The sequence below is a fragment of the Triturus cristatus genome, chromosome 7 (assembly GCF_964204655.1).
Source record: "Triturus cristatus chromosome 7, aTriCri1.1, whole genome shotgun sequence".
NCBI classification, from domain to species: Eukaryota; Metazoa; Chordata; class Amphibia; order Caudata; family Salamandridae; genus Triturus; species Triturus cristatus.
Genome location: NC_140590.1, coordinates 738,296,866 through 738,841,071, shown reverse-complemented (window position 1 = coordinate 738,841,071; position 544,206 = coordinate 738,296,866). Strand labels below are relative to the sequence as shown.

The 544,206-nt window shown below is 45.9% G+C and overlaps 1 protein-coding gene across 1 annotated transcript; it reads left to right on the top strand.

Annotated features, from left to right (window-relative positions):
* The first annotated feature begins 238,217 nt into the window (after nt 1-238,217).
* Nucleotides 238,218-482,621, top strand: ENGASE (endo-beta-N-acetylglucosaminidase). The gene is made up of 14 exons (XM_085617454.1): nt 238,218-238,444; nt 314,284-314,360; nt 395,153-395,354; nt 396,810-396,958; nt 397,646-397,803; nt 398,644-398,792; nt 413,007-413,172; nt 413,651-413,754; nt 419,200-419,308; nt 423,849-424,045; nt 425,326-425,489; nt 441,998-442,109; nt 481,284-481,398; nt 482,178-482,621. The coding sequence occupies exons 1-14, from the start codon at nt 238,398-238,400 to the stop codon at nt 482,580-482,582; spliced, it is 2,154 nt and encodes a 717-aa protein (XP_085473580.1). The 5' UTR covers nt 238,218-238,397; the 3' UTR covers nt 482,583-482,621.
* The last annotated feature ends 61,585 nt before the right edge of the window (nt 482,622-544,206 follow it).

The following is a 544,206-nucleotide window of genomic DNA, read 5'->3' as shown; positions in this document are numbered from 1 at the left end:
CATAGTTCTTTCACAGTCTCATCATTTCAGAACTGGAGCATTTTCAATTTTCGATACAAGGAAGCCATAGTTGTTGCTTATATATCTTAGGCATCTAACAACCATTGACAAAGCCATTAGTTCTTGCTTCTTGTAGGTGTATTGGTATTTGTTGTTTTATATATTTGGATGCAAGGAGAGAAGCAGCAAAATATCAGTGGGCGGGACACTATGCTAAGCACAGATTTTTAGCTGAGGTGTTTTAAACCACGCCCTTAATTACATCGGCCACGCCCCTTGGAGAGTCCCCCCTCTCCCCCTCAGTTTTACCATTTCTTTTAAATCCCTGCCCGGAGATTACTCCTTGGTGTCAGCGAGCAGGCCCAGGAGCAGCGGAGCCTGTCACGGGGAGTAGGTTTTGATTAATTTTATTTTGTCTAGTAGATGTCACGCTAAACTAATAGCTCCTGTGTGTGTTAGTGCAGCTCCGCAGCACCTGCCCGGTGCCCGAGGCAATCAGAGAGAGGCTTGGCTCGAGGACAGGTAAGCCTGTTGCCATGGATATGGCAGTTATGAAACAGTCTATCGTGAGCCCACGCTTCTTTAATCACGTTGCTGCAAGGCAGCTGTTTCTCATTTTGACCCCTCCGGCCACTAAGGGCGCACTCAGCGGTGCAGGTAGTCCAGGGCATTCTGCTGACTCTATGACCAGAAAGGCTAGCACTGCGCGGTCCTGGGACCACCAGAGAGGTGTAAAGAGGGCGCTGATGTAACTCATCCAAAAGGAGTGCCTTTGATTTGTGGAAGTATGCTTTATTCCAAAGTTTCGGCGGAAAGCAGGGGAGTGCGTCCTTCCGCAACGAAGATCAGAGCGCATCTGCTTGCAGTTACATTCTGAACACGTTAAGGGGAAACTGCCCCACGAGCTATATATTCAATCATAAACATGTTATTGCTTGCACACGCCACTTAGGAGTTATGCTGTAGAACAAGCATTGTTTGGCATAGTAATGAACATAGAAGATCTATTAGTGAAAGCATCATTACACCTTCCCCCTTCTTTTAAAGAAAACTTACTACACATAAAAATCTCTAAACCTAGTAGGCAAAGAACAATTGTGTGGAGATCTTGAGCTTCCTGAGCATGCATCTTCACACAAAGTTTTTTGTTGCAACAAGGCATTTTGTTGCACAGAAGGTTCTTCATGGAGTTGACTTGCAAGTGGAATATGTACACCTACCAAATGAGGAGTAGACTCATAGTATGCGCACAACGTGACATTCACTCCTCCCAATTGCCCAAGAACTCTCAGAATCAGAGCGTGTTGTTCATGGCGTAGCCTTTTTTTATTATCGAATCAGGCAATTCACCAGTGACCAACACGAGAGTAACAGTATCCCTTTGGATATCAAATTATTAAAGCATCACTCTTTAGCGGCATTAACATGAGGAAGGATGCAAGGCAATTAGGCACGACATTACACTTGAACTTGAGCTTGGCTGTACACTTTAGTGGCCTTGACCTGTCAAAGGCAGTAAAGAAGATATGCACCACATTACATTTGAACTCTTGAGCTTAGCCATACACTTGAACTTGGCCGTCTCGGCCCACCAAGCCCCCACTCTGCTGTGCACATTGTGCCAGCAGGACCGAACGTGCTACAGCGAACAGTTACACTACTTGAAAACCAGGGCCCCACATGGCACACTGGCATGCCCCTCGGGGTACCTGCCCTCAGGCAGCCTCCCCAAGGTTCACCTCAGTCCATACGTTGTGGGTTAGGGCAGAAGAGTCCAGGACCACCAGCAGGTCAGTCCCCCCTTCCGCCTACCCTCTGCACACGTGGCTCCTACCCCCTCCTGGGGGCCATCCAGTTGCTGAACCGCCACCGGGCGAGAAGCTCCCTGGCACGCTCGCCCTCCCCCCGGCGCTAACTGTGCTCCCCAATGGCCCCTAGTATAGTTTGTACAATAAGCTACTACCCTTCTACCAACATATGCCCTCTATCCTGATGCCTCTGCTTCATTTTATTATCTGGGCAGTCCTGTGATAAATTACCTGCCCCCTCTCAGTGGCCATTGAGTTGTGAAGGCCCTAGTTTACACTATCTCCTGTTTTCCCTGAATTAATCCATGTCCCCCTGCCAGGAACCCGTGACCAGCTGTATTTCCACCACCTGTATCCAAAAAGGGGGCTACTACCCCAGGCCCTCCATTAAATTTCCACCGTAAGGGTGCCTGGATGCTAGAGCAAACCAATTAGACTCTCCTGGGCTACTGGGGCAGAGGAGGAAGTGTTGGACCCGCTGCCTTTCCCTTACTGATCGCCTGTATCACTTTCTTTACCAACTTGTCCACGGCCTTAACCAGAACCCCCTTAACTTATACTGCCTGCGTTATTGCTACCGACCACATATAGAAAGTTCCCTTCAGACCATTGGTCATTGAGCGGTGGCGTAATAACGCACCCTCTTACAGCCTTGTGATAATTTACCGGGCCCAAGAATGCTTTATATAAATACGTCTTGGCAACTACCCTCAGGAACTGGCACATTGTCCAGAAGCCTCTCTAAATGCCCACCGCGTTGGGATGGCCCCATTACACTATCTCCCGTTTTCACTTAAGACATCCACCTCCTTCCCCAAGGAAACTAGTCCCCTGGGACCTCCAATAGCAATTCTGCCCACCAGGGTGCCTGAAACCTTAGCGCTACCCTAAATATTCTCTCCCGAGCCTCTTCGGTATGTCCAGGAAGTCCGGAACCACCAGCAGGTCCGACTTCTCTGTCACCAGCCAGGTGACGTCTGGAACCACCAGCAGGTCAGTCCCTTCTGTCGCCCGCCAGATGCCCCAGAAGCTATGTCCAGGCTGATGACAGCCATAGGCAACTTCACCAGTACTTCTGGGAAGTCAGCTTCCAGCGAGAAGGCACGATGCCTGGAGCCCAAAGTGCTGGCATCCGTCCTCGGGGCTCTTGGAGGGAACGTCGCAGGCCCGCCAGGTACAGAAGCGAAGATGAAGACGACAAGGGGGTAGCACGGCCAGTGAAGTGCAGAGCTGAGGGCCAGGACAGCTATCAGGAACCAGAGCTGGACAGCGGCCTGCAGGAGCAGCTGGGAAGAGCGCAGAACCTAGGGACAAGGATTGGGTCAGGAAGCAAGTGCTGGAAGCACTCCATCTGGACAATACCAGGAACCAAACAGGAGCTGGCAACAGGAGGGCCAATAAGCCCCAACATCAGGGTCCTTAAAACAGGTATGCGGGCCTCCAGGTATCACGGGCCAGACTCGTGTATAGCAGTTCTCTTGTAAGAAGTATACTCCCCAGATGTCGGCTGGTGAATACCCCCACCGTGGTCCATGGCTTCTGTGTACTATCATGGTGCGTCTAACTCCCTGTCAGAGCGGCCCAAGCGATGTCATCATTGAGACCATATGAGTTGGTAGAGAGATGGTGCACCCATCTCTGTTCTATCTTGAAAAGGGCCCGCTGTGTGATCTTGGGATGAGCCTCAAGGACCACCCACTTTAGGGATTCCGCAGAATGGTTGTTGTCTTTGCAGTGTGTGTACAATCTGGTAGTTGTTTTCATGCATCTAACATTGCTTTTATGTTCTGTGATGCGCACCTTCACATCCCTCATCGTCATCCCTATATATTTCTTGTCACAGGGACACATCAGCATGTAAATACACTTAGATGTGTTACAGTTGGTATGTCGCTTCAACTTCCATGTGAACGTGTCAGTCAGTAGGATTTCTTTGACTATTTTAGTTTGCTCACACACCGAGCAGGTACCACAGGGATAGTGCTCTGCTACAGGCGGGAGGTCCCATAAGGTCCTCTGGGTCAATGGTTCCTTAGCCCTGGGCCTGGTGTGTATCAGGATGTCTTTGAGGTTTTGCATGCGTCTGAAAGCAAACCTGGGTCTTCGGTAGGTGCAGTTCTCCTGTGTTCACTATGCCCCAGTGTTTGTTGAAGATCCTCTTGATTTGTGTGGAGTGGGGTGTAAATGATGTGACACACGTTAAAACTTCAGTCTGTACTCTGGTAGTGCCTTGGAGTAGGAATTCCCGTGGGTTGTTCATGGCCCTCTTGTAGGAGTTCCTGACCTGACGTGCCGGATAGCCCCTTTCCCTAAGGTTCTGTTGTAGGTGTTGGGCTTTTGTTTTGTAGTCAGTCAATGTACTGCAGTTCTTCCTGATCCGGAGGAACTGACCAAACGGTAGGTTGTTCCTGAGTGCCAAAGGGTGGTGACTGTTGTATAGGAGTAGACTATTCCTGTCTGTGTCTTTCCTGTACAGAGTTGTATTCAGTCCCTCACTACTAAGTCTTATCCTGAGATCAAGGAAGGGGATACTTGTGTCTGATATGGTGTGAGTGAATTAGAGAAACATATTCTGTGTGTTGATCCATTGACAGAATGCCTCACACGTTGCTATGTCTCCCCTCCAGAAAATGAGGATATCATCTATGAATCTTTTTCACAATGTCATGTTGTTTCTATACGGGTAGGTAGGATTCATGATGAATTCCTCTTCAAACGTTGCCATGTACAGGCAGGCCACACTAGGGGCAAAGGTACTCCCCATGGAAGTACCCTGGTACTGGTGAAATAGTTGTTTCACACATTCAAAGAAGTTTTCCGTTAATGCTTAAGTGGCACATCCCATTATGAAGGAAACTGGAGTCGGTGAATCCCATTCTTCCTTCAGCAGACTAACCTCAACGGCATCTATGGTCGCTCGTTGTGGAATGTTAGTGTATAACTCTTCCACGTCAAGTGTTACCAGAAGATTGACCACGTTAAGGCTCTCAGTATTGTCAATAATCCGAAGTACGTCTGTTGTGTCCTGCACAAATGATGGTATTTTCCCTCTCCAGGAGCTGAAGGAAATGGTCACAGAACCTAGACAGTGGTTCCAGCAAAGACCCTATCCCTGACAGTATAGGCCTCCCTGGGACCGGTGTCGTATTTTTGTGGATCTTGAGGAGGGTATAGAAGTACGGTATGTTAGGGTCATTAGTTATGAGGAAGTCCGCCTCCTTCTTTGTGATCCAGCCATTGTTTTCAGCCTTGAGGACCATTATCGCTATCTCTGATGCAAATCTGGGTGTGGGGTCTACCAACTAAGGTGTGTAATGCCGGGTGTTCCCTAACTGACGTCTGCATTCTCTGTCATAGTCTACAGTAGACTGAATAACAGTTGCCCCACCCTTATCGGCCTGCTTAATAGTGATGTTAGTGTCGTCAGTCAATGCCATGGCAGCATTCCTCTCTTCGTTAGAGAGGTTGTGGAATTGAATGGTCCTATGGGGACCGGACAACTCTTTGAGTTCTGCCCTCTCAAAAATCAAAATCTCGGGTGGGATCATGCTGTTGTTGGGTGTAAAGGTTGAGGGGTTGCCTAGGCCTGAGTTCCCGAGATCGGGTGAAGCCCTATCTTGAAGAAGGCCTTGAGGCGCACTTTCCTGAAGAATTCTTGCACTTCACACATCTCACTGAATTTATCAAGCCTGTGAGTCGGGACAAATCCCAGGCCTTTTTCCAGGACTGTGTTCTCCGTGCTGGTCAAGTTCCTAGTCGAGAGGTTAACAACTAAGCCCTTTTCCCCCTGCTCACACTCCTGGTCTCTACCGTGTGTGGAGCCTGGTCTTGCCATTGGACTCCCTTCTGTGATCCTCTTTTTTTGCCCTCTTCCTCTGCCCCAACCTCTGCCTAAAAAAGTACTGTGGTGGGCCCTGAGGATATAGCGGGTACTGCCAAGGTGGTGGAATCAGTCCTTGAAAGGCCGGACCATTGGTATAGTTGGGGTAAGGCTGGTAGTTAGTTCTATGTTGGTTGTGGTTGCCCCAGCTACCAGAACTCGAGTCGCTGTTCTATGACCCCCACCTGCTGTTATCAGAACCTTCTTAGCTAGGTGATGTAAAGAGTCTTCCAGACACAATCCAAGATGTTTAGTAATATCTTTAATGGAGCTTGTAAATCAGCTTCCACATTCTTTTGGAACTAATGACATCATAGTGTCATTTACACATTACTACAGGTGAGTTACCTCCTGCATGTTTTGACGACCTGTCTAGGGAATGCTTTATGATATTATCTACCACTAATCTCTCTTCTAGCCTTGATTGTAGTCCAGTCTTATTATATTCCTTATTTTTTAAATCACGCCTTTTTACCAGGGGTCAGACTATAATCGAAGTTTGATCACTTAATGGACAACTGATATGAGGATGTAGGTTTTTTTTGGACTTGTCTGCTAGATTGAAGTATCTAGTGCCTGCGTACTGTTTTTTCATGTCATCCTCCTTGTGTAGGTTACCACTAGGATTTGCGGGACTTCGTGCTCGCATCCAAGAAGTGTGGTAGGTAGGAACCTCATTGCCCACCACCACCACGTGTAGATAGTATTAAAACACTAGGTCCTGATGAAATGCAATGGATCAGTATTGACCACTACGCATGAAACATGTCGACCACACTATATGAGATGAGCTGAGCTCCACCGGACCATAGAGCCAGAGAGCGGCCACTCAGTTTGCTTTAAAGAAGGTGGATTACCAGCCTAATAAAGAGTTTATGTGGACTATCCAACCTTTTTTAACGTCACTTACCCACACCACATCTACACTGTTCTTTAGGGCCCTCACACCCACGCACCATACGTCAGGAACAAAAGATCTCCGCTAAAGAGCCCCTTTAAGGGTGTCCATCGGGTATTGCAGCGCCGACCCGACGAGGAGCAAGTCCATATGATGAAGCATGACACCTAGCTCTCTGGGTGGGTGAGGACTCTAGTTCCGACAAGGAGGACTTCCCTCCTTAAATCCCCCTACCACGTTGTCCGCCTTGGGGAACATCATACCTTTCATGTTAAGTATAAGATGGGAGGCTGACATGGACAGATCAATGACAGCAGAAAAAGAAGTTTTTAAAAACAGGGGTTGCCTTAAAAAGTGGGATTGAAAGTGGGCGGCATGGAACATGTCGGGGTGAGATCTGTATGTCTCCATCCAACGAACTGTGTAGAAGCGAAGGGGGATTGCGAGATCCACCATGCGGAGAGGGAGAGTCACACTGAAGCTGGAAATACCCTGGTAGGAAGTTCCCAAAGTAAGGATCATTTGAGATGTACCCTAACTGTAATTTTATCACCTGATGTAATGCTGAGACTTTGTTTTGCTTTACTCAATAAAAAGATATTATAAAAAACAATGGCTACATGTGAGAGCCCTACGTGGAAGCAGCAGGTGTGGGTTCAAGGGCAGAGGTGACCTGCAACACAACTGCTCACTCTGGAAAGGGCATCCGACTCAGAGGTAAAGAGCAATCACCGAGGGTGGACGGCACCTGTAGCCAGCATGGGAGCAGCCATGAAGCCTGTAGGGGCAAAACATCAAAACGATGAGCCACAAGTGCACAGCTTGGCTGAGACAGTGGGACAGCCTAACAATGGCAGCGAATCCTGTATCGGCGGGGTGACAATAGAGGGATTGCTAGCTATGGCATGCAGGTGAAAGTACCGAATGCAGCAGCGCAAGAGCCCTTGGGGCACCAAGCCAATGTGGGGCAGGGAGCTGTGGGACAGCCAGGGCTACCCAACACAGAGCAATGGCAGGGTGGGCCAGTGTCATGGGGACAGAGCTTACCCCCTTTCGTCTGTGCACCATGGTGGCCATGGTCAGGCTCTGGGAGCATGGTAGCACCACCCGCCCCCGTATTTTTGGCAGAGTATGGGTTCATGGCAAGGACAGAGCAGCAGGGTAGCGAGTACAACCGCATCAGCCGCAGGCAACCCACAACCGGCAGTCCAGGAGGAAGGGATAGCAGTAGGGCAGTCCAATGTTGAGAAGCAGCAGGGTTCCCCTAACACAGCATGGGAGGCTAGCAAGTAAACAGGTGACACAGCTGGGAAAGAGCCAGAGCCACAGCTCCCACCAACCCCACAAAGGCCTGTGTTGGGGACAGAGCAGCATTAGGGGGGTAAGGTGAACTCGCGAGTGAGTACATAAGACCTTCACCAGGCTTGGCCAGCCTTATTCCACTTGCCGTGAAGGAGAGGATATGGCATCAAAAATATATAGACATATTCACCATGTTAGAAGTGCGACAGGCTTAGACTTGACAGCACAAGACAAGAAAGATGAGGATAAAAGGGAAAGGAGGCAGCAGAGGGTGGAGCGAAACATTGAGAATCGACTATGTGCTTTAGAACACTAGCAAGCGCATTTGTTGAAAAGTTCCTACAGAGCAAGGCAGTCCTGTTCTTCCATGAACAGAAAATTCACGAGGAGCAGCTAAAATATCAAGGAGATGCTTGGCTCCTATATGATGAGGGCGTCAAGGGTAAAAATGCAAACCTGGCTGTGCATAGACTGGGACCACTAGAACGTGGAGGGATATACGACCCATATGGTGGCTGCCAGAGAGGGAGTCAGTAGTAGGGAGACACCTTCTCAAGGAACAGGACAGAAAGGGATGCTAGATGGGATTCCCTATAACAACAGAACAAAGGGGCATGCGGGAGGGAAAATAGTTAAAGTCCACCACACGGCATGCTGAAGGTATAACTGGGATGATTGCATTTGGGGTAAGTCCTGTATGTTTAGGCACACTGGAAGCAACTGTGGGGGGAGCATACCCAGTCATCGAATGCAAGAGGGTCAAAGGGCATGGGGATGCCAGAAACACTTTCCACAAAAAGTAGGAGCTTGGGAGTAGGGACACCAGAAGCAAAGGATTGATCCACCACACAATTACCCACATGCATAAAAAAACTGCATCAGTGCTGAGGTTATTGAGCAGCTATCCCAAGGTTAAAGAGCGGCAGGTAGTGGCAGAAGGTGTCAGGTTAGGGTTCACATTGCCATACCAGGGCCCTCTAACTCATCGTGTTAACAGAAATTTGAAGTCAGTTGGGGATAACCGACCTGTAGCTATGCAAAAAGTGGACAAAGAGGTCCGCCTGGGAAGGGTTGCTGCCGCATTTTCAGAGCTGCCTTAAAGCTATATTATTGTATCACTGCTAGGACTGGTACCCAAGAAGGAGCCCGGTCAGTTTAGATTCATTTACTTCTTGTCTACACCCAACCGGGGAGTCGGTCAGTGACTGGCTAGAGCAGGGCAACTGTCAGTATCCTACGCCACTATCGATGACGCCATAGACCAGATCAGGACGAGAGGAAAAAGGTTGTTGCTAGCTAAAGCTGACATTGAATCAGCATTCCGCCTGCTACCCATGCACCCAGAAAGCTATAATTTGCAGGGTTTCAAACTGGGGGAGTAGTACTACCATAATAGGCCGATGGGATGTGCGATCTCCTGCGCATATTTTGAGGACTTTAGCAGCTTTCTAGAGTGGGCCCTGGGGGAACGTTGCCCGGAAGGGGGGCAGATTAATTACCTCAATTACTTTTTTGTTCATTGGCAAACCGAGCTCTGCTGAGTATTAGGGTCTGTAGGGGCTCTGGCAGATGAGCTGGGGGTACCCCTCACTCAAGAGAACACAGGGGGTCCAACCACGCAACTGTCCTTCTTGGGCATTGAGTTATGTGCCATGCAGGGCCAGTGCAGGCTGCCATCAGCAAAGGTAGGTGACCTGAACCACTTGAAAAGGACACTGCTGGGGAAGAAAACAGCTACACTGGCTGAGTTGCAACAACTACTAGGCAAACTCATCTTTGCCAACCATGTGATACCAGCAGGGAGGCCATTCGCCAGGTGACTGGCATGGCTAACAAGAGGGCTGACAAAGAGGCAGCACAGGGTCAGGCTGACACAAGGGGTACAGGAGGATCTCTGGAAATGGGCAGCATTCCTAACCAATTTCAATGGGGGTCTTGCCGTGAAGGAGAGGATATGGCATCAAAAATATATAGACATATTCACCATGTTAGAAGTGCGACAGGCTTAGACTTGACAGCACAAGACAAGAAAGATGAGGATAAAAGGGAAAGGAGGCAGCAGAGGGTGGAGCGAAACATTGAGAATCGACTATGTGCTTTAGAACACTAGCAAGCGCATTTGTTGAAAAGTTCCTACAGAGCAAGGCAGTCCTGTTCTTCCATGACCAGAAAATTCACGAGGAGCAGCTAAAATATCAAGGAGATGCTTGGCTCCTATATGATGAGGGCGTCAAGGGTAAAAATGCAAACCTGGCCATGCATAGACTGGGACCACTAGAACGTGGAGGGATATACGACCCATATGGTGGCTGCCAGAGAGGGAGTCAGTAGTAGGGAGACACCTTCTCAAGGAACAGGACAGAAAGGGATGCTAGATGGGATTCCCTATAACAACAGAACAAAGGGGCATGCGGGAGGGAAAATAGTTAAAGTCCACCACACGGCATGCTGAAGGTATAACTGGGATGATTGCATTTGGGGTAAGTCCTGTATGTTTAGGCACACTGGAAGCAACTGTGGGGGGAGCATACCCAGTCATCGAATGCAAGAGGGTCAAAGGGCATGGGGATGCCAGAAACACTTTCCACAAAAAGTAGGAGCTTGGGAGTAGGGACACCAGAAGCAAAGGATTGATCCACCACACAATTACCCACATGCATAAAAAAACTGCATCAGTGCTGAGGTTATTGAGCAGCTATCCCAAGGTTAAAGAGCGGCAGGTAGTGGCAGAAGGTGTCAGGTTAGGGTTCACATTGCCATACCAGGGCCCTCTAACTCATCGTGTTAACAGAAATTTGAAGTCAGTTGGGGATAACCGACCTGTAGCTATGCAAAAAGTGGACAAAGAGGTCCGCCTGGGAAGGGTTGCTGCCGCATTTTCAGAGCTGCCTTAAAGCTATTTTATTGTATCACTGCTAGGACTGGTACCCAAGAAGGAGCCCGGTCAGTTTAGATTCATTTACTTCTTGTCTACACCCAACCGGGGAGTCGGTCAGTGACTGGCTAGAGCAGGGCAACTGTCAGTATCCTACGCCACTATCGATGACGCCATAGACCAGATCAGGACGAGAGGAAAAAGGTTGTTGCTAGCTAAAGCTGACATTGAATCAGCATTCCGCCTGCTACCCATGCACCCGGAAAGCTATAATTTGCAGGGTTTCAAACTGGGGGAGTAGTACTACCATAATAGGCTGATGGGATGTGCGATCTCCTGCGCATATTTTGAGGACTTTAGCAGCTTTCTAGAGTGGGCCCTGGGGGAACGTTGCCCGGAAGGGGGGCAGATTAATTACCTCAATTACTTTTTTGTTCATTGGCAAACCGAGCTCTGCTGAGTATTAGGGTCTGTAGGGGCTCTGGCAGATGAGCTGGGGGTACCCCTCACTCAAGAGAACACAGGGGGTCCAACCACGCAACTGTCCTTCTTGGGCATTGAGTTATGTGCCATGCAGGGCCAGTGCAGGCTGCCATCAGCAAAGGTAGGTGACCTGAACCACTTGAAAAGGACACTGCTGGGGAAGAAAACAGCTACACTGGGTGAGTTGCAACAACTACTGGGCAAACTCATCTTTGCCAACCATGTGATACCAGCAGGGAGGCCATTCGCCAGGCGACTGGCATGGCTAACAAGAGGGCTGACAAAGAGGCAGCACAGGGTCAGGCTGACACAAGGGGTACAGTAGGATCTCTGGAAATGGGCAGCATTCCTAACCAATTTCAATGGGGGTCTTGATTTGGTGGGAACCCTGGGTGACTGCAGGGCAGCAGGAGCTGTTTACTGATGCTGCTGGGGGTGATAGCTTCAAGGCTATCTTGGGCTTGGCATAGCCAGCTGGCCGGCAAGTTGGCATGAGAAAGGGATCATTAAAAAGCTGACGGTACTGGAAGTCTTTCCCATCATTGTTGCATTCTCCATATGGGAAGAGCGGCTCGCCAACAAGCAAATCACTTTATGGGTAGACAATCATGCGGTGGTCCAGTCGTTGAATTTGGGGACAGCACATTGCCCAATAGTGGTCCGCTTGCTGAAGCATTTAGCAGGCTGCTAGCTTAGGGTTAATATTGCGGTCAGGGCCAGGCATATTCCTGGTGTTGAAAATGCGGTGACTGATGCAATATCTTGTTTTCAGTGGAAGAGATTCATGCACAAGGACCTCGATGGGACAGCGGCACAATAAGAACTCTAGGACCTGGTAGACCCGATCTGATCATGCTGCTGGACAATGCATTAGCCCCCAAAACAGCGATCAAATGCCGTAAGTGCTGGGAGACATTTGAGGCCATAACCAGCACCCGGGATTTGGCAAAGTGCCCATTAGCGAGCAGGAGGAAGTTTTACAGTGGGCTTTTTTCAAAAACAAGATGAAACCCTGGGCATAAAATCACATCAGCGCAGTTTCTTACTAAGTGAAAGTAGCCGGTAAAAGCGACCCAGCCAGCACTTTCTACTGCAGGGCAGCCATGAAAGGATGGGGGCACCTCCAACCAACGCAACGAGACAGGATACGCCCCATATGTTTCAGCACCTTGCAAAAAGTGTTCAAGGAGCTCCAGAGCATCTGCACACATCGGCATGAGCTTCTGCTCTTTCGGATGGCTTTCTCCCTGGCATTCTTTGGGGGCGTACAGGGTCAGTGAACTGATAGTCCCTGCCAAATCCAACCGTGGGTCTACATGCTTAAAAATGAGGGATTTGCACATGAAGGATAGTGCCATGACCATATATTTGCATAGATCAAAAACAGATCAAGAGGGCAAAGGCAAGCACACATGCCTGCAGTGCTTAGCAGAACACAAATGCTGCCCTGTTTGCAGCATGTGTGATTACCTAAGGAGCGGAGTCCAGGGCGATCAGCCGCTTTTCTGCCACGAGGACAGGTCATATCTCAGCCGCTATCAATTTAATGCAGTCCTTATAATGGCCATTAGCAAAGCAGGTCTCCCACTGAAAGCATTTGCGCTACATCCCTTCCACATAGGCGCTGTAACAATGGCTGCGGTCAGCGGCCTGAATGCATAGCGCATCAAACAGATGACCGGTGGGCATCAGGGGCCTTTCAGGGCGACAACCGACCCAAGCGCACAGGGTATGGATACTGGGACATTCATTTGACACCAAGGCACAGCGGTGGGTGTTGGCATGAAAGAATTATGAAGGAATGTTGCTGCACAACACTACTGTCTCTTGGATGGGCAAGCCAGGGATGCCATGGGAGCACCTGCTGCCTATCGTTCAAGATGCAGTGAAGCGAGGAGGGAAAACTGGCGCATTAGTAGTGCATCTAAGGGGGAACAGCTTAGCCAACTTGAGGCATAGGGATTTAATCAGGGCCATGATAGCCGGTCTGACAGCGGTAGCCAGAATCATTAGGTCATCAGAGCTGGTGTGGTCTGAGTTCATATCACGAGGTGTATGGAGGGGGGCGTTGGATAACACAGCAATAGAAAGGTAAAGAAAAAACTAAACATCATCATGTCCAGAGTGTGCAAAGCCAACGGTGGGATTTTGTGAGGCATGGACTTATTAACCTCAAAACACAGGGGTACTACGAACCGGACGGGGTACACTTGATGGACGTCGGCATAGGCCTGTCAATACTGGGGCGGCTCTTGGGCTACTAGGCAAAAACTAGGAGAGCCCTGGGACCGGAGAAGGTGGGGGAGCTGCCTGAGGTGGGTAAACCACATGCAGCATGGTGGGGACAGCACAAAGGGACAGCAGAGGGAGAGCAATAGCCAAATGAGGAGCCACTCAAGCCTGTGTTCTTGGGATGCCTTATGGCAGGGGCATGGGAAGCAGGCTATTGGCCAGCAAGGGATCAGCAGAGGGCAGTCACAACACTTGCTACCCGGGTTAGGCACAAGGACTGCCCACAACACTTGGCAACACTTGGCAGCAAGGTGTAGCCTAGAGGTCGAAGGAGGTGCAAGACCCTTGCTGAAATGGAGCAGTCACAAGGGGTGCTGCCACAGGGTGCTGTTATGGACAAATCACAAATTGAAAGAAACTGGTCCACATATAGAAAAGAGCTCCCGTTGTTTTTACCTTTGAGTTGTGGTAACTGTTTTTCCTTAGGGTTTGGTGTTGTAGCGTTTGCACCAGAACATGAAACACGACACGCGTTAGGTTGTAACTGCCAAGCCCAGTCCCACTGCAGTTGGTTTTTATTAACTACAAGACATCAGTTGGGGCAAACCATTAAGTGGGGAAACTCTTCCTATCAGAAATGATACACCCCACAATATTGGTGCATGCGTAAATACTACATTCCTCCCCAACATATAGCTGAAATCAACATCACAAAAGAAAGAACGCCTAATACATCAAAACATCAGTAACAGAATTGGGACCCTTCCTGGACAGTTACTGCAGAAAGTCACGATTTGGGATGGAGCAGCCCACTCTCAGGTTGGATAACAAGTAAACTTGCCCGTTTTTTACCACCATGACCAGTATTTTAATGCCACAGCCAGTACCAAAATTAGGAACCTCGTGTAAAGCTGGTATTTTTATTTACCAGTACATACTTATAACAGAAAACATAAGAAAAAAAACCTTTAAAATTTGTCTTAGAGCTGCCTTAATGATCTGTGACTAATAGTTAAAAAAAACAAAAGCATTGTTAAAAATTAATACGGATGATTTTATATAAAGTCTTGTTTAAGTATCAAGTCCGGACCTTTGCAGAATCTTAAAACATGAACAAATGGCATGCATTTTTCTCTGGGAAAGGTGGCAAATCTGGTTACAGGTTGTTTTAACAAGTCTTCTGGAAGGTCAGAAGTCTCAGCTAACAAGGACCTAGCCTCCTTTCTCTGGACGGGTACCACCACCCTTGCTTGAGGGTCTAGATCACCCATTCTGCAGGACGCCAAGACACCAGCCAGCATCGCCATGTTGTCCATGGTTTCCACCCTGTGACTCATTACTTGGGCTCCCTCAGAACTTTTTGAAGTAGGACACATTCCGAGTGACCTCCTCAGTCCCTCTGTGGGTCATAATTATGGTCCCTTTGATTCTCACAACACCCCACGACCTCAATTCAAAAGGGAGCCAGAACTTAATCCCAGGATGCCAATCCCTCACAAGGACCAGATCCCCAATTTTAACTTCTGCTTTTTGACCCAATAACACTGTCTGGCCCGGGCATTTTGATCAGGCCACTTTCGGAATGACCAGTCAGGTTAATCGCGGTCAAGAGCCCATTTAGTGTTATAAGGGACAACATCTCTTAAAGTGCTACTCATATAGACGGGCACTAGGGCACATCCAGTGGTCACATGAAGGGTCTGACAGTAGTTGTAGAGAAAGGATTCAATATCACATTCGAGGTTATGGTGATTAGATTCGGCCATGCAAAGAACTTTTGACACAGAACACATGACCCCCAAAGATGCAAAGTACTCAACAATTTCTTATCTTTGTAACCAGGAGCATTGTCTGTTCAGACTTCCTATATTAGGCCATGAGTCACCACAATCTTTTCGAATTTAGGAATTGTGTCACTGGATGACGTGCTAGGCACAATTGTCACCTCAGAATATTATAAATGGTCGCCAATCACTACTAAATGTGGCCGTCAGGTAGGCTCCTAAAGTTGGCACAGGTCCTTACCCACTGGCAGGTCAAGGCTTCTTCAATAATGGCGGGAGCTGGCAGTTCCGGGCTACTGGTGGCCTGGCAGAGTACACGTTCCCAGACCATTTGTTCTACTAGTTCATCCAGTTGGGGACACCACATTTTACCTCTCAGTCATCTTTTTTTCTTAATCTTACCCTGGTGTCCCCCCACAGTCAAGATGAACCATTATCATTAATAGGCACATGGAAATTACCAACCTGGGTCCTCTCAGTAACCACCCTTCCTCAGATATGGCTTTCTCTGGAAGAACATTGTACAAAGATTCTAGTATTTGTTGACCTCCCGTTATCCTCTATGAGGATGGTGACCAGAGGTTAGCCAAGCCAGGTCTCCAGGTCGTATGTTCTCCACTGCTGCCTGCAGACAGTTGTCCTCCTGAGTGGCCCTCACAGTCTGATCCAAAGGCATAGTTAGTGTGCAGGATCTTTCAACCATTAACCGTACATACTCTGTTTCTTTGGCCTGAAGATCTTCTTCCTTGGTGACCGCTCTGGCGTTCCAGGAAAAATAGTCAGCATGGATGTTGTTATGCTGGTTTATACACAACTGAGAATGAATATTCCTGCAGCCTTTCTCTGTTCTGGGTGATGGAGCTGCACTGGATGCTTGGAAGAGAGGGATAATGGGCTTATAATCCATGTTGACTATGAATGGGTGACCATACAAATACAAGTGAAAATGTATGCACCCCCAGTGTATGGAGAAATGCTGCCTCTCATCTGAGACTATCATTGCTATGTGGAAGTGAGGGCTCTACTAGCATACACCATTGGTGCTCAGTCTCTACACCCTTGTGTCTGGAGTAGCACTGCTCCTAGCCCGGTACAACAGGCATACAGTGACAGATCGTATTATTTTGCAGCCTAGGTGTCCTAGAATATCGCTTCTTGGTCTTCACCCCACGTCCAGCTCATTGACGTCTTAGTTCTCGAAGTGGGGCATTAAGGTCACTCAAGTTCCTGATGAAACACCTCCAATAGTTCACCATGCCTAGAAAGTTCCTCACCACAGTGACCAATGAAGGAGCCAGGGCTGCTTGAATGTCCCTGGCTTTGTAAAGATCTGGGGTCACACCTTCATCTGAGAAGTGATACCCATAAAAGCTAATGTCTCTCTTGTTGAAGTCTCATTTTTCACGGTTGGTATGTATTCCAGCATGTCATTGCTCACGTTCATAACCCGCGTCAGTCCAGATAAAACCTCCATGGAATCACCGGTGCTTGACATACTAAGGTTTAGTCTTTTGTAACCCTGGAGGCCTAAGTGCATGAAGAACATGGTGAGGTAATTCAACTCTGGGTCTAGGAGGAGCTCGTGGTACCCTAACCTTAAGTCCACCTCGAAGAACCATTGGGACCTGAACACTTCGCACACAATCTTGTCAACCAATGGTGTGATGTTGTTCCCCCTTTATAGCTGGGTTCAGAAGTTGCATATCTCAACACAGCCGCGCCACTCCTGGCTGTTCGGGTTTCCTTGATACTAGAATTGGAGACAGCCACAGTATCAGTCTTTCCAATTTTTCGATAACGTCTGCAGCTTCTAGCTTTCTGAGCTCCTCCACTACCTTTGGCCATATATGGAATGCAACCTGTCTGATCTGACTTCTCTACGTGAAACTTGATTTTCTTGGCTTGTAGTCAGCCAATGCCTATGAACAGCCCATGAAATTCTTCCGGTAGGCAGTCGAGGCAAGTGATGTGGCTACTTAATGCAAATTCAAATATCCATCAGTCTCAGGTCCTTGACTGTTTGACAACTTAGAAGCATTCTTACACCTTCTCATGTCACATGCACCGTGGCTCTGACACTTTTTAACTCATGAGTGATGTCAGTGGTGAATGCACCGGCCAATGGGAGCGGTGCTGAGTGTCCAAAGACATACACTTTGATATTGTGTTTTTTCAAAGTAGGACTATCGGTCAGTCGTACGTTTCTTGAGCCATCATATTGATAGATGCTCCGATGTCAATGATGGCAGTTATTTGAGGGTCTCCCACAGACACCCGCCATTTCGGCCTGTCCCGCATGGTGGGTTGGTGTACTCGATGTAGGGTGTGTATGGAACCTTCTTCTTCCCCATGATCTACATCTTCAGATGCACTGGGCACTACTTTTTTTTTTTTTTTAAACCTTTATTTATATCAGTCTGGAACACAGCTATTCAGCCGACATCCCGGAGGTTCGGCAGCCAAGTAAGGACAACACATGGAAGTGTCCATAGCTCTGGTGCAGGAAAAGGCAAAGGTTCCTTTTTTAGAACAACCTAAAATAAATAACACAAGCAAGGCAGTGTACCCAATAAACACGTGCAAGTTCCCGGTGGGAGCGCAGCCCCATTCTCAAACACAGAGCATAGCCACCGATCGGGCGGATGAGGGAGAAGCAGAGGCACTAGCAATCTAACGTAATATCCTCATAGTAATCCCAAGTTGGAAGGAAGGCTAGGGGGAAAGGTGCTCCTCCAACGGTTCAGTGGCCGGGGGCAGACATATATCCCCCCTATACTGGTTCCATCGCCCCCATATCTTATGCCATTTCGTAAGCCGCCCCCGGGCACAGTACGCCGTCTTCTCCCTAAACATGCTCCAGTCCATATTTTCCATCCATGCTTCCACAGCGGGAGGTCTCTGAGAGCCCCACAGTCGCGCAATATCACGCTTCGCCACCATATTTCCCAGGGTCACCCATTGAGTCTGCGCAGCATCATAGTCAGTAGGACCCCAGACATTCAAAAGACAGCGCCGTGCCTCTGGCAACAGTGCAAAGCCCGTGACCTCCTGCATCACTACATGAATTTGCTTCCAGAACTCCGCAATCACACCACATTCCCATATGATATGTAAGAAGGTGCCCACCATCCCGCAGCCCCTCTTACACAAACCATCCTCGGAGAAACCCATATGAATCAGTCGGGGGCCCGTGACATAGACTCTATGAAGTATCTTAAGCTGCACTAGCCTTAGCCGTGCCGGGATCGCGACCTCCTTAGGAGAGGAAATGGCATACTGCCAGTCCTCATCATCCAGTTCAAGACCGTCCCTAGTCCACTGATCACGCACCCCGAGGAGGAGGTCGGTCCGGACGTTAACAAGCTTCTTATAGATTAAGGAGATTGTACTCTCCGGCATATGGCCATCCAGAATCCGATCCTCCAAAGGAGAGGACTCCCCCTCGACGAGGACGGACCGCAGAGCGTGGCGCACCTGTGCGTACCGGAAATATTCCGTAGCCTCCAGATCGTACTCCGTCCGTAGCTCATCAAACGATTTCACTCGTCCCTTAACAAGAAGATCCCCCACTCTGGAAATCCCAATCAGATCCCATTTCTCAAACCCCTTCGTGTGCCCAAGTTTCCCCAACACATCGGAATCAAACAACGGAGTGGCGCGGGTAAGCCTATCCTTCCAACCCAGCGAGTTCGTAACAGCCTTCCACACGTGTACCGCTGTCTTGGTCGGTCCCGTGAGGGACCCATCCATCGACCTGGAGTAGAGTGCTCTAAAGTAATTACCCCCGCGCAGCAACCATCGGTCCATAGCAAAGCCGGGGCTCAGCGCCGGTCCGTAGACGCCGTGGTTGATAGCACTTAACTGGGTGGCCCAGTAGTATCGCCTGATGTCAGGAAGCGCGATACCCCCATCGTACCACGGAAGGGTCAGTTTTGCGATAGCTATACGCGGTCGGCCCTCCCACAGCAGCGAGCGCTGGAGGCTCTCAACCTCCCGAAAATAGCTGGCCGGGACCAGCTCCAGAGTATTCTGCAGGGCATAAAGAAAGCGGGGAAGAGACATCATTTTGAACAGCGCGGCCCGGCCCAGGAGGGAAAGCGGCAGCCGCCGCCAACCCGCCACATCCCGCCGCAAGCGCGTCAATGGAGGGAGCAGGTTTCTCTCATACCGAACAATCGGATCGGCGGAGATATAGATCCCTAGATACAAAAAGCCATCCCGGGCGATCTGGATCGAACAATTCCGCGGGAGAACAGGGACGTCTCCATACAGGGCATACAGGTACGACTTACCCCAGTTAATGGTGAGACCCGAGTTCCTACCAAAAGAGGCCAAAACGTCACAGACTACTATGAGAGACTTCCTAGGGGAGGTGAGGTATAGCAAAATGTCGTCGGCATAAAGAGAGATGCGGTCCTCATGATCTGGTGACCATCGGATCCCCCTTATGTCCGGGTGCCATCTTATCCATGCCGCCAGCGGTTCAAGGGCAAGAGCAAACAACAACGGCGACAGGGGACAACCCTGCCTGGTGCCCCTCCCCAGCTCGAACGGACAGGACGCCCTACCATTGACCGCGACTTTGGCCAAGGGTCCTTCATATAGTAATCTCACCCAGCCAACAAAGCCAGGCCCAAAGCCGAATTTTGCAAGTGCCGCCCACAGATATGCCCACTCTACCGTGTCAAAGGCCATCGTGGCGTCGAGTGCAGCCACAACGGTCGACTCCTGCAGCGTCCCCGTCCGCGCGAGCACGCCGTGGATGCGCCTAAAGTTCAACGCAGTGTTACGATGCGGGATGAAACCGGATTGGTCCGGGTGGATCAGGTCCCCAATCACCCTAATCAAGCGGTTGGCCAGTATTTTAGCAAGGATTTTCGGCTCGGCATTAAGTAGCGAAATCGGCCTATAGGAGCTGCATTTATTTCTGGGCTTGCCGTCTTTGTGTATGACCACAATTGTCGCCAGACGTTGGTCAAAGGGAAGGCATCCCATTTCTCGCGCCTCCACAAACATAGCTCGCAGATGCGGAGCAATCTTGTCCGGACGGAGTTTATAGAACTCAATTGGCAGACCGTTCGGGCCCGAGGCCTTGCCCGGGCGCAGTGAACGGATAGCACCCGCGACTTCGTCAGCTGTGATGTCACCATCCAAATCGTCCCTGTCTATATCAGAGAGGCAAGGCAGAGCCAGATCGCGCAGAAGCTCACACGAGTCCTCAACCGGCCTGTCCGATACCGAGGTGTAGACCGTACGGAAATAATCCGCGAAGCACTGAACTATGCCATCCGGCTCAGTAACACTAACGCCACCCTCTGTAACAAGTTCTGGCACAACACGGTTAGCCCGCTCTTTTTTATCCAGCCACGCTATTAATTTCCCGGCCTTGTCCCTACATCGTACAGTCGCCCCTGCTGCTCCCTACTCAGGGCTTTGGCCGCGTCCGTCACCAGGGCCTTATACTCCGACTGCTTAAGGCTCAATTTGTGCAGCGTTGTTGCCAGAACTTCCCCCTCCAAGGCCAACTCTAGAGCCGCTATCTCCGCCTCGAGCTGTACAACCTCCGCATCCCTCCGACGCTTGGCCGCCGTTATCAAGGAAAGGGCCTCTCCCCTCAGCACAGTTTTGAATGCTTCCCACAAGGACACCGCAGACGCGACCGAGCCTAGGTTTTCCTGGAAGTAGCGATCGACCGCCTTCAGTACAGCGCTACGAGTCCTAGGGTCACAGAGATACCAGGGGTTAATCGGGGCCACCCTACCCCCCATCTCTCGACCAACATCCATACAGATCCACACCGGCGAATGGTCCGAAATACCCCTAGCCATGTGCCTAGCCTCAGACACAAAGGAGGCGTGTGCAGCCAAAGTAAGTACATAATCAATTCTGGAGAGACTGCCGTGCGCCCCTGAGTGAAAGGTGTATTGTCGCTGAGTGGGATGCAGCAGTCTCCAACAGTCAACCAGACCAAGAGTATCCACGAAATCCGTAAGCCATTTCTGCGCCCCCCCCAGTGCTCCTAGGTGGGTGTCTATCAAGCAATCCGGAGCCAACCGCATTAAAATCTCCACCCACCACCAACATCCCTTCTGGAAGATCCAGCAGAGCCCTCCCCAGGTCCTCAAACGTGGAGGGCTGCAGCCCAGGAGGGACATACACAGAGACCAGGACCAGCGTCCTGCCCTCCCACCTCCCCGCCACAGCCGCAAATCGCCCCCTTTCATCAATAGTGGTGGAATCAACCTCAAACGGCAGTGAGGCCCTGACAAGTATTCCAGCCCCTCTGGAGCCCGAGGAGAACCCCGAGTGCACGACAAATTTATAGCCCTTCCTGTTGAGCGCGTAGCACATGTTGCCTATCAAGTGCGTCTCTTGCAGTAGAACTATATCAGGGGAACATCGCTTCAAGAATTGCAGAACGATCCCTCGCTTAATGCGATCCCCTAAGCCATTAACATTCCAACTGAGTACCTTTAAGCCCCTACCCCCATCCCGAAATGTAAGGAGACCGCCACCCCCCCCGAAGAACCGCACTTGAGCTACAGAAGCTTGCATCACTACGCCTTGCAAAACAAAAACCAACAACAACCATCCCAACAGTCCCAGTCCACCCCCCACCCTGCACCCCTGCGTAAGCTTGAAAAGCCCCCCCAACTTGCAGTGTGCCTGTCGCCCTATTCTAAGACTAATCTACAAAAAGAAACCCAGAGGAGGAGAAAGCTCCCTTCATACCCCCGCCACCCCCCGGGTTACTACACTCCCGGAGAAACCAAAAACTGCGAGTCACTGTCCGGGGCAAAGTCAAAATAATCTTGCACCAGAGTCCTCATTCCTGATCCACACCACCACCTTGGGCACTACTTTGTTAACCATCTTCACCCCTGCTGCCTTCAGTGCCCCAGAAGATCTGCACTCTTTTGGAAAGTGATTGGGTTTTCTGCGGGTAGAAGATCTCTTCTCACTTGCTGGGTATTCCCCATCATAGGGAAATATGCCTCCGCAGCATTCATGTGGCTTTCACTGTTTTGGGTTCTTTTCCCCATTTTGTGTGGGGTTGTCATTGAGATCTGGTTGACGGGTTTTGTTTTGATTAATTTATGCAGTGCCTCCTCAATGTGTGAGGCTCAAGCTTTTGCCAATACCTTGGAATGACCCATCGTCAGTATATCCACTATCACTTTCGAAGATTCTTGCAGAATCTGCTCTCTTAACATGCTGATGGACACCCTTGAATAAACTGCACAAATGTTCTCCACCTCATCACACATAGTGTAAATACTGGTCAACTCATTCAACCTTGCATAAAAAAACATCCACACACTATTCAGGAGTCTGCCGTGCTTGTCTCAGGATGAACCTTTTTGTAGTCAGGGTTGGCTAGAGGTTTCAAATGATCATTGAGGGACTTTACCATTGCCTTGTGTGTGGTGGCCCAGCCTCTGGCAAGGTGTGTAATAGTTTATAAATCCCTTCACCTGGCAAAATGCAATAGCAGAGGGCCTTATCTATTGTCGTCAACATCAGTAGCAGAAATATTTCCCCAGACTCTCTATTTTGGGGCTTGGGCTGTGGGGTGTCTGGCCACTATAAACGGTTCTAAGACTGGGATTGAAGCCAAACTGGACATATCGCTGGGCAACACTGGTGCACCACACCTTTGCTCAGCTTCTCTTTTTACCTGGCACTGTGGGCACATGTCACCTGACTGAGCTCCTAGGGACCCACACAGTGGCCAAGGCAGGGTGCGTTCTGGCCAAGGGCGTAACACAGGCTCCTGCAGCCCCTGCGGTGGGGGGGGGGGGCAAGCTCCAGGGGGCCCCCTCAGCACAGCACTTCGGCAGGAGAGCTCCTGATAGAGTCCAAAGGGGGGCCCTCCACATACCTTGCAGGGGGGCTACCTCAAGTTTCGTTACCCCACTGGTTCTGGCTTCCAGGTTATATTGTTTGGGGTCATGGATAACAAGTTTTCATGTTTATTTTGTCCTTGGGACAAGTAGGTACTACCCCCTGCTGCACATGCCCTTTAACTGCCATTTTTGCAGAAGAACATTATGGATCAGGGAAGGGCATCCTCTGCAGTTTTAAGGTAATATTTGTATCCATAAGTTAATACTGTTCGAACTTGTATTCATGGTTCATTAATACAAAGGTTTTCCTATTAGGGTGAGGGCTCTAAGGAAATGTTGTAAGCACGGATTGGACTGCTGACCGTGGTCCCAATATAAAACTTTGCAGAGTTTACCAATATGAGGCTAAATATAACACTCCCAGAATGCTTTCTGATTAGATGCAAATACGTGCAGAAGCTTGAAAGCAAGATTGATGAGTCTTTGCTTTCAAAATAAATGTTCACCAAAAAAAGCAACTAGGAACATTTTGCTAAACTGCTGTGAAATTTTAGGTACCATTTCTTGGAAGCGTAATGTAGTAAAATATGTTGATGCATGCTAGTTTTCTCCAAAAAAATTCAGAATGAAAAATCAGTGCAACCAGTTTCAAGAAGATTATGGGCAAACCTGAAAATAAACATTCATTGGTAAAGCCAATAGGTCTGACATTGGTGGCCAGTCTTTTAGGCTGTCGATGTGTGTCTTGTTTTGACATGGTTTTTGTAAAACTTTATTGTTGTGGGAGCCTCTGGACCCTCACCATTATAACAAACATTGGCAAAAGGAAATAATATTTTTTGGTCTCAAAAAGCACACATTGCCACAGTAGTCCCGGGCACTGACCAAAACTACTTTGTGTGCTGATATGCCCTGTGTGAAAGAACAAAATGCTGTCACTCTAAGCGAGACATTGTGGGAAAGGCACATTGCTTGGTAGTGCTGTTGTTATTGGCTGTATGGATGCCCCTAATGAGGGTCAACTTATGTTTTTTCGCTACTCTTTCTTCTGAACTGTTCTGCTGGCAGGGTACTCCGATCTAGTTGAAAGGCGATACTAACTGTGTATTGATCAGGGATTTAGGCAGGTCTTTCCCTCCACTAACACTAAGGTCCTAAGAGTAGCCCTGGGATTCTCAAAATTGTTAGACAATCGAGCACTTACAGAGTTATAGAGGTAGGACCACTGCATAGAGAGACTATACCGCTTTTACTCACCAAAGCATAGCTCACAAGTATGGCCAGATCATTTCATGGGTTCCAGGCACATAAGCATGGTTAAAACCTATACAGAATACCTGTTCCGTACACTGCCGCACCATAACCCATTGATAATGAGTATCGTGCCTATACACACCTGGGGATTACAGAGGGCCATGTTAGAGGACAGCGCTTTCAGGCAGTCATTGGGGGTAATCATTTTACATTATTTTCAATAAGACCAGGGAACTGCGTCTGATGCATTACCGGTATAGGAGGCCTTTCAGACCACTGTTTCAGAGGCAGGTTGGAGTTGAGAAGACGATGGAGAGTGAATTGGGTAGAATGGATGTGAGCATACACAGACTTAAACAGGAAGCTATAGTTGACCCCACTAAAAGACAAACGTTAGTGACTGAGACACAGAGTTATAACACAACTGTTGAAAAACGTAGATGTCCTAACTATAACAAGTTTAGTGAAGGAGATAGACCAGGACAGTTATTATCTTGGTTAATTAAACTCAAGGTTAGAGGGACCTCTGCAAAGCAGGCCAGTGATGGACGGAGGGTGCATAAACAGTGAGATAAAGGAAACCTTCCTAGAATTTTATAAGACATCATATGCATTGGGAGAGGAAGCTCAAGAAGAAGAGTTTGAAGCTGATCTTTGACAGCATAACCCTGAGCAGACTCCCGTGAGAGGTGCAAGGAAAGCTCAGCACCGCGATAACAGAGGTAGGGTTGATGGATTAAGGAAACAGTTAAAGAAGTGGCCAGTGGTAAAATTCCCAGGACAGACAGGTTGCCAATAGAATTTTAAAAGACATATGCTAATATATAAACACTACATCTAAGTAGGATGTACCCTAAAGCTTAGGAGAAGGTTTAAGACCCTGGCACAACATTTGAGGTCTTTTTTTTTATATTCTCTTTATTAATTTTCAAATCAGAGACACAGCAGCTGTATCATACAAAGCAGTACAAATATCAAACAAACAAACCGCATGTGATTGCCTTGAGTCTGTCGTTCCAACGAGCGAGGCTTTTATCAGCACAATTGACATTTTCATCCCTTACTGCCCTGTACAATTTAGTGACTAGCTTGCAACGTCTGGGAGTGACCAGAAGCAATTGCAGAGAGTGCAAAGTGGGTGGCTCTGCTGGGAATGTGCCTTAATGCGCTTGTATTGCCAATTTCAATCTATGCAGTGTGAACCTAAATAGTGGCGATGAATTTTGAATGTACTGCAGCTCCTCTGACATGAGAAAACGCCAGTTTGGGTATATGTCTTGCATTTTGTCTATACCTGCCCTTCTCAAGGAACACATCGCGACTTCCTCCTGCGTCACCGAGAGTGCAGCGTGGTGAACTAGGGGGCGAGCTGGAGCATAGAGCGGGAGTTTCGCCACAAGCTTACCGATGGATTGCCAGGCAGCAATGGTGATATTTATCACATTGATTTTATGTTTCGGTGTGCCTCTCTGCGAGTGTGTAAGGAAGGATTTAGTTTAAAGGAACCGGGTGTGCATCACCATCTTCCACCGCCACATGTGGAATAAAAGCATGAGGGCTGTACCAATAATATGCGTACTACGCAGAGATAATACAGATATAAATCTGGCACATAGAATCCTCCCTTGGCATAATCCAGGGTGAGTGTGTTCCATCCCACCTGAGCCTGTTTCCTCCCCAGATTAATCGCACTAATAGCGAACGTACAGTGTTGAAAGAGTGCTCAGTTAATGTAATTGGAATGCTGTTAAACAGGTATAGAAAGCCAGGCAATACAATATTTTTTATGAGGGCAATTCGATCTGCTAAGGATAGCGGCAGTGCTGTCCACCTGCTCACCTGTTGCTCCAGCAAAAAACAAGCCCTCCCATAATTTTCTTCGATCACTATCTCGGGATCGCAATGAACCCCTATTCCCAGGTACTTAACCGGATCCGTGGACCATACCAGCGGATATTCCATGGTAGGGGAGTCTGTGACTGTTGTTAGAGGTATTATCACAGACTTATCCCAGTTAATAGTTAATCCCGAAAATATATATTCGCACAATGCAGGTTCTAGATATCGTTTTGGCTCCCTTATGAACAGCACCATGTCATCAGCATAGAGAGATATGCCGACTAGTCGTGCATAAAATTAAGAGCAGTTTCTCTATGCCACTGTATGATTATGCAAGCCAATAGCTCCAGCATGATAGAGAACAGCAGCGGTGATAAGGGACACCCTTGTCTAGTTCCTCTACTAATCTGAAAGGGCTCCGACGTGAGACCACCTACTTGAACCCGTGCAAAGGGATCGGTGTACAACAGCCGCACCCACCCAATAAAAATTTCGGGGAAACCCATTCGCTTCAGGATCTGAAACATATAGCTCCATTCGATGGAGTCAAATGCTTTTGCTGCATCCAACATAACAGCGGCAGCAGGGAGGGCAGGATCTAGTACGTGAAACATCGCATATATAGTGCGTAAGTTGTGGGACGTGGACCTATCTGGTATGAAACCAGATTGATCCGGTAGGACCAATTTCGGCATTAAAGGTTGAAGTCTGGAGGCCAGAATTTTTGCCAGTATTTTTGCATCCAGATTGATAAGTGATAAGGGACGGTATGACTCTCAGTGAGAGGGTGTCTTATCTTTCTTTAATAACGTGATTATCAGAGCCTGTCTGAGAGACGGTGGAAGCCTGCCCGTCTTGTGCACCTCTCCATACATTTCTAGTAAATGGGGTATCAGGAGCACTGCATATTCCTTATAGATGTCTGCCGTGAGGCCGTCCGGCCCCGGAGCTTTTTTATTCGGCAGGGCACGTATTGCCTCTTGGATATCAGATGCTTCAATCGGCTGGCTTAAATAGCCTTGGTGTCCCTTAGCTAACCAAGCACATGCGATATCTGACAAATACTCATCCAGCGCTTGAGGGTCGGCCCTCCCTTGCGACGTGTACATCTTGGCATAACAATCGCGAAATTGGTCAACTATGGCCTGAGGTGTGTAGTGCCCCTCACCCTGCGCATCTATGATTTTTGTTATGGCATGGTGCTCAGTGCGATATCTAAGCTTAGACGCTAATTTATGGCCCAGTCTGCTGCGCTCTCCAGATACTCGGGCCACATGTCTCCTAGACAGATAGCGAATCTCGGTCTCCGCCATCTCATCATGTTCTAGTATCAGATCTCTAATTCGAGACAATGTGTGTGCACTGGGAAGTAATTTGTACTCTCTTTCAAGCTCTGACAGTGCATTCTCAATTTTAATGATTTGTCCCCTAATGTCTTTTAGGATGCCTGCCGTTGTGCGAATGCACGTGCCCCTAATAGTGACCTTGAAGGCCTCCCATAAAATCTCAGTGCTGTCCACGGATCCCATATTTAAGTCAAAATACTGTACTATGGCTTCCCTAATAGTGTTGGCATATACAGGATCTAGTAGAGCTTCTGAACGGAATCTCCACGTAAACTAGCGCGGGATATTCGTTGGAATATGTGAGGCGAGCTTAACTGGATTGTGGTCAGATAAAGTGCGAGGAAGTGCAGTGATATCAGTTACCCAAGCATTTGGCTCTCGCATAGTGATGTAAAAAAGAAACTGGTTACGCCCACCTCGCTTAGAATGCCGAAATGGACGCTCCGGCAACCTTCCCAAGTTATCTGTACACCCCTGTTAGAGGGCAGTTCAGCAGCAGGGAGCAGATGCAGCAATGACGTGACGCACGCCTCACGATCTCCGCTCCTAACACCTGCTATTCATGGCCTGAGTCCGCTCACCACAGTGTTCTTGTGCCCCAAAATCGCGTAGTCTCCTGTGCACAGCAGCGGCCCGTGATGTCTATTTCTGTAGTGAGCGCAGAGCCGGGAGCCGCCCCCGCCTCCGTCCTCAAGGCTGCTCAAATGCTGTACCCTGGAGCCACACAGGAGACGTGCAGGGCCTCACTCGCACTGCTCAGCTCCCGCCAGGGGCAGGCACTGAACCATGTTGTGCGCCCAGCTGCAGCTCCGATGCACTTTGCGTGATCTTCAGCAGGCAAACGGATTCACCCCAGGTACCTGCAGATATCACACTGTCCAGCGATGTTTTCCTTTGCAAATATCGACCCACAGGTAGCTCCCAGGTCTCCAGCAGCCGCCCCTCGTTTCACAGGGCAGCCATATTGTCCTCCGCGGCTCAGTCTGCCAGCAATCCCCTCAATTGCGGCGGCTAGACGCCGGAACAACGCCACACCTAGCCGGCCTGTACTCCCACATCAATTGCCTCCGCTATGCAGCACGGATGTTGCTTAGGGAGCAGGATGATGAACAGATTGGCAAGTCGGCCGGTGGAGCTACACTACAGCGCAGCCATCTTGCCGTGCGCCCTCTAGCACTCCCCAACACATGGTCAGTGACTGGCTACCGCCCTCCCCCTATGTCCACACCACCCCCGGACACAGCACCCTAGACGTGGTATCTTTGGAAGGCGGGAGGTCGAGAGACCCCCCGGCCGTATTTATTAAGTACAAAAACAATAAATTTTAAATTTGCATGATAAACAATTATACAAAAATTCAGCAGGACATTAGATACATTATTGTCAACAGGTGTGAGTGACTATCCTTAACAAAGACTCTAATACAGATTGTTTCCTAACCGAGTCTAACATCCTCCTCTGCATTTTTGTATACTAACATTTCTGGGCCATATGGCAAGGTCGCTAACCGGTGTCAGGTCCTACTAGCTGCGCCTCCCCTACAGGTGTGCGCATGCGCAGCCGGGCCCGGTAATTACCCGGTCCACGCCGTGAACTCCATTTACCCACTGAAGGAGGGCCCTTACTCTGCGCCATCCGGTGACGTCATGAGTATGCGCGCGCGGGGTGGCTACCAGCCTAAGGAAAGCGTGACTCCCCAACCCGCGCCCCTTTGAAGCACCAGTTACCTTGCCCCTGAAGTTCTAGGAGGAGCCAATGGCCCCTCCCCCTGGGCGGGCACCTCCGTAGGATGATGCCCGCCCCCTCAGACCTTCAAATAGTTGCTCACCGGTCATGACCTTACCGCCACAGGCCAGTATTGTTAACCGACGATCTGGCCTCCCCCCCAATCCTACAACTCAGAAAGGTCATGCCCCTGCCTCAATTCCCTGACCACACCTATGAAATTTCTCAACACTATGTCATCACTCACCCTAGTCGAGTGAACCACGACTTCTATAAAGCACAATTCGCCCTGACACCCCCTGTGACCAGACTATGCTGCAGCCCTGTTACCCCTGTGCTAACCGGCCAACCTCGAAGATTACCTCCTCCCGCAAGACCCTTCTGCCTAGTGGTAACAAGCCATTCCTCTACTAACTATAGGAACTATTGCGGCGAAGGACTGTATCTCCTCAGAATATCAGTCCTAAAGAAAACCCCGAAACTGACTGAGGCCAAGGACCTATACTTGAAAAAACCACCCTGTTCTCAGCTCTGTCTGTCTAGTCTGCCGGTGTAAAAACGCTAGCCAGCCTCCTCCCTACTGGAATCGCTGCACTCCATGCCGAAGTGTACCTCGGCATAGTCATGTCGCATTCCCAACCCCATGCGAAGTATTCCCCCCGTTCTACCCAGTGGGTAGGGTACGCAACCCCCCACCCAGTGAGGGGCAACACAAAAATTCCAGAGCTGACTGAATCTGACAAAAACGACATACCGTCAAGGAGCCCCAAAAATGGTCTTGATTGACGCATCGTGATGTACCACGTTGGAACCCAAACCCCTAGTATTATTAGCACCCTGCTCTAAACCTACACAGTTGACCAGCCACTCACATAACCCGGTACTCATTCCCAATGTAATTGTACAATTTGTGATACAACCCAGAATAGTGCCCCCAGGGTCCCAGATAATTCCCATGAGCATCCCCCAGGGCCTCATGTACTGCTGAAACTGAACCAATATGCTCTAAGCTATGTTCTGTGTTGGCTGCTGCCCCTACTCCGGAGCCTCCCAACCCACCCAGTGACTAATGTAATTACAAGGTGCGTTGAGGAATAATTCCACACCCGGGCACTCCCATTAGCAGGACAATAATGCTACGGTGCTGGATTCATCATAGGGAGTGAACCTCCCATTTAGGACCCCCTAAACCGTGAACTATCTGCATCCCAGCCCAAGGTTCTGGGATAGGCCCCGTGCCTGCCTATCCCCCTACACGGAGCATCCAGACTCTACTCCATGTCCGCATCGATAAGCGCCCGCGTGCATGCGCCGTAATGGCAGTTAACCGTTCCATGACACAGGAGTTGTGTCACCTCTGCCCCTGATACTCGTGTTTTTTTTTTTTTTCCATTGGTAAAGGTATATACTTACAAAGCGGCGCCCTGCCGTCAGAACTCGTGTGGCAAGATTAAATGGTGACAACCATACCCTCTCACTAGAATGCATCAGCAGATCTGCAGGTATAAACCTGCCAGGCAGACGTACTGCCGACTTACCACTAATGGTAACCACAAACGCATGACAGCTATACAGTCCGTTATGAAGCACCATCCAGGCTGGCACCACTTGACCACTGGGTTGATCACCCATCCAACTTGACGGCGCCGCTTGCCCCTCACATTCCGGATCCACCGGTCCCCTTGATTGTCCACTTTTGCAGTCATAGCGGCACGTAGCGCTTCCAGGTACCAGGCGTTGATCCAGGTAAACAAACGAAAATCAAAGACAAATGATTAGTGCCTTACACCGAGAGGTGCCCAACAACGATGTTTGACTGCCTTGCTATTCCGCGAGACTGTACTCTCCCCCCTTTTTCCCCTACTCCCCATAGGCTTTAAACGTGCCAAAAATACGTGACCCACACTTACATTACACTGTGGGAGTGGCTGGGCAATGGTGCATAAATACAACATGACACACCCCAGGCATATAATGACGCCGTGTAACGTACTGGGGGAGCAACGGTATCCTGTGCTGCCATACGACGTACAATAAGAAGTACACAAGCCCCATAAATGCAGAAATCCCGTGTGATACCATACATCATTGTGCACAAATGTGCTCCCTGGATACTAGTGTACAGACACTGAGCAGACATCGGACCCCAGTCCCTACATGTATAATTGGACCGGCGCAAAGGCGCCGTGTGACTGAACGCCCTCCTGCCGCTACTTCCCCTGCACATAGCGCCTAGGGCTTCCTTACCCCACCTTCCTACGCCCCCCCCCCACTGCACATATGGATACCCTTGCCGATGTGACGACAAGGCCTATACCTGTTCAGATCCAACCCAGTAACCTACCATAAAGGCACTTCATATGTAACCGAGCGAAAGCCTGCTCCAACCGGGCAAATTACCAACTGTTTGAACAGATCCTACAATGATAGGTCTGAGACCCGTGTTGACTACAAGGTGGGCCACCCCGGCGGGTGGCAATGCTGATGGTACAGGTCCCACCATGTGTACTTGCCTGGTACCTGCAATATTGACCCGCTTTGCAGGAACAAACACAGACTCCTATCCTACATTTCCTATCCCGCCAACTTTATTTTCCCTTATCTATAGCTAATCCCCTTAACGCTGTTCATTACAATGTTACCTAATGAATTTGCCTGCTGGCCAAAACATTGCTTCCCGCTATCTAATGAGTCTCCAAACTGCCTGGGTTAGCCCCCCAAAAGCAAATGCTGACTGATTACTGGCCAGCCTATATCACCCATATGTGTTCCCCAGTGCTCCGAAGCCTGATTCAAGCGACACTTATCATAACGCCAGGTGCCCCACCTCTGGGACACCAAGTTCATACTTCCAATAGGGAGAGTCTTGCCTAGCACTGGTCACAGCCCCTCTGAGGATTTGTTAGTATGCCCGCACTTCCTCATGCCACTAACAGATTGTGTCCCGGCAAAAGGACATAACACGTGTGTGCGTAACCCCGTGACGCTTTCTGCAAGTATCACCCATTTTTGATTTTCACAGTCGCACCGGCGCACATAAATTGCATTTTATGTTAAACGAATGTATTGCCTCCTCCAGAAAGAAAACCCTGCTTCCTAAAAAACATGCATTGGTCAGTACACCAGTACCAATGGTCAACCCATGCAAACGCTCAGGGACCCACTCACCAGCACTCCGCAACATTTGTGACGCCCACCTGCCTGCAATATGTGGCCCCCTTCGACTTCCCCCATCCGGAAAGCTGTCCAGGGTGCTTCCCTTCTTTTCCTTTAAAAATTGTCTACATCTGCCAAGACACAAAATTGGACCACAACCACTGCACCGGGGTGAGGGTCATAAAATGAGCAAAGAAGAGGGCTGTACGTGGCCCCACGTGGATGTAAACCGATGCATGCACAGTACAATACCTTCACGCGTTGGCCCAACCAAAAACACTCACTGCTTAACATGAAGACCGTGACTCGCATGGTTATATAATGGGCGCAATGCCCAAATGGGCGCGCAAGGCACAACGCCACAAATACACCAACTAAAGAACAATACCTGGGCAAGCACAACGAGAAAACCAAGGCATGACATGTGCAAGTCCCCTAGAATGACATGTACCAAATGCAATCAGAGGCAACCGCCCATCCCCGTTCTGTACTCCGGTCGAGACGTTAAAAATTCTTCCGCTCTAGTTATAGGCTGCGCTAAATGCATGGTACTGTTACCAAGTTTCCTAAACTTGTACACAATAACTCCGTATGCCTGCCAGTTAGTTAACAAATCACCCACATAGTGACGCAACCCATAGTGGAACACTTACATCCCTGAATCTTGAAGCGCACAGGGCCGTATGGGCCCGCCCCTGGCTTCTAACCATCCGTTAAAAACATGACCCCTCTCCCCAGTTCTAAACGGGTCAGCCAGCCTATATTTGTCAAATCTCGCTCATAGTGGAACCTTTGCGCTGCTTCGATATGTAGTTAAGGCTACTGTGTCCATGCCACTCTTCATCCTATTGAACACATCGCGCAGCTGGTTTGTTCCTCTGCCCAAGAAGACACCATCGTGAAGCACTGCCGGTGACGTTGCATTTTGCAGTTACTTCGCATTGGCAAAGTCACCATGTCAACTGAACTTTCCCCTCCTGCTCCCAGTAGCGCGTCCCCCTTCTAGAATATACGCAGCGAACTATCCTTTATTCTTACAAAATTAAACTCATGTATGTTAGAAGTGGGCTTCAAACCCACGCCGCCAAAGGAGACTATGACCTGAACGCAGCGCTTTAGACTGCTCGTCCAAGATGACGCACGTTCTCTCAAACTCGACCCGAAGTTATTGGCGCGCTTCACACGAACACCGCTTTCCTCCCACACACTGTTGGAAGGCACGGGGAGAGTAAGTGACCTGCCCATAATCACATGATCTGAACGCGACCTCGAGGCTCCTACTCCAATTTCCAGCACCAAGGTCGAACCACCCCCCCCCCCGCCCAATTTGAACTTTGAAACACCCTTCCCGGGGTGAGCTTCGAACCCCCCACACGAAATCTAGTAGAGGCGAACGTGCAAACCGATCGCGCCAGATCATTAGCATTTATATTTGAAAATGAGCCTTCGAGCTCTTGCATCAGCTGCCGCCTGTTATTCCTTTCTATATTTCGTGCCCCCCTCATGCCAGATCACGCTGCATGCTCACCATAAATAAACGGGGTGAAGGCAGCCCCGCACGTCGCAGCAGATCGACACAGCTGCACCCTCCGCCGACGAGCCCGACACATGTACAAAGCCCAATGCCTAAATCTGGACACGGAGCTGGCTCACCGCATACAGAGACTCTCCCCCCCCCCCCCTACACGCGATGGCACCCTGTTACTGCTGGGTCACGTGTAGTAAAGAGAGACTTAAGGGCTTCCTGTAACTAATGCCAATCCTTGCTTTTGTTAGGCACGGGGAGATTAAGTGATTTGCTCAGAATCACACGAGGTCCTGTCTTCTAGCCGAGACTCGGTAAAAACAACCCTTGTATATAGCTGAATGACATCTTGGCAAGTGATGCGTATCAAACCTCCCCCATCAGACTCAACATCAATATATTGCACGTAACAGCCTGGGACCTCACACACACAGCGAACGATCGCAGGAGGGGTGTGCCACCGCCTCCCAGTACCTGTTACTTTCCTAGCACGCTGCCGCCGCCGGATCACACGCTCGGTTCCCCTCTCGTGCAGACGCGGACCACACAATGCCTCCTTCGCTTCCGAATCGCGAGATCGGATTCCTGGAACACACGATGCCTCCTGGCGGACCACACGATGCCTTCCGGCGATTCTTCGTGCTCCCGAAGCCGCTGCCTGCCGTCGGACGTGAACGCTAATCCCCGTCTGCCTCCGAAACTCAGCTACCAATAGAACCTGCAAAATGAAAAAACAAACGAAAATTTACCGCCCTGCGCGCCAGGGCACGTCCGATGTGGGGGAGCGTCCAGGGAACAATGGGGTCACCTGGGCGCTCCCCGCCGCTTTAACCCCCCAGAGGCCCGCCCCCCCCCCCCTCCCCTCCGACCCGGATGTCGATTAACGTCATCCGGGTCACGTAGGCAGCCAATCGGTGGTAGGGCGCGCCCCCAGTGAACACACCCCACCACCGAGAAGTCCGGGGGAGGTCGCCGCACTGCCATGCAGGCGGAGGGGCCAAGGGCCCCCCCTTTCCATTTTAGGTCTTTATAGTCACCCTCCATAAACACTGTAGGAACTCTTAAAGGCCTCTAACCATCTTAAACCTAGATTTCAGAGTATTAACCTTTTCCGCGCTGCCTAAATTTTCACGCTGTGCTGGTGTTTTATTGAGTGGGCGGAGTTCGGACAGCCCCTGGCCGTCCTCCGCACATGCCCACCATGACGTCGGACGGCCCCTGGCCGTCCGAAGCACACAAGGGATTACGTAAAATCGTACCTGACTGCTTTAATTCACCAGTGCAGGAGTGGCTTTATTTCAACTAGGAATACTTCTATAAACATTAGAAGATTATTTAGAGTCATTGAGAAACTTTGAGAGGGTAGTCAATCGTCAATGATGATGACCATTGACCTTGAAAAAGCCTTCAGTAGGCTAAGTTGAAGGTTTTTCCATAGTGGTTCTGGGATGGAAAGGCATGGGTGAGAATTGGATCAAATGGATAGAACTTTTTTATTCTGAACCAATGGCTAGCTAGGGTGAGAGTTGGAAGAATGACCTCTGCCCCATACAAGATTTACAGAGGAACTGGGCAGGGATACACTTTCAAACCTCTACTCTCTGTAATGGCAATAGAACCCTTTTCTGAGAAAATAGAAGCATAGAAAAGGGGAAGGGGAATCCATCTGGCTGATGGAATGCATGCCATCTCGATCTATGTGATTGATAGGCTAATATTTCTAAAGGATGGATAGATCTAGGTAGATCCGATGGCACAGCGTCTCTCTGGAATTTGGAAGTGTATCAGGTTTACAGGCAACCTGGTCTTAGACCTGTGCATATCCCATTGACTCAGTAATGATTGACAAGCCTCAAAAATTAGAAAAAATTGAGTATCACATGCGAGCAACATGCATTTAAATACCTGGGAGACCGAGTGTATCATAGAGTCACGGACGTTATAACAGGTAATATGAGGGCTATTAGATCCCTGAATGGTAGCGCCAAATTCTGGAAATCACTGAAGCTTTTGATAATGGAGACCATAAGATAATTTTTTCATTAATCTACTCGTCCCTGCGATATGGTTCAAGAAATCAGAAGAATTTCTCAGGGACTTTCTATGGGGAGGTGATTGACACAGAGTCTCTTAGATACTCTGAAACTGACTACATACGTAGGCGGTCCCTGACCTCGACCTCTGCTACCTGACAGCCCAGATACAATGGATAGCTATGTGGTTGGACGACATTCACTATCCAGAGATTTGCCTATTGAGGCATGAGCGGAATCAGGCAAAGAATGACTACGGCTATTGAGGATTGACCTAAGATGCTGGAGGGAATATGCAAATCCCACCTTTACACCCCCACAATATCACAGATGCCAAGAACTCCGGGATTTTCTAGGGCAAAAGATTTGACTGCGTGAATAAAGGTTGCCATGATCACAAACCAAGCGGAAGAAGTTGTGCTTTTTATAACACTGGTTGACGATCACAGGCTTCAGGGATCATCACATGTGGAGCTGTAATTATAAATATGAAACTCCGGTGGCTCTGAACCGCCATACCAACGAGGTGCCATAACTATTATTCACAATAGGAACTGAGCACAAATTAGTGACCTGATTATACAGATCATTATTGAATACGGCCAAGCAGAACCTGCATAAGTTTAAAACTAGATGGGAAACTAAAGAATTTCATAGGAAGGTATGTCAAGGGTTCAGGAATGAATATGAAGTGCACCTTTTATTGCAAGAAATGGGGGCATGCTGGCTTCCTTTCTGCTGGATGCAACAGTGTGTCTGTTCACAAACTGTGTTTTGTAGTATGTTTAGTAGTACTACAGTAGTAGTATTCATGAACTACAAATTGCTATTCACTAACCTATGTATGGAGTTCTCTGCCTCTCTATCTTTTATGTGCCGAGATCTCTGCACGAGTATGCCCTAGACTTAAAAGTAAATGTGGGAGGGACAAGGGGAGTGGCTGGAACATGGGGAATACTTAGTACTCAAAAGAAGGGGTTTAGGGGAGATCTAGGAGGCATTATGAGAGTTCTAGGAAGGGCATGCACTCACCCATAAAAGAGTAGGTCCATTCCTATTGACAAACTACCCTTCTAAAGGTAATACAGCCAAAAAAGGAACCTAAACAGTTGTAAATGTATTCCAGCTCAGACCTGGAGCAAGTCCAGCACCACACTACCACTGGTAGTGCAAGGTCCTCTGATAGAAAATAATGGTGGCAGGTGCTTTTTTTATTACCTTTTTATCTTAAAAAAAGAAATGTAACTTTATTAAAAAATAATTCTAGAAAATTATACATATTCTGTTTAGTAATTTTTAATACCTAATAAATAAACATAAATATTTTACCTTAGCAGGGATTTTTTAACGTAAATCTTTAAAAAATATTTATAATTAAATGTAGTATATTCAAATGAATTACATATTTAATTTAAAACTTAATAGTGCTCTGCAATTTTTTGGTTTTCTACATTTATACAAATTATAGAAAATGTGTTTACATTAGTACTTGTCAGAAATATTTTTACATCTTTAGGTTTAATAGGATATTACTTTTCTCTATTCTTTATCCTAGGGAGATAGAAATCCTGGAGGCAGAGATCTCGCCCTACATGTGATAATTACTGGTAGTAACTTTAAACCTGCAAATGATGTTTCAACCCGTGAATTCAAGTGGTGGAGACATATAGGTCTACACTTTGAAGTCAATTTACACTCATAATTGGTGAATAGCCAAAAATAGTACATTTATTACAAAGTGGAAGAGTACATTTACATATGTTGTGAATAATTCCCCATATGTTGAACTCTCGGAGATGGAAACGGGCAGGGTTAATAAAACTGCATCCCTATGCTTCCATGGAAACAAAACTATACATTTTTGGTTTATGTAATGCCATATTGCTGCGTACATTTTTTATTCTACAGAAGCGTGCTATTATTGTATGTTTGTGCAGGGTGATGAGGGTGTAGCAGTGCTTAGTTTAGGCCAGTGGTTTCTGGTGCTCGGCACCAGCACTTCATTGTCAACACCGGCGCTTGTGACAAACTGCCACAAGGTAGCACTGTCTAGCTAATTTAGAGATGATCACAACAACAGTTAATTATTAATTAAATTGACATTTAAAATGACTATTACCTGCCGCCCATACCATTCTTATATTGCTTTGGGTGTGATCGTTAGTAGTGGTGTTGTTACTAAAATTGGCGTTACATAAAGGGTAGACCCAATGGTACTGGGACCTGGGTAAAGTACAGTACAATAGGAAATGGTCCCAGTAAGCACTATTTGAAATATAATTACTACAAAGAAAAACTAACAACACATCAAAAAACAATACAAACGAAAATTAAACTGAGAAGTGTTATTTAATCACACCCTCATTTTCAACAAATGTTATCGAAGAATACATTAGTTATTATTAGCAATGTGCCCAGGAGGAGAGAAACAGGGGTAAGGGGAATAACAAGTGAATTGTGTGGGAATAGAGTGTTGTAGGGGGACAAAAGAATTGGTGCAATCCAAAGATTTATATACAATATACAAAACGGGCTTATTTATTAAGCCCCTGTAACATGGAGAGTCACATAGTTAACACATAGCCATGCTGTTTGATAAAACACAGTAGAAGAATATCCGTTGTTTAAGGCTGGCGTAAGGTAAAATTTCGACGTTTCGACCCCAAGGATATGTAGGTAAATGTCCACATTACATGGGGGTCTTCCTCAGGACTGTGTGGGGGGATTAGGGCACCTAAGGTACAATTAGAGAAGTGTTAGGGATAGTTGTCTCAGGAGAGACAAAGAAACTTCAAAATAATGGGAAAAACTTTAACTTACCCTAGGAGGCCAAATCAACGCGGAAATAGGCACTGTGGCTCATTAGAGGGAGAGCATAATAACTGCATCTGCAAGAGTACCTTAGGTGCCCTAATCCCCCCACACAGTCCTGAGGAAGACACCCCGTAAGGTGGACATTTACCTACATATCCTTGGGGTCGAAACGTCGACATTTTACCTTACGCCAGCCTTAAACAACGGATATTCTTGTACTGTGTTTTATCAAACAGCATGGCTATGTGTTAACTATGTGACTCTCCATGTTACAGTGGCTTAATAAATAAGCCCGTTTTGTATATTGTATATAAATCTTTGGATTGCACCAAACAGTTTGTCCCTCTACAACACTCTATTCCCACACAATTCACTTTTTATTCCCCTTACCCCTGTTTCTCTCCTCCTGGGCACATTGCTAATAATAACTAATGTATTCTTTGATAACATTTGTTGAAAATGAGGGTGTGATTAAATAACACTTCTGAGTTTAATTTTCATTGTATTGTTTTTTGATGTGGTGTTAGTTTTTCTTTGTAGTAATTATATGTCAAATAGTGCTTACCGTTACTAAAATTGGCAGCATAGCAGGGGCAATTTGTGGTGCAAGCTGCAATGGCCTCCTGATGAGAGCTCTGGCTCTTATGTTTTCCACAAATTAAGCACTGGCCGTTGTAGAATGAGTGTTCATCTCTGTCCTGCATTACTCTCAACCCAGGAGACTCCCCCTGACCTCTCATGCAGTGTGGCTGTTTTCTTGTGCTCCTGCCCTGCCCGGCGTGGCTCTTTACCAGGCACAGGCGTCGAGGTGGTGCTGCACAGTGCGGCTCTGTGTTGTCGAGGGATGGCGGATTCAGAAACACATGGCTCAAGGTGTGTGTGATGTCATTGGCTGAAGCGTTGCTCCTTCTGTGCCAGGCCACGGCCCCCGAGGGTTCCCTGGAAAGACACCACGCGGCCCTGCGTCTCCAGCTGGCGGGGACCCAGCAAAAGCACCGCGCTCTTTGGCTCTCACTGACCCAGAACCTCCGAGGGGGGCTTTTTAACAGAGGGGGTACACCTGACGCTGGGTGAGCTGCAAAGTAATAGGGAGGGGTCGAGCCAAGGGTCTCTCTTGGCTGTGGGAGCCTGTGCGTGAGCCGAGCTATCAAAATATGTGGTATGTAAATTGTGCAATAATCTTAGTGTTTACACATAGGGTAAAGTAGTCAAAAATAGAGTATTTTTTGTCACGCGGGAGTGTTTCGTTTTAGGACATTCGATTATATCACTGTGTCATCGAGTGCCATTTATAGGAAGTGATGTTTTCTAAACCTGAACCTAGAGGCGTTCATGGACGCTAGAGAAGCAAAAGGAGAGTTGGGTGTCACGCGCTACGTATATACGCTAGGTCCAGGCTGTTATTACACGTGTGCACGTGAACAGAAATGAAGGGTAGCGCTCAGCTGCAGAGCTGCAGCCAGACTGTAATGGCAAAGCGAACACTGTGCGAGCTTTTTGTATTTTGAACCACACCCTTAGGGCTTCAAGCACAGATGGAATCTGTATAAAGCCCAAGATGGCACCGCGCCGGGCAGCAGTGATGGGGGCGGCTGCAGATGGCACAGCTCGACTCGGCTGGCTTAGGGCCCTAGGGTCCAAAAGAGCCTTCAGTTTAGCCAGGCATCGACCTCCAGCCTAGCTCGAGGCTACCGTGACTCGCCCACCTCTCGGTGCCAAACGTGCCACTTGCAGCCACCCAGCACCACCCTGCAGAAATACAGATGGAGATGGGCGAGCCCACAAATTAACAGGGCGAGCCGAGCTAGAGGCAAGCCGTATCTTGGAGCCAGTGCACGGACCAAGCCCTGACAATATTTGCTATTTAAATCGTACAACAAACATCAAGTTAAATACGATGAAGGTCTTCAAAATTCCAAAAAGTGTGTTTCTTTGACATAAACAAGGCACGTTATGCCATTGCACTGAGAAGCACTTATTAAAAGTGATAGTTTCGTACAACTGGTATTCTGAACTCACATATTTGAAACTGCTTGTATATGCAATAATGAAGAAAAAAAGAGTTTTCGTGAAATTAAATGTTGACCTAAAACAGTTTTAAGTGAGGACGCCATGATTTATTCAGGTTTTCTGGTTTCATTTCTTACAAATCACCAAGAAATGCGTATCCATTTGTCTTTCTTCATGAGAAGGCTTTGTTTTTACCCCTTAGTTCATTTTTCTGCAGTTTTTAAACACAGCGCGAGGTTGACCCCGATGGCCGAGGCTTATCATGAGCACCAGTTACATTACACAAGGTCACACGCATTGTTTATAGGCTTGGGGAGATTAAGTGATAGCCCAGAATCACAGGCTGTTGAGCCGACTCCGAGACTCCTACCTGGACTCCCAGTTCCACATTTGGCAACCCTGACCCTACTGCCAGATCCTGGGTAAAGGGAGGGAAAGAGGTAGGCAGAAGCCACATGAAAACTCGCCTGGTTATGGGCTTGAAGTTCCAACAGGACCTCGAGCTGAGCCAGAGCCTGATCCAGGCTTCAGGATCGAGCCTGGCTCGAGCTTTCAGTGGCTTGCCCACCTCTAGATACAGAAATAATTAACCGTATTCATCAGAGCCCAGGCCTCCGACCTACGCCTAGGTTCTGGCCGATGTTCACTGTACTTCTCCCATCTATGGACCACATTCCGAGGGACCTGCCATTGACCCAGATACTACTTAGCGAAATTGGCGCAGGGATAAACTGTTTTTTGTGAAATATGCCTTTATTTTGTAATATTGTTTTTGGTACAAACTCTCATTTGTACAGGTGGACGAGCTAACAAATTTACACAGAGAGCCCGTGCACGAGCCGATCCCTAAAAATGTTTGCTATGTAAATCACACAGCAAACCACATAAAATATGAAAAAGTTACTTCAAAGCACACAAAACATTTATTTCTTTAACATGTGTAGCTTTGATATTAATACCTCGCATTATAGCACTGCCCTGAGAAGTACTTGTTAAAAAGGATAAACCATTAGAGCAGTAAGATGCAAAACAATTTTCATGTAAAGCCTGTACGTGGCCCAGATTAAAGCAACATTATAGTCTAATAATTGAAGTTCAGTAGGTTTTTGTACAACTGGTATTCTGAACTCACATATTTGTAAGTGCTTTCATATGTGATAATGAAGAAAAAGCATTTTGCTGAAAGAAAATAGTTGCATAAGATCACACAGTTTAAGGTGGAACCATGATTTATCCAGTTTTTCTGGATCCACTTTGTACAAATCAGCCAGGAAATGGGTATCTATTTGTCTTTCCTTATGATGAGGCTTTGTTTTTACCTCGTTGTGCATCAACAGCAGTTTTTATTACAGTGACCTCGACCCAAAGACATTGGAGTGCTTTACCAGAGCACCAGTAACATTGCACAAGGTCATAATCATTGTTTATATGCATGGGATATTAAGTGATTTCCCCAGAATCCAGTGGTGGCCGGTAGGGTACGATATGGGGGTGGCGAGGCGGGGAGGAGGCAAAGGGGAAAAAACAAATAAAGAGAATTTTAAATTAACTTACCTGAGCAGCCATCTTTCACAGGTCGTCTCTCCTCTACTCCTCAGTCAGGAGCACCCAGGCTCCCCATAGCCAATGACTGTTCCCCAAAACCAATCCCAACGCTGCAATGCAGCATTGTGATTGGTCTGGGCGCCGTGGTTTGACGCTCAGCCAGGGGTTGGGAGGCTGGGCATGTTCTCCACCCAGGCTGTAATGCAGCCTGGGTGGAGAACATGCAAAGTGCACATGACTGTTGGCCGGCCCGAGACGGCCAACCAAACTGTCATGTGCACTTTAGAGTGCAGCAACCACTCTACCATCCCGACGTCACAGGAGCCAAGCCCCGGCCCTCCCTAACCTGCCAGACTCTAAAAATAAAATAACTTATGTTATTATCCTTTTATTTTATTTTTGACAGCGCCCTGAGATCAGTGGGGCGACGCTCTTCCGCCTTAGCAGAGGAGCCGCCACTGCCAGAATCACAGGATGTTGAGCCGTGATGCTGGAACCTGGATCCCCAGTTTCAAAGACGGCAGTCTGGCCATAATGTCACATTACCTCCTCGTCAGCCCTCCCCGTCCCAGTCCTAACCACATGAGCATAGCTCCTCCCACCAGCAACTCCCAAGCAACTAAAAACCCATCCCTTCCCTCCAGGCCACACCCACACCCTAAGGCATATAACCATGTGACCCGCCCATCCACATCCTGTTTGTTTTTTCTGCGGACTAACTTCCTGGTAGCTAGCGTCGTGGGGGGTGCCGGTCCTGGCCTCCTTTCGGGTAAGTGTGTGACGGTCTGCTTGGCGGCCGTTTTATTTCCCTTGGGTACCTGTTGGTTAGGGTACGTTTGAGTCCCTGCTTTAGCGGGACCATGGGGTTGGGGGGTCCGGACTGCCTGATGTGGGGTGGTGGCTCCCTGCTGCGGCCTCCCCTCTTCCGGGTACGTTCCCTGCCCTAGCGGGATCACCCGGGGAGGGAGGGGAGGTGTGTTGGGCGCGGCTGGCTTCTCTGCGCGCCTGGGGCGTGGCGGTTTGGCTCCTCCTCAGAGGTGAATTTAGGGGCTCTGTGCTCGTCTCGGGCCCGCGTTTCCCTTTTTGTTTTGTTTCTGCTTTCCTATCTGTGATGGAATTGTGAGATAGTGATGGTCGCCCGGGACCGGGGCTTTGGGTGGCCGGGACTCTATATGCAGCGGCTGCGTGGTCCATCAGATACGCTGCCGACTTGGTGCAGGGTCCCGGGGTTCGAGCCTCGGGGTCGCGTCCTCTGGCTGTGATTAGGGGCTTGTCACTTCGTCTCCCCGTGCCTGACTGTGTAGGGTAGCTGCGGTACTATGTCAACGCGCTCCGATGCCTTCGGGTCGAGTTTGCGCTCTTTCACAATGCGCCGCGGGCCACTCCCTGCCCCTTTTGGAGTGGTTTGCTTTCGTTTCCGGCAGCAAACCGTTGTGGTATCTCGAGTTACCGTAAATGTGTGCTGTCTATGGCCGGTTCGGGTGTTTGTGTCCCCTTCGCGATATGGAGGCGGGTCATGTAACAGAGGATCTGTGACCTACTGGTTAAGTCTGAGACTCTAACTCTAGCGGTTACTGGTTCAAGGCCTGATAATTCTGTTCAGGTCGATCTCTTTAACGGGTGTACGCTGCTCTCTTTCAATCATGTTGAGGGCTGCCTGTACTTTTGAGGGTGCGTTCTGTTAGTCGTTACGTGTGTCTCTGATGTGTCCCTCCTGGACTTTGAATCTCTGTGGTCTTAAATCCAGGAGCTATAACTCAATGGTAAGGCTTCTGCCTGGGGTTGTAAAGGATCTCACGGGACAGGGGTTCGAGTCCCGCAAACGCTGTCAAAGTGTATTGAGGTGGCATAGTTTCATACTCTTCTTTAACTTTGGTTATGATTCCTGACTCTTCCTCCACAGTTTTGGGTTCGGATTCCAGTGCATCGCTGTTTGTGGGTTTCTGTCACTTGTGTATGCACTCTTTCTTTGACACCTGGTGTTTATTGCTTTGTGGTTTCTGAGCTTCATTATTTTATAACTGTGGGGTTTGACGTTCCCTGATTGGCCCTTTTGGTTCTTGCATTGCTGGGTCTGTGGAAGGATGTTGGGCGCTGTTCTCTCTGTGCTGTTCACATCTTGGATGTGTGGTTTGTGCGTGGTTGAGTTCCGCACTACTGGGGAGGTGGTGGTCGCTGGGTCTTCCGCTGCTCCTTCCATTGTTCATGGGCAGGTTGCCTCTGCTGCGTGGGTCCGGGCTTGGTTTCGGTTGAGACCGGGGACAGGCCTTCACGGTGTTCTGCTCCGTGTTCTGGGCGCTTTTGGGTTCCATGGCCCTTGGTGGGTGGTGGGTCAGTGGACTTTTTGGCCACTCGCCTGTTGGTGGGGCTTGTAGGCCTCCCTTTTCCTACTCCTCTGTGAGTACTGTGCTGGTAGGGGTGTGGGGGTATGTTGTCGGACATGCCTTTCCCCGGTTTCTGGCTGTAGGGTTTCCTTTACGGTAGTTCGCTGGGGTATCCTGGCTGGAGTGCTGGTGGATCCCTGCTGGCTGGTGTGGCATCTCGGAGCCTGGTGGTGTCCGTGGTTGCCGTTCCTTCTTCTCCTGTGGTCATGCGGGTTGGGGGAACTTGGTGCGGTCTTTTGCTGCCTCTGGTCTTGCAGTTCGGGCTGAGTATTGCCCCGGATTTCGGGTTCAGTCGCTTCATGTGTCTGTCCAGTTGTTTCTGTGCAGTCTTGCTGGGTGTGGTTCCCTCCGTCATTTGTTCCGGGTTGGGACTGCTGTTGTGTTTCCTGGCGATTTCGTCCTACGATTCCCTTAGTTCGGCGGCGATGGCTGCTGGGTCCTCTGTGGCTGCTCGGTGGCAGTTGTGGCTTTTGCCTTGGATACCGTGTTGGAGCTTCCCTTTCGCGGGCTCTATACTGTTTGGGGTTCCGTTGGATTGCGTACGGGCTTTTGGCCGGCATTTCATTATAATTGGTGGCCCGTCCCTATCGCGGTGTGGATCGGGGCCTGGGTGTCCCTTCCTTCCTCTTGTCCTGGGGGCGACGGGGTGCTTTCTCTTCTTCTGGTCCCTCCTGGTCGTGCTGGGCTACTGGCTGTATTCTGTGCTGCCCTTTTCCAAGTTCTCAGACACTGTGTCGGGTTTTATTACCCTGTGTTTGGGTCTTTTCCCGATGGGGCTGTGTTGGGAGGAGTAGGCACGGTCGGGGCGTTTACTCGTTCCTGGTTCTGGGGTCCGTATGGGGATTGCCGTCATGCCCTGGTTAGGACGGCTGTACACTTGTCTTCCTCTTCGGTTCTTCATGATGGTGTCTCTTCAGTGGTTTCTTCCCTTCCTGGGAGGGGGGGGGGGGTAGTTCCTGGTTTATCTGGTTCTCCGGGACGTCTGTCGCGGGGGTTCCTGCGTTTCGGTGTGTGTTGTGTTCCTTAGTTTTGGGTATTGCCTTTTGGACGGTCTGCATCTCCTTGTATGTTTGCTGCCGTTTTGGCGCCTTTGGTGGTTTGGTTGCCTGCTCCGGGGCTCTGGGTGTTCCTTTCCTTGAGCGGTTGGTGGATTCATCCTCTTTTTTCCTTCCGGCTCCGGCCCTTTCCCTGGATGTTTGCGGGCTCCTGCGTTGGTTTGGGAGGTTCTACGCTTGGAGGTTTCCGTGCTTTGCACCTCTCGGGTACTGCTGTTCCGGTAGGGCATTCCTGTCGGTGCCCCGCGGGATGGCTCTGTTGCGCACTCTGCGGTGGTTGTTGGGGGCTCGGTCTTCCACTTCTCCCCGGCGGCTCCTTGTTCAGCGGCTGTTGTCTGCTGCTGTGGTGTTTGTTCCTGGGGCCCTTTGGCACTTGTTCCCCCTGGTGTGTCTTGCTCTGGGGCTTTGGGTTCTGGCATCTCTAGTTTGTCGACTGTTGTTTCCGGGGGGTGTGGCCTTTGGCCGCGGGTTGCCCTGTTGGTTGGTGGTTCAATCCTCTTGCTGGGCTGTCCTTTTGTGTCCGAGGAGCGGTTGGTCCTGGGCCTTTCTTGGATTTGTTCGGAGATGTTTGTCCTGGGCGCTGTGTCTCGGTGGTATGTCGTAGGCCTCTGCTGGCACTGTCTCACGTGGGACTTCGGTACGTCTCCAACCTCTGCTTTCTTTGTATGCCGTGATGGTATTGGTTCCTGCGGTGCTTTACTTTGGCCCACGGAGCTATTACTCGGTGGTTAGTCTTATGCCTCTGGGGGCGCCGGCTTGCACTGGTCATGAGTTTGGATCCCGCCTCTGCTTTCTACGTGTCCCGTGGTCGGTTCGGTTGGCCTGGCCTCTTTCTGCCTTGGGTCCTTCTGAGGTTCGTGGTGTTTCGGTCAGGCTGTCTTCCTCCATGGGCGTGCAGGGTTGGCTCCCTTGGCGGCTTTGCTGTTATGCCGGGGAGGGCAGATTCTTCCTTGTGGTCCCTTTGGGCTTTACGTCTGCCGGGGGTTTTGCTCTCGGTGGCGGCTCGCTTGCGCGGGGTGTTTCCCTCGCTATCCGTGTTGGGCCGGTCGCTGGGCTGCGGGTCGGACTGGGTCGGGCCTCGTGTGTCCTGGGGCTGTGGTGTGTCTGGCCCTATTGGCTTTGGGGTGTTCTCCTTCGGTGGCTGGGTTTTTTTCCTCGGTCCGGGCGTCCTTCGACTCTCCTGTCCTTTGCCAGTCAGGGGGTGTACTTGCTGGTTTGCTGGGATAGAGTCACTGTGGCCTAATGGTTGAGGTCTGAGACTCTTACTCTCATGGTTACGGGTTCAGTTCCTGTTGAATCTGTTCGGGTGGATCTCTTTTTCAGCAGTTATTACCCCACTGAGTAAATTCTCCTCTCGTGATATACGACGCAGGGGGGTTTTGCGTTGGTTTCCGGTGCGTGTCTTGGTTTCTGGGAGGTTGGCTTCGACTTGGGTCTGGCTGCGTCCTCCCTGTGCGCTCTGTGGGTGGCTGTGTGGGCCCTTCGGGGTTCGGGCTTTGTGCCGGTGGGCTCCTTGAGGTCCGGCTGGTTGTGGAGTTGTTTCCTCCTGAGTCCGGTCTTTCGTTCCGTTGCTCCTTGTTGGAGTTTCTGGTTTGGCCTGTTTTCTGTCCTGTTCCTCTTTCTGGGGTTTTGGGTGCGGCTGCTCTGTTTGGCCGTTGGGCAGGCTCTGGGGGGGGTGCTTCCTTCCTGCTGTGCCTTTTTCAGGGGGGGGTCCCCTTTTTGTTTCCTTTGGGCTGATGGTTCTTGGTCCGGGGCATTCTGTGGATGCTCTCTGTCAGTGGCTGTGTTGGCTGTGAGGACGGCGTTTGGGCTTGTGGGGTGTTGGCTCCCGGGTCTTTTCGGGGTGGCTCGACTCGGAAGTGGCTGCGTCCTGGGCTTGCTTCCGGGGGGGGCTTCCCTGGCCGTGTTCTGCATTACTGCGGCTTGGTGTTCTCCTCACTCTTTTCTGTCCCATGTTCATTGGGTGGTGAGTGGATCTGTGTCTCCTGGGTTTGGGGACGTGGTGCTGTGTTCTGCTCCGGTTGTGTGACTTTCGGCTTGTGCTGTTTAAGTCTGTATTTACTACTGGGTGAAGCCGATTTTTGCTTTGGTATCTGCTCATGTGGTTAGGACTGGGACGGGGAGGGCTGACGAGGAGGTAATGACCGGTTACTCACCGGTAATATTCATTACTCCGAGTCGTAGCCCTCCCCGTCCCAGTCCAGGTTCCCATCCCTCCCTCCCTGTTCGGCTTCTTGTGCTTGGTGGTACAGGATGTGGATGGGCGGGTCACATGGTTATATGCCTTAGGGTGTGGGTGTGGCCTGGAGGGAAGGGATGGGTTTTTAGTTGCTTGGGAGTTGCTGGTGGGAGGAGCTATGCTCATGTGGTTAGGACTGGGACGGGGAGGGCTACGACTCGGAGTAATGAATATTACCGGTGAGTAACCGGTCATTCTGCTTGGTGGGAGGGTGGTACACAGAAGCCACAAGAAAGCTAGGCTCGTTATGGGTTCGAGGTTCCAACAGAACCTCGAGCTGAGCCCGAGCCAGGCTTCAGGCTCGAGCCCGTCTCGAGCTTTCAGTGGTTCGCCCACCTCTACTCATTTGTGCTTAAGTCTGGGGGAGGATATAGATTTATAGAGTGTCGTTAAAAGCATTTAAAAACATCGGAAACTACCAATTAGTCAAAGGGACGTACACGAGAGAAAGGAAAGTTTTAAAGCTGCTTGCGAAAACAAAGATGACTTGATTCAAGTCGCAAGGAATAAGGAAGGTGGTTCCAGCCTTTCTAAGTAACAAAAAGGTTCTTGCACAGAGACTTCTGGAATCTTGAGGGGAATGAAGGAGGAGCCCAGAGTAAGAACAAAGAGTATGAGACGGTGCATAAGGAGTACATTTGGACTGAAGTTATGTAGGGCCGTGTCCATGCGTATAGACAGCCCTGAGGCAAACACCACAGCCTTAGACAAACATGACTCCTCCAATAGAGAGCAAATGACGTTTCATAAGAAATGTGAGAATGGGAGGAGAGTGTGAGAAGAAGACTGCATGAGAAACCTCGGCCATTTGCAGATTATCGAGTAAATATCACCGAGAGCCGCACATAATTATTTAACATGATCATGCATCGAAAGTGGGATGGCTTGACTGATATCTCTCGGCGATGGGCGAAAGGAGATGCGTCATTCTGCTAATCATTCTTAGATGAAAGAAACAAGTGGTACAAACGGTTATAATCTAAATGGAAAAGATAACATGGAGTTGAGGTAGACTCCCCGATTCTTGGTGCAGGAGGTAGGTACACGAGAAGTGCCTCATTTCACCGATAAAAAGTCCTGCTTTTAGAGGGATTTCAAGTTATTTCAGTATTCAGTATTGACTGCGGTTCATCCAATGAGCCACCTTGAGAAGGGCGATTTAAACACCGGCCTGAGTACAGCAGAGAGACCGATCCAGACATAAACAATGTTAGCATCCTCTGGACAGCCGATTACAGGCAGCCCATGAACAACACGGGGCAGGGCCACCAGAAGGCCCTGGAGGTACACCGCGATGGACATGACGAACATCGGGCTGATAAGGTGGCAGATGGACAGACTGACAGTGTTTAACAAGAAAGGATTCCACTCATTGCAAAGGATGGCCTTGGATACCAGAGTCCACCAGGCTCTTCCGCTGCTGACAAACCCAGGAGGATCAGGGCAGAGGTACCACCCGCAACCCTTGCCATTCTGAGACTGCCAAAGCCATATCAACGAAGTGGCCCCACGGGGTTATTGAGAGTTAAAAAAATATGAGTTGGAAATAGGAGGAAAATCCTATAACCTCGGTGGACCAATACAGGCTCAGTGCTCCTATAGTGGCAAAGGATGAAGTGAATGAATATCTCATGCAAGACATGTGTTCACTGCACCGTGAGCCTCCATCCTTTTCCTCGGCATTCTGATTTGTGGGCGGGCAGAGGTGTTAGGGGTCGAAGGTAAGTGCTCATGGCACCTGCCGCACACCTAGCTTTCGGGGGCCTTTGCTAGGCTACCAGATTCTAGGCTCTTAATCCTATTTATCTACATGGCTCCTGCAGTTAGAACCAGTGTTGTTGCACCAACGAGGGCTTGGGATCCCATTTGGCCTGGTTTCAAACACACGAAAGGATGTAGGGCACAGAAGCCTGCCCATTTTACTCTCTTCCGTTTCAGCACCCGAGGCTGCTAGGGAAAACGGCGGATACCCAAAACAATACATAATTCTCTCTTCAAGAAAAAAAGAGCCAACCCGTTGATGCTGCGAAACTAACTACTGTTCCCGTCTGATAAGAGAGCTTAGTCGCGTTATCCACGAGCTTGTAGACTGGTGTTTACTTAACTTTTCAGGCTCAAGTCCTATTCTTAGCCCGCTCCGCTTTCCAGCCTCCTACTACAGCACCACGTCTCGGGTAATCAGAGCAGGGATATAAGATCCAGGGCGTAATGCAGCTGCGCTTTACCAAATGTATGCCCATTACATGTAAAGCATCAGTACAAAGTAGCACATTTCACTAATTAAAGCTGCGGGAAAACGTTTTTTCTGTGATTTATCACGGAGAAGTATTTAACAAATCAGGAACAGATATACACGAATAATACAATGTTACTGAATCGCTCACTTTCTGAACAGCACCAACCCTCAGGGCCGGCTTTAGGGCAGTGCCACCGGTGCAGCCGCACCTGGCGCTGACCTGCAGGGGGGCGCTGACCTCAAGGGGGGCGCTGACCTCAAGGGGGGCACTGTGTTTAGCAATAATGCAGGATTTAAAAGCACCTGCTGGAGAGTTTCTTGTGCCTCCAGCTTTCAGGCAGCAATAAAAATGTCATGTTAACTCATGATTAATGTTCCTGCTACAGAGAGAAAAGGCAGTTTTGACTCGCCACAAGTAGCACAGAGGGTTAATATGCCTTCTGCCCAGAACAGATCTGTATTTTATGTGGATAGCTTAGTGGAATAGTAAAGTCAGCCTTTACCAGCGCTTTAAAACAAATGAAATGTATTTGAGAGAAGGGCTATGGAGAGATGAGGGGGGGGGGCACTTTTGCCCAGGTGGTAGTGAGGGAATCCAAGGAGGAGGTCATGTAGGGGAGGGTGCCAAAAAACATTGTAACACTGGGCTCCATCATCACTAAAGCTGGCCCTGCCAACCATTCACAGGGGACCGAGCTAATTAACTGAACACAAAGCAGCTGTGCCTGTTTTATAGCAAGGGGCTGAATAAATATGGATAAACTGAGCTGCTAGCAGAAGCATTTATATTTGAATGCCACATTAAAAGAGTTACAAGATGGGAAAATGCCCTTTTCCATATACAGAAACTTTAGAGGTTGTTAAAAAAAAATCACCGACAGGTATACAGAAAAATAATGCACATGCCAAAGGTGTTTTACACAAGCGTTGCTTATTTAATATTACATGTATTTTCACAGGCAAAAACACCTTAGCATGAAAACAGTGACGTTCGTGTTGAAGGTTATCCTGCGTCAGTTACTGACCAATGACGCCCTCTTTTAAAACTTAATTCAGTCTGTGGATTCCACATGGAAGAAAGCTCAGGTTGTGTAAGATGAGGTCTTAGATGATGCACTGTTTCCTCATCTCCAGCCCACCAACACCCATGTCAGCACGGGACTACACCTGGAGCTGAACAAACTCTCATTTCTTCGGAAACATAAAAATCATTCCAACTCATGTTAATTGTAAATTGCAAATAAATACTGCATCAATTTGGAAAAAAACATTCTAGAACATACATTTGAAAGAGGTGGGCAATGCCAACTAAACATGTTTCCCACATGGGTGATAGTTCCATCTATAGTGCTTGTATTTTTTTTAAAAATAATTCTTTTTATTAAACATTCCTCAGTTGTAGAGTATAGGATCATAACAGCAGGTTTGTGGTAGCAAGCACAGTGCATTGCATTTCAATGCTTACATTCAACTTAATCAGCATCTTACAGAAGAAATATCGTACATGTTGATGGAGGAGAGGGAAAAAGGAGGGGGGGGGGTTCTCCCAGCTCCCTCCCATTCCTGTCCTGGCCCCTAGGACCTTCAGATACCCCGGTATCCAACCCAGCGACCCCAAACCTTTCCCCATTTCCGAGGGCAGCCTCTACTCTCATAGACCCCTCTTTCTGCAGCGCATCACCAATCCAAGTCGGATTTCCATTGCCCCACCCTTGGGGAGAGTCTCGCCCCCAGGACCTGGCGAAATTCCTCTTGGCTACCATAGCCTCAACTATCAGACTCAGCGTTTGGTATCTCGGCCATGTCCCCCACCTGTTACACATAGTATATGCCACCTAGCCTCCAGTGGTATTGCCTTAGTGTTTGTACTTTAATACGTAGGTGTGTTTAGTACATATATTTGACAGCGTGTTGTTGGGGAGACACTGTTAGCCCCATATGACACAATTTAGAATTGTGACCTGTTGAAAGGAATGCAGTGACTTTTTTTTTCAAAATGCCAGCTAATGAGTGTCCCTCACAGTGATGGAATGGCCCATTGTTCTCATAGAAGGATTGTTGGTCTGAAAGTAGTAGACCCACTTGGATGGACAACCAGCATGATAGCAGGGGCGCAACACAGTCTCTGCAGCCCCTGCGGTACGGGGGAGTAGGGGTTTAGGGGGGTAGCAACCCTTAAAAAGGAGCCTCATTCAGCCTAATGAGTATCTAAGGAATATTGGAGACTGGGGCCCCGCATCACATTCTGCAAGGGGGCCCCATCATTTTGTGTTACGCCAATGCCTGTTAGGAGTGACCCACAGTCTGAAAAGGAATGAACTCTGGCATGCAAACAGAGACACCTGACCTGAAGAGAGTAGTGACTCTACAAGTCGTACTTTTATGGATATGTTGTTTTTATCCGAATAAAGTTCATATTGATTGATTGATTGATCTACAAGAGGTGAACTCTGGCCTGCAAAGAAAGAGGCCTGGACACATCTAAATTATTCTCTCAGCTAATGGCATTGAGCTGACCATGGAACTGTGCTCCGATTGATATTTGCTGTCTATGCAGAGTGCATTTCTTACAACATTTTAGCACGTTGGTCTTAACTACCCAAAGATGCCGATAGGAGGACACAAGGGAGTTTCTTCTTGTTGCATGTGCCTTAATCACCATTATCTCCGCTTCCTGTTAATTCTCTGCTTCCAAATGGATTGCAGTGGAGAGAAAAGAACTGTGTATCCTGCAAGTAGAGCTATTTCCCCTTGCATCTCACTGTCCCTTTCAGCCTTAATTCAATCATCTTCTTTTTCCTGGGCTCTGTGGGACAGGAACGAGAACATGTCTGAAAATTGTCAGGGCTTAGTGCTCATCAGGTGCGGGCCCACAACTGACATCAGTAGGAGTGGCATGGAAGAAACTAATGGATCACAAGAGGGTGCAACAGCAAACATGCTACAAGCATGTGATCGGTTAAATGGGTGGTGTCATTTGAGTATCTCCAATTTATGTATCAGTGTCCTGTTTGCTCTACTGCAAAGAATCTCTCAGTGACCCTAACTTCTAAAATCCAAGATGGGGAAACCCTTTCTACCTTGTGCAGTGCTCTTATGTCCACCCAAAGGTGTGGCCAGAGGAATAAGCAGTCCAATTTCTATGTCCACTACAGTTCTGGAGGTTTCTTCCCTCCCACTGGCTTCAGAGTCAGCTTGGCTGGTGTGGGCCTTAGGGATCAAAGGCTTTCCCTTCTTTAGGTTTCACCTTACATAAATGGGCGTCTCCTTTCTAAGTTAACTCCTAAATCCACCCCTGGGCTGATAGATATCAGATGTCCCACACCCAGTCCATCCTGCCACCATGGCTAGTTTATTGTTCACGTTTGTCTGCAGAATATTTGAACTTGGGCAGCTGCCTCTATTAATATTCAGATCAACTCCTAATTTAAACTCTCCCTTGATCTTAGAACTGTGCCATTAGCCTGAAAAATTAAATTGGTGTTGCCACTTTTGTAAACAATTAATGCGGATCCTTCAATTTTGAGCAACTACAGATCCATCTCTTTACTCTCTGTGTTGGGGAAAATGCTGGATACTACAGGCCACTTGCACCATGATGTGTTCCTGTAGCCACACAGGGGGTCAGATAATTGAGATGTGGTGTTCCACAGGGGTCAGCACTCAACCCTACTTTGTTTATTTTTTACATGGCCCGCTGGCCCTTACTGTTCAACCTTGGGGCATCAGCATTGTGTCTTATGCCGATGACACATAGCTGATGCTTGTGTTTCAACATCTGGTCGGTAATTTTAGGGATGTCTGTCAGCAAAAGCAAGTTGGATGGACAGCAGTTGCTTAAAGCTGAAGTCTGATAAATTTGAAATTTAGGTTTTGGGGGACTCCTCCTCGTTAGACACGATGTGATTATGGCCTACTGAGCTAGGTGAAGTCCCTCTTCCTATATCAGTTGCTAAAAATGTGGGGTTACAACTTGACACAGACTTATAATTCAAACGCAGGTGCAGATCATTGCAGCCATCTGTTTCACTCTCCTGAAAGAAAGACTATAAAATACCTCCTAGTGGTCACCTGGAAAGACATTGTGCATGCTCTGATTTCATCAAGACTAGATTATGCTAATGTCCTTTATCTAGGAGCTCCGTTGGAGTTGATAAATGGTGCAAAATGCAGCTGCTCGACTTGTATTAAACATCCCTAAATGGCAATCCGTTTGGCAAGGTTTGAAGCAACTGCATTGGCTACCTATAAAGCATAGAATAACGTTCAAAGTGCTAATGATTACTCTTAGGGCTTTTCACCAAAAAAGGGCCCAATTACATTCAGGACAAAGTAAAGAAATATGTTCCCCACAGGGCACTTCCCTCTTCTAATCAAAATCTTGTATGCATTCCTATGGTGCATACAGCCAGAGCAGGGGGAAGATCTTTCCGGGCCCCCAGTCTGTGGAACTGTTTACTGGAGCATCTTCAAGCAATTCCTATGGAACTCACCTTTAAAGCCTACTTGAAGACGTTTTTGTTTTGAGAGGTGTAAAGAGAATCTGCTTTCTAACTTCATCTTAGCACCAGGATGCTTCCTTAGAAGCAACTGTTCACGCTTTATAAATTATTTTTCATTCATTCATTCAGTGTTCTGCTCTTGGAGCAGTTTTCAGGCCTCATCAAGGTCAAGCAGTTGATGGATCCCAGGAAGGGAAAAGGTAATTTTCTCAAAGTTGCATTGCCTATATATCTATTACAAATCTAACCTCACCAATTAATAAGAGATTTAATAAACTATGAAAACTAGTCTATTAGTTAATTTTTATAGCAGTTTCCTGTCAAACGTTACAGATTTAAGTATTTATAATCTGTACTTTGACATCTTTTAGGAGTTGGTTACAGCTCTACCAGTAAAATAGCTTTTTGGAATCTAGTCGCTGCAGGAACATGCCAAATTTGTTTTTGCACATGTTCCACTTTCACATATCAGGCACTCTTCCTTGTGGGCCACTGTTTTTTGCGACCAGTATTTAGTAGATCTGGACCAAAATGATCAGATTTCACCATACGTAATTGAGAAAATCAGGGGATTAGTGCTTTGATTTTCTCTGTTGCAGAACGAATACTAGTTGTGAAGGGGTCTTTATTTGTAATCACAAATATCTGCCAATTAAAGGTATAACTTCAAGTACTATGTGCATGTTCCTTTTAACATTATGCATTAGTCCATTAACACCCACCAAGTCACCCTTATTGTCTCTTTCACATAGTGGAAAGAACAGGCTAGTCAGGCATTGAATTCTATGTAAAATAATGTTGTTGCAAGGCAAACATTTCTAGGCACACGTGCAAAAGGAAATGGCCATAGGCAATGATTGTTCAGCCTTTCTTTTGGTCCTATTTTGTTGCAAATGCTAGGCAGCTTCAGAGTCAGCTATTTTGTGTGCTCCTGCTTGAGAAAGTTGAACACATAAATCAGTATTGTTTGGGATCACGAAGGCTTGCATTAGCTGAACATTAATAATATATATAATGGTGTCTAAACAGGGGGCCCCAAAAATCCTTAAGATTGCCCTGGAAGGGCAACTAAATTGGTACCAAACGGAGGACGCCATAATGCACTCCATAATGCAAAACCCTTTTTAGGTCTCGCCTGAGCCAGCACCTGCGCTGCTCTGCGAGACATTTAGTGTTGGGGTTTTCAAAGTGCTACCAGACACTTTTGCTGGCCTCAAGCTTGCGGATACGTGCGCGTGCACGCGCGCAGGTGCCATCTTCCTCCCTTCCAGCGCGATCACTTTCACTTTGAAACTTTGTTTTAATTTTCTGCGCGCCATGCACGCTTTCAGTTTCTGCGCTTGTGCTTGTTTTTTTCTTTTCGCCGATCTCAATTCCTCCCCCGTAGCCACTTTCACTTTGAAACTTTATTTTAATTTTCGTCGCGCCGTGCACGCTTTCAGTTTCCGCGCTTGTTTTTTTCTTTTCGCCGATCTCAATTCCTCCCCTGTTTCACATGTATTGCTCTCCCTTGTGCTTTTCTTTCCTTTTCTTTGACCACTTCCATCCCACCCCCCGGTCACTCATCTAAACCCAATTCCTCCGTTATGTTTAATCCCATTCCATCTCTCGCGCTTGTGCTTGTTTTTTTCTTTTCGCCGATCTCAATTCCTCCCCGTAGCCACTTTCACTTTGAAACTTTGTTTTAATTTTCGGGGTGCCATACACGCTTTCAGTTTCCGCGCTTGTGCTTGTTTTTCTCTTTTCGCCGATCTCAATTCCTCCCCTGTAGCCCGTCTCCAACCATCTGTTTACTTCCATTCCTCTTCCTGTAGTCCCTTCATTTTTATTGTCACCTTTATGATTTAGTGCTGCACTTTTAGGACCCCATTCACAAATTTGAGGACTCATCACATTCTTGTTATCACTGGAGATCTGACAGCAACCCTTGTATGCCATCTCTCTTTACACGCCACCAGGTCGTTCCATCAGGACTTGGTACGTTGTATCGAGATATACAGACCCAAATGATGACAAATACACTACTCCTCTGTGATTGATGGGTTCTGTTCCTAGAAGGGTTCTCTATTAACAAGAGATGTCGGAACAGTCAAGTATACTTTCTCCTTCTTTTTGTTGATACAGCACCAGACCCGGGTTGATTTAGTGTTTATAGTGTTCATAATTAAGGGATACGCAACCTGCAGGTCTTTAAAATCTTTCCCTTGGACCTCCCCCGATGTTGTCCTGTTGTTACTGTTACTGAGCGGCCTCTGGCCGTAGGTCCTTTATTTTTACATTCCTTTCCAAACAAGGAATCAAAACGCTCTGTGGCTTTTTTCGTCTGGGTTTCGTCCTGTACTACTTTTCAGTGGATGGTATAGTTATCCTTTTCAAGGATAATTCCTTTTCTTTCTAAAGATTTTACTTCTTTCGATAAAGTTATCCTTTGACCCATTTTACAATGTCTGAGAGGCAGGGTCTTTCATTTGATGACGCGGTAGCTCTGGACATCCTTCAGACACCAAGTATTATTGATGTACCTACTAACACTGCGATCATCAATAACGATGATTGGAGCAAGGTCCTTTTTCTCAAACGTTCACATGCACGTACACAGGTACATGGCGCAATAATGACCGAATATTTACGGTCAGACTGTGCTCCCACTGGCCTTATAGTGAATAACGCACCCAGGTTGTTCCTGGAGGATAAGACATTCCTGAAGGACTGGTCCCTGGTGGCTTGGCGCTGTACCCGGGACTGGTTCATTTTAATTATAACAACAGCCAAGAGGATAGCTGATAACATCTTGATTGAGATACAGCTTTTAGAGTCCCAGATTAGATCAGTACTGGTCACTGCTACCTTTAATAAACAGTCTAAAGAAACTGACAAAACCTGTAAAGAATTTAGAGATACTGTTCTAGCGAGCAAGATTGTGAAATTCAAAAAAGATCTGGCCAAGTTCTCTATGACAAGAGTATATCCCTACACCAGTGACTCTTACGTTCCACCTACATACAATCAACAAGGTGGGAGACCTGGCTCTAATTACTCTACATCTGGCAGTGATGGTGACTCATCCGATTCAGATCCAGGTGCACACCAGTCAATGAGAGGTCAGAATTGGAGGAAGAGGGGACCGAGGAGAGGTACCTTCTTTGGAGGCCCCCCTCCGCCACCACAATGGTGGCCGCCAGCACCCTACAACTATCCACAGCCTTATTTTCAACACCCGATGTATCCAGGTCCGATGCATACAGACAATTTCCAACAACAGTCTTTTTTAGGACAAGGCCCCCGCCGCTCCAGGGGCAAGAGAAGAACAGCTCAACCAAACGTCCATTGGAGCCCCCCTCCGTCATCTCGCACACGGAGCAACCAGCGAGATCCTGCGGTACCAGGACCAAGCAACACGACAGCTTGATTGATTTAAGCAAACGCTCCCTCACCACTGACGAAACGAATGTTCTAGAGAAGGGACTTGGGTATGTTCCAACATACAAGGGAGACTCTTTCCAGACCAGACAAGAATTAGCTGGCTTTTTCAGAAAAGTGAGATTACGCGCTTTCTTCAAAGAGAAACCACAAGAGGATGACGAGGAGAATACTACCAACACTGGCTTACGCCCGAGATCTACGTTTAATCCACCTACACATTTAGTTCCTCCAGAAGTACTCACTTTTGAGAGGGCTGTTTTAAGAGATGCTGAAACACTCTTCCAAACTGATAACCGGCAATTTTCCAATTTGCCAAAGAAAGAATCCTTGGCACTCCGGACGCTATCAACAGATAGGTCAATCACTATTAAACCGGCGGATAAAGGGGGAGCTACGGTTATCATGGATTCAGAAGCATATAGGAGTGAATGCAAGAGACAACTAAATAATGGCACCTTCTATCGGCCTCTCAAATTGGATCCCACCAAAAGACTCATGGCTACCATCAAAGATCGGGTAGACGACGGTTTGGAACAAGGCTGGATCACGAATCATGAGGCACTCTTTTTGAAAACAACATTTCCGCTGATTCCATACTTTTATGTATTACCAAAAATACATAAGGGAGTACTTCCCCCTCCAGGTAGACCCATAATTTCGGGGATAGGGTCGCTCCTTGAACCCCTGTCTACCTTTGTAGATTTCTTTTTGAAACCGTTAGTGAAAACGATGCCCTCATATGTTGAGGATACGAAAGATCTGTTGCGCATCGTGGATGGAATGCCTTTTGACACTACACAAGATTTCCTAGTGAGTTTTGATGTAGAGTCACTATATACTTGCATTCCACAGGATGAGACTTTGTCAGTAATAAAGACACTGTTGGAAGCTAGTAATCTGCAGAGTGCAACACCAGTGGATTTTATCATGTTCTGTGCTACATTGGCCATGAAGGAGAACTTTTTCCAATTTGAAGATGAGCTATTCTTACAGATCTCTGGGACATCCATGGGGAGTATTTTCGCTCCTTCCCTAGCCAACTTGTATGTTCATCAAATTGAACAGACTGAGATTCTGTCTACATCCAATCCGTTTCTAGGTCATATTTTGACCTGGAAGCGGTATATAGATGACATCTTAGTCATATGAAGGGGCTCTATGGATACGATTGAGAGATTTCACTCATGGATGAACAACCTAAATGGCTTCTTGAAGTTTACGTGTGAAGTTTCCAAAGAGCGTCTACCCTTTTTGGATTTGCTGATCGGCTCTCAGGATGGAACAATCACCATGGAACTGTATAGAAAACCGATGGCTCGCAATTCCTTGTTACACTTTCAGAGCTTTCATCCTAGAGCTCTGCGGGAAAATTTGCCATTTGGGCAATTCCTTCGCATCCGTCGGAATTGTTCCAACATCGCCAAGTACCGTGAACATGCCTCCCAACTCTCCTCTCAACTTTTGGACAGACAATATCCCAAAAGAACTATTAAAACATCAATTAAGAGAGCTGTAAATAATCATAGGGAAGCCCTTTTAGAGAAAAAAATCTGCAATCCCACCTCTGAGGACAAGAGAATCACATGTGTCAACACTTTTTCCAGCTATTCTAATGCACTAAAGAAAAGCATTCTCAAAAACTGGAGAATGCTTAAAATTGAAGGCAAGGTGTTACCTCCCCCTTTGTTTGCATTTAAGAGGAGTTGCAACATAAAGGATCAGTTGATACATACACGTCCTAGAACTCTGAGAACCTCTGCGGACATTCCCCTTTGGGGTTTACCCCCAGTCAAAGGCCATTTTCCCTGTGGGAACTGCTCAGTGTGCCCACAGACTTCACACACAACGGAAGTCAACATCGGTACGAGCAGACCTTGGATTCTGAACAAGCATACCAACTGCAACAGTGACAGGGTTATCTATTTGATAAAATGTCCTTGCAGAAAGAATTATGTGGGGATGACCTCTCGTAAAATTAAGCTGAGGATCACAGAACATAAGAGCACCATACGGTGCAAGAAAAGTGCCACCAAACTCACTAGTCATTTCATCACAGCAGGCCATAAAGATACTGATTTGCATTGGGTTATCATTGAACAACCCTACATTCCCCCACACATTACAGATATTCACCGCTTTCTCTTATGCAGAGAACAGAAATGGGTTCATCGATTACATTCTGATGTGGTGGGGCTTAATGATGATATCCCTTGGCTGTTATTATGATTTGCGACCCTTGTCCACTGGTTATCTTTTTTCAGCATGAGCACAACATCTGACACTTCCATTTTCATATATTGTTTTGACAATGGTTGTATTACGAATCCGTCTGGGACTTAGGAGCTGTATGAGATCAGTGTAGACAGTTGACACATGCGCATTAGGTTCGAACAGATTAGCGTTTTTTTCACACAGGCGCAGTCGATTTGAGATCTTTTCCTCGTTTTGGGTCCTTCGTACCGTCATGCGCACCAGCACACAACGCAACAGGCACTCATTGGGCCACCATGAAGCGTAGACGCAGCTGCAACCAATCTGGTTCTATCACCATAAAAGATGTCGAACCTCTCCGGTCGGTACCTCTGGTCTTGACTCAAAGACCGCCTCGGGGTACCGACGGATAGGTAAGTGTGGCGCCAATCTCTTGTCCGTGTATTGAGGCTCTAATTTTACTAACAGAGCGTTTACTCACTCGATGGAGTCCTATTTATTTCTAGTTTTAGATAAGCCCTATAGGCGAGTGACCAATCACTCTAGATAGAAACACAGTGCTTTTTCTCGAATATGTGTGTCACATGTGACCGGCTTTGTAGCAAGAGTAATTATCGTTGCAGAATCATTTTACATCTTCGATCTCTTTGACCTGTTATGCAGGTCTCAGGTTAAGCTATTACTTTGTTGTTCATGACCAGGATGCCATCCTCCACTGTTTATAGTACTTGGACGTTACCTATTCTAATTCTTTTAGCCATTTTATGGGGAGACAAATCTTAGGCATGCAAACCAGCAACTTTGTATTTTGTCTTCCTTTTTATTAGAGCGGGCCCCTTTCCCTGAGCACAGACCAGGTTGAGGTGAGGGTATCACCCAAAATGTTTGGGTAAGTGCAATTTAATACACTATTAGATGCTGTCAAGCACTAGTCGTGCTTTTGTTGATGTCAGACGATGAGACTGTTCCTTTGCTGTTATATACAAAATTTAGGATGATTGTATTTCTTATCCATCTCTTTGTTTTCCTAGGTATCCGGTTTCGATATCTGTATAGAGTTGACCGGTGCGGTAGGATTGTCTGTGAATTTTTTCATTTTCAGTTGATTCACTTTTTTCACATAGTAGCAGCATTTTGAGGTCCTGATGAATGCCCCTGATACTGTGTAGATCTATATGGGCAGAAACATGTCGACCGGATTACTATGGATATTGAGCATAAGGACAAATTATTTATGCTAAATTGCCATATTGCTTTTTAACAGTGGCAGAGGCACTCTACTAATTAAAGCACATTTGAGTTCCACTAGCCATTTTTATTGTCACCTTTATGATTTAGTGCTGCACTTTTAGGACCCCATTCACAAATTTGAGGACTCATCACATTCTTGTTATCACTGGAGATCTGACAGCAACCCTTGTATGCCATCTCTCTTTACACGCCACCAGGTCGTTCCATCAGGACTTGGTACGTTGTATCGAGATATACAGACCCAAATGATGACAAATACACTACTCCTCTGTGATTGATGGGTTCTGTTCCTAGAAGGGTTCTCTATTAACAAGAGATGTCGGAACAGTCAAGTATACTTTCTCCTTCTTTTTGTTGATACAGCACCAGACCCGGGTTGATTTAGTGTTTATTATGCTGTAAGGACTTCCCCACGGAGAATGCCTTTGAGGGCCCCAACCGATCACCGCCGCCTGTGGGGGTGTCTAGTTACACTGGGCTGTACACGCCGCTCAGCTGCCTCGTTGTATTGGTGACCCTTCATTAGTTCCAAGGCCTCTGTTTCTTAGCATGCACGAAGCAGACACTAGTATTTCTTTAGGTGTTTTTTAAAGCACCTTTTGTAGATTTATACAGTTTAAGTGCCTGGTCGTTCATAACAATACATTATTCCATTTTGGCTTTGGGGATAGCTGCTCCACTGTGGAGGTGCACGTGTGTTCTTTTACATCTAAACCAGCGCACGGTGTACATTTCTCAGCAATCCCCATACAGAAAAGGTTACCTGCCCCGGCTGCCTTCATTAATTAATTAATTCAATCATTCATAGCACTGGGCTATCGCAGTGTAAAAGGAAGGCGATGCATGAAGGCAACAATCAGGGTGAAGGGCGCAATTCATTTGCGGTACAAGACAAATATTAGCTGCCATATTTGCTTGTAAGATAATCTTGTGTGAACATCAATTCAGGGTTGTCAAGTCGAACAATGTTTTTCCCTGACAATTACCACATTGGTTTACAAAAATGGTCAAATGTAACAAGAGAGTAGTCTTTCACAAAAAATAAAAAAATAAAAATTATGGGCACCATAGAGAGGATGTGACGTGTCGCCCTAATTTATGCGTGCATCAGCAAGTAGTCGATCGCTACAACAGGCAGAGTTATCAACAACTAATTTCTCATACTTTGTACCAAAACTAAATAGATTGCGCCCACACCTATGTAGCAGGTTAAAGAAGAGCTTTTGGGAAACTGCACTTAGCATCCATACATTTAACAGAGCAGACTAAGTTGGTGGTTTTATATTCTTCAATTGGAGACATGGCATTATAATATAATTTTTTGTTATACAAATACATTTAGTTAACTAAGGCAACCTGGAAAGTTGTTTCACATTCATTTCTAGCTTCATTCTTTAAAATAAGCAACACTGGCTACCAAAAATAGTTTTAATGATTGTGATTCACGTACCGATTGTAATTAGAATATTGACATTATATAGAATGTTAACACACATTACAGCTCCTCATGGGAACAGTCCAGCCCAGAGTGCCAAGCCAGGTCCTTATTGGACCGTAAACAAGCATCTTGGGACCGGTTGGGGCTTCGCCTCTCATCAGCCATGCTAGCTTGAATCCAGTGACACCGTGAGCAAGGGAACCACGCCTCTCCTTTTGGACCTTTAGCCATGCAACAGTTGATGTTGTTGCACCAAGGATATTGTGCTGCATAACTAAATACTTATAAGGTCCCAAAAGCGAGACCTATTGGCTATGCCAATGCTTGTTGAGATTGTCTTTGAGGCTAGAATATTTCCAGGGGTATTCTCTTTAATTCTGATCTACTGCTCATCAAAATGTGTTTGAAGTCATGCATTGCTCTAGCTGATTTATACCAAGATGCAAACTAAGCTTTTGGTACATCCAGGAACTTATAGTTTGATTTGGTTATGGACTTTAGCTTGTTTTTGAATGCCTTGTACCATTTCCCCCATTCACCAGGCTACGGCGCTTCCTTACTTTGTACCTACACCCTGTGGGTGGTAATAGTGGATGATGGGGATTTTTTATTCCTGCGGTGAACAGTTACCATAAGAAGTCCACAAACCCTTTTTTTATTGACTGCTTCAGAACAGTGGACATCACAGTAGCATGTTTGGTTGATTTAGGACGAGAGCTGCAAACTTTAGACGTGCTGCTAAGTCAGACCTGGAAGGGCGATCTTATAATGTAGCACAGATTTTGGGGTTGTCTTACAGACTAGACTGAGTGCTGGTAGCCCTCACTCCCCTTTCAGGGGCTAATTCAAATGGGGCTGTGCATAACTGTAGTCAGTGCGTGGCCCCAGCCGTGCAGCAACTGGCCTCAGTGGTAATGATGCCTCGATTTTCTGTGGTTTTGGCACCACCTGGAAGGTACAATGGGGACACTCAATATCTACACACATTTCTAACCCAGTGAGCTTGCATTTTTCTGTTCTGTCTAGCAGCTTTTCCAAAGGGGAATGTATATTATCCTACATCTCTCTGGATGCTGCAGCTTGGTCAATCCCTTTAGCATCACAGGATGGCCCTTTCCTACATGAGGAGAATATGAATAAAACTGAATTGAAAAGGATATTGGATTGAATGGTAATAGTACGAATCATAGATAACAAATTTTGCATAAATGAAATCGAGATCTATTGAGTTGGTTGTTAGTTGACGGTCAGTGGCCAGAGGCAAAAAAGTATTCTGTGTTTTTTGGAAGCTTAAGGGATGTGCTCAAAGACAGTTTGGCTCTGGTTGCCAACCAACCACTGAATGTATTGTATTGTATTGTAATTGCATTCATATAGCATTTACTACCCCTGACGAGGCGTCAAAGTGCTTTTTCAGCGAGTAGCACGCTACTCCGAGACTAATTAAGGATTAGTGTTGAATTAGTATAGTGAAATATGAAAGTAATTTAAGTGGTGGTAACACACGTATTGAGTTGACGCATAACTAGATCACGAGTTGACTTAGCACAGAAGGTAAAATAAATTAAAATGATACACCGCATGCATTAACTTCTTGCCTCTGTCGAAGTAGGAAAAGGTAACACCGATTTAAGGGTTTAATCCCCTTCCAGAACCTATGCTGATAAGCACAGTGAGGTTACTTCTCAGCACGTGATAAGAGGTATCAAAAAAACAAAAACCTTCAGCCTCAGGCGGGGCATTCAGTAGATAGCATACTATAGTTTGGGACTGCCTAATCGGTCACTGTTGTTTCCTTACAGTGGGCAGAGGTTGAAAGGATGTCTGTTTTGGGAACACTTGGTAGCCATAGGTGGCTTTTTGTGATCGTTAGTTCTCCAGAGCAAATGACATACCAATGGCCAGTAAAATGCATAGAGAGCATGTAAGGACTGCCCTATTGGTAAAGCCATTCTCGTATTAGAATTATATTTGCTTAATAATATTAGCCTTTTGCAATTGAAAAGATCACGCTGGGATGTCCAGATCTATGTTTTCCTGACATAGGCCAAACTAGATCTGAGCTACTTACTGTCAACTCGACTTGTTTCTTGGAGCAGCTATTATTATCTATCAATCATTTTATTCCTTTTTCTTGACATCCCGCGCAGATAAATGGGTATGATTATTTTGTAATGATGCGTTGTTCTTCGAGAGCCTCAAGGACGTTCTTCAGTTAAACTGTTGCCATCCAGGACCTCCTCCTAGTCTGTGTACTGTGGGTCTATTCATGCATGAGACGTTTCATTGTTTATGTAACCACATGTGTTCCAACACCTCCGATGATATTAAGCCAGAGTGTGGTATATTATTATTTACTTAGGACGAATAGTGTTAGGATGGTGCTGTTATCACATTTTAAACTGCTGTATTCAGATTTGTCGATGTATTGATACATTTGCTCACCTTATGCTGACCGTGCGGTTTGCGTTGCTTCCCATTGTAAAATTTATTATAAAAGCCCTGATTTTAGGGGTGAGGCACATTTGCTTACATCGACTTGATTTGCTGTACACTCAGGAAATAATCTATTTTTCAGACTTTGCTCATTGCTTCATCTATTTTAAATGCTAAGGGGCTTATTTACAAGCCCCTTGCACAGCCAATGCGTCACTTTTTTTGAAGCAACGGCGGCGCAGTGTGCTGGCCCATATTTATAAGGCCACGCAAAGCCACCCCCTTTGACTTTTCATGGCCTTGGAAACACAGCCCCTTATCATGCATCACTTAGCGTGAAAGGGACATGCCATGGGTGTTGCTGTGAGTGTTCCTAAACTACACCCATGAATTCTGCCACATTCCCAGATTTACGTTTGGTAAGCCTGGGAATGCGTCAGAATCCTACGCCTCCCAGAAGAGGCATAAGGAGGTGCAAAGAGGAGAAATGCTTTTATTTCTCTTTGTTTCTTTCTCTTTCTCAATCAATCAGGGGTTTGTAAAGCCGGCTACTCACCATTGAGGCTCTCAAGGCGATGGGGGGAGGGGGCTGCTGATTCATCTGTAAGTGGAGTTTCAGTCGAATAGCCCGGTCTTGAGGTCCTTCCTGAACTGAGTCAACGACACGGATCGCCTGAGGTGGAGGGGCAGGGAGTTTCAGATCTTGATGGTGAGGTAGGAGAAGGATCTTCCTCCGGTTCTGGTCTTGTGGATCCGTGGAACAGAGGCTAAGGCGAGTTGGGCAGAGCGGAGTTGTCTTGGTGGGTGTGTGGAACAGGTATTCTGGTCCTGCGTGGTGGAGGGACTTGTAGGCATGTGTGAGGAGCTTGAAGGTGATTCTCTTGTTGATAGGGAGCCAGTGGAGTTGTCAGAGGTTTTGTGTCATGTGGCTGCGGAGGGAGATGGCGAGGACCAGTTTGGCTGTGGCGTTTTGGATGTTCTGTAGTTTCCTGAGCTGTTTCTGGGTGATGCCGGCATAGAGTGCGTTGCCGTAGTCCAGTCAACTCGTGATGAATGCGTGAGTGACCGTCCTTCTGGATTGCGTGTGGTGCCATCTGAAGATATTTCAAAGCAGGAGGAGCATGTGGAAGCAGGATGAGGATACTGCATTGATTTGGCAGTTCATTGAGAGCGAGGAGTCCAGTATGATGCAAAGGTTGTGTGCGTGGCCCACAGGGGTGGGAGGGGTTCCAAATGTGGTGGTTCACCAGGAGTTGTCCCAAGCTGAGGGGGTGGGTCCCAGGAGGAGAACTTCAGTTTTGTCCAAGTTGAGCTTGAGGCAGCTGTCTGTATTCCATTGTGAAAGTTGATTCTGGTGTCTGTGGGTTTGTTGGTGAGGGAGATGATCAGCTGGGTGTTACTCGGCGTAAGAGACAATGTTGAGTCCGTGGCTTCTGACAATGGCTGCAAGTGGAGCCATGTAGATGTTGAAGAGGGTGGGGCTCAGAGAGGAGCCCTGTGGCACTCTGCAGCTGATCTCTGTAGGTTCTGAGATCAACTGAGGTAGTCTGACTCACTGTGTTCGGCCATTCAGGAAGGATTGGAATCAGTCCAATGCCTTGTTACAGATGCCGGTGTCGTGGAGTCTCGTGATTAGGGTGTGGTGGGAGACGGAGTCAAAGGCGGCCGATAGGTCCACTAGGATGAGGGCTGTGGTTTCGCGTTTCGGTCGAGGAGTGAGTGGATGTCGTCGGTGGCAGCGAGGAGTGCGGTCTCGGTGCTGTGGTTGCTTCGGTTGCCAGATTGGGAGGTGTCCAGGACATGATTCTATTCTATGAACTCGGAGAGTTGGGCGTTGATGGTCTTCTCGATGACCTTGGCTGGGAAGGGGAGGAGGGAGATGGGTCTGAAGTTCTTGAGGTCTGTCAGGTGGGCGGATGGTTTCTTTAGCAGGGGGTTGATCCTGGTGTGTTTCCAGTTGTCAGGGAAGGTGGCAGTTTCGATGGAACAGTTGATAGTGTGCGAAGCTGGGGGATGATGGAGGCGGCTGCTCTGTGGAAGATGTGGTACAGGCAAGGATCTGATGGGGCTCCTGAGTGGATGCTCTTCATGGTCTTGAGTGTGTCATCTGTGGTGAGAGGCGTCCAGTTGAGCAAGATCTGTTGGGGTGCGACGTGGTTGCATGCAGTGGAGGTGGGCATTGTGGCGGGGTCTTGGGTATCGAAGCTGTCATAGATCTGCCTGATCTTCTGGTGGAAGAAGGTGCCCAGTTTGTTGCAGAGGTCTTGGGAGGGTAGGTTGTCTATGGTCTCGCTGTTGGGCCTGGCAAACTCATTGACGATGGCGAAGAGTTCTTTGCTGTTGTTTGCGTTGGCGTGTATTCTGTTTTGGAAAGCCGTTTGTTTTGTGGTTTTGAGGAGGAGGTGGTGTGCGCTCATGGCAAATATGAAAGGTCACATGGATTTTAGGGGTTTTATTGTTCCTCCATTTCTTCTTGAGTCATCGGTAAGTGTTTATGGACTTGTGGAGGGCATTAGTGAACCAGCTGGCTTTCTTGGAGTCAGGGCCGGACTGGAAAACAAAACCGGCCCTGGCAAAGTGCTCGGCCGGCCCCCCGGGCTTGGGGGTACCGCCCAGCTCTTTGCGAGGGCCGGTTTTCGGCCGATTTTGTTACAGGGCCGATTTTGCAGCTAAGCTGCAAACACGACCCTGTAACAAAAACGGCCCGCAGGGGCCCAAAACCGGCCCCCACCTGTGCGGCGCACCGGGGGATTGACCGGTGTCCGTTACGGCCAGTCTGGCCCTGCTTGGAGTGTTGCTTGCCAGTTGTTTTCTTGAGGGGTGCCAGAGTGTCGGCACAATTGGAGATCCATCGGTGAAGGTTGTGAGCTGCGGTGTTGGCGGGGTGGTCGTGCTGAGGAGGTCAATAAGACGTTTTTCGGTGGCCTTGTTCCAGCTGCGACAGGGGGGCAATGAGGGTGGTGGTGTATGGTGGGGGTGGCGAAGGTGGCAGTGGTGGTCGGTCCAGAGGAGTTCGGTGGTGTGGCTGTAGGTTGTTCCCGCTGGCGGAGAAATCAGGGTCGAGCGTGTGTCCAGCTGTGTAGGTCTGCGTGGTCATTAGCTGCTTGTGTACGATGTTGGCGAGGTTCTCCAGTAGAGAGGCGGTGTTCTGGTCACTAGGGTTGTCTAGGTCTAAGTTGATGTCTCCGAGTAGTGTGTACTCAGTTGATGCAAGAGCCTGGGGTGTGATGAGGTCTACAATGGTGTCAGTGAAGGGTGGGCAGGGGCCTGGGGCCTGTAGACGAGGGCTCTATGGAGGGAGGTTTTGGGGCCGGTCTGGATCTGGAAGTGGAGGTGTTCCATGGTTTTCGTTGAGTCGTTTGAGTCTTTCTATTCGTGCTGCATTCTGAAGCATGCATAGAAAGAGGACAACACCTTAAATTATTGTATTTATGCAGTACAGTGTGCCTTCCTGCACAACAACAATCATCCCCACAACGCAGGCCCCCTTGCACCATGGTGCAAGGGTGTCTGCATTGGCACATGCAGCCAAATTGTCAGTCATAGAACTCAGAAATTAATTGTCATGAAGGTTCTTATGGCCTCATTCACAACAAAATGACACAGTGTGGCGCCGCAAGGCATTTTCCTGCGCCGAGCTGCATCATTTTAAAAGCGCAAGGATGCGTCATATTTACAACAATACAACACATCTGTGTGCTTCCCCCCTGAGCTGTGCAAAAAACAACAGTTGATGGACAGAATGCAGAACAATGTCATACATTCACCCCAGGACAGAGATCTGGGCCTAAATCCATGGCTTTCTTGCTCACCATGCCATTCCAGTTTCGGGGTTTCACCCCTCTTCAGCCTGAGTAGCTCGATTCCAGTGGCATGGAGAGCACGGGACCCGCGTCTGGACATACCCGTTCCACTCAGGGTGACAAACGCAAAAGATACTATTTTCATGGGACCTTCATTGGCTGATGTTTCTTTAGTGGGTGTAATTACAATTGCCCATATAAATAGCAAACGGAGATTACAGATGCAAGCATCTGACGAATATTACTGAATGTATTCAACAGAGTAAAGAGTATAACATTACTTCCAGACTGCTTGTTTGATTGTTCGACTGATCTACTACAATTTAATTGTATAGTTGCTTTTACAGAGAAGCAAAATGCATATCTGAAAAACTACATGGATGCGAGTTTAAAAAACGGATTCATGCGACATCCCAAAGCTTTGTAAATCCAAATCATTGGCTAGTTGGTCATTTTTAGGTTTCGCACCTAGCGTTGTAGTACGCAGCACTGCTCGCGCAGCGCGAGACCTCATGTAGGGGGTTCAGAAAGCTGACCACATGCTCATGCGTGTGGTCAGCTTTCGCCGGCTATAATTGACTTTTGCGTGCTATTTTTTTAAAAAGCCAGCACGCAATTGGGCTGTTGTCTGTTACACGCATCAGTGCGGCACAGACAACAGGCTCCCTCACCCCACTCCTCTGTGGTACACACGCACCACTAGTTTCGATTTCCGCCTCGTTTGCTTTCTTCATGCTTTTTTAGCAAGCTTCTTACATAGATCCACTACTGAATTTTTTTACATTCTTCTAACTCCGATACAATTCAGCAGGAGATCCAGGAATCTTCCAGCCTACAAACCCTGAAGTCACAACAAGCACGTTGCACACGTCGGCTCATGCAAGCCTCTAAGAATGTTTCATAATCTACAGGGCACTGAGTCCAAGTTCGGAGGCGGAGGGTGTGAATTCCTCTCAGAGTCAACTTCCTGAGCTGGTAGCAGTTACTACAGCTTGGTGCGCCCTGGGCATGTGCTCGTCCTTACATAATGCACGCGCATGTCTATGGCTCATCGAGAAGATTACACAACTGAAGAGTAAATATGTGAAACCATAAATCACAGATAAGATTAGGGTAACAGTGGGTTAACACACTAAGAAAATTAAAACAGGAAGTGTTTATCCAGGAGGACAGCTGACAATTTACACTTTATACTGCAACCTCAAAACACACACAAATGCAACAACTGCTACGTGAGAGAGAACTCTTAATTAGAGGGTCAATTTCTGAAGGGGTGTTCCAAGAGGAATCGCAACATTTATTCACTCCAATTTTTAAAAACTGACCGTCTGCCATGCACGGTGCTCCCAGTGGCGCAGTGTGTGAGCGCCGCCTCCTCCTCCGCCGCTGCAGATGCGCTTCCTGACCCTCCCCCTTCTCTCTCCCCTCACGGGCTCCCTCCCTCGCAGGCTTCCTCTTCCCCTCACACGCTTGCTCTGCACTCTCCTCTTACTGGCGCTCGCTCCCCTTCACCCACTTCCTCTGCCCGCACGAACACACCCTCCTGACTCGCACTCCTCGCAGGATTCAGGTGCCCCACTGCCACCCCCCCGGGGATCCTCTATTTTCTCCAGTCTTATGTTTCCCTGCTTCAAAGTCCCTGACACCCCTGACACTACTTCATTTGTTCCACCAGACTGCCCCGCAGTAACATCTCCCCTCATAAACTTCATGTGGTCAGTCCCCCTCGCAGTTCTTCTCACGTGTCTTGCAAACCCTCACCCCTACACTCCACCCCCCATTCTCCCCTCGCAGGCATCCTCATGCCCCTGGGGTTCCCATGTTCACCCTCAACACCTTCCTTGGTCTCGTGCCTCCTATCGCTCACTTTCACATCTCATTTTCTCCCCCTCACAAACTTTTCTATTTATCCTCCCTTATACATTTCGTCTTTTAACTCCTTTTACTCACTGAACTTATTTCCTCTCTCCTTGCAGACTTCCTTTTCCTTCTGTTTCTCCATGGGCTGTGCTCCCTCAGCTACACATACACGCCCTATTGATTATTCTCCCCTACCTCACATTTCATTTGCTTTGTCGTCTCACGTTTACCTCTAGTTTTTTTGAACCCTCACGGGTTTTCTCTGTTACAGTTTCTTTTAACCTCACACATTTCCTTTCACGCTTCATCTGGCTTCCCTCCTAACTTGTGCAATTGATGGGGGTAAGGAGAAACACATAGAAAGTATATTGTCTTGTGCCTGGCAACATAGCTGACTACGAGTACTCACCTAAATTAATCCTAGGGCACTGGCCCACCCTACGGTGTACGCGTGAGATTTTTTTCCACAGTTCGAGCACAATTTAAGCAACGCACTCGCGTTATTGGCATAGTGGCTGAGCCGGTGCAAGCTTGTTTGCGCTTTTCACTGACATTCTTTCTGCCCTTGTATTACAGGCTAAGTGCTGGTTGTCATTCCTTGGTGCCGGTGAGGGTAGTTGATGCCAATTCTGTACGCTACCAAATAGGGTGCCAGGTTGCAAACAGGATCATGTTTGGTAGCTGATCCGGTGACCTTCAAAAGGGCCTGATCCATGGCCTATTGTGTATGGCCACGCGGTAGCAGCACTTGGCCTACAGCCCACTGACTACTGCCGTGCTCACTGTGAGGAAATCCATCTGCTTTGCATTCGGGTTTTTGAAGACCTAGACGTTTAGATCTGGCGTTAGCCAAGACCTTTCAGTTTAAGCTATTGGCATTGTAAATGACAATGCTTTTAGTTATGTTTTAAAACCAAAATATAAATAAAATGAGTTGTGATTTACAATGCCAATAGCTCAAACTCGTTTTTGGAAAGCAACGTGATTTGCAAGTGTGCAACTCAAAGAACCAAGCCCCAAAGTGATTATGCTACACGCGCGTTTTTGCAGGTCAAAATGTCAACAGTGTAATTCATTGAGAATCGGCAGTAAAAAGGTAAAGAGATGCCCTGCTGGCCATCATCTCGGCATTTCTAGCAAGTCCTACAAATTCAGAGAATGCACTTTGAGCATCAATGTTACTGGGGAAACGTTCTGAGAGTGCTTGTCACGGTCCATTTACATTGGACTGTAGGGACGCAGCTGGCCCAGCGCAAAGGTTTAAACGGGTCACGTTGCAGTTGCGGTGCAAGGGAGCGCTGAAGGGTCACACAGCGAAGAAATTGAGGGAAAGGGTGCAGCTTAACGGTTAGGGCGGCCGACTTTGAAGCTGGGGAATCAAGTTCAAGTCTGGCCGGAGGCTCAAACATCCTGTGATGTAAGCAAAAAATCACTTAATATCCCTGTGCCTAAAAATGAATCTGTCCGTCGGTAAGCAACGGGTGTCCATGTTAAGCGCTCCGATACCTTCGGGTCAAGTTCGTTCTATATAAAACTGTAAAAAAAAAATATATATATATATCGCTCTCTCTGCTCTCTCTTAGCAATGCCAATAGCTCAAACTTTAATAATGTGAGACCTATTGCATTGCAAATGCTTGTTTAAGGAAACCGGAGATTCACTCATATGCATCGACAGCAGGACAATCAATAAAATCGCTGTGAAATATAGGTACATTTTTCCTCTTATTCCAGTAGTCCTTGATTAAATAAGAGTGGCAAAGCTCTTCATCAAGTTAGATCTGAAGTAGTCTTACCACATGAGTGGGATTAGAGAGGGCGATGAAGGGAAGATCATATTAGCAGATAATATGGCATTTATGAATACAAAGTGATGCCATTTGGGTTATGTAGTGCCCCAGCTGCATTCAAACACTTCATCATCGAGGTTTAGACATCAATGCAATTGCAGTGCATATTGATGACAATTTAGCATTCTCAAATACTCTAGAGCATGGGTACTCAAAAATATCTACTTGGGGGCCACGCCGCAGGGGCGTAACACAGGCCCCCGCAGCCCCCGCGGTACAGGGGTCCCCCGAGCTGCAGGGGGCCCCCTCAGCACAGTACCCAGGAATGAGTGCTCCGGAATAAATCCGGAGAGGGGGCCCCTCTGTGTACTTTACAGGGGGGCCCCCAGAACTTTCGTTACGCCACTGCCACACCGTACAGTCTGGTATGTGCTGAGGGTGCATCAAAGCTGTGGCATTGCCAAGGAGTCAGAAAAGGGTGGGGGGCTATGGAGATGGGAAAACACACCACTTTTCCAAAGATTTCTAGAAAAATAATTTATTTCAAATATTTTTTGTACATTTTACATTCTGTTACCTGTAGGTTATAAGACCAGAAATAGATAGAGAATATTTTGTTCATTTTAACTGCCTGCCCCCCACACTTACTGCCCTTGCCCCTCTGTACTCATGATCAATCACAGTTACCTTACCTTTTTTTATGCACCTCCACTGTCCACTCATTGAAGCTAGGGATGCTTTTGAGCAGGGATGCCTTGCTGATAGTACAAGCTGAACCTGCTGTCGAAACAAAACCCAAAACAGAACAGCATGACCAGCATGCGTTTGCAAAATTGTTTTTATAGCTTTTTTCAAGTCTGGGCTTTGCTTCTATTTATTTATTATTTTTTTATTTATTTCGAAATTTTTATTGCGCAAATAAATACCCGGAGGTGTCTCGGCGCAGATGACAGAATGATAGACTGAGCCGCAGGATTACTGGTTAAACAGCCATGTCTTTAAGAGCCTACGAAAGCTTCTCAGATTTGGGGCAGTTTTTATGGCAAGCGGCAAAAGGTTCCAGAGTTTGGGTGTGGCAACCAAGAAACGTCTGTCTCCCCAGGTTGCCGTTCTTGTGCGAGGTACTGGGAGCAGGCAGATGTTGGCGGATCTCAACTGTCTCTTAGGACTATACAACTGGAACGCTTCAGTCAGAAACATTGGACCAATGCCCTGCACTGCCTTATAGGCGATGCAGAGGGCCTTGAATTTAATACGGCACTCTACTCTTAACCAGTGTAGGTGACGAATAGCTGGGGTGGTTGGCTGGCGGCGGGGGATGTCAAGAAGAATTCTTGCGGCCGCATTCTGAATGGACTGCAGCTTAGATAGAACGCGTTTCTGGATATTAAGGAAGAGGGCATTCCCGTAATCGATTTTGGAGAACACAAGGGTGGAGACCAGGGTCTTCCCCGCTGAAGTGGGAAGATAAGGCAGTATTTTCCTAATTTTCTTTAAAATAAAGAATGCAGATGACACAACCTTGTTGACATGAAGGTCAAATGAAAGCTTGCTGTCGAAGATCACTCCCAGGTTTCTGGCCTTTTCAACTGGGACAGGTGGAGAGCCCAATAGATTAGGCCACCAGGTAGAGGACCAATCCGGGGAGAGTTTACCAAAGGTCATGACCTCGGTTTTGTCCGAGTTAAGCCTCAGACAATTGGAGGACATCCAGGTACTGACAGCAAGCATGGCCCTTTGAAAATTAGCTGCCACCGCTAGGCCGTCCTTGTGGATCGCCAGAACCAGTTGGGTGTCATCTGCGTATGATGTAAGTCGCAACCCATGGGCCTTTATTACCCTCGCTAAGTCTGCTACATAGATATTAAATAGCGTTGGACTTAGCGAGGAGCCCTGTGGGACTCCACAAGGGAGTGCAGAGACAGGAGAATAAAAATTACCCAACTTCACTGTCTGGGTGCGGTTGGCGAGAAAGGATGAGATAAGATCTCTAGCCATACCGTTTATCCCCAGAGCTGTGACACGATCGACCAAAATAGCATGGTCGACCGTGTCAAAGGCTGCGGACAAATCCAGCAGGATCAGGACAGCCGCACCTCCCTAGTCCATAATGGCTCTGATCTCATCTGAGGCTTTTATTAGAGCGGTCTCAGTTCCATGACCTTTCCTAAAGCCAAACTGCGTTTCATCGAGAAGTTGGTAGGTATCGATGAAGTCTGAGAGTTGTCTATTCATCAGAGATTCGCATATTTTGGCAGGAAAAGGAAGACATGCTATAGGTCTATAACTGGCCAGAGCTGTAGGGTCCAGGGAAGGTTTCTTTAGAAGAGGTTTGATCATGGCCTTCTTCCAAAGATCTGGATAGCGACCAGTTTGGAATGTAGTGTTACAGATTTCCATGAGTGGATATGAGATCACCTCGCTGAGGTTAGCCATTACTGGAGGAGGGCAAGGGTCTAAAGGGGAGCCAGACTTGGTAGTGGAGATAAGTCTGCTAATTTGATCTTGCGTAGTGGGAACAAAAAAGGAGAGGGGGTCATGAACAGTGGCAGGTTCTTCACCACTGCGGACTCTGGATCTTGTCCCCACGTTCCCTGCAAAGGATGAGTATATGTCTGCCACCTTAGTAGTGAAATAGCTGGACAGAGCATTGCACAGAGACTGAGAGGGCTCGACCCCAGGTCCCGTAGAGGGGGTGGACAGAGTGGTGACCACTGAAAACAGTTCTCTAGCAGAATTACTAGCATTTTCAATTTGAGCCGAAAAGAATGCACTTTTTCGGACAATGATAGCTTTTTTATATATTGCAAGGGCGTCTTTATAGGACTGCTTGGCAATGGGGCAATAAAATTTCCTCCAGCGCCTCTCTAGGTTCCTACAGTGCTGTCGGTGGAGCCTGAGCTCTTCGGTATACCAGACTGCTGATGGGGAAATTCTGTTAGGTCGCGTAGACTTCTCCGGAGCCACCTGATCAGCAGCGTTCCGGATCCAGTCTTGGAAATCGGAGGCTGAGAGAACAGGATTGGCTATCCCCAAAGGAGAGATCGGCAGTAAGTTGAGTGGTTTCATGGTTATCCAGTTCTTCCAAAGGGAAGTTAAAATCTCCTAATAACATATACTCCGACGAACTTATGATGAGGTCATTAAAATCAGAAAGTGTGGCAAGAAAGGAATTTCGGGGCCCAGGAGGTCGATATAGCAGGATTCCCTTGAGAGCTTGTTTGTGATTGATATTAATAGCAAAGGAGGCTGCTTCGCAATTAGTAGACTGTAAAGGATCAAATGTGGTGCGGTACAGATTTTTGAAAATGATGGCGAGTCCGCCACCTCTTCCTATAAGTCTGTCATGCCTAGCGACACTGTATCCCTCAGGGGTTGCCAGGCAAAAGTCCGGTCCTGACCCAGCATCTCCCCAGGTTTCAGTGGCAAAAAGGAGGTCAAGATCATGGGCGAGAATAAACTCGCTGATTTGTGAGCTGTGACATGGAAGGGAGCGCGTATTAATGAGCGCTGCTCGACATCCATGGAATTGAGTAATATGCAGTTCATGGGAGAGCGTGTTGCTGGGGGGGTCTGAGGAGGCAAAGGGGCCAGGAGTACGAGGTTGCGGTAATTGAAATTGACACCCAGGGCAGGGGGTAGGGATGACGCCCGCTGCAAAGGAGAGAGGCCGAATGATGCAATGTCGGTTGGAATGGCCAGGGTTCCACTGTCTTAGTTGCAGAGAAGTATAACACACTAAAGGACCAGAGGGTATGGCCCTGGGCCGAGTCCGGTCGCGGACGGGCGCAGACGGGCTTGCCTCTGGCGCGCCTCCGGCGCGCCCACTGCGCGGCCACTGCGCGCGCCCACTGCGCGCGTGCTCTGCGCGCTTGCATTACTCTAATTTTATAGTCTCCCCTTCTGAGAGCGAGGATGCGTGATGCAAAATGGCGCTCAAGGATTCGGATCTAGACCGATCCAAGATGGCGCTCGTGACTTGGAGGAGAGAGAAGAAAGGTCCCGCTCAAGCGGCAGGTGAGTGAATTATGTTGTTTTAAATGCGGGTATGCGGATAGAGGTGTAAATAAAAACACATTAGAACACAGTAAAATATCAAAGATCCAGTCAATGAGCTAGCAGCAATGAAGAGCACACATAAAAATTAGCAGCAACGGATGTCCCTGAGTAGGCAGCAATAGATACCCCTGGAACAGATAATGGCCCCGTAAACAACTCGCTCCTGCGGCAGAGACTAAGCGTAATGTCAAGAACACAGAGTCTAGAGTCATTTCAGCTTGTTCTATGACCAGGGCAGCCTTGCTTATAAAACAAGGTGATCTAACTTTAGAAATAAAGCCCAGAATAACAAAAAAATTGACTTCAAGCAGCTTTCTCTGCTGCACCCAGGTCCCAGAGGAAGTTCTGCGAGCCGCAATGAAATGTCTGCTGGGCCGCCAGCGGCCCGCTGACCATACTTTGGGTATCACTGCACTAGAGCAATGTGTAACTCACATACTCAAAGCATTGCCAGCCTTACTCAAGACTCCTCTCTTTCCAAATTAGAGAAATGTTTATTTCATATATTTAAATTTGTGATTTTATTCATCATCTACCCACTCTAGCTCTCACAAAGACCAAAGCGGTTCTGAAATGGCCAGTACCAACAAATGTCAATGATATACGCCTTCAATGGGGTCCTTTTTTATCTACCAATATTTCATGCAAGGCTTTTTTTGGTGTAGTGACCTCGTTAACAGCTTTACTGTGTGAAAATAGGCCTTCAGTTGATCCATTGTAGCAGATCTGTTTTTTTCAACTCTAAAAACCATTATATAATTGCCCTGGTCCTTTTATGTCCTGTTGCCTCGCTCCCTTGTTTTGTGGAGGCAAATGATTAACAAGCATTGACTTAACCAATAGGTCTCGCCTTTGGGACCTCATGATTGTTTAGCCATGCAACACATTGTACTGGGTGGTTCATTTATAGCTTAATTCCTGAATATGTGTAAGGTTATATCAAGCCCAAATGGCATACATTAAAACAGTACAAGAGATGGGGCGAGAGGGGTACAGAATAACTTGAACTGGGGGCGAGGAGGAGCGAGGGCATCTGTGCTGTAGGTGACCCAAGCATGAATACTTCCTCATACATCATATCACTACAATACACCCTCCCTGGTGGCTGCTGAGCCCAGGGTGCACTCTGCGCTGTACACAGATTACTAACCACGATCACACTTTGCTGTAGAACCCGCAGTGCGCTCAGCACTGTACAGGGATAACTCAGAGGTACTTAAATTGGGCCAGTGGTTGCTGGTGAGGGGCACCAGCACTCATTTTTGGGGACCGGTCCGGCACTTATTTTTACCCATCAGATATTTCCCGAGTGCAAGAGAGCAAGAACATACTGAAAGACGAAGAGAGAGGAAGACGGTCAAAGCGTTACAAAATGACAAACGCAGCCTAGACCCTGAGCGATAAAAAGGGCAGGGAGTGTCTAGTAGTGGATTATAGACGCCCAGTCTCAGTATATGACGCGCTGACGATTCGTTGCATCAGCAGCGAGCTTCAAAGCAGAGAGCTTCTGGCCCCAACACTTTCATTCATGAATGAAGCACTGGATAAACGATCATACCTTCACTCTGCAGTGCGTGGTTAACGCCCTTATTTATTTATTTATTTATTTATTTATTTATTTATTGGGCTTTTAAAGCGCGACAGCTACCCAAAAAGGGTTTCCCGGCGCTAAGAGATATTTAACCACATGAGCAGAACGAAAGACTCTGGGGAAAGGCGGGAGCAAGTTACTGGTTAAAAAGCGCCAGGTCTTAATGGCTTTGCGGAAGTGGATATAGCGGGTTTCCAGGCGTAGGTGCTGAGGGAGGGAGTTCCAGAGCTTGGGGCCCAGTAGGGAGAAAGATCTACCCCCCATCCTCACTAGGCGTACTTTGGGTACACAGAAAAGGCCTTGAGATGAGGATCTCAGGCAGCGAGCCGGCGTGTAGGTTCGCACGAGGGCTTGTAGGTATCTGGGGGCATTGCCCCATTTGATTCTGTGCATAAGGCTAAGTGTTTTGAATTTGACCCTGTTTTCAATTCGTAGCCAGTGGAGTGCCTTACGGTGACCGGACATGTGTTCCCTTCTGTGGCAATTGCAGAGCAGTCTTGCTGCGGCGTTCTGCACCAGTTGAAGGCGACGCATGACTGCCTGTGGAGACCCTAGGTAGAGGACATTTCCGTAGTCCAAACGGGAGGTGATTAATGCGTTGACCACAGACTTTTGAGTGTCGTCAGGTAGCATCCAAATGATTTTCCTGAGCCACCTCAGGATGGTGAAACAGGTGGATGTCAGGTTAGTGACTTGGGGCTCCATAGTTAGGCCGTTGTCAATGATAATGCCTAAGTTGCGTACTTTTTGTGACGGGATGGGTAGGGAGCCCATTTCAGATGGCCAGTGTCTTGGGTTCCAGAGATTTTGGTTTGGGCCCAGTATTAAAACCTCAGTTTTGCTACCGTTTAGTTTGAGCATGTTTTTACTCATCCAGGTGGCGATGTTCCTAAGGCCAGACTGCAGGAGGGAGGAGGAGTCGTGATCTCCATTGGAGAGTGAAAATACGATCTGTGAATCGTCGGCGTAGGTAAACATGTTTAAACCTGCTGCTACGGTGATCTGGGCGAGCTGGGTTACGTATAGGTTAAAAAGCAGGGGGCTCAGCACCGAGCCCTGAGGGACACCATAGGAGTATAGATGGACATTTGAGGCAGCGGTACTGGAGGTGATTTGAAACGTCCTGAGAGTCAGGAAAGATGATATCCAGTCCAATCCTATGCCCCTGATGCCCATGGTGGAGAGCGAATTTAACAGAATGTTATGGGAGATGGTGTCGAACGCTGCGCTGAGGTCAAGTAAAATCAGTGCAGCGGAGTCACCTCTGTCGACTAGGAGGCGAAGATTTTCCATCACTCCAAGCAGTGTCGTCTCAGTCGAAAAGCCAGGGCGGAAACCCGATTGGGAGGAGTGAAGTATGTTGTTTACCTCCGTGAAACTGGCGAGGTGTCCATGGACATGTTTCTCCAGAACTTTGGAGAAAGTGGGTAGGAGGGATATTGGGCGGAAGTTGGCCAGGATTTTCGTATCTGCCGATGGTTTCTTAAGTAGGGGTGTGTAGGAAGGTGGATATCTGACTATGGTTACCCCCAACTTTTTGCCTAGTGTCTAGCTGGTTTTTCGACTTAGTTGGCCTGAGACCCTGCCATTCAGGATCTCAGCCTATCTGCTCTCTCTTTAAAATGGACTCCATGTACCCTAGGTGTATAACCCATTGGGACTAGATCACCCTGTGAGCCCCTGTACCAGTGTACACTAGGTACCCAGGGCATTGGTGTATTTAAGGCCTACCAGGGGCTGAAGCATGTATTGTGCCACCCCTGGCCTGGCCTAACAATTTGACACAACTGGCTGATCACTCAGCTGGGGTAAGTTGGTGTAACCACCTCTTACTTAGGTGTAGTATACCTATACCTAACCTTAAATGGAACACATGTTAACCTATAAGTCACTCCTATGGCAGGCCTTAACAACCCTGAAGGCAGAGTGCTTGGTTCCATGTGAGATGGTGCTCTGGCATGAGCTGAGTCTGTCTGCAGTGGTCGGAACAACTTCCTTCTACCGTTTCCAGATATCGCCCTACCATATACTCTTAAGTGCATTATGAACCTCGTGGTTAAATGCTAACTTTGGTTTGGCTTTATCAAAACATGTCGAGTAAGGTGTCATACGAATTGGAATACTAACCCCTCGCCAATTCTGGCGACGGGGTTAGCATTCCACCCTTCTAGAGGGACACGACATGTACAGTACCTGAAACCCGGGTAAAATCAGACATAGCCTCAGCTCCACAAAATGGACGCTGCCACCACCGGCACAAGTCTGCCCTCCTGCTGCTGGGAGTCCTTCCAGCTTGGGAGACGTGGACAAAGGGTTTCCTGCCAGGGGAGGTGCGTGCACCACCCCAGACAGGAGTTTGTGTATTGGTCAGGTAGGGCTTGAATAGAATCAGACATGCCTGAGGCTCACAAGGAGCCTCGGTGCATATGCCAGTTCAAACCGGTCCTGGGGCACACCAGCCCCGGACCTGGGGCGAGCTGGACAAAGGATTGGGGGTGTAACCACCCCCCTTCCTGGTCCCACCCTTAGGAAGGGACCTAGCAGGTAGTCCGGCCCCTAGAATCCGCTTAAAGGTAGGAGCTGTGTCCTAAGACTTCAGACATCCTGGAATCAACTTGAAACAAAGAAGAAGACGGGAACTTCGACGTTCTGCTGCACAGAAGACTGAAGGAAATCTCCCCTATGGTCAGGGAGTGACCATCTTGCTAACGCAAGCACCATCCAGCAACTCGACGTCTGCTTTGCCGCCGCCTCCTGCCGGAGCCCGAGCCCAGAGACCGACAAGACCTGGACCTCCAGACCTCTCACAGCCCGATCCACAGTCCCTGCAAAGAAGGAACCCGTGGAGGCACCGAGACACGTGGAGCCAGCCATCTTGGCAGACACTTGACAAGCTGCAAGCGCAACAACAGAGGCTCCCTCCAAGTTGTGCTTTGGATCCTGAGAAGCCCAACACCTGAGCAGCATCTGCACCAAAGGTGAGCCCTCCAGCATCTCCACGATCTGTGTGGGGCCCCTCTGCACTTTGCAACTCGACGCGCCTAACTGGACCCTGGCCCGTTGGCTAGTGGCCATCTTGGCGACCAACTTTGAAAATTAGGATGCTGGTCTGGTTGCGCCAGACTGGCCCCTGCTTCCCTCCAAAGGAGCAGCCCCTCTGACCTTGCTGGTCAGAGTAAACAGCTTTCTTCATTTCCTGCGACTCCTGCTTTTGCCAAGGCTTGTTTGCTTCTTTTGAGTCGCCGACACCGCCGACAGCGAGAGCCTGCATGGGACAGCTCGTGAACAGACTCCTGGACATCGTCAACCTTCAGGGACACGTGGCTGCAGAGACAAGCTACACCTCTTCACCTGTTTGCACCCGACATCGCCTGGTACCTACCTGGTGCCACGCCGGTCACTGGCTAGTGACTGTGAACACTGTCCCCTCTGCTTACAGGTCTTCTACAACTCCGATCCATCCTTGGATCCACCGCATCTCTTCTGGACCGGCCGCCTGCAGCATCTTTGTCATCAGGCTCCATTGAACAGATAGACGAAACCCGACGCACTTCGAGACCTATGCACCTGCTTCCTGTGGGTGAGGTAAAGCTGGCACTCCGGTGCACAAGTGTAGAGTGACATCTCTAAGGTTTAGATCTGAAGTCTTGATTTCGTAGTTCAACCAGAAGACCCTTTTAGCAGTAACTTTTGAACTTTTACGCACCCATTGAAAACCTATGGGAGCTCGCGTGTAACTTTCCTCACTGCACATGCGACCCGTGGACCTCCTGGTCACTAACTGAAGTTAGCTCCTTGTAGGCCCAGCGATTCTAGAGGCCCTAGGCCTTTTCCCTTTCCTGTTCGTGGTACTTATACCACTATTTTAGTATATGGTTTGAGTGGCCACCAGGGCCCATCCATATAAAGTGCAACTTCTGTATATTGTAATACTTTCTTGTTTAACGATTTGTGCTCCTGTGCTCATAAAGAGTCTAGGGGATACTTTGAGTAATAAATACATATATATTTTGAATATATATCTGTGTGGTGTCCTTTCATTGGTATAAAGGGGGGTTACATATGGTAAAACAGCCTGCTTAATACGCTTAAACGAGTTTAGCCTCAAAGACTGCTTAGCCTACGCTACCACTAGGGCAGCTAGTCCGAAAAGGTTGACTTACAACCACACCATAAGGGTTGCTTGGCATGGTACAAGGTGGTCACTTTAATTAGTGAACATCATATACCAGGCCAACTTCTCACATTGGTGAGCAGCGGTTGGATTTGAGCTTGCTGTGTTTTACCTCTGTAATCTCTTTGTTACCAATTGAAAGATCATACAGGTACCTTTAGGTACATATAAAACAAGATTAGTTATATACCTAAGTTCTACTGAACTTAGTTGTTGTAGAGCAAAGGGAGTAGCACACCCTGACTACAACTACTAGATAGGTTTAGTAGGAAAACCCAAGTGTAGGTAGTTGCAACACATCCACCCACACTTAAGAGCAATGGCTGGGGCAGAGGGGTCCAATGTACCCATCTCTGTCGAGAGTGACCCCCAGAGGGCACCAACCATCTTTGCTACCCTAAACCAGAATGAGCTCAGGCAGTTGGCAAATATCAGGGGCCTTAAACAGCCCAGGAACCCTACCTCTGCTGAACTCAGAGAACTCTTACAAGCTGATGAAGATCAGAGAGCTCTCAAGAAAGCCTCCCAGTTAGACCCCTCAGGGACTGGAACAGGAGGCCCTCCTTCTGAAGATGCTACTGAAGTACCCCTTTCTAACAGTCGCCCCTTAGTTGAGAATCAGACTGCAGATGATGAGGATCAGCATAGGGACAGGGATGACAAAGGGGGTGAGTCTGATAGTAGCAGCAGTTCTGATGGGAGAAATAGCCCAGTGTCAGGTGCTATACCTGGCTCAGCTAACTTAAGACTACTTGGGACTGACAATGGGTTCCCTCCATTGAATCTCCCTAGTGGACTTAACCAGGGGTTTGGGAGACAGAGGAATCACTCAGGTGACTCCAATGCCTCTCTTGCCTCTAGAGGCTCTCAGGGTCACTCCAGAAGAAGGATGACCAGCCCTCAGAGGAGGGAGCATGAGGCCAGAATGCAGGAAGCTCAGCTGAGGATCAGGAAACAGGAGCTAGAAGTAGCCCTGATGGAAGAGAAACTGAACAAGCTAGGCAACCTAGAGAGAGTGGGTCTATACCCACTGTGGCAGCATTGTCCCTAGGGACAAAGATACGGTCTTTGATAATAGGAACCTGTCCAAGGTTGTGCCCCCTACAAAGGTGGGGATGATATCCACAAGTGGATGACTGCTCTTGAGAGAGCCTGCAAAGTGCAGCAGGTTCCTGAAGAACAGTGGGCAGCAATCTTATGGCTCTCCTTTGAAGGTAGAGGCAGAGATAGACTCCTCACTGTTAGGGAGGAGGATGTCAGAAACTACAGAGCCCTGAAGAGTGTCCTGGTTGATGGGTTAGGCTTAACCACTGAACAGTACAGGTTAATGTTCAGAGATACCCAGAAGGCACAGACTCAGGACTGGTCTGAATATGTTGAATGTGCCACTAAGGCTTTGGAGGGTTGGTTGCTGGGAAGTAAGGTATCTGATTATACAGGATTGTACAATTTGATGATGAGAGAACAGATTTTAAGTAACTGTCAAAACCAGCTCCTCCATCAACACCTGGTAGACTCAGATTTGACCTCTCCCCAAGAATTGGGAAAGAGGGCAGATAAATGGGTCAGGACCAGGATCAGGCCTAAAAATCAGGGTGGTGACCAAAAGAAAGAGACCACCAAACCTCAAGAGAAGGGTGGGGATAAAACAAAAAAAAAATCTTCCTCAGGGCCCCAAAACTCCACACAGGGTGGTGGGTGCCAAGCTCCCTCCTCTACCACAGGTAAAAAGCCTTACTGCCATGAATGTAAAATTCCTGGGCATTGGAAAACTGACAGCAGTTGCCCAAAGGCTAAACACAAAACTGTTCCTCCAATTACTCCTGTCACGCCACCTATTACTGTCAGCAGTAATCCCCCAGGTGGTGGGAGTGCCCCCAGAAATTTGGGTGGGTTTACTTGGGGAACACAGGGGGACCCTGGCTTAGCCAATTCCCCTACAGCAACTACTCTTGTCTGTGATGGTGGCATGGGGTTTGCCAACTTCACTGCCTGTCCCAACACGTTGGGTAGGTACAGACAGGAGCCCTACATCAATGGTAGAAAAGCTGAGGCCTACAGAGACACTGGAGCTAGCATCACTATGATGGCCCATTGGCTAGTACCCTCTGAGCAGCTTTTGCCTGGTTGCTCCTACCAGGTAACTAACATTGATGGCAAACAGAACAGTCATCCCATGGCAGAGGTGTGCCTCAGCTGGGGAGGTGTCACTGGCCCTAAAAGGGTGGCAGTGTCCCCAACCTTGCCTGTAGACTGCTTACTGGGGAATGACTTAGAACTCTCAGCTTGGGCTGGAGTTGAACAAGACACCCATTCTAAAATGGTAGGCCTTTCACAAAAGGGTAGTGGGGTTGTGCCAGCCACAACCCCTGTCCAAGTAGATTTCCTCCCTGAAAAGGTTGGAAGGGCAGTGGTAGCCACAGCCCAGGCAAAGACAGACTTCCCTGTAGGAACTGGCAGAGCTGTGAGAGTCACATCTCAAACCCAAACTGAGTGCCCCCCTGAAAAGGTTGGCAGGACTGTAATGGTCTCAGTCCATACTCAGACTGACATAGGTGTAGTGAAGCCTGAAACTATGGATCACTCCACACAAACAGAGAGTAGTGGGGAGGAAGAAAAGTCTCCCTCTCCCCAGATATTAGGAAAAGGTCAGCCTCCCCAGGGATCTGACCCCACCCCTTGTGAAGGAACTGCCCCAGAGGTAGCCAGGCCCAGCCTGACAGAGCCTCTGATGTCAGTGGACCTTTCCAAGGTGGGACCCAGTCTGGTGCAGGTAGCCTGCCTCTCTCTACCCTGCCTCAGTCAGCCCAGGGCTGCAGAGGTCAGGAAGGCCAGTGGACCCCAAGGGGGCCCCTGTCCACAAGAACCCCCCATCAAAAGAATGAGGATTGCCTGGCTAGTAGCCCTAGCCAGGTGATGGTTAAACACATTCATGAGGGATCCCCTTTACAGGTAGTTAGGGACCTCCCCCAGAGGGATTCTGTTGGGCACAGGCAAACCTGGGACCTTAGGGCCCCAAACCTGACCTGTCCCTCCAGTAAGCCCACAAAAGGGACCCAGCCTCCAGCTTTAGGTAGCCAGAGGCTGACCCTGAGAGCACAGTGCAACTCAGTTAAGGAAAGAAAGGCATCCATGGTGGAGGATGATTGGAGGAAGCGGAGGCCTCACTTTGAGGACACTCACTTCAGTACTCCATCTCAACACCAGCCTTTTACTTTGCAAAGACACACCAAAGGTAGAGAGATTCCCTATGGTGGAGACCCTATGATACCTTTAGGGTGAGGGATTGCTTAGTGGACCATGAGACAGGGGGTAACCATGCCAGTGCTGGTTCTTCCTTATATGGCCACTTGGGCAATATAGGCTTACCTGGTCAAGGTCAGCCTTATCTCCCTTTGTTTGGGGGGGGGGTTGTGTAGGAAGGTGGATATCTGACTATGTTTAGCCCCAACTTTTTGCCTAGTGTCTAGCTGGTTTTTCGACTTAGTTGGCCTGAGACCCTGCCATTCAGGATCCCAGCCTATCTGCTATCTCTTTAAAATGGACCCCATGTACCTTAGGTGCATAACCCATTGGGACTAGATCACCCTGTGAGCCCCTGTACCAGTGTACACTAGGTACCCAGGGCATTGGTGTATCTAAGGCCTACCAGGGGCTGAAGCATGTATTGTGCCACCCCTGGCCTGGCCTAACAATTTGACACAACTGGCTGATCACCCAGCTGGGGTAAGTTGGTGTAACCACTCTTACTTAGGTGTAGTATACCTATACCTAACCTTAAATGGAACACATGTTAACCTATAAGTCACTCCTATGGCAGGCCTTAACAATCCTGAAGGCAGAGTGCTTGGTTCCATGTGAGATGGTGCTCTGGCATGAGCTGAGCCTGTCTGCAGTGGTCGGAACAACTTCCTTCTACCGTTTCCAGATATCGCCCTACCATATACTCTTAAGTGCATTATGAACCTCGCGGTTAAATGCTAACTTTGGTTTGGCTTTATCAAAACATGTTGAGTAAGGTGTCATACGAATTGGAATACTAACCCCTCGCCAATTCTGGCGACGGGGTTAGCATTCCACCCTTCTAGAGGGACACGACATGTACAGTACCTGAAACCCGGGTAAAATCAGACATAGCCTCAGCTCCACAAAATGGACGCTGCCACCACCGACACAAGTCTGCCCTCCTGCTGCTGGGAGTCCTTCCAGGTTGGGAGACGTGGACAAAGGGTTTCCTGCCAGGGGAGGTGCGTACACCACCCCAGACAGGATTTTGTGTATTGGTCAGGTAGGGCTTGAATAGAATCAGACATGCCTGAGGCTCACAAGGAGCCTCGGTGCATATGCCAGTTCAAACCGGTCCTGGGGCACACCAGCTCCGGACCTGGGGCGAGCTGGACAAAGGATTGGGGGTGTAACCACCCCCCTTCCTGGTCCCACCCTTAGGGAGGGACCTAGCAGGTAGTCCGGCCCCTAGAATCCGCTTAAAGGTAGGAGCTGTGTCCTAAGACTTCAGACATCCTGGAATCAACTTGAAACAAAGAAGAAGACGGGAACTTCGACGTTCTGCTGCACAGAAGACTGAAGGACATCTCCCCTATGGTCAGGGAATGACCATCTTGCTAACGCAAGCACCATCCAGCAACTCGATGTCTGCTTTGCCGCCGCCTCCTGCTGGAGCCCGAGCCCAGAGACCGACAAGACCTGGACCTCCAGACCTCTCACAGCCCGATCCACAGTCCCTGCAAAGAAGGAACCCGTGGAGGCACCGAGACACGTGGAGCCTGCCATCTTGGAAGACACTCGACAAGCTGCAAGCGCAACAACAGAGGCTCCCTCCAAGTTGTGCTTTGGGTCCTGAGAAGCCCAACATCCGAGCAGCATCTGCACCAAAGGTGAGCCCTCCAGCATCTCCACGATCTGTGTGGCCCCTCTGCACTTTGCAACTCAACGCGCCTAACTGGACACTGGCCCGTTGGCTAGTGGCCATCTTGGCAACCAACTTTGAAAACTACGATGCTGGTCTGGTTGCTCCAGAATGGCCCCTGCTTCCCTCCAAAGGAGCAGCCCCTCTGACCTTGCTGGTCAGAGTAAACAGCTTTCTTCATTTCCTGCAACTCCTGCTTTTGCCAAGGCTTGTTTGCTTCTTTTGAGTCGCCGACACCGCCGACAGCGGGAGCCTGCGTGGGACAGCTCGTGAACCGACTCCTGGACGTCATCATCCTTCTGGGACCACGTGGCTGCAGAGACAAGCTACACCTCTTCACCTGTTTGCACCCGACATCGCCTGGTACCTACCTGGTGCCACGCCGGTCACTGGCTAGTGACTGTGAACACTGTCCCCTCTGCTTACAGGTCTTCTACAACTCCGATCCATCCTTGGATCCACCGCATCTCTTCTGGACCGGCCGCCTGCAGCATCTTTGTCATCAGGCTCCATTGAACAGATAGACGAAACCCGACGCACTTCGAGACCTATGCACCCGCTTCCTGTGGGTGAGGTAAAGCTGGCACTCCGGTGCACAAGTGTAGAGTGACATCTCTAAGGTTTAGATCTGAAGTCTTGATTTCGTAGTTCAACCAGAAGACCCTTTTAGCAGTAACTTTTGAACTTTTACAGACCCATTGAAAACCTATGGGAGCTCGCTTGTAACTTTCCTCACTGCACACGCGACCCGTGGACCTCCTGGTCACTAACTGAAGTTAGCTCCTTGTAGGCCCAGCGATTCTAGAGGCCCTAGGCCTTTTCCCTTTCCTGTTCGTGGTACTTATACCACTATTTTAGTATATGGTTTGAGTGGCCACCAGGGCCCATCCATATAAAGTGCAACTTCTGTATATTGTAATACTTTCTTGTTTAATGATTTGTGCTCCTGTGCTCATAAAGAGTCTAGGGGATACTTTGAGTAATAAATACATATATATTTTGAATATATATCTGTGTGGTGTCCTTTCATTGGTATAAAGGGGGGTTACATATGGTAAAACAGCCTGCTTAACACGCTTAAACGAGTTTAGCCTCAAAGACTGCTTAGCCTACGCTACCACTAGGGCAGCTAGTCCGAAAAGGTTGACTTACAACCACACCATAAGGGTTGCTTGGCATGGTACAAGGTGGTCACTTTAATTAGTGAACATCATATACCAGGCCAACTTCTCACATTGGTGAGCAGCGGTTGGATTTGAGCTTGCTGTGTTTTACCTCTGTAATCTCTTTGTTACCAATTGAAAGATCATACAGGTACCTTTAGGTACATATAAAACAAGATTAGTTATAGACCTAAGTTCTACTGAACTTAGTTGTTGTAGAGCAAAGGGAGTAGCACACCCTGACTACAACTACTAGATAGGTTTAGTAGGAAAACCCAATTGTAGGTAGTTGCAAAACATCCACCCACACTTAAGAGCAATGGCTGGGGCAGAGGGGTCCAATGTACCCATCTCTGTCGAGAGTGACCCCCAGAGGGCACCAACCATCTTTGCTACCCTAAACCAGAATGAGCTCAGGCAGTTGGCAAATGTCAGGGGCCTTAAACAGCCCAGGAACCCTACCTCTGCTGAACTCAGAGAACTCTTACAAGCTGATGAAGATCAGAGAGCTCTCAAGAAAGCCTCCCAGTTAGACCCCTCAGGGACTGGAACAGGAGGCCCTCCTTCTGAAGATGCTACTGAAGTACCCCTTTCTAACAGTCGCCCCTTAGTTGAGAATCAGACTACAGATGATGAGGATCAGCATAGGGACAGGGATGACAAAGGGGGTGAGTCTGATAGTAGCAGCAGTTCTGATGGGAGAAATAGCCCAGTGTCAGGTGCTATACCTGGCTCAGCTAACTTAAGACTACTTGGGACTGACAATGGGTTCCCTCCATTGAATCTCCCTAGTGGACTTAACCAGGGGTTTGGGAGACAGAGGAATCACTCAGGTGACGCTAATGCCTCTCATGCCTCTAGAGGCTCTCAGGGTCACTCCAGAAGAAGGATGACCAGCCCTCAGAGGAGGGAGCATGAGGCCAGAATGCAGGAAGCTCAGCTGAGGATCAGGAAACAGGAGCTAGAAGTAGCCCTGATGGAAGAGAAACTGAACAAGGCTAGGCAACCTAGAGAGAGTGGGTCTATACCCACTGGTGGCAGCATTGTCCCTAGGGACAAAGATAGGGTCTTTGATAATAGGAACCTGTCCAAGGTTGTGCCCCCCTACAAAAGTGGGGATGATATCCACAAGTGGATGACTGCTCTTGAGAGAGCCTGCAAAGTGCGGCAGGTTCCTGAAGACCAGTGGGCAGCAATCTTATGGCTCTCCTTTGAAGGTAGAGGCAGAGATAGACTCCTCACTGTTAGGGAGGAGGATGTCAGAAACTACAGAGCCCTGAAGAGTGTCCTGGTTGATGGGTTAGGCTTAACCACTGAACAGTACAGGTTAATGTTCAGAGATACCCAGAAGGCACAGACTCAGGACTGGTCTGAATATGTTGAATGTGCCACTAAGGCTTTGGAGGGTTGGTTGCTGGGAAGTAAGGTTTCAGATTATACAGGATTGTACAATTTGATGATGAGAGAACAGATTTTAAGTAACTGTCAAAACCAGCTCCTCCATCAACGCCTGGTAGACTCAGATTTGACCTCTCCCCAAGAATTGGGAAAGAGAGCAGATAAATGGGTCAGGACCAGGATCAGGCCTAAAAATCAGGGTGGTGACCAAAAGAAAGATACCACCAAACCTCAAGAGAAGGGTGGGGATAAAACAAAAGAGAAATCTTCCTCAGGGCCCCAAAACTCCACACAGGGTGGTGGGTCCCAAGCTCCCTCCTCTACCACAGGTAAAAAGCCTTACTGCCATGAATGTAAAATTCCTGGGCATTGGAAAACTGACAGCAGTTGCCCAAAGGCTAAAAACAAAACTGTTCCTCCAATTACTCCTGTCACACCACCTATTACTGTCAGCAGTAATCCCCCAGGTGGTGGGAGTGCCCCCAGAAATTTGGGTGGGTTTACTTGGGGAACACAGGGAGACCCTGGCTTAGCCAATTCCCCTACAGCAACTACTCTTGTCTGTGATGGTGGCATGGGGTTTGCCAACTTCACTGCCTGTCCCAACACGTTGGGTAGGTACAGACAGGAGCCCTACATCAATGGTAGAAAAGCTGAGGCCTACAGAGACACTGGAGCTAGCATCACTATGGTGGCCCATTGGCTAGTTCCCTCTGAGCAGCTTTTGCCTGGTTGCTCCTACCAGGTAACTAACATTGATGGCAAACAGAACAGTCATCCCATGGCAGAGGTGTGTCTCAGCTGGGGAGGTGTCACTGGCCCTAAAAGGGTGGCAGTGTCCCCAACCTTGCCTGTAGACTGCTTACTGGGGAATGACTTAGAACTCTCAGCTTGGGCTGGAGTTGAACAAGACACCCATTCTAAAATGGTAGGCCTTTCACAAAAGGGTAGTGGGGTTGTGCCAGCCACAACCCCTGTCCAAGTAGATTTCCTCCCTGAAAAGGTTGGAAGGGCAGTGGTAGCCACAGCCCAGGCAAAGACAGACTTCCCTGTAGGAACTGGCAGAGCTGTGACAGTCACAGCTCAAACCCAAACTGAGTGCCCCCCCTGAAAAGGTTGGCAGGACTGTAATGGTCTCAGACCATACTCAGACTGACATAGGTGTAGTGAAGCCTGAAACTATGGATCACTCCACACAAACAGAGAGTAGTGGGGAGGAAGAAAAGTCTCCCTCTCCCCAGACATTAGGAAAAGGTCAGCCTCCCCAGGGATCTGACCCCACCCCTTGTGAAGGAACTGCCCCAGAGGTAGCCAGGCCTAGCCTGACAGAGCCTCTGATGTCGGTGGACGTTTCCAAGGTGGGACCCAGTCTGGTGCAGGTAGCCTGCCTCTCTCTACCCTGCCTCAGTCAGCCCAGGGCTGCAGAGGTCAGGAAGGCCAGTGGACCCCAAGAGGGCCCCTGTCCACAAGAACCCCCCCATCAAAATAATGAGGATTGCCTGGCTAGTAGCCCTAGCCAGGTGATGGTTAAACACATTCCTGAGGGATCCCCTTTACAGGTAGTTAGGGACCTCCCCCAGAGGGATTCTGTTGGGCACAGGCAAACCTGGGACCTTAGGGCCCCAAACCTGACCTGTCCCTCCAGTAAGCCCACAAAAGGGACCCAGCCTCCAGCTTTAGGTAGCCAGTGGCTGACCCTGAGAGCACAGTGCAACTCAGTTAAGGAAAGAAAGGCATCCATGGTGGAGGATGATTGGAGGAAGCGGAGGCCTCACTTTGAGGACACTCACTTCAGTACTCCATCTCAACACCAGCCTTTTACTTTGCAAAGACACACCAAAGGTAGAGATTCCCTATGGTGGAGACCCTATGATAACTTTATGGTGAGGGATTGCTTAGTTGACCATGAGACAGGGGGTAACCATGCCAGTGCTGGTTCTTCCTTATATGGCCACTTGGGCAATATAGGCTTACCTGGTCAAGGTCAGCCTTATCTCCCTTCGTTTGGGGGGGGGGTTGTGTAGGAAGGTGGATATCTGACTATGGTTACCCCCAACGTTTTGCCTAGTGTCTAGCTGGTTTTTCGGCTTAGTTGGCCTGAGACCCTGCCATTCAGGATCTCAGCCTATCTGCTCTCTCTTTAAAATGGACTCCATGTACCCTAGGTGCATAACCCATTGGGACTAGATCACCCTGTGAGCCCCTGTACCAGTGTACACTAGGAACCCAGGGCATTGGTGTATCTAAGGCCTACCAGGGGCTGAAGCATGTATTGTGCCACCCCTGGCCTGGCCTAACAATTTGACACAACTGGCTGATCACTCAGCTGGGGTAAGTTGATGTAACCACCTCTTACTTAGGTGTAGTATACCTATACCTAACCTTAAATGGAACACATGTTAACCTATAAGTCACTCCTATGGCAGGCCTTAACAATCCTGAAGGCAGAGTGCTTGGTTCCATGTGAGATGGTGCTCTGGCATGAGCTGAGCCTGTCTGCAGTGGTCGGAACAACTTCCTTCTACCGTTTCCAGATATCGCCCTACCATATACTCTTAAGTGCATTATGAACCTCGCGGTTAAATGCTAACTTTGGTTTGGCTTTATCAAAACATGTTGAGTAAGGTGTCATACGAATTGGAATACTAACCCCTCGCCAATTCTGGCGACGGGGTTAGCATTCCACCCTTCTAGAGGGACACGACATGTACAGTACCTGAAACCCGGGTAAAATCAGACATAGCCTCAGCTCCACAAAATGGACGCTGCCACCACCGACACAAGTCTGCCCTCCTGCTGCTGGGAGTCCTTCCAGCTTGGGAGACGTGGACAAAGGGTTTCCTGCCAGGGGAGGTGCGTGCACCACCCCAGACAGGATTTTGTGTATTGGTCAGGTAGGGCTTGAATAGAATCAGACATGCCTGAGGCTCACAAGGAGCCTCGGTGCATATGCCAGTTCAAACCGGTCCTGGGGCACACCAGCCCCGGACCTGGGGAGAGCTGGACAAAGGATTGGGGGTCTAACCACCCCCCTTCCTGGTCCCACCCTTAGGGAGGGACCTAGCAGGTAGTCCGGCCCCTAGAATCCGCTTAAAGGTAGGAGCTGTGTCCTAAGACTTCAGACATCCTGGAATCAACTTGAAACAAAGAAGAAGACGGGAACTTCGACGTTCTGCTGCACAGAAGACTGAAGGAAATCTCCCCTATGGTCAGGGAGTGACCATCTTGCTAACGCAAGCACCATCCAGCAACTCAATGTCTGCTTTGCCGCCGCCTCCTGCCGGAGCCCGAGCCCAGAGACTGACAAGACCTGGACCTCCAGACCTCTCACAGCCCGATCCACAGTCCCTGCAAAGAAGGAACCCGTGGAGGCACCGAAACACGTGGAGCCAGCCATCTTGGAAGACACTCCACAAGCTGCAAGTGCGACAACAGAGGATCCCTCCAAGTTGTGCTTTGGGTCCTGAGAAGCCCAACACCCAGAGCAGCATCTGCACCAAAGGTGAGCCCTCCAGCATCTCCACGATCTGTGTGGGGCCCCTCTGCACTTTGCAACTCGACGCGCCTAACCGGACCCTGGCCCGTTGGCTAGTGGCCATCTTGGCGACCAACTTTGAAAACTACAATACTGGTCTGGTTGCTCCAGAGTGGCCCCTGCTTCCCTCCAAAGGATGCAGCCCCTCTGAACTTGCTGGTCAGAGTAAACAGCTTTCTTCATTTCCTGCGACTCCTGCTTTTTCCAAGGCTTGTTTGCTTCTTTTGAGTCGCCGACACCGCCGACAGCGAGATCCTGCGTGGGACAGCTCGTGAACCGACTCCTGGACGTTGTCGACCTTCAGGGACCACGTGGCTGCAGAGACAAGCTACACCTCTTCACCTGTTTGCACCCGACATCGCTTGGTACCTACCTGGTGCCACGCCGGTCACTAGCTAGTGACTGTGAACACTGTCCCCTCTGCTTACAGGTCTTCTACAACTCAGATCCATCCTTGGATCCACCGCATCTCTTCTGGACCGGCCGCCTGCAGCATCTTTGTCATCAGGCTCCATTGAACAGATAGACGAAACCCGACGCACTTCGAGACCTATGCACCCGCTTCCTGTGGGTGAGGTAAAGCTGGCACTCCGGTGCACAAGTGTAGAGTGACATCTCTAAGGTTTAGATCTGAAGTCTTGATTTCGTAGTTCAAACAGAAGACCCTTTTAGCAGTAACTTTTAAACTTTTACGCACCCATTGAAAACCTATGGTAGCCCTCGTGTAACTTTCCTCACTGCACACGCGACCCGTGGACCTCCTGGTCACTAACTGAAGTTAGCTCCTTGTAGGCCCAGCGATTCTAGAGGCCCTAGGCCTTTTCCCTTTCCTGTTTGTGGTACTTATACCACTATTTTAGTATATGGTTTGAGTGGCCACCAGGGCCCATCCATATAAAGTGCAACTTCTGTATATGGCAATACTTTCTTGTTTAACGATTTGTGCTCCTGTGCTCATAAAGAGTCTAGGGGATACTTTGAGTAATAAATACATAGATATTTTGAATATATATCTGTGTGGTGTCCTTTCATTGGTATAAAGGGGGGTTACATATGGTAAAACAGCCTGCTTAACACGCTTAAACGAGTTTAGCCTCAAAGACTGCTTAGCCTACGCTACCACTAGGGCAGCTAGTCCAAAAAGGTTGACTTACAACCACATCATAAGGGTTGCTTGGCATGGTACAAGGTGGTCACTTTAATTAGTGAACATCATATACCAGGCCAACTTCTCACAGGGTGACACCATGGCATGTTTCCACATGGCTGGGACCTTTGCTGTGGAGAGGGATAGATTCAAAGTTTACGTGTACGTGGATAACTGACTACATCATCATACCTTCACTGTATAGCGCCCAGTGTGATGCACATGGATAACTGATCACATCATCATGCTTTCACTGCACTCGGTGCTGTTCACAGATCACTGATCACATCATCACACCTCCACTGTAAAGCATGCAGTGTGCTACACACAGATAACGGATCAAATTATCACACTTTCGCCACACTTAGTGCTGTTCGCGGACCACCTCACTCCTGAGCCCGCTATCCTTGCGGCGCTGTACACAGTGCTTTACACCTCGCACTGGGCAGTACCCCACGCTCAGCAGCATTACCTGCGATCCCCAGTGCCGAGGCCAGCACCAGGAGGATGCAGAGGGTGTGCACAGAGTGCTGGTGCTCTAAGCACACGGGATCCATGATGCTGCTGTACATGCTTCTCAAACCTCATGTGTTCTGTTCACAACTGTCTCTCAGTCTCAGTGATCTGATGCGACAGCTGGGCGTGTGTACAAGAGAGGGACGTTCTCTCCCTGCCTTACTCAATCTGGCTCTGGTGCTGCTCTGCAGGGTGTATGAGGGTCAACCGAGCCCATGTTACTATGCCACCTGTTGCTGCTTCTGGGCCACCGCTGCCTGCTCTGTGATCCTCTGTGGAAGCGCCAGTAACAACATGGCGTCAACAATACCGCCAAGGCTCATTTAAAACACACAGCTGGGATGGTGGTGACATCAATGTGTAGGTGAGAAAGCGCTTGGCATGATGGGCCATGCAGTGCCTCCAACTCGTGCTATTGGTGCGCTTAGAGCATGTAAAAGGAAAAAAGAACTACATGCCGCAGAATTCAGTGGAAAGGCATTTGAATTCCATAACCCCGTGAAAAGACAATGAGCCGCAGTAAGACGAGGACAATGGCGGGATGAATGCAAAATAATTTTATTGACTAAACAAACAGCCATACGGGGTTAGGCGGGGGCGCGCGTGCAGCAACATGGGAGGAGGTGGGAGGGAGGAATGCTGCATTGACATGCAATCAGCTACAGGCGCCAAGCTGAACACTGGCAAACAGTAACAGAAGCAGGAAATAAATAAAAAAAATAGTCCCCCAAACGAACAGATAAACAACCAAAGTATAAAAATACAGTACTTGGTCCCTGCTCTTTGGAAGGAAACAAAAGGCAAAGAGGAAGGATTGACCAGTAACAAGCAAGGACTTTTAAAGGACACTGAAAGAAACTAATGAAAAGCAGTGGGCGGCCTTTAAGCCCACAAAGAAGTATATACAACAGGTCTCAAAAGCTCGGCCTAAAAAAGGACAGTAGTAAAGAGAAGCTACAGCTTCATTGACAAAGAACTACTGGCAGGTCATGCAGCTTTTCTTGAATGGTGACATTATCTTCTAGCTGCTCAAGATCCAGTTACTGTACATTCACAGCAGTGTAATCTACAGTATTTGAGAACCGCTAAAGAATTGTTGGTGCAGCAGTTGCAATGGTCATTGTTTTTCTCTAATGATGCCTTCATTATATATATGATCAAGGGAACACACATTACACAGATGCCTGATCTAGGCAGGTTCTTCAGGCAGGTCATCCAGAGATAGTGAAAAACACATGAATTGGTACTCTGGAGCTTTTGGCAGGAAAATGTAAACACAAATTTGAGGATCTAAGTACTGGTGTGTGATGCTGAACATCCAGAACCAAACCTGAGGGTCTGCTTGATCCATTACCTGTTCTTTCCATGCCTTGGGATTCAAAGATTCAAATGCTATGGACTTGGTGGTGGACCTTCATTTAGAAAAAGAGTTTAATGCCATTGTGTTAATCATGGACCAAACGGGGCATGCCAGCTCACTATAGAGTGTCCCAAAGGCTACAGAATTAACAGTGTTCATGTATAACCTGGTGTAATCATTATTTCTCTAAAAAATAGCGTTGAACAGAATTTTCTATTTCTGTACCATTATTGGACATGGTTATGTTACTCCTTAGATATTCAGGGTTGTTTTTCTCCTGGTTATCACGCTCAAGTGGACTTTCAAAAAGGGAGCGAACCAAAGACAAAAATTACAGATGTTCCTGCGTACCTGCAAGAGGGAAATTTCAGCTGTTTGTGGATGACTGAATTTAGTTGTAATGACACCAACAATTCTTTCATAAAAATGTCACCTTCTTTAGCCTACTTGGCTATCATCACCCATACCTACCACTACTGCTGCAGATCGGCGCATATAAATTCTCCCTACTTCCACGGACAGAGTAAATCCACAGTCACACGCACATACTCTCATCATACGCTAGGGCCCATCACACTAACATTCATTCTATTACTCTATCCACACTGAATATATAGGAGAAATCCTAAACCATCTGCATCCAAAGTGAGGTCAATGCAACCTAAAGAAATTGTCCTGAGTCATGATTTAAAACATAGGAAATACATTCGAATGCTCAATAAATGACAAAGAAATAACCACCCGACACTGTGATTCAAACAAAATGGTTGTTTATCTAAATTAGTTCAAAGGAAAGTCAATCATTAGCGAAATCATTATTCTCATAGTTACCTATTCTAGCTAAATGGGTCAGGACAGGTCTCTCAGTAAAGTCTCCCGAGTCGCCGTCCTCTCAATCAGCATCGATCCTCTCGAGCATAGGTTCAAGAAGAAGTGGCCTTAGACCCTCTCTAGTCTAACAATATTTATAGTGAAACTTACAAAAATAAAAGTAACAAACAATCTCTAAACGTCCGTTGAGCCGCTAAGCAGAGCGAGCAGGAAAGGATGTTGATTTGCAACATTTAGAAAACCTCCGCTCAGAAAAATCACAAAAATAAAAACACGGAAGAAGGAAATTCAAACTAAAGAATGATACAAATGATACATCCATGAATGCTCTTCCCCGGAACCATAGTGAAGCCACCGCAAGTTTATCAGAGTTCATTGTGGCTTTATTCTTTTCCAAGGGCAATTGGCAGCAAGCCTGGAGCTGCTGTCCTCTCGGAAACTTTTAATACAGACAGAGGCTGTGGTCAGGTGACTTCCAACCATGTTCAGCGAAGCCTCTTGTCAATTTCAATCACTCGAGTGCAGGCTGTAAATAGCGGCCATCTTGGATTAGGCCAAAACGGACCATCTTAATTAAAAGAAATACAAAACAAAGTTAATACATTGTAATGATAATAGTGTTGATACCCACTAATACCCTTATGTGTATGCAATTATCTAGCCTTCTGCAACACAAAGAAGCATTAAAGCACGTTATTTTAAAGCGCAAACACAAAACAAATAGCACTTTTGCAACACTTATTTTATTAATTTGCTCACCAATTTAGTTCACGTATTAATTAAAGCAACATAAATGCATTCCCACGTGTAATCTCTCTCATTAGTAATGTTGATTAATCAAGAACTTTAACAAAATTAGTAATTAATGATTAATTATCAGTAATTTTAATCATGACATATAAACAAAACTGGAGTTTAAATCTCAATAAATTTTCAATAGAAAACCCTGCTCCAGCACTACTACGTGCTCATCCATACAGAAGACACACCTGGGACACTACAATACAGAGCAATCTAGCAAAGCCACAGAAGGATGTCAGACACTATAGCTAAATGGCACAGAAAACAAAACTATCACCACTATAGCAAGTTAGTGAGTGTTGTGGTTGTTAATAAAGCACCACAAATTCATGACAACTGGAAATGTATGTCTATTCCATGTCTCTTTATTAAGAGAAGCACACCCAGGGTGGCTACGCAGGCTATAATGGCAGACGTGCCCTGTTAGAGCTCTGCCACTTATCCCCCATTATCCGGCAAATCATCCTGCACAAAGCATCACCGTGGTCACAAAATGGCCCCTTGGCGACCTAAAGTGCCCATGATCAGCCTGCGAGCCATGAAAATGCCCGCATGCTGACACAAGACAACGCAGCCGGTTCGGAGGGGCCTGAGTCGAGGTCTGGGGCAGAGGTCGTGGTCTGCTTGAGCTACGCAAGGCCGAGAGCGCAGTGGAGGAAGCGCCCCCTCACCTCTCCAGACGCCCATTCAGTAGTATGCGAGCAGTGAACTGAGATCCGGAAGGCGCGGCCCGGCAGAACTGCCTGAAACGGACGACGTGCGCAGCGTCTGGAGATGCTGGTGTGAAGGCCCCTCTCCGAGGAGTTGGCGGGTCCCCTGAGCAACCACCCAGGACTGCAGCACCGGCCACACACAGAGGTGAGCAGCGCCAGTGCAGGAGCAGCACAGGATAGACATTTAAAGTTTGTCTGGCCCCAGGAGGCATGGGCGGACGTAGCGCACCTCCAGGTGACATGGTCCACTGCAGAGTAACGACCTGGCCCGCGCGGGCCTAGCGGGCTCGAAACTCAACCTGGATAGTTAAGGGTAGCCGCACATAGGGAGGTCACAAGTGCGCGCATGGAGGGACCTGCGACACAGTAAATGTGGATGTAACCATTGTCCCAGGCCGAGACGTAAGCCCGATGTTGTTGCGGCCTTCTTAATCTACGCGACCACGAGGTGCCTGGAGGACGTGGCGGGCCTGGCAGTTTTGTAAAAAGGCATGGAGAGCGGTGCTCTTCATCTCCACAGCTACCTCCCCAACGGTCGGCAACTTTTCTACTGCTTTTACAATGCACGCAGATCGGTTGGCACTTAGTCTCTGAGAACAAGCAGCCACGCACTAGAGCAGAAGCAAAGCTTGCACAACTCAAGAACGCAAGTTAGTCACTCCAAGCACCGACATCACATGCCAGACATGGGTTGTCTTAAATCTGGCGCCGGAGCCCCGACTGGCCAACCTCCTCCACTCCAGTCCCACCCAGACAAAATGCTGGGCGAGAAAACTGCAGATCCCATGTCTAGTAAGCTAGACGCGGTCCTGGCTGCAGTGGAGAAGCTTAGCACCACAATGGAGCAAACACGTACCTTGCTCGAAAGCAAAATCGACAAGGTGGCCCTTGACCTGAACCTCCTGCATACCGACCACTGGAAACTTGGGACAGAACATACACACTGGAAATAACTGTAGCGGATCTCTCCCCTAGGTTGCAAGACACAGAAAAACACCTGAAAGAGCTTACGACCCGAGTGAAACTACTTGAATACAGAGCAGAAGACTCCTGGGTTGCCCTAGGTGAAACAACATGCGAGTCATAGGTCTTTCGGAAGGCAAAGAGGGAAAATATGCAACAGCCTACACAGAAAAATGGATTCGGGATCTGTTACCAGATGGGTCCTTACCGCAGCACTTCATCATAGGACGAGCCCACAGAGTACCGGCCCGACCCCCTCCCCTGGGTGCGGGATCCTGACCATTCTTGTTTCATGTACTGAATTACAAGGACAGGGATGCGATATTGCAGGAGACCAGAAAGCTACAGAAAATACAAATGGCGAACAGTACAGTGATGCTCTTTCCGGACTACACGGCATCGATCCAAAAACTAAGACATTCCTTTCTGGAGATGAAATGGAGGCTTCATAAACTGGAACTCAAATATTCTCTACAGTTCCCCGCCACCCTGCGAGTGGTTCCAAAGGATAAGACCCCCACCACTGCCTGGGAGTGGCTAGACTCCACAAACCTCGAAGAAGCCACCCAACTCAATGTTACAACTGTGAGACCGCAACTGAACACGGAACTGGGACAACGCAGGGGAAAAAAGATATGAAAGAAACAAATGCTGTTGCTGTGTCTTGGCCCCAACCTAGAGCAATTGAGGATGGATCAGCGCAACGCATTGCAAGCAGCAGCCAAAATGAGAAGTAAGCCTGCATGACAGAACAAGTGATGTGGAATCCATAGACGAAATGTCGAACTCACAAGACTCAGGAACTCTACCGGGGATCAAGCCTCAAACAGCGGACTACGTAATATAGCAAGCCGATAGCTGCCCGGCTGACCCAGGCCACGATGCCGAGGCGATGACCACGCAAGTACTATGGGATTTGAATAGCTCTGTAACCTCCATTCCTTTTGTAACTGTGACAATTATACCACCCTGCTTAAGCCACAAATAATGTATCTGTAACTATGGTCAATAAGAGCTGGTAACTCTCATTCACATGATTGCTTCAGGTGCTGGCACTTTAATCTATGTAATTGATTATGTGACCCCGGTTAATGCTTACTTCTTGACAAATGGGGGATCACAAATTCTCTCATTCCTACTGATACACATCGTCTGGGTGGTCCTACCCACTAGCCATCGTTGGCATGTCTATCTGTTTTATGGTTTGGACGATTGCATGTTGCATTCTAGCCCTACTGGCATTACATGTTTGGATTTTCTTTAGCCTAGTTACCCAACACACACCAACTCAACCTAATATTAATGACCATATGCAAGTGATGTACCACGTGGCCCCACCCCGATGCTCCCTCGCAGATACCATGGTCGTCCTAGGGCCCTTCACTAGTCTTTGGTTCGTACACCCTCCCGTAGCATGACATCTATCAAAATATGCACATGGAATGTTAGGGGGAGGGCAAGATGGCGGCCAGTATTCTGGCCGTGTGAGCTGGTACTTGCACTCTCTCCCTCCTGGATGACCTGCTAACCCTTATGTCTTATAGTGCGGGGTAAAACGCCAATATTGATTATATCATACCACGGAAGGGAGATGCTTCGGTGGTTTTGCTGCTATCGCCGTAGCTTGTTGCCTCGGATCTTTTCAGCACGACTCTTACCGGTAGACGGCCTGCTGCTTGCACACCGCTCTGTCCAGTGCTTCCAGCGCTATCAGTGCCGCTTCAGCGGCGCAACGATGCCTCCGAAAACTCAAACAAAGAATTTACCCCGGGCTGCAGTGAATGCCGCAACCTTGACATTGGCGTCGGCGTCCTCGGCAGCTCAAAGGTCACCGCCATCGGCAGAGATCCCGAAAAGGAGCCAGCCAGAAAATACGGCTGGTAAAATATCAAAGCCAGCTTCGGCCCCAGTGCCTGCAATGTTCAAACCTGTTCGAGCTCGGGCGAGTGCCACCAACAAAAGTTTGCAGAGCCCTGTTGTCAGGAGATCCTCTTGTCTTCCTCCCGCTCCTCCGACAGCTATCACAGTCTCCACAATCGGTAAGGCAAATATTGCTTCCACAACAGCCTCCTCCGCAGTTTTGCCTAAAAGCATTGATGGGGGCACTCCTACAAGTTCAACGGTACAATCTGAGGTGGGGCTGCCTGTAGAGAGTATGACGGGGGTTGCTCAATGCACAGAATCTTCTCCGTATCCGGGCTTACAACCTAGTGGAATGCTGGGAGATGTAGTCTCTTTAGATCTACCGCTTAGTATACAATCAGCAGCAGTCCATCTCTCTTCCACAGAACTATTGCAAGCTCCTTTACCTTCTGCTTTGTTAAACACTGAAGACGACACCGATGGAGATAACTTTTACTCGTTATCTGATCATATTGGATCCTCTGTGGATGACGATGGGTTAGATAAGGATTGGACTGACGACGATGGCAGTGAGGCGGGTGATTGGCGTACTAACGATGTTTTGAACTCTATTGATATCTCAAGTGTCCCCTTTACAGTTCGCAAGGTACCCCACGATTCTAGCACGAAGATTGGCTCCCTAGCGGGGGATTATTAATTTTCTGCACAGCCTGGACCACATGGCAATTTTAAAGATCCAATTGCCAAAGATCTTGAACCTAAGACAGGCTCCCCTACTGGTGGAATGACACTGGCAATAATATATCAAACAATAATGGCACATCGTGAGGAGACCCGACAGGAAAGAGCCCGTGCACAGGGGGCGTGCCGTAGGGTCCAAAATTCACTGCGAAGAGTAATTAAGACCTGTGCAGATATTGCATCTAGGGTCGCTGAAGCTGAGACCCAGATCTCTACTTTGGAAGACGATTTAGTGACTCAAAAATCCACTATAGATGCATTTCAATCTCAGCGGGAGGATATTCACTGGAAGCTTGTGGACATGGAAAATCGAGCCCGAAGAAATAATTTAAGAATTTTGGGGGTTCCTGAGGGCACGGAGGGATCGGATACTCGGCAGTTTGTGGTCGATCTATTCACTGAAGCATTCCCAGAGGTCAAGGAATGGGACTGGCAGTTGGAAATCCACTGTGCCCACCGTTTTCCCTTCAAGCCTAAACATCGCCCGGGCCAAACAGTCAATAGACCCCGTGCTATCTTAATTTGTCTACATAACTTCTTAGCTAGAGAAAGGATTTATGATCTAGCAAGGCCTGATAGGCAAAGGTCGGGAAGGGCTGTCAGTTTTTTGTTAGGCCAGACTTTTGCCCAGCCACGGTTGAACAGAGGTGGCAGCTCCGTCAGCTCATTGCCCCTCTTCAGTCTAAAGGGGCACAGGTTTTTCTACTCTTCCCTGCCAAACTTAAAGTTATTCATCAAGCTCAGACAACATTTTTTGAGTCTGAAATTCTGGCTAAGACCTCTTTGGACTCAATTTTGCAAGCTGAACTTGTTTGGATTTAAGCTTTCAGCTTTTCTTTTCTTGTAGGATTATTAGTGGGGACAATGCTCAATTGTGGGGATGATATTCCTTGAGTATATTGTGCTAAGGTTTTGTTTTTGTTTTTGTTATCTCCCAGGGCATGTCCTCCATTATATCTTTAAGTTAGCAGCGATTCCAGGTGGAGGGTGGTTCGGCTTATACCAGCACCTCCATCACTCGGACTTTGGTTTTATTGCGCAGGTTGGGGTGTGAGGGGGTTGCTGTGGGGTGGGTGTCAAGGGTGTCAAGGGTGGGCGGGTATATGGGGGGTTGCCTGAGGGGGGGTGGATTAGGGGCGCATCTAAAAAAAAAGCTTGAAAAATTGAAAAGTTTGTATCATGGTATCGTTTTTATTATTACAGTCACTGTTTTGATTGTTAAAAGACTTAATGGCGTTGGGTAAAATTCGCATAGCATCATGGAATGTTTGTGGTCTTAACAATGGGAAGAAGAGAGCCTTATTTTCAAGTGTTGTTCAGGCTTTACATTTAGAGGTATTATGCTTGCAGGAAACCCATGTGCCCTGGAACAATCGAGATTATTTAAAAATCCCTGGATTTGATCTAATAGGGTGTTCCCGACAGTCCTCAATGATAAGAGGGGTGGCAATCTTAGCAAGGCGGGGGATAGGATCCTGTGTTAGAACCTGTCAAGATAATGGGGGGTGGTGGGTTATCTCCGAGCTTTCTATTTGCATTGTATATAGTTCAAATGTGGATGACCCTGCAGTCCTACACTATTTAAATATAGAATTAGCTTTATGGCCCCACCCCGTCTGCCTCTGCGGCGATTTTAATATTAATCTTTCGGCTGACTTTAATCTTACAGGAGGGCAGAAATATGTGGGCAAGAAACCTAGAGTATTTAGGGCGCTACAAGCGCTGGTTCAGGAACACTCAATGACCGATCTTTGGTTTCATAATTTAAAGCACTTAGATGGCTATACATACTTTTCAGCTCCCCACAAAAAAATGGTACACTTGGATTATGTTTTTTTGTCCGAACAGTTCGCAGATACCACATCAATTTTGATTTCACCCCGTATCATATCCGATCATAATCCGCTGGTTATTTGTTTTACTTTAAATTGTATTGTGAAGCCTCCTAGATCATGGACCTTCGAGAGAAAGCTTTTATCAGAACTGCTTTATCTAGACCATATGAGGCCCTGGGTGTCCGAATTTTTGAACATCAACAGAGGATCAGCTCCTAGTAACATCGTTTGGGATACATTCAAGGCAGCAATTCGGGGCGAAACAAAGAGCTTCTCATTTTTTCGTCAGAAGCAAATTCAAGAGCAGACTAATGCGCGGGTTGACGCACTACGTCTTGCAGAGGTTCTGCTCACAGACACAATTAGGGAGGGCCGTGATTTAACCCATAGTCAAATCCAGGTTGCGCGTATTAGGGCTTCCCTGCTCGAGTTCTTTGGACAGGACCTCGCAGCTAAATATCTTCAGTACCGCTTGATGATGTTCGAGTTTGGTGAACAATCAGGCAAGGTTCTAGCTAAACGACTCCAGCAGCGAGCCCTGGCCAACCGTATTGTTAAGATTCAGGACACTCAGGGTCACATTCACGATACTCCTGAAGGCGTCCTGACTGTTTTTTCTGAGTTCTACGGCTCTTTATACACAGAGGAAGCTAAGGACCTTAATATAGACTACGAGTTTGGCACCTTTGTAAATGATCTTAATACTTCAAAAGTAACAGATCAGCAGAATACTAGCTTGGCGGCCCCTATAGAATGGGAGGAGGTGGAATTGGCACTGAATTCATTGGTCAAGGGCAAGGCGGCCGGTCCAGACTCTATTCCTTTGGAGTTTTATACTATATTTCGGTCCGAGATACGGGAGGATTTTCTAACAATCCTTAGAGATGCGCAATTAGGTCGTATTCCAGATTCTTGGCATTATACAACAGAAGAAGGATAAGCCGGAGCTGGACCCTGCCTCATTTCGCCCGATATCACTGATCAATACTGATAATAAGATTTTTGCAAAGATTTTGGCCACAAGGTTAGCGTCAGTGATATCTCCATAAGTTTCTATCCGCCAACATGGATTTATTCCTGGCAGGGACACGGCGGATCATGTCCGCCGTGTTATAGCACTGCTGGACTGGGCTCAAGTCACGGGATCCCCCCTTGGTGCAATCCTGTTAGACGCCGAAAAGGCATTTGACAGGGTTGCCTGGGGGTTCCTGTGGAAAGTTCTGCACTGGAAGGGGTTTTGTTCAAATTTTATTCATGCCCTGCAGTCACTGTATATCACACCTCGTGCAACTTTATCTATATCAGGGTTGGTCTCAAGACCTTTTGAAATTAGCAGGGCTACCAGGCAGGGTTGTCCCTGCTCGCCCCTGCTATTTGCTTTGTACATAGATCCGTTTTTGTGCAAACTTGAGCTCTCCCTGAATATATTCCCGGTTAGGATTAATACATTTGAATTTAAAGTCCTGGCATACGCCGATGATATTATAGTGTTAACTAGTGATGTGTCAACCTCATTTCCAGCAATTAAAAATTTAGCGGAACAGTATGGCCACTGCTCGGGCTATAAACTTAATGCTCAGAAAACTCAGGTGGTTCAATCTACTGCTATGGGCCCCTCTGATGCACCAGTGGTTCAAAGTGCATTGTACCTAGGGATAAAAATTACAGCTGCGGTTGATAAGCTGCCAGATATGAATATCGTACCTATCATAGATACAGTTAGCTCTACCTTACGAAGATTAGACAATCTACATCTATCCTTGTTTGGAAGAAGGAATGTGTTAAAGATGCTGATATTGCCGAAATGTCTTTATTTATTCAGGACCATTCCGTTAGAATTTGCTCTGTCAAGTCTTGCCCGTGCAGAGAGATGTTGTAGTAGGTTCTTATGGGGCTATCGTCAGCCCCGAAGGGCAGCGAAATGGATGCAGCTACCACTTGATAGGGGTGGGTGGTCTGTTCCTAATTTACTGCTATACAGCTGGACAGCCATCTCCAACATTTTGCTGTCCCACTTTTTGGGGACAGAGCAATACTTCCACCATGTCGTGCACCCTCTATCTTTGATATAGGCTTAGGAGAGGATGCCAAGGGGATATTAGTGTCAGTTCTCGAACCTAGCTATTACAAAAAAAACTAAATTTAAAGTTATCATGTCAATGTATTCAGTTTGGAGGAAGGTACGGCGCAGATGGTCTATTCCTAGTATTAACTTCTGCACCCCCCTGTCAGCAGCTAGACTGCTACCCTCCATTTTTCAAGATCAAATCACAATTCAGTGGAGGTTGCATGGCATCACTGTCTTGGGGGATCTAGCACATGAGGGGAGCATGGCTTCTTTTCTCTTTTTAAAAAATAGGTTCACTTTGGACACGCATTAATTTTTTTAATATTTACAGGTTCGAAGCCATTTAGTTAAACTTTTGCATAGCACTCCTACTTTGTTTGTTAAGAACACACTTATGGATTTGAAGAACTCACGAATTGGGCTGCTCTATCAAAATTTATTGTCAGGTCTCCCTGATGATCTATCGCTTCACAATACTAAATGGGAAACCAAGTTAGGCAAGGCGGGTATGGATATTACACATGCACTAGAGTTATCTAGTACGGTGTTAATCTCAGGGAGCCTACGCTCCCAAAGTTACATGGCCCTATACGATCTTTACTATACCCCAGCCAAAATATCTAAATGGGGAGGTAGGGGTGGACATAGCTGCCCGAGATGTGGCTTAGTAGCAGTCAATGACGTTCACATGTTTTTCACTTGTTCCAAATTGGATCAGTTCCTCCAAGACGTTCAAACATTCATTAACTTAAGTCTTAAAATCCCAGTGGTTTTATCTCCGGAATTAGAAATATTGGGCTGTGTGACTGATGCTTTGTTAGTTAGAGCGAGTCATATTGCAGCCCTAATATTTATTGCTATGTCTATAATACGATTATGTATTACATCGGAATGGATTAGTTCTACCCCCCCCCCCCACTTTTGCGAACTGGAGAGCAAGGATTTTAGCTCTCCACAATTTGGAATCATCGGTGTTTATGAGAGGGTGTAGGAGGAGACGGGAAAGGTGGGTACAAATATGGGCTCCATTTACACAATGGTTGAACAGTTGAAGGGTAACAACTAGTTTTGCTAATGGCTTATTGTATTTGTTTTATTGGGACATAGGGGTTTGCTATGTCCCACTTGTATTTCTTCCTGTCTCCTCTTTTTTTTTTTTCTTTCTCTCTTCTTCTTATTCCTTTTTTGTTAGATGCTATATATGAAAATGTATAATCTATATCGATTTCCATGATAATTTCATATGGTATGTGCTATTGTATTGTTTTCAAGCTGAACAAAAAAAAAAAAAAAAAAAGAATGTTAGGAATGTCCTTCCCGGAGGTATCTGATCTAGTCCAACCTTAAGCGACATCACGCCCAAATAGCTCTCCTCCAAGAGACACACCTCACTATGCCAGAGACACAGAATCTGCAAAGGAGTTGGAGGGTTCCATTATATGCCACTGGCTACTCAGCCTTTGCCAGAGGTGCACTAATTTGGGTCAGGTCAGGCACCCCTTTTCGAGCAGATGAATCGCTCACAGACACAGATGGTTGATATGTCTTGGTAAGGGATAGACTGGATGGTGACCCGTTGTATTGGCTTCCATATATATACGCACCTAATACTGAGCAAGCATTATTTCTTGACTCTCTATCAAGGAAGCTGTAGGCTTGGCATGGAATTCCCTGGCTACTTGGGGGGGACTTCAACTGTGTACTCGACGCATCCGTTGACCGCTCCTTGCCTCCTCTTCCTGGGGCATCCACTGTAGCGGCCATGAAGGCATTAAACACCTGGATCACACAATGGCACTAAGTGGACACTTGGTGGTATAGAAATCCCATGGCCCGGATCTACTGATACTACTCAGGGTCACATGACTTACACATCTGACTCGACAGAATGCTAGTCACAGAGGACTTATTACCAGTAATAACTGAGCCTTAATACCTCGGGAGAACCCACTCCGATCAAAACCCATACACGCTACAAATGACATGGGGCAACAACATAACACTTACCCTCAGATGGCGCATGCAACCCGAAATGTTAGAAGACAAACCATTCCGAGAATCCTTAGGCACTGCTGTGATTAACTACTTCGACAAAAACGCAGACACTTCATTCTCGGCCCTTATTGAATGGGACACCTTCAAGAGGGTGGTGCGAGGACATTGCCTAGGCACACAAATTGGCATGCGCAGAGCACTTGAAGTAGACCGTACAAAGTTGGAAAACAGGCTAGCCCACGTCGAAAAACGCGCATCCACTGATCCACTAACACAAGACTGCGAGAAAGCAGAGCAGAACACACCTGACTACTGGTACGACTCCGCTGTCTCAATTAACTCAGCACGCCCCCACAACACTGCAGACAAAGCTGGCAGGTTACTCGCGTGGCTCATCAGGCAGGATGATGCCAGGTCCCCTATCACATCTATCCACTCCCCACAGGGTGCAGGAAATACACCAAGAATTCACTCAGCATTATGCTGCCCTATACAAATCCACAGTCACGGTAACGGCAGATGAGATCTACCAGTATCTCTCAGAATTTACCCTCCCTAAAATAACCCCAGAACAGAAGTTAGAACTCGATTCTCCTCTCAACCAGGAAGAAATCTTGGCATGCATGCGCTCTTTAGCTACAGGGAAAACCCAAGGCCCAGACGGTTTGCCAACCGAATTCTAGAAAGCTTACGACACGATACTAGCACCTCAGCTAAAAAGAGTATATGACGCCGCACTATTGACTTCCGCACTCACCGACAAGCAACGAGAGGCACTATTGGTCTAAACCAGACAGAGACCCGACCCTACTGGGATCCTATAGACCGCTGGCGCTCCTCAACACGGACTATAAAATCTTAGCATCTGTCATTGCTGCAGGACTGGCACCGTTGGTAAAGAGATTAGTGCACCCTGATCAAAACGGATGTGATCCCTACCAGAACACTTCCCTGAACATTCGAAGATTTTTCAGACTCCAAGAATATGCCACACATGCCTGGCCCAATTCTGGCTGCATTGTTCTTGATCTGGAGAAGGCCATCGGCTCCCTCGAATGGCCCTATCTGTTTATGGTATTGCGCAACTACGGTTTTGGGGACACCTTTCTCAAACTGATTAAGTTGCTTTACACACAACACATTATTCGAATACGCACAGGCAGTATAACATCGGAGAGTGTAGTGATCAACAGAGGCACCAGACAAGAGTGCCCTTTGTACCCGTTACTGTTTTCACTAGCCATGGAACCTTTCGCAACATAATTATGTAGGAGGGGTGATAGTTGGGGCATCCCACTGGGAGACGGTATGCATGTGGTCTCCCTATACGCGGACGATCTCCTGCTATATCTCAGGGACTTGCACAATATCCCAGACACCATAGTGGAAACACTACGGCAGTTTGAAGTGACATCAGGCCTGTATGTGAATTGGATCAAATTGTGTTTGTATCCGTTTGGGGCTGAGACCCAGAACCCTAATCTCCTGATAAATAATTCTCCTCTCAGTTGGCAGCTCTCTTCCTTTTGATATTCAGGCATTTTCATATACCATAACCCCACTTACATTTTAGAAGGTAACCTGTCCAGAGCATTCTGTGCCAATAGATCAAAAGTAAAATTCTGGAAAACGCTGCCATTAAATGTGATGGGCAGAATAGCCTTGATCAAAATGGGTATACAACCCAGATTACTTTACTACTTTGCAAACCTCCCCGTCTATGTCCTAACCAAAACATTCCGCGAACTGGAACAATTCGTATGCACCTGAAAACAAGGGAGGACTAGCTGTCCCAAACATGGAGCTTTATCACCTAGCTGCGCAGTTGCAGTGGGTGACGAAGTGGCTCGCTGGGCTCAATCTAGCCGAAACAACCACGACACGACCAGCATGGATGCTGTCCCAGATTTACCACTTGTTCTACCCAATGGCACTTTACCCCATCCCGTCGCCGACCTGTCTGGCCCTGGCTTACCGATGTCACAGATGTAGCTTATACCTTACCAGAAACACAATCCCCTATGCTCCAGTGCTGCCCTTTCTTGGTACCCCGAGAAACAAACCGGGCACTTCAAATGGTGCACTTGCACAATGGCATGCTGCCGAGATACACACACTAGGTGACCTGTACGACGAGGGCTCATAGATAACATTTGACAGACTGACCTGTGAGAATGACTTGCTTCCTCTTACATAACTCAATCATACGATCACTAACGGCGGCCTGGGAACTCATTAACACTGAACCACAAATGCACCTGCTGATACAATACCTGCACGTAATGGGTAATTGAAGCCACATTATTAACTGGTTGACTGAAGCACTACTAACACACACTCTCCAGCCCTTGACGTCTTTGCGCACACAGTGGGAGGAAGACAAGGAAAGCCCATGGACGGATAAAAAAATGGGACATAATTCTGGCCAGTTTGATGCAGATTCCGGGAAACTTGTCAACTGGCCAAATTAAGCAAATACTTCCAACTTACAAACTAGGCGTGCCCCCATTGTAACCAGGTGAACGCAGACTGCCTTCACGTGATGTGGTCCTGCTCTATGCTGCAACTGTATTGGCAGGAAGTAACAAAGGGGCTGGCAGATTACACTGATCGACCCCAATTACATACATGGGAAGAATGTATACTGGGAGTATTCTCCAGATCCCAGAAACATAAGCCACCTCAAGATTAATAGATTTAGGACTCATATCTGCTAAAAGACTAACTACCAAGCGATGGAAAAATAGGCAACCCCCCCATCCTCAACAACTGGAAACGCAGGCAGAAAGCACTGCACTACACAGGGATGAGATAGCTGGCTTATGTAAATACCCCATCGCACAATGTTGGGACACGATATTGGCAGAAATATATCATGCGTATCAAAAGTCAGAGGGAAATAACTCACAAAATGATGATGAAGTCAGACAAGATACAGACACTTAAACAGAATACAATCCAGGTTCCACACGAACTAATGAGGCACGATGCTGAACAGTAGACTTGCACATGGATAACCCAGGGGCGCGAACAAATCACAATTTCAATACAGGCTGGTTTGCGATGGTAGGGCACGGGGGCTGAGGTTGGGCATCCTCATGACACATTCGTTACAATGGATTGGAGTGATTTATGTGTGTTGGTTCGTTGCAACAAGTTCACTTTCACGTTAATAATGCATTGTTCCAATCTCTGTAATGCTGGCAACAGGCCCAGAGAAAACTGCAGACGACCTGTCATCATATATGGTTGCCACGATATAATGATGCTTAAGACTAAGTGAAACCTTCTGAATTTTCTGTTATATACAATTCTATACTGCAAACGACATTGGTCCAGCAGGAACTGCAGAATTTACCTAATATACTTAATGCACCTAAACTGGTATGTCTCTTCAATGCAAAGTGATGACTGCCAGTTGAAGCTTGCCGTGTATCCTGTAATATATAACTTGTATCTATAACACTAAAAATACAAATGAAGACATTAAAAAAAAAAAAGAGAGAAGTACATCCAGACAGAGAAATAAGGTAAGCTCTGTCACCAGAGACCGCGCACTCACAGAAAGAGTATGAAGTATGGGCTAAGCTCGATTCCAAGCTAGGTACAGCTGGCAAGCTAGGGCCCAGAGAACAGACGCTAGGAGACGCTACATGCCCTTGGATCGGTATCTTCTTCTGCCTCCATCCTTCACACATATCAATCCTCGGTCAGTCCCAATGTCTTCAATAAGGAGTACTTACAGGCTTCAGCAGTCCTCAAGGGCAGCCATAAACACTACATCAGAAGACGCTACATGGAAAGAACGAATGGATCATTGGAGCGCACAGCACCAAAGGCTTTACAAGCATGTGGGTGGGTGAGCGGGCGGAGGCACAGCAGTACCTGCAACTTGTGTAGCAACGGCATAGCTGCCTGCAATGACCTTGCATTCAGACTCCTGAGAATGGGACTAACTGTGCTTGGAAAGGGACTGTCCCAGCTGCCCTGTGTGCTGTATTCAGCAACACAGGGGCAATTACACATTTCAATGGAATCTGGAGAAACTAAGATTTGTCACAATCTCTAAATGTCCCCCGTCCTGAAGCCATGTCTACTGTTGTGGGGCAATAGGGATGTTCCTAGAACAGAAAACTACAAAACGGGACAAACTACAGAGCTTTTCGTTCCACAACAAACCATCCTCCATTGAGGATGCTGTGTCTCTGATTTCTCCTGCACAGAAGTCACCGAGTACATACTTCATGGCTACACGCACCTCCGGGCATCCCTACAAGGACCTGGGGACCTTCGTTTCTCGTTAAATGTAAATGTAAATTGTATTTTGTCCCTTTTATCCCTTTGTATCCAGCCCCCCCTCCAAGTCTTTTGTATACTACTGCGTGATTCCTGTAAAGCGCTCTGATACCCTAACGGGTCAAGTTTGCGCTCTATAAAACTCATAAATAAATAAATAAATAAATACACAAGTCTTGCAAAGGAATCACATGCATTTTTTGACAGCTAAGTACCGAATCAAAAGTTTGGTACCAGACTCAGATTTTACTGTACGTTTCCTTATCTAATTACATTTTAGTATGGGCAGCACCAAAACTGGGTGTTGCTTGCTGTCTCTGGTGAGTTTTGGTTTAGTAACCCCTCTGCTTTGAGTCTCTTCCCTCTCACACTTATGAACTGGAGCCTTGGTTTGGTCTATAACAGTTTTGAAGAAGGTGTGTTCTCTTCCGTTCTGATAAGTTAATTCTCAACAATTTGTGGCATGTAGTGCATTAATGGATGGATTCTGGAAGGAATTGATTAGTGACTTTGGTCCAAAGTGTGTTCAGAGTCTTGGATAAGTGTAGCTGATTTATACCACACCGCCATCTAAGCTTGTTTGTGCATCCATGGGCTTTTGGTTAAACTGGTTGTTTTGGTTGACTGTTTTGGCTTCTTTTTGTTTATTATGTCTTCTCCCATTCCCCTTTTAATGACTTTATTTACTGTGTGTGGGAGATGGTGAATACCTGCTACGTCTGCTGTAGACCGTGGCTTTTACAAAAAGCATTAGCTGAGGTTCAAAACTGCTGGTGGAATTTCAATTGACTGGGGGAGAAGAGGTCATTAGTCAAAGGAGAGCAGGCAAGACCTGTATACGAGGTAAGCATGCACTGCTGCTGCCAATGGACCAGTTATGTGTTTGGGAGAGAAGATATCCTATAGTATCAGTTATGAGTGTGCAAGGGAGGTTGCACTCCTGATGCCTATGTTGGTACCTCTTCAGTTAGAGAAGGTTACTTGCATGCCTGATGTCCTTGTGGTATTTGGTGTGTGTGTGGGTGTGGGTGATGTCTTTTCTGTTGGCATATATGCATGTGTGATGGAAGGTTTCAATGCTGATGTGTAAGTGGTATTTGTTCTGTATGTAAGTGTAAGCATGCCCTGCTGATTTCTGATGTATACCTACCTATTCTTTGTGTGCATCCCTTGTATCTTGTGCGCCCCTGTGCAGCCTTCCCTTCCACTTGACCGTTTGTCTCCTTCCCTTGTACTCCAGCCTGAACACTGCACTCTCCTCCTTACAGCCTACATACTCCACATACCCCAGAGACCATGCATACCCTTCTTGAACCGTGTCCCCTTGCAGGGGCGGCCTTAGGCATGTGCAAGCCGTGCACCTGCACAGGGCCACCAAACCCCAGGGGGCCACCACGAGGAATCAGATACAATCAGTGGTCGAAGTGGGCTGGAACGACAGGGCACGGCGTGCCCCTACTTCTTTAATTCTATAGATTCCGTGCCCCTACTTTTTTATTTGGAACATGCATCCCTGGACGTAAGAAATATCCAAGCACTGCAGAGAAGGCTGGCATTAGTGGCTGTATGGGGACGGGCGGGGAGCAGAGAAGGAAAAGGTCTCCGTCTCTTGCTTCCTGTCCAGACAAGACAAGGAAGGTGTCCGCTTCTGCTCTGCCGCTGGCAGCGGCACCCCCCTCTCTTTCTTACTCTTATTCCCTCTCTGTCTGTCTAACTCCTCCTCACTTACTGAAAACCGTGACTCAAGAAATGGTTCTCACCCTCTCTTTCTTCCTGTCGTTCAATTGCTCCCCTGTGAAATGGATGCAAAAAAGAAAAACACTTTTGCTGGAAATGCCGTTTTGACATTTTTCTATTCCAAAGTGCAGCCACGGAAATAAAAGGTTAAAAATATGAAAAATCAATAAATAAAGCAAGACGGAATGTTCTTAAAGTGCCCAGATCGGTTTTATTCAAACCCCAAAAACATTAGCGTCACTTTACTCAGTTTGCCAGTGAAGCGCTGTTTTCCCCCGGTGGGGAAGTGCGCCAAACCTGGAGGTACTGCGATACCTGGTTGATGGGTGGATTGGAAAACAAAATGTGTACAGCGGCTTTGTGTTCACGAATGTGTTTTTTTTAAACCATACTGCTTACGTTTTGTAAGCATATAAGCAGTGGACATTGAAATGGGCCCTTTCTGGGCCCTGTAGTTTTCAGGCAGAAGCACTCATTGATTTCTGAATAGTGAGTGTAAAAGCGTTAAGTTCACCATGTTGTTCCTGCTTACATTTCACAAGCTTTATTTAATCTTTCATTCCCAATGAGTGTTTGCTTTTTCCAGGATGTTGTTACTTTTTCCTTTAGGGAGCATATTGCTCTTGCCAGTGCTTAATTTGAATTGAGTCGCATCCAGTTGTTTATAGCAGGTCAAATTGGATTGTAGTTGAAGGCAGTGTGAATTTCTCTCAGTGGGGCAGTATGGTGTTCAGTGAGGGAGCGGATGTAGCACTGGGGGCAGAGCTGCCGAATTTAGAACTGAGGAACCAGGTTCAGCCTTCATGAGCAGTCCCCCAGACCACTCTCCTGAGGGAGCACATTCCCACGCTAGACCTTAGAAGACCCTGCAAATCCGGAAAAGCCCTGGTGTCTTAACACCAGCAGGTGGACCCTAGCAGTGGCGTGTGGGTTCACCTTGAAGGCTTGCCCACCACGATCCATAGTGAAGTTCACCTCCAGTCTTGCTGGCAGGCCTAAGAAGTAGCAGACCCTAGAGCAACAGGACCCCTGAGAAGAGCTGGCACTAGGGTGATGCGACCGGTGTGACCGCAACGGGTGCTGTCTTTGATTGGGGGCATTGTATATTATGGTTTTAAAAGCACTTGCTGCCTCCTTCCTGGCCTACAGCAATTTTCGCCAATAATAAAAATGTCATGATAACGCCGGTGAATAAACGTCTTACTAGAGCGAGATTGGAGTTTTGTCTAGTGGAAGTTTTGACTCATGGAAAGATAGCGCAGAGGGTTAATGTGCCTTCTGTTAAGAACATGTACCATGCCCATCACAAAGTGCACATATTGTAAATAGGTTAGTGGGTTACTGATTTTGACAGTAAGACCTTTTTGCTACTTGCAGTTTATAAGTTAAAATCCTAACAAAGAACAGTGAGCTATTATCTTTCATCTTAGAGCTGCATACAAACTGCAAGGTATAAACTAGAGCTTTATGTTTTTTTCCCTAAGCCTTTGATTATCCTAATGTTGCAAAAAGTGTTCATTTGGATAGAAATCAATAATGATTATTAAAGGGAACCTCCAATCATGGTATTAAGTTTTAAATTCTGAGTTTGTGTTTCTCCAGATCAATCACTATCATACAATACATATTTGTGGCGGCCCCTGGCAGGGGTTTGGCGGCCTCCGGCTTCCACTAACTTGCAAACACCCTGACCGTCACCCCCCCATTCCCGCACCTGTGTTCCTCGTTCCTGAATCGCGCCTCCCCCGCAACGGTCGCGCGGCACGCTCGCGGACGTCGCCATCTTGCTCTGTCTGTCTGTCTGTTCTTCTATTGTCCGTCCGCGGCTCGGGACGAAGCCTTTTACTGCTGAGCTGGTGGCGTCCGCGAGATCTGAGAGCCTCTGCGTCCGGCCGAGCCCTGTCACAAGCTCATATCGGCCTGAGGACCGCATACCGGACCACGTCCGTCTGTCTGTCCACTCGGGACAGCGGTGACTGGATGCAGGTGAGACATCTGCCTTCCAGGCGGATGAAGCGGGCAACAGGCATGTGTGTCTCTGAATGCAGGGTTCCTTTACTCCCTGTATTTTTCTGGATGTGTCAGTGCTGTCTGTCATTTTGTCTTTCTTTTTGGGTCAGTAACGCTGCCTATTAGTGTTTCTGTCTCTGTGGGGATCGGAATGCTGGCTGTCATGTTGTTATTTCGTCTGTATTGATGCTACGTCCTCTTCCTGCGCCAGTTTCTGTTTTTCCTTGCATATCCCACCGTTTTTTCCGGTACCCAATCAGCAGAGACTGGTTCTTCTGACACCCCTCTCAGTGTTTGCCTCTGATTCTGATGAGGATAATGCAGTTTCTTCTGGTGTTTAGCTGGGGTGTCTAATACCGCCACAGGTGGTCCTCCGGGGAATCAGCTGCTGCATTTCCTGGCGTCTGCACCTCCGGTGTCAGAAAGCCTACTCTACTGTCTAGCATCAGTAATGCTGTGTTCTAGTGTCTGAAACCCTGTCGCCCCTTAGGGACCGTGTTAGTGATTGCTTTTGGTGTGTCCCACTGCTTGTCTCTACAGTCTCTTAGTTGAACCTAGACACCAGTGTCTCGATTATTGCGGCACCAGAGTCAGTATACGCTGCCTCTGGCGCCCCTGCTTGGCTAGTTGTTTCTACGCTGCCTCTGGCGCCCCTGCTTGGCTAGTTGTTTCTGAGATGATTTACATTAAAATCTCCCGCATCTCATGGTGTCCTCGGAACCTCCAAGTTGATCTTTTAAGTTTCAGTCACTTTCTCCCCAGTTGTCTTTGTTCGTTATCGGTAATGCTCTTCTTTTAATTATTGTTAATTTCCCAGTGTTTGTCTTCGGTTTTGACAGTGTCACTCCTGGTGTCTGTCTCAGTGCCGCTGTCTCTTTGGTAGCAGCAATACTGTCACTTTAGTGTTTGTTTCTAAAGTCAGTGCGCCTTTATTTGTTTGGGTGCTTTGCTGCTGTTTCTCATTTTTACTCGACTTTCCCTCGATGTCTCTCTCATTAGTATCAGTCTCCCACTTTCGCCTACGGTGTCCCTCTTTTAGTGTCTGTGTCTTGTGTCAGTGCTGAGTCGCGACCACCCCCTGCCCCCAACGATTTATTTTTATGCCAGCGATGTGGTCTCCTATAATGTATTTGGTATCAATGCCATTGGCTCTCTCGCGGTCTCCCTCTCGTGTCAGTAATGCTGTCACTTCCGATGTTGCCGTATCTGTTCAGCTAAGTCTGTCTTTCACCATGGCAAACTTTTGTGTGCCACGGATTCTCTCTATTTCCATGCGTACGATTGCTGTTGTACCTGCCAAGTGGAAAGCACAGTGTGATGTGTGATGCCCTCAAGGGGGTTGTGAGTTTTTTTAAGCCAGTAGTACTTCGCGTTTTGGAAGTTGTAGTTTAATTATCACGATAAGTATGCGCTTACAGTTTCAGTATGTGGTGTGTCAGTGATGACTTACTCTGCATCGTGCTTATGTCTGTGGTCCAGTTATCAGACTGTTGGTGTGCCTGTCTCTCAAACTGATGTGACAGCGATGTTGTCTCTTCCTCTGTTACTTTTTCTTCAGCTTGGTGTACCTCTTTTCTCTGTTCAATGTTTGGGCTTGTGCATCAGTCATTGATGGTATGTTTCTCAATGTGGTTGTTTGATGTAACTGACAGTTGGGCTCTCTTTGTGTGGTCTTTCATGGAATCTGCCTTTGGTGTTAATAAATATCGTCTTTTAGTGTTTTTTATGTGTTATTTGTACAGCACAAATATAGCCGATCAGGAAGGTAGTGGAGCCCTATATAAGATCAAGGGGTAAATTTCAGTCGAAAAGTGATTGCAGGGGCACTTGTGTTCTGAGAGCAGAATTGGTCTTGTCAGCCCCGATGGTTACGGGTATGCTGTTTCAGATTCTTGCTGCATGGACAGAGCAGGCTTGTTGTCTTGGTTTTTCCATTTCTTCATTTCCCATCTGAATGTGTTCCTTCCGGTTGTTGGTTTGTAGAGAGTCAACAGACCTGGTGAGCTGGTCAGCCAGATAGGCAGGGGTGGTGGTTGTGTGGTGAATTTTAGGGTTCAAAATCTTCTCTCAAGGCCAGTGTGTCACTGATTTTGGTTTTTAATTTCTTGCACGGGTGAGAGAGGTGCCATTTCTTCTCTCATATGTCACTGAAATCACTATGTGAGTTAAGCTGCCCTTCCCTTTGGGTGGGATCATTGTGTATTACATCATCAGTTTTTGCTAGGGTCTCTTTGTTGTCAATAAAGCTGTCTCCTGCTGTTTGCCCCAGAGTTCACTGATAGTATTTCTAACGGATGCTTCTTCTGCATGTTTCTTGTATATAGAAATAATGTCGGGTGTCAAATTGGATCAATAAACTTTTAAGCCCTGCTTTCCTGGGACCAGATTTGCTACTACAGATGCACCACATTGGCACTGCCCACAACTCTGATGACATTCCCTTTTTCATATCTGTCCCAGAAGCTCAGTGGTTAGGAAGTATAGTTGAATATACTGCCTTTTGTTACCCCTGCCCCCTCTGTACTTCTACAGTAGCAGCGCTAAAAGTTCTGTGGTCTGGGCTAAAACCACGTTTGAGTTGCATGCAACAAATGGCAGTATCCGTCTTAGCTACAGCTTTGCAGTAATATTGCAGCTTCTGAAACCCTTTCCCGATCAAGTGTGCTTTCCTACTGTTGCTACACTGCTTCATCTGAAGTCCAGACTAATTCAAGCAATTGGCACTTGCGGGCTAGTTCTTATGCAGGTTATAGGTGTATGTACCGATGGTAAGCCAAAGGCCCTTTTTAAGGTGTGCCACTTTCCAAAAATATAGTTCCTAACACTCTAAAGCATATCAAGCATTCTTTGCAAGAACGGAGCTGGGCAGAATCAGATGTTCCAAGGGATCACGGATTAGAGAGAGTCTGTGGAGTCTACCTGATTCGAGTATTGTTTCTTATAGCCGGCTCTTGTTCCAACACAAAAGGAAAGTTGCAGGTGGCAACAGGGCATGTGAATTTGAGGGTGTGCAGTGCAAGTAATTCCACTTATGGCTAAGCTATCGGGGACAAATCTAGAAACAAAGATGTCCAGCCTGATTGTCATATAGGATCAGTTCTTTTTTTCTTGCAGAGGTTTGTCCTGGTAAGAAGTAAATATGGATCTCTCCAGCCCTATGTCAAAGACTGGACGCAGTGAATGTCTGTCCAGTTTCTCTCTTAATTTCTTGAGGATAAGGCGACTCCTCCCAGTATCCACAATATAGCTTTGCACAGTGGAACATGTTAAAGTAATCACATGCTCTCCTTAAGAGGGTCCCAGTTAAGATGAAAAAACACAAAGGTCAATAAAGTGGCAATTTGATAATCCTTGAGTGAAGATGGAGATATTGTTGTAGTAGATAAGTCAGGAACCAAACTTTCCGAAGCACATGGAACAGAGAAGAGCCAGACCAAAGAATCTAATGGAATTCAACTGCATGAAGCAAAAATAAAGAAAACATTGTACAATGAACAGGACGCAAAATAGGGAAAAATGTGTTTCAACTCATCTTCCTCTTGTGAATGCTTCACAGGAAAGATTTCTGCTTTATCTTGGAATAGGAACCTCTATTCGAGTTCTCTGGGCAAACCACACCCTTGGAAAGGGTATTTTATAAGCATGGCCTTGCCTCCTTCCTCAGAATTATGACCTTGACTAAACACTCAAATAAGACCAAGTTAGAAATCCTTTGCCGGCTGCTCCACTGCCGCCTGCGCAGACTAAAGCTTTTACCTCCCACAGTACATACACCTTTCTGGCTGAACGCGATCACTGACCATCAGTACAGCCCAGGCAGTGAAGATGCGCAGTTGCAGGCTGGGTGTAGCGTCCAGCAACACACCGTGTGACTTTGGCAGTAAGTGGCGCCAGGGTGTTTCAATCTCACCAAGGCGGGCGTTGCGGCTGGCAGACGTTGGAAGCTGAGGATAGAGTGATCTGCGCAGACTCAACCTCCTCAAACTGCTTCCCGCGTGCGGCGTGGCGTGTGTCATTAGTCTGCATTCTTTCTGGTGGTCGGATTCGGAACGTTACGACGCGTGTGGTGCCATCTAGCTGTCACATATTGCCAAACTGTGGTAGGAAGGTGTGTCTCAGTGAGTCTTACAATTTTTTAAATACAAAGAAAAAAAACATTTTAGGTGAAAAAGGGAAGAAAGGGAAGCATGATAGGTTTTTGGTAAACAGTAGGTAAACATGAGTAGTGCATCACGTACTGAGGTTACGGAAATTCGTTTCTTTTGCAGTTTTCCTGGTGTGCCTGGGTGAAAACGAACCCTTATTTACTACATCGCTGCCCGCGTATCCAGAGGACACAGGTCCTGTCATGGCCCTGCAGCCGTCTGTGCCAGTCCCTCACATCGTGTGTCTCAATGCCCTCCTCCTCCTCCTCCTCCTCCTAAATGTTATCGTTCTGAGATGAATTCGGAAGGGTAGGAGCAGCCGCAGGTACTGGTCATATAACGCCTTTTCTGGACGTTTTATTAAAACACCTTCCTGAGCTCCGCCCCGCCCGGACCCCCTCTTCCGGGGCCCCCTACCTACGCTCCCTGCACAGGGCCACCGTGAGCCTAGAGCCGCCCCTGCCCCTTGTACACCTCAACAGCCCTGTGCATCATGTAGCTCCTTTGTACCTTGCTCTCCCTGCACCGTGAGATTCTCCCTTGAGCCTTGCAATCCCCCTTGCACCCTGGGATCACTCTTTGCACTTTGGACACCCCCTTGATTGTGTCCGTTATTTTTACTCTTGCATAGTGCACAATTGTCACAATTTGGGAATAGAAAATGGGTTGTTAATAAAAACACTTGAGAGATTTAATATCCCTATTAACTTCCAATGAAGGTGAGGAAAATCCAAGTACGAAAAAACTACAATAAAGCCATATTTGACTTCACTAGTCTGCAGCTTTGACATGTATGGCACTACAGCATGGGTACAACACGGACTGCTGCAGTGTAAACGTCTCTAACAGAAAGAACAGTGGCAGCGGAGTATACTTCCTTTTTTGTGTTTAATTCTTTATTGAATTTTATTTATGTATCAACTTGATTAAAGAAGACAATATTTGCGACAGAGTGGAACACCTACAGTCATCCCATTGTACCGTGCGCCTTGGCATATCACCCTATGTCACACAGAACACAGGAATGCATAACTGATAACTAAAAGTTGTCAAAAACGAGAATCTACGACAGTTGAGACACACACACACACACACACATTCACACAGCTAGCTGGGACCTGGGCTTTTTAAAGAAACGCTATGTCCACAACAGGCAGCCATTTAGTGTCAACATGCGCGCAAACTAGGTTGTAAGTGATTCTGATGAAAAAGAAGCCACTTTCCATGTATAATATGTGCATTTGGCAACTGTCACGAGGAAGAAGAAAAATAAACATCTTTAGAATCCTGTAAATGAGGACAGGGCTGGTCAAATGATGGATTGCGATGTCCTGGGAACTGAGTACAGGGCCAAGTGCCTGACACTCAACAGAGCACGGTGTGATGAGTGCTCGAGAATGAAGCGGGGTTGTGCTTGCAATGAGGCCTGTGTGGGAGGTGTATAGCTGTCAAGCCTCAGTGACCAAGCACGCACAGTTAATTTAGTCTGCTGCTATGAGTTACTCTGCTGTAAATCCCATATTAACTTTTTGATGATTACCACTTTCAATATCGAAATAAGGAGAGGGGAGAGGAGGATATGGCTAGGTTTGTACTCCTAGGTACTAATAACGCAAAAAAAGATCCGACATCAGGGATCAGAGAACCTAGCTAGATCGGAAGGGAGGGGTCTACTTAGTGAGTAAAACGCACCTCAAATAGAGAAAAGAAAATACTTTTCTTGAGTCCCCTCACTCACCAAAGGTTTCCCCTAGGTGACATGCTTCATCATTGGGGCCATCCCAAGCATCTACTGCTTGGGGCGTGCGGCGACTTGCGACAGTTACGTAGGAGCACTATTTAGTGAAGACTATGTGTAGTGCAGTGTTCTGCTTGGGTTTTCGGATCAGATAGAACCCGCTCAGCAGAGCCTCTCTAACCCAAACCAGAACGTTACCCCCTCCCTAGGGCCTATTTACACCTAAATAACCACATATATGTACCACCTAAGGACAGGGAATTCCTACTATATATACCAAGACCTACAAGTCACAGCCTCGCGGTCCCAAACGGACCCAGGACTTCCTGCCCAGACGGCAGCCACAGCCTCGCGGTCCCAAACGGACCCAGGACTTCCTGCCCAGACGGCAGTCACAGCCTCGCGGTCCCAAACGGACCCAGGACTTCCTGCCCAGACGGCAGCCACAGCCTCGCGGTCCCAAACGGACCCAGGACTTCCTGCCCAGACGGCAGCCACAGCCTCGCGGTCCCAAACGGACCCAGGACTTCCTGCCCAGACGGCAGCCACAGCCTCGCGGTCCCAAACGGACCCAGGACTTCCTGCCCAGACGGCAGCCACAGCCTCGCGGTCCCAAACGGACCCAGGACTTCCTGCCCAGACGGCAGCCACAGCCTCGCGGTCCCAAACGGACCCAGGACTTCCTGCCCAGACGGCAGCCTTAGCACGAGTTCATCCTATAATTACCACGACATACAACAAGGGAATCAGTGTTACTATATATCAGATCACACAAAGACAGCTAGTTGAGCACAACTTGTTCCCCAGTTCGAGGGGCTCCTTTCTCCCTTATTCAGTTACCACCTACCTGATCAGGATTAACATCTGTTCATGTCAAGTCACAGCTGACTAGAAGAATAGGTTACCCTCTTACACAAGAACACGTAGCACATATTGCTTTACTACAAACTGAATACTTTATTTAGTTATTACATGCACACTCACGGAACATAATACATATCACATAACCTGCAAAGAAAAGTGAAAGATTAAGTTGTACACTCTAATAGTAAGGGGTTGACATCACCTTGGTCGTATGTAGCCTGCACTCAATGGTCATCTAGGTTCCCTTCTCGTCTGCGCCTCGGCTTCGCCTGGAAGTCACACCTTCGCAATCACGGGTTTACTCCCGTCTCCCTCTCCGAGTCACTGGGACCTCTTCCTCATCGGCTACTCTCTTCTCTTTGGAATATCTATTTCTCGGTTTTTCTCCACCTCCAAGTTTGTCATCTGTCTTCCCTGGAATAAGTAGCAGCTTTACTACTAACGGCCAGGTGCCGCCTATGGACTAGAAGCAAGTGCCAGTATCTGCCTCAAACTTTTACTAATATAGATGTGCATTTCCTCATGGAAAATTCCAGCCCGTAACCTGCCGCCCACCAAATTCTTGTACCTCCCCGTGCCAAGGACACGTTCCCAGCCGGCCGGCCTGATGTAGTGTCTTCGGCATGAAGAAAAATACAATCCTTCGATAAGGGCCGGCCTGAACCGGTTCTCTCCAAGCGGATAACACCTCCTAACTAAAACACTGCCTATGACCTAGAAACATCCCAAGCTGCCAGAGCAGGAGGAAAGATGGAGTCTCTCCCGTTTAAGGCCTACCAGGCCTGAATTCAGCACGGCTCCATGAAATACCCTCACTACAGAACAGATTACCCCTAATGCTAACGAATCTATCCCCTAGGATATGTATGCAAACCCTGATCTATGGATAAGAACACAGGATCATGTCGAAGTGCCTAATAAATAGGCTCTATACACTACTCTAACCCTTAGACTTGAATGGAAAGAGACTGAAGTCACCTAAATCACCCTTCAACACAATAAGACCGGAAAAATCGAGCAGTACATTTCACCCTTGACTTCAGTCTATTATACATTCATTAAATGGAGCTAACATCTGTGGAAGAATAATATGAAACAAAGCTAACTGATCTATGTCTAGTACCAAGTGTGCAGAATTGAAATAATGAAGGAATACACTGAATAAAGCAACAGATAGAAATCAAAACAGCAACAGCAATCAAAATACCACCTAATATTTGGCGTAGCATGTGTATATCAGGTAACCAATTAAAGAGCCAGTCAAACCAGCCCTGGTCAATGTGTTTTCTAACTTCTTCTGTTAAGTCACGCAACTTGTCGATGTGAGCACGAATGGATTGTGTATGGTCAGACAAGTTAAAACAACAGAGACCTTCGAAGTCCGAGCAATCATGTCCATGTTTAAGCAAAAGATAATCAATGGCTGCTCTATTTTGCAAAATGGCCCTACGTTCACCCTGGGCGTCTAATAGCATATCAGACAAAATTGTAGAAGTATGATTAATAGATTTCACCATCCAGCAGGCCATTTTCCCAATAGATTTGGCATTATAAACCGCCAAAGCAGGAACACCAATAATTGAAACAGCTAAGCTAAGGTATTCAGACTTGGAATATAAATGCAAAGATGGGTCACAATCCTCCTGTAACATTACAGTATCTCGAAGCACACGGGAGTTGGCATTCGGATGTGATGCGAACATCAACAAACTGAGTCTCGTAATGGCACAAGGGCCTCCGGAAATGTTTGCAGGGACAAATGGCCAGGAAGTATTACCACATGAGAAAAGCCATCCGGCAGGTAGTAACATCGTGCGATAGTGACTGGGGGTAACTACCAAACTATTACAAGTCATATTGTTCTGAACTGAAACACATGTGGTCGGTGTCCTTTGAAAGCACAAAGTCCGTTCGTGAGCTGTAAACGTAGTGGCGCCTTTTAGTTTTAGGCGCAGACATTCAGAGATCGCACTAGGATTACACGTAAGAAAGAAGCACAAATCACCTTGTGTGATATTATAAGTAAGTATTTGGGACTGGATGGGGGTCTGCTCGTTCGGCAATTCAATACATAGGGGGCAATATACATGGGTAGCAAAATCACCCAGGAGAATATTGGGACGGGCCTTCGAGACATTAAAAATATGAACTAAAGTTTCCAATGAGGCGGGGACAGCAACCAGACAGGTCGCCAGGATGTCATGTACAGATCTCATCGGTGTCAAACAGAAGTGAGGGGCGTCAGTCACCCTCTTAGCTAGTGCGGTCCAAAAGTTCGATGATGAATCCCATGCAGCGAAGGAACGCAACACTCGGGTTCCCAGTTCATCCCGGGTTGATAGGATCCCTCCTTTCTCGTCGTACCAGTCCGAAAACAGTCCGGCTCCGACACATCCTGCAGCAACAATCCAAAGAATGATCTGAAAGAGAACCAAATACAGGCATTAATCATTCTCGTAAATAACATTTATCAGCCGGGACCGCTTCCCAGCTATCTTTCCCTGGTCTCATAACCAAAATGGTATTATCCTGACCGGTGGCAATGACCTCTGCTTGTTCAGGGGGATTCTTAGGCGACTGCACCCAAACTCTGGCCCCAGGATTATCCGTGGAGCCAAAACCTTTCTGGCCACGTACAGTTAGCAACGTTGGAGCAGTGCCTTTCATTAATACACCACTGAAAACAGGCATTATGAGTAATTGAGCCACTCGGTCAGTGCGATGTATCAGTAAGTCAACCTCACTGCTATTCAGCAGGAGCACCTTAATCTCTCCCTGAAAATCACTGTCGATAATTCCTCCAAGCACCTGAATGCCTTTTACAGCCAGCCCCGATCTAGGGGCGATCAATCCGAAATTTTCAGGTGGTATCTGAACACCAACACCTGTCTCTATGATGACTCGATCTCTACTTTTTATAACAATGTCATCCATAGCATGCAAGTCTAAACCTGCCGACCCTGGGGTCGCTCTACATGGAGCCAAAGCTCCGGGAGTAATTTCCCAATACATCACAGTTTCTCTGATTTCATTAGGCATAGCCTCAACATTCGGGGGAAACAAACGCATAAGTGGAGATTCAGCATTTAAAAAAGGACGATTATTTAAAATCAATAGTGCTTGGGGCAAAAAGTCTCGCCAATTTTTATACTTGTCATCCATTAACTTACGCAGCTGGTCCTTTAGCAGGCCATTCAATCTCTCCACCAGGCCCGAGGCCTGTGGGTAGTAGGGGATATGGAATATCCATTCAATATTGTTTTCCGCACAGAATTCCTGTACCAATCTTCCACGAAAATGGGATGCATTATCAGATTGAATTTGGAATGGCACACCATAGTACATCATAATTAATTCTAATGTTTTAATGGTATTCAATTGGGTAGCTTGCTTACAGGGAAGGGCTACCAGCAGGCCACTGTATGTATCAACAATAGTGCAAACATATTGACAATTCCTACTCATGGGAAGTGGACCAATGTAATCGATCTGCCAAATTTGAGCGGGCAGTTTGCCGCGATGTAAATGACCTTTAACAATTTGGGGCACCTTACGCCGTCTGATATGCTGACAAACGGGGCAGTGTAAAATAACATTTTTGATTAAATCTAAGGGAATATAAATTCCTCGATCAGCAGCCCACCTGCTAGTGGCCTTCTCTCCAAAATGTCCTGCCTTCTGGTGTGCCCATTTCGCCAATCCCGCAATATCAGAATCTTGCCTGTCTACCACTGCCTCAGCAATTTTAGACTTCTCATCTGCAATGTTATGAAAAAATTTGTCAAGAGAATCTATCGGGGTGTGAGCGTCCACATGGAAGATTGTAACAGTACTCTGTGGGAGCATCTCCCAAATTTCTTGCCATAACTCTTTTCCCCATAATTCTTTGGAATGTAACTTCCAATTATGGGAATGCCAAGTTGGCAACCAAACAGCCAGTCCATTGGCAGTAGACCAAGAATCAGTGAAAATATGACATGTACCAGGTAACTCTTGTTTCAAAACTTGGTAAACAGCGTAAAGCTCGGCAAATTGGCTGCTTTTACCTTCACCAGTTGTGCTCAACAATTTCTGTGTGATCGGATTAAAGGACACCGCCTTCCAGTGCCGTGTCATCCCTATAAACCTCGCTGAACCATCAGTGAACCAAACATGGTTTCTTTCCGCTGCGGACAAATCATCAAAAGGCTTACCCCACTTGACAGGAGACTCCTGTGCTAAAGGTACGGAACATTCACTCTCAGTCTCAGTCGATGGCGCTCGCGCCACCTGCTCATGTAAAGAAGCAACTCCTTTCGGGCCCACACGTGCCCTGTCTTGTATGTACCATTTCCATTTAATCACACTCGCCTCTTGAGCGTGTCCAATTCGGTGAGTTTTCGGCGAACTCAGAACCCACTGCATGATAGGAATTTCCGGACGCAGAACTATATCATGTTCCAAAGTCAATTGCTCGGTATCCACCAGAGCCCAATAACAAGCAAGTAACTGTTTCTCAAAGGGTGTGTAACGCTCACCAGCATCAGGTAACTTTTTGGTCCAAAAACCTAACGGTACTTTACTCCTGCCTTGTTTCTGCCACAAACTCCAATTTGCATAAAGGCCCTGTACAGACACATTCAAATCCACGTCACCATCACGTACAGGCCATAAATCCAGAGCATGTTGAATTGCCTCTTTTGCCAGACTAAACGCATCTTGCTGTGGTTTATCCCATTCAAATGCATTCTTTTTACGCGTGACCCGGTACAAGGGGGCCAATATTTGACTCAAATGAGGAATATGCTGGCGCCAAAAGCCAAACAGACCAATGAAGCTCTGGGCTTCTTTCCTATTTCTAGGAACTGCAAAATCAAGAATCTTCTGTTTAACCTGAGGGATCACTTCACGGTGCCCTTCATGCCAATTAATACCCAAAAATTTTACAGCCTGGGACGGACCTTGCAATTTATCTGGGTTGATTTCCCAACCTTTCTCACGCAGGCACTCAATGACTCTGTCTAATTGGGTCTGAACTTCCTCTTGTGTTTCGCCTTGGATCAAAACATCATCAATATAATGACATATCTGAATTTGGGGATGAACCGGTACCTCAGCCAAATGCTCTGCCACCAGCCGATGACATATCGTAGGACTATGCACATAGCCCTGGGGAAGACTTCTAAACGTCATCTGACGCCCGTTCCACGTAAAACTGAATTGTTCCTGACACTCTGGGGCAATCGGAATTGAAAAGAAAGCATTAGCAATATCAATGGACGCGTACCATGTACCTGGATGCTTTTGGATTCTCTCAATTAGTGTAATAACATCCGGTACTGCAACAGTCAAAGAGGGTGTGTGCTTGTTCAATTCTCGATAATCAACGGTCATGCGCCAAGAGTTATCACTCTTACGCACCGGCCAAACAGGATTATTCCAAGCAGAAGTAACTGGGGTTATGACTCCTGCATCCACTAACTCCTGAATAGTGGTACTAATCTCCTCATGACCACCTGGAATACGATACTGCTTCTGACAAACCACTTTTGTCGCATGGGGAACTTGTATGGGGGGCATTCTTAAACGACCAACCCGTATAGGTCTGGACGATATATAATGCGTTGTTCCAAATTGGTAACATCCGTCATCTAGATGCAAAGTCATTCCTCTCAAAATATCAATCCCAATTATGAATTCTAGAAGTGGCACTACAATATCTACATAGGGTCTATTATCTTTGTGAGCCCATCTGTGTACCGGAGCTTGACCTCTTTCCTAATCATTCTTACTGCATTCTGTATACCAGGATAAATCAGGATAAAGACTCTCACGCTTCTTAGGTATCGGTACCTCCTGTTCATATCCATTCCCAGTACGGAACGGATTCGTATCTTCTGCATTGTACTGCGGGTTACGATCGACCAAACTGTGACGATCCTCTCTCCTCCTCAACTCAGGGGATTGATCCCTATCATCTCTACGTCTGCTGTAAACATAGTCAGTTCTCCCCCTTTCTCTTTCCCCCTCTCTCTCCCTGTCTCTCTCTCGACGGGGGGACACATCACGTGCAGAACGTCGATCATCACGACGAACAGAGCGCCCACGGCGGTCGTCACCACCGCTACCGTCAGAACCACCACGATCACACTCAGTGGTCCGAACACGCCGGGCACCCTCCTTTCGATCCAAGCCACGTTTGCGAAACAACTCCCACAAACGAGCGGTAGTCTCACCATCAATGTCCTCCCTCCGCACACCATCAGCCAGAAGACCAGAAAAAATATCACGTCTAGTAAGTTTATTTTCACCAGGAGTACGGGTGTCAGGCCGGGACTGACGTTCAGGTTTAAACCACTCACCCAACTCACCGAGTTGGCGCACCGATTCCAAAACCGTAGATAACACGTTACCAGTCTGATTAATCAATAAAGTCATCATGACCTGCTTATAGGCAACAGGGGAAGATCGAATGATACGGTTCCGCACAGAAGATGTCAACGAACCATCAAGCAACCTGTCAGCAGTACCCAGAAAAATTGCCGTTTTCATCACCTCCTCTTTGAGACGTTGAGCAGCATCACGCAAAGTATACCACGGCTTGTCATTCACAGGCCAGTCAGATTCAGTAGGATATTTTTGATTACAACCCTCAGTCGCCAATTGGAGTAAAGAAATCTGACCAACACCATTATAGTTACGAAAATGATCCTGCACAGTAGAATCCAAACTCAAGGAACAGAACTTTAAACAATCGCCAGTATCCAACATAATACCAGCAGCGCCCAGTTCATAAAGGTGCACCATCCATGTGAGCAAGGACTCACCAGCTCGCTGCCGAAATCGCTGCAAAATATCACTAATTTCCTGCTGAGTAAAGTCTTCTAAACAGTCCAAAGAAATACCCTGCGGAGCATTGGGAGACTGCTGCAACTTCCGACGGAAAACTGGATGCGCAGAAACCGCGGGACGAGCATCACAAGGAGCCCGATCAGTACTCGTAGAGGGACAATCAGTGTAAGAAGCATTGATCCCACTCGAAGAACAAGCGTAATCACGGGGTGCACCATCAAAGGTGCGAGAAGCAGACTTACAATCATGGCGGGAGCGAGAAGACTCGCGCTTGGCAGACTCCTCACCCGAGGAACAAGAATCAGTCGAGTTCCAGATATTACCATCCCATTCATCAGGATTCCAATCCAGCCCGGCTGTCGCCACGACCAGACGCACCTTTCGCGTCGAAACCCGACCGCGCCTGTTCTTGTATTTATAACGAGCAATTCGCACAGCCGCCCGTTCGGCAATAGTTTGGTAAGTCTCAAGTTTATCAGCAAGCAACTTATTTTGACACCGCAACAATGTATGAGAATTCTGAATCTCAACAAAGTGCGCTTCCACATCTTTAAGAGATATCTGTAACTTCAACAATCTCTCATGCAGAATCCTGTATGCAGACAAAAGAATCCAACCTCTGCGCCCCAAAATGGGAATCTCCTCACCCTTCGATACAGGTGCCTTCTGCAAACAAGCAATCACATTAGCCGGCTCTGCCAGCTCCAAAGAAGAATTCCAATTCTCACTCAAACCAGTAGAATCAGCCCACTCACGGGCCAAGGCTTCATAAGGCGTTGAATCCCATCCGGGAATATCAACGGGCAACTTAAAAGTAGATTTAGACCTTCTAGAAAACATCGTGAAAAAGGAAAAAGAAGAAAAGAAGAAAAAGAAAAGAAGGAAGAAAAATAAAAACTATACACACAAATATACAAAAATAAAATGCAAACAAAACCACGCACGCACCGAAAGCAAACACAAGACAACCACAACGCACACAGGTTTCGTAAACGGTTCGTGACGCCAAATGTTCTGCTTGGGTTTTCGGATCAGATAGAACCCGCTCAGCAGAGCCTCTCTAACCCAAACCAGAACGTTACCCCCTCCCTAGGGCCTATTTACACCTAAATAACCACATATATGTACCACCTAAGGACAGGGAATTCCTACTATATATACCAAGACCTACAAGTCACAGCCTCGCGGTCCCAAACGGACCCAGGACTTCCTGCCCAGACGGCAGCCACAGCCTCGCGGTCCCAAACGGACCCAGGACTTCCTGCCCAGACGGCAGTCACAGCCTCGCGGTCCCAAACGGACCCAGGACTTCCTGCCCAGACGGCAGCCACAGCCTCGCGGTCCCAAACGGACCCAGGACTTCCTGCCCAGACGGCAGCCACAGCCTCGCGGTCCCAAACGGACCCAGGACTTCCTGCCCAGACGGCAGCCACAGCCTCGCGGTCCCAAACGGACCCAGGACTTCCTGCCCAGACGGCAGCCACAGCCTCGCGGTCCCAAACGGACCCAGGACTTCCTGCCCAGACGGCAGCCTTAGCACGAGTTCATCCTATAATTACCACGACATACAACAAGGGAATCAGTGTTACTATATATCAGATCACACAAAGACAGCTAGTTGAGCACAACTTGTTCCCCAGTTCGAGGGGCTCCTTTCTCCCTTATTCAGTTACCACCTACCTGATCAGGATTAACATCTGTTCATGTCAAGTCACAGCTGACTAGAAGAATAGGTTACCCTCTTACACAAGAACACGTAGCACATATTGCTTTACTACAAACTGAATACTTTATTTAGTTATTACATGCACACTCACGGAACATAATACATATCACATAACCTGCAAAGAAAAGTGAAAGATTAAGTTGTACACTCTAATAGTAAGGGGTTGACATCACCTTGGTCGTATGTAGCCTGCACTCAATGGTCATCTAGGTTCCCTTCTCGTCTGCGCCTCGGCTTCGCCTGGAAGTCACACCTCCGCAATCACGGGTTTACTCCCGTCTCCCTCTCCGAGTCACTGGGACCTCTTCCTCATCGGCTACTCTCTTCTCTTTGGAATATCTATTTCTCGGTTTTTCTCCACCTCCAAGTTTGTCATCTGTCTTCCCTGGAATAAGTAGCAGCTTTACTACTAACGGCCAGGTGCCGCCTATGGACTAGAAGCAAGTGCCAGTATCTGCCTCAAACTTTTACTAATATAGATGTGCATTTCCTCATGGAAAATTCCAGCCCGTAACCTGCCGCCCACCAAATTCTTGTACCTCCCCGTGCCAAGGACACGTTCCCAGCCGGCCGGCCTGATGTAGTGTCTTCGGCATGAAGAAAAATACAATCCTTCGATAAGGGCCGGCCTGAACCGGTTCTCTCCAAGCGAATAACACCTCCTAACTAAAACACTGCCTATGACCTAGAAACATCCCAAGCTGCCAGAGCAGGAGGAAAGATGGAGTCTCTCCCGTTTAAGGCCTACCAGGCCTGAATTCAGCACGGCTCCATGAAATACCCTCACTACAGAACAGATTACCCCTAATGCTAACGAATCTATCCCCTAGGATATGTATGCAAACCCTGATCTATGGGGAAGAACACAGGATCATGTCGAAGTGCCTAATAAATAGGCTCTATACACTACTCTAACCCTTAGACTTGAATGGAAAGAGACTGAAGTCACCTAAATCACCCTTCAACACAATAAGACCGGAAAAATCGAGCAGTACATGTAGTGAGAGGGGAGTGGTGTGGGTTTAAATTAATAATTACCTAGCTAGTGAGCGTAAATGAGTTTATTCGTGCCCCTAGTTGGTAAAGGATAAAAAGGGGGGTTAATAAAAGGGAGGAATTAGGTAATAATGTGCTAATAGTCCCTAATATTGAGAGTCAACATGTTTCAAGGTTATCCCCTAAACCTCTTCTTCAGGACCGCATGGGGACCAGCCCCATGTGTACCACTCCGTGCAAAGGTCTATAATAAGGTGATAAAGTAAAAATGAAAAATAAACGCGCACATTAGTGTCAGCGTAAATCAATTACATACGGTTAGATTGAACGTGTAGTATCTGGAGAAATACAAAAAACATACATGTTAATACGCTGCCTGCCCAACGATGTCGTGGGCAGGTGATTCATCTAAGATCAATTTCAACCGTAGGTGATGGTGCTCATGCCTGTAACTTAGAATAGGTGTAGACATCCAATGTAGTCTGGTAAAACACATATGAAAAGACATTACACTCGTGATGGGTCATCCGACATAACAGACACAACATAAAACATATATAGTGGCGTTTGGACCTACTTAGTAGTTAATCAAAATTTGCCTCATGGTCTGCCGGGGTGGAGGAGCCTAAATAACCCTAGGAGAGAGTGGGGGTTATAAAGCTTAGAGTTGGTATGGCGTTATAGCCCTGCAGAATGGACAAAAGTTCAAGTTAGTGAAAAAAAGGAAAAAGGGGCTCAAGGTTGCAAGTTAGCCCCAGGCGCAGAGAGAGAAAACTTACTTGACTCGGCTTGCCTCCGTCAAATTGACCTATTGGATCCCATCGGCGGACCGCATCTTAGCGTGTCCTGGGTTCCAGTAGTTTAAATACTCTCTGAGATTGTTAGAAAATGCTTAGTCACCGGCTCATGGAAGAGAAGAGCTGGGCCGTGTGTAGCGCTTCGTTTGTAGCGGTCATCTTGAGTGTAGTAGGCAATGCGTTTTAGGTCTATGAAAGTTGGATAAGGATTGTAAAATAATTGTGAAGGGTGCGGAGCACACTAGCATTGAAGGGGAAGAGTTAGAGAATTATTAGGAAAAAATTAGTGAAAGTGGACAATGGCGAGTCTCCAACCTGGGAGGTCGAGAGGGAGTTGTCTTAGTAGTAGGAGGAAACACAATAATGTGGCGGCCATTTTAGCCTAGTCGGCTAAGGAATGGAAAGACATAGTCCCAGGCACAATTGAGAAGGGTGGGCACTGGCTCATAGCTAAAAATGGGGAAAAAATTACTAATGAGGAAAAATTTAAGGTAACAAAAGAAAAATAAAAAGTTTATGGAAAGGAATATGAATAGAATTAAGGACAAAATTAGAATGATGCAAGACATTGGCAACAAAGGTGTAAAAATGATGCACATGGTTTTCTTAAAGTAAAGATTATTAAGTAAAAAAATAATTAAGAAAAACAGGTAATAAAAATTAGGAAAAAGGACTAGGGGTTAGGCAAAAATCAGAATATACAACAAGTTAAAAAAGGAAAAATGAAAAAAGCAAAATATGTCCGTGAGGTTATGCCTGTTTATCTGACAAATTGGCCCCACGGGATATTGTCATTTAATCCTTTGGTATCGGTGCGCAGTTTGAAGACCCAGCGTTGTTCTTTTTCTAGCAGTCTATGCTCGAGGTTGTCACAAGGCTTGATATGCTCCAGGACCACCCACCTCATGTCGTTAGGTGTGTGTTGCATGTCATTAAAATGTGCTGTCATTCTGGTACTTGCTCTGTGGCATCGGATGTTGCTGCGGTGTTCACAAATCCTTGTGCTCACCTTCCTAGTTGTCATGCCCACATAGTGGAGATTGCAGGAGCATGTGATCAAGTAGACTACACCCACTGTGTTGCATGTCGTGAAATTTCTGAGTTCCCATGTCGTGCCTGTGTTGAATTGGACCTTTTTTGTGGTCGAGGTCAGGTGGCACACACTGCAGTTATGACAGGGGTGATGGCCTGTAGGTAAGGTGCTTATGGTCTTTTGCATGTTCCTCTGGTTCGCTTTTGGGCGTGTGTGTACCAAGAGGTCGCGTAGATTCTTTCCCCTCCTATGTGAAAACATGGGTGTTGGGATATCAAGGTTGCCGCTGTTAAGGATCCTCCAGTGGTTTTTTACCATCTTGGTGATTTTGTCCGACGCTGTGCTGAAAGTGGAAATGCAGATGGGTCTCCTGTCTTTTTCGGTTTCCTGTTTAACGTAAGTTTCTAGGAGGGGATCTCTGTTGTTATTTTTTGCTCTCTTCTTTGCTTTATTGATGACATGACAGGGATACTTTCTGTCTTACAGTTTTTATTTTTTTTTTGCCAGGTCTCTGGCCTGTTCCTCATAGTCGCACGTTTCCGTGCAATTTCTCCTTAATCTGAGGAATTGGCCAAATGGTAGGTTCTCTTTGAGGTGTCTTGGATGGAAACTGTCGTAGAGCAAGAGACAGTTCTTCGCAGTGGGTTTAAAATGAGTGGTGGTTTTTAGGTGTCCTTCTGCGGCGTAGATGTTGAGGTCTAGAAAGGTAAGCTCAGATCTGCTCATTGTGTGTGTAAATTTGAGGAAAGGGTCTTGTAAGTTCAACCATTCTAAAAACAGATTAGCCTCTCTTTCATCGCCATTCCATATTACTAGGATATCATCTATGTATCTCTTCCATTCGGTGATCAGGGGCCGAAAGGTGTTGTTGTCCGAAAGGATCTTATGTTCTTCCATGTGGTAGACATACAAACCCGCTACACTAGGAGCGAAGGTGCTGCCCATACTGGTCCCGTGTTGTTGTTGGAAGATTGTATCTTCGAAACGGAAGAAATTTTCAGTGAGGGCCCATTTGCAACATTCCAAAACCATATGTCGCGGTGTATGGTAAGGCCAGGACACTCCATAGAGAATGTCTTCTAGGATGTCCAGGGTTGCCTTACGGGGTAGGCTTGTGTAGAGGCTTTCCACATCAAGACCTATGAGAATGTTGTTACTGGGGTCGAAGGGTAAGTCCCATTTTTAGCTACGAGCCAGTGTCCACCCTTCTCAATTGTGCCTGGGACTATGTCTTTCCCTATCTTTCCCTTCCTTAGCCGACTAGGCTAAAATGGTCAGCCCTTTTTCCTTTTTTTCACTAACTTGAACTTTTATCCATTCTGCAGGGCTGTAACGCCGTACCAACTCTAAGCTTTATAACCCCCACTCTCTCCTAGGGTTATTTAGGCTCCTCCACCTCGGCAGACCATGAGGCAAATTTTGACTAACTACTAAGTAGGTCCAAACGCCACTATATATGTTTTATGTTGTGTCTGTTATGTCGGATGTCCCACCACGAGTGTAATGTCTTTTCATATGTGTTTTACCAGACTACATTGGATGTCTACACCTATTCTAAGTTACAGGCATGAGCACCATCACCTACGGTTGAAATTGATCTTAGATGAATCACCTGCCCACGACATCGTTGGGCAGGCAGCGTATTAACATGTATGTTTTTTGTATTTCTCCAGATACTACACGTTCAATCTAACCGTATGTAATTCATTTACGGTGACACTAATGTGTGCGTTTATTTTTACTTTTTACTTTATCACCTTATTATAGGTCTTTGCACGGAGTGGTACACATGGGGCTGGTCCCCATGCGGTCCTGAAGAAGAGGTTTAGGGGATAACCTCGAAACATTTGGCTTTCAATATTAGGGACTATTAGCACATTATTACCTAATCCCTCCCTTTTATTAACCCCCCTTTTTATCCTTTACCAACTAGGAGCAGGAATAAACTCATTTACGCTCACTAGCTAGGTAATTTTTAATTTAAACCCACACCACTCCCCTCTCACTGCACTACACATAGTCTTCACTAAATAGTGCTCCTACGTAACTGTCGCAAGTCGCAGCACGCCCCAAGCAGTAGATGCTTGGGATGGCCCCAATGATGAAGCATGTCACCTAGGGGAAACCTTTAGTGAGTGAGGGGACTCGAGAAAAGTATTTTCTTTTCTCTATTTGAGGTGCGTCTTGCTCACTAAGTAGACCCCTCCCTTCCCATCTAGCTAGGTTCTCTGATCCCTGATGTCGGATTACCACTTTCAACCCACATCCTGTGCTGGATACAGGAATTAAAGCATCCACTCTGTAGATTGTGTAAGAGAGAGGACCTGCCTGGTTGTCTGCATTACATTCATCCCCTATGCAAGCGTGGCCATACTGCAAGGCTGTATAATGGTGCTTAGAGTGGCATGTGTATGGTGAGTGTCAAGAGCAGGACCAGCAGGTCGGGAATATATGAGATTCATCCAAGATGCAGCTGTTATATGGGAGAGCCCTTTGTGCATTGGGTGCATGGCCTCATTGGTAATGAGTGACTGAATGGTAGCTGTCTTTACAGCTTTGGGAAGAAGCAGAGGTCACCAAAAACATCCCTTGAGGACCTGGGAAAGTTTATATTTGTGAAGGCAACAGTGTCGATGGAGAATAATACATATGTATGACATTCGAAAGAAATCACCTTTAAAGCTGGTATAGCCCTATAACCTAAGTCCTGAACATCCTTAGTAGAATAGGCAGTATAGTTCTTTTAGGTATATAATTAAATATATTCAACGAGAAACACAACAATAAAAAATAAAATATGCAGGGGTATTCATAATAATTAAATATTTGTTCAAGGAGATAAGTGACTTGATTTGGTACACATTTACCTAATTACGATAAGAGTCGGATAGCACTTGCTGAGTCTCAACGCAGTTTCAGATTAGACCGCCATATTACTATGCAGGCGGTCGAAAGTGAAACTAGCCAGTCATTTCGGCTGGCTGCCGACGGGCTCAAGGAGCACGACGGCCAGTCAGTGCCCTGCCTGTCATCCCTATTGACTACGTTTCCTCCGTAGGGATTACGATGTCGGTTTCCAACAGGCTCTCCATGTTGGGCTTTCCAGAAACCGACATTGGGGGCCCCTAGCAGGGTCTCCTTCGCCCTGCAGCCTCCGGTTGGGTGCTGAGGTGCCTCCCACGCGCTGTAGGGATGAACAGATTCTCCCATTTCTCTATGGGAGGTTGTGCTACGACCGGTTTACCAACGCAGCACAAGCTCCCATAGACAAATGGGAGTATGCTACTGCATCATGTGCAGTCGCATTGTAATAGCGATGTCGGGACTGCTGACCGGATGTCAGTTGGGCCCAATACTGAAATGGTGTCGGGCAGACGTAGGTCCGCCCAACATTGTAATTAGTGCCTTAGTTGTACTTGTAACCACCATGTACAGTGCTCAATGATCATCACATGTGATAAAGGTGTTATAAAGATTAGCACAGTGTGATGATTAAAAAGTGGACCGTATTCTAATAGATCAAACAAAGTGTTCACAGACCACTAATTACAAGTCTTTTGGTATAGTTGGGTTATCAATCCTGCCTACTCAAAGATTGACAACATTTAGCCATTCTGTCATTTACTTTACATCATTAGGACAGTGGAAAATACTGGACATTAGCATCCGGCCAAGGTACAGCTGCAAAATTAAACAAACTGTTACAAAATCAGTAAAACCATAAATGTTAAGCCATGGTGGAAGGGTGATAAGGGAGGCTACTTCCATACCACCATTGAAGTGAGCTGTTTAAATAAAGAATACATCATGGGAATAGAAGCGGGAGAATAATTCACCATGCAAGACCTCTCTATAATTAGTGTTGCTGAGGCAAAAAATAAATTTGGAAAAATTAGATATAAAGATTGTTACCAATAATGGATGTGTGATCATATCAACAAGTGTGATACACATTATTGAAAAGAACCATAGACGTCACACAAACAAATGAGCAGTCTACTTGCAGGATCAGTCATAAAGGTGTTAAGGACTGGACACCAAGAAGATCTGTTCAGTTCCTTTCTTACTAGCCCAAGTAAAGAGCAACTCCGCCCAGTAGCCACAGTTCCATCTTGCACAGACTATTAAATGTTGAAGAATCCCAGATAGGAGAAACATTCCACAAAGAAGGAAAAACCTTTTTGGCAATTTTCTAGCTCTCGATTGAAGATAAAATCACCCCAATCCCCTGACATTAGTAAAGAGAAAAGAGCAAAGCAAGAATTACCTCATAGAATCCACAAGAAGGTCGAACTTGTAGAAGCAAAAATCTTGAACCAAAAATAGTAGCAATTGGACAAAGAACATTCTGAAAAATAAGCAAACAAATGCATTGTGACACATCTTCCGCTTACAGTTGCTTTCATGTATGTGATTCAAACAGGAACTGGCAACACAAGAAAAGACTATACTTCATCTTAGATTTGAAACCTCAAATTGTTTCCTTTGGACAGACCACCATCTTGGGAAGAGCTCTCCTTTTCAGAAAGTCATGGCATTGGTTTGGTAAATGAACAAGAAGTCCAAGTTTGAAATTCCTAATTCTATGCTGGATATCAAAATCCTGCCGCCAGCCATTAACTCCAGAGGCCCCAGGTGGCTTGTAGAACACACCTCCGATTGAATCAACAAGTCACCAACCTTCTCCAGATACCAGGGAGGAGAAAATACCAAGAATTCCAGGCAGAAAATCCAGAAGAAGGTTAAACTGCAAAGCAACTGCCTGGAAAAAAAAATAGTAGCGATGGTCGAAGTGCGTGAAAATAAATATGGGAACAGTGTGTTGCAATACATCTTCCTCTCATAATTGCCTGTGGCATAGCTAGACCTTGTGCCATCCATGGCATGTACTGCAGAGGCCGCATGCAAGAGCAGGGGTGGTGCTGGCGGTCTCTGCATTTGCCGCCCGAGGTGCCGCATGTAAGAGAGGGGGGAGGCCACCACTCACCCCCCTTGCTACACCACTGCCTCATATTAGGAACCTCAAATACGATTCTATGTCAGGAAACGGATTCTTCTGATTATGCTTGTCTTTCTTTACTGAAGCCAAAACAGCAGCCAATAAACTTTAAACTACATAACCCATGATGCTTAATATGACATCACTCCACCAATCAGACTGCCCTCCCAAAGGGTATATAACATTAAAGCATCAAAGTCCATCTTCTTTCTTTGCGAACAGTTCATAACCACAACTAGAACATCATAACTTCTGGTCTTCCAACCGATCCTCGTCACCAGAACTTCCAACCATGGAAATCTTCCCATTTTCACTCAATGCAGACGTCTTGTTCCTTAAGACCCTTCAAGTCGTTTTGTTCTCGGTACCTGGAAAGAAACACAAACCATAATATCTCATGTCTAACCAGACATTTCCAACAAAGGGTGGGCATCTTACAATACAGTGATATAACCAGCAATAATGATTGTTGCAATTCAATGTATAAACTCTCTCTGGGTGGGATAATCCTCGCCTCCGTGTCCTTAATAGAATTGAAAATTCTTGACGCGTCTGATATCATTTTGTTTATTCTATGCCAGGAAACCGAAGCTGCTGATTATGCTAGGTTAAAGTTGTGCAAGTACCCGAGATGCTACATCAACAATTGGTTTATGATAAAATGTTTTAAATGTCGAATCAGAAAATGAATTTACCGCAGTCATATTGTCCTTCAATGGAGAACCAGATAATAAGGCTTTAGAAGCCATAGCACCTCTCACAGAATTAGCTCCAAAGACAGATATATCAACACCAGTTTGACTTAACAGCCATGTAACCCATCTGGCTAAAGTCACTGAAGACACTGGGCGGAAAGGTTTCTGCAATGAAATTAACAATTGACCTGTTACATCATTTCTAAACTCACAAGTACAATCCGCGTAACATTTCAAACATTGAACCACACATAACTTGCTGTGGTGAGGAAAAGCAGGATAAGTCACACATTTAGAATTAGTCTTAGTTCTTTTTTAAATTGTAAATGAAACTCCCGAAGGAGTGAATGCTCTACCTGCCAAATCCAAGGCTCCCACATCCGAGACTCACTTTCAGGAAATTATACATAATAATAGAGTAAGATTCTCTGACATTGCTTACAAGAAAGACCTTCATTCGCCAAAGAAGAGCTTTTTTTCTTCTTTGAACACACGCTGTCTTTGGTAAGACACTGCTCTATGCGGACACTTCACAAACGTCAGGCAAAACAAAAATAACAGTGCATTCACAATTTGCGTTGATTGTACTATAGAAATGAAGCAAACACAAACATTAAGACGAGAGAATGAAGGGTATCTACCAGTAAATGGTGAGAGCACAGTTGTAAGTGCTGAATAGCTCATTTTATACAAAAAAATAATTTTGATATGGAATAAGCAGAGTAATTACAATTACATGGAGAGCAAGGACAACACTGCCCTCTTACAGTTGTCTTTTATTTATTGTTTCTCACCCAAACATTTTATGGTTTAGTTAACTGATGCTCTTGCGACTCCTACATTGTTTTCTACCCCACAGCTTGCAGTAGTTCTGTCTCTCAGCCAGTTCTAGTAAGAGGGCATTTATGATGCCTTTGCTGTTGATGTAACTCTAACGCTGACCTTGGAAGGGCCAGAGTCTATTCATCATCATTCTGTATAATTCGGCCTGCTCTGAAAGACGTTTGCCAGACTCTAGTGACCCCACTGTGGAAGGTGTGTGTTGATCAGGCAATTGATTCTCAAGTGAAGTAAAAATATTGCAGACAAAAGTCAGCATAGTGGATGATCACAGGGTTTTGTGGGTGTGAGAGGCTGGTTTAGTATATGGTGCTCACTTATGTAAGTGTAGCACCCTGCACTAATCCAGACAAACGTTATGTTGTGTAGTGTAGTTCCTATATCCCTGATAGGCTCTGCGCATTGGAATAACATACACTATAGATTTGACATAGGACTAAGGTCAGTATGTCTCTATCGAGTATATTAAACTTAATTACTTGTGTGTGCCAGCTAACTCAGAGGTCACTAGAAACTTCTCGAATAAACAAGAAGGGATTAGTCTCCTACAACCCCATAAACATGACAACTTTGTTTCCTTTTAGAATAGGAACAATCTCAGAATCGTGGAAACAATAGATAACAGCTTCACTCAGTCAATCGTGCATGCTTCGTTTCTACAGAGTTGCACAGAAAAAGAGAGTTTCAATAAAAGGGTTTATTGAACAGTCTTATTTCTCATGCAAGAGATATGAATTGCTACAATTGTAAGACAGACTGCGAAGTACAATATGTACGAGGTTAGCAGTAAGATATAATAATACTGCAATAGCATGGTTTGTAGCTATGACATATATTAATCAAAATACTTACATAAATAACATAAGCTAAAATGTGATACACATCTGATGCTTCTAAATTGTTCTACCCCAGTGTACATAACCTAAGTGCAGTACGAGGTTTGAAGTAGGTGCCATTTCTAAAGTATAGCTAGCTATATTTTTAGTTTAGTTAAGAGTTGCCAAAAGGTTCTCTAAGTTCTAGTCAGCTCCATACCTTAGAATGAGAGAGGTTGGAATCGCTTTTCTGGCCTCAATAGTCTAACCCCCCGCAAGGGAAGTCAGAGAGCACTGGAGCTGGATTCTCTGCGAGGAGGATGGCAGCATCAGGTCAGTGCATCAGGCTGGAACTTGATCTCCTTCCAAACTTGCCGTGGCAAACCGCGTAGTCAGGGTTGGATCGAATCCTCCGGGAACCGCAATTTGCCAGGGCAAGTGCTGGTATATTTATACCTTGAAGGTGTCTAGGAATGCCAGTATTGATGTAAAAGTCGGGCAGAGGAACGTCATGAATGAACCCCTAAGTAAGGAGTAGATGTTCATGCATACTTAATAAGTTCTTGGAGAAATCAATATTCAAGCTGAGGGAATTTCCTAAAGGCTTAAGGGTCTGGTTTTCCAAGAATTCGTTGTGACGTGGATGGACGGATGTAGGTGGCCATGCCTGTATTTGGTTTGTACTGACAATGTCTAAATAAGGGCCGGATTTCTATGCCCAAATAAGGGCAATGTGAAATGTACCCATATAAGGGCATAAATCGGGAAACCTATACACGTAATCTAAATCTGCACACAACAGTTGGAGTGAAAGGCCTGCCTTAGGGGTGACTGATAAGTTTGAAGTGCAGGGACCTCAGATATAAGGAAACTTATATCTGTTGTAAGTGGTGCTAGTAGCAGCTTAAGCAGGCTGCAATGGTAGGCCTGTATTCCCAATATGAGTGGTCTCTCATTGGTGGCATAATACATGCTTCAGCTCAGGGGAGACCCATGGTGTACCTATGCCTTGGGTACCTTAGTCCCATGTTCTAGGGACTTATTAGGGTAAACAAGTAGCCAATCTGGAGTGTACCTAAGTACTCACCCTGTCCAATTTAGGGGGGAAGCACAGAGACTGGGGTCCTGGTTTGCAGGATCCCAGGCAGACTAGTCAGAAAAACATAATGACACCAGCAAAAAGTGGTGGTGACCATGAAAGCAGATCCTACTTTCCTACAGTGGGCATCAGAGGAGACAATGTACACAAAGGGAAAGAGGCTAAATGTGACTCGCAGTGTATGTCATGTAAGAATGTGTGACTTACAGGGCAGTGTGAAGGATGACACAAGACGTGTAACCTTCCTGGCTGTGCCATAGAGATTGGCTGTATGGCCGATTCCCAGTTGTGAAGTTGTGGCACTCCCTCAAGGAGGCAAGGGTAGCGGGTGGCATATGTGGCAATGCTAGAACTAGAGAATAATATGGGAGTGAGTTCAAGCCCTCAAACTATGCATGCATAGAATATGGATATGAGGCCTAAACCCATAAATGCACTGCTACAGGGCGTATCCCAGATGGAGACGGGGCAGTGATGGACATTGACTAAAAATATGGGAGTTACATCAGTGGCAATGGTGATTAAAAAGAGAGGATTGAAGAGGAGAGAGCCTAGGTGATGACATGATGCAATATAACTCCCTGACTCTGCCACAGATATCTACTGTGTGGCCTATTGCAGTGGCACTATCACAACACTCACCTGATGATGGTGGCAGGAATCTGGAGATGTAGCAAGGATGTGTAAGAAAATGGCTCTATATATACTGCACCAAAGTGAGGTACAGTGTGTATAGAGTCCAAGGGTATCCAGAGGTTTGGCAGAGGTTAAAGTTAGATAGAACATTACTCTCAAAAGTGGTAGCTTGGTCGAGCAATAAGACAGTATCAGAGGACAGTGTTAAGCATTTGATGTACACACTCAGTCAGCAAATGAATTCACACACTCAAGAACTGAACTGTAGGCCAATTGTTTTGTATAAAACAATATACTGTTGTTTTATTTCTAGAACCAAGCAAGCCTGGTACAGGTAAGCATAAAAAATACTTTTCAGTAGTAAATTACTTGTATGAACACAGTTCACAATTGCAGTGTAACGTGTACTGGTTTTGGTTACAGTTTTAAGTAAGCAGTTTGCAACACATTGCAGGTATGCGCTTCTCCCGCCCAAATTGGGGGGTAGAACCAGTGGGGACCAGTTGCTGAAAGCAGGAAATGGTCTGGAGAGGCTCACAAAGGCGGCATGCCTTTGAAGCTTCTCCTTCGTGAACCCTGCCCATCCTGAGGGAGGAGGCTTGGCACCTCATCCCAGGATGTGCATTGTATTAGGCCCCCGAGCGCAGCAAGCTCTTGACCCAGGGGTCCAGAAACATGTCTGGTGGTGGCAGCCTGCGCAGCCACTCAGTTAGGTCACAGGAAGTTGGTCGAGTTTCAGGGGGCATCTCTAAGATGCCCTCTGTTGTGCATTTTACATTAAACCCCACACTGGCATCAGTGTGGGTTTAATGTGCTGAGAAGTTTGATACCAAACTTCCCAGTCTTCAGTATAGCCATCATGGTGCTGTGGAGTTCGTAATGACAAACTCCCAGCACCATATACTCTTAATGGCGACACTGCACTTACAGGGCCCAGGAATGGACTTGGGCACTGAAGGGGTACAGGGCTCATGCACCTGTACCCTCACCACTGGCATAGTGCACCCAGCTAGAGGGGTGACTGATGTATGCCAGGGCAGTGGTTTGTGGGCATGCCACACAGGGATGTGTGCCATGTTGACTCTTTGTTTTGTTCTGCATCAAGACACGCAGCCTGCAAAGGCAGTGTGTGAGTGTCACGGTACATGATCTCTAAGGGTGACACAATAAGTGCTGCAGCCCTTAGAGGCCTTCTCTGGTCACAGTGCCCTGGGTACCTATGGTACCATTTACCAGGGGCTGACATGTGGCCAGAAATGCCAATTGAGTTTAGGCTTCAATGCAGGTTTAGGGAAGGAACACAGGCCCTGGGTACCTGATTGGCAGGAGCCCAGGGCACCCTCAGTCAAAGAACATCAGCAATTCAGCAAAAAGTGGGGGCTTACCATGCAAGAAAGAGGGCACTTTCTCACAGGATGCAGCTACAAAATGAGACAGATATAGGTGTAGCGTCTTGTAAATAAAAGAATGCTGGAACTCTTTTGGTTCCCACTGTACACCATAGGCCTGTGATGTAATCATTGGAGAGATGAGTTTAAGTCAGGTTTAGAATGTTGGGTTCTGACTTACACACAACAGAATAAAGATGTGTACAAACTACTCTCAGTGTGTGGGGTGTTTATTGGCAAGTACTTGGGCTGGCAGGACACTACAACTGGCTATGAGATAGTGGATACGAAGCCCATACACTGAAAGTGGTCTTCCAGAGAGGGTGCTGTGGTCCAGCAAACTGCTTGTGTGTGCCACGTGTGCCACAATCGAAGTGCAGAATCAATGCTGGCACTGGTAGAGTCTCAGCGCAATGCCAGCCCTTATAACATGCTTAAAGAGAAATAAAGCTACATTGAAAGGCTAAATGTCGTGGCTAGGAACTGAATGAAACAGCCACAAATAAAAGGTACTGCGCCATTATGTAAAATAATGCCATATGCTATACGGAGTAAGAACGCTAAATGGCGGATGCAACCAGGTTATGAAAGCAGCGCACAAACATAGTTCAGTACAAGTCAAACTGAAATTGATGTTCTATGAAACGGATATTAACCAGGTGTTTGTGAAGAAACATTTAAGCACTAATCCGACCAAATATCAAAATGTTATCTGCTTTCATGGACTTACCGAAACCACTAATGACTCATTGTACACAACGTGCTGTGGGGCGGCCTCAGGAAGAAGATTGGGGGTTGTGCTAGTGGGGTTGTCCCCGAACAAAGCAGCACACCTCCACAGCTGCTGCCTAGGGGCCTATAACCCCTTAGACAGCCATATGATAAAGAGCTCCGATGGAGAGCCAGAGTGAGATCAAAGCTCCAAAAGTCAGAAATGCTGACCCCAAAGCTAACATGTCACAAGGCGCTAGAGGAAATCTGCCTGATCAAGTTCCACAAGAAGCACCTGAGAGACCACAACTGTCCACCAATGTATATACCGCTGCTGCAGTCTTGAAACCACCATTTGTATTTACAGCCAAGAAACACAATATTGGCAATAGATGGACTGCACGGATAGAGACTTTTGAAGATTTCATAGATGAAAAAGATGGTAAAAAAATTATAAAGTATCTGAAGAACATGGCTGGTGAAGGAGTGAAAGAAGCCATGGAAAAGATACCACAAGAAGGTGAAGTGACATATAATCAAATCAAAACAAAATTGAACCTCAGATTTAATCCAGTGCCAAATGTAGATTATGAAAGATGCATATTCAGTCAAGAACGCCAGAGACCAGGTGAAACCATTGATGAGTTTGTTGAGAGACTGGATGTTCTGGTGAAACACTGTAAATTCAATTAATGTAAATATGAGGAAGATACTGCCTCAGAGTAATCGATGGATGTCTGTCAGATTTCTGTCGACGACAAATGCTGAAAGAAACTCTGAGCCTAGAACAAGTCTTCAAGGGAGCATGCTGATTGTCAAGCGACTGACATGGAGGCTGGAGGCGCCCACAGTGCGTCGGTCATGAGCATGAAAAGTAAGCCAAAGTACAAGGCTGAGGAACACAAGCCGATGTCTCCACAGAAAAAGAAAACTTGTTACAGATGTGGACTGCCATTTCCATACAAAGGTACATGTCCTGCCATTGGACAGATATGCATCGGCTGTGGTAAAGCAAAACATTTCATGACCTCTTGCTATGCGAAGAGAAAAGTAAGTGCGTCAAAGCGTGAAGACAAAATGGCCAACTGAACGCTACCTCAGCGACTTTCGACGCTCCATCACAAAGCCAAGCGGTCCCACCAACTGAGGTAAATAGACACCAAACGAAGTTGATCGTCGTCTAAATAATCGACAAAGCTTTCCTCAGTATCAGTTTCCATTTAAAATGACAATTGTGCAATGTCAATGTTTACTTCAAAAAGGCATGCCCGTGTGAAATTAGTCGAATGTGAGGAAAAATCCAAAGTAAATAAAAATCAACAATGACAAGCACCACAAACATTCAAACATTGTCCAAAAATCACTCTAAAGTTAAATGGGTGTTCGATACCATTCATAATTGGTAGTGATGCGTCCATAAATATCATGCCTGAGGAAAAGTATCAAGAATTATGTCTGTTACCAAAACCTACGAAGTCAAAGACTAAAGTATTCACATGGGCTGCCACAATGCCCTTACAGAGTCAAGGTTCATTTGAGGCTACGATGAAACATAAGAAAACTGTGGTACAAGCGCCTATTCATGTACTTCAAGGGCAACTTCAAGTGCCTCTTTGCTGATCAGTGAACTACAATATGAATGCTCATCATGAAATTGTAAGTCGATTTCCCTCATTATTTCTAAGGGTGGGCGACAATTTCCGTTACGCTCGCGGAAATTGCGAAATGTCGACATTTTCGCGTTCTGCGCGGAACGCGAAAATGTCGAAACTTCCGCGATCCGCGGCGGGACGGAAATATGCAGGGCAGGATTCATTTTGGCACGATGCTCTTTTCATTTTAAACCTCAGGAAGCACTTACAGATTCAAATAAAGCAGGTGCCCGAGTTGAAGGTCAAATTCAGTAACACATTAATCAGCACAAAAGATTCGTGAGCACGGTGGAGGCTAGGCAGGTGTGCTTTCTCCCCGCCCTTTCCCCACTATGATGGACAGGTCACTCGAGGGACCCCGGTGCCCATCGGCGCGGTGGCAAAAGTTACAGACACACATGGTCGCTGGACAACTCTTCTGGCCCTTTACGCAGCTGTAGTGTAGGAAAAGCACTATACAGTTACCCACCGAGGTAGTACTTACTGATTAGCCAGTAGAAAGTACTCCAGTTGAGTATTGCACAAAACGGTGCCATCTTCTTGTAAAATATGCAGGGCAGGATTCCTTCTGGCACGATGCTCCTGTCACAAAAATTAAACCTCAACAGGAAGCACTTACAGATATAAATAAAGCAGGTGCCCGAGTTGAAGGTCAAATTCAGTAACGCATTAATCAGCACAAAAGATTTGTGAGCACGGTGGAGGCTAGGCAGGTGTGCTTTCTCCCCATATCTACCGTCAACAATTTGCTATAATCCTTGATGGAGGTCTGTGCATCCATGAGTTTCTCGAGCGCAATCCCCGTGTAATTCCTAACACCAGGAGGTTCTGTCTCCTCATCTGCTGCGCTGGTCGGTCTCTGATCCTTTATATACAGGCTGTCCGGTTTTAGGTTTAAACCTATAATAACTGATAAAACCCCACTGGAAGGAAAATAGCCCTCACCAGTGTAAACATATAAACACTGAAAAAACACCTGCACAACCACAAACTAAATGCCATTCAAAGAAAGGAAAATAAGAGCGAGTCATTTATTTTCTTCCTGAAGCGACCAATACAATGTAACTTTGTTTTACAACCTAGCAGCAAGAAAGACTGGGCTAACATTATTCTTCTTGAGTTTTGTTGTTTAGAGATGTCACAAAAATATTGTTTCGTCTTCCTTTTGCTTTTTTCAGTTTGTGGTCTTTGGTCAAAAGATGTAGTGTCTAGAAGCATGTTTTAGGTCTTGTTTAATTATTTTAGAAACTGTAGACAATTAGGAAATATCAAAATCATATTTGATATTTTGGCTGCGTTTGATTCGTTCACTGATAGGCAAAATGGCTGGTTTCAGAAGAATCTTTCCCGAAATGTGCCATCGCATTTACCCACAGAGAATGGGTAAAAACCCTTGATACATCATCCCCCAGTTTCGAGTGAGTCAGTATTGATAGCAGGTTTTAAACATTCAATGCAAGGTATTGTGATGAGTATTTGTGAAAAGAGTGCTAACACCAAGCATTAAGGATAGTGGTTAAAACCTGACACCAGACTTTTGGAAAACATGGAACGCAGTGTCACTTGGAATGCTGCTGCAAAAAGGTTCTTTCCAAGTTCAACAAAGAGTGATATTGTTTGTATTTGCAGTGATTCAGCTACGTATATGAAAAATGTTGTGTGATTATTACCTCTCAAAATCGATACCTGAGCTGAAGTGCTTCCCTGTAAGAGATCCTTGTCACTTGTTAGATGGTATGCTGAAAGCATCTCTACAATCTTCAGAGTTAATGAAGAATGCTATTGATTTGTTAGTCCATTCTGGTGCACTGTTTTGTTATGCGCGGGACTAATACACAAATATTTCTCATTTTGTGCTTTGTGTGGCATCTAAGAAAGATTCATCCCAACTGTGTCACTTAGCGGATGGTTCTCAGTCCAAGAGGCTGTGAACGCTATATTATTCATGTGGCAACCGTTTACAGAATTTTTGTTGAGTGATGATGCCAAAGGCAAGAAATGTGAGGATCTTTGGTTGCATATTGATAGTGATGTGAAAAAAAGTACACTGTACTGTATTCTTAGATTTTTACTGGAAAACATAACTGCTGTAGTGGAAATAATACAAAAACTAGAGTCTGGAAACACCCTTGTCTGCCGAGTGTTCAGCATAATTGGTGTAGATGCGAAGGGGCTGGGTGACACCTTTAGTGACTTTGGAACTGCAACATGTTCCATGTTAGAGTGCTTACCACTTGGTAAGCAAAGCAATGTTGAGTAATTCAGGAAGTTTTATTTTACAATGTATGAGAAATGGCTTGCAATGATGCATAGAAATGTCCCTTCACCAACCAGGACATTTGAAGTCAATGAAACCTCACTGTGGTACTCTATACCAGTTCTAGACCCCTTCCATAAAGGTGAATTTTTTCTGTGGTTTCAAAAGTGCTGCTTCATTTTTGACCACCTTAATAACGCTGAGGGCATAAGCGCCCAGTTCAACGCAAATGTTACAGAACGTGCCCAGAGAAACGCAAACGTCATGTGCACCAGTATTGGCATGGAAAGCTATGTCAGTGGCCAGAGTTAGCAAATTGTATACTGGCTGTTTTGGCGTTGTCCATCTCAAGTGTCAATGTTGAGAGGGCCTTTTCACAGAAAAAAGTTTACATGGGAAGGAAAAGGTGAGCTCACATGACCAAAGACTCACTGAAGAGGTATTGTATGATGTACTAGAATAAGTTTGATTTGCAAAAATGTATTTGGATCTCATATACACTGTCTATATACCGTGCACTATCAGTACAGAAAGCAAGCAATAGTAAAAGCAAAACGTTCTATAAAAACCGGTAAAACACTGTTTCTGTTGTTTTAATGGCGCTAAAATATGTAACAACTGATAACCACTGTTTTTTTAAGGTATTGAAATCACTTGAAAACACTGAAAAAAAAACACCAGAATTTACCAAAAATAGAAACTGAAAACAGGAAAGCCTATTTATATACGAGGCATGTGAACTGCATAGAAGCCCCGCCGTTTGGCCCCAGCCCTCACACCAGTGGTGTGTAACGTCTTCCCGCCCTTTCCCCATTATGATGGACAGCTCACTCGAGGGACCCCGACGCCCATCGGCGTGGTGGCAAAAGTTACAGACACACATGGTCGCTGGAGACAACTCTTGTGGCCCTTTACGCAGCTGTAGTGTAGGAAAAGCACTATACATTTACCCACCGAGGTAGCACTTACTGATTAGCCAGTAGAAAGTCCTCCAGTTGAGTAGAGGTATTGCACAAAACGGTGGCATCTTCTTGGATAAATATGCAGGGCAGGATTCCTTCTGGCACGATGCTCCTGTCACAAAAATTAAACCTCAACAGGAAGCACTTACAGATATAAATAAAGCAGGTGCCCGAGTTGAAGGTCAAATTCAGAAATGCATTAATCAGCACAAAATCTCCGCGAGCACGCAAAATTTTGCATGTTCGCGGAGTCTTTTTGCTGTTTTGCGACATTTTGCGAAAGGCACTTTCGCAAATTCCGCCCACCCTTAATTATTTCATGGGTTAGGAAAACTCAAAACAATGAAAGTAAAGCTATACATAAATGAGGATGTTCATCCTGTTGCTCAAAGACACAGACAAGTTGGGTTTCCCTCATTGTAATAAGGCCTAAAAGAGACAGTTAAAGATCTGTGTGCATATGCGTTGACATGCGTAAGGCCAACAAGGCAATTGAGCGAGAGAGACATCGTGGTCCACATATTGCTAATATGATAAATCAATTGAATGGTGCAAAGCTATTCTCTTGACTCGACCTAAATAAAGGATATCACCGGTTGGAGCTTGAAGAAAAATCCAGGTACATCATAACCTTTTTCTATGCATTTTGGTTTGTTTTACTACAAGCGATTGAGTTTTGGTATATTCTCTGTTGCCGAACTTTTCCAAGACGTCATTTACTGTATCATACAGTCTGTATTAAACACCTTTAACCATAGTGGTGACATATTGGTTTTTGGAGCTACATAGAATGAGCATAACAAAGCTCTCATGCAAGTATGTAATTTGCTGAAGGATGCAGGTTTAACTCTAAATGCTGACAAATGCAAATTCCATAAGAAAAGCTTGAAATTCTTTGGCCACATCTTTTCCGATGGGGGCATGAAACATGATCCAGCTAAAGTACAAGCGCTGTCTCCTGTAAATCCCTCAGAAGAAATTTCAATGTTACGATCATTTCTTGGACTCGCCATTTACTGTTCTAGATACATACAAGACTTTGCTACAGTGCACCGTTACGAGAACTAACGAAAAAGAATGTGTGTTTTCATTGGTCACAAGAATGTGCGAAGAGCTTTCAAAGGATCAAGCAAGCTATTGATAGTGCCACTGAAAGGGCCTACTTTGATCCCAAACTTCACGCAGAGGTTGTAGTTGACGCTATCCCTGTCGGGTTAGGCGCAGTCTTTGCACAGCAGAACAGACAGCCCAGTGCTCGGAGACATATCGTGCCATACGCCAGTAAAAGCCTGTCACAAGTGGAACGTGCTTACTCACAGCCCGAAAAAGAAAGTTTGGCAGTGGTCCGGGCTTGTGAATATTTCCACGTGTTTTTGAACGGAAAGCTCTTCACAGAAGTGACTGATCATCAAGCACGGTTGACGATATTCGGCAATCCCAAAGCCAAAATGTCTCCTAGAATTGAACGTTGGTGTTTGAGGTTACAAGAATGCAACTGTATGATTCTTCATCGTCCAGGGAAAGATCAGAATCCTGGTAATTATTTTTCAAGAGTGCCATTACAATGCCCTGGTATCCCATCTAAGACAGTGGAGGCTTACATAAATTTTATTGTGATATCGAGCACACCAGATGCCATGTCTTTAGAACAAATTGTCACTGCCACAAACCAAAATAGTGACATGTTAAGGTTGAAAGACAATATTGCTCATCAATCATGGAACCAGCATCTAAACCTCTCACTAATGTAAGTGAATATGTGAAGTTAAAAAATGTAAGAGATGAACTTTCAGTGACTCAAGAAGGCCTCATACTGCAAGGTAAACAAATTGTTATTCCTGATAGTCTCTGACAACAAGTAATCAATGTTGCCCATTAGGGACATCGAGGAATAGTTTGCCGATAAGAGAGCTCTCCGTGATTGAGCCTGGTTTACGTATCTCGACGAACGGGTTGAAAAAGACTTGAATACTTCCCACATATGCAACTGTCTTTCATCTCAAGTTCTTCAGCACTCTTTGAGCATGTCAGAATGTCCACATCATGCTTTGGAGAAAATTGCTGTTGATTTCTTTGGCCCTTATGAGAATGGACATCATCTTGTTGTTATTGTTGATGAATACATATGTTTTCCATTGGTAGAAGACCTTTCATCCACTACACATGAAAGAAAAGGCTATTCAAAAGTTAGATAGCATCTTTGCAACATGAGGTGTACCTACAATCTTAAAATCTGACAATGGCCCACCTTTTAATAGTCAAGAATTCAAAGACTTTTTAAATCACCTCAAAATAAGGCATCAAAAAAGCACTCCTCCTTGGCCCCAGGCCAATGGTCTGGTAGGACGGTTCATGAGTACTCTAAAGAAAGTTGTTCAGCTTGCTGAACTGGAGAAGCTTGACCTAAAATTTGTTTTAAACACTGCTCTTCGAGCTTACCATTCGATATCTCACTCAACAACAGGGCAAAGCCCTGAGACTCTCATTTTTAGAAGAGCCATGATGACAAAAGCAGCCCCAATGGACCAACCTCAGATCCAAGAATGAGGAAGACATTCATGCTACGGACTTTGGTTGCAAGCAGAAGATGAAAATATATGCTGACAGATGATGTCATGTAAAAGATTTCACCTTTACAAGAGGAGATTAAGTTCTTATCAGACAATACAGAAAAAGAAAGTCTGATGCTCCTGGCTGAACTCTTTATCATCACTCACTAACACCAAAGGACACGTGGTGATGGCCCAATGTCCTTCGAAGTCCCTTTTGAGGAGATTCCTCTCACTTTTGACATGTGGCCCATCACTCACCGAATATCAATGTTAACGTAGAGACTAGGTTCCGATAGACGGTTGATAGCTTTGTGTCTGCTGATAATTCCACCTCACCTATGCAGATCACTGACAATTTGACTGCCAGTTCCCAGTTTCCAGAGACCCGATCAGGACATGTGATTTAGGCATAATTATGTTTAAATGAAAAATTGTAATTGCCTGTATTTCTATGACTATCTGTGTATTTCTTCATGTATTTATTTTGTGCATTTATTTATTTATTTACCCTATTATCTATTTTGATTTTAACTTTTAATTCAACAAAGCGGGAGATGCAATGTCTTGTAAATAAAAGAACGCTGGAACTCTTTTGGTTCCCGCTGTACACCGTGGGCCTATGACGTAAGCGTTGGAGAGATGAGTTGAAGGCAGGCTTGGAATATTGAGTTCTTACTTACACACAGCAAAATAAAGATGTGTACAAGCTACTCTCCGTGTCCGACATGGTTATTGGTGAGTACTTGGACTGGCAGGACACTACAATAGGTACATATCCTCTTCATACTGGATGCAGTTGAGAAGGAAGTGCAGATTGGCACAGTACACAAGACGAAAAGGAAGAAGGTGACAGGAACATGGAGTGATGCTAAGGGCAATGGTGAGTGTTATGGAATAGTTGAAGGGGTGAGCAGGACCAGGCTTCAGCGTTTGTGGTGCCTCGTAAGCTAGGCTTTGTTGGCGCCCTCCCTTTGCTGGTGACCTCCTTTGTCAAGGATTCCCATCACTACCACCCTCCAATTGTGCCCCTAATCTCTCTTTAGCCGCTCTCTCTCATTTATATATTTTATAGCGCTAATTATCCCAGTGTAGACTGTCAGAGCACTTCACATCAGAAACCTATTATGCAGAGACAATAAGTCAAACGAGTGTGTAAATCAATGTATAGGAAATGTTACTCAAGACAATGAGGACATCAGTGTGTAGGGGTCACATGTATACTGGTAGGCCTTATATATGTTAAGGGTGCTTGGTCTGGAGGAAGGAAGAGGCAGATTAACTAAGTTTGTACGATGTGCAGTAACCAAAGCTATGCTACCTTGAATGAAAAGGAAAGAGCAAAACAGCACCATATCTACTTTGATATGGCGCTGTTGCTCTCTCTAGTGCTGGCGTATCTTAGACAACCTTGCGCCAATGCACACACCCTTGCACCATAGTGCAAGGATGTTTACGTGAGGTCAAGTTTAGGTTTTATACTGAAAGGGTACCTTTCCAGAACAAAATTCTATGGTTTGACGTTTACCACTTTAACGCTCGGTATGTGTGCTGTAGGGTGCAGCACACATGCAAAGTTGGAAAGATTTGGAGAAAATAAATCTTTTCTCCAACTTTATGTCTGCCTCGATGAGGTGTAATTTTGTTATGTCAATCCTTTTCTACTAAAGTTAGTACACTGGGATTAGCATCAAAATCCATGGGTGAGTGCAAGGGAGCATCCATGTACCACCCATGGTATGCCCCTTGACCTAAAGTAGCACATAGTGCTACTCTGTGTTACTGTAGGGCTAGTGTCCAATGTAATTCAGGATTTTTCGCTTATAAGTAAGTCCCAAAACAACAAAGTGTTAGTAAATCCACCACAGAAATGTAATACCACGATTGGAGTTTTATACTGATAAAATTGTATCGCTACCCAAAGGACACCTTTTAGCAAGCTTAGAATAATGAAAGGTTGAGGGGGAAAACTATAAGGTTCTAAACGTATGCCTTCAAATTTAAATGGAGCTCTTTGATGCCAGTTCGTAGCTCAATGCGCTATATTAGAAAGATAGTTACCAATGAACTCCAAGTCACAAAAGTATCTCAAAACCAATAACCCATAGAGCTAGCTACATAGAATACTAATCTGTGATCTGCATGCATGCATTCTGCTTTGCAGCAGGAACAATAACCCTCTATGCTATTATATAATAAGTCAAAATTGAATGGATACCAGAGTTATCGTGCTGTTGTAATTATCCTCTGGAAAATGCTGGCTACACAAGGATATCTGCAGGCTGCTTTTACCTCAGTTCAGCCTTTTATGCAGCGGGTCCCCCCTTAACCTTGGTGCCCAGTGCGACGGCACGGGTCACACCGCCCTAAAGCCGACACAGAGAGTTTAGCTGATGACATAAAAATAGTCGCTCAACAAAGCCAAATTGTTAGGCTATAGAACAAATCTCACTGAAACCATCACAGCTGCCCCACTAGTGGGGGAGGGTCAAGGATGAGGTTTTGTAGGACTTGAACAGCATAATTGGACAGATATAGGTAAACATTGTCAATGATATTGGTTGAACTAGCCATTAGAGCCTACTTTGTCAGCCACTTGTAGTGATGATTTGAGATTGTGGAGGTCGCAAACCTGTTGAGCAGTTACAGTCCGCAATCTTATGATCATGGCATCTAGAACGGAAAGACAGTGCAGCAAGTGTCGGGCTGCATCATATTGATTACTCTCTGCTCCATAGTGGAATGTTGAAGACATAATCAGGTTTTTCACTAGCCACTGCAGCTCTATCCTGGTGTACTTCTCCTTGACAAGCATCTTCTCATACTCCCATCTGTTCTGGACATCACCCACAGCACATTTCTCCACCCAATAGCAGTCACCATGTCTGTGAGATGCTGCACCCCAAGTTGTTTGTCTGCTGCACTTAGGATTTGTGGTAAAAACGCTCTCCAAGATGTACATATTCAATGGAGATGAAAATGTATGCTTCAGTGAAGTTTCTCTTCTTCATTAATCTTTCCTGCATCTTTTGTTGGTGCATGAGGAACATAGTTCCAATGGAGGGGGAATGTGTTTTTGGTGAGATTGCTATAGCTGTGAGCAGTGGTAATTCAGAGATTTAGGCATGCGCGTGGTCTTAGTCCTTTGCATGTCTAAATCTCGGACTGCAGATTTATTTTTGTGAATCAGGCCAAAATAGGGCTGGTGGCAAGGAGGGTGACACTCAGCTTTTTTTCTCAATATGGATAACTTTCAGCTATTGGAGTAGGTAGAATAGGTGGGGTCTGTTTTCTTTGTTTTGGGGTCATTTTCAGTTGATGGCATGAGGCAGGGAGGGTGACGTGGCAGGATAGGGGCACACAATATTTTATATGGAGTCTTTGGATCATTTTGTGCAGATCATAATTTGAAGCAGTGGGAGAGGACACCCATGTAAGCGCAGAGGTATTTCAATATCTGTATGTTTCATTTTTTGTTAGTTTTCTTCAGTTGTGAAATGAGACAGAGGAAAGGTAGGGCCCTGATGAAGGGCTGATCCAACCTTGCTGAGGTCTGGATGCCAGTATGTGTATCCTGTTGGTCTATTTGAGTTTCCTTGCCTTAGTCTTACTTGCTTTGCTTACAATTAGTTGTTTTCCAGAGGCCGGTAGGACCATGTGTGGGGGAGCTGGTCGCTGCGAAGTAGGAGATACCATCTTTGTCTTTCTCTTGGCCCTAGAGGTATTCACGAGTGTGATTCTGGATGTGTATGGGTAGGCACTACGGATGGTTATGGGGTTAGTATATGAAGTCCTGTGGGTTAGCCATGTTCAGTGGATTAGTTTTCTGTTAAATTTCTAGGTCTCATAAATCAGGGGCTAAGCCAATGGGTCTGAGTTTTTGGCAAGGCAATGTTTGCTTATAGTTACCAACTGCGTGTACAGTTCTCTTAGCTGTCCTAGAAAGAAAATCCTGCAATCAAGTCACATTTTGGGCTACAACAACGGGGAAGCTGCAGGTAGGGCAGCTTCGCTGAACAGAGTGCATTAGCAGAGGCAAGTTTGTGTGGCAAATGATGACCTTTAAAGATATATATATATATATATATATATATATACATACATATATATATATATATATATATATATATATATATTCTCTGGAAAAAAAACAAGGGTTATGGGGACGTTATAGTTAGGCTCAGATTTTACTCGTACAAAACCATAAAAATTCAGCAGTTATAGTTACCTGAGCTAACTATAACTTACGGCTCCACAATGCACTGCTTATGACCTCATATGTTACATTACTCATGACATGGTCAGTGACATCACTGATGACATCACTGGTGACATCTCAAATGATATCACTGATTTCAACCCTAGGGACCCCATCCCCTGGGGCCCGGACATAATTCAGTGGAGGAGTGGGGCCACGCGACCCTCCTCCCCAGGACGATTTTGGTTTTGGGGACTCCATTCCCCAGGGCCCGGACCAAATTTAATGGGGGATGGGAGCCACACGGCCCCCCTCCCTGGGCCGATTTCGGTCCCGGGAACCCTATCCCTGGGGGCCTGGCCAAGTCTCCCTAGGTGCCCTGGCCCCACCCAGGGCACCTAGTGTTCATGTTAGGTACTGCGGGGGGAGCCTCAAGGCCCCCCGGGATCCCAGCAGGCTCCCTGCCTTCAGCGGGAGCCGGCATTGGTCCTGCACACAGGCAGCTGCTGGAAATGCAGCTCCTTGGATACGGGAGCAATTCTTTAATCTCTTTCCCCTGCCGCAGACAGATGAAAATTAAGCTTCCAGCAAGCGGGAGTAGTTTCACAGCATCCGTTAGCTGTAAGCAGAGTTATGTTTGCTCTCACTTGGTGGAAGCTGTCACAGCTTGCGACAAGCGAGAGCAAACAGCTATGTCCCAGGTTGGGCACCTCGGGATATAGGGAGCCAGTCCAAGAGGGTGACAGTTCCCAGGGAAATCCATGGCTCCAGGTGGGCCCCTCTCCTTCTGTTTGCATGGGCTGGCCTCAGGGAGATGGTGATCCCCAGAGGCGTATATGGCCCAGGAGGGGGGCAGCGCAGTCCCACTCCCACTTTCAAATTTGTCATACTTCGAGGAGGTGGTAGTCCCCTGGGCCAAATTTGGCCTGGGAGGGGTATCATGCAGCCCCCATTCCCTTTTACACACATTTTTTGTGTCCCGGGAGGAGGCGATCCCTGAGGCAATAAGGAAATAGGAGGGGGATTCATGTGGCCCCCTCATACTATAACTTGCGCCCTCACCATGCACAGTTTCTTCATCAATAATTTTACTGCAAATATTACAGATATATTATCAATGATGTCATAGAAGATGTCATGAGTGATGTAATATCAGGGGTAATTAGCAGTGCATGGCGAGTGCGCGAGTTATATGCACCTTAGGGCACAAGTTATAGTTACTTGAAATAACTCCAACTATAACAGCTGATTGTCTATGATTTTGTGCATGGAAAATCTGAACCTTTGCTTTTTAGTGAATTTCTAAGCTTTTTTTAAATTTTACCTGCTAACTATAACGTCCCTGTAACCTTTGGCTTTTTCAGTGAATTTCTATGTTTTTTTAACATTAAATAAGATGCCCATCGCAATGCACGGTGGTGGGGTTGGACGCAGGCCTGACCTGGATTTGTGCTGCCTCCACCCAAGCTTGCTGCTCCTGGACCCCTCCTTCTTGCTATCCATTGTCCAAGTCCATGCCCCTGCTACCTCATTACAGCCCTGTGTGGCCATTGTTCTGCCACTGCCCTTCCCGCCTGCCTTGAACAGGTAGCTAGCTGCCACATTGATCTCCTCCCTACCCTCTGTTGTCTGAGTCCATGCACGAGCCCCCGCCCACCTGCCCTGCATGTCCGGTTGTGCAGCCACTGTCCTCCATTTAGCTTGATATCCCTGCCCACTCTTCTTGCCCTCCGTTACCCAATTCTATGCCCCATCATTGCCCTCCTGCTTAACCTCTGTGCTTAGTTTGCTGCCCCTATTCTCTTTCCTCCTGCTTTCTGATGTCTGTGTGCATGCCCCTGCTCCCTTATTTTTGCCCACCATGGTCCATGGACCTGCCACTTCCCCTTCTATCTACTCTGAGTGTTCTGTTCAGCTGCCAATGATCCTGCCATCTGCCTAGCATGATCAGATCGCTGACCCCTGTCCCTGGCACCTTCACCTTGCCTGTGTGAGTTTCACGCCCCTATCCCTCCATCCAGTCCTCCATGGTCCATTTTGCTGCCACTCCCTCTGCCCTCTATGCTCTGTTGTGCTGCAACTGCTCCTCTTGCCTGCCCTGCATGGCATGTTGTGAAGCCCCTTCCCCTGCCCTCTCTTGTCTGTGTTTAGCCTATATCCCTCCCTTCTGTCCTCCATGGTCCTTTGTGCATGTTGCTGCCTCCTCCCACTTGCCCACAATGGCTGTTGTGCAGTCACTAACCCTCCCGCTTGCCATGCATGGTCTTTTGTGCTTCTACATCCCCTCCTACCTGCCCTGTGTAGTTAGCTTTCTACCCCTGACCCCACCCACCTTCCCTCCGTTATCTGTGTGTATGCCATTACAGTCTCACTGTTGCTCCCCATGATGTGTTGTGCTTCCAGTGACCATCCTTCCTGCCCTCCATGGTCAGCTTGCTGCTCCTGCCCTGTCCCCTTGCCCGCTGCCCTCCATTTTCCATCTGCAGGCCCCTAGCCACTCCCTCCTGCCTTGCCTGGTCCTTTGTCATGCCCCTGCCCTACTGTCTTTCCGGTATGGTCAGCTTGCTGCTCTTGCCTCTTTCCCCTCTGTTCTCTGTTGTCCATGTGTATGGCCCTATCCCCTCCCTATTGCTTTCCATGATCCGTTGTGCTGCACTGCCATCCCGTTTGTCCTGTTTGGTGTATTGTACTGCTGCAGCCCCTGGCGCCTGCCCTGTTAGGTCAGTTTGGTGTCCCTGCATCTCCCTCCTGCCTGTTATGTGAGTCCATGTCCCTACCCATTCCTCCTGCCCTCCGTAATCCAATGTACCATACATGCCAACATTTTGAACTTGGTAGGAGGGAGATTTTGGAGAAAAAAAACTGGGGGATTAATTTTCCCCATTGACTTACACTGAAAAAGAGGAGATTTTAGGCAGGAGACAGATAAAATAAAGCCCCTTTGGGCTCAAAAACACCACAGGTTTCCTGCCTGAATCGGGTCTGCTGGCATGTATGGTTGTACTGTCACTGCCTCTTCCTTCTGCCTTCATTGGTCTGTTATATTGCCATGGCCTCTCTTGCCTGTCATGCATTGTTGGTTTGTTGCCCCGGCCCCATTTTCGTTTGCCCTCCATGGTCTGTTTTCCTGCCTGCCCAGTGTGGTCAACTTGTTGCCTCTGCACCCTCCTCCCTGCCCTCAATTGTCTGAGTCTGTGCCCCTGACCTCTGCCTCCCCACAGTATTCCAATGAACAACTAGATTGCTAACATTCTATTAAACTTACAAAAGTGTGGCACGCCTGACGTCATCTTGATATAATCGAAAAGGTAATATCTAAAGCATTTACTTTAGAAATTTATAACAATGAGAGGGCCTTATTCCCATAGAAATTATGTTTAGTGCTCTAAAAAACTAAAATGAGGACATATTTTCGGAGTTCTCAAATAGCGACAAAGCACTTTTAAATTATTTGCTATCTTTATGTTTTTTTATCCTGTTAATCACTTTATTATATGTTACACAGAAGATGTGGCATTATAGCCAGAGGTGCAGACTTTGCAGCTCGGGAACTAGGTTCAAGTTTCGGAGTCAGCTCGACATCCTGTAATTCTAAGCAAATCACTGTGTAATGTAATTTATGCTCATGTACAGTACTCCTGCTCTATATATAACTGCAAAAAAACTAAAATAATGAAGTGCTTTGCACACTTCTGACATTGGGTGTACTTGCATTATATTTGGGTGATATTTTTGCTACATTTTGGCTCTTTTTTCTCTAATGGCCATCTTGGGAGATTGTAGTATCCTCAGTAGAAAATGCTTTCAGTTTTCCACTTAGATTCCTTCAAGATGGCTTTCAGATGTCCCACCCTTTTGGCATAAATTCAGAATGTTAGCACTATAGTTGCTGATTAGAACACTGTAGTAAAGTTGCTGATCACCAGGGAGTTAACTGGGAGTCTGCTGCTGATGTTGAAAGTGCATGTTTCAGTCTGTATGTCAGAATTTTTTAATGAAATAGAAGAGGAAGATATTTGAGAACTCAAAACGTGTCCTAATTTTTCTTTCTACAACACTAACCATATTTTCTATGTCAAAATGAACCCCTTAATTGTGTTTCTTCCTAATTTAACTGTTTAAGTTTTACCAAGATGGCTTCAGGTGTGCCATAACTTTGTCATAAGTAAGATAATTAGCGCTCTACTTGTTCTTTAGAACACTCTGGGAGGCTGCAGAGGAACACAAGAGAATAAACTTTTGAAGTTCATGAGAAAACAGTTTCTTCTCAAACATAATTAATGAAATACAAGCAGAAGGCTTTGTTTACAAGGTAAAATCACCTTAGAATACACCACAATTCCTAAAATTAGTATGGTACTATCAACAAATAATTTATATTGTAACTAAAATCTGTTATCACCCTTTATATGTTCTCCTTTTTTTGTGAGCCTCAAAATATGCCATTCACTACAATGCATTTCAATGGGGTGCTATCATGTATATTGCTCTCAAGATGACTGCTAGCACTTTCTGGTTGAAGTGCTGACAGTCATCAGATCTCACCATGAGATCTGTGCTTAGGCTCCACCCAGATAAACAAATGTGGACTTCCTATAATATCTCAAAAACTACTGAACGGATTTACACCAAATAACAAAAAGCGTGCTTTTGCAATGCACTTTTTTGACCCCCTCCCCCTTTTCTCTACCCCTGCTAGACGGATCACCCCGAAACTTTGCATGCACAACTAGAATCATTGGCACACCTTTTGGGGGAAATTTTGTAAGGATTCATCAAACGGCATCAAAGATATAGGCAAGTGAAAAAATGCTTTTCCTATGGAAACACGGTCCTAACTATAACTGACCCTTAGATCCCCCAGCATTCATATGTACAAAGATGCTGCACTCAGTAGATCCTTTGTTATTTTCATTTCATGGTGAACACCACTACTCCCATTAAAAGTTAGTATTTATGAAGTAGTATTGCAAAGTGGTTAATTTGTAATGGGTTAGTAAAACATTGTAATCCTGTTTATGCAAAAGGATTGAGGTAGACAATGGTTGTTTAGCATGTTTGAAAAAGGCTACTGTTAGTGTCGGGCTGAGCAGTATCTCATGGAAGATACCTCTATTCCCAATTCTAACTTCACCAGGTGTGGTCTCCACCCCGTGTCTCTCCCTGTGTTCTGCATACTGGTTCCTTCTGCTGACAGCATTTGTTACAGTATGGCTGGAACCAATGCCGGGGCGATAAGTACAGAGTCAGCACAAGCACGACCAGGCGCTCAACAAGAGTAAGATTCATTTGTGACCCCGTAGGAGGCAAATTGTTCTCCTACAAAAGAGTTATAGACTAAATCAGCAACTATTACTCTAAAATGAAGATGAGCGAATGAGCTCGACGAAGATTGATGAGTAACCTACTTACCTACCATAGGCTACTTTTGATAATAGCCAACTACAATCTGGTCCTGAAGAAGGCCCACAGACCAGTGAGGGATACCAAGGGCCGCAACATGTTGACCTTCCACGAACTATCACCAGGTGCAGTGGAACAGTAGCACTTCTACCAGAGCACCACCCTACACTTTTTAATCTTGTCCCATCCTCAGTAATTAAAGATTCAAACTGAGGACTGGAGGTATTTTTAACTTACACTACGCTAGAATACTTTTGCACTTTTTATCACAACTGTCATAAAACCAGATGGTCCACCTCCGGGTGAAAAAGGAGATCACTTGGAGAACCCAGTGTTCGAGTGATAAAAGACCCAATGATGAGGCTACTCACATAGCCGACAGGGCAGAGAACCAAGATATACTGCACCAGTACGTTTCTGAAACATAATTTCACAAGCCTATTCAAAATCGAATCAGTGTATGTCAACATAATGGCCATCACCAATGACTGTGGGTAATTCATACTTTTAAAGTGTGGAAGAAGTTAAAGGAACTAATAGCCATCTGTTTCAGAGCTTCATAAAGGAGGTTGTGACCCGATGGATCAAGGGCTGTTTCAACAGGGCCCAAAACATTCACATGTATTTAGGTACTCTAATCATTGTGTATAACTTAGGTGCACCCCTTCCACCTTACACATTGCCTGTTAATGTCTTTAGTACTCTTTTACTCAAGAACTCAACAATCTTCAATGGTTATCCTAAGTGCTGTACATGATAGAAACGTGTCTACTAGATAAATGAAACCTTAGCTCCAACACAGCATGAAAGTTGGTACTTTTTGAGATGTGCATTCTTGATAAACCCCTTAATCTCTGCAATATTCGGGGGATAATCCTCCAGTCATCAGGATATGCCCCTAATGCATTTTACTTTCATTTAGTATTTTTTCCAGCAGTTGGAAGATTTCTACCTATAGATGCCAGATGTTCTTTTAAAACAGGAATCATTACTCTTGAGCACCATGAGATTCCTAGCACAGAATTGAAAGTTTTAAGGCGGATCAGTACTTCTCAGATGTAGAAAGAAGCTCACATGCAACACATCTCAGAATCTATTAAAGTGAACAAAACAATTATTACAAAAAAGGATAAGGAAGAATTAAACAAACTTGAATACTAGAAAAGCGGTCACCGGCGTCCTTTTTTTCGTTCTTGAATGGAAACAAGGGACATCCACTCCAGCTAGTTCATTTTCACTCACCACAACTTCGTAATGAGATCTCTATCCATGAATATTAAAGAACAACGCCTAAACACTACCTGCCTCCTAGTCCTGGGGATGTGGTGCTGATGTCCACTCTCTAGCTCTTTTGTTCTAGCCCTTTTGCTATCTCTGCAATTCTGCCTGTGATGGAAAAGCTGCAAGAAGATAATGAGCGTTCCTTTGTCCAATACACTGCACGTGTTGCGAGTTTGTGGTCAAATTTTACCCCGACTGCGCTCCTTTTGATTTTTCTCAGCCGTCAGTGATAGCAAAAGCCTCTTCACAATTTAGAGCTTTGTCCTCCAGCTGCCCAGGAGAGAGTTCTGCTACTCGTGCCTTCTTCAGGTATGTCCTCGGTAAGAGCAATGATTAAAACTCATGCTTGCACACGCTGTGCCAAGGACTATCATCCGCCATAACACGCCTGCAGGATTTCGAGGCTCGCGCTCACAACATTTGACTAACATATACATTCGGTTGACCCACACAACAACAGTGCATTGGTTTCTATACAAACCAGTGCAGAGCAGTAGACCCACCTGGAAAAGGAAGGTGTACGAAAGTGTCATTCTCCTTGTACTGTCCATTGCAGCACAACCGTCAGTCATGATACTGTAAGACTGTTAAAGGGATCATTGAAAATCAGTTGGGTTCATAGACACCTGTCACCAGTGAAACAAATACTACTTCAATGGTGAAAAGTGAATTTATATGCGAGGTCATAACATCCATCAAGAGAAACCCGCCCCTGCACCTGCCAGAGAAAGAATCCTAATGCTGTCAGAGAACAACACTCACTGATGATTTCAATTCCGTTCTTTAAAGCAATATGGAACAAAACATGGTTTGCACTAGAGAAAACATCAGTAAGCATGGAATATAGTAGTCTGTTCTTAGGTTTCATGCAAACTATAATTCTTCAGTAGAAATGAGCTACAAAAGTTAGGGCTGTCCTCACAGCCAATAGCCAGGGGTGTATGGCTTTTGTGCACTATTAAGGCTTGAGGTTCAGTAAGGCCCATAAATATATAATATCACTTCTTTTTATTTAAACCTCTGTTCTGGTGTCTAAGCCATGACCTGAGGCTAATAAAGGCTACCAGATTCTTCTTGCCTCTCTCTCCCTCTCTCTCTCTCTCTCTCTCTGAGTTCAGTTTAAAGGCTCTAATTCTCTTGCCAGATGTTTTGCACTCTACGAAGAAGGGTTGACTTAGTCAGCAGCCTTCAGACTAAGAGCCTTGCCCAAAGTCTGCTTAATGACTTTGGACACTCAGCAATCCACATTACTGTCTTTAGTTGTATCTTTGAGGCCAGGATTGTCAAGGGGGCAGCAATGGACCCATAGCTGGCTATACTGTTTGATCGCACACTTCAGCATAGCCTGTACTTTGGCTCATGTAGGTTGCAATTCTGTCACTACCCACCCTGTGTTCAATCTGGCACTTATGGTAAGTTTGGCCCTCTTCAAGGAAGCTGGCAACTTTTAAAGCTGAGTGCAAAAAGAACAATTGATTGACGGAATGCTGAACAATGTCTAACATTTAGCCCCAGAACAGAGATCTGGGTCTAAATCCATCATGTTTTTTTGCACACCATGCCATTCCAGTTTACACCCAGCCATATGAAAATCAGTCTTGAATGTGTCCCCATGGGAATAGTCCTGCCCGAACTGCCAGGCCAGGTCCTCCCTGGACCAGAAACAAGCATCCTGGGACCGATTTCAGGGTATCACCCCTCATCAGCCAGGCTAGTTTGACTCCACTGGCATGGTGAGCACGGTAGCCACATCTGGGCATACCCTTCTCACTTAGGGCGAAAATTGCAAAAAGAACAATTGATGGACAGAATGCTGAACAATGTCAAACATTCATCCACAGTACAACGATCTGTGCCTAAATCCATCATTTTTCGCACATGGAATTGAGCAAAAGAACAATGGATTTAACCCAGATCTCTTGTCCGGGGGTGAGTGTTTGAAAAGTTTCAGCACTCCGTCCATCATCTAGTTGTGTTTGCTACATTTTAAAGCTGCACATAGTGAAGTTTCCAGCTTTTTCAATGACATCTATTTCGTACACAACTGCAACACCAAACGCCTCTAGAGAAGAAGCATGAAAGTGGTATAGACTCTCCGAAATCAGGATCTTCTCTTTAGCTTCAAGTGCTAGGGTGATTTGCCATTAGCCACTGATCAGATCAAAGGTATTTGTCAGCAATCAAACAGCCCTAGGTTTTTATGCTTATGGGCTGGGGGAGATAGGATAGGCCTCTGCCTTGGTGGCCATGCTTAGGCCACAATAGTCCATACAGAAATGCAGCACCACTGGGTTGACCCCCGAACTGCAGGAGCAGAGAATCCTTCCCAGGCCCAGCATCTCAACACCTCAGCTTGCTTCACTCCTGAATCATGCCTTTGTCTGCTTTTCACAGACAGACAGGCTGTTGCCTGTCTCAGTGTTTTGATGAGAAATTGTGGTTAACACAGGTGTTCCTCTGGAGGCACGGATAAAGCTTGTGGATGTGGCTGACCCTGCAGGGCTATCTGGTGTCCCAATGTCAATCAGGTAATTGGTCACTGATCTTCTTTGAGCTAGTTTAAGGATCAAGGTACTACTCCTTCAAAACTTTAGGATAGGTGAGCTTCAGAGTCAGTGTTTCTCTTGTTAAACACTAAGGTAACCCTCCTACTCAAAACACTCCTTCATACACTCCTGGCAAACAGGAAGGTTGTCCTTTGCTTTATTCATGAGCTGGGACATCTTTTGCATGAGGCAAAGAACATCATCCACTGTCATGTATAGATGATCTCGGTTTTCCTTCCCAACCCTGTTTTACCAAAGGATGTGGTCACAAATGGGGTGCCCATAAATGTGTTCAAAGGGACTACAGCAATGTCTGTACTGAAGCACATAACTGTAGGCAATGATGAGACATGACAGAAGGATGTGCCCTTCGAAATCACCCATTGCTCTTTTCAATGTTTTACAAAACACCTTGACCCATCCACTGGTTTAGTAATTGTGGGATATGGAAAAGTGGTAGTCTCCTTCACAGTCATTCCACATAGATTTCTTGGAAGATGAGGTATGGTATATGGAAGTTGGAAGCTGCAAAAGATATTGTCTCATAAGGGTTAAAAGCTTGTGGCGAGTTCTGTGTTTATGCACAGCAGCAGGCTATGCCCAGGGCATAAACTTTAATGCAGTAATCAATAATTAAATGTTCAGGCAATGTACATTTTCTAAGCAAACACAAGGAGATGATGGACGGAGCGCTGACACTTTTCAGACCCTCACCTCCAGTCACAGATCTGGGTTGAATCCATAATCGTTCTTTAGCTCACTTCGCCACCCCAATTCAGACCCAGTTATATGCAAATCAGTCTTGACTAGGCCTGGGCTAAAATTCCGTTCCGCTCACGGAAATTGCGATAATTTGACATTTTCGCGTTCCGCGGAGAGCGCGAAAATGTCAAAATTTCCGCAATCCGCATTTTACCGGAAATATTTTGCTTGCTCGTGCTGTAAAATAATACATTCTCGCGTGCGCGCGAGCGCCTTACCTGAATCCCGGCGTTCGCCGACAAGTTTTCCCGATCCGGTCACGTTCTCCACGTGATGTTGGATTGTTGGTAGCCATTTGCGCTGTCTCGCGACAGTTCGCGCCCGCAGTAACGTCATTCGTCACGCGATCACGTCTTTCTTCTCGCAATCATGCACCGTGAGACAAGCGAAAACAAGATGGCCGCGCCCGCGAGCAACCGCATGGGTAAGTTGGCGAGCCGCGACCACGCAGAAAATACCGCGAACGGGCGGGAAAAAAACTTCCGCACCTTCACAATATTTCCGCGTGTTTGCGGAGATTTTTAACATTTTCGCGATAATTTGCAAAAGTGAATTTCGCAAATTCCGCCCACCCCTAGTCTTGACCCTGTGCTTCATTGGAACAGTCCAGCCCAAACTGCCAAGCCAGGTCTTCCCTGGACCGGAAATAAGCATTAGAAGGTGCTGCCCTGGCCTGCTTTGGCGAGGTCTTGGGTTTTCAAGGAAACTGGGGTGAATCCAATGCTTATCCTTTGACCCACCTGCACAAGGATTATGGGCCACCAGAAATGGGAGAGGAGATCCGCTGGGGACCACACACTTTCTGATAATTAGGAATGCAAATATATCACTCTCAATCTCAACTAGTTGAAGGGAACATAGGGGCGACTCTTGAATCCCTGCAACAATCCATCTCCTTCTGGCGCACTCTGCCCCTATACGTCATGGGCCATGTAGCCAAGGCAAAGATGGTGCTTCTTTGCAACCCTCCTTGTATGCATACCCCAGACAGTTTTCCAGGGAATTGGCAAATTACTTCAGACCTTGCGGTGAGGAGCGGAGTAGAATCTCACTGGCCAAACTCCGCCTCCCCGCCACAGAGGGCGGGATGGCAGTCCCAGACTTTGAGCTATAATACCTGGCCACGCAGATACTTTGGGCCGCACATTGGAGAGAAGAGAAGTGGGGGACTTCCGGTCCCATAGAGGGGGACCCCTTCTTGTTCTAAGTGGCTCCAATTAATTCACCATCCCCTGCAGGGGTGCCCATTTCCTTGGCTGTATCCATGGGCAATCCAGCTTAACGCTAAGTATATGGGGACGGGTGGGAACGCAGGGCTGTGATTCATATCAATTGTAACTGTCTACACAATTTTGGAAAATCAATAAAGTTTGTTTAAAGCAGGAAGCATTTCTGTGAGCCAAAGACAAATGCAAACTTATGCCCAATCGCTACTGAGGGGGATCCCTTTGAGTTGGAGGGAGTGGTTAATTTGTAAATAAAAATGTGCTGGTGCCCAAGTTTCTCTCCTCTGAAACATGCTGCTGCTGCAATTAAATGTGCAAGCACAGAATACTGAGGCAGCTTATTCCTAAAGTAATCTTGGGCCTCCCTAATCCATTTATACTCTTGCAGCATTTGTGGTGCTTTTCCGTCTTTCTCTTCCCCCGTCTTTCCCATATGTGTCTTTTTTTTTTTTTTTTAAGTTTGAGTTTATTGAAACCATAAAAACATTACAGTAGGCAATCAAAAATCAGTAAGAGAACATAAGTAATCATAATATATATAATAAAGGTTAAGAATAGACTGGTTACAATAAACACGGCATCCTAGAATAAAAAGGGAAAAAGAGGAGGGGATAGGAAGCAATATAAATGTCATTGGAAAAAATTTGAGACGAAAATCTAACAATAAAGTAAAGCATTGCATGTAAGTAAAACACTGAACAAAATATAATTATATAATCTTACAAGTGTAATATTTGAAACAATGTGAATTGTTCGACAAAAAGACAACGAAAGAAAATCAGGGTGGTTTACGGACATCATCCGACAGTCTCACAAGAGTAGTAACTGAGGTATTTGAGATGGCGGAAGCAGATAAATAAGTAGAGAGAGGGAGCCACAACAAATCTCTTTTAACTGCTAATGATACAGGGGTAACATAATTAGTGTCAAGTCTATGATGAAAGCAGAGGGCATTCCACCAGGCTCTGAAAGTAAGTTTATCTGCATGCTTCCAATTGGAAGTGATTAAATGTAAGGCTATGGCAAGTAATAAATCAATTAACTGAAAATGTGTGGAGGATTGAGGCCAAGAAGGAGATAAAGAACCTAGGAAAATATTTGGGAGAGAAAAGGGAACTTTAGTGTTAAAAATTGTGTTAATTTGAGACCAAACTAAATGCCAAAATTTGTCAATATTAGGGCACTCAAATAACATGTGTTTCAAATCAGCCTTTAAACAGGAACAGGACCAGCAATGTGGTGAGGTAGTAGAGGAAAAGGAAGCTAAATTTGCAGGTGAATATAGTGAACGGTGATACACAAAATAAATAGTTTGAGTAGTGTTAGCCGCCCGTGAGGTTCTGTGGATTTTTGACCATAATTTATCCCACAAAGAAACAGACCAGCATTGCGATAGGTCCCTTTCCCATGCCAATTCAGTTTTCGTTTTGCATCTTGCCGAAGAAGATAATAGACATTTGTAAAGGGAAGATGCAGACGGAGAGGTATTTAATAATGGAAATAACGTAGAACATGCTATAGGGAGGTCAGGAGAAGGTGGAAGTAAAGAAAGATATTGATGGAGAGAAGGGAGTAGAAGATCATATTGCTTCTTAAAAGAGTTAGGAAGGGTAAAGGTAGTCTTAAGGTCTGAGAAAGACAAGGGTTTGTTATCAGACAGGAGTTGAGAAATCCACACCAGTCCTTTAGATTGCCATGCTTTCCAATAGAAAGCCCGATTTTTAATGCGCAACGATTTATTGTACCAAATGGATTGCTGAGAAAGTGAAATAAGCGAAGTATAAGAAGATGGCAGAAGAGGGACCAAGAGTTTATGTGTATAAGAAACAACAGAATGACGTAAGGAAGAGGTATTAGCAGAGAAAGCAAGGGATTCTAGGAAGCTAAAGGGAGAAATGAAGAATTTTTCTATGTGCAGCCAAATCGGAGGATAGGTAGGAGAGTCAGAAGAAAGCCAGCAAGAGGCTTGTTTCAGTGAAAACGCATAGTGATAAGATTTAAAGTCAGGAAACTTAAGTCCGCCATTTGATTTGTCTTTCTTAAGAGTAGATAAAGCTATCCGAGAGGGTTTGCCCTTCCAAAGAAATTTTAATAAAATGTAATCAATTCTCTTAAAATAATAGCCTGGGATATGTACAGGAATCATTGAAAGAGAGTATAAAATAATGGGAGCAAGCATCATCTTAATAAAATCTAATCTACCCCACCAAGAAAGAAAAAGAGGGTGCCATCTAGTAATTGAATCATTTAATTTCTTAGCAATATAATCAAAATTCTGTTTTAAAGTTTCCGAAATAGTTGGGGAAAACCATAATCCTAAATATTTCAATTTTGAGGGTTGCCAGGAAAAACCAGCTTGAATAAAATAGTGTTTGAGACACAAGACATTAAGGGGCAGAACTTCACACTTATCTCGATTTAGGCGATACCCTGATAGTTTTGAAAACGCATCTACCTGAGAGAAAAAAGAGGGAAGAGAAGTGTCTGGGCTGGAACAATATAAAAGAATATCATCTGCATAAACCGACATTTTGACTTGCTGGGGGCCCAAATTGTCGTACTTTAGAATTTGGGACCGCGTAGGAGGCAGGGCCCTACCCCTGTCTATCCCGGTATTAGTGAACCACGAATGGTTAATGCGGTATGTACAAGTGCTTTGTGTAACGTTTTAGCTATGAATGCACTGTGTATACGTTATTATACATCACTACGTGGGTTCCATCTTAGAGCGGTGGCCATCTTATGGTTGCCCTCACATAGGCTACATATCATGAAGCAAATACGGGCCTTTTAGAGCACATGTGCTTTCCTTTGACTTTTCTGTGACCTGGGCAGCTTGGCTCCGCTGCCCCAGGTCAGTCCGGTCTCACGAGCTCCCCGTCCTCTGGCCACCTGTGATTAGCATCAGGGCTTGACACACCATAAAGCCTTTACATTAAACACAAGCCTCCAGCTAATCTCTTTCACACCTGACTATTCCTGCTTTATGGCTTGTTTTCCAAACAGGAGATGCTCATGTTTATTGGGGCCTATCGATATCTGATGTGGGATCTGAGCCTTGCTGGGTAAATAATTGCGGGCTGGCTTAACTGGAATGTGGGATGGTCATCATGACTCTGCCTTTTCGTTTGAAATGTATACATGTATATGGCCACATCGTAAACCAAGGAATGTGTGCCTGAAGCATGATATTTTGTATTTAAGGAGTAGCCGTTTCTATGATTTTTAGCAGTCTCCTGAGAACATACACGCTGTTGTACTTCTAGGATACCTGTGATTGGTCCGCTGCCCCAATAAACGGATCTTTGACTTCACCCAGAAGACTCTGTGTTTCTGTAGGTCTGAAACAGGAAGAACCCGAAGTCATAGGGTGTGTTCCCCTGCACCGCTGGGTTTAAAATTCCCAGTACTTCAGTTGGCGCCCAACTCGGCGCGATTTCAGCGGTACCGGTCCAAGCCAGAGGTTCGTGAGGAGCTTCGTGTGGAAATTCTGGAGGAAGGCCGCCACTTCATCGACCCCTGCATGTCGACGTGGTCCGAAAGTCTTTTCTGCGAGGTTCTCCGCGTCCCGACGGCTACGAAGGACTGCTGCCCTGATTAATCGCCCTGTTTTGGACCCTTGACGATTTTGGTAGAGCGAAACAATCGAGAGAGTCTTCTGGTGACGCCATTGATCATCGATATTCAGTTAAGTATAAGTGGAGCGTCTCCCAGTTTGAATTTGGTATCCTTCGGGATTATTTTGATTTGGAGTTTGCAAACCCCAAAGCCAGAGAACTCGTGTATTCACGAGACTATCGTAATCGATAATCCTTTGAAGTTTGGAACTAGACTAGTGAGCGAAGATGCCTGGTGCTAGTGTATTTGGAAGATTATTTTGTTTGAGTTGTGGAAGGGATTTCCAGTTGGAGGATTCATATCCGGTTCCTCCAATTGGAACTCCAACTTATGAGCTTTATGTAAAACATGGCGTGGGCCCCATTGCATATAATGAAGTATGGATCCGATACACCAGAAAGGACAGTGTTTTAAAATGGCCCCAAAATTGTAGTTTCGATACAGATATCTTAGATAATTTGGAAGTTAAATTGTTTAAAAAGAAAGCCCGGCCGGCGATGTTTGATTCTTTCCGCCTATGGCGAAAGGAAGCCAAACAGAAGGAAATTAAGCTAGCGAAAAGAAATAAGAGAGAAAGTGGTATGTCAGTGATGCAAGCAGCTGTGCAATTTAAAGATAATGAGGAGGAACAAATGAATGAGCAATTGCACAGACAGCGCAAACTAGGGATCAATAAATGTTACCCTGTTTTGTCACCCCTTGTGCAAGATGAGACAAAAGAGAAAGAGAAAGATTCCCTAATGTCCCATTTGTTAAGCTCGCCGCCCCCATATGCGCAAAATGCCACAGCACCTCCACAGCTTGTAAATGTGCAGCCTCCAGTAAATATGCCGCAAGCCTTCCCGCAGCCGCCAGCTCCTCTTCAGCTGGCTCCTATCCCTGCAGTGCAGCCCTCTCAAGGGTCCCCAGTTTTGTTACCTGTTACCCCCGCGCTTCCTGCGACTTTGCCTAGCACGCCAGCGGCTTCCCCTGGCGCTCCTTCTTACACTACCCAGGTACCTGTATCTGAATCTGTTTTTCTTCCCTCTGTCTATCCCCCCGTTTTCGCCTCAACTTCTCCTTCAGCACGACAACGACTAGCTAATGTGGTTACTAGTTTAATGTCGCCTCTCTTTGGGTCACCGAGTGCGACTCCTGGCTTACAGCGTAAGCAATTGCGCAGTCAGCTGCCTGGTCCCGACGAGAAAGAGGTGTCAGATCATCTGGCGCGTAGGTGGATTGGTTTCCCTTTACTCTATAATGTGGAATCAGTTGTTACCGTTTTTCACCAATGGGATGCCCCAACACAGAGGTATGTCTTTGACAAAATGTGTGAATTCCCCTGTGAGGAATTGGAGGATAATGGTGCAAACCCAAACCCACAGGAATTGTGTCGAGTGCGATTTGATTTTGAAAAAGGTACAATTGTGGGCCCCAATGTAGATAAAGCAGTTGCAATTTTACTGTCCTTCAGAAATGGTGATTGTCAGCAATCGTTGTTTGAGCAGGATTTTCCTGTGGGGAAGAAGGTAAAAGCGCGCCAATATCTGATGCGTGAGGTTCCTCCAGTGTGGAGACCTGCTGATCTAAATGCTAATCCAGCTGTCCCAGCTCATTTTCAGCGTGTTTGGGTACATGTTCCATGGAAGCGTTCTGAGGTCTTAGCGCTTAAGCAGACATTGCCTGACCCCCGTAAAAACCCTACCGGTTATTATAAGGAGTTATCACAAACTGCAGAATCATGTGTAATGAATTTGGCCGACATAGATATGCTGTTTGGGAATGTGGTTCCACAGCCTTTATGGGGATCCATTCGTAATGTAGATCACGCTGCAGAATTGGGTAACACATGGGCTAATATCATTGCTGCAGATGCTGGCCAAGTTGGTGGCGCAAAGCCTGATCCTTTGGTAGCAGAACTCCCTGGAAGAATTATCACATACATGAAGACTATAATGCCCGCGATGCGCGTAAATTGGGATAAACTATCCGCATGTAAGCAGAAGAAAGATGAGACAGTGTCCGATTTCTTCACCAGGTTTGAAGAAACGTTTATCGACCACAGTGGTCAAGACATGAGCACTGAAGGTGGCCAACGGTTATTTGTTGATAAATTTGTGCAGAATCTACTTCCCGAGTTGTGTAAAAAATTAAAAGACTCAGAAAGTTCTTGGGCTGTTTCCTCTTCAGCGCAAATACTGGCTACTGCACAGTATTATGAGAATAGAGACAAAGATGAGAAGGAAAGAACAGATAAGAAAATAAAAGAACTAAACACAAAGGTCCTCTTGCAGCAGGCTTATCCACCACGTGGAGGACAGAATAATTATAGGCAAACACAAGGTATCTATCAGCAGCCCCAACAGTTTCAGAGTAATCAGCAAATGAATGGGTATTATCAACCACGAATCCCTGTAGGTCCCAACCAATGTTCATATTGCAAAGAGGAAGGTCATTTTAAATATAGTTGCCCTAAATTAATGCAGCATAACAGTAATACGTATGGCGCAAGAGGTAGAGGTGGTCAGCAAGCTCCTAGAGGCAGAGGGCGTGGAAATGTTCCCCAGAACGCGCGTCCTCTTCCGCCGCAAAATACCATAAATAGCTTTGATCAGCAAGCCAACGCGACTGGTAATACAGCTCAGTACTACAATAATGATTATTATGCAGAAGATGACAATGTAGAAGATAACGATTACTAGGACAGCCGTAGACAGAGAGAGGGAGTTGTTTCAGTGCCAGTGGATCAGAGCGGACCCTATGTTAAAGTAACTACAGCAAATGTAACGGAGCCCTTTCTGCTGGATACTGGTGCTGCAAAGAGTTCAATCATGCATTCAAAACTCCCTGGCGCGCCTTTGTCTGGCGAAATGAATGTCTCAGTAGGTTTTTCTGGCGCCCCAGTTAGGAACCCGATTTCTAGTCCTATGTCACTTTCTGTTGGACCTTGTGAGCTAAAAGCACCCTTCATCCTGACGACAGGATGTGGTGAAAATCTGCTAGGATTAGATTTGCTAAAAAGATCGCATGCAACGCTATATTGTTCTCCCTCAGGAGTACAACTTACATTAGGCAAGAAAGTGATTTCCCCGATGTATTTGTCTAAAAATGCAATGCCACCTGAATTGTCATCCCTTCCGGATGTCCTTTGGGCTACTGGTCCCAATGATGTGGGTCTTTTGGAAATACCGCCATATGTGGTCACTTTAAAAGCCAATGTCAGATTGCCACGTATTCCCCAGTACAAGATCTCCAATGAAGGTCAGAAAGCATTGTTAGCAATTGTCAGTGATTTGATTAAAAAGGGTGTAATTGAAGAGACAAGAGGCAACGTTTGCAATAGTCCTGTTTTACCTGTCTTAAAACGAACGGACCCTTCACAGCCACCTGTTTACAGATTTGTGATTGATCTTAGAGAGGTTAATAAGATTGTTGTGCCACAGTTTCCAGTTGTCCCTGACATAACTGCCTTGTTAACCATGATTCCAGCTTCCGCTGCATGGTTCTCAGTGATCGATCTGAAGAATGCCTTCTTTAGCATCCCAATTGCAGAGGAGAGCAGAGACATTTTTGGCTTCAGTTTAGGAGGTCGCAGCTTCCGCTTTAAACGCGCTCCCCAGGGCTACTGTGAGAGTCCATCAATATACAGTCAGGCTTTAAAAGCGCAGCTTGATGCACTGGTTTTACCCAGTGGCGCTATCCTTATTCAGTATGTTGACGATTTACTAATCGCCGCGGATACTGAAAAGATTTGCAAAAACGCTACCTCGTCATTGTTGCGTCATTTGTCTGCCTTTCATCACAAAGTGTCTCTCTCAAAGCTGCAATATTGTCGACAAGAAGTGACCTACTTAGGTCATCTCTTATCGAAGGAGGGAAGGAAACTGACCCCAGAAAGAATTCAAGCCATTGCACAGTTGAGTGTGCCAAGAACACAGAGAGAAGTGCGTGCTTTCTTGGGCATTACTTCATACTGTAGACATTGGATTCCCAATTTTTCCTTGTTGGCAAAACCTTTGTTAGCATTAACATGCAAAGACACACTGAATCCTATCCCATGGTCTGAAGAGTGTCAGATAAGTTTTTTGGAATTGCGTAATGCATTATGTTCAGCTCCTGTGTTGGGTACCCCTGACTACAGCAAGCCTTTTACATTGTATGTTCATGAAAAAGATGGTTGCGCATTATCAGTGTTAACACAGCCTTTTGGCGACAGACCGCGTCCATGCGCATATTTTCCGTCAACCTTGGACCCGGTAGCGAGGGCATTGCCAAGTTGTCTGAGAGCCACAGCCGCCGCAGCTATGTCTATTCGACAGTCTGCTGGCCTAGTAATGGATCATACATTGATTGTTATGGTTCCACATGCTGTGGACACATTGTTAAACAGGACCAAGACACAACACTTAACTAGTGCGCGATTATCCGGATATGAGCTAACACTGTTAGCAAACCATATACACATAAAGAGATGCAACACGTTGAATCCAGCTACACTATTACCAATTCCAGCAGACCTAGATGAGATTGAGCAACATGATTGCCTGTTCAGAACAGAAGAAGAGACGAAAGGAAGAGTAGATCTTAAAGATACTCCCCTGACTGAGTGTGATGGTACTTTATGGGTGGATGGTTCGTGTTTTAAGCTTCCGAATGGTGATACGACTGCTGCATATGCTATCACGACTTTGCACACGATTGTGGAAACTGCGCGTGTGCCACAAAATTCGGCTCAAGCAGCAGAATTGATTGCCCTTACAAGAGCATGCGTGTTGTCTGAAGGAATGAAAGTGAACATATATACGGATAACCAGTACGCCTTTGGCGTGGCTCATAGTTTTGGGCGATTGTGGAAAGAACGTGGGTTCCTGACTTCACATGGAGCTAAGATTCAGAATGGCAAGTTGGTGAATGATCTCCTTGAGTCACTGACCCTACCGTTACAAGTTGCGATTATGAAATGCAGTGCGCACAAGAAAATCACTGATGATGTTGGTCGTGGTAATGCGTTTGCTGATGAAGTCGCGAAAGAAACAGCAAAAGATGTAAAGACTCGAATGTATGTTGCAGGCCCTGCAAGATGGGTTGGTGATGTTGGAATGTGTAAAAACACAATAGAGAGTGTAAAGTCCCTTCAAGCTGAAGCCACAGAGAAAGAGTTGAGCAAGTGGAGAGAAAGTATGGGTAAGTTGGATGAGAATGGTTGTTGGATTGATCTGTCAGAACATAGGCGATGGTTGTTACCTGATGCATATGTGCTTCCAGTGGTTACTATGGCACATGGAATGGCACATATCAGTACGAAAGGAATCTGTAAGTTGTTGGCTCCAGTATGGCAGAATGCTGGAATTCCTAAGTGTGCAGAGAATGTGGTCAAGAATTGTATGGTATGCTTGAAGTACAACCCTGGTAGGGGAACCCCAACTCCAGCTGGTCATTTTGTGCCTCCATCATATCCATTTGAAGTTTTGCAGCTAGATTTTATCCACATGGAAAGGTGCAACAACCTGAAATATGTGTTGGTGGTTGTCTGCGCTTTTTCAAAATGGATAGAGGCGTATCCCCTAAAAGACAACACTGCTCTATCCACAGCCAAAGCCCTTGTGAAGGAATTTTTCCCTAGGTTTGGAATGCCAAGAATGGTGTGGAGTGATAATGGGAGTGAGTTTGTGGGTCAAGTGATGAAGAATGTGTGTGAGGGACTAGGTATAAAGCAAAAGTTTCACGCTGCAAATCACCCCCAATCAGCTGGATTAGTAGAGCGCTACAATGGCGCTCTAAAACTCAAACTGGCCAAAATCCAGGCGAGCTCAGGTCTTAAATGGCCTGACGCTCTGCCTCTAGCACTCCTGTCCACCAGAATGACCGTGCATTCACGAGTGGGACTTAGTCCCTACGAGGTCGTTTTTGGCTGCCCGGCCAATGTATGGGGTGTGCCAAGACCGTCAAAATTTAGTGAGATCGAACATCCAGTACTGCTTGATTACTTGTATGAATTGACGGCTAAATTACGTGTTTTACACCAACAGGTGCACGATACTCTTCCCCAGGCCTCTGAGGCTCCAGGACACCCTATCGACCCAGGCACGTGGGTCTTGGTAAAAAAAGTCCAGCGCAAAAGCAACGATGAGCCTCGTTGGATCGGCCCTCATCTCGTACTCCTGTCTACAAGATCAGCTGTTCGAGTAAAGGGGAAGAAGAACTGGATCCACGGCGCCCACGTGAAAAGGATCCCTTTGCCTCTGCCGTATGACCAGTGGGTCCAGGAGGGTATCGCAGACTCTGAAACAGACACTATACCTCGTTTTGTGCCGTTCAGTGATGCACGCATAAAAGGCACAACTTCAGCACAACAGAGTGACGATATTTTGCAAGAAGCTGTGCCACCGTCAATTCGATTGGACACTACAGAGCCTGAACTCTTGTTTCAAGATCAAACAGTACCTGGCCGTCTCCACTATAATCTAAGACCAAGGCCTATGGACAAATAAATATTCTTTTTCTTTTACCTTTTTATTTTTTGATAACCAGAGCTCTCCCATCTGAAGGACTTTCTTGATTTTTGTTTTTCGAACCACCATCCGGGTTCAGCCGCAGGGTCGTGGTGCCAAGACTTTGGGGTACAGGCCGAAGACGTTAGGTCAACGGTTCTGGTTGGTCTAGGGCGTTCCCTGGACTGACAGGCGTACTCCTTAGCAGAAGATACTCACCCGCCGCGAGCGGCACGATTAGAGGATGGAGTTTTTCAAGATGGAGAGACCCGCTGAGGAAATGAACTTTAAAGCAAGAATGTGTAAAATAATGAAGAGCAAACGTTTTGTATTTTTATGCCTGTTTTAATTATGTAGTATGGTAGTGTTTACTGTAGGATTTGTATTCCTCTCAAGAGCCCATTGCACCCACTGTACAGCCTATACCTCCTCCGACTGTCTCCTCACACTCTTTTCACCCTTTGCCTGAACACGAACAAGCTAGACGATCAGAGTTTGTGAATAACTCGTTTATTCAGCTCCTGCACCAGCACCAACTAGTCATGAATACAACCAATTGCTGGGTGTGTGGTTTAATGCCACATACCATTAATAAGGGTATTCCCTATCTAGTGCTGCCGTTTAGTTACAATGGATCGTCATGGGCATTCCAGACCATGTTTCTCTTTGCATTAGATGCCTACTCCTCGCGACAACCGCGTTCCATCAGACCTAGCACCAATAACAAAGCTTTAATGAAAGGAGTTGCCGATATGAGCAGAGATATCGACGCATACTCATCTATTCCCAAAGAAGAGTTGAGAGCTTATGTAGGGTGGAACGCGACGGGGTATAGTATTAGTCTGGGTGAAAGACAGCGAAAAATCTCATCCCCAATCTGGGTCGTACCCCACATAGGTCGGTTCTGTTTGCAAGGTAATGGTCAGAATCCTAGAGCTCAACTGGGGAGAAGTGACTGTACTGAAACGTACACTTTTCTGTCACAGTTTTCCCCTGCGTTTTTGGCTGCCAAGGGTACATATTTTATCTGCAATGACAGAGCGTATACATGGTTGCCCCCTGATTTCTCGGGCACATGTTATATTGCAAATCTGCTACCGCCAACATTTACTGCCGCCTCTGACTATCACAAGACCAGAGTTGTGAGAGGCGTGATTAGTAAGGAGGATACTGCCGGTCAGGAAGCGGGAGATTTCTTTTTGGGTTTCCTGCCGTTTTGGGGACCTATGGTCAATAGTAGGAACCTGAGACAACTGACTCGTGTGGTTGAATCCACTGTTAATGTTACGGCTGGTGCCCTTGGTAATTTGACAGCTGAGCTCCAAGCGGATCGCCTCATGACTTTGCAGAACCGCATGGTTCTAGACGTCATACTTGCAGACCGCGGTGGGGTATGTAAGGTTATCCAATCTAGTTATTGCATTTTCATACCAGACAACGCTCCAACAGTTTATCAAGCCATCTCCAAACTACATAAAATATCTGAGTCCATACACGTGGATAAAGGAGATTGGTCACTGGTGGGGTGGTTCTGGGAACTGATATCTGCCTGGGGTTGGAAAGTTCTGATGGTCATTGGAATGATCTTAGCCATCCTTTTCCTGTTCTGTCTGTGCATACAGTGTGCTCCTGCGATATGTGGCCTCTGTGCTACATTACGTGTAAGGAAACCTGTATCGAGGGACGAGCTAAGTAATAGGATGATGCTACAGCAACATCTCCATGACTTCGTGAATATTGACCTAGACTCGGATTGAAATGAGTATAGTTATTACCTATGTAAGGGCAAAAGGAGGGTCTGTCGTACTTTAGAATTTGGGACCGCGTAGGAGGCAGGGCCCTACCCCTGTCTATCCCGGTATTAGTGAACCACGAATGGTTAATGCGGTATGTACAAGTGCTTTGTGTAACGTTTTAGCAATGAATGCACTGTGTATACGTTATTATACATCACTACGTGGGTTCCATCTTAGAGCGGTGGCCATCTTATGGTTGCCCTCACATAGGCTACATATCATGAAGCACATACGGGCCTTTTAGAGCACATGTGCTTTCCTTTGACTTTTCTGTGACCTGGGCAGCTTGGCTCCGCTGCCCCAGGTCAGTCCGGTCTCACGAGCTCCCCGTCCTCTGTCCACCTGTGATTAGCATCAGGGCTTGACACACCATAAAGCCTTTACATTAAACACGAGCCTCCAGCTAATCTCTTTCACACCTGACTATTCCTGCTTTATGGCTTGTTTTCCAAACAGGAGATGCTCATGTTTATTGGGGCCTATCGATATCTTATGTGGGATCTGAGCCTTGCTGGGTAAATAATTGCGGGCTGGCTTAACTGGAATGTGGGATGGTCATCATGACTCTGCCTTTTCGTTTGAAATGTATACATGTATATGGCCATATCGTAAACCAAGGAATGTGTGCCTGAAGCATGATATTTTGTATTTAAGGAGTAGCCGTTTCTATGATTTTGAGCAGTCTCCTGAGAACATACACGCTGTTGTACTTCTAGGATACCTGTGATTGGTCTGCAGCCAATAAACTGATCTTTGACTTCACCCAGAAGACTCTGTGTTTCTGTAGGTCTGAAACAGGAAGAACCCGAAGTCATAGGGTGTGTTCCCCTGCACCGCTGGGTTTAAAATTCCCAGTACTTCAAAATGAAAGCCAGTAATTTGAGTATCCTGCCTTATTTTAGTGAGAAAAGGTTCTAATGCAACTACAAATAATAGGGGGGATAGGGGGCATCCCTGACGTACACCCCGGGAAAGAGAAAAATAGTCGGAAACCTTATCGTTAGTAAAAATAGATGCTTTGGGACCAGCATATAAAAGAGAAATCAAGGAAATTAATTTAGGAGGGAACCCTCATCCATTTGAGAGCATGGAACATAAATTCCCAGCCAATCCTATCGAAGGCTTTTTCAGCGTCCAGAGCTATGGCAGCAAGCGGATAATTTATGGAAGAGGCCTTGCTAATAATATTGAAAAATACTCTAGAATTGTCAGAGGATAAACGACCCTAAACAAAGCCCAATTGTTCCGGTCCAAGAAGCTCAGGCAAGACTGGATCAATACGTAAGGCAAGAATTTTAGCAAAAATCTTGTAATCCGTATTAACTAAAGATATAGGGCGGTAGTTTTTGCAAGAGGAAGGGTCCTTACCTTCCTTAGGAATTAAGCAAATCATAGTGTCTTGAAAAGTGCCCTTAGACGACCCACTCTCAATGAAAGAGGTAAGTAAGAGAAGAAGTTGTGGGAGAAGAAGCTTCGAAAAATGTTCATAAAATTCAATAGTAAATCCATCAGGGCCAGGGGTCTTGCCTCGTCGCAAAACCGACACAGCATGGGAAATCTCTGCCAATGTAATATCTACCTGCAGCAAATCGAAGTCAATGTGTTGAGAAGGAGGGGGACTTATGGATTGAAAGTAAGAAGAGAGATCAGAATGGAGTGGTTGAGTTTCTGGAGTGTAAAGGTTTTTATAAAAGGTGACAAATTCAGTTAAAATGTCTTCATCTCTAAGAAGAGTGTCACCATTAGAATTAGTCAGAGAATCTATCCTAACTCTGTCCCGACGCGTTTTTAAGTAATTAGCCAATAATTTCCCCATTTTATTCTGACCTCCATAGTAACGAGCACTACTCTTCAAAAGGTAAGAAGAGGCCTCTTCCGTGGAAAGTTTATTAAAAGTAATCTTAGCGGTAATAAGATCTTTCAAAGAAGGTTCAGAATAAGAATGATAATAAGCATATTCTAGTTTTTTAATTTGGGCAAGCAATTGAGCCGAGTGTTGCTCAAAACGTTTTTTCTTCTGAGAAACAACATTGATAATGAAGCCTCTGGCCGCCGCCTTGAAAGAATCCCAAATTATAACAGGAGAAGAATCACGAGTTGTGTTTATACTAAAAAATTCCGAAGCAAAAGAATTAAATTGGCTAGAGAAATTAGGATCCAGAAGCAATGAATTATTATAATCGCCAACGACCAGTAGACGGGCGATAAGGAAGTAGGTAAAAATCAACAAAAACCGGGGCATGATCAGAAATTAAAATGGACCCTATGTCAGAGTGGAGTACATGCTGCGTTAAAGATTTACTTAAAAAAAGGTAATCAATGCGAGATTGTGATTTGTGTGGGGGAGAGAAAAAGCTGTATTCTCGAAGATCAGGATGACACAGTCTCCAAACATCAACTACATTTTTTTTACAAATGGCAGAAGTAAATTGTGAGTGCATTTTATGATTAACAAATCTGACTGGGGAATTCCTGTCCAAAATGGGATCATAAATTTGATTACAGTCACCGCCAAAAACAATATACTCATCATCCAATGAAAGTAACTTATTTGAAATTTGCAGCCAAAACATATTATTAACAGAGACTGGTGCATATACATTAAAGAAAACCAACGGTATTTTATCAATAAGTAATTTGACAGTAACCCAACGAGCTTCAGAGTCAGTTTCTTGAGAAGTAACCGAAACATGAAATTTTTTGTGAGAAAGAATAAGAACACCATTCTTCTTACCCAAAGCTGGGGAAGAAAATACATTGCCCACCCAACATTTCTTTAATTTAGACGCTTCAGCATCAGATAGGTGAGTTTCTTGAAGAACAGCAACATCATTTTTTAATCTAGCTAAGTGGGATAAAACTCGTTGTCTTTTAATAGGGTTGTTCAATCCCTTAATGTTCCATGTAGTAACTCTAAACTTGACTGAATATGAATAAAATCATTAAACCATGAACACACAATGCAAGAAATAGTTATAAAATTAAAACGAATAAGTAAATGAAAATTTAGGAGCGCACCAAGAAGAAGATAAAAGAAGAAAAGATAGAAGACAAGAACATTAAGAAGCTCAATAGGAGAAAAGAACAATGACCAAGAAGTAAAAATTTGTGAGTAAACAAACGCATTAAGGGAAAGGAAATAAACAACACTCCGAGAGAGAGAAGGGAAAATGTGCAAAAAGGAAGGGAGGAAAGGGAAGAGGAACAACAAGAGGACAGAAAGATGGGAGGAAAACATACCTATATGAAGGGGGACCAAATGAACATGAGGGTGAGTGTGGCACCACATGGAATGGACGACACAATCAAGGTCAGCCGAGCGAAAGACCGGGAAGACATCATGAAAGAGGAATAACAACGCTGTAGGAGGAAAGCAAAACAAGACATTAAAATTATGTAAAATAAGAACAACAATGATAGCCAAATAGGACAGTAAACAGATTTACAAGAATAAGTTCTATTAAGAAATAACAGTAGGCAGAACAAGAATGAAGAAAGAAAGACAGGCAATAAATTGCTTAACAATATAATAAAGTGAGCAAGACTCAAACAAACTCAGACAGCAGAATCAATGAACAAACAATATCAACCATTAAAAGAAGAAGAGGGGCGTGAGGAATCCATTGCAGATGGCTTGCAGGAGTTAATAAAGCTTTGAAGATGCATAGGATCATCATATGTGGTTGTTCTGTTATTATAAGTGACCTTGAAAAGACAAGGATGGAATAGACCAAATCTGGCACCGATGGAACGAAGATCCGCTCGCATATTTAAAAAAGCCTTTCGCCGGTTAGGAGTAGCCTTAGCATAATCTTGTGCAAAGAAAAGAGAGGAGCCGGACCATGTGAGCCTTGGAGAAGCTTTGACCGCAGAGAGAACCTTCAATAAGTCTGTGTATTCTAAAAAGTATAGAATAACTCCTCTTGGTTTTTGGGGCGATGAAGAACTTGATGGAGCGCGACCTAATTGATGTGCTCGTTGAATATTGAGTACCGATCCTTCTGGCATGTGAAGTAGTTTAGGGAGAAAGGACTTGAAAAAAGCCAGAGAGTCATTCCCTTCAAGGCCTTCTTCCAGGCCGTAAATACGCAAATTGTTTCGTCTATTGCGGTTTTCCAAATCCTCAACCTGTCGCTGAAGCGTGGAGATTTGAGAGTGAAGGTGAGAGACGCCGGCACAGGTCTCCGATAAAGAGGAAACATTCTGTTCGACTGATGAGACTCTTGCTTCAAGTTGAGACCAATTATCCGTCAGGACCTGCAATTTAGTGTTAGTCTCTTCCATGAAGGGTCGGAGAGCCCTAATTTCCTCCAATAATAATTCCATCGACACAGGTGATGTAGACTTTGGAGGAGACGGGGGGTCCTTTTTAAGACGTTTAGTGTTGGATTTTCCTGAAACTGCAGGAGACGGCTCCATCGTTAAACTCATAGAGGAGGCCGCCAAAGAATCCTCAAGTCTGGACAACTCAGAAAAAATCTTAGAGTTTTTAACAAAATTGGTCCTAGACTGGGATGATGAGATGCGTAATGGTTTAGTTCTGCCCATAGATCACAGTAGCCTACTTCGCGCCAGAGCGGGAGTGCACATAAGTGAGGCGTCAGCAAAGCAGAATATGAGTCTGGGAGGTACTGTAAGCCCAAAGTGGTGATACTACATTTAATTTAACTTTGCTGAACAGGATATAGTTAAAGAAATGCAGCATTAAATAATAGAATTGCAGAAAAAATGCAGGTCCGGAAATAGGGAACACCACAGCTCAAAGGAATATTGTAGGGATAGTAGAAGAGCACAAGAGCACAAAATGGCCGCCGCAGGGATTGTTGTGAGGAAACTTCAGACAGGAACCTGCTCACTAAATAGCCTGCCAGGCTTCAGCACTAATTGGTCAAAAAAGGCATGAAAATAGAAGTTCCAGCGTAGAGCAAATAAAAAACCAGCATCACAAAAGGGGGGCACTGTCCCAACACTGTTGCAGCATCACTCCACAGCAACGAGCGTTCGCGCGATGAATTCAAAATGGCGGCCGTAATAGAAACGGACCGCAAAAGAGCTCACCACAGAGTGAAAAATCCAGTTTGTCATTTAAATGAAAGTCTTTAAAAGCCTTCAATCCCTCCTGAGGTCTTCATGAGTGCAGGCATGTCGTTAAAAAGCCTGTATGCCGCCTTTAAATGCCGAGTCTCCCGATCGAATCGCGGAGCTTCACCCGCGTCCGTCCATACGGCTTGGCGCCGAGCCACGCCCCCATATGTGTCTTTTGCTCACAGTAAATGCCTGATGCAGAAAAATAAGTGCCGGCCTCCAAAATAAGTGCTGGTGCTCCCCACCGGCAACAACCGGCTCAAATTAAGCACTGGTTGGAGACAGTAATATATTGATGTGACGGTTTGAGGGCTGCAGCCAGGGCCGGCTTTAGGGCGGTGCGACCGGTGCCACCGCACCGGGTGCTGGCTTCCTGGGGGCGCCGTGCTTGAAAATGTATTATGCTTTTGAAGCACCTGCTGCAGCGTTTCTTTCCCCCGGCAATTACCAGGCCTCACATAAATGTCACAATAACTCCTGTGATTAATTATCGTCCTGGAGAGAAATCAGCATTTTGCATTGTTGAGGTTTTGACTTATGTGAAGTTAGTGCAGAGGGTTAACCCCTTGCATGCCCGCCCCTTTCCCCGCCCAGTGCCGCGCTTTGCATTAGCGGGCGGAGTTCATGACGAGCTGGACTCGTCATGGGCACAGCACCACCGCAGCCCATGACGAGTCCAGCTCGTCATGGGCACTGAAGGGGTTAATATGCCTGCTGCAAAGAACGTGTACCAAGTAGATTACAGAGTGCGTATGATGTAAACAGATCAGCAGGTTACTGCTTTCAAAAGAGACATCCTTTAGTTACTTGCAATTTATAACTTAAAGTCCTAATATAGAATAGTGAGCTATCATCTTTCATCCTAGAACTGCATACACACTGCAAAATATACATTATTAGAACATTGAATAATGTTGCAAAAAGGATTAATTTGGCTAGAAATCGATTCTTATTATTAAAGAGAACTCCCAACTATGCTGTTTCTTTTTCGACTCTGAGTTTGTGCTTCTTCACACTAAGCACTCTTAAACTATACTGCCTACCAGTATGGATGATGTGACTCCTACACTTTTAGTCCTTTGGCTTATGTAACATTTCCTATACACTAACTTACACACGTATGATTTCCTATACACTGACTTACACACGTATGATTGATTGTCTCTGTGTAATGTGTGTGTGATGCAAAGTGCTCGGACATCCTATACTGGTATGAGTGGTGCTATATAACTAATTCAATGCATCTGAGAGAGTGTGGTTATGGAGACTTGGTCACTGTTAAAGGGTGCTAGTGAGAGACTCTGTGGTGGAGGTGGTCATTGGGGGGGCGCCAACAAACATTGTCGCACAGGGCGCCACCAGCACTAAAGCCGGCCCTGGCTGCAGCAAAAGCAAAAGACAAAGCAGTTTCCCTGCTAAGTTGTATGAAAGAAGGAGGGGTGGGCAAAAAAGAAGGCAGGCCACAGGAACTACCACTGTATAGGCAGCAGAAAGCACAGCCTGCATGTAGTTGAGTGTCCACGCTAAAGGAAAACATGCTAGGGACAGATAACCTACAAATAATTGCCGCTCCACAAGAACTGAGTGAGTTGGAGCCCTTCCTGTTCAAGACTGCCTGGCCCTTTGAAGAACTCACACATGAAGAGCAGCTGAATGAATGCCTGATTCATTAATTGCACTGCCACGAACCACCGTGGCAAAAGAAAATGTGAGCCAGTGCCCTTTCTACCCATCACTGAGATCGTGGTAATGAGGGGAGTGGAAAACGTGTCTAACCAGAGTGCAGAGTTCCAGGGAATTTCAGCCCTGACAGAAAAAGCCCTGCTGGAGTAAACACTTTTGAGTACGCTGACAACTGGGATCATGGTCTGGTGCTCTGGCCCCCTACTTGGTGAAAAGATGGATAGAAGGTAAGACTACAAGGGGAGAACGCTATGTAACGTTTCCCCCACAGTCTTTACCCCCCTCATGGCCTTTACACATTAGTCTACCACACAGGTAAGTGCCACGTAGGTAAGTGACTTTAATGGGTTTTTACCTTTAGCTCGCTTCCTTTACAACGCAGGAATTTGCTCGGCAAGTACATTTAAAAAAAACATTATTGCAATTTCATCTTCAACTGTTTAAGGTGCAGGTAAAAGTAACAAATGATGATGATTTGGGGGTTAAGGGTGGGAAGAGCTAAATGGGGTAAGGGTGATTTTAGAGTTGAAGACAGGTAGATGTAAAGGGCGGTAAGGGTGGTTTTAGGCAGGGCTTTAAGTGGGATAAAAAAACTGAGGGTCTCTCAAAGGGGCGTGGCCAATGTAATTAAGGGCATGGCTTAAAAACATGTACGCTGAAAATCTGTGCTTAGCATAGTGTGCTGCCCAACTAGTGTTTTGCTGTTTCTGTCATTGCATCTAGATATATAATACAAGTAACATCATACCTCAAGAAGTCTGGACTTTTGCCTTTGTCAATGGTTGTTAGTGGCATAAGACAAATTTGCATCAACTATGGCTTGTATATAATATTGAAAAATCTTCCACTTAAAGCCCTGGTGACACCACAACAATGTTGTTGCTCCTGAGTTTCAAAGAGAGAACGGAAATCCAGAGAGAAAATTACTCTCTTTATCTCTTTAAAAGATCTCTCTTCTCCTACAACGCACACCTGGCATGACGTCATGCCATAACTTCTCCACTAGTGAGAAGTGAGCAGTGTGAGCACGCACACCTCGCTGTGCCTGCTGTCACTGCAGTCCAGAAAAAAAGGGACCGCCAGTGCCATGACAAAAAAACAGAGCCCGATAGAGACCCATTTCGAGGCCCCTTTTGAAAAACTGCCGGTGCTCAGTACCGGTGAGACCCGGCCCACTTAAAGCCCTGGATTTAATGTTAAAAGCTGGATAGATGTAAAGGGCTGTAAGGGTCATTTTAGGGTTAAGGAGTGAGTAGAGGAAAAGAAGGTAAGGGTGAATTTAGGGTTATGGGGTAGGTATAGGACTATAGGTAAAAGGAAAATAAGTGAGATGTTAGGGCTTAAGGTGTGTAAAGGTAATAGAGGTTAGGGTGTTTTTAGGGTTAAGGGATGAGAAGAGGTAAATGGGAGTAAGTGTGGTTTTACGTTAAGGGATGGGTAGACTAAAAGGAAATGAGGGTGAGTTTAGGGGTGGGTATTGGTAAAGGGAAGTAACAACAAGCATTGGCATAGCCAATAGGTCTCGCCTTTGGGACCTTATAAGTGTTTAGCCATGCAACAGTTGCATAACTAAATACTTATAAGGTCCCAAAAGCGAGACCTATTGGCTATGCCAAGCGGCCGTGCGGCCGCAAAAGTGATCGCGATCAAACTGTGGTAAATTAATTCAATATTACCTCATCTCAGAATTTCTATACTTAATAATCATAATTTCAGTCAAAGCAAAGAGAGGAGTCCGTGGTGTTCGAGTAAAAAAGGGTCCAGTAACTCGAGTTAAGGGGAGAGCTCCAGTACCAAGCGGGTACAGGAGTGGTCTGCAGTTTTATTCACACATCAGAATATTTATACAGTTTTCAGTCAATAGGAAAAAGAAGAAAGGAGAAGTGACAAGAAAAAGGGAATTGACAAGCAGTAATTTCCAACAGATGTGTCAAGGTAGGGGCGTGTCTTGTGTCTCGTGAGAGGGCATGTGATGTGTGGAAATGTGTTCTCTTTCAGTTGAAGGCCCTTACTCATTTGGGGGTTTATCTCTGGCTTAGAGTCAAGAACAGGAACCATCTTGTGTAAAACAGGAACCAGCTTGCTGGTTCTGGGAATTGGCAGAACCACAGAAATGTGTGTTCACAGTGTACAGCCTTGTGCTTCCTCTATTAGTTGGTGTGGTTTCAGGGCCTAACCTCGTGCTTCCTCTTTCAGTTGGGGTGGTCACAGGGCAGCTGGTGTGACAGGCTGAGTCACCAACAATGGACAGGATGTGGCTGAGTCTCTGGCACAACTGGGGGAAGGCACACAGGCAGGCTTCTTGGAATTGGCTCGACCACAAGGAGCAGGGGGTTGTGCAAGATTCAATGGGGATGTGAAGGACAGTTTTCAGACAAGTTGCTGAGAGCATGTCACACACAAAATGGATGTTTGTCTGAGGCAAATGGCTACCAGGCAGAAACAGGGAAATGATGGGGCACAATTGTCAATTTTATTTCCACATTCCCTCCATGCCCCAGAGTGTACCTATATTATATCTCAATTTGCATGAGATCATCTATACATTCTTGTAGCATAATTCTTTCCCTTTCTCTCTGCTGGACAAGTGGTTTAGGAATGCAGTTTGCAGCGCATAGACCGCACAGGGCAGGACCACATTGGATGCAAAGGCAGCATCCAGTTATTATCAGGAATATTATACCTGCTGCTGACAGCAGTTGCCATCCCCAGGACGATATTATCTTCCAGAACCAATCAGACCACGTCCAGGTGCCAGGTTCTTGATGTAAACTTACGGCTATCTTGTGTAATTTTGTTATGGCCGTGTATACAGATGGGGAATTATCAGGAATAAATATACAGCAGCTAGAGCCTATAATTTTACAGGCTCCGCCTCTGTCAGCCAGGATGATGTCAAGGACAAGGCGATTTTGGAGAGTAACCAATCGTATGGCGGACTGCTCCTGGGTTAAGCTCCCCAGGGCAGACGCCGTCTGGTTTACAATAGCCTCTAAGGTCCTTGTCAACCTGCGTATAAGCTTGCTGTTCTGTACAGGGCCAACAAAGAAGAAGAACCCTTTGTTAAAATCTGTATACTGTTCCCATGAGGTTTCTGTTTGGTCAACCAAGGAGGTATCGATCGTTCTTTTATGTCCGACATGGGGCACTAGGAGGTCTCGGTGGTAAGTGGATGAGTCCACAAAGACAGGGGGTAACAGGAATGCTATATAACAAGTTCCCCCCCAGTTCAAGGGCAGCTGCACATAGGCCGTTTGGCCACAGACGAAATAAGTATGATGAGATGCTTGAAATGAGGACTTTCCTCTGTCTTCAAAACTTATAGTGGTATGACAGTCACTGTGTCCTAATGGAACAGAGCCATTTTTCTGGATGCACAGGTGTCCTTTTACTGGTGAGACCGAGATGGAAGGGGGACCAGCATTCTTTTTAGGTTTGGTATTTAACATCTTGTAGGACATGGTCATGTTCCCTTGCTTGTATTCTTCACTTTCTAGGACTGTTCCTGTCGCCTGAGGACTTCCATCCTTATTTGGGTTACAGGCAGCATTAAGTACCTTGTTTAAGTTCCCCCAAGGCCACCCATTCTTGCATGAATTATTTCCGTCAGGGCAGGAGGTGGGGGTGGTATCGTCAGCTGTTATTAGGGCGCACCTGGCTTCACAAGTCCCATTATAGGAAAATGGAAAGGGGAAAAGAGGCATCCCTCCCTTTTTCTGATGAGGTGGGAGGCGGCCACATATCCAGCAATTTGTGCTATTGCTGGCCTGATGAGTGTAGTGTAACATCTGTATAAAGGTATTGTTTTGCAAGGCTAGTCTATGAGCTTGTTCATGAGGGGGTAGGTCATGATATGTGTGTTCCTGAGTGCTGTTGGGTGCATGAGAGGTGTGTGGTGTTGGAGGAATAACAGTGTGGAGGATCCAACCAAGACACGTCATAATGGTTATGAAGAAAAACAATATCATTAAACATATGATAGAACCACTACGCAATTTCTTAAAGTTCTTGTTTCTGTGTTTCATTCTATCTTTTTCCCACATAGTCAAGGTGTTTAAATCCATCCCCATGCTCCAACCGCTTCACCACTGGACCTGCGCCCAGTGGACTTAATTAGCCAGAGTCCGGATGGCAGACCTCAACTTTGATTTATATTCTTGTTGTGGGGTCAGTTCCAAAGGCACAAAAGATTGTTCTGTTACAATGTCACTAGGGTTGGCAGCGTCGCCGGCAACAGTGTCTCTTTGTCCAAAATATTTCTGGCAGTGGCTCGCGTGTAGCCAGCCCTTCCTGCCTTCGACCTTCACCGCCGTCCGCGTGGTTAGGAGCGCGAGCTTCGGAGTCTTCCACCTGGGCTGAAGAGGACTGGTCCTGTCGAAGTTTCTTATCATCACCCAGTCGCCGGGTCGGATGGTGTGTTCTCCAGGGGCGGTTTTGTCAGGGAAGGCTGCAGCGACCTGTGAACGACAAGATTGGAGTGCAGACATCAAGGAAGCCAGGTAATCAGTCAATATTCTGCTGTCTACATCAGTAATTCTTTTAGGCATTGGCGTACCCCACATATTTGGTGGTCTACCAAAGACCACCTCATACGGAGATAGACCAGTTCTGGAATGTGCTACCATACGCATGTAGAAGAGGGCAACCGGTAAGGCTACCATCCAGTCCACGCCTTTGTCTGTACATATCTTGGCCAATTTTGTCTTCAAAGTCTGGTTGTGTCTCTCTACTAGACCTGCTGCTTGAGGATGTCTTACGCAGTGAAATTTCCAAGTGTTCCCTAACAGAAGAGACACTTGCTTCATGAATTCAGAGGAGAAGGGCTGGCCGTTGTCTGAGTAGGTGACGCGGGGCAACCCATATCTCTGGAAATATTCTCTTACTAGTTGCTTAGCAGTTGTCGTTGCAGTGTAATCTGGGACGGGATAGGCTTCTGTCCATCTGGTCAGAGCACATACTACAACTAGCACATACTTGTGACCTCTACATCTCTCCATCTGGATATAGTCCATTTGGAGAACTTCAAATGGATGGTCAGGGGGTTGGAATCCACCCTGCTCCACCTTTGTGCCTTTACCTGGGTTGAACTGATTACAAATCATGCACGTTTTAACTTTTTGTTTGGCTGCAGCTCTCAAATGTTTGTTGTGCCATATGTTCTGTATGCTGTCTAACATTGCTTTTTCTCACAGATGCGCTGGTCCATGTATGGTGTTTATTATAACCTGTACCATAGCATCCGGCAGAAACCATACTGCTCTTTCAGGTGTCATCCAACACTGATCTGTAAGGACCCCTCCTTTTTCCTTCCATTCTAGCAGTTCCTGTGGTGTGGTGTGACTTTGGACATCCTGGATGTCAGAAAAGGGGTCTCGTATTGCGTATTGGCGGTGTAGTATATTCAATTCTGTGTTTGCTGCTAATTTGGCTGCACTGTCTGCGGAATCATTTCCTTTTGATATTTCATCGGTTCCTTTTGTGTGCGCTTTACACTTTAATACTGCAACTTTCGCTGGTAACTGATTGGCCTCTAAGAGGGCAGTGATGAGTGTAGCATGCTGTATTTTAGACCCGTGTGATGTGAGGAATCCTCTCTCTTTCCACAATGTGCCAAAGTTGTGTACAACCCCGAAAGCGTACTGTGAATCAGTGTAAATGTTAACTGATTTTCCTTTTGCTAAGTGACATGCTCGTGTTAGTGCTATGAGTTCGGCTGCTTGTGCCGACAGTATCTCTATCTTGTGTGCTTCCAAGGTGTTTGTACCATTTGTGACGGCATAGGCTGCTGCTAGTTCTCCAGTGGGAAGTCTCATGCAAGAACCATCAACAAAAAGTGTCATTTCTGCCTTAGAAAGGAGAGTATCTTGTATATCTGGTCTGGGTTTGGTCACTAAATCAATTATGTCAATACAATCGTGAAGTTGTTCAGTAGGAGAGGTCAGTGGCAACAGTGTTGCTGGGTTTAAAATGTTGCATCGTCTAATCTCAATATGTGGCTGAAAAAGCGTCATCTCATATCCGGTGAGTCTGGCTATTGTCAGATGCTGTATTTGCGTTCTGTTTAGCAGAAGTTCTACAGCGTGTGGGACCTGGACTATCAGATGATGTCCCAATACAATAGCATCGCTTTGTCTAATAACTTGTGCAGTAGCTGCTACTGATTTTAGACATGGAGGTAATGCTTGTGCTACTGGATCTAATGTACTTGAAAAATAACCACATGGTCTATGTCTGTCTGCTTGAAGTTGGGTCAGGACTGATAGTGCTGTACCTGAGTTTTCTGTTACAAACAAGGTAAAATCTTTGGTGTAATCAGGTGTTGCTAACACTGGGGCTTGACACATAGTCTTTTTAAGAGACTGAAAAGCTTGCGTGTGTTCATCTGTCCAGGGTAATTGTGGAGTAGCGCCAGCTTTGAGTGTTGTCAGCTGCACTAATGGTTTAGAAATTAGTGCAAATTGCGGGATCCACTGTCTACAATATGAGGTGAGACCAACAAAAGCTCGAACTTGTTTCTGTGTTGGTGGTTGTGGTATTTGTTGTATGAGCTGGATGCGTTCCTGTGTAAGCTGCCTACCCTCCTTTGACAGCAAGTGCCCTAAGTATGCCACTTGCTGTAAACAAAATTGGAGCTTACCAGGGGAAACTTTATGGCCATTTGCAGCTAGGAATTCTAGTACTAGTAGTGATGCTTCAGCACATGTTGCGTCAGATCTGGCCCTAATGAGGATATCATCAACATATTGTAGTATGGCTGTATCCGTGGGCATTTGAATAGTGTCCAATTGTCTTTTCAGCGCTTGGCTATATACACTTGGACTTTCGGTGAAACCTTGAGGAGCTCTTGTGAATTGGAAACTTCGTCCTTGTAAGGAGAAGCCGAAAGGGTATTGACTGTATGGGTGAATGGGTATACTGAAGAATGCGTTTTTTAAGTTAATGACAGAAAAATGTGTTGCTTCTGCATCTATGGCTGTGAGTAAAGTGGAGATGTCTGGGACCACAGGGTGTTGCGGAATGACATATTTATTGAGCTCTCTCAAATCCACCACTAGTCTGTAGACAGGTGGTGTTCCTGGTTCCACTTTTTTATGAACTGGTAAAACAGGGGAATTGCAAATGTTCGAAGTTGTTTCTTTAATCACACCTGACTGTATTAGGTCCTGAATAATTAACATTAATGCTTGTTCAGCTTGAGGTGGAATTTTGTATTGTCTTATACGTGGTAGTTGGGCTCCCTCTTTCAGTGTAACCTTGTGAGGTGTTATTTCCATACATCCTACTGTGGTGGAATCAGTGGCCCAAAGGGTATGTGGCAAATCTTTCAAACGCTCGTCTAATTCTCTACTTGGGTAGTGGCCCTTAAAATCTCGTAGAAATAATCTGACATCTTTAGGTGAGCAAACAATAACAGCTCCTAATTCTTTCAATGTTTTTATACCAAGCAAATTTTCTGGACATGATTTTGTCAATATAAGATCTGTAGTTGTCGTGAGGGGACCAACCTGCAAGGGCAGTGGTTTTGACGTAGCGTTTGTCACAGGTTGTCCAGAGAAACCCAGAGAAATACTTTTTGAACCCGAGAGAGGAGCCTCTGGGACCTCTTGATGGCTTATTGTTTTACTGGCCCCAGTGTCTAGTAGAAACTTTCTATCCTCCCCAAGAAGTCGGACCTCTATAAATGGGCCTTTCTGATCTACTGGGATGGGGATTAGGGGCAGTTTGTCATCTTCTCTCCCTGGGCAACATCATGAAAAATCTGGGTAGTATTCAGTGTAGTCGCTGTCTATAATGTTCATTTGGGCCATTTGTGTTGTCGGTGGAACTGAAGGTGTTGAACTGTCTTGGGAAACATTCTGTTTTGGCTGATATGGACGAGGCTGTGTCTTACCAGTAGCCACATTGTGCTTTAAGACAGGGCAGTCTTTAACGAAGTGTCCCGTCTTTTTGCAATAATTACAAGTGCTCTTCACGTTTGTCTGGCTACCTGGTGTCTGTTGGCGCTGGGGTGCAGTTTGGGCTACCAACGCTTTCATCTTGGTGTCTTTCATGCGTTTCTTATCATTTTCTTCTTCATCCCTAATGCGATTTTGGTGGTATTGTAGCATTTGTAACACCTGTGGTGGTGTATGTGCTTGCCAGGTACTTTCTACTTTTAGTACTCTTCCTTAATAGCTGGCAAGGCGTTGTCTACTAATTTGGAAACAAACAGATGCGGGTAAGCTTCGCTTGTCGGCGTAAGGCCGTTATTTACCGCAAAACATTTTTCAAGTCTGGTGTAATAATCTCCTATGTCTTCACCATGTTTCTGTTTGCAGGAGGAAATGGTATCCCAGTCCTCCTTTTTCACTGTCAGTAACTGTGGTAGCACCTTTGAAATAGTGCCAGGAAGTGCTTTTAGTCTGTCTCCTATACCTTGACCTGCTACTATAGTATATGTTCTCATCATTAATACATCTCCTAATTCTTTAAAGAATCCAGCAGGATCCTTTGAGTGGGAGGGAACCATCTCTTTTATCCTTAGTAACTCAAGTTTTGTCAAGGGTACATAAATAAAAACACGTTGTAGCGCGCCATTCGTGTCAGCTCTGGGGTGGACCTCTCTCATGGGGAACTGGCGTGTTTGAGGAAGTCTATTAATTGGTCCACAAGTATTATTGAAAGATTTATATTCAGTCGTTTTCTGGTATTTCTGTCTAAAATCTATAAGTGTGTTGAGAAAACTGAACTATTGTGGAGGAACATGTTATCAGCGCAGTCAGACAGAAAATCTTCGAGTCTTGGATCATGTTTAAAATGAGTGTCATTGAGTGTGATGAGATGTTGTACCATGTAGAGACTTGCTAATCTTTGATGTGAGCGTGGTAATGCTAGAAAAAGTTGGGCTATGAGATCATTGTCATATATCTTATATTGAGAGACCCATAGGGTCGCAGTTCTGGCTATTTCCTCCTCCTCCGGTGTAAGCGGAGGTTCCTGGTCTAACCAGTAGTCTAATGCATTGGATGTTTTTTCAAATAACTCATCTGGAGATGACCGTTCAGAGTGACCTTGGAGGAATGTAGGCGGGGATGTTCGTGAATTAGGGGCGGAAGAACGAACGGGTAGGACTTTTTCAGTAGGTTCAGTAATTTCCTCCTCAAGTTTCTTATTCTCTTCATTTGTTTGCAAGTTTTGCAGAATACGGGTCACATTACGGGTGAACCTGTCTAGTGCATCATTTATAGGTTCTAGACTAGTGTGGTCGGATGCGGAATCTAATAAGTCAAAAAGTGAAACTGGTACATTTCTTTCCTCTGCTTGTATGTGTTTTATGAAACAGCAAAGGAGGAACCTATACATGTGCATTTTTACAGGGTGTGATCTTCTTGTAGTCATAGCGTTAATGGCTCGTGAGTTCTCTCCAGTACGAAGAAACTCAGAGGCCGCTTGAAGAAACGTGTCAATTGCTGGTAGATGTCTTATTTCTTCCCAGGAGTCATGAAGTATTTTACTTATTTGGCCCGCCTGCCCTGTGTTGCTCGGAGTCGGGTCATAGGGGTAGTCAGGAATTGTTTTACCTGGGTCTGGACCTACGGCACCCCCTTCTGGAGTGAGAGGTAGTGTGTTATGTTGTAAAAAGGGTGGCGGAGGCAGAGGGTGTTGAATTACTGGAACGTCATATGGAGGTGGAGTATCTAAGAGGAAATTGGTGAAAGTATCCTCTGGTGATGGGGCGGTAGGTTGTGTCTTAGGTGGTGCAATGTTAAGGTTTTCAGGTGCAGATGGCAATACAGGATAAAAACCAGTAGAAGTGGCTGTTTGTTCCCTTTTATTCCTTTCACTAACTACTTCTTTCCCTATTTCTTGTAACTGTTCTTTCTTGGCCTGCTCTGACATTCTCTTACCCTTTTCAACTTTATGCAATTCCTTCTGTTGCCTCCTATGGGCTTCTTTTCTCCATAATTCCACTGAGTCACTTTGTGACTGGCGGACTCCCTTTTTCTTCCACAACTGTTCCTCTAATTTTATAATACATTCCATGTCAAAAGTACCGTTTTCAGGCCATCTATATCTGTGTTCTAGGTCTTTAGTATAATCCACCCATAAATCACAATAAATAATTGCACCAACAGCATGTTTTGCATACATGAAGTGTCCTGGAGTATCCCGAGGAGGAAGGGGAATTTCCTTCTCAAGAATACTCCTTTTGGTTGCTATCTTACGTATTTTCGAGAAAATAGGCATGATGGCAAGATTTTTCAAAGATTTAGAATTGAGAGAAAAAGAAAAACAAACAGAACATATATCTTTACCGTACCCACGAAAGTGGTGAGTCCGTCTTTTATACTAGTTTAGCAGTCCTCACAAAATAAGTGAGAAACCAACAAAAACCTGTATCTTTACCGCACCCACAAAGTGGTGAGTCCGTCTTTATACTTTCCAGCAGTACTCACCGAAAAAAATAACTGGAAGGCCTCTTGAAGATCTTAAAAATGTGCGTAGCTTCTAAGGTGGGACTCGCAGAACCTTGGATTCGTCTCTTCACAGGTTGGGCTCTGGTTCAGGACGTTCTGCAATTTTCCTCACCGCCTCGTGTGGATGCCGGGCCACAGTTGGTCCCCCTCTTTGCCTCGAGGGAGTTAGCGGGAGTTCCCCGCGTTGTGCACTTTGAAGTCCGTCAAAGGTCAGGAGGGGACAGTACCGGGTCCAATATCGCCAGCGCGTGGGGAAAAGGGAATGTCCCACGTTCGGGCGCCAATTAATGTGGTAAATTAATTCAATATTACCTCATCTCAGAATTTCTATACTTAATAATCAGAATTTCAGTCAAAGCAAAGAGAGGAGTCCGTGGTGTTCGAGTAAAAAAGGGTCCAGTAACTCGAGTTAAGGGGAGAGCTCCAGCACCAAGCGGGTACAGGAGTGGTCTGCAGTTTTATTCACACATCAGAATATTTATACAGTTTTCAGTCAATAGGAAAAAGAAGAAAGGAGAAGTGACAAGAAAAAGGGAAGTGACAAGCAGTAATTTCCAACAGATGTGTCAAGGTAGGGGCGTGTCTTGTGTCTCGTGAGAGGGCATGTGATGTGTGGAAATGTGTTCTCTTTCAGTTGAAGGCCCTTACTCATTCGGGGGTTTATCTCTGGCTTAGAGTCAAGAACAGGAACCATCTTGTGTAAAACAGGAACTATCTTGCTGGTTCTGGGAATTGGCAGAACCACAGAAATGTGTGTTCACAGTGTACAGCCTTGTGCTTCCTCTATTAGTTGGTGTGGTTTCAGGGCCTAACCTCGTGCTTCCTCTTTCAGTTGGGGGTGGTCACAGGGCAGCTGGTGTGACAGGCTGAGTCACCAACAATGGACAGGATGTGGCTGAGTCTCTGGCACAACTGGGGGAAGGCACACAGGCAGGCTTCTTGGAATTGGCTCGACCACAAGGAGCAGGGGGTTGTGCAAGAATTAATGGGGATGTGAAGGACAGTTTTCAGACAAGTTGCTGAGAGCATGTCACACACAAAATGGGTGTTTGTCTGAGGCAAATGGCTACCAGGCAGAAACAGGGAAATGATGGGGCACAATTGTCAATTTTATTTCCACAAAACATCAAAGCGGCCGCGCGGCCGCGAAAGTGAAAGTAATCGTGGTCAAGCGCAGCGCGCTCGCCCGCACACATGCACTGTAGCTCTAGGCTGGCATGGTAGCAATTTTTGGAGCACTCTCAAAAAGTCTCGCCAGACCAGCGCATGCGCTGGGTCAGGCGAGACCTAAAAAAGGGGGTTAGATACACACACAAATATATGTGCACACACATACTTGTAAACACTTATGTGTATATACACACACGCAGACACACACACTTATAAAACTTTACAGTGCGGGATAAAATGCGCTGTAAAGCCCTTTGTGGTATTACAATGTGTTCTGAAGGTCGAAACGTTATAATGCCTGATGGGTAAAGACACTGGGCAAAGACTCGCATTGTAACATCAAATATCCAGGGAGGAGATGTTAAAGAAGGGGCAGGAATACGGAGTGAGTCAAGCATGCACACTTCCCATCCAACAAGTCTTTTGCCTCCATATTCATCAATGAAGCAGATCAAATGACAAAATCTTATTCAGTGGAAATCAGTGAAGAAGTGGGTGAACAATGCACATATGCATGGGCACAGCAATGGCACCCCAGCGTTCAAGGAACAAGCGAAACACAAGAAATCAGCGAGTGTTCAACCTGCTCTGAAATCAGGAAGTTGTCACGCCAGAAGAAAGCGAGTGGACACATCAGAAGAGAAGCAAGGGCCACTGTGTGGCAGATAGATAATACTGACCCACTATGAAAAGAAGGAGACCAAAACTATATCCAAACGAATGTATGATGTTACAACGCAAACATTTACAACGCATGCCTTTACAACGCAGTTGTTACATCGCAACATCCATTAAATGCGTGATTTTACATCGCATACTATCACAACGCATTTTTAGAAACTACACTTACAACACATTCCAGAACATCGCATTATACCATTACAACGCATACCATTACAACGCATACCATTACATTGCATTTAAGGTAAGTGTTGGATAGTGTAGGGGTAAAAATTACTATTCCCTCTCCCAGTGGCGTAGCTAGAGCTTATGGCGCCCGGGGCTACCCCTCAGATTGCCGCCCCCCCCCTTCAAAGAGGTCCGAGAGACACGTAGTATCGCCACTAATAGTAACCTTGATCATGCAACTTACATGCACATACATGACACGGTCCAAGGCAACACAGTTGAATACAGCGGTGACTGGCAGTACAAAAGAGAACACACAGACTGCATGATCTATCCGGGGACTCAGAAAAACTGCATGTGACATCCATCAGAGAGCTGCGTGAACAATTACCTGGTAATCCCCTCAACACAATGCAAACATGCACATATATTCTTGCCACACATCAGGCCCGGCTCCAGTAATTTTTGTTTGGGTGGGCCAAGGGTGCATTTGGGTGGGCCACTGCCGGCTCGATTTGTCGCATATATGTCTGGGCAGGCATGCTTCAGGGCCCTCCTTTATCTCTTCTTAGTCTTATAAGGACCAGTAAAACTCACTCTTTTCCAAATCTCTTTCTAAATATTATCACTTTCCATGTAATGTTCCTTTGATGGGAAGAGGAGGTTTCGGAGGTGGGAGTATCAGGCAAGTGATACTACTCAGGCTCCATCTGTTCGAGCCTTCATGGATGATCCCTCTTCATTACTACCTCCACCTGACCCTGGACTCTGCAACGCACTCCCTTACAGGCTCCCTCTGTGCGAGCCTTCAGGGAGAATCCCTCTTCATTACTACCTCTACCTGACCCCGGACTCTGCAACGCACTCCCTTACAGGCTCCCTCTGTGCGAGCCTTCAGGGAGAATCCCTCTTCATTACTACCTCCACCTGACCCGGCAACGCTCTCCCTTACAGGCTTGATTATCCACTAATCCTCTCTTCAGTGCACCTTATCTCACAGCTGACCTTTGGCCCCAGCCCCATATCAGGCACCATCGGGCTCCACTTTGCTTTTTCCCGGTAAAAACATTTGTAAAATCACTTTCAAACTTAAAACATTGAATATAGCAGTAAATATAATTAGCATGCACTTTAAAGTATGTTCCACAGTAGCCCTTATGACCCGACTGCTAATTAAATAAACAAAAACAGAAAGGCCATGACAGGGCAGCCTTTAGCGCTGATGCGAAAGTCTTTTTTGGCGCCACACCAGTAACCTCTTTCTCCGTAAATACCATTACTACCACCTTCCAACAGTGCCCCTCATCCCTCCATGGCCCCCCTAGTGACCTCCTCCTCAGATTCCCTCACTGCCTCACGCCACAAGTGCCCCTCATCTCCCCATAGCCCCTCCCCCTCATGACCTCCTCCTTGGACTCCCTCACTGCCACCATCCACCAGTGCCCCTTATCTCTCTGTAGCCTCTCCCCCTCATGACCTCCTCCTCAGACTCCCTCACTACCACCCTCCACCAGTGCTCCTCATCTCACCCTAGCTCCCCCTCCACACCATGACCTCTTCCTCGGATTCCTTCACTGTCACCCAGGGCACAAGTCCTAAAAAAAGTGGGGGGACGCTGACGTCACAACAGCAAGTGATGTCACGAAAGGTGGCTTGCACCATCAGACTCATTGCCTCCCCTCGCTTACCCCTTAGATGCCATTACATCAGAGAAGCCAACGCGTGAGCAGCGTTCTGAATGAGCTCCGATCCTGCCCCAGAGAGGCCAAAGAGTAAATGTGTGGCTCCATTTGCTCCAGTAATCGAGCTCCCGTTAAAATAAGTGAGGGGACGCCATCCACCCGCCTGGTACCCCGACTCGAGCCCTGCAGTCACCCTCCACCAGTGCCCCTCATCGCTCCACAGCCCCTCCAACTACCTCCTCCTCAGATTCCCTCACTGCCACCCTCCACCAGTGCCCCTCATCGCTCCGTAGCCCCTCTCTCATATGCATTTGTTGTTTAGCGCTACTCATATCAGTGTAGTGTGTCACACCACGAACACATTATACAGAGACAATGAATCATACAAGTATGTAAATCAGTCTACAGGGAATGTCACATAAACCAATGAGGATTACAAGGTGTAGGAATCACATGTCATCCATACTGGTGGGCAGTATATTTTGAGAGGGCTTGGTCTTGGGAAACACAACCTTAGGATTTAAAAGAGTATTCCATGGGGGTCAGCTTTACTGATAAAAATGTATCTCTGCCCAAACATACTCATTTTAGCAACATTAGAATGATGAAAGACTGAGGAAGTTCTAACTATATCACAAAACAAATCTATACCATTCATGTTTGTATGCAGCTCTTTGGTGACAGTTCATTGGTCACTGTCCTAGGATTGTAAACTTCTGAACTGCAAGTAACACAAGGATCTCTGTGGCAAAGGCAGCAACCCACTGAGCTTCCACACACAATACAGTTCATCTGCATTTAAAAACTACTAACAGACAAATAATTGATCTCCAGCGGATCATTAATCACCAGCGTTATTGGGGCATCTTTTATTGTCGTCCTGCATCGGCCATGATAATGATAAAAACACTGTTTAAATGAAGCGGCAGCGCACACGAAGTAGGTGTCCTGCTGGGCCTGCGCATATTTTTACAAAGAAAAGAAAATAGTCACACATTCTTACCTACTACTGCACTGTCTGCCGAGAAAATGAATTATCCACCGTCCACACAGCAGAGCCAGACTGCCCCAGGCCACAAATTGGGTCCTCACGAGAGTGCGTAGTGGTGAAGCGCGTGACGCGTCACCGCTACGTTCTCATCGCGAGGGCCGGGCAAAAATGTAGCCCAGGGCCGTCATTGGTAGCGCTGGCGCGCGTTCTCCAAGATTGACGGCCCTGGAGCAGGCTGGGATGGGACCAGTCAACAACCTATACGCGCCGGGCGGCGCCGCGGGCAGATTAAAGACGGTCATCATCATGCCAGGTGGAATGCAATTGCAAGCAGCAGGCGCTGACGCACTGGCGCACTCAGCACTACAACCAAGTAGGTCAATGCGCCAGTGCGCAGCGCGCTGCTTGCAGTTAAACTGACCCGCGCGCGCCGTTATCATTTATTTAGTGATAGCGACACCGGCTCCGCCCTAAATATAGTGCCGCCTGGGGCGGTCCGCCCCCACCGCACCCCCCTAGCTACGCGCCTCCCCTCTCCAGTGAGTGCAACAGTAGGGTAAGTGTTGGATAGTGTAAGGGTAAAAATGACTATTCCCACTCCAGGGAGTGCAACCATAGGGTAAGTGTTGGATAGTGTAAGGTTAAAAACTATGCGTTGTAATGGTATGTGTTGTAATGGGATGCATTGTAGTGACATGCGTTGTAATGAAATGCGTTGTGGTGACATGCGATGTAATGGCTGCGTTGTAATGCCATGCGATGTAAAGGATGTTGCGTTGTAATGACTGCGTTGTAAAGGTAGTGCCATCATAAAGTTTGTTTCCCGCCTAGATTACCTAATTAGAGATTATGGAGTTCTAGAAATGATACTAACAGAAACTGAAGCACACTTTTTAGGCAGTGTTGTAAAAGTAGTGACCCAGAAGCAATGGGTATGGAGGGTGTTACACATTAGTTATTACTCATATATGGAGATTAATGGTCACTAAAACAACAGTTAAAGGAGTTATCTGCAGAACATATACTGAGAGGACGGGGTAAACACTTGAATTAGGCATCATTTGAGCTAATTGACAAGTAGGTCTACAAATACCATTAATTTGAATGATCAGACAGACAGAGTATTCTGTGTTATGATCCACAGCATTAAACAGGTAAATCTGATGTACACTTCTAACTGCAAATTCCTCACTTTGTAAATATTTTCCAGGCATCAAATTAGATATGGAAAATTCAAAAGCAGTACTTTTGCGTGCCGTTAGGTGGCATTGTGTGTCTCTGCATCAATGAAGTTCTACTCCAGAAGTGATGAGTGGAGCCACATATAAGCTGTACCCATGTACGCTCAAGTCACGGAGCTATATTCCTTTAGTATTTGACAATATTTATCTAATCTTCCTTAAAATGTTACCCTTTGCCCTCCGAAAACGAAAGGGTTTAATACTTGTAGGGACTGTCACAAACAGATTTCTATGACAGGGCCACACCATGTATGCCTCTAGTGCTTGGTGTGGGAACATCTCCAGGGCCTATGACGACTGCACCCAGATGAACCCGAAGGCTATATGGGGTCATAAAGCTAAGCTCTACATCCCAAAACACAGCAAGACTCCACGCCATGACCAGTAAAAGAGGAAAACAAGGTCCCGTTCTTGCTCCCGAAGTCATTCCCGCAGCAGATATTCATTGCGGTTCAAGTCCTTGGGTAAGTCAAAGAAAAAAAATACAAGCAATCCAAGTGGGAATCTGCCTCTCCCCGCCATTCTGGATCTCCAGAGAGGGTGCAAGATCATCAATGTGCTACCCGGTCTCACTCCTGAACTTCTGAATGGCCGATTAAGAATCTGGGCTCGATGCACCCTGACTTTCTGGATCTGTCGGTGAAGTTGCAGCAAATCTATGCTGTTAGGGAGGGCATACTGCACATTTTAGGCCCACTTCTGGTTCTCTCTGGTGCACCTTTGGGCCCCAAGGTTCCTCAATGGCATCCAGTTGGACTTACAACAGTGGGCTCGCCCTCACTGCCATCTGTGCTCTCAAACTAGCGTTGGTGCTGACTTCAGTCCTGACGCCACATTCTGAGCCGGTTCCTTGGACATCACTGCTGGCGCTGGTGCCAGAGTAGGATACACACCCTATAGTCTCTAAGCCAAAGTCATGATGACCTCAGTAGAGGCTGCACTTGGAACCCACCAGAAAACAGTCCTTTTGAAATCCTTTTGAATCCGACACACTACATTTACTGCGTGGCCACGCACATGCACTAAATCAACTTTTTTGGCTCAGAATCAGAACACAGCTAGAATTAGGGTGACAATGGGGACAATTGTTATTAAGACTACAGCTTGCCAGTGGCTTGCACACCTCCCCAGACACAGAATTTGTCTCTCTCCCTTGTCCTGACACTGATAGGAGCGCATCATTTGCTGTTGTGATTAGAAGGGCGGCATAGGTCCTTGACCTGAAACTTCCCACTATGGAGGTTAAAACCAAATTGATCCTTCAGTCTGACCAGGGTGATACGGAACCTCTCCTGTCATTTAATGGAGCTGCTACAGTAACGCTCTTGAGCACTTGGGCAAAACCATGTTCTGGTCCTCTGATCAAAAGGCAGGTTGCATGTCATCAAAGACCAACCCCAGACGACCCTGAATTTCTCATGCAACATCCAGCATCAACACCAGAGAGCTTGGTGGTTCTGGAGTCAACCAGTAAAGTTAACCATAATGCCTTCCCCAAGACTCCACCTGACTGCGAATCCAAACGTATAGAAACGTTTGGCAAGCACATGTTTTCTTCTGCCAGCCTTGCCCTTCGTTCAATAAGTACCAGCTGTCTCACTGGTAGCTACACCCACGCACTATGAGACAGACGACCTACAGGCTTCTTTAGCCAAAACCATTAAGGACGGCCAGGATGCAGCAAAATGTATCGTCTGGTCTGGCCTAAACAAGACAGATTTTTGGTTCGGGCAATTGGCATGAGTGTGGTGCTTCCCTGCTACTCTTGAATGATGTCTATGGGCTTCTCAGAGGATGTCTAAGCATCCTTAATGTCATTTTATGGCTCTTGACTCTTTGGTGAGAAGGTGAATTCAGCCCTAGTACGATTTAAGGAGAGTCACACCACAGTTCGCCGGTTTCCTCATCAATTTTGTGCATTTTGGTATTATGCCAGGGGCTTTGCATACTGTCATTCTCAGATCCCACTACCAGCACAGTAAACATCCCAGCCCTTTTGAGGTCATGGCAGCAGCTCTCAGAGAAAATACTCAAGACACCAGGGACAATGCACAGCTCAGTCCCTTACCTTTCCAGCAACCAGACCTTTAAAACCACCTTAGTGTGCCCTTTCCAGGACACAGCCACCCTGTAGGAGGGAGGATCTGTCATTTCCTCCAGGTGTGGCAAGACATCACGTCCAACAGATGGATTCTGCAAATTATCCTTCTGCTACTTCCTTGTTCTAAAGAAGGACAGAGTCCTTCATCCTCTTTTAGATCTTTGCCCTCTTAATGCCTTCCTGCAAAAGGATACATTCAAGATGCTTATACTAGCCCAGGTTCTGCCTGCTGTTGATCCTGGAGACTAGATTGTAACGCTGAACCTGCAGGACACTTATCCCCATATTCCTGTCTTGCAGGTCCACAGGCATTATCAGTGGTTCACAGTGGGTCTGGTGCATTTTCGCTTTATAGTGCTCACTTTTGTCCTCACCAGTACCCCTCAGGTGTGTGCGGAAGTGATAGAGGTGGTCGCAGCACACCTTTGGAAGTTGGGTCTTCCCCTACCTCGACGACTGGTTGTTGAAGGAGGGCTTGACCCAGGCAGACATAGACCACCTCCAGACGGTGGCAAACCTAATATAATATTGTTAGGCTTCACTGTCAACGTGTGAAAGTCACACCTGTCTCTTTCGCAGGCACTTCTGTTCATCGGAGCTGTCCTGGATACGGTATGATTTCATGCCTTTCCAAAGGTGAGTCCAGGACATTTGCATTCAATGTTTCAGCCTCGTCCTGGATCTCGGCGAGGATGACTCTGAGGCTCCTGGGGCTGTTAGCGCCCTGCATGTTGGTCGAAAATGCCAGATGGCACATGCGGATTCTGCAGTGGGATTTGAAGCCCCAGTTTGCACAGGACCAGGGTAACCTATCTGATTCTATGCAGGTTTTAAAGGAAACTGCATCAGATCTTCAGACCCATCTCCTTACCCCACCCAAAGCGCATGGTGGTGATGGATGCATCACTGCTGTGTTCGGAAGGCCATTTGGGAGAGGTGGAGATCAGAAGACTCTGATCTCTGGACGGAAACCCGGCTCAATAGCAGTCTGTTGGAGTTGTGGTCGATTTATTCGGTGTTGAAGGTCTTCTTGCGAACCATCAAAGGGAGTCTTTTGCAGGTTCTTACAGACAATACCACCACCATGTGGTACTGTAACGAACAGAGCAAAGTAGGGTCTAGGGTCCCTGGCCAGGAAGCTATATGCCTATAGAAGTGGCTGAATCGCCAGGGCATCTCTTTGGTCATGAGACACCTAGCGTGATACGCCAGGGCCGATGAACTCAGCTGCCAACACTTAACAGATCACAAGTGGCAGTTGCATCTGGAGGTGATGCACTGTGTCTTTTAGCAATGGGAAGAAATCCAGCTCAATCCTTTCGCCAGTGCTGAGAACATGCAATGTCAACACTTTTGTGAGCTGGAATTTGCAAGAAGGCTCTCTTTTGGAGTAATTCCGCCTAGTGTGGAGTGCGGAACTCCTGTATGCCTTTTCACCCTTGCCTCTCCTAGCTCAAGTTCTTAACAAATCTCAGGAACAACTGAGCCCAGGAAAGTGTGATACTCCTGGACATGAGCATCTATCCTCCAATCAAACAGCAACTTTAGGAGGATCTTCTGCTACAGTAGCAGTGCAGTGTCTTGCATCCATATTTCTGCAACCTGCAGCTCCATGCGTGGAGATTGAACAACATCAGTTAATTCCATTTGATCTCCTTCCTGAGGTCACTGACATTATCTTGGGTTCTAGGCACTCTTCCACCGAGAAACACCCTTTACCCCGCATACGTTACTCCGCATGCCATTGCCCCACATTTTTTACACCGCAAAATCTTTTACAATGCAGGGTTTGACACCACAAACTATTACAACGCATTCCCCAAAGTAACAGCCCCGTGGAGTTAGAATAGTAAATTGCGTTGTAATGGGAAATGCGTTGTAATGGATTGCGTTGTAAAGCCCTGCGTTGTAAAATATTTTGAGGTGTAAAAACTGTGGGGTAATGGCACGTGGAGTAAAAGTGTGCTGAGTAAAGTGTCCTATTCCTTCCACACAGTCAGTATATGCTGGCCGCTGGCACAGCTTTAAGGGTAAAAATGACTATTCCCACTCCAGGGAGTGCAACCATAGGGTAAGTGTTGGATAGTGTAAGGTTAAAAACTATGCGTTGTAATGGTATGCGTTGTAATGGGATGCATTGTAGTGACATGCGTTGTAATGAAATGCGTTGTGGTGACATGCGATGTAATGGCTGCGTTGTAATGCCATGCGATGTAAAGGATGTTGCGTTGTAATGACTGCGTTGTAAAGGTAGTGCCATCATAAAGTTTGTTTCCCGCCTAGATTACCTAATTAGAGATTATGGAGTTCTAGAAATGATACTAACAGAAACTGAAGCACACTTTTTAGGCAGTGTTGTAAAAGTAGTGACCCAGAAGCAATGGGTATGGAGGGTGTTACACATTAGTTATTACTCATATATGGAGATTAATGGTCACTAAAACAACAGTTAAAGGAGTTATCTGCAGAACATATACTGAGAGGACGGGGTAAACACTTGAATTAGGCATCATTTGAGCTAATTGACAAGTAGGTCTACAAATACCATTAATTTGAATGATCAGACAGACAGAGTATTCTGTGTTATGATCCACAGCATTAAACAGGTAAATCTGATGTACACTTCTAACTGCAAATTCCTCACTTTGTAAATATTTTCCAGGCATCAAATTAGATATGGAAAATTCAAAAGCAGTACTTTTGCGTGCCGTTAGGTGGCATTGTGTGTCTCTGCATCAATGAAGTTCTGCTCCAGAAGTGATGAGTGGAGCCACATATAAGCTGTACCCATGTACGCTCAAGTCACGGAGCTATATTCCTTTAGTATTTGACAATATTTATCTAATCTTCCTTAAAATGTTACCCTTTGCCCTCCGAAAACGAAAGGGTTTAATACTTGTAGGGACTGTCACAAACAGATTTCTATGACAGGGCCACACCATGTATGCCTCTAGTGCTTGGTGTGGGAACATCTCCAGGGCCTATGACGACTGCACCCAGATGAACCCGAAGGCTATATGGGGTCATAAAGCTAAGCTCTACATCCCAAAACACAGCAAGACTCCACGCCATGACCAGTAAAAGAGGAAAACAAGGTCCCGTTCTTGCTCCCGAAGTCATTCCCGCAGCAGATATTCATTGCGGTTCAAGTCCTTGGGTAAGTCAAAGAAAAAAAATACAAGCAATCCAAGTGGGAATCTGCCTCTCCCCGCCATTCTGGATCTCCAGAGAGGGTGCAAGATCATCAATGTGCTACCCGGTCTCACTCCTGAACTTCTGAATGGCCGATTAAGAATCTGGGCTCGATGCACCCTGACTTTCTGGATCTGTCGTTGAAGTTGCAGCAAATCTATGCTGTTAGGGAGGGCATACTGCACATTTTAGGCCCACTTCTGGTTCTCTCTGGTGCACCTTTGGGCCCCAAGGTTCCTCAATGGCATCCAGTTGGACTTACAACAGTGGGCTCGCCCTCACTGCCATCTGTGCTCTCAAACTAGCGTTGGTGCTGACTTCAGTCCTGACGCCACATTCTGAGCCGGTTCCTTGGACATCACTGCTGGCGCTGGTGCCAGAGTAGGATACACACCCTATAGTCTCTAAGCCAAAGTCATGATGACCTCAGTAGAGGCTGCACTTGGAACCCACCAGAAAACAGTCCTTTTGAAATCCTTTTGAATCCGACACACTACATTTACTGCGTGGCCACGCACATGCACTAAATCAACTTTTTTGGCTCAGAATCAGAACACAGCTAGAATTAGGGTGACAATGGGGACAATTGTTATTAAGACTACAGCTTGCCAGTGGCTTGCACACCTCCCCAGACACAGAATTTGTCTCTCTCCCTTGTCCTGACACTGATAGGAGCGCATCATTTGCTGTTGTGATTAGAAGGGCGGCATAGGTCCTTGACCTGAAACTTCCCACTATGGAGGTTAAAACCAAATTGATCCTTCAGTCTGACCAGGGTGATACGGAACCTCTCCTGTCATTTAATGGAGCTGCTACAGTAACGCTCTTGAGCACTTGGGCAAAACCATGTTCTGGTCCTCTGATCAAAAGGCAGGTTGCATGTCATCAAAGACCAACCCCAGACGACCCTGAATTTCTCATGCAACATCCAGCATCAACACCAGAGAGCTTGGTGGTTCTGGAGTCAACCAGTAAAGTTAACCATAATGCCTTCCCCAAGACTCCACCTGACTGCGAATCCAAACGTATAGAAACGTTTGGCAAGCACATGTTTTCTTCTGCCAGCCTTGCCCTTCGTTCAATAAGTACCAGCTGTCTCACTGGTAGCTACACCCACGCACTATGAGACAGACGACCTACAGGCTTCTTTAGCCAAAACCATTAAGGACGGCCAGGATGCAGCAAAATGTATCGTCTGGTCTGGCATGTTGGTCGAAAATGCCAGATGGCACATGCGGATTCTGCAGTGGGATTTGAAGCCCCAGTTTGCACAGGACCAGGGTAACCTATCTGATTCTATGCAGGTTTTAAAGGAAACTGCATCAGATCTTCAGACCCATCTCCTTACCCCACCCAAAGCGCATGGTGGTGATGGATGCATCACTGCTGTGTTCGGAAGGCCATTTGGGAGAGGTGGAGATCAGAAGACTCTGATCTCTGGACGGAAACCCGGCTCAATAGCAGTCTGTTGGAGTTGTGGTCGATTTATTCGGTGTTGAAGGTCTTCTTGCGAACCATCAAAGGGAGTCTTTTGCAGGTTCTTACAGACAATACCACCACCATGTGGTACTGTAACGAACAGAGCAAAGTAGGGTCTAGGGTCCCTGGCCAGGAAGCTATATGCCTATAGAAGTGGCTGAATCGCCAGGGCATCTCTTTGGTCATGAGACACCTAGCGTGATACGCCAGGGCCGATGAACTCAGCTGCCAACACTTAACAGATCACAAGTGGCAGTTGCATCTGGAGGTGATGCACTGTGTCTTTTAGCAATGGGAAGAAATCCAGCTCAATCCTTTCGCCAGTGCTGAGAACATGCAATGTCAACACTTTTGTGAGCTGGAATTTGCAAGAAGGCTCTCTTTTGGAGTAATTCCGCCTAGTGTGGAGTGCGGAACTCCTGTATGCCTTTTCACCCTTGCCTCTCCTAGCTCAAGTTCTTAACAAATCTCAGGAACAACTGAGCCCAGGAAAGTGTGATACTCCTGGACATGAGCATCTATCCTCCAATCAAACAGCAACTTTAGGAGGATCTTCTGCTACAGTAGCAGTGCAGTGTCTTGCATCCATATTTCTGCAACCTGCAGCTCCATGCGTGGAGATTGAACAACATCAGTTAATTCCATTTGATCTCCTTCCTGAGGTCACTGACATTATCTTGGGTTCTAGGCACTCTTCCACCGAGAAACACCCTTTACCCCGCATACGTTACTCCGCATGCCATTGCCCCACATTTTTTACACCGCAAAATCTTTTACAATGCAGGGTTTGACACCACAAACTATTACAACGCATTCCCCAAAGTAACAGCCCCGTGGAGTTAGAATAGTAAATTGCGTTGTAATGGGAAATGCGTTGTAATGGATTGCGTTGTAAAGCCCTGCGTTGTAAAATATTTTGCGGTGTAAAAACTGTGGGGTAATGGCACGTGGAGTAAAAGTGTGCTGAGTAAAGTGTCCTATTCCTTCCACACAGTCAGTATATGCTGGCCGCTGGCACAGCTTTATGGCTCGATGCTGCAGCCGCCAGATGGACGCATTGCAAGCCAAACTGTTGTATGTTTTATCTTTGGCCCAGCATGGACTTGCACTGGGCATTGTTAAAGGCTATTTGTCGGCTCCTTCAGCTTTTTTACAGTTCCCAGATGAGCCTTCTTGGTTCAAATCACCTGTTGTGATGAAGTTTCTTAAAGATTTACAGGGCTGAAGGCCTTTGTGATGCCACAGTGGGAATTTAATCTGGTTCTCACTTTTTTTATTTGCACTCCTTGAGCCAATGCACAGTTACCCACTATGCCTTTTGACCCTGAAAATAGTCTTTTTGCTGACAATAACATCAGCACACTGCATAAGCGAGCTGCAGGCATTTTCATTCCAGCTGGCTTATATAACCTGGTGTTGAGGACTCGAGCTGCATTCATGCAGGAAGTAGTGACATCTTTTCATGTCAGATAGGCTCTCACCCTTTCGGCCGCCTTTGCCCTGCCTTGCCCTTTGAAAGAGGAGGAGAGACTCCCACTGTTTGGAAACAAAGAAAAACCTCAGTTTCTATATAGGGCTGTGGTTCCAGTCGTACCAAGAATCTAGGAGAGGGATTGAAGTGGGTCTTCCCCTTTTCAAACTTGCCCTTGCTGCTTCGTCTTGCTCCTTGTTGGGAATCCTGGTATGCTGGTTCTAGTATATCAAAAAAGGCATGATTGTACAAGGACACGTAATCTTTCCACGGGTCCTAAGGGCAGGGTAGTGAAATCTCCACCCAAAAGCTGGCTTCTGAAGAATGCCACTAGCAGCCGGACCTTGGTGTCCAAATGTAAATGTTTGTCAATCCACTCCACTTGTACCACCATGTTAGTGTATACGAGAAACAATGTGTGAAAGGTCTAAAAGTACCTCACATAAGCATCACCAAGGGAGCTGCTTGTAGGTACTCACCAGTTTGCTCACGTTTTTCATCATTGGTGACTTTCAAGACCATAAAGAAATGAAATAAGTGTCAAATATAAATTATAGGAGGTGTATAAAAAAAGAAAGAAGGAGCAAATAGTGATGTGTGAAAACATGCACAACAAGTGCTTGTTGTGTACTATCCCACTAAGACCCAGTAGTGAGAGAAAAGGTAAACTCGCTTCTCCATGCTAAAAGGAGTTGGGACTCACTCGCAAAGACGCTGACTTTATTGGATGCCTTGAGCCCACTCAGGTAAAAAAACAGGAAAACACAATGTTGCAGACCACTTCAATTAGGGAAGGCCAAGTACCAGATTCCTGCTGTGCTGTTGCCATGAACCCACCAAGTTGCCACTTGAGTAAGCAGTGTAATTAAAAAACATGTATTTCTCTGTGCATGTGTGTATTTGTTTGAGAGATTGAGAGTAAATGGGATTGAGTGAAAGTGCGTTTGACTGTGTTTTTCAAAGAGAGTGAAAAGTGAGTGAGAATTTGAGTTTGAGACTGTGTATGAATGAGTGAAAGTGAGTACAGGGGAGTGAGTGTGTTAGAACAAGTGACTGATTGGTGGTCGAGGCCGTGGCCATGCCGTGCAGGAAAATGGGCGTGCTTTAGACCACTCTGTTTGCTTTTGCCGCACCCAACAGGAATCTTGCCATGATTGGTCCCCTTACGCTGTGACCAGGCTCGCCACTGTCAGGCCGGGGGTGGGGGTGGTGGGGTTGGGTGAGCCTGGGTGCGTTTTTGCTGCTTTGGGGGCCGCAGCGTGACTACCGAGGCAGAGCGACCCATGCGGCGATACCAAGCTGGCGGGCCGAGGTGCAGTCGAGGGACCAATGGTGGCTTGCGCGGCCCACGGCATCAGATGCTGAGTGGCCTGCAGCCTCAACTCCACCAGTGTGCCAAGCCATTGTCCTGTGCCCCTGGGAGCCCAGAGGCGACCACCCAGGACAGTGAGAAGAGCAGCGGCCACCTCGAGCATGGCTTCCCGCACCTGCAGGCTGAGTTGAGTTCCTGGGCCCAGGAGGGGTCTGTGCCTTGATCCCTCTCCAGCTGCAAAGGCCTGTTATACAAGCTGATCGGTGCATCAGCCCCCGCAGCTGTTCATCGGGACGTGGGGGCCCTCCCAGGTACCGTTTGCAGTGGCAGGGGGAGCCCACCTGGCCCGCCCTATTAAGCTGCATCCCCGGTTTAGCACTGAGGACACTGATGATAGCACCCAGGCAGCCTGAAGCAACGGGGAAGCCACCTGGAAGTTCCAGTGGGCCCGATGAGTTAAGCTGCCCCCCTTTCTCCCTGTTTGGGTGATAGACATGGTCAACCTGAGAGACGATCACAGCAAACTTGCAGACAAAGTGAAGTCTACCAAAACCTCCCTCCACACTATGCACCCAAATGTTGATACGGTTGCATCTCTCACAGAAAAAGTCACATTGCTGGATCAAAGGGCAAAAGACTCAGAAGTGCGCAGTAGATGCGAAAACATAAGAGTAACGGGTCTTCACGAAGGGGCGCAGGGCAACAACATGGTGACCTATCTTGAGAAGACGTTCTGCATCAATGTGACTCCTCTGGGTCTCTCTCAATTCTTCGTCCTGGAGATGGCACACTGTGTGCCGGTGAGACCCCCACCACCTCATCCTGTGGTGGCCAGTACACTTAACTACAGGGACAGAGACACGCTGCTGCACGCAGCCTGATCAACTAGCCCCCTGCGAGTTGGTAACAGCACAATCGCCATCTACCTAGACTACATGCTAGGGGTCCTGCGCAAGAGGACCTCATAACTGGAAGTAAAATGCACACTTCAAGAGTTGGGCTCCAATATATGCTGTTGTTTCTTGCCCGCCTCAAGGTCGTTTTTGATGACTATTCACATTTTTTCAACACCTCAATGGACGCATGGGACTGGATCAAGAGACACTGACTGCGCTGGTACAGATGATACCCCCCCTCACCACCCACCCGACCGCAAAGGCGTAAGAGACACCGTAGTGCACACTCAGTGGAGGGGCCGCCCAACCAGGAGGTAGATGGACCTTGCCAGGCAGGCTGTTTTGGAGGCTGCGAGCCACTGTTACAGTCCAGTCCACACATCACCAGGGGATCACCTCTCTGACTCATCCTGTGTTGGCACTGACTCACACCCAGCCATAGAGGGCCTACCCAGGGCCTGCTCCTGACCCGACGCACTGTTGATTACCTCTGATTATCCTCTTGTTGTTGCCCTTTGTCATCACTGGAGATGACTCGGAGAAGGGGAGCGGGCTGTGGACAACCTGGACCAACTGCTGGGCACCCATGACAGAGGAGTCGCTTGTTGCAATGTATACTGGAATGGCCAGCAAAAGTAGCTTGCGCATATGTGGCTGTACGGAGATTGGACTCTCCCCGTTGCAGTTTCTTGGAGTGCCTTTGCCATGAGCACATTGCTGCATTCAGATTGCTGGTTTGATGGGTTTTGGGTGCCTGACCGTTGACAGTGTGCCTTGGGAGGTAGGAGTTGGAGATTGTTCGTATTTAATAGGCATACAATGTCCACATTAAAAGTAATTCAAGGGGTCACAAGTTTAGTACGCCCGATGTTCACTCCCACACAGGCCAGGACACACAGGGGAGCCTGGCATAATGGCATCTCAGGTACCTTCCTACGCTATTCTTACCTGGAATGTTAAGGGATGCACACCACCAGATATATTACTACTTGAAACAGAGAGGTATCGATATTGCACCACTCCAAGAGAGACACTTGGCTGGGTCTGAACCTGTGCATTTATGCCAGAGGTGGACAGATCAGATCTTCGGGACAGGCTGTTCCTCCTTCACCAATGGCAGACTCTTCTGGATCCGGGCAGGGGTTCAGTTTAACTGCGAGTCTCAGTACATAGATAAGGGAGGCAGATATGTATTTCTTCGGGGGACAATTTGATGGGAGGTCCATATAGGCTGCCTATATGCCCAAATGTTAACCGGACCATGTACCTGGAGTCTCTGGTACCTCTCTATCTGAGGTCAGAATAATGGGTGGTGACTTGAACTGTGTAGTGGATGAGTCACATGTCTGTTTCTCAACAGCTTGGTCCAGAAAGTGGCCAACTACTTCCGTACAAAGATTGACAGCAGGAGAAACAGGTACGGACCAGTGCTGGAGTATTTGTTTTATTCTAATGCGAGTATCCAGGACCCTCTGTAAAATTGGTATCACAATTCCTAGGACAGGGTAATTATACAATCGACAATAAGTTCCTAGGCAATAGTCAATTTGTCAAACATAATACTGTGACATAAAATGTGATCATTATAAGAAACTCAGTAAAGTTTAGTTGACCACAAGCCAGAAAGTAAGAACAATGTCTCCCATTATTATGAAACTAGTTCGCATTCTAGTTCATTTTGGATCCGTAGACCACAAGCCAGAAAGTAAGAACAAGGTCTCCCATTATTATGAAACTAGTTCGCATTCTAGTTCATTTTGGATCCTCCATGGACTTTAGAAAGATCAAATCAATAAGAACGTTGTTCGCGTGATGCACACGTCATGACAGCCCGTAGAGATCACCTGACCGGAATTAGAAGAGATCCTCTAGCATTTAAACCGCGGAGAAACTGTAACAGATTGATGAAGGAAGCGTTACGCTCCAGACGCTCATAGCCATTTTGGATGATAAATCGCCTATGTAGGTGCACTGCAAAATAGGTAAGTTATATTTTAAGGTAGAAATAGAATAGCAACAACACTGTACGCATACAAATTTGAACGTTAGAAAATAATTACGGTTTGGACATTCTCTTTTATCCTTCTTGTTTAGGAACTTAATCCTACAAAACGGATGTTCGCCATCCATGTGGACATTCATACATTAAGGCAACGTTAATTTTGATTTAGGTAAGCCCTTTTTTTTTAACATTGATGTATTCCGTATTAAATATTAGTTTGAGCTAAATCCTTCAATACACCATTTTTATGTCATGTAATATAAAGAATTCATGACGACCATTCACGATAAGAGAATAATAATAATTGTGCAACAAATGACACTATAGTAGGATATTATCACTTACCGTTAGTTTGTTGAAACGTAACTATTAAAAAGAACTCTCAATATAATTTCTCCCTATCTCTTAAACAAATGTAAATAATAAAATAATGTATTTTGATAATATTAGTCTTTATCTCGTAGATAAGGTAAATAATATAATTGTTTTAAGAAGCATCAGAAACTCGAAAGAAAAATATACACACATGTATCTGCAAAGCGAAGACTAAGGGTAATACTCATTTTGGTCTATAAAACAACTTTATATCAAAAAGTATTTTAATCTATATCCTGATTAACCATACGGACCTTTACTGATTGAAATCCATTCAGTATATCAAAGTGGGAGCATCGGTTTTTGTCTGACAGAAGGCCAATCAATATACTTTTTAAAGTAAGCATCAGTTTAGGAAATCTAGCACTCAGATTGTATTAGCCTGGTAATGGGACTATCTAACCCTACCTTTTCTGCACCTTTTTCTATATTCAGCTAACTTACTCATTTGATATAACCCTCTTGACAATCGTTTTATTAAAGTGGAGGCATACATAATAAATTGTTTGTTGTAATTTTATCTGGAAAAAAAGTATTTCTCAGTGTATTTTCCAAATTATTGTCTTTAGGTAATTTTATGGCAATTCCTGATGAAGGCGTAACTGCGCCAAAACGCGCATCAAAGAAGATTAATTTTTCTGCCACTTTTGGTTTTTATTGTGTTTTCCTTATGTCGTTTATGTATTGAATAATATTGTTGTTTTAAAGATTGTATTCCATAATAATGTTAATCTTATGTCCTTTTAAATGGAATTCGTTTTTATATTACTATTGAATTCAATTAATTGATATTAAAAAAACTTTTTTATAATATTTCTCTTTCTTCGGTTTTTACACTGAGTTTCTTATAATTATCACTTTTTATGTCACAGTATTATGTTTGACAAAATGACTATTGCCTAGGAACTTATTGTCGATTGTATTCGTTTTATTCGCCAGTGCATGATCTGCATGTTAGGATACTGGCCTCCCCAGCTCTAGCGTTAATAACTTTCCAGATAGAATACTTAGCCCATACATGCTATGATTCTATGGTCACAATCAACTTCTAATGAGCTTAGGTTGAGGGAGAAGATTGGTCCCGATCCGCACTTGGACACTTCACCCAGAATTATTGCATGACCCAATTTTCAGGGATTTCCTGGGAGAAGCCATAGGGACTTCTTTCAACTAAATCAGTCTGCTGCACCCACATTCACAGTCTGGGAGGTGTCTAAGGTACTGATCCGGAATCATTGTCAGACACACAGATAGATCCCTGGATGCCGAACCAACCAACTTAGAGACTAAGCTGAGGAATCTGGAGACCACGGTGCTGCTGAATCCTTCCCGGAGTCCGGAGCGCCTGGAGGTACAGAGACAGCACGCCAAAATGGTGCAGAGATTGATCCTCTTTTCATACAGAGAATATACAGCTAAGACTCATATTGAGGGAGGCAGGGCACGGTGACTTTTGGCTTGGCTCGTCACCCCGGAGCACCATGCTCATGTGGTACGAACACTTCGTGCAACACGTGGTACAGTAAAACACACACAGACCGACATTCATGACATGTTCGTGCAGCACTACAAAGCCTTGTATAGTGGATCCCACCTAACTGAGGATGTTTCATTGACAGATTTCTGGTGGAGGCAGCCTCCCAAGCATCCAAGATGACGCAAGACAATCGCTACGACTACCAATCACAGAACAAGAAATTAGTTGGGCCATCAAGGACCTTACGGCCGTGAAGACTCCTGGAGTGGATGGTCTCCCCGCGGACTTCTACCAAACGTTTGCCCCATCATTGCGCCCTACTTGGAGAACCTGTATAAGGCAGCCTGGGAGAAGGGCACTTTGCCCCCATCCTGTCGAGAAGCTTAACTGATATCCTTACCGAAACCATGTAAATACCTGGGGGTGACCTCCTCTTATCGTACTCTGTCGATGTTGACTATTGACTACAAGATACTTAGTAAGATCTTGGCCAGTCGCCTACAACCTCACTTGCACCTGCTGATCCACATGGACCCCAGCTGTTTTATCCCTCACCGTAATACCTCCCTAAATATCAGACACCTCCACCGGGTGTTGGACAAGGTCGCCCCAGTGGCCTTCCCTGACATGGTCATTCTCTCAGTTGATCTGCCTAAGACCTTTGACACATTACAGTGGCGGTACATATAAGCTGGAATGCTTTGCATGAACCTATGGTCTGAATGGGCTAAATGCACTGCACTGCTATATAACAGGGCACATGCAAGGGTGAAGACTGGGCACAATATCTTGGAGTCCTTTGAGGTTCGCACAGGCTCAAGACAAGGATGTCCCCTTTTCCCCCTGTTTTTTACACTGGCCATTAAGCCTTTTGCTGGGATTATTTGACAGGTGGGGCGAGGCAGGAGCATACCGCTGCATTACAGGGAACATAACATCTCCCTGTATGTGGATGACATGCTCTTATTTTTATGTGATGCCAAAACAGGTGTACCCTGGGGGGCCTTTATGCAGCATCTGCTGGGGGAGGCGACGGGCCTATGCACAAATTGGGAGAATTCATGTACCTTCTTCCGGGTGCACGAAGGCCATGGAGGCATCCCGCGGGCGATCACCGAGACATCCTGTGGGAACCCAAGATGTTTCAGTAACTTGTGGTTAAAATTTTCCACAAAGATATAGACAGTCAGGAGGGTAACCTAAATGGAGTGCTTTGCTCTTTGAGAGGTAGTGTGGCTTTCTGGTGCATGCTGCAGCTTCCGCAAATGGTGCGATTAGCGCTCACTAAAATGATCATGTTGCCCAGTGTACTCTACTTCTTTGTGAACTTCCCACTTTAGATTCCCAAATACTGCTTCAGATTGCTAGACACTTTGGTGTGCGAGTTAGTATGGTACGGAGGCAGATGTAGGACACTTCCACGCACTCTTCAACGTCCGACGGGGGGGGGGAATGGGAGTATCGAACTTCGAGCAGTACCATATTGCAGTGCAGGTGCAGTGGCTGGCTCAATGGCTCGCCTGCCACTTTCTGGAAGAACTGAGACTGTATGGTACCCCCCCAAAGGGGGACCATTGATACCACTCCTTTTGGGGGAGTGTCCCACTCAGGGTCCACTTCCGAAACTGCTCTCAATCATTTTGTGCTGTTGGGAGAAATGCATTAAGCTATCAGGTAACTCATGGCCATACTCCCGGAAGTGCCATTGGTCGGCCTTTCAACGCCCCGGTATTGTCCTGAACTGCCACCGATCTACTTATGGTTGGCGACTGCTTTAATGAGGTCAGACTGAGACCGCTGGACGGACTAATGGATTAATCCCGGCCTGTCTGCCTCGCAATTCCTAACATATGTGGTTCTTACCTGGGCAATTCACATACTTTGGAAAGGGGACAGGCTGAGTCGTAAAAGCACGAGTTCTTCCAGATTGTCCTCACTTTTGGAGACAGCCTAGTTTCCTGGCTCTATAAATTGGCACTACTCCAGACCCAGGTAAACTTAACACCACTCTGACGGAGGTTGGAGACTGCACTACACAGAGACATACGTGATAAGGAATAGCTCGGTGAACTGGAGCATGTTCACACTGCATCATGCAACTCCAGATTTCAATACACCCTGTTCAGCTTTATACTCGACATATCTCACCCCACACCGGCTCAACATGATACAGGGCACTCATGACCAGAAATGCCCCAGATGTAGTAAACTGGATGCCAACTTCATACATATTACTTGGTCATACCCCGTGATCACGCGGTACTGGAAGAATGTGGTGGCTGACTTGCAGCACACACTAAATAGGGCAGAACTATGGCAGATGGAGCTGTCTCTTAGGACTGACTCCCACCCTAAGCTGAAAAGGCTGGGAGCTAGATTCTTGAGCTTAACACTGGCATTGGCCAAACACACCCTAGCTATGCAGTGGAGTTCTCCGGGGGACTGCCCCACAGCAAGTAAATGAAAGCGGTAGAATGCTGGGCACTGGCTGAGGACTCTGCATTAAGAGAAGAAGAAGGTATGACTTGGGGATGTAACCTGGCCCCTTTACGCGACCCGGACTGACATATATAAGTGAGTTGGGAGGGAAGTGATAGGCATAAATTTGAACGTTAAGTGACCCTTGACCTTTTTGCATACAGTTACATGGGGGAAGGTTATGGAAATGGTTGTAGACAGGCTTGATTATAGCAGATGTGGTGTTGTGTATTTGGGTCAGATGCTTGGGGCCATCACTGTGTGTATATTTCAGACTTTTGACCCTGCAATGCATGTTTCAGCTGCACCATTGACCAACACTTTTTGCGTTGTTCTTATTATAAAAATGTGATGCTGCTGTACAGTATCGTCTGCAACCACTAATAAATAAAGGTTTAAAAAAAAAAAGAATGAGTGGTTGACTGGAGGTTGTGAGAGGGAGTGTAAGTGAGTCAGCGGAATAGCTATCAATGGTACAGCAAGTGCAGCTGTGCCAAGGCCCACTCAGTGAGTGTCAGGGTCAGATAGCAACATTTTAAAGTGGTGAGCTGAGCGAAGTGCCCCATTGCTTCCCAAAAGCCAAAAATAAAACAACCCCTCCAAAAGCCAATAAATAAAGAACAACCATCATGCAGCATAAACACAAATTACACTGATATGCATTCCACTAACATTTGAAAGAAATAAAATATAATAAAAATGTTACTTACCCATGGGCTGCATGCCCTCATCTGTGTTCTTCTGCAGTCTGTGGCTCTGAGCATGAGTCACAGAGCTCACTCCCCTAACCAATCCAGATGCTGCTCTCATGTTATTAACCAGCATGAGAAAAGCACCAGGATTGGATGGAGCCAGTGCCTAATTTGAGCAGGTGGTTTCCAGTGTTCAGCACCGGCACTTAACTGTCAACATCGGAGCTTGACAGTCTGCCACAAGGTGGTGCTGTGTGGCTAATTTAGAGATTACTATACATTAAAAATTACTATTACGCGCCGCCCAAGCCATTCTTATAGCTTTGGGGGACTGAAATAGTCCGAACTGTCATACCTATAAAAGTGTGATTGTTAGTACTTGTGTTGTAACTATCATTGGCAGCATAGCAGGGGCAATGTGTGGTGCAAACGGCAGTGGCATCCTGACAAGAGCCCTGGCACTTATTTTTTTTACAAACTAGGCACTGGATGGAGCGGGCTGACGGGAAACTCCTTGAGGCCCTGGAGGCCTGTGATTGCTCTCCACCCAGCTGTCTAACAAAGCTTTGGTTGGAAAACTTCAAAGTGCGCATGTAAGGCTGGCCATCGCAAGACAGCCGGCCAAACTGACATGCACAATTTGGAGTGTCTGGCCTCTACTCCAGTCCTCCATGTTGACAGTCAGCAGCAAAGGACATGCCGTGCGTTTCTCTCGGCTCGAAGGCAGGCTGCGCATTGGTACAAAATAAAATGTCATTTCATTGCCATTTTATTTTTTACATTTGATACGCTTGGCTCGCGGGGGTGAAGCTACTCCCTAATGAAGAAGCCAATGCTAGCAAGTATGTGTAAGTGTGTTATTAAGTGAGAATTAGTCCCAGTGAGTATGAGTATGTGTGTGTAACATTGAGAAGGCGTGAGTTTGAAGGAGAATGAGTGAGTGAGAGAATGTGAGTTAGAATGAGTGAAGGGGAAGAGGGCAAATGTGAGAGGGAGTGAGTATGACTGAGACAAATTTTGAAAAAAACGGGGCGAACTCCTGGCCGGTATTACGTCCAACCACTTTCAAAGATTACCAGGTGCAACTGTTGCAGTATGCTTACATTTTGTCCTGCTAGTTTTATGGTTAACTTTGTTTTATTGATTTTCAGGCAGATGAAAAAGCACAGTACATACGTCGGGCATTCCCGTATTTCGTCAACAGGATATCCCTCCTCCCCCCAATCTGACCAGTCCAAAGCATACATGTAGAAGCCCCAGTGAGTTTCCCTGGTGCGATTAGGGGGGCCAGTACTGTCAGAATAGGATATGAGTCTGACCCAGACAAGCAGTAAAGAACACCTAGAAAAAGCTCTCAAACAACCCCCCCTTCCCCCAGCCCCCCCACCCCTGAACCAGTGTGCTGGATACGTGCCTCCTTAGCTCTCTACGTAAAGGGTCAACTTTGTGCAGCAGATTAGGAGGCCACAACCGCCGACTGAACTTCGGTAAGCCGAAGAAGGCGGAGGTATTTCAGACATGTTACCTCAATGAGTTCCGAGGCTAACAGGGACAATAGTGTACGCCAGGTGGTTCTGAATGAGTCTGCGGAGTTCGTTAGAGTGGCTTGGATTCTTTCTATACCAAGGATATACCATAATTTATGTAGCCAACCTGTGTGAGTCAGTCGGGTCCGTGTGCCCCATCGGGAGAGGATGTGTTGGACCGCTGCTCCCAGCGCTAGGCCCATCTGTTTCCCCTTTAGCGACTTCAGTGGATATGTGATTGGGTTAGGGAGCCCCAGAAGTGTGTAGGCAGGGAAGCGGGGGATTTCGGTCTCAAATTGTTTGTCGATGTCATCTAGGATGGCGGTCCAATACCCTGTCAATTCCTTACAGTCCCAAAGTAGGTGAGTAGGTGTGCCCTCCTCATCACAGCCTCGCCAGCATGTTGGACTACGGTCCGGGTTCCCTTTAATCAGTCTGGCTAGTGTCAGGTACCAGTAGGTAGCCACCTTAACCGCCGATTCCCTAATGGCCGTATTGCGGGCCGTGTGATTGTCTCTGAAATAAATATCACGCCATTCTCTCTCCGACAAGTCTCTCCCCAGTTCCCGCACCCAACGCCTTTGCCCTGCTGAGGGCACGGAGGAGGCTGGTGGATGAAGCATGTTGTATAGTTCAGAGATCATCATCTTGTCAGAGTATTTTGTTATGAGCCATTTCTCATAAGTCGGGAGCGTTCTGCTCACCAGCGGACGCACGTCGGGGTGGAGGAGCCAAAGGCGAAGTTGGAAGTATTGGAATTGGTTCGGCGCTGTTATAGCATAGGACTGTTTCACGTCTGAGAACAAGAGGAACCCCTCTAAATCGAAGAGATGTCCCGTCGACTTGCAGTCGGTAACCCACCACTGCGAGAACATTCGCTCCTCTATCCCTGGTGAAAACTCGGGGTTATCGAATAGGGGTGTTAATGGTGAGGGGAAAGACGTGAGTCCGTGTTTGATGGCAACTGCGTTCCAGACTCGTAGCACTGTGCGCGTGATTGGAGAACCCTTGAGGTTTGGTGGTCTATCCGGCCACTTCAAAAAGGGTACCTTCCATAAGGATAACTTCGCCAGCGCATGGTCTATGGAACAGCCACCTTTTTCAGACTCAGGTCTGCTCCACTCCACCAGGTGCCTAAGTTGCGTTGCCCTGAAATATTCTAAGAAGTTTGGGATACCCAGCCCTACTTCATCAGGAGGTCTATGGGAAATATATCTGCTCATCCGGGGGTACGTCTCCACCCAAATGAATTGTTGCACCGCACTTTGCAGCTTATGGAGGGTCCCCGGTGGGGGCCAGGCCGGTAGGGTCTGGAAAACATAGAGCGCTTTAGGTAGTATGGACATTTTTGTAGCAGCGATACGGCCAAGTAGCGACTATGAGTATTTCTGCCATTTTCGGAGGTCTTTCTGGATTTAGGAGAGGAATTTGGTATAATTATTCGTGACTGTCTGCGCGATAGAAGGAGCCAGATCTATCCCCAGGTAAGTAATTGTGGGCCAGGACTGGAGCTCTCTGTAGGCCGTTTGCCCTTCCCTGGGCAGGTCTTCATTTCAACCAAGATGCAGGACCATAGATTTCCCCATATTTATCTTAAAACCGGAAACGCTCAGGGGACTCCAAAGTCACCAAGATGTCGTCGGCGTATATACTCACCGTATGTCTCTCTCCACCAAAATGGATGCCTAGGATGTCAGGGTTGTCCCTTATCCTTTGTGCTAGGGGCTCCACATATAGTGCAAAGAGGAGGTGCGACAGCGGGCATCCCTGTCTTGTGCCCCGCTGGATCTCAAAAGGCCGTGAGGTTATCCCATTGACCCTAATCGTAGCCCTGGGCCTATCGTTGCAGCTCGACACCCAGGCCCTGAATCGGTTCCCAATGCCAAAGTGAGCTAGAGTGTTGTCTAAGAAACCCCAATCGACTCTGTCGAAGGCCTTTTCTGCATCGACCGACTGCAGCAAAGCATCCATCTTGGTGGGGTGGGCTTTGTCTATAAGATGAAATATGCGTTTGGTGTTGTCACTGCTCTGTCGGTTGTAGATGAAGCCAGATTGGTCCAGTTCGATGATACCAGGCATACAGGGGCCCAATCTGGCCGCTAGAACCCCTGTAAACAACTTCAAATCCAAATTGAGGAGGGAGATTGGGCGGTATGAGCCACATTTAGTCGTGTCCTTCCCGGGTTTAGGAATGACTACAATATCAGCAGCTAGCATGTTAGGGGGGATAGATCCAGGGCCCTGAAAGGAGTTAAAAAGCTGCGCTAAGATCGGGGCAAGGAGTGGGCAGAAGGCTTTATAGAACCCTGTCGAAAAGCCATCAGGCCCCGGCGATTTCAGAGATTTAAGACGAGAGATTACCACATCACTTCTTCAATCCTAATAGGTGCATCCAGAGCTTCCGCCCCCGCTGTGTTCAGCGCCGTCGTGACGGCATTCTGAAGATAGGCCTCCCCGTCTGCACCCAGCTGTGAGTCTTTACCATATTAGATAGAGTAGAAGTCCCGAAGTACTTCCGCTATCTGATCGTCACGTTCCACTGTCTCCCCCTAGGCGTTCTGAAGTGCCAATTTTTTTTTGCGCTGGGCATGGGCTCTGAGTTTACTTGCTAGAAGGCGCCCTGTTTTATCTCCCCCTATGTAATAGGAGTGTTTGAGCTGAAGGGCTGCGTATTCGGCTCTGTCTAGGTCAAGACTTGCTAGTTGCGCCCTCGCTGCTTTCAGTTGGCGCCACACCCTAGGAGCGCAGGTTCGACTGTGTACTCTATCTAATTCTACCACTCGTAGCGTGAGAAGCTCCCTCTTGTCTCTACGTTCTCTGGCTTCGGCGGCAGAGATGGCAATTATTTCGCCTCTCACCACAGCTTTGAGCGCCCCCCATAATACCGCTAGGGGAGTGTCCGGAGAGTCATTCGTCGCTAAGTAGTCAGTAATGCATTTGTGTTGCTGCTGGAGTACTCCCTCTCGTTGAAGCAGGTCCTCCCTGAGTCGCCACATCCCCGCCGGTCTATGAGTCGGGGGCATATAAAGTGTCAATGTCACTGCGTCGTGGTCTGAGAGCGCTACTGGTGTAATGTTTACTGTGTCTACTAGTACGTTCAATTCAGTAGAGCCTATGAAATTATCAAGTCTGGCGTATGTATGATGTGCGTTGGAATAGAAGGAGATTTGTGTGGCCTGAGGATGAGCCTCCCGCGAAATGTCCACTAGGCCCCTGTCTTTCAGCCACTCCTTCCCTGTTATGGACAGGGCACCCTTTTGGACGTATCGTTGGCCTGACCTGTCATTCTCCGCATCCATAACTAGATTAAGGTCACCCCACACCACTATCCTCCTATCTTGAGAACGCAGGACGTCCGACAGGGCCACTTTAAGAAAGTTTTCTTGTCCTGAGTTGGGGGCGTAAAGGGAGCCCACTACCAGGGGAGCACCCCCCACCCACAACCTGTAAGCTAGTAGACGGCCTTTTACTTCTGCCACCTTGTCACCCACCGTGCCCTGAAACGTCCTGGCAATCAATATGGCCACCCCTGCCTTCTTATCCACCGTGGAGGAGTAGAATTGTTGTGGAAAGAAGCGGGACCTCATTCGGTGCCAGTCTTTGGGAAGGAGATGGGTTTCTTGTAAAAGGCACACCGCTGCCCCTGAGTTCTCTAGATAAGACAGGATGGCTCTTCTCTTAATGGGGTTGTTTAGCCCCTTCCCATTAAGGGTGATCAACTGAAGTGCAGATCTCGACATGAGGTAATCTTGGGAGTGATCTGTTGTCGCCGTAGGAGCCTGATCACCTCCTCTGCATAGCAGTTACCGTGGGCCCTGGCGTCGTTTGTCTGTGACGCTGGCCATTGCTTGGACCCCTCCCCGAGCAGCACACCGGTTCCCCTTCCCCCCTTCCCCCTTCCTAACCCCAACAACACCCCGTCAACAAGCATGAAACATTTCCACCCGTACTCCTGGTGCTCGCTCCAAGTCCGTCTCAGTCTCTCCCCCCCGACCCTTGAGTCTCCCTGTTGCCCTGACCTCCCGGGTTCCCCCCCTTTCCCTCCCTAACCCCAACTGAACAACCCCTGGGTTTTACCATAGTCCAGTGCCCATCATCCGAGGAAGTGGGCATGTGGGAAAGAAAAATTTGGGGTGTATGTGTGGTCCAAGTGTCCCGGGCCCCCAGCCCCCCCCTCCGGTCGGCTCCAGATCAATGCCATTCGACCCCATTGTGAAATTCACGGGCGTTCCGTTGAGGCGGTATCCTTCCTTACTGCTTTAAGGGCCGCCAGTCTCTCCTGTGTTATAGTGTCAGAGTCCGGCCACAGTTCAAGGTTGGGCGAGCGTCTGCGGCCCACTCTCTGCCATCCTTCACCGGAGGACTTCCGTGTGTGGCTGGGTGTCTCGTCCGGGTTCTGGTGCTCCAGCCCAAGTATCGTGCAAGTTTCTTGAAGGGATCTAAGTTGGTGTAATTTGCCATTCCACCTGAATATCAAGCGGAAAGGGTGACCCCAGGAGTAGGCCACCCCCTGTTCTCTCAAGTGTGCGGTCACCTCTCTAAAGGCTTTCCTCTTCTGTAGGGTGATGGAGGCCAGGTGTAACGCCCTGAACGTCTCAGGATCGTTTAACAGACACGACAATGAGGACGCAACCACTTGTGAAGGGTTAATTCTTTTAATGAAGGCAAATAAAATACAAAGAACAAACAAGTTATAGTCACTGGAATCCTCCAGGCTAAGTACGTTACCAGCCCACAGCACGGATGGTCCTAACCGTCCTCTGCATATACGCCGATCCCGGCGTATGCCAACAGAGGGCAGAAATGAAATGGCCGACAATGCCAATCGGTAGGCTGTGAGGGGCACGAAGAGTGTTGGGGAGAATCGAGGAGTCAGGGAAACACCCAGCCGGGGTCTCTACCTGAAGGGAGCAGCCGCTCAACCTCTTCCTCAGACTGCACCGGGACGCGGAGTCACCTCCTGGTGATGCGTCACCGATACCCCAATCACAAGCAAGAAGACTTTACCGAGAGCAGCCGCTCGATCGATCCTGTGGACTTCCGAGTCTGTAACGCGGCAAACACCTCCTGGTGTGCGTTACAGCTGGCAGTCCCTGTGTCTCTGGTCGGGCTGGGAGTTACGACTCCAACCAGCAAAAGCGCCACTGCGCTTGGACTCAGCCGAGTCAAAAAGCGAAGCTCAATGTTTGACCGGTAGAGCTTCCGGGTCCTTCACAGGTGACGATGGGGCAAGACACGGCCCAGGGAGTAACGACTCGACCTACCTCCGTTCTTGCCTTACTGGAGCACCACTCCGGAACACTGCTCTTCACGAAGCAGGTACGTCGGTGTAAACACAATATCCGACAGCCTTGTACCTCCCGGTTCCTCCCTTTATAGGGCGTGTTTTCCTTGAGTTATGTAACAGCTCTCCTGTTTACATAAGGGCGTGTTTCCCTTGAGTTATGTAACAGCTCTCCTGTTTACATAAGGGCGTGTTTCCCTTGAGTTATGTAACAGCTCTCCTGTTTACATAACCTCTCAACCGCTAAGCATCCTGGGAGATGTAGTCCGTTTTCGCTGGTTACCGTTTTCCTCCCCTCGTATGACAGGAATTCTTGACACCAGGTCTTGATAGAGTGCTACAGAGTGTCCTTGGTATTTGAGGGGTTGTTTCAGCCTGGCTTCTCGAAGTATGCGTTCCTTGAGAGGGAGGTCCGGGAGGATGTCAAGTATGTCTGGCGGAGGAGCCAGAGCACGTCTCACTAGGCCCACGCGGTGTACCCGGTCAATGTGGATTTCAAAGTCTGGTGCCTCGCCCAAGATCTCTCTAAACAATCCCTGAAGGTAGCTAGCGACATCAGACCCCTTCTCCTTTGAGGGGACCCCCATGACGTGAATGTTATTCCGCCTCGAGCGGTTTTCGAGGTCCTCCGCTTGAGCCTGCAGGTCTAACTGCTGATCGCGCAAACGTATCACCTCCTGCTGAAGTTGCTAACTCCTCACCTTTGGTTTGCTCACGGTCTTCAATAGCAGCTACTCGCTCCCCAATCTCGTCGATGTCGCGGCGGATCTCCTTCACCTCCCCTGCCACTTCAGTTTTGAGTGTTTGAAAGTCCTCCCGAAGGGTGTTAAATAGCGATTTGAGGAAGGAGCGAGTGATCTGTACCTTTCCCTCTTCTATATCAGCATGTTGTTTAGGTGCTGGAGACGTTCTACCCCCTTTCTCCCCTGACAGGGAGCCTTTGGCGAGCATCTCCTTCAGGGATCTCTCCCCCTTCTTCCTCACCGAGGACATCGTTGGGCCGCAAATCAGTAGGGGTTCCCCCTCGGCGCACAGCACGCTCGCGTGACACTTGAATAGCACTACTACAGGTAGGTCACTTGCCAAGCCTGCAGTGGTTGGTCGCAGCCAAGCTCTGTCTCCCCTCTGACGCTGAACTCTGATCCAGGCTCAATTGCACCCCGGTGTCTTCCAACTTACACAGCATCTCCCCTCCTTACCACTGTGCTTAGTAGGCGCCTAACAGCTTCAGAGCAGCGCTCATCCAACAGTCTGTCACTCTGGTCTACACCCAGCCCCTCCGCTGGCCGTATGCTGATGCCCCTGCACCTCCGCCAGGCGAGGGCCCTGGCCGGGTATAAGCTTCCTTTCACTCCACGCTGTCACGCTGGGCCACCTTCTCACCACTGTGTTGCTCGACACTGTCGAGGTGGGCCTCTTGACTCCGCCAGCCACCAAGCGTGAAGGGCCCTCTGTTCGGTTTCGCTGCTGCAGGCTTTCCTTCTAGACCCCAAGCGCACCCTGCTGTGGGCGATCTTTGCTGCAGGCCCCACAGACCCCAGGGGAAGCGCTGTGAAGCCCCCAACACAGCACCATCTGTGCTGCCACCCGCCGGGCCCCCCCCACCTCATCTAGCCTCTTCGGTGGTGGGTCTCTTCCACCCGCGTTATGCGGTCACCAGCGCCGCCGTCGGGGGACCCCCCTGTCGCTGCCCCGTAGATAATGGCGCTCTCCGGTGGGTGGGAGCACCCGTGGTGCGTGTTCCTGCTTTCTCCTGGGAGGCCCCCTTGAATATCGAGGGGGAATGCAGGCCTGTCCCGCTGCCGCCGCCGTAAGCACTCTCCTACCTTGCCTGGGCGCAAACCGCCGATGGTGTCAACTCCACTGCCAAGGGCCCGCCAGATTCCGCACTGGCAGCGGCATTGGGCACGACCCGACCTGGGCTCCGCTTCCCCGCGCCACTAGCCGCAGGAGGTGTGCGCTGCTGTTCCGTGGGGGCATTGGTATCGCGCTCGTGTAGGCCAGTCATTTGCGCCTCTGCAACCACTCCACCGGCTGGAGGGAACCGCTGGCCTCACTCAGCGCCGCTCCACTGCTGTCCCCACGTCGCTGCTGCCCCCGAGGGCACTCACCCGTTCCAGATGGATGTCAGCCACTGCTGCCGCCGGCTAAGCCGCTGAGGGCCCCTCCGGTGTCGCCCCGGCGGCGCTAGATGTTACTTGGCCTGGGCGCCATTTCCTCTTGCCGCCACCTGCACTCGGAAGGCCGCCAGACGTGTCGATCGAGAGCGGACTTTGTCGATTTTGCTCTCTGGGCAGCCGCTTTGCTTCCACTCTCGGTACCGCCGTCTGTGGCAGCTATACGGGGTCTGGTGCGAAGATTTGACCAGATTAGAAGGCCAGGAGAGAGGAGCCTCCGAGTCAAGCGACTGATTAGGCCGCCATCTTGGCCACGCCCCCCCTCTTGCTAGTTTTGAAGGAAATCTGGTTGAATTCGTCAGCACCTTATCTATATCTGCTAGATACAGGGTAAAGAGAAGGGGGGGCCTAAAATACATCCTTGCCTTAGTCCCTTGTTGGTATAAATGTTATCCAACAGCCCATTGTGCTTTTCATTTCCCCCCGTCTATGTTGTCAAAAGCAGTGGCAAAGCCAATAAAAGCTGCATATAGAAAATGGCCTTTATAGTCACTATTTTATTGACCAATAATGACAAAGTTAGTAGGTTGTCCTCAATGTTGCTGCCTTTTTGGAAGCCGGTTGGGACGTGTGGAACAGGTTTCTTCGCTATGACCTATTGATCCAGTTCTCCTTTAAGATTTTGGCATATCATTTTCCCTCAATATCCAGCAATGCTTTTAATCAGTAGTAGTTTCCTGGAGCACTAGTTGCGAACATTTCGTGAACTGTAAACAGGAGCGAACCTTTCCAGCTACCAGGTATTGTCCTATAGTCCCTATAAATCAATATAGGATCTGCGCTTTTAGACAACATAAACTGTGGGATTGGTGTCCAGACTGATTTCAGACAACCCCACCGGGTATGTTCGCCTGTAGACCAGCTGGCTTACAGTGCCACTGTAAACTTCTCTTACCAAGGAGACAATAGTTTTTGGCAACTATCGAACATGACAACTCTGTCCCATCAGGGATCATGGAAACAGTACAGAACTTTTCACTCAGTCACTCGTTCTCACTTTGTCTCAGAGAGATACGCAGAATAAACGGTGGGGACGTTTTCAATAAGCATTTATTGAACCAGCGTCATTCTAGTGTAACATAGGTGTGCTGAAACAACCATAAGACAGAAACAGATATAAATGATTATAACCACCAACAGAGTAAATGGATGGTAGATTCCTACCATAGTGCTAACACAATGAATATGGGCAGGTATATAAATACATGACAATAATAAAGCGTACTCCTATGACGCAACCCTAACTAGATGTACATAAGTGTACCTAGCATGTATGCAGTTGTAGAGCCAAGAATCCCCCTAGGATGAAGCCAACCCCATTACCTGGTGTGAGAGAATGACGGACCCCGTCTTGGTCTTGAGATGGACACCCCGCGAGGGATGTCAGACCACTGCATGCTGGAGTGTCTGAGTGCAGGAACCTCAGTGTCTCGCGTTAGTGTGTCAGCATGGAAGTCTTTCTCCTCTGCCCGCCCCAGCAAAGATATGGTGTTTATATACCCAATAATGTATCCTCAGGGGTTCTACCTTGCTGTGTCATATCGGCCGAGGATGACGAAATGCTTGGCACTTCGACATAGTTATTATGCAGAAGATGGTAATCCTGCTGTGATTCTGAGAATCTTCATGCATAACAAATTAGGCTAGTTTTCTAGGAAACCCACACATCTATGCAGCACCTAACCTAGGTAAAAGGTCAAAACCAAAAACGGTTTGGTAGTACAATGGTAGGGAAAATGTAGGTGCCAGGTTAGGTGAATACCCAGGCCTATATAGGGTTACATTACACAATACAAAACAGCACTGTGTCTCAGGTGATACAGTTTTAGTAGGGTGGGGGCAGAGTCTGGGCCCACAATGATGGGTTTGCTTTGCACATCGGTGCTGGAATTCTGTTGGGATCCGGTGCTCTGTTACCGCAAATCAGTTTAAATGTTTGCTCCAAGGCTTTCATAGTTAGTGTCAGTCAGCAGTCTTCAGGAGGATTTATTGTTGTACCCGCAGTTTCTTGGAGTCTTTCCAATCGAATATCTTTTTCATGTGGAGCGACCGTTTTTGGGGGGGGGGAGGCATTCTTCATTCTTCTGGTTTTGTCTTTTGCTAGGGTCCGATTTCTAGATTCCAGCACTTTCTTGGGTGTTGTGATTCAGTGACTTTATGTAATGTTGTCTTTTCTAGCTCCTCTAGCTTCCCAGAATATTTTTTTTTCTTCTGTGCAGCGTTATCGTGGTTGTAATGTCCTGTGGGACACATTCTAGTGTTCCACAGGAAGCTGTAACCTCAGCCACTCCCTCGAGGGCTGGACACACTGCACCCCCACACCCATCCATCACGGGTGTCACGAGTGACGTGGCTCCGTCAATAAAAGGGCCCGGGTGAACCTGCTCGCGGCCTGTTACTGATCTACCTTCACTGGGTGTCCGTGTCCGTTCCTTCTCCAATGTGGGCCTGAGGCCCAATATTACACTGGCGACGAGCTGGTCCGCCCCCGCGTGTATACCGTTTGGCCCCCCGGCGTGCCCCGAGTAGAAATGTAGACAGGGGCACTCCCACACCGACACGCCTTTACGGTTTGCCACTGCGGACACCGAACTGCACACGCCTAGCCTGGGAGACACGCTGAGGGATCGTGGAGTGACTCCCCCACAGCCACTGCTTACACGCCCATACGCCACAGAATCACCGATGCTGAGCACGACCAAAGACGGCAGAGTAGACGGGGCATGCACGATGAGCCCGACCTGCAACTACCACAGTAAGCACCAGCTCGGTCCCACACCAGGTGGAGGCCTCAAACCTGGTGGGGGGAGAAAGAAAGTCATAGCTGCAGCGGCAAGCCCCTCCCGCCAACAGTCTGCTCACACCCACCAGCGCGATACTGCGAGCGATGCAGCACTGGATTAGGAGCCAACACTGACCGCATAGTGGTGAAGCAAGTAGCCCAGGCAGAGAGGAAGCTAGGGCGAAGCAAAAGCACTGTGCTCAGGTCTACAGACCCTCACCTAATGTGCCTAGAGCCTGTTTCTCCCACCTCCACCGCCAGCTGCCCCAGCGCGGAGGTGCCGTAACGGAAGCACTGCCCTCCAGCTTGTCAAGCCCAGCTCCAGCAGTGATCACCTAGCCTGGAAATCAGCAAAAGTTCCACTGGCCAGCGGGAGCTGCCCCAGTGAGTGCTCCCGATTTGTGCACCCGAATGCGGCCCGTCAGTGAAGAGGCCCCTTAACGCGTCCACCATCTGAAGGAAGACCACGACGGCCGGAACAAAGTGCGCAGCACCACCTAGCAGTTGCCAGAGAGCACAGCATTGTCGTCCGTCACCACACAGTCAGGGCATTGTAAAACAAAAGTCGCACCGCTGCCCATAAAAAAAGTGGTCTCTTTCACGGGAGAGAACAGCCACACGCTCCTCACAGGCACACCCGCCATTCAGGCAGAAGCTGTCAGCATGCTATGGGGTAACGTGTAGTAAGGGAAAGCCAACACTTACCGGAGTCCCTCCATGCGGCCGCCCCGACCGGGGCTAAGGCAATGAGCTCCCCAGCACTGTGTCTCTTACCCGCATGATCAGACTCACCGAAAGTGCAGCTTCAGAGAAGAGAGCGCCACCGCCACCTGGCTGCCAGTAGCGGAACCGCAACTGCCACAAGAAGCACAGAGGAGCTCCTCCAGGGACTGCTGTGGCCTTGGAAGAGCACTCTGGTACAGAGCCACACCGCAGTTGCATGCCTGCACCGCACCTAAAAATCACAGTGCCACCTGGTGGTCACACGCCGCACCGGCATACCTGCCCAGCGAGAGTGCTGCACGGATCAGCCCAGTCCAGAACCCAGGAGTTCGACCGCCACCAGCCCCTCCGGCAGCCATCCAGAGCAAAACGCAGCACCACTGTGAAGAGAACGGCCTGGATCACCCGCTCCGCACTGCACCGAAGAGCGAGACGGTGGAAGGCAGCCCCCACCCACTCAGGCCCTCACCTCTTCTGGGCCACAGTTCCCCACCAGAGGGGTTGACGCCTACATTTGCTCACGACCGCCCGGCCTGCAATCATTAGCGCTGCACACCACGGCCGGCTGGAGTCCGTTCACCAAATCAACACGCCAAGCCCTGGTACGGCACCTTCCAGATCAGCAGAGACAAGAGAGGACTAGACAAGAGGCCCCCAGCCCGGGCCCCCACCCACACTGCCAAGCACATCCTGCGGCTGTCATCGGAGAGCATCGCCCCGGCACCTACCTGCGCCACACCCACAGGGACACTGCAAGGCCCTGAGGAGTCTCAAGGTGAAGGAAGATATCTGCAGAGGCTCCGCCCCAGGCTCGGCATGTCGATGAGGAAGTAGAAAAAGGTTTGCTGAGACCGTTTGCTGAGGTCTGGCGGCACATGCAGCCAGCGGGTGCCAGAGATGCAACCAAGGGCCCAGGACGGACCCAGCACAGGAACGTGCCAAGAAGCAAAGGCAACGACCCCCCTGCAAGACAACAAGCCCCAAGAGGAGCACACGAAGACGAGGTGCCTGGCATGCCACCCCAAAGGGCTGCCTAGACTGTTCAAAAGAGAAAGACTGCTGCACATCACCAAGGGCCCCAGGACGCAAGATGCTTGGCCAGCCCAGGCAGGCGCTGACCAAATACACGCAGTAACACCAAAGACAGCCCCCACCAGCAAGAGTGGACTACCGGCCAGACAGCAACGTCTCAGGGGAAGCTGTCCCCAGCAATAGCACAAGAAAGACTGGTGCAGGGCACGCACCACACGTGGCCGCCCAATGCCACCGCCAGTGAAGAGGTCGCATCAATCACCCACTCCTACTGGTGAACAGGCACTACCACAAGCCACACCACAGGCGCACCATGTGCCAGAAGAACACCTAAGGAAAAGGCGGAGCGCATGAGGTCAGAGATGCGCAGAAGGCCGCGCCAGCGAATCTGACGGCACAGGCAGGCACCCGGGAGACGGAGACATCTCAACAATGAAGCACGACTGAATGCAGCACCGAGATCGACCACATTTCCGCTGCACCCGCGAAGCCCCTCTGAGGGCCGAAGGCCACACGGAGTGTCCTCCCTCACAATGCTTCAAGACGGAGTCAGCGGTGACCCGCAAAAGGCAAGAGAGGAGTCGCACACCCCACGTGGAATGCCGCCACAGATGCTCCATCAACTAGCAACACGTGACAGGACGTCACGTCGTCCAGCAAGCAAGAAGCACATCACAAAGTGACCAGTCCGGACAAGCACGCCGGAACGAATGCAGAAGCTGGCGCCACGACAGCGCCGCCTCGAAGAAAGAGAGTGACAGCCCTGTCACCACAAAAATCGGAGGAACACAGGTGGGCTGGATAGACCAACAAAAGGGAGAAGACCGAGGACTCGCCCAGCAAGCCAAGAGCACACCCTGACACACCAGACAACCACCAAGGCGGACCGACGTCCCTGGATACAGCTCCACGAGTGAACCGAACATAAGCCGCAGCAAGCGCAAACCGCGTCTCATCCCTACACTTCCCCAGGCGACCGTCGGCAGTCTAAGTCAAGTGGCATCCCTGCTGCTGTCCGCAGATGCCACGGGTGAAGATCAGCACTGAGTGTCCGGCCTCACACCGCCTCAGGATGGAGTCGGCAGTGGCCCCAAGCCAGGTAAGAGGGGATCCCCACACTCTACGTGTCAAGCCGCCACAGACACTCCACCTCAGCAAGGCGGAGGCACATGGCTGCCAAGTCCCTCCTGACATCCAACTCTCCCAGCAAGTCACCACCATCTGTTATCCCGAGTCACCACATGGTTGGCAGCCGCCATCATGTCAGCCATCAGCACCTGCGTCAAACACCACTACCAGGGCCCAAGTGGACTGGAGTCCTACGCCGTTGCCACACAAGCTGACCAAAAGAAATCAGAAGCCACCTGGAACCTGGCCTACACCAGAACCGCGGCAGCGAGTGCAAGTCTTGACCAAGACTCATCCAGCCGTGAGGGTTGTGCGTGCGACTAAGTAACGGCTCCTCAGCGGTCTTGCAGCTGCCCCCCAGATGGCACACAAGCAGCCCCAAGCGCAGCCCTCCTACAGTCCCGCAGCAACCCCGACGACGAGCCTCCCCAGGCGGGAGAGCGAGAAGAGACAGTGCCCCACCGACAGGTTACCGGTCACAGCCCAGCAGTTCACAGGGACAGTCAGTCCCGCAACACCTCTGTGAATTCTCACTGTAGACTCCATCCACGGTCATGACGCAACCCACTGTAAAGAACTGAAAGAACTTACCACAGACCATCAACACTGTCAGCACGGTGGGAGCCATGGAAGATCGTATGAAATGTCATCATCATTGAACTGACGGTATGCAGTGGACGTCTCCAGGCCAGCGGTCGTGTCCTGAACTCCTCAGGTTAAACTACGGGTGCCCGCCGAGAAGGTCCTGCTGCAAGTCAAGTTGCCAGCTCCTGTCTAACATTGTCCTGCCACTTGACTCAGAAGACTGATGGACCCTGTGGTATTCAGATAATTGTTTGTTTTGTCCCCACAGGTTGGACTAACGTTTTGTTTGTTCCTCACTAAAGTTGGGGAGGAATGTAATGTCCTGTTGGACACATTCTAGTGTTCCACAGGAAGCTGTAACCTCAGCCACTCCCTCGAGGGCTGGACACACTGCACCCCCACACCCATCCATCACGGGTGCCACGAGTGACGTGGCCCCGTAAATAAAAGGGCCCGGGTGCACGTGCTCGCGGCCTGTTACTGATCTACCTTCACTGGGTGTCCGTTCCTTCTCCAATGTGGGCCTGAGTCCCAATATTACAGTGGTGATTTCTTTATTTAATTCGGCATCCAGTTTTTTGCATCTTTGTAACCTCAGTGTTCATGTAGTCGCACATGCCAGAGTTTTCAGGGATTAACTGAGCCAAAGAACGCTGTGACGTACCTCAGGGCTTTATATCTATGTCAGTGTTAATTTCCCTTCTTATTTTAAACAATTGGTTGCTGAAGTAACCTGTTATAGTTTCTTTAATTCCACAAAAATGATTTGCCATTCCAAGTTTCACTCACTAATAACATTCTAATCTATTATGCATGAACTGGCCAAGGAAAACAGCTCTTATTTCATGGAAAACGTGTGTCACTCCGTGTGGTGTCATTCGTGAAACATGTCAGAGTATTTGGGAGAGCTGCGCCAAGGTTCATTGCTCTGTGTCTCAGAGGTTTGAATGTATATGACATACATTTTCCTCCTTCATAATCGATTCATTTCCTGTTTTATACGACCTTGGGGAATCCATTTGAAGTCATTATGTAGAGAACAGGTCTTATTCCAGGTTTCTTAACTAGTTGAATTCCATCGTTTGTAGGTGGTGCCAAAGCCACATATATTTATAATATGCGTCAGGCGTTTGTCTGTATGTCGCTTCATTTTCCTAATCAATTGGCGTTCTATTGTACCTGACTTTGCCCTCGAATTCAACCGTTATTTTATGGAATCAACTGTCACTCCAAGTCACGTCACTTTCGAGACAGACACAATGGGAACACAATACACGAGAAGCACAATTCCAGTATTCGTTGTTTTTTTTTTAAGGTCCCGAGTTGAGCCACGTGGGGATGGGTGCAAGGAAGTAAAAGTATGACGAATGTGCCCATCCAATGTCGTAGCCTGAGAAAAGCCGAGGGACAAGTTAGCATTTTAGCATTTACGCAGTTCTCGTCCGGCTCATCACGGAATCTATGGCGGAGTATAGGAAGAAAGTGTTCAGACTCTGCCCTGAGATCGACTTGTGCGGGAGAGTACCCCGAGGGGAGGAGCGTGCCGGGCTGGGAGGGGAGGGGCTGCCGGAAAAGGGAGTGTGCCACCCTGTGGCGAGGTTCAACCTTAGAGTTGAAGTATGCAGCCCGCTGGGAGGCGTGTTGCAGGGAGGGAGTCTGTGGGCCCGGGGGTGGCGTCTGCAGTGCTAATGGAGGCGGGATAATGCAGCAAAGCCAGCCCAAGCTCTCTGCGTGTGACGGGTGAAGAGGCTGCAGCAGGAAGCGGAGGAGGCTGAACCGAGTCCAGGCATGGAGGGCAGAACGGAAGAAGGACTGCTACCTGTGGAGAAGCGCAGGTCTGAGAGGGGGTGGAGAGCTGTGGGGGAAGTGGTTGTTACTAGAAGTTATTCGCCAGGGCGGGGCATCATCCAGGGTTCCAGTGTAGCTCCCGTAGGGTATGTTTTCAAGAAGCTCGCTCGACACGCTCCGTCTCTCGCCTTCGTTCACACCCTCGAGCTTTCTCAGAGCAGCTCTCATTGGTCGAAGAACAGAGTTGATGGGCTTGTTACAGACCACATCTGCTCATTGCATGCCAATTGTTTATATCCTAGTATGACAGATCAGCGTGCTAATTGCAAATCAGTGTGAAGTTCGTTAGTTTCAATCCTGGTGCCATAGCTCAGTGGGTTATGCGTCTGCTGCAAATCTCTGCGTGTAAAAAGCAAGACTTACTATTCTACATTCATACAGACCTTTAGAAATTAGACTCTTTCATATATTAGATTATCTTACTGGTGGACGAGCCAAGTAATTAACAAAGGGAGCTGAGTCAGGGGTTTGACTTGGCTTTAAGAGCCCGTGCACAAGCCAAGCCATGAAAAGATTTAGCATGTAACCCATGCAACAAACATCATGTAAAAATAGGATTTAGTTTCAAAATTCAGGAAAGTGCATTTCTTTAACCTGCAGAAGCAGTTCACCGTAGTGCATTCGATTATATCGCTTTATTTAGCGGAATGTACAATTTATATGTGGTAGAGATTCTTATTGTAAACAGAACAATACAAGAGGTATTTGTTAATTGCACTTCCTGAACTCACATATTTGAAGATGCTGTCATAGGTGATAATAAAAAACAAGAAGCCAAGCGCAATAAAACATTTGCCTAGGAAGTGTGGAAGCCTGGGTTTATTGCAGGGTTTCTGGTTTCACATTGCACAGTTCAGCTACTAGATGGGTATTTATTTCTCTCTCATTTTATATGAAAGGTTAATGTTTGTGTTTAGTTCTTGTTGCAAGATGTTAGGTCATCGATGGCAGGCAGAAGCCACATGAAAGCTTGTATCGTTTTGGGATCGATCAGGGCTTTAAGTGGGATGAACAAACTGGGGGGTTCTCTCAAAGGGGCGTGGCCAATGTAATTAGGGCGTGGCTTAAAACATGTAAGGTACAAATCTGTGGTTAGCATAGTGTGCCACCAGACTAGTATTTTGCGATTTCTATAATTGCATCCAGATATATGAGTATATACAAGTAGCATCATACCTACAAGAAGTCAGGACTATTGGCTTTGTCAATGGTTGTTTGTTGCATAAGATAAATAAGCAGCAACTATGGCATCTATATAATATAGATAAAGCTTCCACTTAACCCCTTCGCTGCCAGGCCTTTTCCCCTCCTGTGCCACGCCCTTTTTTGGCTATTTAGGGTAGTGCGCGCTGAGGCCCCTGTAACTTTTTGACCACATAAGGTATCCACGCCAAATTTGCATCCTTTTCTTCCAACATCATGGGGATTCTGAAGATACTCAGGGTTTGTGGATTTCCCTGGAGGGGTCACAGAAATGAGCCAAAATACAGCAAAATGTAGTTTTTTTTGGGGAAAATGGGAAAAACGGGCTGCAAATGAAAGCATCTGGGTTTTTCCCTGCAAATGTTATCAAAAAAGGGTTTGTGGGGCTGAAATCACCATTTTCCCAGCTTTTAGGTGATACCAGACTTTTGTCAGAAACCCAAAATGTTTTACACAATTTTGGCATTTTTCTGGGACATAGCCTAGTTTTGCTATTTTTTGTGCTTTCAACCTCCTTCCAGTTAATGGTAAAAATGGGTACAAAGGCAATAATGGATCCTGGAAAGCTTGACACTTTAGAGAAGTAGACAAAATTCTGAATTCAGCAAGGGGTCATTTGTGTAGATCCATCAAGGTTTCTTTATAGAAACTAACAGTTAAATATAGGATAAATCGAAAATTTGTTGAAAAAAAGCGCCTTTTGTGTCAACGTTTTCACCTGTAACTTCTTCTAATTTTGACAGCTCTTTGAAAGCAATATACCATTACATCCGCTGGACATTACTGGTTGTGGGGATATATAGGACTTGTAGTTTCACCAAGAACCCGACAAACCCAGAGCCAAAAACTGAGCAGCAACATGCAATGGTTTTTTATTATGTACCGGGTATTTAGTAATTATTCTGTAAAAATGTGTACATGGAAAAATCGGTATGAAAGACACCTATGTATTTCTGAAATGGGAACAAAATATAGAGTTTAGAAACAGTAGATATTTGCACATTTCCGAAATTGGGATACTCATACTAGTATGAGAATTTTCAGTCATTTTTTAGAATGACTTCTTTTTTACACAATGTCTTTCATTTGGAACGCAGAAATGCATCAAAAGTCAATAGGTAATAACAGTTCCTTTACAAATCTGAATTACCCTAAGTCTCCCGATAAAAATGGTACCTCACTTGTAGGGGTAGGCATAGTGCCTACGACAGGAAATGGCTCAAAACCCAACGTGAACACACCACATTTTCACATTGCAAAATTACCCTTTTTTAGCAAAGTGCCTAGCTGTAGTTTTGTAACCCTAGCTCTGCCGGCACCTAGGGAAACCTAGCAAACCTATACATTTTTGAAAACTAGACACCCAGGGGAATCCAGGATGGGGTGACTTGACTGCCTCCCACCAGGTTCTGTTACCCAGAATCCCTTGCAAACCTAAACAAGCATTGGCATAGCCAATAGGTCTCACCTTTGGGACCTTATAAGTGTTTAGCCATGCAACAGTTGCACAACTAAACACTGATAAGGTCCCAAAAGCGAGACCTATTGGCTATGCCAAGCGGCCGTGCCGCAGCGAAAGTGATCGCGATCAAACATCAAAGGGGCCGTGCGGCCGCAAAAGTGAAAGTAATCGCGGTAAAAGTGGCGCGCGCGCCCGCGCACATGCACTGTAGCTCTAGGCTGGCCTGGTAGCACTTTTTGGAGCCGTCTCAATAAGGCTCGCCAGACCAGCGCATGCGCTGGGTCAGGCGAGACCTAAAAATTGCCAAAAAAAACACCTTTTCCCCACATTTCTCTGGTGGAAAGTTCTGGAATCTGCGTGGATCCACAAATTTCCACCCACCCCACGTTCCCCAAAGTCTTCCGAGAAAAATGGTACCTCACTTGTGTGGGTCAGCCTAGTGCCCGCGACAGGAAACGGCGCAAAACGTAACGTGAACACACCTCAATTTTGTAGCGAAAAATTACCCTTTTTAGGCAAAGTGCCTAGCTGTAGTTTTTGAACCATAGCTCTGCCGGCACCTAGGGAAACTTAGCAAACCTATACATTTTTGAAAACTAGACACCCAGGGGAATCCAGGATGGGGTGACTTGACTGCCTCCGACCAGGTTCTGTTACCCAGAATCCCTTGCAAACCTAAAACATTGCCAAAAAAACACATTTTCCTCAAATTTCTCTGGTGGAAAGTTCTGGAATCTGCGTGGATCCACAAATTTCCACCCACCCCGCGTTCCCCAAAGTCTTCCGAGAAAAATGGTACCTCACTTGTGTGGGTCGGCCTAGTGCCTGCGACAGGATACGGCGCAAAACGTAATGTGGACACACCTCAATTTCACAGCGAAAAATGACCCTTTTTTGGCAAAGTGCCTCGCTGTAGTTTTTTAACCATAGCTCTGCCGTCACCTAGGGAAACCTAGCAAACCTATACATTTTTGAAAACTAGACACCCAGGAGAATCCCGGATGGGGTGACTTGACTGCCTCCCACCAGGTTCTGCTACCCAGAATCCCTTGCAAACCTAAAAAATTGCCAAAAAAACCACATTTTCCCCACATTTCTGTGGTGGAAAGTTCTTGAATCTGCGTGGATCCACAAATTTCCACCCACCCCGTGTTCCCCAAAGTCTTCCGATAAAAATGGTACCTCACTTGTGTGTGTCGTCCTAGTGCCCGCGACAGAAAACGGCGCAAAACGCATCGTGGACACACCTCTATTTCGCAGTGAAAAATGAACCTTTTTTGGCAAAGTGCCTAGCTGTAGTTTTTGAACCCTAGCTCTGCCGGCACCTAGGGAAACCTACCAAACCCACACATTTCTGAAAACTAGACACCCGGGGATTCCAGGGAGGTATGGCTTGTGTGGATCCCCCAACGTTTCCTTACCCAGAATGCCCTGCAAACCTCAAATTTAGCTAAAAAAACACATTTTTGTGTGGGAAAGTTGTGGCATCACCGGGATGACACAAATTTCCTACCACCCAGCATTCCCCCGGGTCTCCCGATAAAAACGGTGCCTCACTCGTGTGGGAGGCCCAAGTACAAGCGACAGGCAAGGGCCCACAACGTAGTGAGGTGACATGAAAATTGCCTACCTCAAAACGACCTGGTTTTGCAAGGGGAGTCACCTGGGTTTTGGCCCGGTGCGCGGCGGCCACCTAGGGGAACCTACCAAACCCACACATTTCTGAAAACTAGACACACGGGGGATTCCAGGGAGGTATGGTTTGCGTGGATCCCCCAACGTTTCCTTACCCAGAATGCCCTGCAAACATCAAATTTAGCTGAAAAAAATCACATTTTTCACACATTTTTGGTGAAAGTTGTGGCATCACCGGGCTGATACAAATTTCCTACCACCCAGCGTTTCCCCGGGTCTCCCGATAAAAACGGTGCCTCATTCGTGTGGGAGGCCCAAGTACCCGCGACAGGCAAGGGCCCAAAACGTATTGAGGCGACATGAAAATTGCCTACCTCAAAACGACCTGGTTTTGCAAGGGGGGTCAGCAGGGTTTTTGGCCCGGTGCTCGGTGGCCACCTAGGGGAACCTACCAAACCCACACATTTCTGAAAACTAGACACCCGGGGGATTCCAGGGAGGTATGGCTTGCGTGGATCCCCCAACGTTTTCTTACCCAGAATGCCCTGCAAACCTCAAATTTAGCTGAAAAAATCACCTTTCTCACACATTTTTGTGTGGGAAAGTTGTGGCATCACCGGGCTGACACAAATTTCCTACCACCCAGTGTTCCCCCGGGTCTCCTAATAAAAAGGGTGCCTCACTCGTGTGGGAGGACTAAGGACCCGCCACGGGCAAGGGCCCAAAACGTAGTGAGGGGGGGGGGGCAGAAAGACTGTGATAATTGGCGGGTGGGGTCGGGGCATGGGCCTGCCCGTTTTGGGCAGCCCCCACCCCTATTTTTTTTTTCTTTTAAATTCCCTGGTGTCTAGTGGTCTTTTTGCCCCCCTGGGGGGGGGCAGATTGGGGGCCGATGCCCCATCTGCCCCCCAGGGGGGGCAGAAAGGCTGTAATGGTGGTGGGTGGGTGGGGGCATTCATTGGCGTGCCCGTTTCGGGCAGCCCCCACCCTAAAAAAAAAAATGAAAAGAAATCCCTGGTGTATAGTGGGCTTTCTGCCCCCCGAAGGGGCAGATTAGGGGCCAATGCCCCATCTGCCCCCAGGGGGGGGGCAGAAAGACTGTGATAATTGGCAGGTGGGGTCGGGGCATGGGCCTGCCCGTTTTGGGCAGCCCCCACCCCTATTTTTTTTTTTTTTAATTCCCTGGTGTCTAGTGGGCTTTTTGCCCCTCCGGGGGGCAGCAAAAAGACTAACTGAAGCCAAAATTATTTGGGGGGAGCAAAGGCCCTTGCCCAAGGGGCCGCTCATCCCTCCCTTGTGTCTAGTGGGTGGATCCCTGCTTGGGGATCGCCCTCCTGTGGCGATCCCCAAGCAGGGATCCACTGGGGAGGGGTACCATTGGAAAGGGGAGATTCTCCACTTTCCAACGATACCTCTCCCGTCTTTCTACGTGCTCAGGGGGCTGAGATAGCTGTGAAACTGAAAGAGCCTCTTGGCTCATTTCAGTTTCATTTTCAGTGTAATGACGTCGGCGCAACGTGCACGCCGATCGTCATTACACTGAAAGCAGGGGGGGGGGGGGCTCTTCCCCAGCTCCCGAGGCTATTTTGGTTAAAAGGGAATCCCTCTGGTGCCCGCACCAGAGGGATTCCCCGGGGAATGCCTCATGACAAGCTGGACTCGTCATGGGAACAGCGCGACTGTGCTCCATGACGAGTCCAGCTTGTCATGGGCACAGAAGGGGTTAAAGCCCTGGTGACACCACCACAATGTTGCTCCTGAGTTTCAAAAAGAGAGGGGAAATCCTGAGAGAAAATTACTCTTTTTAAAGGATTTCCCTTCCCCTCCAACGCTCACCTGGCATGACGTCATGGCGTAACTTCTCCTCTAGTGAGAAGTGAGCAGTGTGAGCACGCGCACATGATGTGCCTGCTGTCTCGAAATGGGTTTGTATTGGGTTTTGTTTTGTGCCCTGGTACAGGCGGTCGTTTTTTTACCGAACTGCAGTGACAGCAGTCAGGCGGTCCGTTTTTTGCTGGACTGTCTTCTGTCACTGCAGTCCGGAAAAAAGTGCCAGGGCACAAAACGGAGCCCAAAAGAGACCCGTTTCGAGGCCCCCTTTGAAAAATTGCTGGTGCTCAGCACCGGTGAGACCCGGTCCACTTAAAGCCCTGGGATCGATGTTCCAAGAGGAGATTGGGCAGAGCCAGGCATGTGGTTGGAGCCTGGTTCGAGCTTTTAGTGGCTCACCCACCTCTAGTTTATCTCTTGCAAAGCAGTGAAATGAGAAGCAGAATACATCTTTGTTTTCCCAAATGGGTTGCAGAGCCTACAGAGACGTGTGTTTGTCTTTAGCTTGGCTGAATTTGACTTCAGATTCCTGCTGTCGCTAGGCCTAAACTCAGTGGCGGCTGGCATCTATGGGTAGAGGTGGAGCGGGCAAATGGGTGGTGGGTAAATATAAAAAACACTTACCTGCGACACGTCCGACCCCTTCCTCGCTGCACGTCTTCCTCCTGTAGCGCTATCCCTCGAGAAGTGCCTTAACCAGTCCTGGCGCTGCTTTCATGCTGTGAGAGCAGCGCCCTGATTGGAGGGCGCACCCTCACTCGCTGCTCCCAAGGACACTGGAACCCTGCACTTACTCTAACCTACTTGTTTGAAAACAGCTGGGTTAGAGATTTCAAAGTGCGCATGTCTGGCTGGCCGTTGCAAGATGGTCAGCAAAAAAAGCATGCGCACGTTGAAAAGTACTTAGGCAGCCCACCCTCCACCCTTCTGCTGTCACTCAGCAGGGGCCCTGCCTCCATCCTGACGTGAGTGTCAGGGCGGGATTATATCGAAAAATAATATGGTAATAAACCAACCTTATTACCATTTTATTTTTCAATTCTGGGGCATTTTAACCAGTGGGGCAATGCTCCTCCGCTCAAATTGAGGAGCCGCTCCTGCCTAAACTCAGACAAAAGGTACTACTTTTTATCTGTGAAGTGAGGTATTTGGAGTTGGATCCTGCCGGGGTAAGTGACTCCAAGTTGAATCTCCACCACCATCGCAGGCTGCTTTATTATCCTGCACAGCATACAATGGCCCTCATTACGAGTGGCCCAGAAAATCCCCAGTCCTGGGATTACGGATACTGGACGTATTTGTAACTCAAGGAGTGGGGAAAATCCAGGCTATCACAAGTTGGACCCTGGGCGTCCCCTTAGAAATAAGGAATTACTTGGAGAAACTGTATTTCTGGTCAGTTTTCCCTGGTAATTCTTTATTTCCCATTGGAATTTCACATAGTGATTTTTGTGTGAAAAGAAACAGATCTGCAGAAACACCACAGATCTCATAATTCTGATGGAGTCGGTAACTCCTGATATCAGCTCCATCAGAAATAAGACACCGCTCATAATGAGGTACAGTGAATGCTTGCTTCATGGGTGTCAGTAACCTGCACCAGGACATGGGACAATTCGCCAGGGACTGCCCATGACACGGTTCCAGCATAAAAATAACTGCAGGAACTGAAATTCAGCAGTTCCCACTCAATCCAAATACTCCACAGTGATGATGCTAAATTAATCAAAGTTCCTTCAGTCGAACTGTGCACTTTACATTAAGACCAACACCAGGAGCGCTGGTGTGGTCTGAACCTGATGATATGTATATGTGTACGGGTGTACAGTAGAGGAGCAGGGATTAGAGAACTCCCCAGTAGTGACGAACATCAATTCAGTGAGATTTCTCAGTGGCCAAATACTTGGATTACTTACTAGCAGGGCCACCGGAAGTATGTGGTTCTGCAGCTTTTAGAGCGGCTATGCATATTTATGGATTTACCAAGCTTGTCTCATGGTCCACCATCTGCTGCAGAATGTGCAGCTTTCAACAAAAGATAATGTTAGTAGGTCAGACTGACCAAGTGACTAAATGAAAGTGACACACATTGGGCAGCACAGACGCTTTGTAAAGGTTAATTGGTCACCTTTAAGTTGCATTCAATAAGTGGCAGCTCTACAAATATCAAGGAGAGTATATGTACTAGAAAATGCTAACTGCTGAGCCTTCGCCCAGAATGCTGTTATCCTCAGGTGAGCGCATGACTGGCCAGAGGAGGGAAAACCCAATTCCTTATTCTAATAATTGTGGGTGCTCCCAATATCCAACCATCTGGTCGGGGTGGAGCAGTCTTCACTGTTATGAAGGATTGAAGAAGAAGGGAGGTAAATGTGCATTGCAGTTGGAACATTCAGTAGTTGAAGTGGCTACACCCCTGATGCACGTGAAAGAAAAAAAGCGAAAACAATACATTGTTACTGACGATTAGTGGCGCTCACCTTGGGCACCAGCCTAAAGCGTAAACACCCTTTTCGGAAAGAAACCACAGGTAGAGCGCTCTAGAGCAAAAGGACACCCATTTACCAAGCCTGCATATTGATGTAATTGCATTCAGGGATACATATTATAAACCTCCCCAATGGCAGAAACAAACGTTTTTGTTGAAAGGGTAACATGAAAGGTAAGGCGCATGCTGGAACAAGAGTTTTAAGAGGTGAAGTTGAGATTCAGGTGCTTGAAAGGCTCCCTGCTATCCCCGTTGGTCTAGTAAAACATAACCATTGCACAGTTATTGTCAGTATTGAGAGACTCTTATTGAATCAGTCCTATAGAAGGTTTAGAATAAAATGGTCCTCAAAATCTTTAGATGAAGACCCTCTCTTGACACCAAGATTGGAACTAGGAGCAGTGATGACCATGAGAATCTGTCTTAGAACGTCTCCAAGAGGCCTCAGTAGAAGTAACAATGAACCGGAGAAGTCTTCGGGGCTATTTAGAATTTAGAGGATATCTGCAAAAGGCTGCTCTATTTAGAGTGCGCTAAATAGGGCAGATGGGAGATTCATCACAGAGTATACAAAGGAATGCACTCTCAATAGGGTGTGCAGGAAATCCACTGTTTATTGTAATGTCTGCCAAACTATTAGCCATCGCCAAGTCGCCGAAGACCATTCTGGATTCCAGGGGATTATACAGGACAACAGAGGAACAAGGGGATACATCTGGCAAGGAGACCCGTGGGCTAAAAAAACATCCACCCCAAGCTCCCTCAAACCTAAACATTAATCTGTAGACAAGGAAATTGTCTATAGTCACTAATAAGTCTACTTCGCAAACCTTTTGTTGAGGGATTCAAAGATTAAGAGAGAGAGATAGAATGTCTGAGAGGATGGGAACCCCCTAACTATTCAATCTGCTCTTTAAAAAAAAACAAAATGTAAGCAGATACATAGGATACAACACATTTATCATTATCATTTCAACAGTACATTAGATCCTTAATATGACTGCAAAGTACAGATGTGCAAAGTGGAATTGTCTGGTATACTTTCAATAAAGTGCAAGAGTGTTAAATTTAGCAGCCGTTCGCTCAATACATTAGATTCTTAATATGTCCAGAAAGTGCATATGTACTCTAAGGGAAATAATCATACTCTCAATAAAGTGCAAGATTTAACAGCCAATCATTGAAAGCCATTCAAAATACCATTCCTCCAAAAAAATAAGAAAATGCAGCTGTGCTTCTCATCCCCATTCATTCTTGATTTCCACAAGAGACCATCTTTTTAACAGTAAATCTTCCATGCATAGATCTAATATGGAGATTTCAATATTTCTATATACTATGTTACTCATTAACTCATTAGGATATCAGATATTTCTAGGCGGAATCCTGCCCTATTCGTTTCCTATCTCCTTCATAAATTGCTAGGAGGCGCTGAATCTTTTTAAACCACCAACCCTTTTTGCATATGTCCTCAAACTTTTGATAGGGTGGTGCTCTATTTGTCTTCCAATTCTGAAAAATCAAAGAACGGGCAAATAAGGAGGTAATAGTAATAAATACATCAGCCCCTTTTCTCTGTGCTTGATTTTGCCTTTGTCTACAGAACCAGAAGAGTGCCACACCTACCTCGGGTTCCATCCATCTGTTGAACCCCCCTGCTTAAGGCATAACCTACTTCTTCCCAGAAAAGCGCGATCCCGGGACAGGTAAAAAACGTATGTTACCAATCACCCTCACACCCCTCCAAAAGCAGCGATCTTCCAACTCCGGATAATTTTTGGGGGGGCTTTAGGAGTATGATATGTCATCCATCGAGCTTAAAAAGCCATTCTCTTAAACTTGGAGTGTCTTAAGGCCTTATTTTCTAATTTTGAAATCACCTGCTATGTGGCCTCAGAAGAAGCACACTGAGTTGTCAATGTGATGTTTTCTAAGAACCGTTTCACCAAATAGCACTCCCCTTGACTCCGTAGTAGTCTATACCAATTTCCTACCCTCCTCATCTTTGTCCTAAACAAGGCATTCATTATTGGTGAAGAGACTGGATTCATTTGATTATTACATTTTCTTACCAAGTGTACGATCTGCAGGTACCCAAAGTGAAAAAGCTTGCAATGAATTCCGCTTCTTGCTTTAAGATTCTGCCAAGATGTACAGTTCCCTCCATTCAAAAAATGTCCCCAGTTGGTACTCCAATTTCAGTATATTTATTATTTTCTTGGTATAAGGCTTTAACTGCTTCTTAGTTTTGTTTGAGGTGTCCCTTACCAAATCGTGTATGAAATTAAAATCCCCTCCTATAATTATGGGGCCTTCTGCTCCCATGTTCACCTCACTAATCTGGAAGATTGCTTTGGAGTCATTAACTACCGGGGCATAATAGCTCATAAGTTAATTGGGTTCCCATTTATCCGGGTTGTACCCCAGATCAATCTACCATTAGGATCCCGACGAACTTGAATGTCCTCCCAATCTAGCCCTTTACCAAGATACACCGCTACCCCTTCTCAATCTGCTATCTTGATGTTTATCCCACTTGTGTGAGCTGACTTGAGAGAACTGAGGTGAGACTCCATCCATGAACCTATCTTGTAGACCTTTTGGCTGCATTAGACACAGTGTTCCACCACTTATTACTTGAATGCCTTTTTAGGATTGTGGTCCGTCAATAACCCTCAGATGGCTAGCTTCTTTCTTATCAGACAGGTCATGTGTGTCTTGTGCACCTTTTACTTCTCCATCAGTGCCTATGGAATGCAGTGGGCTGCAGGGGTCTTCCTTAAGCCCCACACTATTCAATGTGTATATGCTCACTTTGTTCGAGTTAGTGTGTGTTTGGTTGTTGGCTTGTAGTGAGGGTATGGACACACCTGCGGACATTGCTAAGTTAGCATAAGTGAGATATGCTTGGCCGCCATTTTGCCGCTTTTGCTCACGTTACTACATGCCACATTTCTCGTAAACACTTTCCTTGCTCGCTTTCACATGAGAACTGTCTGCATTTCACATATTTAGTTGAACACTCTGCTCCTCGTCTGTACAGTGTGTTCAACGTCGAAAAACCATGAGCTCTGTTGATTTGCTTTGGTCAGTCTCACGTCCCTAGCCATAACATAGAACACAGCTACAAACTTGGAAATCCGGTGCTATTAATATTGCATTGCATGCATGTTAAACGCACTTGGAGAAACGCTTTCCAGGACAGAAGAGCTGTGCTTGTCCGTAGATGTAAATTCCTGCATCTGAACTCGGAGGTATGGGGTCCCCCTGACAAAGCCTGGAGGTCTTCTATAATTATAATAAACTAGCTTCTAGCACGGGGAGGGTGGCAAAGCACTATAGTCCTGTTTCCACCATCATTATAATATGATTTCTCCATTTGTTCTATATGGAATTGTAACAATGCTGATTTGTTTGATCTTATGGATAATGCTGCTAGAATTGGCAAGTGTACTGCATTATAGAGCACGTTAGTTTAAAATAAACATTTTAAACTATTCCTTGGCTCTATTTACTCATGTTGGGGACAAGTATGAGGATTTGAACGAAAGAGTGTTTTTGTTCCCACGTATGCTGAGAGGGACGGAGTAACATGTTCTAGGATGTCTAATCGATGGTGGCTTAGCTGTAGTACGGAGATCGAATGAGACACTATAGCTAGTCGGATTGGGGTTCTGGGTACCGAGGTGGGTCTTTTGGTACAGCACTACACATTGAGGTTCTGGTTTCCTGCGCATAGTTCTGTATATGTGGCGATTCCCTGCAACATGGCGCACCTAACGTTTGGTCTGGTTCTTATAAGCGAGACACCCTAGTAGTACTTGTGCTTGTCCATGATGCCCTCACTTCTGTTTTCAGGTAAACAGCTGTGACTGCATAACCTACCTATATTGATGTTTTAATACGTTTTTAGGTCTCGGCCTGGTGAAAGCAGCGCATGCGCTGCTCTCGCCATGTGAGGGCTTCTTAGAATCAATACGGATTCCGAAGCTGTGTCTCGGCTCCGCCTTCAGTTTTCATTTGTGCGCGTCGTTTGGCATCACAAAGTATGCATAAGGCAGTGCAATGATTGCACCGGAGGCATTTCAATCCCTCCTGGTTGCCACCCTGTCCCCTTTTGGCCCCGCCCAGCGGGATTGGATCTCTTACTGGCGGCGTGACACAGTAGGCTTAATATTAACTCGCTGCACTTTTTTTTTTAAGCCATCACATGTGTTTGTTTTCGCGGGCAGCTACCATGCTTATGCGAATTTAGAATTTATCTGTGTCGTATCTGTTATGTAATCCATGTCCTCTGAAGTCCTTATGTAATGGAACTGGTTATAATGTAAAGCGCTCTTGACACCTTCGGGTAAAGTTTGCGCTGTGTAAAAACGGATAAATACATACATTCTTTATTAATCACTGCGGTTTCATTTTTATACCAGCTTCAAGCGCATTAAAGCCGTGGCAATATTGCACATTTACACACATTTTAAACACGCTGCTGTGCTCGTATGCTCTGTTTTACGTTGCACATTTTGACTTCACCGACCTGGGGGGCGTAGTCTCGTTCTGGAGTTGGCGAGGTTCACAGGAAGTAGTAGAGACAGCCCATAACTCGAGAAACATCAAAGCTGTCCAAGGTCTTCTTGCTTTCTTCCCAGAGGGGAGCCCGGCACCCACTCACTAGCGCCTACCTGTGGATTCCCGCCTGCGAAGCGCGCTTCTTCCATTTACTCCCACTGACAGAAAGTTCATGCAAGTAGCATGGAAATATATAGATTTTTGCGCTGAATTACTCCAGCTGACGGGGGACGCTCGGGCCTGGTGGTTTGGCATTTTACCGTTACCTATTTCGTTGCATGCAAGCTATTTTTGCATTAAATTGATTAGACTTCTAGGCGCTATACTGAGTGCCACCTTTCTTTTAAAGAACAGTCCCCATACTGCCTGCCCCCATTGTTATCACCAGACGTCAACGCCGGACCCCCGGGGCGATCACTGGCGCTGGAGGCCACTCTACGCTAACCTTATTCTGGGGTCCCACTTCCGGGTCGTGGGGAGACGATCTGTGCAGCCCCTTCATTAACCCCTGTGACACTTCCTTCTCTAGGGGAGGGGGGGTGCGAGCTGTGTAGCCCCCTCATTACCCCTCGTGACACTTCCGGCTCTTGGGGTGTGGGTGAGAGGGGGGTACGATTTATGCAGCCCCCTCATTACCCTTCGTGACACTTCCGGCTCTTGGGTAGGAGGAGAGGTACGAGCTGTGCAGCCCCTTCATTACCCCTCGTGACACTTCTGGCATTTTTGGGGGAGAGTGGGAGGGGTGCGAGCTGTGCAGCCCCCTTCAGTACGCCTCACAAGGTGGGGAGAGGCCTTCAGTGCATTTAAGATCATGTGTAAGAAGTTTCTTTTCTAGGTTCTCACTCGTAGGGCATATTTCAAAACTAGCGCCTAGAATCGTTTTAAGCATGTGTGTGCTGTACACGTACCCTTATCTCACGTGATAAGACACGTTGAGGTTGCACGTGTCTGGCTGCAATGGTAACCCTACAAGTCGGTGCACAGGTCAGACTCTGCAGATGCCACACAGGGCCGAGGTGATCCTGGGTCCGCCCTCTTCTCTTCGTCCACAACAAGATCTCCCACAGGGACCGCACCAACGGAATAGGAGGTGGAATCGCCATCATCCACATGAACACCCTCAGGGTCTCGACCAACACCGACGACACCCTCAGCACCGCCGAACACCTGCACTTCCAGATCCACACCGATCCCAACACCACCCTCAGAGGAACTCTCGTCTACAGACCCCCAGACTTCTGCCTCAGTTCAGTGACTCTATCACTGACATTGTCAGCACGTACTCCCTCGCCTCCACAGACTCTTTGGAGACCTGAAATTCCACCTCGAGAACAACGACAGTAACTCCACCACCCTGATTAACAACCTCGCCAACCTCGGACTCAGACAGCTCGTCACAACGCCCACCCACTCCGCCGGCCACACGCTTGACCCCATCTTCTCCACAAGCCCCCACGTCACCTTCAGCCACACCACCGAGCTCCACTGCACTGACCATCGCTGCATCCACTTCACCTACCGGAAACCCACCACGCACCTCCGTACTCAACAGATCCCCACCCGCAGCTGGAGCAAAATCACCGAAAACCAGCTAAACACCACCCTCGCCCGAAGCCCAACCGCTGACCCCACCGCCGCCGACCCCGCCGCCCGCAACCTCAGGCGTTGGATCGACAATTGCGTCAACACTCTCACCCCGATCAAGAAACCCTCCAACAGACACACTATCAAGAAAGCCAGCTGGTTCACCGCAGACCTCCAGGCCTCCAAGCAAACCTGCCATACACTAGAGAAGCAATGGCACCGCGAACAGACACCAGACAGCTACGCAGCCCACACGAACGCCATCCGTAGACACCATCACCTCATCAGATCCGCCAAAAGGGCCTCTTTCAGGGACCGACTCAACAACAACGTGCACAACAGAAAAGAGCTCTTCAACATTGTGAAGGAACTCTGCAACCCCAGCTCCAACACCAACGATATCCCACCATCCCAAGACCTGTGCGACTCCCTTGCCACCTTCTTCCATCGCAAGATCGCAGACATCCAAGGCAGCTTCAACAACTTGACCGCCCCGACTCCCACCAACACCTCAGACCCCGCGGCCACCACCCACATCAATTCCCCTGCTCGCCTGGACCTACATAGACGACGACACCATCAAAATCATGAACACCATCCACTCCGGCTCTCCATCAGACCCATGCCCACACCACATCTTCAACAAAGCCAGCGCCACCATCGCACCCCATCTCCGCAAGGCCATCAACATCTCTTTCGAGACAGCAACCTTCCCGGAGAGCTGGAAACACGCCGAGATCAACGCCTTACTCAAGAAACCCAAGGCGGATACAAGGAACCTCAAGAACTTCCGGCCCATCTCCCTGCTCCCGTTCCCGGCGAAGGTCATCAAGAAGACCGTCAACAGACAGCAGACCCGCTACCTCGAGGAGAACAACATCCTGGACACATCCCAGTCTGGGTTCCGCAGCAACCACAGTACTCTCATCTCCGCCACCGATTACATCAGGGCCTTGCTGGACAACGGCAAAACCGTGGCCCTCATCCTCCTGGACCTATCAGCCGCCTTCGACACTGTCTGCCATAGCACCCTACGCACATGCCTCCACAACGCAGGGATCCAAGACCAGGCTCTGGAATGGACCACCTCCTTCATCTCCGGCAGAACCAAGAGCGTCCGCCTCCCCCTTTCCGTTCCGAAGCCTCCGAGATCATCTGCGGCGTACCCCAAAGGATCATCCCTCAGCCCGACATTGTTCAACGTCTACATGGCACCGCTTTCCCACGTCGCCCGACTGCACGACCTCAACATCATATCCTACACCGACGACACCCAGCTGATCCACTCCCTCACCAAGGACCCCCTCACCGCCAAAACCAACCTCCATGAAGGAAGGAAAGCCGTCGCCGAGCGGATGAAGAACAGCCGTCTGAAGCTGAACTCGGACAAGACAGAGGTCCTCATCCTCGTCTCCACCCCCTCAGCCTGGGACGACTCCTGGTGGCCTTCCGCTCTGGGAGCAGCACCGACACCCACCGACCATGCACGCAACCTGAGGTTTATCCTCGACTCAACACTATCCATGGCCAAGCAAGTCAACGCCGTCTCGTCCTCCTGCTTCAACACCCTCCGCATAAGATCTACAGGTGGATCCCCACCGAAACAAGTAGAACGGTCACCCCGGCCCTCGTCAGCAGCAGGCTGGACTACAGAAACGCCCTTTACGCAGGAGGCTCAGCCAAACTCCTGAAACGACTACAACGCATACAGAACGCCTCTGCACGCCTGATCCTCAACATCCCTCGCCACAGCCACATCACACAACACCTGAGAGACCTGCACTGTCTTCCCGTCAACAAGAGGATCACCTTCAAGCTCCTCACCCACGCACACAAGGCGCTCCACAACACCGGACCGGCATACCTCAACAGACGACTCACCTTCTACACCCCGAACCGACAGCTCCGCTCTGCCAACCTCGCCTTCGCCACCGTCCCCCGCATCCGAAGAGCGACCACCGGCGGCAGATCGTTCTCCCACCTCGCCGCCAAGACCTGGTACACCCTCCCCATCCTCCTACGGCAGACCCAGGAACTACTAACCTTCAGGAGGCTTCTCAAGACCTGGCTATTCGAGCAGTAGTAGCACCCCTCCCCCCCCCCACCCCAGCGCCTTGAGACCTCACGGGTGAGTAGTGCACGTTACAAATCTTTGATTGATTGATTGACCGGGTCACACTGTAGCAAGGCTTGTTATCTTAGTGCCTAAACCACTCAATAAATAAAGAGATTTTTTAATTTCTCCAGTCCTGTTAAAACTGAGGGCTCCATCCCTGTTACTTACACACAAACAACATTCTCTTCACATCGTACCTTTTCTGTATCAAAATGTAAGGTTTTAGTTTTTGGAAACATTTTAACGTGAATAATGTATTTTTAGGAGATCCACGTCCTGCGTCCATACTACATCTAATCTGTGAGACCAGTGTTCAGTTCAGCGCAGCAAAGGGTTGCCCAAGATCACACAGTGTGGAGTCCAAACCGGACTTAGTAGAGCATTTTGTATTCTGACTTAAGATTATGAATGTGCAGCTGCCAGTGTCCTCTTGTTTTAAAGGTGACGATGCTTAGCTGTCAAAATGTCACTTTCCTACATCTGAATGTACAGCCAACTTGTAAACACATTGTCGCAGGAACCATTTACCTTGCTTTCAAACAGCTTTATGGTGGCTTAAGACATGAGGGAAAAATAAAATGAATACAGACCCAAATGCGTGATATTTACAAGCAAATGACACGTTCCTTTCATCTTTTGGGCCCATGATTGTGCTACACGTATGTTCAAAGTGCCTTTATACACTGACTTTCAGCCACTAAAAGTTATGCCCGATTCTATTTCATGTTTGGGTGGGACTGCCTGTCTCTGACACACTGTTCATTCTGTACACCGCATGCCCTGGTTAACACGAGACACACTTCATGCTAGCCTTACCGTCCCTCTGTGACAGACTTCTCGTGACACTGAGACCTCTCGATTTCCACTCTCAGAAAACGTTAATAAAGAAAGGTTTGGGGAAGCAGAAACCACAATAAAATGTGCCCGATAGAAGAGGCCAGAAGGAACTGATCTGGGAGCTAAACAACGGCATCCTCAGGAATGAAAGGCACAGGGGAGACGGTAAAGTGGATTAGGGTGGCAGTAAAGGAAGCTGTTAAGTTTTATATGGGCACTGGCTATGGTGCACGGCTGAGGAGAGGAAGGAGCGCCATGTGGTGCAAGAATCCCCTCGTCGCTATCTGACTGCCTATCTATTAATGCCTATCTGTGTCTCTAGTTATCCATGTGTTTATCGAGCTCTCTGCCTCCTACGCTCCACCTCTCACACCCCTTGCTAGCTACACTCATTTCTGAACCTACCCTCTCTTCCTAGCTCTGTGACTGTACCTCGATTCCATCTTTTTCTGTGTGCCGCCCACTCCTAATATAAGTATATACGTCTGGATGGTATTGGTGCCTTTCAGTCTTATAAACGTGTGTTTATGTATCCCCACCTTTACCACTCAACTTCTGTAGTACCCGTGCTTGCCTCCATTGATCTGTCTCTGTCTATCTAGCCCTCTTCCTCTTTTTACCTCTATCACTTTAACTATCGATCTGCCACAATCTGGCCCTGAGTAGTGCAGGACTCACCCTCTCTTAGAATACGCCTGCACGGGGGGCGGAGCTTGGCTCGCACAGACAATGGCTGCCTGAGCTTTGAGCTCCGTTGCGCAGTGTAACTATCCGGCAACTATCCTGCCCCTCTACCGCCGGGATTCCGATGCAGAGGTAGAGACCCGAGAGCGGAGGCTGGTGCGAGCAGCGGGGCGAAAAAGCGGGACTCCGGGGGACGCTGCAACCGCTGTTTGCTGGCTGAGTGGGCGGAGAGCGGAGGCGGGCCGCCAATCCCCGAGCTCTGGTGGTTGCCACTGCAGGGCGACGTAGCCGTGCGTGCGGCTGGACTACATGGAGAGCCCTGGCCCTCCACATCGCCCTCGCTGAAGAGGCCTAGAAGAGGGTGGCCCGCCAGTCGCGATGCGGCGGAGACACTGTGGGGGCTGCTGCGACTCCATCGTAAGCAGCTGAGGTGGAGCGCTGGAGCGGCGTCTTGGGCAGCTGCCGGTCCGAGCGAAGGCCCGCCACCAAACTACAACGTTGGAGGGGCGCGAAGGACTACGTCGCAGCAATAAGATAGGTGGCTGCGCTTGCTGCCTTGGTGGCGTGGGGACCTCGTCGAAGCTCTTCCCAGGTGGGTGGTAAAGAGACCCCCCCAGTGCAGTCCAGTAAGGAGACAAGGTGGGCCCAGGCGGCGACATCCACAGTACGGGCGGGGTGCCCTAAGGCCGGTTGGGAGCACGCCGCAGCTGGCACGGACAAAGTGATTGGGGGTAGCAGCCTCGAAGAAGCTTGTTGCGGCCATTCTAGCTCACACCAGTGCGATGGCAAATGTGAGCCTGCAAGAGTGTGTGCTGTAACGCTCTACGGCCTGGCACAGCCATCGGCGTCAGGCTTGGTCGCAAAGGAAGAGGTCTGGCAATTATTCAGTGGCGGTGCAGTGCGTGACATCGCAGGTTCGCTAACCTTCGCTACAATCTGCGTATCACTACCAGTCAGCTGCGACGTATAATCCTTTGGTGTACAGCAGCAGCCGTGTTTATAGGCGCCACGTCGTGGCGAAGTTCACGATGGGCAAAACCGACAGGACACAGCCGAAACTAACCTTTGAGCAGAAGCGCCCTAAGACTCAGGCTACTGCTGACGGGGCAGTTGGTAACGCGCCGGAGGAAGAACAAGATATCCGGAGCTTGTTGCTCTCTATGGAGAAGGGATTGCAGAATGGCATAACCTCCTTGGGGGCCAAGATGGACGCCCTTTCGTACAGAATGGATCGGATGGCGGAGCAAATTGACAAGCACGCGGAGCGATTGGACCAAACGGAGCAACGGTTGGTGGAAGTGGAGGAAGCGCAAACTGCATCGGAGGCAGATCGGGTGAAGATGGGGCGACTCATGCAGGTGCTGCAGGATAAAATGGAGGATGTTGAGGCCCGCTCGCGACGCTGCAACCTACGCATCACGGGCCTGCCAGAGACGACGCCCACTGGACGGATGGAGTGCTATGTGGAGAAGTTGCTAGTTGAGCTGCTTGGTCAGGGAATATTCTCTATCATGTTTGTGGTGGAACGAGCGCACAGGTCCTTGGGGCCTAGGCCCCCTCCGTGTGCACCGCCGCGACCAATTATATCGAAACTGCTAAATTACCGCGACAGGGACGGGGCTCTGCGAGCGGCCAGAGAAAAAAAGACGCTGTCTTACGAGGGGTCGACCATTGCGCTCTACCCGGATTTTACGGCTCGTGTCCAGGAGGCTAGGCGGCAGTTCATCCCGGCCAAAAAGCAAATGCGGGATATGGGACTGGACTATGTGATGCTTTATCCTGCCAAGTTGAGAGTTAATCGGCAAAGGAAAACTAATTTTTTTCTTGATCCCAGGACACTGCAAAAGGCGCTAAACGACTGGAGCAAAGAACGGCTGCGAAGTCCAGAGAAGCAGCTGCAGGGGGATGAGGCGGAGGGCTCACTTGACCACCAGGACTAATGTTTGCAAATGAGAAATACATGTGGTTATTCCCTCATGTTACCAGGTTCCAGAGGTGGGGGATGGAAGTGGGGGATTATGTGACTTTGGTGGCGGACTGTGGGGCGTGCATTAGCATGAAGGCCTGTGGTACGGGCTGCGGTTGACATGCTGCTAAGTGTGCGAGAGTTTGAGGCGGCTGAGTGGGCTATCTTGCGGGTCCTCAGATGGGTGTCTGCCGCGCATGGAGTCTGGCTAGTTTACTAGAGATGCGCCTGGCAGCAGAGCTTGGGTCCAGCATTACTGTATGTGGAGTTTTCTTGTGCCCCGGCGGTGGAGTAAGGACTAGATATTAGCGCTCGGAGGTTCTGACACGGTGCAAGGTGATTTCCCTTTATAGACTTAGCACTGAGCGACCTCCGCCTGCGAGTGAACACCACAGTATTGAAGAGTTATTTTGTTGGGGGAGGGTAGGGGGAGGTGTGGGCAGTCCCTAGATAGGGAGCGGCATGGCCGAGTTGTGGGAGGTCTGCTGTGGGTGGGGAGTTTGGGACGGGTATTGTTTTGTTTTTGAGCCGAGGTTAGTCATGCAGGGTCCATTTTTGTCCCTTATCCACTCTAAACACTATATAAAGCACTATTTGAGTGATGTAAAGATGTATAGACAGGAGAGTAATGACGAGTGACGCTGCACGTGGGGGTCCGTTAGGCTCCTTCAGAGTTGTGACCTGGAACGTCAGAGGCCTTAATGATCACCGGAAGCTGCGCAAGGTGCTACACTACCTTAATAGACATAATATTGATGTGGCCTTTCTGCAGGAGACGCATCTCCCTAATCAGAGCCCCATGCTGCGCGCGCGGGGGGTGCTGGGGAATGTGCATGCGGCTGGCTTCACAACGCATGCTAGAGGTGTCATGACTTGGACAAACCCTAAATCGGCTTATAAGCTACATTCGGTGTCAGCAGACAAAGGTGGCAGGTTCGTGATAACGCGTTGTCAGGGAAGAGGCCTCGATCTACTGTTAGTTAATGTTTATGGACCAAACTATGACTGCCCGGAATTTTACGAATCCCTAACCAATGTAGTGAGGGGCTGTGGAGTACCTCATATTTTGTGGGGCGGTGATTTTAACTTGGCCAGGCATCCGGGTCTAGACAGATGGGGGCTCCAGGGCAGAGGGCCGGCCGCTGCAGTTAAAGTAGTTGACAGGGCACTGACAAGTATGGCATTGGCCGATGTCTGGAGAGCGCTTAACCCAACGGAGGGGGGCTTTACACACTATTCGGCCTATCGCGACCTTCACACGCGGATTGACTACTGGCTAGCGTCAGTGTCTCTTCTGCCACAGATACGAGCTTGCCAGGTTTTGCCACGTACTCTGTCGGACCATTCCCCCATATTGCTGACCCTCTTTACGCCAAAGAAGACTATTCCGCCCTTTACATGGCGGTTCCCCCCGTATTCGCTGCTTGACCCCCTCTTTCGGGAGGAAATAGCGGAGGCGATAACAGGGTATTTTGAAATCAATGCTGGCACAGTGGATAGTTTCCAAACGGTCTGGGAAGCCTTTAAGGTTTACATCAGAGGGGTGGCTATGGCGAAGCATTCAGGGGTTCTTCGTGATATCCGGCGACGGTTGGCGGCCCTAGAATGTAGACTGGGGGAATTAGAGGCTCGGCAGCGGACGGCGGCAGCGGGCGATACTGCAGAGGAGTTAAAGAAAGTGTTGGCAGAATATCATGAGGCGGCAGACGCAGAAGTGAAGCATTTGGGGAAGTATGCTACGGCCAGGGTGTATGGGGAAGGAGAGAGACCCAGCTCCGTTCTCGCTAACATGTTGAGGGTTCGGAGAGGTAAGGCCAACATCACTAAGATCAGGTCGGAAGGGGGGGGAATTGCTAACTGAAGAAATGGATATAGTAGAGCGCTTTAAGGCGTACTATACAACGCTTTACGCCTCGAGACAGACTGATATGGATGAGAGCATACAAGACTACCTAGATCATATTACATTGCCCTTCCTAACTAACTCACATAGGGAATTCCTGGCCCTCCCCATAGAAAAAGATGAAATATTAGACGCTCTGGCTGGCATGAAGGCGAATAGTGCGCCGGGGGCGGATGGCCTCACGGTCACTTTCTTCAAAACCTTTATAGACCTGCTGCTCCCGCATATTTCGATGCTGTTCGATGTTATATGTGTCAAGTGCCAGATGCCGCGGTCTATGCGTGAGGCCATCCTAGTGGCTATCCCCAAACCAGGAAAACCCCCTGAGGAGTGCAGCTCATATCGGCCGCTCTCCAATGTGGATGCCAAGCTATTTGCAAAGGTTTTGGCTACACGCCTGGCGCTGCTCACTCCGGAGCTGGTAGCCCCGGAGCAGGCGTGGTTTGTACCAGGCAGGAACCTTACTTATAATTTGCGCACCGTGTTTGGCACTATGCAACATGTTCGGCGGGACTCTAAAGCACTTGCGGTCTTCCTTGATATGGAGAAGGCGTTCGATTCTGTTAAATGGGCCTTTATGAGCCAGGTTTTGACCAGAATGGGGCCCGGACCAGTCTTCTTACAGATGATTGGGGCGCTCTATAAGAGCCCTACTGCGAGACTACGACTCGGCGACCGGGTCTCGGATACGATTCCGATTACCAGATGGACACGACAGGGGTGTCTCCTGTCGCCCTTCCTATATGCCCTGATTGCCGAGCCTTTAGCGTGTGCGCTTCGGGAGTATCATGGCCTGAGGGGAGTGAGTTTCCCTACCTATAAGATTGTGGTCTCGACGTATGCAGACGATACCCTGCTGTATGTCCGGGACCCAGAGAATAATCTGTTATCAGTACTGCGGGAGGTGGTGCACTATGGGGCGCTGTCTGGCCTAAGAGTTCATTGGACCAAGTCCATTGCTTTCCCATTGACCCCCGTCTACCACAATCTTTGAAATGGAATATCCGCTCCAGTGGTCTGACGACCCAGTCAGGTACCTCGGTATACAGCTGCATGTGGACTCTGAAATAGTATTACGGGAAAACTACGGTAGGGCCATTGACAAGCTGGAAGATGACGTGGAGATTTGGATCGGGCTACCTCTGTCATTGGTAGGTAGAATATCAATCATGAAGATGGTGATATTGCCCTGATTCTTATTTTTGTTTGCTAATATCCCTATTGTGCTACCGCGCTCCTTTTTTGCTAGGCTTAATAAGTCCCTGCTGCGATTAGCATGGGCAGGTGGGCAGGCGCGGGTTAGTTGGCGTGTGCTGACGTTGTCTTATTATATGGGGGGTCTGGGTGCGCCAGACCTGGAGCTGTACTACAGAGTGGCGCATGGTGCACAGGCTCATAGCTGGATACACGGTGAGGAGTCGGTCCCATATCTTAAGCTGGAGAGATTGTTTGCTGACCCGCTACCCCTCCCGGCGATAATATGTGAGCCGTTGGATCGAAGGGTGGGTTTTTTAGACTCACTCAATTCAACTAGGCATGCTTGGCATTGTCTATTACAACAAACGGCGGGGGCATTATTATATTCACCATTAATGCCATTGGACTGGGCGGTGTGGTTATCTCCTTGCAGGGATACGGGAGTGATACGAGCCCTTCAAGAGCTTGGAATCCACACGGTGGGAGAGCTGTTCGTAGATGGCACAGCTAAGACTTGGGACGAGGTGGCCGCGACGGCGGAGGCCCCTACTCAATAGCAACGCTTCCAGTTCCATAGGGTGAGGGGAGCATGGAGACAGCATTTAGGGGACGACATGGCTGAGCCCCCTGCGATTCTGGAACTAACTTACCTCATTAAACACAAAAGCCCTTGCAGGTTGATATCCCAACTGTACAGCATAGTGATGTCACAGAGATCCCAGCAATACACCAAGGCCAGATTGGCATGGCAAAGGGACTTGGATATTGTCATAGATGACGCCATGTGGTCTTACTGTTGCGTTGGCACACGTCGGATTTCACTACACGGCAAGCATAGGTTGATCCACTTTAAATATATAAATAGAGTCCATTACACGGCGGAAAGGCTGCATAGGTATGGCCTGAGGTATGAAGCGTCATGCGACAGATGTGGCCAATCAGTAGCAGACTTCTACCACTTAGCGTGGGATTGTCCGGGCGTCTTCAAATTCTGGGAAGCTATTTTTCAGGAGCTAGGAAGAATAGCAACACCCAGCAGTGGCACTCTTGGGCTACTCTAGGGGACTACCTAAGGCGGCGCGGAGGCTTGTAGACATGGGACTACTGGTGGCAAAGCGTAGGGTGGCAAGTACTGGATGCGGGGGCCCTTGCCAACAGTGGCACAGTGGGAACGGGACGTGCTTTATTGCTGCACGCAATCAGAAACTTTTAGCGAATTACTCTCACCGCGAAGTAGGTCAAAACATTTCTGGGGCCTATATGCGGACTACCTTAAGAGGGACCGCACGGCAGTGGATACTGAGTTGGGGGCGGATAACGATGTGGACGCTGGTGGAGCTGCTGTCTAGCTAGTTCTAAAGATAAACTTCACAAGTGTGTGGGAATATTAGGACTGTGGAGTGGGTGTACCTTCTGCGCAGATGGGGTTTAAAGATTAGGGATGACACTACGGCCATTACTGACATATTGCTGACCATAATAGGAATCGCAGTAGGGAGGTGACCTCTGGAAGGTGACCTCATTGCTTGATGGTGTATCGGAGTGGGAATTACGGGAGGGTTGCTGACTAGATACTTCTAAAGGCTCGGGCGGGGGAGGGGAGGGAGTTGGGTGTTTTGTATAGTTATGTTCAATAAGAAAACTGTGACCTCTCGTAGGGAATATTGCTATAGAAATGATGTACAGTGCTGCAATATCGGTTGACCATAATGCATTGCATATTTGACAACAGCGCTATCAGGCTTCAGGGATGTGGGATAAGTTGTGCTGCAATATACCTCACGAAGCTATGTCAGCCAGCCTCCGGGTTGTAGGCGCGAAGCAATGTACATCACTGAGTGTTATCAGTAAAAAAACAAAAAAAAAACAAATAAAAAGAATACGCCTGCACGCCCTGCTCTTCGTGCCTTCTCTGCCTGCCGTGCACATACAGTCTTTGAACACTGGGCTGTGCTCGGCTGAGGCAGCGAATGGGAGGATGAGTGCAGCATTTCCAGCTACCCGCCCCCCCCAACTTCGTCAACAAAGCTGGGATTAGCAACTGTAGTTCTGTGCCAAGGGCATCACCGTCCGTGGTAATTAATGGGCACCCTGCAGCTTAGCTGCCATATACTGGGCAGTCTGCGGGCATCAAATAACGTGCAGCATTAGCACATCTGTGCCATAGAGGCTATGTGACTCGCATTCTAATGGGCATGGCCATATGAAGGCCACCCATGCCATTCACTGCAAATGCCAAAACTGTAAAAGGACGTTAATGACTGATAGAAAACATATATTTTACCTTTAACTGTGTAGTCAGTTTGGGGTCTTTAATGACTTTAATAAATGGCAGGAGACCAGTGCCATAGACTACACATGCCAACACTGTCAAAGGACTTTAATTAATGGCTAAAAGTAATAGGGCCAATATATCCTAAATAAATTACCGTAAACTTTGATGTCAGGAGACTGTGCTGCTTGGCTGAACACTTATAAAGTCCCAATGGCAAGACCTGTTACGTATGGAAATCGGACCATAGTACATCATGTACATATAATTCATGTAAATTCTGAAGTACAGTGAATTTACTCGGTTCCCGTGTTAGTTGCATTGAATTTAAATTCTCAACCTTATTCAAAATAAATTCCTCTAAACGCCCCGGCTATCTCCCGCCTGCTCCGTTATCTATATATACATCACCTCTGCTCCTCGTTGCGGTACTCTGCTTCCATACAGATGCTCCTGCTGTAATAAAATGTTCTCTGGCATCACTCAGGGAACTAAGTTGAGCTACATCAGCTACCCAAAACAAGCATTGAAAATGCAATAGGTCTCACCTTTGATTAAGTTAAAGCCATCTGCTTTGCTAATGGTATTGTATAGCAAAGCAAATGGCTTTAACTTAATTAAAGGCGAAACCTATTGCATTTTTATGTCTCGCATAGGCAGTGAATGCGCTGGCTCTACGAGGCATTAAGTAATCTGTATACTTAGGTGAAACTCCGCCTCTTGCCGGTAGTTTCTCCTGCTGCTTGCTATTCGTTAACTTTGGCATTTATTTTGTTAGCAGGCTTATGGTTGGCTTGCGGTCCAATGCAGCACTTCCGTTTTGCTTCTGTTCGGAAGCAGCAGCGACCAACTACAGTTTTGTTATGCTGCTCGACGTTATCTATTCGTGTAGGGACTACTTCCTTGTTTGTCCCATGATGCAGTCTCTGCTGGGAATGCTGTTGCACCCAGATCCTGGATTGCCACCTGGGGAGCAGCGCTTGTGTTGACGCTGCTCCCACTACACCTGAGAAGACCTCCTGCCGCTGCCATGTTTCTGTTTTGCAGCTTCTGGGCTGCGAGACCAGCGGCTTCCCCCGCTCTGCCTGTGCGGCACGATACTCCTCCATAATGCCTCCGGGATCAGACTTGGAGCTGGCGACTCCGTGAAGCACATACGGTACAGGTAGGTGGGGGGCTGCGGGGCATTAAATGTCTGCGGTGGCAGTGCACTTCAGTTTTCTAAGTACTGCGCGTCTCACCTAACGGACTGAGACACTAACCTCACTGACCCCACTCAGACCTTCCAGCTCTGCGCTCAGTGGGTCCACTGATGTGGAGTCTGCTCGCTGTCACTCACCATCCTCCCCAAGCCCCGGGTCCTCATAGCATGTCAAAGCACATAAGCCAGCTGGCATCCCCCCACCCCCCTTTCCCCGCCCCCAGGTCACAACTCGGCACCACCACCCACGCCTCCGTTTTGTCCAAGCGTCCCAACAGCATGCACCAGCAGTCACCATCTTCGTAAGTTTTAGGAAATTGGAAGCCTTGCCCTTGCCTGCACCATACACGAGAAAATTAGGAGAAAGTCGTCAATCACAGTCCTTAACTGCGGCTGCTCCCCTATCTCTGGTAGTAGGGCCATTCAGATGTGTGAAACGTAGGGCACAGGATTCTGACAGATGATTTCCAGTGCTGTCTCGTCCTTGCATCTTGGCCTCCCCCCCGGCACTCCCCTCCCTGCATCTGTCAGTTTTTGATGAAGGTCCTGTTAGCACACAACTTTAAATTAGGCCTTTAATTCAACCAATATTGTAATGCGAACTTGAGAGAGGTTGTGCTTTACGGCCAGAGCTGCCGATCTTGACATGAGCCTCGGCGTTGGCTCAGCTTCCAGTGATTCTGGGCAAATCACTTAATCGTCCCCTGCCTACCAACAAATGCATGCGTCCTTGTGTGATGCAGCTGGTGCCCACGCCTCCGTTTTGTCCAAGCGTCCCAACAGCATGCACCAGCAGTCACCATCTTGGGAAGTTTTAGGAAATTGGAAGCCTTGCCCTTGCCTGCACCATACACGAGAAAATTAGGAGAAAGTCGTCAATCACAGTCCTTAACTCCGGCTGCTCCCCTATCTCTGGTAGTAGAACCATTCAGATGTGTGAAACGTAGGGCACAGGATTCTGACAGATGATTTCCAGTGCTGTCTCGTCCTTGCATCTTGGCCTCCCCCCTGGCACTCCCCTCCCTGCATCTGTCAGTTTTTGATGTAGGTCCTGTTAGCACACAACTTTAAATTAGGCCTTTAATTCAACCAATATTGTAATGCGAACTTGAGAGAGGTTGTGCTTTACGGCCAGAGCTGCCGATCTTGACACTGGGAAACCAGGTTTGAGCCTCGGCGTTGGCTCAGCTTCCAGTGATTCTGGGCAAATCACTTAATCGTCCCCTGCCTACCAACAAATGCATGCGTCCTTGTGTGATGCAGCTGGTGCTCATGTAAAGCTCTGCCAAACCTTCGGGTCGAGTTTGCACTATATAAATCTGCAAAAAAATTAAACTGATGAATATACTATTGATTATTTAGTGAGGGCGATAATATTTGCTTAGGATAGCTGCCTCGTAGATCTACTACTACGAAGGACTTTGGGGCTGGGGACCCTCGGGCCCTGGTACTGCAGGGGCCTGTATTATGTCGTGGATCGCCACTTATTATATTTCTTAACAAACTATGTTTCAGGTCGGTAGTTAATACCGCACACAGAAATAAAGTCATTTTCCAGGCCTGATCCCCAAAGCATTTATCGTGAGGACTCTTGTTTCACTCCAGGTAGAACTTATTCGCAGACAATGTTCTGTGAACCAGGCCTGAAAAATCAGGCATGGTTTATCCTTACGACCGCAGTCGGACACAACTACTCGGAGAAAAACGTTCTGTGAGTCTGGGTCCAAAAGTTCACCATTTTGGAGTGCTTGCTTCTCATATAAAAAGATATTTTTGATAGTGGCTGAATCACACGCTGAGAGAAGACATTTGTGTGTACTTTTGCGATAGGCCGGTCTGATAGCTTTGAAAACAACCCCCCACATGTACGCAACGATGTGAATATTATTGCAGCCGCTCCTCGTTTAGCAGATGTCACCATTGAATTTATTTGTCTGGCTTCCCTATGCTGCCTCGGTGCTATTGCACGGTGCAATCAGATATGGAATGGTTCATCGATAATGAACTTGCTGACCTCTGTGACTCAAATGGGATGTTCTATCGATAGCGAATGGCAATGTATGCATTCAAATATTTGCATGTATAAAGGCTGTGCTATTGGCAGCAGTTAAAAGCACTGCAAAACGTCCCAGATAACAGACCAACAAAAACAGAATGAACTGCAGTGATGCTCTTGCTTCTGCATAGGGTCATTTCTCACCTACCGATACTGACGGACTGGCCTTTGCAGGCATCGGGCACTTCCCCGTGAGGCAGGAAAGGTTGGGGGCTGGTTTTTGCAGCAGTGGGGGCCAGTTTTGCTACTGGGGTCGGTTTTGCAGCTGCAATATCGCCCCCAGTAACAAAAGCAGTAATGCATCACACCTACATCCCCCCCGCCCCCCACCCCAGGGCTGCTTTTAGTCCCAGTCCAGCCCTGGACCGCATCCTTTAATAGCATCCAGAATCATTGCACGTGTGATTTGAAGTTCAGTACAAAGTCAGGCCCCACAAAATGACAGAATGTTGTTAATCTTTTGATGTGCATGCGTTACGGAAGTTCGCCACTGTAGTGTGGAGGTGACATCTGTGTGTGGTTGAGTGGATTCACAAATGAAATTCTAGGTAAATCCATATGACGTGGTGCTTGTAAGGTAGGATGGGTAGAGTAGATGCTGTGTAAGAGAGCCCAGGGTGTGGGGGCCTGAAGAGGATACTACAGTGGCTGGGATAGATGGTGTGGAAGGTAACACAGTAGGGGACATGCTGCCAGAGATAGATTTGGTGCTGGGATTGCCAGTGTTATGTGAGTGATCCAAGAGGGTTGCTACATCAACACAAACGGTGATGGGAGGATACTTGCAATAAGTCTAAGAACTAGCTATCACCTGGGGTAGCATACCAATCCATCATTCTTTTGACTACCATACCACCTCAGATTAGACCCAGCCATATGCAAATCAGTCTTGACCCTGCTCCAATTGCGTGTGAAATGGTTCAGGAAGAACTTTGTCTAGCAGTTTGAGCTGAATAGTTCCTATTGGAGCATGCTTGAGAAACAAATGTAAGTTTCTTTTTCTTTTTTCGAGTCTTGCAGCAATGTGTGTGTTCTTGCGGAAGGGCTGATGGTGTGCAGAAAGGAAAGTAAACTTCTGCAGACCCTTTTTAAGCTGCACACTCTGACGCATTGGCGGTGGTGTTTTGCAGCTCTTTGTGCAGTGTTTGGTTGTGGGTCCACTCTGAGCAACCTCTCATCTCTGTGGTATGCCTGTGTTTATCGACCGTTCGCTCAGCAACTTGCCCGTGTTAACACGTTTACATTTCGTTTAATCACAGAGTGCAACTTTTCCCTGTTTTCACTAGGACTGCGAGAAGAAATTTGTTGTTTTTTGTTCATGTGCCTGTCATCAACGGTTATTTTACCATAACCAAAAAAAGAGTGAGTGAACAACAGACTGATATAGATTGCAGAATGCTTAAGAGTCATTTTGTTGTTTTGAGGTATCAGTGGAAGTGTTTTTTTCGGTCACTCTTTTGTTTAAACTTCATAATAGTAAATTTGACAAATGTTGTACTGCCCGTTCTAAAGATGGATGCAGTTTGCACACATTTTTAATGTATGGCTGAACAGAAAATTGTCGTGAATTGTGAAGATAGGATAATGGCCAGTCGGCAGCGTTTTTACTTGTAACCCAGTTCCCACCCCCTAGGCTTCCTGCCGTCAGTTAGCAGAAGCACACCAATTTGGGGGCACGCTTCATAAGCTGCCTTTGTGTTCTTCTATATAATCGAAACCGTACAACCCAGCCACACGTATTTTCAGCGAAAATACCTTTTTTCAAAAATATAAAATACCTTCAAAAGAAAAATCCAACCTTAATTTACACAAATATGTAAAGGTTGCTTACTTAAAAACAATAAAAAATTTAAAATAACAAGGATGAGCATCTCAGCTATTGTGTCATTAGCCCTGAGAACACAAGAAAAATGTGAGTGCGCACTCTAGGAGACCTTCAGTGAATAACCTAGAATGACGTGCCACGCAGTATAACATACAAAAACTGATGGAAAGAATGCAGAACAATGTCATACATTTACCCAGTACTTGAAATGGAAAAATAGAAGTGTATGTACTCTGTGATTGTTTCTGAGAAGTGCACATACTCTCAGATTAAAAGTATTATGATTCCCTTGAAGTGCAGGTACTCTTCGTCTCAACATAAAATAGTGCCAGTACTCAGTACCGGCCCATTTAAAGCACTGCATTTACCCCAGTGCAGAGATCTGGGCCTAAATCCATCATTTTGTTGCTCCCCATGCCATTCCAGTTTGAACCCAGCCATATGCAAATCAGTCTTGACCCTGCACTCAATGGGAACAGTCAGCTGAACTGCCAGGCCAGATCCTCCCTGGACTGGAAACAAGCATCCCAGGACATGGCTTCCCTCCACCAACCCCTGGAAAGCTTGATTCCAGTTAATGGGGAGAAAAAAGGGCAAGTGTAGATGGCCAGGGGGATTTACCAAATAATTACTTTCAAATATTAAGGCTGCACCAGTCACTGGGTAGCAGATACCCTGTGGCGTTTGTGAGCCTGCGGGAGCCATTTAATGCAGTTGAGTGGCATCCCTCTATTGGTGTGCCATGCTCATCGGTTAGACTTCATGGTCCATTGTTTTTTGTAACTCTGTTCTGGGTCCCATGGAAATTGGCATGGGGTAAAGACAACACAGGCCCTTCTTCTTCCTCCCTCTCATCAGCAGCTAGGTCGAGGCTTCAGAGCTTAGCTTAAAGGCCTCATGCACGGCTCAAAATGTATTTAGTGGATATAAGGTCGTTTCTGGAAGCGGAAGATGCTGCATCCAGTGATATACACTTAGCACAGTTTTGCCTTAAACTTGCAGTCCCATTTTTAATACAATGTTGCTCGCTTTATTTATGTGTTAATTATCAAAACAAATAAATAAAAGGCAATGCTGTTTACAATGCCAGTAGGTTAAACTCCTGCAAATGCGAGACCTAATGCATTGCAAATGCTTGTTGATGCTTGTTATTTAAGCTTGATACATAAAATGGTTTTATAGTTCTTTTGAATTACTACCCTATTGCGCTGCCACGCTACAAGTTGTTCTTCTTTTCTACTCGATATGGATGAGGTAGATATCGCGGCACATAGCCGCGGGGCGCTCCGTTGTCATTTGACTACTTTTGGAGTGCCCGACGTGGGTATCTCACTCATTTTTGTGGTATGGGCTAATCCAGCTCACCACTTTGAGGTGTTTTACTCTTGGGTAACATTTCTGGCAGTGAATGGAGATGATAATTTGTTCCATACATACACTCTCACTGCAAAACCTGTAGCGTATCGGCCATATACGACTCTCGCAGTTCTAGTTTCAGCATGGCAACACTGTATTTGGTTTAATGGCAGCTTACCCCACACCGGACCCCGTTCCGGTTAGGCCCTTTATCGATTCCAGGGGCCACTTTTGCAGAAGCTTATAGGACAATTGAGCGCAATAGTTTAGGTGTTAAGCCTTTCGCTAGAATACCAGCGCAGCAGCAAACACAGACGGCGCAGACTGCAAAAGACGACCGTCCAAACTTTCCTAAAAAGAATTGGAAAAATAAAAAACAGGGGAAGCAACAACAAACACAAGGGTCGCGTGCAGCATCCCTAGTTCCCGAACCCTTATGATCTGTGCAACCGTGCGAGAATTAGGTCTCCTGACAGGTTTCAGGGTGCTGATCAGCGTTCTCCTCGTTCTTCACAGGCAACTTCAGGCTCACAAGCCAGTAGAGGGGAACGCCAGGATCGCGACAGAGGTCGAGGTGCCCCACAAGGACGTGAGCAGCCTCGTCAAACTGAAAGCAAAGGGAAACAGGACGATTTTCCTTGCACGCGACTGCCTTTTCAGAAAAAGAAAGTTGCTGCTTTAACAGCGAGATATGCCACAGACGTTGAGAACCCGGCTCTGGAACCTAACCTGGGCAGTAACGCTGCTAGGCAGCGCAGCGGAGGTTACAATAGTGCGGCAAGCACTGCATCCATTTCTGGAGGCGACAGCAACTGAAACATTCATCACAGTTGAAACAGCTGACACGAGTGGCTCCCCCTGACAGATGATATGATATAGTACTTCTAACTGAAGGTGACATACATGGTGTAATAAAAAGGATTTTTTGGGAAAATCTGACTTCTTCGTATGACATACTATTGGCAGAGAAAGATTGGCCGCCGCCTTTTGTTTTAGCCGCTCCCAGGGGTGAGGAGGTTATACTCCCCAGTTTTTCAGATAATGTCTCCAAGGAGCAGGCAATGGCTTTTGCAGAAGAGTGGGCTTTGGTGCTTGCACCGGCTCTGCACCATACTCGGGTGGGCTGGGATAAAGATTCTCTCCCGCTTGAGATACCATTACGGTCTATGCTACAGCCACAACTCCAATATCCTCTCCGGTGGGAGGCAAAATCTCCTGTTGCAAATATTCTGGATCAACTAGAGTATCCAGGAGTAATTGAGTCATTTGTGTCACCGATGAATAACCCTCTATTTACAGCAAAACCCGATGGGTCGTACCGCTTAGTTTTGGATTACCGACATTTGAACTCACATTGTTGGACTTGTGTGGTGCAGAATACCCATAGTTCTGCCTTAATCGACAGTCTTGTTCGTAAAAAATATAAAACTACACTAGACATTTCCAATGCCTTTATCACACACAATCTATCACCTGAAAGCAGTCAATGGACCGCCTTTACAGCGGGCGGAAAAAAATAAAAATTACGCGTTTGGCAATGGGCTACAAAAATAGCCCTGGTGTTTTCGCAGCCCGTATTGTCTCTTTGTTAGACAGCATAGACGAAGATGCATACTCGTACGTTGATGATATCTATCTAACGGACGACGAGTTATGGCCGCATCTTTGTCGTGTGGATCGCATCGTAATTTGTTTGCGGACCACGGTTATAAATGTAACTTTGCAAAATCACACATTGCGGAGTACACAGTGTTGTTTTTGGGCTACAAGCTCAACAAAGAAGGAAGAGGCTTGGCGCCTCACTTCTTGGAAAAATGCGCTTGTTTTACGCCCTCCGACTACACTGAAAAAATTAGTCTTTGCTGGGTTTTTTACATTTCGGTCGAACTTACATTCCAGATTTATGCCCAGCGTATCAAGCCTTTGTATGCTTTGATACAAGCCTGCTGGCTTCCGAAACATTCTACTATACTGCAATCTTTGCAGTCTGATCTTATTGCATCAAAATTCTTGTTGACTCGTGCTAACTATACAAACCTGGTGATACGAATCGTGCCAGGTGCAGCGGGTTTCACTTACTTGACGTTTAACGAAGGAGACACAGTACCTATTGCTTACAAGTCACATTTGTACACTTCAGCAGAATTGCGGTTTTCCTCTATTGAAAAAGTTGTAACAGCATTCCAGATTGTGATCCTAAAGGAACGCGCACTGGCACAAGGGAAACGTATTTTGGTTGTAACACCATGTCCAGCTCTGGAAGTGGAGACAAAGGCGAGTGTTCCGAACTCTAAGGCTTTACATCCTCAATGGATACAATGGGCGACATCATTGACCTCTCCTGATGTCACGTATATTTTTGACTCATCTTTGCGTACACAGGAGTTTTTGCAGTATGAATTTGTTCATACTCCTCCACTGTCAATGCGCTCCCTTGAGCAGTACCAATGTAATATCTACACCGTCGGTTCGGCGCAACCAGCAACTGGGTCTAAGGATTCTTACTCGGCTGCTTCTGCTATAGTGGCGGGTACCGTGGTGAACGGAGAGTTCAAGCCGAATGTTGTGCATACTCAGGCACTAGATGACTGTACCGCCCAATTAGCCGAACTGCACGCTTTGGTACTAGCTCTGGAGTTTGCAGATCCAAAAGTGACTACATTAATTGTAAACGATTTATACTACTGTGTTCAGTCTTTTAATGACAACTTATTCTTTTGGTCTCAAAATGACTATTGTGATTCTAAAGGCAGCGCAATTAAACATAAAATGCTTTGGGTTCGAGTCGCAGATCTTAAAGACCATCTGCCTCTCACACAAGTAATTCATACTCTTGGTCATCAGCGCTTTGGAGTACACGCCGTTGGCAACAGTTTGGCAGATAAAGCTGCCAAATCAGCAGTAGCCATGTATTCAGTTGCAGCAGTGTCAAGATCCATTAATAAGATTGATAATGACATTTTGGCAGCAATAGCTGCTACAGAGGAGGGTGATAATTACCCACAGGGTTTCCCTTCCAAATACTCTTATCATTTAAGTCCCGATAATGTTCCATACGTGAGAATTAACAACGTTAGTGACAGGTTGATTCCCAACGCAGACCGCAGAGCTTCACTGATAACAGCCGCACACAAAGGCATGGCTTCGGCGCATGCTGGAGTGTCTGCTACTGTTTCTATCTTGCAGCAGCGTTACTGGTGACGTGGCTTATATAAACAAACCCGTAGTTACGTACTTTCTTGTGACATTTGTCAGCAGATTAAACCGTCTACGGCGATGCGCCCACCACAAACACAGCTATGCATTTCTAATAAACCTTTTGGTTGTGTTTATTTAGATCACTGCGGTCCTTTTTCTTCAGATACTGCCTATAAGTTCATCTTAGTGGCAGTTGATTTGTGCACACGTTTTCTATGGGTTTGGCCACAACGCAGTGCTGACGCCCGAACTGTCATCAGGGATTTGAGTGTCTTTGTGGGAATTTTTACATGTGGCACCTTCCACTCGGACCAGGGTCCAGCGTTCGGCTCTAAGGCGTACAAGGATACCAGGAGGTCTTTGTGGATGCAGGTCAAATTTTCGTCTCCATTCAGGCCTGAGGGTAAATCGGTTGTGTAGCGAATTAACCGTGACTTAAAGCAATCCTTGACAGCTAGGGTCTTAGGAACTGGTTCGCCCATTTGTATAACATACAACGTGCACTAAATAATCTCCCTAAAAGATCTCTGGGTGAGCGGACCCCATACGAAATGCTCTTCGGCATAAATATGTTTGTGCCAGACCTTGATGGTATAGACATGGCGGCATCAGCCGCATCCTTTGACGTAGATAATCATTCTGCTGTATTACAGAATTTCCAAGAGGCTCGTGACAGTCTTGCAAAGGAACATTGGCCCTCACCAACTGATGCTGCGCTGCAGATTCCGGTAGTCAGCTGGCTACCCAAAATCGGATACCTGGTCCGAGAGAAGGTGGAGAACAAGAAAGATTTTGGCCCCTCTTATTGTGCACCTGTCCCAGTGCTTGGAGTGAAGGATACTCGTACAGTCATTTTACCACCACTTCCTGGTCGAAAAGAAAACGTACATCTCAGTGGACAATGTAAAGCTACAACATCTGGCCGATCCTGAATAGCATCACACCAGCGGTCTCTACAACAACTGTATCGAGAGATCCTGGCTTACCCGTTACTAACAACACGGAGGAGGACACCGCCATTGAGCTGGACTCTATTAACAATCCTTTGCTTCTCCAGCCCCAATCCACTCAAAATGAAGAAACTGAATATGCTTATCCAACTACAGTGTCATTACCTGGTTTGCAACCTGAGGCCATTAATGACTCACGTTTTTCCTTTGACTCGCATTCCACATCATCAAAAGCCCCTTCCAAAATTTCTATTTTTGTCGCCTGGTTTAGACAAACTTATTTGGTCCCGCCTTGGACATACATCTGGTTGGTGCTCATCGCAATTTTTTTGTTTCTGTCCATCGGCTTTGTGACATTCTTTTTCCTTCTCATCAGTGGTCACTACCTTCCTGAACGCTTTGCTGTTAAACTGGTAGATGGCACTTCGGCTCCGCACTCTTATCACATCATGTAAAGAGACCTGACTTTTGTGACCATCACTGCCTGGCCAGTTATAGACAGCATAGTTTGGGATGCTGTAGATTTTCAAATCCATGGCCCGACGGAAATAATTAATGTGCCAAATGTACTTCGTGTTTCAATGGGTGATGTAGTGAAACATAACATACAGTCTGATGATTGGAACGTGCAAGCGTGCAATCCTTGTTTTCAGACTTGAAATACTATGCCGCATTTGATGCTGAAGATTTGTATTTGAATACTGCAAATTATGCGGATGTGTTTTGCTATCAGCACTGTGGTCATCATTATCTGCATAAATCTAACACGTTTAGAAATGTTTTTATTTATACACAATGGGAACATTGCCCGGCTCCTTTGGAAGGCAGCTCTAAAACGTTTACCAATTTTGAAAAATCAAACCCCTGGTCGTTCTATTTTAAATTAAATGCTTCTTCAAATTCTAAAATAATGCTCACCCACAGTAAATTATTATTAGGGCTCCCGGTTTTCCGTTTAAACTGATTTTTACATATAAATACAGACGGGAAAAAAGTTGTCCGTATTTATATGTAAAAACGGGAAAATACTAGCACATTTTGTGGCGCTGCCGTGCTCCAGCAGAGGGTTGCAAAACAGGATGGTATGGTGATTGCTCACAGAGTAAGTATTGCCTCTGGTATTATCAGTATTTACAACAAAGCCTCGTTGGCAAGTGAATGGTCTTTTAAAGACCTGTGAAATACTTGGGTGCGGCTGGCAGCTCAAAAACTGTGTGTGTGCCCGGGAACCTGTCTCAGCCCGGGCTAACACACACGACGTAGGGGGGAGGTATTGTGGAACGGTCCAGCTGCGTCTATGTCAAGCTTATCTCTCGACGCTACCTTAGCTTCGGCTCTGGAACTGCACGCCTGCCAAGTAGGGCAAAGTTCAAGTGGAAAAAGTGAATTCTGTAAACTGTGTCAGCGTAACTCCTCTGGTTGTACAGTTCACGCAGTTTGCACACAGTGTGCCCTTCTGTTACCATTCCAGACCCTTATCTACGCAGCGTTTCATAAAACACAAAACACACAAGGTAGAAACTAAACAGCGCAGAGGGGGACGTGAACTCTGGCCTACTGGATACATTCTCTAATGGTGTGTCCCTTTTTCATAATAATTCATAAATTGGATTCGACCATCACTTTTATGTTGACTTCGGTAAAGCTCATCCATCTATCAGGAAACAGGTGTTTTCAAAAACATGAAGTTGATGAAAATTATCTTCGCTCTGATAATATCTTACCTGGCGCAGCAGACCAACTGCCTGATTCTATATGCTATTTACTGAAATGCTGTGGGTTTGCATCAATTCCATAATTTATTTCAACAAAACTGACGTTTTTCCAAAGACTGTTATGATCAACTAAAATTATACCTTAGAAGGCTCAAATCCATGAACGGTGCAAGGATTTATAAAGTCCCAGGCAAATACGTATTTTTCTGCACTCCCGACAAATGGGTAATATTTATAATCCCCAGCTGTGACATTGTTTCCTATGTTGCCTCCTGCTGGTGGCACCGTACCTTAACTCGCTTCAAGAAAGTGCCTGCACTTGAGTAATTTTTACTGGGTTCCAGCTTTGTATCATATATGTTAAATAATTAAATGAAAAACACACTCCAAGAAAAATATTATTTCTGGGTCATGCTTTAACCCTTCAATAATTAGGACAATCCACAAACACTTGTCTTAAAGGGGTCTAAAATCTTTTGTAGAAAGTAAGAAAAAATAAATGGAGGGCCTTAAAGGTTTTGCTTACAAGCCCACCCCTGGTGCCAATTTATACTCTACTGTGAACAGAGTTCAGTCAAACCTGTACTGTTAAAATGGGGTTTCTTTTTTCTCTTAGTGCATCCCTTGCCCCTGTGTGTCTGGCCATAATTGCGGTCAGGATCTCAAGCGGACTATGGCAAAAACTAAAATATTAATAACCATGGAATTATGAGGAAACCGTAAAGTGAAAGCCACCCTCACTGTGCAATCTGTGTCAGTTAAGGTATGGAAAATCCCGATTATTTATTTATTTTTTTCCCCAATTCAAAAATGATAACTTGCAGTTTAGAAAGCAGTGTTGGGCACAGACAGACATGGTTTTTCAGGCAGCATATTACTCTTGTCTAGTGCATAATTTGAATTGAGTTGCTTCCTGGTGTTTATAGTGGGGCACAATTGGGTTGTATCTGAAGGCAGTGTGAGGTTCTTTCAGTGGGCAGTATGGTGTTCAGTGTGGGAGAGGATGTGACACTCTGTGCCGATGACAGAAACTGCAAGGCTCAGAGACAAATGGCTTTTGATAGATCTTTTAGTCATATTTGGAACATTCTGTGAATGGCAAAGTTTTCAGATGAATGTATTGTGTTGACAAATAACAAATGAGTGCATATGTGCATTGTCAATTTAAATAAATAAGGAAAAATACTAGCCGCTGCATCATCTTTTCCTTGTGGGAAAAATAAATGTGAATTAATACAGATTAAATTCCCCAAAAATAAATATGGATAAATACAGACGGAAATGGCAAAAAAATAAATACCATAAAACCGGGAGCCCTGTTAAAATATACTAAATCCTTTATTGATAAATTGTCAGTGGGTGGCTATGATCTGTGGAAGTCCACAATTGATCTTAAATCAGTTTGGGATTCTAAATCCTGGCAAGTGCAAGGCACAGAAGCGTTACACCGCGCATGCCTCATCCCTTCACAGATCCTATTTTTAAATGAATCAATTTATCAAACTACTTGTTTTGGATTGGCAACTTCGAAGCAAATAAATACCCCTGCTATTCCTACATTAGGTGCATATCCGAACTGGAGCGATTGTACTAATTACTCCTTAGCTGAATTACAATTACTTTTTAACAATGACATCTTTAATTTTTCTAGTTTGGACCCCCTAGGTTGGTTGGTTTGGCAAACGAGTTCGGATGCTTGCCAACTTCGTTTTCATTTCAAGGCTCCTGGTTACACACAGGATAGGCCTGATCCTCGTTTTGCTAACTCCCATTTAGTTACTACATATTCCGTTGGAAAGTTATGTCAAAATTGGTTGCAACCCTCGACTCTAGATTCAGTGAAACAACATTTGTTGTTATTATCAGGTGACATTGATTTAACAGATTTTATAAAAGGACCTGCTGGTCCAAGATCAAAAAGATTTATTTATGCAACTTACAATGAAATCTGGAAGCTATCCCAAATTGAAGCAGGTTCACGTTTAAGTTCAATTGATCAGGCTGATCTTGAAAAAGTGCTTGCTGTTGTTGATAATAGTATTAACACGCTTTCTTCCCGCATTTACACATTGGACAATATTGTTTCATCTGTTGTAGACATTGTGCAAAAGGATGTTTCTGTTTTGTACCATGGTCAAAATCAATTGCGTTCAGTTATGCAATTTGCGTGGACTCTACAGACTCTTAAGATGGGGAAAGTTCCATGAGATTACTTGAATACCTCATCGTTATTTTTGCCCTTTAACTTGACAACAAAACAGCAGTTCATGGCAATGAAAGATGCTACGTATTCTCTTTTGCATATTGAAAAGTTAGATCCTTTACCTTTGTCTGTGGCCGAAACAGACTCAGCTGTCTGGCTCATCCATGGGGTGATAACTCTCCAATTTTCCTTGTTTAGATTTACCTCGTACATGAAACACTATCCACTGGCCGCTTCGAACCCTTAGGCGGTGCATTTCTACATGAAGTGTGGTCATTACCATTCGCATACAGATGCCTAAGGGATGACAAAGAAGTATACCTAACCGGGGAATCATGTGATACCACAATAGGTCATTCTATGGTTTGTAAGAACATCCAGTTGCATGGCGCCTGTAACCTTACGGCCCCGAATCTTGCACGTGTTTTCAAAGGTATGCCAGTGCCAGCTATTAAACCTACTTTCACACTGCTTGCGAAAGGTAGTTATTTGCTTTTAAATAATGAAGAACGCTGGGGCATGCTGGCCAGCATCCCTTACATTATAACGGTTTCACAGCGTGTGGTTTGCTGTAAAAATGTGCTTTTCCCACCCCCACATGGGAGGCTCGATTACTCTATTTGGCCTTCCATTCCGACCTTGAAGGCAGACTTCAACAAGTTGAGCAGAATAAGAGCATTGTTATCCCAAAAAGAAGTTTCACTCACATATGCCCGTGAGACATTTGTCCTTCACGTGGCTAACACCCGTACAGAGGTACAAGCGCTTCTTAATACTGACCTCCACTACATTTCGGTGCATTGATTCACACTTTCTTCAATGCTTCTAACACTACAGGCATTGCCCATTTTTAGGTCTCGCTGGCGTTGCAGCGCGAAGCGCTGCCGCCAACGAGAAACTATTGTTGCCGTGATGCCTCTCAAGGGAGACAGACTTGGGCACGAGCCAATTCTGGTCCGGGCACGAGCCGATTCTGGTCCGTGAACGCGCTTCACAGTGTGCCCGGAGCAGAATGGGCTTGTGCCCAGGTCTGTCTCCCGGCAACAATAGTCTCGTTGGCGGCAGGTCCCTTTCACCCTCCCAAAATATCATTTCCTGTTTCCCTTGCACTCACTTGCTGTTGGTCTGCCCTTCTCCGGTGATGCTCTTCACCCCCTCCGCTGCTGCTTCCGCTGCCCCAGACCCTCCATGCTTCTTTCCTTGGGTTTGTTTTGTTGTCCTACCTGGCGGGTTCCCGGAAAGCGCGTGACTCCCCCTGGTCACGTGCTACATGGGCAGCCAATCACAGACAGACTGGGTGAGTGTTGCGCGCACGCCGTGGCGAGTCTTTCGCTCATGGCATCTCTTGCACGCGCTGTTTTGTACAGGGCCGTGGAGTAGGGGTCAGGCTGCACGTCCTGTAACTGGCGCTTCAGCTTCATCCGGAGAACGAGAGGACCATCCCCCGCATGCCCAGCTAGATTCCTCACCGAGGCAGGTTATTTGTGCCTTTCTGCCCTCTGCTCCTCTCGTTTTTTGTGCCCTTCTGCGCCAGTCGTTTTTGTGCCTTTCTGTCCTCTGTTCCACTCGTTTCTCTCTTGTTTTGTGCCTTTCTGTCCTCTGTTCCACTCGTTTCCCTCTTGTTTTGTGCCTTTCTGCCCTCTGCTCCTCTCGTTTTTTCTGCCCTCTGTTCCACTCGTTTTTTTGTGCCCTTCTGCCCTCTGTGCCACTCGTTTTTCCCTCGTGTTTTGTGCCTTTCTGCCCCTCTGTTCCTCTCGTTTTTTTTGTTCCCCTCGTTTTTCCCCTTTTTGTGCCCCTTTTGCCCTCTGTCCCACTGGTTTCCCCGCCGCTGTGGACCCCTTCCAACACTACATATTCACCAAAGGATTGTGTGTGTGGGGGTCGGTGTGTGGCTCTTTTGTGCCCTTCTGCCCTCTGTGCCACTCGTTTTTGTGCCTTTCTGCCCTCTGTGCCACTTGTTTTTCCCTTTTTTTGTGCCTTTCTGTCCTCTGTTCCACTCGTTTTCCCTCTTTTTTTGTTCCTTTCTGCCCCTCTCGTTTTTGTGCCCTTCTGCCCTCTGTTCCACTCGTTTTTTTGTGCCTTTCTGCCCTCTGCTCCTCTCGTCTTTTGTGCCCTTCTGCCCTCTGTGCCACTCGTTTTGTGCCTTTCTGTCCTCTGTGCCACTCGTTTTCCACTCTTTTTTTTGTGCCTTTCTGTCCTCTGTTCCACTCGTTTCCCTCTTTTTTTGTGCCTTTCTGCCCTCTGCTCCTCTCGTTGTTTGTGCCCTCTGTTCCACTCGTTTTTTTGTGCCCTTCTGCCCTCTGTGCCACTCGTTTTTCCTCGTTTTTTCTGCCTTTCTGCCCTCTGTTCCTCTCGTTTTTCTGTGCCCTTCTGCGCCACTCATTTTTTTCCCTTTTGTGCCCCTTTTAACCTCTGTCCCACTCGTTTCCCCACCACTGTGCCCCCTGTGGACCCCCTTCAACACTACATATTCACCAAAGGATTGTGTGTGTGGGGCTCGGTGTGTGTGTGTGTGTGTGTGTATAGATGCAATAGGTCTCGCCTTTGCGAGAGCTAAAGCTATTGGCATTGTAAATGACTATGCCATTTATTTATCTGTTTTCAAAACCAACCCATAAATAAAAAAGTTTGTCATTTACAATACCAATAGCTCCAACTTATGCAAAAGGCGAGACCATTGCATTGTAAATGCTTGTGTTCAATTCCCATCAAACACCGTTATTGATGTGAGTGGCCATTACCCCGCCTGAGTTCGAGAATTTAATGGCTGCAAGAATGCTTGAGAGATTTGTGGTTTATCATTGTATAGTTTGGAATAATTCCTATATTCACCTCCCTCCACTGGTGGAAAACAGCAAGCCTCAGAGTTTTATCGGCTTTACTTTCTTTGCTCTTTCTTGGTATGATGCTTACACAAATCAGGGTCTTAAAATACTTTAAACCAAGCTGTGACTTTCTTACTCAGAGAAGCTAAGGGCCTGGTTCATTGACTGGCCGGTGCTCCGCCGTCCAACAGGGTGATGGAGGGGACATGACATATGCCACCCTGGCAGACCACCGCCTACCACACCAGGGGATCACCTCTCCCATCTCTGTGCCTTAACAGGAGCCTCCATCATAGAAGCTCTTGTGAATACACACAACTTTGGTGAGCATCCACCATGTTTTGGGGGGCCAAGCCCCAAACGTTGTTTGTTTTTCAACAACAAACTCTCAGAGAGGGAGCTTGTTTCTGAAAACAAAATACTTAAATACCTTGACAGCCTGGGAGTTTTCCTGATGGTGTGGGGGTCGTTTAGTAATTATTTTTTTTCTGTTCAGGACTGCTAGGTTTTGCGCCATCTTTGCAGCCGGGTACCCTGTCTGTCAAACTATAAATCAAGCACTAGATATAAATTCATATGTTAGTATCAGAGCGAATGCAGGACACATGCCTACTCTTTCCTTTCCTTCAGTCCTGAGACCCAGATTTCTTGGAGGAGGGCAGAATCCATGCCAGACTTTCCTGATACTCTGTGGTTCCCTCTCTTTCTATGTGTCTGTCTCTCTCTGTTTCTCATTGTGTCTCTATCTCACCTTGTATGCCTGCATCTCCTATCTCTGTCCCTCTCTGACTCTCTTCACTCTTTCTCTATGTCTCTTTTCTTTTTCTCTGTTTCTTTTCTCGTTCTCTCTCTCTCTCCCTACATCTCTATCTCTCTCTCTTGTTTCTATGTATCTCTGAACCTCCTATCTCTCTCTGTCTCTCTTTTCTCTTTCTCTGTCTCTCCATGTGCCTCTATCTGTCTCTCGTCTCTATTTATTACTGATTTCCTCTGTGTTCTGTCCCTCTCTGACTCTTCTCTCTTTCTCCCTCTCTTTTCTCATTGTCTGTCTCTTTTATCTTTCTCTCCCTCCGCCTCTATTTCTCTCTCTCGTCTGTATGCATTTCTGAATCTGTCTCTCTTGTGTCAATGTATCTCTGATTCTCCTCTCTCTCTCTCTCTCTCTCTCTCTCTCTCTCTCTCTCTCTCTCTCTCTCTCTCTCTGTCTCTTATCTCTATGTATCTCCTCTCTCTGTATCTCCCATCGCTGTCTCTCTTCTCTCTTTCGTTCTCTCTCCAGAGCTTGCCCCTTGAGAGGTGAGAGCCGAGAGCCATGTCAGGAGCCTAAGGCAAGTCCGGCTCAGTTGGTTTATACTCTGTCATCAGCTGCAAACATAAACCCATCTGAGGATGAATTTTCGCATCACCCAATAACCAAACAAGCAGATTATGAAATAAACAGCCGGAGAAAACAAGTGCCACTAATGTGTTCTTCACCCTTCAGTGTGCTTTATTGCCCAATATCTCCGAAGAGGAGAAGCAAACATGAAACCATTGTTTAATTCCTAGAAAGTCTCATAAACTCATCTGGCGTGAATAGATCCTGCGCAGTGACACAGAGCTAAACATGATAAAGGTCTTTTTAATGAGACTTAACAGCCACCTTTGATGCACACATGCGAGTAGGAATAATAAAGGAACGTTTCTGAATGTTTCCATATCTTTTATTGGGTATACGGAGAAGAGAAAGACCAGAAACAATGATACAACGATGCATTTCTCAGATGCTGCCAACATCTTGTCCACATGGCCATGTAACACCCACCTCTGTGATGTAAGGCCTTGTGAGCCAATCAGACAATAGAAAACAACGGTCCTCAGGCGAAAACTCACTAAACTCTCGAGGAGAAATAACAAGCATTAAAAATGCAATAGGTCTCGCCTTACATTAAGTTAAAGCCATTTGCTTTGCTATACAAAACCATTAGCAAAGCAAATGGCTTTAACTTAATCAAAGGCGAGACCTATTGCATTTTCAATGCTTGTTTTTAAAGCTGTGGCTCTGGCCTTGTGACCTCTTTTCAAACTATATTTGGTGTGATACCATCATTTATCCGTTCTATTTTTTCCAGCGTATTGGGTGGCTTGCCACTATTACTTGCCTTAGCCGCTTGGATTTTGCTGTTAATTTGCTTGCTACGAAATGGATGCTCTTCCTGTGGCCCTGCACAGCCAAGACCGGCTGCAGATGCTTCTTAGCCGTATGCTTGAATGCTACGATACTCTGCCCCTGGCCACACTCAGCGTGGTTTATGAATTATCTTTTCACTTTACCTATTTCACTTGCTTGCAACCTGTCTTCAATGGGCATTGGATCTTTCCCTCTCCAATACGGCATTTCCTCCACCTGATTTTGAATTGCTAATGAGTCCCTTAGTGGCCCATGAGCAATAATGTTCCGGTGTTGGAATTATGGCCTGGGCAGCAGCGCTGGGAGTTCTTGCTTGAATGGGACATCTGCGCAGCGGCACAGGACTTCCTACAACGGAGTTATATGGAGTATCACTCAACTTGTCCATTGATGGTGCTGGAAGTGCCCATTGTTGAGGAACATATATGTTCATTCACTCTCCTTGATTGGGTGGCAACACCTTTTTCAGACAATACCAATGACTTCCTTTTGGAGGCTATTACAACATACTGTTCATACACCTTGCTGGATTAACTCAGCCACCGTATCCTTCTGGATTATTTTTTTTCTTCGTGTGCCTCTTTGGACACAAACTATTTTTTTTCCTTTCTCTTTTCACATTCCCCGCAAATCCGAGGTGTCGTTGATACAAATGCTCTTGTTTCATGCTCAGACTTGTTTGAAGGCTGTGTTCTCTTTAAGACCACTGTCCGATGGACTGACCAAGGGGAGGATGTAGTGAGGATATGGACACACCTGTGGACATTGGTAAGTTAGCATAAATTAGAAATGCTTGGCCGCCATTTTGCCGCTTTTGCTCACGTTACTACATGCCACATTTCTCGTAAACAATTTGCTTGCTCGCTTTCACATGAGAACTGTCTGCATTTCACATATTTAGTTGAACACTCTGCTCCTCGTCTTTTCAAGGTCTAAAAACAATGAGCTCTGTTGATTTGCTTTGGTCAGTCTCACGTCCCTAGCCATAACATAGAACACAGCTGCAAACCTGGAAATCTGGTGCTTTTAATATTGCATTGCATGCATGTTAAACGCACTTGGAGAAACGCTTTTCAGGATAGAAGAGCTGTGCTTGTCCGGAGATGTAAATTCCTGCATCTGAACTCGGAGGTATGGGGTCCCCCTGACAAAGCCTGGAGTTCTTCTCTAATTATAATAAACTAGCTTCTAGCACGGGGAGGGTGGCAAGGCGCTTTAGTCCTGTTTCCACCATCATTATAATATGATTTCTCCTTTTCTGTATGGAATTGTAACAATGCTGATTTGTTTGATCTTATGCATAATGCTGCTAGTATTGGCAAGTGTACTGCATTATAGAGCACGTTAGTTAAAATAAACATTTTAAACTATTCCTTGGCTCTATTTACTCATGTTGTGGACACGTACGAGGGTTTGAACAAAAGAGTGTTGTTGTTCCCACGTATCCTGAGAGGGACAGAGTAACGTGTTCTAGGATGTCTAATCATTGGTAGCTTCGCTGTAGCACGGAGAACGAATAAGACGCTATAGCTAGTCGGATTGGGGTTCTGGGTACCGACAGACTGAAGTGTTTTTGCTAAGAAAATAAGCTCATCTCTGGCCTGGCGACTGGTAGCCTCCTGACATCCACCTGTTTTGACATCCAAAAAATGATGAGAAAGAACTTTAAGATCCTCTCCGTCCAGACACACAAATCCGGCATCCTAACCTTTGTTGTGTCACAGCTACATTATGGTAATTTTCTGTATCTTGGCATCTGTGCTATTTTACAATCAAAGCTAAAAATTATAAAAAATGCGGCAACCAGCCTGATAATTTAGCCAGGAAGGCTTATATTTCCCAGTGTCTCTGAGATCTATATTGACTCCCGATTCGTATGAGAACCCGTTTCAATACCTTGTGTTTGGTTAATGGGATTCTCAGGGGTCTTGGTCCTAAGTATCTCTGAAAACATTTCAACTTAATGCCCTCAGCACAATCTGTGTTTTGCAAATGCAACTTTACTTTCAATCCCTCGGATCTTTCACAGCCACCTTGCTGGCCGTATCTTTTCTTACTTGCCTCTCAAACTCTGGAATAAGCTGCTGCTTTAGAAATTAGACCCTTTTTATATATAAGTTTATCTTAGTGGTGGGTGAGCCAAGTAATTAACAAGGAGAGCTGAGCCAAGGGTCTGACTTAGATTTAAGAGCCCGTGCACAAGCCAAGTCATGAAAATATTTAGCATGTAGACCATGCAACATCATGTAAAAATATGATCCTGTCTCTTCAAAATTTAGAAAAGTGCATTTCTTTAACCTGCAGAAGCAGTTCACTTTAGTACATCAGATTATATTGCTGTATTTAGCTGCGTGTACAATTTATATGTGGTAGAGATTCTTATTGCAGATGGAGCAACGTAAGATCCCTTCGATCTTTCACCTTGCTGGCCGTAGCTTTTCTTACTTGCCTCTCAAACTCTGGAATAACCTGCTGCTTGATATTTGGTAAGAGCCTTGTGTCCCTTTTTAGGTCTCGCCTGAGCCAGCGCGCATGCGCTGCTCTGCGAGACATTTAGTTAGGGCACGGGTACTCATAGTACGGCCCGTGGGCCGCCAGCGGCCCGGCAAGCCTTCCTTGGCGGCCCGCGGACCTTGCAGACATAGTGCCTGTGCTTGTCAGCGAACACCGCCGGTTACAGCAGCGTGGAGCTGTGAGGCCGGGCGATTCTTTTAAAGGCCATTTACTTGTTAATGAGGCTTTGTTGTATATCACCTCTTCTTAGCGCCCCTGCATCTCCCCTCTGATTGAGTGGAGATGCAGGGGCGCTAAGAAGAGGTGAAATACAACAAAGTCTCATTAACAAGTGAATGGTCTTTAAAAGACCTGTGAAGTACTTGGGTGCGGCGGCCGTGTGCGTTCCCTGGAAGCTGTCTCAGCGCGGGGTGAGGTGACAGAGGACAGCAGGGTGAGGTGATCGAGGGCAGCAGGGAGTGAGAGCAGGGGGTGAGGTGACAGCGGGAGGAAGACAGAAGGAGGAAGAGGGAGGGAGAGACAGGGAGAGGAGGAAGACAGGGAGAGGAGGAAGACAGGGAGAGGAGGAAGACAGGGAGAGGAGGAAGACAGGGAGAGGGGGGAAGACAGAGAGAGGGAGAGAGAGAGGGAGACAGAGAGAGAGAGGGAGTGAGGGAGAGGGAGGGAGACAGAGGGAGAACGGAGGAGGGAGGGAGGGAGACAGAGGGAGGGAGACAGAGGGAGAGAGAGAGCAATAGAGAGAGGGAGGGAGACAGAGAGAGGGAGGGAGACGGAGAGAGAGAGGGAGGGGGACAGAAAGAAAGGGAGACAAACAGTGAGTGAGACAGAGGGAGAGAGAGAGGGAGGGAGGCGGAGAGGGAGGGAGAGAGGGAGACAGAGAGGGAGGGAGAGAGAGGCAGGGAGACAGAGGGAGGAAGGGAGGACAAAGGGAGGGAGGGAGGGAGGGAGGCAGAGGGAGGGAGACAGAGGGAGGGAGTGAGACAGAGGGAGACGGAGACGGAGGGAGACGGAGACAGAGGGAGGGATAGGGAGGGAGGGAGACAGAGGGAGAGAGGGAGGGAGACGGAGAGAGAGAGAGGGAGGGGACAGAGCGAAAGGGAGACAAACAGTGAGTGAGACAGAGGGAGCGAGAGGGAGAGAGAGAGAGAGAGAGAGAGAGAGGGAGACGGAGTGAGAGGGAGACAGAGAGGGAGGGAGACAGAGAGAAAGGGAGACAAACAGTGAGTGAGACAAAGGGAGCGAGAGGGAGACACAGAATGAGTGAGACAGAGTGAGTGAGACAGAGGGAGGGAGACAGAGAGAAAGGGAGACAAACAGTGAGTGAGACAAAGGGAGCGAGAGGGAGACACAGAATGAGTGAGACAGAGTGAGTGAGACAGAGAGAGAAGGGGAGACAAACAGTGATGGAGGGAGAGAGAGATAGAGAGAGGGAGACGGAGCGAGAGAGGGAGAGTGAGTGAGTGAGGGAGAGAGAGAGGGAAACAGAGAAAGGGCGGGAGGGAGACAGAGTGAGAGATAGATAGATAGATAGATAGATAGATAGATAGATAGATAGATATGTGTGCATACCGGGTCTGGTGGCTCAGTGGATGAAGGCGTCCGCTGCAGGGGCCTGTGTTCAACCTCATGGTCATAGTTTTTTTTTTGCTCTAGCCCGCCCCCTCCCCCATGGCCCCGCCCCCACCGGTGCGGCCCTCAGCCAGAAACCACACTGTAAATTTGGCCCCCGAGAGAAAGTTTGTGAGTACCTATGAGTTAGGGCTTTTAAATTCCAAACACACGCGTGTGCTTTGGCTAGGTCTCGCCTGATGTTAGAAGCGGTCATGCGCTGCTCTCGCCATGCAAGGGCTTCTTGGAATCAATACGATTCCAGAAGCTCGCTTTCTGCCCTGCCTGTGTTTTGCATTGGTGCGCGTCATTTTGCGTCATTAATTATGCAAAACCGGGTGTTCTAATTTTCCAGGAGGCTTTTTAGTCCCTCCTGGTGACCACCCTGTCCACTTTTGGCCCCGCCCAACGGGACTGGATCTTTTACTTGTGGCGGGAGACAGTGTCTCTTAATTAGCCGCAAAGCACTTTTTTCTTTTCTTTGTGAGCCACTCTCACTGCAGGCACGACGTGTTTTTTTTATTAACGGAGCATTGCGCTTTAATGCGCTTTAAATTTTAAATGCAGTACTGGGCTGTACAGAGCCCTCATGGCTGTGCGTGCCCTACATGAACGGATGTTTGTTGTGTAGTGTGCAGTACTGGGCTGTACAGAGCCCTCATTGCTGTGCGTGTGCTACATGAACGGATATAATAGGCTCTTGCTCTACAAGGTCTGCTGGCTGTTTGTTTAGCAAATTCATACAGCGCAAACTGAACTCAAGAGTAGTAGAGACCTTTACAAGACACCCATTTACATTACACAAGAGCACATTCACACAGGAACATATTGCCTTTTAGAAGGCACGGGAGATTAACTAATTTGCCCAGAATCAAACACTGGTAAGCCAATGCGTGACTCGAACAACACCAGCTTCCGCACGCGATCATCATGCGTGATTAATCAATTAATCTCCCCGCGGTCCCTCTGTTTACTAAAAAGCGGGGTGCTAAAGAACATTCACATATGCTATAAGAAGGGACCACCCATTTAAATCTGTTTCGTGTTCTATCTACTCTGCGTTTTTTGTTTCTAATATTCAGCCTCTTTCTGCTCTCCCATGTGCCCCCTTCAAGAGCCTCCTCTCCTTCCGCATTCTGCCAGCACCCTCCTACCCAATAGTCGACCACCACCACCATGTCCACCACCATGTCCACCACGTCCACCACCACTGTTCCACCATGTCTGCCACCACCATGTCTACCACCACCATGTCTACCACCACCACGTCCACCACCACCGCCACATCTGCCACCACCACCACATCCACCACCACTACGTCCACCACCACCACGTCCACCACCACCACGTCCACCACCAGCACCACCACCACGTCCACCACCACCAACACATCCACCACCATGTCCAACACCACCACCGCGTCCAACACCACCACCACGTCCAACACCACCACGTCCACCACCACGTCTACCACTTCCACCATCACCACGTCCAGCACCACCACCACGTCCAGCACCACCACCACATCCAGCACCACCACCACGTCCAGCACCACCACCAGGTCCACCACGTCTACCACTTCCACCACCACCACGTCCAGCACCACCACCACGTCCAGCACCACCACCACGTCCAGCACCACCACCACGTCCAGCACCACCACCAGGTCCACCACGTCTACCACTTCCACCATCACCACTTCCACCATCACCATGTCCACCATCACCACATCCACGTCCACCACCACCACATCCACCACCACGTTCACCACCACCGCCACCACCACGTCTACCACCACCATGTCCACCACATCCACCACAACGTCCACCACCATGTCCACCACGTCCACCACCTCCACCACCATGTCCACCACGTCATCACCTCCACCACCACCACGTCCAACACCATCCCAGCATGTCCACCCCACCACCACCACGTCCACCACTACATCCACCACCACGTCCACCTCCACCACCACGTCCACCACCACGTCACCACCACCACGTCACCACCACCACGTCACCACCACCACGTCACCACCAATACGTCTCCACCACCACCACCACGTCCACCACCACCACCACCACCTGTAACAGGTAAAGTGTCACTCAAGGGCAGGGGTAACGGGAGTGTCAACCCCAGCTGTACATGGGACATTTAAGGATGCATTGGGTGCGAGAAGATGGAAATGGGGGCTAGAACGTTAATAATTTAAAGCCATTTGCTTTGCTATACAATACCATTAGCAAAGCAAATAGCTTTAACTTAATCAAAGGCGATACCTGTTGCATTTTCAATGCTTGTTTTATCACTTGCTGTTGGGTATGCGTGCACACAATTGGCCCAAGGCAGGTGCATGTCCCGCCTTCTGTGTCCTGTGGCCTAGGGTCCTCTGGAGCGAGCGGCTGGGTGCCAGCTGCATACCTCGCATTCCTGTAGTGTGCGCACACCGTGCTTGTTTTTCTGACTACTTTTGTTGCCTCAAGCACTAGCCAATGCCAACTCCTTCAACACGAATATTCCCACTTTTCTCTCTTCAGTGGTCAGTCTCTGTTCCTTCTGTTTTTTTGTGAATGGGCAGTGTTGTAGCCCTCCTGCCAATGGCAAAGCGTATCTCTGACAGCTTACCAATGGTCAGTGCCATTTTTCCACCCTACTAACGTGCAGGGCTTCTCCTCCATGCTGCCACCACTCCCTGCCTCCACCCTGCCACCGTCCATTCCATCCAACCTATATCAAGTGCCTCATGCTTCCCGCAAATGGAACAAGCTGTGTTTACATATAGTGCTTTATATCTCAGTGCTTGTCTTTCCTAAACTCTGTTCAAGCAGATGTCACAATTACCATCGTAAATGTACTCAATCCCTCGATCTCGTTAGTATTAAAGAGGGAGTCAGCCCTGCAGGGAATAGGACTCGTGGCGTACAGGTGAGACATCTGTCAGCAGCGAGAGTGTAACTCTGAGCCATCCTGGCATCTGTGCCCCTTCACAGTGCCCCTCCATCCTGCCAGTGTCCAGGCTGCTCTTGCATTGCAGCGATAGAGTCAGATTCCATATGCAAAGCCCTCACCGTACTGCTGAAGCCAAACAGGGCCTAGTCACGCGATACCCTCCTGTCCGCCCCCAGACACACACACACACACACACAAACATGCCCTCCAATGGAATGCACAGGTAGCACCTTCTTTGCAAACAGTCTCTTACCACTGCCTTGGGGGAGGCACAGGGTGCACCTGCCCTGCAAACACTGGCTCCCTTTACATTTCAAGAATCACAGGGGATCGAATGGCGCATGACACCAAGCACCGTCTCATCTGCAGGGCAGACGCCGCCACTCGCACCCATTCACTCCTTCCTCCCAGAGCAACAGCCCCGTGCCACAAAGCACGAGGACCCTCCACACTTACTTGATGAAGTAGACAACCCCCTCTGGGGTGGAATCCATCTCCCAGCCCAGTGGCAGATCTACGCCACAAACAGAGAGAAGAGAGAACAACAGAGACATGTTTTAAAAGGCGATATATACAGCCAGGAGCACAGAGAGCAGTGGGGAAGGGATGGGCGCAGTGAGAGAAAGCGGTGAGGAAGAGATGCGTCACCCCTTCTCCATGCCCAAGTAGTATCTGCGTTTCCACTAGAGAGGCCCGCGCACTACTCAATCCCACCTGGTCCAGCCCTGATATTGCAGATCTGGGCCCGCACACTACTCTCCCAAAGCACCTCCATCCTGACCTGCAGCCTGCTCACCTTTCCACACAGCTCTGCCAATGCACCTCACTCCTGGTTGGCTAGGTTCGCCGATTTGTATTTCTGGGATGCACTCAGTCCCCCGATACTGACTAGAGTAGCCATTATATTCAAGTGCTATTAATGACAATAAACCGCTCTGCCAAAGCAATCCAACCCTCCCTTGAAGACCCCCCCCACTCAAAACTCTGGCGACACAACTTCACCCACAATCTCTCTGCTGTTTATCACCGCAACTCACACACGGCTGGACCAGCGCACCTTCGAGCCAGACATGCGACGCCCCCGCCGTACATGGACACACGCAGCTGTCGATGCTCTTAACTCCTGCCTTAGAGCACCTCCTGCCACCCGAATACTGGAAGCAGGCACAGCTCTGCCAAGCCACCTCCACCCTGCTGGGCTGTAAATAAAAGGAAACGCTGCTACAGTACAAAAGAGGCCCCGCAGGCCACGGAGCATATGTTACCCCCTCACAAGGGAATGGATGGGAGGTGCCGACAGGGACTGGAACACGTCACCAGGAAGCTGCGAGACTCCATGCTAAGTGGTACACAGCCACTGTTTTTTTCATTTTTGGGGGGCTTTGCAACTCTGCTGTGGCTTAAGGACGGCTAAACAGGCTCGTTCGTCCACAGTGTGCATGGCCGCTCCTTCCCCCATCTTGCTCCAAAACTATGGAACTCACTGCCTATCGAGCTATGGATGGTAGCTGCTTAGGAAACTGTTAAGAACATGGATACTTCCCAATTAATTTACATCTATTCATACGGATCCCTGCTCAGCACAGGTGTTCTAACTGTAGTTCGGCTAGCACTGGGAAGCCTTAGGGTAGCCATGTGCTTTAGAAATTTGCATAGTATAGTTTTACTTGAAAGGCCCAGTTCGTCACTGTCCGTGCAGCCTTTGCTGTAGCGCACCTGCATCTAGGAGATTAGATCAGTGAGCTAACACTGCACCGTGTATAAAAAATAATACTTCTCTGTTTTCTACCAAGGAAACCTCAAAGAACAGCGATACCCTTAGCAGCTTTTAAAAACAAGCATTGGCATAGCCAATAGGTCGCGCCATTGGGACCTTATAAGTGTTTAGCCATGCAGCACATTATCCTGTTAATAATCCCGCCACACAATTTTACACCCCAGTAGTTTTTAAGCTTGGAATGCTGTTTGCATTTTTTTTTAAATTGCAAATAACGGAAGCTTTAAAATTGTGTTGTAAACTATGGAGCAAGGTAAACATTAAAGTTTGAGCTTCCAGGTATCCACACTTTTAAATAGCACTTTAAAATATGCCACAGCTATTTATTTTCGACTCTGTTGTAGTACAGCCTAGGGCTGGTGGTACAGTGTTACCACAGAATTTGTTCTGTAGCCTCCTGCCTCCGTAAAAGTAAAAGTTCTGCATTACTGTCAGTACTCAGAAGCCCTGAAAACAAGCACTTCTCCTCCATTCTCCAGATGTCACAAACAAGATATGCCATCATCGAGGAGTTTATTGATATTTGTGGTTTGAAACCTGTTAAGTTATAAAAAACACAAAAGCAACTGACCACATCCGAATTGAAACACTTAAAATTGCACCACTGTTTCTGGCGTATATCTATTTAGAAGAGATTGGGAATTTTGCCCTGCTTGTATACCCATGAGACCAAATGTCATTACAGAGACTGCTGCTTTAAGAGCGCCTGTTAGTACCTAGTTGATGAATGTTTTGCATGTGCTGTGCAGAAATGAATAAAAATACACGATGTCCGGGAGTTTGACGGGATGTACGTGTGAGTAACACACCAACATTCCACCAAGTTATACAGCTGCGGGGAGATTAGATGAAGGACTGTAGATATTCCAAACACACTTGGTGGGTGTTTTCAGGTATAAATAAAAGTAGACGATGTCCAGGAGTTCGATGGCGGGGGTGGAAGGGTTGTATGCAGTAGTAAGATGCTAACATTCCACCAAGTTATACAGCTGTGGGGAGATTAGATAAAGGTTTAAAGATTCAAAAAACACTTTGCGGGAGCTTGCAGGTATAAATAAAAATGCACGATGTCCAGGAGTTTGATGGCGGGGGTGAGGGTTGTATGCAGGAGTAAGACGCTAATATTCCACCAAGTTATACAGCTGCATACAGCTGCGGGGAGATTAGATGAAGGACTGAAGATATTCCAAACACACTTGGGTGCTTGCAGGTATAAATAAAAATGCACAATGTCCAGGAGTTCGATGGCGGGGGGAAAGGGTTGTATGCAGTAGTAAGACGCTAACATTCCCCCAAGTTCGACAGCTGCGGGAAGATTAGATAAAGGTCTGAAGACATGGCCAAAACATTTTGTTGCTGTTGTGCTGGTTAGTTAACCAAGGGTGTTTTTGCACCATACAGAGACAGCTAGCGTAAGAATGCCTGTGAGTGCCTCGCTGATGAATCTCCTAGTTACAAAGAACTGACCGAGACTGCTGCTTTAAGAGCACCTGTTAGTGCCTCAGAAACATAGCTTATTTTATGCGGCTTACCTCAGCTGCTGGGGAGGCTTCCGCTTCCTCTCCTACGGACACTGAAGTAGCTGTTAAATGTGTACGGCTTCCTGGAATTCAAGTTATGTAAATGGCGACCGCAAAGGCACGCCATAGTGATTAAATAAAATAAAAAACATGCAACCAGGCGCCATGGTTGGCTGCACGAACACAAAAGTTAACAAGAACAGGTCTGAAGAGGAGATAAAAGAGGGAGCCGCGGGTATGAAAGTTAAGGCAGTGGTGATGGAGTGATAAAAGAAGGAGCAGCGACTGCCCCATGAAAGGGTATGAAACCTAGGGCATGTGGTGATAAAGGGATAAAAGAATGAGTGGCGGCGGAGTCACGGCTGCCCATAAGAGCACACGGGGAGGTTTGCGCCATGGAAAAGCACTGACCAGGTAAGACTTACTGAGCGAGAGGAGAGTTGGCGCGAGTGTCGTTTGGGGCGTGTCCCACCCTAAGGAAGGAAGGCACCAGACCGCATAATCCTCAGTGCTCCTCCAGCACGGGAAGTCTCTGTCAGAGGTCAGAGTGCAACTCAAGAAAGTACTGGCGATGGGTTCAGAAAATGCAACTGCCAGCACCAGTAGAACCCAGGGTGCAAACGCGTTGAAGGCAGACGGCGCTATGTATCAATCCAAGACGCTACATGATGTCACAGCATTGCTGTTAGTCCGTGCTTGTAGCAGACCTGAGAAGTAGGGACCCTTGGGGGGGGCTAAAAGTCCGGGGACTCTGGGGCGCCGTCCGGTGGGAAGCCGTAGAGAGTTAAATTAGCGCACTGCAGGCAGTGAGAAGAGGTCTCAGTCAGAGAAGCAGGGAGAAAATAAAAGCGAACGCACTATAAACAGCGGGCACGACTTAGTCAGCGAGGTGAACACGCGAGTGACGTGCGCGCGCTTGGGAGAGCAGTCTGCTCATTTTCAAGCACTGCACTCGTGCTTGTGGCGCGCCGCTGCTCGCTCCTGCAAGGTGGATGCCGCCACAAGCACGAGTGTGTGCTTGAAATTGAGCAGAGCGACGGCTAAAGGCCCTCCTAAGCAGCACAAGCGCACTGCGTAGGCGACACCTAAATACTCATCCACTGATTATTTTGTCACACTTTTAAGAACCCCTCTCTCTATTTATTCAGAAGGTGTTTCTTTAATGTGTGCAGACTAATATTTCAAAACTTAGTAACGATAGTTAAAAAGTTAAAAGAGCCAGGTTAAAAAAGCCAATTCTACTACAAATCAGCTTTACGTATGGCAACATTAAGGTTGCTAGAGACAGTAAGGGCCGTTACAAATATCTACCTCTAGGGACTAGGAAACAGGATGTACTGTGCTCCTAGTGCAGAACTTTGTTAGTCACGCAATATGCCAGGTTCCTACACTGTAAATACATATTTCAGAAAGTAAATTAAAAGCATAAACTGCTACCCATTTGAAGGTGGAAGCTTGGAATTTCATTTTAAAAACCCATGTAGATTTTTCCTTAAACCCACACATTTTGTATTGGATTTAAGACTGCAGTTTTAATGTTTGATAAATAACCAGTGCATTCATTCATTACTTTCCCAGGATTAGCGAGGCAGTGGAATAATGGCTTTTAGGACTGGCAAGAAGGTGAATGAGTCTAGTTGGTAGTATACCACCAGGAGCAGTACACAAAAGGCAGGATGGGCAAGGAACAGTAATAACCCCTGTGCTGATCCCTCTCCATTCATGAAGTCTGTCTGAGAAACACATCTCCCAAAGAACTACTGGAGGGCGTCTAGTTTCATTCACAAGAATATGTGGAATGACTCTTATTCTTTGTGAGAAACATTTCGTTTTTGGGCCAAGAATTGCCCTTCGCAGTAGTATTACATTTCATCCTTTAACGGTTTTGCTCGATTTTTGTCATATTTTTCTTAACATGTAATCTCTTTACTTTACTTTACTTGAACTAGGTGTGGACATTAAAAAAAACAAGCATTGGCATAGCCAATAGGTCTCGCCTTTGGGACCTTATAAGTATTTAGTTATGCAGCAGGTCCCAAAGGCGAGACCTATTGGCTATGCCAATGCTTGTTATTTATTATTATTATTTGTTTTAGAAAAAGCTGAAAACTTGGCCTTTCCAACTACCCTAATGTGTTAACTATGCTTTCTCTTTTGTTTATCTAGCCTCAGGACAGTACTTGATGCCAGAAAGCCCTTTTGGGCTGCCCGGGCTCTCTCCATGTTTTATAATAATAACTCTTGGATGCCAAGGAAATGGACCTGGCTCCACTCCTTTATGGCTGCTCCTCTGACAGTGGTGTCTTTCTGGATGACTATGGCACAGCAACCAGCTGAGGCTCAAAGAATAGAAGTCGTCTCTGGATTGCCGAAACCCTCATCCAGTAGTGTTGTGAGGGATGGGAACATCCATGGCACACCTCACACAGAGTGGGGATTAATGGCCACACCCTAGGATGTCTGAGTTATGGGACCGACAGATGTGGTGACATGGGTAAGAGAGTAAAGGTAATTCTCAACTCTGTGCGGGGTTCTTTTAATAACCTGCAGCCAGTGTGTCCTGTGTGCTCCAGGCCTGCATGTTTGATGCTACATTGGCGACAAGGTGTACACAGCCTGCGCTTACCTACTGCCTTGCACTCCCATGACGGCCCCTTGCTAGCCCCCTGGTGTGCCGCTGAAGTACTGGGTTTTTCAGAACACAGCGGTGCCAGGGAACACACCCTAAGACTTCGAGTTCTTCCTGTTTCAGACTACAGAAACACAGAGTCTTCTTGGTGAAGTCAAAGATCGTATTTATTGGCTGCAACCAGTAACTGGTATCCTAGAAGTACAACACGGTGTATATTCTCAGGAGACTGCTCAAACTTACAAAGCCAGCCTTCTCCTTTTATACAAAATATTGTGCTTTAGGCAAACATTCCTTATTTTACAGTTGACCATTCACATAGTTTCACTACAAAGAAAACGCAGAGTCATGATGACAAGCCCATATTTCAGTTTGTCCAGCCCTCAATCAATTACCCGGCGAGGCTTAGTACTTTCATCAGATATCGATGAACCCCCAATAAAAACGGGCACCTCCTCCTCGTAAAGCAAGTCATAAAGAAAGAAGCAGGGACAGGTGTGTGTAAGATTAGGCATGGTTTGTGTGTGATGAAAAGGTTTTATGATATGCCTTCCTTGATACTAATCTCATTCGGCCACTGGGAAAGGAACTGGCCGAACAGGTTTGGCTTCAGGCGGTGGAGTCAGCTTGCCCAGGTCACAGAGGAGTCAGCAAAGGTGTATGTGTCTTTCAGACTCGATTTTTGGCCTAGTCATTGGCCTATGTGAGGGCAACCACAAAATGGCTGCCGTTCAAATGGAAACCGAGGGATCAGAACGGAAACTATGATTTCAGGGTGATTTCTTCACCCGAATATGGCGTAAATGCTCATGCATAGTATCCTAATCATTTGCGGTCTGCTGATACCAAAATCGTCATGATACGACGATGTTTATTACACGGGTCCAGAATTTTCAGTACCACAGACCCTCCTTTTGCCCTTACATAGGCAATAACCTATCCTCACGTTAATCTGAGTCTAGATCTGAGTCCAGGTCTATATTCACAAAGTCGTTGAGATGTTGCTGTAGCATCATCCTATTACTTAGCTCGTCTCTTGATACAGGTTTCCTTACACACGATGTAGCACAGAGGCCACATATTGCAGGAGCACACTGTACACACAGACAGAACAGGAAAAGAATGGCTAAGATCATCCCAATGACTATCAGGATCTTCCATCCCCACGCGGATATCAGTTCCCAGAACCACCCCATCAATGACCAATCTCCTTCATCCACATGGATAGATTCGGAGATCTTATGTAATTTGGAAATGGCCTTGTAAACTGTCGGAGCGTTATCTGGAATGAAAACACAGCAACGTGATTGGATCACTGTACATACCCCACCTCGGTCTGCAAGTATGACGTCTAATGCGACCCTGTTCTGAAGAGTCATAAGGCGATCCGACTGGAGCTCAGCAGTCAAATTACTAAGAGCACCGGCGGTTTCATCTACCGTGGATTCAACCACCCTTGTCAATTGCCTTATGTTCCTGCTGTTAACCATAGGCCCCCAAAACGGCAGAAAACCCTTTACGAAATCTCAAAGTTCTTGTCCTGTAGTGTCTTCTTTAATGATGACACCTCTAACTATCCTTGTCTTGTGGTAATCTGCCGCGGCCGTGTAGGTGGGTGGCAACAGGAACGAAACAAAACATGTGCCTGAGAAGTCAGGGGGCAACCATGTATAGGCTCTATTATGGCAGATGAAATAGGTACCCTTAGCTGCTAAGAACGAAGGGGAAGTCTGAGACGCAAAAACATATGTTTCAGTGCAGATACTTTTCCCTAACTGAGCTCTGGAATTCTTGCCATTAACTTGCAGACATAGGTGACCCTGATGGGGTACAATCCAAATCGGGGAGGATCTCTTTGCTCGCTGGTTCTCACTCAGAGTAACTCCATATCCTGTTGTGTTCCATCCAATATATGCTAGTGTCTCATCTCTCGGGATAGTCTCATAGGAAATATCTTCCCTAATCATATCTACTATACCCTTAACTAGAGCACTATTCTTAGCATTATCTTTCACAGAACGTAGGGGGTTGGTTTCATGAGCGTATATGAATATCGTTCAATATGCCCACACAGAACCATTATGGCTGAAAAGCAAGACCAGATAAGGGATACATTTATCAGTAGTATGAGGCATAAGACCACACACCCAACAGTTAGTTGTGTTAACTACTAATTGGTGTTGGTGTAGAAGCTGAATGAATGAATTATTGGCAAATTCTAATCTTCTAGCAGACTCGTGTTCAGGCAGGGGGTGAAAAGAATGCGAGGGAACAGTAGAAGGATGTATGGGCTGTGTAGTGGGTGCAAATGTCACTTGAAAAGAGAATAAAACATATCCTATTAAAAACGTCATTACACTAAGCAACATGAAAATACATAATATCCAAAATCGTTTCTTTGTCATCATAATAAACATTCTGGCTTTAAAGTTCATCTGTTTGGCAGGTCTCTCATTCTCGAGAAACTCCATCCTCTCTAACTGCTGCTCGTGGTGGTAGGGTGTTCTATGCTAAGGAATGCTTCTGTCAGTCCAGGGCAACTCCCTTAGACCGACCAGAACTGTCGACCTAACGTCTTCAGCTGCACTCCAAAGACTTGGGCAACCACGACCCTACAGCTGAACCTGGATGGCGGTTCGGAAAAAACAAAAATAAGAAAGTTTCCCAGATGAGAGAGCTGCACTTTCAAAAATAGCAAAGAAAAGGAATTTTTATTTGTCCATAGTTCTCGGCCTCAGATTGTAGCGAGTTTTTCCAGGTACTGTCTGGTTCTGGAACAAGAGTTCAGGCTCTGTAGTGTTCAATCGAATTGACGGTGGCACAGCTTCTTGCAAAATACTGTCACTTTCTTGTTCAGAAAGTGTTCCTTTTACACGTGCGTCACTAAAAGGCAGAAAACGAGGCACGGTCTCAGTCTCAGAGTCAGCGATCCCCTCCTGGACCCACCGGTCATACGGTAGAGGCAAAGGGACCCTCTTGCAGTGTACGCCGTGGATCCAGTTCTTTTTCCCTTCCACTCGAACAGCTGATCTTGTTGAGAGAAGGACGAGATGGGGGCCGGTCCAGCGGGGCTGGTCATTGCTTGTCCGCTGGAAATATTTGACCAGCACCCATGATCCAGGATCGATAAGATGTCCTGGAGCTTCAGAGACCTGAGGCAGAGTATCGTGAACCTGTTGGTGTAAAACACGCAATTTAGCCGTCAATTCATACAAATAATCAAGCAGTACAGGGCGTTCCATCTCACTGAATTTTGTCGGCCTTGGCACTCCCCATATGTTGGCCGGGCGGCCGAACACAATTTCATAGGGACTAAGTCCCACTCGCGAATGCACAGTCATTCTTGTTGATAGGAGTGCTAAGGGCAGAGCGTCAGGCCATTTAAGACCAGAGCTCGCCTGTATCTTTGCCAACTTCAATTTTATCGTGCCATTATAACACTCTACTAGTCCAGCTGATTGGGGGTGATTTGCAGCGTGGAATTTTTGCTGGATACCTAGCCCTTCACATACTTTCTTCATCACTCGACCCACAAATTCACTCCCATTACATTCTCGGCATTGCAAACCTAGGGAAGAATTCTTTGGCAAGGGCTTTAGCTGTGGATAAGGCAGTGTTGTCTTTTAAGGGATATGCTTCTACCCATCTTGAAAAGGCACAAACAACAACGAGTACGTATTTCAAATTGTTGCACCTTTCCATGTGGATGAAATCTAGCTGCAAAACCTCAAACGGATACGTTGGAGGTGCAAAATGACCAGCTGGAGTTGGGGTTCCCCTACCAGGATTGCATTTCAGACACACCATGCAATTCTTGACCACATTCTCTGCACATTTAGGAATTCCAGCATTTTGCCATACTGGAGCCAACAACTTACAAATCCCTTTCACACTGATATGGGCCATTCCATGAGCCATTGTCACCACTGCAAGCACATACGCATCGGGTAACAACCATCGCTGATGTTCTGACAAGTCAACCCAACAACCATTTTCATCCAATTTACCCGTACTTTCTCTCCACACACTCAACTCTTTCACTGAAGCTTCAGCTTGAAGGGACTTCACACTCTCTATCGTATCGTCACACATTCCAACGTCACCAACCCATCTTGCAGGGCCTGCAACATACATTCGATTCATCACATCTTTTGCTGTTTCTTTTGCGATTTCGTCAGCAAATGCATTACCACGACCAACATCATCAGTAACCTTCTTGTGTGCACTGCATTTCACAATCGCAACTTGTAGTGGCAAGGTCAGTGACTCAAGAAGCTCATTCACCAACTGACCATGCTGAATCTTAGCTCCATGCGAAGTCAGGAACCCACGTTCTTTCCACAATCGTCCAAAACTATGAGCCACACCAAACGCATACTGGCTGTCGGTATATATGGTCACTTTCATTCCTTTCGATAACACACATGCTCTCGTAAGTGCAATCAACTCTGCTTCTTGAGCTGAATTATGTGGTATACGTGCAGCTTCAACAATCGTATGCAAAGTCGTGATAGCATATGCTGCAGTCGTATTACTATTCGGAAGCTTGAAGAATGAACCATCCACCCATAAGGTACCATCACACTTTACAAGAGGAGTATCTTTAAGATCTACTCTCCCTTTCGTTTCTTCTTCTGTCCTGAGAAAACAATCATGCTGTTCAACATCATCTGTCTCTACTGAAATCGGCAATAACGTGGCTGGATTCAACGTATTGCACCTCTTTATGTGCACATGACTCGCTAACAGTGTCAGCTCGTAACCTGACAATCGAGCACTAGTTAAGTGCTGTGTCTTGGTCCTGTTTAACAACGTGTCCACTGCATGTGGAACCATCACAATTAACATATTATTCATCACTAACCCAGCAGACTGTCGAATAGAAACAGCTGCTGCTGCTGTGGCTCTTAAGCAACTCGGCAATGCTTTAGCTACCGGATCCAAAGTCGACGAAAAATACGCGCATATACGCTGCTTGTCTCCAAAAGACTGTGTCAGCACTGACAATGCACAACCCTCTTTCTCATGGCCATACAGTGTAAAGGGCTTACTGTAGTCGGGGGTACCCAACACAGGAGCCGAACACAAAGCATTACGCAATTTGGAAAAACTTTTCTGACAATCTTCAGACCATGGAACGGGATTCGGTGTTTCTTTACAGGTCAAAGCTACCAAAGGTTTGGCCAGCAAAGAGAAATTCGGTATCCACTGTCTGCAGTATGATGTAATGCCCAAGAAAGCACGTACTTTTCTCTCTGTGTCCTTGGCACACTCAATTTTGCAATTGCCTGAATTCTTTCTGGGGTCAGTTTCCTTCCCTCCTCCGATAAGAGATGACCCCTAAGTAGGTCACTTCTTGTCGACAATATTGCAGTTTTGAAAGGGACACTTTGTGATTTAAATCAGACAAATGACGCAACAACGACAAGGTGGCTTCTTTACAAATTTCCTCAGTATCTGCAGCGATTAGCAAATCGTCGACGTACTGAATAAGGGTGGCGCCATCAGGTAAAACAATTGCATCAAGCTGTGTTTTTAAAGCCTGACTATATATTGATGGACTTTCACAGTAGCCTTGAGGAGCGCGTTTGAAGCGGAAGCTTCAGCCTCCTAAACTGAAGCCAAAAATATCCCTGCTCTCCTCGGCAATCTGGATGCTGAAGAAAGCATTCTTCAAGTCAATCACCGAGAACCAGGTGGCGGAAGCTGGAATCATAGTCAATAGGGCAGTGATATCAGGAACAACTGGAAACTGTGGCACAACTATTTTATTGACCTCTCTAAGATCAATCACGAACCTGTAAACAGGTGGCTGAGAAGGGTCAGTACGTTTCAAAACAGGCAGAACAGGACTATTACAAACGTTGCCTCTTGTCTCTTCAATTACATCTTTTTCAATCAAATCATAAATGATCGCTAGCAACGCCTTTTCACCTTCACTAGAGATCTTGTATTGGGGAATGCGTGGCAATTTAACATTGGCTTTCAATGTCCCAACATATGGCGGTATTTCCAAAAGACCCACATCATTAGGACCAGTAGCCCAAAGAATATCAGGAAGAAACGAAAATTCTGTCGGAAGTTTATCCTTCGACAAATACATTGGAGAGATCACTTTCTTACCCAGTCTAAGTTGTACTCCCGAGGGAGAACAATATAATGTCGCATACAATCTTTTCAACAAATCCAATCCTAACAAGTTTTCACCACAACCTGTTAGAATAAGGGGTGGTTCCAATTCACAAGGTCCAACAGAAAGGGACATAGGACTAGAAATCGGATTCCTAACCGGGGCGCCAGAAAAACCTACTGAAACATTCATCTCGCCAGACAAAGGTGCGCCAGGGAGTTTTGAGTGCATAATAGAACTCTTTGTAGCACCAGTATCCAACAGAAAAGGCTCTGACACACCTGATGTAATCACCTTAACATAAGGTCCACTCTGATCTACTGGAACTGAAACAACTCCCTCTCTTTGTCTATGGCTGTCCTAGCAATCATTACCTTCCATATTCTCATCTTCTGCATAGTAGTCATCAGCATAGTACTGAGCCGTCCTACCAGACGCGGTATTTTGCTGGTCAAAACTATTCATTGAATTCTGAGACGGAAGGGGACGCGCGTTCTGGGGTAAACTTCCACGTCCTCTACCTCTAGGAGCTTGTTGAACACCTCGACCTCTTGCGCCAGAAGCACCATTCGCACGCTGTAACAAAATAGGACAACTATACTTGAAATGACCCTCTTCTTTACAATATGAACACTGATTGGGACCTACAGGAACACGTGGCTGAGAATACTCGAACCTTTGCGAGTTTCTCTGAAACTGTTGAGGCTGCTGATAGTTACTCTGACCACCACGTGGCGGATACGCCTGTTGTAAAAGAACTTTAGTCTTCAATTCTTTAGTTTTCTTTTCTGCTCTATCCTTCTCATCTTTATCCCTATTTTCGTAGTACTGTGCAGTTGCCAATATTTGTGCTGAAGAGGAAACTGCCCAAGAACTCTCTGAATCTTTCAATTTCTTACACAGCTCGGGAAGCAAATTGTGCACAAACTTGTCAACGAACAACCGTTGACCACCTTCTGTACTCATATCTTGACCGCTGTGGTCGATAAACGTTTCCTCAAACCTAGTGAAGAAATCAGACACTGTTTCATCTTTCTTCTGCTTACACGCAGACAATTTATCCCAATTCACACGCATCGCAGGCATTAAAGTCTTCATGTAAGTAATGATCCTAGCAGGGAGTTCTGTTACCAAAGGCTCAGGCTTGGCACCACCAACTTGTCTATCATTTGCAGTACTAATATTAGCCCATGAGTCACCTAACTCTTGCGCATGATCTGTATGGCGAATCAATCCCCACAAAGGTTGTGGAACAACATTCCCAAATAACATGTCTAGGTCGGCTAAATTCATAATGCATGAGTCTGCAGTCTGTGACAATTCCTTATAATATCCTGCAGGGTTTTTACGGGGATCAGGCAAAGTCTGCTTAAGGGCTAAAACTTCAGCTCGCTTCCAAGGAACATGTACCCAAACACGCTGAAAATGAGCTGGAGCAGCAACAATGTGATTAACGGCATCAGCCGCAACGGCTTCCTTCCATACCGGAGGGACTTCTCTCATTGGGTACTGTCGCACATTTTTCCTAACTGAGGAGTCAGGCTCAAACAGTGAGTGGGAAAGATCTTTATTCCTAAAGGACAACAGCGTCGCAACTGCTTTCTCAACATCGGAACCCACAATCGTGCCCTTTGAAAACTCAAACCGTACACGACACAACTCAAGCGGATTTGTTTCTAACTCATTATCCTCCAATTCCTCACAAAGGAAAGCACACATTTTCTCAAAAACGTATCTTTGTTTTGGTGCTTGCCATTGACGGAAGACATCCATAACAGACTCTACATCATATTTAAAAGGGAAGGTACCCCATTTACGCGCCATATGGTCAAACACTTCTCTCTCTGGCAGTTGACTACGCGACTGCATACGTTCCGAATTAGGGGTCACACCAGCTGACCCGAAGAGAGGAAATATAAAGCTAGCAACAGTATCAGTCATTCTCTGTCTGATAGAAGGGGAAGTTGACAAGAGAACAGGAGGAAAAACAGAGGGAGGCAAGGCAGACGCAGATGCAGACGCAGAGGCAGTATCAGGAAGAACACCAGAAGAGGCAGTCGGTGTAGTAGACAAAGTCGTAGGGAGTGCAGATGAAGCAGGTAGCAAAGTCGGCGGCCCTTGAGGGGGCTGCGCCATAGGAGTAGGAGCCAACTGAAGAGGAGCTGGCGGCTGTGGAAGAACCCGAGGCACAATAACTTGAGGTTGCACAACTAAAGGTTGCGGAGGTGCTGTAGCACTCTGCGCATAAGGGGGTGGCGAACTCAACAAGTGTGACATTAAAGGATCTTTCTCAATTTCTTTTGCTGCATCTTGCTGAAGAAGCGGCGAAACTGGATAACATTTATCGATCACCATTTTACGTTGCCTGTGCAACTGCTCACTCATCTGTTCTTCTTCATTATCTTTAAACTGCATAGCAGCTTGCATTATCGACATACCCTTTTCTCTCTTATTTCTCTTTGCTAATTTAATTTCCTTCTGTTTGGCTTCCTTACGCCATAGGCGGAAAGAGTCAAACATCGCCGGCCGGGCTTTCTTCTTAAAAAGTTTAACCTCCAGATTATCCAGAATTTCTGTGTCAAAACTACCATATTGGGGCCATTTTAAAGCACCATCTTTCCTGGTGTATCGGATCCATACTTCATTATATGTGATAGGGCCTACGCCATGCTTCACATATAGTTCATAGGTTGGAGTTCCAATCAGAGGAACCGGACACGAGTGCTCCAATCGGGAATCCCTATTACAACTAAGACAAAACAAATTTCCAAGTCTGCTAAGACCAGCCATCTTCGCTCTCTAGTCTAGCTTCAAACTTCAAAGGATTATCGAATACGATAGTCTCGTGAATACACGAGTCCCTCGGCTTTGGTACTTGCAAGTTCCAAATCAAAGATCCCAAGGGGATACCAAACTAAGAACCAAACTAAGGACTGGGAGACGCTCCACTTATACTTAACTGAGATATCGATGACATCACCAGAAGACTCGTCTATCGTTTCGCTCTACCAATCATCAAGGGTCCAAAACAGGGCGATAGTCAGGGCAGCAGTCCTTCGTAGCCGTCGGGAAGCGGGGAACCTCGCAGCAAAGACTTTCGGACCACGTCGACATACAGGGGTCGATGAAGTGCCGGCCTTCCTCCAGAATTTTCACAGGAAGCTCCTCATGAACCTCTGGCTTGGACCGGTACCGCTGAAATCGCCCAACGTTGGGCGCCAACTGAAGTACTGGGTTTTTCAGAACCCAGCGGTGCCAGGGAACACACCCTAAGACTTCGAGTTCTTCCTGTTTCAGACTACAGAAACACAGAGTCTTCTTGGTGAAGTCAAAGATCGTATTTATTGGCTGCAACCAGTAACAGGTATCCTAGAAGTACAACACGGTGTATATTCTCAGCAGACTGCTCAAACTTACAAAGCCAGCCTTCTCCTTTTATACAAAATATTGTGCTTTAGGCAAACATTCCTTATTTTACAGTTGACCATTCACATAGTTTCACTACAAAGAAAACGCAGAGTCATGATGACAAGCCCATATTTCAGTTTGTCCAGCCCTCAATCAATTACCCGGCGAGGCTTAGTACTTTTATCAGATATCAACGAACCCCCAATAAAAACGGGCACCTCCTCCTCATAAAGCAAGTCATAAAGAAAGAAGCAGGGACAGGTGTGTGTAAGATTAGGCATGGTTTGTGTGTGATGAAAAGGTTTTATGATCTGCCTTCCTTGATACTAATCTCATTCGGCCACTGGGAAAGGAACTGGCCGAACAGGTTTGGCTTCAGGCGGTGGAGTCAGCTTGCCCAGGTCACAGAGGAGTCAGCAAAGGTGTATGTGTCTTTCAGACTCGATTTTTGGCCTAGTCATTGGCCTATGTGAGGGCAACCACAAAATGGCTGCCGTTCAAATGGAAACCGAGGGATCAGAACGGAAACTATGATTTCAGGGTGATTTCTTCACCCGAATATGGCGTAAATGCTCATGCATAGTAGCCTAATCATTTGCGGTCTGCTGATACCAAAATCGTCATGATACGACGATGTTTATAACACGGGTCCAGAATTTTCAGTACCACACCGCGCTGTGCAGCAGCACGCTCAACCAAGCAGAGCAGCTCCGCCTGAGCAGCATGGCCTCACCCAAAGCCTTCTGGCCATGCCATGGCCCAGTGTGGCCACGATCGATGAGGGGTAGTGAGAGAGACCACGTGGTGCACGACCCGTGCATGGGCCCGAGGCAAGAGAGGCCTTCACCACTACAACGTGTGGGAGCACGTGGGGCGCTGCCATACCAGCCGGGACCTGTGTGATGCCTGCCACCTTGGGAGATGTCCCCGCACCACAGGCAAAAGAGAGAAGAGGCGGCCTACTCCCTTGTGTTTGGCCCAACCCAACTGATGCCGGTCTAGCACTCGAAGAGCACATGTACAGCCTGAGACTGTCTCAATGTGGTTAGAGCGTCTTTGGGGCCCGAGTCACAATGCATCCCAGGTTAGCATGCTGTTGCACATAGAGGAGTCGTACACGCATACCCGCCGGCAGCCATTCTGATGACCAATGACCTCACCCTCAACCTACCATCAGCAAAACCACAGAAGTAAGGCGACCCACTGCAGCATATCAGATGCCCAGAAACAACTTTGCACCACACCTGCAATATCGGAGCGTAAGCAGCCCCAGTCCCAATGGACAGAGGCACACCGAATGGACTCGCCAACCTCGTGGCATTGGTCCCTGCCCATTTTTCAATCCTTGGCCCGCTGCCAAGGCAGGTAGCTAATTGGAAGGACTGGATTGACTGTTTAGAGACCTATTTTGCAGCCATGGATTATGCCGCAGAGTGGAAGTGATCACTCCTTTTACAACTTGCGGGGCAAACATTCACAAGATTGCAGAGGGTAGTCAAAGCAGGACCTCCATACACATACAGTACCCTCAAGATGGCTGCAACAGAGTACTTTGAATCATTTGCGAACCCAGACTAAGAAAGGTTCCTCTTCCTCCAGACACAACAGGAACTGTAAGAGCCATGGATAGGTTCTTCACACTCATCAAAGAACTCGCCAGCACCAGCGCCCTTCCCAATGAAGATGAAGAAGTACACGTGCAGTTCATCCAAGGAAGTGCATCATCTAAACTCAGAAGATGTGATCCAATTGAGCACTTCCTGTTTCACTCCTATTCTGTTTTCTAGCATATTTAAAATTGTTCAATGATCTGCTGTGTTGAATGCGGTCGACCCGTCCAGTAGAATTAACTGCCATTTATCTCCTTTGCCAAGGATTTGCAGAATATCCTGCAGGATTCTTACTGTGAGCGTTTCTGTACTATGGCTTGCCCTAAATCCAAATTGTAACTGTAAAGAAAGAGAATCGTTATCAATGTATTTTGTTTAGTTGGGGCACCACTCGTTTCTCCATAGATTTACCTAACCATGATTAGTTGGTTATTGGTCTGTAGTTGTCCAGGGTTTCTGGATTAGCGTTGTGTTTTTTCGGGGGCGGGGGGTTGTTAGTGAGATTTGTCCAATCTTCAAATCAAAGAGAGACAAAATGGTACGACAAGATGGCATTTGTATTTTATTGTTTCAGCAGGTAAGAAGTAATCTAAGTAGAACACTGGTTGCAATTGTTAGATTTAATTGTGTTACTTTGAATGTGTTCCATGTGTTGTTTTTTTTTGTTAAATCGGTTTTTTTAAGGCTTCAATAAGGTGCTTTATTTCGATTATCTCTGGAAAAATCTTGGGAACTCATTGCATTTTTCCTCAGAACGGGTGGTACTTTCAATTTATGATCTGAGGTGTCTCAATTATAAATTTAAATACAGTTATCGCTGGGATCTGAGAGCCGGTAGCGTACTTTTGAATGTATGCTGCTTTCACATTCTTTATTTCAGATTTGTATGTTTTTCTAGCTGTTTTCAATTTTAGTTTAATACTGGGTGAGTTGCCAATTGTTCATTTCTTTTCTACGTTTTAGTTGCAGGTTGCGATTTTATTGAGTTTTTGTTGAACCATGTTTTATTAGGCAAGTTTCTGAATTATTTTAATGTTTTCGGGGCACCTTTTCTACATATTTTTATTATGCTTTTATGTAATTATTTAGGGGTTTGTTAATGTCGGTGTAAAACTTCTGGCTGTCAAGTTGTGTGGTGACGAAGGTTCTCAGTGCATCATCAGTAATATTTCTGTATTTACCTAGCACAGTTATCTCTCTAAATTGTGACTGATGTATTAATTTGTTCCTGAGCAGATTTGTCCAAGAGAATTGTAAAAGCATCACAAGTTCCTAACAGGCCACTGATCACCAGTTCCACACTCACAATAGCCATCATGGAGTGGCACTTCCTTCCTCCTTTGGGCTACTTGCAGAAGCTTTTCAGAGCAGATTTTGCACTCGGATATCTTCTCTTAAATGCTTAGCAGATTTGAAATCTCAACAGGGTCACTGCAGACACGAACATTTTTTATCAAGGGTCTTGTAGTTGGCAGTAAAATGGGTTGGCACCAGAAGTGTCTTTTAGTGAAATGGGTTGGCAACTAGAAGTTTCTAGCTAGTGCCGATTATCCCAGTGAGGGTAGGTAACCTGAGTTGGGTATAGAAAATGATGAGTGATTATGTTCGCCAGGGAAGTCGGTTCATAATTTGATATCCAGGTGTTTGATCTGCGTGGAATGCCTGTGCCTCTCTACTAGGGGGGGTCGGATACTGGCATAACATCTGCAGAATGGTAAATAGACTAAATCCTAGCAATACAAAACACCATAATCAAGCCTATCACACTGTCAACCATGAGATATGGACAAACATCCCGTTTATTCAATAACCGGAGCAGTAAAAAAAGGTTAAAGCAAACAAAACAGCAGCAGCTGTATTGTCACGACAGTTCAATGAAACCGCCTCTGCAGTCTGAAGTTGGGGCCCATGGGGAAAGTAAAGTGTCCTGGAAGCTTAGAGATAGGCTTACAAGATGAGGTTTGAAATAGATGCTTGATGGAAGACTATGGTGTAGAGTGGTCGGGGTTCGAGTTCAAACAAAATATATGAAGCCTGGCAGCCAAGCACAGCATGGAAGTAATAGACTTTGCAGGACCGTAGCATCAGACCGCGATCTAGGAGGAATGAAAAATGAAGCAAAGCAGACTAAAGCAAGGCAATTATCCAATATTGTTCATGGTAAAATATAGCAATGTGCCTGGGGATGGCCTGTCATTTTCATGACTGAAATGGGATTCTACAACTGATGCATACCTTTTTTTTCAAACATATTTTTATTGGCATTTCAAATTATTGGCCTTCTCGTTGACAATTAGAAATATATGCTTTTATCGTACCATGGCATAATATATATCTCGAGAGTAATCACATACATTTGTTTCTGTTCACATAATGATCGTACCTCTGCCTCCCTCATAGAAGGCGGCTATGACATAGATTATTTATGCCTAATATTATACTCCTCTATCTCTCAAGGCTGCCATTTGCTTTACTCTCAGTAACCTATATGCCACCATATTTGTACTTTTTATTTCGCCAAAATGCTGGTGTGTCGTCAGAGATATTATCTATTTGTTGTTTTCTTCTAACAACCAAAAGCAGGTAACAAACAACAACTGATGCATACCTGGAGTAGAAAAATTGCATTGAACAAAAGACCTTGCAGTCTCTGGATGATCTGCAGAAGAATGCAGACTGGGTCTGTAGGGCTAATTCTATGATAGAACATACTGAGTAGGCAAGCTGGTGGGATCTTGGCTTCCCAGTTCAAAAGGGATGCAGTGGCATTCATTCCATCGGTGTCCCAAAGTGGTCTTGTTCTCTCCATGCAACTTTCAGTTTCTAGCTGACGTCCGAAAGTAGTCACCAGGTCTACAAAGGAGCAGAGCGAGAACTCATCCTCTCACCTCGATGAGTTGTTAAAAGAGGGGACAAATCCTTTTCCAATGCCACTATAAGCCTTCCTGACCCTTAAGTGACTGTTAGGCTTCTTATTCCCAAGGAATACAAGTTTATCAGACCAAAGTCCACCTAACTCGGTTCAGGGAACCCTGTCCTTGTTGAGTTTCTTCTTAAGTTCTCCGTTGATGTGCATGGATTAAAAAGACCTGGGGAATAGACTGGGTTGGGGCTTGTGCCCATTTTTATGTCCTTGTCTCTCTGGTTGAGGCCTACCGTAGATCTGGACCTTTCCCAGATCTGGCTACGAATTAGAAATCCCTCCTGGCCAGGGAGTGTTGCTGTGTCCCATCCTCTGGAAAGATGACAATGCTGAATGGTCTGCCCTATGTTTCCGGAGCTTGCAGGCTTCCCTAATTCAGGTGTAAACCAGAAGGGAAAGAAGCAGGAGCTAGCAGGTAGGACAATCACATTGACGTAAGGCCATCTCATTTGGGCCACACACACTCACTGCCGCTTGCGTGTGGGACCCACAAGGTGGAAGAATGCGGCAGAGAGATAGTTTCAAGGCTGCGTATCCCGAAGCATATGGCCAGCGGGGAACTCTGTGGCTGATACTGGTGGAAAAAATGGTGCAACCTTTCAGTGGGTCTGGAACCCCTCATTGCCTTGTTGTGACTGGCACATTAAGTAGCCGTGGAGACACTAGACACTTGCTGTTTGGCAGGTAGAAAGAAAAGCGATATATAGTTCTTGCAAACCAGTAGTTGTGTTCTGCTTGATCATGGCAAAACATCTACACAGATTTGCATAGATCTCTTTGGATCTCACTGGGTACTCCGCCTCCTATCATCTACCATGCCTATAGTATGGAAGTCAGCAGATGGGGATTTTCACTTCCACCATCGTCTGAAGCGTGTTCTGTGGAGTCCGCTTCTAAGCTAGTACTGTCTTATGCACAACACAATAGGCCACCAGTGCTGAGATGCTGACTGGTGTTTCTAGGATCAATATCTCCTGTAAGTGCATGGCACTGACAAGTAGGTACTCTCCATATTGCCTCGTTCAGACAGTGGAAAGTGCCCTGGACACATCAATCCAGACTTCTGTCTTTATTTTCTTACTAATTACACCCTCCGCCTGGGTGGTTGTCATGTCCTTGTAGTAAGGGCCTGTTGTAATAGCCAGATGTTACTCTAAAAGCCCTCCTTTAGCATTACTTCACCTTTCGCCAGATAGAACTTCTTGCGGTAACTCAGCACACTAAGGGATTACATTTGGGTAGTACTAGTTGAGCTGAAGACTGAAACATCATCAAAATAGGAAACTTCAATCTTTGTTAGCACTTTATTGTACCTAGGTTTTCAAAGGGCTTAACCTTCCATTATGTAGGAAGTTGGAGGATAGCGTCTTCTGTTGTAAATGGGGGAACAACACATTCTGTGCCTTCAGGTAAGGCCCATTGTCAAAATTAAGGTGGCAACATGTTGGGTGTTACTTTTGGTATGAGGTTCAATCAGGTGTGAGCTGAGCAGAATCTTTTATGCCAATAATTTTTATATTGTTTTAACTGAACTTGTCAAAGACGGATTTGAGGGCATAGTGATCTCCAAGGCCTATGACTTCTCACTTTCTTGAGCAGCTCTGCCTTTGTACCGTTTGGAATCCGATATGGCTAGAAGAAATTTGAGGATACATCACAGGGCACACTCCTGAAGTACACTTGCTTGCTCTTCCTTGAAGGCTACTACCACAACTGAAAGCTCACAGGATTTGCCTAAATTGTTTAATGCAATCCGAGGGCTGCATTTAATTGATCTGAGCATACTTTAGTATGGAAATAACCTGGGTATAATCAAGCCAACAAATTGTCCTCTTGTCCCTTCCTAAACATTCATTTTAAGGGCTTGTCTAAAATGATAGAACATCATATCCAATTGGTTGTATTAGGCTTTGTCCTGTTGACAAACATGCCGGATGAACACTGAGCGGCCGGCAACTTAAAACATCTATCTTAACTTGCTGAAGCATTTGTAACGGCCAGTCCATACAACCTGCCTTTCAGTCTGAGACAAACCAAAGGACACACAACCCAAGTTTCTGTCAAACATTGCAAATTTGCCTGATTCTCGCAGAGAAGCGATGTTCAATTGAATGGCATATGTCTGATTTAATTTCCAGGACATTACTAACAGTTCAATGGTGCTGGAACGGCATTGCTTGCAACATGTTCCATGGAGGATCTCAAAGGAACTGAGCACATTACGTTTGAGGGGTAATAGTAAACATGAGCATTATCTCACCCACTACTTGACTCCTCCTCCACTAATATGCATAGAACGGATATCAACGTTTTGTTGAGATGCTCAGTGAACGCATTAATCTTTAGGTGCAAGTTGATACTGAACATAATCACCCTAAACATTTGCTTAAAGCTCTGGGTCAGGTGGCAGTGGAGGAACTGAGCATTTCGGCCCAAGTCTGCCTCAGTGGGTAGCCTGCCTGTGAGAAGACCCCATCAACATTACAGACTCACCCTGTCAGGAATAAGAGAATCATCAGGGGAGAGTCTTAAGAGGATGTGAGCGCAGAGTAAGACTATACAACGTGGGCATAGAACATAACTGATCAAAGATGGAATTTGACATCTTAAGTAAAGATTATGGTTAAATTGTAATCCTGATTTTAGTACGCGGAACTCCGCGAAGTGCAAAAAAACCTCAGCCGCGCTACGCGGAGCTCCGCAAGCGGCGGAGTACGTTAAATAAATGCCGTTTGCAGTGATTTTTCAGCACCGGGTGTTTGTCCGCACTGAGCAATCATCGCGAACGGCACCAAGCACAGCGCAAGCGGGCGCTGCTTCCTTTCTGCCACTTGAGTAGATTTTTTACTTGAGCAACAGCTTTCTCAACACGAACGGGCAGTTTCTCAACACGAGAAATTCGACCGCCCGCATTGAGAAATCTCGCCGGGAGGTTAATTTCCCATGCCCGCGCTCGTCAACTTGACTTTGACGATCACGAATGAGGAAAAATCTCGCCGGGAGGTGGATTTTCCTCGCTCGCGTCCGCCAACTTGATTTTTATGAGCGCAAGCGAGGAAAAACACTCCGCTACGCAGAGTGCAGTTTTCTGGAACTCGGCGAGCTCTGCGTAACGCGGAGTGCAGAAAACTCCGCAAGCGGAGTGGAGTTCACCTCCCAGACTTAGTAAATTGTATGTTTCATGTATAGAACTGTGTTCTGTTAGCTGCGGTCTCTTGTGGATTTTGTTGTTTCTCTGCAAGTTTTAGAGCGAGCCCTAGTATATGTGTGTCAGTATGTTTGCCTTCTACTTGTCTGCAAGTGTTTCCTTTTTATGTCTTTAACTGATGTGTGGGGGTTATTCTTTCTTAATGTGTATGTTTATGTCTGGTCTGATTTCTTTGAGTGTATTTCTTTTATCATCTGTGTACTTGTATTTCTTTGTTTTTTTTTATGTGTTGCACACCTATCCCATCAAATGGTTGCACTCACTCCTGGAGTCTAAGGTCTTCTTCTTTTTTCTTTTTCTTTCAGCACGGAGGGTGTGGGTTCCAGCACTGCAATAGCAACTCTTTATGAAGTGGTACGCTATGATTCTGCCCCGTTGTCTGGTATGTAACCTCCGACAAGTGAACTTAACTGATGCATCTGTCTCTACGTGCATGATATATATATACATATATATGTGTGTGTGTGTGTACAAATATATAAGAAAAGTGAACTCAAAGTCCAGAACTGCTGATATCGGGGGTACAACAGAACATAAATAAGTTGTCCTAACCACATTTCTGATTTCATGTTTGGCGTCAAAAATGTTGGGGTATCTGAGGGATAAAGTGCCTAAAAATGTCATAAACACAAAAATATATACATACATAAATATTAAATAGGAAAGGTTATAAGAAGAGAATACATTTACCATCCTGTATTGTGGCATTTACTATCGTACTGAATTGTGCTCACAGCTTATATACAAATGTCGATTGACTGTGAATACCCGCTGTGAACACTGAGTGCAGTTACTAAGAGAAGGAGTGTGTGCATTGTACAGTCTCTTTGCGTGCCATAGTCTTGGGTCTTGTTAATAAGACTGACAGTTGGGCTTTTCCCACAACAGTTTTTATTATTTTCAATTATAACACATTACATCATGTACACCGTAGACGTGCTGGTTACCTCATTTTCTCCACATCACAAATCATTGAGTGATGTGCCTGGTTACAGAGCTGACTTGAGTGTACAGCACCCAATAATTTTACTACTTGTCAGCTGTTAGGTTTGTGATCAGCCCATCAAACAAAGGTCTTTTCATCCATCATGGTTGGCTGTCATCTCCGAAAGAGAGTAGTATATCGACCTCCTCAAATCCATGAAGTTTACTTCTGCTCTTTGATGCCATGCCGCGTTGCTTCAGACTCGCCTTGGACCCCATTGAAAATAGCATTTTCCTCCCACCTTCTGTTGCTTCATGATTCTGTTCTGGTCTAAGCCAGAAGGAGGTACAAAGCTAATTGTCTTCTAGCCATCATTTTATCCCATTTCCTCCTTTGTATGAGGATTACTGGGTATATTTGGAGATTGTTTAATTAACTTCTATCACTGGATGTGTAAAATGTTGCTATTACTTTCTTCTAAGATCCGTGCATAGCTGACTAGCTCCTGACTTTATGGAAGATGCTTTAAGTTGTCTACAACAGTGCTTTCTTCCGGAATCTCTGGATTTATTTTATGCAAAACATGCAGAGTAATGCGTGTGTGATGTAATACATTAAACTGCAGAAGCTTGCATCAAGCTTTTCGTGACCATTCCTTTAAATGCAAATATGCTCCTCTACTTCATTCTATATACATACAATTGTTCCTCCTATATGTAATCCTCCAAATTAGACCCAACTTTTATTGCCGAGAGCTGACTATCGTACATCAGTAACCTATAACATTTGCAATTGATTGCCCATCCGTGCTTGGCTCCCTTGGAGTCCTCAATATACTAGTCGCCATCTGCATGCTTGGCAATCTCCCTCTCAGGCCTCGGGTGTCCGTAGCAGCCTTTGTGATATTACAATATTGTATAACTTATTCCGCTCATAGCTAAAAAAATGCCCCTCCTCATACCACAATCTGTTATTATTGTGTATCACAGTCAACCAGGTATGCAGTTCTTATTAAATGTAGTCTGTCTGCTCAGGTCCGTTAAGTTCCACAGAGTCTTCAGGGAGCATTACTCTGTAGGAATAAATGCCCTTACACACCTAAATAGGTTTCATGCTTCATCATTGGACCTTTGTTCCAAGTTGGGCTGGTGATGCAGTGCCCGATGTGTACCCTCAATGAGGGCTCTTTACTGCAGATCATTTTAAAAGCCGTATGGTGAAGTGTGGGTATAATTGTTGATTGTGTCTTAAGTGAATATGTGAGGTAAAAATGGGACGCGGTACTCTTCGGAAATATTGTAATGATTGAGTCCTTCTTCCTATGTGAAAATCCGTGGTGCTATCTCCTAGAAATGATTATCTAAGATAGCTGTAAGTCGACCTGTTTAACCGCTTGTCTAGAAGTCTTATAAAAGTTTCTCAATAGTTGCTCGTGTGCACTGGAGGCTGCTGTGCAAATCTGCACTGTTTTCATTACTTTCTTAGTCACCCCAGCCAAACATGTCTTGTAACTTTGCTTAAGAGTGGGACCATGAGTTAACTTCCTCAAAGAAGCTATTTTGAGCCTTATCTAGAGTTTGGTGGATGGGAGACTTTGTCTCAAATGTAGTGGATGTCCTGTTTTTCATGTTGCAAGCGCATTATAGCCTACGCCACTTGTATTACAGAAAACTAGATATCCATCACATTGGTGCTGAAACATCCCATCCGCCAAACTGCAAATAAGGCCCTTAGTCCAGGATCAGAACTAACCAGCTATTCCCTAGTGATGAGGTGCTTTATTTTCACAAAATCTTGTTGGTGCGAATTTCTATTTGGCTGCAATATAAATTATCCACCTCCTTGACCCCCTTTCAGCAGCCATCTCCGCACACAATCCTCCTACAACTGTCTTGATGGTTGTGCCACACTGGATGGCTTTATGTCTTTTAAAGCTCAGCTGAGCTAAAACAGAGCTTCTTATCACCAGGAATCCAGAAACAACTTGAACTCCCACAAGCTGGCCTGGGGTCGTGCAGCCACTATCACTACCCTCTTGGCTTTCTACAACCTGGGCATCTACATTGCTTCTGATCTCTCTCTTGACCCTCAGGTCTCCTTAGTCGAAAGTAGCTGCTTTTGTCATATAAAACATCTTAAGAAAAGTCTGCCTTACTTTACCTCAGATTATCACATCCCGCTGTTATGGCACTACTACATTCCCGCAAAGATTATGGCAACTCAATCTACTAAGGCCTTCCATAATCTTTTTAAGCTGTCTTCAATTGCCACACAATGCTGCGTTGCACTTAATCGCTGGTACCCACCAACATGATCATATCCCCCTCCCCCATTCACACCCAGTTACACTGGTTGCCCATCAGAAAGAGAGTTCTGCTTAAGTCATTGTCCACTGTATAATTCATGGTTGTACTCCATCTTTTCTGACCTCCAAATACCAGCCCCTTTTGTGCTCTGGCGGCCAGCTGATATTAGACAACCCTAAATTTAGAAGTGCCTTCTATAGTGAGTTTGCCTTCTCTCTGGCTACATCAGGAGAATGGATTAAACTCCATTTTGACCTCCTCTCGCTTCTGTTCACTCCCAAGTCTTTAGAAACAAATTGAAAAGTTTTTTCCTTTATACTTTTTTAACGTACAGGTTTTTATTTGATTTGATCAGATTTCTGTTGTTTTTGTGTTAGACTCTAAAGCATCAAGATACCTCAGTATACTTGTGCGTCATTAATAATCCATAGTTTAATAGATGGTGTAATATCTCCTAAATCGACTTTGCCAGCCATGTTTAAACATTCCTCATTCAGGATGTATAACATTTGAGCAACACAGGAAACTGGGGATTGTGAGTAAAGTTTCTTATTGTATCTGCCAATACACGAAGTAGTAAACGCTTGTTTGGGTGTCATTGTTGATCAACAACTTGTTCCGTAATTTAATTTTTAAAAGTCAAAAAAATAAAATGACCACTTTGTCTCTTTTCTAATGAAAGCTTCCCCAAATCAGAAGATACTTCCCCATATTTTCCTTTTTACTCTAGATGTGTAGCATGCAATGACAGACGCCCCAAAATTCAAGTGGAGGTTCGGGGGAAGGGGGATTAGGGAAATAATTTTTTTTTAAACTTCCCTGTCCTGCCACCGATGCTGCAGACCGCTTCGCTGCCCCTCTTCTCTCCTGCTCCTGATGGTGTCCTACCAGTTCCTGGGACACCAGCACAGGCTCCCCACCCAAGTCCGGCGCTGCTCTCAATAGCATGAGAGCAGCACCAGGATTGGTCTGAGCGGCCTGGTTGGCCCTAGATAGCCGCTGAGCCCGGGACCAAAAACCCAGGTGACTCCCCTTGCAAAACCAGGTTATTTTCTGATAGGTAATTTTGATGTCGCCTCAATACGCTTTGGGCCCATGCCTGTTGCGGGTAATTGATCCACCCACACGAGTGAGGTACCATTTTTATCGGGAGACCTGGGGGAACGCTGGGTGGTAGGAAATTTGTGGATCCACACAGATTCCAGAACTTTCCCACACAGAAATTTGAGAAAAAAGTGATTTTATTTCAGCTAAATTTGAGATTTGCAGGGGATTCTGGGTAGGAAAATGTTGGGGGACCCTTGCAAGCCATACCTCACAGGAGTCCCCAGGGTGTCTAGTTTTCAGAAATGTGTGGGTTTGGTAGGTTTCCCTAGATGGCCACCGAGCCCGGGGCCAAACACTCATGGGACCCCCCGTGCAAATCCAGGTTGTTTTGTGATAGGTAATTTTGATGTCGCCTCAATAGGTTTTGGGCCCTTGCCTGTTGCGGGTACTTGACCCACCCACACGAGTGAGGTTCCATTTTTATCGGGAGACCTGGGGGAACGCTGGGTGAGAGGAAATTTGTGTCAGCCCAGTGATCATACAACCTTCCCACACAGAAATTTGGAAAAAAATTGATTTTTTTCAGCAAATTTGAGGTTTGCGGTGGATTCTGGGGAGGGAAATGTTGGGGATCTACGCACGCCATACCTTATTGGACTCCCCAGGGTGTCTAGTTTTCAGAAATGTGTGGGTTTGGTAGGTTTACCAAGATGGCCGCCGAGCCCGGAGCCAAAAACTGAGGTGACCCCCCTTGCAAAACCAGGTCCTTTCAAAATAGGTAGTTTTGACAATATGTTTTGGGCCCTTCCCTGCTGCGGGTACTTTGCCCACCCACACAAGTGAGGTACCATTTCTATTGGGATAACTTGGAGAAATGCTGGATGGTAGGAAATTCGTTGTTTCTTTCTGAAGCGTGAACATTTTGGCACAATAATGCAAGGAAAATGTGACAGTCACATTTTGAGGTTTGCAGGACATTCTGAGTAAGATAACTTGTTGGGATCCACAAGAGAGACATCACCATGTACTCCCATGGGTGTTTAGTTTATGACCATATCTGCAGTTGGTAGGTGCACACACACATACTGGTTGGATGTGACACGAGGGCGAGTGATGGTTCGGTACATAAAATTTTATTAACAAGAGATTTGACAAAAATGAAATGCAGTGTCAATAATTGAAAAGATAAAAAACTGAACCAGTGACTCGCAGCTCGTGAGCTATAAAGCTGCGTCAAGGCCCCAACCGCTCTACAGGGCATTCACACAAGCGTGGAGTGGCGTTTGGCTAGCAGTGTGTGTTTTGACCAGTAGCAAGTCACTACTCACACACCGCCAGCCCAGCGCCAGTCCACGCACACCACCAGCCAAGCGCCAGTCCATGCACACAGCCAGCTGAGCGCCAGTTCACGCACACCGCCAGCCGAGCACCAGTCCACGCACACCGCCAGCCAAGCGCCAGTCCACGCACACCACCACTCGGGGCAGTACATACGAGTCTCCTTCTGCTTACCTCTTCGCCAACAGACTCTACATCTCCTACTGGGAAAGTCTTTTGAGGGCGTGGGAGGAATGTGATCAGGAAAGTGGTGATCTTTCAATCTAGCCACATCCTTCCTCCACTCCAACTCTAGGAACACTTGCCTGTTGCAGTACAACAAGGCTGCCTATTAAAGACTCCTGAAACTTAGCATAAGTCATCTTTGACTCAGGACAACAATCCTTGAATATAACAAAAGCATTAAAGGTTGCCAAGTGGAAAAGGTGGATAGCCAACTTCTTATACCAAATGTAAGCCTTAAGAAGAGCAGTGTAAGGTTCCAACCTCTGATCTACTCTATCAACACCACCATGTGCCTATTATAGTCTAAAATACACACAGGTTTGCGTGCTTCAGCAACCTGAGCCCAAACCGTCACAGGTGAAATGCTTTCATCATGGATGGTAGTCAGCATCTCCCCTGTCTGAAAACTTCACAGCTAGAAGTTCCTCGCAACTTAACACACCGCACTGACCCCGCACAAGCTTTTGACAAGCAAGTTCTTTTGGGAAACCTTCACGGTTAGAGCGGATTGTGCCACAAGCAACAGTGTCCACTTTGGCAAATTCCCTGAACAACTGTACACCAGTGTAGAAGTTATCTATGTATAAATGCTGAACTTTGTTAAAAAGTCCTTTACCAAGTTCCCACATAATTTTCTCAGTCACTCCAAAAGTGGAGGACAATTGGGGGGAGTTAATCATGGAATCCTTACCGGTGTACACTCTGAAACTAGAGACATATCCAGTCCTACTGTCACACAGCATATACATCTTAATTTCATAGCATGCCCTCTTACTAGGAATGTATTGCCTAAAAACCAAGTGGCCCTTGAGCAAGACTAAAGACTCATCCACTCCTATTTCTTTCCCTGTAACATAGATCTCAGAAAATCGATCTACAAAGAGTCAATGACCGGCCGAATCTTAAAAAGAAGGTCACAATCAGGGTGATCTGGCGGCAACGCTAAACCATTATCGACAAAATGCAGCATCCGAAGCAGAAGCAAATACCTATCATGACTCATGACTGCTGGAAATATAGCCGTTGCCATCAAGGGACTAGTAGACCTTAATGGCTTCCTTAGCAAGCCCATCAAAAAAGTTAAACCCAAGAACTTCTTCATCTCTTCCAGATTTGTGGGAGTCCACCGGGTAGCTCTAGAGTGGGGCCTAAGGCTGACACTGTTGTTCCTCAAAAACTGTTCGGCATACAAATTAGTCAACAATCTCTGCCAAAAATACATCGTCCATAAACAACTGAAAAAAATGTATTGGCAAAACGTTTTTCAGTATTCACTCTACAACCTGGAACACCAGTAAAGTCTGGCAATGCCGGCTGCACCATGCCTGGGGCAACCCAGCGGTCAGCACTTCCAACAGGAAGCCTTGCAGCACCTGGCTGCAGCCCAGATGCCTCTTGCTGCACTATCAGCACATCAGTGACCTCCTCCAAAACCGGCCCTTCATCTGCACTAAGAGTAACTTCATACGATAATTCCTCGTGGACAGAAAACTCACTGCCTGAATCTTCCACTCCCTCCTCTGCCTCAGATGCAGAGTCAGTCTCTGAACCATTGTCAGAGGAAAACTTAAAAAGCATACCAACAACCTGCTGAGCAGTAATCCTGCAGCTAGCCTTTATCCTTACTAAGAAAGGAGACTGCACAAACAAGTCAACAACAACCAACACTGTGCAAAATAAGTAAGTAAAAAAGATGTGTGCCTTTATCACAAAGATCTATATACTCAAAAACTATATGATTCACTTGCAAGTTATGGCTACACTCACCAGCACCTACTCTGCAGAGACACAGCGAAAACCAATGATATCCCACTAGAAAGAAAAAAATGAAACCAATTACTCACAATACAACAAAATACACATTGAGTACAAATGCAAAAAGTTTTTGACACTCAAAAAACAGAAGTCAAACCTACAGCTATTATTACACAATTTGCAAAAAACACATTCATGCAGGCAAATGTACAAAAAAAGTCTCTTACCAAACACATGCAACTACACAAACAGCAGAACCATCAGTAACGAAACCGCAACCTGGAATTTGCAATTCACAAGAAATAAAACAATTAACATTATAGCACGCTATGTCACTACTCAAATGGTCAATCTGCCAAATGGGCCTTCAAATAGGGCTGAGAAAAATGGGAGGTGATCGTGCCCAAGGGATCAGGTGAGGTTGTCTGCCAGGCCGATCTGTCCCCCAGGTGGGCCAGAAAACAGCAGACTGAAATGTGCCCCCCTTGCAAAAAGAAACAACTCCCTGGTGCCTAGCAGGGGTTTCTGCCTCCCCCCTAGGGTAGAATGGGCAAAAAAAAACATTAACCAAATTTTACCCCCTTGGAAGCAACCATGTTGCTTCCATTACACACAAAACAAAATCCCTGGTGCTCCCCCGCCCCCTCCCCATTTTAATTTTAAAGAAGTCCCTGGTGTCTAGTGGGGTTTTCTGCCCCTCCTGGAAAGGCCAAAAAAACGGGCTGATCTGCTCCCAGGGGGGAGGGGTGGCAGAATACACATATGTAAAAAAATATGCCCCCTGGAAGCGACCCTTGCCTAAGGGGTCGCTTCCATTTTATTTATTTTTAAATCCCTGGCTCTGGTGGACTTTTCTGCCCCCCCTGTAGCCAGAAATGCTAGTAAACCCAGCCGATCTGTCCCCAAGGGGGGAGAAAAGTCTTTAAAATATTGTGTCCCTTGAGGAAGTGACCCTTGCCCAAGGGGTCGCTTCCTTTACATAAAAAAGAAATCCCTGCTGCCTAGTGGGGGCATTCCTGTTGCACGATCGCGATGCCAGCAAGAATGCCCTGCATTGAGACATCAGGGGGAGGTAAGACTCTTTCCTCTCCCCCGATGCCTCAATGAATCCCAATTCCCCACCCCCACCCTCCCCCTCCACCCTATTGAAGCAAGGAAACTCACCTGTTTCCTGCTGGACGCACTGGATGCAAATAACTTCCAGTGCGTCCGGTTGCTCCTGATAACGTCGCGCGCTGATGTAATGGGATTGCCTGGGGTGAGGTCGGGGGTGGCAACAGAAACTCTTCCGCTGCCATCCCCCTTTGTGGGAGCTAGATGGGCTGCCCATGGGGGGGGGGGGGGAGCGCCAGCGCTTCCCTCGTGGGTGGGTGCCATGACGCAGAGGTTCCGCCATGAGCCCAGGCCCAGCCTTGCTCATGACGGAACAAAGGGTTCAAATCCTCTGTGTTTGGTGCCAAGGTTTTGACCGATTTACCCCTCCTAGCAACAGGCCTACTCGGTTTAACAGAGGTTTTAACAGCAAGCGCAAGACCTTCCAAGCGCGATAGTAAATGATGTAGCCGGGGAAGGGTCAGGGATTTTCATACATTTTGGGGGAGGGTGGGTAATTTCCTTGTCAAGGGCACCGACAGCGTTCATCAACAAGTTCTTGATCAAGGTACTAGGCTTACCCTGGGGCTTAGGAGGCTGAACATTTCACTTTACCATTTTGGGAGGAGGTGAAAAACAAAGAGCCAAGAGAGTAAGTCCAGCTCAGCCCCATCCGGCCACGTGCAGACTGGCCTGCTCTTGGACCGGTCTTCGTCTGGGCATGTGCCCGGGGGTTTCCTACGGGAAAACAACACGCTTAAGAGCGCTGGCTGGGCTGGGGATCTTCGGAGCCTCGAGTGAGCAAGTCAGGTTTGCAGGATGGGAGTTGCCTTGACGAAGGTTTGACTACAGGCGTCCCTTCAACTCCTCGAAGGCCCAATGAAGGTCTCCTATCATGATTTTTTAGATTTAAAACAGACCAATTAGGTGCTGTATACATTTTGATTTCTTATTTTTGTTTATCACTTTAATTAAGTTAAATATAACATTAGGAGTGGGAGCATTATTTCTCCTCTGAGGTCCTGAAGAAAAGACTTGGGGTAGGGCTTGAAACTGGTCAACCAACCAGGGGAAACAGTAGGTAATTACACCTCGAGCATTTCCTGTCTTGTCCCCAGATTTTAGCATATCAGCTAGGGGAAGAAAAGAAAGTGTTTTTTGTCCTAATATCTAGATATTTTTAATATTCCTCCCATATAGTTTAAAACCCACTCTGTATCTTAAAACCACATAGGTGTATCGGTATACAGGAAAACCCCTATTTTCTATTAAGTGCTCCCACGTCTCCGTAGGTAGCAGCACGCCCCTATCCGTAGAGGGCAGGGATGGATCCTATGATGGAGCATACCACCAAGGGGAAACCCGGGTGGGTGAGGGTTAGAAGGGACTCTCTTTTTGGTTATTTGAAAAACAAAGAGCCAAGAGAGTGGGTCCAGCTCTGCCCCATCCATCCGCGTGCATACTGGACTGCTCTTGGCCGGGTCTTCGTCTGGGCATGTGCCTGGGCATGTCCAATGGGACAATAACACGCTGAAGAGCGCTGGCTGGGTATGAAAGCCCTCTTCCTGGGCTTGTGGTTTTTCCTGTAGGCTGTCATCTCCCCACAGCAGTCCGCAAACATGCCTGTGCCCACTAGAACACAACACGCTTAACAGCGCTGGCCGGATATGAGAGCCCTCCTTCTGGGCTTGTGGCGTTTCCTGGGTGCTGTAGTCCAGCCTAAGCAGTCTCCTAAGCGTTGCAAACGTGTCTCATCCAATATCTCCTTTATTGTCAGTTTTGGGTAATTCCGCAATAGATGGAGAAGAGAACCAGCATTTCCACAACCCCTCCAACAAACTGAGCTACGACCCTTGTTCCATTGATAAATCCGAATCAGCGAATAATATCAACACGTTGGAGATTTGTAAGGGTTTCTTTGATTGTTGCGCTGGAAGCAATGGTTCCAGCTCTAGCAAAAACTCTTTCCATTCCCTATTGGTCAACTGTCGCCCGAAGTCCATTTCCCATCCCTTCTGGCCCGCAGTCTTGCCCAGTGTCCTTTCTGTCCTGCAAAACTGATATGTCTCAGCGAGAACCTGCATCTCACCCTCTTTTGTTAGTATTCATCTTTCCAAGGGAGTTAATTGTCTCCCCGAAACCCAATTTTGAACAAGATAATAGGCTAGGCGTTTTTTTCTGGGATCCCAAATTCTTGTTTAATTTGTTCGAAGCACTTCAGCCTGTCTTTGTCATATAAATCTCCCATCCGTTTACAACCCACTTTCTGCCACACTACATATTGTTCTGTAGAATGTGCTGGTATGTAGTCCTGATTACCCAAAAATGCATGAAAGGATGAGGAACATAGACATTACTCTCCGCAGTGCCACTACATCCCAGGCCTCCAATGTTGCAGAGATCACAGTTGTAGAAAGTAAACTCCATGGCCTAAGATGTTTAGCAACCAAATCGCCTTCTGTATTTTGATCCGAGCAACTGCCTGATCCATAAAGCACCAGGACTTGTCACTCCAAGGCCGATTCCTTTCCAGTACATATCGCAGCTGCGCTGTGCAATAGCAGTTTATAATACAGGGTATTCCCACACCTCCCTCTTTTGTATGGTGATATGTAATATGAACAGCAATCCTAGTGTTTTCCCCCCAAACATAGTTGTTTATGGTCTTTTGTATTTCTTTCAAATACCCTTGCGGGGGCGGCAGAGTGCTAACCTGCATTAGATATGTCTCTAGGTAGAGTCGTCATCTTTACTGCTACTACCTGCCCCAGACGCGATGAAGCACCCAAGTCCCATTCCTGCAAGTCTGCCTTCAAGGCGCTTAATAGGTCTTCATAATTCATCTGTGGCTTTCTTTCAGGTGTGGAGTATAATTTTACCCCCAGGCATGTGTTTCTCCCCACGCGAGTGAAAAGTATTCCTGGAGAGCCAACCGTTGCTCCGAAAGTGACAGGTTCAATATCTGTGTTTTTATTTTTTTTTCACCTTAAAGCCTGACATTCGACTATATGTAGACATTTTCAATCGCCAATGGGAAGGAAACCCAAACTCACCCCTCCTGTCTCACCAAACTGCTCGCACCCTGTTTGCCCATGGCTCCATGCACTGAGCAAACAAGAAGGGGGGCATTAGGCCCCCGTCTAGTTCTCGTTCTGTGTGGAATGGGGCTGATATCTCTCATGCACAATCAATCCGAGGGTCTTGTAAAGCGCGGCTTGTCACCCCGGGAGGTCTCCAGGCATAGGGCGGGGAGGGGGGTGGTTCGAGCCTTGGTCAGAGGGCGATGGTGATCAGAAAGCCAGGTCGTCATTTGCTTCCAAAAGTACCCTAGAGATGGGTAGGTGCGCAGGTGGAGGGGGCGGTAGTTCCAGGACTTGGCGGCGAGGTAGGAAAAGGAACGACCTCCACAGCGACTATGACGGGTAGGTCGAGGATGAGTCTTGCCACTGAGTTCCGGTTGGTTTGGAGGCAGTTCAGGAGTTGTTTGGTGGCTCCGGCGTAGAGTGCGTTGCAGTAGTAGAGGTGGCTGGAGGTGAGGGCCTGGGTGACTGTCTTCTTGGTTGGTATAGGGATCCATCTGAAGATCTTGTGGAGCATGCGGAGGGTGTGAAAGCAGGCAGATCCTGGATACCGGGTTCACTTTACCTCTGTTCTATCACTGGCTTAACCATCCCTTCACAAGAGTCTATGGGCTGTGATGCTTTTTCCGGAAATTGGACCGATATTTCCAGACACTTGTTCCTCTTCATTGCTGTTGTTATTAAAATGTTTTTTAGGTCTTGCCTTCTAGACATCGCATACAGGGTCTGCTTTGAGAAATAGTGTGAGTTTAGGACCATACTGGAGCTTGGAGACAGTCCATAGCTAACTATTGGTTGGCTTTCCTGTCACTCTTGTTTGCTAGCTTCTTATTTGTGTCACAGCTTGTCATTCTTGGGTTTGTTCATTCCATGTAGCATAGTCACTTTACCATCTGTTTTAATTGACTGGCTTCTATGCTTCCTCTGCTTGTTTTTTCGCACTACTTTTTTCTTGTGGGGTTAAGCACTCTATGGGATGCATGTGGTTTTCAGCTGTCTCCCTCATGTACTTCTCTTCCCCGCACTTTGTGTTGCTCTCTGTTGCCCATATGCTTCTCTCCGCCCTCTCCATGTTACTCTTGACCTCAAGCACTTCCATCCTTTGTTTTCATGCCCATTTGCTTGCCCGTGCTCGACTTTGTTGTCTGTGTGTTGTTTGCTTTCCTGCCACCCTTGCCCTCCATGTTACTTCTCACCACCCACTCCCTCAGTTTTATTTCTTCCCCTTGATCTGTAACCATTTTTAGGTCTCGCCTGGCGTGGGCTGCGCACATGCGCAGTCTCGATGGCGAGAGTTAATGATTTGGGGTATTTTCTGTAAAGGGCATTAAACTCCGCCCCTCTTTTCCGTTGGCCGGCGTCACCGTTTATGCTAAGCGGTGGCCAGCCATTGGAAAAAAGCCCCTTGTGACATTTTCCTTAGGCTTTTTGAGCCGTCCCATTTGGACGGGCTTGTCTGCCCTCCTTGCGTCGCAAAAGCTTTCTTATCTTTATGGGGCCATGTGTTTCAAACACATTGCCCCATAAAGACAAGAAAGCTTTCACGAGGGACGAAAGAGAAAGTGGACCGTGCTTTTTGCTCTGTTTTTCACGATGAGCCACACTAGAAAACAAAACTTTACAAACGTTTATAAGTATGAGCTGAATATAGTTCCACCTGGCCCCTTCTGTGGCACTGCATTGAAAGTGTCCGTTTATTTTAATTTATTTTCTGTGTGCGTGCCAATTGTATGTGTGGTAGGATGTTTGTTACACGCCACTGTGGGGAGGAGGTAGCTTAAAACCAACCCGGGGCGGGGGGGTGAAACACAACAACTGGTGCTTCAAACTGCATAGGCGCAGGGAGGCTGATCAACCATTGGGCTGTGATTAAAGGCGCAGGAAATTGCATGTGTGAAAGGAATTTGGAAAAACGTTGATGTTTTAATGAAAAACTAACGCAACAACTCCCCCAAGAGCCCCCCCCCACACCCAATCAAGGAAGCAATTAAGACAGACTCAGTCAAGAGTGAACCTCAGGCTGAGCCTTCTGAGGGGAGACAATGCGATTCGTCCTTAGGAGTGCAACACTGTAAAAGTGAATGGGTGTGGCCTGAATTTATGTCCCCTCTGTCGTGGAAATACCAGTGTGCAGTAATCTCACTCTTTACAGTATAGGTCCAAGGTGTAATGCTTGTCACGAGTGAGGCCTGTGGCGTGAGCCTTGAGTGAGTTACCACTGGTGACGCTGAGCAGTGGCTGAGAACATCACAAGACCTGACAAGTGGGAGGGCGTTAGGATCAACTTCCCACGAGTGCTGCAGGCTTATTTACCACTATTTCACTTTTAAATGGAGGGCGATTAAATACAAATAGTGGACATTTACATGCAAACAGGAGCCGACGTTTAAGTGAAAACGAGTTGCATTTTGGGGCTAATGCGTAGGTTCACTGCAGTCATTCTATTTACCTGTAAATGATAACATTGTTTGGTATTCGTTATTAATATTTTCTTTACAATTCTAGATAGACAGTTTTAGCCTTGGGGACACTTTTAAGTAAAATGCACTTAGAAGTTCAGGGGAAAGAAACTTCAGGATAATGTGCTGCATGGATAAATACTTATAAGGTCCTAAAGGCGAGACCTGTTGGCTATGCCAATGCTTTTTATTGTTCTAACATCATAGTTTAAATTTCGCATTATGTGCAATCACATAAACGCGTCTTGAGGTTGTGATGCTAAAATAGCAATAGAACCAGAAAGTGGAAAGAGAAACCCCAGTAATTTTCTTCTTTAAAAAAAAAAAAAATGCTTGTATTATATTGATAATGTCAGTTAGATGTGTCACTTGATAACCGTTCTTGGCTGTTAAGGGAGACTGATTTTAGCTCTAGCGCAGTTTGGATGTGACCAATCAGACCTGAATTATGCCTTTGTGCACTGGGTGAATTATATTCATATCTGGGAAGCCCCTTTTGACTTAAATACAATTTTCACCAAAAACTTGCAATTTTGCATCTGACGCAGGGATGCCGAAAAGCAAGGTTTGTAAAGGCTTCCAGGATTAGGTGCATGTGTTTCACCATTTACTTCTAGGACACCGACTCCTTTAATATTTTTCGTTTGTTGAAACGTGCGACAGGGGTCTCCCAAGCACACATTTACCAGCAGGGTAGAGGGAAAAATTCAGCCATGTCACGTGCTGTATAGACATTATACAAGAATAGCGTAGTGCTCACTGCACCCCGAGAGTTGAGCACGGGGCCAAAGGCGTTATGTATGGGGGTGTAAGTGCTAACCAGACCTGAGGGGCATCAAGGCGCTGTGTAGAATTGTAAAAGAATAAGGAGAGCACGGAATGCTTGTAGATCTTACGCAAGAGGGTCTCCAGCACTAACTAGGCCCGAGGGGCATCGTGGCGCTGTACAGAGATTGTACAGTAATAATCCAGCGCCTATGGCCGGAGTGCACATTGGACCCAGACATACAGGAAGAGGTAGAATTATTATGGCAGCAACTGCCCCACCCCTCTCCGTTTCTCTCCCTCACACTTTTTGTCTCTGGTTCTGTTTCCCCGCCTCACTTTCTCTTACATCCCCTGCCCTGTCCCTCCCTTTTTTAGGTCTCGTGACGTAAGCAGCGCATGCACTCCTCTCGTCTTACGAGGCTTCTTGGAATCTATACGATTCCAGAAGTCGTCTCGCGGCTCCGCCTCCAATTTTCATTGGTGCACGTTGTTTTGCGTCATGGCTGATGCAAACCACAGTATAATGATTGCGCCAGAGGCAATCATTACACTGAGGGTTGCCACCCTGTCCCCTTTTGGCCCCGCCCACCTGTATTTGATTGTTTACTTGCAGAGGGACACGGCCTCCTTCAAGTACTCTGTAAGCACTATTTACATGTTAACATGTCGGGAAAAACACAAGCGAGTCAAACTTCTTTCCGTGTCAGCTTTTGGCTCGTGGAAAAGCGAGCGCGCCTATTTTTTTTTTGTTGGTGTACGAATTTTACATTCCGAGACATCCAAGATGTCGTTGTTACAAGCCTGAATTAAAAAACGTGAAATCAACAGAATCGTGTGTTTAACAAAATTGAGCTATTTACTGGATTGTACTGCAAGTATTTTTATGCGTAGTATCATAACTCGGTCCAGTGCATGGCTTTGTTTGTACTGATGACCGTGTACGAACCTCAAAATCGACATCTGCCTTACTTTTCAAAATTGTCTATGAAAGCTTCGCGTTTTGGTTTCAGAGATTACGTTTAGAAAGTATTTTGTGACCCTAATGCTCGTGCGTATCCTTGCACGAGCCATTTCCCTTTCAATAACAAAATGGCAATGGCTGTTTTACGTATCCATATTACAGTATCTTTATACTTCCGGTACAGCCTCTGCAGTTGCTCCTAGCAACCAGATGGCATTCTTAAATATTTTCGTAAATGTTGTTCACCACATGTTGTTATTGCTGTTTGATAGTTCAGTTTTTTAATCTTCATTCACACTCATGCGAAGATCTACTTGTATAGAGAAGCAAATGCGAACAGCTAAGAGGCAGGTGGTTTGAAGGCACCCAGTGGCTGGTGTGGTTGGTTACTAGATTTTGATTCTAATTCAAAGGTATTGGCTTCGAAGTCACTGTCCATGCTTAAGCTTGCCGGGGTTTAAAGAGTTTGGAAGTATGCAGCTTGCCGCATTTTGGTGTTATAGTAACGGGAATGCGGTTTCCTGTACGGAGCTTGTCGTAGTTTGATGACTTTGTATTTATTTTGTTGAAACGCGCGCCGTGTAACTTGGCATTGGCATACTACTCACTCTCTACTACTCTCTAATCTCTGCTCTCTACTACTCACTCTGTACTATTCACTCTCTTCTACTCTCTGCTACTCACTCTACTACTCACTCTCTACTACTCACTCTCTACTGCTCATTCTCTACTGCTCATTCTCTACTACTCACTCTCTACTACTCTCTACTACTCTACTACTCACTCTCTACTACTCACTCTCTACTACTCACTCTCTACTACTCACTACTACTCACTCTACTACTCTCTACTACTCACTCTCTACTACTCACTCTCTACTACTATCTACTACTCTACTACTCTCTACTACGCACTCTACTACTCACTCTCTACTACTCTCTACTACTTACTCTCTACTACTCTCTACTACAAACTCTACTGCTCACTCTCTACTGCTCTCTCTACTACTCACTCTCTACTACTCTCTACCTCTACCACTCTACCTCTAACTCTTTACCTCTCTACCTCTCTCTACCTCTACCTACCTCTCTATGCGCACACATATGCACATATATATATATATATATATATATATATATATATATTACCTACTGGCGGTCGCCAGTAGGTAGTTATAGTTAGGACCACGTTTCCATAGGAAAACCTCAACATTCTATTTTGAATAACTTTGGCGCCGGTCGACGAATCCTCACGAATTTCTCAAAATAGGTGGGGCGCTACGCTCCGCTCCTACCCTGAAAGTCTCGGGGGGATTCATCAAGCGGGGGCTGAGATAAAAGGGGGGTCCCAAAACGCGTTTTTCCCATGCATTTTTCCATAGGACCTTTAGAACGAGCTACAGCCCGAATGGCTGAACAGAATTACTCAAAATTTGGCAGAGAGGTAGTCCCTAGGTCAAGGAAGTGCCTTTTGTAGGTTTGGTGTAAATCTGTTCAGTAGATTCTGAGAAAATAGCCTTTAAATCAATATATATATCTGAGCCCGCTTACCGTACGCTTACGGTAAGCGTACGGTGACGTGCGCGAGCGCGATTCTGATTGGCTCTTAGATCTTAGTAAACATTCGAATCGGCCGAAACCAGGAAGCGGCGGCCGCCATTTTGTGTATTTCACTCTGAAAAAAAAGAGTGAAAACAAGGAAAGGGGGCAATGAGGAGAGTTACAGACCCCCTAACATTTGTAAGGGGGTCAAAGAAGGACAGAAAAGTACAATAAAAACATTTATTGATTTTAAAAAAAATCACGGGGTACGCGTACGGTAAGCTTACGGTAAGCGTACGGTAAAAAAAATAAAAATAAATAAATGAAAAGCAGATTTAAGAGTTTAGAAATTAGGGAGCTCTAAAAAGAGCTGTTGTGTTTATGAAGTCATTTTTTTAGTGGTACCTACAAGTAAGTACCGATGCAGAGTCTAAGGTTCAAGAGGAAGACTCTGTTCCCTTCATCATTGAAGTGCACACCATCTCCTCTATAAATGTCTTGCATGTCATAACGCAAGTTGTTGTGGTAAATGGCACCCATACCATAGTCACGGAGGAAAGCAGAAACAGATTTGTTGACGTGCTTTCTTGCTTTGTCAATCTGCGGACAGAAATGATTGGACCAGTTCCATTTTTGCCTTTGGCATATGTTGGAAAACACAAAGGCAGTTTTAGGGAAAAGTGTAAACAGTTGTGCAAAGGTGTCCTTCATAAGCATTTCCAGACCTACCCCAGTCAAAGTGCCTAGGTCATTGCCACCACAGTGCACTATTATGAGGTCAGGGTGTTGGATTTGAATGAAGGATTTTACCAATGGCATCAATTGGTGCCACTTTAACCCTCTCTGACCAATCCATTTAATGTCTACATTTGGCAAAGCAAGGTCTCTCACCATATCTGTTTTCTCTGCATACTTTTCACTCCAGAAGACATAGCTGTGCCCTACAATCCACACTGTGAACATCTTCAAAGGAGAACTGGATGCACTCAGGAGGTGTCTTTCAGTAGAATGGCAATATGAAAAGAAAGACAGTTTGGAAATGGAGGCATACATATTTTTTTCAAAAAAAAAAGAACTGATTGGCTGTTTCATACCATTCCAGAATAAAAACTAGGCTGTATGTGAAAATTAATAGAAGCATGTTTTGTATTGGTACAAAAAAATGTGTAACCAAAGAACAGTACTATGGATTTGCTGTTAGGTTTGAAAAGTCAAGCACTCTTGCTCTGTGGAATTGAAACATTGTGTGTCGAACTTCTGACCTAACTGCACACAGCAGTGTTCCATGAGCTGTTGCTATGGTAGCAGGCAGAAGTCAAGTTGGGGGAAGGGTACTAGGCAGAAGTCAAGTTGGGGGCAGGGTACTTTTGGAAAAGGGTTGGTTTTCAACCAATAGAAATGTGTGATTACATTTAAAAAAAAGGGGGAAGCACTGAGATTTGAAACTTACATGTATATGTGTGGAAAAATAGAGGGAAAGTTTGCCATTATCTGGTTCTGCTGAGAGGAGACAGGTGAACACAACAGAGATCCTGGCTCTGATAATCTGCTGTTTGAGTGTCACATTTCTTTCAGAACTAACTAATTTTAAAGGTGAGTTTACAGTTTGAGAGGGTATGTATGTGGTAACTTAAGAAATGAATAATAGAAATGGGAATTGTTTTTGTTGTAGTTACACATGGTGGTTTCATAATGTGTCAGTGTGTAAAAGTGATTTACATTTGCCCCTGAAAAAATAAAAGAGCAGTAAGTGTGCTTTGAAATTGGCAAAGAAATTTCGTTTTGGCACTAATGTGAAAACATGACTCTGTGTGCATAGAAGAATTATAGACAGAGATTTATTGCGTCTTGCTCTGGTGATTTCACAGTTGCATTAGATGGAAAGGGGGAGCGAATTTTTGGGGGAAGAAGCAGAGGCTTAGCACACACCCATGTCCTTGCCGTGTATAGTCATGCACAGTATGTACAAGCCAGTGGGGTTTTCAGGTTTAAGTCTGTAATGCAAATACATTCAGCATCACTAAGGCTGGTTGCCCTTGGTGGAGTGTAGGCAGTCACAGAGAATGCACATGGTGGTGGTCTGAAAAAAAAACAGCTTGGACACGTGCAATTAAATAAAGCAAAAATAGTGGTTTCATAATGTGTCAGTCTGTAAAAGTGATTTCAAATTGTAAAAAGAGATTTTCACTTGCCCCTGAAAAAATAAAAGAGCAGTAAGTGTGCTTTGAAATTGGCAAAGAAATTTCGTTTTGGCACTAATGTGAAAACATGACTCTGTGTGCATAGAAGAATTATAGACAGAGATTTATTGCGTCTTGCTCTGGTGATTTCACAGTTGCATTAGATGGAAAGGGGGAGCGAATTTTTGGGGGAAGAAGCAGAGGCTTAGCACACACCCATGTCCTTGCCGTGTATAGTCATGCACAGTATGTACAAGCCAGTGGGGTTTTCAGGTTTAAGTCTGTAATGCAAATACATTCAGCATCACTAAGGCTGGTTGCCCTTGGTGGAGTGTAGGCAGTCACAGAGAATGCACATGGTGGTGGTCTGAAAAAAAAACAGCTTGGACACGTGCAATTAAATAAAGCAAAAATAGTGGTTTCATAATGTGTCAGTCTGTAAAAGTGATTTCAAATTGTAAAAAGAGATTTTCACTTGCCCCTGAAAAAATAAAAGAGCAGTAAGTGTGCTTTGAAATTGGCAAAGAAATTTCGTTTTGGCACTAATGTGAAAACATGACTCTGTGTGCATAGAAGAATTATAGACAGAGATTTATTGCGTCTTGCTCTGGTGATTTCACAGTTGCATTAGATGGAAAGGGGGAGCGAATTTTTGGGGGAAGAAGCAGAGGCTTAGCACACACCCATGTCCTTGCCGTGTATAGTCATGCACAGTATGTACAAGCCAGTGGGGTTTTCATGTTTAAGTCTGTAATGCAAATACATTCAGCATCACTAAGGCTGGTTGCCCTTGGTGGAGTGTAGGCAGTCACAGAGAATGCACATGGTGGTGGTCTGAAAAAAAAACAGCTTGGACACGTGCAATTAAATAAAGCAAAAATAGTGGTTTCATAATGTGTCAGTCTGTAAAAGTGATTTCAAATTGTAAAAAGAGATTTTCACTTGCCCCTGAAAAAATAAAAGAGCAGTAAGTGTGCTTTGAAATTGGCAAAGAAATTTCGTTTTGGCACTAATGTGAAAACATGACTCTGTGTGCATAGAAGAATTATAGACAGAGATTTATTGCGTCTTGCTCTGGTGATTTCACAGTTGCATTAGATGGAAAGGGGGAGCGAATTTTTGGGGGAAGAAGCAGAGGCTTAGCACACACCCATGTCCTTGCCGTGTATAGTCATGCACAGTATGTACAAGCCAGTGGGGTTTTCAGGTTTAAGTCTGTAATGCAAATACATTCAGCATCACTAAGGCTGGTTGCCCTTGGTGGAGTGTAGGCAGTCACAGAGAATGCACATGGTGGTGGTCTGAAAAAAATACAGCTTGGACACGTGCAATTAAATAAAGCAAAAATAGTGGTTTCATAATGTGTCAGTCTGTAAAAGTGATTTCAAATTGTAAAAAGAGATTTTCACTTGCCCCTGAAAAAATAAAAGAGCAGTAAGTGTGCTTTGAAATTGGCAAAGAAATTTCGTTTTGGCACTAATGTGAAAACATGACTCTGTGTGCATAGAAGAATTATAGACAGAGATTTATTGTGTCTTGCTCTGGTGATTTCACAGTTGCATTAGATGGAAAGGGGGAGCGAATTTTTGGGGGAAGAAGCAGAGGCTTAGCACACACCCATGTCCTTGCCGTGTATAGTCATGCACAGTATGTACAAGCCAGTGGGGTTTTCAGGTTTAAGTCTGTAATGCAAATACATTCAGCATCACTAAGGCTGGTTGCCCTTGGTGGAGTGTAGGCAGTCACAGAGAATGCACATGGTGGTGGTCTGAAAAAAAAACAGCTTGGACACGTGCAATTAAATAAAGCAAAAATAGTGGTTTCATAATGTGTCAGTCTGTAAAAGTGATTTCAAATTGTAAAAAGAGATTTTCACTTGCCCCTGAAAAAATAAAAGAGCAGTAAGTGTGCTTTGAAATTGGCAAAGAAATTTCGTTTTGGCACTAATGTGAAAACATGACTCTGTGTGCATAGAAGAATTATAGACAGAGATTTATTGCGTCTTGCTCTGGTGATTTCACAGTTGCATTAGATGGAAAGGGGGAGCGAATTTTTGGGGGAAGAAGCAGAGGCTTAGCACACACCCATGTCCTTGCCGTGTATAGTCATGCACAGTATGTACAAGCCAGTGGGGTTTTCAGGTTTAAGTCTGTAATGCAAATACATTCAGCATCATTAAGGCTGGTTGCCCTTGGTGGAGTGTAGGCAGTCACAGAGAATGCACATGGTGGTGGTCTGAAAAAAAAACAGTTTGGACACGTGCAATTAAATAAAGCAAAAATAGTGGTTTCATAATGTGTCAGTCTGTAAAAGTGATTTCAAATTGTAAAAAGAGATTTTCACTTGCCCCTGAAAAAATAAAAGAGCAGTAAGTGTGCTTTGAAATTGGCAAAGAAATTTCGTTTTGGCACTAATGTGAAAACATGACTCTGTGTGCATAGAAGAATTATAGACAGAGATTTATTGCGTCTTGCTCTGGTGATTTCACAGTTGCATTAGATGGAAAGGGGGAGCGAATTTTTGGGGGAAGAAGCAGAGGCTTAGCACACACCCATGTTCTTGCCGTGTATAGTCATGCACAGTATGTACAAGCCAGTGGGGTTTTCAGGTTTAAGTCTGTAATGCAAATACATTCAGCATCACTAAGGCTGGTTGCCCTTGGTGGAGTGTAGGCAGTCACAGAGAATGCACATGGTGGTGGTCTGAAAAAAAAACAGCTTGGACACGTGCAATTAAATAAAGCAAAAATAGTGGTTTCATAATGTGTCAGTCTGTAAAAGTGATTTCAAATTGTAAAAAGAGATTGTCACTTGCCCCTGAAAAAATAAAAGAGCAGTAAGTGTGCTTTGAAATTGGCAAAGAAATTTCGTTTTGGCACTAATGTGAAAACATGACTCTGTGTGCATAGAAGAATTATAGACAGAGATTTATTGCGTCTTGCTCTGGTGATTTCACAGTTGCATTAGATGGAAAGGGGGAGCGAATTTTTGGGGGAAGAAGCAGAGGCTTAGCACACACCCATGTCCTTGCCGTGTATAGTCATGCACAGTATGTACAAGCCAGTGGGGTTTTCAGGTTTAAGTCTGTAATGCAAATACATTCAGCATCACTAAGGCTGGTTGCCCTTGGTGGAGTGTAGCACTGTGGACATGGGCTTTTTAAAAAATCTGAAAAGTGGTTTCATAATGTGACAGTTTGTAAAAGAGATTTTCACTTGCCCAAAAAAAAGAGCAGTTTGTGTGAATTCAAATTGGCAAAGAAATTTCGTTTTGTGACTATTGTGAAAAGAAATTTAGTAATATATTTAAATACAATAACGGATTTTTTTTTTAGTTTTTTTCAGGTATTGCTGAAGAACAGTGAACAAAATTTAAGATGCCTACAAAATCTCGAGTTCAAAAAACGCTAAAAAAAAACCTATATTTGAAGACAACTGGAGGACCAAAGTTAGTAGAAGATGCTGATGTTGGGAAAAAGAAAAAATCTTCTGGTAAGCAAAAAAAACAATTTCTGAACAAAATATTCAAAACAAAGAAAAATGTACAAAATGTCTGTTCTCGGAAAAATGTAACAAAAAATAGAGAACAGCAAAAAATTGAGAATTTAGTTAATGCAAATATACCTTCTGCAATTGAAAAGTTTAACATAAACAGAAAAACAGCATTTAAAGAGATACGTAGAAAAATGTTTCAGAGAAGAGTTATGTCCAATTTGATAAAGGATATAAAGAAATATAAGCAAAAGGCAAAATATTACAAGAGAAAAAAAGAAATTGAAGCCATTGCAGCAAAGGCATTAGAATTAAAAAGGAAACTATTCATTTTAATTTTGAATAGGATGCGTACATTAGATAAAATGGTTAATGTACTGAAATCACAAAGCAAAAGCAAAAGAGTAGTGAACAGAACAAACTTTTGTAAAGTTTTTTTAGGAAAGTGGATGCATAGTTCAAGTAGTGAACCTTTTTTTAATGAAGAGAGCTATTTTCAAAGTAATAGTTTGCTGCATGCAGTTGACACCAGAGGTCGTTCATACGAAGTAAAAAATGGTTGCATAATGGAGAAGGAGATAATGGTTCCAAGAGATGAGGTACAAGTGATGGCAGATGAGGCAATGGGGAGACGTCCTAAAGCCCCAGTGTACACTTGGAATTGTAGTAGTATTTGCACTGTGCGTCAGGAATCTATTGACAGATTTCGAGAGTTTCTAAGAGAATATAGTAAAAAAAGTGTAAAACAAAAGATTAAGGTGCTTCAAAGTCTGGATCCATGCAGAGTGAGAGAGAATACTGGTTTGCAGGGTCATTCTCTTGCTTGTCTATCTAGAAAAGTGTGCAATAGTGTTTTCCATCATTTTAGGATGCTGGCTGTTCATCATACTGAAATGAGAAAGTTTGTGAGACGGTTGTATTTTGCCAAAAGTCCAGCAATAAAGTTAAATGAATTGAATAGGGCTCTGTTCCGAGGAACGGTATCAGATGTAGAGAAGGTTGTTGATGAAATTCAGTTTTGTTACTTTGGTCCTGAACAAAACAGTGCAGAGAAGGACACAGTAAATGAGGCAGAAGTGGAAGAGAATGTAGAACCTTGTGTAAGTAAGACATTTAATGATCACATAACAAAATTTGCAATAATCTCTAATGAAAGACCAAATGTTACTTGTATTTGTTGCCGCAGAACTCATTATAGAAAACAAACTAGGAATGTTGATCTCTACAGAAAGAGTGAAAATGAAGATAATTATAAGTGGATGGATTTTGCCACATATATATTTCTTGAAAATTGTTTTGAATTGGGTGAAGATCAGCGTATTTGTAAATACTGCTACAACAAGTTAGAGGAAAATAGAATGCCGACCAGAGCTGTACATAATAATTTAGAATTGGATGCTATTCCTGCTGAACTTTCTGAATTAAATACATATGAGTCTATACTCATTCAATGTGTTCATCCGTTCCAGACCATAGTACGTATGGAGCCCAAAACTGGTAAATTACCTCCTTCAGATTTACTGAGAGGTTTAAAAGGTAGAGTGGTGTATTTGCCCTTGGATTTGAAAAAAAATATGGAAACTATTGATGCGGATACTTTGGAAACTGAACCATTAATTATTCTGGTTAATGGTGTACCTACAAAGAATAAGAAGATTTGGCAGGAGCTGGTAGATGTGCGGAAAGTACAAAGAGCAAATTTGTATTTGAAAAAAAATAACAAATGGTATGAATCAATTTATATAGAAGAAGAAGAAGAAGAAGAAGATTTACAAGGAGACACAGAAACACCAACTGGACAAATTGAAAAAGTGGACAAGTCAAAGGAAGAAGAAATTTATGAACATTTTAGCATACATCCTCTCCATTCGAAAGAAGTTATGGGAGACAATATTGATCTCTTTCAGATGAAGAAAGCAAAAGGAAATCCCGTGAGTGTATGGGAGGAGAGCTTGGAAGCTCGATGTTTTCCCCAGCTGTTTCCTAAAGGAAAAGGAGGACGATACGATGAACGTCCAGAACAGATTCCAGCTTCAGAGTATCGAACTACAAGACTATATGCTGAAGATCCAAGATTTCGACAAAGTATTCCTTATTTGTTCCATCTTTTATTTGAAAGCGACTTGTCTGCACTGTCTTATGCAGTAAATCACATTTTAAAAAGTGGAGTACATTTACAAAATGTGTCTGCTAAGGATTTTATGGAGAAAGTGCAGCACCGAGATGATCATTTGGAAACACAACTGATCAATCTGATGGCTTGTCAGCGTGGGACAAATGAATATTGGTACCGACGCCATGGTGAACTAAAATGCATGTTACGCAATTTAGGAACACCAACATGGTTCCTTACCCTAAGCTGTGCCGAGTACGCTTGGGATGATTTACTGGATTTTCTACGAGAGGCCAATTCAAACATTAAAAACATCGAATACAAGACAGCAGGAGAACTGTGCTCATTGGATCCGGTTAATGTTTGCAGATATTTCAATCATAGATTTGAGGCTATGATGTCCTTCATCTGCAATAAAAAAAATCCACCCCTTGGAGAAGTAGTGGATTTCTTTTGGAGAAAAGAGTACCAGGCAAGAGGTGCTCCTCATATTCATATGCTGCTGTGGATCAAGGATGCCCCAAAGTTTGGAACAGATACTGATGAAGCAGTGTTATCTTACATTGAAGAATATGCAACATGTGCTATACCTAAAAGCACAGAAGAGAACAAGTTAAAGGAGCAAGTTCTACGTTTCCAAAGTCATCGGTGTGGAAAATACTGTCGACGGAAATACAAGAGCAAAGAAAAATACTACACTAAATGTCGATTTGGATTTCCTAGACCTGTTCTTACAAATGGAAGAGTCAACAGTTTTATGTCAGCTGTGAGACATACTATCACAAGAAAATCACCTAAGAATACCTACAACCTTAAAAGAAAAGAAGAATCAAAAAATATAAATGACTACAACCCAGTCATTTTATCCATGTGGAACGCTATCATGGATATACAGTATGTTGCTGACAATTCCATTGCTGTTGCTCGATATGTAACGTCTTACATTACGAAATCAGAAAAAACAGAATTGAAGGAAATGTGGGAAGAGATTTCTCACGAGAAGACTGTCAGTAAGAAGCTGTACAGTTTCAGTTTGAAGATGTTATCGCATCGAGAAATTGGATCCTACGAATGTTCAGATAGGTTATCTTCTGCAAGTCTCTACTCGAAGTCAAGAAGAATAATTTGGGCAAGTTTAGGCCTTGCAGCAATGAGAAATCGGGTACTGAAATCTGTTGGAGAAATTGAATATTTGGCTGAGAATGACCCAGAAAGTACAGACATATTGAAAACAAACATGTTGGACACATATTATCCCAAGAGAAGTCATCATCTGGAGAACATGTGTCTCTATGAAGTGTTACAGAACTACATTTATTCACGGAAAGCTGCAGAAGACATCAACAGTGGAAAATATAAAGTTGTTGGTGAAGAAGGATGTTTGGTGAAGCAAACCAAAGGAAGTTTGATAAATCACCGGAAGCTGAGTTGCGACACTACCGACAAGAAAGAATTTTACTACTTGGCTCTTTTACAGTTGTTTAAACCATGGCGTACAGAGGATGAACTACTGGGAGAATTCCAGAGCTATGAAGATTCTTTTAATGCTTGCAAAGACAGCATACAATGCAGTACATTCTCAACTTATCTGCAAATGTTAAATGAAGAAATTGAACAGGAAACTACAATTGCAGCAGAAATAGCTAGAGACAGTTCTCAGGACAGCCAAAGTTCAGGAACACACAGTCAAGATCCCCTAGGACAACCAATCGTTGAAAATGAAGCATCAATAGCCATGAATGAAGTGGAAACGGCTATGAATCAAGCTCAAGAAGAATTTATAGACTTAGAAAATTTGGAAAGACAACTGAATCAAGAGCAGCAACAAATTTATGAAGAGATCAAAAACAAAATTGATCACGGATTTCTACATATCAAAAAAGAGTGCTCATGCACATCATTTCATCCAATCAGGATGTATGTAAGCGGACAAGCTGGCACTGGAAAAAGTTTCCTAATTAAAGTCATCAGAAGCTACCTAAAGCAAAAAACGGATTCTACTTTGTCTTGTGTGGTTACTGCTCCAACTGGGTTAGCAGCATATAACATAAAAGGAATCACCTTACATCGTTTGCTAATGTTACCAGTGGAGCATGAGAACAAAATACAATTCAACAAGCTAACTGGAGAAGCATCCTTGGAAGTTTCACGAGTATTGAAGAAGATGCAAGTTCTCATTATTGATGAGGTGAGCATGGTATCAAACTTAATGCTTGCCTTTGTGCATTTAAGAATGCAGCAAATTTTGAAGACAGACTATGACGTGTTATTTGGTGGAAAACACGTCATAGTTTTTGGGGATCTTTTGCAACTTACTCCAGTTAAAGGACAACCAGTGTTTAATACTGTGACACATGAAGACACAAAGAAGTCATTGGGAAGCATTGGAAATACAAATATTTGGTCCTTCTTTGAGTACAAGGAACTTACAACTAATATGAGGCAAGCAAACGATGAAGAATATGGAAGTATTCTGAAAGATATCAGGATTGGACTACTCACAGATGTTGGGAAAAAAGCATTACAGAGTCGGCTGCTACATAATTTATTTCCAAAGGAAGAAATAGTTGCAGAGAAAATATACAAGAATATTGCAGAAAACAAAAGTGTCATCTGCTTAATGCCAACTCTACGTGAATGCTCAATATTTAATGAGGAGCTTTTGAAATTGGAAAAGGAAGACATCAGGAAATTGGAAGCAGTGGACAAAATTGAGGATGGAAGAATTACAGTCACAGTAACAGGCAAACTGAAAAATAAATTGGACTCACTAGAGAAGAACATCTCCAAAACAGCAGGATTAGAAAAAAATCTTTATGTTTGCATGAACTGTAGAGTGTTTTTAAGGAGAAATTTGGATGTTGAGAAAGGCTTAGTGAATGGAGCGATGGGTAGAGTTGTGGGTTTTATTAATTATCAGAAAAAAGAAGGAATTGAATGTTTACAGATAAAATTTGATCAGATAGAGGAAGTTAAAGACATTTGTCGTTGTTCAGTTCGTTTCATGCTTGTGAAAGACTTATATGTACGTAGGAAGCAGTTTCCGTTTTCACTAGCATATGCTGTAACTATCCACAAGTCTCAAGGATTGACTGTAGATTGTGCATTTGTGAACATTGGTTCAACTGTGTTCAAAGAAGGTATGGCATATGTAGCTTTGTCACGAGTCAAAACATTATCAGGTTTATTCATGATAGACTTTGATGACTCAAAAGTTAGTGCTGATACAAACTGTGTAAAGGAGTATAATAGATTAAGAAGAAGCTATGCTCCTCATTTAGGTCAGTATCCTGTGTTGGAGAAACGTGTAGTTTCTCGTAAAAGGAGAAATGAGAATATCTGTAATGAAGATGTAGAGAAGAGGAAAAAAAAGAGGAGTGATGTAATTGCAAGCAAAAAGAATAAGGACAATGAAGAACAGGTTGTAGGATGTCATTTTGAAAATAGCTCTGGTGTCAACTGCTACGCTAATGTAGTGCTGAATGTTGCATTTTATCTGGAAAGTTTGCAAGAGCAGATAATAGTAAATCAGGGAAAAAGATTCTGTTCAGAGCTCAGTCTCCTTTTTCAAAAGCTGAGTAAAGATAAAACTCAAATAGAAAGTGCTACTGAAATTAGAAAACTTTTAGATGTATGTTCAGGACGAACACAGTTTTCTCAAAATGAACAGCAAGATGCACACGAATTTTTGATGTATTTTCTTCAGGTAGTGGAAGAAGAAGGAGTTCCCATTGACATTTTTTTTGGTCTCTCTTATAAATGGGAACATAGTTGTGATAATTGTTATAATATATGTGGCTCTATTGTTGATAATGAAAGGTTTATTTATTTGACATTGCCAGAGAGTAAAACAGTCACTTTTGCAAAATTAGTTAAAGATGCTAATCATAGCATGAAATGTGGTGAGTGTAATTCTGACATGTTTTCAACATTAATTTTAAGGGAATACGGACAGTATGTAATTTTAATGATGCAACGATGTAGAGCTGATGGATCAAAATTGGATACTTTAATAAAGAAGTTTACAGGACAGCAATTATCAATTTCAGGAAAAACTTTTGTAACTGTTGCAATAATTTTCCATGATGGACCTACTGTTACTTCTGGACATTACACAGTTTATCTAAAATGTGAAAAAGGCTGGACACTGTGTAATGATTCCCAATTGATTTTCAAACAACGTTTGCCTTTTGATTTAGCAAATTCCTATCTAATCTTCCTGAAACCTAAATTTTAGAGAGATTTGGCAAGATCTGGACAAAATAATTTTACCATTTTACTGGATTACCATTGCAATTTTGTAGAAAAAAGATTTTTAAAATTATCATTTGGCCTAAAGGAAAGATAACCAATTGTAATGTGGACTTTTTTAAATTTTAATGCAATTTTCAAAAACCAATAATTTAGAGATAATCGGTAACTTCTGCACATTTTAAATTATGGAATGCTATTGGACTGCCATTGGAAATTTTTTCAAAAATGATTTAAAAAATTACTATTTGGCCATGTGGAAAAGTAAGCAATTCTATTGTGGACTAAATAAATTATTCAAAAAATTTTCGTGAACCAAAATGTTACAGAGAATTGGTGAGATCTGGACAGATTAAACTTTAGAATTTTAATGGTTTTCCCTTGGAAATTTATTCCAGGAAAAAAAAAAAAATACTATTTGGCCTAAAGGAAATAAAATCAGATGTATTTTGGAGTTATTTGAGATATAATATTGTGATTATACTTCTGAAACAAACATATCAGACGGTATTTTAAAGAAAAAAGTATTGTTTTTAGATGATATTTTTTTAGAATAATATGCATTTCTGTAATGATAAGTTTAAGTGAGAAGACATTCTGGGCTTTTTTAATACAATCTTTGTGATTGTTAATTTTTTTTGCCCGCTGTAAAATGATGAATGCAATTGCTTTCACAATTAATAGTGAAATGCAATATATTCTGAAAACAGCAAAAATAAGGCAAAAATATTTTTTTGTAAAAAATGTAAATATGTGTATTGTATTATAAAATGGATAAAAAATATTAATACTTTTTTCTTTATTTTCAGATCGATATAGAAAATTTTCGGAAACTACAACCATTTTAAAAACTATTTTTTAAAAAAACAAATGAATAAATATTTTTTTGAGTGAGTATGGTAAGTTAAAAATAAAAATTGTAGTCTCTCAAGGACTTTGTAATGAGATAAATGATTTTTAGTGTTTTTTTTTTAAAAATAAAAAAAAGGTACGCTTACCGTACGCGTACGGTAAAAAAAAAAAAAAAAAGTTTTTAAAAAAAAAGAAAAAAAAAGATGAAAGATAAGGTTGGCTCTTAAAAGAACCGTTGTGTTCATGCAGGGACAGAGGAAAGAAAGATTGGGAATATTAGACGGTACGACAAGTGTGCTGATCTATTTTACTGTTCACCAGGGAAACACTGGTCTCCCTATAAGTAATTAGATCGTGACAAGTGGCGCACCGTACTTCAACCCTCGCAAACCGAGGGTTAATTTCCAGAGGGCCAGCAAAAGGAGATTCTCCCCCCACAGATGAAGGGCTCACCTGACCTGCAGAAGAAGGAGTCTGCCCTGCAGATGATGGTCCAGGCTGAGCTGCTGTGGATGTACTGGCTCGTCTTTCTGAAGAGTTACCTCCAAAAAGATGACCATGTGTCCTTCTGTGTACTTCCTGGAGGTGTCTCTTCATGGTGTGATTCCCAAAGGAATACTTCCTGTTAGGATTACCTCTAGAAAGTACACGCTTACACAGCTTGCAAGTAACTAAGGGTGCATTCACCTTTTGCTGGCCTTCTGGAAAAGTAAAATACTCCCAAACGTAAGAAGGCTTTACTTTCCTTGCTCTCTGCCTCAAGACAGTGCTGCTGGTGCTAGCCTCACTCTCAGAAGAGCTCTGCTGTTCTGCCATCGTATCCCAAAGACAAACCAGCTCCTTCTCCCAAGGGATCACAAGCAGAAATGAGGGGAATGGGTGTGGTGTAGGAGAGTTCTAGAACTGAAAGTAGTTTCAACCAATCAAAAGTTGTGTTTCAAGATCACATGACCTACCGTACGCTTACGGTACGCTTACGGCAAAAAGTACGCGTGCGCGTAAAAAAGACACGCGCTTGCGCGCATGCGCATAACAGTCACTCCCCGGCACTTCCGCGTAACGTGCGCGTGTTGCGTAAGCGCGCACGCGTCCCACGCGCAGTACGCGCGGCTACACAAAGTACGGAACTATACGCAAGCAGCGTAGATAGATTACGGGCGTTGCGTAAACCGTACGCTTACCGTGAGCTTACGGTACGCGTACTATAAAAAAAAAAAAAAAAAAAAAAAAAAAACTGGAAATAAATTTTACATGTTTATTTTAAAAAATATATATAAAAAAAATATTTAAGGATTTTAAAAATTTAAGCATAGTCTTTATAAAAGATAAGAAAATTAAATTAAAAATATGTTTGAAAAAAATGAAGAATAAAAAAAAAAATAGCATTTAAAAAACCTTGCAAATTCACTGAAAAAACCATGGGTTTCACACACGTTATATTTAGGAATTAGCATTTAAAAAACCTTTCAAATTCACTGAAAAAACCATGGGTTTCACACACGTTATAGTTAGGAATTAGCATTTAAAAAACCTTAGAAATTCACTGAAAAAACCATAGGTTTCACACACGTTATAGTTAGGAATTAGCATTTAAAAAACCTTAGAAATTCAGTGAAAAAACCATAGGTTTCACACATGTTATAGTTAGCTGGACATTTTACTCGTAACAAACCAATGAAATTGCCCCGTTATAGTTAGTTCAGCTAACTATAACTCGCGCGCCCGCAATGCACTGCTGATGACGTCACATATTACATCACTCATGACATGGTCAGTGACATCACTCATGACATCACTGATGACATCTCAAATGACATCACTGATGACATCACTGATGACATCATCCTTGTGATAGAGTGGCAGACCTCCTCTCACCTTAATATAAGCTTTGATACACACATTCAAAAATAGAGACTAAAAATTTCAAAACAATGGACATACCAATACCAGTTACAACAACCTCTTCAGTAATTCTAAGATCCACATACACATCCACTCATTCACCAACAGTCCTATACAGTCACTCATACATGTACTCACTCATCATATGTACTCATACATCTATACATCCTGTTACACAATGCCACTCATCCATAGAGTTACTCACACACATAGTCACTCATGCTAATAAAGAATAAAACATACATTTACTTGCATATACAGTAATACACACACCACCATACTTACTTCTACGGAAACTTACACATACTTAGTCTTTTAAACAATCACTTATAGAAACACATACTTATTCATACAGGAACTCTTTCAATCTCTCCCTCTCACATATACTCACATATATACACCAATAGTCACATATACTAGTTAAAAACATATGTAGTTACTCCTGAAGACACTATTGAGACAGTCATTCACTCAATAACACACCCATACACACACTCATCCACACATACAGTCCTGCACACATGCTGTCTTCAACACATACAAACAGTGAGTCACTCATTCATGCATCTATGCACTACGTAATACCCCCCACCGTACCATACAGACACTCAGACTGATACTCAAAAAACCAACTAATAACCTATATAGACACCCATGTAGCTACTCACCAACCCATGCAGCCACTTATACACAAAGTGAGAGATACACTTAATCCGTCAGTAACACAATCAATTTTTCAAAAACAAATCATCCATTTAGACACTTATATACCCATTTATTCTTCCATCGACCTTGAGATACACATATATAAAACATATTTAATTTTCAGAAAAACACACATTCACTGGATGATGTCATCAGTGATGTCATCAGTGATGTCATTTGAGATGTCATCAGTGATGTCATGAGTGATGTCACTGACCATGTCATGAGTGATGTAATATGTGACGTCATCAGCAGTGCATTGCGGGCGCGCGAGTTATAGTTAGCTGAACTAACTATAACGGGGCAATTTCATTGGTTTGTTACGAGTAAAATGTCCAGCTAACTATAACATGTGTGAAACCTATGGTTTTTTCACTGAATTTCTAAGGTTTTTTAAATGCTAATTCCTAACTATAACGTGTGTGAAACCTATGGTTTTTTCAGTGAATATATATATATATATATATATATATATATATATATATATATCAAATCAACCAGCTCCACCAGACTCGAAACTCGTGCTGACGCTTCAAGAAGTTGGTACACGAACCAGTTTAGGGTGCAGTTTTCTTTATTTGCCCAGAGAGTCGGCCATTATATATGTATATATATGCATATGCATTTATATATATGTATGTGTGTATATATATATATACATACATTATCTACTGGCGGTCGCCAGTAGATAGTTATAGTTTGGACCGTGTTTCCATAGGAAATCTCAAAATTCTATTTTGAATAACTTTGGCGCCGGTTGACGAATCTTCGCGAAATTTTCAAAACTAATGGGGCGCTCCGCTCAGCTCCCACCCTGAAAGTCTCGGGGTGATTCGTCAAGCGGGGGCCGAGAAAAAAGGGGGGTCCCAAAACGCGTTTTCCCCATGCATTTTTCCATAGGACCTTTAGTCGAAGGTACAGCCCGAACGGCTGAACAGAATTACTTGAAATTTGGCAGAGAGGTAGTCCTCAGGTCAGGGAAGTGCCTTTTGCAGGTCTGGTGTCAATCTGTTCAGTATTTCCTGAGAAAATAGCATTTAAATATCTATACGCGCGCACCGAGCGCGCACGGTGCCGTGCGCGAGCGAAATTCTGATTGGTTGTTAGATGTCAGTCAACATTCGAATCGGTCGAAATCAGGAAGTGTCGGCCACCATTTTATCTCTCGCACTGAAAAGGAAAGGGGGAAAAAAGGTGGAAAACGTGAAAAGGGGGGAGGGAAGAGAGTTCCTGACCCCCTAGCCTTTGTCAGGGGGTCACAGAAGGACCCCCAAGGGTGAAATAAACATTTTATATTTTTTTATAAAAATCGCGGGGTGCACGAAGCGCACAGTGCGCGCACGGTGAAATACCTTAAACAAATATATATATATATTAATAAATACATAACTTAGCATTTATAAAACCGTACAAATTCACTGAAAAAACCATAGGTTTCACACACGTTATAGTTGGGAATTAGCATTTATAAAACCTTGCAAATTCACTTAAAAAACCATAGGTTTCACACAGGTTATAGTTAGGTGGACATTTCACTCGTAAAAAACCAATGAAATTCCCCCGTTATAGTTAGTTCAGATAACTATAACTCGCGCGACCGCCACTCTATCACAAGGATGATGTCATCAGTGATGTCATGAGTGATGCCACTGACCATGTCATGAGTGATGTAATATGTGACGTCATCAGCAGTGGATTGCGGGCGCGCGAGTTATAGTTATCTGAACTAACTATAACGGGGGAATTTCATTGGTTTTTTACGAGTGAAATGTCCACCTAACTATAACCTGTGCGAAACCTATGGTTTTTTAAGTGAATATATATACATCTGCATATCTATATAAATACAAATATAAATGCATGCATGCATATACTTATATGCATACATATGCATGTTATGTACATGAAAGTTTGAAAAACACTAATAAAAGCAAAGCTAAAAAGCAACCTAATTACAAACAGAATTGCTTTAACTTAAACGAGGGCGAGACCTATTGCATTTTCAATGCTTGTTTGTTTTTTCCTCTCCCACTCCTGACGTTGTTTCCAACCCCAACAACCGCTCCCCCTATTTGTCTTTTGTGCATTTTTTCCCTTTTGAGTTACTGATCCAACTCAGCTAGGTAACTAAAGAAGATAAAAAAGCTGGTGCATGATTTTGTAGATGAGCGCATACATGGTGTAGGCACCTATACCAATTACCACACTAGCGTCGTCAGAGGCTTTTTAAATTTTTAGTTTTTAGTCTTGCTGCATGTCACTGGGGACACCCAGCAACTGATGCAATCTTCTCAATAACTAAACATAATTCCATACAATTGCTATGTATTTAGATGTTTTATAAAGCACCACACAAACACCTCGGAAATTTCAAAGTTAGAATCAGAAAATGATGATGTCCTGCTTGATGTGAAGGATGGAACGTGATCAGACATTCTTTAATTGTTCCCTTAACAATGTTTGGCTTAATCGAAAGTCTGTTTGACATTTTTGGTTGTCAAAAATTCCCTGACCTAAACGTGACACGCGTCTTTATTAAAAACATTTTATTTTTTTGTCATACTGTTAAATGGTAGCGGCAGTTTCAGTCGATAACCTTTCAAGTATTTGCCTGGCGGTAATCGCCTCTTATACCACTCGATAATTTACCAATGAAAGAGGCAGGCGCCGGAGACTGGAAGGCAGGAAACAAAGTTTTATTCCGTCGGAGCAGAACACATCAGATCAGACAGCAAGGTATCGTCACGAGGTGCTCTAACTGCATCTCTGAGACCTAGTCTCTTATACACTGGTTTATTGCTTTATTACACATAGTACATTCTTGAGATTCCCTTGATGCATGGGGGAATATCCCCTGAAGCCCCGGTTCAGATCCGATCCCACACATAGATACAGTAGAAGTTCCCACCCCACCCACAGTAGGAGATGGCTATTGCGCAGCAGGGTATTCCGCCAATTCCTGGGGGGTGTGTGTGACCGGTCGGGTCTCAGGGAGTAGGGGCCTTGATCTACTGTAATCCCTTTGACGTGGGGTGTTTCCCTTACAGTAGGGGCAATAAACTGCATCCGCAGGGCTAGGTGATGGCCTGGGACCAGTTCGGACAATGGGGCGCAGAGGAAGGGGGTTATCAAAGGAGAGGCATGACCATGTATGGGTTGTCGGTCGGAAGTGGTTCCGTAGCAGGGTCGCGCAGAAGGAGAGGGTTTATGGCCTGTATGAGAGAGCGGGGGTGGCCGGCGCGCGGGGGATGCTTGCAGCGTCAGGGGAACGCGCTGGCGAGTGACAATGAGCGGGGAGAGAGTGGGGTGCCTAAAATGGCGGCCGTGCATTCGCTGTGCGTGGCGCTGGGGAGAGGCAAGATGGCGCAGATAATGTTCAGTTTGTAAGCTAAATTTCCACAGTCCTCCCTTTTAACATATCTCGCCAGCTTGTCTAGTTCGGATTTATCCCCATAATACTACGGACCTCCACCTCATAAAGGGCTTTCATCCGCTCTGTTTCAAAGTTCAAAGTCTTAGGGCAGATGCAGTTCATAAAAAGCGAACATAAAGGTGGCAGACACTGAATCCCCAAGCAACATCCACATAGTATCACAATCGGTATTAGGAAAAATGAAAACAGCCTCCATCCCCAACTTTTAATAGCGTCCCAAAACCAACTCCCCAGCGACCATTCTTCTTGCTCTTGATGGACCTCTGTGGACAGTCTGTGGAGGTGTTCAATTGCTTTGTAGACTGAGGGTGAGTTGTCTGGTACGTAGGTACAACAGCTGGACCCAATGATGCGGCATGCTCCTCCACGATCAGCCAGAACCACATCTAGAACGAGGCGGTTCTGAAGGGCCACTAAGCGGACGGCCTGGAGCTCGGCGGTGTTGTTGGCGAGGGCGCCAGCCGTAATGTTCATTGCCGTTTCGACTGCCTGGGTTAAGTGGCGGATGGCACGGCTGTTTGCCATTGGGCCCCAGAGTGGAACAAGGCCTTTGACTGCGTCCATGAACTGTGCTCCGGTGGAGTCGGCCTGCACAATGTCTTTGGCCCGTTTCTGTCGGTGATGGTTTGCTGGAGCCACATACGTCGGAGGAAGGACAAAGGCGATGTAGCAGGTGCCTCCCCAACCTTTCGGGAGCCAGGTGTAGGCCTTAGTACCACAGACGAAGTACATATTCGGGGAGGCAACAAAGGAGGGTGGGTCAACTGAATCCAATGTTCGGGTGATGAGGCAGGAGCTGTGGCCCACCAGCTGTGCCCCCAGGCCTTCGAGGCATACAGATCCAGTGATGTTGATGACGGACAGGGCCACTGTTAGGGTGGCGGCCGTCCGTTTTCGGAGGTAAGAGAAGGTGGGTCTGGCTGGATTGTTGAACACTTGCATTTCAACTCGTTCTTTGGCAGGGATGTCCATGTGAAAGGAAGCGTTCGATCTCAGAGGGCAGAAGAGGGCGGAAGTTCTACCAGTTTTGTTCATCCAGAACCCATGGTAGAAGTGTGACATGGTTCTGCCGGAAGTGGCATTGTCCTTGTAGCTCTCCTGCAGAAGGATCAGCCAGGCGAGGCAGGAACCATGGACAGAAAAAGGTGAAGGGATGAAAGGGATTGAGTGCCCAGTGGCATGTGGTAGCAATCCACAGATCCAGCAGTTAGTGGCGTTGGTGGCAAGATTGTGTTGGTGGAGCAACTGCACAAAAGAGTTATTCCAGAACTCCTTACGCCTTTCTCGGAGTTGGGGTGAAAGCGAGATCAGATGGTGCTCCTTCGTGGTGGTAGGTTGAACGGTGGTCAGCAATGTCTTATGAGCGGGTGTGTTCTCCTCCATGATCCAGAAGGTGACCATGAGGAGAAGGCAAAAGAGAAGGGTAATAAAAAGTGTTATAGTCTTAAAGCTGTGTATTCGGTCAGTCTTTGGGTTTTTGTAGGGGATCTTCGGACGTCCGGTTGCTTCCATCACCTTCATGTCGGGCGCTTCCATCACCTTCGAGAGACTCGGTAGCGGGCAGAACCACAGACTTTGCTTAGTTTCTCTCCTGGTGGCCTTTGAGGTGACTAGGCTACCGCTCTGAGATTTCCACTTAGCCTGTGGTCTGCTTAGCCGAAGTCCTCTCCTTTCGTCGCAAGTTATACCCTTCTTTGGATGGCACAGTGGAATCGGGATATTCAATCAATTCAAGTGTCTCTGTATCCGGGCAGCGGCTCAGGGATGGTCGGTCTTTGTCCAGAAGTTCCTCTTGGGCGGTGACGTTGTCCGTGGTTGTCAGGGTCGGTGATACCTTCTTGCAGTGGTGTGCATGCAGCCAATTGCGTTTCCCCTCCACTCGAAGAGCTGTTCGGGTGGTGATCAGGACTTGCAGGGGGCCCGTCCACCGGGGCTCCAGACTCTTGGTGCGCTGGAAGTTACGCACTAAGACGAAGTCACCAGGTTGGATGTCGTGCCCGGGGCCCCTGGAAACATCGGGAATGGCGTGCAGCACCTGCTGATGGATGATAGACAACGTTTTAGTTAGATTGTACAGATAATCAGACATGAGGACGTCCAGGACGTCGTGGATGGATGTCGGTTTTGGTGCAGTCCAAAGGTTCATGGGCCGCCCGAAGACGACCTCGTAGGGGGTTAAGTGGTGTTTGGTGGGGGTGGAACGCATTGATAGCAATGCTAGTGGGAGAGCGTCTGGCCATCTTAGCCCTGTGGTGGCGACTATTTTTGCTATCTTAAGCTTCAATGTGGCATTGTGTCGCTCAACCAGGCCTGCAGATTGGGGATGGAAGACCGCATGGAACTTCTGTTTTACACCCAACCCTTTTAAGATGAGTTGGATAACTTCGGCTACGAAGTGGGGGCCATTGTCGCTCCACAAAATTCGACAAAGGCCGTATCGGGGGAAGAATTCCTTCAGTAGTACTTTTGCGGTAGTCATAGCGGTGTTGTCATGGGTTGGGTAGGCTTCCACCCACTTGCTGAAGGCACACACAATGACAAGTACATACTTCAAACCTTGGCACCTTTCTAGCTGGACATAGTCCATTTGTAGGACTTCAAAGGGGTGATTGGGGACCCCAAACCCTCCCCGGGGTACAGCAGTTTCTTTCCCAGGGTTGTGTTGGAGGCATACTAGGCATTGTTGGACTAGACGTTTGGCTGAGTCTGGTATTTTGTCGTTGTGCCAGACTTTAGAGATGAGTTCGATCATGGGGGCAGACCCTATGTGTGCGGGGGAGTGTGCCATGGTCAGCATGGGGATCAAGTATGAATCTGGTAACAACCATTTGTTCAAGTCTTTGGTTCGCCAGCAACCGTCATCGTCCTTCAATCCCACCCGGGCCCATTCAGTTAACTCGTGTGGTGTGCTGGCTAGTTGGATATCCCTAATTGTTTCCCTAGCATCCTTCCATTTCTCAGTTTGTGACCTGGTCACGTACATACGGGTCGTGGACCTATTCTCGGCTGTGGTTCGGGCAGTAATGTCAGCCAGTGCATTTCCCTGTCCTATAATGTCTGTCACCTTCTTGTGTGCCTGGCATTTGATCACAGTTAACCGTGTGGGGAGGAGGACTGCTTCGGTCAGGGCAGAGACTAGATCTCCATGCAGGATGGGTGTGCCATGAGAAGTCAAGAATCCCCTCTCTTTCCATAAGAGCCCAAAGTGGTGAACTACCCCGAAGGCGTACTGACTGTCTGTGTAAATGTTTGCGGTTGTCCCTGCTGCCAGGATGCAGGCTCGTGTAAGAGCAATTAGTTCCGCCGCCTGTGCGGATCGCTGTGTGATGCGGGCTGTCTCAACAACTGTTCGGGCTGTGGTGACTGCATAGGCAGCTGAGGTGGTGCCATCGGGGAGCTTGATGCATGAGCCATCCACCCACAGTTCTCCGTCAGGGTCCGGGAAGGCAGTATCCCGGAGGTCAACCCTACTCTTGGTTTGTTCGTCGGTGAGGGTCACGCAATCATGTATAGGGGATGCATTGGGGTCAGCGTCAGGGAGAGGCAGTAGTGTAGCTGGATTCAGAGTGGTGCATCGTTTCAATGTGATGTGGGGTGCAAGCAGAGTCAGTTCATAACCAGTCAGTCGTGCGCTAGTCAGGTGTTGAGTCTTGGTTTGGTTCAGGAAGGTGTCAACAGCATGGGGTACCAATACCGTGAGGGGGTTCGAGAGCACGATCCCCTCACTTTGTCGGATAGAGACAGCAGCGGCGGCTACTGCTCGAAGGCAGGCGGGCAAAGCTCTGGCTACGGGGTCAAGAGTGGCAGAGAAGTAGGCACAAGGGCGTTGCTTAGGGCCTATGGACTGGGTTAGGACAGACAACGCACATCCCTCCCTTTCGTGGGTGTAGAGGGAGAAAGGTTTAGTGTAGTCTGGGGTTCCTAGGACTGGGGCCGAGCAGAGGGCGTTTCGTAATTCTTTGAAGGAGGATTGACATTCAGGTGTCCAGGGGAGGGGGAAGGGGACATCCTTAGCCAGCAGGGAAAGCAGAGGCTTTATGGTAAGACTGAAGTTTGGCAACCACTGTCGACAAAAGGAGGTGAGGCCCACTAGGGATCGTACTTGCTTCTGAGTTTTGGGAACAGGGGTTTCTAGGATGGTTTGAATTCGGTCAGGGGTAAGTTTCCTCCCGTCTTTGGATAGTAGGTGGCCTAGATACGTTACCTGGGGCTGGCAGAATTGCAATTTCTTTCTGGAGACCTTGTGACCGTTCTCCGCAAGGAAGCGGAGGAGGTGAATGGTGGCTGTGACGGCAAGAGGAGTGGTGTCGGCCGCCAAAAGAATGTCATCGACGTACTGTACCAACACCACTCCATCGGGTAGTTGGACTGCATCCAGTTGCCTCTTGAGGGCTTGGCTGTAAATACTGGGACTCTCAGTGTAGCCTTGGGGTGCCCTGCAGAATCTGTACGAACTGGCTTTTAAAGTGAAGCCGAACAGTTAGCGGCTGTCTGGGTGGATGGGGATGGAAAAGAATGCGTTCTTGAGGTCAATAACAGTAAAGATTGTGGCAGTGGATGGAATCAGGGTGAGGATGGTGGTGATGTCTGAGACTACGGGGTACTGGGGTATGACTACTTTGTTAACCTCTCGCAAGTCAACAATGAAACGGTAGGCTTTCTCATCCCCCTCGCCTTGCTTCTTTACAATGGGTAGGATAGGGCTGTTGCAAACATTACTGACTACTTCTTCTACCACTCCTGCCTCGACCAGGGACTCGATGATTTCCACCAATGCCTTCTCGCCTTCGGGTGATATCCGATACTGTGGAAGCTTTGGGAGCACTGCGTCCGGTCGGACGGTTATGTGTACCGGGTCGATCACCATGCGCCCTACATCTGAGTCGGTTTTAGCCCATAGATGTGAAGGTAATGTGTCGAGTAGGGACATATCAGCATCGGTTATAGAGAGCATACGCCGTGTGTGACAGGGTCTGGACAGATCTGGGTTATCGTGTAGGATGACTCGAACTCCGTCTGGGGAGCATCTGATGGTGGCTCGAAAATGTTTTAGCAAATCAAGTCCCATAATAGCATCGGGGGTGTTGGAGGAGAGCAGAAAGGTCGTGTCTGTGGTGTTATCTTCTAAGTCAAAGGAGATTGGTGCTGATAAGGGGTTAGTGGAGGGCGTTCCGCCAAAGCCTATTGAGGTTACGTGTGAGCCAGACAAAGGTGCCCTAGGAATCAGTCGTTTAGATAACGCACTACGTGTCGCCCCAGTATCTACCAGGAATGGAGATTTTGTGCCCAAGACCTTAGCGGTGACGTAAGGACCTTGCTGGTCAACACGGAGTTCGAATGGATCCCTCCCTTGCCCCTGGCGGTCCTATGCGAAGTCATGAGTGCTCTCATAGTCGGACTGCTGACACTGGTTTTGTCGGGGGCGATCAAAGGTGTTTGGTCTGCCTGGCCTGTCGTTGATGGTGTTGTTCGTGTGCCCTCGTCCCTGTCCTCTATTTCTGGGGTCATATGCTGTGTCTCTGGGGTCCCTATTCTTGTTCATTTCCAGAAGGACCGGGCACTGGGATTTCCAGTGTCCGAACCCCCTACAGAACGCACATTGATTCCCATCTAAGTCTCTCCGTCCGTTGTAGGGTGTAGGGGTATGATCTCTAGGGGGTAGCTTTCTAGGGGCGGTTGGTTGGTAATTCTCTTTCGGGGGTTCCCTTCCCATGGTCACCCCCTGCAACTGTGCTATCATTACCCTCTCCTTTAATTCCTTTTTCTTCTTCTCTGACGCCCTATCATTCTCGTTCTTCTGGTTTTCGTAGTATTGGGCCATCTGGAGAATTGCTGCGGGTTTGGAGGCTGCCCAACTACTCTCGCTGGTCTGTAGTTTCTGGGAAACTTCTGGCGACAGACCCTTTACATAATTCTGGACAAAGAGGTGGTGTCCGGTTGCGGTGGTCATGTCTTGGCCACTGTAATCGGAAAACACAGTCTCGAATCGGGAGAAGTATTCAGACACATCCTCCTGGGGTTTCTGGCGGCAAGCCGTCACTATCGACCAGTCTACCTTTCTTTCTGGGATTAGAGTCTTCAGCTTTTGTACAATCTTGTCTGGGAGCTCTAAGATGGCTTTCGGGGGTTTCTGTCCTGGTTCTCGCTGTTTATCTATGGTATCGAGTTGTACCCAGGTATATCCGAACGGCTCAGCGTGGTCAACTCTCCGGATTTGTTTCCACACATCAGCCGGCAGGCATAGCCCAAAGAACAAGTCGATATCTGCTAACGTCATTATCGTTGAGCCTAAGGCTGTACCCAATTCCGTGTAGAAGGCAGTCGGGTTCTTTCTTAAGTCGGGTAGAGTCTTTCTAAAAGTCAAAATATCTTGCCGGTCCCACGGCTGATAGACCCAGTTATATACAACCCTTCCCTTCGCATCTTGGTGGTTGATGTCGTCGTGTGTTCCCTGACCCCGTGGGGGGACCCAGTAGGGGGCAGCTTCTTTGATGGGCATCATGGCATCAGCCCTTCCTCCCTGGGGTTTAGTTGCTATGGGGGTTTCTGTTTTGGTGGTCTGTCCATGTTCTTTAAGGTGTCGGTAGACCTCGAGTGTACGAGTGAAGAGGTTCGTTACATCGCCCTCTCTTTCTTCCCCAATGTCTACCTTCCTATATAGGGCCGCTAAGCCTTCGGGACCTTTATCGTGGTACCTATCCTCATATGCATTCAGGGCGTGATAACAGAGCCGTACGACGAAGTGTCGTCTGCGGCTGTCGGCATACGAGTTATACACGTCTGTTATATACTCCTCACTTTCTTTTCGCTCCACCAGCGTCCCTACTATCTTGTCAATTCCTGCTCGTTCATCCTTAGTTAATCGATTCATTCTGGTGGACTCTTTCTTCCCTATCTCATGGTCGTCTAGCGTTGTAGTCGACGTTGGGTTTGGCACAAGAGGCTCAGCCGGCGCGGAGGCCGTGAGGGCCGAGGCCCCTGTACTGCTTTCGCTCGTGTTCGGGGGTTGTGGGTGTTGCACTACTGATTGGGAGGGTGCATACGGAGGGGGCATGTAAATGATCGGGGGACCTAACAGTAATTCGTCATTCGTTCGCTGCTTGGAGGACAACTCAGGGTAGAGCAATGAAGGGGTCCTAACAGCGTACTGGCCTGAGGTTTCGGGCTCCTGTCTTAGTTTAGTTTCCCTTCTCTCCTTTATGTCTTCTTCTAACTTTCTAGCGGCAAGGTGAGCTGCCTTTCGTAATTCCTTTTCTGCTTTTACTTCTTCCCTCTTTTTCCGTTGCGTTGCTTCTTTGCGCCACATGCCGATACTGTCAAGCATAGTAGGCGTCGTCTTATTGCTACGCAGAGCTATTTCTAGCGCTTCTATCTTATGGTCGTCGAAGGATCCCATCAGTGGCCACTGACTTTCGGGGTCCTTCTTGGTATATTTATGCCACAGCTTGCTATAAGCTACGGCGACTAGTCCATATTTAGTGAACATGTCCTTATTAGGGGTGCCTTCCAGTGGAGCCGGGTGGTTCACCTCTAATAAGCGGTCCGGGCAGAACCAACTACCAATCAGTGGGGAGAAGATAGGCATGACGGGTTTCAACGGGGACAAAAGTCAGCACTACCTATCTTTTCACTGCTTGCAAAGACTAGACAGAATATCTCTGTTCTTCGTTATTTGTAAGCAGAGAATACCTCCAAAGAACCAATATCGAACAACTAGTGTTCGGACAATCAATCAATCAATCAATGGGGAGATAAAGATAGGCACGACGGGTTTCAACGGGGACAAAAGTCTGCGTTACCTACCCTTCACTATTTGCAAAGACTAGACAGAATATTCCTATTCTACGTTATTTGCAAACAGAGAATATCTCAAAAAGCACTATTCTTCAAAACAATCAATGTTCGGACAATCAATCAATGGGGAGATAAAGATAGGCACGACGGGTTTCAACGGGGACAAAAGTCTGCGTTACCTACCCTTCACTATCTGCAAAGGGAGAGAGAGAGTATTTCTACTCCTCCCCGTTTGTAGACAGCGAATATCTCAAAGAGAACAATCAATGAGCAATACTAGTATTCAAACAATCAATCAATTATTTCGCACTTTTGTCGTGTTTCACGACCTTACCCGAACCGCGTGGACAGTTTCTCGTCTTCCGCCTCCAGCGCCCGATCGTCCTCTACTCTCCGTATTTGCCGCGGCACTCCTGATGGTTCCCAGTCAGGACCGTAGATCACTCGAGAGAGGTCTGCTCGGAACCAGTGAAGTTCGGATGATCGGCTGCCAGACTAGGGTCTATTGGGCAGGAGCTCTCCCGATCGTTGCAGTCGTTCACTCTGTCGTCGGGACCTCTCCCACTGGATCCACGTGTCGCTGATGGGCCCCACGTTTGGGACGCCAATTGTTAAATGGTAGCGGCAGTTTCAGTCGATAACCTTTCAAGTATTTGCCCGGCGGTAATCGCCTCTTATACCACTCGATAATTTACCAATGAAAGAGGCAGGCGCCGGAGACTGGAAGGCAGGAAACAAAGTTTTATTCCGTCGGAGCAGAACACATCAGATCAGACAGCAAGGTATCGTCACGAGGTGCTCTAACTGCATCTCTGAGACCTAGTCTCTTATACACTGGTTTATTGCTTTATTACACATAGTACATTCTTGAGATTCCCTTGATGCATGGGGGAATATCCCCTGAAGCCCCGGTTCAGATCCGATCCCACACATAGATACAGTAGAAGTTCCCACCCCACCCACAGTAGGAGATGGCTATTGCGCAGCAGGGTATTCCGCCAATTCCTGGGGGGTGTGTGTGACCAGTTCGGACAATGGGGCGCAGAGGAAGGGGGTTATCAAAGGAGAGGCATGACCATGTATGGGTTGTCGGTCGGAAGTGGTTCCGTAGCAGGGTCGCGCAGAAGGAGAGGGTTTATGGCCTGTATGAGAGAGCGGGGGTGGCCGGCGCGCGGGGGATGCTTGCAGCGTCAGGGGAACGCGCTGGCGAGTGACAATGAGCGGGGAGAGAGTGGGGTGCCTAAAATGGCGGCCGTGCATTCGCTGTGCGTGGCGCTGGGGAGAGGCAAGATGGCGCAGATAATGTTCAGTTTGTAAGCTAAATTTCCACAATACCATATATCACTATTTTCAGTTCCGTTTTTACAACATCTAAAGCTATCCAACCTCCGCTCACCATATAATGTGACAGGAGTGTCCTCTAACTACTCTACATAGCGGGTAAATTCACACTTACAGATTTGCACACTGTAGATCCCCTGGAACCCAGATGGGCTCCATGTCCATCATATCTCTTTATTAAAACTTGACCTGCTAACAGCTATGGGGTTAAAACTTATGTTTGCTTTGTCAAGTGGAATAATAAGGCCTCTTTATAAATCGGACAGTATTTTATCAAGGATTAAGAGAAGTTGAAATGTTAATCGTGAAACACATTTACAAAAACGAGTTTTCACTAAACATCTTGGCCGTTACTCTCAAGCACTCCTTTAATTTAAGTAGGTCAAAAAACTTGTGCTTCCTTCCCCTAAAGTTTAAGGGTGATCTCGTTTATTTTCATTCTTCCCAGAAACACCTTTATACCTTCTTTCTTGGTGAGTATGTGTATTGTTCCTCTTGTGATGTTGATTTCACATATTAAAGTTTTAAGGCTACTTTTACTCATGATATTTGAGGTATGACTTTACGCTCATCAATTTTAAGTAGGTGGTTTCACAGAGCTACTACAGTCAGGGAACAGTAGCACTTTCTGGCCCTGATAATCAAATACCTTTTTGTTTCTTTATTGAAGTTTTCAGTATTTGATATCTAGATTTAGGAGATCTCCCTCTCAATAGATATTTGCCTCCTCATGTGATCCTCTCATGGTCACTGTACATAAAGGCTTCTGTTACCGGGTGGTCTTGGGCCATATAATAAACATCCTTCACGATTTTCTCAACCTCTTTCTGCATCACCTTAATTAGGTCTCCCTCTTTAAGTGCTGAAGTGAGCCCCAGAATAAAAAACTGAGGCACTCTTTGAATATTCTAAACGTTTTGAAGACTTTAAGACTTCGCTGTACTTTATTTGAAGTCCTCCGATTCTCATTCTTGTAGGGAGTTAGTAGTCACAGCTTCATGACGATACAGCAACGCAGTGTTTCTTCTGTTTTAACCAAAGTGTTTTCAGCCTTGGAAATGAGCAATTTCATATTTCGCTCTACTGGCATGATTTTATTTTTCTATTCCACCTTTTAATGTTTGTATACATTTGGCATGCGAATCACTGATTGACTTCATTATTCATTTCCCCTTTATTCTGTCTTTTGGGAAACCTCAGATTGAGCTTCCTTTCAGGCCTTTTTTAAGGTCTCTCTAGGCAGCTCATGCGCTGCATGAGCTGTCTCTTCAAGACATGCTGTATCTATAATGTGGCTTTCAAGCACGTTCAATCTTTTTCATTGGTTTCTGTTACTGCGTTTCATAAATGCCTGCTTTTGTTTTGTGAATGTGCTTAATAGTCCCTCCTTTTGGTCTTTTGTAACTTCCCATGAGGACTGCCCGTTACATGTATCATCACACTTGTCCCATTATAGCAACTGCTAAAGGAACTTTTTTTTCTCTCGCTAAGAGCAGTTCACACAAGGGAGTGCTCTGTGTTTTCAGCCTGAGGTTTTCTATAAACACTGGGCTGTAATTCTTATCTTGTTGCATTTGCCGTTCATGCGAAGACTGAGATCAAATGTCAGACTGAGTGCCCATGTTTACTTTTCTTTATCTATTTCAGCCTGGGCCTCTTCCTTCTGCCCATGCACCCTAGCGATCCTGCTTTTTTATGTTTTCCAGCTTACCGTGCATTGTAAATCATCAGTTCATATGTTAAACTAAAGGTGGCTCCTACTGGTAGGATGTAGGAAGGTGTGTGTATTTGTGTACTTATCATTAAAGGCATGAAAATAGGATGCTGCAAAAGACTAGCAAGTCTGTCCACACTACCAAAAGTTGGTTGGGCTCTTGCGACCTATAAAAATGTTTAAATATTATGTATCCGCAACAGTGCAAACCTTGCTAGAGTGGTGGTCTTTTACTGCTTTCTGACGTAGCGGGCGCGAAGCGGGGGAGGGATGGCGTGTTATTTCAGTAGTGTGTATGCGGTCTGTGGAGAGTATTATTTATTCTCCTTTTATATGAGCATTATCCTGTTTCTCGTGCCTTGTTTCTTGTTATAAGAGAAAGGACAGGGGAACCCTACTCACTAACGGAACCAGGGTAAGGGTTATATAAAGGGAAACAAAGGTTCCTGTGGACTCATAAAAAATTATTCAAGCAATATAATTTGCACAATCGCAATAAAAAGAGGGTAGAATAATGTCAGAGGGCAAGGAACCACCAACACATTTGTACAATTATGACTTGTTTTATAAACACAACAGACTTATTATATACATTGTTTAAATTTACAGTAGAACAGATATTTGTGCACTGTGTCCCAAAGTGAAAAATGAACCTAATCGTAAGTGACAGGGTGTAAATTTACATACAAGGTTTCCATAAATCTTAAAAGGCGACCATTCTTGTATAATTTCTTTGTAAACAGCAACTGTATATAATAATACGCGCTGGGCAATGGTTCGCTCTTTCAGCTTGTCGACGGCGTTTCGACCCTCTATCAGTGCGGGGTCTCCTCAGGACTAGTGATGCAGGGACATCTGGATTGCTTAATGCGCAGCCTTGTGAACTAGTGATGTGCCACAAGTGAGAAGTGAAAGGGTATTACTCACAAGGGGACCCGTCCGGGTAATCAGTGTGAGGAAAGGCTGGCAGTCAGGGGTACGGTTTGGCCGACCGGCTCTTTACATCAACTCGCTATAGCCATAGCAGTATGGTTAATCCCTGGTAAGTTCTGGAAACAGTGACAATTCACTGTGTAGGTCTGGATGATATTCTGTGCACGAAGAATCACAGCATCTGTATTCCCAAGCTGCATGAGTCAGCTTCAAGGACGGTACAATGACCTTTGTTTCTTGTTATGGTTTATTATTACTGTCTTTTCGCCTTCGTCCCCCTTTCATGTTGTGCCCCCCGCCCCCGTTTCTTTCTCTCCTGGGCCTTGGACTGCCTTTCTTTCCGATCACTCTTCGCACCTTTTAACTTTCTCATAAAAAATCCTCTTTTCCTCCCTCGCGCCTCTGTGTGACTTAATACTTTACCTGAGCTCACTTCAGGTTCCCTGGTCACTGCATTTCCTTTCTGAATTCTCTTCCTTCCCTTCCTGCATACATTCTTCTGAATATCACTCTCTCCCCTCCCAGCCCTCTTGTCCTGCCTCACCTTTGTGTCTTGCTGCCTGCCTTTGATTTCCTTTCTCTCCTGCCTCTGTGTTTTGCATCAATCAATCAATCAGGGAATTGTAAGCGTGCTACTCACCCGTGAGGGTCTCAAGGCGCTGAGGGAGGTCCGCAGATCTGTGTAGCCGAAGACCCAGGTCTTGAGGGTCTTCCTGAAGGTGTTCAGGGAGGGGGCGCGTCTGATGTCTGCCGGTAGCTCGTTCCAGGTCTTGGCTGCAATGCGAGAGAAGGATCTTCCGCCTGCTCTGGCTCTGTAGATGCGCGGGGTTTCGGCCAGTGCAACTTTGGAAGATCGGAGGTTTCTTTTAGGTACGTGGAAGTTGATTCTGTCGTTGAGGTATTTGGGTCCGTTGTTGTGTAGGCCTTTGTAGGCGAGAGGGAGGATATTGAAAGTGACTCTTTTCGCCACGGGGTGCCAGTGGAGACTTCGTAGCTGTTGACTGATGTGTTTGTGTCGGGAGATGCCAAGGATTAGTCAGGCGGCGGTGTTCTGTATTGTCTAGAATCTGCGGAGTAGGGACTTGTTGATGCTGGCGTAGGGTGCGTTTCCATAGTCCAGTCTGCTGGTGATGAGTGTGTGGGTGAATGTCTTCCTTGACTCAGGGGTGATCCACTTGAAGGTCTTGCGGAGGGTGTTGAAGCAGCTGGAGGTGACTGCGTTGACCTGTTGGTTCATGGTGAGTGATGAGTCGAGTACGATGCTGAGGTTCTTGGCGTGGTCTGAGGAGGTAGGTGGGCTTCCGAGGGTGGTCGGCCACCAGGTGCTGTCCCATGCAGAAGGGATGGCGACGAGGACTTCTGTCTTCTCGGCGTTGAGCTTCAGGCAGCTGTTGGTCATCCAGACTGCTACGTCTTGCATTCCTTTCTGGAAATGTGTTTGGCAGTGGTGGGGTCTTTGGTGAGGGAGAGGATTAGCTGGGTGTCGTCGGCATAGGATATGATGTTGAGGTCGTGTTGTCGGACGTTGGCTGCGAGGGGGGCCATGTAGATGTTGAAGAGGGTGGGGCTCAGGGATGAACCCTGTGGGACTCCGCAGGTGATTTTTGTGGGGTCGGAGAGGAAAGGTGGGAGTCTGATCCTTTGGCTTCTTCTGGTGAGGAATGATCGGATCCCATCCAGGGCTGTTCCTTGTATGCCTGCGTCGTGTAGTCTGGTGACTAGTGTGTGGTGGGAGATGGTGTCGAAGGCCGCTGATAGGTCGAGTAGGATGAGGGCTGCGGAGTGGCCTTGGTCCAGGAGGGTGCGGATGTCATCTGTGGCAGTGAGAAAGGTGGTCTCTGTGCATCCCTCTCTTATTCACTTTTAATTTAATATTTACTTCACGCACCCAAACACGCATGCTGTCACCCAGATACTGCTGCAAGCTTCTAATTTCTCAAGGACTTTGCAGTGTGGTGCGTTGTTTGTACACTTTCCATCAGCAGTGTATTTAACCTTAAAATAACACTGAGTACAGGAAAGGCGTTCTTGAAAATGATTTCAATAGACCTTTAAGTGTTACATTGCTGCTCACAGCGCCATTTGTATTGCACAGACATCACTGAGCAATTCTTATACGGAGAAAATTCAGGTAAGAACATCAACCAGCGTTGTTTTACTATTTTGCAGCTAGCTACATTAATAAACAAGAGTTCATGAGTATATTTCACAGACGGCATACCCTAAATGTATCAATGCATATACCGGGTGACCGAGAGCCGATCATGTCATGGCATCTAACACATGGTGCCAGTGAGACAGTGCCTTGAGCAGTGGCAAGCTCCGTTGCTTGCCTGTTACTGCAAGAGGTGAAGGCACCCTACTCCTCCCACCACCCCAGCCATCCTCAGTTAGCCTCTGACCTTCAGCCTTTCTTCTTTTAAGCACCGGTCACTTACCTGCCTTCTTCTACTAATCACCCAGCTGTCTCTCTCCTAAACGGACTCTTTCTATCAAGATTGGAGGACACTTACATGTGGAGCATTGTTATTTTGTGAAGCTGATCAAATCACGACCTGTCTGCGGTGTTCTTCTTTTATTTGTTGCGCTTTCACACGTGGGAGCCACGCCGCCTTCATTGAACCTGTCCATTTTACACGCTGACTTTAAAAGTGCTACTTAACTGCAGGTTTGTCATAGTGAGGGCAAGTATTTGGTTATCACGTGTAAGAGTGGATTACAAGGCTGTGTGGCTACTGTGGAGACCATATGGAATAGTGCATTACCAGCTTGCTGTTGCTTTTTAGGTTGAGCCTAGGCAGCACATGCGCTATTTCTCGACATGCTGTATTCACTTAGGGTGCTGTTTTTGTTAAGTCTCCTGTTTGCTTCCAGTCCAGCATCTTCTTGGCTTAAACAGCAAGGTATGTTTTTTATTCACACACCTCCACATTTGACCTGAAAAAGGCTATGCCCTCACGGCTCCCCAGGCCATATGGCGGTAGCTCGTCCAGTCTAAGTTTTTATTTTTGCATTCCGAATCCCTCAGTTTTTTAAGTATTTCTTATCAGGGTATAAAACCAAGGCTGCAAATTGCACAATTCGATGATAAAACCGAGACTGGATGACTTACTCACACATGGACTCCAGGAAACTCGAATGTTCTGATACATAGTGTCAGGAGTGTTAATGTGCAAGAGATGTGAAGTGGGACAAGAGGGGATTTACAGCACACACCACAATATAGTGTTTTAGGTTTTGAGACACTATGCACATTATTTATCCTTGATTTCAGTGGTAATTTGACATTATAGCAACCAACAAATCATCTTGGAAATCTTTGACTATTTTCCTAATCAATACAAGCAACTGCATCCGAGAAAAATTGCTTTTTAAAGACAGTATGAGCTGCATCTCGGGATCTAATGATATTTTTCTAAAATTATGTTATTTTAAGGATCCCTGAGTAGTCATCTCATTGTAAATGGCATACACATACCATACCTCATGCAGTCGTCGGGGTGTAATTTTTATAAACATTGGCAAAATCAATAGCTTTGGCTAAACACTTATAAGGTCCCAAAGACGAGACCTATTGGCTATGCAAATGCTTGTTAGATTTGGCTTAGAGAACACTTTAGCTTCTTGCCAGCATCATATAATCTACAAAATTCATAAATAAAAGATACCTACAGAAATACATTTACAGGGGGGTTTTGGGCAGTCCTCCTCATCCATTGATCTGTTCAGCAGTCATTCAATTTCTTTTGTTCCACCCACCACAGCCTATAGCATAGAGTTATTGCTCAGCCCACTTTGGCCATTGCCGTCTTAAACTGAGTGATGACAATTTGCCAGCTCCTACCTGCCTAAAAATAGTACGCTTCAGTGCCAGGCCGGGGCTGGCGGGCCAATGCTTTACTAATGCTTTTTAAATCCCATTCCTTCTCCCTTTTCATGTTTTAAGTGACCTTTGTGTGCTTAGGCTATAATTCAAAGCCAACATTACCTTTTCTTTGCACCAGTAAGTATCCAATTTTCCTGTGATGTGCATTAAAACTAAAGTGTTTCTCTATCTACTCTAGCATCTTTTAAAATTACAAATTATGCTATGTTTTTTAAGAATTTTTTTATTGCACACATATAGCACCACATTTAGACTGAAGCCTGTTTAGGTGTCGCTGAGCCAGCGCATGCGCTGCTCTGCGAGACATTTAGTAGGTGGGTTTGGAAAGTGCTACCCCATGCTTTGGCTGGCCTAGCGCTTGCGTTCACGCGAGCGCGCGCAGACGCCATCTGTCTTTCACGGGTCATTAAGAGTGTGGACGCTGCAGCTGCTTTCACTTTTGCAGCCGCGCGCCCACTCGCTCTGCCCTGTCCGTGTCCATGTTGAAGACCGCTTGTTTCCTTTTATAATGACAGGTCTAATATGTGCTGAAACGGAAAAAAACGCCATAAAATGATTTGTATTCGATCAGCAGTATTAATAATCAACGTTAAATTGCACGGAAGAACACTCGCTAGCGAGAAAAATTCATAAACAAATACGTATGAGTAAGCATTGCATAGCAAATAAACAATTAATCGGGTACAATCAAGTGCAGGCCATTTTTCTTCAAGTACTGAAACACCAGCAATCGATATCTCTACCTTTCAAGCACTTCGAGAGATAAATTGGTGTGTTCCAATATGGCCGCTCGGCTGTAGCAATCTGTAGCAATGGGAGACTAGAGTAAAACAGTCCACTCTCACCAGGGAATGCAAGCACAGGAGTCGCCACGATCGTAGTGCAAACATACACAAATGTAGGGATTCTTAGTAATCCAGTGGTATAGAGCTGTCATTTGCCAATAACAGTTTTGTCAGTGGCAACTTTGTTTTTGCAATTGCTTGGACATAGAAATCCGTCCCCATGTCACAACGGTTTCCGGTAGTTCTACGGTGACCAGATGTTCGCAACTAAATCATCGTCAGTGCTAATCGGTTTAGCTTGAGTTGTACATGAAAATACAAACCTGGTCGTTTGGCTCTGACTGTACCTGTCTCTATTCTGGGCTGCTACTATCGCGTGATTTAGGGAGACCTGCCAGACCAACTTGCACTCGTTCATTCCTACCCAGCCCTTTTGGGTCTTTGCTAGAGACCTGGTCTTTGAGAGCTGCAGAGTTCTTCAGTAGTATGTGAATGCTACTCAGTGTGGGATTGTTGTCTGCTAGTATGTGATGAGCTTAAGAATCTTTCAGTGTGTGACAGCTAGTCTGTAAGGTGGCTGAGAGTGCTGGTATTTACTAAGTTTTACTTTTACACCTTAAAGGCTTCAACAGTTCATATAATGTTTTCATTAAGGCAATAGCTAAAGAGACAGTGTGTACTAGTTTAACAATGGATGGCTCTTACTCCTGAGCTGACTGCATAAATCATTCCTAAGTGTTCTTTCCTCTGCTACTGAGCCTTGAGATTACTTTTCCTGTGGATGTTCAAATACTGGGGGGCATTAATGACCCCGGCTATCGATTTATTTACTTTCAAGAACTATTGACCTCTGACCCGCCAACCCCCAACGTGTATCACTGATCTATACATCGTCTATGCAACTGATTGTATTTATTGCTGTAGCCAAGCTAAAGCTCAGAAGCGTCCCCGGGAAACCGGCCTCAGACCCTTCTAATTTTTTCCTAATAAAACGAAAACAACAATTAATATACAATCTGAATTTACCTCGCCTTTTCAAGTTGTGAAAATTTTAAATAGTGCACTCTTGTTAAAGGATAAGGAACTGTGGAGTAAGAGTGACGTTGTGTTATTGAAACCTAGATAAGAAAGATTACTAATGTATAAGGAAGCCAATAATTCCAGTGGAAAGGATTATTCTTATTGGGATTTTAAAGAAAATGGTGAAAATGTTATGGATAATCATATTAGTGGTATGTTAAGTACAGGATACACAAATGAGGAAAGGCGTGATAATATGGTAGATGATGAAAAGGATTATTACAGTGGTAATTGAGACGACTTGGACAAGAATGTAGTTTTACCTACTGAACAAAATGTTTCTTCGCATACTGACGATAACGTTTTAACTCCTGGAAGGATGTCAAAGGTATCAAAGAAATGTGTTTTTAATTGTATATTAATTGTTGTTTTCGTTTTATTAGGAAAAAATTAGAAGGGTCTGAGGCCGGTTTCCACAACGTCACTCTTACTCCACAGTTCCTTATCCTTTAACAAGAGTGCACTATCTGAAACTTTCACAACTTGAAAAGGCGAGATAAAGTCAGATTCTCCTTTCTGTACTTCCACAGGTTTTTTGATAACCTAATCCCCTAACTCAACGACTCTGGTTTTAGTTCTTTTTACAGCATCATGATACCACTTTGCCACCTTCTGTTTTTATACAGTTTTTTGTTGAACATTTTATTCACTATCATCAATCTTACTACACTCTATCTTAGAATTATATAGTTTTGCAAATTTCAGCGGGGATATCGGTATTTCCTTTCCTTCCTCTCAATAAATAACAAGTATTGGCATAGCCAATATGTCTCGCCTTTGGGACCTTATAAGTGATTAGCCATGCAACAGTTGATGTTGTTGCACCAAGGATATTGTGCTGCATAGCTAAATACTTATAATGTCCCAAAGGCGAGACCTATTGGCTATGCCAATGCTTGTTTTAGACTGAAGCCTGTGTTTTGCTTCTTTTTGTAGCATATGTTTGTAACAAAAAAGAATACAATTGAATCAGTTTACCAAGGCCAGACCTACTGGATTTGCCAATGCTTGCTAAATTTGGCCTCGGAGCCTACGAAGGAAAAGTCCTGCACTTCTCCTCCTTTTGGCTTCCATTGCTCTTACTAACAGGAGGCACTATACAGCTGAAGATAGCTAGTAATAAAATCTCGCAGCGCTGCTGCTTTTCAGGTCCACTGAATTCTCCACTTTTCTGAGAGAGACTGGAATTTTCAAAACACAGTCGCAGTGGTCTTCTGCGTTTCCTGTAGAAATTAAATAATCCTGAAAAGCCCCCGTTTAAAATCTCTCCTTTTCTTTTAGATTCAGGGTTATTTTTTCTCTGAACGCAGAGCCAGTTTAGCTCTTAGTTATTTTTAGCTCGTATTTGAATTGGCAGGGAGCCATCTTGGATAGGGAGGTTCTAACTCGAGCAGGAAGAAGATCTATTGGCTAAATCTATTTAGCTCTTGTTCTTGTCAAGACAGGAAACTCAGCGGTTGAAGTACACACACCAGACCCCTTTCCCATACTACATCAGTCTGTTTTCAGGCTGTTGTAAAATCTCCAAATCTCCCCCCACCCCTTCACTCCCATATCTTCTGAGGAGAAATAATATATAGAAAGACAGATGCTGTGGAAAGATAAAGTGGACAGGCAGAGAGTGAATTGTAAGACTTGGAAATTTATTTTTTAGTCCTGGAAAAGCGAGACGAGGTCTTTTTGGGATTTCATTTCCACTTTCAAAAAACGTTTGTCATTTGGTGAACAATATTTTGCCAACGGTTCGACCAGCACCATAAGATTATAAAAACACATTATTTGTTAGTAATACTTCCATTAAATGATATACGAAGTGCAAGCTGAAAACAGACTGCCACATTAACCATCTGCGCCATCTGTATCAGTATTTATAAGAGGCACACTTTCCAACGAGCATTGACAAATCCAATAGTTCTCACCATGGCAGTCTGATATAGTGATTATGTATTTATGTACTTCTATATTTTTTTTACATTTTTCTTACAAGCATGTGTGTGATGACAGTATTCAGAAGACCTAAAGATCCATGTCTTTATTTGTAACCTTCTGCACAGTCATGCGTGTGTGTCGCCGGAACCTTCCAACTGTCTTAGCTCAACTAACACAAAGCACACCCAACAATAGGTTGGAATGCTCGACTCCTAACCTTCTACCCTTCAGAGGTGGACACATCTCTACTCCGATAAGAATCATTATTAATATGTAGATATTATAATATCTCGCAGAAACAGAGGAAAAAACAGACCACTACCTAAATGTGGACACAGTATGCTTGCAACAAAATACGAAATTAAAAAACAATTCACTGATGTGGCAACCTTTTCAGTTGTGTGATGCACTTTACTATTGTTTATGTGAGGGTGACCAGAAGATCAATTTGTCACTCAACCAAGCACTCAAATTGCGAGTTGGTACAATGTCACTTAGATACATTAAAATAGCAACTTTAAAAGGAGATGGGTGGGGCCCTGGCTTGGCGAGCGATCATGGCGGACGCACTTTAGACAGTCCTTTCATTTATACGACAATATCCTGCCCACATTCCACCATATACTCCATCTCGATTTGCTACAGGGACTCCAATGAAGTGGCGTGATCATCCTCTGACAGTGAAACGGCTGGCCACCCCCGGTTGGGTGAAACATGATGCAACAGCTTGCAGCAGTGGATTCCAGCTGCCACTGTTGAGGGGCTAGGGCAGTGGCCGCAGGATTCTGAGCCTGGCTGAAGCGGGAATCGGGAAGACCGTCCTACGAGGGCCTGAAACACTGGCATTTCAAAACTTGAGGGGGCCCGCCTGCAAGGTATGTGAAGGGGCACCCTCTAAACTCATTAAGGAGCTCTCAAGGCAGAGTACTGTGCTGAGGTGGCCTCCTGGAACTTAAGGGTCCCCCACACCGCAGGTGCTACGGGTGCCTGTGTTGTGCCACTGGCCCGAGGGGTCATCAGCAGCTGCAGTGGCGTGATCGCAACTCTGTCCGATTGTTGTGCGCTTGTGGACGCCACGCAGCACATGGGAGCTCCGCTGAGCCCAGGAGGACTGACAGGCTGGGCAGTGAGCGTGTGCGTGATGCTGTAGTCCTGCGGGTCGGCTAAAGTTGGGGAGTGCGCCCGCTTTGCCTGAGGGCAGAGGGACGTTTGGCATGGACGTTGCACCTCGGGAGGACCCTCGGTGAGTTGGGTGCTATGCCTCCCATACAGCCGTTCGGTCCCCTGCTGGGTTAGACTCTTGCCATAACCGATTATGGGATGGGCTTTGCCGCCAGCTGTTGCTGACCGAGACTCACTGGCCTGGGGCACCAACGCCACATTTTACCATGCTGAGGTTAGGGAGACCCTGCCAGACTGTGAAGACTGCGCGGCAGTGACATGAAAGCATAAACAGACTTCTGAGCACACTTTAGGGCACAAGTGACAGTGCTACTGATGTTCTCTTCGGCTGTTGGGGGTGATGGGGCCTGGGAGAGCCCTTACATGTATGTTCTTGGGCTGGTGACTGGCAGACCGTGCATAGCACACGAAGAGTGGCGTGTGACCCATTCGAGGGCCATGTCGAAGCTAGTCCCTGAACCGCAGAGTTGATCACACCAGATCCTGGTGCAGCTTGTGGTCAGGGACGGGCCGAGGCTGGAGGGCCTACTTCCTGGGGATTTCTTTACCATCCCCTTGTACTGAGGAAAGCACATATCTTGCCAGCAGAGTGGCAGTGAGGGGTCGCTCCCCATCACAGACTGCTCGTGCGCCCCTTGGTGCCTTGGTTAGGAGGTCTGGCAGGTCGTGTGCATCCAAGAGACCTGAAGAACATCTCAAGAGGTGCAGGTGGAAATGAGGCGCTAACATGACCAAGGATAAACTGCTAAACACTCGGGTGTGGCGACCAAGCAGAGCACCATAGACAAATTCTCTATTACCGGAGCTGTGGTTCAAGACTTGGGGGCTGGGAGGGAGGGGTGGGAGATCTACAGGATCCATTCCTGACAATGTCGCCCTATTAGCAGCCATCATGCAGTCACAAGATATGTTAGATGCTAAAATAGGTGCGGTTGGCTCAAATGTTATCCTTCTGCACCAAGATGTTCGGAAAGCAGTGAAGCTGATTTACTGAAGTGGAGACATGAGTGTCGGGTGTAGAGGATTCAGTAGTGTCTCTTCAGCAGAAGGTCAATACACTTACAGCCATGACTACAGAAATAACTGCGCAAGTTGAAGATGCAGAGGGTCATGCCTGGCATAACAACTTGCGATTCTTGGGTTTCCCAGAGGGATGTAAAGGCACCTCCTTGTACAAATAGCTCGCAAGGTGGCTTTGACCGATCATGCCTGCGGAATCCCTCTTGCAGTGTTTTGTGATAGAGGCGGGTCCATAGGACATTGGTGAACAAGCCCCACCCACATGGGGGCAAGGCCAAGACCGGTTATTGCGAAGAGCCGCAATCCTTAAATATGTCTGTAGCCAAGAAAAGATTTATTTTTTAATCAAATCACATCATGATTTTTCCAGATTATACCAAAATGGTTCAGCAACAGCGCCAGTCATTCACGGTCACAAAACGGTCTGCGAGATCTCAAAATACAATGCATGTTGCTATATCCTGCTCCCCTGTGGGTCATCTTTGACTCCCCGAAAGAGGTCCTCAAGTGGACAGATGAGACGGTGAAATTGAAGCCCCACATTCCACCACAAATGGACTCAGATTCGTTCCTCAGCGACTAACGCTACCTCCCCATTAAGCCTAGAGGGAAGCATCAGAACCGGTCCCACTCGTCTTGGAGGAAAACATGCAGAGATGAGAAACTTTAGTGGCTCTTCGTTGATTCCGTCACCACTCATTGTGACGGCTACATATCCAACAGATTTGCCTAGAAAGTAGACATTTCATGTATGATTAGTAATGTGGTCTTAAGATGCTGGGCTGCACTGCTAGAGTAACAAAAGTTTGGTTTCTCTAGGAAAGACTTTTAGGTGGGTGAGGGACATGGGGCTTCTTTGGTGGTGTCCTATCCCTATCACCCTCCCTAGTTGGTAGATGACTCCTTCTGCAACAGTTGCTTCTCTGTTTTTGAAGTACAGGGGTGGGGGAGGGGTTATAGGGGTTGTTTCAATGTTCTTGTTCTCTTTTTTATGGTAATGCATGGACCCGATTCTCACTCACTCATAGCTGTACATATAATCGCTTAACATGGACCACCATCAGTAGTCGATGACTGATGTAGACCCTATAAAGTCTTCTAGACCTCTCGGTTATCTCACATGGAAGGGTCGGGAAGTCCTGGATACGATTAAATGCAATGCCGTGTTGAAGCTGGCCAAACAACATTGGGTAGATATTCTACTCTTGCAGGAGACTCCTCTTCAGGGATTGGAGGTCCTGTGCCTAGCTAGGTATGGATACACTCAAAAGTTCCACTCTGGGTTTGTGAGGGGATTGCGGGGTACTGGAATTCTTATTCATCGCAGAGTGCCCTTAAAGTCCGCTAGGATATGAATGGGTGATCATGGTTGACTGTATGCTTGGTCTCTGGGGTGATTTGCCAGATGGTCTCTCAGTGATAGGGGACAAGTGGAATGATAGGTTGTGAATTAGAGGTAGCGACATGAGAACTCAGGAGTCAAGACTGAGTTTTTGGGTTTCCATGCTTTGTAGGACGAATGCATGGACGACATACCATACAGCCAATTGCTGGATATACATTCTATTAGACAGTTCATGGGTTCTTTTCTAGGCTAGACTACCTGTTGGTGCCCGAAAGATTTATACATAGAGTATCTGACATTAACATATTGCCCAGAGGGCTGTAAGACCATTCTCCAGTGGTGCATAAGCTCATGTTGGTCCAAAGCGTCCCCCTTTTCATTGGCGCCTCTCGCCCTGGCATCTTTGTAACCCAATATATAGGTCACTCCTACACCAGTCCATTACAGAATATTTATCTCAATATGAAATCAGCATTGTCCAAAACAATATCATGGGAGGCCATGAAGCCAACTCTCTGGTGTAGGTAGATACTCAAGGTGCAAATGCACACACATTTTAGGAACGTGGCGGTGTGCTCGAGGGTGGGATAGTGCAGAGACAATTAGGCCTGATCCAACAGCAATATCACCAACTGGTATTAGATGATGCAAAGCAGTTATGGCAGGCTTCACAAAGCCGCATAAATCAATGGGGAGACAAATTCAGCAAGATGCTACATCGACTCTGGCTGGACACATTTGCGGCCCCCCGGTACCAATGATACAAGATGCATGGGTGGGTTGGTGTCGGGTCCTCAGGCCGTGGACCAAAGCTTTGCGGAGTACTTCCAGGAGTTGTAAGCCCAACGGGATGCACTATAACTAAAACATATAGTTGATTTTATTCAGGCTATACCTCCCAGATCCTTATCTGATACAGCCTGTGCACAGTTGGATGAGCTGATCCCTGAAGAAGAATTATCCGTGGCTCTGGCTGAGCTGCAACCTGAAAAGGCTTCCCAGCCCAACGGCATCCCGGCCAATTTCTTAAAACCCATTTGACACAAATGGGGAACATTTATTGAGGGGCATGAATGCAGTGCTGGATGTGTCCCGTCAGATTGGCAACATCCTGAAATTGTCGTGTTTTGTAAACCAGGCTGTCCACTGTACACGCATTCATCCTACTGTCCGATTTCACTTCTAAACATTGAGGTAAAACTCCTGGCCACAACTTTAGCTAATGGGTTGATGAAACGTATGCCCGACCTGGTCCACCCTGTTCAGGCTGGCTTTATGCCTCGCCGGGCTACATACCACAATATTATATGCGTCCACAATGCTCTGGCCTTGGCGGACCGACTAGTGCGGCCAGTAGCGATACATCTGGCCGATATAGACAAGGCTTATGACTCCATAAGCTAGAAATTCCTTTTTGAGTTACTTCAACAACTCAATTTGGGACCGCAATTCCTTTCCTACGTTCAGCTACTGTACACTGATCTCACCACTTCAATTCAGGTGGCGGGTATGGCTTGGGCTCCTTTTCCAATATACTGAGGTGCCAGACAAGGGATGGCCGCTGTCTCCCCTGCTGTTTGCCCTGGCCATGGAGCCTCTGTCCGCTTGCAACAGGATTGACAACCAGGGGCGGGCATTTGAATGGTCTGCGGGCTGTATGACTGAATAGCACTGTATACTGATGATGTCTTATTCTTCATCACGGACCCGGCGGCCTCAGGGCCTCGCATCTTACTGGATAGTATGAAATAGGAGGACAAAACAAAAGGCTGCCTCTGCACATCTAAACCAACTGTTGTCGCCTTTGTTCCTATACCTTACAGCCCGACTCTCCACAATTGCTTTAAGAATGCTCCAGTACACGATGCCAGTCTGGTTGGCTACTGTCAACCTCCATTTTATGCATGTTTTCAGTAGCAACCCAATTTTCATTCCATTTAGGTCATAATTCATCACAACCATCACACTTCTGGGCCCTAATACACACACCAGTTCTGCATACACAAGCGCTTTCAAAAGACGGATAGAACCTTCATATAGTTTCGGCTAGTAGGCTGCTCACCCTTTTGCGGGCAGCCGGCAAAGCTAGAGAAAAGATCTGTCTAGCCATTATCAATTAACATGCTGCTACCACTGCCAGACTTGTGGAATCCGGAGCTGACAGTGGTCATGCTCGCTTGGGAGGGCAAGCATGGTGCGCGCATCCAGAACAAAAAGCCTGGCTCTCGGGCTCCAGATAAAAAATGAAGTGATTCGTATAATGCATGCATGATGGCTGTGTGCGCGGAGACTCACTCTTGGGTAACCAAGGGCACTGATGTATTCACAGAACATCATGCAGAGGACCTCTTGTCTCAACATCATCGTACAATACCTGTATCCCTGGGAGTCGCTGAAAGCGACCCCCATGTGTCTGCCCATTTAGAGTCTGCGCCAGGGCTCTGGTTGTGATGCCCTCCCAGATTTCCTGCAATGATCAGTATAACTAGATTATCCATTTCAGGAGCCTATCACGATGTTAAGGCTGATAGTGAAGGGAATTGTGGGAGAATTAGTGCAAGGAATTCCTTCATTTTTCTTGTCATTTTGTGTTATCCATTACAACTATATGTAATACAGTATTGTACTTTTTGCCATGTACATTGACCATTAAACGACGTTACAATCAACTGTCATCAAATTAAGCAACATGATCCATAGATAAGTACATCCAAAGCAGAAACATATGAGTGTATAATGCGGGAATAAACGATCGCATTCGTCTTCCCCCATTGCATGAACTCTACAATGTCCTCTGTTCTTTATACCATTTACCATTCTGTCATTGCATTATTACCTCGAGTGTAATTTGTTGATCAATATATTCCTCCTTGTAATCTTTTTATAAGATGTTTACTTCTGAGGATCCATATTGGGCGAATGGCCAGTACGAAATACCTCTTGTCTGGGTGAACCAAAGATGGGACCTCTCCTGCAGGCTGCTAACCAGGAACTTGCCAAGTATCTTTGTATCGCAGGTCAGGAGCGAGAATGGTCCATAAGAGGCACATCTGCTCAAATCTTGCTTTATTTCTTTCTGACCAGTGACTCGCTTTTCTCACCATTTATGCCCTGTTTGCAGACGTATTACTATTTCTATAAACCTTCCGTTCCTACAAATCTATATCCTAAACGCATCCCAGATATGTTGAAAAGGGGTCATCAGCCCCAAATGAATATAGAAATATAACTGACTTTTGTGTTCTCTCAGGCCCCTTTAACTGTGTCTACTTAAAGAAATATCAGCAACCTTGAATGCAGCTTTTCTATTCTCTCTCTTTCCTAGAATAGTAGTAGTATCGATACTCCATACCCCATTCATGCTTCCGGGCAGCATAAATTCTAGCCCTGCTTCCTGGAGCAGGCCCCAGGCTGTCAGGCTTCTACCTACTACTGTTAATGGGTTTCTAGTAGTAGGCTCGACTAGCATAGCATCCTGTATAAGTTTACAATCGCCCCTCAATTTTAACTTGCTCGTATTCTTTACCTTCCATGTCAGCTCTTCAAAACAATGTGTTGGGCTCAGTTCGTATACTGGTTAAGAATGGAGCTCCTTGCATGAAGAGTTACCAGATGTGACACGTGTCTCAGTACGATGGGCCTCTCGAGTATTTGCTGTTTAGAAACAAAGGTACAGTCCCTTCGTCATCACTGGATATAAAAGTTAAAATACTCCACTTCAAGTTTTCTCCTGGACTTCATATGTTTCATCAAGTCAGATTTGTTTGCTGCAGAAAGGTGATATTTATATTTTCTTGTTTTAAGTTCTGGGCAACCTTTGCTTTATAACAAAGCTATTAATGTCTTATCTTTAACACAGTGCGACCTGCCATGCCCCAAACACTTAATACATGTTGGCTTTAATGTCTGCTCCTTTCCTATTTTGGATGAATCCAGTCAAAATAACTATGAGCTGATATTATTTTCACACACCACAAGTGCCCACTCAGGGAGTCCGAGCATGGATGGTACTTTTATATGGGCGGATGATCAGCCTTTGAATAGCTGTACCTATATAAACAAGCTAACATGAATGCCAGGGAGGGGAGCCACAGTTAGTCTTGCACCCACCTTCCTGGTTTCTCTCATCCCTGTGATCTCAATATAAATGTGCAATTTAGTGCATATGCGACATGCCTTATATGTTGCAACACCTTAAATGTTGACACCAATATCAAACACGTATACGGTTTCAGTTCCCCAGTGCCTGTTCTTGATTGTTGAAGGATTCGCACCCTATTTCAACTCCCCCTGTAATCGCACTCTTTGAACAGTGACATAATTCATGCTCATTTGTTATATCCAACACATTAATGTATCTCTCATGTGTCCACCTTGTTTAAAAATAAGTATGGAGTGAAAAAGAAAGCCTCTTGATTTCACAACTCGCCTCTTCCACTTCTATTGCAGCAACTCGCAACTTTTTTTTTGTCCCTAGCCAAAGAATACAAATCCTGATAGGTCTGCATGAAGCGTTCGGGAGTGCCCTTTGCAGCACAGCCCTGTGAACTAGCTGCACAACCAGGTGCTTTGTGTCGGGACAATCCTGGAGCACCTCAGTCATAAACCCTTCCACAAAGGGACACCTTTGAATTTTCTCGCAATTCTTTGCAAAGTCAGTTAACTTCATGTTATTACACATCGAGCGATCTCCCATGTACCATAGCTCACTGTTGTGGGCCTCCATCCATGTCACAAGTTGCATGCATTGCCCATTGTTTAATTGAACCTCATCCGTCACTTCCTACGTTCATCTTTGCACTTCAGTGATGCATTGCATGGCCTCACACTTTGCCTTTCTCAATATTTTGAGACTACTAATCATGTTGTATACCTGATCCTGAAATGTAATCTTGCTCAGCATGATAACGGTTTTGAGATCCACCGTAGTTGCTGCCGAATCACACAGATACCTGTTTAGTGGCTGTTTCTAGTGATGCCGCGGTTTGTTTACAGGGTATTCAAGGGGTTATTTCATATACGTACAAAGTATCTTGAACGAAAATTATTCATGAGACATGCATATCGCCCACGCCTCTATATATGCATCTGAAGATTGTAATTAATCACGTAAAGGCCTTGAATGTATATCCACTTTGTATTTATATCAGAATTCATTCATTCAGATATGATAATTTGATAAGATTTAGAGACAATAACTGTGATCAATAAGTGAAAATTGTGACATATGTGCTCAAGAAGGTGAACAGTTCGTGCAATATGTACAGAGTGATTCAAGCTTTATTATATACAGGGGATAGAACAAGATAATTTATACAAGGGCCAGCCTAATAACCATAGGCCCTGGATGCTAATAATGCTTTTTCGTGTAGGGCCTTGGTTGGTCTGAGCCTAGGTGTAGCGTCGATGTTTCAACCCTTGAGTTTCTCCTTTCGGTAATCACTATGGGTCTTCATCAGGACTGTGTGTGGGGGAGACTTGTACCAGCCTAGTGTGGATCGAAGTTCTGGCCGTGAGTGTCTCTAAGTGACACTTGTCTGAAGATTGCGTCAGCAAGCGAATGGCTCAAGTAGAGTACGGCAAATGGGGCGAATCTGCCTGCTCAGCCATTGTTGATTCAACCCGTTTGCCGTACTCTACTTGAGCCATTCGCTTGCTGACGCAATCTTCAGACAAGTGTCACTTAGAGACACTCATGGCCAGAACTTCGATCCACACTAGGCTGGTACAAGTCTCCGCCCCCCTCTTCCCCCCACACACAGTCCTGATGAAGGCACGTAGTGATTACCGAAAGGAGCACCTCAAGGGTTGAAACGTCGACGCTACACCTAGGCTCAGACCAACCACGGCCCTACACGAAAAAGCATTATTAGCATACAGGGCCTATGGTTATTAGGCTGGCCCTTGTATAAATTATCTTGTTCTATCCCCTGTATATAAAGCTTGAATCACTCTGTACATATTGCACGAACTGTTCACCTTCTTGAGCACATATGTCACAATTTTCACTTACTGTTCACAGTTATGGTCTCTAAACCTTATCAAATAAGCATATCTGAATGAATGAATTCTGATATAAATACAAAGTGGATATACATTCAAGGCCTTTACGTGATTAATTACAATGTTCAGATGCATATATAGAGGCGTGGGCGATATGCATGTCTCATGAATAATTTTCGTTCAAGATACTTTGTATATATATGAAATAACCCATTGAATACCCTACAGAACCCCCTTTTGTTGATAAACTGTATACCCAGGTTCTGAGGGACACCGGGTCGCCCCTTTTCTTTAGATGCGGTTTGTTTACAGGGCAACTTTCTCTGGAAAAACTGTATTCAGTGGAATGTGCGGCCTAGGATAGCTTGTGATTTTTGGAGCACTTACATGCAAGAGCATACTTTCACCAGAACTGGAGCAATGTTGCAATCTCACTAGCTAAATCTGATGGTGTGTAGGTGCTCCAGATCATACATTGCCTGCTCACAATTCCAGTGTACTTCAGGTACGTAGCAGCCCGCTCAAGCCTCATTATCCATATAGGCATTCGTGTGAAGTATGATCTAGAGCGCAAGTCCCTGGCTACGCATAACTGCAAAGGCCATTGTTCGGCTTCCCAAGAATAGCATACTTATCTAGCTCATGTATAGGATAATCAGATCAGTACGGTTTAATTGTATGGATGTAACAATAGCAAGTTACAAAAATGTACATACTAAACAATACAACAGTATTTTAAATCAAACCACTTTTAATCCTGGCTTACTAGATCTTTATAATGAATTAAATAGGAAGTACAGGTCAATCTATTCACAGCAGTAAGGTAAAGATATAGAAAAAGGTACCAATCATAGAAGTGCCAGCGTAGTGTTTATTGATCCAAAAACACCAGATAATTTTTTTAAATCTGTATTTCAATCATTTTGATTCCCTAAGCTCTCATAGTTGATCAGATGTTTGGATCCTTGTAATTACTGCAAACTTTTGAGGCCAGAGATCTTGTCCTTCTCTCATTAAAAACTGGCTTCTACCAGCGGGTCTAGAAAGATCACACATAGTTCAGGCAATTAGACATAACCCCTCGAACTTTCAATCACAATAAAATTAAGAGATTTCTGGTTGCATTGCTCCATTTCCTGCTCTCTAATCAAGGAGCAGAATGCCCAACCTCATCTAGAGATAAAGATTTCTTTTTGTTTTTATAGATAATTATGTCAGTGCTCCAGCAACTCCTAAACACAAGATTCTGAATGCCACTCTCTTAGGGGTTATGCTAGCAATTGCTCAAGCTTTAACAAAGGACCAGTGACATGTTTAACCAAACAGCCTTACTGATCAGAATTCTCCCACATTCTGTCATTTTAATGGCCTCATACAGTGCTTTATATTCTTTTTGTTCATCAATAAGTGAGCTTAATTCTGAGAGAAAAGCCTCTATCAGAATTCAGCATCTACCGCAAGCACAGCCAAAACATTTAAGTGCTACAGCTACTACACCCAAGCTAAAATCTCAGTGACACCAGGGAAGGCCTTTTAGGCCCTCCAACCAAACTGTGTAAAATACATTGTCAACCTTAATTAAAGTGGAGGAGCAACTCAACCACAAAGATTTTCTTCTAGATTACTTTATTACTATGTGCTTAATGCTATGTGTGATAGGCACCAGAGATAAAGTGATACTCTAATAAAGCGCTGAGATTGCGGCCCAAATGGACTTGGTGCTCGCAGCAGTGGAGAAAATTGGCGCTGCATTAGAACATACAAGAACATCTCTGGAAACCAGGATTGATGAGGTTACCTCAGACTTCACGCTCCTGCACGCAGATCACCGCAACCTGGTTGAAAAAGTTGCTGCCCAGGACCAAACGCTCAAAGAACTTCAACCTGTCACTCGCAGACACGCTGCCACGCTGCAAGACATGATGGATCGTATACATGCCCTGGAGGACAGAGCAGAAGATGCGGAAGGTCGCTCCCGACTTAACAACATTCGGGTGGTGGGCTTGCCAGAGGGAGAGGAAGGAAGGGACCCAGAACTATATACAGATTGCTGGCTGCGCGACCTCCTGCCCCAGGGAACACTGTCGAACCAGTTCTCAGTAGAACAAGCCCATCGTGTACCAGCACAGAAGCCCCAGCCAGGAGCCAGACCACACCCATTCCCTTTCAAACTCCTCAACTACAGGGACAGGGATGTGGTGCTACGCGAAACACGAAAGCTGGAAAGCCTCACAGTGGGGGTGGCAGTCGGTTCATGCTCTTCCCCGACTACACCGCCCTTGTACAGCGCCGCAGAAGTAACTATATGGCAGTGAAGCGCCAACTCCGGGAACTAGAACTACCATACTCGCTGCTATATCCTGCCAGGTTGAGAGTGGTTGCGAAAGGAGGGACCCGCTTCTTTGACTCTCCTGCGGAGGCATGGGACTGGTTGGAAGAGTCAGGGCTGTAGATGGGAACAAGACGATCAGATCAAGACGGCGACACTTCGACAAGCAGGAGGAACAGACGACGAGGGCGACGCCGGACATCGCGAAATGCACAATCAGGAACTGCCGTCCGAGCCCGGAGAAAATACGAATGGAGCGACAGAATGTACTGGAGGCGGTCTCAACCTTCGGAACGCCACACACTAAAGAGCGCTTGGAGCCCTTCGTGCAGGACACGGCGGTGGTCAGCGGCTCCTCATCACCATCAACTAGAATATCTGATGACCTCTGCCTGCCGGAGGTCACCCCACAGACTGCTGATGGTATCATTGGATAGAACACTGCCGTGCTGAACTCTGTCGCTGACTACTCACGCAAGTAGTATATTGTTTGCTGACGTGTGTACTTATGCTGTGCTGGGGGTGAGGGTGGGTCTGCGGTGTTAACTGCACGTACCCCATTAGGCGTTGGGTAGGAGACCACAGAGCTAGCGTCTAGACACTCCACGCATCCTATCACCGGGAGTGAATGTTTGCGCGGCAGCGCTTAAGCCTGAACTCTGCTGACCTCACAGACTGACCTAACTGAACATCTGGTTGGCACACCACATACGCAGGGGGTAGAGAGGGACGGTCACAGCAGAACGTTACCTGTGCGCGCACCCCATCAGGAAACACACTGACCTATTTTACGCTACTAAGTTGTTACAGAAGTTTGGCCGGACAACCATGCAAAGTTCACCCCAGACGTTATGTTGTTCAGTGACGTTAACGTTTTCGTTGCAGCAGACCGGTGCACTCCTACCTGCCCACGTTCCACACACACCAAGACGTGCCCTATCCCTGACACCCCCGTCGCCTAAACACTCTAGTAATGGCACGATACTACAAGGCTTATCGGGAGTCTTTGGTGCAATACCTGCACACACTCTACACCGCAGCAGTGGAGGAATGCACTTTACCCCCCTCGATGCGTGAAGTGTATCTTTTGTCCCTGCTAAAACCAGACAGAGACCCCAAAGCCCTGGGATCCTATAGACCCCTGGCGCCCCGCAACGCGGATGATAAGATACTTGCTAAAGTGCTAGCGGAACGATTGGCATTGGTGGTCCCCAAACTGATCCATAGCGACTAAAATCGGTTTGTGCCCAAGCGGAGCAGGTCACTGAACTTGCGACGGTTTTTCAGGGTGGCGTCAGACAGTGTGCAGGCGTGGCCCAGAGCGGGATGCCTCATACTGGACCTGGAAAAAGCATTTGATTGCTTGATGTGGAGCTACTTGTTGGCAGTGCTGCTGAAATACGAGCGGGGTCTGGGATTTCTGCAGATGGTTGACCTCCTATACAAGAATCCCACAGTTTGGGTAAGGTTGGGGCCACACATCTCGGACGCCATACCAATAAGCAGGGGTACCAGACAGGGGTGCCCACTGTCGCCCCTCCTGTTTGCGTTGGCGATCGACCCCTAGCAGTGGCATTGCGTGCGACACTGGGAGATGGAATACCTCTAGGGGATGCAGTGCACCACGTGTCACTATACACAGACGATCTATTGGTCTACGTGAGAGATATAGAAACCATACCGGCTCAGCTGGCTCGCACTCTGCACAACTTTGCTGCCATCTCGGGACTTCATGTGAATGCTAACAAGTCCTGTATTTATGTGTTTAGGGAGGGGAACCAAGACCCGGGATACACCCTTAACGGTACAAGAGTACAGTGGAGAGAGGGCACCTTCCGCTACCTGGGAATTCAGATATACTGTCAGCCGACAAACCTCTTTGATGGAAACCTGGGGAAGGGCTTAACTGCATTCAGATCGCAAGTATGCTTTTGGAATACATTTCCGCTAACGGTCACTGGCAGAGTAGCATTATCCAAGATGGTGATCCTCCCTAGACTCCTGTGCTACTTTGCTAACTTACCTATATATATCGCTGCGGCCTTCTTTGCCACACTCACTAAACTCCTCAGAGACTTTTTGGGGGGGAATACCCGACACAGAATGGCACTAACAAAACTATATGTGCCCACAGACCAAGGGGGGCTTGCTGTGCCTTGTTTTGAGCGCTACTACTTGGCTGCTCAACTGCAGTGGATAGCCCGCTGGCTTGCGGACAGGGGCCATGACGATACGGTGTCCGCGCTACCTCCATACTCCCTGGAGCAGATAATCAGACTCTTTCACCCAGCCACTAAAGCCACACCACCGACACCGCTTCTACTGGCGGTGGCGTACAAATGCTTTTGCAGGATCCTATATCTCACCAGATCTCTGATCCTCTACGCACCGGCAATACCATTGGAGGGTTCCCCTAGCGGACCCGGGGCGCTCACATATTTTGCATTCACGGAATGGCGAGAAGCAGACATACAGACTCTGGGAGACCTATACCGGGATAGCACACTTATATCATATGAGTCCCTAGTCAAAGATGATGGATTTCCGCCTTTGGCAGTTCCTAATGCATCGTTCGCTGATTGCGAAACTGACTGCCAAATGGGGGGGACATGAACACGGAACCAATCCAGCACCTCACCATACAGTACCCCCACGTCATGAGGCGAGGTAGACATTTGGTTCGCTGGTTTGCGGGGTCATTCCGTACACATGCAGCGACAAGTCTGGACCCCCTTCACCGCAAATGGGAACTAGATCTGGGGCGCCTGCTGGAGGACATAGAGTGGGAAGAGGTATTGAAGAGTCCAGTACATATACCCAGAAACATGAGATTCAGACAAATTCAACTGTTCATTGTTCACAGGGCATACCTCATGCCTGAGACGATAAACAGATAATTCCATCGTACGGATGCAGTATGTCCTAGATGTGCCGAACCTAGGGCTGGGCTGATACACATGCTGTGGAGCTGCCACAGACTACACACATATTGGCACGCAATCGGCGAGTTATTACGCACATGCACAGGCCGTGACATACCCTTCAAATGGACTGTTTACCTACTACACCACTTGTGCAGAACTCCGGCCACAAAAGTAACATCCCGGTTCCTTGACCTAGGACTAGTGGTCGCTAAAATTCTACTGACTAAGTGGTGGAAGGCACAGGAACTGCCTCTTGCGCGAGCATAGAGGCACTTGCTCACTGCACGGGCCACAAGAGAGGAAATTGCCATCCGGCGGGAAGAAACGCTGGGAATGCGGAAGGAGCCCATAGCAATTTATTGGGAGGGACTTCTCCAAACCCTACAGCAAACAGAGGAGGTGAATCCCGGGGGACAACCCAAGGAGGAGGGATACGAACCCATAGTAGGTGCTGTGTGCCCCCTCAGTGGACAGCCGTAATGTTCCATGTATGTACATATAAGACGTGACACTAAGGGTGGACACGGCCGAAGCCAAGGAGAGGGGGCAACTGTCAGATTGATGATATGCGATGAGAAGGTGTGGGAACGGGGAGGGGTAATGTGGGATATATTCATGTTAATACCGGTCAATGTTGTGGTTGCTGGTTTTGATCTTAATACATAACATCTGTTTCGAAGACCATATTGACTGATCTGAAAGGACTTTATATAGTGAACTAATGGAACCATGCTGTTATTGAACTGTACCTCCACCAGTTGTGAAATGACCAGAACACTAGAGTCAAGTTTGCTCCTGAGCACAGGATACTATATGTATACATGAAATGCTTATACTTCACGCAACAGTAGTGTGTTTCAAATGTTGGTAGGAGACCCAATTTATAGATGGCTCGCAAAAACATACTGCCTTTCCTGAAATATGCAAACTCAAAAGTCAATAAAACAGATTTAAACAAAAAAAAAGCCCTGAGATTTGGGGTGTGAAAACTATCTTTTAATGATCTGTGGTGCCCAACTTTGGTTTTATGTGAAGCATATTCCAAGATAGCCAAATTCACTCTATGGATTTATTCTCCCATCATTGGAAATTTGTCTCAGAGCATCATTAACATTATTTTTTTTTTTTTTTTTTTTTATTTATTTTTTTAATTTTCCAAAACCTTTATTCAGCATGAACAAGAAATACACAGCCCCATGCCTACAACCAAAATGTGGCCGGCAGCGTGGTACAAGAAGGAGAGAGAAGAGTAAACACAGCGGTCTGCCTACAACCCTCCAGGGGCCGGCCGCGGCATAAGAAGCAAGATAAATAACGTGCCAGTGCGAGGAATCATCTCCCCCAAAAACTGTGACATGGAAATCGTCGACCCATATTAACGTGTTGTGGTGGTATAGAGGCACCTGTCCACTGCGACCCGCGAGAGTCTCAACTCCGATCCTCGGTTGCCGCGTGGCTAAGGGGCAGGAGCCGAGCCACCCTCGCCGGAGCGGTGTCTAGGAAGGTTAAGGGGAGAGCGGGAAGAAGGTCCACTATGTCTGTGGGTGTGATAACAGATATGCCTGCAGGGGACCCCAGATGTCAGCCGGCCGCGAAGCGGAAGGCAGGAGTTCAGCATAACGGAGTAAAGTATCCTGGCAGTGTACCATATCAGCGATCCAGTCCTTAAACCTGGGAGTTCTGCCCCGCCCCCACCTACAGGCTATCAGGCGTTTCGCCATGAGAAAGGCGATAGTGGCGAATCTACGGACAGGTTTTCGTATAGTACTGGTGTAGCCCAGGAGTGCCTGTAATGGAGAGGGTGTTAGTGAGACATCGATCATTTCGGAAAGGCCAGAAAAAACTTGTTGCCAATATTCGACAATCTCCCGGCAGCCCCACGCCAGGTGCAGGAAGTCTGCCCCCGGAGCGCGACAGCGCCAGCATAGATCATCTTCTCGAAGGCCTATCCTATGCATGTGTGCTGGAGTACAGTAGAGCCTATGTAAGAACCGGTAATGAATCACCCTAAACCTACTACTGGAGGAGATCTGTTCGGTTTGTAAACAACAGTAGCTCCAGAGGTCGTCATCTATGGGCAGTCCTAGGTCTTCCTCCCACTTTGTACGTGCCGTGCAGGGCGAGAAGTTTAGAGTGGTGCGTAGCGAATGGTATAGAGTAGAAACAGCATGAGCCGGAGTGGTAGCCTTAAGTAAGCGTTGTAGGGGTTCTAGCATGGGTGGCTCACAAGGAAAGTCCCCCGTCAGTGCACGAATACCACTACGAAGCCTGGTGTAGAGGAAAGTGTCCATGAAAGTGGGTGTAGAGTGAGTGAACATCTGAGATTGGGAGCGGAATTGTCCATCATGATAGAGGTCCCCCCATGTTGTGATGTGGAATTTGGCCATAAACTTTTTAAACAGTTGTTCCTGTAAAAGGGGCAATCGGGGATGGTATGCCAGAGGAAGCAGTGGAGAATAGATGAGCGGTGCGCCTGCCACCTTAGCAAGGTAGCGCCACGCTAGAATGGAGCTCGAGATCGTGGTGCGGTACGCTGTACGTGTCTCTGGTGTACTGAGTATCGCCCCCTCAAGTGGAATAGGCGCAGCCAGCCAGTGTTCTACAGCCGTCTGCGGCAGGAAGGGCGTGGGGCGAATCCAGTGATGAATGTAGTGGGCCTGTGCGCTGTGATAATACAGCTCGAAGTCCGGTAGGTCTAGCCCTCCGTGCACAAATGGACGAGTCAACACCTCCCAGCGAAGACGCGGCTTCCTCCCCCCCCAGACCAATCGAATGAGTTCAGACCTCAAAAGACGGAAGAAGGACTTGCCAGGGTAATATGGGATGTTCATGAACAAGTACAGGAGTTTTGGAAGAATAACCATTTTGATTAAGGAGGCGCGACCCGCAAAGGAGAGGGGCAGTGTGATCCATCTAGACACATATGCCTGGATACACTCAAACGTGCGGCCATAGTTCATCCGCATTAGCTCTTCTCGGTCATGGGAGAGGAGTATGCCCAGGTAACGGACTTCCTCCATTTCCCACCGTAGAGGGTAGTCCAGAGGAAAGGGCTGGGCGGACGCAGTCAGTGGAAATATAGTGGACTTCCCCCATTTGATATGGACACCAGATAGCCCCGCAAAGCGAATAAACTCTCGGAGAACAGGGTTGAGGTTGGCAGCGGGGTCACGTATGTAGAGTGTGATGTCATCCGCGTAGAGGGAGATGAGGACCTCTCGCTGAAGACAGCGCAGAGCCTTGTCCCGGTGATGTTGGCGGAGCCGAGCCGCCAGAGGTTCCATCGCTATCGCGAACAGCAGCGGAGACAGTGGGCAACCCTGTCGGGTACCACGCGACACCGCAAAGGCGTCCGAAGTGCGCCCATTCAGCCCCACCCTAGCGACCGGTCGGTCATACAAAAGCTCGATCCAGCGCGTGAACCCCAACGGCATGCCCATATTGCGCAGGATACAGTGGAGATAGTCCCATTCCAGGGAGTCGAAGGCTTTGGTGGCGTCTAGAAAGACAGCCACCAAAGGCAAATCCGGAGCTACATTATGCATAATGGAGAAGAGCGTCCGGAGATTATTGGAGGTGGCCCTACCCGGGACGAAGCCCGCCTGGTCAGATAACACCAGGCCTCCCAGTAACAACTGCAGACGGTTAGCCAGTATTTTTGTCAGGATTTTTGCGTCACAGTTAATGAGCGAGAGCGGGCGATACGAGTCGCAGTATTGAGGCGGCTTCCCAGGTTTCAACAAGGAGGTAATCAGTGCCTCTTGCATTGACGGAGGAAGTGCGCCAGACTCATGAGCCTCCATGAACACCTCACGAAGCACTGGAGCAAGGATGTCCATATACGCCTTGTAGAAGTCCATAGGTAGCCCGTCCAGGCCGGGGGCCTTTCCCGGAGCCATCTGTTTGATCGCATCTGTAACCTCCTCCAGGCCCACTGGCTCCGCCAGGAACTCCCGGTGACGGTCAGAGAGCCATCCCAGTGTGAGCTCCCGAAGGTAGTCGTCAATGTCCAGCGCACCGACCCTGGTTGTGGAGTATAATGTTGAGTAATGAGTAGTAAAGGCCGCCAGAATCGAGCGCGTGTCCCGCAAAGGGGTCCCCTCCTCCCCCTCCAGCTCCAGCACAAAGTTAGAGCCCCGTGGTGGTCGGATCGCTCCCGCTAAGGATTTACCGGGTCGTTCCCCCTCCCCGTACGTGCGAGCTTTGAAGTATTGGCCTCGGAATTTCACCTCCCGTTCGGCAGTGGACATGTAGTCCGATAGTGTTTCGCGGTACTTTGCCTGCGCATCCGCATTGGTGGTATAGTCCGGGCTATGTTCTAGAGTGTGGAGTGTAGTTTCTAAGTTGCGTAGTGTACCTCTCAAGGTCCGGAGTACCCCGGAGCTCTTTGAAATGCAGAAGCCCCGTATCGTTACCTTTAGCGCCTCCCAGAGAGTGGCCATCCGATCCACCGTCCCCGTGTTACGGGATAGGAAGTCTTCCAATTCTTGACCCAGTTCTATTCTAAACAGTTCGTCTAGTAAGATGGTGGGTTGTAGTCTCCAAGTCTGAGGTCTGCCCATGATGTCAGGTAGCCGGAACTCAGCCAAAACTGGAGAGTGATCAGAGTATGTGCGACTCAAATGTCGCACCCCCACCAAGGAGGGGGCTAGGGTCTGATCCACCATAATGTAATCTAGCCTGGCCCAAGTCGCATGTGCATGATTCCAGTGTGTGCCTTCCATAGAAGTCGGGTGTAAGTGTCGCCAGGTATCCACGATCCCATGGGTGTCGCATATGTCCCTCAGATATCTGTGTGTGGTAGTGTAGTGGTGCATGGAGGGGTTGGATCTATCCATCGCGGGGTTTAAGACAGCATTAAAATCTCCCCCCCATATAAGGTGGGTGGATCCCACCTCCCTGACCTTGTTCCAGAGGGCAATGAAACTACTCGGATTATCGCAGTTGGGGCCGTAAGAGCATGCAAGGGTGATTGTCTCGACCCCTATCCTACCCCATGTTATGCAGTAACGACCCTCGCGATCAGTGGCGGTGCCCATGGGAACGTAGGGAACTCCCCTCTTAATCAGGATAGTAACACCTCGTGCATATGACGAGTAAGGGGCATGAAGAGAATGTGTAGCCCATCTGGCAGCAAAGGTGGCATTGCGAAGAGGGTCCATGTGAGTCTCCTGAAGGAATACCACTTGAGCATGTAATCTGTCTAAGGCACCCAGGATTTGCCTGCGTTTCCTGGGATCCCCCAGGCCCCGAACATTCCAGGTGACAGCAGTGAGCAGGGCCTCCCCTCCTAACTCAGTGCACGTGGTGCGGGTCATACGTGTCGAGAGAGGACTCATAGGTGAAGAAGTGCAACTGGCAGCAGGGTCGCAAGTGTAATGGCCGAAAAAGGGTGGCACAGTGTGCTATTTCCACAAATGTATGCAGAGCGTTCATGCTGAAAACGAACAACAATCTTAAAACAGTCCCCAGAACCCCCCCCCCCTTACCAACTTCAACATCCCAATTATGTCGATCATCCCCAAGCTCCATCCCACCCCCTCCCACCACTGCAGCCCAATCCTGCCGGAATGCAGACCCCCTCCCAATCCCTGCAACAAACATAACTGCAAAAAAATGGGGTATGCCCTATAGGGGACTCGCCAGTGCGCCGGACCTGTCCGTCCCAACCCTTTATTTCACCCACCATACCATCACCCCATAGGGGGAGGAGTTCGGGTGGGACAGGGAGGGAGTGCCAGGGCGAAATCCAGTAGCCAAAGGCCAGACCAGTACCTTGTAAGCAATAGGCGACAGCCTATACAGGGCCCCAAACCGGAATGATTGTTCATCCCGTACATTTTATCGAGAGGGCGAAGGGCTAATGTAGTCCCACAATGGGCGATGGACACGGTCCCTCCCAAGAAGCATAATCCTCCCAAAGTCCAGAGTCAGAGTACAGGTTACTTAAAGAGTGGAGTCAAGAGCAACGTGGGAGCAGCCAACGCCAGTGAAGAAGGAGAGAGACACGAAGGGGTAAAGAGAGTAAACATGAATCATAACAGCGGTACTCATCAGTCAGGAGCAGTCGTCGGAGAGCTGGATCCCGATCCCGTTCCAGAACCGCGCCGTCGAGGGGCCGCCGAAGATTGTTCCTTCAAAAAGTCCTCCACCTGTTGCGGATTACCAAAGAAGAAGGGCTTGCCATGATGTGTGACCTTGAGCTTGGCTGGATATTGCATGGAATAAGGAATGTCTCTTTGCTGTAGTTTCTTTTTTACTCCTATAAATTTCCGACGGGCATCTTGCACTGCTTGCGTAAAATCCGGGTAGAATGAGATGGTGACGTTTTCATGTAGGATCGGTTGTTTCTCCCTGGCTAGACGCAGTACGGTGTCACGGTCTCTGTAATTTAGAAATTTGATGATAACCGGACGTGGCGGGGCCCCAGGAACTGGGCGAGGCCCTAAGGAGCGGTGGGCACGCTCCACCACCAGCTGTGGCGAGAAGGATTCCCGTCCAAATTTATCGATCAGCAGCCGCTCAATGAAGTCTTCCATGCGACCCCCACCGCTGGATTCCGCAAGGCCAATCAGGCGAACGTTGTTTCGGCGGGAGCGGGCCTCCAAATCCTCATTTTTGTCGGCAATGACCTTGAGTAGCCTGTCCATCTGCGTCAGCTTGGCAGCGCCAGCCACCGCGCCATCCTCCAACTCCGATATTCGCCCCTCCGCCTCTTTCAGGCGCTCCCCATGTTGGTCCAGTCGATGTACCACGGCTTCCAGACGGGCGTTCATATTGTCAATTTTGGTGTCAATGGTCGTTAGGCTCGTCTGCAGGCCGAGAAGGATAGCCTTCCAATCCACCTCCTCCTCCTCGCTGGGCCCCAACTCGCCACTCTCCGCAGGCAGGGCACGCGTTTTCTTTTTGGGGGGGTTAAATTGTAGAGTCGCCTGTTTTGCGTCCGCTTTGCCCATGGCCGCGGCGAACGAGGATCAGGATAGACAGGCCGCCAGGTAGGTCTTATATAGTTGGCGCTCCCAGGAGCTCCGAGTCGAGGCGCCCACCACACTCCGCAGCGCCAGCACCAGCTCGCCAGAGGAGCGGACCCCTCCAGATGTCGGGGACTCGCAGGTCAGACTGGATTCAAGGCGCTTCGTGCCGCCACAGCACCCCCGAAATCCCACGCAGGTATAGGGTCGCGTGCCTCCGCCCCGCGGGCAGACGATGAGAGACGTCCGAGGGACACGGGCCGATGCTGCTCCTCAACTCCAGTGGAGGTGCGCCGACGGCGACCCCCCACTCAATGCCTCCTGTCACGACACCTCCACAGCACACAGGGCAAGGATCGCGCTCCTCCGCTGCAGCGCGGTACGGTAGTATAAGCAGAGTACCTGCATACGTGGGAGCAGTAGCCTCGATGCAGCAGGAACACGTCCGGTACCGCAGACGAGCATCGGCAATCGTGAGGAAGCGAAGTGGACGCCCGGCACCCTGCGGCAGTCTGGTAGAGTGTCGTTTTTGCCAGCCTGAGTGCAGAAGTTCCTCGTGGCCCGCAGGGCCCGATCAATCCCCGGTCTCGCGTTGTGAGACGCCTCCGCTCCGAGGGGCCGCCCCACTCGCCGTCTCGTCAATGCTGGGCAGTATCGTCGCCGTCAGTGCACCCACCGGCTCGAAACTTGCGTCGAGTGGACCGGGGACCTTCAGCTGTCCATCGGCGTCGATTAAGTGCGGGTTACTGGCCTGTAGGATATCTTTGCAGGGTTTATGGACGCCCGGCTGGCGAGAGCCTCACGAAAGCGCGGCCATGACGGTCCAGCGCCACCTAGCGCCCCCTACCATCATTAACATTATTTTGTTGACATTTATCTCCAGTTTATTCTCCGAGCGATAATTACTAAATAGCATTAAGAGGATCAAGAGCAAAATTTAGTCCATGCTAATAGTCTGCTTCAAAGGCGCAGAGTGCGTAGGAGCTTCCTACCATAAGATCGCTATTGGGATTCTGGCTTTGCTGTATTCGTAAAACAAAAGGGCAAATGTCGTTTGTTGTGACTCTGTAAAAGTCAGGGATGTGTTGTCATTGATTTGCTGTGCGGGAATCCCTTTCAAGTTCCTGTACGAGTGTTACAATAAAAATATCTCTAAGTAATTCGGGCCAGGGTGCCGTATCCCGACTGCACCACATGGGTTCTGTGCAGGGGCTGTGTGTCCAGGTCATGGCAAGATGATAATTATTACTCGTTGGCTAGGGTGATACCGTCAATTCATTCTTCTTGTCCCTGAATGTCCAAGAACCCCTGCAAATCTGAGTCCACTTAATTAAGTTTGAGCAATTTCAACGTTTTTTGTAATTTTTTCTGTCTGGGGAGCTGTGGTGATGGATTCATTAGCTAACGTAATGTACATGGTCAAATTGAGAGGTGCCCAACATTTCTGGCAGTGTGGTGAGCACGATCAGTGAAGGAGGAGGTAGGGATCAGCACTTACATACTGACTGACACTGTAAATAGTGCTCAAGCACCAATATTGAGTGAGTGCTGTAACTTTAAAGACGAATAGAACTTTAGTTTACAGATCTGTATAAAGAAGAATTTCCTGATAGAAACTTGTAGCAATTTACCTTCAGTGCTGGTACCTGCAGGCTCTTCTGCGTGGGCCCATCTCACACCTTGGTATCCAGCATCTCAACTGATCCTTTAATTGAACTGTCCTGGACCTTTTTAAGTGCTAATTGGTGTCTTTTGAAGTCCAGAATCTAGTGACCCTAACTGCTTGCTCTACAATGTGAGGCCTTTCTTTGCGCCTTATGACGTTGGCTGCTTACCGGCCATTATCTTAAGTGAATACTGTTCCTTACTGGTATCCCAAGTGGTATGACACTCCCTTTCGGGCACTTGACTATCATTAGCGAGGGTGAGCAGTCATGGTTTACTCTAGGATTTGGCAGGGGTTAGAAACTCTGATTATGTAGTACAGTAAGTACCATTGACTGTCTTTAAAGTCTAAACAGTGCTATAATCTTTATTTACAAAGAGCAACTAAAAATAAGAGTCACACAAAGAAACTACAACAGAAAGCACCATAATTTGATCTTAAACATTCGGACAGCTTCTCATCCAGTAGAGCTAGATTTCTTGAACATAGACCCTATGTTCATTGTTATCCTTTTGTTCTATGTTTACTTTGTCTGAGGCAACTTCGAAACTTGTCAGATCTTTTACTAGTTGGCTTACTCAATGTTCTTACTCTACCATGTCTCGTCTTTTATTTCAGTGGCTTTGACTTTGGGTCAGAGGGTAGACAGCTCAGTGAGCTGAGCTGAAGCCATAGCTGCAGAATGTTCAGCACCAAAATATAGGTAATTCAGGGAAAGGCAGACAAAAGGACAAGGCTCACACTCAGTGAAGTTGGTTCAGAGATGATGATCCTACCGAGCCCCATTCTTCCAGCTACTGGTGTCGGGTTTGTACACATTTCAGCGAAGTTTTAAAGCCTGTTAGGCTCTATTGATTTCTAGTCTCGCAGTCTTTGAGTGTGTATTAGTCTGGCTTCTACTATAAGATCTACTGGTTGCTATTGATATTTTCCAAGAGCTTTACTCATTTTTACGCAGAACTGGATTGTAGGTTTGAGGCTCAACTGCGACTCGACCTGTCTTTGTTACTCCGGTCATTGCTTTTTCTCGTCAGATTGGATACCATGATTTTGTTAGGTCATGTAAAACCTGGTGACCCATGGCATATACATGCCACACACCACTTCCTTACATGTCACATCAGTGGGGAAGGCACGTTTTTTCCGTTATGGGGAGGGGGCTGAATCGATTTTTCACTGTATGCAATTGGCGAACTCCCAACAGTGATGCAGTTTAAAAGGCATATCTAGTAATCATTGCTTGCACCAGCAGTCACCTTTGAGTCTGGGATGGTGGTATAGCAACAACTTTCACTGAGAAGGGGGTTACATATGGGTGGCCTGACGTCAATTATCGATGTAAACAAACGAGCACCTATTGGACTTGCCTAATGTTTGAGTTCACTGCTGGAAAATTGAATCAAGCCCAGAAAAACAAACACATCAGGGCCATACAAATATTTTAAAATAATTTAAGAGGAATTGGTTCCTCACATATGACAGCTAATTAAGGGCTTTCCAGAGGTACATATACAGGTTAGGAGCAAGAGCAGCGTGATTGACATTACTGAGCCAATGGACGTTGTAGTTGAGAAAAAGGAAGCAAAATCATTTCCAGGTATAATTTGCAAAGTAGTGATGTTTCGAGGAGTAGAGAGAAGGGGGTTGATGTTGCGTAGTAGTTTCTGGAAGTGGGATTTAAGCAATGAGATAATGTTTATGTGGTGTTTTGATTTGGCCTTGCGAAAGGCATTGGTCAGTGGGATGGTTGACATTTATGTAACATTGAGTGCATATGGGTTTTGAGTATGTGGACCCCAGGCAGCAGGGCTTCTTGCTCATTCTACTATTCTTTTCTCGTTCTCTTCAGTACGGCATCATGACAGAAAAACCACTGAGCCAATCAGTTTCTACTTTTCAAATTTGGAGGACCTCTTATCATGGAAGCCCAGTGCCCAGGATGCCTTCAACGTGGCCATGGTGCCTCTGGCCAAACGCCTACCTCTCCTTCAGAGCAAGAGACCCAGGACCTTAGTGTGTCATGACCTTATGGGAGGCTACCTGGAGGACAGGTAGGTCTGGCCTAAAGCATGGTAAAGAAAGGTGTGAACGTTGAAATGGACAACCAGGAGATTCTGTGCACGCCGGGGTATTTAAGGGGATTTAACAGGAGCCTACATGGGTGAAGCCAAGGGTAAGAGAGGTTAAGGTTGATAAGCAGCAGATTGACAGGTTTCATTGAAAGCTGTTACTAAGTTGTGTCTGATGGGTTACTGGTGTCTGGCTGATAACTCTACGGGTTCACTGGTGGCTGACAGGTAGCTGTGAGGGCAGTGGCGGTTGGCTTGTACCGAGGGTGGTGAGCCGGCAGGGTGGTGTGAGATCAAGAAACAAATAAAAAAATAAAAAAATAAATGCACTTGTATCCGCAGCACGATGTCTTCCTCCTTCCAGGAAGCTCCAGATACAGGAAACTGCACTACCCAATCCTGGCGCTGCTCTCACAGCATGAGAGCAGCGCCATGTTTCGATAGAGCGGCCTCTCGCAGCGCTCCTAAGAGCACTGGAAAATATGTGAAAAAGAAAGTCACTCTAGCGGGATGGATATATGCAATGAAAAGTCAAGCCCACATTTTATTTGTGGCTACTGGCAGAGTAGCTCATCTTCTGTGATTATTTATATATTTGGAAAAAACTTTAATTTTAACTCAATGAAAAAGCTCTAGAGGGTTATAAGGGCTCCCCCCTTTCCTTTTTCTCCCAAGAGCACTGGAGGCCTGCACTTTCTCTAATCTAGTTGTCTAAGACAGCTAGTTTAGAGAACTTTAAAATGCGCATGTCTGGCTGGCTGGCCCAAGACGACCGGCCAAAGAGACATGTGCATTTTAAAGCGCACAGCTCCCTGCTGCCGTGGCCCCACCCCGCCCCATCCTGACACTTAGTTCGGGACAGAGCAGTTGCTGAAAAATAAAACGGTAATAAATAAACTTTATTATCATCATATTTTTCAGCTCTGGAGCTTGTGGACAGACGCTCCTTTGCCCAAAAGGAGGAGCTGCCCCTGTATGAGGGCAGACCTTAGCTCTGGGGGCAAGTTGGTATTTCTTAGGGTTGGCTAGGAGCTGACTAGCAGCTCTGTGGGTAGGCCAGCTGCTCTTGGGGACTTTCCAGTAGCTTTGAGGTTTGGCTATTGTTTTGAGGAAAGCAAGGTAGCTATAAGAGCTAGTGGCCATTTCTGGGGTTTGGCCAGAAAACCTGTCTGTTTTCTCTCAGCCCTGATGTTTATCCACAGACTCTTTGGCATTTGGCCAGAGACTTCTGAAGTTTGACCATTAGCCTTAAAGTGTGGTTAGTGGCTGTTGGGTTTGGCTGGTAACTATGAGTTCCTGCCGGTGGAGCTAAGGGTCCGTTGGTAGTCTTGAGGTTGGCTGGTACCTCAGAGGACCAGCTGACTGGGGTAAGGGTTGCCTATACACTTGTATGCCCATTCTTTGCAGTGGTAAATTCTTGACTCCTCTTACATGCAGGTTTATTCAGGGCACAGATGAGCCACACCCCTATGCCTTCTATCACTGGCAGTACATCGACATCTTTGTTTACTTCAGTCACCAGATGTTCACGTTGCCTCCTGTATGCTGGACCAATGCTGCCCACCGGCACGGCGTCTCTGTCCTCGGTAAGTGTGACTCTGGGACATTCCTGTATTGCCGCTGAGGCCCTGGTTTGTGTCACCTAGAGGGGAGCAGTCCTAGAGTTTTTTGTCCCGTTTTATGAAAGCCTAATAAGTCACGGGTCATTGGAGACCCAGCTCTTGACTTCATGGACCATAGCCCAAGCATTGTGCACAGCTGTTACTCACTCTTTCTGGAGCTTGTAACATCTGTTAAAACACAGAATGGAACAGAGTCGGTTCAAAGCCATCGTGCTGTGTGAGATGGCCAACCTGCCTCTGATTATCACTATAGCATAATACTCTTAAGGGTACATTTAGCACACAATGAGCTTGTACTAGATTAGAGGCATCACTTGATGCCTCTGACTTAGAACAAACTAAGATATACATCTTTTCAACCACCCCAGGCCTCATTTGCATGTATTTTATATTTATAACTTTCAGAGATAGACTTGTGCATTTATATTTAGAACTATCAAAGATAGACTTGATTGCTCCAAAAATACATTGCTCGAGGCCTGTTGGCTTGAAACCAGGGGAGGTTGCCTCACTTTCTCCAGAATATACATAATTTACAGAGCTTTCTAGTTTCTATCCAGCTGAAAAGGCTGTTTTTTCCACATGTGACACTCGCTGGTCATCGGGATTGCTAGGGTCTGAGTTGACACTTTGACTTGTTTTGTGTTGCAGGGACCTTCATCACAGAGTGGGATGGTGGGGCGAAGACCTGCGAGTCTTTCTTGGCAGGGGAAGAAGACACGTATTTCGCTGTTGCGGATCAGCTCGTGCGGATTGCAGAGTTTTACCGTTTTGATGGATGGTTGATCAACATCGAGAACATACTGAGTGTGAGTGGCGTCTCTGGGGCCAGAGGGGGTGACTAGCTTCTGCAGGGAGTGCCGAGCTGTAAAGAGTAAGCACTGTTATGGGGGAGCAGCTGGTCTGAAGTAAGGTCTCTAGTGAGCTGCGTTTGAGTAGGGATTGAGGAGCTGGAGGGTACTGAGAAAGAATAGACTCTATGGCCTGGGAAGCTGTGGGCTATGATCATTGTCTGAAGGGAGTTGATGCTGTCTGTTTGATTCTCCCTGGAGTCGCTTTTTAGCGGTCCCTATTATTTTTGCCTCGTTGCTCCCGTTGAAATAAAATCACGACATTTCTCCAGGATAAGCTGCCCTGTGGGAAAGAATAGGTATGAACAGACTCTGGAGCATATGAGAGCGGCGGGTGCGCCTGGGGAACCCAGTGTGTGAGTGCACTAATTTGAGAGATTGATGGGGGGCTGGTATGTTTTGGATGATCAGCAGTGCTTGAAATGGAAATATAGATGTTTGCTCTTCCTAAAAATATTGCACCTGTGCTACGCAGTGCTGATAGTTTTTTTCTTTGTAGATAAAAGTGCGGGTGTGCAAGCATCAGGGAGCTTGAGAGGAAAGGCGTGGAGCATGACGGGTCGGTAGGGCATGAGGTGGAGCAGGAAGGGAACATGATTGGATGAATGGTACTGGGGAGGCGTCAAAGCATGCTGCATAGAGGACTGATGTATAGCGGACTGAGGTATTTCACCCTTGGAGGTAAACCAGACTGTGGTGTAAGGGGTTCTAAATGAGGGGTCACTAGAGCAGCTGTGCGAGATGTACATAACGCTAAGGCTATGCCCTGTATCTCTTTGCTTTCCATGGTCGCTGCAGCCGATGTCGGTGAAGAACATGCCCCGCTTCCTGCGGTACCTGACGGACCAGCTGCACGAAAAAGTCCCCGGGGGCCTCATTCTTTGGTATGACAGTGTCACTCAAGACGGGGAGCTCAAGTGGCAGAATGAGCTCAACGAGAGAAACAGGTAATTGCCGCGAGGTGGAAGGGAGGACGAAGCATGCCTTGGTTTGATTCAAAGAGAGCTCTAGGCATGGGCAGTATGGGCAGCTGCCCAGGGCCTCGCTCTCAGCCCACCAGCATGGGGCCCTGCACCAGTGCAACACACCACCAAACCTTTTGTGCCCCTGCCGATCCTATTGAAGAAAGGTGTAGTCTGTTTGCACTTGGGCTTACAGGAGTGGGCCCCCTCCTTGGGCCTCTCAGGGATGGTGTGGGAAGGCCTAGGGGAGGTGGACACTTCATCTTGTGCCAGTTGCAAGGAGACACATTTTGCAGGTGTGTCCTGCAATTAAGCCTCCTATCTGGCTGCCCATTGAGAGACACTGCGGACACCTATTGTCAGCACTTTACAGTCTGCACTGTTTTAACTCTCAGCCCCCAAGCTATTCTCACACTTTCAGCCCAATTTGAGCAGTAAAAGAGGTGCTTGTAGGTGGCAGAGAGGGGAGCTGCGGCCCAGGAATAGTCTGCACAAAGCAGCTTCTGGAGCCCTGAAGGTGTCACTTAAGTAAATTAGAGGGGCCTCACACATTCCCCTTCGTCTGAGCCCCCAAAAATCCTAGACCGGCCCTCGAGCCAGGCAGGTTTGAGGGTAAGAGTCCCAAGTAAGTGGGAGGGGCCAGGCGGGGGGTTTAAACCTTGATTCCATCCCCAGTTCACTGTGGTACCTCGCCCCATGGGGAGTAGCCCTCTCTACTTCTGTTTGCTCATCCGCATCAACAGCTACCGGCTGTCTGAAGTTTGTTCATTTTCAGATGGTGCAGCCCTGGTCTGGGACCGGTCTGTGTGGGTGCACAATTTGCACATTTGCTTTCAGTGGGGTTGTGCGCTCTCGTCTGCTTTAAAATGTGAGTTGGTATTGATGTGGCTAGTGGGTTTTGTTAAAATTGCCACATGTGGTTAGAGAGTGGCCTGTTTTGCAATCTGTATGGACCTGGATACTGTGTTAGTCTTTTGGGTCCGGCTGTATTTGATAGTGTTGGGTGTACAGATGTGAGGTTGGTGGGCTCATGTGTTGATGCAGTTGTTTGGTACAATATGTTCGAGGCATATGAGCTGCAGATTACACACATTTGCATAGATCGCCATCTGGTGTTGGGCCCGGATGTTTGCAGTTTGTTTTTCCTCTTGGAAAGTCTTTGGAAGTCACGAGGTCGGTGACTCCTCCCTTGGATCGTATTGCGCATGGGCTTTGGCTCCATCCTCAGATTGTTTTATTCCGCCATCGGGCTCGTATGTAATACTTCGCGCTCCGGTTCCGAACATTTCCAGTTCGACGATCGAAGCGGAATCCTCGCTCATCACGGTATTGTTCAGATCCAGATCTCCTCAATAACCTCCTCTTCGACACATCTTCGATTCCAGTCGTCGACGGCGGCCTTCGGGCCTATCCAAGCTCCAGTCCCGGCTGATGGAAAGAACTCCATTCAAGAAGTGCCCTCGATGTGGGTCCAAATTCCCCCACACCGATCTTCATGAGGTGTGCAACCTCTGCCTCTCCCCTGAACACGAGGCTCGAGACTGTCCGACCTGCAAGTCTTTCAGATCGAAAAAGACTATTCGAGATCGAAGGGCCAGACGAAACATGGCGCACTCCTCGACCTCCGTTCCAGTCGACATCTTCGGGAACGACGTCGAAGCTCCGGGACAGCAGCACAACGAAGAGGACCTCGTCAGTGCTTCCGAAGCCGACGACTCGGATGTGGAGGACATCACCCCGGCGCAGAGGGTCGTGAATACTATACCCCCTCCCACACCCGCGCCGACACCCAAAAAGGCTTCGGTCACGCCTTCGCCTCCGGGCCTAGACAAGACCAGAGACACTGCTTAAAACACCCCACCTTCGGGCCCGGTGAAGAAGCCAAATAAGCCTTCCGGCGGCTCGGGCTCGAGCCAGCCTGCCAGCGGTGCCGAGAAACACACTTCGGCACCGAAAAAGAGACCGGCCTCTACCTCGACACCGAGCTCCGCACCAAAGTCCTCGGTGTCGAAACCCAGCCTTTCGGTACCGACCAAACCCCATAAGGCCCTCGGCACTGACACTTCCGCGCCGAAGCCCACCTCGGCGCCGACCAAGAAATCGGAGGTTCCCAAAAAGCACGGCACGGACAAGCCTAAAAAATCATCGGCCCCGAAACCTTCGGCGCCGACGGAACAAACATTGTCACAAGAACTGTTTACACCGGATCCCTTGCAAAAGACACTTACCAAGGATCCAAAAACTGGACATTTGGCACTCTCTTCTACAAAGAGACATTTGGACAAACCAGCTCCGCCTCCACCTCCAAAGAGGAAAGACTTTGCTACCTCTCCTTTCAGAATGCCTTCCCCACCTCCTCCACCCTCTCCACCTCCGCCCCCTCCGCCTTCTCCACCCCCTTCTCATCGCTCCCCGACCCCGTCTCCAGACGATGATGATCAGGGGGACCTATATTACGATCCAGGGGATGTGCCACAAGACCCCACCCCTACAGGATCCCCAGACCCATGGGACAACTATAATAATCCAGACATTCCAGACGTCCCACAAGATGACCTTTACCCGTCCAGGCCATCTCCACCGGAAGACTCATTAGGTTTTCACCACCTACTTCAGAGGGCGGCACATTATCACGGGGTAGAGCTACACACTGACCCTGCAGAAGAGGATTTCCTCCTCGACACCTTTGATACCGCACATAGGTCTACCTCCATACTACCTATGCTCAAGGGGTAATAAAACATGCGCCAGAGGTTTTTAAAGACCCAGTCAGGGCTAGGGTCATTAACCCACGCATAGAGAAAAAGTACAAAGCTGCCTCCACAGATCCTGCCCATATCAAAGGGCCAGCGCCACTAGATTCCCTAGTGGTTTCCACTGCATGGAAGAGGTCAAACTCCCAGGCGTCAGGCGAAGCACCACCACCTGACAAAGAGTCAAAGCTACTGGACGCGTCAGGAAAGCGCACTGCGTCACAGGCAGCCAGTATATGGCGTATCGCCAACACTCAAGCGCTATTGGCCAGATACGATAGAGCGCATTATGATGAATTAGAAACCATCCTGCACCATCTCCCAGAAAAATACAAAAATCGGGCCAATGAATTAATTCAAGAGGGTAAGACTATAACTAACACCTCTATACGCTGTGCCTTAGACGCAGCAGACACAGCCTCCAGGGCCATTAACACTAGCGTCCTCCTCCGTCGCCATGCTTGGCTGAGAGTTTCAGGCTTTAAACCTGAGGTACAGGCCTCCATCTTAAATCATCCCTTTGAGAAAGAACATCTATTCGGCCCAAAGGTAGATGAGGCCCTCGAGAAAATGAAGAAGGACACGGATACGGCGAAATATATGGGAGCCCTGCAGTCACACCCTCCTAGGCGCTCCTTTCGCCGCTCTTCCTTTCGGGGTACGGCTAGAAGCTACTCCTCAGATAGCGCGTCCACTTCCTACAAATCCCCTGCTCAGTCCACCTTCACAAGGGGTTATCAAAGAGGCGGCTATAGGGGCAATAACGATAAAGGCAGAGGCAAAACAAATACCGCCTGCTCTGCCACACCGCCTACCCAATGACTTCCCCCCGCTCCGTCCAGACCATCCCACTCCGGTCGGGTCAGGCTACAAAATTTCCTTCAGGTCTGGGAGACCATCACCTCAGACAGATGGGTGACCCAAATTATTCGCTCAGGGTACTGCCTAGAATTGACATCTACCCCCCCAAACATTCCACCCAGGCAACGCCCAATGTCACAAGAACATTCCACATTACTAAAGCAGGAGGTAATCTCCCTCCTACAAAAACATGCAATAGAACAAGTCCCCGCCAATCAGCAAAATTTAGGGGTCTACTCCCTATATTTTCTGATACCAAAAAGAGACGAGACTCTACGACCTATTCTAGATCTCCGGCCTCTAAACACATGCATACATTCGGACCATTTTCACATGGTAACACTTCAGCAGGTACTTCCGCTCCTCTCCCAGAACGACTTTCTCACCACACTGGACTTGAAAGACGCATACTTTCACATTCCGGTACACCATGCTCACAGAAAGTACCTCAGATTTGTAGTGGACGGGCAACACTACCAGTTCAAGGTGTTCCCATTCGGGGTCACAACAGCGCCAAGGGTATTCACCAAGTGCCTAGCGGTAGTGGCGGCACACCTCAGAAGACAGCACATTCACGTCTTCCCATATTTGGACGACTGGCTAATAAAAGCCACGTCCTACAACCAATGTGTACATCACACCGCCACTACAATCCAACTACTTCACCAGCTAGGCTTCACGGTGAACCACCAAAAGTCCCAGTTAATACCATCCCACACAAAGCAATACCTTGGTGCCACCATAGAAACCTCAAAAGCCATAGCCTACCCCAATCCTGCCAGGATTGCAAGCATTCAGGCTTTGCGTCAAAGATTCATACCTCAACACTCTCTCCCAGCAAGAGTGTTTATGCAACTGATAGGGATGATGGCCTCTTGCATTTTCATAGTGCCTCATGCAAGACTCCAGATGCGTCCACTCCAAGAGTCCTTAGCGCGCCAATGGAACCAGGCCCAGGGGCAACTGACAGATCTGGTGTTGGTAGACGGTCGCACCCATCGCTCTCTGCAGTGGTGGAACACCACAAATCTTTCCAGAGGTCGACCGTTCCTGGACCCGGTTCCACAAATAATCCTAACAACAGACGCATCGCTCTCTGGCTGGGGAGCTCATCTATTACACCTCACAGTGCAGGGCACATGGACGCCGCAACAAAAGTTACTCTATATCAACCATCTGGAGTTACTGGCAATCTTTCTAGCCCTAAAATCCTTTCAGACACAGGTTTTAGGCGAGGCAGACCTTATTCGCACAGACAACATGAAGGCCATGTACTACATTCAAAAACAAGGCGGCACACACTCTCCACAGCTCTTTCAACTAGCACAGAGCATATGGAGATGGGCAATTCCACACAATCTTTCTCCTAGCCCAACATGTCCCAGGAGTCCAAAACTCCCATGGCAGATCTGCTCAGCAGACAGACGCAGCAGATCCACGAGTGGGAACTTCACCCACAGGTTCTTCACCGTTCTTTCAGATGTGGGGGCATCCACAGATAGACCTCTTCGTCACCCACGAAAACAAAAAATGCCCTAGCTTCGCCGCCAGATACCCACACCCATTGTCCAAAGGCAATGCGATATGGATGAATTGGTCAGGCAAATTTGTGTACGCCTTTCCACCTCTCCCACTAATTCCATTAGTGGTGTGAAAGCTACAACAGCACTCCCTCACACTGATCCTAGTAGCTCCAACGTGGGCCAGACAACCGTGGTACACCACGCTGCTGGAACTCTCGGTAGTACCACACCAAAAGCTACACCTCTCACCATGCCTCCTAACCCAGAACCATGGAGAGATCAGACACCCGGACCCAGCTCAGCTCAACCTTGCGATCTGGCTCCTGAGATCCTAGAATTCGGATACCTTAACCTTCCCCCTGACTGTATGAACGTCATCAGAGAAGCTAGACGCCCTACCACTAGAGCCTGTTACGCTGCAAAGTGGAAAAGATTTGTTGTTTATTGTCATAACAACACAATCAACCCTCTAGATGTATCTATACAGCACATCATATGCTACTTGCACCATCTACAAAGGTGTAATCTAGCATATACATCCATTCGGTTACACCTCGCAGCAATTGCCGCTTACCTACAGAACAGACAGCACCTATCACTTTTCAGAGTGCATGCCATTAAAGCCTTCATGGAAGGCCTCAAACGAATAATTCCCCCCAGAGTACCAACCTCATCTGTGTGGAACTTAAATATAGTTCTCACAAGGCTAATGGGACCGCCCTTCGAACCTTTGCATAAATGCGAACTGCAATTTCTCACATGGAAAACAGCTTTTCTTGTAGCCATCACTTCCCTTAGAAGGGTCCGTGAGATACAAGCACTTACTATACAAGAACCTTTACTCCAAATGCACCAGAACAAGGTTGTCCTCCGCACCATCCCAAAATTCCTACCCAAAGTCATTTCCCCCTTCCATCTAAACCAGGGGTCTCCAACCTTTTCTGTAGTGAGAGCCACTTCTGATCTGTGAAAATCTTCGTGAGCTACTAAAGGCAATACAACTTGCACATTATTCTCCAAGTCCCCCCACGCCCAACTTCATTGACTAGGGATAAAGAGATAACCTTTTAGTGTCTGCAATGCATAATACGAAGCCAGAGAGCCTGGTATTAGTACTGGCTTCCCTCTTCAACAAATTGCGTGCTCCTGACCTCTGTAGTTACCAGCTAAGAATGCTACTATCATAACAAATCATACAGACTTGCAGTGCTGTTCAAACTGGTCAGCATACTAAAAACCATAAACTGCACATCTGTGTCTCACACCTTTTCATCCGCCATACTACTATGTTCCATAACTCTTTAATTGCACATTGGTGGTGATCACGCACAACATGGAAAGACTTCCCACATAAGAACACAAAATAAAAACAACACCTTTCCAACCACTCAGGATTAGCTTGCTGACCATGTAAGTGCTTCAGTGCACCACATAAGGGTTGTAAGCACGATTTAAACGCTGCAATACAATTATTTTATTTATCTTCCCTCCTTTCTCTAGTCTACATTTTCACACAACGAGACTTTGAAATGCCTGAGTTTAGGGTGTGCATGGTACAAAATTTTCTCCTAAAAGACTATACATTTGTTCCACGTAATAACCTATTCCACATGGATGGTGCACATGGCTTGCCACTTAGTTCATTACTATAGCTTTGTCGTCAGGAATGGTGGGAGACCATGACTGTTTCATGATCAAAAGCTATTACTTCTAAAAATGCCTCTCAATGTAGTGAGATAATATGTTGTTCATATGAAATGCTGTAGGAGAAATAAACATTGTGATTTTCCAACACATTCATCATATTTTGAATGACTTTTGTGCCACTATTTACATTATTTTCATATCTTTGCTCATGCAAGGAAGGGACAACAGACCTAAGCTTGTCCTATGCTCAGCTCTTCCTGTAAATTTATTGGCCTCATTTACAACGGAAAAATATGGCCAATGCAAGAGTGAGGTACTTTTTTAAAATGGAATCACTTTAAAGTGACATGTTAAGCCTTATGTACATTGTACCATAAAATTAACACTTCATTTGAACTTTCTACCATGATATCAGAAAATGAAAAGCATAGTTTTACAGATATTTATTTTTCAAATAAAGCACCTCTTGGAAGTTTTCTCTGGGCACCATCCGGAGCCAGAAACTTAATGTTACAATTCTCGCATTATTTTATTAAAATGTAATGAAAAAACATGCAAAATTATGTTATTGGTTTCGGTTTGTGGCCAGGAACAATGTGCAAGGTACATTATTTAAAAGTAAAAGATGCCTGTGCAGCTCTGCTTTAATTTATTTAATAAATTAAAACAGTGTTTCAAATGGATTAAAAATTTTTTTAAAAATAAAGCACTGTTATCGTTTTAGATGCCTTGAATAACGACATGACAGACATCTTTAAAAACAATCCTCTTGACCACAATCCTGATGACTGTCTGGTTGTGCTAAGGTGGCAAGCGCTGCATCTCCTGTGCTGTGGGACGTAGAGCCAATTGTGCATTCAAGGCTGTGGCTCCAGCCGCAAAATCACGCAGGATCATAGCCATAGCTGCCAAGGTTCCAGTTTGTTTATGGGGGATATTTATAGGCTTTGTGTGACATTTCAAAGTATTATGTCTGACACGTTGAGTTTGGAATGTCAGAAATTACCCATTTTTCCAAAAAATATTAGTGTTCTTTTAATTGTGGGGAGAATTGAAACACAAACAATTACAAAAAGGTTTGCACTTTTAAACTCGAGATTATCAGGATTATTCTGTTCACTGCTCCCTTACTCTTCATATCCCTTACTCTTTAAAAAGTATATTCTTCACATAGTGTTTACCGAACATATGTGGTGTCTTATTTTAATGTAAAGCGATATCAGCAAGAGAAATGATTGAAGGAAAAATATGTTGTTTCCAGAATATTTGACTTTTAAATATGTTAATGAAGAAACACGTTTGTGAAAGGGAAATGTGTCTTTCCAAATGTCCGTGCACCTCGTAACGAAGCTCGCGGTTTTATAAAAGTTTATTATTAAAGCTGTGTGTTTGAGCATGTGTTTTATAAGCACAGTGATAACAGGAGGAGTAAAGTGACGAGCGCACTTCCTACCTGTACGGCTTCATGATTACTTTGGCGGCTGCTCCCATATAGTTCTGTGCCGGGGCTTTCAGTTTCAGGGGAGAAGGGTTTGCCTTGGAACTTTAAATTACCAAAAAGAAGTATTTAGCCGCCCAGGATAGGACTTCAGCATTCGTGTCCAGTAAAAGCCAGGGGTCAGGTTCCTTCAGCCTGTTGTTTGGGGTAGTCTTGTGGAGCGTGTTCCCTGCCTCTCCTCTGCGCTTTCTTGCTTCAGGACGATCAGAGCCACTGCTGGAGAAGGCAACATAGAGTTTGCACAGCGCACGTGGGTGCCAACAAATGACTTTTTTGCAAGCAAAGGGGGGGTTGCTGGCCCAGTGCTCTCCAGTGGGTAGAGAGTCTGTCGGATTCATCCCAGGCGAAAGAAAAAGACCTCAGCCTGCCACTTGCAGGCGGCGGACGAAGAAATGACTTTACCGGGAGACTTTTATTTACTCAGCTTAGCCCTGCCACGTGCCACACACATGCGTGGTATTGTCCAGTCCTTGCGGGGATGTGCATATATCACTAATATGCGTTAGACGGTTAGAGTTTACACTAACAAGTTGTTTGGCACGTGGCACGGCTGTCATAGCGCGATTCCGGGCAGCAGAAGGCAGGCTTCATGGTTCTCCGTGGACAGGCTAAGGCATCTCATGCTGGCCCAACGTCCGCCCCGCCCCGGATAGGCTCAAATAGACAGTGTGAGCGGCTGGTTCGTATGGAGGCAGAGAAGCATAGACAAGAGGCCTCAAAACCAAACAAAACGATGACGATAGGGTACAAAAGTTGAAGTTGGGCTGCGAGCTACTAACAGGGTGTGAGAGAACTACAGGTAGCTCGCGATCGACCGGTTGGAGACCCCTGATCTAAACCAATCGATGAAATTACCAATATTTTTCTCGCAACCTCAAACTGTTGCAGAAAGGGCTCTACACACGCTAGATGTTAAACGGGCCTTACTTTACTATATCCAGAGAACACAACCTTTCAAAAGACCAAACAACTGTGTGTCTCTTTCTCTCCACCACACAAGGGCAACCCCATCTCAATATTAGGGATAGCTAGGTGGATTGTAAAATGCATACAGATTTGCTACCACAAAGCAAAACGAACGCTATCTGTTCCCCCTAAAGCCCACTCTACACAAAAGATAGGGGCTTCTATGGCTTTTCTAGGGAACATCCCATTAGATGACACACCGCACACTTTCACTAAACATTACTGTGTAGATGTGCAAACCAAGCAACAAGCTAGTGTGGGCCAGGCTGTACTAAAAACACCATTTCAAACCACTGCAACAGATACTGGTGGTCGCCGCTAGGGTTGGGAACTGCTATATAGTCTATGCAAAAGTGTGTAATCTGCAGCTCATATGCCTCGACGGAATATGCTACTTACCAGTATGCATCTGTTCTTGGCATGTAGAGCTGCAGATCTACACACGCCCACCCGCCTCCCCGGCTACCTGTATCTGTTCCAGTCTATCTTATTTAGATACAACACACATGGGTTTCTTCACTGTTATTACTAGGCTCCATCTTTCCCTGTTGGCGAAAAACAATCTGAGGATGGAGCCGAAGCCCATGCGCAATACGATCCAAGGGAGGAGTCACCGACCTCGTGACTTCCAAAGACTTGCCAAGAGGAAAAACAAACTGCAAACATCCGGGCCCAAAACCAGATGGCGATCTATGCAAAAGTGTGTAGATCTGCAGCTCTACATGCCAAGAACAGATGCATACTGGTAAGTAGCATATTCCATTCAGTACATTATCTGCTTTTAGCAGATATATTACATGTAAGGGTGTTAAAGCATGAAATGTTTCCTTTAACATGGTACTAACTGCAGGTGCTGTGTCTTACTTGATTATCGTGAAAAGTGTAATCGTTCCTTATGTTTAGTAGTCGATGTTTATTTTCTGGTCATCCCGCATCTACAGAGCTTCTGAGGTCATAGAAACTTGACAGTACTTTGAGCCCTGGATTCTGCCTGGGGCCTGTGGGGCCGTTCTAGGGCTAGTGCCCTTGTCGCTTTTAGCTTTTTTGGTCAAAGCCGGGGTAGACATTGTTGATGTTCTGCTTATAAGGAGGTGCTGAGACATGAGGCCTTGTACACAACACTGACGGAATGGGGCCCACCCGCAAGAGGTTTACCAGGAGTGTATAGTCACTCACCTATCCTGTTTCCTGAACTCTGTATCAAGGTTGCATAATGGATGCAATAGCCGTAAATAAAAGCAACAGCAATTACATTGCTCTGCAAACAAATGTAGCATATGTATGTTACTCGTTAAAAGGGTTGCTGTGCGTTATCAGCCCATTCCACGTGTGTATGTGGTTTGTCACTTGTAGATCGATCTTTTGTTACTTGCTGTTGGAGGTGTGGCTCATCATCAGGAAAGCAGGTGTTGTTTGGGCCCAAAGCCGTTCCAGATGAGTAACCAGTTTAGGGAAATGTAGCTGAGCTCAGCTCGAGGTCTATAGAAAACTATATGAAAATGAAGCCAAATAATCTATCAAATATATTAGTTAAGCCCTGGTGAAGTTTGTGGAGTTCTGTGCAGCGGAAGTGACAAAAAAACTCCTCCAAGCTACACGGAGTTCCGCGAGTGGGTTACCTCCTGCCATTCGCACTGATTTTTAGTACCGGAGTTTGGCCCGTGTTGTAAAATGAGCTCGAACTGCATCTCACACAGTGCAAGCGGGGGCTGCTTCTTTCTGTCTCTTGAGTAGAAGTTCTACTCGAACGGCAGCTTCCTCAATGCGAACATAAGGTTTCTCAACGCGAGCGGTAGCGACCTTCTGCAAGCGCCCACCTTGAGAAATCTCACAGAGAAGTGGTCTAGCGTTAAGTTTTCCTCACTCGCTCTTGTCAACTTACTAAAGTACCTGTCAGTGGGTTGGCCTCTCTGCAGAATACACAGAACAATAGTCATGTATTCCAGTTGTAATGCAATTTTGTGGAAATGTGTTTGAAGGGGGTGCACGGAAGACAAAATATTTACAGGGCAAAAGTAAATATCTTAAATGCGAGTCAGTGCAGTGTATGTTTGGAGGGAAGTGCATTCAAGGAAGCCTAACATAAAGCGCAAATAACTGAAGGCCAAAACTCCTTCCACAAGCCTCAATACTATTGAAATTTCATAGTTGAAACATTTTGAAGGTTAATTATTTATAACAAATCCTTGTTGTTACTCATTTATGGTAAACAGCTAACATCCATTGACAAAGCCAATTATACTGACAGAGTTTAGGTGTAGGTCTAATGTTGTGTTATATGTCACGATGCAATTACATCTCAGAGAGAAACCAAAATATTGGTCAAGTAGCACACCATGGGAATCACAGAAATTTATTTTACGTGTTCCCTTTTAGAGGATCCCCACATTTTTCATCCGACTTAAAGACCTGTCTTCACATATTTCTATATAACTGATTGCAAGGAGCAGCTGTGGGTCCTTCCCAAAGCCTGGTTAGAACATTTTATTCTAAAGTTGATGCTGCATGCAGTGCAAGACACTGGGCAAGGACACACTTTAAAAGGCTGAAGTTATTGCATTGTACAATTTGCACATTACAATAACTGTTGAACCTATTAATGCAGTAAGATATAGATAGGGCATATTTTATGTGTTTAATATTTCAAAACAATATGTTCCCACTGCTTTATAAGCCATGCTTTATCACTAAATGTATTTGCTTTAAAATGCACCATTTGCCAATCTTTTTTCAATTTTTTTCTCTGGTGGAGGATCCAGCCTGGACCCCACGTTTGTCAAGTAAGCTTGCCAGTGTCGCTCACTACATACAAGCCGTACCAAACATTTACGCCCTCACCTCTTTCAAATGTCACCAGACGCCACTGATGTGAGGTACGTACAACTCGTCTGTGGTCTCACAGCACTAGTGTGTGTGTCCTGGACCCTACATTTTTTTTCTGAACTGGAAGCCCGGTATACCAATCAAAAAGAATTAAAGGGCAGGATGAAATTGAGATCAGATGGGAGATCCACAGCAACTGATTCAAAGGATTGTTGCCAAGAAACGGACAAATAAGGAAGAGAAGAACAAGGTGGGACAATTACTGAAATCAGACAACATGGGTCCGCCATGAATATGGGAAAGTATTGCGTACCCTGGGAGTTGTCTCAGCAGAGAAGAGAAAAACTGAAGAGGCACTGTCAAGTGGTTATACAAGCAGCAGCCACCCAGGCAAATTCTGCTGGAGCATTGGTCTGATGGTTGTGCTTGTGAAGAGTGAGCATGGGCCAGACCCTTTGGATGGTTGTGCCCTGGGCAGTTGCCTACTCGATCTATGTATTAAAATGGTTCTGCAGTCAAACCAAGGCCGAGCCAGTGATCTAGCTCATCCCTCAGTTCCAAAGTACATGTAGAATATTCAAAATATTTGGGATTTAAATTGCACAAGCAAAATGTGAGAACATGGCAAAGATTTTAAAATGTAAGAAGTATTTCTTTAACATATGGTAGTGTTTTCCCCATTATATATAATTAGACCCGAGATTGAACTGGGAATCAGTTACCTTTCGATACTGAGGGATTAATATTTTATATTCTTGGCCGCCACCCAGCACCAACCTCACATGAGGTGTACCAGATGCTCTACACCATAGGGGCTGGCGGCAAACTGCTAAGATGTGTATACAATGCGTTCCTGCAAGATAGGGACCACTCCAAGGCTTCTCTCCGTACTAACTGGGAGACTGACCTGGTCAAACCTCTGCACCATTCGAACTGGGCTAAAATATTGGAACAACAACGTAAAGTATCCTGCGGCTCCCTTTTTAAGTATATTCAATTTAATATTCTGAACTGAGCCTACTTTACACTTGCCTGAATTAACAAAATATACCAGGGAGCCACTGATTAGCTCTTTCCACTCTAAAGTTACCTGGGACTGTGGGTGGATTAGCCCTTCTGGACTTAGAACAATATTATTTAGCTGCACAGCTCCAATGGGGGGCTCGCTGTCTTTCTGGCGGCTCCCTGCATGATACTGTGTTTACCTATAAAGTGTCCAAGAAATGTCCTTGCTGTATACAATTAGATTGACTTCCTATGCTTTAGTCTTGCCCCCCACACTCCTTTCATACTGGCAGAGCGCTCTCGATGTACTGTCTATCACAATCGGCTGTGTACTAACGAACTCCCCAGACGTGGGCCTATTGGGTGAATTCCCTCGTCCTAAGTTTGAGAAACCCTCCACCTAGTTCCTCAACCTGGCTCTTCTTCTAGCAAAACTCAATATTACTGCCCTGGAAGGATTCAATTCCTCCGGCTATCAAAAGTTGGACCAAGGTCTCGCTCCCCTGGTTTCAATCTGAGAACAGAAAAGAATGAGCTGGTCTGAGAACATATTTTATTGCACAGATGTGGGATATTGTGGTGGAGGGCTTTAAAGACTTTATCCTGGATGATACCCCCCTTCCCTGGAAACGCTAAAATGATGTCCAAAGGCCATCCGTTAAACTATTAATCACGGTCAATGTACATTGGGACGAAAATACGGACAACCCGTGAAAATTAAGGATGGTTAGCCATCATAAGTAGTGGGCTCGAATGTTGCACTTTGAATGGTACAATGCCGTTGACGACTAATATGCTCTATAGATTTACAGAATAAAACTGTTCTTTCCTTGCTGTGAACACTTGGGTTTAGTTAAAGTCGATCAGCAAAACATATTTGTTTTTGTAATAGAAAAGAAAAAGCAACTTGTCTATGTTTCATCATGATTTGTGATGATTTTACATAATTTTATGCTGTACCTTTAGAGAACATTTTCAAATGTGACTTACGTTTTATAGATTTTATGCAAAATAAAAATGATTGATTCAGAGTGGAGGGCGGGAAATTGGGAGGAAGAGGGAAATCAACTTTCCTTCTCATGCTTGGCTCTTGACATGTCCTCTCTCTTTCCGGTTCCCACAGAATCTTCTTTGACTCTTGTGATGGTATCTTCACCAACTACAACTGGAAGGAAGAGAACCTGGAGAACATGCTGTCAGAAGCAGAGAATCGCTTGGCTGACGTGTACGTTGGGGTAGATGTATTTGCCCGTGGCGAGGTCGTGGGAGGCCGCTACGAAACCAATAAGGTACCTGGAAGGCCAGTTCCCCTCCGTGATGGTATATTTGCTTTGCCTGGTAACAAAGAGTTGGCAATAAAAAAGTCACAGCTATTGTGCCCTGGTTAACAAAGCCACAAGCCCAAACTATGACATGATAGTACTGTAGAACTCAAAATCCAAACACAAGGCAGGTAGATACAATGCTTCCCATGTTTCTTATGGAAAAATTAATTTATAGTTACATTAAGAGGCATCATATCATGAAGAAATATTTCACTTGGTCATCGAAATAGACCTAAAGCAATATATTTACTGGTAGGGGAAATCAGTTGGTAATCAGTACAATTAACATTTATTTTTTGCAGCATGAGGTGAGGTCTTTGTGTGTCTGCTGTGGCACCCTGGCCCCCCTCAGCAACCTTTGGATGTGCAACTGTTCTTACTCAGGTCAGACACTTTTCTCATCACTGAGCGACCCCTAACCCCTCTCCTTTTGTCTCTGCAGGCTCTGCAGCTGATCAGAAAGTACAACATGTCAGTGGCCATGTTTGCTCCAGCCTGGGTGTATGAATGTCTGGGAAAAGAGAACTTCTTGCAGAATCAGAACAAGTGAGCACCAGTACCATGGCGGTGAGGTGGATGGAGGGGATAAGGGAGTGGGCAGGGACTGCATGGGCCAGGAGGAACATGCCGAAGAGAGGCATCTGGTTGGATGAGAAGGGGGAAAGGAAGAGGGTAAGGTAAGTAAATCAAATGCAAGCAAATGAAAGTGAGGTAAGCTGGAAATCGCGATTCAGGGGGATAGCAAGATGAAGAAAGTAAACTAAACAGTAGGTGTGGGTTAGGGGCATGATATGAGTGTATCATACAGTAAACTCGGGAGAGCATGTTGTGGAGCTGAAGATAATCGGTCAGAGATATTGGACTGAGGTTTTAGAGAACAGGCCAAACTGAGCAAGCCATGGAATAGCATCTGGAGCCATTTAGAGTTTTTTTTGTGTTGGACGGGGGTGGGCTACTTCTGATTTCCTTGAAAAAAGCATATATGTGGAGAAACTGACTAGACTAGGCCAATGAGAGTGAGTTGAATAGTGATGATCTGAATGGGATTTTGAGTATGCTGAATGACTGGCAAGGGGACAGGGAGAATTACCTGAAAAGAAGGGAACCAGGGACAGAGAACTAGAGAGACGGGGAGATGGCGGGCTGAAGGGTGCATGTCTCAATGATCAGGATTGTGCGCAATGGGTAGCGTGTGATACAGATCCGAAGGAAGTAGGCCAGAAACAACTGCCTGATCAGGTAGAGCAAGAGAGCAAGTTGGAGAGCTCTGGCCATTTTAAGCAGTGAAGCGAGCAGTCCTGGGAGAGTCCTCTGTATACAGAAGGCCCAGCAGACTAAGCTTAACAGAGTGGGTCAGTTTGCTTAAACTGAAATGAGCGAGCCAGAGAGTGTGAACCGGAGAGCAGAGGCCTGAATGAATGGGCGATGAGAAAAGTAAACTCAAGAGAGAGCAGAACAGAGGTATGAGAGTGACATGAGGAAATCGTATCTGAGAGAGTGACCTGACGATGATGCACCAAAGAAACAGGAAGAGCAAGTTGAAAAGAGCAGGGCAAGGGCAGGGGGCGATACGATGAGCTGAAAAGAAACACTAGGGAGGGTCAGATGAAAATATTAGTTTAGAGGGAAATAGTTCAAACGAGCAGTGAAGTGAGCTGGTCAAAGGTGGTAAGCCGCACAAAACACCCCAAGGGGAAGAAGAAGCCTGTGAAAGAAAGCAGAAGTAGGAGTTTAGAAATGAGGGGACGTGAAGAAGTTTCAGCCAGGCCGAAAAGAGGCCAAGAGGAAGACGTTGAACAAAAGGGCCAGAGAGCAAAAGCTGGAGGTCGTGATTCAGAGTTTTTGTAAGCTTATCATGTATGCACAGTTAATGTTACACGTGCAGTGCTCTAATACCATCCGGTGAAATATCGCCAACGTAAACAATGTAAATAAATGATTAAATAAATAAACGAGGAGTAGCTGAAGAGAGTTAATCAGCGTTAGTGAGACTTGAATAGTGGGAGTAGAGTGAGCCAAAGAGAATGGATTGATGAGAACATGCCGGGGTGCACTTGAGAGAAAGAGCTGAAGAGACTACATAAAGGAGCACGCTAATGAGTGTGAGATGAACGGAAGAAGCCTGTGGAGCAAGTTGAAGGGACCCAATTAAGGGACAACAAGCACATGACCATATTGCATTTGCATGGCAAACACTCAGAACCTCATCTACATACAACTCATCAATATACAGACCACCACCAACACAACAACTACTCACCTCATTCTCATCAGTGCACATTCCTCAGCGCTCCATGCCTGTGACAACTCAGACTTCATTACACCAAACAACCTGGACATACTCCTCATCACAGAAACCTCTCAATGTTGTGTTCTCACACACCCTTGATGTACTGCTCACCAAATAAAGCACCTCCATTAAGTCATTCGATCTCCACAGACCACGGTATTCTTCTCTTCGCAATGCATGTGCCTCCTCTGGCGTGCCCCAGTGTAAAACCTCCTCCCGCCAACTGGCCTATATTGGGCATGAGGAGACTTCCAGCATCTAGTGATTTGTCGCTTGGCTAATAGGAGGACAAGTCAACAAAACGTTACAAGGTTTTAATACGTTTAGAGTGAGGGTGTAAGCCCAAAAGGCAATGCTTCATGGTATTCCGGGAGCTGAGCAGATTGTGTGTGTGGGGGGGGGCGGGGATGTCCTGCTAGTTCTGTTAAGGAGTGGTAGACTTCGTTCCAGTAGGCATGCCTGGATCATGTGTAGTAATTCTGCCTAGTTGGCATGACACCTTGGGCAGCTGGTGGTACTATGTGGAATATTGTGTGTAATTTTTGTGGTATCAAATAGGTACTGTGCAATATTGAAAATTGAATTCATTTGAATTGGGATTTATGGGGGATCATGGTTTGGTATTCTGCTAAAAAGCACCATTCCTTATCATTTAGGGCTCGACGAGGTCCACTTCCCAGTTTGTGTGAAGAGGTGTTAGGGAGGTGTGTAGGTGTGCACGCAGTCTTTTGTATAGCCATTTGACTAAATGCCTCCCCCTCCCAGCGCCCCTTTCGTTTACTGCCTGAATGAAGGGGTGTGTCTCAGGCTCTGTACCTGTGGGGGACATGTGTGTCCGGAAATATCGGGAAAATCTTACTTTGACTTTTGACAACAAAAGAATCCCTTTACACACTCCTCAATACACTGGAAATTAAGTAACCCATCTCTGAACCCACTCACTGTAAAGTTCACACCCTCAACCTCATTGTGACAGCCTCACCATAAATTTGCTGTAAGACCCCAAAACAAATGGACTGACTACTTGGTCATCCTCTTCTCCATCCTTCACGCCACTCCAGTGCACCAAGGCCAACCAGAAAGGAGAAAGAAAACATATAGCTCCTGCAAGGACTGCCCAGGGAGCAATCTAGAAGAACTCATCAGCCCAACCCTTCCAACTCTGACTAGCCCAAGTCTTAAGCCAACATACTTCCCGACAACTTCCTTTTTGACTACCCTCAAAAACCTCATGAAACACAATCCCGTAGCACCTTTTTCAAAGAACGCTCAATAAACAAGTGTTCCATATGACGATAGGAAGAATTGGAATAAGGCCACTAATGACTTCACCAAACTCAAGACTAACCCTGGGCGTAGTTCGCGAAGTAGCGCTATGCGTAGCTACGCAAAGTGCACTTCGCACTACGCGAGCTATGCGTAGTACTTCGCGAACTGCTTAGTACCCTGTTCGCACTGTGCAAGATGCCGTTTTCAATGATTGCACAGTGCGGACAAGCATCAGGCACTGTGCAATCATTGAAAACTGCATCTTGCACAGTGCGAGCTGTAGTTTTCTGCCGCTCGAGTAGATTTTTACTCGAGCGGCAGCTTTCTCAACGCGGACTGGTAGTTTCTCATCGCGAGAAACCTGACCTCCCCGCGTTGAGAATCTCGCCGGGAGGTTTATTTTCCACGCTCGCGATCGCCAACTTGATGTTGCTGATCGCGAACGAGGACAAAGTCTCGCCGGGATGTCATTTTGCTTGCTCGCGGTCACCAACTTGACGTTGAGGACCGCGAGCAAGCAAACAATGACCGCTGCACTACGTAACGCTACACTACGCATGTTTGCACTGTGCTACATGCAATTCGCGTAGTGCGAAGTAGCGCAAACTTCGCAAACTACGCGAGCGTAGTGTAGTGCTTTGCCCAGGCTTACTCAAGACACTTTTTTCCACAAGCATGTCTCTCATCTTGCAGCCAAAGCAAGAGTACCATCAACAAAGTAACCTCATAGAAACAAAGCACTGATCAAGGCATTTGAGCTAAGCTTCAGTCGCCTCTCTGGCCCACCTGTCCCACAATTAGTTAAGTACAAGATCATCAATCACTTCTTCTCGGAGAAAATAAAGAAAAAAAATGTAACCCACTTTAAGAATACCAAGTACACGCTATACCGCCAATCCCACACGAATGCACCCGCAATTGAACAATCGACAAACTCCTCTGGCACACTGAACTCCTTGACTGCCTGAAAGCCATTTACAATTGAATCATTGTGCCATCCTCCATCAAAAAGTCCCTCCATGGAGCTGCACTCGCAGTATTCAAGAATGTCAACTCTTCTGTCTTCCAAGGACTCCTCTGAGATGAACTCAAAACAAGACAAAACCCCAACCTCTTACTAAAGCCCACCGGGACCTAAATGATTTTGGCTACTATTGTCTCATGACAAATTTACCTTTCAAGGGAAAGACATTGAGAAAATAGTCTCTATTTAATTACTTGCTTTGAATTAACAAGAATGACCTTCTATAGGTTGACCAATCTGGCTCCAAGTAGCATGAAGACTACTACCCTTTGGATAGGCTACAATGTCTTCTTAATCAGAAACTACCCCTGCCTCTCTGCATTTTTTCAGAGACTTGGCTCATGCATTTATCTACACCCTGGCTTAATTAATGGCTTACTCTGACACAACCCTGCATCGTTCACCTCCTCCTTCACCAACCACCAGCAACCTCAAGATACCTGAAATGGTCCATCTTCTGCAAAATGTCTATGGATACATCCTTTCGACTATCTTATTCAATTTCTACATCAAACACCTTGAGACACATAACTGCATTTACAATCTTCCTAGCTCAATGCATTAATCAACTCAAAACCTGTCACTGTCAATCTAGAACTCGAAGCCAAGCGCCTATCTGAAGCTCAGCTTGATCAAGACTGAATTCCTCCGGGTTGTTAACAGCAAGCAGCTATCTCCGATACAAGCTTGGCTGTCCTCATGACACTATATGGCTTCACCCAGAGCTAACAGCCAGTGGAAAATCACATGAATCCCTCTCAACATTGGCTTCTCCTTCAAGGAAAACATCAAGAAAACTAAGTTAGTATCCTACCAGTAAAAATGTTTGCTTTTTCTACCCAAATCCAACTTCAGGATAACTATGCAGGCTGTGGTCTTTTGTCATCTGGAGGGAGGCAGCGTTCTACACTACAACCTCCTTGACACCTCATTGGCACCCCTTAAAAGCATCCTGCAGTCTACTGCATGTATCATCTATGGTCTGAAGAAGGCTGACTAACACCAGCTCCCACCATGCACCCACGACGTGGAACAACATAAGAATTAACATCAGAACTGCTCAACCCATCTACAGTTTAGAAAGAAACTGAGGACTCAACTTTTCAAAGAACACTACACTTCCCCCAAAAGATAAAAGTACCACCCTAGTATAACTTGCCTCCTAGTAACCAATCTTGAATTGTATTCTAGGCACACACCCTGTGTTCAGGACTTCGTTGCTCTCCAGCTGGGGTGCACTATGCAGATAGCTCTCCATGCACATGTACATAAAATAGAGGCCGTAAGGCATGGATGCAGAAAACAGCAAGCCATAGAGAGGGAATTGAAGGGAATGAGCTGAGAAAATCCAGGGTGTGTGTGTGTCGGTTCCTACTTAAATTGCTTATCCATTGTGTTTTTTTTCCAGATTTTGGGGCCTCCTAGAACAGTATCTCCCAACCCATAGCTTGTGCTCCCTGCCTCTCACCACTTCCTTCTGCCTGGGATTTGGGAAAAGAAGATTCTCCTATGGAAGGGTAGGTTTCAGTTGGTGACTGTGCCTTGTACCTTCTCCGTACGCTCTTGTAACACTGTGACTGTCCCCAATGCCTTTGTGTCTACTATGTCAGTCACTGTGCATACCTTCTGGGCCTCTTCTTTGTGCCCTGTATCTTGCATAACTACCACTAGCACCTCTCCAAATCACCTACACCGTCTGTGGGGCTGTTCTCTATGCCTTATGTCATGATTATCATAGGTTGTAAACCAGTGGCGGCTCCTCCGCTAAGGCAGAAAAGCATCGCCCCACTGCACGCGGAGCAGTGTAAAAGAAAAGAGTGGTTGCTGCACTCTAAGGTGTGCATGACGGTTTAGCCGGCCGGCCATGTATTCAAACCCAGGCTGCATTACAGTCTGGGTGGAGAACATGCCCAAGCTCCTATTCCCCATCTAAGCACCGAACCGCGGCACTCAAACCAATCACAATGCTTTCTGGTTGAGGATCAGAAGAAAAACCAGGTGGGAGAGATGAAGGAGAGACGCGGGTATCAGGTAAGTGAATTATTATTATTTTTTTCCCTCCTTGAGCCGTCACCCCCCTTACTGTACCGGCCACCACTGCTGTAAACATTTGAATCCTTACAAATAAAGAAGAGAATTTGCATTGAAACCAACAGCGAATGTGTGATTAATCATTTGAGTACAGCATTGTGAGACATTTATGGACTTTACATTGTTACTGTACTTTGAGTTTGCATACGTTATATGAATGTGGTTGGTATCCAGATAATGAGAGAGCTCCAGGCGTGAAACCTTACTACAGTTTTTCTATATAATAATATGATTCTCATGATAGTTTTTTTTTTTTTAACATATCTTTATTGAGCATCAGACAAAGAAAAGTTACATTTACATCCTGTATCTATGTGCCATCTGTGCATTTTTCTGAAAATAATCTAAGATCTGGTATGCAACTGACAAAGATCCGCCTCCCCATCAATGCGTTACAACATTTCCAACATTGTCAATGATTATAAGCGAACGAGGCAATCAACCAGTACCCCGAGTAGCATGTACTGCACTTGCAGAGAGCAGATCGATATAATACTCAATTCAACCCTACCCCACAACCACACCCCTCCCCCCAACCCCAAACTAACAAAGAACATTGGTGCCGCTGCGCGGGTAACCCACCCCCGCCGATGTAGCTGCGGCAGGTGCTCACCAAGCTCCGATGCACCCAACTGGAGGGAGGGAGGGGGGGGGGGTTGGGCTGTACCGAGGAGGAGGAGAAAGGGGAGAAGGGGGGGAGGGGGGAGGACGGGGGAGAGGCAGGGGCGGAGGGGGAAAGAGAAACAAGGCATTGGTAAAGTTAGAGCTATTGGAATTGCTCATGACATTATTTTTGTTTATGTTTTTTTTTTAAAACATTTAAAGAAACGGCATTGTCATGAGCAATGCCAATAGCTCTAACTTTAACAATGCCGAGACCGTTGCATTGTAAATGCTTGTTCAAACAACCGAGTGATACTTGCGGTGTGGGACTTTACTCTAGCACACCAGGAGTGCAGACGGGTGACGTCAGGAAGTGACGTCACGAATGGTGGCTTGCACCATCAGACTTATTACCTCCCCTTGCATCAGAGAAGCCCGCGCGTGAGCAGCGTTCTGAATGAGCCCTGATCTCGCCCCAGAGAGGCCAAAGAGTGAATGTGTGGCTCCATTTGCTCGTTATCGAGCTCGTAAAATAAGTGGGGGGACGCCGTCCACCCGCGTGGTACCCCGACTGCAGAGTGGTGTTCAGTCCATTCGAGATGCCAACCCAAGTGTTGTTACGATGTAGGACGTCATTCAGGCAACACAAGGGTTCTTGGGTTGTAGGGCTTCTGGCTAGTGTAGGATCATGACTGACGTTCAATGCCACCGATGGTTGTACATCCAAACACAGTCCCAAGTGCAGAGGCCACCCCCAAGGGTGCTTCTGGCGTGGGCTATGACTGTAGCCCTTGGAGACTCAGAAATACTAAGCAGTCTCATCACACCCACTTCTGAGATGCCAACCCCACGTCACCATACATATATAAATGATATCCTAGGACACCCCGTAACTTGCAGACGGCAGCCCGGACTCAACTTACAGTACCGGGCAGTCACTCTGAACCAAGGTCACACACTGTCACTGCACTGTGCTGGAGGGTGCGGGCGCTGCCAAAGGTCACCTTCTGCGGCACTGATGGCGGAAGGATGGAGACAGGTCAGAGTGGACCACACTGGACCATAGCTCTCTCGCTGTCGGACTGGAGGAGAAGCCCCGGCGTCAATCAATGAGCGCCGAGACACTGTGTCTGGGCCCGGGTGCAGGTTTCCTTCCAACCTCCTACAATTCACACAGTGCGGCTAATGGGCGCAGAAAGAAGTAACGAAATCGAAGAGGGCCGAGACCCCTTTTAATTGCAATCTCCAGGGGGTGTCCATCACTGCGCTGTCACCATACGTCTGCCGGCACTGGTCGCCTAAATACAAGCACGTACTAAGAGGCAAGCGTGTGCGACCGCAGCAGCGCCCCCGTGCCCCTTCACCCCCACCCGCCTGCGAGGTATGGAGCGGGAGTTCAAACCGCAGCAGCCTGCACTTACTCCTGTCTGTGAGGACGAGGCGGGCACGTAGGAGCAGACCGCACTGACTGCTGAGGGCGACAGAGGGCATAAGAAGGCTGCACTTACACCTGTCTGAGGTGTTAGACGGGCGTGTGTAGACTGCATTTACTCCTGTCTGAGAGGATGAGGCCGACACGCAGCAGCAAGCAGAACTTACACCTGTCTGAGGAGTGAGACGGGCATGTGCAGGCTGCACTTACTCCTCTCTGAGGGGATGAGACAGGCATGCGCAAAAGTCGCTTACTCTTGTCTGAGGGGAGGAGACGGCCATGCGCAGTCTGCACTTACTCCTGTCTGAGAGGGCGAGACGAGAGCGCAGCAGCAGGCTGCACATACTCCTGTCTGGGGTAATGAGACTAACATGCACTTACTCCTCTTCGAGGGGGTGAGGCAGACGTGCAGTTACTCTTTGCTGAGGGAATCAAATGTACCAGGAGTGTACTTACTCCTATCTGAGGGGGTAAAACGGGCGTACCCTTACTTCTCTCTGAGGGGGGATGAGACGGGCATGCACTCCTCTTCAAGGGGGTGGGGGTTAGGCAGACGTGCACTTACTCCTCTCTGAGGGGGTGTGACGGGCGCGCACTTACTCCTCCTCTGAGGGGATGAGACGGGCGTGCACTTGATTTACTCCTGCCTTCCAGATTTAGCAGGGCATGCGCAGGTTAGGGGCGTATTGTATCCTGTGCATCTTCCCCTCATTTGAATGAATGAATGATTAAACACCAGAGTGAAGCTGTGCTGACTGCCGATGTTGTGTCTGCAGGGTGATAGTCTAAACGCTTTTTTTCCCCAAAGGATAAACTGGTACGTGAAATCCTATCCTGGCGAATCCGGTGCCAATGCTGGGTGCCTGCAAGATCGGCCCGCTATACAAACACACTTCACAAACTGAATGCCACGGACGTGGAGTAATGCCCAGGTCTAACAAATAAACACAAAAAGAAATCTGAGTGAAGGAGATACAGAGAGTTCTTCTCAATTCACCACCAGCACTGCCGTAGTGAACAAAGCAGAGAAGATGGAGGCATAAGCCGCGGGCAGCTGCAAAAACATAAAAACACGCTACTATTGCGTGTCGGATCACAAGGTTATTTTTTTTATACGTGAAAAATGCATTCTTTCATTTACTTGAAGTGCCAGCTAAGAAGTATGGATTACATGAAATGGAGAGTCATGGTTGATCAATTAAACACACATTTGTCAACGTTACTCATTTAAAAGCTGCAGGGGTTGAGCAGGCTCCGAAAAACAAGCCGAGGGCACCGGAAGACACCACCGCCTTTCTCCGAGGCAGAGCAGAAATGCCTCGGAGAAAGGCAGTGTCCTTTTCGGATTCGGGGGCGTGTTTTGCTGTTGTCTCCGCATTGAGACTTCTTGCAAAAAACACGCCCCCGATCCGAAAAGGACGGGGCCTAATCTGAATGACTGACCTCTTCTCCAATGGCTGGCCAGCATTCAAGAGGCCAGCCAATGGAGAACAGGGGAGAAGAGGGGTGGGTTCAAGCCCCTCTTCTCCAAGTCATTAAATCTCGGAGCGAGACTGCGCAAGCGCAGCCTTCGCAGCCGAGACCTAAAAAGGGGGGGGTGTAAGGACACAGAGTGGGAAGGCCGAAGAGGGGACCGGGAGGCAAATCCCCCGAGAAGGGGGGGGGGAGGAATAGCCAGCTCATGAAGGGAGCCAAGAAAGAGCTCTTTGCACGGGAATGATTCTCATGATAGTTGACCTCATATAACCATTTTCTGCATCATTGTGACTGTCGTAGTAATGCTTTTGAGTACTAGGCCTCTTGTGGCTGCACTTATGCTGCCGGTGATTTGTGGCCTTGAATTGTGTGCCCCAAGTGGCTGCTATGCAGGTCTGTCCTCTTTTTGTGTTCCTGTGAAGAGCTTACATACCCTATACACCTATGTCTTGCAGGAGGTGGATGTGTCAGATTGGTGTAACCTGAGTGCCCAAGATACACAGCCACTGTTTGTAGGCCATGAGTTGGAGGCAGACAAGGGGGCACCTGGCTGGTTGAGGACCCAAAGCTGCCAAGAAGATGCTTGGCATGGCGGATGCTCCTTACGTCTGGAGGGCAGTATACCCCCAGAGGCACCGGGCGTCTCTGTCAGGTTAGTACACAACATGCATAGTACAAATGGTTGTGTGGCACTTCTGGGGCATGTGGTGAGAGGTTATGGGGTGTAATGGCATAAACCTGCACGGAGGCGCTGGCAAGAGAAGGGTGATGGTGTATGCTGACATGGGTCAGAACCACAGCCATTTTACTAGAGGACAGGGTCAGCACTTTGGCTGCGGGTACATATGACAGAGCATCATGTAAGTGCCAAGGCAAAAGGGCAAGTGCCAGTCCTAAAGTCATGAGATGTGCTGTTAGGGGCATAATCAATTTAAGTTTGAGAGATCCCAGGGATAGCACTAAGGAAACGCAGTGAGAGAGCAGGTGTCACTGTAGAGGTTGTGGCGGGCTAGGGTTGGCGTTATAAGTGAGGCAGAGCTGTAAGAGTGCAGAGGGCAGTATGTATGTTTCACCTCGGAGGGCAGGGCCAGTCCTAAGGCAGCAGGTGTCAAAACAGAGGCCATGAGGTGACAGGTGGGGTTGCAGGGACAGTGCTGGATCTTTGTGATGAAATGGAAGGATTCAGTGCTTTAGTCCTGGGGTTAGAGTGCATGGCCAGTACTGAGGTCAAGAGCTCAGATTATAGGGGCTAATACTTGTGCTATGGTCTGAGAGGGCCGGATCAGTACTGGTGCTGCAGTGTGAGAGGGCTGGGCCAGTACCTAGGCCCTGGGTGATAAAACAGGGAGTAATGCTGCGGCCATGGAGTTTGATGGCAGTGCATAATGTTTAAGCAGTGGGGACTGAAGTGAGGCCATTAGCAGCGGGCAGTAATGAGGCAGTATGGTTTGAGGGAAGTGGTAGTACCAGGGTCATAGGTTGGAGGTCTTTCGGGTTAGGTAGCAGGGCCAGTAGTGAAACCCCAGTATCAAATGTTAAGTGTCAACACCGAAGACATTGGGTGAAAGGCCGAGTAGTACGGAGGCAGTAGGTTTGAATCCAGGAGGTTAGGAGTTAGCCCATGGGCAGACATTGTTCGAGGAGTAAGGCTATGGGATTTAAGGCAGTGGGTTGGACTAAGGCCATTAGCGAGCGCAAAATGCAGTACTAGGGACATTTTTGAGAGAACAAGAGCCAGTACTAAGATTATGTAGTAAAAAAGGCAGTACCGAGCTTGGGAAGATATTGGAAAGTACATTGCAGTACTGACTTATTTTTCTCCATCCTGTTTCGTCTGGATCTGCTTTCTTTTCTCTTCCCAACTCTTCCTCAATTCATGTTTTTTTCCCCCTCCTCTGCTCCCCCATGCCCTCCATCTCATGGTTTCTCCAGGCTCTTCTCCTTCCAGATGCCTGCACCTCGGAAGCTCCTTCTCTCCATGGTCTATAAACTTGTGAAGGGCTCTGATGTTCAGGTGGCCCTGGAGCTCACCACGCAGGACGCCCCCGCCTGCCGCGTGGAGAGTATCGCCGAACCGAACAAAAAGCGCCGTGCCGGTAAGCAGGAGAGCAGAGCAAACGAGTGGTTTGGGGGAAAAGTATGAAGGGAACTACCTATCTGGCATGTACGAGCAAGTACAGGGGGTGTCACAGGATAATTAACGAGCATAGGACTAGCACATGCTGATGTCGACAAGAGTGAGATTCCCTCAGTGACAGAGATAAGAGAGTGGGTGTGCAGTGGACACATCATTCTAAGAATTTTTAAGGGACAAAAATGGTGCCATTCTAATTTTCACATCGAATATTTTGAAATCTATATTTGTTTTATGCTTTCAGTTTCTTTCAAAGAAGACCAGGTTTATTTTATGTTAATTTCAAAAGATTATTAACTAAAATGCTAATAGCTGGGGCCCAAACATGCAAAATCCAAGATGCCAGAACTAGATCATAAGCTTTGCACTCAAAGTGACAAAATGTCATATTGTGAATGATATTTTACACATTTTCACATGTATTTTAACAAAGGCAGGGCTACCAATGAAAGTTAAATGGAAATGCAAGTGTGAGGACACTAGCTGCCCTTTTGTGGACATTTGGGAAAACTAAACATAATTTTTAGAGCAGCTTTTCTAACTGCAGGGAACTTCAGGTCCATTACGGAGGTTGAGAGAAAGTTTGAACCTATAGAATGGCTACATTAGATCAGATCATCGTTGGATACTGAACATTTCATGAGGAAGTTGATATTTTCTATAAGAGTCTTTCCATTTTATGATGGAGGTTGCAGAGAGGAATTTTTGGAACTTTTTATTAAAGTGAGATGCAGAACATTTAGATGCAAAGTCAGACTTTCTAAGAAATCTAACCGTTCGGCATAGAATTTTTGTAGTAGTGTCAATGGGGAACTGGTGTTTGATTGAACAGGCGTATGAGTTGGTGCATGGGTTAGCATACTCTGCTCAGGTTTTGCACTAGATGTCACCACAAGTTGGCGCAGAAAATAGCCACCAATTTATGTAATGTTAATTTCATTTATAGAGTGCACGGCTACCCATCAGGTTTCCTGGCGCTAGGCATAGACACAGATGCTGCTGAAATCAAGCAGTAATTAGAATAACCAGGTTTTTAGAAGTTTGCAGAACAGCAACGGAGAGGTTCAGTGTCTAAGGAATTGCGGTAGGGCTATCCAAAGCTTAGGACCTAGGTATGCAAATGAGCGTCCCCGGTACAGGCCCGGCAGATTCTAAGCACATAAGAAAAGGCTCTGGCTCGCTGATATCCGTTTCCGGCAGTAATGGTAGGGGAAGACCAGGTCCTGTACGTATCTAAGACCGCGTCCAGCCCTGGCTTTAAACATGAAACAAAGAGCTTTGAATTGCACTCTCTTTCCAATTGGTAGCCAGTGCAGCTCACGAAGGATAGGAGTGGCTAGCGCGTGTCTCGGAAGCCGGGCAAGAAATATATAGCAGCTGAATTATGCACAACATGTATGTGACGAATGCAGGCCTTGTCAACTCCCAGATAGAAAACAAACGTTACTGTAGTCCATTCTTGAGAGTATCAGGGCCTGAATGAATGTTCTCTGTGTTGAATGGGGAATAATCCCAAAAATGTAGTTTAATAATAATTAATTTAATAATAAATCTGCAATTTGGGCATGCCCAGAGACCACACTTTGGAAGGGTATCACGCTTGCGCCGAGTTTCAGCCAAAGTCTCTTAAAGTAAGGCTGAAGCAGAGGTGTGAACACTCCTCCATGATACAAACACAGAAATATACCCCCAGTACAGAATTGTCCCTGTAGCCCGAATTCCAGCCTGATCAGGCACCCGCGGATATATGACGGTAATGTAAAAACCTTTTTATAGGCCTTGAGCTGATATTTTTCCATGACTTTGACAAATTGGCCCAGGAATGCTTCATGACCATAATTGATAGTCCGTAGGAGTATTGCACCTATTACTCGTCTTATTGACTCGGTGGAGGCGCTTTCAAGAGAATTGTTCAGTTGGCATATTCTGAAGATTACAGATTCCGCCTATGCCTCCAGGTGCCTTAGATGTACTTTAGCTCTCCCCATTAACGACAGCCAAGCTCCTAAATAGTTATATGATTCAGCGCTTTTGATCTTTAGCTGTCTCAGGCTCCAAGCCTGGCTTATTTTCTTGTGAAGCCTGGCAAAGGTTACCACTTTAGTCTTGGAGCTGTTTGCAACCAATTTGTTGGCTAAGCTATACTTATGGAGGGAGTTTAATGTTTTCTGAATCCCTGATCTGGAGTGATCCAATAGAACAACATGGTCTGCGTATTGAAGGATAGAGCTTTTGGGGGCTTTAATTTTTGGTGCGATAAGGTTAGTGTGTCTCAGAGCAGAACCCATGTCAGCAGTGTAAAGGTTGAATAACCGGGACGCAAGCATGCACCCCTGTTTTAAGCGATTATTTGTCTTGATTTTTTTCTATTAGAAGGTTCCGTGATAGCTTAACTATAACCCAGGTGGAGGTGTATAATGCTACAATTGCTTGCAAAATTGTATTTAGAATGCCCCCACCCTCTTAGTTTGTTCCAAAAGATGTTCTGGTCAACAAAGTAGAGTGTGGCGGAATAGTCTAAACAGCACGCCAAGAGGGGCATCTGTTGCTGATTGGTGGCCTGATGGATTAGATAGAAGAGTTTCACTATGGTATCTAGGGTTGACAAGTTTGCCCAAAACCTAGTTTGATAGGCGGTATTTCATTTACCTTCACCCAATGCTCCAGTTCTTTCAGGAGGACGGAGGGATATTCCTTTGCTTCTATATCCAGGAGGGCAATGAGGCATTCATTTGCTGGATCCTGCCAATAACCCTTCTTGAATATAGGATGCAGAATTGAGCCCCTCCATGTCTCTTGGACCAACTGATAGACTAGGCATGAATGATACAAGAATAGGAGTATTGCTGACTTGAAAACCTGTGCTTGAATGCCATTGGGACAGGTGGCACCGAAATGTTAGATTTTTCTTTAAATTTGACATACTCCATCTGCAGTTAATTGCTCCTCCTGGCTACTAGTTTCCACAGGGGAACCTGGCAGACCCAAGTCTTCATAGCATGCCATTGTAGATAAATATAGGTTCGAGGCATATGAGCTGCAGATTACACACTGTGCATAGATCGCCATCTGGTGTTGGGCCCTGATGTTGCAGTTGTTTTTCTCTTGGAAAGTCTTTAGAAGTCACGAGGTATGTGACTCCTCCTTTGGATGATATTGCGCATGGCCTTCGGCTCCATCCTCAGATTGTTTTTTTCCGCCATCGGGCTCGGATGTGTTCTTCGCGCTCCAGGTCGGAACCGTTCCAGTTTTCCCATTTGTCGCGCAATCCTTCCCCGTTCGACGGTATTGTCTCGATCGTGTTCTCCACACTCGACGCGACTCAACGATCGAAGTCTTCTATTCCGGTCGTCGACGAAGGCCTTCGGGCCTACCTGGGCCTCCTGTCCTAGCTGATGGAAAGGAAGCCATTTAAAAAGTGTCCTCGATGTGGGTCGAAGTTTCCCCACACCGATCTACATGAGGTGTGCAACATCTGCCTCTCTCCAGAACACGAGGCAAGGGACTGTCCAGCTTGCGCCTCCTTCCGATCAAAGAAGACGATTCGGGACCGGCGAGCAAGGAGAACTATGGCTCACTCGTCGACTTCGATCCCCGATGACATCTTCGAAGAAGGCGTCGATGTGCCGGAACAACAGCACACCGAAGAAGGCCTCGTCAGCGCCTCCGAAGCTGATGACTCTGACGTCGAGGACATCACTCCGGCACTGAGGGGCGTGTGTACAGACGTCGACCCCAACCCCAAACACCCCTGCACGCCATTGAAAAAGGCTCCGGTCACGCCTTCGCGCCTAGGTATACACCGAGAGACTGCTTCCCATACCTCGCTTCTGGGCCCGGTTAATAAGCCCCCCAAGCCTTCAGGCAGCTCGGGCTCAAGCCAGCCTACCCTCGGTGCCGAACAACTCTCATCGACACCAGCACCGAAGAAGAAAACGCCCCTTTCCTCGTCCGCGCCGAGCTCGACACCGAAGCACTCGGCGCCGAAGACTGGCACCAGCTCCTCGGCACCGATAACATCCTCGGAGCCGAGCAAGAAACCTAAGAGCCTCGACTACCAAACCTCGATGCTGAAACCCACCTCGGAACCGAGGAAGACAAAAGACATTTCTAAACCCCACAGTTCCAAACAAAGAACCCGTGCCAAATCGATGCCTAAAAAACCCACGGCTCCGACACCATCGGCACCGAAGGATCTGCCCCCTACAGATCAACTGTTTCGACCCAATCCTTACCAAAAAACCCTCGTAAAGGATGCAAAGACTGGGCATTTGACGCTTAGCACCAGAAAAAGACCACTGGACAACCCTGCACCAGCTCCATCACCAAAAAGGAGAGACTTTGCCACCTCCCCTTTGAGGATTCCTTCACCTCCTCCATCTCCTCCTGCTCCTCCTCCTCCCCCACCCCATCATTCTCCCACACCATCTTCAGATGAGGATGATGATGACATTAGCTACCACACAGGGGACGGAGCAGACGACCAACCAATAGGTGACCCTATTCCTACGGGCTCCCCAGAACCATGGGAAGACTATAACATCCCAGACGTCCCGAACGTCCCACAGGACAATCTTTACCCTTCCAGACCCTCCCCACCCCAGAGGACACAAGGGGCTTTAACCAGCTACTCCATAGGGCTGCCCACTACCATGGGGTTGATCTCCACACAGACCCCGTGGAGGAGGATTTCCACTTAGACACATTTGACACTGCACAGAGGTCCACCTCAATTCTGCCCATGCTTAAGGGGGTTATTAAGCACGCACCAGAGGTCTTTAAAGACCCGGTTAGGGCCAGGGTCATCAACCCTCGCATTGAGAAAAAATATATGGCCGCACCAACATATCCAACCTACATTAGAGGCCCCGCACCACTAGACTCCCTGGTAGTCTCCAATGCCAGGAAACGTGCCAATTCCCAGGCATCAGGTGAGGCTCCACCGCCAGATAAGGCACGGCGTCCCAAGCGGCCAACATATGACGTATTGTTAACACCCAAGCGCTCCTAGCCAGATATGACCGGGCACATTATGACGAGCTGGAGTCCATAATGCAACACCTCCCTGACAAATACAAAAATAGGGCCAGCGAATTAATTAATTCAGGAGGGTAAAACCATTACAAATACCTCCATCCGTTGTGCCCTCGATGCAGCTGACACCGCCTCCAGGGCAATAAATACCAGCGTCCTTCTGCGTAGGCATGCCTGGCTACGCATTTCAGGGTTCAAACCTGAGGTTCAGAGTTCCATCCTCAACCACCACTTTGATGAGAAACACCTGTTTGGCCCTAATGTCGACATAGCCCTCGAAAAAATGAAAAAGGACACAGACACGGCAACCTCTATGGGAGCCTTGCAGTCGCAAGCTCCCAGGCGCTCCTTTCGCCGTTCCTCCTTTAGAAGCACCACCAGAGGCTACTCCTCCGACAGCGCCTCCACTTCCTACAAGGCCCCTACCCAATCCACCTTCACTAGGCGTTACCAAAGAGGCGGTTACAGGGGTAAAAACAACAAAGGCAGAGGCAAAACTAACACCTCCCGCTCTGCCTCCACCCCCACCCAGTGACTTCCCTCCACTACCCCCAGACTATTCCACTCCAGTCGGGGGCAGGCTCCACAATTTCCTTCCTGTCTGGGCTACCATCACCTCAGACAGATGGGTGCAACAGATAATTCAATCAGGCTACTGTCTAGAACTAACATCTACCCCCCCCCCCCCAACCATTCCACCCAAACAGTGCCCAATGTCACAGGAACATTTGTCACTTTTAAAGCAGGAGGTGATCTCCCTCCTACAAAAAAGTGCAATAGAACCAGTTCCTACCCACCAACAAAACAAGGGAGTTTACTCCCTATATTTTCTCATACCAAAAAAGGACGGCTCTCTAAGACCCATTCTGGACCTCAGACCCCTAAACCAATACATACACTCAGACCACTTTCACTTGGTAACACTCCAGCAGGTACTTCCACTGCTCTCCCAGAACGACTTCCTTGCCACCATAGACCTCAAGGACGCCTATTTCCACATTCCCGTTCACAACGCTCACAGGACGTTTCTCAGATTCGTAGTGGACGGTCAGCACTACCAATTCAAAGTACTCCCATTCGGAGTCACCACAGCACCACGAGTGTTTACCAAATGCCTAGCGGTAGTAGCAGCACACCTGAGAAGACAACACATCCACTTCTTTCCATACCTAGACGACTGGCTCATAAAAGCTAGCTCATACAACCAGTATGTACAACACACTCACGCCACTATCCAACTACTTCACGACCTGGGCTTCACAGTAAACTACGCCAAGTCCCATCTGCATCCGTCCCACGTATAAAAATACCTTGGTGCCATCATAGACACCTCAAGAGCACTAGCCTACCCCAGTCCCGCCAGGATAGCAAGCATACAGGCTCTTCGCGCCAAATTTCAACCACAACACTCTCTTCCAGCCCGAGTGTTTATGCAACTTAAAGGGATGATGGCCTCTTGCATATTCATAGTACTTCATTCAAGACTCCAGATGCATCCTCTCCAAGAGTGCTTAGCACGCCAATGGAACCAAGCTCAGGGTCAATTATCAGATCTGGTGTTGGTAGACGGTCGTGCCCATCGCTTTCTGCAGTGGTGGACCACCAAAAACTTTTCCAAAGGGCGACCGTTCCTAGAGCCGGTTTCTCAAATAGTTCTAACTGCGGACGCATCGCTCTCCGGCTGGGGAGCTCACCTACTACATCACACCATGCAGGGCAGGTGGACACCTCAACAAAAGTTACTCCACATCAACCATCTGGAGTTACTGGCCATATTCCTAGCCCTAAAAGCCTTTCAAACACACGTTTCAGGCAAGGCTGTCTTAGTCCGCACAGACAACATGATAGCCATGTACTACATCCAAAAACAGTGCGGCACACACTCTGTGCAGCTCTCTCAGCTAGCACAGAGCATATGGAGGTGGGCCATACCTCAAAACATTTTTCTCCTAGCCCAACATGTCCCAGGAGTCCAAAACACCATTGCAGATCTGTTGAGCCGTCAAACACAACAGATCCACGAATGGGAACTTCATCCACATGTTCTTCAACCTTTCTTTCAAATGTGGGAGCAACCACAGATAGACCTCTTTGCCACCCACGAAAACGCCAAATGCCCAAGCTTCGCCGCCAGATATCCACACCCATTGTCCAAAGTCAATGCGATATGGATGAACTGGTCAGGCAGATTTGCGTACGCTTTTCCGCCTCTCCTACTCATTCCATTAGTGGTGCGCAAACTACAGCAACATTCCCTAACTCTCATCCTAGTTGCTCCGACTTGGGCCAGACAACCGTGGTACACCACATTACTGGAACTCTCCGTAGTTCCGCACCAAAAGTTACACCTCTCTCCATGCCTCTTAACCCAGAACCATGGAGAGATCAGACACCCGGACCCAGCTCAGCTCAACCTTGCGATCTGGCTCCTGAAGTCCTAGAATTTGGTTACCTTAATCTTCCCCCTGACTGTATGAACGTCATTAAAGAAGCTAGACGACCTACCACTAGAGCTTGCTGCGCAGCCAAGTGGAAACGTTTCATGATCTATTGTCACAACAATAACGTCAATCCCTTAGATGTGTCTATCCAACACATCATAGGCTACTTACTACACCTACAAAGATGCAACCTAGCCTACACGTCTATTAGACTACAACTTGCTGCCATAGCAGCATATCTACAAAATAGACAGCATCTATCACTCTTCAAAGTACCTGCCATAAAAGCCTTCATGGAAGGCCTTAAGAGAATAATTCCCCCCAGAGTGCCACCCTCACCTGTGTGGAACCTAAACATCGTTCTCACGAGACTAATGGGGCCTCCATTTGAACCTCTACATAAATGTGAGCTTCAATTTTTAACATGGAAAACTGCTTTCCTTGTAGCCATTACTTCTCTCAGAAGGGTCAGTGAGATACAAGCACTCACCATTCAAGAACTCTTTCTGCAAATGCATCATAATAATGTTGTTCTCCGCACTAATCCAAACTTCCTTCCTAAAGTCATTTCTCCCTTTCACCTCAATCAATCTGTGGAACTGCCCGTATTCTTCTTGCAGCCACAAACCATTGCAGAAAGAGCTCTACACACCCTAGATGTCAAAAGAGCTTTACTCTACTACATCGAGAGAACACAACCTTTTCGTAAGACCAAACAACTATTTGTGTCTTTCTCACCACCACACAAAGACAACCCCATCTCCAAATCCGGTATAGCTAGGTGGATTGTTAAATGCATACAGATTTGCTACCCCAAAGCAAAACAAACGCTATCTGTTCCCCCTAAAGCCCACTCTACACTTCCATGGCATTTTTAGGGAACATCCCCTTAGATGATATCTGCAGAGCAGCTACATGGTCTACACCGCACACTTTCACTAAACACTATTGTGTAGATGTGCAAACTAAGCAACAAGCTAGTGTGGGCCAGGCTGTCCTCAATACATTGTTTCAAACAACTGCACTAGATACTGGTGGTCACCGCTAGGAGAGAGTACTGCTATATAATCTATGCACAGTGTGTAATCTGCAGCTCATATTCCTCGAACGGAATATGCTACTTACCAGTATGCACCTGTTCTTGGCATGTAGAGCTGCAGATCTACACACGCCCACCCGGCTCCCCGGCTACCTTTATCTGTTCCAGTTTTATCTTATTTAGATACAGCACACATGGGCATCTTTCCTGTTCCTTACAAAGCTCCATCATTTCCCCGCTGGCGAAAAAACAATTTGAGGATGGAGCTGAAGCCCATGCGCAATATCATCCAAAGGAGGAGTCACATACCTCGTGACTTCCAAAGACTTTCCAAGAGAAAAACAACTGCAACATCCGGGCCCAACACCGGATGGCGATCTATGCACAGTGTGTAGATCTGCAGCTCTACATGCCAAGAACAGATGCATACTGATAAGTAGCATATTCCATTTTTTACATGTAGTGTCCACTGTTATTCATCAATTATATTGACTTGGGTCGATTCTGGGCATGCCCTGTCTCTGATGTATCTATATAGGTCTGCTTGCGCAGTAGGGAATATATGTATAGCCACTTTTGGTCCACTTGCTCACTTTTTGCAGCCCAAAGTAAACATTTGTGTTGTTTGTTTAAAGCCCATAGTCTTATCTTTGTTTCATCTTTGCTCAAGTTTTTTATATGATTTTTCAAGTTTTCTTAAATTCCATATGCTTTTTGTGATTTCAGGGTGTAAAATTATTAGACCATTTTTGATGGGGTCTTTATAGACTGCTGATGTAACCATGGAGTGTTAGCGAGTCCCTGGCGATTTCGGCATTAATTTTGTCCCAGTTGTCCAATAAATATTTGCCAGTTTGCTTCTTGAGGTGTAGAACACTTGCTAGTTTCCAATATGACAGTTTCTTCAGGCAAACAAGTCCCCATTTCACGCTCTTGATCAACTGCCGACGTTTGTCTCCAAAGTGAGAAACCCACTGCCATCTGAGATCTTCCCGTACTTGTGCTGGCTTTTAAAGAAGTGCAAAGAGGAAGGCCGTCACTCTTGGTGCAAGCAGGGATTTAAACAATTTCTAGGGCATTCAGGATATTGTTAGTGACAAACACATAATCAAGGATGCTTATTCCCTTGAAATTGTCTCGAAATTTTGAAACCAAAGGTTTATCTTCTAGTGCATGCTGGAGAGATTTAAGATTATAATTCGTGATGAGGGAGCATAGTGGGTTTCTACCCTGACCTGCCAGAGTGGAGTCCATTGATGCCACCCCTAAATTGCGCAGATTAAAGTCCCCAATGTAGTTTGGAGTGGAATTATGTGTAGTGGAATTATCTGAAGTTGAATTGTGTTTTATGGAGTGTAATTATATTGTTTGGAGTGGAGTGTAATTATGAAGCATAGTGGTAATAAGTGAAGTGAAATTTAATGCCATGAAGTGAAGTTGAATTATGTGAAGTTTATTTTATTGGTTTGTGATTTTGTGGCATGAAGTGGAATGATGTAGAGTGGAAGTGTATGTAGTTGAATTGTTTGGCATGTTATTATGAGATATATGTTGTGTGTAGTGGATTTGTGGGTTGTGGCATTTTTGTGACACCTTCAGCCAGTTCTGATGCTTTACCCAACTGCGCTTTGCATTTTGGACCTTACAGGTCTATACTTATAACAGGAAAAGTGGTGCACTGATGAGGAGGTGGTGCTGTGCTGATGCTAAGATGGTGCTGCGCTGAGGTGGTGCGGCACTGATGCTGAGGTGGTGCTGTTCTGATGCTGAGGTGGTGTTTGTGGGAAACCAATTGCACACCACGGGGAAACGATTAATGCAATACACTCCCTAAAACAATCAAACACACACATAGGAAAACCTTCAGCCACACAACTAGCAAACCAACCAATCACAAACCTAATAAAACTAGTTGCCAGAAATAAGGGTTAGCGGAGGACATCATTTCACAATGACACCACTTTCCACTCCTGGACTTTTCCTTTTACAGATCATTTTTTCAGGCATGCTGGTCCAATTAATTGAATTCAGCTAAATGAATACCCCATCTCCCAGAATTCACTGATTTTTTTACCTGAAGGTATAGATGATACCATTAGAGAACACAGTGACATATGGTCTTATGGTAAACCTACTCTTGGGAGAATAAAGGATGTAACGCTGAGATAAACTACATGTACGAGCAGGTGAAAAAAAGATCATTCAATTGCTTCTTAATGCACATGATGCGAACATGCTGCGAGTTTTCAAGTCAGCACTTTTAGGGAAAGACAGAAAATAGGTTTCTGTGACCTAAGCAAAGCGCTTCAGTAAAATTCTTCAGAGGCTCGTTTAACTTTGCTCTTGTCCCATTGAGGAGGGGGGGTCCATCTGAGACACAAGCCCGGGAATGCCATGCTGCGCCCCCACCCGATTGTCTGAAGTAACGCTGCATGGGTCAGTGGTCTCATGGGACCAGCTGACATCCCCAGGCAGTCAACTCACCTCTAGGTGAGTCTGGCAGCTTATAACCACCAACTTGTTCCTCGGTGACCTTGACAATTCCAATTTTACGTAAAGTATTGCCGATTCCAGGATGTGATGAGTCGTGGGTAGGGAACAGCACTGTTTTAGATCACATATATTTACGATTCGTAACACGGACCGAATTACACGATTTATGGTCAATTGCTGACACCGGGATTGAAACATAAATCCTCGTGGCATGAGATAAGTCCCTAGGCCACCCCAGATCTGCTACTGGGAGGGAATGTGGAGCTACGTGCTGAGCTGCTGACTTTCTAACTAGGGAGCTTGTGATTTAGGGCAAATCAGTTAATCTTCCCATGCCAGAAAATGTGACCTGACCTTGTGTTAGGTAGCTGGTGCTCATGTAAGGCACTCCAATGTCTGCAGGTCGATTTCACCTATAAATAACTGAGAAATAAAAAACTAGAATGGTTTTCTGAGCTGACCTCGTTTTGTTTGTAAAGCCCAATGAGAACATAATTAACCCTCAACCATCTGACTGCACAGTATCCCTAGATTTCTTGTGCCCATGCACAACTTAAAGCCGAGGCTGTGCAGCATAAAGAAACCTTCACCACTAAATAAATTCATCTTGTATTTTTACAGTGCTCAGCTAACAAAAGGTGTCCTAGCGCTAAAGTCTTATATATTTTATACCCTATATTTTCAAATCTTAAATCTATGTAGACACCCATTCCCTAGCCAATATTCTAGTTGGATTATCTGTTGATACAGTTCACTATCCCAAAAATGACATCACCTAATGTTTATAAAGCTTTGGAAGACTTTCAATACAGTGGTCGAAATTGGACATTTTAAGCTGGCAAGCAGCGTCCATTACTGAGCTTGATGGGGAAGTGGGTGCATCCTATTTTATCTTCAGGGATTGGATAGACTCTACAGTGGAAACCCTGGTTCTGATAAGTTTGATCTTCCTGCACCAAAACAAGGGACAGTTGGTTCTCGCCCGAATTAAGGAATCTAAAGAAGGAATGTAAAACCCAGAAAGGAAATTGAGGCGCCATTATGATGATGAAAGTACAAAATTGTATAAGATATCAGTAAAAAAGTATCATTATGCAATTCAAAGGGCCAAATTGAGCGACGTCGCTGACAATATTAGCCAGGCGAAATACCCTGCCAAAGAAATATATATGATTGTCAACATATTTTTTAACCCAGACGTTGCAGGAATAGGTGCCCCTCCTTCCAAGGAGCGCTGCAAACCGCTTGCAATTTATTTTTTGGGTTAAGTCAGACAGATCTATGATTCTTTGAGAGAGACATCAGACTCCCCAAATATATTAAAAGCCGGCGATATATGCAGCAAGCCCGCAGCTGAACTCTCATCCTTACCCAGGGTAACTGAATCTGACATTTTAGGAGTAGCGAGTACAAATTAAATTAGGCTCTCCCCTCGATCCTACTCCAGTTAATATTTTGTTGAAAGGCGGAAAAGCAATATCTTTGTATTTATTGGCCATATACAATTCCTCTTTAATGGTGGGCTGTGCTACTAAGGCTTGGAAGCATGCAATCATCTGTCCTTTAGTGAAAAAGGTGCCCTTTGATCCCGACAAAACCGAAAATTAGACCGATCTCCTTACTTCCAGGGATAAGCAAATGTCCTAGAGACATTTTTAAATGGCCTTCTCTCAAACGTCTTGGAATCTAATCTGCTACCTCACACACAAACAGGTTTTCGACAAGGCTGTAGTACAGAGACTGCACTTCTACTGGCCACAGAGAACTTAAAACTGTCTCTAGACCATGGGAGTTCAGCTGCGCTCATTCTTGATCTGAGTGCAGCCTTCCACACCGTCTCACACACAGTCATGAGAGAAAGGATGGATGCACTAGGAATCTCAGGGAGGTTGTTAAAATGATTAATGTCCTTCCTGGCAAGTAGAACTTTCAAGTGAGTGAAGGGCCTTTTTTGTCAGAAACATACAAGCTGCAGTGTGGAGTGCCACATGGCTCGTCATTATGCCCTACGCTTTTTAACATATATGTGTGTCCTCTTGCTGACATAATCTGTTCCCATGGCTTCACAATGGTATCATAAGCAAAAGACATGCAGATAGTCATTGCATTGTCACCGAATACCAACGCCACCTCTATGATGCTCACTGTATATATGGATCAGCTGGTTAGCTGCATGGCGGCAAGTTGATTAAAGTTAAGCGGCGACAAAACTGAGGTGCTGTTTGTCGGCAAGAACTCCTCACCGTGGGACCAATTTATTTTGCCCCTGTACTTGGGACAGGCTCCCATCCCTAAAGCTGAGGTTAAGAGCCTAGGTGTCATGCTAGACAAGGACATGACCATGGCCTTTCAGGCCAACAAAGTGTCTGGCAATGGTACCGGATTATTAAGATCCCTTAGAAAAACACTTAAATGGCTTTATCTGGAGTGTCGAAGGAAGGTAGTGCAAGGCCTAATTCTCTCTCGTTTGGATTATGGCAACTCTTTATATTTAGGCAGCCCAGCATGCGTCATAAAAAAAATGCAGGTTATCCAAAATGCAGCAGCTTGAGCACTACTAAATATGCCGTAAAGGAGCTCTGCATGTCCAGCACTTGCGTAACTGCATTGGCTGCCGCTCAAAAAAAGAATTGAGTTTAAAACCCTATGTATTGCACATAGATTAAAACACTCTCCAGGTACACATATTCTCCAGCACGTCATCACTCCAAACACAGCCTCCAGAGCATTGACATCAAACAACCAGAATCAAGAGAGCAAGAGGAGGAAACCACTCATTTGCTCCCTTACTGCACGACTCAGGCTGAACAACAATTTGTTGAGTTTTAGGAAACAACTTAAGACTCACCTCTTCATATAATGACTTACCTATTAGTTGCATCTATTTCTTAGTTGGTTCCTCTATTAGTGTCCGAGAAGCCCGTTTTTGGGTAGCTGTTGCGCTTTACAAGACTCGTTAAAATAACATAACCTGTGCCTAACAAAATGAACGTGTCTGTAACGCAACTGGTGCTCATGTAAAGGGCTCTGATGCCTTCGGGTAAAACTCTTAAAAAAAAGAGAAAAAAAAATAAAGAAAGAACAATATGCCCAGCGAGTCTGCCACTGAGGCTGTGTGGTGCTCACCTGTCAAAATGCGCTGAAAGTGCTGAAGACGTTTAGGAGCTCGCTGAGCAAGAAATCTGGCCACACTAAGTATAGACTATTATTTCTGAAAGCAATTACCCTGAGGAAATTTGAGTGTGGGTCTTTCTCTCTCATGGCGTTTGGCCGACATAGCTAAAGAGACCGGATGTTCGCTATTAAGAGTGGCTGCTGCCTCTGTCCCTAACATATAGGGAAATGCCACACAAACTGAGCAAACAGCTGTGGGATTAATTAGTAGGACTACTTGATTTACAGATCCATGGGAGAAGAGTGTTAAAAGTCTGAATAATTAATATAGAGTAAATGCCTGCATTAAAAAAAGTTGGCGTTACAAAAAGGAATCAAATGATCATACGCTATGCAAACTCCTGAGTGACCCAGTATACATAATATTACACAGCAGTACCGTCTCACCCCTTTGCTGCCTCACAAACAAGTGTCACCTGATAACACAGACTTGGTATCAGTATTTAGTGCACACATTCAAAACACCTGGCCGCTGTACGGCACATCCCACCATGCACCTGGAAAAGCCAATATGGTGACTCCTGTAAATGCTTCAAGTCTGACCTGGTTGCATAATGGAGGAATACAGGTTGTCAGCGCTCTCCTCGCTTTGGGGCCTTGAAATAGAGTAAATTGCTATCCACATCGCTAGAGCCCACCTCCTAACAGCACCCTTCTGTGTAATAAAGATAACACCCTTCCCATGTGCTCACAAGGAGCGCTCAGGGAAACAAAAAGGAGGAAGGGGTTAAGGGCGGTTGCATGGTGGGAGGGAAACACAGAGAGGGAAACAAAGACAAATCCTGCCAAAAATGGCGAGTGTTTCGGGGCGAGACTGTGGCATAACATTCAGAGCTGCCGTCTTTGAAACCTGTGGGAGAAGGTTCGAGTCTCAGTGGCATCTCACCACGTGCTTTCCACAAATAAAATGCTGAGACATGCCGATCTGAAACATTTAAATAAAATGCCAAAATGCTGCCAGTAATCGTGCCTTTGTGCAATTTCAAAGGAGTCTTGACGGAAAAAAACAAGTGTGTTTGTCACTACTCCTTAAGGCACGCCATTTAGTTGGGTCTGAGGAGCGATTTTTACTGCTTGTGTCCTGTAAATAACGGAGAGGAGAGCGAGCATCTGTAAAAGATAAAGCGCAGCGTCCATGAAGCGGGTGCCGCACTGAACCAGGTAAACCCATGCACTTGTCAAAACAGTGCACGAACACAAAAGGAACAAGCCGGCACATGAAGTAAACAAAACACGAACGCTTAACATGAGTAGAGGTAGCCCAACAAAAAAAAAGAGTGCTCTCAAAGTATCTTAAATACCCTGAAGAGTAAGAACACATGTAACAGGGGCAGTTCTCATTGGAGGGTACAAAGTCCAAAAGGAGGGACTACTAAGCATATTCACCAAACACAAGCCAGCATTCACACAGGACAGTAAAAGGAACCAATGAAAAAGATGGGCGGTGCTTGAAACTCATATTGGGGATACAGCTGCCTAGGCGAGACCTAAAAAGGGAGGAAAGAAACCGAAGCAAGGCAACTGAGATTGACATGAAAGCCATCCAACCTTGCGCTAGGATTAGCTCTGTGGTGTATGGTATATAATGATGTCTTCTGACACCATTGGATCCATTGGTTAGTTGAAGCAGTCTATAGCGGGCCTGCAAAAACAGAGTAAAGAGAACTTTTACCAAAATAATGTTCAAGTACCAGCTGTTAAGCATTCTGGGTTCTCAGAACATGAACAAATAAACTTTATTTTTCTCTTAGAAATGCAGAAAATGTCCTGGTACTAGAACTGTGTAGTTCCTGCATTCTTTATGGAACAAGCTGCAGCAGCTGGGCTAAATGTGTCGTCTACTCGTACAAGGTGCTATGTGCTAATGTATATTTGTTGCTGTATTTTTAAAAGTTGAAAGTGAGAGTTTGCTTTAATCATCTATGGCATCCAATTGAAACATCTCAAATGAAAGATTGGCATAACTTGGAGTTGTAATTGAGTTTTAGAGCCACGTAGTTCGTAATTCCTAAGCTAATTATTACTAAATGCAATATCCTTCTCTTTCTGTGTCTGGAGCACATGGTAGCTATCTTTATGCATTTCAGGAGATGTGCTCATTTCAAGCACAGATGCAGAAACGTTGTTTGAGCTGCATATGCTAGGCCTCTTCCCCACCAAACAAAAATAGTTTTGTGAAGGGTTAGAGCACGCACACATTTTTAATTCCACTTAAATCACTGTCTGCTCCTCTTATGCACGCCTTCTTTGAATGTTGCCCCACTAATTCATGGTTGATCTCCTCTCTAGTGCCACCAGCCATACACACTCGGCAACCTACCGTACTAGAAGAGACCCATCCCACCTATGAACGGTTAACTGGCCCCTGCTGGAAGCAGGACGATAATGGCTGGACGCAGAGGTGAGTGTGAGTGACATGCACTGCAAGTTGTAAACCTGCCACCATAGTAGTTTTCCTTTGAAATGGTGTGGAATTACTTTTGGAAATTTACAAACATTCCCAGTACTAAACATGGACAATGGAAATCTGCCCATGGACAAATTCCCAGGCGTACCACTGTAAATGTCATGTGAGAAGTTCCCCAGAGCCCCATTTCCCAAGTGTGGAATTGTACGTAATGTTCAAATTGAGCCCTCAATAAATGCAACCCACTATGTAATGTACATTATTTCTTTTTTTATTTCAAAGGGGGACATTTGTCTTGTGAAGAATCCCATTCACCCACACCCCATCTGAGTTTTGCAATGATTTGCTCCTCTTCCCATACTGAAAGAGAAATTTCACTAGTCCTTTGCTGGAATAAAACTCTGATCATCAATTCCAAGGTGGTAAATGGTCAGTGATTGTCAACCAACTAAGACGTTTGTGGGCAGTTAGAAACTTTCAAGACAATTTCTTTGCAGAGGAATCCACATGAGTAAAACCGTTCACACCTGTCAAGAGTTCTGTAAATTTCTTACGGGTGAAAATGAAGCCATGTTTACGGCCGAATTTGACTTTGTGAGTCGCACTCTCAATATGGAAGAGTTCAGGAACAACAAGTCAAGACTAAATATTACTAAAAACTCAATGTTAGATTTGACTCTTTCGAAGTTGGTGATATTTACATTATAAAAAATCAGAAGAGAGTCTCAAAAGGATTTTCGATATGCAGTGCTTCAACAAGAGTATTGAAGGCAGCATCTGATACTTTGCTTTTAGACGATAAAGTGCGGTGGAAGAAACACAGGGTGATGTGTTGAACTAGAGAGAAAGTTAGAAGCATGGTGAGTGCTGTGAACTTATTGATTTGACCCAGGGCACAAGTAGGGGGGTAAACACAGGTACAGGCCATCCACCCACTATTTTCACAGGGTGAGTGCCGTCCCTTCCGAATAACTTGGGGCCCCACATAAATATGCCAAACTTGTCCCAGTGTAATTTTCAGACATGGGACACATTCAGCAGCGCTTGTACGTTGTCTGCTTTCCACTTACCATTCCCAACAGCAACGTGCAGGCAGCGAGGGAGCTTTTTTTACACTTCCAGCTGGGCCGAAGTTAAGGGGCCCTCAGGCCTCCTTTTGTTTGGATATATCCTGACTGGAGGCGGCCTGCAACCTCACACTTAAATGTAAATGCCACAGAGGGGAAACAAAGGCACAAAGCTTGTTATCTCTTCTCAGGCACTAAGAGAGGCATGCTTTTGCTTTTGCATTTGTTCAGTCCTTGAATATAAGAGATGCATGCACTGTAAGAAGGTCCGGTGTGTTGGTCTGTCCCTGTATTTACACAAATAACAATTTCAATAGCACAATTTTGTTTATTTTACAACGCTACGCAACCCAGTGCAGGGTGTCAGAGCACATACACATACACGTTGACAATAAATAATGTACATGTGTACATCAATGTACAAGATGATTTACTTTAGACAGGGTTACAAGGCGTAGGAGTCACATGTCCTTCATAGCTCACTGTGCTATATTACATGGATTACAGTTTGTGAGCCTCAGGTAACAAAAGGATCTCTGTGTTAAAAGCAGTAACCTACTTTACTATCTAAATAAAGTAAAAATCTGTCATCTACATGTTACGTAATGCGCTTTGCAGGCGACACATTAACCCGCAATGCTGATTTGATTCAAATCTGGGACTTCACAAAACCCAGATCTCTCCAACAAACGCGTTCACCTGCAGAGTTACCCCACCATTATTATTATTCCCTGAGATTTACTGGGCACCTTTTACAGCAGATGACTTAACCCATACAATATTTTAAAATGCAGACTTTGCAACCAATTCAGCAGAACAGATTTACAGCCATGCTTCTCCTTGTTGCCAATTTTTTAGTGACGGGGTTTAAAAAAATAAATATATTAGTTGAGGCCCATATTTTGCAGCGGGATTGCACCACTTTTGTGGCACAACCCGACACCAAATCTCATTTGTTAAATCTCATAATGTGCTTAAATATACTCATGATATATCTGATAAACATGTTTGAGGCCCTAATATCTGATGTCACTTCTTGTGATGTCACAGCTAGTGAACTCACTTACTGTTATGTCACGTGCAATGTCACCTGTTGTGACATCATGCGTTGTGATGGCACGCGTCATGATTTCACTTACATACTGCCTAACCTGGTTATTCCCTCCACTTCTGTATTTTAGGACTTGTGCCCTGGATTGACCTCATACTTGCCTAATGGCAATAATAAGGAAGAGCTTGATAGTAATGATGTGTATGGATGTCTTAGGAGTTTTTCGGATGGTGAGAAAGCGAGCGAATTGGACCCGAATTTCTCAGCTAATTGGAGGAGTATCAGAGGCAAAAGAATATGCAATTTGACAGACAAGTTGAGAGGCTTCATAATTTTATTCAGTTTTATGTAATTTGTTGTCTTCATTAAGGATAAGAATTTGGTAGATATGGTTATTTAATATTAAATATAATGTGATCAAGAATACAGGCTTGTAGTCGAAACGCTTCATCCTGACATACTAAGGCAATAAACAAATTCATTATATCTTCAACTGGAGTCTGTGCCCTTGTTTGGCCCGCTGTGTTCGTTCTTTGGGATCCCGGTTTTAGATATATATAAATATATATATATGTTCGAGGCATATGAGCTGCAGATCACACACTAGGATAGTAGATCGCCATCTGGTGTTGGGCTCGGATCCTTGCACGTTGTTGTTGTCTTTGGAAGAAGTCTTTGTGGTCACGAGATAGGTGACTCCTCCCTTGGATGATAGTGCGCATGGGCATCAACTCCATCGTTAGATTGTTTTTTTCCGCCATTGGGTACGGATGCAACTTTTCCGCTCCGGTTGGAAATCTCAATTCCAAGCTTCTCGAAGCGTAAAATTTCCACAAAAACCATTGAAGCACCTTCATCTTCGACATCGATTTCATCGGCTCGATTCCGGACGTTGACGCGCCCGCTGGGCCTATCCACGCCGTGAGGCCTACGGCTCATGGAAAGGATGCCTTTCAAAAAATGCCCCCAGTGTGGACCAAAATTTCCACACAGTGACCATCACAAAGTCTGCAACCTGTGCCTGTCACCTGAACACGACGAGTCCAACTGTCCAGCCTTTCGATCCAAAAAGACCATTCGAGATCGAAGGGCTCGAAGACACATCATGGCACAGAGACCAGCTCCGGAACCAGAGGACATCTTTGATGAAGGCCCCGATGTCCCAGATGACGATTCCGAGGATCTCCAAATCATCTCCGAAGCAGAGGACTCAGACGACCCCATCACTCCTGGGCAACGTGTGAGTACTACTGCCCCAGCCCCCAACCCCTCCAAAACCAAAGGCAGTGGTCAAGACTTCACCTGTTGGCCCCAGTCGAGACCGAAAACATCCTTCAGAAGCCCTGCCTCCGGGCTCGGCTCCGAAACCGCACAAGCCTTCCGGTATCTCGGGACCGAGCAAACCGCATGTCATTGTCCCACCGGCACCGAAGCCAAAAGACCACTCGGCACCGAAATAGGCTCCGACGCCTTCGGCCCCGAAAACGCCAAGGCCCATAGATAAACCGACGGTTCCCAAGCCTAAAGATCCAGCTTCAGCTCTGAAACCATAATCGGCACCGAAACAAACAGCTAAGGACTCTGATACACCTCCTAAAGCCAAAACCTACACGGATCAGCCAAAACCTCGCTCGGAACCCAAAAAATCGGCACCAAAAACTATTTCAGAGGAACAAGAACTTTTTCACCCAGATCCCATCGCTCCAAGGCAGAAAAAGATTTATATTAACCCAAAGACTGGACATGTCATGGCTGTGCCATGTAAAAAACGGAAACTGGACACACAATCTGCTCCAGTTCCTGTACACAGGAAGGACTCTGCAACATCGCCTATGCCCCTTTCTCTCCTATACTGCCTTCTAACCCACCTCCTCTGCCTACACCACCCTTACCTGTAACTTCTCCATCACATACACCACCTCCAGATGATGATGACCTAGGGGGTGGGGGTGATCCTAATGACCCGTTCACGGATCCAGATACCTCACCACTTGATGATTGGGCATTCCCTCTCCCAACAGACATGCCAGAACCTCAGCCATATCCCTCCAAACCATCTCCTCCAGATGATCACCTAGTGTTTGGCCAAATATTAAATAGAGCGGCACTTTACCACGGTGTCACAATGCACTCTGACGCACCAGAGGAAGACTTCCTCTTAGATACTTTTGAACAATCCCAAAAGTCAGTACAAATCCTACCTATGATCAAAGGAGTCAGTAAGCACGCACCCGAGGTATTTAAAGACCCCATCCGTGCCAGGGTTCTTAACCCTAGAATAGAAAAGAAATATAGGCCTGCCCCTGAAGATCCTAATTACATCAAAGGACAGTTGCCTTTGGATTCTTTGGTCGTTTCCAATGCTAGGAAACGCGCCAACTCCCAAACCACAGGAGATACACCACCCCGACAAAGAATCCAAACTGCTAGAAGCCTCTGGCAAAAGAGTAGCCGCACAAGCCGCTAATCATTGGCGTATTGCCAAAACCCAAGCACTACTAGCACGATATGACAGGGCACACTACGACCAGTTAGAGAATCTCTTACAACATCTGCCTGAACAGTATAAAACCCAGGCAAATGACCTTATCCAGGAGGGAAAGCTTATTTCAAACGCGTCAATTAAATGTGCGCTTGATGCCGCAGACACCGCCTCTAGAGCAATTAACACTAGTGTGCTCCTTAGACGACATGCCTGGCTACGCATTTCAGGCTTTAAGCCAGAGGTACAAACTACCATACTTAGTCAGCCATTCAACCAGGAACAGCTATTTGGACCAGCAGTAGACACTGCCCTTGAAAAAATGAAAAAGGACACCGAGACTGCTAAGTCCATGGGAGCATTACAGTCTCCACAAGCATGTGGCTCCTTTCGGCGCTCCTTTTACAGAGGAGCCTCCAAAAATATGGGCGCAGACACCTCATCTACATTCAAAGCCACTACACAAACATCCCTCAGTAGCGGATATTTTAGAGGAGGATGCAGAGGAAACAACAACAAGGGACGAGGTCGAGGTAATAACAACACTCGCACCTCCCCTGCCCCAAAACAGTTACTTTCCTCCGCTTCCCCCAGACCATTCCACTCCAGTTGGGGCAGACTAACACAGTTCCTACCTGTCTGGAACTCCATCTCAACAGACAAGTGGGTAGGACAAATTATCCAGTATGGTTACTGCCTGGAACTCACAACTAGCCCCCCACATATACCACCCAAACAGCGTTCAATGTCACCAGACCATCTTATGCTCCTCAAACAAGAGGTTCTCTCATTGCTCCAAAAACATGTAATAGAGCTAGTTCCCTTAGAACATCAAGGGACAGGAGTATACTCACTCTACTTCCTAATCCCCAAAAAGGACGGTACTCTAGGACCAATTCTCGACCTCAGACCCCTAAATCTGTATATACACTCAGATCATTTCCGTATGATCACTCTTCAACAAGGGCTCCCACTGCTGCAACAAGGCGATTTCCTTGCCACACTAGATCTCAAGGACGCCTACTTCAAGATTCCCATACATCCTGCTCACAGGAAGTATCTAAGGTTTGTGGTGGACGGACAACACTACCAGTTCACAGTCCTTCCATTCGGGGTAACAACCGCGCCCAGAGTATTCACAAAATGTCTGGCAGTAGTAGCAGCACATCTCAGAAGACAACAAATTCATGTCTGCCCGTATCTAGACGACTGGCTAATAAAAGCCAAGTCATTCAACAAATGTGTTCTACACACTCACCAAACCATCCAAATCTTACATAACTTGGGGTTCACAATCAACTATCCCAAGTCTCATCTCCAACCCTCTCATATACACCAGTATCTAGGAGCCACCATAAACACCTCCACAGCCCTAGCATATCCCAGCCCAGCCAGGATAGTCAATATATAAGCTCTTATCACAAAATTTCAAATCCAACACTCTCTTCCAGCAAGAGTGTTCATGCAACTCATAGGCATGATGGCTTCATGCATCTTAATTGTGCCTTATGCAAGAGTTCAAATGCGTCCCTTGCAAGAATGTCTAGCACGTCCGTGGAACCAGGCTCACGGACAACTCACAGATATGGTGTTGGTGGACAGCTGCACACATCGCTCTCTACAATGGTGGAACACAACAAACTTTTCCAAAGGGCGGCCGTTCCTAGAGCCTCTTCCACAGATAGTGCTGACAACAGAAGCATCACTCACAGGATGGGGAGCTCATCTCCTCGGACACACCACTCAGGGCAAATGGACCACTCAACAGAAAGTGCTCCATTTCAATTACCTGGAACTGCTAGCAATATTCCTAGCACTAAAATCATTCCAACTACATGTACAGAACAAAACTGTCCTCATCCGGACGGACAACATGACAGCCATGTATTACATACAAAAACAAGGAGGCACACATTCTGTGCAGCTGTCCCAGCTCGCACAGAACATTGGAGATGGGCCATTCCTCAGAACATATACCTACTTGCAGAACACCTTCCAGGGGTTCACAATCAAATTGCCGATCTGTTAAGTCGACAAACACAACAGATCCACAAATGGGAACTACATCCCCAAGTCCTAGTGCCCTTTTTCAAACAATGGGGCCAACCAGACATAGATCTGTTCGCCACACACAAAAACGCAAAATACCCAACCTTCCCCACCCGGAGTCAAAGGGCAATGCGATATGGATGAACTGGTCAGGCAGATTTGCGTACGCTTTTCCGCCTCTCCCACTCATTTCATTAGTGGTAGGCAAGTTCAGACAGTCTCTCAAACTGATCCTAGTAGCTCCCACATGGGCACGCCAGCCGTGGTTCACAACACTACTGGAACTCTCTCTAGTTCCACACCAAAAACTGCATCTCTCCCCGTCCTTAATCACCCAGAACCATGGAGAGATCAGACACCCAGATCCAGGTCAAATGAATCTGGCGATTTGGCTCCTGAAGTCCTAGAGTTCGGTTACCTTAACCTGCCACCAGACTGCATGAACATTATAAAAGAAGCCAGAAGACCTACCACTAGAGCTTGCTATGCTGCAAAATGAAAAAGATTTGCCATTTACTGCACTAACAATGATATACACCCACTGGATGCTTCCATCCAGAACATCATTTGCTATTTATTACACTTGCAAAGATGTAAATGAGCATACTCATCCATTCGTCTCCACCTAGCAGCATTAGCAGCCTTCTTACAAAATCGACAACACTTGTCACTCTTTATAGTCCCTGCGATCAAAGCCTTCATGGAAGGACTTAAAAGAATTATTCCTCCCAGATTACCACCCTCTCCAGTGTGGAATCTAAACATTGTTCTTACTAGGCTCATGGGACCCCCATTTGAACCTCTGCATAAATGCGAACTACAGTTCCTCACATGGAAAGTTGCTTTCCTTCTCGCTATCACATCCCTCAGAAGGGTAAGTGAAATCCAGGCTTTAACCATACAAGAACCATTCTTACAATTACACCATAACAAAGTGGTTCTTAGGACAAATCCGAAATTCCTTCCAAAAGTCATATCTCCTTTTCATCTTAACCAATCATTAGAGTTACCAGTGTTCTTCCCAAACCCAGACTCGGTAGCTGAAAGAGCTCTTCATACCTTAGATGTTAAAAGAGCCCTACTTTACTACATTGACCGAACCAAATCATTCTGCAAAACAAAACATTTGTTTGTAGCTTTCTCTCCACCACATAAGGGCAACCCCATTTCCAAATCTGGGATAGCTAGGTGGATTGTTAAATGTATCCAAATATGCTACCACAAAGCTAAACGCACACTAACAGTTCCCCCTAGAGCGCATTCCACACGCAAAATAGGGGCTTCCATGGCATTCTTAGGGAACATTCCCTTAGAAGACATTAGTAAGGCAGCCACATGGTCTACAACACACACCTTCACTAAACACTATTGTGTTGACGTGCAAGCAAAGCAACAAGCTTCTGTGGGCCAAGCTGTCCTTAAAACTTTATTTCAAACTGCTGCAACCGATACAGGTGTCCACCACTAGGGGAGATACTGCTATATAGTCTATCCTAGTGTGTGATCTGCAGCTCATGTGCCTCGAACAGAATATGCTACTTACCAGTATACATCTGTTCTTGGCATGTAGAGCAGCAGACCCACACACGCCCACCCACCTCCCCGGGACCAGTATCTGTTCCAGCATTGTCTTACTTAGACATCACACATGGACATCTCTCTCGCTCTTCTACAAACTCCCATCATTTCCCATCATGGCGAAAAACAGTCTAACGATGGAGTTGATGCACATGCGCACTATGGTCCAAGGGAGGAGTCACCTATCTCGTGACCACAAAGACTTCTTCCAAAGACAACAACAACGTGCAAGAATCCGAGCCGAACACCAGATGGTGATCTACTATCCTAGTGTGTGGATCTGCAGCTCTACATGCCAAGAACAGATGCATACTGGTAAGTAGCATATTCCATATATATATATATATATATATATATATATATATATATATATATATATATATATTCACTGAAAAAACCATAGGTTTCACACATGTTATAGTTAGGAATTAGCATTTAAAAAACCTTGCAAATTCACTGAAAAAACCATAGGTTTCACACACGTTATAGTTAGGAATTAGCATTTAAAAAACCTTGCAAATTCAGTGAAAAAACCATAGGTTTCACACACGTTATAGTTAGCTGGACATTTCACTCGTAAAAAACCAATGAAATTTCCCCGTTATAGTTAGTTAAGCTAACTATAACTCGCGCGCCCGCAATGCACTGCTGATGACGTCACATATTACATCACTCATGACATGGTCAGTGACATCACTCATGACATCACTGATGACATCTCAAAGGACATCACTGATGACATCATCCAGTGAATGTGTGTTTTTCTGAAAATTAAATATGTTTTATATATGTATATCTCAAGGTCGATGGAAGAATAAATGAGTATATAAGTGTCTAAATGGATGATTTGTTTTTGAAAAATTGATTGTATTACTGACTGATTAAGTGTATCTTATTGAATACATGGCTAAGTGAGTAATGTTTAAATGTGTAAATACCTGTATCAGTCTCTCACTTTGTGTATAAGTGGCTGCATGGGTTGGTGAGCAGCTACATGAGTGTCTATATAGGTTATTAGTTGGTTTTTTGAGTATCAGTATGAGTGTCTGAGTGTCTGTATGGTTCAGTGGGGGGTATTACGTAGTGCATAAGTGCATGAATGAGTGACTCACTGTTTGTATGTGTTGAAGACAGCATATGTGCAGGACTGTATGGGTGGAAGAGTGTGTGTATGGGTGTGTTAGTGAGTGAATGGCTGTCTCAATAGTGTCTTTATGAGTAACTACATATGTTTTAAACTAGTATATGTGACTATTGGTGTATATAAGTGAGTGTATGTGAGAGTGAGAGATTGAAAGAGTTCCTGTATGAATAAGTATGTGTTTCTATAAGTGATTGTTTAAAAGACTAAGTATGTGTAAGTTTCCATAGAAGTAAGTGTGGTGGTGTGTGTATAACTGTATATGCAAATAAATGTATGTTTGATTCTTTATTAGCATGAGTAACTATGTGTGTGAGTAACTCTATGGATGAGAGGCATTGTGTTACAGGATGTATAGGTGTATGAGTACATATGTGTGAGTACACGAATGAGTGACTGTACAGGACTGTTGGTGAATGAGTGGATGTTTATGTGGATCTTAGAATTATTGAAGAGGTTGTTGTAATTGGTATTGGTATGTCCATTTTTTTGAAAATTTCAGTCTCTATTTTTGAATGTGTGTATCAAAGGTTATATTAGGGTGAGAGGAGGTCTGCCACTCTATCACATGGATGATGTCATCAGTGATGTCATCAGTGATGTCATTTGAGATGTCATCAGTGATGTCATGAGTGATGTCACTGACCATGTCATGAGTGATGTAATATGTGACGTCATCAGCAGTGCATTGCGGGCGCGCGAGTTATAGTTAGCTTAACTAACTATAACGGGGAAATTTCATTGGTTTTTTACGAGTGAAATGTCCAGCTAACTATAACGTGTGTGAAACCTATGGTTTTTTCACTGAATTTGCAAGGTTTTTTAAATGCTAATTCCTAACTATAACGTGTGTGAAACCTATGGTTTTTTCAGTGAATTTGCAAGGTTTTTTAAATGCTAATTCCTAACTATAACGTGTGTGAAACCCATGGTTTTTTCAGTGAATTTGTATGGTTTTTTAAATGCTAATTCTTACCTATAACATATGTGATTCCCATATTTTTTTTATTGATTTTGTATGATTTTTTTATCTTAAATTCTTATATTAAATGTTTTTTTTTTTAAAAAAAACAAGTTTTTTTAAAAACTTTTTATTCTCTTAAAACACTATGTTTTTTTAAAAAAAAAATCTGCAATATATCAAGTTTTCTCTTTTTTTTTTTTACCAAACAGGTAAGATACATTAGTATAACATAGAAAATATTTTTTTTTTTTTTTTTTTAGTGCGCGTACGGTAAGTGTACGGTAAGCGTACGGTTTACGCAATGTCCGTAATTTATCTACTCTGTTTGCGTATAGTTACACAATTTGCGTAGCCGCGCGTACTGCGCGTGGGGCGCGTAGGCGTGTACGCTACACGCGCACGTTACGCGGAAGTGTTGTGGAGTGACTGTTTTGCGCATGCGCGCGAGCGCGTGTCTTTTTTACGCGCATGCGTACTTTTACCGTAAGCGCACCGTAAGCGTAACGTACGCGCACGGTGGGTCATGTGATCATGAAACACAACTTTTGATTGGTTGAAACTAATTTCAGTTCTAGAACTCTCCTACACCACACCCATTCCCCTCATTTCTGCTTGTGATCCCTTAGGAGAAGGAGTTGACTTGTCTTTGTGATACGATGGCAGACCAGCACTCTTCTACTGAGAGTGAGGCTAGCAGCACCACCATCAGGCAGAGAAAGAGGAAACAGAAGAGCTCTTTCATATGGGAGTATTTCAGTTTTCCAGAGGGTGAGAAAAAAGTCAATGCTGCTTTGGTGACTTGCAAGCTGTGCCAGCGTGTGCTTTCGAGAGGAAATCCCAACAAGAAGTATTCCTTCGGGAATCACACTATCTTGAGACACCTTGAGGATGTGCATCCTAGGACACATGCACGACATACTAGAGGCAACCCTTCAGTAAGTCGAGCAAGCACATCCACAGCAGCTCAGCCGAGTCCTTCTTCGGAAGCTCAGCAGAGCCCTTCATCTGTGGGGGCACAATCACCTTTTTCTGATCCTCTGGAAACGAACCCTCGGTTTGGTAGGGTTACTATGCGGTGTTCATTTTGCCATGATCTAATTGTTCATAGGGAGACCAGTGTTCCCCTCATTAACAACAAAATAGACCAGCACAAATGTCCAACCAGCTAATGTTTCCATACTTCCTTTCCTCTGTCACTGCATGAACACAACAGCTCTTTTAAGAGCCAACCTTACCTCTCAACTTTTTTTTATTTTTTCTTTAAAACTTTTTTTTTTTTACCGTACGCGTACGGTAAGCGTAATTTTTTTTTTTTTTTTTTTTAAAACACTAAAAATCAATTACCACATCTCAAGATCCTTGAGGAATTAATAACTAAATACTAAAAATCTTTTTGAGATAAAGTGGAAGAAAGAGACCTTCTAATTTCTCAGTTACCTGTCCCACCCAACAATTTAATTTTTAATTAAAATGTAATTGAAATTACTTGAAAAAATGGTTGGTTTTTTTTGAAAATTTTCTTTCACAATCTGAAAAAAAAGAAAAAAGTATTAATATTTAATAAATCAATATATAACACAGTACACGTATTTACATATTTTTCCCCAAACATTTTTTGCCTTTTTTTTGCTGTTTTCAGAATATATTGCATTTCACTATAAATTGTGAAAGCAATTGCATTCATCATTTAACAGCGGGCAAAAAAAAAATAACAATCTCAAAGATTGTTTTAAAAAAGCCCACAATCTCTTTTTACTTAAACATAACATTATAGAAATGCATAATATTCTAAAAAAATATCATCTAATATCAATACTTATTTCTTTAAAATACCGTCTGACATTTTTGTTTCAGAAGTATAATCACAAAAATATATCTCAAATAACTCCACAATACATCTGGTTCAATTTCCTTTAGGCCAAATAGTAATTTTAAAATTCTTTTTTGATTAAATTTCCAATGGTAATCCAATAAAATTCTAAAGTTTAAATTGTACAGATCTCACCGATTCTCTGTAACATTTTGGTTTCCGAAAGATTAATTAATAATTAAATAAGTCCACAATACAATTGTTTACCTTTCCTCATGGCCAAATAGTAATTTTAAAAATCTTTTTTGAATAAATTTCCAATGGCAATCCAATAACATTCCAAAATTTAAATTGTGCAGATGTTACCGATTTTGTCTAAATTTTTGGTTTTCCAAAGTTTCATTAAAAATTAAAAAAGTCACCCGGCATTCGCAATGGACAAGATGCTCCTGCCAGGTGGCGACTACAATCGAGCGCTTTATTCTAGCGCGCCCGACGCTCGTCTGACGGGCCCCACGCGTGTCATGGTGCAAGTGTGGCACGCGGCCAATGCAGCTATGGGGTGGAAGGACCGTTTGACCCGGGCGTCACCACTATACGCGTCCGAGCGGTTGGGCTCCCTGTGGACCTCTAAGGGCTTTGAGAAGTGGGACATAATAGGCATCAGTAAAGTGGGGGATCTCTGTACGAGGGGAGGATTTAAAACGTTCGATATGCTGCAGACGGAATTTCAGTTGCAGGGCAGTGAATACTTTCGGTATTTGCAGGTCTGTCATGCGCTGGGCTCCGTCTTTTCGGAAGTTGCCTCCATCCCGGAATATTCCCCCCTGGAGGATAGAATGCTGGATGGGCACGTCCCGGACAGCACGATCTCACTGATATACAAAAAGCTGATTAACGACCGCTCGGGCCTGTTGACTGCCCTTCGTGCGGCTTGGGTTGCCGACGGGCTGGAGTTGGACGACGAGGACTGGACCTCCGCGGTGGCCTCCCCGAAGGAGGTGGCCATACCGGCTCGCCTGCGCTTCGTCCAGCTCAAGATACTCCACCGGGTCTACATGACGGGGCCAAAGCTTCTGCGTATGGGCTATGCTGAAGATGGGTTGTGTAAGCGTGGGTGTGGTGCTTTGGGGACCTTTCTGCATATTTTGTGGGAGTGCCCGGAGGTGGAAGGGTTCTGGCGTGGTGTACATGAGGTGCTGCGACTGGTTACGCATGTGGCGCTGTTGCCTGAAGCGAGGAGATGCCTGTTGAATGTGTGGGAACCGACTGATTACTCGGCGCCGCAGACGTGGTGGGTGACTCTGGGATATATGATAGCCAAGCGTGATATTGCTCAACTGTGGGGATCCCAGAGGCCCCCGACGGTCTCGGCCTGGAAAGAACACATGGACTGGTGCATGTTTCGAGAAAAAGTGGTGTATGTGGCGAGGGGTAAGCCTGGGACATGGGTGAAAGTATGGGGCCCCTGGAACGCCTACCGTGGGGGTATCTGTGCACCACCGTTGCTGCCTGATACCTCGCCAGCCCCGTCCCCTTAGCCGACTCATTCCCCCGATGCCGGGCATTGGGTTCCCCCAGTCCTCGCTCTGCTCTCTTCCCCCTCTTTAGACTCCTGTGGATAGTTGGGATCCCCCCTCTAGGGGAGCACGTGCTGCTATTTCCGATTGTGGGTTGCCTTGTGGGTGTGGTTTTCTTGTTGTTCTTAATTTAAAATGAAACCGTATAGTGGGGTCTGGCTGATGTGGCTTTTGACGTTGTTACCTCCTGAGCATGCTCCTCCGCAACACCACGTGTTCCATAAATGTATGTCGTATGTTCCTGTCATTGCTAGCGGCCGGCCGGAAGGTTGTAGGCCCATACTTGTATACTCTTGAGACTTGTAATAAACGGTTTAAAAAAAAAAAACAAAAAAAAAAATTTAAAAAGTCCACATTACAATTGGTTACCTTTCCATTAGGCCAAATGATCATTTGAAAAATCATTTTTTTTGAAAATTCCAATGGTAATCCAATAAAATGGTAAAATTGTTTTGTACAGATCTTGCCAAGTCTCTCTAAAATTTAGGTTTCAGGAAGATTAGATAGGAATTTGCTAAATCAAAAGGCAAACGTTGCTTGAAAATCAATTGGGAATCATTACACAGTGTCCAGCCTTTTTCACATTTAAGATAAACTGTGTAATGTCCAGAAGTAACAGTAGGTCCTTCATGGAAAATTATTGCAACTGTTACAAAAGATTTTCCTGAAATTGATAATTGCTGTCCTGTAAACTTCTTTATTAAAGTATCCAATTTTGAACCATCAGCTTTACATCGTTGCATCATTAAAATTACATATTGTCCGTATTCCTTTAAAATTAACGTTGAAAACATTTCAGATTGACACTCACCGCATTCCATGTTATGATTAGCATCTTTAACTAATTTAGCAAAAGTGACTGTTTTACTTTCTGGCAATGTTAAATAAATAAACCTTTCAGAATCAACATTAGAGCCACATGTATTGTAACAGTTTTCACAACTATGTTCCCATTTATAAGAGACACCAAACATATTTTCAATGGGAACCCCTTCTTCTTCCAGTACCTGAAGAAAAAACATCAAGAATTCCTGTGCGTCTTGCTGTACATTTTGAGAAAACTGTGTTCGTCCTGAACATACATCTAAAAGTTTTCTAATTTCAGTAGCACTTTCTATTTGAGTTTTATCATTACTCAGCTTTTGAAAAAGGAGACTCAACTCAGAACAGAATCTTTTTCTCTGATTTACTATTATCTGCTCTTGCACACTTTCCAGATAAAATGCAACATTCAGCACTACATTAGCGTAGCAGTTGACACCAGAGCTATTTTCAAAATGACATCCTACAACCTCTTCTTCATTTTCCTTTTTTTTTTAGCTTGCAATTACATCACTCCTCTTTTTTTTCCTCCTCTCTACATCTTCATTACAGATATTCTCATTTCTCCTTTTACGAGAAACTACACGTTTCTCCAACACAGGATACTGACCTAAATGAGGAGCATAGGTTCTTCTTAATCTATTATACTCCTTTACACAATTTGTATCAGCACTAACTTTTGAGTCATCAAAGTCTATCATGAATAAACCAGATAATGTTTTCACTCGTGACAAAGCTACATAAGCCATACCTTCTTTGAACACAGTTGAACCAATGTTCACAAAAGCACAATCTACAGTCAATCCTTGAGACTTGTGAATAGTTACAGCATATGCTAGCGAAAACGGAAACTGCTTCCTACGTACATATAAGTCTTTCACAAGCATGAAACGAACTGAACAACGACAAATGTCTTTAACTTCTTCTATCTGATCAAATTTTATTTTTAAACATTCAATTCCATCTTTTTTCTGATAATTAATAAAACCCACAACTCTTCCCATAGCTCCATTAACTAAACCTTTTTCAACATCCAAATTTCTCCTTAAAAATACTCTACAGTTCATGCAAACATATAGATTTTTCTCTAATCCAGCTGTTTTGGAAATGTTCTTCTCTAGTGAATCCAATTTATTTTTCAGTGTGCCTGTTAATGTGATAGTAATTCTTCCATCCTCAATTTTGTCCACTGCTTCCAATTTCCTGATATCTTCCTTTTCCAATTTTAAAAGCTCCTCATTGAATATTGAGCATTCACGTAGAGTTGGCATTAAGCAGATGACACTTTTCTTTTCTGCAATATTCTTGTATATCTTCTCTGCAACTATTTCTTCCTTTGGAAATAAATTATGTAGCAGCCGACTCTGTAATGCTTTTTTGCCAACTTCTGTGAGTAGTCCAATTCTGATATCTTTCAGAATACTTCCATATTCTTCATCGTTTGCTTGCCTCATATTAGTAGTAAGTTCCTTGTACTCAAAGAAGGACCAAATATTTGCATTACCGATGCTTCCCAATGACTTCTTTGTGTCTTCATGTGTCACAGTATTAAACACTGGTTGTCCTTTAACTGGAGTAAGTTGTAGAAGATCCCCAAAAACTATGACATGTTTTCCACCAAATAACACGTCATAGTCTGTCCTTAGAATTTGCTGCATTCTTAAATGCACAAAGGCAAGCATTAAGTTTGATACCATGCTCACCTCATCAATAATGAGAACTTGCATCTTCTTCAATACTCTTGAAACTTCCAAGCATGCTTCTCCAGTTAGCTTGTTGTATTGTATTTTGTTCTCATGCTCCACTGGTAACATTAGCAAACGATGTAAGGTGATTCCTTTTATGTTATATGCTGCTAACCCAGTTGGATCAGTAACCACACAAGACAAAGTAGAATCCGTTTTTTGCTGTAGGTAGCTTCTGATGACTTTTATTAGGAAACTTTTTCCAGTTCCAGCTTGTCCGCTTACATACATCCTGATTGGATGAAATGATGTGCATGAGCACTCTTTTTTTTCATGTAGAAATCCGTGATCAATTTTGCTTCTGATCTCTTCATAAATTTGTTGCTGCTCTTCATTCAGTTGTCTTTCCAAATTTTGTAAATCTATAAATTCTTCTTGAGCTTGATTCATAGCCGTTTCCACTTCATTCATGGCTATTGATGCTTCATTTTCAACGATTGGTTGTCCTAGGGGATCTTGACTGAGTGTTCCTGAACTTTGGCTGTCTTGAGAACTGTCTCTAGCTACTTCAGCTGCAATTGTAGTTTCCTGTTCAATTTCTTCATTTAACATTTGCAGATAAGTTGAGAATGTACTGCATTGTATGCTGTCTTTGCAAGCATTAAAAGAATCTTCATAGCTTTGAAATTCTCCCAGTAGTTCATCCTCTGTACGCCATGGTTTAAACAGCTGTAAAAGAGCCAAGTAGTAAAATTCCTTTTTGTCAGTAGTGTCGCAACTCAGCTTCCTGTGATTTATCAAACTTCCTTTTGTTTGCTTCACCAAACATCCTTCCTCACCAATGACTTTATATTTTCCATTGTTGATGTCTTCTGCGGCTTTCCGTGAATAAATGTAGTTCTGCAGCACTTCATAGAGACACATGTTCTCCAGATGATGACTTCTTTTTGGATAATATGTGTCCAACATGTTTGATTTCAAAATATCTGTACTTTCTGGGTCATTCTCGGCCAAATATTCAATTTCTCCAACAGATTTCAGTACCCGATTTCTCATTGCTGCAAGGCCTAAACTTGCCCAAATTATTCTTCTTGATTTCGAGTAGAGACTTGCAGAAGATAACCTATCTGAGCATTCGTAGGATCCAATTTCTCGATGCGATAACATCTTTAAACTGAAACTGTACAGCTTCTTACTGACAGTCTTCTCGTGAGAAATCTCTTCCCACATTTCTTTCAATTCAGTTTTTTCAGATTTAGTAATGTAAGACGTTACATATCGAGCAACAGCAATGGAATTGTCAGCTACATACTGTATATCCATGTTAGCATTCCACATGGATAAAATGACTGGGTTGTAGTCATTTATATTTTTTGATTCTTCTTTTCTTTTTAGGTTGTAGGTATTCTTAGGTGATTTTCTTGTGATAGTATGTCTCACAGATGACATAAAACTGTTTACTCTTCCATTTGAAAGAACAGGTCTAGGAAATCCAAATCGACATTTAGTGTAGTATTTATCTTTGCTCTTGTATTTCCGTCGACAGTATTTTCCACACCGATGACTTTGGAAACGTAAAACTTGCTCCTTTAACTTTTTCTCTTCTGTGCTTTTTGGTATAGCACATGTTGCATATTCTTCAATGTAAGATAACACTGCTTCATCAGTATCTGTTCCAAACTTTGGGGCATCCTTGATCCACAACAGCATATGAATATGAGGAGCACCTCTTGCCTGGTACTCTTTTCTCCAAAAGAAATCCACTACTTCTCCAAGAGGTGGATTTTTTTTATTGCAGATGAAGGACATCATAGCCTCAAATCTATGATTGAAATATCTGCAAACATTAACCGGATCCAATGAGCACAGTTCTCCTGCTGTCTTGTATTCGATGTTTTTAATGTTTGAATTTGCCTCTCGTAGAAAATCCAGTAAATCATCCCAAGCGTACTCAGCACAGCTTAGGGTAAGGAACCATGTTGGTGTTCCTAAATTCCGTAACATGCATTTTAATTCACCATGGCGTCGGTACCAATATTCATTTGGCCCACGCTGACAAGCCATCAGATTGATCAGTTGTGTTTCCAAATGATCATCTCGGTGCTGCACTTGCTCCATAAAATCCTTAGCAGACACATTTTGTAAATGTACTCCACTTTTTAAAATGTGATTTACTGCATAAGATAGTGCAGACAAGTCGCTTTCAAATAAAAGATGTAACAAATAAGGAATACTTTGTCGAAATCTGGGATCTTCTGCATATAGTCTTGTAGTCCGATACTCAGAAGCTGGAATCTGTTCTGGACGTTCATCGTATCGTCCTCCTTTTCCTTTAGGAAACAGCTGGGGAAAACATCGAGCTTCTAAGCTCTCCTCCCATACACTCACGGGAGTTCCTTTTGCTTTCTTCATCTGAAACAGATCAATATTGTCTCCCATAACTTCTTTTGAATGTAGAGGATGTATGCTAAAATGTTCATAAATTTCTTCTTCCTTTGACTTGTCCACTTTTTCAATTTGTCCAGTTGGTGTTTCTGTGTCTTCTTGTAAATCTTCTTCTTCTTCTTCTATATAAATTGATTCATACCATTTGTTATTCTTTTTCAAATACAAATTTGCTCTTTGTACTTTCCGTACATCTACCAGCTCCTGCCAAATCTTCTTATTCTTTGTAGGTACACCATTAACCAGAATAACTAATGGTTCAGTTTCCAAAGTATCTGCATCAATAGTTTCCATATTTTTTTTCAAATCCAAGGGCAAATACACCACTCTACCTTTTAAACCTCTCAGTAAATCTGAAGGAGGTAATTTACCAGTTTTGGGCTCCATACGTACTATGGTCTGGAACGGATGAACACATTGAATAAGTATAGACTCATATGTATTTAATTCAGAAAGTTCGGCAGGAATAACATCCAATTCTAAATTATTATGTACAGCTCTGGTTGGCATTCTATTTTCCTCTAACTTGTTGTAACAGTATTTACAAATACGCTGATCTTCACCCAATTCAAAACAATTTTCAAGAAATATATATGTGGCAAAATCCTTCCACTTATAATTATCTTCATTTTCACTCTTTCTGTAGAGATCAACATTCCTAGTTTGTTTTCTATAATGAGTTCTGCGGCAACAAATACAAGTTATATTTGGTCTTTCATTAGAGATTATTGCAAATTTTGTTATGTGATCATTAAATGTTTTACTTACAGAGGGTTCTACATTCTCTTCCACTTCTTCCTCATTTACTGTGTCCTTTTCTGCACTGTCTTGTTCAGGACCAAAGTAACAAAACTGAATTTCATCAATAACCTTCTCTACATCTGATACCGATCCACGGAACAGAGCCCTATTCAATTCATCTAACTTTATTGCTGGACTTTTAGCAAAATACAACCGTCTCACAAACTTTCTCATTTCAGTATGATGAACAGCCAGCATCCTAAAATGATGGAAAACACTATTACACACTTTTCTAGATAGACAAGCCAGAGAATGACCCTGCAAACCAGTATTCTCTCTCACTCTGCATGGATCTAGACTTTGAAGCACCTTAATCTTCTGTTTTACACTTTTTTTACTATATTCTCTTAGAAACTCACGAAATTTATCAATAGATTCCTGACGCACAGTGCAAATACTACTACAATTCCAAGTGTACACTGGGGCTTTAGGACGTCTCCCCATAGCCTCATCCGCCATCACTTGTACCTCATCTCTTGGAACCATTATCTCCTTCTCCATTATGCAACCATTTTTCACTTCATAAGCACGACCTCGGGTGTCAACTGCATGCAGCAAACTATTACTTTGAAAATAACTCTCTTAATTAAAAAAAGGTTCACTACTTGAACTATGCATCCATTCTCCTAAAAACACTTTACAAAAGTTTGTTCTTTTCACTACTCTTTTCCTTTTGCTTTGTGATTTCAGTACATTAACCATTTTATCTAATGTACGCATCCTATTCAAAATTAAAATGAATAGTTTCCTTTTTAATTCTAATGCCTTTGCTGCAATGGCTTCAATTTCTTTTTTTCTCTTGTAATATTTTGCTTTTTTCTTATATTTCTTCACATCCTTTATCAAATTGGACATAACTCTTCTCTGAAACATTTTTCTACGTATCTCTTTAAACGCTGTTTTTCTGTTTAAGTTAATCTTTGTTATTGCAGAAGGTATATTTGCATTAACTAAATTCTCAATTTTTTCCTGTTCTTTTCTATTGAAAACATTCTTTCCAGTACAGACATTTTGTACATTTTTCCTTTTTTTGAAGATGTTCTTTAAAAAATCTTTTGTCTGCTTACCAGAAGACTTTCTCTTTTTCCCAACATGAGCATCTCCAACTAACTTAGGTCCTCCAGTTGTCTTCAAATATAGTTTTTTTTGTGGTTTTTCCTTACTCTGGATTTTGTAGGCATCTTAAATTTTGTTCACTGCTCTTCAGCAATACCTGAAAAAAACTAAAAAAAAAATCCTTTTTTATATTTAAATATATTACTACATTTTTTATGACCTTTTCAAATCTTAAAATACTAAGTACCCCTTTCCTAGAAGTGAAAATCACAATAACACCTTCACAAATTAAATATCTAAAAACAATTCCTGTGTGCACACAGAGTCATGCTTTGAAATTAGGCAGAAAACGAAATTTCTTTGCCAATTGGAAAGCACACATTCTACTACTTTTTTGGCAAGTGGTAAGTACTTTTACAGTCTGACACATTTTGAATCCACTTTTCAGATTCTGATAAAAGCACATGTCCAAACTGCTTTTTGAGACCAGCACCATGTGTAACCTGGGTGACTGACTACACTCCAGCAAGGGCAACCAGCCTTAGTGATGCTGAATGTATTTGCATTACTGACTGCAACCTCAATCCCAACTCGGTTGTGAATACTGTGCATGATTCCACAGGATAAGCAGCTGGGTGTGTGCTAAGAGTCTGCTTCTGCATAAAAAAATAGCTCCCCCTTTCCATCTAATGCAAATGTAAAATCACCAGAGCAATACCAAACAGATTTCTGAGACCAGCAACATGTGTAACCTGGGTGACTGACTACACTCCAGCAAGGGCAACCAGCCTTACTGATGCTCAATGTATTTGCATTACTGACTGCAACCTCAAACCCTAAAAGTATTCCTCATTTATACCACTACACCTTAATTTATGGTGAAAACATAGTCCATATTATTTTACATGTTTGTATTTGCATTACTAAGTGCAACCTCAAACCCCACTCGGTTGTGAATACTGTGCATGATTCCACAGGATAAGCAGCTGGCTGTGTGCTAAGAGTCTGCTTCTGCACAAAAAAATAGCTCCCCCTTTACATCTAATGCAAATGTAAAATCACCAGAGCAATACGCAATAAATCTCTGCCTGTAATTCCTCTTTGCACACAGAGTCATGTTTTCATATTAGTCAAAAAACAAAATTTCTTTGCCAATTTGAAAGCACACTTACTACTCTTTTTTTGGGCAAATGATAAGTACTTTTACAGTCTGACACATTATGAATCCACTTTTTAGATTCTTAAAAAAGCACATGTCCAAACAACATTTTCAGACCAGCAACATGTGTAACCTGGGTGACTGAGTACACTCCAGCAAGGGCAACCAGCCTTAGTGAAGCTGAATGTATTTGCATTACTGACTGCAACCTCAAACCCCACTCGGTTGTGAATACTGTGCATGATTCCACAGGATAAGCAGCTGGTTGTGTGCTAAGAGTCTGCTTCTGCATAAAAAAATAACACCCCCTTTCCATCTAATGCAAATGTAAAATCACCAGAGCAATACCAAACAGCTTTCTGAGACCAGCAACATGTGTAACCTGGGTGACTGAGTACACTCCAGCAAGGGCAACCAGCCTTAGTGATGCTGAATGTATTTGCATTACTGACTGCAACCTCAAACCCCACTCGGTTGTGAATACTGTGCATGATTCCACAGGATAAGCAGCTGGCTGTGTGCTAAGAGTCTGCTTCTGCACAAAAAAATAGCTCCCCCTTTCCATCTAATGCAAATGTAAAATCACCAGAGCAATACCAAACAGCTTTCTGAGACCAGCAACATGTGTAGCCTGGGTGACTGACTACACTCCAGCAAGGGCAACCAGCATTAGTGATGCTGAATGTATTTGCATTACTAAGTGCAACCTCAAACCCCACTCGGTTGTGAATACTGTGCATGATTCCACAGGATAAGCAGCTGGCTGTGTGCTAAGAGTCTGCTTCTGCACAAAAAAATAGCTCCCCCTTTCCATCTAATGCAAATGTAAAATCACCAGAGCAATACCAAACAGCTTTCTGAGACCAGCAACATGTGTAACCTGGGTGACTGACTACACTCCAGCAAGGGCAACCAGCATTAGTGATGCTGAATGTATTTGCATTACTAAGTGCAACCTCAAACCCCACTCGGTTGTGAATACTGTGCATGATTCCACAGGATAAGCAGCTGGGTGTGTGCTAAAAGTCTGCTTCTGCATAAAAAAATAGCTCCCCCTTTACATCTAATGCAAATGTTAAATCACCAGAGCATAACGCAATACATCTCTGCCTGTAATTCCTCTTTGCACACAGAGTCATGTTTTCATATTAGTCTGAAAACGTAATTTCTTTGCCAATTTGAAACCACACTTACTACTCTTTTTTTTGGCAAGTGATAAATACTTTTACAGTCTGACACATTTTAAATCCACTTTTCAGATTCTTAAAAAAGCACATGTCCAAACTGCTTTTTCAGACCAGCAACATGTGTAACCTGGGTGACTGACTACACTCCAGCAAGGGCAACCAGCCTTAGTGATGCTGAATGTATTTGCATTACTGAGTGCAACCTCAAACCCCACTCGGTTGTGAATACTGTGCATGATTCCACAGGATAAGCAGCTGGGTGTGTGCTAAGAGTCTGCTTCTGCATAAAAAAAATGCTCCCCCTTTACATCTAATGCAAATGTAAAATCACCAGAGCAATACGCAATAAATCTCTGCCTGTAATTCCTATTTGCACACAGAGTCATGTTTTCATATTAGTCTGAAAACGTAATTTCTTTGCCAATTTGAAACCACACTTACTACTCTTTTTTTTGGCAAGTGATAAATACTTTTACAGTCTGACACATTTTAAATCCACTTTTCAGATTCTTAAAAAAGCACATGTCCAAACAACATTTTCAGACCAGCAACATGTGTAACCTGGGTGACTGAGTACACTCCAGCAAGGGCAACCAGCCTTAGTGATGCTGAATGTATTTGCATTACTGACTGCAACCTCAAACCCCACTCGGTTGTGAATACTGTGCATGATTCCCCAGGATAAGCAGCTGGCTGTGTGCTAAGAGTCTGCTTCTGCACAAAAAAATAGCTCCCCCTTTCCATCTAATGCAAATGTAAAATCACCAGAGCAATACCAAACAGCTTTCTGAGACCAGCAACATGTGTAGCCTGGGTGACTGACTACACTCCAGCAAGGGCAACCAGCCTTACTGATGCTGAATGTATTTGCATTACTGAGTGCAACCTCAAACCCTTAAAGTATTCCTTATTTATACCAGTACACCTTAATTTATCGTGAAAACATAGTCCATATTATTTTACATGTTCCTCACATTTAAATTTCTCCCAAAACAGAAAATGATAAACACAACTTCAACAAAAGGAATTCCAATTCTATTATTCATTTCTTAATTTACCATATACATCCCCTCTCAAACTCTAAACTCACCTTTAAAATTAGTTAGCTGTGAAAGAAATGTGGCACTCAAACAGCAGATTATCAGAGCCAGGATCTCTGTTCTGTACACCTCTCTCCTCTCAGCAGAACCAGATAATGGCAATGTTTCCCTCTTTTTTTCCACACATATACATGTTAATTTCAAATCTCAGTGCTTCCCCCTTTTTTTCAAATGTAATCACACATTTCTATTGGTTGAAAACCAACCCTTTTCCAAAAGTACCCTTCCCCCAACTTGACTTCAGCCTAGTACCCTTCCCCCAACTTGACTTCTGCCTGCTACCATAGCAACAGCTCTTGAAACACTGCTGTTTAGAGTTAGGTCAGAAGTTCACCACACAATGTTTCATTTCCAAAGAGCAGGAGTGCTTGACTTTTCAAACCTAACAGCAAATCCATAGTACTGTTCTTTGGTAACACATTTTTCTGTACCAATACAAAACATGCTTCTATAAATTTACACATACAGCCTAGTTTTTATTGTAGAATGGTATGAAACAGCCAATCAGTTAAAAAAAAAAAATATGTATGCCTCCATTTCCAAACTGTCTTTCATTTCTTTTTACCATTCTACTGAATTACACCTCCTGAGTGCATCCAGTTCTCCTTTGAAGATGTTCACAGTGTGGATTGTAGGGCACAGCTATGTCTTCTGGAGTGAAAAGTATGCAGAGAAAACAGATATGGTGAGAGACCTTGCTTTGCCAAATGTAGACATTAAATGGATTGGTCAGAGAGGGTTAAAGTGGCACCAATTGATGCCATTGGTGAAATCCTTCATGCAAATCCAACACCCTGACCTCATAATAGTGCACTGTGGTGGCAATGACCTAGGCACTTTGACTGGGGTAGGTCTGGAAATGCTTATGAAGGAGACCTTTGCACAACTGTTTTCACTTTTCCCTAAAACTGCCTTTGTGTTTTCTAACATATGCCAAAGGCAAAAATGGAACTGGTCCAATCATTTCTGTCCACAGATTGACAAAGCAAGAAAGCACGTCAACAAAACTGTTTCTGCTTTCCTCCGAGACTATGGTATGGGTTCCATTTACCACAACAACTTGCGTTACGACATGCAAGACATTTATAGAGGAGATGGTGTACACTTCAATGATGAAGGGAACAGAGTCTTCCTCTTGAACCTTAGACTCTGCATCGGTACTTACTTGTAGGTACCACTAAAAAATCACTTCATAAACACAACGGCTCTTTTTAGAGCCCCCTAATATCTAAACACTTAAATCTGCATTTCATTTCTTTTTTTCTTTTTTTTCTACCGTACGCGTACGGTAAGCTTACCGTAAGCTTACCGTACGCGTACCCCGCGATTTTTTTTTAAATTAATAAATTTTTTTTTGTACTTTTCTGTCCTTCTTTGACCCCCTTTCAAATGTTATGGGGTCTGTAACTCTATTCCTTGCCCCCTTTTCAAGTTATCACCCTTTTTTTTCTGAGTGAAACACACAAAATGGCGGCCGCCGCTTCCTGGTTTCGACCGATTTGAATGTTTACTAAGATCTAACAGCCAATCAGAATCGCGCTCGCGCACGTCACCGTACGCGTACGGTAAGCGCACCGTAAGCGCACCGTAAGCGCACCGTAAGCTGGCTCAGATATATATATTGATTTAAAGGCTATTTTCTCAGAATCTACTGAACAGATTTACACCAAACCTACAAAAGGCACTTCCTTGACCTGAGGACTACCTCTCTGCCAAATTTCATTTAACTCTGTTCAGCCGTTCGGGCTGTAGCTGTGTCTAAAGGTCCTATGGAAAAATGCATGGGAAAAACGCGTTTTGGGACCCCCCCTTTTATCTCAGCCCCCGCTTGACGAATCCCCACGAGACTTTCAGGGTAGGAGCGGAGCGTAGCGCCCCACCTATTTTGAAAATTTCGCGTGGATTCGTCGACCGGCGCCAAAGTTATTCCAAATAGAATGTTGCGGTTTTCCTATGGTAAGAGGGTCCTAACTATAACTACCTACTGGCGACCGCCAGTAGGTAATATATATATATATATATATATATATATATATATATATATATATATATATATATATCAAAGTCATAGAACAGATAACACGCACACTCAGGAGATAACGCCAAGTTACAGGTTTAATCGGTAACGCGTTTCGACAGCAGCGGCTGTCTTGATCACACAATTTTCAATAAAGTTTTGAAACCATAAATAGCCAAACAATTGACACAAAAGAAAGTTGTTAGCAGCGTTAATTGCTGATCCACTGTGACTAACATCGCGGCCATATTGGAATGGTGAAATATAACGTTCGTACTGAATAGTATTACAATGTATATTCAAAGCATTCCACTAATTAATCGTGTAGATACTCAAAAATCAACAGAGTTTAGTTCCTCAACACATATTGTGATATGTGATCTTGGCAAACGTAAATTCTCGCACCAATAGTGGTTCATGATTAAAGGATTAACAGTTCGGTCTCTGAGGTGTATTGCCAGGGACAAAAACTAGTATATACATGGCAAACAATTTAATGCACCATAGTGGTTCGTTTTGTATAATGTATGTAAAACTTGATAAACTGAGTAAATTTAATGCACCATAGTGGTTATATGTCTCGTCAAGAATTACATATATCAGAGCCACTAAAGTCTAGGATGTATAACAATACAGTTTGCGTTAAGTTTCTGATAAAAATTTGAAATTCATTTACTCACTAAATCTTGAAACAAAATTCACATTTACATATAATATATATATACTGTATGAGGTCACAGATACTTCTATGCATGGCAGATGTAGTAATAATAAGTCCAATAGGTCAATGTTGGGCATTTTTATCAATTTAACAATTAGTGAATGAAAGAATACTGTGAATGAAAGAGAAACAGAACAAAAAAGATGAACAATCTTATCCTACTAAAGTGTAGACCCAAGAGTGGAAAAAAGGGTAGGGACCCATATTGGAATAGCCATCCCAGGATACCGGGAATCCCTTCCTTTCTTCCTGTGATAGAAATAAGAAAGAAAAATGAAGATTAAAAGTAATTCTACTGTATAATAGATATTTATACAGATAGAACAAATTAAAAATTACATAAGTTTAATGGAATGATACAGTTTACGGGGGAGTTTGATCTTAATCCAGTTTGGAAAAGATATTAATCTTCATACAAATGGGTACTTAATTCTTCGTCAAGGTTATGACCAGCTGGATATTTGGTTTCGAGGTTCAATATCCATTTGGATTCTTGTTTGCGTAACTTGAGCACTCTGTTACCTCCTCTAGAATGGTTATGTACCTGTTCTATGATAAAATAGCTAAGTAACGAGCTATTTGACAGGTGAAATTCATTGAAGTGTCTATCTATGGGGTAATGAAAATCTTTTTTGTTTATGGCGCGTAGATGTTCCTGTACCCGTTTTTTGGCCATAAATGTAGTGCTACCCACATATCTAAGTTTGCATGGGCATTCTAAGACATATATGCTGAACGGAGTGCTACACGTGAGGAATTGATTAATACGTTTAGGTTTGTCCTGACCAGGTATAGTGAATTCCTGTACCATGTGACTGTTGTAGCAGGCTCGGCAGTGCCCACAGGGAAAGAAACCTTTCAAATTATGTTCCCCTCTGGATGGTGTCTGTGTTATGTCATTATGCACTAGAATGTCTCTAAAACTTCGGCTTTTGCGGTAGGTTATACTGGGTCGCTTCTTCATTGTTTGTCCTATAATAGGATCACTTGTGAGAATGTCCCATTTGTCAGCTAATATCTTCTGTACCTGTCTGGAACTATTGTTAAAAGTCAAAATGACTCTAGTTTCTAGATCAGTAAGATCGTCTTCGGTACAATTATCTTCACGTGATGTTAGTGTAGATAACCTATCAACTGAAGCAATTTTTGTCAATGCTTTGTTTAGTACCCATTTTGGATAGCCTCTGTTAAGGAATCTTTCAATCATGATGTTTGTTTCTTTTGTAAATGCCGCATCTGTGCTACAATTCCTTCTTGCTCTCAGCAGCTCACCATATGGAATACTCCATTTTAAATTGTCAGGGTGGCTGCTGAGGGCATGAAGCAAGGTGTTACCGGCCGTTGTTTTCCGAAAGAGACTAGTATGCAGGGTACCATCTTGAGCTGTTATCATTAAGTCGAGAAATTCAATCTGATGGCGATTCATATTGACTGTCAGGTGGATATTATAGTTGTTATTATTGAGTTTTTCTACAAACTGAATAGCTGTATCCTCACTGCCTGACCAGATTATAAAAAGATCGTCAATGTATCTAAGCCAAACCTTAACCTTGGAAAATTCCACGGTCAAGTTGGCATCAGATCGGATATCCTCTTCCCATTTGCCAAGGAACAAATTGGCGAAACTTGGGGCAAAACAAGTTCCCATCGCGGTACCTCGTGTTTGTCTAAAAATGGTACCATTGAACATAAAAATATTCCGTTCTAGACATTGTCTCATCATTTGGGCAATCATTTTTGTATGTTCCAGATATTTTATCGATCTATTTTTTAGGAAATGAAAACATGCTTCTATGCCTTGTTCATGTTCAATTATAGTGTATAAAGAGTTCACATCCAGAGTTATCATCAGATCTGTGTTACTCCACGTTATATCACTAAGTTTACATAAGAAATCTTTTGTATCTTTAACATGAGATGGTAGAGCAGAAACATAGTCTCTTAAAAAATGATCCACATACTTTGACACATTTTCTAAAGTACTACCAATGGAAGAAACGATAGGTCTCCCTGGTGGATTAGTGGAGTCTTTATGTACTTTAGGCAGTAGATACAAAATGGGCATCTTGGGGTAATCACGTTTAAGAAAACAGTATTCCTCCCAGGTTAAGAGACCATCTTGTTCCCATTTTTTTAAATCTTGCCATGTGTCAATGATACTCTGATTATATATGTCAAAGTTGATTTTAGCATAAAAATCTATATCATTTAGTTGTCGTAATGCCTCGTGGATATACGATTCTCTTTTCCATAGAACAAGGTTTCCTCCTTTGTCTGCTGGACGGATAACAATGTCAGTATCATCAGCTAGGGACTTGATTATTTCTTTTTCAGTTTTCGATAAATTGAATTTTGATGGAATAAACTTTTGATGTTTAAGTTTTTGCAATGACTTGATTACTACATCATGAAAACTGTCTATGTTGTCATGTGGCAGGTTAGGATAGAAAATAGATTTAGGCTTGAATTTGGTATGTGCCGCTTGATCGATGGTTATATCCAAATCATGACCAATGTCTTTAGTGGCTCTCAAGAGCAGCTCATCATTTGCTACATCATGCATAGTTTGAAGAGTTGTAACATCAGATATTATTAATTCATCATGTATGTTACTTGTTAAATCCAGATTAGTGTCACTCCTCGTGTTAGATCCTTTCAGTCTATGCCATTTTTTCAATTTGATTTTTCTTATAAACTTGTATAGGTCTACACGAGTTTCTGAATAGTTAAAAATCTGGGTTGGGCAAAAGGTTAAGCCTAAACATAACGTTTTCTTTTCAAAGAAGGATAGTGGGCGTTCTGTGAGATTAATGATAGTTTTATTTACCATTTCTGGATCCATCATAGTTGTTTTCTGGAGTCTGCCAATATGTTTCCCATGGACTCCTTGATGTTGTCGTTTCTGTTCCTGTTGTTTCTTTCATTTCCTCCTCTGTTTGCTCCTCCCCTGCCTCTTCCTCTTCCTCTGCCTCTGCCCCTCTGTGCTCGTCCTCGTCCTTGGACTGGCGGAGTTGGTGTCTCTCTCGATGTTTGTCGTCCTCTTCTGAGGACACGGAACTCGTCTAAAAAAGTTGCCGTTTTCAGATTTGCTTGTCTTTCCGGAATAGAACTGGTAGTTTTGATGGATATGTCACTGTCAGAGCCGCTAGTTTCTGTAATGATAGATTCAGTTCTTATGTGGGCTGCAGTATCTTCCTCATGTTCTTTGGGTTGTTCTTCATACAAGTAGTCATATTTATGACTATATGTCAGGATGCGTCCCGTTTCATAGTCGACGCAATCTCTATGAAGTTTCCGCTGTTTGCGGTTCTTTATGTCATCCTCATGTTGTTTTAATTTGGGTTTGAGATCGTCTTTAAATTTGTTGATGACATCTTGTTCTTTATAATTTTTTAGTTCGTCTTCCAAAATAGTTAATTCTGTTAGTAGATTGGCTCTATCTTCCCAAGCATATTTGATGAGGATATTGAGCATATTTCTTGAGCTATTTGCAGAGTTTTCTGCCCAATCATCTAGCATTCGTGGGTTTGGTGACTCATAAGATGGCATGATATATATGCGTAGACCACGTGGGATCATATTTTTATCAACATAGTCTTGTAAAGATACCGCTTCCCACCATTTGGCAGTCTCTGATTTTTTAATTTTCTTGAATTTAACAGTGGCAACAGCAACCTCCGATTGTAATAGGAGGGGGAGAACTGCCAACTAGACAACATCAGTGGATGTGGCTTATTAACAACTTACAGAACTTACAGAACTTTATCGATTGGATTTCTACTTACTTTTAATGGATGAAGAAACGGAGAGGAGGGCGGCGGCCCAAACACTGCTTGCAAGGGCACCTGGGAAAAGTACAAGTTCCACAACACAATCACAACAACAAGATTCCTCACTTAATGCAAAGTTGAGAAGACTGGAGAAAATTAAAAAATCAGAGACTGCCAAATGGTGGGAAGCGGTATCTTTACAAGACTATGTTGATAAAAATATGATCCCACGTGGTCTACGCATATATATCATGCCATCTTATGAGTCACCAAACCCACGAATGCTAGATGATTGGGCAGAAAACTCTGCAAATAGCTCAAGAAATATGCTCAATATCCTCATCAAATATGCTTGGGAAGATAGAGCCAATCTACTAACAGAATTAACTGTTTTGGAAGACGAACTAAAAAATTATAAAGAACAAGATGTCATCAACAAATTTAAAGACGATCTCAAACCCAAATTAAAACAACATGAGGATGACATAAAGAACCGCAAACAGCGGAAACTTCATAGAGATTGCGTCGACTATGAAACGGGACGCATCCTGACATATAGTCATAAATATGACTACTTGTATGAAGAACAACCCAAAGAACATGAGGAAGATACTGCAGCCCACATAAGAACTGAATCTATCATTACAGAAACTAGCGGCTCTGACAGTGACATATCCATCAAAACTACCAGTTCTATTCCGGAAAGACAAGCAAATCTGAAAACTGCAACTTTTTTAGACGAGTTCCGTGTCCTCAGAAGAGGACGACAAACATCGAGAGAGACACCAACTCCGCCAGTCCAAGGACGAGGACGAGCACAGAGGGGCAGAGGCAGAGGAAGAGGAAGAGGCAGGGGAGGAGCAAACAGAGGAGGAAACGAAAGAAACAACAGGAACAGAAACGACAACATCAAGGAGTCCATGGGAAACATATTGGCAGACTCCAGAAAACAACTATGATGGATCCAGAAATGGTAAATAAAACTATCATTAATCTCACAGAACGCCCACTATCCTTCTTTGAAAAGAAAACGTTATGTTTAGGCTTAACCTTTTGCCCAACCCAGATTTTTAACTATTCAGAAACTCGTGTAGACCTATACAAGTTTATAAGAAAAATCAAATTGAAAAAATGGCATAGACTGAAAGGATCTAACACGAGGAGTGACACTAATCTGGATTTAACAAGTAACATACATGATGAATTAATAATATCTGATGTTACAACTCTTCAAACTATGCATGATTTAGCAAATGATGAGCTGCTCTTGAGAGCCACTCAAGACATTGGTCATGATTTGGATATAACCATCGATCAAGCGGCACATACCAAATTCAAGCCTAAATCTATTTTCTATCCTAACCTGCCACATGACAACATAGACAGTTTTCATGATGTAGTAATCAAGTCATTGCAAAAACTTAAACATCAAAAGTTTATTCCATCAAAATTCAATTTATCGAAAACTGAAAAAGAAATAATCAAGTCCCTAGCTGATGATACTGACATTGTTATCCGTCCAGCGGACAAAGGAGGAAACATTGTTCTATGGAAAAGAGAATCGTATATCCACGAGGCATTACGACAACTAAATGATATAGATTTTTATGCTAAAATCAACTTTGACATATATAATCAGAGTATCATTGACACATGGCAAGATTTAAAAAAAATGGGAACAAGATGGTCTCTTAACCTGGGAGGAATACTGTTTTCTTAAACGGGATTACCCCAAGATGCCCATTTTGTATCTACTGCCTAAAGTACATAAAGACTCCACTAATCCACTAGGGAGACCTATCGTTTCTTCCATTGGTAGTACTTTAGAAAATGTGTCAAAGTATGTGGATCATTTTTTAAGAGACTATGTTTCTGCTCCACCATCTCATGTTAAAGATACAAAAGATTTCTTATGTAAACTTAGTGATATAACGTGGAGTAACACAGATCTGATGATAACTCTGGATGTGAACTCTTTATACACTATAATTGAACATGAACAAGGCATAGAAGCATGTTTTCATTTCCTAAAAAATAGATCGATAAAATATCTGGAACATACAAAAATGATTGCCCAAATGATGAGACAATGTCTAGAACGGAATATTTTTATGTTCAATGGTACCATTTTTAGACAAACACGAGGTACCGCGATGGGAACTTGTTTTGCCCCAAGTTTCGCCAATTTGTTCCTTGGCAAATGGGAAGAGGATATCCGATCTGATGCCAACTTGACCGTGGAATTTTCCAAGGTTAAGGTTTGGCTTAGATACATTGACGATCTTTTTATAATCTGGTCAGGCAGTGAGGATACAGCTATTCAGTTTGTAGAAAAACTCAATAATAACAACTATAATATCCACCTGACAGTCAATATGAATCGCCATCAGATTGAATTTCTCGACTTAATGATAACAGCTCAAGATGGTACCCTGCATACTAGTCTCTTTCGGAAAACAACGGCCGGTAACACCTTGCTTCATGCCCTCAGCAGCCACCCTGACAATTTAAAATGGAGTATTCCATATGGTGAGCTGCTGAGAGCAAGAAGGAATTGTAGCACAGATGCGGCATTTACAAAAGAAACAAACATCATGATTGAAAGATTCCTTAACAGAGGCTATCCAAAATGGGTACTAAACAAAGCATTGACAAAAATTGCTTCAGTTGATAGGTTATCTACACTAACATCACGTGAAGATAATTGTACCGAAGACGATCTTACTGATCTAGAAACTAGAGTCATTTTGACTTTTAACAATAGTTCCAGACAGGTACAGAAGATATTAGCTGACAAATGGGACATTCTCACAAGTGATCCTATTATAGGACAAACAATGAAGAAGCGACCCAGTATAACCTACCGCAAAAGCCGAAGTTTTAGAGACATTCTAGTGCATAATGACATAACACAGACACCATCCAGAGGGGAACATAATTTGAAAGGTTTCTTTCCCTGTGGGCACTGCCGAGCCTGCTACAACAGTCACATGGTACAGGAATTCACTATACCTGGTCAGGACAAACCTAAACGTATTAATCAATTCCTCACGTGTAGCACTCCGTTCAGCATATATGTCTTAGAATGCCCATGCAAACTTAGATATGTGGGTAGCACTACATTTATGGCCAAAAAACGGGTACAGGAACATCTACGCGCCATAAACAAAAAAGATTTTCATTACCCCATAGATAGACACTTCAATGAATTTCACCTGTCAAATAGCTCGTTACTTAGCTATTTTATCATAGAACAGGTACATAACCATTCTAGAGGAGGTAACAGAGTGCTCAAGTTACGCAAACAAGAATCCAAATGGATATTGAACCTCGAAACCAAATATCCAGCTGGTCATAACCTTGACGAAGAATTAAGTACCCATTTGTATGAAGATTAATATCTTTTCCAAACTGGATTAAGATCAAACTCCCCCGTAAACTGTATCATTCCATTAAACTTATGTAATTTTTAATTTGTTCTATCTGTATAAATATCTATTATACAGTAGAATTACTTTTAATCTTCATTTTTCTTTCTTATTTCTATCACAGGAAGAAAGGAAGGGATTCCCGGTATCCTGGGATGGCTATTCCAATATGGGTCCCTACCCTTTTTTCCACTCTTGGGTCTACACTTTAGTAAGATAAGATTTTTCATCTTTTTTGTTCTGTTTCTCTTTCATTCACAGTATTCTTTCATTCACTAATTGTTAAATTGATAAAAATGCCCAACATTGACCTATTGGACTTATTATTACTACATCTGCCATGCATAGAAGTATCTGTGACCTCATACAGTATATATATATATATTATATGTAAATGTGAATTTTGTTTCAAGATTTAGTGAGTAAATGAATTTCAAATTTTTATCAGAAACTTAACGCAAACTGTATTGTTATACATCCTAGACTTTAGTGGCTCTGATATATGTAATTCTTGACGAGACATATAACCACTATGGTGCATTAAATTTACTCAGTTTATCAAGTTTTACATACATTATACAAAACGAACCACTATGGTGCATTAAATTGTTTGCCATGTATATACTAGTTTTTGTCCCTGGCAATACACCTCAGAGAACGAACTGTTAATCCTTTAATCATGAACCACTATTGGTGCGAGAATTTACGTTTGCCAAGATCACATATCACAATATGTGTTGAGGAACTAAACTCTGTTGATTTTTGAGTATCTACACGATTAATTAGTGGAATGCTTTGAATATACATTGTAATACTATTCAGTACGAACGTTATATTTCACCATTCCAATATGGCCGCGATGTTAGTCACAGTGGATCAGCAATTAACGCTGCTAACAACTTTCTTTTGTGTCAATTGTTTGGCTATTTATGGTTTCAAAACTTTATTGAAAATTGTGTGATCAAGACAGCCGCTGCTGTCGAAACGCGTTACCGATTAAACCTGTAACTTGGCGTTATCTCCTGAGTGTGCGTGTTATCTGTTCTATGACTTTGGGATTTACGGCCGGAGGCTTCGCCGGCATCACGCACCAGCTGTCTATGGGCCTGGGTATCCAGTAAGAAGCAATATTTTGGCGAATATATATATATATATATATATATATATATATATATATATATATATATATATATATATACACAGACACACACACAGACGAACACACACAAACGATGTTTTCACTTATGTAAGTTTACTTTTGTTTATTCCTTCTTGTTAAGATGTCATTCGGAATATAATTGCTGTTAGAACGACAATTGGCTTTGTGATTCCTTATAGTCCGATTGGTTTCGTTACTTTGTGGACTTCTTGGTTTATTGTAATCAATAAACATCATCACTTTCAACTTACCTATTGTATGGAGTTAACCTTACTTGAACAGACTCTTCTGCTTTTTCCTTAATTTTCTAAAGAAACACTCAAACTTGTGTCAGTTTCTTTAGAAGATCTGGCTTTCTGTCGCTTTAGATGTCATTTCAGGTTTGACTGTTTGAGCCAATTGTGTACCACATCTCTTACACAATGTAGTTACATATAACACTCTGTTTCTCTCCTCTGCCTTTTTGCTAGGATCGTGCTCTACAGTTGCAAGGAAACTAGTCTTTTTGCATTTTCATTGCATGGCCCTTTGATATAGATAGCTGAACTAAAAAGTATTTTGAATAATAATATAATAACAAAATGTAGTTGCAGAAAAGATAGGCAAGTATGCATGCCTCCAACAAAGCACAGTGAGAACATGTTGGGAATGTTTAAAAAATACAACATTGCATCTAACTCATAACCTGCATATGTGGAGTGCTGACTGGCAATTCGAGAATTGAACTAACCCGGAAACACACGGGACATGTCCTAATGCGTGTGACATATCCTGAGAGTGAAATACAGTGCATTTCGTTTTTCACTATTGAAAGGCTATCTGTCCCATAGGATAGAATGAGCGTTTATTTATAACATCTTATAAGTATAACTTTCCATTGGGACAAGATAGAAAAAGGGAGATTAGTATGCCTGAACTCAGAATATAAAAAGGCATCTTTTAGTAAAGATGATTTTTATATTGTGTGTTTGATAATACCAATTTTAAAAAGTGGGTATTTTCTTGCTTAGCCATCCTGTGTTCCTGTGCTGGTTTGTGGATTGACTGTCTGGCTTCGGAGTGATGGTGTCTGGGGATGTGCATTCTCTGAGACAGCCACTGAAGAGGGGTGGGTGATGTGTGTCCTGCCTTTCCTGAATGAGGCAGGGCTGGGCTGATTAGACCTGGGCTGCATTTAGAGTAGGGGAAGGAGATTTCCTTGCACCTGAATGGGCCTGGTCTGCCTTATACAATGCTGTCTCAACCTCCTGCCGGGAAGCTGGTCCAGAGAGGACAGAATTGGTTTTGACTGAGCACAGAGCCTCTCTGCCTCCAGAGAACAAAGTAAAATGCTGTATACATATTGGGGCCCAGACCCCAGAACTCTAGATCACTTCTGGCATTCAAGAAGAACCTTTGCCAAGGAGAAGAGCTGGGGAAATTTATGGAGAAGTACTGCCCTTTTGCTGTGTGCTGTCTGGGGTTGGCCTGCAGTGACTGTTTCTGGCAAAGAAAGGACAATGACTTTGCTGTGTGCTGTATCCCCTGCTTGAGGAAGATCTCCAAGGGCTTGAAGTATAGCTGTCCTCCTGTACTGAAGTCTCAGGGACACAAAGACTTCACCCTCAGTCGTCCCTGAACTCCACTGCTGGGAGTTCTGACATTCCAAGAGGTTCCTGCCAGTGTTCTGAGCCTCTGGAGGTTGTTTCTGGGGCTGGGAACTGCAAAAGACTGAAGAACTGTGAAAATCGATGCATCGCCTGGTTCCGACGTATCAAAGCCGGGTGAGGAGAATTTCCGAGGCATCACCGCAGCCGAAGAACCGATGCATCGGGGGGACGTGACTGAAATCGTTGCAGCACCTGTTTGCCGCTGCCCTGATGATCAGCGCATCCCAGATCTTCACACATCGCATCGTCCCAGATCATCACGTATAGCATCGAGGCGTCAAGTCTGTCGCATCGTTGGGGAACGCAGTAAGAAACCGACACATCACCTCCCCACGCAGTATAAACTGACACATCACCTCCTCTCCCTTGAGTAACCGACGCATCACCTCCCCTGCGCAGCAGTAAGGAACCGATGCATCCCCTCCACGGAGCAAGGAACCGACGCATCACCTTCCCTGTGTGTAAGGAACTGACGTATCACCTTCCTCGCAACCTTTTTTTGCTTATGGTTTTGACGCATCTAAGGTACCTTGTGTTGAAAATGTCGCATTAAACATTTTCTATGGACAGAACTGTTTTTACCTTTTAAAAGTCATATTTTTATAACTGTAAGTTGGATTTTTGTAGTTTTGGTCTTGTTTGGTTTAGATAAAGATTACTTATTTTTCTAAACTGGTGTGGTGTCCATTTGTAGTGTTTTCACTATATTAATGTATGTGTGCACAAATGCTTTACACCCTGCTTCTGAGATAAAAGCATATCTGCTTGCGCCAAACTACCAAGGAGGTGAGCAGGTGTTAATTTAATAGTGTATCCCTGTTACCCTGACGAGGAAGAAGGGTCCCTACTTGGACAAATGTATCTACCTCTGCCAACTAGAGACCCCATTTCTAACAGCAGGTCAGCCATGGCTCATGGGCCAGGGGAAGGCAACTATGACAAAATGTGGTCCATAACATACTAGAGGTTATTTTTTATTGGCCACCTATGGTATATGGATTGCATTTGTGGCAAACATTTGGCTCTGGCATATTGCGTGGAATTCTTGGCATAAGGATACGGCCATTTCATATAAGAATTCCCAAGACAAAATGCGGGCCCTGGCACAATGGAGGAGATTATTTACATATCGGAAGTCACCCACTGCACATTTTGGAAAAAGTGGGTTCAACTCAGGGGAGTACCTGGCTTCATTGGCTTGGCATATATCATGAAACTACTTTAAAATGTTGATTGTGTGCCCTTCCAGAACCTATGACTTCTTTGAAAATCTTTGCAAAGATTGGGTTTTTAAAATGGTACAGTTTGTCTATCGTAGAGGATTTCTGTCTCGGGCACTTTGCTTGCTTGCTGAGTATATGGATCAGTATTACGCTACGCCACTTTCAAAGATCACCAGCCACTAGCTCACCTTTTCTCTTTGAGTGAGACCATGCCTGCCTCTGAAGTCTGCAAAAACAACAGTTGATGGACAGAATGCACAACAATGTCATACATTCACCCCAGTACAGAGATCTGGGCCTGAATCCATCGTTTTTCTGCTCACCATGCCGTTCCAGTTTGAACCCAGCCATATGCAAATCAGTCTTGACCCTGTGCCTCATGGGTACAGTCCAGCCCGAACTGCCAAGCCAGGTCCTCCCTGAACTGGAAACAAGCATCCTAGGACCGGTTTCGGGGTTTCACCCCTCGTCAGCCAGGATAGCTTGATTCCAGTGGCATGGAGAGCACGGGACCCACGTCTGGGCCTACCATTCCCACTCGGGGTGACCAATGCAAAAACAACAGTTGATGAACAGAATGCAGAACAATGTCATACATTCACCCCAGTACAGAGATCTGGGCCTGAATCCATCGTTTTTTTGCTCACCATGCTGTTCCAGTTTGAACCAGTTTGCCCAGACGTGGATCCCTTGATCACTACACCACTGGATTCAAGCTAGCCTGGCTGATGAAGGGTGATGCCATGAAACCGGTCCCAGGATGCATGTTTCCGGTCCAGGGAGGACCTGGCTTTGCAGTTCGGGCTGGACTGTTCCCACAAGGAACAGGGTCAAGACTGATTTGCATATGGTTGAGTCCAAAGTGGGGTGGTGTGGTGAGCAAAAAAATGATGGACTTAACCCAGATCCTTATTACTGGGGGTGAATGTTTGCATTGTCCAGCATTCCGTCCATCAATTGTTTCTTTTGCATATGCCTTTGAAGTCTGCCATTGCTCCTTCTCATACTCTGCGATAGTCCAATTGTCTTGCACAATATCTCACCTTTCTCTGGATGAGAAACTGAAGTGTGTCATGGTGCTTCTCTTTACTCTCACTTTGACAACTCTCTTTTCCCCTGCTGTTTCTGGGTTAGACTATCTTTGTGCCGCAATCTATTATCTTCCTCTCTTTCCACTCCCTTTGTTCAAGAATACATCTGACATCCTTATTTTCTCCCCTATAGGTGCTATGAAGTGGAACTCAAAGACTGTCTCCTCCAGGATCTTTTCATCCATATTTCTCGGCCACAGTCCAATACGGAGGAGATCCACTTCACGTGCCGTCTGGGAGAGATCAGGGTAAGTGCATGACCACAGTGGACGGAGGTCATTCTGTGGAGCAAGATGTCATCAGTTGGGGTCACATGTTAGCCACTGCACTGGTGTCAAAAGTGGCTCACTCATATTGGAAATCAGGCAGTGGGATAAAACGTCTGCCATTGTGTCAGAGTACTGCCAGTGTTTTCTAGGCATAACCATGTGGCAGAGATCATCCAATCAGCGAAGAGCAGTACCAGTGGCTTCTGAGGACAGCCACTGGTGCCGGAGGTTATCTACTTCAGGAGGTCAGTGACAAGTTCAGTGCCAAGCCATTTTAGCATAAGTCAACTCTTGAGCTTACAGCACAGATCGATCAACGATGTTACTAGCAACACGCAGGCACTCACTTTGATACGAGTTATTAAAGAGACGTGCAAGTGTATGAGCACTCTTGCGGAGACATGGCTATAGAATGTGCATGTTATTCCCCAACATGGCAAAAGATCTCACAGTTCACACTAGAAGCGGCTTCTGTCACCTTCCATCTTTTCTTGGGACCCACATGCCTTTCTTTTGCCCAGGGTGCTATTCTCTATATGGCAACCTCCAAGTCCTATTCTTTCCATAGCAACAGCACCTCTTATCTCAGTTAGCACCTTATGCCTCAGTACAGTGACCCCAAATGTTTCCTCCCCAGCCTCTCTTCCTCAGCCCCTTTTATCTTTTCTGCTACCCTATCTCTAGTCCCCTTCATCTTTTCCCCCTAAGTCCACCTTTGGGAGGTCAATCACTGATCAGGTCTCTTCTCACTTTTCCAGGTCATCGATGCCAGCAGTCTAATGGTGCAACATCCTCGTGTGCGAGATATGCGTGCCTCAGAGGTTCTGTGGTGGAGGGACAACAACCAGCCTAACCAGCTCTACCTCAGCCTCACTTTGCACTGGTCCTATCCCCTGGAACAGGCTCGCCAGTTTCGCATTTTTTGCCAAGGCGTAACCTGCCACCGGGTTGCGCCGTCCCCTGACTCTAGTCAGCCCCATCTAATTGGCCTGGCCTATGCTACTGCTTACCGCCTGGTGAACTTGGCAGTGCCCGAAGCAGGTCTGCAGCGTCGACTGGAATTCACAGTGCAGCCAGTCACCACAGACGGATTTATGACGACGCCCGCACAGTGGGGGCATGTGGTTCTAGAATATTCCGAGCGGACACACACCTTAGTCTGAGGCCTGGAGCCGTACAGAAATTAAAAATGCAGAACATTATGATTCGGTGGGATGTTTTCTTCTACGTTAGTTTTTCAAAACAGGAAAGACAAAGTGGTCAGAAAGGCATCTGAAGGGTCAGAAGAAGATTTGAGTATATAGAGGAGTATCCTGAAATCTCAGTGCACCCTTTTCTACAAAGCAGTACCGTTGTACACTGACATGAGTTCTGCAACATAAATGAACTTGGTAGTTATAAATTACAGTATGCCAAATTAACTTAGTTGGATAAAAAAAACTAATTCTACAGAAATATTCCAGACAATTTCTACAACTAAGATAGAATAGCTTTCCAGGTACAGGACCAGAAAGGATTTTAAAGCAATTGTAAAATCCAAAACAAACATTGACATGTTCTTTATTTATACAAAAGAGGCAAAGGATAGGAAAATATACGAGGGTTCTACTTTGTGAAAATGGACCTTAAATATAAATTCTGCTTGAACAGCAAACCCTTGTAAAAGGAAAGTAAAAGGTTTAAATATTAATTATCACAGTTACAATAAGAACATCCTAGCTGTTTCGCACCACTAGTGCGTGAAAGTGAAATATGTTCAAGTATTGTCAGATTCCCTAGGTTAAAATTCATGTCCACCCTCCTCACATCAGGCTCTAGCTTAGCTTTTAGATAGAACTGAACTGCACCCAATGTCAGAATCTCACAATTAGTTTCAATAGTTTATTTTTTAAATATGTTGTCCAGATCATAATCAAAACATTTACCTCTGTCTATGCATTCATATTGTCCCTATTAGTGTGATCCAAGACTGAGGCTTAGTTATATCAAAGTCCTTCAAGAATGTTAGTAGCTTTGAGAAAGATTACTTCTGAGTGACATCCTTTAACAACTCATACCAAAGAATACTTTGTAAAACTGAGGAAAGGGCCATATATAGATAATTAAAAAAGCATACAACCTGGGGTATACACAGTATGTCATCGAGGTTAGACCAAGCTTCCGCCAAATACTCTGTTCGAGTATCCAAATATCTACCATATGCACTTTAGTAATGGCGATTAAAGTTTGGGCTTTAGTAGCACATAAGGCATTAGCTAGACTTACATTTTTAATATGGAAGTCACGCCTCTCTTGAATAGTGTTTTAACAATTTGAGGAGCCCAATCCGACATAGCTTTCTTTTGTTGACTGATTTTACATGATTTATCCGTTACAGATTATTATAAAGTTTAACACCCAAATGGGGAAAGTTATTCATAATTTCAAGATGACTATCATTCACCGGTGGACAGCCATTATTTCCTGTATGCTGATTGTCATGAAGTTTTGTTTGTTAACCACTAGAGCATGGACATAGAGTAGTTAGTGTACGCGTTCTGCTGACATTGTAAACCTACCAGAGTGAGATGATCAATACCAAGTCATCTGCAAACATTAGAGAAGATAGTTAAAACAACCCTAAATTGGGAAGACAAAGATTCCAATTATTTATAAAACTTGGAAAATCTGCTATGTATTATGAAAATAAAAGAGGGGTGAGGACAAAACCCTGATTAAAGCCAACAGCAACAGAGATTCTAGCTGTTAATCCTAAACGAGACCCAAGCATAGCACATAGCCAGTTGTCTAGGTGCAGATTTACTATTGCTTGCAGCATGTAGTCTTGTATGTTATGATTTTTTTTAGTTTTTGCCATAGTTAGGTCAATCAACACAATCAGATGCAAGATACAATTTCATGTGCCTGTTTTGCTCATAACTTTTCACTCCTAATCTGCAGCCACAAGACAGCAATCATTCAGCAAGAACCTTGAAATCCAGCCTACTCAATGTGTAGTAGTCCATTTTCACTGACCCATGATTCTAGATGATTTAGAATGACTTTGGCAAATAGTTTCCCTATCACATCTAAAAAGGTGAGAGGACAATAGTTTAAGTGATTGGTCCTGTAGCTGTTCCCGTATGAGGAAATATGACCAAACCAGTCAAAAAATCTCAAGATCCACATGTATTGCTTCTACTCAGCATCTGAAGGATCTATGACCCATATTTCTAATCAGATTCATACATATTGCATTTATTTTCTTCCAAAAAAGGTCATCATGAAATTGCATTACATACTTCGGGCCCAAAACAAAAATGTAAATCTACTCCGTTCGCACAATGCTTCATTATTGCATTTCTGAAAAAATAATCACAAGTTTGTTATCCTAGACACTGTGCCCTCATATCATTCATACACTCACTCATACCCAATATAAAACCCAAGGTTCCCGGACTCCACATACAGTCCAATGGCAAACATATGTATGTCATGCATTTTCCCAGTATATCGCACACGATTGGACCGTGGCCGGTGAACCACAACAACAGCAGTCTGAGCACTTTAGTTGGCCACTATTCCTTTCTGTCCACCTTCTTAAAGACCAGCATAAATAAAATATAGATTCTCAGTAGGGCACCAGTGCTATTATTATCTACAAAGTATGAAATAAATCAAGCCATTAACACAGTGCATAGTCTTCAAAGACTGTTAAAATAGCCTTTTTTACAATATCTCGCTATGAAACTCTGCAAATAAATATGTATAAACACTTCAGAATAACATCATAGGGCACACAACTTTCCATCACCTATCACCTTGTGCTTCCTGCCGCGCCACACTGAAGTTGCAAAATAAGTAATGTATGGGATGCTTGAATTAATCTCAGCAACTGGTAATTACTCTGGGCCACATCTCAGTCCATCATTATTTTGCACACTCTTGGACCCAGCCGTATGCAAATCTGTCTAAATCCTGGCCCAGTAGATACAGTCCAGGCCGACCTGCTAGGTCAGGTCTTCCCTGAACTGGAACACAAGCAGCCCAAGACCAGGCCACCCTTATTAGGGCTCATCAGTTGGGTATAATCTGGTTCCAGTGACACAGTGTGCATGGGACCCACGTCTGGGCATACTGCTGCCATGCAAACCTCTGCAGATCCAAAATAATGACTAGAATTCCATGAGTCTGGTATTTTGGTTAGAAACAATAAATACAGTAAGTGTAAAAATACGGTGTAGCAATTTAGGCCAAATGAACAGGGCTGATTTAAGAACCGTAACCGGGAATCCATCAGGACCTTGAGGATGGGAGATGTTCATATCTTTTATGATCTCGATAATCCTATCTTTCATTACTGGTTCAAAGGCTATATAAATGACTCATTAGTTAGAAGAGGATAGTGAGAATTTAAACTCTTGTTAGAGGTTGATAAAATGGGGTCGCCAGAGAAAATCATCTATAAGAATAGGTTTTTGAGAACATCCATTCTTACCCAAGGCCAGTATTCCCTCTAATTATTTTCGTTTGTGTGTGGCAACGAAGGGTCTTTGTGCACTTCAGCCTAGGCTGTGTGCACCAAAAACATGTGAGATATTGCAATATAAGTGAGTGCAGCACATGAGATACTAAAATCAGTGGTGTTTCTCGCTCCAAAGATTTCTTTGAAAATCAAAGTAAAATGGTGCATTTTGGTTCAGTTTAGTCGCATGTAATAATCAAATGTGAAACACTTGTAATTTCATCATAAATCATTTCCCTTCCAAAATGATGCTAAAGATACTGCCCATTAAAGATAATGGGGTAACCCAGTAACCCTCAGAACCTGGGTAAGTATATGAAGCAAAAACAGTGGTTCTGTTGGGAATCAATAGAATTTAAACAGCACGAAATGCATTTGATAACTGTTCCATTGTTCCTTTGGCAGCAATTATATAGACACACACATATAAATCAATTTAAAGGACACAACATAGTTTTCTTTCCACTATATTTAGATCAGGAATTATATACTTCTATTGTACAGGACCAACCAACAATAACTGAAATGTAACATAAAACATTTAGTGACAAATAGTGCTTAGTGACAAAGCCTTCAAACGTAAATTGACATATGAAACATATATATATACATAGTGACACACCAATACTTTAAACACGTATGATCCGAAATCAAATAGCATATGACACCACAGTAAAAGTTATTCAATGATTCAAATGGTGGAATTGCATGGACCAATTAAACAGGACGTTACCTGTTTAATTGGTCCATGCAATTCCACCATTTGAATCATTGAATAACTTTTACTGTGGTGTCATATGCTATTTGATTTCGGATCATATGTGTTTAAAGTATTGGTGTGTCACTATGTATATATATATGTTTCATATGTCAATTTACGTTTGAAGGCTTTGTCACTAAGCACTATTTGTCACTAAATGTTTTATGTTACATTTCAGTTATTGTTGGTTGGTCCTGTACAATAGAAGTATATAATTCCTGATTTAAATATAGTGGAAAGAAAACTATGTTGTGTCCTTTAAATTGATTTATATGTGTGTGTCTATATAATTGCTGCCAAAGGAACAATGGAACAGTTATCAAATGCATTTAGTGCTGCTAAAGATACTGCAGCATTAGATCACTTTCCAATCTCTCTGCTATGAAAAAATGTGAGTTCACACAAAATACCTGAGCATCTTGACATCTGATCTAGGTTATCCCTCATTCCCTTCAGTCTTCAGGCTCCATGCATCCGTTGTACTACACAACATTTGTCTCCTAATGTTCACAACCATCTTATTAATAGTAGCCTTAGGTGGAATCCTCAGAGCAAGAAGTTACTCAACTTCTGATGGGTTGTGGACAACAAACTCACCTCACATCTAATCAACATTAGCAGTAAGCATGTCAACTGTAATTTCCCGACCGCTTTTACAGTAGTTTTTCTATTCCCCCAATAATTGTCTGTCTTACCAGGGACTTCTGCCTATATACTTTTAAAACATTTATTGAAATCAAGACATTGTTAGCACATCCTCTTTTCTACAAAGGCTTCAACCAAGCTACTAGATATTGTAACTTACCCGTAGTATCAGATGTGCTAATATATACATTTTTGGTTTTGGTAGGTATGCTTTCCAGCAACTATGCCATCACCATTGAAGGTGAAACACACAGGGCTTTTGAAAGTTGCAAGCACTTGCTAAAAGGTTAAATGTCAGTATTAAACACGATATCAATAGTTGATATTTTCATATTTGTGTCCAAAGGAGAGAGAGAGAAAAGAGGAACATCATAGCATTTCAGAATTTTGTATAGCTTAAATGCAATCTTTAAACTGCTTGAGAGAATAGAAATAGGAAAGAAGTGATGGGGAGAAGGAAGAAAGAGAAATATTGGGGCATTCGGGAATTTCATGTAGTACATGTGCCATCCTAAGGCTGCTCCCAAGCGAGAAAGGAAAATGAAGGGGGGGTGGAGGGGCATATGGAAGAGACGAACTTTACAGGATGCTGGATGCTTGTTTAATTGTTATGCTGCCCCAAGACTACTTCGAAGTGCAGAATGGGGAATGGGGAAAAGGATGGCGAATAAGGGATCATGAGCGAGAGGTAGGTGAGAAAACATAGACTTGTATTGTTTTATATGAAAGATTACACTTCACCTTCCACTCTCTCTTATCAGTTCGCTATGTAGCTCTTCGAAGCAGCCTTAGAGCGGCATAAGAGTTGTTTAGGTACCCAACTAGCCAGAATGTTCACCTCTATCCACTATCCACTACCTCTGATTTGTTCCCTTTCAGCACTTTAAAGAAGCCTTATGGCAGCATAATTTCTTTATGCGAACAACTTGACAGAAGTTCCTTTATTCCTTCACCCATCTTTCCTGTTCCATCTTTTAAATATCTGTTCTCATGCAGACCTTTAAAGCATCCTTTTGATGTACATAACCATGTTTTATTATGTAATATAAGGTCTGATATTTTCACAAGCCTTCCTTGCAACTCCAGCCATGCAGCACTGTATTGGACTTCAGGGACTGCTGACTGATCGAAGTTCCGTTTTAATATCTTACATTGATAGTGATTATTGTGTGCATCAAGAAAGTGATAGGTAAGCAGAGCATTACTCTATCCTTTCCAAAAGTCTTAATTACTTTGAAGTTCATGTAAATAAAAAACTCCATTAAGTTTCTTTAATTGTAGTCCTAGTACTTTTATTGCTGCCGCTGGGGAGGATCAGCACGTCATGATTAGAGGTCCTGTGAGTTATCTGAAATAGAGGTCGAAGTGGATTGTTGGAAGTGTGCTTTATGGAAAAGTTCAGACTGTCTGTGGAAAGTCTGCAGAAATTAAAACTCCTTCTCCCGAAATTATAATGTTTAAATCTTGACCAAGATTTAAATACACGCTCATTTCATGAGAAAGTATTTTCATTTCTGCAGACTTTTTTACACACACGCATTTCAGGAGAAGACATTTTAATTTCTGAAGCCTTTCTACTGTCAGTGCGATCTTTGCCTTTAATTAGGCACATCCACTTCAACCTCCATTTCAGATCTGGGATGTGCGCGCTTATGGAGAGACACTGGGACGCTGGAAAAGAGATGCTGCACGCGCGCCCATGAGCGCAGCTTACAGGGAACATAGCTCAAGACCCTTGCAACCATGGACCAAACATCTCTCACCTTCATCCATCTCTGTTCTTTCATCAAGATCTTTCCTTTTTTAGATTGCTTTGTTTTATGGATCTCCGTTACCAACATATGTTTTGGAAGCATAGCTGTTGAAAAAAGATTGACCACGGACACCATGCAATCTGCAAACTTTATTAATTCAGTCCCAGAAAAGACAAATCTGGTAATGGGTGTTTATTAACCAAGCAATAAAAATAAAATCTGTTATTTTATTCAAGGCAAACAAGCAATTATTGTCACAACTGTCATTTTTGTAATAGAACAGAGGGATCAAAGGGAGAAGAGACATTTGCATGGATAACATTGAGTGTTACCTAAAATGACTTGACTCAATCATTTAAAAAAGCCAATCACATCTTACAATAAAACTAATTAGGGTTGATGGCTGCCCTTTGCATTTTTCTCAAAATATCTGTTAACGAGTGACAGATTTAAAACTATAGTCCATATGAACAGGGCAGTACCATGATGAATTCTCCACTTGTTAGCCACATAAGGGGCACCCAAGCCCCGAGTGGCATCCATATCAGAAAAGCCAGTATGCAGGTGTAAGGAAGTTATTGGCGGAGTCTGCACCTGCTATAACAGAAACAGCTTTAGGATAATCATACAATCAGCCATTGCAGTATCTTCATCGAAGTTTCCAAATTACAAAAGCATCTTCTATGGGAAGTACATTACTTAAGATATAACAACTACAAGGCCATATTTACAATTTATCTCCAGTTTATGGGCAGAGCAGTTAATCAGCACACAGCAATGATGATGAGGCCTCCTTTGGTGTGCCTTTTGTTGAGACCCCCACTAGGGTTAGAAATAGCTTATACTTTCTCATGTCAAAATCATATCTTAACCAAGTTTTAGGCATACTATTTCGGAGTTGTGACAAAGAAAAAATTAATCATTAAACACAAAAAAAGTTTATGCTTGCCCAGCTATGTTTAAACAAAGGAAATTCTAGGACTTGGGCTTTGAGTTGAAACACTAGGCATCCACAACAAATTTTGTGTATCAGGATAATCCATTTTATCGGTGTTTGTTTGAAGTTCCATATAACTATCAGTTTAGGGGTGTATCTCATTACATTTTCACAAAATTGATTGGTAGAAGTGGGCCATAACATAGAAGCACAGATGTTTGTGTTTATCAAGGAATTTCTTTCTAAGAGGCGGAAGCTATCCTAGGGTTCTCAAGGATAACATCAAGTTCAAGGCATATGAGCTGTAGATCATATGCTATGCACAGATCGCCATCTAGTGTTGTGTCCGGATGTTTGCACTTTGTTTTGGTTCGAAGAAGTCTTTCCAGTCACACGGTAGGTGACTCCTCCTTTCGGTGTTAGTGCGCATGGGCATCGACTCCATCCTCAGATAGTTTTTTCCGCCATCGGGTTTGGATGTGTATTGCTGCGCTCCGGTTCAGCACCGTTTCTCGAACCCCTTCGAATCACAAACCACTACCCTCAACGGTATTGTTAACGATCGCAGTTCCCTATTCGTCGCGTATTGTCTCATCTCGAAAAAACTTTGATCGGAAAACTCGTGGCAAGCCGTCAGGCCTACCTGCGCCGACCGCACTACCAGTCAATAGAACTGACTCCCTTCAAGTTATGTCCCGGGTGTCGTGCTAAATTTCCACGCACCGACTTGCACGAAGTGTGCACCTCTGCTTGTCCCCGGAACACGATGAGAAAGACTGCGACGCGTGTCAATCGTTTCGATCGAAGAAGACACATCGTGACCATCTGGCTCGACGTCATGAGATGCAACAACAAAATGGCTAGACACCGAACATCTCCGGCGAAGATTCCGACACAGAACATCAAGCTCAAGGAGCCGAGGAGGAAGAACATATCTACCTGTCCGAAGTCAACTCCGACAGTAAAGTGAGTAAAGATAACCCTTTGCCCCCTCAACAACATAAAACAAAGGCTCCAGTCCCTCCTCTGCCCTCGGCCAAGGTCAGCACCAGGAAAGAGTTTGACGCCCCACTCTCTGGCCCGGCTCCGAAACAGAAAGAGAAGCCTTCTGGCTCGAGCCGACCCCACTCCGGCACCGACCCAACACCTTTGGCGCTGAAACCCAAATCCAAACATGTGGTGGTCACAATACCATTGTTGCCGAAGATTCCACCTTCAATACCAAAAGATTCAGAGCCAAAATCTTCGACACCAAAACCTTCGACACTGAAACTGGCAAATAAAGAAAAAGACACTTCGTCTAAAGAGCCTCAGACCAATGCCCTGCCGTCAGCTATGAAGCAGAAAAAAACCTGTGATCAACCCTGAAACAGGTCATATTCACGCAACTCTTCCAAAAAAACGGACGATTGACCTACCAGAGGACTACCATATTCCTCTTAAGAAGAAGAGTGTGGGTACTAACCCTTCTCATTACATTCCACCTCCTTCTCCCACTGATCCAATATGACTTTCACACCATCAAACTTACCATCATTTTCTCCTGACCCACAGGGTGACGAGGATGGGGATGAAGATCAGGATAGGCTACAGGACACTGACTCTTGGGAGGATTACCATGCTGACCCAAATACAGACAATGACCCTGATTTGTATCCCTCCAGACCCTCCCCACCTGATAACATTGGGTACACTGAGCTCCTTAACAGGGCTGCTCAATATCATGGGGTGGAGCTCCATAAAGAGCCTTTAGAAGAGGATTTCCTCTCTGAAACACTCACTTTTTCTCAAAGACCCACTCTTACTTTACCAATGCTAAAAGGTGTGTTAAAATGCACAAATTAGGTATTTAAAGATCCTGTACGGGCAAGAATAATTACTCCTAGGGTGGACAAAAAAATATAAACCCGCACCTACCGACCCTGTTTACGTCCGAGGCCAGCTGCCCTTAGACTCTCTTGTAGTCTCCAATGCTTGCAAGAGAGCCAACTCTCAAACCACAGGTGAGGCTCCTCCTCCTGATAAGGAGTCTTAGCTTATTGATGCCTCGGGCAAAAGAGTGGCCTCACAGGCAGCAAATCATTGGTGTATTGCCAACGCTCAAGCTCTACTGGCTCGTTATGATAGGGCTCATTATGACAAGTTAGAAAAACTCCTACAATATTTACCTGACAAACACAAATCTAAGGCTACTGACATTATCCAGGAAGGTAAACCTATTACTAATATAACCATCAGGTGTGCCCTAGACGCAGCAGACTCACCAGCTCGTGCAGTGAACACCAGTATACTCTTACGCAGGCATGCTTGGTTGGGAATATCAGGCTTCAAGCCAGAAGTGCAAACTTCCATCCTTAACCAACCATTCGATAAGGAGCATCTTTTTGGGCCAGCGGTTGATACCTCGCTGGAAAAGATGAAAAAAGACACGGAGGTCGCAAAGTCCATGGGGGCATTGCAGTTACCCGTCACTAGGGGGTTCCTTTTGCCTCTCCTTTTACAGGGATGGTTCCAAAACTGTTTCCAGTGAAAAAGCCTCCTCCTCTTACAAGCGCAATAACCAATCTCCTTCTTCAAGTGGTTATTTCAGAGGAGGTTTTAGAGGAAACAATGGTAAGGGAAGAGTCGGGGGCAGCAACTCCACACACTTCCCCCACAAACAAACAGTGACTTTCTTCTGCTACCCCCGACCATTCCACCCCTGTTGGGGGACGTCTCTCAATTCCTACCTGTCTGGAATTCAATCACCTCAGACAAGTGGGTACTACAAATTATCCAACATGGTTACTGCCTGGAGCTTACAGACACTCCCCCAAATATTCTTCCAAGATCACATGCATTGTAACCATAGCATCTTACCCTTCTAATGCAAGAGGATCTTTCTCTCTTGGACAAACACGCTATAGAGCCAGTCCCATTACAATCCCAGGGGACCGGAGTATACTCCCTTTACTTTTTAATTCCCAAAAAGGACGGCTCTCTCAGGCCTATAAAAGACCTCGGAGAACTAAATCTGTGCATTCAGTCGGACCACTTTCACATGGTCACACTCTAACAGGTGCTCCCACTCCTTCAGCAAGGTAATTTCTTTCAACTTTAGACCTAAAGGACGCCTACTTCCATATTCCCATTCACCCTGCTCACCGGAAATTCCTCAAATTTGTGGTGGACGGCCAACATTATCAATTCAAAGTTCTCCCATTTGGAGTAACTACCGCACCCAGGGTTTTTACAAAATGCCTGGCAGTAGTTGCGGCTCATCTAAGAAGACAGCACATTCACGTCTTCCCTTACTTAGACGCCTGGCTAATAAAAGCCAGATCGCAGCAAAGCTGCCTACGCCACACTCCAAAAAATAGTCCAACTGCTTCACGACCTTGGGTTCATTGTAAACCTTACCAAGTTTCATCTCCAACTGTCCAACACACAAGTGTATCTAGGAGCTAAAATAGATACACAAAGAGCTCTAGTGTGTCCCAACCCATTCAGAATCTGCAACATGCAGACTCTAATTTCTCAGTTTCAGCCTCAACACTCGTTACCAGCTCGAGTGTTCATGCAATTGCTAGGAGTGATGGCGTCTTGCATTTTAATCGTTCCTTACGCAAGACTTCAAATGCGTCCCCTACAGGAATGCTTGGCACGTCAGTGGAACCAGGCTAAATGTCAGCTATCAGATCTAAGGGCATATTCTCAAGGATCTATCGCCGAGTTATCGGCACTTTAGCTCTGCCAAAGTCGCGATAAATTAATCGCCCCATTCACAAGCTGGTGCAAACAGCCGATACCACCAGTTTACCTGCTATAGCAGCCGCAAAAAACATTGCCACGGATGACCCCGGCAACTATCGCTAATGAGATGCAGAGTAGGCGTTCCCGAGCAAAAAGCCACGACACCACCACACCTCAACATTCTCAACGAACAGCCAGATCTGCGATAAGAACACAAAACATGCAACAAGGCGCGTTAGCAGCAGGAAGTGAACACCTGCTCTGACCTGGTGCAAAGTTGGACTACAACCTGCACCAGAAAAGGGAGCCTAGCCCAGAGCCACACCTGAAGGAACAATAGATGCCATGGAGCCAACGATCATGCAGCTCGGAGCCCCAAGTGGGCCACAACACTCCCGGACCACCTCCCTCCCCCCCCCCCCCCCCCCCCCCCGCCCTGGGCACCTCCCCCGGACCAAGAGATTGCATAGCAACGTCACGAAATCATGAACAAAATCATTTGCCTGATGCCACAGAATCACAACAAACAGCCATGTGAGTACAGAAAAAGCAGAATCAATCATTCACCATTGAAAGTCCAAACAAAATATCCCATTCAAATTTCTCCCCAAGCAACTATTTGGAAGAGTCATGGCGGGTCATCCCTGGACAATCTGTAAGTGGCAGCCTGTAAGGCAATATCCAAGATAAGGTGTGTCAGGCAATCATCAAAGGAGAGAGAGGAAGAGAGAGACTGAACAAGGAGCGCAAGGACAATCGGGCCCTTGGCTCATACATGCCAACTGTTGCGTGTGTTTTGCAATTGGTGCACCCTAAATCTAAGGCCTGGCAACAATTTCAGCACGAAGGCCACATCACATTTCAGAAATGCAAGCAGTAGTCAGACTAAAATTAGGCATCAAAGCTCCTTTGTCTCGATAATCAGGGTGGAAGGACACCCGAACCTCCGACCTTGGTCTCCATTGCGCCCGGCACCCCCTGAGTGAGATACCAGACTCCTACACCACGAACTGCACTAATGAAAGAGCAACGTATCCACACCCCACACACACTTGTCCCTGTTCGAGGTACACCTGCATGGCATGCCCCCAACACATTGCTAAAAAACAACCCATATGTCCAGACGTTAAACACACATACGACTCATTGCTCCGAGCTGTGACATATCGCCCACAGAACTGCCGCCGGTCTGAGGAGTGCCGTGGTACGAGACCAACAAACGCAATGGCAGTCAATGTCGGGCACATGCACAACCCCTGTCACGTGGAACTGTACCGTGTACGAATGCTGCATCTGTTGGGAACTCTGCCAATGGCAGTATCTGATAGAGACATATAGCCGCAGATTCCAGGTGTCAGACTGGATCCGGAAAAAACTTTGCAGCAGCACCTCTGGGGGACAGCACCACACGACCCCGCCCTGACGTCGTCCACGTACGTGACGTCAGCGAGGTCATATAAGTCCCTACCGGCGCGCTGACATCAGTTTCATTCTTTTCCGCGTACAACACGGATCCGGAGTGAGCGGTTCCTTTGGCCCTGTTTTCAGGCCCTTCATCGACGCTTTGCGTCCGGAACAGTGTGCGATGCCCTTGGCTTTAAACCCTGTACTTCCTGTTCACGGCAAATATCCGCAACGGACCCGCATCTTATTTGTTTGTGGTGTCTCGGCGAGCACAACGACTCCACGGACTGCGACACCTCAAACCGAAGTCCCGGCGGGAGCGCCGGCTGAAGCTTCTTTCGGCACAGCTGTCCCGGTCGGAGTCGTGTCGTCTCCCAACCTCTTCACCGCAGTTCCGCCGTCGTTCGCCCCCTGGGGCCAAGGCCGTCGTTCACCACTTCTTGGTAAGTTGCGACACATACCTATGAAGCAATGCTCGCATTTATGGACGAGTAACTACCTTCCTGCAGCCACAACTGATTGACACCCAGAGCACAGGCCCCAACACCGTGTTGCATCGTGGATGAATGGTCCCATAAGGCAGAACAACAGTGGACATTTATGCATTCGCTCGGACTCAGAATGCATGTGCGTGCACCTACGCGTGTTGTCACACACAAAAGCAAGGTGCTGCAGCACTATGGGCAGAGCTGCACAGCGTCGTTTGGCAAGGTTCCTAAATCTGACATACTGCTGGAGGGAGACTACACATGGCAATGTAGCACAACATGTGACCTTGTTGGTCCCTTTCACCTGCTCACTGTCAGCATAGCACAGTCTGCGCAGTCCGGTGGTACAGCTCCATGCAGATCCCATGGGCTGTGAGTCGTGTCCCCTGACACGGGGCTATGAGCAGATGCCAAACATCACAAGACTCGACCAGCAAGGCAAGTTGGACTGAGACCGTTGCCAACCGTAAGGATATGTGTTCATTTTTGCCTCCCCATTTCTTGCACCTCAACACGTTCCCATTCTGCCTGTAAGTGTCTTAAGCATTTGTCTGCCTGTTGTGGCCCATTACTTGCCCGTACTGACACGCACATGCTAATAAAGGCTACGCAACTTCACCAGTGTACAACTGTGATAAGTGTTGATTAGTATGACAAATCGTGTGCCTCAATGAGCATTGTCCGTACACAGGGAGGGACAGACTGCCTCTGGTACATAGGTGGTGAATCCCTATTGGCAGCTCCACCTCTGTGAGCCAGACATAGTGTTTAGGATAGTTGCTGGTAGACCTGTGCTCTTACGTGTCTTTAGCAATGTGAGTATGGTGTTCAACATCTTACTATGTGGATCAATCTGATCCATTAAAACAGACTGTGTCCACACTGATGGGTGTGAGTACATCATGCGAAAAGATGTTCTGTAAACACATGCGATGGGGACACTACTTCTGGCGGGCTACCGATTCTGACATTTACACACACAGGCCTATATAAGGACGTGGGGCTACGTTAGGGGATGCGAGATTGTTGTTTATGTGCAATGAGGCCACAGCTAGTTCACACCTTCACATTCATCTAATTGGCCATGTGGGTCAGGGTGAATCATGCGCATTGATGACTGTAGACCTGTCAGCCCTTTGGGTGGTCCCTCCTCATCATTATTTATTTTGTCCCACTTTTGCCTCAAACCCTGTTAGTATTTTTCCTTTTTGGGAACCACCAGACTTTTTAGTGTTGATGCAGGGTCAGGGAGCCATTTTCCCTACCCCTGGAACTTCTGTCTCAGGGCCTAAAACACAAAATGGTGGCCACCCATTGTCACCTGAGACATAGCTGGAACCTACTAGTACCTTCCAGAACATTCTAGAACCCTGTGACAGTGTGAGGCAGGTTTAGAATGTTGGGAAGCCAGCTCAGAGTTGGCAGTTGGAGTAGGCAGTTGGCACCTGACTGGAGAGGAGAGAGGACAGAGAAACAGAAGGAGGAAGGAGTAAGGCAGCAGGGGTGGAAACTTGTGCCTGGAGTGGGGTCCAGAAACCCACCCTTGATACTAGTCCCTACTGACCAAGCCCAGCCTAAAGCCCTGTGTGGGATAAAGACCAGAAAATCATCTTAAGGACCTGAACAGCCGGAACAGGCCTTAAAGGAGAAGAACAGCAAGTTCCTGACCTGTTTGGTGGAATCCTCCTGGAGACCCGACGTCGAGAAGCCTGGAGACCTGGAGCCCGAGGTGGAGAAGCGGCGCTGACAGAAGGCAGACGTCTTACCCGGAGCCGCTAGAGGTCGAGTGAGGGCGCCGACGGAGGTCGTGGAGAGACACCGGAGGTCGAGTAGAAGTCACCTGAGTTCGAGGTGAGGCGTCGACGGGGGAGTGAAGTCCGCCCTCCGGAGTCGCCGGAAGCTGAAGTAAAGCGCGCAGGAGGTCGGGAGTGGAGGTCGCACTCCGGAGTCGCCTGAGGTCGAGGCGAAGCGCGCAGGAGGTCGGGAGTGGAGATCGCACTCCGGAGTCGCCGGACCCCAAAGTGGAGCCGACGGAGGTCGGGAGTGGAGGTCGCACTCCGGAGTCGCCCGGAAGCGGGGGAACCGTGACCCTGTGACGCCGGAACACGACATCGAGCCGAGGCCGCCCAGCGACATCAATCCGGAGCCGCCTCACGGCATCGACCCGGCGTCAGGTATAGCAGATCGATGCAACATCGAACCGAGGCCGGCCAGCGACATCGAATCGGAACCGGCCGACGGCATCGACACGGCGTCAAGTGGAACAGATCGACGCAACATCGAACCGGAGCCGCCCAGCGACGTCGACCCGGCGCCGAGCGGAGCCGATCTTCGTGAAAAGGGCAGTAAGTGGTAGAAAGGGCATCTGAGGCCCTGTGGAGCCCTAAAAGACCATTCTTGGGGCTAGAGGGGTGTTAGGACCAACCTGAGAGTGCTAGGGGGTGAACTGAGACTGGTGCAGGGACCTGTGTGAGGGACTGTGTAGTTGGAAGAATCAGAACCTTAGGTTTCCCTCATTCTACCTCAGCTTAGGCCCCAGCCTTGACCATTCTAGGTGGGACATCCCCAGGCCACCCCAGTGACCATAAGCTGTACTTGGGCATGGTAAAATCAATCTACCTCATAAATGTGATCTGATTTGCAATTGTTTGATGGCTTATATTATTTATTGAAGGTGTTTTATTTATTGTCTGACCGTATTTATTCCTGCCTTGTATTTATTGTCTGACAGTATTTATTTGCCCTATGTATTTATCGCACCTCTATTTATTCCTTGTGTATTTATGACCTAATCCTATTTATTGCACCTGCAAAGTGTTATTATTTAATTGACCTGCTATTTCTGAAGAAAATCCTTTTGTATTGTATTTGTGTCATAACCCTGCTACTAAGAGAAAAATTAAGATAAACACAAAGAGATTCTTTCATAAATTTTTACGGTGTAGAGTCGTTTTTGGAACGGATGAACGCATGGTTATTGTGAGGGTGTGACGTGCGCTTAACACGGTGCCTGACCCCCGACCGCTCGAGCCAAGCTACCCCTTGTGTTGGGAAAAACCGGGTGACTGCTAACCCGGTTGCCCGGGGTTTTCTAACATAATTGGTGTTCAGCGGTCGGATAGAGCTGTGCTTGCGTCCACTCGACAATAACTGTGGGTAGTCCATAGGCCTACACCGGGAGTTTTCTCAAAGCGGACTTCCTAATTCTGAGTTTTGTTTTTTCCAAATTTACTCTGGTGGTGGGAGGAGGTATTACAAAAGGTACCCCCCTGCATAGCTTCTGTAAACACCTGTCTTCTATTCTGAGTGGGCAAAATGGAGTTTGTGTTGGAAGATTTGGAAACTTACACTGTGGCCCAACTCAGAGAGTTTTGTCAGCGAGTGGGGGTGTATTGTCCCCCAGGTGCCAAGAAGGCTGAACTCCAGACCAGCTTGAGGGCTTGGGGGGAGGCACGACGGGAAAGTAAGGCTGAGCAGGAGGACAGGGATGGAGAGCCTGTTAGCGAGGGGGCTGGGTTGTACCAACCTGAGGTGGGGAACCTGTTAGCAGTGCCCAGAACACTTTCCAGGAAGGGCAGCACTGTCTCTAGCGGTGGCTTATCTGAAGCAGAGTTAACGGACCGGAGGGAGAAAAGACAGCTCACATGGGAGTTGGCAAAGCTGGAGAAAGAGAAGGAGGGACAGAGGATGGCTCACAAGTTGAGGCTGAGGGAAATAGATCTCCAGATCCTACAAGTCGGGGCACACACTGTTCCTAGTGGTGGCAGCGAAGGTAGAGAAATCACCAGGGAACCCAAACCCTATCTGCCGAAAGACATAGTAGCTAGCTATAGTGCGGGCGACGATATCGCCAAGTGGCTAGCGGCCTATGAGGTCTCTTTAAGGGCCCATGGGGTGCCAGAGAAGTACTGGGGAGGGGGATTGTACAAATACATGCCTCCAGCTGGTAGGGATGCATTATTGGCCCTAGAGCAGGATGAGCAGACCCACTACCCCACCATGAAAGTGGCGCTCGTAAGAAAGTTTGGACTAACACCCGAGAAGTACAGACAGAAGTTCCGGGGTAGCCACAAACTGGGCACACAGAATTGGGTGGATTTCCTGGACTATGCAAAGAAGGCATTAGAGGGTTGGATTCAGGGCAGTGAGGTGAGGGACTACGAGGGGTTGTTTGATTTAATGTTGAATGAACACCTGCTCGAAAAATGTTTCCCTGAACTGCGTCAACACCTGGTGGATAGAAAGCTGACCAATCCCCGGAAGCTTGCTGAGGAGGCGGACATTTGGGCTAGTACCCGGGTGTCCACAAGGGGGACTGGAGGGGATACTCAAAAGGCCGGACAGGGCGCCCCCCAGAAGAAAGAGGGAGGGGAAAAGAAAAAGGAGTTCTCTAAAGGCCCCCAAAATAACTTCCAAGGAAAGGGAACAGGATTGACCCCTAGGGCTAACCCACCCAGAAACCCTAATCCTGGCCAGAGACAGCAGCCAAGGGTTGTCCATTGCTTCGAGTGCGGTGGCGTCGGACACTATAAGGGAGATGCGAAGTGCCCGAAAAGACCACCCCCTCCCATTGGAGGAAAGGCCCCCGGAGTAGCTAGTGTAGTGCTCGGGGAGGAGATGCCCTTAACTAAGGGAAGGGAGTGGGCGGGTGTCACTTTAGTGTCCCTGGGAGAACGGGAGATGGTTCCTAAGATCCAGGTGCCCGCAAATACCATAAAGTATGGGCAGTGGGTCACCATCAACGGCCAAAGAGGGGAGGCTCTGAGAGACACAGGAGCCAGTATGACTATGGTACGTAGCCAACTGGTGTCTCCAGAGCAGGTAATTCCCGATGTACTCCACCCAGCCGCGATGGCTGACGGCAGAACCGGCCACTATCCGGTGGCTGAGGTTCCCTTTGAATGGGAGGGGGTTGCAGGTTCACTTCGAGTTGCCGTAAGCCCTGCCGTGCCGGTCGATTGTCTACTGGGGAATGACATGGAGCACAATGCTTGGAAGGAGGTGGAATACCGGACTCATGCTGAGATGCTGGGTACACCTGACTGGGCCTGTGTTAGCACAGGGTCCGCGACTACCCGGAGAGGGAGTTTGTTTCGACTGGAGCCTGGAACAAAGGCACAGCCGGCTGCCGACCAAGGGAAGAACCGAGGACAGGAGGAGCCTGCCTCGGCATCCGCGCCCCGTGTGACGGATAGGCCACCGGAGGTGGTGAACCAGGAGTCCGCGGTGGGGGATGTTACCAAACTGGAGGACCTACCCATCCCGGCCGAGTGGCACGTGGAGGGAGGGCCGACAGGGAGGAATTCTGCAAGGGCCAGAGGGAGTGCCCTACCCTTGAGGGACTGATGCGACAGGCCGAAGCCCAGGCAGCAGGGAACGTTGAGGGGAACTACAACCTTTACTGGGAGGATGGCCTCCTCTACAGTGAACCCAAGGCACCCCTACATGGATCGTCACGAGCCTTAGTAGTCCCTCAACGTTACCGAGCCTTCCTACTGGAATTTGCTCACGAGATCCCCTTGGCAGGACACCTGGGGCAAGACAAGACCTTCGCCCGTCTTGTCCCACACTTTTATTGGCCTCAAATGAAAGTGTCGTCCGACACCTACTGCCGGACATGTGTGTCTTGCCAAGCCAGTGGGAAAACAGGGGTGAAGCTGAAAGCTCCCCTGGAACCACTTCCTGTCGTTAGCACCCCCTTTGAAAGGGTGGGCATCGACATTGTGGGTCCATTAGATCCGCCTACTACAGCTGGTCACAGGTTTATCCTGGTTCTGGTGGATCATGCCACACGGTACCCAGAGGCTATACCTCTAAGGACCATTACAGCACCTGTTGTGGCTAGGGCCCTGATGGGAATCTTTACCCGAGTGGGTTTTCCCAAGGAAGTTGTGTCCGACAGGGGGACCAACTTCATGTCAGCATACATGCGGGCCATGTGGAAGGAGTGTGGAGTGACCTACCGGTTCACAACTCCTTACCACCCCCAGACCAATGGTCTGGTGGAGAGGTTTAACAAAACCTTGAAAGGCATGATTAGAAGTCTGCCTGAAAGCCTGCGGAGGAAATGGGACGTCCTCCTACCCTGTCTATTGTTTTCCTACAGGGAAGTGCCACAGAAGGGAGTGGGCTTCAGCCCCTTCGAGCTTTTGTATGGGCACCCTGTGCGTGGACCTCTCAGCCTGGTGAGAGACGGATGGGAAAGAACTCCCAGAAAGCTTCCCCAGGACGTGGTGAGCTACATGCTGGTCTTCCGGAGCCTAATGGCTAAGTTGTGGAAGCAAGCTTCTGACAACTTGGTGGCCAGCCAAGCAGTAATGAAGGCGTGGTAGGACCACAACGCTCACCCGGTGGAATTGGAGCCTGGCCAGAAGGTGTGGGTGATCGAACCCGGAGAGCTTAGCGCCCTTCAGGATCGCTGGTCAGGACCCTTTGAGGTATTGGAGAAGAAGGGTAAGGCTACCTACTTGGTGGATCTTAAGACCCCTCGTCAGCCCCTACGGGTGCTGCATGCCAACCGCCTCAAACCCCACCACGAGAGGCCCGAAGTCATTTTGATGATGGTGACTGACGGAGCAGAGGACGTGGAAAGCGAGCCTCTCCCCGATTTGTTTGCGTCTCAAGAGAAGGATGGGTCGGTGGAGGGAGTAATTCTCTCCCCATCTCTAACTCCTGAACAGCAGGAGGACTGCCGCCAGGTCCTGGGACAGTACTCTTCGTTGTTCTCCCTTGTTCCGGGTCGGACTCACCTGTGCGTCCATGATGTGGACACAGGAGACAGCCCACCTGTGAAGTCCAAGATCTACCGGATGTCAGACAAGGTGAAGGCCAGCATTCACAGTGAAGTCACTAAGATGCTGGAGCTAGGAGTGATCGAACCTTCCAGCAGCCCCTGGTCCAGTCCGGTGGTGCTAGTACCAAAAGCCGCACCACCGGGTGCCCAACCGGAACTGAGGTTCTGTGTGGACTACCGGGGACTGAACTCAGTAACCAAGACTGATGCTCATCTGATCCCAAGGGCGGATGAATTGATTGACCGGCTGGGAGCTGCCCAATATCTAAGTACCTTTGACCTTACTTCTGGGTACTGGCAGATCTCTCTGACTGACGGAGCTAGGGAAAGGTCAGCCTTCTCCACGCCCAAAGGCCACTACCAGTTCTGTGTGATGCCCTTTGGGCTCAAGAACGCACCTGCCACGTTTCAGCGTCTGGTGAACCAGATCCTCACCGGAATGGAGAGTTTCTCTGCTGCTTATCTGGATGACATAGCCGTCTTCAGTAACAGCTGGGAGGATCACTTGCGTCACCTGCAAGCTGTTCTCCAGGCCCTGAGACAAGCTGGTTTAACGATCAAGGCCAGCAAGTGCCAGATCGGGCAGGGGTCGGTAGTGTACCTTGGACACTTGGTGGGTAGGGGAGCGGTGCAACCCCTCCAGGCGAAGATCGAGGCCATCATGGCCTGGGAACCCCCCAAGACTCAGACTGAGGTCCGAGCTTTTCTGGGCCTCACCGGATATTACCGCCGCTTCGTGAAGGGATACGGTACCATTGTGGCCCCCCTCACGGAGCTTACGTCCAAGAAACAACCTCGACGGGTAGTCTGGACGGAGGCTTGTCAGCAGGCCTTTGTAAAACTGAAGCAAGCCATGTGCGAGGCCCCGGTCCTACGGGCCCCAGACTTTTCCAAGGAGTTCATTGTCCAGACGGATGCATTGGAACATGGCATTGGAACATGGCATTGGGGCAGTGTTATCGCAACTCAGTGAAGAGGGTCTGGATCAACCCGTGGTCTTCCTATCCCGGAGACTACTTCCCAGGGAACAGAAGTGGAGTGCAATAGAGCGTGAAGCCTTTGCAGTGGTATGGGCTCTGAAGAAGCTGCGGCCATACCTGTTTGGCTCGCACTTCCTAGTTCAGACCGACCACAGACCCCTTCGTTGGCTGATGCAGATGAAGGGGAGAATCCCAAGTTGCTAAGGTGGTCTATCTCCCTACAGGGAATGGACTTTCAGGTGGAACATCGGCCTGGAGTGGACCACGCCAATGCAGACGGTCTCTCAAGGTATTTCCGCCTTAGTGATGAGAACTCCCAAGGGGTTGGGTAGCTCTCCCCACTTTCAGCTGGGGGGGACGCGTGTAGACCTGTCAGCCCTTTGGGTGGTCCCTCCTCATCATTATTTATTTTGTCCCACTTTTGCCTCAAACCCTGTTAGTATTTTTCCTTTTTGGGAACCACCAGACTTTTTAGTGTTGATGCAGGGTCAGGGAGCCATTTTCCCTACCCCTGGAACTTCTGTCTGAGGGCCTGAAACACAAAATGGTGGCCACCCATTGTCACCTGAGACATAGCTGGAACCTACTAGTACCTTCCAGAACATTCTAGAACCCTGTGACAGTGTGAGGCAGGTTTAGAATGTTGGGAAGCCAGCTCAGAGTTGGCAGTTGGAGTAGGCAGTTGGCACCTGACTGGAGAGGAGAGAGGACAGAGAAACAGAAGGAGGAAGGAGTAAGGCAGCAGGGGTGGAAACTTGTGCCTGGAGTGGGGTCCAGAAACCCACCCTTGATACTAGTCCCTACTGACCAAGCCCAGCCTAAAGCCCTGTGTGGGATAAAGACCAGAAAATCATCTTAAGGACCTGAACAGCCGGAACAGGCCTTGAAGGAGAAGAACAGCAAGTTCCTGACCTGTTTGGTGGAATCCTCCTGGAGACCCGACGTCGAGAAGCCTGGAGACCTGGAGCCCGAGGTGGAGAAGCGGCGCTGACAGAAGGCAGACGTCTTACCCGGAGCCGCTAGAGGTCGAGTGAGGGCGCCGACGGAGGTCGTGGAGAGACACCGGAGGTCGAGTAGAAGTCACCTGAGGTCGAGGTGAGGCGTCGACGGGGGAGTGAAGTCCGCCCTCCGGAGTCGCCGGAAGCTGAAGTAAAGCGCGCAGGAGGTCGGGAGTGGAGGTCGCACTCCGGAGTCGCCTGAGGTCGAGGCGAAGCGCGCAGGAGGTCGGGAGTGGAGATCGCACTCCGGAGTCGCCGGACCCCAAAGTGGAGCCGACGGAGGTCGGGAGTGGAGGTCGCACTCCGGAGTCGCCCGGAAACGGGGGAACCGTGACCCTGTGACGCCGGAACACGACATCGAGCCGAGGCCGCCCAGCGACATCAATCCGGAGCCGCCTCACGGCATCGACCCGGCGTCAGGTAAAGCAGATCGACGCAACATCGAACCGAGGCCGGCCAGCGACATTGAATCGGAACCGGCCGACGGCATCGACACGGCGTCAAGTGGAACAGATCGACGCAACATCGAACCGGAGCCGCCCAGCGACGTCGACCCGGCGCCGAGCGGAGCCGATCTTCGTGAAAAGGGCAGTAAGTGGTAGAAAGGGCATCTGAGGCCCTGTGGAGCCCTAAAAGACCATTCTTGGGGCTAGAGGGGTGTTAGGACCAACCTGAGAGTGCTAGGGGGTGAACTGAGACTGGTGCAGGGACCTGTGTGAGGGACTGTGTAGTTGGAAGAATCAGAACCTTAGGTTTCCCTCATTCTACCTCAGCTTAGGCCCCAGCCTTGACCACTCTAGGTGGGACATCCCCAGGCCACCCCAGTGACCATAAGCTGTACTTGGGCATGGTAAAATCAATCTACCTCTTAAATGTGATCTGATTTGCAATTGTTTGATGGCTTATATTATTTATTGAAGGTGTTTTATTTATTGTCTGACCGTATTTATTCCTGCCTTGTATTTATTGTCTGACAGTATTTATTTGCCCTATGTATTTATCGCACCTCTATTTATTCCTTGTGTATTTATGACCTAATCCTATTTATTGCACCTGCAAAGTGTTATTATTTAATTGACCTGCTATTTCTGAAGAAAATCCTTTTGTATTGTATTTGTGTCATAACCCTGCAACTAAGAGAAAAATTAAGATAAACACAAAGAGATTCTTTCATAAATTTTTACGGTGTAGAGTCGTTTTTGGAACGGATGAACGCATGGTTATTGTGAGGGTGTGACGTGCGCTTAACACGGTGCCTGAACCCCGACCGCTCGAGCCAAGCTACCCCTTGTGTTGGGAAAAACCGGGTGACTGCTAACCCGGTTGCCCGGGGTTTTCTAACAATGACATTTACCAGGGTGTACCTTTTTGTGCTATCAATGTCCCTACATTTATCCATACTTGCACACGTGAGTGAACATAGACATGCCACATCTGTGTGATTTGGAATGTTTAATTCACATTCTGGGGAGTGTCGGAGCTGGAGGGGTACATGGCCAGTCCAATCCCACATTACGTGGTTGTCCAGTGGTGGCACAACCAGAGTCCTTGGGGGAATGCAAAGTTAACCTGAAGAGGAAGAGTTCAGTCCTCAGCCGGATTGCTGTGTCATTGGTACAAGAGCAGATATGGCAGTCCATGTCGGGGTCCAGGGGAATGTCGGAGAGTGTTCCGGGGGACAGTGGGAGGTGTTGTTCCAGGGCATGATGCATAGGGCTGAACCAGGCAGGGACAGGCCATGTGGCGGGTACGGATGCTACTGCCTCCTTCCTTACACAGTCATTACCCTCCACATCTTACTCCTCTGAGACGTCTTCTGTGTCCGGTGTGTCAGATGTGTGTGTGGTGGTGTTATGGCTTCATAACTGTGGGGCACTGACACATCAGTGTGTGAAGGTGATAGGGCTGCATCACTGTGTGCCAATGACACATCAGGGGGCGGAGATGTGTGTGTCGAAGTTCCAGCAGCCTCTTATCTGGGACAGGTTCTGTGGCACCAATGGCAAGATGAGGATCTGCAAGGCCTGGTGTTCAGCCGTGGCAGCCCTACTTCCCGCCTGCATCTGCTCCATGGTCTCCATTGTCCTCCACATCTGTGCCAACTCCGTGCTGTCATCGATGGAGCCTGTCTGACTAGACAGTTCTTGTATCCGAGTAATAGCCCCAGCGAGGTCAGCCAATGATTGTCGGTGACGATGGTGCGGACAGTGGGTGTATGGCATCGAGTTTGGCTGCAACGAGGTCGAAACCCACCCGCAACTGATCAGCCATCTCCTCTTTGCACTCTAACACACGGCGTTGGAATTCCATGTGTTGGTCGTGGGGGTCCTGTGAGCCAGCCGTGGTGGTGTGTGCTTCCTGCTGTGTGGTCTGTGCAGGGTGTGTGGTCACGCGATGCAGCTGGGCTGCCCTGCTCCTGGGGATGGGGTGCGGAGGCTGTCCACGAGCCGTTGGTGGGTGTCTGGGCAAATGTGCAGGGTGTCCTCTTCATCATCACTGTAGAGATGTGTGGTCTGCTCGGAGATGCAGGTTAACAGTGTGTTCCATGTATGTTCACGCATTGTACATGTTTACATACAGACTGCATGACAATGTACATTTTTACTGTTTTGGAGGAGCTGGCTATTTGATGGGAGACAGTGGACATTTCGACTACATGACAGATGTGAGGTTGTACTTGTACATTATCATCTCACAGTGTCATGCAATGCCAGGTGTGATTGGCCAGTTTCTACGCACGAGCGGCACCAGTTGTGTCTTCTGTCCTGTGGTGTAAGTGTTGCACTTTATACCACATTGTCGTCAATGTTGATGTGCTGTGATTGCTATGTGTGTGGGCTGCATTGTTGGCGAGTTGGCCCTACAGCTCTGATTTGGCGGCGCCATATCCCTTTGAGTTGGGTGGCTTTGACTTTTGTGCTTTTCGGGTGCTGTGATGTTTGCGACTTGGGTCATTGGTGCTCTTGGACATATTTTGTACTCTTGTGCATTCTTTGTCTGCAGATGTGTTTTTGACGTCCTGGGTTGTATGTGCACGTGGATGCGTCAGAGTGTGACCTGCTCCTTTACGGATGTGGTCCACACTCAGCCACCTCAAACTTGTCTTGTGCACCATGTCATGTATTGTGACTGCACCTATGCTATTTGTCAAGCAGTGTCACTTGCATAGTCCGTGTGGCTCACAGAGCCGCTGCTTTTCTGGACTCAGCACATGTGCATGGGTAGTTTGTGGCATTGGTGATATGGAGGGGGGCCCATTTGTGCACATTGTGGATGGGGGCCTACTTGGTGTTTCTATGTGTGCTGCAGTGTGCCAAGGGTATCGGGGACATGTACCACACTCATTGTGGGTGTGCAGTGTGCTGCACATGATTGTGCATATGTGCCATTGTGGCCATCTCCCTCCGTCCCCCCAGGCCCTGGTCGTTACTCACCCTGTTGCTGTTGGGTCAGGTCATATCGAGCTGTGTCCAGACCACAAACTCCTTACACCGTCTCTGCACTGATGACTGTGGCTACCATTTCCTCCAGCTCATCCAGCTCCTCCTGTGGCGCAGGAGTCCCACCTCCAATCGCCATATTTCCGTTTGTGTTGCCAATGACGAACAGTTGTTGGTATTGTTCTATCGCCTCCGTGACGATGATCCGGTCTTCCTGCAGACTGAACCCCGTCTTCCTCTTCCTCTTTCTCTTCTCCTTGCCCTTCCCCGAGCACAGGGTTCCTGGCTGGTCCTCCGTGGGGCTTGTGGGGTTCGGGTTGGCCTCTGCACTCTTTCCGAGTGCATCCATGGTGCTACGCAGTTTGATTTGGTTTTGGTGTTTTATTTTTTTTTTGCTTTTATAGTGCATTTTCCCACATGACGCGTGGGAATTGCAGGCCTGTGGCTGGTTTTTGCTGATTTCTGTATCGCGCTTGGCCTCATCGCAGCTTTTTTTGCGTTTGTGTTTCCAATTTTTGCGGCAAGTGTTGACTTTATCGCGGACATTTGATGAGTTATCATGAGCCTATCGCATGGTACCGCTGGCTTAGGAATACCACGTTACCACGGTGTTATTTTCCTGCGATGGACTGTGAAGTGAAGAGTTGTGTTAAGCTAAATTTGCGTTGGTTATCCCACGTTCTTGAGAATATCCCCCCTAGTGTTGGTAGAATGCTGCACCTATCGCTCTCTGCAATGGTGGAACATAACAAAACCTTTCCAAGGGGCTGCCATTCCTCGACCCGGTTCCACAGATGTTGCTAACAGCAGACGCATCGATCACTAGTTGGGGAGCTCATCTACAAAAACTTACCCTTCAGGGCATGTGGACTCTGCAACAGAACCAACTCCACATAAACCATCTGGAACTGCTAGCACTTTTTCTAGCTTTGAAAGCATTTCAACTTCATCTGGTATGCAAAGCTGTCCTGATTCGTACAGAACACATGACGGCAATGTATTACATATAAGAACACGATGGGGGGACACTCTCTCCAGCTCTCACAGCTAGCCCAGAGCATCTAGAGATGGGCCATACCTCACAAAATTTATCTCCTTGCAGAGCACCTTCTAGGAGTGAACAACCAGATTGCAGATCTGCTCAGCCGTCAGCGACAACAAATCCACGAATGTTAACTCCACCCTCCGGTTCTACTCCCATTCTTCCAAATGTGGACCTTTCCAGAGTTAGATCTGTTCGCCACCCTCCTAAATGCAAAATGCCCAAACTTCGCATCCTGGTATTCACACCCATTGTCCAAAAGCAACGCACTATGGATGAACTGGTCAGGGATATTTGCTTACACTTTTCCGCCACTCCCACTCATTCTATTAGTGGTTCGGAAGCTCAGACAACATTCCCTGACACTAATCCTAGTTGCTCCCACATGGGCCTGTCAGCCATGGTTCACAACTCTGTTAAGAGTTATCTGTAGTTCCCCACCAAAAGCTACACCTTACTCCCAATCTCCTCAATCAGAACCATGGAGAGATAAGACATCCAGATCCCAGTTATCTCTCCCTTGCGATCTGGCACCTGAAATCCTAGACTTTCGCTATCTTAATCTTCCGCCAGACTGCATGAATATCATCAAAGAAGCTAGGCGCCCTACCACAAGAGCATGCTATGCAGCAAAGTGGAAGCAGTTTGTAATTTACTGTGACAACAATCAAATCAATCAACTTGACGCTTCAATACAGAACGTCATTTGTTATCTATTACATCTACAGCACTCTAACTTAGTGTACACATCCATACGCTTACATCTTGCTGCAATAGCTGCATATCTGCAAAACAGACAGCATTTGTCTCTTTCGAGTGCCTGCTATTAAAGCATTTATAGAACGACTTAAGAGTCATTCCCCCCAGACTTCCACCTGCTCCAGTGTGGAATTTCAACATCGTTCTTACAAGACTAATGGGTCCACGCTTTGAGCCATTGCACAAATGTGAACTACAATTTCTCACTTGAAAGGTAGTCTTCCTAATAGCCATCACATCTCTGAGAAGAGTGGGTGAGCTTCAGGCGCTAACCATACAAGAACGATTTTTACAAATACACCAAAACAAAGTGGTTCTGAGGACTTACCCCAATTTTTTCCCTAAAGTCATTTCTGTCTTTCACATCAACCAATCTGTTGAGTTACCTGTCTTCTTCCCTCAACCAGATTCTGTAGCAGAACATGCTCTTCACACCTTAGATGTCAAAAGAGCATTACTATACTACCTTTGAAAGGACAAAACCTTTCAGGAAGACCAAGTAACTTTTTGTTGCTTTTGCTCCACCACATAAAGGCAATCCAATATCAAAATCAGGTATTGCAAGCGGGATAGTTAGGTGCATTCAAATGTGCTATGGAAAAGCAAAACGCACATTACCAATTCCCCCTAGAGCGCACTCTACATGCAAAATGGGGGCTTCTATGGCATTCTTAGGAAAAATACCCATAGATGACATCTGCAAAGCTACAACGTGGTTTATTCCACACACATTCACAAAACACTATTGTGTAGATGTGTTAGCAAAACAGCCATCTAGTGTGGGCCAGGCAGTTTTATGGACACTATTTCGGACTACTGCAACAGCTACAGGTTAGCCACCGCATTTGGAGATAACTGCTACACAGTCTATGCAGAGCATATGATGTACAGCTCATATGCCTCGAACGGAAAATGCTACTTACCCAGTATGCATCTGTTCTTGGCATATGGAGGTGTAGAGTCATATGCGCCCACCCGCCTCCCTGGGTACATTTACCTGTTGCAGTAACATCTTACTTAGATATAATGTACATGAACATCCCTCTTTACTACTCTTACTAACTCCATCATCACCCTGTGATGCAAAACAATCTAAAGAAGGCGTCGATGCCCATGCGCACCATCACCGAAAGGAGGAGTCACCTACTCGTGACTGGAAAGACTTCTTCAAACAAAGTGCAAACATCCGAACCCAACACTAGATGGCGATCTATGCATAGCATATGACTCTACAGCTCTATATGCCAATAACAGATGCATACTGGGTAAGTAGCATTTTCCTTTCCTTTGCAAATGTTCCATATTATATGGACCAAATGAGAAGAATAAAAATGCTCTAATGTTCCAGATGGATCTGATGGCCAATTGTTGTAATGCAAAAATTGCACCAGCAGTATATGTTATGAAGTAATCAATTGTAATTCATAAATACAACAAATAGTACTTAAGATTCTTTTCTGATTAAAGAAGCAAGATATATCAGGTTGTAGAAATAAGTCATTAAGTAACCATGTCAAACAGTCATCTTGCAAAACTATCAAATCCTCCGGAGCAGCATCAGTATTTTGAACCGTATAATTATGATTTTTCCTAGAGATATCTGCCTCTAGAACTGTTGCATCCACATGACCCATTGGCACAGTTGTATTGGGAAATTCTACTCATCTTGGTCCAGTTTTGTTGACCTACATTTTTTCGCCTCTCCGAGTAGTAGTGCAAACCTGAATTGACTGAACCAACAAATGAGCTGATTGTGTACAAGTAATAAGGTGCAAGGAATTAAAAAAAAATCTCCTGCTTTCATGTACCTTATTTGAATTTAAAAGAGCCTCAGTATTTCTGTAAGTAATTGGAGTTAGGGACTGATTATTAGCTTGGTGGTCTTGGAGCAGGCCGCCACGCCAGTGCCCCTCTTCAAGACTGTCAAACTCAACCGCCACCTGCCGCCAGATTAGGAGTTGTCTTCTGGTCTGGCAGGCGGTCCTTTGGAGGTCCCACGTCAGTGCCTATTAGTAAGGCACCGCAATGGGAGCGGCAAAGCTTGTTCCTGCACGGCATGGACTGTGAAGTTCATGCTGTACAGGAACAGGGGATGCATGCACACAGGTGGGCACACCATGTGCCCCCTGCACGCATCCCCAGGCCTTGAGGCAACAGGGGACCCTGTAGGGCCCCCTTGTTTTCTCACCAGCAAACTTTCATGGCAGACCCATGGAAAGGGTGGATGTGAGGAAACTCGTAATATGCTTGGCAGTGCTGCTGCGGCACCACCAGAATATTGCAGCCTCTCACCACTGCAATCCCGCTGAGGGAACATGGATCCTCATCAGTTGCAGCGGTCCTATGGCGGTTCGACCGCCAAACTCGTAATAGGGCAGTCGGAGTGCCGGTGCAGCAGTGCCTGCACTGCCACTGTGGCTTTGAAGGTAAAAATAATCCGGCCCTTATTCTTGACTTCTCCCATGTTTAGTACTGCATCATTTGTACTAGAGTTAGTCGCTAAAACAGATCTAAAGAGGAAGATAACAGGCCAGCTTCATCTTTCACTATGTTGGCTAAAGAGACTAGTGGAGTGTTAGCCTCTGAAGTCCCTAGATTGCCAATTTGCACTTCATTTTGTATATCTGCATTTATTTCATGATGCTTTACTTATGATTTCAAAATAGCAGTTAAATGATTCTGGTTGGCTAGTTGTTTCATTAACAACTTTACTATTGAAGATAAAGTTGATTGAAAGGAAAGCATCATAGCAGAAATAGGGGGATATACTATCTTGGGCTGGGCAATGTTATCGATGCAAAGTTGTCTTGCTTTACACTCCTAAATAAAAGGAATTCTGCACTCCCAAGATGAGGCACTCAGTAAAGCAGGAAAAGGCACCTAGAAAGGAGGCTCAGCACTCACAAAATGAGGCAAATCAAAAGAAATTTTCAAAATAGTGTTGGGTTTCATTAATGCTACACTCTCTAGCAAAGACTTTCCCAGATGTCAAATGAAACAGGTAAAACAACATGCAAATATATATACATATATATATATATATAAAATATATGTGCACATGCAAATAATAACAAAACACTCACAAGTAATCAAATGCATGAGATAAAACACAAGCAGATGAGACACGGGCGGCGGCAACACAAGATGGCCGCTCCGTGAATTCCTCTGAGACACTGGGAAAGCTTCGGTTACGGAGGTGCACTTTAACACGCTGATACAGTGGGATGGACGCATGAATGGACGTTGGAAGTGCCCGGGAGCGGAGAGGCAAGTTATTTAGACTTTAAATAGGTCTAATTTTAGTCAAATTCTCCTTTGCTTCCGGGGCGTTCCGGGTCCTGACAGCCATTTTAAGAACTTGTACTCTTGATTTCCTCACAAGATTAAATATTCAGAGAGTTTGCGCTCTCATTTTTGTGCAAAATGCAGCATTTTTCTCTTATTTCCTTGATGTTGCAGCCAGACAGCGTTATTTTTCTTTTTCTCTGAAAATTCCCTGTTTTTATTAACTGTAGAGGGACTGAGGCATCTCTGAGCGGCTATAAATGATATTCTTAGGGGAATTCCTGGTTTTTCGAACTGTGCTCTATTCTACAAAGTGTCTGCAGTGGATGTTGAATGCCCCAGGATGACGAATTGCTACCACATATTTATGGTGATTGGTGCATTCACCGCCTCACATTTCTGGAACATTCTGCTTTTGGCCGCCATTTTGTTCTCACTTTAAGATCTGTTCTGACGTTATTGGACTACTATTTTCTCTCAAGAATACTTTGACTGGGTCCTGTGATTTTTATTTTTTCTCTATCTTGTCTTAACATTGGAGTCTGCAGGATCAAGCAAGTTATGAAGTGCCACGGTCTGTAAAGACACAGCAAGTAATGCTAATAAAGGAGCCAAAAATGATCCTTCTTCTCCGTCTAAATCGCCTTTACCCTTAACGCTGGATGACATTATGGAAGAACTCAAAAATATCCGCCCATTTATGGCTGAGACTAATGCAACACTTCAGAAAATTGACAAGAAATGGTCTGGATTGTATTCAAGGCTTACTGATTTTGAGCAAAGAGTAAGTGATATGGAAGATGTGTCCGCCAAAGTAATTACCTTACCCAACGACGTTGCTCATCTGAAGAAAGCTACAGAAGATTTGGAAAATCGAAATCGACGTAACAACCTAAGAATTTATGGTATTCCGGAAAATTCTGAAGGCAATGATATGATCTCCTTTTTGAAATTACATATCCCACAGATTTTTGACCAACCTAAATCTACAGATCTCAATATTCAAAGAGCACACAGAATTGGTCCTCGCATTGTAGCCTCCTCAAACAAGTCAAGCGGTATTATTGCCTATTTTCTTTTGTACTCTGACTTAATGGCGGTTCTTGCTGCAGCCAAACAGCGCAAGCAGATGCTTTGGATGGGGAAAAAAATCTTTTTCAGTCAAGACTTTTCAAAACCTACTGCCAACCGTCGTAAGGAATTTTTGGATCTCAGACCAATGCTGCGATCTATGAACGCTCGTTATGGCCTCATTCACCCTTGTTTTTTAATTGTTACATACAAGGACAGAACAATGACATTCGAGGAACCTGCGGCCCTTAAGAATTTCATACATATGCATAAACTAAACTAGTAAAATCTAAAATGCTCTTCTTTTTGTTTGTTTTCTTCACAGGTCCTTCATTGGCTACGCACCTGCGCGCCTTGAGTGGTACTTTACCTGAGAATATTTTTTGGCAGCCTACGCAGCAACCCTACACACATACCTACTCCCTGCTGACGAGAGGCAACTACCTCGAAACACGTGTCCAGGGATGGCTAACGCGACACTCATTTTCATTTTAAACTTTTGGCATAGGCGTACCCGCCGGCGCTACTTCATGGACCACAATTCTTTGGGGTAACACGCTGGTAGGACTAGCAGAGTGCGGCCAATCTGATTTGTTTATATTCAGGCTCCCTTGAGCCGGTGGGGCTGACGAGCCCATGGCTACGCACCTGCGCGCCTTGAGTGGTACTTTACCTGAGAATATTTTTTGGCAGCCTACGCAGCAACCCTACACACATACCTACTCCCTGCTGACGAGAGGCAACTACCTCGAAACACGTGTCCAGGGATGGCTAACGCGACACTCATTTTCATTTTAAACTTTTGGCATAGGCGTACCCGCCGACGCTACTTCATGGACCACAATTCTTTGGGGTAACACGCTGGTAGGACTAGCAGAGTGCGGCCAATCTGATTTGTTTATATTCAGGCTCCCTTGAGCCGGTGGGGCTGACGAGCCCATGGCTACGCACCTGCGCGCCTTGAGTGGTACTTTACCTGAGAATATTTTTTGGCAGCCTACGCAGCAAGCCTACACACATACCTACTCCCTGCTGACGAGAGGCAACTACCTCGAAACACGTGTCCAGGGATGGCTAACGCGACACTCATTTTCATTTTAAACTTTTGGCATAGGCGTACCCGCCGACGCTACTTCATGGACCACAATTCTTTGGGGTAACACGCTGGTAGGACTAGCAGAGTGCGGCCAATCTGATTTGTTTATATTCAGGCTCCCTTGAGCCGGTGGGGCTGACGAGCCCATGGCTACGCACCTGCGCGCCTTGAGTGGTACTTTACCTGAGAATATTTTTTGGCAGCCTACGCAGCAACCCTACACACATACCTACTCCCTGCTGACGAGAGGCAACTACCTCGAAACACGTGTCCAGGGATGGCTAACGCGACACTCATTTTCATTTTAAACTTTTGGCATAGGCGTACCCGCCGACGCTACTTCATGGACCACAATTCTTTGGGGTAACACGCTGGTAGGACTAGCAGAGTGCGGCCAATCTGATTTGTTTATATTCAGGCTCCCTTGAGCCGGTGGGGCTGACGAGCCCATGGCTACGCACCTGCGCGCCTTAAGTGGTACTTTACCTGAGAATATTTTTTGGCAGCCTACGCAGCAACCCTACACACATACCTACTCCCTGCTGACGAGAGGCAACTACCTCGAAACACGTGTCCAGGGATGGCTAACGCGACACTCATTTTCATTTTAAACTTTTGGCATAGGCGTACCCGCCGACGCTACTTCATGGACCACAATTCTTTGGGGTAACACGCTGGTAGGACTAGCAGAGTGCGGCCAATCTGATTTGTTTATATTCAGGCTCCCTTGAGCCGGTGGGGCTGACGAGCCCATGGCTACGCACCTGCGCGCCTTGAGTGGTACTTTACCTGAGAATATTTTTTGGCAGCCTACGCAGCAACCCTACACACATACCTACTCCCTGCTGACGAGAGGCAACTACCTCGAAACACGTGTCCAGGGATGGCTAACGCGACACTCATTTTCATTTTAAACTTTTGGCATAGGCGTACCCGCCGACGCTACTTCATGGACCACAATTCTTTGGGGTAACACGCTGGTAGGACTAGCAGAGTGCGGCCAATCTGATTTGTTTATATTCAGGCTCCCTTGAGCCGGTGGGGCTGACGAGCCCATGGCTACGTACCTGCGCGCCTTGAGTGGTACTTTACCTGAGAATATTTTTTGGCAGCCTACGCAGCAACCCTACACACATACCTACTCCCTGCTGACGAGAGGCAACTACCTCGAAACACGTGTCCAGGGATGGCTAACGCGACACTCATTTTCATTTTAATCTTTTGGCATAGGCGTACCCGCCGACGCTACTTCATGGACCACAATTCTTTGGGGTAACACGCTGGTAGGACTAGCAGAGTGCGGCCAATCTGATTTGTTTATATTCAGGCTCCCTTGAGCCGGTGGGGCTGACGAGCCCATGGCTACGCACCTGCGCGCCTTGAGTGGTACTTTACCTGAGAATATTTTTTGGCAGCCTACGCAGCAACCCTACACACATACCTACTCCCTGCTGACGAGAGGCAACTACCTCGAAACACGTGTCCAGGGATGGCTAACGCGACACTCATTTTCATTTTAAACTTTTGGCATAGGCGTACCCGCCGACGCTACTTCATGGACCACAATTCTTTGGGGTAACACGCTGGTAGGACTAGCAGAGTGCGGCCAATCTGATTTGTTTATATTCAGGCTCCCTTGAGCCGGTGGGGCTGACGAGCCCATGGCTACGTACCTGCGCGCCTTGAGTGGTACTTTACCTGAGAATATTTTTTGGCAGCCTACGCAGCAACCCTACACACATACCTACTCCCTGCTGACGAGAGGCAACTACCTCGAAACACGTGTCCAGGGATGGCTAACGCGACACTCATTTTCATTTTAATCTTTTGGCATAGGCGTACCCGCCGACGCTACTTCATGGACCACAATTCTTTGGGGTAACACGCTGGTAGGACTAGCAGAGTGCGGCCAATCTGATTTGTTTATATTCAGGCTCCCTTGAGCCGGTGGGGCTGACGAGCCCATGGCTACGCACCTGCGCGCCTTGAGTGGTACTTTACCTGAGAATATTTTTTGGCAGCCTACGCAGCAACCCTACACACATACCTACTCCCTGCTGACGAGAGGCAACTACCTCGAAACACGTGTCCAGGGATGGCTAACGCGACACTCATTTTCATTTTAAACTTTTGGCATAGGCGTACCCGCCGACGCTACTTCATGGACCACAATTCTTTGGGGTAACACGCTGGTAGGACTAGCAGAGTGCGGCCAATCTGATTTGTTTATATTCAGGCTCCCTTGAGCCGGTGGGGCTGACGAGCCCATGGCTACGCACCTGCGCGCCTTGAGTGGTACTTTACCTGAGAATATTTTTTGGCAGCCTACGCAGCAACCCTACACACATACCTACTCCCTGCTGACGAGAGGCAACTACCTCGAAACACGTGTCCAGGGATGGCTAACGTGACACTCATTTTCATTTTAAACTTTTGGCATAGGCGTACCCGCCGACGCTACTTCATGGACCACAATTCTTTGGGGTAACACGCTGGTAGGACTAGCAGAGTGCGGCCAATCTGATTTGTTTATATTCAGGCTCCCTTGAGCCGGTGGGGCTGACGAGCCCATGGCTACGCACCTGCGCGCCTTAAGTGGTACTTTACCTGAGAATATTTTTTGGCAGCCTACGCAGCAACCCTACACACATACCTACTCCCTGCTGACGAGAGGCAACTACCTCGAAACACGTGTCCAGGGATGGCTAACGCGACACTCATTTTCATTTTAAACTTTTGGCATAGGCGTACCCGCCGACGCTACTTCATGGACCACAATTCTTTGGGGTAACACGCTGGTAGGACTAGCAGAGTGCGGCCAATCTGATTTGTTTATATTCAGGCTCCCTTGAGCCGGTGGGGCTGACGAGCCCATGGCTACGCACCTGCGCGCCTTGAGTGGTACTTTACCTGAGAATATTTTTTGGCAGCCTACGCAGCAACCCTACACACATACCTACTCCCTGCTGACGAGAGGCAACTACCTCGAAACACGTGTCCAGGGATGGCTAACGCGACACTCATTTTCATTTTAAACTTTTGGCATAGGCGTACCCGCCGACGCTACTTCATGGACCACAATTCTTTGGGGTAACACGCTGGTAGGACTAGCAGAGTGCGGCCAATCTGATTTGTTTATATTCAGGCTCCCTTGAGCCGGTGGGGCTGACGAGCCCATGGCTACGCACCTGCGCGCCTTGAGTGGTACTTTACCTGAGAATATTTTTTGGCAGCCTACGCAGCAACCCTACACACATACCTACTCCCTGCTGACGAGAGGCAACTACCTCGAAACACGTGTCCAGGGATGGCTAACGCGACACTCATTTTCATTTTAAACTTTTGGCATAGGCGTACCCGCCGACGCTACTTCATGGACCACAATTCTTTGGGGTAACACGCTGGTAGGACTAGCAGAGTGCGGCCAATCTGATTTGTTTATATTCAGGCTCCCTTGAGCCGGTGGGGCTGACGAGCCCATGGCTACGCACCTGCGCGCCTTGAGTGGTACTTTACCTGAGAATATTTTTTGGCAGCCTACGCAGCAACCCTACACACATACCTACTCCCTGCTGACGAGAGGCAACTACCTCGAAACACGTGTCCAGGGATGGCTAACGCGACACTCATTTTCATTTTAAACTTTTGGCATAGGCGTACCTGCCGACGCTACTTCATGGACCACAATTCTTTGGGGTAACACGCTGGTAGGACTAGCAGAGTGCGGCCAATCTGATTCCTTCATTGGCATAATGTTTGACGTCTCTGTTCTTTTTTTATTTTCTATTTAATTTTTTAATTTTTACAACATATTTTATTGCATTTTATAACATAACAACAACTTGTTACATCATTGTATACATGATACCATCATACATCTTGGCACTCACCGTCCCATACTGTAATTACAAAAAATATGTTTTACATGACACATTCTTGTATTATATCCTATCCCGCAGAGCTCTAATGTATACCTCTATGGAAATTGTAGCAAGACTTGGGAGTCATATACATAGTATTAAATCCTATATTGTTTACAGCAATTACTTTACCAACGAATTATCCTGTGACATAATGAATTAACGAAACAACCCCCTCCCATCCCACCCAACAACTCAGCTGATTTGCCAATACTGTCCAGTATCACCGGCACAAACCTTAATACCGGGAGCCCTCCCCTCTCCTCTCTCCATGCTGCCTAAACCGACATGAACTATTATAATATAATGTAGATACTATGTGTCCCCTGTCACCCCCACACAACTGTACTTAACATACCTTCCCCGTCATTTCCCTCAGATCAGTTCGTGTGAATATCCACCACACCAAATTCTTCCATCATCACAGTCTAGAGAGATCTTTTTTTTCCGTAACCCCCTTTGTTCTTCGCATTTGATTTCGGCCCCCTCCGCCCTTCCCCATCGCACCACCTCTTTGTGCCAATCCGGTATGCTAGGTGGCTTCGCGGCCTTCCACTTCATTGTGATATTCCGTTTTTCTAATATGAGGGCAAGGTTCATGAATCTACGTACGGGGCCAGATTTCCTGCCTTTAGGTCCCAGACCCAATATACAGTATTCGGGAGAATCATCATTACGTAATGGGGCAATTTCATGCAGTATTTTATGTACTGTTGTCCAGTAATACCTTAATCTGGGGCAGCTCCACATCATATGGAGCAGTTCTGCTTGTGGTGCATGACACCTTGGGCAGCCATCTGAAACCTTGAGATACATCTTGTGTAATCTATGTGGCGTTAGATATGCTCTGTGTAGAATCATTAACTGAATGAACTTGAACTTGGGGTTTCTGGAAATCTTCCTTGGGTATTCTATGATCACCTCCCACTCTTTGCCAGTGAGCTCATGGCCCAATTCTATATCCCATTTATCTCGTGTGGCTAGCAGTGGAGTCCCCACTGCCGAACGCACACTCCCATACAACCATCTCGTTATATGGCTGCCATTCCCCATCAGGTACTGCATATATGTTAACCTGTGCCTCAAGGGTTCTTGTCCTGACGGAGCCCATAACTATCGTATATAACGTGTAATTTGTGCATGGGTCAGAAATAATGTTCGGGGCACACCGTGAATCCTCACAAATGCCCCGTGTATGATCAGTACACCATCCACAAAGAAGTCGCCTATACTATGAACCCCCTCATCCACCCATGCCTTAATTTTCCTATTTGTAATAATTCCCGACTGCCACGGTAGTTCCAATAATGGAATGTTAGGGGCATACGCAGGCATCCCCCTGGTGTAACGTAATGCTCTTTTCCAATATGCCAACGCTATTTTTAATAAGTGGGGAGTCTCTGTTCTTGTTATGCATCAGTTTCGTCGTCCATGTTTCCATCTGGTTGCGTCATCTACCCCAATGTATGGTAAGTTCCTTCATGTTGTATGTTTTCAACCCCTTTTTTAATAATACAACCTCTCAATTCTTTGTTGATATTTCAATAGTTTCCTTTCCTGGCGTTTCCCTACGGATCGGTGTCTACCCTTTTTGTCCCCCCCTGTCATCTGTCTTTTTTTATCGTTTCAACAACCATTATGGCTATAGCCCTCTGGCTTTTTGCCATCTACTTTGAATACATTTTTCAGAGGAGACTATGCTCTCCTGTCTTTCTCTTATCTTTTCCCTTTCTTTCTTTTTTACATTTGCTTTTTTTCTTCCTATGTTTTTCGTCTTTCTGCTTTTTCTCCCTCTCTTCACACACTTCATTACTGCAAGTTTTTTTCCTCCCTAAGGTGATTCTTGTGTTTCTTACCTTTACTTATTTGGCCAGCTGTCTTTCGGTAAATTTTGTGGAGCTCATTTTCCTTTTTCTACTCTGTTCCTCCCACTTTCTCAACTCCGTGGCTTAACTCGGTCTTCTATTGTTGTCATTTTTTTCCTCTTATTGGAATTTGTTTGTCAATGATCAAGCTTATTTTGTTTGATTAGTTCTAGCATCTATTTAGTCACTTACTTATTACATGTTATAAGGTTTATAATTGTGTTTTCATACACTTTCTTATCATCAGTCCAATGCGTAATTTACGTCTGGTTTCATGGAACGTTAAAGGCATTCATAATCCGGTTAAAAAACAGAGTTTTGTCTCACTTGTCCAAATTGAATTGTCAAATAGCTCTACTGTAGGAAACACATCATAAGGAACAAGACATTAATTCTTTTAGGAAACAGTGGGTTGGCAGTGTCTTCAGCTCCCCTGCTGGACAAAGCAAAAATGGTGTTCTTATATTGTTCCATAGATCGTTAAACGTTCAATTGATAAATGAGTACAAGGATGTTGCTGGGAGATGGCTTCTCCTCGAAGTAGCCATTAATAATACTAATTTTATGATTTGTAATCCATATGGTCCAAATGGTGTAGATCATACTTTCTGGAAGGATATTTCTTCTTTGTTATCCTCTCATGCTTCTGAAAATGTAATAGTTGGAGGAGATTGCATCCAACCTCTTGACCCCTTTTTAGACCGTAAGACACAAGCTAGATTTGTTCCATCACCAATGCATAAGGCTTTCGATAAAACTATTTTGGATAGAGGGCTCACTGATGTATGGAGAGTACTCCACCCAGATGATTTGGAATATACCTTTTTTCCCCTGTTCATAAGTCCTCTTCTAGAATTGACTTTGTATTTTTCACACAACATGCACTTCAATTTCTTACACCTGCAGAAATACGATCGATTTTAATTTCTGATCACACACCTGTTATTGTAGACTTTGATTATCCTAACCCCATTTCTCCACACAATGTTACATATGAGAAAGGGGCGACACTTGACCATGTGGCTTTATAAAGCCATTCGGGAACTTACAAACAGACCCCTAGAGGCCCTACGAGCCACCTGGGAGGAAGAATTAGGGCGCCCACTGCATGAGAAAGAATGGGAGATGGCTCTTGAATACCCCAAGAAAGTGTCTAGAAACGCACACTTTAAAAATATACAATTCTATATCCTACACAGGGCATACTTAACAACAGCACACCGCCAAAGATTTTACCCCGACACCCAGTTCCTTTGTCCTAGATGCCACTCACAGGCAGCAGATTTTCATCACATGTTTTGGAGCTGCCCCACACTACAACCATTTTGGCACAATGTTCACAAATCACTCAGAGACCTCACAGGGCTTACACATCTGAACACGTGGGAAGCCTGTGCGCTAGGTATTTTCCGGAAACGGAAGCAACACAAAGTGCCAACCCGATTTGTCTCCCTGGCAATTTTGTTGGCTAAAAGGAGTATAGCCATGCACTGGCGATCCCCCACAGGCCCACCGATCGTGGCATGGGCAGGAGCGGTACACAAGTGGGCAACGGCAGAGGAGGAAACACTAAGGGAGGAAGAGGTGAAGGGGACACGTAAGCACCCCATTTCTATGGAGTGGGCCCTACTACTGCACTAATTCAAACAGCCACCTACTCATGATGACCCAGATGGCTATCCGCACACCTCGACGGACCCACAGTCACAAGCCCAGATCGCAAACACACGCACTAGATCTCTTCCTGCAGTACGCACGTAACGTCGCTTGCTATTCTCACCACGCATCACGTGAAACTCGGAGCAGAACCAACCACATTTCCCCCACCCCCAGTGACACACGGACATACCAACGAGCGAGACACATGTCGCCCTGATACCCCATTTAACATCTGTTCTCAGGATCCCATGAACGTTCCCCCAGTTTTGCATCCCAGTTTTATGTAGAAATCTGTTAATGCTAGACCTTCATAATGGCAGGAGGCATGTCCATCTATTGTATGATTAACAATGTATAATGCTATAAAATGCAAAGAATACAAGCAAACCAAATGTATCCTAACGCACCATGTTTTTGTAAACTACAAATGCCAATAAAAACATGTTTAAAAAAAAAATCCTAACCCCATTTCATCTACCCGTAGTTGGAGATTCAATAACTTCCGCTTACTAGATCAGCAGTTTACAGATCAATTTACAACATTCACACATGAATATTTCACTCACAACCTCCCTTCTGATACAAGAATGAATTTTGTTTGGGATGCGTTCAAAGGGACTGCTCGAGGCTTTATAATTGACTATGTAGCCAAAAAAAAGAAGAAATGACTTCAGGAATCCAAACAACACCTAAATCAGATCAAGTTCTTGGAACACGAATATTTTTCCTCCAACAAGGACCATACTTTGTCTAAGCTCATCAAATGTAAATTGCAGTATAATAAGCAATCCCTTGTTGATGCCTGTAGTACATTACTTCGTTTTAATTCAAAAATGTATGTCGGGCGTAATAAAGCAGGTAAAGCTTTGGCAAATTATCTGAAAAATTAAAAACATTCATCAAAAATTGTTGACATCACAGATTCCTCTGGTGTACGACATATCAGCGACTCAAATGTTTTAGAATGCTTTACTGACTATTATAAAAACCTATGCAATCCTGAATCATCCCCCTCCGCTGAACAAATTGACTCTTTTTTTCAGTCGATCCCCAAAGACTCTACTAAAGATATAGATCCATCCTCCCTTGATACACCTTTATCCGACGGCTTTACTGTGTGCTTTTCTTTACATTTCAAACTTCTTTTAATTTCCAAACTTTTATCTCTCGTTAACCATTTTTTGAGTGCTAATTGTACTCAAGGCTCTTTTACTCAGGCCATGCTCTCCCTAATTCCTAAAAAAGATAAAGATTTGTCTCTATGCGGGAATTATAGGCCTATTTCATTAATCAATATGGATTGCAAAATTATCGCTAAATTGTTGGCTATCCGGGTCAACTCTGTCATTCCAGATTTAATTAGCATACACCAGTCCGGATTTGGAAAGGGTAGATCCATCTCAAATGACTCAAGAACCTTCCTTAATATTATACATTTAGCGGCTAAACTCAGTCCTCCAATAGCTGCCATAACATTAGATGCTGAGAAGGCCTTTGATCGCATCAACTGGGATTTTATGTTCGCTGCTCTGAAATGGCATGGTTTCAGTCCCCAATTTATTCAATATATTAAATTGTTATATTCCAATCCTTCTACTTAAATTTGGGTAAATGGTAAACAGTCCAATTACTTCCCCCTGCACAGAGGTACAAGGCAAGGGTGCCCATTGTCTCCCCTATTATTCATCCTAGCACTGGAACCCTTTTTGGAAACAATTCAAAGATCTCCCGCCTTTTCAGGTCTTCAGTTTAAAAACCGAAATATAAAATACACTGCATACGCAGATTACATTTTATTGTATGTATCTAACCCCACTACCTCCTTACCGGCATTCTTTTCCTTATTGGCTGAATACTCGATTGTCTCAGGCTATGAATTAAATATCGATAAATCAGAAGTTCTACCACTAAATAAATACTGTTTTCCCCACATGTTTAAAGATTCTGGTTTCAAATGGAGTTCAAAAGGTATAAAATGTCTAGGAGTTATTTATACAAATAATATTAAGAACACTATTAAAATTAATAAGAATAAAATTGTCTAGAATTAATGCATTAATAGAGGGTGGGTTCCCCCTTTTTTATTTCTTGGTGGGGTAGATTAGCTACAATTAAAATGATGTTATTACCTATTGTTAATTTTTATTTGTCAATGCTTCCTATTTCTCTCCCACTTAATTTTTTTCAAACCATTAATTGATCTTTCGTTACATTTTATGGAACAAGCACAAGCCCCGCATTGCTCCAGCTCGCTTACAGCAACCTAAGGACCTTGATGGGGTCAATTTTCCTAATATCAGAACATATCATTCTTCTTTCACGCTAAAACATATTTGGATTTCCCACTCAGGCAACTATTCAGAGCCTTCTACAGTATGGGGCCAATTAGAGCAAGCACATTTTTCTCCTTGTATTTGTAAGGATGTGATTCATATTTCTCAACCACCACAGAATCTGATTTCCCCCATACTTACCCACTCAATTGCCATTAGTAAACCCTTACTTGCTTCCTCTAATAATATCTCTGACACTATTTTACTAACCCCAATATGGTATAATTCTAACCTTAAATTAAAAAACAGGATCCTTGCGTGGAAAGAATGGATCCAAAATGGCATCATAACTGTTGGACAACTTGTTTCAAATAATACTATATTGTCTTTCTCTGAGATACAAGAAAAATGTCATATATCCAACGAATATGCTTCACAGTTTGAACTTCTTAGGCCCCTCCTCAATACATTTATTTCTCAACAATCTCTCCCAGTTGCAGGTACACACTCTCCTTTCTCCTCAATTGATTTTTCTACTCAACTGAAGGCTTCAACCATATACAAGTTGTTGATCTGCCCTTCCAAATCTGTCTCAAAACACAAAATAGAACTTTTATGGGAATCAGATTTACACCTAGAATTTTCAGCTCACATTTGGAACTCAATATGGGCCAAGATTCATACTACGTCCTCATCAGCAAGCACAACGCAAACATTGTATTATTTTTATGACAGATTATTTATCACACCCACAAGTCTATATAAATTCAAAGTATCCTCTAATACTAAGTGTTGGTCATGTGCACATGATAAAAGTGATCTTTTTCGTATGTTTTTTGATTGCCTCCTTGTTAAAAAAAAAAATGTGGTTACAAATTTGACTTTCAATATATATTTTTGGGTAGTGCTTTTCCTTGTTGGGCTTCGCAACGTTTGATGGGTAAACTCCTGGACTTAATGATCACCTTGGCTTTTCAAATTATCACCTCTAATTGGAAAGATACAGGAAAAATCTCATACATGGCATGGTGGAACCTATTATGTCATCATCATCGATTAGATTGCGCTCATGTTACATCTATTCAGTTACAAATTAAAAAAGATTTGTTATGGTTATGGCTTACTTCATTTTTATCTAGGAATATGGACAGATCAGTTTCTAAAGTTTGTAATTTTGAACCTCCTTAAATCATAACTGTTTTTAAGCACAATTGTTCACTTATTATATAGTTGATAAAACTTGCTTTTATTTCGATGTGATAATGCATTATTTCCTCCTCTCTTTTCCTTTCACCTCTACCAGTTTTCTTCTCTTCTTCCTTTTCTTTAAAAGATTAAAATGCAATTCTTTAATGCAACTCATTTCATATTACAATCCAAGTGTTACGCATGCATTCTCATAATAACAGTTATGTTTTATTGTTAATTTCTGATCAGTCTATTATCTCTTCCTTGTTATTAGGTTGTTACACTGTACATTCCACTACTTCTTGTATTCACTTGTATTGTTCTATTGATCATTATTATTGTCTGATGTCATTGCATAGTGTTATTTCTTATTTTCAATAAAGCATTTTTAAACTAAAAAAAAAACACAAGCAGATAATAATTGTGAAACACACGCAAATAATAATGGAACACTCTTAAGTCAAATGCAAGGGAGCAAAACATAAGCAGATAATAATAATAATGGAACATTCACAAGTCAAAGGCAAGGAAGCAAAACATAAGCAAATAATAATAATGGACGTCCAATGCAAGAAACAAGCACTGTCAACTGCCAGGAATAAACACTGTCAATTGCAAGAACAAAATATAAAGAGCACAACATGAAAGCATCACAGAGCGGGAAAAATCATAGCTCATATATCCCCATATGAGTTGTACACAACATTCTGGTCAGCATGACTGGGAAGCCCTTACAGTCATCCAGAAGTCTCAATGAGACAGCAAAACTTGCCTTATGATGGAACGTCCACTTCACGAGTGAGCTTCTGTATGAGCACCAAAACTTCCCGTCTTTAATACCTTTTACTAACACAGAGAGAGACTTATGGAAATTCCCCTTCCCTTCATCTATAGCAAAACCAAAGTGACTGTACTGGCTGTTTCAAGGTCAAGACGGAAGCCGGCCGAACCGCTGTGTTTTGACTCTGAGACAGAAGTACATTCCTCTCTCATTCTTCTACGCGTTTTGTTCCAGCAAGATTGCTTTGCTCTGTGCTGTTCAGAAAGAAAAACATCCAACTCTGAAGCTGCAAGAAGGCACAAAATGAAATCATGCAAGAGCACAAAAATGATGTTGTACATTCAAAATGGAGTCAGTTTAAACACATTGAGTTAAAGGTCACCAACATCTCACAATGCACATGAGTGCATATAGCACTACAGAAGTCGATGCCAGCAGGTGTTTTACAGAAGCATGCTTCATTTAAGGATGTGACTCAGATGCCAATTCCAAGTGAGAGGCAGAGGCTGCAGTCTCTCCACTAGTCTATTTGAATAGATGCTCAAAAGTGGAGGTGGAGAATGTAGTGGGTGTGAGAGTCCAATTCAGACACTTGGGATAGTGGCACGGAGCAAATTATTTCAAAGCAGTCTACATCAGATCCCTGTCTTAACTGAGAAGAAGATTCCTATGAAACTGGTATTGAATTCCCCACAACTGTATTGGGTGATAAGCACTGTATAAATGAAGCCTTTTTCTAAGTACTGGCTAATGATAAGATAATTATATGTTTTTAGTAGAGGGCCCAGCAATGTTCTAAAAGTGAGTATCTTTTCTGTATTGTGAAAAGGTGGATTTGTGGTCCAATGTTATCAATTACACAGTGTCTTAATGCATGAAGTATTGTTCTGTATTGTACCAGCTGGAGTCGGCTTCGATAACTTTGCCCAGCCGAAGATAGTAGATCCCCCTATTTCTGCTAAGATGTTTTTCATTCAGACAACTTTATCGTCAATAATAAAGCTGTTAACAAAGTAACTAGCCATCCATTGACATTTTAGGACAGTAAATACCATACAATCAAAATGTTTCTCCAGACAATCAAAATGTTATTAAAAGAACAAAGTGAACAAAACCTGAAATTCAGACAAATGAGCTAGTTAAGAGTGTTCCTTGGCAAGTTCCATGTAGTGCAATCCATGCTGATAGAATAGGTGAATTGCAATAATAGATTCCCACAAATATAGTATAAGAAAAATAGGTGGGAATGGGTAGAGAGAGTTGTATCATTAATCCAATTTTAAATTTTCCACAGCAGTTTGCCATGTTGACACTAAGGAAACAGAAGCAGAGAAGAATAGACTAAAAATGGCCTTAAGCTAGTCTGTTTCAATGAACAGGCTTACAGTCAACAATAGGATTATCAGTGACTTCTTTTTAGTGCATCTCACCTGAGTCCTCAAATCGAAGAAGGGATTGCACATATAGATTGAAAGGCTACAGTGTACCATGCTCTTCTATCAGCTCCACCAGAGACCTCTTATGAAAGCTGAGATTTCACACAGGAATGAGAAGGTCATAGTGCACCTTGCCTTTAATAACGGTTCAAGAGGTGCCACATATCCGTTGATCAAACTCCGTTTCAACTTGCAGCAGTGTGTGACAATATGACAAAGGGTCAGTCAAATTCAATAGAATAGAACTTTCATTGTTTTCCCCATATATACAGGCAGCACAAGATCAATTGTTTTTTAAATCATTGTAACCAGTGTCACGTTGATTACACTTGTGTATTCAATAGAGTACTTATGCTAAAAGCTCCAGGCAAATGGCCACTTAATAAAATGTAATGCATACTATTGGGTAGATTTACAAGCCCCTTGCGCCACTTTTGCGTCACTTTTAACATGAGAAAAGTGACGCAAAAGTGGCGCAAGGGGCTTGTAAATCTGCTCCTCAGTATATAAATAACTAAGATTGCTTGAGTCTACTTCACCCGTCTTGCATTGGTTATAAGCAGTAGTTGAAGGATGTTAACTGTGTCCATTGTTCTCGACCAGCAACTTCCTTCAGCCTCAGTAACCTCTGCAATGCACACTGTGAATTAGTCACCAACTATTGTGCTTTTTTAACTCAAAGTGCTCTTAACACTCTCCCGCTATCTCTTCACCTCCCACAGGCCAAAGACAGCCAAACAACTGCCAGAGGAGGGGCGTGGCCAAGCTCAAGTTGGCGTAGGACGCTCGCCTCGGAGCTCTGATGTCTGCACCTGCTCAAGTAATTGATCCTGCTTCAATGAAGCACCCCTCACCCGAGGAATGTGGGGAGACATCTAAAGTGCATTCCCTGGAAAATGTATCCCCCTCCCGTGATGGAGACGATAGAGGCATCGCCTGGAGCACTGACAGGCAGGTTGAACCATCGGCGGCAACAGCACACTGGAAATTTGGTCTTGTAGAGGATAGAGTGAGGCCCAGGAGAGCCCCAACCCATGAGATATCTGTGAGGGGGTCCTAGCAGAGTGCATCTGGTGGAGATATCGGGATTTTGGGAATGGAGGCCCAGGCGCGGCATGGGATAGTGGAAGCCGGGTAGAAGGCCCGAGAACTGCCACACGCTACCACGCATGGAGAGAAAGAGAAGGTGAGCCTGAATTGTTCATGGGAGGGTGGCATGGGACAAGGGGACAGTATAATAGAGCGACAGAGGGTCAGTGGCATTTAGGGGCCCAGGGACTATCAACGAAAGCGGATGACTGAGCACAGCTACTGCACTGTGGAGACCCCAATAGTGAGATGCTGCATTTGTACTCTACTTAACACAGAGTGAGGGTGCTGTACTTGGTGCTGCCTGAAATTGGCCAGAGGAGATTACACCAAAACCCCCACCCCGAGGGGCAATAGCTTTACAATGGTCAAACATAATACAACAAACTGCTAGCAACTGGTGGGTCAGAGAGGGAGAGGATGAACAGGTGAAGGCCTACCTGAAATCCATGGGGGATGTCCTGGTGAATCAAACCGATCAACTGGGGAAGTTTCTGGGAGCCATATCAGACCCCATAGTCTCTCTGTAGATGAAGATAGATGGAGTGGTGCTGGTCCTCGTATCTGAGGAACTCGCAGAGCAAACTTGGGACACATAGCAGCAGCAGTGGAAAACTCCAAGAAAGGGCAGAAGATGCAGAGGGGTGCTGCAGCTGCAATAATCTTGGGGTAACAGGAGTTCCCGAGAGGATCGAGGGTCAGTCTGTAGAACTTTTCCTGGAGTAATGGTTTATTACTAATGTGTACCAAAGCAAACCCTCAACCCCCTTCTACATGGAAAGAGCACATCGGGTGCCAGGGCGCTTCCAGGCTCAGGGTGGGGGCCTTCAAGACCAATGATGGCCTGGCTGTTAACCTTCAGGGGCCAGGATCGGATTTTCCAGACTGCCAGGGCCCACGGCCACTGAACAGTGGAGGGAAATGGGTCAACATCTATCCTCACTTTATACTCTAAGTCCAGCTCCAGAAGACTTCATTCTTGGAGTCCAAGGCAAAACTGATGCAGCTGGGCATACAGTATGCACACCTCTACCTGGCAAAGCTCCGGGTCACCAAAACAGTAAGGCACATTTTCTTCTGACACCGGAGGAGGCCTGGAGCTGGCTAGAACTGAAAGGACTGGCTGACAGAAGAGAAGGCACATGGCAGCAGGTTGGCAGGAGACATCGGGGACGTAAACGGTTGGCTTTGTCTGTGGGTAGTCGCCCTTCATTGTCTCAGGCATGCATAGAGAGGGCCAGAGTGGTGGCAGAAATGGTGACTCTCCGGGAAACCCAGAATTTGACTTCACAGACCACTTCTGAGATGGACTTAACAGAAGACCCCCTTGGTCAGGGGCCTGTGATGACCCCCATAACTGCAGACTGGCTGGTATGATCAGTATGTGCCGCTTGTCTACTGTTAACGCAGCGGACCGTGAAAAGCATATCTGCCCAGTGTATTCACTTGGTAGGTAAAGGGAAAGTTGGACCTCTTTGGTATGGGTGATCTGGAGCAGGCATTATGCTAAGGGAGCGCCTGCTGGTTGGTATATCTACATTATCCTCTTTTTCTCTCTTGACTGGGGAGAAGGAGCGACACTGCCTGCCTGGCTACTCAAACTGGATTAGACAGCCATACTTGGTAATTGTTACATTTCTTGTTTGAAAGGGTGGTGGGCAATCGACCTTTCCTAAATCGGAGACAAGGATGTTATCGCTTATGTATAGGAAACGTGGGGTGGGGGTGAAGTTGGGTATTGTGTTTTTTGAGCAGTCACATGAACAAAGGGAGAGTCGTGGGATGGATGGGGTGGGCAGGGGTTGCGAGGGGTGGATGCTGCTATTGGGCTATGGAACTAGAGAGGAATAAGATAGACCTCCTCAAAGTCTGATACTGGAATGTGAAGGGTTTGGGTGATAAAATTAAAATAGGGATAGTAACTCTGTATATGCGGCGCACAGACCCAGATCTTGTGTTTCTATAGGAGACCCATTTGTTGGGAGCCGGATATTTATTCCTGGGATGAGGCAACCGTGAAATGCTGGGACATGTTGGGCTCTCCATGAGTTCTAGGGGAATAGCAATACTTGCCAGGAACAAGCCACCCTTTATGGTAACGCGAACATGGCAGGATCCAGAGGGAATGGTGCTTGGTGTCCACGGACCCAGAGGTACACAGGATTTCATATTCATTAATGTCTGTGCCCCACTGAGTTTACGGAAAGGGGCATTGGAGAAAGAGGACTTGATATTGTTAGACGCCATGAACACTGTCCAACTGCTGAGGGGTGACTGGAATGACGGTATTACGCCAGCGCTGGACAGGTCGACTATGCGGATGGGATGATCATGACACTATTGGCTCCGTTTGTCAGAGCGTTAGGCCTCATGGGCATCTGAAGGAAGAAGCACCAAAATGCAGTGGCGTATCTCTATCATTCAGGGGCCCATAGGTCCTTATCTGGAAGAGATGACCTATTCTTGAACATGGAAATAGCTCTGAAGATAGAAAGAGCAGAGTATCTTGCGAGGGGTATCTCTGATCTTTCCCCTCTCTGGTCACCCTCGGAGGGGTGGCAGACATTGAACCCCCAGTGACATGGGAGCTACAAAATCCTGAAATGGTGAATTAGATGAGGGCGGACACCACGATCTGTTTTATGGTTTAAATTTTTTTATTGAAAGACAGCTCAAAAGACATCAGCTCAAAGAACCACCATCTGTTTTAAAGAAAACACTGATTCGGTGGATCTTTAGGAGTGGTCTAGGGGTCCTTTAAGACAGTCATGCTGGATAGCTTACAATCCATGAGAACCCGTAAAAAGCAAGATAAAACTGCAGATCCAATCCTTGGAGCACTGGGTGTGTCACCTAGAGAGCCAGGCTATGGCCTGGAAAAGAAAACTCCAGCCTTAATGGGGCCTCTTAGCATTAATGAGGGCTGAGCACCTGGAAGCGGCGGAGGAAGCAGGCCAGACGACATTAGCTCTCAGTACAGCCAACATTCTGTGATGTTGTGGAGAAAGCTGGATACCTGTTGGAGTGGCTGAGCCGTAGAGAGGAAAGGGCAAGATGGGTGAGGGAGATCACCATGGGGTTGAAGATTACCAAGGCACCGGAAACTGCACAAGAATTTGCCCATTATTACCAAGAGCTCTATGCCCCCAGGATACAGAGGCTTGAGAGGGAGATAACATGCTTCCTGTACTCCCTGAACCTCCCCACACTAAAAGAGGACAGAAGCAGAGTCTCTGGAGGGCAACCTTTTTTCTGGGAAAGAAATACAAAGGGAGAAAATGCCAGGCCCCAACAGATTCCTGTCAGAATTCTTTAGGCGATTGGGGAACCTGTGGGGCTCCATCTCTTGGCCATGTAAAATGAGTCCTGCGAATGGGGACTGCTCCCCCTGACCTCTGACATGCTGCTCCCGCTGACCTTCGAAATGCTGTGATTGCCGTGATCTACAAGGAGGGAAAACCGAGGGATGACTGTGGGTCATATCGCCCAATCTCCTTATTGAACGTGGAAGCCAAGCTGCTTCCCGCCATATTACCACACTGACTTAATGCGGTGAAAACTACATTGATCCTTAAGGACCAGGCGTGCTTTATTCCCGGTCAATCACCATTGATGACTGCATGTTTGGCTAGATGCTGAGAGGGGACCCCCCCCATCCATTATGGCTTGCCTCCACAGATGCCAAGAAAGCATTCAACTCGGTACACTGGCTTTATATGTTTGCAGTACTGAGGCGTTTTGATCTGAGGTCACGTTTCTTTAGCTAGATGCCACCTCTTGAGAAACAGTGCCACTTTGACCTCATTCCCACTCGGCCACGTGACTGGACCCACTCTCCCCTCTCTTGTTCGTCCCCTGAATAGAGTCCATGGCGAGCTGGTTACGGGATGCAAGTGGTAGGGAGAGGTGTAGCAGTGACAGGGTAAGCGGACATCACTCTATGCGGATGATGTCCTGCTGTACATCATGAACCCTGCCGTGACTTTGGCCCCTCTAATCGAGAGGGTGAAGGGCTTTGGGGAATACTCTGGCTACAGGGTGAACTCGGGGAAAATCAGTACTTGGCAATTGGGACTGAGAGATCGCTATTTCGTTCACAATCAAAATAACAACAGAGGTACTCTGGTATAGAATTCATACTGGATCCTGACAAGTTCCTGGGCTGGAACTTGGAGCCGCTACTGGCAAACCTGCATGGGGATGTGGACAGATGGAGAAAGCTTCCCTGACAATTTTAGGAAGAGCAGCTATCCTAAAGATGCTAACCCTCTCAAAACACCTCTCTTATGGTGAATACCTCCATTACGATACCAGAATCCTGTTTTCTATGACTGAACAGGGATGTACAGCGATTATTATGGGATGGAGGAACCACTAGGAATAGCGCTGGGTGTACTCTGTCTATAATGGTGGGATTGCACTTCCCATTTCTGTGCATATTATTGGGCCTCCCAGATCCAAACTATTAATGTCTGGACGCATTCCCCAGAGGACAATCCCCTGGTCTGCTAAGAGAGATGCTCTATCACGTATCTGTCATGGAGGCCTACTTCTATAGTAGGTATGTTAGATCGGGGCTCTGGGCTACATTGGTGGCGTGGGGCGGACTCAGTCAGCACGTGGGATGAAGAGGCATGGTGGCCAAGACAACACCCCTCTGGGAGGGTGGTGAGCTGCGCGAAGTCGGGAAGCTACAGGATTTTACCCGGTGGGATTTGATCCACATTTCCACTTTTTTTTTTTTCTTTTTTTTTTTTTTCTTTTAAGGCTGCTTTAAATTTATTTAAGAGAGGGTTGAGCATCCCAGAGTGAGCCCTCTACTTCCACTGCCAGAGAACTTTTCTGCATTGCATCTAAAAGCACGTAATGCAAACTACAGCTGACCAATCCCATTTTACATGTGTAAAATCTACCAAGAACACTGTCAAGTTCTGGTGGCCAACAGTCCAGCCATAAGGCAACCACAGATAGTTCAGAGGATAGATGCCTACTCCTCTCTGCCCAATTTTTTTTTTTTTTTAAACTCTTTTTATTATAAAAACTTCGGTAACAAGGCATAGGTTCACACAGGTACAACATGGGTAATTGCATACACAAGGTGTCATCAGGGCACAGTATACTGTTGTCGTTGGAGTCACAGGGACGGGGAGATGTCTGGCTCATCCAGTCTGCGTATTTCCCCTCTTGATGATGTGATTGAAGTGGGAGTGGTGAAGTCCTTTGAGCGACTACAGGAGGATTATGATTTAGCAGGTACGCAGTATTAGAAATACACAAAGCTTAAGCATGCTTTGATGGCAGAAAAGGTGGATTGGACTGACCTCCCTGATACCGCCCCTCTGGAAAACCACTTGCTTGGTCACCCACTTTGGAAGGGAGTAGTGTCTACCATCTAAAAAGGCAATTCGAAACCATATACCTTATTTTATTTATTTTATTTACTCACTTGTATTGTGCGACGAATCATCCCCAAGGGGATCTCCTTACAACCTGAGGATTCTCCTGAGACGATGGGAACGGAATATGGGAGACATGAAGGAAGTGGACTGGGAAGCAGTCTTGATGCATTCCTGCGAGGTGGTTACAAGAGTGCGGGTCCGCCCTATTCAGTTAAAATTCCTCTATAAAGTTTAGAAATCCAGAGATAGACTGCATTAAATTGGGAAAATCCCCAGACCAGACTGTCTCTGCTTTCATACAATCTGGGGATGCCCTGTGATTCGCACTCATCAAGGGAGCTGGGCAGCGTATTAGAGGAGGGGAATCACATTTCTTCCTTAGTTTATACTTCTAGGGGTCCAGGCGATGTAGATCTACCCTGCAGAAAGTTGAGGTTCTCTTCCTTGGGCTTTGTGGTAGCAAAGAGAGATATTGCACCGTTGCGGGGGGTACAAACGCGGTCCACCAAGACCCACTGGGTAGCCGGGATGGACTTGTTTATGACGGCTGAATAGGTAGTGTACTCTGCCTAGGGCTGTCCCCAAAAATTCATTAACGAATGTGGCAGCAGGATGGCGTACTTAGAACTGGGGACTGAAGACTCCGCGGCGGCATACCAGGTGGCAGATTCAGTTGGGGGGGCAGTTACACTCAGAGCCCAAGATTGGACACTGATCCACCTCCCTTGCCCGATCCCCCCTGCTTGATTTGGAGATGTCCCCCTCTGTAGCCTTTTGCTCCCCCACTGCACCCCATCCCGTCACACCGAAGATGAGATCGTCCAGGGAAAAATGTACTGCTGTATATGTTTTGTTATCCAACCAAAATGACAAAAACAGTTATATAAAAAAAAACTGCCAGAGGCTGCTGATCTGAATGGCTGCAGTGGTGACAGCAAGCCCCACCAGACTCCGCCTAGTTTACTATGGGCACACATTATCTTTGCTGCCCATTCAATGTTCCCCTGCTGCTGCAACCACTAATCACAACTCCAGCTATGGGTTCTCCAGCAACTTGGACTGGTTCTCTTGCAAGAGTGTATCTGCTCAAGACTAGCCCGATGCTAAGGTTAGCAAGAGCAGGCAGCAGTGTGAGAAATGCTAATGCACAGGAAACAAGTGCACGCTCACCCGCTCCAGTGATACAAGCCGCACACAAAGGGTCATAGATGTGTGTGTGTGTGTGTGTGTGTGTGTGTGTATATATCGATACATATACACACATACATATACAGAGCGAGATAGATTTCACAAATGGCTGTGAATTAATTTAGTGACTACAGAAAAAAAAATTTGGGGGAGATACTGGAAAGAGTTATCTCATTATGTAATGTAGATATATATATATACATATCAACAGGCACCTTGCGTTTTTCAGAGAAAAGCAGCAAAAAGGATGAGTCATTCATTGTGTGATTTCAATAATTGAAAAATATATGTCCCTAACCCGAGAATGACAGATAGAGTATCCAAATGGGCCATAGAGGTCCAGAAGATATTCAGTAATGAGAGTATCTGCACAGACACAAATATTAAGGAGAACACTGAGCAGAATTATTAAAGATTTGAAATCATTTCAGATATATAAGAAATGTGGGAGAGTTCCCTGACATCTAAGCATTATATTGATACCTGTAACAAAATGCCTCTTTTTGCATTTTTGCCACGTTTTTGAACTGATGCTGCTGGTTTATCGGCTCTGAGAATGCATTGATGCCTTCTAACCAAACCTCAATGTCAGTGTTCTAACCCCTTGCAAACTGTGTGCCGAATTTGCTACCCCCAACTGGCAGAGACTGACTTTCTTATAAGTCTGTAGTATATGGTATTCAGGGAATGTAAGGCAGAGTGCTCACCCAGGGCTGCAGCGCTGATTGTGCTCATTCACCTCAGGCACATACCCCATACTTTCCAGCTGTGCCCTCTTTTGCGGGTGTGGCCTTGCCCAAAGGGTACTTGGCTTTCTTCAAACTTACACGGTATGTATCCATTAGAGCAAGGCAAGAAGCAAGAGTGAGTGTAATATTTCGGAATTTCATTATCAACCAACCACTACCAGATGGAAAAAACAAGTTATAGGGAGCTAAGTCTGTAGATTAATGACTCAAGCCATTCATTACAAGATGGAGCTAAAGTAGCGACCCATTTCCTACAGATTTCTGTTCTTTCCAAAAGAATGATCTAGAATAATTTGTTCTTGTTCAAAATCGCAGGACCCCCTAAGCTTCCAGCTCTTTACCATACTCACAAAATCACAAAACAGCTGAATCTAGAGCATTCCGCAAACATATGGGGAGAGGATGTAGCCTTATGGCTACAGCGGTCGGCCTCGGACCAGGGGAACCGGGATTGAGTCTCTGCAACAACTCTCAACATCCTGTGATTCTGGGCAAATCACTTAATCTCCCCGTGCCTAACAAAAAAATGAATGTGTTCATCTGTAACGAAACTGGTGCTCATGTAAAGCGCTCTGATACCCGATGTCTCGGGTCTAGTTCACGCTATCAAAAACTCTAAAAAATAAATAAAAAAAGTGCATATTGTTAACCTTTTCCTGATCGCATTTCAAGCATTTCTTTGTACCCCCTCTTCCCATATTTGAAATCTTATACGGTGTTCAGAATGCTCAGTGGATGGAAGATTTCTCCTAAAAAAAGCTGTCTTCTTCCTAAACATAGATGCCAAGCTCTACTCTAGAATCTTGGCTAACATATTAGAAGACCTGACGCCAGGTTTGGTCCACCCAGACCAATATGGCTTTAGCAAATGACGACAGATGCACAATAACTTGAGGATGGTGAGCCACCTGATGGAAAAAGCCAACCAAAAAAGATGCCTGCAGTCTTACTGAGTATCAACGCAGAGAAGGCGTTCGACCGGGTGGATTGGTCTTTATTTAATCCACACGCTTAAGCGCTGAGACTTCTGTGACCATGTTATAGCAATACGCACTTACTAGCCCTTGTCCCCCTCATTAGCTGCACTTCAGGAGGAACTACGTTGTATCGAGGAAGTAGCGGTGTTCAAAATGTATTTGACTAAATCATACCTACTTAACTTGACATCAGGGGCTGTGGTGACACCTTTCCTTTGGGCCAAAGGGGAGATCACCTACTGTAGGAAAGTAGGATCTGCTTTTATGGTTACCCCAATTTTTGATGGTGTTATGTTTTAATGATTAGTCTGACTGGGATCCTGCTAATCAGGACTCCAGTCTCTGTGCTTCTCCTCTAAATTGGACATGGATAGTACTTGGGTACGCTCCAGATTGGCTATTGGTGTACCCTGGTAAGTCCCTAGTATATGCTACTAAGGTACCCAGGGCATAGGTACACCAGGGGTCTCCCACAGGCTGAAGCATGTATTATGCCACCCATGAGAGACCAGTCATATTGTGACTACAGGCCTGCCATTGCAGCCTGTGTAAGCTGGTGCTAGCACCACTTACGACAGATATAAGGTTCCTTATATCTGAGATCCCTGCACTTAAAACCTATAAGCCACCCCTAAGGCAGGCCTTTCAATCCTGAAGGCAGGGTGCTCGGTTCTAAGTCCTCGAGTGCCCCTGCATGAGCAGGACACCCCTACGACCCTTGGGTCCATTCTCCAGGGTTGTAAGTGCATCAGCCATTACGATACATAGAGTGGCCACGCGTCATTATGCGATGGTTATCTCTAAACTGACTGTAATGAACCTTATTGTGTTTGGTACCAAACATGTTAGAATCATACCCCCACACCATAACTGTATGATTCCCTGTATTGTAAAGCTCCTCCGGGAGGCCCTCTGTGCTCCCCGTATCAATCTTCTAGACCCGGACAGCAAACTATGGCTGCTGCCGATCAGAGACACAATCGTGCCCTCCTGCTGCTGACACAGGTGGTCATTCTGCAACTCCCTCGAGGCCCTCACTGTCTTCCTAGCAAGTTGGAAGCCAGTATCCATCGTCAGAACTGCTGGAGCAGTACCCCTGTGCACCGTGTCGACTTGCCATTGCCATGGCTTGTTGACCATCTCCTCCAGAGATTTTCAGGCTCCAAGAAACTCCAGCCTAAAGCATCTCCTGCAGCCAAGATCTTCACCTTCACCAAATCCTTTGCACCGTGGGCCTTCATCTTTGGTGAGCTGTTTGAGGTCCTCTTGCGACTCCTGTGCGTCCTGCCTGTGGGTCATTTCGAGGGTCTTCTTTGGCTCCAGTGTGCTCCTCTGCTTGCTCGGTGCCTGCTCTGACTTACCTGCTCGAGGTTAGTCACTTGGACCTTGCTGGTCCCCACACTGCATCTTTTTCTACAACTACGTTGGTTGCCGTTCGCCAAGACTCGTTGGTGCCCCTACCGACCACTGACCTCTTGGCTCTTGACATCCGATGTGGGACAGCTTGTGAATGGCTCCTGGTCTTCCACAGCGTCGCCTGGTCAGCACTGCTGTAACTTCAAGGGCACCGTCAACTCTCCTGCATCTCCCACATCGGTGGATATTCGTCTTCCGTGCCTCCTGGTTACTCCTGAGTGTCATAGACTGTGTCCCCTTTGCTTGCAGGTACCTCTCATCTTGAATCCACCTTTGGGTTCCACCAGACTTTTTCACCTTTTTCGCCAGCGACATCTTCACTGAAGCCCTCCATTGTGGTCTACGGCGGTTTATGACGTCTCTTCGCAACTATGCACTTAGCTTCCTTGGTGTAGGTATCCTGGTTCCTGGGGTATCTACGGGTGGGGTGGCTCTCCAACCTTCCATCTTCCACTGGGTTTCTTCAAGGTCCTCTGGGAAGGGTCCTTTTTCTTTAAACCTGCAACCGTGACTTACCCATTGACTTACATTGAGCATGCGGTCATGTTCCCACTCTGCACACGACCTTCGTGGGGTTCCTAGATACTCACCTTGGATCCCCGAATTTTCTACGGCTTCTGGGTCCATTCTGGACTTAGGTCGGGGTTCGCATGCCACTTGTTTAGTATATGGCTTGGTCTCCCCCTGAAGACCACTGTATATTTGTGCTACTTACGTATTCTGTGGACAAACATTTGTGTGTATTGTGTTTATATCTCCGGTGCGGAGATATGGCATAGTGTTAGTAAGTGTTAATAAGAAATACATATTTTTATAAATACACTGTGTGGTTCTTTTTCACTTATCCTATACCACAAGATTAAGTACTGGTAAAACAAGCTGCTTTACACTCAGTCAGTCAGTCAAATTAGCTTTATTTGACAATTAAGTCATCAAAGCACAGATACAAAAACCAATACATGACCCCTAAGTATTAATCATAAAAGTTTCCACTTAAAATAGCAAAATTGTGTTAAAACATTTAAAAACAACTTCATTTCTAATCATCAAATAGTTATAAAACCATATAATAATCCTTCATAGAAACTGGCCATTTTTGAAAAAATTCAATACTATCAGACCCAGGCCTAACTTTTACATTCTTATCACTTAAGGAATTTTTTTTCAAATTCAATTGCAACATAATGACAACAGGGTCAAGATGGACTTTCATAAAAACAAGTATATAATACTATGTTGCCAAAATTGCCTGAGATCTAATAGACCATGCCCATCCTAAAAATGTTGCCAAAGCTATGACAATAGATGCCTTAGTATCTGAACGCAATAGTCTTAATGCTATGGAATTTTGTCTGGTACCCAAAGAACGACAAATTGAGGACAGCCATACGCGACGTGGGGCTCTATATGCTGGACATACGGATATCATGTGGGCCAAGGATTTAGGGTATACATGACAAGTGGGACAAAGAGTATCATTTTACTTGTCCCATTTGGCCGAAAAAGTCCTTCTTGGTAGGGAGCCAATTCTAAATTGAAAATAGAGTTTTCTGTCATGAGGCTTAGTTAAGAGGTGTGGCACCGCGGCCAGGGCGACTGACTCCGGAATCTGGGGATCATGGTTCAATCCCCGGCGCTGGCTACAGATTAGCCCACCACCATATGACTCTGGGCAATAGCTTGCTTAATCTTCCCGAGAGCCCCCAGCGCCTAGAAACCCTTACTGGTGATTGTTTGCGCTTTACAAATGTGGATTATTATTATTATTATGTCCCAGTATGGTTCCAGCTTTTGAAGTGGCTTTACGTCCAGGAAGTGCCCTGTGAGTGTTGAGGGGATGCTACTCCTAACAATATTGTCACTCACCCAGTCCCAATATCTTTCCTTCAATACATTTTCTGAGGGAAATGGGATGCTTTCTGGGTTCTCCCATAGTGTTGCCATACCTATGCTTAACAGAATAAATGTAACTTCCTGCCGCCATTTGATTTTTTTTTTTGGATGATCGGACCTCATTAGATCTTTAAGGCCAGCAGCAAAAGAAGATAATTCCTGTGTAGACCAGATTCTCCGCCAGTAAAGCAAAGGACGCAATATGGCTATATCGGCCAGTGCCTTCCTACCTAGGTCGTGAAGTAGTGGGTGGACAGGGGTGCTTTGCGGAAGATTGGTTATCCTCCGAAAGAACCGATTTTCCGCTATGGTTAGGTTGGTGAGAGTATTGAAGCCCCAAAACTCCTCCCCATATAACACAGAATTAACAACTTTTGTTTTGTATATTTCTAAGACTGGGCTAACTGGTTTAGTTAAAGAAACAGTAAACTCTGTTTGCAGAGTGCCTGACAGTTGTCGTAGCTTCAGCGTGGCCATATCTGACTGCTTGTTCCATCTCATGTCTCCCTGCATTATAACTCCTAGATATGTGAAATCCTTAACCTGCTCCAGGGGACGTTTATTCAGGACCACACTACCTCTAAATGTTTTATGCGGGTTGAAAGTCATAAAATTGATTTTTGATACGTTGATTTCCAAGCCCGTAGATGACAAAACTCTTCAAAGAGAGACAGGGCCCGTTGCAAACGGCTCAGTGTTTTAGCGATAACAACATATCATCCGCAAACATTAGGATGGGAATTCTCTCACCCGCTAGGACTGGGGCATCAGTGGGAGTGGCTGCCATAAATTTTGCAATCCCATTTATAAACAGTGAGAACAAGGTGGGAGCCATTACACAACCTTGTTTCACTCCTTTCTCTACTGGGAACTTTGTCACCTCATTTGGCATCCCCAGATCTTTCAGTACTATCCACAACTTACTGCGGGAGACAAGGTCAAAGACTGACCTAAGGTCCACAAAGGCAGCATATAGGCTGCCCTTGTCCAAGACCACTGTCTTCCAATATAATAGTGTAAAACTAAATATCTGGTCGATAGTACTTGTACATGCCCTAAATCCAGCCTGGATTGGTGACAATATGCTCTGCTCCTCAAGCCAGACGTGAACCTTATTTAAAACAAGTCGCCCCATGATCTTCTGAAGTGAGTCTATTAGGCTAATTGGTCTATAATTTCCAGGCTGGGTTTTATCGCCTTTTTGTTAAACCAGGATTATCTCCGCCCCTTTCCATGAATTCGGGACTGGAGTGCCCTCAGCAATTTTGTTTGTTAAAATCATTATATAGTAACTCCATTTACATTTATCAAAGAGAAATGTATCTGCTGGGACCCCATCCGGCCCAGGAGCTTTACCTCCCAGAACAGCTTCCAGAGCAAGCCTAACATCAGCATCGTCAAAAGGCGAACCTTGATAATAAGAGTAAGAGGGGACAGCCCTATCAAGGTCCACTACACCACAAGCATATTGGCATTCAAAGTGGCTAACCCACTGGTCCTGCCGTACATGGCTTACTGTTTCTGGCGGCCGACCACCACTGTCCCATTTCACAGTATCCCAAAATAGTTTAGGGTTTTTGCTTTTAAAGATCCAGCCATCTCTTCTCATCCCATAATTTTTTGGCCTTCCCCTGTGTACCCTTGTAGGCTTACCTGGCCAAGCGCACTTTATTAGGATCCCCTTCTTTTATTGCAGCCTGAGGGAACTACGTGCCATCTTACATTGTTCATTAAACCATTTACAGGTATCAGTATTTGTATTACCAGGGTGTTTGCCCCTAGTCTTACATTGCTTGTAAAAGTAATTCCGGAGTTGTGAAAAAAAATCTTCATGGAATCCTGTTACAGACTCTGGTGTTGAGGAGTTGGCCAGGAGTGCTTCTAATGTTATAATTGCATTATCAATGTTAAAAGATATATTTTCTAGGACCTCCGGACTCTCAAGTAATTTTGACCATTTTAGCCGCCTCATGTCATTTGCGGGGACCAAATCCAGAGTGATTAAATCACGATTGAGGTAAATTAACTGCGTTTTTTTCAGACAATTGGGCAAAGACTGAACATAGTGGATCTCTTACCGCCATATCCCCTAGTGCAGACCATAACTGAAAATTAATCAATAAATAATCAATACGACCTGCACTAAAAAATTATTAAACTTACAAGCGCCCTCTCTATCAGATATGGATCTACCATTTAACGCCCTCAAAACTTTCCCCATGCATAGTGAATTCATTTGGATCACCACATCCGTCCATTTTTTTATAGGGGCTAGATCTAGTTTGGGAATTCCCCACTTGGCGTCTTCTTCCTCAGCGAGGTTACATATCTCCTTTGTGAGTGGTTCAAATGTCACGTTAAAGTCACCCGCAATTATTACATTCCTGCCCCTGGTGTTCCCCTCTACTAAATTATCCAGAGCCACAATGACTTCTGATTTTTTCCCATTTTTCCCCCTTGCATAAATGTTGTAAATGCCAACTGACTCCTGTTTACCCCATTTCAACCTAATTGCTAGAATGTCCTTGCTATAGGACTCTAGTACCTGTATGACAAAACCTATATCTTGTCGGACCCAAATTGTTAGACCTCCTGAAGGCCGACCTTTCCCCCTACTATTTGCTGGTACATAGAAATTTAAGTAACCTACGCGGTAGACGGGGTCTACCGTCCAGGTTTCCTGGAGTATGCATATATCAAATCCATCCATAAATGGATGCCAGTCGGGAGATGGAATCTTAGATTTTAGCCCGGCTATATTCCAGGATAACACAGAAAGATCAGTTGGAGACTTAACACCTACCCTATAGTCAATAGGAATATTCTGTATGCCTTCTCCAGGAATGTCTTTATCTTCCTGCATATTTAAATTTACCATTGTATTAGCTATAGATGGGTCACTAATATTACATGGTGTCTTGCCAATTATAGAAGAGCAAGGAGAGGAACCGCTACTGAATGGAAGATCTACCTGGACATCCAGTATTTGATGAGGCTTATTTAAAAGTCAATCATGGACTTCCAAGGTGGAGGACCCAACTGGGAAAGAATTTTGTTGCCCAGATAGACCTCCAACACTATCACTCGGTGGAGACCGCCTGAACTGAATGGAGGAGTGGTCTGGGGAAGAGGTGCGAAATTCCAAAGCAAGCATATTTTCAGCAAGGTCTTGTCCTTTTAATGTCAACTCAATGCAATCTAGGGATTGTGCTCTAGAAGTGAGTCTCTGTGCTCTAATTATATCCTCTCGGATGACAGACCGACAC

What these genes read in the sequence shown, in the direction of transcription:
- ENGASE (XM_085617454.1), top strand. Translation starts at nt 238,398, where the DNA reads ATGGAGGGCAGAACGGAAGAAGGACTGCTACCTGTGGAGAAGCGCAG. An exon ending in GCACGGCGTCTCTGTCCTCG is followed by an intron (nt 396,959 to 397,645) that starts GTAAGTGTGACT and finishes TTTGTGTTGCAG; the next exon opens with GGACCTTCATCACAGAGTGG. An exon ending in GCACCGGGCGTCTCTGTCAG is followed by an intron (nt 424,046 to 425,325) that starts GTTAGTACACAA and finishes TGGTTTCTCCAG; the next exon opens with GCTCTTCTCCTTCCAGATGC.